The 551,794-nt window shown below is 31.7% G+C and overlaps 39 protein-coding genes, 9 long non-coding RNA genes and 5 other non-coding genes across 117 annotated transcripts; 23 read left to right on the top strand and 30 right to left on the bottom strand.

Moving 5' to 3' along the window:
• Positions 1–15,444: 15,444 nt before the first annotated feature.
• LOC126863561 (cell surface glycoprotein 1-like) lies at positions 15,445–20,573 on the bottom strand. The gene is made up of 2 exons (XM_050613826.1): positions 17,030–20,573; positions 15,445–16,962 (listed from the first exon to the last, which is right to left on the bottom strand). Exons 1-2 carry the CDS (start codon positions 17,483–17,485, stop codon positions 15,571–15,573), a joined length of 1,848 nt encoding a protein of 615 aa, XP_050469783.1. The 5' UTR covers positions 17,486–20,573; the 3' UTR covers positions 15,445–15,570.
• A 4,998-nt stretch (positions 20,574–25,571) lies between these two features.
• On the top strand, positions 25,572–37,098 carry LOC126863989 (homeobox protein aristaless-like 4). Of its 3 annotated transcripts, none has more exons than XM_050614814.1 (4): positions 25,589–27,296; positions 29,720–29,854; positions 31,101–31,423; positions 33,037–37,098. In XM_050614814.1, the coding sequence occupies exons 1-4, from the start codon at positions 27,213–27,215 to the stop codon at positions 33,305–33,307; spliced, it is 813 nt and encodes a 270-aa protein (XP_050470771.1). In that variant the 5' UTR covers positions 25,589–27,212; the 3' UTR covers positions 33,308–37,098. The 3 variants fall into 3 exon arrangements, with proteins under 3 accessions (XP_050470773.1, XP_050470771.1, XP_050470772.1); XM_050614815.1 differs by having other exon boundaries at positions 25,593–27,290; XM_050614816.1 differs by lacking the exon at positions 29,720–29,854 and having other exon boundaries at positions 25,572–27,290.
• A 288-nt stretch (positions 37,099–37,386) lies between these two features.
• LOC126863990 (calcium and integrin-binding protein 1-like) lies at positions 37,387–39,499 on the bottom strand. 2 transcript variants are annotated; one of them, XM_050614819.1, is made up of 5 exons: positions 39,064–39,499; positions 38,957–38,991; positions 38,070–38,317; positions 37,801–37,999; positions 37,387–37,714 (listed from the first exon to the last, which is right to left on the bottom strand). In XM_050614819.1, the coding sequence occupies exons 1-5, from the start codon at positions 39,112–39,114 to the stop codon at positions 37,696–37,698; spliced, it is 552 nt and encodes a 183-aa protein (XP_050470776.1). In that variant the 5' UTR covers positions 39,115–39,499; the 3' UTR covers positions 37,387–37,695. The 2 variants fall into 2 exon arrangements, with proteins under 2 accessions (XP_050470776.1, XP_050470775.1); XM_050614818.1 differs by having other exon boundaries at positions 37,387–37,717.
• Positions 39,500–39,809: 310 nt separating this feature from the next.
• On the top strand, positions 39,810–96,286 carry LOC126863986 (protein real-time). 3 transcript variants are annotated; one of them, XM_050614803.1, is made up of 17 exons: positions 39,811–40,080; positions 40,167–40,267; positions 46,868–47,017; positions 48,978–49,109; positions 52,895–53,023; positions 53,102–53,205; positions 58,018–58,094; positions 59,523–59,825; positions 73,398–73,486; positions 73,616–73,753; positions 77,288–77,408; positions 84,557–84,681; positions 84,959–85,027; positions 90,972–91,218; positions 92,939–93,045; positions 95,703–95,845; positions 95,920–96,286. In XM_050614803.1, the coding sequence occupies exons 2-17, from the start codon at positions 40,205–40,207 to the stop codon at positions 95,987–95,989; spliced, it is 2,067 nt and encodes a 688-aa protein (XP_050470760.1). In that variant the 5' UTR covers positions 39,811–40,080; positions 40,167–40,204; the 3' UTR covers positions 95,990–96,286. The 3 variants fall into 3 exon arrangements, with proteins under 3 accessions (XP_050470762.1, XP_050470760.1, XP_050470761.1); XM_050614805.1 differs by lacking the exon at positions 48,978–49,109 and having other exon boundaries at positions 39,810–40,080; XM_050614804.1 differs by lacking the exon at positions 84,959–85,027 and having other exon boundaries at positions 39,813–40,080.
• On the top strand, positions 47,032–48,592 carry LOC126863992 (uncharacterized). The gene is made up of 2 exons (XR_007689040.1): positions 47,032–48,289; positions 48,373–48,592. It is a non-coding gene; the product is annotated as an uncharacterized LOC126863992 (long non-coding RNA).
• Positions 64,255–64,361, top strand: LOC126864357 (U6atac minor spliceosomal RNA). Its single transcript, XR_007689144.1, has one exon. It is a non-coding gene; the product is annotated as a U6atac minor spliceosomal RNA (small nuclear RNA).
• Positions 67,324–67,430, top strand: LOC126864358 (U6atac minor spliceosomal RNA). The gene has a single exon (XR_007689145.1). It is a non-coding gene; the product is annotated as a U6atac minor spliceosomal RNA (small nuclear RNA).
• Positions 96,287–102,462: 6,176 nt separating the features above from the next.
• LOC126863985 (anaphase-promoting complex subunit 2) lies at positions 102,463–106,551 on the top strand. 2 transcript variants are annotated; one of them, XM_050614801.1, is made up of 8 exons: positions 102,463–102,806; positions 102,973–103,408; positions 103,510–103,748; positions 103,860–104,040; positions 104,125–104,350; positions 104,470–104,654; positions 105,297–105,842; positions 105,922–106,551. In XM_050614801.1, exons 1-8 carry the CDS (start codon positions 102,708–102,710, stop codon positions 106,359–106,361), a joined length of 2,352 nt encoding a protein of 783 aa, XP_050470758.1. In that variant the 5' UTR covers positions 102,463–102,707; the 3' UTR covers positions 106,362–106,551. The 2 variants fall into 2 exon arrangements, with proteins under 2 accessions (XP_050470758.1, XP_050470759.1); XM_050614802.1 differs by having other exon boundaries at positions 102,465–102,791.
• A 471-nt stretch (positions 106,552–107,022) lies between these two features.
• On the bottom strand, positions 107,023–154,101 carry LOC126863988 (protein held out wings). 4 transcript variants are annotated; one of them, XM_050614812.1, is made up of 8 exons: positions 153,030–154,101; positions 135,199–135,332; positions 129,251–129,367; positions 128,249–128,392; positions 127,703–127,802; positions 125,932–126,234; positions 116,870–116,997; positions 107,023–111,371 (listed from the first exon to the last, which is right to left on the bottom strand). In XM_050614812.1, exons 1-7 carry the CDS (start codon positions 153,154–153,156, stop codon positions 116,915–116,917), a joined length of 1,008 nt encoding a protein of 335 aa, XP_050470769.1. In that variant the 5' UTR covers positions 153,157–154,101; the 3' UTR covers positions 107,023–111,371; positions 116,870–116,914. The 4 variants fall into 4 exon arrangements, with proteins under 4 accessions (XP_050470769.1, XP_050470768.1, XP_050470767.1 ...); XM_050614811.1 differs by having other exon boundaries at positions 127,703–127,805; positions 128,252–128,392; positions 153,030–154,100; XM_050614810.1 differs by having other exon boundaries at positions 127,703–127,805; positions 153,030–154,100.
• Positions 143,119–151,187, top strand: LOC126863991 (uncharacterized). Its single transcript, XR_007689039.1, has 2 exons — positions 143,119–149,655; positions 150,115–151,187. It is a non-coding gene; the product is annotated as an uncharacterized LOC126863991 (long non-coding RNA).
• Positions 154,102–158,428: 4,327 nt separating the features above from the next.
• On the bottom strand, positions 158,429–166,590 carry LOC126863987 (probable ATP-dependent RNA helicase pitchoune). Of its 2 annotated transcripts, XM_050614808.1 has the most exons (11): positions 166,443–166,590; positions 165,893–166,333; positions 165,692–165,796; positions 163,707–163,775; positions 162,398–162,658; positions 162,020–162,334; positions 161,644–161,945; positions 161,415–161,567; positions 161,168–161,338; positions 159,905–160,082; positions 158,429–159,314 (listed from the first exon to the last, which is right to left on the bottom strand). In XM_050614808.1, exons 2-11 carry the CDS (start codon positions 165,993–165,995, stop codon positions 159,226–159,228), a joined length of 1,746 nt encoding a protein of 581 aa, XP_050470765.1. In that variant the 5' UTR covers positions 165,996–166,333; positions 166,443–166,590; the 3' UTR covers positions 158,429–159,225. The 2 variants fall into 2 exon arrangements, with proteins under 2 accessions (XP_050470765.1, XP_050470766.1); XM_050614809.1 differs by lacking the exon at positions 166,443–166,590 and having other exon boundaries at positions 165,902–166,136.
• Positions 166,591–175,434: 8,844 nt separating this feature from the next.
• Positions 175,435–175,541, bottom strand: LOC126864359 (U6atac minor spliceosomal RNA). The gene has a single exon (XR_007689146.1). It is a non-coding gene; the product is annotated as a U6atac minor spliceosomal RNA (small nuclear RNA).
• A 604-nt stretch (positions 175,542–176,145) lies between these two features.
• Positions 176,146–189,916, top strand: LOC126864188 (glutathione S-transferase 1-like). 6 transcript variants are annotated; one of them, XM_050615243.1, is made up of 8 exons: positions 176,146–176,159; positions 186,397–186,541; positions 186,801–186,941; positions 187,184–187,325; positions 187,481–187,539; positions 187,952–188,093; positions 189,160–189,277; positions 189,536–189,916. In XM_050615243.1, coding segments are annotated over exons 3-8 (705 nt in total). In that variant the 5' UTR covers positions 176,146–176,159; positions 186,397–186,541; positions 186,801–186,939; the 3' UTR covers positions 189,778–189,916. The 6 variants fall into 6 exon arrangements, with proteins under 6 accessions (XP_050471200.1, XP_050471201.1, XP_050471202.1 ...); XM_050615244.1 differs by lacking the exon at positions 176,146–176,159 and adding an exon at positions 179,224–179,237; XM_050615245.1 differs by lacking the exon at positions 176,146–176,159 and adding an exon at positions 182,301–182,314.
• On the bottom strand, positions 176,622–185,160 carry LOC126864190 (uncharacterized). Of its 2 annotated transcripts, none has more exons than XR_007689090.1 (2): positions 183,201–185,160; positions 176,622–177,041 (listed from the first exon to the last, which is right to left on the bottom strand). It is a non-coding gene; the product is annotated as an uncharacterized LOC126864190 (long non-coding RNA). The 2 variants fall into 2 exon arrangements; XR_007689089.1 differs by lacking the exon at positions 176,622–177,041 and adding an exon at positions 179,700–180,119.
• On the bottom strand, positions 178,513–178,619 carry LOC126864360 (U6atac minor spliceosomal RNA). Its single transcript, XR_007689148.1, has one exon. It is a non-coding gene; the product is annotated as a U6atac minor spliceosomal RNA (small nuclear RNA).
• LOC126864361 (U6atac minor spliceosomal RNA) lies at positions 181,590–181,696 on the bottom strand. Its single transcript, XR_007689149.1, has one exon. It is a non-coding gene; the product is annotated as a U6atac minor spliceosomal RNA (small nuclear RNA).
• Positions 189,917–191,608: 1,692 nt separating the features above from the next.
• Positions 191,609–247,771, bottom strand: LOC126864187 (putative thiamine transporter SLC35F3). Of its 5 annotated transcripts, none has more exons than XM_050615236.1 (11): positions 247,280–247,771; positions 245,412–245,563; positions 238,874–239,115; positions 238,102–238,248; positions 219,912–220,259; positions 219,676–219,804; positions 219,346–219,535; positions 217,186–217,275; positions 216,980–217,109; positions 205,043–205,473; positions 191,609–198,157 (listed from the first exon to the last, which is right to left on the bottom strand). In XM_050615236.1, exons 2-10 carry the CDS (start codon positions 245,548–245,550, stop codon positions 205,050–205,052), a joined length of 1,839 nt encoding a protein of 612 aa, XP_050471193.1. In that variant the 5' UTR covers positions 245,551–245,563; positions 247,280–247,771; the 3' UTR covers positions 191,609–198,157; positions 205,043–205,049. The 5 variants fall into 5 exon arrangements, with proteins under 5 accessions (XP_050471193.1, XP_050471194.1, XP_050471195.1 ...); XM_050615237.1 differs by lacking the exon at positions 205,043–205,473 and adding an exon at positions 207,368–207,397 and having other exon boundaries at positions 247,280–247,767; XM_050615238.1 differs by lacking the exon at positions 205,043–205,473 and having other exon boundaries at positions 247,280–247,764.
• Positions 247,772–251,047: 3,276 nt separating this feature from the next.
• On the bottom strand, positions 251,048–269,722 carry LOC126864186 (neurofilament heavy polypeptide-like). 2 transcript variants are annotated; one of them, XM_050615233.1, is made up of 8 exons: positions 269,463–269,722; positions 268,788–269,027; positions 265,583–265,718; positions 263,514–265,500; positions 262,097–262,155; positions 260,801–260,869; positions 257,368–257,486; positions 251,048–253,411 (listed from the first exon to the last, which is right to left on the bottom strand). In XM_050615233.1, exons 1-8 carry the CDS (start codon positions 269,547–269,549, stop codon positions 253,406–253,408), a joined length of 2,703 nt encoding a protein of 900 aa, XP_050471190.1. In that variant the 5' UTR covers positions 269,550–269,722; the 3' UTR covers positions 251,048–253,405. The 2 variants fall into 2 exon arrangements, with proteins under 2 accessions (XP_050471190.1, XP_050471189.1); XM_050615232.1 differs by lacking the exon at positions 251,048–253,411 and having other exon boundaries at positions 254,927–257,486.
• Positions 269,723–270,710: 988 nt separating this feature from the next.
• Positions 270,711–272,499, bottom strand: LOC126863808 (uncharacterized). The gene is made up of 2 exons (XR_007688987.1): positions 271,096–272,499; positions 270,711–271,002 (listed from the first exon to the last, which is right to left on the bottom strand). It is a non-coding gene; the product is annotated as an uncharacterized LOC126863808 (long non-coding RNA).
• Positions 272,500–272,936: 437 nt separating this feature from the next.
• LOC126863803 (uncharacterized) lies at positions 272,937–277,133 on the top strand. 2 transcript variants are annotated; one of them, XM_050614349.1, is made up of 4 exons: positions 272,937–273,153; positions 274,287–274,460; positions 274,695–274,796; positions 275,030–277,133. In XM_050614349.1, exons 2-4 carry the CDS (start codon positions 274,326–274,328, stop codon positions 275,360–275,362), a joined length of 570 nt encoding a protein of 189 aa, XP_050470306.1. In that variant the 5' UTR covers positions 272,937–273,153; positions 274,287–274,325; the 3' UTR covers positions 275,363–277,133. The 2 variants fall into 2 exon arrangements, with proteins under 2 accessions (XP_050470306.1, XP_050470305.1); XM_050614348.1 differs by lacking the exon at positions 272,937–273,153 and having other exon boundaries at positions 273,737–274,460.
• A 198-nt stretch (positions 277,134–277,331) lies between these two features.
• LOC126863807 (dolichyl pyrophosphate Man9GlcNAc2 alpha-1,3-glucosyltransferase) lies at positions 277,332–279,651 on the top strand. The gene is made up of 3 exons (XM_050614354.1): positions 277,332–277,808; positions 277,904–279,251; positions 279,318–279,651. Exons 2-3 carry the CDS (start codon positions 277,987–277,989, stop codon positions 279,619–279,621), a joined length of 1,569 nt encoding a protein of 522 aa, XP_050470311.1. The 5' UTR covers positions 277,332–277,808; positions 277,904–277,986; the 3' UTR covers positions 279,622–279,651.
• A 654-nt stretch (positions 279,652–280,305) lies between these two features.
• Positions 280,306–282,282, top strand: LOC126863799 (mevalonate kinase). The gene is made up of 4 exons (XM_050614339.1): positions 280,306–280,400; positions 280,477–280,578; positions 280,656–281,569; positions 281,851–282,282. The coding sequence occupies exons 3-4, from the start codon at positions 280,685–280,687 to the stop codon at positions 282,106–282,108; spliced, it is 1,143 nt and encodes a 380-aa protein (XP_050470296.1). The 5' UTR covers positions 280,306–280,400; positions 280,477–280,578; positions 280,656–280,684; the 3' UTR covers positions 282,109–282,282.
• A 1,003-nt stretch (positions 282,283–283,285) lies between these two features.
• On the bottom strand, positions 283,286–289,456 carry LOC126863793 (two pore calcium channel protein 1-like). Of its 3 annotated transcripts, none has more exons than XM_050614324.1 (12): positions 288,897–289,456; positions 288,292–288,407; positions 288,046–288,210; positions 287,855–287,980; positions 286,275–286,582; positions 285,902–286,182; positions 285,589–285,807; positions 285,400–285,516; positions 284,994–285,333; positions 284,616–284,917; positions 284,361–284,467; positions 283,286–284,297 (listed from the first exon to the last, which is right to left on the bottom strand). In XM_050614324.1, exons 1-12 carry the CDS (start codon positions 288,997–288,999, stop codon positions 284,058–284,060), a joined length of 2,424 nt encoding a protein of 807 aa, XP_050470281.1. In that variant the 5' UTR covers positions 289,000–289,456; the 3' UTR covers positions 283,286–284,057. The 3 variants fall into 3 exon arrangements, with proteins under 3 accessions (XP_050470281.1, XP_050470280.1, XP_050470279.1); XM_050614323.1 differs by having other exon boundaries at positions 288,292–288,476; XM_050614322.1 differs by having other exon boundaries at positions 288,292–288,509.
• A 131-nt stretch (positions 289,457–289,587) lies between these two features.
• Positions 289,588–291,503, bottom strand: LOC126863801 (60S ribosomal protein L6). Of its 3 annotated transcripts, none has more exons than XM_050614344.1 (4): positions 291,424–291,503; positions 290,686–290,892; positions 290,053–290,326; positions 289,588–289,975 (listed from the first exon to the last, which is right to left on the bottom strand). In XM_050614344.1, exons 2-4 carry the CDS (start codon positions 290,890–290,892, stop codon positions 289,629–289,631), a joined length of 828 nt encoding a protein of 275 aa, XP_050470301.1. In that variant the 5' UTR covers positions 291,424–291,503; the 3' UTR covers positions 289,588–289,628. The 3 variants fall into 3 exon arrangements, with proteins under 3 accessions (XP_050470301.1, XP_050470302.1, XP_050470303.1); XM_050614345.1 differs by having other exon boundaries at positions 291,385–291,476; XM_050614346.1 differs by lacking the exon at positions 291,424–291,503 and adding an exon at positions 291,252–291,358.
• A 943-nt stretch (positions 291,504–292,446) lies between these two features.
• On the top strand, positions 292,447–296,447 carry LOC126863804 (translocon-associated protein subunit gamma). 2 transcript variants are annotated; one of them, XM_050614350.1, is made up of 4 exons: positions 292,447–292,718; positions 292,893–293,020; positions 293,102–293,193; positions 293,292–293,608. In XM_050614350.1, the coding sequence occupies exons 1-4, from the start codon at positions 292,589–292,591 to the stop codon at positions 293,488–293,490; spliced, it is 549 nt and encodes a 182-aa protein (XP_050470307.1). In that variant the 5' UTR covers positions 292,447–292,588; the 3' UTR covers positions 293,491–293,608. The 2 variants fall into 2 exon arrangements, with proteins under 2 accessions (XP_050470307.1, XP_050470308.1); XM_050614351.1 differs by lacking the exon at positions 293,292–293,608 and adding an exon at positions 295,928–296,447 and having other exon boundaries at positions 292,453–292,718.
• Positions 296,335–302,624, top strand: LOC126863806 (troponin C, isoallergen Bla g 6.0301). Of its 2 annotated transcripts, none has more exons than XM_050614353.1 (6): positions 296,335–296,483; positions 297,740–297,770; positions 299,673–299,816; positions 299,996–300,115; positions 300,955–301,086; positions 302,206–302,624. In XM_050614353.1, the coding sequence occupies exons 1-6, from the start codon at positions 296,481–296,483 to the stop codon at positions 302,232–302,234; spliced, it is 459 nt and encodes a 152-aa protein (XP_050470310.1). In that variant the 5' UTR covers positions 296,335–296,480; the 3' UTR covers positions 302,235–302,624. The 2 variants fall into 2 exon arrangements, with proteins under 2 accessions (XP_050470310.1, XP_050470309.1); XM_050614352.1 differs by having other exon boundaries at positions 296,361–296,504.
• Positions 302,625–302,700: 76 nt separating this feature from the next.
• On the bottom strand, positions 302,701–306,911 carry LOC126863796 (NCK-interacting protein with SH3 domain). The gene is made up of 9 exons (XM_050614330.1): positions 306,298–306,911; positions 306,021–306,205; positions 305,118–305,960; positions 304,840–305,042; positions 304,667–304,770; positions 304,356–304,574; positions 304,114–304,286; positions 303,940–304,037; positions 302,701–303,849 (listed from the first exon to the last, which is right to left on the bottom strand). Exons 1-9 carry the CDS (start codon positions 306,320–306,322, stop codon positions 303,759–303,761), a joined length of 1,941 nt encoding a protein of 646 aa, XP_050470287.1. The 5' UTR covers positions 306,323–306,911; the 3' UTR covers positions 302,701–303,758.
• Positions 306,912–308,003: 1,092 nt separating this feature from the next.
• LOC126863797 (eukaryotic translation initiation factor 3 subunit D-like) lies at positions 308,004–311,699 on the bottom strand. Its single transcript, XM_050614331.1, has 3 exons — positions 311,433–311,699; positions 311,312–311,357; positions 308,004–309,588 (listed from the first exon to the last, which is right to left on the bottom strand). The coding sequence occupies exons 1-3, from the start codon at positions 311,604–311,606 to the stop codon at positions 308,120–308,122; spliced, it is 1,689 nt and encodes a 562-aa protein (XP_050470288.1). The 5' UTR covers positions 311,607–311,699; the 3' UTR covers positions 308,004–308,119.
• Positions 311,700–312,260: 561 nt separating this feature from the next.
• LOC126863794 (transducin beta-like protein 3) lies at positions 312,261–317,980 on the top strand. 2 transcript variants are annotated; one of them, XM_050614327.1, is made up of 15 exons: positions 312,261–312,488; positions 312,850–312,901; positions 312,974–313,181; positions 313,277–313,451; positions 313,966–314,136; positions 314,223–314,395; positions 314,587–314,786; positions 314,875–315,078; positions 315,216–315,405; positions 315,483–315,601; positions 315,983–316,141; positions 316,248–316,413; positions 316,479–316,703; positions 317,524–317,651; positions 317,742–317,980. In XM_050614327.1, exons 1-15 carry the CDS (start codon positions 312,463–312,465, stop codon positions 317,934–317,936), a joined length of 2,391 nt encoding a protein of 796 aa, XP_050470284.1. In that variant the 5' UTR covers positions 312,261–312,462; the 3' UTR covers positions 317,937–317,980. The 2 variants fall into 2 exon arrangements, with proteins under 2 accessions (XP_050470284.1, XP_050470285.1); XM_050614328.1 differs by lacking the exons at positions 312,261–312,488; positions 312,850–312,901 and having other exon boundaries at positions 313,034–313,181; positions 313,315–313,451.
• A 147-nt stretch (positions 317,981–318,127) lies between these two features.
• LOC126863798 (pH-sensitive chloride channel 2-like) lies at positions 318,128–324,047 on the top strand. Of its 6 annotated transcripts, XM_050614332.1 has the most exons (10): positions 319,683–319,820; positions 320,005–320,182; positions 320,395–320,584; positions 320,710–320,939; positions 322,342–322,424; positions 322,512–322,667; positions 322,740–322,895; positions 322,979–323,144; positions 323,238–323,424; positions 323,516–324,047. In XM_050614332.1, the coding sequence occupies exons 2-10, from the start codon at positions 320,097–320,099 to the stop codon at positions 323,777–323,779; spliced, it is 1,518 nt and encodes a 505-aa protein (XP_050470289.1). In that variant the 5' UTR covers positions 319,683–319,820; positions 320,005–320,096; the 3' UTR covers positions 323,780–324,047. The 6 variants fall into 6 exon arrangements, with proteins under 6 accessions (XP_050470290.1, XP_050470295.1, XP_050470294.1 ...); XM_050614333.1 differs by lacking the exons at positions 319,683–319,820; positions 320,005–320,182 and adding an exon at positions 318,128–318,512; XM_050614337.1 differs by lacking the exons at positions 319,683–319,820; positions 320,005–320,182 and adding an exon at positions 319,308–319,649.
• A 2,120-nt stretch (positions 324,048–326,167) lies between these two features.
• LOC126863800 (mitochondrial dicarboxylate carrier) lies at positions 326,168–330,360 on the bottom strand. 3 transcript variants are annotated; one of them, XM_050614341.1, is made up of 8 exons: positions 330,207–330,360; positions 328,924–329,036; positions 328,555–328,710; positions 328,246–328,412; positions 327,971–328,178; positions 327,509–327,589; positions 327,385–327,408; positions 326,168–326,403 (listed from the first exon to the last, which is right to left on the bottom strand). In XM_050614341.1, the coding sequence occupies exons 2-8, from the start codon at positions 329,017–329,019 to the stop codon at positions 326,290–326,292; spliced, it is 846 nt and encodes a 281-aa protein (XP_050470298.1). In that variant the 5' UTR covers positions 329,020–329,036; positions 330,207–330,360; the 3' UTR covers positions 326,168–326,289. The 3 variants fall into 3 exon arrangements, with proteins under 3 accessions (XP_050470298.1, XP_050470297.1, XP_050470299.1); XM_050614340.1 differs by having other exon boundaries at positions 327,385–327,441; XM_050614342.1 differs by lacking the exon at positions 328,924–329,036 and having other exon boundaries at positions 327,385–327,441; positions 330,207–330,326.
• Positions 330,361–331,092: 732 nt separating this feature from the next.
• LOC126863802 (uncharacterized) lies at positions 331,093–332,866 on the top strand. 2 transcript variants are annotated; one of them, XR_007688986.1, is made up of 3 exons: positions 331,093–331,442; positions 331,521–332,428; positions 332,527–332,866. XR_007688986.1 is itself a non-coding variant. In XM_050614347.1 (2 exons), the coding sequence occupies exon 2, from the start codon at positions 331,574–331,576 to the stop codon at positions 332,351–332,353; it is 780 nt and encodes a 259-aa protein (XP_050470304.1). In that variant the 5' UTR covers positions 331,093–331,442; positions 331,521–331,573; the 3' UTR covers positions 332,354–332,866. The 2 variants fall into 2 exon arrangements, 1 of the variants encoding a protein (XP_050470304.1); XM_050614347.1 differs by having other exon boundaries at positions 331,521–332,866.
• Positions 332,867–350,354: 17,488 nt separating this feature from the next.
• Positions 350,355–365,070, bottom strand: LOC126863562 (dnaJ homolog subfamily C member 5). Its single transcript, XM_050613827.1, has 5 exons — positions 365,051–365,070; positions 363,938–364,076; positions 363,243–363,395; positions 362,817–362,948; positions 350,355–350,549 (listed from the first exon to the last, which is right to left on the bottom strand). The coding sequence occupies exons 1-5, from the start codon at positions 365,068–365,070 to the stop codon at positions 350,355–350,357; spliced, it is 639 nt and encodes a 212-aa protein (XP_050469784.1).
• On the bottom strand, positions 363,935–381,076 carry LOC126863795 (uncharacterized). The gene is made up of 11 exons (XM_050614329.1): positions 380,436–381,076; positions 375,897–376,011; positions 375,161–375,534; positions 374,614–374,815; positions 373,662–373,810; positions 372,521–372,880; positions 370,985–371,139; positions 369,344–369,627; positions 368,822–369,078; positions 365,051–368,524; positions 363,935–364,071 (listed from the first exon to the last, which is right to left on the bottom strand). The coding sequence occupies exons 2-10, from the start codon at positions 375,982–375,984 to the stop codon at positions 368,351–368,353; spliced, it is 2,043 nt and encodes a 680-aa protein (XP_050470286.1). The 5' UTR covers positions 375,985–376,011; positions 380,436–381,076; the 3' UTR covers positions 363,935–364,071; positions 365,051–368,350.
• Positions 381,077–382,729: 1,653 nt separating this feature from the next.
• Positions 382,730–387,437, bottom strand: LOC126863809 (signal recognition particle 54 kDa protein). The gene is made up of 9 exons (XM_050614356.1): positions 387,044–387,437; positions 386,609–386,785; positions 386,262–386,491; positions 385,887–386,037; positions 385,624–385,772; positions 384,929–385,190; positions 384,618–384,726; positions 383,689–383,955; positions 382,730–383,295 (listed from the first exon to the last, which is right to left on the bottom strand). Exons 1-9 carry the CDS (start codon positions 387,119–387,121, stop codon positions 383,198–383,200), a joined length of 1,521 nt encoding a protein of 506 aa, XP_050470313.1. The 5' UTR covers positions 387,122–387,437; the 3' UTR covers positions 382,730–383,197.
• A 788-nt stretch (positions 387,438–388,225) lies between these two features.
• Positions 388,226–418,557, top strand: LOC126864198 (eIF-2-alpha kinase GCN2). Of its 4 annotated transcripts, XM_050615259.1 has the most exons (14): positions 388,226–388,614; positions 391,152–391,321; positions 404,362–404,623; positions 407,827–408,067; positions 408,167–408,462; positions 409,038–409,412; positions 410,192–410,707; positions 411,265–411,434; positions 412,252–412,685; positions 413,220–413,496; positions 413,565–414,078; positions 414,246–414,728; positions 414,905–415,791; positions 418,313–418,557. In XM_050615259.1, exons 1-14 carry the CDS (start codon positions 388,546–388,548, stop codon positions 418,437–418,439), a joined length of 4,821 nt encoding a protein of 1,606 aa, XP_050471216.1. In that variant the 5' UTR covers positions 388,226–388,545; the 3' UTR covers positions 418,440–418,557. The 4 variants fall into 4 exon arrangements, with proteins under 4 accessions (XP_050471216.1, XP_050471217.1, XP_050471218.1 ...); XM_050615260.1 differs by lacking the exon at positions 391,152–391,321; XM_050615261.1 differs by lacking the exon at positions 409,038–409,412 and having other exon boundaries at positions 388,227–388,614.
• LOC126864201 (uncharacterized) lies at positions 418,390–419,052 on the bottom strand. Its single transcript, XR_007689096.1, has 2 exons — positions 418,914–419,052; positions 418,390–418,616 (listed from the first exon to the last, which is right to left on the bottom strand). It is a non-coding gene; the product is annotated as an uncharacterized LOC126864201 (long non-coding RNA).
• A 61-nt stretch (positions 419,053–419,113) lies between these two features.
• Positions 419,114–428,182, top strand: LOC126864197 (WD repeat-containing protein 81). Of its 2 annotated transcripts, none has more exons than XM_050615257.1 (23): positions 419,114–419,273; positions 419,378–419,615; positions 419,956–420,112; positions 420,216–420,471; positions 420,555–420,717; positions 420,806–421,219; positions 421,303–421,503; positions 421,593–421,738; positions 421,817–422,004; positions 422,082–422,662; positions 422,882–423,303; positions 423,490–423,783; positions 424,107–424,267; positions 424,343–425,017; positions 425,098–425,273; positions 425,356–425,636; positions 425,757–425,886; positions 425,964–426,135; positions 426,245–426,654; positions 427,079–427,372; positions 427,442–427,591; positions 427,660–427,766; positions 427,860–428,182. In XM_050615257.1, exons 2-23 carry the CDS (start codon positions 419,400–419,402, stop codon positions 428,089–428,091), a joined length of 5,826 nt encoding a protein of 1,941 aa, XP_050471214.1. In that variant the 5' UTR covers positions 419,114–419,273; positions 419,378–419,399; the 3' UTR covers positions 428,092–428,182. The 2 variants fall into 2 exon arrangements, with proteins under 2 accessions (XP_050471214.1, XP_050471215.1); XM_050615258.1 differs by having other exon boundaries at positions 426,290–426,654.
• On the bottom strand, positions 426,986–427,472 carry LOC126864200 (uncharacterized). Its single transcript, XR_007689095.1, has 2 exons — positions 427,324–427,472; positions 426,986–427,256 (listed from the first exon to the last, which is right to left on the bottom strand). It is a non-coding gene; the product is annotated as an uncharacterized LOC126864200 (long non-coding RNA).
• Positions 428,093–432,763, bottom strand: LOC126864199 (RAD50-interacting protein 1). Of its 3 annotated transcripts, none has more exons than XM_050615266.1 (13): positions 432,651–432,763; positions 432,057–432,205; positions 431,698–431,936; positions 431,459–431,632; positions 431,256–431,390; positions 430,900–431,161; positions 430,586–430,811; positions 430,284–430,449; positions 429,945–430,110; positions 429,651–429,871; positions 428,969–429,134; positions 428,756–428,889; positions 428,093–428,463 (listed from the first exon to the last, which is right to left on the bottom strand). In XM_050615266.1, exons 2-13 carry the CDS (start codon positions 432,183–432,185, stop codon positions 428,280–428,282), a joined length of 2,202 nt encoding a protein of 733 aa, XP_050471223.1. In that variant the 5' UTR covers positions 432,186–432,205; positions 432,651–432,763; the 3' UTR covers positions 428,093–428,279. The 3 variants fall into 3 exon arrangements, with proteins under 3 accessions (XP_050471223.1, XP_050471221.1, XP_050471220.1); XM_050615264.1 differs by lacking the exon at positions 432,651–432,763 and adding an exon at positions 432,296–432,487; XM_050615263.1 differs by lacking the exon at positions 432,651–432,763 and having other exon boundaries at positions 432,057–432,287.
• A 3,049-nt stretch (positions 432,764–435,812) lies between these two features.
• LOC126864092 (forkhead box protein J1-A-like) lies at positions 435,813–445,364 on the bottom strand. Of its 6 annotated transcripts, XM_050615038.1 has the most exons (5): positions 444,336–445,364; positions 444,170–444,238; positions 437,683–437,965; positions 436,997–437,175; positions 435,813–436,886 (listed from the first exon to the last, which is right to left on the bottom strand). In XM_050615038.1, the coding sequence occupies exons 3-5, from the start codon at positions 437,927–437,929 to the stop codon at positions 436,464–436,466; spliced, it is 849 nt and encodes a 282-aa protein (XP_050470995.1). In that variant the 5' UTR covers positions 437,930–437,965; positions 444,170–444,238; positions 444,336–445,364; the 3' UTR covers positions 435,813–436,463. The 6 variants fall into 6 exon arrangements, with proteins under 6 accessions (XP_050470995.1, XP_050470998.1, XP_050470994.1 ...); XM_050615041.1 differs by lacking the exon at positions 444,170–444,238; XM_050615037.1 differs by lacking the exon at positions 444,170–444,238 and having other exon boundaries at positions 437,683–437,995.
• A 627-nt stretch (positions 445,365–445,991) lies between these two features.
• On the bottom strand, positions 445,992–448,748 carry LOC126864089 (dual specificity mitogen-activated protein kinase kinase 4). 2 transcript variants are annotated; one of them, XM_050615024.1, is made up of 10 exons: positions 448,583–448,748; positions 448,246–448,505; positions 448,013–448,084; positions 447,729–447,843; positions 447,543–447,632; positions 447,290–447,467; positions 447,086–447,205; positions 446,718–447,017; positions 446,411–446,637; positions 445,992–446,322 (listed from the first exon to the last, which is right to left on the bottom strand). In XM_050615024.1, exons 2-10 carry the CDS (start codon positions 448,286–448,288, stop codon positions 446,157–446,159), a joined length of 1,311 nt encoding a protein of 436 aa, XP_050470981.1. In that variant the 5' UTR covers positions 448,289–448,505; positions 448,583–448,748; the 3' UTR covers positions 445,992–446,156. The 2 variants fall into 2 exon arrangements, with proteins under 2 accessions (XP_050470981.1, XP_050470980.1); XM_050615023.1 differs by having other exon boundaries at positions 448,246–448,743.
• A 202-nt stretch (positions 448,749–448,950) lies between these two features.
• Positions 448,951–450,078, top strand: LOC126864097 (uncharacterized). The gene is made up of 2 exons (XR_007689067.1): positions 448,951–449,119; positions 449,210–450,078. It is a non-coding gene; the product is annotated as an uncharacterized LOC126864097 (long non-coding RNA).
• On the bottom strand, positions 449,648–450,486 carry LOC126864096 (uncharacterized). The gene is made up of 2 exons (XR_007689066.1): positions 450,338–450,486; positions 449,648–449,934 (listed from the first exon to the last, which is right to left on the bottom strand). It is a non-coding gene; the product is annotated as an uncharacterized LOC126864096 (long non-coding RNA).
• Positions 450,487–450,722: 236 nt separating this feature from the next.
• On the top strand, positions 450,723–452,179 carry LOC126864093 (28S ribosomal protein S7, mitochondrial). The gene is made up of 5 exons (XM_050615042.1): positions 450,723–450,874; positions 451,143–451,328; positions 451,431–451,662; positions 451,750–451,887; positions 452,063–452,179. The coding sequence occupies exons 1-5, from the start codon at positions 450,828–450,830 to the stop codon at positions 452,141–452,143; spliced, it is 684 nt and encodes a 227-aa protein (XP_050470999.1). The 5' UTR covers positions 450,723–450,827; the 3' UTR covers positions 452,144–452,179.
• On the bottom strand, positions 452,163–452,914 carry LOC126864094 (transmembrane protein 186-like). The gene is made up of 2 exons (XM_050615043.1): positions 452,608–452,914; positions 452,163–452,533 (listed from the first exon to the last, which is right to left on the bottom strand). Exons 1-2 carry the CDS (start codon positions 452,912–452,914, stop codon positions 452,223–452,225), a joined length of 618 nt encoding a protein of 205 aa, XP_050471000.1. The 3' UTR covers positions 452,163–452,222.
• Positions 452,915–455,158: 2,244 nt separating this feature from the next.
• On the bottom strand, positions 455,159–465,430 carry LOC126864091 (monocyte to macrophage differentiation factor 2). Of its 10 annotated transcripts, none has more exons than XR_007689065.1 (6): positions 465,235–465,430; positions 465,054–465,164; positions 457,589–457,834; positions 457,245–457,497; positions 456,813–457,145; positions 455,159–455,792 (listed from the first exon to the last, which is right to left on the bottom strand). XR_007689065.1 is itself a non-coding variant. In XM_050615031.1 (6 exons), the coding sequence occupies exons 4-6, from the start codon at positions 457,822–457,824 to the stop codon at positions 456,891–456,893; spliced, it is 744 nt and encodes a 247-aa protein (XP_050470988.1). In that variant the 5' UTR covers positions 457,825–457,834; positions 458,503–458,675; positions 464,338–464,544; positions 465,054–465,429; the 3' UTR covers positions 455,159–456,890. The 10 variants fall into 10 exon arrangements, 9 of the variants coding, with proteins under 9 accessions (XP_050470988.1, XP_050470982.1, XP_050470984.1 ...); XM_050615031.1 differs by adding exons at positions 458,503–458,675; positions 464,338–464,544 and having other exon boundaries at positions 455,159–457,145; positions 465,054–465,429; XM_050615025.1 differs by having other exon boundaries at positions 455,159–457,145.
• On the bottom strand, positions 459,163–460,804 carry LOC126864098 (uncharacterized). Its single transcript, XR_007689068.1, has 2 exons — positions 459,617–460,804; positions 459,163–459,533 (listed from the first exon to the last, which is right to left on the bottom strand). It is a non-coding gene; the product is annotated as an uncharacterized LOC126864098 (long non-coding RNA).
• A 1,356-nt stretch (positions 465,431–466,786) lies between the features above and the next one.
• LOC126864088 (WD repeat domain phosphoinositide-interacting protein 2) lies at positions 466,787–477,745 on the top strand. 2 transcript variants are annotated; one of them, XM_050615021.1, is made up of 11 exons: positions 466,787–467,265; positions 467,899–467,981; positions 468,193–468,359; positions 468,786–468,980; positions 469,046–469,162; positions 469,249–469,403; positions 469,486–469,659; positions 469,728–469,835; positions 470,497–470,600; positions 473,134–473,190; positions 475,107–477,745. In XM_050615021.1, exons 1-11 carry the CDS (start codon positions 467,129–467,131, stop codon positions 475,220–475,222), a joined length of 1,413 nt encoding a protein of 470 aa, XP_050470978.1. In that variant the 5' UTR covers positions 466,787–467,128; the 3' UTR covers positions 475,223–477,745. The 2 variants fall into 2 exon arrangements, with proteins under 2 accessions (XP_050470978.1, XP_050470979.1); XM_050615022.1 differs by lacking the exon at positions 473,134–473,190 and having other exon boundaries at positions 466,794–467,265.
• Positions 477,746–477,970: 225 nt separating this feature from the next.
• LOC126864087 (transitional endoplasmic reticulum ATPase TER94) lies at positions 477,971–541,610 on the bottom strand. 2 transcript variants are annotated; one of them, XM_050615020.1, is made up of 14 exons: positions 541,607–541,610; positions 485,111–485,171; positions 483,526–483,882; positions 482,119–482,311; positions 481,811–482,045; positions 481,606–481,739; positions 481,286–481,534; positions 481,047–481,211; positions 480,176–480,298; positions 479,848–480,060; positions 479,475–479,783; positions 479,214–479,375; positions 478,942–479,096; positions 477,971–478,806 (listed from the first exon to the last, which is right to left on the bottom strand). In XM_050615020.1, the coding sequence occupies exons 2-14, from the start codon at positions 485,125–485,127 to the stop codon at positions 478,716–478,718; spliced, it is 2,403 nt and encodes an 800-aa protein (XP_050470977.1). In that variant the 5' UTR covers positions 485,128–485,171; positions 541,607–541,610; the 3' UTR covers positions 477,971–478,715. The 2 variants fall into 2 exon arrangements, with proteins under 2 accessions (XP_050470977.1, XP_050470976.1); XM_050615019.1 differs by lacking the exon at positions 541,607–541,610 and having other exon boundaries at positions 485,111–485,273.
• Positions 485,751–487,787, top strand: LOC126864095 (leptin receptor overlapping transcript-like 1). The gene is made up of 5 exons (XM_050615044.1): positions 485,751–486,585; positions 486,655–486,729; positions 486,857–487,055; positions 487,181–487,334; positions 487,411–487,787. Exons 2-4 carry the CDS (start codon positions 486,689–486,691, stop codon positions 487,292–487,294), a joined length of 354 nt encoding a protein of 117 aa, XP_050471001.1. The 5' UTR covers positions 485,751–486,585; positions 486,655–486,688; the 3' UTR covers positions 487,295–487,334; positions 487,411–487,787.
• Positions 488,649–490,148, bottom strand: LOC126863563 (tigger transposable element-derived protein 2-like). Its single transcript, XM_050613828.1, has one exon. The coding sequence runs from the start codon at positions 490,146–490,148 to the stop codon at positions 488,649–488,651; it is 1,500 nt and encodes a 499-aa protein (XP_050469785.1).
• Positions 490,377–519,565, top strand: LOC126864086 (dynein axonemal heavy chain 3). Of its 5 annotated transcripts, none has more exons than XM_050615013.1 (13): positions 490,377–492,564; positions 493,114–493,347; positions 494,245–494,474; positions 494,554–494,766; positions 495,903–496,265; positions 496,349–496,559; positions 498,130–498,357; positions 498,423–502,247; positions 504,887–505,192; positions 505,788–510,824; positions 514,647–514,804; positions 518,208–518,976; positions 519,164–519,565. In XM_050615013.1, exons 1-13 carry the CDS (start codon positions 492,559–492,561, stop codon positions 519,458–519,460), a joined length of 11,877 nt encoding a protein of 3,958 aa, XP_050470970.1. In that variant the 5' UTR covers positions 490,377–492,558; the 3' UTR covers positions 519,461–519,565. The 5 variants fall into 5 exon arrangements, with proteins under 5 accessions (XP_050470970.1, XP_050470971.1, XP_050470973.1 ...); XM_050615014.1 differs by having other exon boundaries at positions 490,377–491,548; positions 494,533–494,766; XM_050615016.1 differs by having other exon boundaries at positions 490,377–491,468; positions 494,533–494,766.
• Positions 541,611–551,794: the final 10,184 nt, after the last annotated feature.

Here is a 551,794-nt window from a genome sequence, read left to right on the forward strand (position 1 = left end):
AAGGGAATTCTCGGAGTCCAGACTACTCTCCTTCGCTTCCCGCTTGTTCACCTTCAGCCCCAGGAGAAGATGGTACTAATGAATAGATTTCTTCTAGCTGAAGTATGCTCGACATAACGACGAAAAAAAACTCTCTCTTTCCTTTCGTATTTATTTATATTTACTCATTTCCATGGAAACAGTGCTACAGTTGTAATACACTTTCTATGCTGTGCCTGTTCTACGAGTAAATAACGATACGTCCATTCGAGAATCATGTTTATGTACGCTCTTTAAAAACTTGTATCTAAAACTTTGCGTAAAGATAGAATTTCTAATTAATTACAGAATGTTTGGTATGGAGATAAAAGTATACCTAACAGCGTGAGAGCAGTTACGAGAATTGTCAGTTCGATGACACAATTGGTAACGTTAAATCGGTATAATAATTTTTCTAATTAGGCAAATTATCGAGCATAAAGTAATCTTCTGTAATAAAGTTGTTCTAGTACCTATATTCGGTACGATATAATAGTTACGATACGATAAATCAATAATATAACGAAGAATAGTTACATAACGTAGTTACTAAATTTCAATACAATATTATTCGCTATTGACTTTTACGTATCATATCTAATACGCTAAATGACATCGTCGATTTTATTGTGTAAGAAGATGAATGGTATATCCATTATAAATTTTGTCAAGTTGTGTATTGGATACGATATTTGAACGAAATAATGCAAACATTTTTACGTCGAGTATAATTTCAAATTTAAATACAACCACTAACATTGATTATAACCGGGAATAATAACGAGAAATAATTGTTAATATTATATATGAGTATTGTATTATGTATGAGTTCGCTCAATACAGTTATGTATGTGGCTAAAAGCTTGAAATATTATTTGAAAACTAGGGAATCGTTGGTTCGGGAGTAGTACGAACCATTAAATATTGTATTATACAGTGGCATTTATCTACATTGCATAATATAAAGAAGACAAAATCCGAGACAATACATATACGTAACTGCATATTATTATATGAAAGAAAAAAAAGACACGATATTTACCTGCCTATAATCTCAATGCACGATCAGATATGTGTGTCAAGTTAGATCATGATCAAACAGACTACTTATGACATAGAATGTAAATACGTGTTCTACAAATATGACGATTTAATAAAAATATAATCTTAAATAACTAATTTTACATGTATGTACATCGTTAGTATTCCATATGGCTAAACGATTCGGTTTGATTCTTTTTAATTTTTATTGTCATTCTAGAAGTTAATGACAAAGGAGGTCGTTGAATTTTGGTACCTAACACGTTAAACGCTATGTCATGTCATGTCGATCCTGGTGACGGATTCCGTTTAAGCGGCGTTGATCCCTGGACACAGACACTAAACTTTTGTCTTTTGTCTATATGTAGACACATTTTCTGTATTATTTATGCGTCGCTTAAACGGAAAGTAAAACAGAATTATCTCCGCGTTTAACGTTTTGGTAATGAATAACCTGATCAGGCAATCGGGTTGATCATCCAAATCCACAAAACAATAGTTTCAAGTTAAGATACACGTTCCTATTATAAACGATTGTATTAGGTTGTCCGAAAAGTGTCTTTCTTCTACAGACCCGTCTTTTACAACGATGCATCTTTACACAAACATGTAACCTAATCTGTCGAACGTTGTGATCTTTACCTTGATAGAACAAAATGGATCATACGTAATTCGATAAAATAATATAAAACGGAAAATGCTGTGCATCCATTATTTCCTTATAAAACGAAAGAAACTTTTCGGATGACCTAATAACTCGTTAATTTTAAAAAACTATATGCGAATGTATAATGTAATTGTGAAAAACGACTATACTGAAAAAATCTCTTTTCTAGTATCACACTTTATTTACCTATCGTAGTTATAATTTTGCTCTTGCAAAATGATAAATGATTTGTTTTCCTGACTTGCGTATGCATGATGTGTACCTAAATACGTACAAATAATATATATATATATATATATATATATATATATATATATATACATAGAAAGCTAATAAACAGTTGAACAAATCCTATTACAAAGAAACAAGAATAAATACTATATTAAAGGGTGAGATAGGGAAAAAGAATTTAGGAAAAATCGGAGAAGAAGATCAGGGGGAGAAAGAGAAAAATAGTGGTGAAGAGGTCTTGCTGCGGAAGACAGGGACGGGGAGACGATGGAGGCGGAAGATGTAGAGGGAAGGGGCGGAGGGGGGGTAGTTATGGAAAGGTAGAAACGCAATGCAATTCGTAGTTTTCATTGTCACGCGACAGAGCTACCGTGATTCTGGGGTGGAACATGGCTTAGGAAGGGTAGCGGTTGGCGAACGAATCACAGTAGCGAGGGGAATGGAGGTTGTACAAGCGGTCCGTGGAATGAGAAAACATTAATCTAGGCATGTTTTGCAATCTCACCACCGCACCACCACTCCCACCACCACCACCACCTCCGTCTCTCCCTCTCGTTGGTCTACCTACATATAATGGAACACTGTTATTGCTACGTTATGGCGTGCGCACAATGTTCGTTTCGACGTCAACCCCCTTTCCACCTCTCTCTCCACCTTCCTTTCCTTCTCTCTCTTCCTCTACTTATCGTACCTAAAGATATACGCTTATACGTGTTTTTTCTCTATATTTACATACTTTCATCTACGAATGTACTCGGTACATTACAAGTATACGAATAAACGTATAATACTGTATCTGTATATGTATATATATATATACATACAGATACCGTATACAGTATATATATATATTTGCTGTATGTACCTATATACATGTATATATGCATATACATATACGCGCATACACAGCATCGTTTGAACATTACATTTTAGTACCTTCGTGTGTTCTTTGTGTTCATACGTATAGGATATATACGTGTTTATAGTTACATGTACTATTTACATTGACAGGCGTGAGACGCGGCGCGGCGGTAGGATTAATACATCGAGAATAACGAGAAAATTTCTTCATCTCGGTGCAACGGGTAGAATATGTTACACCGCGTCGTGCGACTAGGAGAAAGGGCAAACACGTATAAACATATATATATGTATATATAAATGCAAACAATACACGGAGGTATTAAAATATTAATTGTTTAAAGAAGAGTACCTACAACGATTCACTGAATATGTTGATGTTGACATTGAAACGAACGACAGGCATCGGAACGTGTAACGTTTTCTATAAATCTTTAGATTTGTTACAGTTATAGGTCGAAAGTTGCGAGAAACTGTGATTCTCGGCATTTTTAACCGCTTGTAGATCATAGTAATGTTAACCGATATCGATTAAGTTTAAGTAAACGTATCGTTTAAATTAAAGGAATTGTAAAAAGTGACTTTTCTTCTGACTATTTTTTTCGTGATTCCGGCCAACTATAGTTTTTTCAAATATTTTTCTACATATCGTCTAGTGAACTAATCCTTCTGATTTGTGGAGAAAACTCAAACAGTTTGATCCAATTTTGAGAAAGGTATTCCGTTTTTAAAAAGTATTCAAATACTTTCGCGAGTCTCTGAGTAAACGCTGACATTCTATGAGTAAAAATAAGAGAAAATGTCATGTACGTAGATATAGGTTTACGCTTTCTTAAGAATTTAATTACAAGTAACAAAGATACAAAATAAGAACGGACTGATTTTTCGTTAGATAAAGGATAGGAACAGATTGATGATATTTATATTCGTTCCAAAACGTATCACGAATTCTTCGTATTATCTGTATCCATTGAAGGTGGTCGTACTGCATTCGTACTGTATTTTGTAATACTACACCACATTTTCAACAATCGCAGATTTTATTCTAGCGCATTCGGAGCATCCTGCCTTGTACTGTTTTCTGCCATTCGGAATAGAATAATCACCGAACTATAGGCAAATATCGATACATTATTTCCATATGTTTTAATCGATTCTTTAACGTTTGATTCGAATACAATAAATATTCATATTTTAATATCTGTGCTCCACTAATGCATTTTCACTGGATAATACTCGAGCAAAGAAGATTTTATTCCATCAAATATACTTGATAAAGTGCGAGAAATTAGTAAAAAATCCTAGTATCAAATAAAAATTTTTAAAGGAAACGCGAATTTTTTATGAGAATTTTAAAAGTATTCAGATATTCGGAAGGAATTATCAAATCTGTGCAATATTTAACGAGAGAATTCGATATTTCCATTGATGGAACTGAACTTTTCGATGAAATCCGGCGCTTGAAAATGTTCTGCGGTGAAAAAAAATATGTGAATTGAACGAACGAAGAAGCTTAAAGAATCGCAGAAACGATAATTAGAAATAATTGAGCATTTTAAAAGTCGATGTATTCCTTTAAGGGATATGCAAAAATAATTATCGAATCAATGATCCTTTCTGGAAGAAACGAGATGTCGAAAGAATGTTGTCATTGATCTACGACTTTTATTTGTCTCTCCAAAAATCTACTTTAACAGTAAATACGCAATACCGTGAGCTGTCAACAAAGTAAAAACTAATATGTGATGGATATAGCTGTGAAATGTTTTTAAGTATCTGCGGTAAAGGTAAACTATGTAACTGTAAAAAAGATTCATTTAAAAGAAAAATATTTAAAATCAAAATACAAATGTTTAAATCTACAATGAGGAATAACAAAATTAAATTAGTTTTTTGCAAGAAACAGAATTTTTAAAACCGTTTAAGTTTAAGCTTTTTTTACGTGTACTGCATTTTCACGGAGAAGAACTGGTCACCTTAATTTACGTAGCTATGTGACATTTTTATCATCGTGTTTACTCATAAAATATACATCCTTTTGCATTGTTACATCCTTTCGCAAAAGAAAGTACCCTGTGCACGTTTCGTTCCGCTCATTTGTTACAACAATGACATAACTCAAGAATCAAGACTTTAGGAAAAACGAGTTTGAACGTTTTGAATCGCCGTGTATAATTTTGCAAGAACATCGCGTTAAAATATGAAATTATGATATAACAAGATGACGAGCTTACACAAAAGTATTATAACATTCTTATCTAGTTGGATAAATTCGCATTTATTTACCCCTGTTCGAAGTTCTCATTCGTTTATACTAGTCAATGTATGTATACGTGTATATGTACAAACGTGGTTCACGAAAGATTCGAGCATCGACCAAGCGAGAAAATTACGTTGTGCCAGTAAGATTAGAAAATAATTCAATGACATATATTTTATATACGTATATAAATATTTACGCTTGGTTTGTTTCAAACACATATAAGCCACTGTACTTATGTATGTACGTTGCATTTGCCGGAATATTTGGCGGCTTCAATGTGGATCGTTAAAGTCTACGGTGCATCGCGGTGCAGAAAATCGAGAAGAGGATCGGTCCTCAACGATATCCGCTATATCGATTAAACGTCGAAGGACAGAGAGTTGATTCCGGAACTTTGTACCGAACGCACGTAACCTAAATTGCGCCGCTTTATACGCTACATTGCGAATATATATATATATATATATATATATATATATATATATATATATATATATATATCGTGATCATTGTAAATAAATGGTAAATTACGAAAGAAAATCACCACCGCCCGTGCAACGTTAATAATTCAGTTGTTAAAATAACAAAACAATCTATATTTATTAGTAATTACAAATTTTTTACTATATCCTATTCTTTTGTTCGGCCAGGAAATGTAATAATAAAAAATATAATAAGCCGTATATAATATATGAGATTATATAGTAATATAAGATAAAAAGTAAGCGAGGTAATACAAATAGTAACATGCTAGAATCTCAATATCAGTAGTACCGTATTGTCCTGTATTGTACTGTGTTATACTCTGTCAGTATATACAAGTATGAAATATATAGATATTTATATGTTCGTATTGTGACCAAAGGCATTTACTCGTACCACTAGATTTCAAACATCGTAATGATTAATCAAATAATTCCTGCAAACAAGCAATTGAAAGATGAACGAACCAAAGATTCTGCCGTCAATATTATTGATCATATTGATATTATCTAATACATATGTATCGAAGTAATCGCTCAAACGTCTTAAAATCTATAAACGATCAATTCTTTTCTATATTATCTATAGATAAAGTAAAAAAGCATCTGTAGGTTATAGGTGCTTATGGGCATGGGAATTGACAGAGGAACTCGCTCCTTCCATTTCAAAAATTGTAGAACTTTCTGCAGATCGTGATAATTATTTTTACATTACGAGAAAGAAAGGACAGGACACCATCGTATTAAAAAATTAATTCGAACGCTAGAAGGCAAAATGTCGTATTAGAAATCTTCTATGTATCATATCTCTGCCTTTCTGTATCATATCCTTGCATATTGATCTCTTTAATATTTTTGTAAATAAGTAAACAAAAATAAGTTTACAAAAATAACGATCACTGACCATATGTATTTTGTTGTTTTAACAGCCACTATAGTTCCTAAACTATCTCGATGTAACTATCTTTCTTTCTCTTCCATTGTACAACAATGACTAGTTGTTTCTTTTTCATAGCGAACGAAAACGATAAGAAGAACGATAACGAAGATGTTCCTTCCTATCCTCTTCACCCCTCGTTTTCTTCATCCAGCGTTTCTTTGTTCTTGTATTTTTAATGCAAAATGAAAATGAAACAGAGGCGTGAAGGAAGGGGTTGTCGAAGGAAAAAGAATGAGGAAGAGGACGAGGAAGAGAGAGGGAGAAGAGGTGTCCATGCGTGGATTTGCGCATCGGCACTCCCGTGGATGCAACTCGGAATCGCCTCGATGACGTTAAAAGGAGACTCGATAAACGGGTCGCATTGTCGCATTATGAAGAAAAGGGGTTGCTGCCTTTTTTTCTCGCTTCCTTTCTTCTTTTTTTTCTATCAGCTACTCCGTCACAAAAGTATGTCTGATGGAAATGGTTTCCTCTCGACAGATTTCAAATAAGGAAAGTAATCTCCTTAACGGCAAGAATCAAAATTAATAGCAATTCGTTCCCTCTGTTTTCCAACTGCTTTACACGAGGCATTAATTTATGAAGCAATTTTCAAATACTCAAGCGTCTTCCATTCCAAAATCTGTACAAGTATTAATAACGAAACAAGTACTAATGTAACAAACTTTTTCAGGCAGTTTTATTTTAATGTAACAGACATACGTATATAATAAAGTAAAAAATGGGCCATTTGACGAAAACTACCTACCTTTGAACAGTTTCTCTTATTACGATGTTTATACCTTAATACAGACATCGTAATAAATAATCGATTAAACAGAAAGTCAATCTATCGATGTTTTAAAGGATCTTTCATAAATTTTACATAGTAGCTACCTGTATATGCTATTTGTTGATTAAAATCTTCATTCTAACAATTTGAATTACTTTTGATAATTATTAATGTTCTATTTACTAGCAACTGACCAACTGTATTGATCAGAAAACGCATTTTACAGGCGAAAATAATCTTGTGTCGGATAGTTTGTTATACATAGTAGTAGTCTACGTGTACCTATAGATTTAATAATAAAGACGCGTTTATTTCGCGATATCGCTACGATATTTCATTACGAATACAAACCTCGAAACGAACGAAACGTACGAATCCTTGAATATTCACATTCTATGCATAATAATAAGAAAACATGATCGTTCGGATAAAGCAATTTTCGGATACAGCGACACTCGCTTTTCTTTATACCGATCGATTACTTATCGAGGATAACACGCATAAAGGATAATTTTATATAGATACATAATCAATATTAATATCAATACCTGTTAGTTTCAACTATATTTCTTGTACTTTGAATTACCTATATAAATATCCTTTCTTTAATATCATAAATAGGTACATTAAAGTGAGAAATGCGTTTAGAATCGTACATTTCGCAACATTTTTACCGTCTCCTAATTACTAAATTATTTATCAGTCTATTAATAGAGGAGTTGTACCAAAGTCGAACTCCGCCCCCTATATCATTTTCGACTTCTTTTATAAATAAAGTGCTATAAATATCGTGAGCAATGTTACTATTGTCATTATGCAATAGTGGCTAAACGATAAATTGATCTATGAAATTTTTTCACCGCAACTTCCCCGCGATATAGCTTGACTTTTACATTGGTAAGTTTGTATTTTACAACTGATTTATATAAAGTAAAAGTAGAAAAACGATCTATGTAGATATATCATATATGACTTGCTATCTGTTTCGTCGTCTCTTGAATGTAATGATAAACGACATTTTATATCGGACATTCGCACGTTCCAAAGTAGAAATTGAATTTTTCGATTTTCATCGAATATATGACAATGAACAAAATTATATGAAAAGACTTTCTTTTTTCTAATGATCCTTTTTATATACATAATTATTCTTAGGTATAAATTGAATCTTCAGAAGAATATCATTAAATGTCATGTGTGCGCGCTTATTTGTTTTATGTTTCAAATATACAGGGTGGTTGGTAACTGGTGGTACAAGCGGAAAGGGGGTGATTCTACGCGAAGAAAGAAGTAGAAAATATAGAATAAAAATTGTTTCTTTTACTTTTTTTTTTTTTTAATTTTTCCATCGAGACAACGATCTACAGTGAGATCCGTTATAACGTACCGCACGCGTACCGAGCGAAAATTCAAAGTCGATTTTCTCGAAAACAAAGCCTCAAACGAAAAATCAGTATTGCCCGAGCAGCCGAGCTAACTGGACATGCAAAGTAGTGCTTCAGAAAAGTGCGGCAAGCGGGGAAGAGAAAGTTAAGAACGGCTACGCCTATAGCCAAATGGTGGAAACCCGTGCCTTCTATTAAGAAGACTAGCAAACCTACCATGAAAAAAATTACACCAATAAAAATTATAAACAAAAAAAATCAATACTACATATACAAAACAACAGACACATCAAAAACGAGTCAACAAACAAACCAAGGACAGGACTGCTCAGCCACAATTGAAGTTGACATGGAAAGGAGCTACAAAGTAGTTATAAGAGGACTGCATCCAAAAACTAACACAAAAAAACTAAGTGACGAATTAGCAAAAATTGGCCACCAAACAAGAACTATAAACAATATTACAAGGTACGATACGAAGCAACCACTACCGCTATTTTTAATAGAGCTAGAACCTAAAAATAACAACAAGGAAATTTTCGATATTAAAAAAATTTTAAACACAATAATTACAGTCGAGCCACCCAGGCACAAAAAAGACATACCACAATGCATGCGGTGTCAACAATATGGACACACAAAAAATTACTGCAACAGGAACCCGGCGTGTGTCAAATGCGCAGGAAAGCACCTAACAGTGAACTGCCCACACACGGGAAAAATAAATGATGTAAAATGTTACAATTGCAGTGGAAATCACCCAGCTAGTTACAGAGGCTGTTTAGTAAGAAAACAACTTCAAAGTAAACTTTTTCCGCCGCTTCGTAACAGGATATACACTAACTCTCACACACATCAGGATAGCACACTGAACTGAAACATCAACAAACATACAGCATGTAATGAACATCAACCATAATAATACCAACACCTTTGGTAGTCGAAGCTACGCGCAAGTAGCCAAACAGTCAACACCCTTAGATAATCAAAACCAGAACAATAACATCGACGACGCTACAGAAATCAAAGAACTGATAAAGCTATCCATTAAAAACACGGAAATGTTAGCAAAAATGATAAGTGAACAAAACGCAGTCCTTAAACAGCAAACGCAACAAATCACACTCATGCTACAACTACTCACAAACACGCTAAGCAAAAAATAAAAATGGACACGCTTAAAATAGCAGCCTGAAACTCTAACACCCTACAACATGGGGCCCTAGAAACTAAAACATTCCTGTATAACAATAATATCGACATACTACTCGTATCGGAAACACACTTCGCTACAAAAAGTTACATAAAAATACCGTACTACACAATATATGATACCAAGCATCCCTCAGGAAAAGCACACGGAGGGACCGCAGTAATAATAAGAAACGACATTGAACATCATTTACACAGCCAAGTTTGTAAGGAATATATCCAAACAACCACCGATACAGTACAAACCAGCAGCAACTATTTACAGTTGTCAGCAGTATATGTACCACCGCGACACCAAATTACATCACAAATGTGGGAAGAGTACTTTCAACATTTAGGTGACAAGTATATTGCAGCGGGAGACTATAATTTGAAGCACACACTATGGGGATCAAGAATCACTACACCTCAAGGTAGAACCTTGAAAAAATACATTAGAAACAATAACCTCAATATATTATCCACAGGAAGGCCGACATACTGACCGACAGACCTGAGCAAAATACCTGACCTACTTGATTTTGCAGTTACAAAGGGACTAAATGCAAATAAACTATATATAGCACCCAGTCTTGAGCTTAGCTCTGATCATACACCCATAATTATTACATACAGAAACAAACCAATACTTTATAACAATTCAGAGACACTATGCAATAAAACCACCAAATGGCAAACATTTAAAGAAATAATTGAGAACAAAATCAATTGTAACATCCCATTGAATACACCTGAACACATCGAACAAGCAGTAACAACACCTACAGAAACTATTCAGGAAGCAACATGGGCAACCACCATACCTGAATCAACTAATAGACGAACAAAAATAATTCCGCCAGACATCCTTGAAAAAATTAGAGAAAAAAGAAAAACGAAAGCAAAATGGCAAAAATATAGATCAAAAGAAAATAAAAAACACCTAAATAAACTTGCAAAGAAAATTAAAAACAAAATAAAAGAACACAATAACAATGAGTTCACAAAATTCATAAAGTCACTATCTGCGCACGAGAACTCCAACTACTCCCTATGGAAAGCCACAAAAAAATAAAGAAGCCAATAAAACTAGTCCCAGCAATCAGAAAAGCAGATAATACATGGGCAAGAAGCAACGAAGAACAAGCTGAAGAATTTTCCAACCACCTAAGCAACATATTTACACCACATAACATCAATAACAGCAACCACAATTGTCATACCGATGAGGATGCGTTAACCACTAGTACCTCAACTGACAAACACTATATCATACCTAAAACTACAGCACAAGAAATTAGAAACATAATCGAGAAAACAAAAAACAATAAAGCACCAGGGATCGACCTAATCAATGGTAAAATCTTGAAAAATCTTCCTCCAAAAGCGATACGACTAATCACGATAATTTACAATGCAATATTAAGAATCCAATACTATCCTAAACTATGGAAACTAGCACAGATCATAATGTTACCTAAACCAAGCAAAGACCCACACCAAACAACATCTTATAGACAAATATCACTACTTCCCGTGTTTTCCAAAATACTAGAAAAAATAATTTACGCCCGCTTAAAACCAATAATAGAAAAGGAAAAATTAATACCAGATCACCAATTTGGATTCAGAAACAAACACTCCACGATAAAGCAAATGCACAGACTTACAAATGAAATAATTCTAGCATTAGAAAACAAACAATACTGCACAGCCCTCTTTATGGACATCGAGAAAGCATTTGACAAAATAAACCACGAAAGTCTACTTCAATCAATCAGGAAACAATTCCCGGAGCAGATATACCATTTAATTAAATCTTACTTAAGCAGCAGAACCTTCGTAGTAAAAATTAAAGACACATACTCTGAAGTTAAAAACATCAAGGCAGGGGTTCCGTAAGGAAGCGTCTTAGGACCAATTCTATACACACTATACACGGCCAACATACCAATAACTACTAATAGCAAAATACTGACATTTGCGGACGACACAGCTGTACTAGTCAGACGCACTAACCCTGCAACAGCAGTCACATTACTGCAAGAACATATCACAAACATAGAAAAGTGGCTTCAAGCTAAATAAATTAAAGCAAACCCCGATAAATGCAACCACATTACATTCACACTGCGAAAACAGATACCACCAAACATTACACTGAACGGCACGCACATAATACAAACAAGGCAAGTCAAATACCTAGAACTCCACTTAGATACACGATTCACATGAAAACAGCATATTAAATCTATAGTAGACAAAATACAATTAGCAAGGAGACAAATATATTGGTTAACAAGTCGAAAATCCAAACTAAGCATAGAAAACAAACTAAAAATATACAAAACGATCATAAAACCAATTTGGACGTACGGAATACCACTTTGAGGAACAGCAGCAATGAGCCATATAAGCAAAATAGAGACGATCCAAGCTAAAATTCTTAGATCAATTGTAAACGCCCCATGGTACGTTAGAAACGAGGGCATAGGGAAAGACCTTGGAATACCAACGGTCAAGGAAGAGATTAGCAGATTCGCAAGAAGGTACAGAGAAAGAATAGCAACGCATCCGAACCGGCTGGCAGCGGAAACGATCAACACATCAAGCATAGAAAGAAGACTAAAAAGGAAACACCCAGCAGATCTCACAAAGGATATATCTTAACAAACACGAAGATGGTACCCCATTGGGGGTAGCCATCCACATGATAATCAAGCAGATAAAAAATTCTACCAAATGTCCAAATTGGACAAATTGTGAATGTGAAATTTTAAATAAAAAAAAAAACGAAAAATTTTTATTCTATATTTTCGACTTCTTTTTTCGCGTAAAATCAAACCCTTTCCGCTTGTACCATCAGTTACCAACCACCCTGTATATTTTAATATTGGAATCGAAGCCTGCTTTACTTTTCCTTTTAAATAATCGTCGATATTAAGTAATCTGTTATTCAAAATCATTATGTTTGATACTTTTTGTATGCGAGTTGTAGGTATTTAACATTTTTTCTGACAGTAATTTTTTACGCGACGCCTGACTCTCTAACTAAACTTACTTTTTAACTAAGTAATTTTTACATTATAGAATTAAATTTATCTTTAATGACATTTGCAGCACGTATCTATGTGTCGGGTTAAGATTAGAATTTAAGGCGCGTAACGATTCTTCGTTTGAATTAGCCATCGTTTTACGAAACAGAGATTATATTTACACGAATGTACAAGATTTTACAAAATATTATGAATATTGAGTTTAATGAATGATAAGATTAACAAACGATAAATTTAACTAATGATTAGATTAAAGAATAATAAGTTTAACAAATAATAAGAGTAACGAATAATATGTTTTACGAATAATAAATTTAATTAACGCTATTAACAATGTTCCTGAGTTTAAACGAATCCACGGTCAACGGGATAACTCTTTACTATGCGTAGAATAATTTTAAACACAAAAAAATACGATTGCTGAAACACTCGATGTATCACTTTCCAAGGTGATCAAACGAATGAATATCTGATGAAAATCTTTTTCGCTGTACGACTGCATTTGTTTGTTATATGCTCGCTGGAGGCATCGAGAAGGTTCCAATCGCCGTTGCTAGGCAGTTTCTGCCAAGAGTTTGTTGTATACTCTTTGGAAGCATCTAGAAAGACCCAAACGCCGTTGCTAGGCAGTTCCTGTCTGGAGTTTGATTCCTAATACAACGTGTATCCCATTATATCGACATCTCCAAAGTACAATTCTATGTGATTTCTAGGGTGAACTATACAACCGATCCACACCTTCGTCAGGCAAAACGTTTATCCCGTGACCGTGGCTACGTTCGGTGACGAGTTGTCACCTCGAACCCACTTTCGCTATCACAAATATCGAACAATTACAATCAGATTGAATGACAACAATTGCTCAATTACAGCTATGATAAAATCTAGGCTAAAACATTAGAAGACTTTCCCAAAATTGCAAAGGGAAGGCTTCGGTTTTCCTTTCATCTCCGACATATGTATATGTATATAAATCTACAAAATATATCCTATAAATTTTCTTAACAGGCTCAGATCAAGAAGTTGTAGAAAGCCACCGTTACTATTCTTTCTCGATTTTCTAATCTAATTGCAATTTTTTCAACATCTTTTTACACGTCATCCAGCAAATTAATCCTCCTAACTTATCAAGAAAGAAAAAGAATTAAATCGTTTGGTCCCATTTTAAAGAAGTTATTTCATTTTAAAGGATATACTATGGGATATAGTACTAAAATAGATCAATAATTTTTACTAGTAATACATATATAATAGACTAGTTAGTAATATACTCTGCTATTTATCTACTTTATGTAATTTACACAGTTTTGTATATCCTCGTACCGAATAAACGGTATATAACAGTCGGATAGATTGGACATTTTTTTGAATATGTAGGAAAAAATAACTGCTACGACAATATAAAATTATTGCCAAAACGATCAGTAGTGAAAATACATTTACAAATCATGGACATCCATTTGTGGATTGTACTTTGCAAATCTGCCCAACGATGTTCTCAAACGAAATTTTATGTATCAAAAGATGTAAGTATAATTATATTTTTATAACTAAATACGATAATTCTATCAATAATACAATATCGTTGCCGCCGTTCTTAACTGTTCCATTTCCATTAGTTCGTGAACTAACAATGAGAAAATTAAGTTTGTATGTTATAGAGTTTAATATTATACAGGGTGGTTGTTAACTGGTAGTACAAGCGGAAAGGGGGTGACTCTGCGCGAAGAAAGAAGTCGAAAATATAGAATAAAAATTGCTTCTTTTACTTTTTTTTTTTTTAATTTTTCCATCGAGATAACGATCTACAGTGAGATCCGTTATAACGTACCGCAAGCGTACCGAGTTCAAAGTTCAAAATTGATTTTCTCGAAAACAAAGCCTCAAACGAAAAATTTTTATTCTATAATTTCAACTTCTTTTTTTGCGTAGAATCACCCCCTTTCCGCTTGTACTACCAGTTACCAACCACCCTGTATATTGTATGAAGTTAGGACTTAAAATAACTGAATATTTGTTGTTTTCTAAGTAGAGCTTTCATCATGTTATTATGAATTTATATCTATTCTCTCTACCAACAAGACATATGTGGATAGGTTAACTACATTTCTATCAAAAATGAAGTTAGAACAGTTGAGAACTAGTGCGACGCGACGATATGTATAGGATACTTGTTAGCAATCCGATTTGTTTTATCCGGTTATATCTATCATAATTCTATTATATCTATCTATTATATCTATTGTTAACCTTGCGGAATACGTTATCAGAATATGAATATTCTTTGGTTACGCTAAATAAATGATAGGTAAAGAAAGAGAAAATATCAAGCGATAGAGAAATATCCAAGCGACAAAAGCGGAGATTTTTATTCTCCTTCCGCCGTAAAAACGAACAATCGCCCTTCGCGTTCGTTTATTTATGCATTTCATAAAAACGGCCGACCAAGGTTGTATTATATTCGATTCTCCTCCAGTCTGCTTACTATCCTCTTCTACTGATCGTGAGTCTGCGCAGCTCTTCTACAGAGAGCTCCACGTTAATGTATAAATGAATAGAGTACCAGTGCTGTTACTCCCTCTACTACTTTCATCTTGCGTTCACAGAGGGTGGTGCTGATGGTAGTAGCGACACCGGCGACGACGACGCCATTCGAAGTGGAGTTAATTAAGGGGGTGCTGATGCGCTGGTGCTGGTGCTGGTGCTGGTGCTGGTGCTGGTGCTGGTGCTGGTGCTGGTGCTGGTGCTGGTGCTGGTGCTGGTGCTGGTGCTGGTGCTGGTGCTGGTGCTGGTGCTGGTGCTGGTGCTGGTGCTGGTGCTGGTGCTGGTGCTGGTGCTGGTGCTGGTGCTGGTGCTGGTGCTGGTGCTGGTGCTGGTGCTGGTGCTGGTGCTGGTGCTGGTGCTGGTGCTGGTGCTGGTGCTGGTGCTGGTGCTGGTGCTGGTGCTGGTGCTGGTGCTGGTGCTGGTGCTGGTGCTGGTGCTGGCGCTGGTGCTGGCACTGGCGCTGCTGCTCCTGCTGCTCCTGCTGGTGCTGGTGGTGCTGGTGGTGATGGTGTTGGTGCTGGTGGTGCTGGTGGTGATGGTGTTGGTGCTGGTAGTGCTGATGCTGGTAGTGTTGGTGCTGGTGCTGGCGCTGCTGCTCCTGCTGCTCCTGCTGGTGCTAGTGGTGCTGGTGGTGATGGTGTTGGTGCTGGTAGTGCTGATGCTGGTAGTGCTGGTGCTGGTGCTTCTGCTGGTGCTGGTGGTGCTGGTGGTGCTGGTGGTGCTGGTGGTGACGGTGTTGGTGCTGGTAGTGCTGGTGCTGGTAGTGCTGGTGCTGGTAGTGCTGGTGCTGGTGATGTTGGAGCTGGTGATGTTGGAGCTGGTGCGCTGATGGACTGGTCTTGGCCCCGGCGCAGGCGCAGGCGCAGGCGCAGTTGGTGGCGCAGGCGCTGGCGCACGATCTGGCGCATGTACCGGCGCAGGCGCTGGCGCAGGCGCTGGCGCAGGTGCTGGCGCAGGAGCTGGTACACTTGCTCGTGCTCGTCCTCGTCCTCGTCGTCGTCCTCGTGCTGTTGATTCCTCTGAGGCTGGTGCTGCTGCTGAGGCTGGTGCTGCTGCTGAGGCCGGTACTGCTGCTGAGGCTGGTGCTGCTGCTGAGGCCGGTGCTGCTGCTGAGGCTGATGCTGCTGCTGAGGCTGGTACTGCTGCTGAGGCTGGTACTGCTGCTGAGGCTGGTACTGCTGCTGAGGCTGGTACTGCTGCTGAGGCTGGTACTGCTGCTGAGGCTGGTACTGCTGCTGAGGCTGGTACTGCTGCTGAGGCTGGTACTGCTGCTGAGGCTGGTACTGCTGCTGAGGCTGGTACTGCTGCTGAGGCTCGCACTGCTGCTGAGGCTGGTACTGCTGCTGAGGCTGGTACTGCTGCTGAGGCTGGTACTGCTGCTGAGGCTGGTACTGCTGCTGAGGCTGGTACAGCTGCTGAGGCTGGTACAGCTGCTGAGGCTGGTACTGCCGCTGAGGCTGCTGGTGCTGAGGCTGCTGGTGCTGAGGCTGCTGGTGCTGAGGCTGCTGGTGCTGGTGTTGGTGCTGATGCTGATGCTGGTGCTGGTGCTGGTGCTGGTGCTGGTGCTGGTGCTGATACTGATACTGGTGCTGGTTCTGATGCTGATACTGGTGCTGGTGCTGATGCTGATACTGGTGCTGGTGCTGGTTCTGGCACAGGCTCTGGCGCAGGTTCTGGCTCAGGGTCTGGCGCAGGCGCTGGCGCAGGTTCTCTCGCAGGTGCCGGCGCAGGTGCTGGCGCAGGTGCCGGCTCATTCGCTGGCGCAGGCGCTGGCGCAGGTGGTGGGGCTGATGGTGATGCTTGTGCTGGCATTGGCACTGGCACTGGCACTGGCACTGGCACTGGCTCTGACTCTGGCACTGGCACTGGCACTGGCTCTGGCTCTTGCACTGGCACTGGCACTGGCACTGGCACTGGCACTGGCACTGGCACTGGCACTGGCACTGGCTCTGGCACTGGCACTGACACTGGCACTGGCACTGGCTCTGGCTCTGGCACTGGCACTGGCACTGGCTCTGGCACTGGCACTGACATTGGTGCCGATGCTGGCACTGGTGTCGGCGGTGATTCATATTATACTAGAAAACGGGACGGGAGTTTACATAGCTGGAGAGCGACGAATTATGAAAAGTTTTGTGATTTTGTTGACAAAGTTTGGTGAGCCTCGACAGGATTCGTACCTCGCATATTTCTTTTACCTCATAGAAATGACAAGCTAGTATGAATCATGGACGTTTGCGTCGATGAGAGCGTATAATAATAAAAATAGTTATAATTATAGACTAGTTATTGTAATGTAGCGGCACGCGAGCAGGACAATTCAAATCCTGTTGTTGTTTTGTTTCGGAGTATCATGACCGTTAGGTCACAGGTATTGCAAGGAGTAATGAACTCCGAGCAAAACAATGTCGCCGCTACTTTCAACCGTCAAACGCAGTCGAGTTCAAACTTTCCGACTGTCCCCCGACCAGTATAAATAAACAAACGAAATGACGAGCTAGAGAAGTTCAGCGATCGCAGCATAAGCATATAGACGCATCAGACGTATATACAGAGTTTCTTGAGATAGCGCGTATTTATTTCGTAGGAGTTATCATACCTGGACTTGTGACGAATCGAGTTTATAGACAATATATATCTTTAATAGATTGCTCACAAACAGTTAGTCTGTATTTCGTGATATCTGATAAGATCAATCATCTACAGTAATATATATGTTTACATTTAATATCTGTATGAACGCAATTTTGCCTTGTTCCCCTATTTTCGACAAATCGGGTGGTTAATTATAATATTATATTTTCGACCAGTCACGGGTAGACGCGATCGCGAGGTAGCGCGTCAACGGAAGTCGTAAAATCCCGTTACGATTACAATAATGGACACCACGAACAGATCGACCCCCTTAGTTCTTTTGGGATAATAGGGGTGATTGATGTGGTATAACACTGCGATTAACGTGTTATAATATTTATATTTACAACGACTTATTACAAGATAAAGTTACCTTGTTACGTGTGATATAAATGTCGTAAACGAAGGCGGATGAAGACCTGATAGAGATGCACTGAATGTTCCGTCGTAGTACAACAAGTTCCTTACAGTTGAATGTAGTAATGTAGTAGAAGAAGAAGTTGAATTGACCCCCTTGATGTCGTAGAAGAAGAAGTTAACTCCCTGATGTAATAGAAGAAGTGAAGCCCGTTCTCGTGTTGTTACGGAGGAAAGCTCGGTGTGGCAATGCCTTTTAAACTAAGAAATCGGATTCGTTGCTCACACTTTCCGTTAGTAAAGTGAGGGTAACAATCTGCGATGCCCATTGGCTATCGTCAATGTTAATGAATGATGATAGAAGGAGGAAATCTCCTACCAACGTTGCTAGTGAGTGAGATAAATATTTACTTTTTCCGTCAGGTAACTGCTTCCTCTGTAATATTTAAGAGCGCCTAATAAACCTAAGGACTTTGCTAAGAACCAGCCATAAACCGAAAACACTTCTAGGATTAGTAAATCCTTCAGAATAAACAGATTAACTTAAGTACCATGTATTAAAACAATTAAGTTAAAAAGTTTATGGTGGGTCCTTAGGTTTATCGAGGCTTGGAATGACGGTACGTGGACTGTGGACCGTAGGTACGAACCATCTCACGCGACATAACGATTACTATCGACATTATCTATTTAAAATCGACCGCAAAGAAATATCCTATTTGGATTACATAATTCGAAAATTAACTATTTGAACATTTTCAAATTCTGAGACAAATTTATTAAGGTAATTTTCTCAATTTTAGTATTTTTTTAACTTGATATATTATTACTTTTTAAATATATACGCGTTATGTAAAGAATAAGCGACTATTATAGATAAACATGTACATATGTAGTAAGTATCGATCGAAGATAAATCTTAAAGCCTCTAAAATCGTAAAAAATTTTTTGAACAAATTTCGAGATAGATATATTAATATTTAGTAGAATAGAATTGTTTAACATAACAGGAAAAGTAAGAGCGAATAAAAAAGGATATACAAGAAAGAAAGGAAGAAAGAAGGAAGGAAAGAAAGAAAGAAAAAGTTCTGGGGGATGAAATGCGGAATACAATGGAAATGTTGTAGAAATGATAACATCCGGTTGTCTGGCCCGTCCTGTTGATCTCCCTGGTAGCACTATGGTTTCATGTGCACCCTTGTTGTAAGGGGTTGGGGACGGTGGCGGTAAGGGGAGGACGTGGTTTCGTTGATTAAAATAACCTCGTCAGTGTAGTCGTTCTGTTGTACCACTAGTCGGGGGATGATGAGTAATCGTCTGGCTTAGGAAATCGTCATGACAAGGGCATCGGACAAAACAAGGGGCGGAGAGGAGAAGAGCTGCAGGTCACCCGTTGAACAAGATCAAATGCGAATTGAATAAACTGTAATAACATAAATTTATAATTTACCTATAGTACTGAGAATAAGTAACTGGAAAATTATATATTTCCTTGATCGTTAAATAATTTAACGATAAAAAAAATAATCGGTAGATACTTACAAGTATAGCGTACGCGTAATTGTAATTGCAAGTACACGTACTTAATGTAAATAAATAATTAATTATAGGATCGACGAAGTAAAAATATCGTGCTTTAAACGTGACTGCCTTAATTTTTATAATTATCCTTAAATTTTATCCTAATTCTTTAATTATTTTTGTTTTCATTCTCATTACAACTGTTACTTTTAATTCACATGAATAAAATATACCTATTCCTGTAAGTTACGATTTAGAAATAGGATTATAGATAGTATTGGGCAAATTTTATTTGGAACAAACATAAAAAATAACAATCTGAAATAATGAGTTCCAACCACTTTATTATTTTTACTTTAGAAATAGAGAGTGTAACTTTATTTCATATTAAGGTTAAATAAATTATTTTCAAATGCTTTTCCATTTTTGTTAACTCTTTCAAATAACAAATAATTTGAACTTTAAATAACACTTATACTTTGCATACGATTAAGTCATAAACAACATAATCAAGTTATTCTATCTACAACATAACGATATTTGCTCTTGGAATCGTTATAATTACGATAATATTTAAAGAACACGCGTTTGAAATTGTGAGCGGAAGAAACTGTGAGAAGATTTTTATTTTACGAAATAAACAATAAATTATTTCTTATAAGTATTATTTCAGGAAATATTTATTCAAATCCGGAATAAGAAATTATATAAAATGATTATTTTTCTTCGTGAGGATAATAGTCTTAATAAATAATACAATGACTGGAAGAAACTAACGCATAATTATATCAAAATAATACGTTGCTAAAGAAGATAATGTATTTTTTAAATAATCATTTTTGAAATGTCTTATTTAGATAATATCTATCATTTCTTCTGAAAATAAATGCAAGTGGTATAAAAATTTCTTATTTGCATCGTATTTATATAACAATGTACACACAGATATACACTTACTTACATATATGTGAATATAAGTACTTACAAGTAATAACAAAGAAATAATTTTTATATTTAATAACAATAAATATTATAATAACTTAGGATCGATAAGTAGGTATATTTTATACATGAAATATTTACATTCGCACATATAAAGTAAGTAAATCAAAGTAATAACGTAGTATAATAGTTGCAGAGAAGGGATGAAAGATACAATGTAAAGTAAACGGAAGCTAATTGGTCATATGACAGGGATGGTCCTGACATAATTCTACTCAATAAAGAACTTCAATGTCCTGACTTTTGATATATATGTCGGCTTCACATTATGATTAAGGATACTGGCGTGAAACGAATCTTCATTTGAATTACACATTGTCGTTATGCAATAGAGAATGTATTGACTAGTGCAAATACGATTATTACAGAATTTGACAAATAACCGTGGTAATTAGATACTCGAGAAGCTAATGACAATGATTCTACGTTCAATAACGAATCCGCGATCAACGGAATAACAGAATGCGCTTTCTTCCAAAGTCCAAGTTGTACTCGACTTGCTTGTCTACGGTATAAGTATTACTAAACTAACTCTTTGTCAAAACGTGGAATATCCACCGAGCGTAAAGACGCTAAGTAACTCGCTAATACGACCTCACGAGAGAATGACTTTCCGTCACGATGATGCCACAGAGGAAAAACAATATGGGGTGTGTCTAAGGACACGAGATCCTCGGATTCGTCGAGGAAAGCCTTCGGTCGGAAGGTGAGGAAATAGGTGTTGCTGGTAATTGGTCAATCTCCATATCGGTGGTTAGAAAAAAAGGATGCTAGCCGCCCTTGAGGAAAAGTTGCTAGCGGGAAGCATCGTTCTTGAAAAAAATAGATTTCCCCTATCTTTCCGTAGTTGGGACAAAGACTGTTTGTCTGTTTGAAGGACTTTAGTCAACTAAATCCTAAGATTTATGACGGGCCTTCAGGCTAGCTGAACATGTACTGCGGAGACGCATCGACATCTGGCAATCATCTTGCTCGAAGAATAGAGTCTGCGTGTGGCGAGCCACGGGACAGAAACCGTTGGAATGATTACTGTCGCGTGCCGCCACAAATATTTCTTTTAAGGGGATCTATAGAATTACTCCATACCTTTGTTAGACAAAGCGTTCATCCCGTGACCGCGGCTACGTTCGGCGACTGGCTGTCGCCTCGAGCCCAAGCTCATCATCACAACTCGCGAACAATTACAATCGGATTGAATAACTACAATTGTTTAATTACAGCTATAGTAGACTCTAGATTACAATGTTGCGGGATTATCCAAAATTCCAAAGGCTCCGGTGTTCTTTCATCTCCGACATATATATAAAGGAAAGGAATACAATTCGCGTCTATATTAAGTCCCGTTAAAATTGGCTTTTTGCAAAATTAATGTACTTTAGATTATCTGATTGAACCAGACTAAAAAGCGCATTTTCATTCTACAATGGTCTTGAGGAAAGGACTTATCATTTTGAAAAAGAACATTATAGTACCTAAGTACAAAATATTTATTTATCGTCTTGCATTAATTGATAAAAGAATTCAGTTTAATAATAACAATTTGTCACGATTAATATTTGTTATATTCCTTTTTATTGATTAAATTGTTATAACTTGTTCGATCTTTTCGTGATAGATACCTATTATTAATAACTTTTAATTTTGTTAGTATCTCTAACTTTTTTTTAAAACTACGATTTTTAGCTTAAATTACTGAATGTATCGTACTCAAATATTATTTTTAAATAATATATATATGTTGTGAGTACATATGTACATAAATAATTTGGCATAATTGTGGGCACGATATTTATTATAAATTGTAAGGGATTATCGATAGAATAACTATTGGGATTAGCCGATTTTACTATAGGAAAAAAGAATTTTATACTTAAGAATGGGGAATAAATATAATCAATGTATTAGTAAAAGTATCGAATTGTATCTATAGGCTACCTATATATCTTTTTAAAATCACAGCGAAATACATATGTGCATACATGGCTACCTACTTATAATACATATTAGATTGTCCAAAAGTGTCTTTCTTCTACAGACACATCTTTTACAACAGCGCATCTTTACACAAACATGAAACCTAATCTGTCGAACGTCGTGATCTTTATCTTGATAGAATAAAATGGATCATACGTAATTCGATAAAGTAATATAAAACGAAAAATGTTGTGCATCCATTATTTCCTTATAAAACGAAAGAAATTTTTAAGATCGTTTAAGGTCTAAGTACTCGCTAAGCACAGTAGTAAGTCGATTACATTATAAATTATAACTATCTGTGCACATACTTACAATTAGATAGTGAGATAGTAGTGGATTTTAAAGTTCTCAAAGATGTTTCATTTCGTAGTAATATATTGTAGAAATCGTTCAAGAAGAAACGAGTATTAGCAGCGAAATAAATAGGATGATTTGTGTAACCATTTGTTTGTACATGTGTATGGTTGAAATTCTTCGAACGATTAAACGAACTAATATATTTTTGTCAAGTTAATTTCTACATAAGCATTAAGTTTATGGCATAAAGCTTAATTTATGACGACAAAATGTTCACTACACACTGATATTTGCAAACTAGTGTTGTTACAATCTGAAGCATACGCCTGTTGTTAATACATAATACGATATTCTTCCATGTATTCGTAATGTTCGACGTTTCAGATTCACGTGGTTTTTCACAGTAGGTATTACGTTCAGGTATATATTATATTCTGCACCAAAGTTGAAGAGAGAAACATACAATTCAATGACTACACATTATGCACTTTTACAACTTGAAGGATAGATAAACATACATAGGTAAGGAATACGTATAATGTATAACGTTCATTGAGCGATAAAAGTAGAGCAGTAGGGTAGACTAGAATAGATAGGGTAGAATAAAGTAGTAGAATAACCTAACGATAAATACAATTGTTCTTTGCAATAACTACATATACGATCTTTGATATGGTCGTATTTATTTGATAATACAAAAGAAAACACGGTAAACATTTGAAAGAAGAGAGCCACATCCGAGTTCGATAATTTTTTAATATATTCTCAAGTTGCAGTATTGGAAATTAAAAATTTATTATAAAAAATAGTTTACACAGAGATACATAATTTGTTGGACACCATTTGTATCTAATAGAGCGTAAACGTAGTAAATCGAATACTCGTGTTTACTTCTCTTATTACGAGCTATATCGATGGTATTTCTAATGGCTTCGACAGAAATAAATAAAACACTGCGGTGTTTTGTAAAATTATTATTTTATGCTTTGATATCGCATAAGTACATGTGTATTATAGGATTAATGCTATGGAATAAAAGTGTGGGCCCGAACAAATCTAAGCCAATCTAAATCTAATTTTAATTTAAATAGAAATGAGTTTGACTAAAGTTAGATTTTTCACCAAGCGGGAGTGTAGGAAAAGGTAGAACAGAGCCCCTCTCCCATCCTACCCCCATTATATTAAAGACCTTCGCAACACGATTCAGGTGGTGATTTTGACAACATATTAAAAAATTATCAAAATCGGAGGTGGCTTCTCTTTTGTAAATATTTAATATTAGCTGACTAACACGCAGCAAATATTTCATATCATTTTATATCGTATACGAAGATCACGGAAAAAAGAAATAATGCACTATTTGGTATAAGTAGAGCTACAGAGATTCGCTTAATACATATGGATTTGTTATAGGTGCATATACCTACGTAAGTATGTATATATGTGAAGATTAATCAAACGATAAGTAAATATACCTATCGAAAGCAATGTACGCAATAGATATATCGCTACATTTCCATCAAATATACCATATATCTCTCGCAACTACAAAAGATAGAAAACAAAAAAGTAGATCAAAGAGAAAATAATAAATGCACGAGTTTTGATAATTTCTCTCCAATCTCTCTTCTATTTCCGTAGTTTCTTTCACCAACATAATACAACAAAGCACATAAATATTACATAACGAGTATACGTATTACTGTGCTGTTCGTTTATACATTTCGTCAAAAACGACGTTATAATTTGCCAAATAAGGAAAACGTTGGGACGATTCGATATTTTATATCGCGTATTGCATTTGCCTAACGAATGTTCGTTGAAGCAAAATAATTAATAAAATCCAGCTATAATTAAATTGATATAAAAACATTTTGCTGGTATTTGGATCATTAAAATAGCGAGAATATAAAAAGAGGAGTCAGGGTAAGAGAGTGAAAGAGAGGGAGAGAGGGAGGGACAGAGAGAGAGAGAGAGAGAGAAAGAGCGTCGTCCAGAAAGAAAGACTCGGCGGACAATCACAGAGAAAATCAGATGGAAAGGGAAAAAGAGAAATACAGCGTAGCGAACAGAAAGGCTCCGTACAGGAGGCGAGCATAGAACGCCAACGAGAGAAAAAGCGAGAGCAAGAGAGAACTGTACTCAGTGCATGCAATCTTTTTAATTATGAAAACACGGCTTTGTGTTTCATTTTGTTTTGTCGTCAGGGGCGCTATTCTATTCGGGCCCTTCTCCTTCCTCATCCGGCTGGTTCTTCCTTTTTTTTATATTATAACGCGCGCGCACCGCTGAAGTCAGGAGAGGGTGTGCAGGGCTGGATAGGGTTCAGGAGAGGGGCAGAGATAGGGCAGGGTGAGATTGCTTTAGTAATGAATTACATGGCTTCGGGGTATGTGCCTGTCTGATGCGCTATGCTATACGAATACCGAGCATCACTTTCTGGATTTCGCTACGGCTCCTATCACTAAACTCGCGCACCTTCTTCCTCTACCTCTTCTTCTGCTTACGCTTCTTCTTCTCTTTTTTCTCTTCCTCCCCTTGCAGCTCCATCTTTTTCGCGGTCTTCTTCTCTTTCTCCCACTTTTGGTCGGTCACTTTTTACTTCTTTATTTCCATTTGGTTTTCCCTATTTCCCTAATTCTTATATCTTTTCGTCTCGTTTTATCTTAAATTAGTATGTATATACTTTGAAATTATACAACTATATAAGTATATTGAGTTTGAAGAAATAAAATACAAATGAGGGAAAATTGAAGTTAGCTGGAACACATTTTTCTTGAGACGAAGCAGGTATAATATTCTCGTTGTCGGTATTTCCGTGTAATAAACGCTCGATCAAGTTGGCATAAGTACCTAAAAGAAGAAAATTTCTACGCGTCACAATGTTAGATTGCATATAGTTAGCGACTAAATATAATACTATTCAAAACAAAATTCTATTACAATTGTGCTTAACCTTTAGTTAATTTATAACGTGTAGATACTAACGATGAATTTTGAATACTTTGCCGTATTTTAGAAATTACAAACTTCATCCCAACACCATCTAATAAGCGTGGCCATTAAATTATAGACGTACCATTAAATTATTCGCATAAAAACGGTATCTACGTAGGTATAGGTACTCGTAGTTTTTACTTATAACGATTAAAAATATAACTCGTTACCCGCTGATTATACTCCATTAGAAACGTAATTTATTAAAGCCGTTAATCCATTCGCATTCGTAATAATAAATATGTAATCCAAACTACTGAAATCGCTCAAGTACGTATTTCGAATACAACTTCTAAATAAAAGTTTATTTGGGCAAAGAAATTTTCTGTTAAACGTTTCAGTCCGTCGTTTTGTTTTCATCCATCTATTTCCGTTTTCATTGCAGCAACAGCATAACGTTCTCGTTCCGTATAGCGACGGTATAATTTCTAGTTATAAGTTATAACCTCGATTCAAAATGAAAGGTGAAAAAATCGGAGCTTAACCAAACGTTAAAATGAATATCAAATAGGTGATGTGACTATTACGAGAAAAATTGCTAACGGGACAAGAAAATTACCTAATGAACAAAGTGGAATAACAAACTACATGAACGAAGAAGAGTTTCGAGAATGCAAATTGTAAAAAGCGAGAGAAAATCTTGAAAAATCAAAATTCAGGTATCAACGTTCTTTGGAGAAAAAATTCTGCGCGGTACGATTTAGTGAATTTTCCACAAGAGGGGTGTGTACTTATCTCCATGGAAGTGGTACCGCCCCTAGAACGGGTGGACCAATCCCGTGATATAAACCAACCCCCGTTCTGCACGTAACTCGGAGCTTGATCGAGGGTGAACTCTCGAAAGGAGACTTCAGTTTTCTCGGTGTCGTCTATCGAGAACGATAAAGCGACTCTCTCGCAGTGAGATTCCAGGGTAAAAAGAACGCAAAGCTATACCTTTGTTAGTTTTGCCAAACAACCGACAACTTACAAAAGGATGGCAGGCCCGTATTTATCACCCTTAGGCCCTCAGGCTGACTTGCTCACCGAATATATGTTTGGAAGACGTCGTCAGGTCAGTGTACGTTTCTTTTTTGCTACTGTTTAGCCTTCCCTTTTTTTTATATATTTTCACATATTCGTGCTTGTATCATTAAAAGCAGCCAACTCCTGTTCGATAAGTATCCGTCGAATCTCCTTCTTCTCCCTTCTCCCTTGCAATTTGCTTTTGCTGTGTTCCTTCTTTCGTACACAATCTTCGCTGATGCATATTTTGTATAATTCTACCTTTTATTATTACCTAACGATACAATGCTTTATTCCTATAAAAACAATATGCGATAGGAACATATTAAAAATAACAATTAACGGCAAAAGTGCCGTTTAGCTCGTTTTAATTAGGTATCGCTTAATCGTTATGAAGCAGGTTTTCTTCATTTATTGGAAACCAGTGACTGAAAAATATTGTACACATATGTAGGTACAAGACAAAAATTTTGTCGTCAGATTCATATCCATATGTAAACAAATTCTGCCCTTATAAAAGAACCGTTTAATTCTTTTGCGTATTACTCGAATAAGTAAAATATCGATTGATTGCGATTATGTTCCATTATGTTCTGCTTTACCGTATAAATGAATCATCGATTTATTTCTTTACAAGATTATACCAACTTGGTACATTTGTTTTGGTAGTAATCTAATTGTAAGTTTTTACGCTCAAATATGTAAGATGAACTTTGTACTTAACTGAATGTTGTAAGATGTTTTTCCCATCGTTACGAACGATTTATTATCGCTGAAGAGAATTCCAGCGCTAACTAAAAGCAGGTGCATAATTGACAACTGACTAAAATCAAACTGCGCTGTATTTCGCTGCGATAGCTATCGGCTATTAACTATTCCTACATATATGTATATATATATATATATATATATAACCAAAAAAGTAGAGATAAACATACGTTCATTTATTTGTAACAGATGAGTATCTATGCATGAACCATTGTTATACCTAAAATCGTAGTTAAACAATGCGTAAAATTTATATAAAATTCTCTACTAACGCACTAATCTGCAAGCACAAGGGATGTAAAAATGAACCGAAAAAAACACGAAGGAACTACTCCTCTTCTGATTAATTCATATACCTATAGCTTTGTCAAACGTTACAAGTTACGTAAAAACGTAATAATATACTTCCCAAAATACATGTAATTTCTTCCATAAAAGATTCTCATTAAATATGAAAAATACTCTAAATGCCAAAAGCTTAACCATTATGCGATTACGTAACAACGATCAACCTCAAATTTATATACCTATATGTAATAAATTCTATAATATAAACAGTTATAAAAAAAGACTGAAAATTTTAAAAAGGTAATGAAAATATATATATTCGTCATTCATGTATGTATATACCTATCCTAGTACGCTAATGCTTGTAATCTGTATTTCTGAAATAAAAGAATTAATTGATTATTTTTATTCTTTTATCATTTATTATTTTTATTTTCCTGTCGATTAACTTTATGCTACAGTTCAAAATATTGTTTTGTTCTATAGCCTTCATGTATATTTTGTCTACCTTCCGTCTTCCAAACGTACAAAAAACCTGTTGTTATCTCATCTTTTAATTGATTAGTTATGTGTGTGTGTGTGTGTGTGTGTGTATGTATAATATAGGTATAGATAGTATATACCTATATATAATATATGAACGCATGTATTAATCCATAGTAGATAAACAAAGAAATTAGTTGCAACAATGTGTAAACATATTACATGAATCAAAAAATATACTAATATTTATCCAGTTTGAAACTTTGTATATTAAAAGTATGTATGCATATCATGAAGGTTTATTGGAATTTCATGATGTCGTACATTATTTGAATAACATATCGTTAGGTTTTAGATGACAGATTTTCGGAGGTACAGCCAACGTACCTACTGATATTTATACATATAGAAATCTAAAAGCACAGAAAAACGAGTGAAACTTAAAAAAAACAGTTGCTTCAGAACGTAACAATATGAACAATCGGAACAAAGAAATTAATTCGATTGATTCTAAGGATATGTGTACCTACTTACGATAGGTATATACTTAATATCAAACATTGAAATTTTCCTATATTTACATAAAGTATGTATTTTTCTGAATAGTAAAATGAAATAATTTGATGTAAAGAAATAAGAAAGTGAAATGAAACAAAACTCAACATAATTTAGTATAATCATGGTCCCACTGTAATTAATCTCTCTAAATTAATTTTTAATATTTTAATATTTTTAGTATTTCCCATTCTTCATTTTTGTTTATTTTTTGTTTCATTTGACAGAAAAATCAATAGAAATAATTGTTATTATTTTCCAACGCCACTCATGTAGGTGTACTATGACAATGAGATCAACTATGTGACATAAGTTTAGGGACATAAAACGTAGTAGTAAATATTTTTATACGATCATTAATTATTGTTAATCATGTCTGAATAGAGACGCAATCGGACGACTTTCACTCCGCAACAGCTTCAAGAATTGGAGTCGCTGTTCCAGAAAACGCACTATCCTGACGTTTTCCTAAGAGAAGAAGTCGCTCTTAGGATTTCACTTTCAGAGGCTCGTGTTCAGGTTAATAAACATAAATACTTTTCCCTGTTAACCCATAAATAGGTATTCTTCTTCGTTTTTTGTTTTTTTTCTTAGTATCAAATTAACTTTTAGAAAAATCGCCTTTTAGATGTTGCTTTATGCATAAATCCTTCTTTATACGAAACCGAATTACAATTTATTTAGACACCATGTAAATGTATGTAAGAGATTTTTATTTCTCTCTCCAATCGTTTCTAAATCTGGGATTGACATCGCCTAAAATTTTTTACTAGAATTATCCGAATAATGGAAAAAACGTTTAAAAAATAATTCGAAAACTATAGAGCTACTTGAATATTGATGTAACGTGTCTTCAAGTCTATTTGTAAAATATAATTTCCCACAGTTTGATTCTACCCATATTTAGCTCAAATTCTGTGTCAAAATTTTCTATTCACCCAACTACTATAATTTCTTTCGAATTTGTTGATGGATACAGAACCTTTGAAAAACCTCGTTTGCTACGGCCATTTTATTCTTCGCTATTTGACGGACTCAAGCTGCACTACGCGTTTAGAGCTTCAAAGAGGTAATATAATAAAACAGAATACTTTATACAGTTGAAAAGATCATCATTTTTGCGGGGGATATTTACAAGTACATGATTTTAGAATGTTTTATAATTAAATTATATTATTGTAACTAAATAACAAAAGTGCTTAGTTTTATACAAATTACAGAAGTGACGCTAATATTTCGTTACAATTTATAGCGAATATCGATCTACATTTTGTGGAGAATAATTTTTTGTAACCATCGATCTACACTCGAATAATTTGTTCCGTAAGGAGCATTAATGTTAATTTCCATGTGGGAAACATTTAAGCAAATAGTTAATAAGGAAATATTTGATTAGCGATAGAAAAATTGGTAATAGACTAAAATGATAGGCATTAAAATTTGTATTTATAATATGACAAGAAAACGTTGAAAAACCTATCTCTATAATCGATACGCGTGATTAGTAAAATAAAATCTGCAATATTATTTTACACGTCCATCTAAACACAGCTAAAATATCATAAAAAAATAAATACTGCTAAATTATTTAACTAATCTATTTGCCGCCTGTTTTTTTTTTTACTATAAACCATAAAGTCTGTAGTATCTACATTTTACAAAAATAAATTCCTATCGGTACTTCATAATGCGTATGTAGCTACTTTTCAGCTGAAAATACTTATTTTATCTATGAAATAATAACGTGAATTATTTGCTATTTTAGGTTTGGTTTCAGAATCGGCGAGCAAAGTGGCGGAAACAAGCCCGATTGCAATTGTTGCAAGATGCATGGAGAATGCGATGTTTGGGATTAGGAAGTGCAGCACCCCTTCTTTTAAGGCCGCCACCTACAGCATCTTTGGAACGACCTGATGCTGCGACGCCACCACCCCCGCCTCCCCCACCTCCTCCGCCTCCGCCGCCTTCAGCCTCTGCTTCTACCAACGGACCACCTATAACTATAACGGCGAGCAACGCCGACAAAATACCTGACGCTTCGACTTTATCCGTTTGCAGAGATTACAGGATTCTTCCACCTCCTCACGGGTAATAAAATTACTTTCCTTAATCGCATTCTGTTTTTACTAATTCAAACGTACAAATAGTAGAACAAGAATTTACGCAAAACGATATGACGCAGTCGTAAAATCAATGGACAGTGTTGAAATGTTGAGTATCGAAACGTATTATTTATTACATGGCGTAAACCCAAACTCTCTCTCTCCTAGCTGTTCTTCCCTACCTTTCGAAAGTAGCTATACGTTCTAATCCTAATACCTCACATATCTCTAGATTTAATGAAAGATTATAACTCACATCAGAATATTAATTTACAAATAACTTTTGCAGCCCAAAATTTAAATGTTTCTAGGAAATGGATGTACTACTGAATGCGGTTACATCAATGGATAGCCTTCTTAAAACTTTAATTTACAACTGCGCTATGCCGTTTTTAACTAGTATCTAAGTATACATAGGCGTGTTTTAAATTAGACTTTTGATTGATTAACTTCTACATTTAATTTTCCTGATATTCGACAGAGTATGTGAATATGCCGTATCCTCGCGTATTTTTGACATTTATGTTTCGATTCAAATGAAAAAATTCGCACACATACGCGCCTGTCGTAGCAAAACCATCGATCTTATATAATATAAAGAAATAGTACTATTCGAAATTCGAAGTTAATAAAGGATTAAGAGGAAAGTTCTTAATTCATTAATTGTACGTTATTTCAGCTTTTGAATTATTTAAACTTTTCTAACAATAGCTACTTTATGTAAAGGATACAGTAATTAATAATGTTACATAAAAGTATTTCATGTTACTACATACTGAAAAAGTTACAAAAAAGATCGGTCATCTTGTACTGAGTTTTTTAAAATAATCTTTAGAATGCAAACATAAAATTTCGATTAATCAAGCTTCCAGTTTAACACGCGATATAAATTTTTATCTTAGATATTTAAAAATTCATCGATACGAGGAAGTTGACGCTTCTTTCTAATAATCAAATCTATTGTAATATAATGTAATCTAATTAAATTTGTAAAGTTGAAACAAATAAGAAACAAACGATATTTATTGACGCGTAATTTTTTAATTATATACTTAGTGTTTCTATGACATATGATAAATTGGAGAAAAATTTTCATTAACTTCGATGAAACGGATATTTTGTTCCTTAAGAAAATGAAACATTTCATTGATTGAAATTACGTAAAAATATGTACAAGATAAAGAAGAATACAAGAAAATAAGAATAAGGGATATTCTTCTAAATACTATATACATACATAAGTACATAGTAGCAATTAACGCTAGTAGATATGAAGTGTGTACTTAGTATCTACAATATAAAAAATATGCACAAGTATAAAAATTCCTAGTAGGTACACATAATTTACGAGATTAGATGTATCTATGTCCATACATTCAGATATTGAATTGATTGAATTATCGAGTTTATTATAACTGTAACATACCTATGCAATATACCTGTTTATGTAAATGCGGAAACACTTTATTTTTATAACCAGGTGCACTAGCTTACGACTTTTTACATATTAATATTATTTATATATGTGTGATAATATGTATTTTGCACTTTTATCCGTAAAATTTCGTTCTCATGGAAAGGACAACTATTACATTTCAGATATTCTCTGACCTGTGAAAAGTCTCCAGAAAGAATGAAATGTGGTTGTGGTTCTCCACCAAGAATATGCGGCAGTCCAGTAGAAAGAGACATCAATTTAACCGCTAGAGATAGGCCTCAAGAGGCTGAGATGGATCTCACCGTGAAGGGTCCACCCAGGCACACACCAACCGCTACTTTATTCCATCAACTACCCCAACAAGAACTCAGTCCATCGCAAAATGTCGACGAACCTTTGGACGTTACGCTTAATGCTAACAAAAACAATTAATTGTTTCTTGTTACGTTAGCTTTATATAATTCAGTTTCTCACTCGCGACTTACTTATTATTTCTTCACTTTTTCACTCGAAAAAATCAAATATCTACAATGGACAAATCAGTTGTTAAAAAATCTTTGTTCTAAAGGTACGTCGTTAAAATTTCAAATAAAAATGCTACTTACAATTATATTAAAGTACTCGAGTAGTTAGTTTAAAATTGAATATTTCTCCATAAATAACTTTCACTTTATATTTGTAACATTATTATTTTTCGATCTTGACAATGTTACAAGTGCTTCGTTAGACACAGTATTTTAGGTAATCTCACTAAAAATCCTTATATATTCTACATTCTCTTCTTGCTCAATATTTTACAAAATTACGAAATATCTCAATCATTATTTATTGTATGTTGCATAATTTTTATTATCTCATATATTTTTATTGAGATAAAAAAATATAATTTATTTTCTTTTCTATATAACTAGAGATGTACATATAATATGTGTATGTATTCTTTATTGTCGTTACCAAATTATATTCATTGATATAATGTATTATTAAGAATGATAATTGATTATATAAAACTATTTATTTATTTTACTATTTATTTTATTGTTATAGTCAAAACGTTTCTTTCTTTTTAAAAAATATGTGAGAAGTAATGGATTTTGTAAAAGTTATGTGGTTTTAGAAGCACATGGTAATGAACAAACCTTTTTCTATAAAACAAGCATTCTAAAAATACATTAACCATTTAAGCGATTATGTCGCATGCGTTAAAACTGAACTCAATTCGCATTCATAAAAAGAATGACGAACATAACCGGTTTATAAAAATTTATGTGGAGTACGTTGTGCTATGAGATTGTTCTGCGTTGGTACCTTCCAATGTCTTATCACACTAATTGTCTACTTTAAACTTATTTTTTCCTGTTCAATAGTAAATTCAGCCCTCAAGATACTGTATTGATTATAATGGACATACATACGTATACGCTAGTGGAAGAAAATTCGTGCCACTGTGAAGTACATTCTACACTTTCAGCGATGAACCACACTATAACGTTCGCGGGGTTAACGTCAGTTTTATTTTTTACAATTACATATGTAGTTATTACCACCTAGTCATAATTTTATTTTGTTATTAATAAAAATTACCTACTAAAATAAATTCTATGTTTATTTACATTTTACTGCTAATGATGTAATGTTCTTAATACATTTTAAATCGTATGACAAATATGATCTGAAATTACAGGACATACACAGGAAACACTTTTTTAAAATTCTAAAAATAAAATAGTGACCTTGTAAGGGTTACATATATTTACAATATTATTACTATATTTACATTACATATATGTTACATATATTATTTCATGCAAACATTAAATGATTTTTACGTTCGTATGATATATATAATATATTACATTTTTAAATTGTTATCATCTATTAATTCGACTGTTAATAAAAGACTAATGTAATAATAATTATAAAACGATAATTATACTTTTACGTCAATTCAGTTTTATCCATATTGTAGATATTATGAAGTTGAAAGTGCTGCTCAAGTATAGTAATAAATGTAGCATGAAATAATTGACTGTCGTTTTATCAGTATCTCACTTTTCGCTGTGAATGCATACTATGGATACGTGATGAATAGAATGATGATTTTCAAACCGCTTCAATCACCCTGTGCTCGTGTGAATGTTGAATATGAATTCTATTTCTTCGTGTAATTGTGCCTGCTTTGTTCTGAAGCACTAGATTAATCACAGAACCGTTCCCTAATCATTTTTTGCTCCGAAAACCATTAACGTACAAACGATTGTCTCATTATTTATTCTGTGTTCTACTGACCTTTCTACCTTGTTATATAACATGTATTATATTGTCTCAATCGTATTTTGTTAGTAAATTATTTGAGCTTATTTTTATTATCTCACCGCTTTCGTTCCGCTTTCATATTACTCTTTGAGAAACTCTATTATTTCTGATGACGTAGGATAGCTTTCGTCAGACCGATTCTTCAATTATCATGATGCACTTTAAGTATCATTTTGAACTTATAAAATAGATCAAAGTGTTTTTTAGTAATTTTAATAGAGAATTAAATAAATCAAAATGTTTCTCCTTATTATATATTATGTAATTAAATTTCAACATTCTGAAATTCTTCTCATACTTGTTTAATTTTATGGATTATAGTTTATATACTTTTTATGCAGTAATAAGTCTCAAAGCACTATTCTCTAATGGTCTAACGATATCCACATGTTATTAGAGAGAACAATGTCTACATTCTGATATGTTTGTCTTCTATATATGATTTTTCATTGACTAAAGCTGTAAAATATTTACCTTTTTTACAAAACCTCTATATTTTCCTTAGCTAAATGGTAATTTTTTATTTGTTAAAATTTTTTGCCACTGATGAGAACATAAGTGTATATTGCTTTTTTTATAAGAAATTATTGATTTATTACTTGTAAACATCAATCACACAAAAGACTTAAGAAAAGTAAATACGTAAAATGGTGAGAACAAAAAAGTGTAAAATTAATACTAAAATTGGTACTTTTACTATGTTAGTAACAATCATCAATTCTGAGATAATATACGCTATATTTATTCGTTGCATGTGTTAATTATTCTTCATTTATTTTTCATTCATTTTTCATTATATTTTATGGTGTTTCTTTTGCTTTAACTTTCAAATTTTCTTTCATTTCCCATTGTTTGTCTTACACATTGGATATTTTAACAGTGTAATGAATTAACAATGCAGGATATATAGAGAAAGAAAGCAAAAGATTTAAAGGATAGATTTGTTTCTATGGATATCCTTGATCTTTATCAAATTCTATCCTTATTTTAAAGCAACCTCTCAGGAATCATTTAGTTGTAAATTAGTTTATAGTTAATCGATTAAGCCTTTAATATCTGCTTAATTTCTTCCGCGTTCTTCTTATTTTCAACCTTTTTGTTTCATACAAGTGCGAAGTTAGATGAATATTATATTGTATTATGTAACTACCATTTCTCATAATTTGTGTATTTTCTATGATTCTTCTTACAAAATGCAGCAATATTTATTGTTTAATCTTATTGAACATTTATTCTTCTCTATGACTTGTACGAGGTAAGCTGCTGGTATGTATCATCGTTTGAGAATCTTACATCACATACAGTACTCTTCGTTATATTTTCTCCTTGTGATTATATTAAACTGTTGTTATACAGAAACTTTTGAGACATTTTAGAGACATTTCATGATAAACATTTTTTTATGAGTAAGAAGTGCCTGTAAGGTTTGAAGGTAAAACTATTTCTTTTTTGTTTTCCTTTAGGTATATGTTTTTAGACAGATGTATAGTCAACTCCAAGACGGATACATAAACTTATAGTATTTAGTATCCCAAGGTTATTCAAGCTCGTTGTTACATAAATTCAAAAAAATAACATTAAGTACAATCGCTGTGTACAAGTATTGGGTCGCCCAGAAAGTTCGTTCCAATTTTCATTTCGATTTGATATACATTTATTGAATTATATAGGTGTCATTTTGTTCCACCACCTTTCCCCATCTTTCACGCAACTTGAATATTCCATCCTTCCAGAATCTCTTAGGTTTTTCGGCGAAAAACTTTTCAATATGATCTTTCATGTCGACCAAATTCCTCAAAGATCGGAACGAACTTTCCTGGTGATCCAATACAAATATTTTCCTGGTCTTCCTGATCTTTCCCTACATAAGACAATATCCAAAAAATAAAACAATTAAATATTATAATAACTTATTTTATTCACACATAGTTTTTAAACCCACTTTTAATATTTTCAATACAAAAAGATATAAATATGAACAAGTAGTATTAAAAACTAATGATAGTATATTGAAACAGGTAATAATGAGTTGATAATAACTCATATGATATACATACAGAAACATTTCTTTATTATATATCTCATAATATAGAAGGAAATTTAATTCTAGTATCTTTATATAAAATTAATAAAGCAAACAAAACAAATGATACATTTAAGGCAGTGAATTTAATATTAATGAATAAATATTAATCTTTGTTTTAGTATGAAATTATTATATATTAATATTTCTTTAAAATTAGTAATAAAAATATTAATTAAATAACATGTACCATTAATTTATGATAGTAAAATATTATATAACGTAATGTTGGAAGAAGGAAGCTAATTTTAGCACGTAGTAGGCCTTCAGGAAACATTAACACACTTTTTAAATTCTCAGAATTACTTTTTTTATGGTAAAAATTATTAGGCCTATTGACTATATTGAAGTGTCTCGATATTAATATAATATTCAGTCTTATGTTGCCTTTCTACTATTTTTCTCATCAATATTTTATGTCTCATAAACGTATGCAAAAGCTTCTGAAAGTAATGAATATGTTAAAATAAATTTAATGTCAGTATCATAACAAAATAAAAATGACAATAAAATTTATATGACTTACTTTGAAAAATCGCTACTTTTTTCTATAATATGTTCAAATTCAGCAAAGCTGAGTGCACCATCATCATCCAAATCTGCTTCATCAAGTATATATTGGAGAACCTGTTGCATATCTGTCTCGTTTAATCTTTGTGGAGCAGTAAGTCTATCTACAACTTGTCTTAAATCTCCAATACCAAGCATATCATCTCCATCAAAATCTGTATAGAATATAATTCAATCAATAGATTAAATTTATAAAGAAACTGACAAATAAGATTTAAATATTACCAAATATTCTGAAAGCATGTTCTGCTTTTACAGCTTTTGGAGCTGCGTCACTAAAAACAGACATCATGTCTAAAAAATCTTCGAACGTACAATCTCCATCTTGACTAGAACTAAAAACTTTACAAATCCGGTCTCCGAAAGGATTTGCTCTTAATTCAGGATATTGTAAGATTTTAGACATTGGAAGTTTTGCATTTCTATTATGACCAACCTTCTCTGGAGCAAGTGCTTTAAACTTTTGATGTGCACTGTCATACAAAATCAAAATTTCACACATGAATTAGTGACTTTCAATATATAGACTGTTAGTTTAAATACAGAAATATGAAAAGTTGCTAATAATACATAATAATACATAAGAGTATAAGAACTGTTCTTAATTCTATGATCATAATAACTATATAGGAATAACCACAATCATAAAATTATTGATATTTTATTGCATGTTCTGTATGTACGTGTCTATGATACAATTAATAAAATATTGAACATTAATGGTTCTTAGATATAATAAATACAAATGTTGTATGCCTGAGGGTAAAATATTGTTACAAAATAATCAGAATAACATAAAATATTTGTATTTGAAATACGTATAAAATACCACATTAAAAGAGATCTATTCTTCATTTTGAAACATATATGTAAAATACAAAAGTAAATCTGTTTCCCATTTTTCATAAATACATTCAAATACATTACATCGAAAGATTAAAAATCTAAAGTAATATCTATATTATTATTGTAAAAAACAGAATATAAATAGCTGTGCATTTTCCTTTTTCTCGTATTAAATAAACCAATGTGTTAGAATAATCATTTTATATTCCTAACTATTACAAGAAGCTATTAAATAGATATTATTTAAATTATTTAAGTATACTTACTGCAGAACTTCTTTTTTCGTAAAATATGTCAAATCCTATAATATAAGATAAGATTAAATAATTAAACAAAATTTATGGATATTGAGTTATTAAGAAGAACCAAATACCTGGTAATCTTGTAACTCTTCTTCAGAAAATTGACTTTTACCTACTCCCATCTTTCATGGAACTCAAAAAATTAATTTACTATCCTCTACACAATTACTAATCAATAATATTTATTTTTTCAAAGCATTAGATTTATGATCTCCTATATTAATGTTATGCTTGTCTTTAGCGCCTCAAACGATCGATAAATTTCTTTTATCTAAAGAGAATACTATTCATCTGCAGATAATACAAGATGATATCCACAATGAATAAATATACTGTTTTTTAAATAAATATCGATTAATATCGTATAACAGGAATCTGAACATATCAATTTCGTTACTACAAATTGGTTTATGTGAAAGATATGAAAATTATTATTTAAATTTAAGATAGTTCATGTATATTCATTTACATATACACACTGATATTTTAGATATAAGTCAATACATCTTAAGATTGTATTCAAATCATATTGAAATTTCTATACATTGTTATGTATAATATAGTATCTATAATTACGTAAAAATAGTTTACTTATTCAATTGTAACAAATATATGCATTTTTTAATACAGTTACAATTAATATGAGAGCTTTATTTGAAAGATTTTTACATTGAACAATTCAAATTATTCGAATATTTAAAATTTGTCTGTTTTAATCGTCCTTTGCTTATTTCGGTCTGATTGGTTCCAATATAGGGACCTGTGTCATACTTCTTGTGTTGGTTTGTAGTTACGTTGGAATAGTTACAGTTGGTTACACACAATGGCAAGTTGGATTTGCGCCATTTGTCAAAGTTCATTATAATTTTTGTGCAATTTGTGTTTTTTTTGTTTCTATTTTCTGTATTATATGATGTAAACACTAATCGTCAAATCTTTCCTTATAACTTGTACAACTTAAAATACTTCGTGCCAAAGTTATTTCTAAATTATATAAAGTGCAGTGACATAAATATTGAATAAAATAAAAGAAGGTTAAGAATCGGTTTATTGTAACATTGTAACCTATATAATTTGCTTTTTCTTCGGTTAGTTATTAGTGGACCTAATTTGTTCTATTTAATTACACTAAGTTCAATTATTATAGTTCTATTCATTTCTATTTGTATTGCAGTCTGAATTAACAGCCAGTTTGTAAGAAGACATTGTGACATGGTTCAACAATATCAATCACCTGTTCGGGTGTATAAGCATCCTTTTCCGCTCGTAATGATGGTGCGTTTGTTGTATATTTTTTTTATTTCATTATCATTATTTATAGCAACCTATATTACTTTTTAACCTATTGAATTACATTTAGTTCACGCTATATCATGTATATGATGTGTATATTATGTACATATTATGTGTAGTAAGGATTATATTACGTGTGTACATATGCAAATTAATAAAATGAACTATACATAATTTCAAAATTTGGAATTAGAAAACATGAATGCGTTATGTCGTATGAAGTTTGTTAATAATTTATAGTTTGTGTGGATTAAAATGTTATATTACCGCTGTATATAGTTACTTACAAAACTGAACATATACACAATACAGAAATCTGTATGGTTTAAATAACATGACAAATAAAGAGATCTTTTTGTAAATAAAATTGGTTGTAGGCATATGTTAGTAATTAATCATTCAATAAATGCATAAGAATTATATTAATATAATTTTATTCACTGAAATAATCAAGATATAAAAATAGTATTTGCTACTACATAGCCTCATAATGCTATAAAATTCTTTGTGCGTGTGATTGTGAGACCTGTATCTTTTTTAAATAATTATTTGATCTTGTGTAAATTGAATATATTAATTTTAACATTATTGAGAAATATTACATTATTCTATAAATTTTGGTTACAAATCTTTTTGCAATTCCCAACAGTTTGTTCTATTTGTTATAGAAATGTATGGTTCCTTTTATGCTGTCCCATTACTATAAGCGTCATTTTGTGGTATCCAAAACAGTTTCCATTGAAATAATTTCCTTACTTTTCAATAGCATATCAATTGTTAATGTTTTTCATTTTAGAAGTAATTTTAATTTACCTGATTATATATTCTCCATTCGTTCTAGTTATAACATTTTTCTTTCCTTGTTCAGTCTTATTGTACAATGTCTAATTGTATCTATAAATATAATATATGTATTTCTTATCTTTCGTATAGTAGTGTAAGCTCTATTCATTATGTCTTACAGATTTGCGCTGAAAGTATAATTTTATCATTAATTTTCATGTTGAAATGTTAGTCTCTGGTTTGTTTAAAGCCATAATGCAAACTTTTATTAATACGTAAACAAACAGAAATGATTATTGAACATAACATAGCGTAAATTAAATATATATTTTGGTGCTTTAGAAAATGCAGTTTTTAAGTAACTCTATCTATATAACAATCAATTCAATTTTTGGCAACAAAATGTACATATCATTTTATTTTAATGAATAAGATCATATTAATATAGCTGTATATAGTATTAGGTTATCCCAAAAACTCAAGGTTGTCCCAATAGAACAAACTGGATCATACCTAATTCAGTAAAATAATATAAACAAAAAATGTTGTGCATCTATTATTTCCTTGTATTTCCTTGTAAAACAAAAGAAACTTTTGGGACTACCTAATAATTAATACCTTGAAGATATTAAAGATGTAGTTGATTCATTCATGCTATATAGTATTTCTATTATAAATTATTTACTATTTACATTATGCTAAAAATGCATGTTAAAATACAACTTATTTTGAAATAATTACATTGTTTTAATAAAAAAGAATTTCAGATGAGCATGAACAAAATAATTGATTTTATTTCATTTATATATGTTTAACAGTGTTGATATAAAGATCTTTATAAATGCCTATTAACTAGTAAATTAAATTTATTTTGAAGAATAGGTCATTCTCTTTTAATGTAATTTTTAAATTACAAATATTTTGTAATGCACATTTATAAAAATGTTACAAATAATTAAATTAAAATAATTTGTAATGCACATTTATAATACATTGCATTTAATAGCATACACACATATGTAATATATAGTGCTCTATATTCCTCATCATTCTAGGTTAAAACCGAACTCATATTTTTAATTTTATAGTATATTAGGCTGCATGGAAGAATTTATGTGCATCTATTATAATGCCTTTCATTATAGAAACGATGTATATTCTATTCAAATTATTTATTTATTTATAGCACGGTTTACACATGTGATAACATTATTATTAATGTCGTTATAACATAAATGTATTTTATATATTTTTCACACATTTTAGTTTGCCTTTATTGTCTGTTTTGTGATATAAATAATATTTTCCCTTCTTTCTAACTGCTGAAACATCTAATTCTTATATTGATACAATATATTATTATATTATACTATTATTGTTATATTATATTATATATTATAGTTATCTGGTACAGTAACCTCTATATATTTAAATATACATACTATGGATATATTTCAATATTGTATTATATTATTATATTATAGTTATATTGATACAATAACCTTTATCAATAGTGCATATATTTAAATATACATATCATGGATGTATTCCAATATAATTGAATGTATTTAGCTACATTATAGATATTATTTTTCTAATAAGAATATGTAACCTTCAGTTTTGATATATCCAAAATGTTTGTGATAATTTATAATTAGTATTATATATATCGTTGTGCAATTCAACACCATCTTGTCAAATATTATAACAGGTTTAGTATATCATATTTGAGAATTGTTGGTTAGTAAATATATTTGACTATTAGTTGTCATCATGGAATATAATAATTGAATAGTAGTATTACCAACAGAGGTGTGCAAGAACCCGAAAATATCGGGTCGGATCAGGTCGAGAAATTTTTTCGGGATTGGATCCGGCCCCGAAAGTATCGTGAGACTCGAGACAGTCTCGAGAACCCGGACGATATTTCTAACGACTAGCTATATAGTGCTTGCCCATTCTATAACAAAGCTAGTTGCAAAACATTGTTTGAAAACGTTGTTTTCGAAATTGTCGGGAATTCCAATATTTTCGAGTCTCGAAATACTTTCGGGAACCGACCCGATCTCTGCTCGACCTGTTTCGAACATCGGGTACCCGCACATCTCTACTTAATGAGTGCTGGACGTAGAATTTTCAATTTTTCGTGCATTTCTTCGATATACTGGTAGTATATTTCAGCTGTGATAGTCTCGTTTAAAATGAGTCGTGAAGTACTCCAGTTATATTCCACTAATTGTTAACAATATCTTCCGAGGATAAAGTGACAAGGTTTCGAAGCATGAACAGTCAACTGATCTTTATCGAATCACTGCGAAGATCTCTTTCGATTATCGTAAAGAACTTACTTTTCAATGTTGATAGTAATGCGATTAAAAAATGGTTATCAATTACATGTGGTTAATAACGACGAGTACACATTCAATCACTGTAGCCCATATCTTGACATTTTTTCACATGACGCGACACGGCGTCTCGTCGGTACGAGACACGAACGGCTCGCAGTGTATCGGACATAATTTTTCGACATCTACTTTAAACGGATTCATTGAAAGTAAGTTATTCTTCACAAATTTTCGTTTCGTTCTGAGGTTCAAGGTCAACTGAAGGTCACCTTATTGTAGGTAGTTGAATACGTCCTCTTAGCGGCTGCAACGAAATGTAAAAAATATATAAGATAACTGTTAAAAAACTCAAGATCATATTGATTTCTTAGATACTATAAGGCATCAACAAAACACAATGTATTCATCTGATCAAAATTCTTAAATACAATAAATTTCACTTCAAACATTTTTTGATAAAATCAGTAGATAACACAAGTTATTTCGAACGATAGTTTTTACTGACCCTGTGTACATATATACTATATATGTTTATATTATAAATATGTACATGACATTACTAATTAATAGAATGTGATATAGAAATAAAATGATCTTGTAAATCTTAAGGACGTGAGATATTGAATGCGAAACAGTTGAGTAATAAGTAATAAGTTTAAACATCTTAAAATATCTATAAATATTACAAAATTAAATATCTCAAATACATATAAGTACTATCGACTTGTATTTGGTGTTTATGAAAATTTTTTCCTTTTGTATTTTTAAGCGAATTCTATTAATCTATTATATTATTTCTATCAGCAGTTTAAAATTTTTTATTTAATTCTGAAAATCGAATCGATACAGTGCATTAATATCATATTGGCGAGACATTTTATATGTGTAACTCGTAATTAACCAAAATTCGAATATTAAAAATTCGTCGAAAAAAGAGAAATGTCATTTACATATCTTGCATATTTTAGAATTTCTTCAGTTTAAATATTCACATTTATATATGCACATGCATTCTTGTATTTACTTCATTTTCAGTTTAATTTTTAAACGAATGCTATAGAGTGCATCTGTTATTTTCAAGAATAATACGTTTACGGGTACACATCATAAAAAAAGTAAGGATATTTCTAATAATTTTGCAATATTCCTTGTTTTGGTACGTCACAGATACAGTTTCAGGTGTTTAATTTAGAGCTAATTAATCCTTCAAAGACAGTAACAAAAAATAGAATACCATTTAAATTGCATTTCACTATATCTCATTTACTCTCATTGATTCTCACTCTCATCATCAATTCAGATCCAAGAAAGCAAGCGGCAAGTAAGAGCAGACAATTCCTGACGTACCTGATACCTCCCTCGTTAACTGTCGTGGTGCGAGCTTGCAAGCTCCTGAGGCTGCGACAGCTATGTTAGGCATCAACGAACAGTGGACATATCTCAGTAAGCAAATCAGAATATGAAACTGTCACAAACAATGCATGAAAAATTTGAAAATTGTTATACAATTACCTTCGTAAATGAGCTTCTGGTGAACGGTATTTTGTACTACAAATTATTGACATTGATAATAGTGTTATATCAAACTTATAATTATCATATTCTCTCATATGCTGTGTGCAAAGATACAGGATGGAATGTCTATATAAAGAGAGATTACGGACATAAAAGATAAATATTGAAACTGAAGTATTTTTATGTACTAAGATGTCAAAAAAATAGTTAAAATTTTTAAAAATCCAATTTGGAAATTTTGTAAACATAAACGAAGATTATTTTTAAAAAATGTAAAACAGTGAGGATAAACATATTTATTGTTCGTTTCTAAAGCGATACATAATCTTGAATTTAGAAATGAAATTTTGCCTTGTAAGAATAGTGGTGTGAAATACTTTCTGCATTCACAAGTTAATTAGGTAATTATTTAAAAAAATGGAGCCCCAATTCTAGTTTTATTGGATTTCAGATATGTTACAGAGGGGAGGACCCTGAGTCCTGAGTAACACGTACTTCGTCCGAGGCGTGGGATCATCGTAATTCAAAAGTTAGATTAGGTTAGATTTTTTGGAGAATCTGGACGCTCGGCCCCCCATATATAACTTAACCTAAACTAATCATACCGCTATTAGGATAGCAATTCTATTGAAGTAAATGTAATGTAAAAAGTACCATTTTCTTTTTGTCACAACTTTTGAACCACGAACGTCCCATGCCTTGGACAAAGTGTATGTTATTCAGGACTCAGAATCCTCTCCTCTACAACATATCCGAGATTCAACAAAATTGGAATTGAAGCTCCCTTTTTATATAATTACCGTTAATTATTCTGTTATGACTCGTTAAACTCATAACCAGTACTGTTTGGAACCAGCCTTGATCAATTTTAAATTAGAGAAGGAGTGACATAGTAATATTAGAAATACAGTAATACCTCGATACTTGCCGGACACGATGTTCCTTCTAATTTCAACGTCTTCATCCCCAATATTGCGGGGAGTTCCGCTCAAGGAGTCTTGGTGTTCCCTTTGACATATTACAAAGCTCAACGGCTAAGTAGTATAATTTGATCCGAATTCAAATGTTAATGAGACGATACTAATTCAATAATGAAAATTTTTTATCTTTGACTTTTTTTAAATTAAACTTTTCCTAATGTATTTGTGATACTTTTCTAATTATAGTAAGATGAAATACGATACATCTTAAATCACATTTACATACATACTTAACAAGCAAAAAAAAAGTTAATTTTATTAAATAAGCAATAAATAAATATATCGTGTTTGGCCTTATTTTAATCAGAAAAACTTCAGAATTACACCGATGAAAGTTCTATTCAACAAAAATAAAAAATCAACATTTCATTGTTGCATTAACATTGTTTAACTAACCGATACGTTTCTTTTCGTCAATCTCTTTCTTTTTCACTCGCGCTGTTCTTCACTACGTTTGGCAAAACAACGGGTCGTACCAGTATTTATTGTTAAAATCAAAATAATTGGCGATCGTGTGTCTCGGCTTTCCGGCAATTATCAAGACATTTATTGTATTATTTACTAAAATTTACCTTAAACTGTACGGTTATCTATTTCACTTCATAATTAACTTTATGGCCCAATTTCTTTTTTTAGTAGTTTGTGCTAATTATATGCCTAGGAAAAAAATCAGAAAGTGTATAAAAACTGAAGTTGACCAGTTTGAGTTCTAAGAGATTTAACTATCATATGAAAATATTGTAGCAATGAAGTGCATTGCTATTTACTTGGAGAAAGAACGAATTAGATAGTGTTTAGGATTATTTGCTATTTTTACCAAAAACTTGATCAATTTACTAATATGTGCCCCTGTTTTACTATTTAATTTTGTGTTTTATATTTTACGGATTTTGCATGAACTATTAATGTCAACGTATAACTGTTATATAAGTTCTCACAAATGTTAATTTTGTTTGTAGGCATATGAACGCAGATTTCCTACTTGTCCAAAAATTCCTGTTTTTGTCGGTTGCGAGATAGTTTCAGATGAAGAAAGTAAAAATGGCTCAATTAGAATAACAGAACGACGCTGTAAATTAAATGTTGAAGCACCGTATATTTTAAAAAAGGTATGTATGTAAATATTTGTATATGTTTAATATAGCATGTAGTTGTTTTTCTGTAGTTTTTCTATATCGGATGATATAGGCTGGCTGGGTCAAGTAATTTTTCTATTCTTCTCATAGATGGAATGGATGATATGGAGCGTTCTTGTTTTTTATGGATTGTTTCGGTGTCTTTTTCCTCTTTCTTATTGATTCTGAAAGTTTAAAGATTAAGTCTCTTAATTGTATCCACCGGAAATGAGAATATTCTCACGATATTAATAGCGGTCTTTTAATCCCGATTTTATTTATACTTGGTTTTTCTGTTTTGTCGGTTTGATGTCTTTTAATGTTCTAGGAAATTTGGAGGAGATTTGGACTTGTGGTAGTCTGAAAACTATCTAGAGCTACTATTCTCGTTTGTGTTGTTGTTATTTTGGGCATCGTTTAGCAATGTATCTCTTCTGTTTGAAACCGTTCTGCTACCCTGAAAATTTTGTTTTCAGTGAACGACCTTCGTATGATTTTAGCATCCACTGGGTATACATAAACTTGTCTCAAGCTAAGTATATGTGAAAATTCGGGATCAGAGATTCCTACTTTTAAATATGTTGTTTTCAACCAAAGTTTTATGTTGTGTTTTTTAAATATCCTGGATTGTACAGTTGGAGATTATTGGTGCAATGTTCAAAAGTATGATCCGATGTGGGACCAATGTCTATGTTCTTATTATTCGTTGTTATAGACCTATACAGGGTGGTTGGTAACTGGTGGTACAAGCGGAAAGGGGGTGATTCTACGCGAAAAAAGAAGTCGAAAATATAGAATAGAAATTTTTCGTTTGAGGCTTTGTTTTCGAGAAAATCGACTTTGAATTTTCGCTCGGTACGCGTGCGGTACGTTGTAACGGATCTCACTGTAGATCGTTGTCTCGATAGAAAAATTAAAAAAAAAAAAAAATTAAAAAAACATTTTTATTCTATATTTTCGACTTCTTTTTTCGCGTAGAATCACTCCCTTTCCGCTTGTACCTCCAGTTACCAACCACCCTGTATTTCGATGTTTGGTTTTGGTAAGGGTCAATTTTTTGTACAAGTACATGCAAACTCTTTTGTTCGAAATTCAATAAATATTTTATTGATTTAGGTCCTATTATATTTCCGATGGCTCAAGCATATTCTTTGATTATGGCTTGATCCTTAGTTGGTGCGTATTCATATTTTATGACATTCACGTAGGAGGTTTTCGGTTCAGTTTCAGTTCATGATTTGGGTTCTTTGCTCAGTGATCGACTAGGTGAGATTCCTGTACTCATAGATATCACGTATGTATTGGTTCTCTGTTTCTAGCATGATAATATGTATGGTATACGTATATAGGAGCCAAGAGTCAGTTGGTGTAGTGGTATTGATATTACTACCACTATCCTAGTATCACTAATATTAGCACCATTTCTTTCGCTGCCACTATCACTTGCTTCCGGATGGCACATACTGGAGATACGTGATATTGTCAAATATGTCCTATCGCTATGGAAGCCAAGGCAAGATTGTTAAGGATGTTATTTGCGTAGTTTATAGGTTAAACTTAAAAAAAATATTTAGTATATGCGCATACATAGATTATCTAAATAATTTGTTAATTTATATGAATAAAGGTGTGCTTTAGAAAAATGTTATTTGATCGCAGAAAAGATATCTGATCATTTTATAGTTGGGTCACCTCCTTAATCGCAATGAGATGTTTCAAGAAATGTAAAATAATCTAAAATATAATAGTAGTACTATTTCGTCGAGCAATCTACATAACAATTGATTATCACTTCAAATATGTAAAACTTATATGCTTTTTATTCATAAGAGTAAGAGTAAGATACATTTTTTAATAATGTACATATAAAACACCAAACATTACATTTATAAGAAATTTAACCGATATGTTTTCGTTCTTCCCTAGAAATGTTTACTCTTGTCATTTGTTTCAGATCATTGGAGTAGATTTTGTATACTTTATTCAAAGGAATGTTTTAAATAGACGAAATAGCGTTCTAGAAATAGAAGCGTATAATGAAAGTTTTTCATCTAGAGTATCGGTTATCGAAAAGTGCAGATATTTTGTAAGTATTTAGCATAATTTAATCATTATTTGACATTTTTATTGCTATTTCTAACATATTTTATTTTTGTATATAATATGTCGTATTTATAATTTATGAAAAAATGATATATGATGTAATTAAAGAACTTAATTTGGTTAAACAGAGTAAGTTCTACAACAAACATTTCATAAATAAATGATTTGTATAAAAGTTACAAAAAGAATTTCTTCAATAATTTATCTTTAACAACAGTTCAATATATGTAACTAGGAACATATTTAGTGAATTGCTTGTGTTTTGGTTTAAAATAGAAAATCTGTAAAATTTAAGAACAATTTTCTATTTAATAATCCACAAAATACCTAATCCTAATTATTATATTAACGGTACTGCTTTGCCGTACCGGTATATTTAGCACGCGTATTTAATTATGTATCTATCAAAGAAGAGAATTATTATGAAATTAGTGAAATAGTAACAGAATAGATAAATGTTTAACTTTAACTAAACTTCTTTCCATTTCCCTTTCATATTTATTTAATTAAAAGCTAATTGGTTAAACTTTTATTAAACTAATTAAAACATTCTGTTTGAAAATAAACTTCCTTCCAACGATTTAGATTTTAAATGAGTCGAGTATTACGATTTTAGTGTATATTTTACTATTAAGTGTATTATTTATGAATGTGATTATATTTTTTCTGCCTAAAGCGATCATTTGCTATTCATGGTTGCTTCGAGACTTTTATTCCTGGCGATGAATAGAATACGTTGCAATAACAAATTTTTAACCTTGAAATTGATGCTCAAGGTCAATTTTTAACGTACCATTTTTACAAATCTCCACTTTCCCAGAGGTGTAGAATCACGCTATGGTGTTTTTTTATACTTACTTTTTATAAACCCTTTTGTACACCAGCGTTATAATATTATATGTGTCATTATGATATTTCGACCTTATTCTACTTTATTGTTAACCTTCTGTAAACCTTTGATTTTTGGAAAAATAATTTTTAAATTTTTTAAAAATTATTTCAGAGTGGTATTTCAATAAAAAAGTTTCTTGTCTTCATATTACTTGTTATGTAATATGAATCATTAAAACGAGTCATATTATTTAAATTAAAAAAAAAATATTACTCCTTCTGTTCTACCGTATACTATGGATGAATAAAAATCAACTCGAAATCTATATACTGAATTGAGAGTGGAATCGATTAAGAAATACTTTACTGTTGTATGATGGGAGCCTTTAATAGTCGCACTAACCTGACATTTTTAAATCAGTTCCATTTATGACAAGACACGTCTATGTGTTTACCTTCGTTCATACATTAGTATAATATTGTAGTATCGTGGACGAGGGGCCTGGGGCGGGGGGGTGTCGTGCGAATTATAAATAAGCTGTTGTTGAGCATGTGCATGATGGGGCTTAAACAAAAGATATGAGGCTAAGACAAAAGACAAAAGGTTGCTAAGGGACATAAACGAATTAACAGCAGTATGAGTTGAGAAGCCAGAGAGTGCGAATTGTGTTGTCGAGATAGTGTTGTTAGCGTTGTTGAGAGAGAGTTGAATCTGTGTTGACAAGAGTTGTTAATTAATTATAATACGTTGTTACGATTAGTTCATGTTAAACAACCATTGTTTTCTGTTTAATCCATTTATTATTAATAAACTAATTATTATATTTACGATACTACAATATTAAGACATTTACAGAAAATAAGGTAAATGTAAAAACTTAGTGGGGATGTATTAGAGCATTTAGAATTATTATTTCATTTAGACTCTTGGAATAAAAAGGATCTGTATATTGTATGTTATAATGTAAAAATCTAATCAATTGTATATAATATCTTCTCTCTATGATCGATGAAAGTTGGCATTTGTATTATTACACTTCCCATTGTATTTATTATTCTTTGATTTCATGAATTTCATAAATGAAGTCACGAATCAGATTCAGAGTTTGAGTAAATATCGAACCAAATATTGTAACTAGTCTTCGCAATTTTAAACGCGTACCGATAAGCCCTGGGATCTGTCACTCTCTCGAATTTTGTAAGTGCCAACGGCTATGGTTACATATTTATTAACATTCGGACGTCCAAGATATACGTTCGCTCTGGCGACATCCGCTGCTTTCATCGCTTGCGATAAATTCGAATTGCGTATTTGCCTACGTCCTCGCTCTTATAAGTCGTGAACCCATTGTGCTATTTGTTTCACTATAAAATTTGAAAATCTTGTTTGTGCTAATGGTCATTGCAATAAAACGAAGCCTGGCGGATTAGAAGAAGAAGAAGATCTACGCCTCATTGACTTCCACACACATCCCGCCATTCTCGTTCCTAACTTACATTCTCAGCGTCAAAACTATTATCGCGCTATCGAACATTTTGGAGTCCTTCGAGCTGGATCGGCAAGAGCGACGAAGAATCAGACATCATGGACAAGCTCATCCAAAAGATTTGGCTTATGGCTCGTAAGATGCTGTGTCTTGTAGAGAATTGCAAGAAAGTGAGCTAGCCTAACCTGGTTTGGGCAAGGCTCGGCTGGAGAGCCTGAGAAAATCTTGGGAGTGAAATTACCTCTATTCCGCTAAGGAGGAGTTTCTGTCGATCGAGGACACGTATTGGGCAACACAAGATTACCTCAGTGGCGTGATTACATCTACTAAGACGCCTCCAACGCAGGACACGGGTGGCCGGGACCAGTTGTCGCACATCGCCATTCCACCCTTCTTAGGAAAGTACGCCGATTGGCCCGGTTTTGGTGATGTTTTTCAGACCCTTATGAGAGGAAACGAGTAGGTCAATTTCAAAATGGGGGAACGTTGTAAAAACATTATGATACAAGCATGTTATCGTGCAGAAGCTCTTGTCTGATTTCATGACGTTACCCCCCACCCTGTCGAAGAGTTAACTGGTGAACTCTCTCGACTTCGTGATACAATAAACCGTTTTATTGCGATGCTTGCGAATCAGGGCTCACAGACCAAATAATGAAAGAATCTTCTTATCTTCGTCATCACGCAGAGATTGGACAAGAAGATTCTCAAGGAATAGAAATTCTTCTTAGACCTCCCACCTGCTCCGAACTCGAAGCGTCCCTCGAGGCCCGCATTCGATTTTTGGAAGCCGTTTACACCATAACTAACGTGACCTATCACACCCAATTTCGAACCCAGGCCTTGTACGTCATACACGCGCGCCTGCTTCGGTGGGCCAAGCCGAGCGATGCCCGATGTACGGAGCTCAGCACGCGCTATATCGTTGCTCTGCATTTAACACGTTGCATGTGACACAACATCGCAGCATCGTAGAACGCATTATTCGTGATTGCATTTCTCTGCCCTTGCGGGAGAAGGGCCCAAGCGTTCACTAACGTCGACCCGGTGAAGACACACAACTGCCTCGCGCGTTCAGCACAGAGTGCGTCGCTGGCGGTACTAGACACTGACAACAACACTTACGGCCATCGTCACGGTTCAGTTCAGGCGATTCTGCATGCGCTCATGCGCTCCCTGACCAAGGATCCGAAGTATTGTTCGTTTTCGAAGCCTCGTGTAGACTCTGTGTGTTCTGAAACATGTGTTTACCGCTGTTAATGGCCTCGATTCGGCACCCCGGTTCGGCAGTCCGGTCGGTGATTAGAGAGTCGGATATCCGTTGACGATCCTATTATTTTACACCTTTTGATTATTGGACATATTGCTGGAAACGGCATATAATAAGAAGATTCTATCTGTATGTTATCAGTTTGCTACATCAAAACTAATGAATATGGTATATTTACAGGTTCATCCTGAAAATCCAGAATGGACGTGTTTTGAACAAACTGCAAGTTTAGATATTAAAAACTTCTTTGGTTTTGAAAACTCAATGGAAAAATTAGCGATGAAACAATATGCTCAAAATATTGCAAAGGTAATACTCTTTTCACTAAATCCTTTTTCGGTAACTTTTATTATTTAAATAAAAGATTACTAATAAAAATCATTACAGGGCAAGGAGATAATTGAATACTTCATAAATCAATTAAAAGAAGAGGGTATCGTATATGTACCTCCATGGGAGGATCCAAATGATATATCTGAGAAAAATGAAGGGTAAGTTTGAATAAGTGTGTTTTCAGATTGATATAAATTATTAAATCGTTCAAGAAGAAGAAAACACACAGTAATGATAATTTTATAAACTTTATTATATAAATAGATAGGAATGTTTTTAATGAATTGAATAACAAAAATAATTTTGGTTAACTAAGTTACATACATCCTATAATGTTGCTTAGTTAGTTATTTGGGTTGCCTTATATTCGCTTTGTGTAATGACTACCAGAGGTCAGAGATATTTTGGTTGACTTTTAAATATCAATAACTACTAAACACAATCTCAAATGTAATTTTTTTATTCTCTAGTTCTGTGCTACTTTAGCTTGTAAGAAACTCTTTCAATTTTACGTCATCTTTTATAAAATAACCTGCATAATTGGAAGATCAAACGAATTTACCTGTAAGTGAAGTACGATCGCAATTATATGAAGAACCTCGATCGAAGAAATTACTAATACAGTCACGAGGCTCTTCATATAATTTCGATTGAACTTTATTCAAAGCAAGTCTGTGTGATCGCCCAATTAGATTTCATTCGCCTTGTTTTCGAGATTACCTATGTAGTTATTCAGAGAAAAAGTACAATTTTAAATGCAAGAATTTTATTATTATAGTACCGCTTTTTTATAATCTTTGATACAATCTTTTATCTTAAAATACTCTTAACCTCCTTATAACCATTATTTAATTATAAACGACTTAATTATAATTCGACCATTCTTGGAGAGATGCGTTCGCCGTAGATCGCGTCAACGAGAGTCGTAAATTCTCGTTACGATTCGACAATCGACGCCACGAATTGGTCGATTTCCTATTTCGATTAGGATATTAGAGATGGTTGACAGATTATAACACTGAAGTAACAGGTTATAATATATACTTTATTCCAAAAATAGAAGTGAGGACAAGGAGATCATTAGGATCCGTGGAGATCGGCGTTAATGGTCGGGAATTAGGAATTGCTTCGATCTCAACGATAAGGGTATTAAAATCTTCTCTTCCACCATGACCAACTAACGCCTGTACAGGATCTACACTCCGCAGGGAGGATTCGCTTTTGCGAGTCTATGGGGCTGGCAAACCCACGTTCCCGCAGCCAGGGAGGACCGTCGGGACAAGCGTCCCGCTTACGTGAGTCCTCTATGTACACCGCAAGGAAGGTTGCTGTGGTGTAAGACTAAGTCTTCCCCACGGAGCCTTGGGTAGTAGCGCACCCACGATCCTGAAGCCAAGGGTGAGACCGTCGGGAGAGCCGCCGAGGTACATTTCCTCAACTCCCGCTTACGTGAGTCTCATCTGGGTCTGACTGCACGGCGAGCAGGTAAGCCGTGCAACAGAGACGTGGCGGTACATCCACAGGCGCGGTCCCACCGTTGACAATGAACGGTACCACGGGCGGTCGAGTGTTAGCCCAGAGGGCGTAGCGAACCCTCGGCTCGGCCAATTATGGGTATGGACTCGTGGTGGCAGTGGTTGTGGCCAAATGCTGGCAAGAGGGCCGATTTAAGGGGGACATGGTTCCTCCGAATGGCCTTCGGCGGGTGAGCAGCGTCCCACCTGCTCCGGATACCGTCCTGAGAAGACGGAAGGGCTTGGAAAGCGCCCCGTTCGACCTGAGACGAGTGAGCCTCCTGCGGGCGATTATTTGAGGTAACCCGGTACTCGGTACCGTGTGCGCTGGTTGGGCGTATCCCAACTCCGATGGCTTCTAGGGTTGCCCGGGTGCTGTATAGATTCTATATCTGAGGAAAGCATCCGACACCAGAAACCACACTACATGTACAGGATCTACATTATCTCCAGGAATCCGTAACTGGTAAAGCAGCGAAATGTGCTCGATCATTAAACACCGCTGAAGCTAGTTATACAGACGTTATCGCCGCCCTCAAGGATAGATTCGATTATCCACGACAAACTTGTCTACGTCACTTGTTTGCAATGCAGAACTATCCTAAATTGATCAAAAAGATACCGGAAACCTTAGCAAATTTAATCGACACTATCAAACATCATCTCAGCGCACTGAAAAACTTAGGTGACCCTGTCACGTCAAACACCATTATCATAGGACTCTTCCTTTCCAAATTAAACCAAGACTCCGTTCAACAACGGGAACTCACCATACCCAACAAAGAAATGCTTCCGTACACTCATTTATTAGACTTCCTGGGAATAAAGTACTGTACCTGTACCATAACAACATCCATGGCAACTCCGACAAGACGAGCGTCAGAACCACATTATCCTTTACGACAAGGCGATCCATGGGGGCACGCATTCACCGCTGCACACTCTCCGTCGACATGTCCATTCTGCCAGGGATCACACGGAATGTGAGCCTGCGACACCTTCAAGACAAAATCAGTCAACGAAAGTCAAAGTCGTCAAGAAAGCATCCTTGTGCATCAATTGCCTAGGGAAAGGGCACTTGATTTTTCATCGCCCTGCTGGATTCTGTCGCTTGTGCGGAAATCGTCACCACGCGCTTCTGCATCGGGACGAAGCTCACGTCAAGAATCGGCCGATCACAACCTGCCGAACATTCAATCGATCGCCTACACCTTTTTCAACACCTTCTTCAACACCTTCTTCAACACCTTCTTCAACACATGCTTCGACACCTCCTCCGACACCGCCATCTTTCGACACCGCCACGTGTTCGGAAAATCCTAAGACCCTTATCCAATCTGCAACGACGAAGAAGACAATGACTGTGAAAATCGACGACTGCTAGAAGAACCGAATCACCAACAATCTTCGCATCAGAATCACTATATAACGGCCTATTAGTCACGGCCCAAATCAATATATTAAATGACAAAACACAATCAGTCCGCTGTAGAGCACTGCTCGACGCTGGTTCTAGCATGAATTTCGTGACCGAAAAACTGGCAAACTCACTTGAGCTCACGCAAAGGAAATGTTCGGTTCCCATTGGAGTCCTCGACACCTTATCAACGACTGCTAGATGTTACACAACGATCACAATCAACTCCATGGACGGCACATACCCACGCACACTGACGTTCCTGATTATCCCAACCATATCGACATTGATCCTAGATAAGCCTATAGATCGCTCGACAATCCAAATACCTAGGAATCTCCAATGAGCCGATCCAAGATTCCATATACCAGCCCTGATCGATGTCGTATTGAGCGCGGGATCCACACTCGCGTCGCTGTGTGCCGGTCAAATAAAATTTAATTATTCTAAAAACCCCGATCTGCGTCTGCAGAAAACGTGTTTCGAATGGGTCATCGGGGGAGCCCAGTCTTCCATTCAACGGTAAATATCTTTCACGCGTCCACGACGGATCTATAGATGGACCTCACACGCTTCTGGGAAATTGACGAAGAACCACCAACGAAACATCTGTCAGCAACTTCAGTCTCACAACAACACAAGTGCTACCTTCGGGAAGCTTCCTCGCGAAGCACATGCACACAGGCCTTCAGTTGCCGACGAGGCTGCATGAGTCTTATTGAATGAGTCAAGGAAATTGACGTATCAACCACGTCCTTTATCAATACCGACTTAATTCATCTGCTAACTGTCTGAGCCTCAATCAGCGCCACAAATAAGCTATTCTCACATGACCTCTTACAGATTTAGCGACATGTATATATTTTACTAACACCGAAGCCACACATAAATAGGATCTTAGAGTAGAATAGAACTTAGGAAGGACTAAAAGTTGCTTCAGAAATTTTGATTTCTAACCTTTTTCTCTAGGCGTCGCATAAATATTGGATAGCTTTATACTCCTCGCCCATTTTGTCTGATTTTGATTTAACGTGAGACATGTGAAACAATTTTCTATTGAGGTGTAGAATGTAAAAGGTACCAAATGAATACTTGACGTATTAATGTATCAATGGCGTTTATTAAAGTTACGAGGGGGGCTTGTTACTGGCGCGTGTTACCTGGACTGGACTCGGATTGTTGCCTGGTACTCACCGTCGATTCGACTTGACTGCTCACTTGCGACTTTCTGTGTGTCGAGCTTTCCTCGTTTCCCTCTTTTATAGGTGTTATGTTCTATTTAGTCGCCGACGAGAAGGTCCGAGAAGTAACCACTAGATTCACAATTTAAATTAATTTTTGCTTTCATTTCTCAAAAATACTTGTTATTACTGAAAATTCTCAACGCGAGAATTGATTGTAATTTTAATAAATAAATAAAAAAAAAAATACTTGTTCAATTTATGGATACTGAAACGCTTTAACTTATTAACTAAAGTTTACTGTTTGATTTGTGGACAGTGCAATGCTCCAATGCTCTTCTTTTTTAATTCTGAACGTTGTGATCTCTAGCAGACAGGATGGGGATTGCATGAGTAATCTTGAGAACGAGATGGATAAAATATCTTTATATTTTAAATATATTTTTTTTTATATTTTATATTTTAAAACGTATTATCTAATAATAGATGACGATTATGTGTACAATGAAACCTCGAACAGTTGTTTGACTATTCATATTTAATTTGAATTAGCAAGATATATGTATTTAAGTTAAGGGGGTATTCTGGTCTAGAGGCATGAATTTCGGGCGATTTTTGAAGCTCTGTACAAGCGAAACAAAAAATATTTTTGCTATCCTTCTTTTTAGCATTTGTTTATTAATATTTCGAGATTACGTAATATTACTAGGCTGTGAACATAGAACCACCAGAGGACAGTAAGCGGTAAGCGGCAAAATTAACATTTGGAGCATTGGCATTGGTTGTACCATCGTTTATTTTTTCGCTTACTGCTCGATATGTTCGCGGTTTTATGCATTTATTATTTTTTATGTTTAGAGATATTGCAAAAAGTCAAGAATCTCTTGTTCCAGAAGAAACTTATTCTTGTGCGGACAACAAATTACAAAATAGAGGTATGTTATATTTTTCTATGTTATTATATGTAATATTTATAAATTTAGCTAATGGCTTTGAAAAACAAAATGTTAGAAAGAATGTAGATCTTAACACAATTAAAATTTGATAAGAAATAACTGTAAACAAAAAATGTATGGTCGTAAAAACTTTGTAAATTTAATTTTATTAATTATTTTACTTAAATGAGATTATTCACGCATGAGACAAAATCAATACAATTTGGAAGAAGATACATAAAAATTGCGACAAGTAGTGATCCTTTTGAATAAATGGAGAGTTTTCTATAAGCCATTAAACGTAAAATTATGGTAAATTTACCATTGTAACAAATGAAAATAATTTCCTTACAGGTGAAGATGGTAATAGTACATTATATTCCAAAAAACTTTCTTTATATTTGAATAGTCTTAGAACTACGGAAATCATTGTTTTTAATTTTGTTCCCTTAGAGTTTACAAGAACTTCCGTTTCTATATACAACTTAAACTAACGTATTTATATCTAACTTAAGACTAGACTCCATTATTCGCATTTACGCAATATTTACGATTTGTACAACTATTACATTACTATTGTGTTCGCAATGTTTATAACTTTATCGCTTTTATCACCACTCGCTTCGCCATCAGTTTCTTCTACCTTCTTCCCTTCCCCGCTTCATTTTCTTCTATCTTATTCTATTTTTTATTTATCGCGATTCTACCTTACTTCCATCTACTACTTATTTTTGCTCTTTTTCTAACTTCTGCCTCCTATTTACTTTTCTCTTTCAATACCTATTTTTTTTTTTGTCTCTTTACCTTCTTATTCTTACCTTATCATCCAAATCTATTATTTGAATATAATACCCAAGCTTGTTTGAAATTATATTTCTCCCAATAGATTCTGGAGTGCAGTATTCCTGTTTTTTTTTTCATTTGTTGTGAGATTGTGTCAGGAGAGAAGGGTTTTTAGAAGGGTTGGTTTAGGTAAACTATGTGGGGAGTTGATCTTTTTACATTTCATGGCATGTTAGGAGATTTATATTGTTTAGTTTCATTTTTGCTACAACATCTTCTTGTTTAAGGGAAGCATTTCAGAACTATCAATGTTCCTCCTCTATTCACTATCGATCATTTTATTCCTTTATCTATCACATATCCTGTAGTTACTGTATATATTATTCTACATTCACCTACAGAGAACTAATAACATCAAGTGTACCTCTTTTGTTTCTTTTTGTGTCCGTATTGATTAATATTTAATTCGTTTGTTTAAAATCCTATAGACTTTTTTGAGCTTCTTTTGGATGCTTTAGGAGATTAAGAGATGGTATATTAATATATTAAAACAAAGCCATTTGCTGAATTAGTTATTCATGATATAAATATTTAAATATATTAATTTAAGTTATTAAAACTTGCTACATATACTTTGTATTTTAGAAATGCAGTTATCTTCAGATTACATAGAAAGGTACTTAGGAAAGCTTGACATGATGCAAGAAAGCAAACTTATTCAGTTGAGACAAAGCATAAAGGAATTAAGGGGAAGTTCAATACCTGGAGATGCGACTCTTCTAAGATTTTTAAGGGCTACTGAATTTTCAGTTGAGAAAGCAAAGGAAATGCTAACACAGACATTACATTGGAGGAAGAAACATCAAATTGATAAGCTACTTGAAGAATATGACATACCACAAGTAGTGAAAGATTATTTTCCTGGTGGTTGGCATCATTTTGATAAAGGTATCGTTTTTTTTAATTAATGTTTATAATGATAAAAATTTTTTACTATCTTCAAAATAATTAGATATTTTATAATTAATTATAGTATGAAGTAGATACCAAAAATCAATAATAAACGGTAATAATATTACCCTAGATATTTCATATATTTTTTAATAGTACATACTTTGTTACATTTGTCTATTGCTTTTTTTATTGTATTATATATCTTAAAGACACACAAAGATATAAAATGATATTAATCAATAAGATAAACATTTTTTCGTAAAATATTATATATAGGATAGACTGAGATCGAAAGTAATAATTTTATTTTGAAATACGATTTTATAAAAGCTGTTAGGGTTAAAATTGTCAGTAAAGAATAGACGCGAGAAAAAATATCACAATTCCCTTTTAGTCTGAATTTTAAATACTATATGAGGTCGATAATAATGCAATTGTAATTTTAAAAGATTTCAAACTATCCAATTAATCCTCAAACAGCAGGGGATATTAATTCTAATATATGGAAATATTACATGTTTATTACTTTCTAAGATATATTATTATGTATTATGTATTTTTCTTCTTTTTATTATTATTATTATTATTATGTTACGTCGGGCGACACTCTACCTAGACCAGGCCACACACCGCGGGCAAGATGGCAACCAGATGTCTTCGGGTCCTTACTGCGTACCCTCAATATTCTTAAGGACCCGTCATAAATTCCAGTAATTCGCTAGCTAAGGTCATTCAGACCCAACAAACGTCTGTTTTCCGAATCATTTCTAAAGACTATTGTCTACTACGGCTTGACAAGGGAAAGTTAGTTTTTCTCACGTACGATGCAATTTTCCTCCTACTAACCACTTTCTATCGAGGGCGGCTAAGACTCTTCCTAGTCCACCAACCTTCGTTTAACCAATTAACAACGAAGCCTATTTCCTTCACTCTCTTAGCCAAAATCGTCACCAACAAATCCGATGGTCCCATGTGCTAGACACACCCATCCTTAGCTTTCCTCCGCCATAGCATCGTCTCCGAACACCACTTGTTACGTCGCGTAACACTCTACCTAGCCGATGCCACACACCGCAGGCAATATGGCAACCAGATGTCTTCGTATACTCGCAGCGTATCCTCCATAGTTTCAAGGACCTTCCATAAATTTCATAGATTTCCTAGAAAAGGTCCTTCAAACAAAACAAACATCTGGTTCGGAAGAATTTCTAAAGACTATTGTCTACCACGGCGAAAAAGGGAAAGTTAGTTTTTGTCACGTACGCTGCAACTTTCCTCCCACTAACCACTTTCTCTCGAGGGCGATTAAGACCCTTCGTCTAACCAATTAACAGCGAAGCCTATTTCCCTCACTCTCCTAACTAAAATCGTCATCAACAAATCCGATGGTCCCGTGCGCTAGACACACCCATCCTTAGCTTTCCTCCGACACAGCATCGTCACTCAACTTCACTTCTTCTACATCGTCGGAAAAGTCAACTACTAAGTATACCGCTAATGCCCATCGGGCAGTCTAAGCATAACGCGAGAGTCGGTCTCGGTATTGTCGAGCCTACATTTCCTCTCCTAAATATCTTATAGTGCTACGTCCACTAATACACGAAATCTAATTATAAGAGCCCTACTCTAACGTACATATGGATCTTATCTTCGTGCGATAAGTGATTATCTATCTATCTATGCTCATCAGTGTAATCTAAGTGTTGGAAATATATACTTTATAATTCTGTGAATCACAGTGTTATACAAACTCAATCACCCCTTATTATCTCAACGGAAATCAGGGGATCGATCAATTCGTGGTGTCGATTGTTATAATCGTAACGGGGATTTACGACCCTCGTTGACGTCTCTCCTAGCGACTACGTCTCCCCGCGATTGGCCGAATTTACACCACTGATTTTCCATCCTTCGTACAGTCAACATCCTTTGACCAGGAATACACCCGTAGATCAGTCACTCACTCATCTTATGCATACGCACCAGCGTAACTGTCTTCTTTACAAGTTGTTAGAATAAACGGTGATATATAACTTACTATACAGTGTTACATTCATTGAACTACCTCTGTTATCTTAATCGAAACAGGGGAACGACTATTTCGCGGCGTCGATTAACCGAATCGTAGCGAGAATTTACGCCTCTCGCTGACGCGTTTTCCTAGCGACCGTGTCTCTCCACGAACGGTCGTAACAATTATTATCATTATGCAATAATATTAGAAACTATAACAATTTTATTTTTTTAGTGAATTGTAAATATTATCATATAAGTGTAAAAGGTTCACGCTGGATCTAGGATAACAGTGCGGGAAAAATATGCTCGTCGAAGTTCTTCACTTACAAATTTAATCTTTCTTTTCGTTCTTTGCTTTTTAATCTTTGTTTCTATATTTACTTTTGTTATTATATCCCTTGTGATTATACATTTGATAAAGTTTGATCTTACATTTCACTATCTACCTCGGTAATATCACAATACTCTGAAAAGGATTATTATCATTAATTTAACCACGAAGCATAAAGTTAAGCGTTCTTCATTGTTTTTCGTAATTTATGTTTGCTTATTAAATTTTGCACTTCGTATAAATCTCATCTCAAATCTGTTACCACCATAAAGTGGAGCTCTTAAATGTCTAATTTTGTTATGTATCTATCTTTAATTTTTACGAGACATAGACCATTAATAGCATAAAATTTCATATTATACAATTTACTTTCGTTCATCAAACATATTTCGTCCATAATTTGCATTGTTTTTAATATTACCATTAGTCTTGTCACGTATAATATTTAAATCTAACTGTTCAAAATCAGTTGCAGAATCTTTTATTAAAGGTAAATTTATTTTTCGCCCAATTAGTAATTCAGCAGGAGCATATGTATTGGGTACTTCTATACCACGAACAATTTATTGTCAATTGAATATCAGTCAATCTATATTGCCAACCTTTACTATAGCCACTTTCAGTTACCGATAATAGGTTCTTTAAGAAACTTATTACCTTTTCAATTCGATAATTTGGCTTACTGTGATTATAAAATGTAATTCAATATGGTTTTCTTCACAAAGTCATTCAATATTCTGCCACAGAAAGAAAAAGACCTTGATACGATTGATGATGCGATTGGACGTTTTAAACATATGTTGGAATTCAGGTAGGGAATAACTCGTAATTACAGAATGACGGTATTTATTCTGTAACACAGGTACACAATATGTATTGTAACACTGAACTTGTAATGGCAAGTAATAAGTTCGAATCTCACTTGGTGACATTCGGATAGTATCTGACGTGCAGGAAAGATGTTGGCGAAAGGGCGGATTCTTATCGGTGGGATATTTTCCATAGTAGGTTTGCTAGTCTTCTTGATATAGGACACGGGTTTCCACCGTTTGGCTATAGGCGTAACCGTTCGTAGTTTTCTCTTCTCCAGTTGCCGCACTTTCTCCGGAGCACTGTTTCACACGCCCGTTTAGCTCGGCTGCTCGGGCAGAACTGCTACAGAGTTTAACAAAGAATTTTCATGCTATTGACCATTCATTTGCGTACACGTTCGAACGTCCCTTGTGATAGGCTCTTCTTATTATTTTATTTACATCATTCTTAACAATATGAGTAAAACTAACGTAGAAAAAATTAGTTATTGGTATACTACTTGTAGCAGACTGCAGAACTAAAAAGATGGCAGGAAATAGTGTGAAATTAAAAATTTTGGCGGGTTTAAAAAAATGTGTTTTTTAAAAAGAAAAAATATACTTTAAGGTGCTATAACAATTATTTAAATAAACTTTTTGACGAACCTTTAGGGCACTCAACATTACTCTTACTACAAGAAATGTAATAGCAGCAAAAATATATTAAGAGCTTTATAATAGATTTAATAATAATAGTTTTAGCTAAGGGAATTATTTACCTTTGCCCCTTGTATTTTGAGAGGGCTATGAAAAAAGTACATCTGCTTCAAGAGGCTAATTAGAATACTTCCTATGATATACATTGCCACATTAAGAATCAAATACTTTCCAATCAGCTAGAACCTCGGCGAGGCAGCCAGCTACGCTCGTTAAAGCTCAGAACTAAAAACGATGCGTCGCGAGTTCGAATCCTCGGTTTAAAGGCTGCAAAAAAAGGACGGAAAAAACAAATTTTCTCTTACAACATTACAAACAGGCAAGCGGCCATGCCCCTCCCTTGCTTGTACTGTCAATTTACTTTCTGAGAGTAACTTGGTTTAATAACGTGCTTGGTGTTTAAGCACCAGGGGCCCGACGATCAACTCGCACAATACTGGCCTACTGTTAGCCCGCCCGTGGAGGTTTTAGCCGGTAAGAATCCGGCACTACCTTCTGCCCAGTGTGTAGGTTAGTAAGGTGTCTATGAAGATTTCCTCCACGTAAAAAAAAAAAAAAAAATTTTTTTTTGTAGTATGAAAGGAGAGAAGTTTAACACTCCCGTAAATAAGGGTGGAACACATATATAAATGGTAAAGCACTGTCGCCTTTCGGCCGCACTTAGCAAATTTTTTTGGAAGGACCGCGGAAGGCTTCCGCTATCCTTCCGGAAAACGCAGGTGCTAATAATTTTTCCTTTTGAGCATTGGATTTCGAACAATATATTAGATGCGAATCTAGATGTTTGATTCATTGACATCATGTAATCAAAAACGAAATAGATAAAAAAATTTGATATACAACAGAATTACTGAGTAAACTTACACTATTAATTACCAAATTCCAGACTTGAACAATATAATCATAGGTAAAACTTGGATACATACTGGTGGTTAGAAAGTGGCGCCTACCGACATTCTGCATCAACTTCAGTAAACATATTTCTTTTTTTTTTTTTTTTTATTTATTTGTTGAAATTACAATCACTTCTCGCGTTGAGAATTTTCAGTAATTTTTCTGGCGTGGCGCAGTGACATGGCTGTTTATTTACAATAAGTTAATACTTATTATAGATAGATATAATTTATAATCTATAAGTATTATAAGTAAGTGCATATGCTTGATTTGGATAATTAAATGAATCTAACGTTTAGGTCTAGCGGGTAGTGCCTCTTCAGCCTGCGAATCTGGTCCGTCGTATCGAGTAGTCCAGTGATTAGGGGGTTTCGGTGTTTGTTGATTCTTTTGCTGTATCTGTCGCTATATTTTGCTATTTCCTCTTTGACGGTGGGTATCTTGAGGTCGCGGTGTATTGTTTCATTGGTTACATACCAAGGTGCGTCAATTAGGGATCTTAGCGTTTTCGATTGAAAGCGTTGGAGTATTTCGATGTTGGAGTTACTTGCTGTTCCCCATAGTTGGATTCCGTAGGTCCAGACAGGTTTTATTACGGTCTTGTAGAGGGTAATTTTATTCTGTAAATTTAGTTTGGAGCGTCGGCCCGTGAGCCAATAGAGTTTTTTTAGTTTGTCCTTTAGTTGCTTCCTTTTATCTGAGATGTGTGTCTTCCACGTTAGTCTCCTGTCCAGGGTCATGCCCAGGTATCGGACTGTGTCCCTGCTAGGAACTGTTGCATTGTTGATGGTGACCTGGGGGCAGGTTTGTTTTCGGAGCGTGAAGGTTACATGTGAGGATTTCTTTTCGTTGACTTTGAAGCCCCATTTGTGAAACCACTTTTCCATGGAGTCGAGACTTCGCTGGAGAGTGGATGAGGCTATTACCGGGTCTGCGTGGGAAGCTAATAGCGCTGTGTCGTCTGCAAATGTCGCTATTGTTATATCGTTTGATATAGGTAGGTCGGCAGTGTAGATGGAGTACAGTAGGGGTCCGAGGACACTACCTTGGGGTATGATTGGCAACTAAATGATTGCGGATTTCGTCAATACCACCTAATGACAAAATCCGCAATGACTTAGTTGCTAACTCAACATATAGCTATCGGAACGAGACCTGATATTTTTTACACGGCAAGTAAATTGTCACAATATAATCGGAACTCAAAAGCAATACATTTTACCGCTGTGAAAGGGGTATGTAGATACCTGAATTGTAATTGAAAATCAGTAGACGCCAGTTGTATGGAAAACAAAAAATTAAATTTGTAGAAAGAAAGAGAGAAAAAAAAGATCAGACAAGATCAAGTCGTGCTTTATTCGTTTTACAATTGAATATGTTTGCAGAACAGCAATGAATATTTCAGTATCAGCATTTTACAATCAATTTAAAGATGTCTAATACAAAAATTGAAATGTAATATATCGTAATAGTAAAATAATTAAGAAATATGATAAATACAGGCATGTATGTATGAGTAACGTTTTGTATGTAAATTAATTTTTAAGAAATGAACAGGTGCTATATTTTAACTTTTCAGTTTCGACAAAAAAAAATAATTCCTTTAACAAATTTTGTAGAAATTCAAATCAGAAAATAAAATAAAAATGTATACAACTTTCTATTAACTTTCGAAATCATTTTAAAAACAATTACGAATAACATATGAGTTGTACGAATGAAAATACTTACATCAGAATCATTATCCACGCTAAACCCGTATTTATTTAGTATCAATTCAAATTTTTCTTATAGAAAAGAAATGTAACGTGAAAGTATTTAATGCAAAGAGTTTAATTAAGAATTTTCATGCTATTGACCATTCATTTGCGGACACGTTCGAACGTCCCTTGTGATAGGCTCTTCTTATTATTTTATTTACATCATTCTTAACAATATGAGTAAAACTAACATAGAAAAAATTAGTTATTCGTAAACTACTTGTAGCAGACTGCAGAACTAAAAAGATGGCAGGAAATAGTGTGAAATTAAAAATTTTGGCGGGTTTAAAAAAATGTGTTTTTTAAAAAGAAAAAATATACTTTAAGGTGCTATAACAATTATTTAAATAAACTTTTTGACGAACCTTTAGGGCACTCAACATTACTCTTACTACAAGAAATGTAATAGCAGCAAAAATATATTAAGAGCTTTATAACAGATTTAATAATAATAGTTTTAGCTAAGGGAATTATTTACCTTTGCCCCTTGTATTTTGAGAGGGCTATGAAAAAAGTACATCTGCTTCAAGGGGCTAATTAGAATACTTCCTATGATATACATTGCCACATTAAGAATCAAATACTTTCCAATCAGCTAGAACCTCGGCGAGGCAGCCAGCTACGCTCGTTAAAGCTCAGAACTAAAAACGATGCGTCGCGAGTTCGAATCCTCGGTTTAAAGGCTGCAAAAAAAGGACGGAAAAAACAAATTTTCTCTTACAACATTACAAACAGGCAAGCGGCCATGCCCCTCCCTTGCTTGTACTGTCAATTTACTTTCTGAGAGTAACTTGGTTTAATAACGTGCTTGGTGTTTAAGCACCAGGGGCCCGACGATCAACTCGCACAACACTGGCCTACTGTTAGCCCGCCCGTGGAGGTTTTAGCCGGTAAGAATCCGGCACTACCTTCTGCCCAGTGTGTAGGTTAGTAAGGTGTCTATGAAGATTTCCTCCACGTAAAAAAAAAAAAAAAATTTTTTTTTGTAGTATGAAAGGAGAGAAGTTTAACACTCCCGTAAATAAGGGTGGAACACATATATAAATGGTAAAGCACTGTCGCCTTTCGGCGGCACTTAGCAAATCTTTTTGGAAGGACCGCGGAAGGCTTCCGCTATCCTTCCGGAAAACGCAGGTGCTAATAATTTTTCCTTTTGAGCATTGGATTTCGAGCAATATATTAGATGCGAATCTAGATGTTTGATTCATTGACATCATGTAATCAAAAACGAAATAGATAAAAAAATTTGATATACAACAGAATTACTGAGTAAACTTACACTATTAATTACCAAATTCCAGACTTGAACAATATAATCATAGGTAAAACTTGGATACATACTGGTGGTTAGAAAGTGGCGCCTACCGACATTCTGCGTCAACTTCAGTAAACATATTTCTTTGAATGATGAAATTAAAAATGTTATACGAGTAGCGATAATAAAGCAGTTTAAAATGTAATTAGACATAGTGTTACTTACAAGCTTGTAAAAACTTTCTATTTGTAAATTGATTCGTTAATTATTTTGTTTTATTTTATTTATATTATCATATATTACTTTATTTCCTTTTATTATATTTCATGTCTTTTATTTCATTTATTTATTTTATTTCATCAACCTAATTTTCGTATGCCCTAAGAAAGCATAAAATAGTCAATGCTGTTATTGTCATTAAATATAAGAAATTATAATCTGTGAGTACACTAATTTTAAAGATTGGATTCGTTATTTACTTTAAAAACAATTTTTTTGTATTCGTTAAATATATATAAAAGCATGCCTCAAAATTCAATAACTTTATTTCTTTCTTTACATTGTAAAAAAAATCACAAAAGGACGCTGTTTTAGAACGTTGTAATTCAGGACACCCCCTTAAGGTCCAAGGGCTGTCTTCGACGAAGTACCCTAATACCAATGTGACCTAGTCGCATTCTCGGGGTTACGATGTATCGTTCGATTACCTTGAAATCAGTTGTTTGAAGTTCAATAGTATGGGAACTGTTTGCATCTTGTTCAGTGCGGTATTTGTATCAATCGCTCGTATATTCGACCGCTAGCGAGTTAGACAGACTCGTTGTCGTCGTAGCCCTCTAGTGTTGGCAGTTGGTACCAGCGGATCGCCCGGGAGGTGTTGCGCCGCGTTGATGCCTCGACCTGTCGGCATCCTATTGATACCGATCCGCCACAATAATAATCGAGATAATTGAACTTATCTAGATTTTTGTTTGCGTATTTAAGTCGGTTAGATTTATGTTTCATAATTTTATTGGCTGTAGGAATTTCGGACCCAACCGATGCACGTGAGGCGGAGCGATGCAACAATCACTGTCCGTAATATTAATTTTAGAGATATAGTACGTCATGTCTTTATTTGTCATACCTTTTTGGTTCTACTGTATGGAAATTAATGTAACTTTTATATAGTCCTTGTAGATATAGTATTCCGGTTTGTTGTAAGATTATATCCTTCGTGTTCTTCGTCTCCCCCGCAAAGAATGGTAAGAATTGTTGGTTGTATGTTACGTAGATCGAATGATTGTGTGACCTTTTAATCTTAATTAAAAAGATTTTAATTGATCTTAATTAAAAAGATTTTAATTAATCTTAATTAAAAAAACAAAAAAGAAAAAAAAGAATATACTGCGATCGCTGTTCTGATTAAACGTTCGAACGTCGGAACTCACTGTGTAGCTTTTATCTCTGTTCTGGGCTGATAACTGCTGCTGGATCTATGTGCGGGTTTCAAAAGTTGTAGAATGTGAATCTTGCCTCCGTTTGTAATTTTATCTTCGGTTCGATGTCACAATTTAAATTGTAAACCACGAATAGTGCGATATTATTCATTTCAGAGTTCCAACAAATTTCGCAGAATGTCGAATCCAATGTTTATTCTGATGTACGATATTTATTTTATCACCGAACTTGTAACGACAGGGAGTGAGTTCAAATTTCGTTCGGTAACGTTCGGATAAAATCTGATACGAAACGATGTTGGTAAGAGCACTGATTTTAAAAATGAGACTATTGGTTCGTGAAATTTATTGGATAATTTATAATTTATTTCCAAGTTGTTCTACGCTTGTTCTACGTCGTTCCAAGGAAATGATTTATCTCAAAAGGTGATAACCCCAAAAAAGTGAATTTTTGATCAGTCCCCCTTTTTTTGAAAATCGAACATGTAATAATTTAGGAAATAATTTGGGAAAGCTGTACCCATAAAACAATGGACATTTCTCTTTATTTTAACAGTAATGATATACAGTAAAGGATTCTTCTTTGGAACACGTATTTACACCTCTAGAACTAACCAGAATACAAATTTGGAAACCGAAACATAAATATAAAGGATAACTTTATTATCGACGCTATTCGTTGACGATATTTGTCAATTTTTTCGGGAACGGAAATTGTTCCAGGCTTGCCTGTTTTGAACAATTACCTACGCCACTAGAACAACTATATTATATATATATTTTTTTTTAGACCTTGTTTACGTGGAAGCCGTCTGTTGGAACTTTTTGGGCTATCTTGGATATAATAGTCCGATAAGGCCTTCGCCATGGGTCCCCATCCAACGTGACGCAAAATTCCTCCCATCCTTTTTTTTTTATTTTCGCGAATCTTCTTACTAAGCTCTTTTCTTTAAATTCTAAATTCCTCAATCAATTCTTATTTTCAGCTCTCTGAACTTTAAAGTTTAAACACCTCCCGCCTAAGTATCTTTGGGTCTTCACACCACTAATAGTTTCTACATTTTTTCTTATAGGAGGATAAACTTTTTTTAACTCGGAGGCACATGTCGTTTCTACAGTAACCCGGAAACATTCTGCATGTGCCTCTTTGTCGTTTGAATTATGAATAAATAAGTTCTGATAATTGAAGTCAAATTTTAAAATAAATTTATCTGTATCCATTTCCTTCGTTGAGTATTTAAAATTATCGACATTACGTCTCGTCTTAATAGTTTCAAGATCATGTAAAGCATAAGTATAGTCCGAGGTTGACAACGTGTTAAGTATTTTATTTCCCTTGTGTTTCTTTGCCAGTCCTTCATTGGTACTGATTATATCCAGAGAGCTAGTTCTTTCATTCTTGTAAAATGTGTATCTTTTATTTATTCCAATGGATACAATCCCGTTTTTACTTAGCATATCCAATAATATGTTCTCCTACGATCCGTTTTAATGCTACCCCATGCGGTAGACTTGGCATTAAAGTCCCCTGCGATCATCATCGTACGATGGCTTCTCTTAGATGTTTTAATCGTGGAGTTCAGTTCATTAAGGTAAACATTGAACTGCTAATCCCCATTCTAATTCCCACGAGTCCCTTTTTTATATCCAGGGTGCTATCATCCGGATATTTTCCTTCGAATAATGTGATCTATAGGGAAGCATCCCCTTTGTCATCGTTGTATCAGTATGCCTCTTGTTGGTATGATTCCGAGATGAACACCACATCCACTTTAGGCGTACTGGTACATCAAATCTTGTGCCAGTTGGCAGCGATTTAGGTTTATTTGGAAGATTTTAATCTTGACCCGCTAATGAACCCGTAACGTAATTTTGATTTTTCCTTATATCACTAACCTGTTTGATCGTATGTCTGTATGTAGGAAATGCCAGTGAACCTGTCACGTGTTTTATATTGACTATCCCTGTCTCATTGCACATAACACAACCTGGTTCATTTTTGCAATTCGAAATATTATGGTCACTGCTACCACATTCCCTGACTTACAGCCCTACATTGGTTAGTCGTATGTCCAATCATATGATATCTGTAACATTTTTTAATTTTGGGTATTATCCTTGTTGTAGCGATTGTTAATCCTGTTCTAATTTTTATTGTTTTATCGTCATCCAGCGTACATGAGGATGGTATTACTGCAATCGCTTGCTACGTCCTCCATTGCGTTGTTCTGATCATTTTTATATCGACCCAGCTTTCTTCCTTAATTTTCGTAATTAAACTCATTACTGAGTTCCTTTATTAATTCCTCCTTGGTTAACAGCGGATCTATATTTTTCATCTCTAAGGATTCTGTCCTGTAGTAGTATCAGCTGAAGTCTTTCTTCAGTCATCCTTCCTTTATCACCTTTGCCGCTGATATTCTGTATTTTAATTCAGTTAAAATATCCCCCTGCTTGGCTTTTTTAAGTACACTTAGACTCCCTCGGTGCCTCCCTGCCTGTCATTAAAATTTTGTATGTTTCGATTCACTGAACAGTTTCCTCTACTTTTACAATAATTGCTTTCGGTCTATTTTTTCTGCTAGTTAACTCCCCTTCTATTCTCTCTTTTACCTTTCTAATACTATTTACCCGTATTATTCCAATATTTTCTGTTTCTTTCCTTTTTCTCCTCCTTCTTTCCTGTATTTTCCAATCTCCGTTACCATCTTCTTACGTATCCTCATTTCCGGCGTTTGCTCTACATACGTCGGCGCATGTGGCTTCACCCCTTTTTGCTCTTTTTTTATTTTCTTCTTTCTTCTCCTGGGCTGGTGAGATTTGCTTTCTTTTTGCCGCTTCGATCATTTTTTGCCATCTACTCATTTGAGCTTCTTTGCTGTTATTCATTTCATCTTTTTTTTTTTATTATTTATTTATTTACATTTTACAATTTGTCCAGTAGGACATTTGGTAAAATATTATAGCTTAGTATCTCCGAGTCCTTTTTTTACATCAGATGTATTCGTTTTTTTCTTTTTTTAGGCTACCAATACTTTCCACTGCATCCATCAGTATCTGGGTTAAACGTCTCAGCTCATCTACTTTTATAATTATTGACTCCTCGTCATCTACTAGTGTGATTTTATCATCCTTTCCACTATCTAGTACATCTTTACCGCTCGTTGATTGTTTGACTCTTGCGTTATTTATATTATGCATCATGGCCGTCCTGTTCAAGACAGACTTTTCTTTCATTCGTTTCGGCGAATCAGTGTGCTATAGTTACGCCACTAGAACAACCTGGATTCGTGTAACAAAAGAAGAAACCTTTACTTTATAATATTGCTATTAAAATGAAGAAAAATGTCCATTGTTTTATAGATACAGATTTTTCAAGTTATTTCCTAAACTAAATATAATATTGAAATATTACTTTGAAACGATGTTTGGAACAATTAGGACAATCCAGAATAATTTTTACGACGTTTAAAAAGGAACAAAAATTAATTTTTTGGGGGGCTTATTTCTAGAACCTTTCGAGATAAATAATTATTTCTTTGGAACGATGTAGGACAAACGTAGAATAACTAGTATCAACAACAAAAAGTTCGAGATTTAAAAAATGGGAGTTAACCTCATATATTATAGATTAAGCCAGCCAGGAAACAATACTGACGTGTACGCTACCACAGATGCACAATTAAATTTAGACAGAATTCATTGTAGTGATATCGACATTTTTTTGCGAGTATTCGTTTAGTTACTTAAAAATTTAATTTCTGTAACATATTTGAAAACCGGATATGAGGTAGTTTTTCCGAATAGTTTTACTGAAAACAACTTATTGGAAATTGAAGATTTTGCATTTGACAATTATTACAAATGTAAGGGAAAAGTTCCAAGAACGATATTTTGTACAATGAGAATATGAAAATGATATATAAGAATGCGAAATGAGAATATAGTGATGGTAGCGATGATAGTGAACTATACGTATAACGACAAGAAAATGCGTGTGTAACAGAAATGCCATATCTATAATAATTATTTCTAATCTTTAAGAACAGTACGCTTTGAATTTCATAACACAAGGTTTTGAAGAATTTTCAGTCAAACATTTTTTAATTTTCTTTACTTTTTTCTCGAAACTATCTTTTGCATATTCATAAGCATGTTCAATAAAAATAGAAGAAATGAAGTACATATACTATGGTCTTAATTATTTTATAATAGATTAATATTGTAAATAGACGAATTCTTTCTGTCTTCATTAGTGTTTATAAAGTTAATTTTCAATTCAATATATATTTCTTCATATGCATTTTACAAGAAAGGTCTTATAAGTGTAAATTTAAATAACGATATCTTTATTAATTTGTAGATGGTCAACCTTTATATATTTTAAGAATGGGACAAATGGATGTAAAGGGATTATTGAAATCTATCGGGGAAGATGACTTGCTGTTGCTGGTAAGTTTCATTTGTATAATAACATTATACGCAGCATTATACAGTACACATCATGTAAAAATAACAGTTTATATTATTTATATATTTTATAGGTTTCCATAATATTCATAATTAATATTGCCATTGTAGGTACTACATATTTGCGAAGAAGGACTGGTTCTTATGGAAGAAGCAACTGCTGTTTCTGGCCATCCAGTTTCGCAGTGGTGTTTATTAATAGATCTTGAAGGTCTAAATATGCGTCACTTATGGAGACCTGGTATAAAGGTATAAAATCTATTTAATATACTTTAATATTTTTTCAAACAACAGTTTAATAAGTACATGTATGCTACTCATACACATACATATACATATATCTTATTTGAATACATACAAAATCAATAAATGTGTTTCTTATATTAATCGTCCCATAAATAATATTAAAATTACACCATATATAACTTAAGTGCAAAATATTAGTACTTATATTTATTTTTAATGATCATCAATGTATTGTTTTTTATAATATTTATTTCTTATGTAATTTTTTAATTCATGAGCCAACATTTTTTAATACTTTAAATATAAGAAGAAATCATTTAATACTGATTTTAAGGACCTCTAGTAATATAATTAATATACTATACTATAGTAGTAAGTATAATTTACATGGAGTATAAATCGTGGAATTCCCAGAACACAATTGTGATTTTCAAAAAATTATGTTTGCCATCTGCGGTTTAACATTATCATAGTGATGTATATCTACGAAGCTGTATTAAAGTAAAGTACATATACTTCTAATACACTTTTGGATAAAAAGATAGCTCATGGCATAAATTAGGAAAACTTTATTGAATAACAAAGATACAAAAGTATATTTCATTAACTTAAGAACTAGTTTTTAATGTACCACTATATAGTTCTGAAGAGAAAATAAACATCTTTTCTTGCAAAATTAGAAATATTGCAAGAATTTTTTCGGACAATATGATAGCCCACGCTGCAGAAAAATAAATATTTACTCACATTTATTAAAGAAAATGTTATGTTAATATTTCGTATTCCTTTATTTTTTACAACTGCTGTCGTTTTTTTTTATTGCGATTTAAATAGAGTTTTCTTTCTCTTTTGTCTTATTTTTCTTTTTTCATAAACTATTTTTGCAGGGAGCTCACCCCAACAATTCTTTATTATATTTAGATCACGTGATCTTGCTGGCCATCATAAAATTTCGATTTTTTTCTCAAAAAAATACTTTTTCACCGACTGCGTAGTGTGACCATTATCTTATTGGAATTTGAAATTTTGTTAGTTGATCAAGTCAATATCCTTTATACTATTTATTTCTTCAATTAATAAATGTCCATAGGAAACAGAGATTAGAATTTGCCAAAAAGCATTTAAAATGGTTTAAAAGGTGGAGGAATGTTATTTTTCTCAATGAAAAAATGGTTAATTTAAAAAAAGTGGAAGTATTATTATCATTATTTACATATTTTCAATAGGTGGTGGAAGTACAATCATAGTAGTATCATAAAAAGACGGAAATTGTATTTATTGCAGCAATTCTATTATATATACGTCATCACATGCATCATGAAATGTTTGGACAGTGAAGTTCTGATCTTAGACACAGTACAGAGTTTCAATATAATAATCATCATAGTTTACACTTTCTATATACAATCTATTTTTCGTCACTAATAATATGCAATTTAATCAATTATAATACTTTATATGTAGATCACGTAATGTTTAGTATAAATGTATACTCGTCGGATATAAATCGTCGTTGATAGATGCACATCTTTTAAATTTCAATTTAAGCTTCCGATTTGCTTTAAATATTAACATATAGTGCTACTATAATAATTACTATATTGGTTATCTATTTTAGTATTTTTTCATAAGTGGATGAGGTTCTATTTAGATCAGATGTTCTTGCTTCGTTATTGTGTGTATTTTTGTTAAAATTTAGTGTTCGATCTTCTTTTAACACGTTCGTCGCCACGTCACCCATATCTATGTGACGGGTATACTTCCGTGGGGGCCCCGTCACCAAAGTATGGGTGACACTCTTCTTGTTCGAGTTAATTAAATATAGGATATTATATATAGAATATACAACATAAAAATATTAAAAACACATTATACTATACTTTGTATTTATTTATATTCTGGATAAAATATTACATTATACTATATCGCATGGTATTTGTTAAAACATTTCAAACATATTTGGGGTGATTTTGGGCACTTCGAACAATAGTTGTAGACTTCGTCATCATTGCTCTCCTCAATTTCAAATATATTTTCACGCTGTTTACTGAATATTTTGAGGATGAAAAAATCACTGATGTATGTCTCATAAGTATGCTTCTCACTAAATGAAAGATCTGAGATGTCTGCCATGAGATCCCTCGGAATACTCGAGCTGGAAGCTTATCGCTTTCTCCATTTCACAACTAAGTAATCTTTTCTTTACAATGAATCGAACGCGATAAACAATGAAGTCCCGCTTGTCGCTCTATTTACGTTCTGCGTATCGGCGGACGGATTTGGGCCTCGCAGGAAACTTAGCCGAATCACGTTGGGTGACGAACGTGTTAACCTGTTAACTGCGAGATTTATACGGTGTATACACGTCAAACGCAGGGCAAATGCACCTATTATAAATTTTACGAAAGAAGTAAAGCAAAACGAACAAGGATTACATTTTTATTCGATAAAAAATTTACAATTCATTGTTTAAAAAGATATTATTATTAAAATCTTCAAAATTGACAGAAAGTAATACAATTCATAAATAAGAAAATTTTTAAAAATTGTTGATTTCAGTGTAGCATTTTTTAAATAAACATTGCAAGGTACCACACAAAGTGGTACTTTAAAGGTCGAACACCAGTAATGTAATTCCTTATGGATTCCATTTTTTGAGCAGACGGCATATCTTCGTAGTGGATTTACTTTTGATGGTGTTATAAGCTATATAAGCTGGTATAAGTTATATAAGCTGGTATAAAACGCAGAACAATTCATCAATATACGCGCCAAAGAGAATAATCAAATAATCTAACTTTTTTTTATAAAATACATAATAGCTTTTCCGGAAGTATAAAGGAAACATACCACTAAACGTCATTTACATTACTTTTTACTAACATTTTGAGTCTCTATAGTAAATGGTAACTTCTTATTTCATATGGCGAGTATCGTCAACCGCACCGAAATAAAGTTTTGGATTGACGTATACACACGTCAAACGCAGTTAAATGGATAAGTAAAAGGTACTAATTTGAATATTTCAAACTCTACATTCAACAATGCAGAATTTTTCGAAGATATAAAGGAAATTATATAAACACATCATTTAATCATATGAATGCTTATTTAAAGATAAGAAACAGCATTACTTATGGAATGGCGTTGTAGAAAGCGTATATACGAATTTAATATATGTACATTTAATCTTTACGTTCGGTTGTAGTTGTGTATTTTCTGTCGCTTAAGCATTTATTCATGTAGACAAATTTGTCGAACTTCGTTGATATTTTCAATAATTAATAAATAGAGTCCCAAACATAACTTATTTTCAGTTTCGTCTCATTTTAGCTTGCAAAAACACGTCTTAAATTTTTTATGATATGTGGCATGAAATCTGCCAGAAGACTCTGTCAGAAGAAAAATGTTTTAATATATAAATCATAATGTCACACACATATTGTAATTTCAGTTAAATAAACATTTCCTTATTGAATATTATTTTAGTATTACTTACTACAAGGGTAAACTATTTACAATACATTTTTGTTACAGGCTCTATTACGTATTATTGAAATCGTTGAAATAAATTACCCAGAAACTATGGGGAGAGTTTTAATTATGCGAGCGCCTAGATGCTTCCCTATTTTATGGACATTGATAAGTACATTTATAAGTAAGTATTTCTTAATTGTTTCTTAAGATCATTTATTATGATCAACAGTACTGTTATATATTGGACGGAAACATCACTAATTCTAAAACACTTCATACCACAATATCAGCATTTGCATTTCTAATCTCGTATCAAATCGCTGCGTTAACGTTATGTAGAGCATTCCACAAAGTTATCGTTAGCAAAATCCCATTTCTCTCCATCACTATTGTTGAAAATATATGTCGGAGATGAAAGAACACCGGAGCCTCCCCTTTGGAACTTCAGAATAATCCCCTAACATTGTAATCTAGAGTCTACTATAGCTGTAATTAAACAATCGTAGTTATTCAATCCGATTGTAATTGTTCGAGATTAGTGAGCTTTGGCTCGAGGCGACAGTCTGTCGCCCAACGTAGCCGCGGTCAACGGGATGGGCGTTTCGTCTAACAAAGGTGTGGAGTGATATTATGACCCTCATTAAAGGAAATACCCATAGAGGTACCTGACAGTAAAACATTCCAACGGTTCCTTCGGACAATGAATACCAGATGTTGAGGCACTTACACAACACAAGTTCAGTTAGCCCGAGGACTCGCTATGAAACCTGGGTTTTTTTTGGTAATTAAGATTTTTCAAATGGACAGGCAGTCTTTGTCCCAAATTGACCAATTGACAGCGACGTCAATTTCCCTTACTTTCGGAACGAGGGCTATACCCGACGAATTCGATGATCTCGTGTCCTTAGATACACCCCATCATAGTTTTCCTCGGTGACATCATTGGGACGAAAATTCATTCTTTCTTGTGATCTCATCGACGAAGAGGGTAGCGCCTTACGACCTGTGAGTATTACACGTTTGAGTCAGCTTGTGTGAGCAAGTATATCTATCATCCTGTTGACCGTGGATTCGTTATCGAACCTGAGACCATTGTCACTAGTGTCGCGAGTGTGTGACCACCGTGGGTTTGCGTCAACTTTGTAACCTCTTTATTTGTGTCAATAAAAGTCACTTCCGTGCTGCATGAAGATGGATAGCTTCAGTGAAGAATCATTACCTATCCCAAGCCCTTGTCACGTAATTTTTGGGTTGTGTCGGTGACACCATCTCCGATTGGATAATAGGACGGTTGGTGGACCAGGAAGGGTTTTAGCCGCCCTCGCGAGAAAGTTGCCAACGGAACATACCAGATGTGGAGGAAACCAACTTTCTAAGCTAACACGTGGTAGACAATAAACGTAAAGGGAAATTTAAGACAGGAAATACTCGCTTGGTCCGAAGGACCTTAACTATAAAAATGCCAAGGCCCCCTGGTGGGCACTTAAGACTATTGAGGGTGCGCGCCAAGGATATGCAGACATCTGCGTGCCATCCTGTCCGTGGTGTGTGGCCTGGTCTCTGATATGAATTGACGTTACATACCCCCCTTCTTAGATTGATTTTGGTCCTCCAAAATCTCAGTGTTTCTGCGGATTATCTCTAGGTCAATTTCCGGTAAGGTTGCTGTTTGCGTGTTGCCTTCTATTAAAACGTCATAATACGGTGTTTTAACTCTCTCAATGGTGTAGGGTCCTAGCCACTCTATGTCTAATTTATGCTCTTTATGGTCGTTGTGTATTAAGACTCTATCCCCTTCTTTAAATATTGACTGGGGTTTTATTATTCGTCGTCTCTGATCTCTTTGATATCTTTGTTTACTCCTAATCAATTGGTCGCGAGCTTTCGAAAGTCTAGAATCCCATTCTCGTTTTCTGAATGCTACTTCGTCCACGTAAGTGCGTTGTGGATTTCGTGAAATGGTCGAAGGTAAGTTGGCTTTGTGTCCGAATGTCAATTCAAAAGGTGTATAACCGGTCGAGTCGTGTATCATCGTATTGTAGGCTAGGCATATAAAATTTAAATGTTCGTCCCATTCTTCCCCTGAGTCCCTTTGAACACACTTTAGCATATCTGCTATTACAGCGTGAGTTCGCTCTAATGATCCATTACTTTGGGGGTGGAAGCTAGTAGTTTTAATGTGTTTTATTTTGAAGGCTTCTTCGTATTTTTGCATTAAGCTACTAATAAAATTTTGTCCTCTGTCTGTCAGTATTTTCTTAGGCGCTGAGAATATGTATATGTAATGGTCTAACAGGGAATTCCAAATAGTTTCTGTTTGTTGGTTTTTTATAGGAACAAGGATAAGGTATTTTGTGAGTTCATCGTGAATGGAGAGTATAAAGGAATTGCCTCGTTTCGTTTTCTTCAATGGTCCTAGTATATCCATGGCTATCTTGTCATTGGGTTCCAATGGTGTGTCGGTTATACATGGTTCTTCTTTGGGTCGAATCCTAGTCATTTTTGCGGTTTGATAGGTCTCACAAGTTTCTATTCTGGTTTTTCTTCTGTCCATAAGGTGTGGGATACTATATTTGTCTCTGATTCTGTCGTACGTCTTTTGTATCCCGGGATGTCCTATCAAGTCATGATTTTCTTTCAGTATTTGTTCTATCTCTTCGTCACTTAAGCTCTGTATTGGCTCGTAAGCAAACTCTATGTCGCCGCGTTGGTCATTGAAAAACAAAAGAAGTCTCTTTATGTGTGCTTTGTCTTGTGCGTTTAAGTTGTTGTCTCCTATCCCTATCTTTCTATTTGTTTTGAGTACGTTTGATATTTTCTGTAACCATGCGGTTTCGTCATATGGGCCTAGATATGTTTTTGTTAATTGGAAAAAGTTGTCTTTGTTAGGTATTAGTTTTAATAATTTTGGTATTTCTTCTGATTTTTCCCAGTCCTTGAATTGTTTTAATAAAACGTCAGTTTGTGTTATCGCGTGTACTTTGGATAGGGCGTCAGCGGCCGCGTTTTCCTTTCCTTTTACGTACTCTATGTCATACTCGTATTCCTCTAATCTTAATCTCCATCGGATCAGTCGGCTTGAGGGGTCCTTACAGTTGTGTAGCCATTTAAGGGCTTGGTGGTCTGTTTGAATTTGGAATTTACGGCCTAATAAATATTGTCTCAGTCTTTTAACTGCCCAAACGATAGCTAATAATTCTTTTTCCGTCGTTGTATAATTTCGTTCAGGAGGGTTTAATGTTCTCGAAATGAAGCAACAAGGGTGCCCGTCTTGTGAAAGGATCCCTCCTAAACCTTCGTTACTGGCGTCCGTTGTCAACGTAAATGTTTTTGTGTAGTCGGGATATTTTAGTACCGGTGCTTGGCATAATCTTTCTTTTAACGTATCGAAGCTGAGTTGTGTTCTGTCGGTCCAGTGGAATGGCGTGTCCTTTTTCGTGAGGTCCGTAAGGGGTTTTGCTAGCTTTGAAAAGTTACGAATAAATTTTCTGTAATAACCTGCTAGCCCGAGGAAAGATTTTACTTCTGTTGGGTTCTTAGGTTGTCTAAAGTTTTTTACTGCTTCTATTTTCTTCGGATTGGGTTTTACTCCCTCGCTTGTTACGGTATGTCCGAGGTATTCTAATTCGGGCTTTAAAAATTCGCACTTATCTGGCTGTAGTTTCAGCCCCAATTCCCTAAGTCTTTGTAAAACGATAGCTAGGTTTTGGTTGTGTTCTTCTATCGATTGACCAAAAATAATAATATCGTCCAAATATGCAAAGCAATGTTTATTAATAAGTCCGCGAAGCGCAGTGTCCATCATTCTTTGAAATGTCGCTGGCGCGTTTTTGAGTCCAAACGGCATTCGATTATAATGGTAATGTCCTTGTGGTGTGCTAAATGCAGTGTACTTCTTTGATTTGGGATCCATAGGAATCTGGTGGAATCCCGAGGATAAGTCTAGGGCGGAAAAGAATTTTGCGTTTCCTAACTGCGATATTATGTCATCTATGTCGGGTAGTGGATATGCGTCTTGGTCCGTAAGTTCGTTAATTTTTCTGAAGTCAGTTACAATTCGCCATTTCTGTTTTCCCGAGGCGTCCTGTTTCTTTGGTACAACCCATACTGGGGAATTATATGGAGAGTCGAAAGGTTCTATAATGTTTTTCCTAAACATTTCGTCCATCTGTCGCCTAATTTCTGTTTTGTGGCATTCAGGGGGTCGGTAGGATTTAGTGTTTATGATTTTGTTCTCTTTTAGGGTAATTGTATGTTTAGCAAGTGAAGTGCACGGTAAGAGTTCTGTTTCGAGATTGAAGACGTCCAAATAGTAAAGTAATATCTTTTCAATTGGTTCTCTGAGAGCCTTTTCTATATGTGAAAGTCTAACTAGATCTCTGAATGTAGAAATTTGATTGTAGGTGTTGGAATTTTCGATGCAATTAGTGATTTTTAAGTTGGACTCACCACCATTGATAAAGCATACTGGAGTCGGTTTTCCTTCTAGGTACACTGTCTTTGATATGACTTGCCCAGGTGATATGGTCGTTGCCGGTTGTAACAAAATAGTATTATTATTTAGTTTTAATCTGTTGTTGGAAAGATTGAATTTAAACTGTCGTAATGCGGGGAAACCTAATATTCCATCTTCTATTAGCGGAAAATCATCATCTATTATATGAAAGTCTATCTTTTTGTCAAACAGATCTATAATGACGCGTTCGGAAGTTTCGAATTCAGAGTGTCCCATTGTGAATTTCTTCACAGGTACCGGTTCTGTTCTTGCTGTCCATTTTCGCTTGAGCAGGTTGATTCCTGCCCCTGAGTCGACAAGAAATGTTCGTTTCGGTTGTCCGGCTGGTCCAAGGAGCACTGTGGGTAGTTCTCTTGTAGTTGCATTGATCCTGATTCTTTCGTTTCCATCTGGACGAAGTTGATTGGGGGTGCTCGTTGTTGTAGGCCCTGGTGTTCGAAAATTTGGACATTGGTTTGATCTGTGTCCAAAGCGTTTGCACTTGAAACATTGTATCTGGGCTCGTTCTTCTAACGGTGCTCGTCGAAAGGCCGTTTTAGGTTGTCGGGCGAAACCATTTTGAATCGCTCTGGGCGGTGTGGACGTGAAATTTGCTACTGGTCGTGGTCGATTATCGGGGCGAATGGTCCGTTGCTTACGGGTTCTGTGCTCATGAAAGTATCTTTCGATTTCGATGGCGCGTTTCTCGGCTTCAATAAAATTCTGCGGCGGAGTGGTCAGTAGTATTTGTCCTATTTCTAATTTTAATCCGCGAACAAAGTCCGTTATCGAGTCTTTCAAGATTCTGTCGCTCACGGCGCGTCTGTTCATTTCATCTGGGTATTCATTAGTAATGCTGTGCTGTAATTCATTGTAGGCTCGTCTAAACCGAGTAATATAGCTCTGTACGCCTTCACTAAACCCTTGTCTAATGTCTCGTAATTGATCCTGGTTTTCACGGACCGAGGTTCGAGTCGCTAAGTTCTGTCGTAATGCTTGGTATAAATGTGCGTATTCTGAAATGTGCACACTACGTATTGCCATAGCTGCTTTTCCCGAAATTCTCTCAGTCTTAATCATTCTTAGCAGTAAGTACTGTTCGCTGCACATTACCCTCATCTCTTCGACTTCTCTAACGAATTCTTCCACTCCTATATCATCTTCGCCGTTGAGTGATGATATACATCTTATTACATCTGTAGCTTTAAGCTCTGGTTGCGTAGAACGTTGGAGGAACGCTCTGCCCTCGGGTGATTGGGGTGGCTGAGTCATTGGAGGGGGTTCTCGGAAGACTGATTGATCCGTAGTGGTGGGGTTTATTTCATCTATAGTTATCAGGGAGCTGGCTTCTGATCCGTTTCTCATTTGCATGTTTGCTAACTTATCGCTTATTCGTGCGATCTCTGCTTCGAGTCGGTTAAATCGTTGCGTGGAAGTCTCGCGTTCCTTCTGCCATGCGTCTAACAAAGCCCTAACCGTTGGGTCTATCCCACTACTAGTTGAAGCGGCGTCGACCATTTCGGTATTACTTTCTTGTGGCGTTGTCATTGTTATACTACTTGTACTGTCTGTGCTATTTGACAAAAGAGTTCAGCGTTCGCTCACCTTGATCGTTTAGCCCGTAGGAAAGGTGCCGTTGCGGTGTTCCTTTGTCGAAACGTCAGAGGTGTCTGCTCTGTTGCAGTGGTCCGTTGATCCTCAATCTTCGAAGTTGACCGTAGCCCGAAATGCGTAATTTCGTTTTCTCGAAGCTGATGGATCCTGGCACGGATCGCCAAAATGTCACGTAATTTTTGGGTTGGTCGGTGAAAATAAAATATAGTTGAGTCGTAACACAACTATTTACTTGGTTTTAATCAACCTTTATTATGAATTCAGCAATCACAATGTAACACGCACTGAATTAACATAAATCACAATTAACTCCAACCACGTTATATAAGACTTAGTTACAACAATACATTAACTACGCGACTTATAAGAGTAGAGACCGGTAAAGATATGTTGACTATTCTAAGGATACAGAATAAGTGAAGTTTTACTGACGATACTGTGTCTGAGGAAAGCTAGGGGTGGGTGTGTCTAAGGACACGGGACTATCGGATTTGTTGATGACAATTTTGGTTAAGGAAGTGAGGGCAGTAGACACCATCTCCGATTGGATAATAGGACGGTTGGTGGACCAGGAAGGGTTTTAGCCGCCCTCGCGAGAAAGTTGCCAACGGAACATACCAGATGTGGACGAAACCAACTTTCTAAGCTAACACGTGGTAGACAATAAACGTAAAGGGAAATTTAAGACAGGAAATACTCGCTTGGTCCGAAGGACCTTAACTATAAAAATGCCAAGGCCCCCTGGTGGGCACTTAAGACTATTGAGGGTGCGCGCCAAGGATATGCAGACATCTGGGTGCCATCCTGTCCGTCGACCAGATTCGCAGGCTGAAGAGGCACTACCCGCTAGACCTAAACGTTAGATTCATTTAATTATCCAAATCAAGCATATGCACTTACTTATAATACTCATAGATTATAAATTATATCTATCTATAATAAGTATTAACTTATTGTAAATAAACAGCCATGTCACTGCGCCACGCCAGAAAAATTACTGAAAATTCTCAACGCGAGAATTGATTGTAATTTCAACAAATAAATAAAAAAAAAAAAAAAAAAAAATCCTGTCCGTGGTGTGTGGCCTGGTCTCTGATATGAATTGACGTTACACCCTCACCGTGATAGCGACTCGAGCACGGACTCGGATCGTGACTCGACATATATGAATATTTATTTTCACATAAAAATGTATTAATTTGTTTAAATCTTTTGCGCAGATGAAAATACAAGAAAAAAATTCATATTTTACTGTGGCACCAATTATCAAGAACAAGGTCCTGGTAGCCTAAGTGACTATATCGATCCTGAATTTATCCCAGATTTCCTCGGAGGATCATCTGAGGTAAGAATAATTATATATAATTTATTAATGTTTAATTTACTATCTTATATTTATGTAAAATGTATTTTTACCGCGAATAAAAAATATCTTCTTTGTAACCGACAATTAACACCATAAAATATTGCATATACCACGTAAATATATGTTTTTATATAATATTATCTTCGTGTTTTCATTATGTAAGATATATGAAAACACATGCAAGAAGTAATACTTCCAACGTCTTTAATACTTCTTAGTTTCAAGTTACTTAGCAATAATGTATTTTAACTACTAGGACAATGTATGCGAGGTTTATGGTATGGTACCTCGAAGATTTTATATTTTCGACGCAACTGCTAATAACGTAAGGATTTTTATATCTTTGTCTTATTTGTTAAAAATCGTAGTGATATTTGGTGCTTTTATGTTTTATTATTGTTTTGTACTTATATGTAGCACCTTCTAATAGTTATTAGTCTAGTGTTATGAGAGATCAAAGATATAAGAAATAGAAGAACCAAATTTTATTAGACTATAACAGCAATTAATCAAAATATATATGTGTGTTCTTATAATCGGGGCTTGCTTAGGGGCTGTTCGTGAAGTTACATAAAACATCTAGGTATTTAATTATCAAATAGGAGTTATTGTCCAATTGTTCGAGACTAGAAAATTGTTCATGACTGCAGTCGCGTTACGCACATCTTTTTATGAAATACAGTGTATGTATAATATATTCATATGCAAGATGAGATTTTGAAGGAGATACCTAAGAAATACTGACCTCATTTTGTATCGAAATAAAGTTTAATAAAATAAAAAAGGGTAAAAAAATATACAGAATATGATACATGTTATCGATTTCGATGGCCTTGCAATGTTATCAAGGTCAACATTCTAAGTAATTTCTTCCTATATGTATATACAACCGCCACTCGAGTTTCGAAAATCTACACTTAAATTTAGGTTAGGAATCTAAACCCACGATTACACTCGGTTAGAAAAATTTACCAAATGTCCAGCTGGACAAATTGTAAGGTACAAATTAAATAAAAAAAAAACGGTTACACATTCTGACGTAGACAGCTGTCTTCTTCTTTTTAACAAGAAAGAAACGAAGATATGAAGTATATAGTGATGGATCTGAAGTATCTATGCGTGACAACGGATGCTATTTTTTCTGTATGACTGGAAGATGTAAGCACATTACAAAATAAGTGAGTTCCGAAACTAATGGAGCTTTACTGGGCATTTCTTTCCAAAAGAACGATTGAGTTGCGACCCATGATTCCTTTGAGACTTTTCATCTTCATGACGAATAGAATACGATGCAATAAAAAAAGGTCTGACCTTGAATTTCAAGGTGAAGGTCAATTTTGCGGCTACTTTTTATAGATCTTCGCCGATTCAGATGTGTAGAATAATGTTCATAAAAAATCATTTTCGAATATTCTATACATATATTTCTTTTAGTTTCAAATTGATTTAGTTACTGATAGAACATTCTTTTCATATGATTACTTATTCTTTTGAAGCATTTTAACAAGTACATATACTTACGTATAGCTAACATTATGTTACATCATATCCATCTCCATCAATTTTTTGACTGCCTCATAAGCTTATAATGAATGTCTGTTAGTAGTTATTCAGTCATGATTTTACTTGGGGTAACTGATAAGGGATGACTTGTTATCTTGACTGGTAAACTGATAATTATACTGATAAAATCTGTTAGAGGAGCGCGTGGATGAATGTGTAACAGAAATATATTTCGGTATAAGTGTAAGTACAAATATAAAAATATAAGTACAGTGTAAGACAATCCAGATTCGCACGCTGGCAGCATTGCATTACAACAGAGCCCCGTGGGCCTATGGGTATTTGTATAATTCCGAAACTGACCTGTCTATACCTCGCTGCACCATCTGTACAAGGCATATTCCAAAAAAGGGCTATGAGTCTGAGACCCTTCAAATTGATTTAGTACTAAACTCTTAACACTTTAACTGCCACGTTGATCATATATTACCGGCCACGGTTTCTCCTGTGACGCCACGGTGGTCATTGGTGACCGGAGCGCTTGAACTTCTTACGATTGTAAAAATTGAATGAAAATTGACAGTTAGGGTATTTGGAATATAACCGATAAATAGAAGATACTTTGAAATAAAAAGTGCCCCATTGAACAATTAAACATTTTTATTAGAATATTAATAAAAAAAAAAGAAAATATTATTATAAACACACCTTAGAAAATAATCGTAAATGCTGCTTTATAATCATATAATTGAAGTTAGAAGTGTGAATATACTTTACTATTATATATAGAACGAGCAAATACCGTTTATTAATATCTTCTACACGTTCCAACAATATACTCTGGACGTTTTGCTTATGACGAAATAACGAATGCGACTGGTTTGTTGAAATAAACGAAGCCTTGTTATAATATGTCGCTATCAACTGTTACCAAGACGTCACGGTGGTCACCGTGACCACCAATAAGATAAACGGTCCATTGGGGAAGAATGTTGTCTTACATCATCAATTTATTATTATTTTGCCATTATATGCTTTGAATAATAAAAATACTCCCGTGGCGTCTTGAGCGAAACATGTGATTTCGGCGTGGCAGTTAGTGTTAACGGCTTCGAAAACCAGGAAAACTAAACAATTTTTACTTCAACAAAATAAATAAATAAATACACCCGTTTTAATTTATAATCATAGCCTTGTTTATAAATAAATGTAGGAGTGAACTATTTAAAAATGAAATTGAATCTCGCCTGCTGAATGTTTGAATTAGTTTCATCGAATCTGATCGTATGAATTCGAAATATCCCAGGTTATTATGGTTTTTCGAGAATGCACGTTGATTAATTCCTATCGGAAAATGTTAATTTGCTGATCAATGGCATCTTTAGTGTCCTAAGCATCCCTACATGAACTTCTGATGCGCGTCTTTTTTAGATGGAATGAGAGCTGTACCTGAATAAACGCGAGGTGTCTAAAATTTCTCGATAACATCGCGTAATTTCTTCCAAGATCGAAACCTTGGCTATAAGTTCTATTGCGTCATTTTTAATTTACGTTTTGGATGATAGGTTTTCAATTTACATCTGACCATTAGGTATAAAAAGAATTGAAAATTCTAAAGATAATGTTAGAAAACAAACCATTATTGCAATTAATATCTTAATATTTTCTTTCAAAAATAGCCTTTCTTTATGGTCGTATTATAAAGCTTGTTGATGAACATCTCGAGCGTTATTTTATATTTTCCTGGAACACACGTACCAGCTATTCCAATTGTCAGGTTCGCTATGAAAAAAATTAATGCTGTACATTTTAATGATATTTAATTTTAGTAATACATTACCTATTATGTTATTGTGTATGGATGAAATTGAGATTTCGTGACTCATCACTTATAAGATTTAATTATGCTGTTAACTTTCTAGTTCTTTTCGAATAATACTTTCACTACGTAAATTCTTTTTGGACAGTGACTTCATCACTTTTTAATATTTTATCACGCGCATCTTAATATTTCATAGTAAATATACTGTTTAAAAGTTTTGATACCTACATTATCATTGTGCATACTGCATACATTTCAAGCAATACTGTTTTAAAACTTTTACATTTAAAACATTTTTCTAAATCCAGTAATTTATTGTTTACATATACTTTTTCACTATAAGTTAAAAATTTAATTTTCACTCCTTTTATATATGTCGGAGATAAGAGGACACCAGTGCCTTCCCTCTGAAACCTCGGGAAAATCCATAAAAACGTTGTAATTAAAATCTACAGTTGTAACAAAACGATTTGCCGTCATTCTAACCAATTGTATTTGTTTGAGACTTGTGACAATGAGCTTGGGCTCAAGGCGACAATTAGTCGCCGAACGTAGCCGCGGTCAACGGGACGAACTCTCCATCTAACAAAGGCATTGAATAATCCTATAGCTCTCCTTAAAAGAAAGATTTGTAGCGGCACATGGCAGTAAACATTCCAACGGTTTCTGTCCCGTAGCTCGCCACACGCAGATCCTATTCTCCGGGCAGGATGTTTACCAGATGTCGACGCGTCTCCACAGTACGTGATCGGCTAGCCCGAGGACCGTCATAAACACTAATATCTAGTTACCTAAAATCCTTCAACAGATACACAGTCTTTGTCCCAGTTACGGGAAGACAGGAGAGACCTATTTTTCCACGAACGACGTCTCCCACTAGCAACCCTCCCTCAAGGGCGGCTAGCATCCTTTTCTAACTACCGATATGGAGATTGGTCAATTAGCAGCAACGTCAATTTCCCTTACTTTCCGAACGTAGGATGTCCCCGACGAATCCGATGATCTCGTGTCCTTAGACACACCCCGTCATAGTTTTCCTCTGAGGTATCACCGGGACGGAAAGTCATTCTCTCTTGCGGTCTCATCGACAAAAAGATTAACGCCTTACGGTCAGCGACTATTAACACAGAATCCGACTTGGATCCTTGCGAGTGCGTACGGCTACCGTCCCGTTGTCCGCGGATTCGTTATTGAACCTAGGATCATGGTCATTAGTTTCTCGAGTATCTAATTACCACGGTTACTTGTCCGGTTCTATGGTAATCGTATTTGCACTAGCCAATGTCTTTTCTATTGCATAACGACGACGTGTAATCCAAACGAAGATTCGCTTCACGCCCCTAACCCTAATTCTAATGAAACCCGACATATGTATATGTATAGATATTGATACGATATTGATACGATTGATATGATACGATATAGATATTGGTGCGATTTTATCATCACTATATTTATTTTACATATGTATAAAATCATTATCAGAATTATTAGAAATTAGGATTTCCAGATTTCTATTCTATATGATAAATTTATTGATAAATGGATTTATTTGCAGTGAGTTAAACTTAATACAGTAATGTGATATAGCTATGACAACTAAATTGATAATTCACAACTCACAACTAACAATTAACAACCCATAACAACTCGCAACTCTCTCAACTCAACTCACGACTCGCAACTAACTCCTCGCAACTAGACTCTCAATTAACAATTGACGGTTAATCGTCTTTCTCCCTCAAACATCCCTTTGTTGTCTTTTCATAACCCCCACCACGTATGTGTTCGGTAAGCGTCCGCGCTCATGGTCGTACGCCTTCTTTCGAATAACTATTTGCCTGAAGGAACGAGGATACATTGATGGGCCACTTGGCCCAGTTGAAGTTTCCTGACTCTTTCGACCTGTCGGCACTTGGGCTTTTTCGCAACATTGTACATATTTCGTCGGGCCTTTCTTAGACAATCTCTCCACGATACTACATATGTTTGCAGGAACAATATTTACAGGAACTTCTTTTCGCTCTCCTTTTGTTTGATATTTTCCTTTATAGCAATGAAACGCACATCGATTTATGTATAGAAACAAGGTCTATGAGAAATCGTCTAAACTTTAAACATATGTATTATGTTTAATAGATCACAAAATAGAAATCTGAACGTTTGATCTTCTCTTATTGAATTTTGGATTATTTTAATTTTAGTAGCAGAGTTTTTATTCAAAATGCAATAAGAAGGTAGGAAAAAATCGTATAACTTTTAAGGGATCATTTTACAAAGAACGCTTCTACCTTCAAATGTATTATAAAATGAATCGCAAAACGGGTTTATTAAATTCTGTAGAGTTATTTGAGTGCATACAATTTTCGGAAAAAAATGATCTCCGCTTTACCGCCCTACTTTCGAGTATAAGAACGTCTTCAAATTGAATTTAAAGGTGAGAAAGTAGAGATCTCACCTGAAGAAAATGATCCACACAAACTGCGGTACAACTTTTTCCCGCAAGGTTCGGTAGTTCCAAGATCCATAATTTTTTAGCCAAAAATGAATGAGATCCTTTGATTTTATTGTAAAACATTTTATTGTTTTATTAAATATATGCAAATTTAATTTTCCTAAGTTAATTTGAGTGCAATTAAATCGACATACAAAATGTTAAATATCTTTTTTACTATTTTCATATCTTTTTTTTTATTATTCTAGACTATTATACATCTCTAATCATTAATTACGTATACTATCTGTTAAAACCATATATTTAATAATATTCGACACATACGCACAAATGCGCCCACATACATGTGCATTATTGCAAATCTGAAAATTTAACGTACACATTTTTGTGCCGCATTAGCTGTGATTCAGTCCTGTTAATATGCATTATTCACTTTATTATGCTGTTCTTAAGATGTACATTTAACATATATCTTTTTATTAATGTTAGGCCTACATTACTGAAGGAGGAATTGTACCGAAACATCTATATAAAGTGGAATTGGAACCTACATCGTCTCAAGAAGAGCATAATCTATATCATTGCATTAGTTTAAGCCGTGGACAAATTCATCGTGTAATAATCCGTTCTAATGATCCAGGAGCAGTTTTAACATGGGATTTTGATGTGATGCGTCATAATATAATATTCACCGTACTTTACCAAGCTTATAACGATGACAAAGATCTTTCATTGGGTATGTATACGTATATGTATATGAATAAAATTACAGATTAATTACAAATTAGAAAGATTTGATTTTGACCCTTTACAGCAACTGCTTCTCAAGCTATTATTAAAGTACTTATTGTATAATGTATTAGCATCTAAATACTTTCAAACAGTGGTCTAACCGATATTTCTATTGCACAGCATCTACTCTTTTCTATTATATTATTTTAGGTAATATGTAATCCATTATCCAAATTATAACAAAAGAGCGCAACTTTGTATTTTATAAAATTATAATTATTTAATTAATGAAGAGAAATCTCTTTCCTGTAACAAACATTGCACATAAACATACGTAGCAGTTATTTATATTTTCAATGACCTCAAAGTTATAAACACTATTGATGTTATGCAGTATGAGATAGAAAAATGTAAAATAGATAGAAATATAACACCTTTTGGTTATCCTTCAATGAAAATTTCACATTTTCAAATACATGAAGTACGCATATCATAATTCAGTTACTATTACTATAACTGTACTATTGCTGCATGGTACTGAACTTTATTGAATGATGCAATACATAAAGCACATATGAATTATTATTATATAAAAGCTAAATTTGTATCCTTTTTATTATATCTATACATATACATAGTTGTTATGTCAACATCACAAAATCAGACGGAAAGGCAAAAGGGAAGAGAGAGAGAGTGTTATTAGAACACATCAGACTCTTTAAATTAGAGTACGAAAAAGAACTTAATCTTAACATTGACGTTAACCTGTCGATTAGCCACGGAGTAACCAGAACATTAAGATATTAATCAAAATGAATAAAAATTGATAGATGTTCAAAATTGTTTTTTGTGTATTGCATTGCCAATGATTCTAATTTTGAGTTTAAAAAATTGTCATTGTGACGTATAAATAATCGAAAAATAATAAGAAGGAGCAATTGTATCCTTGACATCGAAAAAAAGGTGAAAAACATCTTAAAATGTAGAACGAAAGGAGAAAATTAAGAAAAATTAATAGTAACTTTAATGAAAATTGTTTATTAGGTATGTGTAACAATTGAAATGTTGATTTTAAAAAGGAAAATATACATAGATATACAGGGTGGTTGGTAACTGGTGGTACAAGCAAAAAGGGGGTGATTCTACGCGAAAAAAGAAGTCGAAAATATAGAATAAAAATTTTTCGTTTGAGGCTTTGTTTTCGAGAAAATCGACTTTGAATTTTCGCTCGGTACGCGTGCACTTTATCACGTCTCGTTATAACGGATCTCACTGTAGATCGCTGTCTCGATGGAAAAATTAAAAAAAAAATTTTTATTCTATATTTTCGAGTTCTTTTTTCGCGTAGAATTACTCCCTTTCCGTTTGTACCACCAGTTACCAACCACCCTGTATATAATTCGAACCAAATAAATTCTCGGTTGGCAACATTATGGTATAATGTAGAATTGTATATACCAAGAAATGCACGAAAAGAAACAAATTTTTCTTATAATATTTTGCCGTTATTCATACTTCACAATAATGTGATCAAAAATATTCCAAAAAGAATGCATTGAGGTGGGGTGCAGGCTTTTCACAGTTCAACAAAAAATATATGATTTTGATACAATTCAGGGACAAAAATAATTTCACATTCTATTGCGAAAGTATTAAGAAATACGTATTTCATAAATATATTGTATTCAGAATAATTGTATAAATAATCGATGTAAATTTTTCAGAATCTGTTACAGCTGAAGATGCAGAATTATTAGAGATGAAAGAAATCAAAGGACATTTCATTAAGGTCGAACCGAGCATTGTTTGTCATGATGGTGAAAGCATTCAAGTAAGTAAACAAAGAGTATATTGGTGTTTTTAAGAATATAATGTATAGAGTACGTTTACAAATATATTCACACATATATTCTATATTTTCTGATTTGATGGAATCAAGTTGATTGACCTTAAATGACTATAGTCGTTAAATTATCTTAATGCGGGCTATACTTACGTGTGTTAAAAAATATATATTAACAAAAAAAGAAAAGGACTATGACACCTAGAATACTTCAGATTCTCTTAACAACATTTTTTTGTGTCATCAATGTGTTCCACAATATTCTGCTGCCACACTTTACGTGTCTCACCCTGTATATTTCTCGAGCTTTCATGATACTTGGAGCTTTTTAATATTATTATTAAATACGTATATACACTATTTAATATAAATAAAAAGATTTATTTCCACCTTAGTTTACTTTAATCTCTTATATTAGGAGTAAAATTTCCAATGTATATATCACTCTTTAAATACTTCTGCATTCATTTTCTCATTGTTTTATGATTTTTAAAATAAAGGAAAATTAGAGACACGTTTAAATGATCTCAATTGTCGCAATTTTCCCGTCATGTAGTAGTACATTCTTGTGATCCGCTAATATTCAAACAAAACATTACCAACATTCTGTTCTTTGAGAATTTGCATGAGTGAGCAACAATTTCTATATAGAAACAAATAACTTTCATAGATCTTTAGAACAATACAAATTACTTCGCATTATACATACAGTCGATCATAAAAAGATTCGGATATTGTACAATTTTAAATTATAAGCTCTATATTATTATATTTTCAGTAAATGTACAAGAACCAACAAAAGTGTATTTCATTATGTTACACTACACTATATATGGCAGCATAACAGTAGAAAAAAGCTTTTGAGTTATTATTTATTGTTATCTAAATACTAAAAGAAACACTGAAAAAGAGTGATATTTTATATCACAAAATGTTTCGAATTCTAATACATATGAATCTAAATAATAGAATTATACACATAGAACTAAAACTAATAATGATTATTCGCGAAAGTTAATATTTAGTTGATGACATGGTGTACATTTTTTTGCACAGGGGAAATAATTTTTTTTTTAAATAGTTACCACTATTTTGTTTAAACTTATTAATTGTCGTATTTTAAAATTTGTATATCGGCTTTTGCGATTCACCCTAAACAAGTTAGTTACAAAACTAATACATATTCGCAATTCAAAGTGCTCGGACTTGAACGAAGCATTGTTTACAAACATTGTATATACAGATACTGGTAACATTTAATGAAGAATTAAACTACAAAATTCCTCAATGTATACTTTTCGTCCGAAACTTTTTGCGGCACAAATTTCGCTCTTCTTTAGTATTACTTTTAATATTTAGACAACAATAAATAATAACTCAAAAGTTTTTTTCTACTGCTGTCTATAACAGTATAGCGTAACATAATGTATTACATTTTGTTGATCTTTATACATTTAGTATAAATATACAAATTAGAAATTAAAATTGTGCAGTGTCCGAATCTTTCTGTGGCCTATATATGCGATCATCTGTATAATTCTCCGCAAATATACAATTTATACACAGGGTTTTCAGAGAAAAATGGTTTTTTCACAAGCCAAACTAAAATGAAAATAAAGTATAAAAAAATTACATTTGATCTTTAACTTTAAATCATTGGATTTAACCACATAATTAAAGAAGATGAAGGCAACAAACACAACATACATTATGCACATAATAACGTACACTTCACACACAACATTTATAATACTTATAAATCAAGAATTTTATACCATCTGTTACCGAGCAGCTTTTACATACACGATGAAATGTGCTCTATTTTACTTGTATGTAATTATGATAGGAAAAAAATAAAAACCGTGGAAGATGCGGATAAGATTGTGGCAGATGCCTAATGATGGCTCATAAAATCACGTAGCTATCGGGTACTGAAGGTTTAATTGTTGGGCGTGAGAGAGTTTAGGAATATAGCACGACGTTATGTTGCTTTAACCCGTGAAATGACCAGCAAAATTAAGAAAAGTGATAAAAAAAATTGTATATCTTTTTTCTGTTAATCGTAGTAAGAGGTGATTTTAACATAACGACAATTATAATACAATTAAATATGTAATTCATTTTCCATTATCATGCTTTTTGGAATCGTATACAACGCTCTGCTAGTTTCGTTTCTTTTTAATTGGAAAGAATTTCTCCTATGAGATGTCCTACTTCTTTCCATTATCTTTTAAGATTACGTAAGAAATATGTACTTTCATGATATTATAAAATATTATATGTCATATAAATATGAGAAAAAGCAGTCAAATTACCAAATTATATCCATACGCGAGCGAGACTCAGCAGCACGAAATAGTCACGAGCTTATCGCTTATTGTTAAACTTAGGATGTTAAAGGACAGAAATATTGTCTCTAGAAGAGAGAGCCGCGAGGTAGAGAAAGCGTGGATACCTTTTGGCAAGAAGACTGTAAAAGAATAGCACAACTCTTATTTCAATGTATCGAGAATAAGGAAATGTCTGCTAAGTAATTCATTTATGTGGGGTCATTTGTTTATCATACAATGATTACATGTTTTAACATATTTTACTAATTATATTTTTATTTTTTATACTTATAATAATTATTTATTTGAATATAGGGTTCTCATATAATGCAAAATGCTGGTGTGTATATATTGCAATGGCATAATCAAGATGATGCAGGAGAGTTTCTTCCATCTATTAGTGGTCATAAGGCCCAGCTTATGTATTTTTATGAAACATTATCTTCGGTTCATTACAGGTATTTCTTTTTACAAATTAATTTTCATATAATCTGTGTTACACATAAATATACTTGTATAATTTAATTTTTAGAGGATCTATGATGAGCTTGCAATCTGCTATAAGTACAAAATCAGAAGCAACTTCATTTTTGTCTAGATGACGTGTAAAGCATACGTCATAGAGTATTTACCAAGGATTAGGATTATGAAACATTGAAAATAGTGGCTTTATTTGAATAAGTTTATTAATTTACAATATATTACAATATAATATTACAATAACATTATAATATTTAAATTTTTGAATCTTAGTTTATAACAGCACTGTTATCATGTTTTAAATAAGTATATAACTATCTATATTGTAATCGCTTGGTAGAGTGCACGAAATTTTAATTCATAAAATATGTAAAACAATTTAAAGTATAATTAAAAGTTTAAATTCGAAATTAACATAATGGAAATTTATATTCCCTCGTGTTTATTTTACTCCTTTAATTTCCGTTTAAACAACGAAACTTATTTATATGTATATATATCTATTAATTTTCCTATCGTTTTCTTCTCACTCAACTTTCATGCAATATCTAAACTATTTTCCCTGAATGAAAATCCTACGTCAAAACTGATTTAACATTATTGATAGGAAATTGTTAATTATAAGTTCAATGTTTTAAAATCAATATTCTATTTTCTATGTTCACGTATATTGTTTCCTTATTGTCTTCTTTGCATGTTTTTTTCGTATTTCTGTTGCAATCTTGCAAACGTGCATCTTTTGAAACTGTATCCTTGCCACCAAATTTTTAACTTTTGTAGAGTATAAATGAATACTTTTCTATTAAAAACATTATTAATATTAAAACGTAGAACATTAAAATAAAACATTCAATATTAGAAGGGGTACAAAGTAGAAAGCATGCGTAGAAATAACATCACTTTTATGGTCAATTAAAATGGAGTCCCAAATAGATTAAACAAAAAGAGACTTCCTATTAGCGTCAGATTAAAGATCACCTAAAAGAACATACATAGCCAGCAATGGTCTATACAAGAAACATTTAATATTCCCAAAAATATGAGATTAGGAGAACACCAAAAAATGAGCAGCATCGATAACCCACAAGAAAAAGTAATGGGAGGTAGACCCTCGAAAGCAAAATAATTGTAACAGTATATTTCTTAGAACTGTTAAATTTGCTTTTTTATGCTCCACAAGAATAAAATTTTTTTTAAAAGTGTGATGACCTGCAAATCTCTTAAAAAAATAACTTAAAATAAGATTTTTATACGTTTATGTTTGCTCTTTTATATAGTGCAACTTTGTCATGACAAGTTCTACCATATAACGATAAATACATAAGGTACATCCCGTTTAAATCACTCATCCTATATATGCTGGTACCCCGCTGGAGGTAGCCACCCACATGTTATATTATTATACCACTAAGCTATAATATTTTACCAAATGTCCTACTGGACAAATTGTAAAATTTAAATAAATAAATAAAAAAAATCCTATATATGCAATAATCTACTGTTGGAAATTAAAACACAAATTGAGTGGTATATTGTAAATAAAAGCATATGTTAAAGCTTTCTGTTTAATTATATTTATATCTTACACTTAATGTTTTAAATACAAAATGATTAATATTACTTTTCATGTGTAATAAAATTATAAGAAAGTAAGGTATACTTATCGCATGAAATAATTGAAAATGAATGTTGTTATTGAAATAAACAAATTTAATTTACTTTGTTCCTTTCTGAATATTTTTAAAACATCTGTATAAGGTATGAGTTATAAAATGCAATAATTACATACATGCATATATATATGTCGGAGATGAAAGAACACCGGAGCCTCTGGAATTTAGGATAATCCCGCAACATTGTAACCTAGAGTCTGCTATAGCTGTAATTGAACAATTGTAGTTATTCAATCCGATTGTAATTGTTCGAGAGTTGTGATAATCAGCTTGGGCTCGAGGCGACAGTCAGTCGCCGAACGTAGCCGCGGTCACGGGATGAATGCTTTGCCTAGCAAAGGTATGGAGTAATTCTATAGCTCTCCTTAAAGGAAATATTCGTGGCGACACGCTACAGTAAAAATTCCAACGGTTTCTGTCCCGTGGCTCGCCACACGCAGACCCTATTCTTCGAGTAAGATGATTGCCAGATGTCGATGCGTCTCCGCAGTACATGTTCAGCTAGCCTGAGGGCCCGTTATAAATCTTAAGTCCTTCAAACAAACAGTCTTTGTCCCAACTACGAGAAGATAGAGGAGACCTATTTTCCAACGAACAACGTCTCCCACTAGCAACTTTCCCTCGAGGGCGACTAGCATCTTTTTCTAACCATCGATGTGGAGATTGACCAATTAGCGGCAACGCCAATTTCCCTTACTTTCTGAACGAAGGCTATCCTCGACGAATCCGATGATCTCGTGTCCTTAGACACACCCCATTATAGTTTTCCTCCGTGACATCATCGGGACGGAAATTCATTCTCTCTCGCGATCTCATCGACTAAAGAGTAACGTCTTTACGATCAGTAATTATTCAGACATAGATTTCGTGAGAACGTTCATCTATCATCCCGTTGACCGCGGATTCGTTATCGAACCTAAGACCATTATCACTAGTGTCGCGAGCGCTTAATCGCCGTGTTTGATTGTCAAATCTGTGTTATCCATACTTGTGTCAATAAACCGTACCTTTGTTATACCGCAACGATGGCTAATTTCAATGAAGATTCATCAAACACCAACAACCCTATCCTCAACGTCATCCCGACATCAGAAGTGGGATCAGACCCACATATAACCATGGAACAGCTCTTGAAAATCGTGGGCCGGTTGACTCAGCAGAAGGAGCAAAGACCAAGTGTGGAACCTGTACATATAGTGCTACCACGTTTTAACCCCGAAACCGCGGGCGCCGACCCAGCTGTGTGGTGCGCGACTGTTAGTGCAATTATGGACAAAATACCTCTACAAGACTACGAGTTATACCTTGTTATAAGTCGTGCCCTAGAGGGTACCGCGGCACAGTGGCTTACGCAAGTTCCCGTCAACGGTCTTACTTGGACAAAATTTAAGGAACTTTTTCTTACTCGTTATGGTGGCACGGAGACGGCAACCTCAGCGCTAATTAGGGTGCTCAACGAATCACCACTGGAGGGCGAAACCACGGGGGCTTTTGGAAATCGTCTCCACTCCCTTCTGTCGGCGAAATGGGAAAATCTAACCAACGCCGAACTAATCAACGCCGTCGTCTTTCTGCGACTGATCTGGCATGACCAGCGTTTCGAAAGAATAGCACTCACGAAGGATATTCGGACCCGAGATCAATTCCATAAGGAAATGCGAGTTTTCTCCCACGTGAAGAGTACCTTCACGTCGAATAGTTCATCGACGGAACCTAAAGCCAAACGACACAAGCCATTGACCCACCACGCGAGGTGCCTTTACTGTGGTAACCGCGGACACAAAATAGGGAAGTGCCGCAGTAGAATGCATAGAGAACAGCAATAAAAATACACAACGCCTGGAAGGAAGACGATCAGCCGCATCGTCACAGGTGGTTTGCTTCAGGTGTCAGACGGAGAGCCATATCGCACCTGACTGCCCACTACAACAAGACAGAAAAACCGGCCCCAAGAACAAACTTCGAGTCGACTCTTGCGTGGTGAAGCCGCCAGCTGGTAGTTTAAGTCATCAGAGTGAGTCGTCCCTGTTTTACTTCGATTCCGGAGCTGAGTGCTCATTAATCAAAGAATCCGTAGCCCCGAAATTTTCCGGTAAAAGAACGATCGATATAGTAGTAATGCAAGGAATCGGGAATACTTGCGTCAAAAGTACGTCTCAGATTTTGTCCGTCGTACATGTCACGTAAACTTAAGGGTTGGTTGATGAAATAAAATAGCTGAGTCGTAACACAACTATTAATTTTGTTTTAATTGAACTTTATTATGAATTCAGCAATCATAATGTAACATACACTGAATTAAGGGGGGGGGGGGGTAAGGTTTTAAAACTTTTTTGTATTCTTTTTTTTATTTTTTTAATTGAATGCATAACATCTTAAGAATATTATGTCAAAATTTCAAGTCGATTGGAGCAAAATTGACGAAGTTACGAGTATTTTTATACATGTCGGATGATATTACCTACTCGACCCGAGCGTGCTATTGTTACTTCACAGACATTTTTTATTTGTAGTACTTAACGACTTAAGTACAAACCTCTTTATACCTGTACTGTATATTTTATGTCAGTGTAGAGTAAAAAATTTAGTGTAGGAGTAAATATTCCATTTTCATTAAGTTTTGTTTTAAATCTTTACTAAAATGCCTAAAAAAGTTACTAGATCTGATAGACAATCAACTGGTTCGAGATTATATCAACCTAGAAAAATTGTACCTCCGCATAAACGTAAATACGAAGGCACTTCAACAAATAGCGCGTCAGCTAAAAAAATAAAAGTGACTGTTGAAGATCAAATTACGAAGGATCGTGAAAAATATTATAGGATAATTGATTTTTTATTAGTCTTTTCAACAATTGCTACGCTAGTGAAGAGGTAAACCGATAAAATTCGCTTATGAACGTTTTATACCAGATTTTTTAGTGTTCAAAACTTTAAAGCGTTTTCCCCACAACTCACGTTTTCAAAGTCGGTTCCCCCAATTACTTCAAAACTACTGCACCCATCGTTTTGAAATTTTGAACACTATTTCCGTACATAATTTTCCAGGTAACGCTACAGAAGTTTTTCAAATTTGTTAATTATTTTTATTTTAAAATAACAAATTAGCCGAAAATTTTCGCACAAAATCGCGTTTTTCCCTTCAAAGTGTTCCAAAAAAGTGAAAAATTGAAATTTCGAAAAAATCTTCGCAGCGTTACCTGGGGAAAACTGTTACCTAACGAATGAACTTTAACTTTTTAATTTCTGATGATCCAGCACCAAGTTCTGAGGGGCACCGCAATTATACTTTTATCCGAGACACGTCTGAATAATTGCTGCCATTGCCGTATTTTTTAATATTGTCATACTTTAAGAAAAGAAAATAAAGAAATTTTAACTGTATCGTCACAAAAACATGTCTTTTTTGTACTAATTAACCTCTCCTCCCCCCCCCCCCCCCCTTAACATAAATCACAATTCACTCCAACCACGTTATCTAAGACTTAGTTATAACGATATGTTAACTACGTGACTGTTATAAGGGTAGAGACCGGTAAAGATATGTTGACTATTCTAAGGATAAAGAATAAGTGAGTTTTACTGACGATACTGTGTCTGAGGAAAGCTAAGGGTGGATGTGTCTAAGGACACGGGACTATCGGATTTGTTGATGACAATTTTGGTTAAGGAAGCGACGGCAGTAGACACCGTCTCCGATTGAATAATAAAAGTTGCTAACGGAACATACCAGATGTGAAGAAAACCAACCAATGGCGCTTAATCGCCGTGTTTGATTGTCAAATCTGTGTTATCCATACTTGTGTTAATAAACCGTTCCTTTGTTATACCACAACGATGGCTAATTTCAATGAAGATTCATCAAACGCTCCCAACCCCATCCTCAACGCTATCCCGACATATATATATATATATATATGTTAATTCTGCTTCAAATTCTTTTGGAATATATATAATATTAATAACACTGATATACATCAATATTGTTCTGTGAAAAGAAAAAGATATATATACATATGTACTTTATAGATTCTGAGTCTTGGGCCCAGTCTATATATGTGGATTATTGATATTATTATCGATATTATTATACAGTTATAATGGATGCGCGTTCTTATAAACTGTCATTCTCACAAATATATCAATCAAATTATGTATATAATTTTTAATTAACATTGAAGTTTCCTATGAAATTGTAAATAATATATAAAATAGGATAATCTATATCATAAATGAAGTATAGAATTTTATATAACATATTTTTTCAATACAACTTAAAGAACACATTCTGTTTATTCCACATTTTTCGCAAATAATTTATTGTAATCTTCCATTAATTTAACACCGTTCTCTGCTGGTATCATTGACAACTTATAGTTTATTTTCTAGTTTCAGCTCATTAATAAAACTTCTATTTTCGGATCAAGTATACATCTCGTGTTTCAAAATGAACTGCGGAATGTTAGCATATGATTCACACACTATCTAGACGAATCTCAAATGACACGATTTTGAGAGTTCTTCTTAAATGAACATACAACTTGACAGTACTCTTGCGAGAAACTATCAGAAGGAATTCTCAAATGGATACTTACAATTCACATATATTTGTTCTGATACTGCTTCGTGCCATGTGCACATTTCTTCTTTACAGTATTTACCGATACAATGCAGTGAAGCAGGGTCGCACGATTACACATTTCCTCTTTCGCTGTGCATTCTCATATTTCTCCCAGTAAAAACACTGGAGACGAAACGTACGACTAGTTCAGTCATTGACCACGAGAGGCTCTTACTTTTACAACTAGTACCCAGACTTTAGTTGAATTTTACTACATACGTATCGTCCATGAGTATTGACGATCTCCCTTCCTATTCATTTCTGAAATAACCTTACTACGTAATGCTAGTCGTGTATGTTTTTGTTTATATTTATAATAGGTATTGTTGTATTAATAGTAACAGTGGACGAGTTTTTCAGCAGTTTATGTAGCAAAATATTGTATTTATTTTGAAAGAGTCCAAAATGTATGATCGATATTCTCTTTTGATTAACATATATTTAAATACATTTTATATTTTAATTTCTTAATAATTCAGAAGAAAAATATTACCAGATAATCAATTATGAAAAGTGATTATAATTTCAAAATTGGTTAAATTACATATGTATAGTATGGATAAATCTCAGATCAATAAAAACGATTTTTTCCCTCAAGTTCAGTATGCATTTCCTATTTTATATGAAAAGGTTTGTTTATATTTGGTAAATATCTAGATTTGCTTGTCTTGAAAATATACTTAGTAGTAACGAATACTTTATCGAGTGCTTATAATTTAATACATAATCAAATTCATATAATATTCTTGAAATATGTGTTTAAAATAATAACTTAATATTTGTAAAGTAAGTAACTTAATATTTGTTTTAGATTCAAAATGAATGTACAGATGAAGAATTTGCAGATGTGATTAAAGAAATAAAGAGGTTGAATTTGACACAATTTGTTGAAGATATAGTTATTTATCATATAGAGTTATATATTCGGCAAAATGTAGCACCCACATTTTGGAAACAATTCACAAATAATGTGACTGGACAACAAGGTTTCGAACATTTTAAAAATGCAGTAGATGGATTATATATAAGTTTAACAGAATTTTTGCCATTATTAAAAAAGTTAGAATACTTAACACAAAATGAAACAGCTCAATCTACAACAAATGGGAACAACGTACTAGGTCAATTTAAATTAATTGTACGATCTACGCTATTAAGTCAGTTACCACTTCACTACGAACACATAGTTGAGCAATTTTATAAAATCGCGTTTAATGTATTTTGTAGTGCAGATAGTTCTACGCAAGGTACTTAGTTTTCTGTTACAATTTAATTATAAGAAAGTAAATAACAAAATTTTAATATTTATATATTCTACTTACTGTACTACTGAGTGTTTACTTTGCAGTAACTACTGGAAGTGATACTGCTCAATGTATGGGTTGTTATCAGGAAGTAGATAAATGTCAGTGTCAAATGATTGTATTTATGTTCCACGAAACAAATAGAAAATTAATTGAATTAGAACTATTAGAGAGATTAGTTGGTAATGTTCTTACATCACTGATACATATACGTATTAAAAATCATGTCAGTCAATCATGTGATAAAACATTCGATGTGTCACAATTAAAATCATTAGAAAATGTAAGATTTTGTTATACATACTCCACTTACATAATATAAACTGTACTTGCCTGACTTCTTGAATGCAATGAATAATATAATCAATGTCATGTTTTATATTTTATTTCACAGTGGCTTGAAACGGTTGTTATGAGTTGGTTAATAAGAATATATTCTGGTGGTTTTTCAAAGGTTGTATCTTTGACGAATCAAACTCGTAGTGCTATAGACAAATTTAAACAGAAACTTTCTCATTTTTTATATGAAACATATACAAGATTTAGAATTGAACAACTCTTTGACATCATAATAGGTTATTAAAATATAATTCACACATATATCTTCTTATACTTGCTACATTCATATTTATGTTACTTATACTGTTTTTTATGTTTAGAGTATCCTGATTCTCAACCTGCAATAGATGATTTACGTATTTGTCTAGAACGAACTGATTTACGTAAAGTCCTAATAGAAAGTCTACAAGAAGCATTAAAAACGAGATTATTACATCCAGGTGTAAATACACCAGATATAATAACAGCTTATATTGCAGCTATAAGAGCATTGAGACAATTGGATCCTACAGGTGTCCTCCTTGAAACAATAACAGAACCTATTAAGTAACTATTATATTAAAATCATATCTTATTAACAATTATTAAAGTGTACTAATTATAATCTGTTAAATCACCAATGAACTTTTTCACAAAATATTTAAACGCTTTTACATATTATTTAGAATTTATTTAAGAACCAGAGAGGATACTGTACGTTGCGTAGTGAGTGATTTGCTTGATGATTCACCAAGTGATCTAGCTGATGAACTAGTCAAGGGCGAATCTTTACAATTAGATGATGGTTCTGGCGATGAAGAAAATGAAGATTGGGACAAATGGATGCCAGATCCTGTTGATGCTGATCCTGGTATGTTTATAACATCTAAGGTGTTTTAAGATGATTAGTCAAAACACTGAATATGAATTTTATGTTTTATACTAAAATAATAGAAATATGTCTCCTCCAAGGAATGTTGTATTGGTTATGTTTCCATTTAAGATACATTTGTTTCTATTTACATATCTGATTACGTAATACTTAGATAACAATTCAAAATCTATATATATATAAGTCTGTTATATATCTATTATAAGTAGATTTTAGAATTATTTAGAATTAGAAGTATTTAGGATTATTATTGATATGCAGATATGATAAAAAGAACCTTCTTTATGACCACTAAAATTTACCTAATTTGAATATTTCCATTCTGTATTTATTAAAACAATCAAAAGATCTTGTGTATGCAACTATTGCATAAACTAAGAAAATGTTTTACTGCAATATTGTAGTATGTAGTATGTAGTATGTAGTATTTTCAATATATTTAAACTTGCAAATTTATTTTATAAATACCTGGCTGCACAACCTCTTTTTAATTTTAATAGAATTTTCTTTACAACATTCCTATTTAAATTTTAACTAATTTTTTTATACATTATTATGTAATAAATCTTACAAAGTGCACATTTGGGCTTACTAAAATAGATTTAAATCTCTTTTTTATAGCAAAATCAGCACAACGCAGAATGTCAGATATAATATCGATGTTAGTAAATGTATATGGTAGTCAAGATCTATTTGTAAATGAATATCGTACATTATTAGCAGACAGACTACTGTCTCAATTAAATTATCATACTGAACGAGAAATCCGTCATTTAGAATTATTGAAAAGGCGTTTTGGAGAAAATCAACTTCATTACTGTGAAGTTATGTTAAAAGATGTATATGATTCTAAAAGAATAGATGGACATATACAATCTGATGCTAGTTACACTTTAGAAAAAGAGCACTTCCCTACATCTGCATTGATATTATCAGCACAGTTTTGGCCACCATTTAAAGAAAACTGGAAATTAGAGTTACCTAAAATTGTACAGGACCAATTAAACAAATATGTAAAAGCATTTGAAACTCTAAAAGGAAATAGAACACTTTGTTGGAAACCTCATCTCGGAAATGTTAATTTAGAAATTGAATTAAAAGATAGAAAATTAGATATAAATGTAACACCCATACATGCTACAATAATCTTACATTTTCAAGATAAGAGTAAGAAATATTTATGCACATGTTAACATCCTTAAATTTGTTTAATATTAATATATTTATTGTATTTTTCAACTTGCAGAAGAATGGGCTCTAGAAGAACTTGCAGAAATAATGCATGCCCCTGCAACTGTGTTAAGAAGAAAAATATCTTTTTGGGTTTCACAGGGTCTTTTGAAAGAAATTTCTAATGATGTCTTCATATTACAAGAAGAAAGTTCGACGAAAACCAGATCTTTATCAGACATCGTTCTGGAAGAAGAAGTAGAAAGTGCAATGGCATCTGCAAGTGATCAGAGGGAGGAAGAACTTCAAGTGTTTTGGTCTTATATTGTTGGCATGCTAACCAATTTAGATTCTATGCCTTTAGAAAGAATTCATCAAATGTTAAAAATGTTCGCGTCTCAAGGTCCAGGAGCAATGGAATGTGGCTTACCTGAATTGAGACAATTTCTTGATAGAAAAGTGAGAGAACATCAACTATTATTTTCAGGTGGCTTATATCGTTTACCAAAATCATAATTATTATTTAATTCTTTGTATTATATGATGTATAATATGCGATAAACTCATCAATGTTTAAAAGCTGATTTCATACAATAAGATTAATAATAAAAATTAATCTGTATAATACTGTTTAAACCCATAGTTTAATATACTGAGCAACAATGAAATTTTATGTACTGTATAATAAAGATGAAAGTGAGAATTACTTTTTTTCTAACGCGTAAATTACTAATCAGATAATTTACTAATCAGTAACTAATCAGATAATTTACTAATCAGTAACTAATCAGATAATTTAATCGTTACTAATCAGATAATAGATACAGTTATAACAAAATATTTCTGTAATGCATTTATAAAAAAAATGCATAATATAATAAATTCAATATATTAATGTAGTTGCCTGCATAGTTAAGTATTATATATACATGCACATTATAGTTTAATTATATATTATATTTTAGTTTCTCGAAGAAATTAATATCATCTTTGCATACCATTCACATCATTTGCAGCACAATTTTTTATAAAGTATACTCCTCTATACTTAAAAATATCAAAATGTTATTATTATATTTATACAGCAATCTTTCTTACCCTTCTCTGATATGTATGGAAAAATTGCAATGAACAATGGAAAACCTTAATTACACATTTAATAAATAAATCTTTTAGATAATTTGAAAATAAAATTATTTTATATTTTGACCTATACTTGCTACATATCTTGCATTGTTGACAGAAATATCAACAATAAAATAAAATATAAAACAAATCATTTTATAAATTTTGACAAGAATTAAGCAACTATTGTAATAAACGTAAATAGTAAATACAAATATTCTTAATAACAAAATTGTATACATACATACATATATAAATCTATGTATGTATACATATATGCATATAAAGGTACATATACATGTTATTTGAATAAGTATTGTGAATATAAATGATATTTACTCCTTGATCTCAATGTCAAATATTTTTAAATAATCTAATCCAATTAAAATAATTTTGATGAAAGTATCTTTAATGTTTTGTGACATATATACATATATGTTACATACTGTTAGCAAATTTAAAACACTATAGAATTAAACAAATATTAACTAGTTCTTGCCATGACTGATTATTAATAGTAAATAGATTATTAATGTTAATATTATTAACATTTCAAAGTTACAGTTTTCCAAATATAATAAAAAAATACAATGTTAATTCTTTGACTGTGATTAAATATTAATGATTATATATCATACATTCATTTCAAAAACAATGTCTCGTATATGAGAACAATATATCATAGTGATAATATGATATATCATATTGTTATTTCTAAATTGTTTTTTATGTTTTTAAAAATTTGTATGCGTATTTTGTAACATGTGTATGTACCTGTAACTGTATAAGACTTAAAAAATATATAAGTTCATCTACATATAAACAGTCAATGAATACATATAATAATTTGTTTAATATTAAAAGGGAAAGTTAAAAAATAGAGACAATTTTGCCGAATTTGAGATACATATCAAACGTCTTGAATCTAGTAATGATACATATGAATGTAAGTATTTCATAATCTATATATGATATATTTATATATACGTAAGATTAAAAATTTTTTGTTTCTAAGAAAATAGAAGAAAAAGTATCAATAGAAGAAAAAATAGAAGAAAGAACTTTTGTTTGAGATTGCTAGAAGTTGTCGAATATTATATATTGATTATTGTAAACAAATCTTTTTAATTTTTGAAATTTATAACACTTTTACTCCCTATGATGCAGTTATAAAACCTTTATTATTAAGGGAAAGTATGATAAAAATTTGATTATATAATTATCATTCCAATCAAATAATATATAGATTTTTAATACATAATCAGTAATTAATATCATTCACTAAAAATAATCTGTATTATTTTTTATTTAAAAAGGGTAATTAATATTTAATGCTCTATTATATTTTACTTAGTATTAAAGTCCAACAATCAAATTTAATCCAATCGGTCCAAATATCAAAGAATATATTTTAGTGATTTTCAAAACCAGGACATTTATATAAGACCAAATAAGAAGTAAAATATGTATATATTTCTATGTTATTATTTTATGTGTGACTCAAAGATAGATACATATATACATATGTGTAATATATACATATATATATATATATATGTATATATTAATGATATCATCATTGCACTAAATACACGGCAAAAGTTTCATCAATTTTCAACTTCCCCCGCTCCTACATATGTATGTACTTTTGTAAAATATCTGTGTTTTTTTTGCATCATTATTTTGAATTACATATTGTATTAAAATATAGTGGATATACTACTTTAAGCTATAAACTTAAGTAGAATTCAGATCACTCTTAGTACGATTAGATCATGAATTATAATCTATTTACACAAAGTAATAGTTGTTTGTCCTTATATAGTTGAAAATGTTCAAAATGCTTGTTTAAAGTACAAGCATGTTACACAGATCATCAAATATACATAAATGAACATGATAGAAAGTTCTTATTACATGTACATATGGCAAATCTAAATGATTAACAGAATATTATTTGTATATCTAAATGATATTATTGACTGGTAAATAAATCAATCTCACATATAAACACTCTCTTCTATTATATATAGATAACTTCATTATATAACATTATAAATGTAGATATATTCCAAATAGCGATGAAGGTAGTAAACAACTTCCATATGCTGTTCTTTGTCTTAATTAAATTGCTCACCATTTGTAGAAATATCGTTTTTATAAACAACCCTTCCTAATCTACATTTATAAAAAGGAAAGAAAAATAAATGGTTTCTTTGTGAATTTATCTAGATAAGTAAAATTGAAAATATTCAATAAATGATCAAAGTCTATTATTTTACAAATAAATTGCACCGTAATATTACATAACAGAATTTTCAAATTATAAAATAATAAAATATTACATATGTATCTCTTTGTTAAAAAGTGGAGATTCTTCCTAGCCACACAACAAACTAATATACGTATTTAAAGAGACATTTTATATTCTTAATAATTAATTAATATCTTCAAATATATTTTGATTTTTTTAGCTTTTCTTGATCAAATTAATGAGTTGTAAATTCAGAAAGTTAGATACAAAGTATCTAGTAAATAATAATTATAATTAAATTTGACACGTAAAATTGTATATTTTTGTGTTATGTTATAGTTCATCGTCTATTAATATAACAATTATTTAACATGCTATTACTGGTGTAAAACTTTATCTCTGTAAATAGCTCTCACTTAACATTAAAACAAAAATATTCTTAAATTTTTATTTAGAGATTTGTTCTTTTCGCGGGTTAAACTATTCAATTTCAATTAAAAAGTATCAAAATGAAAACAAATTTTGATTTTATATTGCACCTATTACATGTGGATATATTATTTTCTAAGTTATATAAAATACATAATGTTATTTAAATTTTTAGCCCCTTTTCTCTCCCTATTCATTTTATTGCTCTAATAAGGACGTAAGTACTAAAAAAATTGATATAGCTATTATGCAGAAAACTTCATTTTATAATCTGTGATAAACTGTACTAAATAGAAACATGCATATTGTTTAAAATGAATTTTTAGTATATATGTCATCTAAGAGGTGTGATATAACAGAAAAATGAGATTCTTATATTACTGATAAATTAAATTGAAAAATAATTTGTAAGAATTTTGAATATTTCCTACTTATTCATTATACAAATGTATAGCATATGTACATATATGTATTGTTGAAATTTTAATTTTTCGTACATATCAATTAAATTAAAGTAATATCGAGTCAATCGCCTTTGAGAACATTATTCAGCTAGAAGTGCTATACATATAATGGAATCAGAAGTTACAAGGTATTAAAAATTCGTAGAACAAACGTTTATGATTCTGTTTGTTGTATGAATAGTGTTTTTATGTATGTTTCATTGTGCATATTATTAGAAACTCAACTTTCATTAATCACACGTACATATGCATATGTAGCAAAAATACGTTCAAGCATCGACGTTACTAAATATAGTAAGGTTTACAAATATTCAATTTAAATTGTAGGTAATATGAAGAAGAAATAATAACAGTAAGAAGATAAACGGAACGATACTTAAAAGATAGGTACTATTGTTCCACATTACGACATGTCACAAATTTAGCGAATATAATTCATAACGATATATGCTATGGAGAATTTCTATAGATGTACGCACTATTTACATGTATTATACATGTTGCAAATTATGCATATATATGCGATTTTTTGTAGATTATTCAATGAACAATAATTGTGAATTTAGTAATGTTGAAAATCTATTATTTTCTAGTTATATCACGCCTTGAAACATTTTATACGAAAAAATTTGAAATTTAGTATTTTAATAATAAATAAGTTAGTATTTTAACGTGAAAAATGATGATGGTACATACGTAAAGACAATAGTCGAATAACTATGTACTTCGCAAAATAGTTATGTTTAAGAAACAAAAGAATTGATAATAAATAATGTTGGTATTGCATTAATTTTATAGTGGTGATTCATTGAAATTCACACAAATTTCTCAAATTTATGCAGTAGAACCGAAGTAATTGTAATTTTGCTTCGAGATAAAAAAATGTTGCAAAATTATCGCTTTGTTTGCGTTAAAAATAAAGATGCATTTAATTATGAACCTGATTGATTTTTGTTGAAAATTGATCCTTTTTCGTCGGTAAGTAACTCACAATCAGAGACTTAATTACCTGTCTGACGTTGGAAACGCCAGCACAAACGAACGCTAGCGGAACGAGCAAAGCAATTTAAACAAGGCTGTACAATTTTAAAGACACGAAGAGGGTACAGGATGGATAAACTTGACGAACAACAGGGCTGGTGATGCGAACGGCGAAGGTGGTCATCTGGTTGGTGAACCGATCGAACGCGGATGTTGTTCCAGAGTCCAGGTGTTAGCACGGGGCGAGTGGATTCCATTGTTAGCACTCCAAGCCTATAGGCCATGGGCAACCAAGGTTAAAAAGAAAGAAAAGAAAAACAGATTGTTAGTAATTTAATTATGATCGATTCATGTTAACATTAAGTTTTTGAACAGTTCGATAGTTGAAAGAAATGTAGTTAGTGGGAAGCATTGCCTTTCCTTAGATATCTTTGCATTTTAAGTTACCTAAATTATTAAACGATTAAAAGGAATTCATTTGCCCGATCGCCTAATAAGAGATTCGTTTTATTAATTCAAGGTACGTATTCACGTATAAAAAGTAAAAGTTAACGTCTAACGAAACGAGTATAATCAAAGAAATAACGATTAACAAGCAACTGCTTCGCACTCCCTTTTGGTCAATATTAGTGTATAAGCATTTATTTCATATAAAACATGATACACGTGATAGAAACATTGTCAGAATATTATATATCGATGAAATGAAGCTCATACTTCGTTACTTGTCATTCATCGTTTACAATTAACAGCCCTCTAATTACCGAAAGTTCGTAAACTTGACATATATGTATGCAGCTATACATATAATTTAGAGGATTTCATCATTTTTCCAAGCTTCGTTATTATTGTTACAATGCGCATGATCTGACATGATGATTGCTTTTTTCTGTCTTTCTCTTATAAAAGAAATTCGATCGATCATTAGAGGGTTAAACTATGTATTTTGGTTATAAGTTTCACATAATCATGTGCCCTCCCCGCGCTTAGGATAGTCGAGAAGATAAATATATAAAACTGTGTACAAGATTCTAAAACGGAACGATTTAAAGACATAAACAAGTGTAAAAAAGCAGACTTAGAATAGTAGGTGGTAAGATGATTTTTAGTTATTTAAAATGCGAGGAATTCGTTATTTCCCAAAAAATTATATCATTTTGTAGGCAGCTTGGGTGTGCACCTGCCACCATATAGTAGCGTTAAATGACACTGTACGTACGTATGATATTAAATCCATAGTTACAGCAATATTATTACTGTGAATCGTATTAACTATAACGATTAATATCCTATCATCAAGCAGGTGTCAAAAGGCCAATGAATTACACGCGTGCCGTACAATAAAATAGGTCTATTTTACAATCTCTGAAAAAAGCATACCTTTGCATATGGTGTTAAGATCTGTTTACATTATATAAATACGTAGCGTTAATTGTCCAGCAAAACATGTACAAAGGAAAACCTGTCAGGTAGATTCAATATCTCAAAATTTCTGCTCACAATTGACTATTTTGTAATTACGTTGTTGTTGAATATTTTCAATGCTTGTTTCCCCTAAGAATCATCTGGATAAATTTTGTCCTCACTTTTTCCCATCTTCCCTTCTTTTTCAATATATTCTCCATTATTCTACAATTAACACTTACAGTAAACACAGGATGAACGTGTTGCATTATTATTTAAGCATAAAATAACAAAGAAAATTCAACACACTACATTTTCGTTAAGTTTATCAAAATAATGAATATTCTTTAGATTTTTTCATCCAGATTATTACTTTTGTTGGTGTGCCTGTTATTCTGATAAAAATATTATATAGGCTACATGAAGATATATATATATATGTATATATATGTATATATGTGAATAGAAACATCAAGTTAGTGTCAACTTGGCCATGTGGAGCATTTCTGGTTAGTTTTATAAAGACAATGCATAGTTATACGTTTTGTGTAAAAAATGAAATCGCTTCTATAATAAAGGTGCCATTGTAAATTATGCGTGGTATTGTTAGTGATGATACATAAAAAAGGATATAGGATGCATTTTTAGGATTAAAATATAAAATATTTTATTTCTAGATAATAAAGTTTGGCAAAAATTGTTAAAAAAAATTGTTTACAACGCGTCGAAAAAACTTGTAACTTTTGGTAAAATTAGTCGAGTAAGTTTCCCGAGACGTTAAAGAGAATAATGATTAAATTAATACGATATATACAGGCAAATTTTTAGGTACATGTACTTCTAAATTCGCATATTTTCGTGCGATATAAGTGATGTCCTGGATTCAAGTGGAACGAAAACATCCGAAGTTGAAAAATAATACGATAAAGTACTATACTTCTTCGTAGCTTAAGCCTTCGCATCGTATCGTAGTACCACCCCTGTCATTTTTCTTCATTCGAAATAAAAAGAAACTACTCTTCTTGTACTTTGTATAAATATTTATTTGAAATACACGTACGACACGCACGTGTACACACGTATGTATATCGTATAAATGTACACGCACAAAAAGGCAGACGTAAATGGAATGAATAAGTGTTCCACAGGCACAAGTTGCCAAAAAATTTATCGATTTTGATGTATGGTCACATACGTGATCTTTGAATAAAGATTACATATTATGTCGTAGTTAAATATTAAATCAGTCGTAGTACGCAATATTATTTTCAGAGCTGTATTTTATATTTATATTTGCTCTTCTTCGAACGTATTTTTTATTTTCTTTTTTCGTTTTTACTTTTAAAGTATTGTTTTTATTCATGTACATCCTATATCAATTATCCTTCGACAATGATAACGGTACTCTCATTGATTATCAATAGCTATAATATGAAGATTTCAGATTAGCACTAATATAAAAATGCGGACAAATCGTGTAGAAGTAAAAAAGATTTAGAAAAAGAATGGGTAGGTGCGCACCCATACCATACCGCAGTCTCTCCATCATTTATCTTCTTGTTTCATGATGCAAAGAAGACAGAAGGAGTAATATATATTTTTTAAAGATATTTAGTCTTTATACCTAATTGCGGGGAGTCAACATTACCTTGAAACTTTAACTTTTATTTCAATTGTGCATGTGAAGGGTATAAAAGGTAATATGTATCGGATCCTTTAATGTTGTACAAAATCACTAACCATACCCACTTCTACAATACTGAATAACGTTATTACTTATTCAAACCGTCGAAAGAGAAATTCCAAAAAAACCTAATTTGCAAAGTAAAAATTCCTTTCAACATATAATATGTTAAAAATTATTTAATACGAAATATAGTATGATTTGAGTCTTTCATAAAATATATTTAACTAAATTTCATATTTATTATAAATTTTATATTATAATTCAACAATAGTATCGACTAGAATTTTGATAAAACTCTTTCTTAATAATAAAGGATCGAATCTATTTCCAAGATTATTTTACGCGTATAAACGAATCTTCAATGTGAGGTTCCATCTTACGCTTAATTAAAAGATTTAAAGTTTTACAAACAAAAAATTTCGAAATTTTCTTTGATATAGATATTTTTCAGTTTAAAAACATTTCAAATTTACAAATTACAATAATTGAAACATTACGTGAAATTCGCGTTTTACCAATATGCAATTATATTTGAAAATAATTACGTATTCGTTTGATTTTTGTTTTATGTAAATGATGAATTTTACAAGAAAGATATTATTGTAGAACACTGAAAATATTACTACATTAACGTCAGTATTGGATTAATTAACTTACAAATAAAAAAGAAGATCAAAGTATTCTTCAAAGATATTCTTTATATAACATGTTAAACATATTAAAAGATCATTGTTTAAAAAGTTGTATAGTAAATAAAAAGGAATAAAAAATTGCAATGTTTTATACGAAAATAAAATTATTGGTACATTTTTTTTTTTTTAATTTAGATGTAAATTTGAATTAAAAGTGTTTTTAACATACATAAAACAGATGTATATTACATCATACAAAAGATTCCTGTCTCTACTTTCAGTCTAGAACTTTACGATTTATTAGCAAATTTTTTTATATGGTTAATGGTACGATACATCATTCGCACTTTATGCAAGACTCAAACATATTTATTCGAATACTACGCGTTTTAATCAATTCCCACATATAAAAGATTCAATAAACGCAACACATTTGTATCTCTACATATCACAATAAAATTTGTAAATAATTTCATTGTTGTCATATACATTTTTTGAAAAGGCACCATAATTCTGCTATTACCTTCTTATATGTTACATTATACTTATACGTATAATAAAAAAATTAAAACTCACCGATATCTCCATTACGATTTATTAATTGTAATTCATTACCTATTTATAAAGAGCAAAATGCTAAAAAAAAAAAAGTGAAAAATACTTCTACTATAATACTTTGGATAAATACCCGTTACTATCAATTATTTTGAATTTAAACTGACATTATTTCATGGCTAAAATAATAATAATAGCAAGTTATTGATTACTCGGTTTGTAATATAAATATGTAAAAGAATAAATTTTTGGCTTAGAAGTACAGAAAAAAGATGTTGTAGAACAAGAACGAAAAGGGAAGGATCTTTTTTAATGAATGTAAGTGATTTTTCTCGAACCTTGAAGCTTTCTCATATGACCATAAACAATTTAAATTTGACTTTCATATTCATGTCTATGGAATGCATGCAATTTTTTGACATTTACACAGTTATTATTATGATGCAAGATATTATGACTGACTAGTAAATAGGTAATTGTTAGCTGCGATAAACTTATAAGAAGATGAAATTAAACGTATAAGAGGAAGAAATGTATAAAATCTCAAACATTATACATCTACGATATAATCGTTTACCTTTTTCAACTTCAAGTGAATGTACACCCAATTCTGCCTTTACACGGATCTCTGACAATAACTTTAATTTGACATTGGAATAGAAAAAAAATTTAATTCTCTTTTCATACGATTGGCACAAACAGTGCCATTCGAATATGGCAAAAATGTTCATTCGTTTTCAATCCTCTTTGCTAAAAGTTTCTTTTTGGTACTTTTTCTTAGGTTTGTAGTCTAATTCTGTTTCATATTTCCTCGATTTTAATTAAGTTCAATTATATCGACAGTTGACTCTATACTATTTTCTATTTTATAGCAATATTGTGCGGATCCTGTTTCATTCGAATTAAAATGGCAACAATAAGTCCTGACAGTTCTCTTCTCAGAAAAGTTAGACTTGACCTGTCGTTTCCCGTTCGCTCTTTTCTGTTCTTACATACTCTATATATATGTGTATGCATGCACATATAATTGTCTTTACAAGTTTACAACATAAAGATGCATTATATTTTGTCACATAATTTCTGCAAGGACCTATCAACCGTATAAAAACATAAGTAGGTGTATAAGTTTCGCATAACGAGTTATTAGTTTCATTCTAACATCATAATAGTTGAAAGTAACAAAGTTTAAGAAAAATCAGTCAATTCTATAAAAAGAAGACATTTCCTGCATGTAGTGTGCACTATATGAAAGAGAAAGACATTATACACATAATATATATAATATCTATATATCTATATCTCTTTATGAGTATATATAATATATATACAGGAATATAATACAAAATAAAATAGAATACAATATAAAAGAAGATAGATGATAAATATCTTTGTCTATGCACACGTATAGACTGTAGATACGGATATATAGATATTACGAAAATAATAGTTGTGGGAATAGTATACAAAAAATGGAACGTTTCTAAGAAACTAACCTTTTCACGGAGGCGCGTACAGTATTGTGATTGCGCTCTCCGGATTCACGACAAAGCACCAGCCCTTTGATAAGGGTGCTCGCGAATCTGACCCAAGTGTCTACGTTGCTTTGCAGCGGCTGCTGCACCTGTCCCCAACATACAAATCTGTTTAATTCATCTGTTTCCACATGTATTTATTATTATCCAGTCCTCGGCAGGTCACATAACTGCCGCTATAAACAATAATAGCAAATTAAAGTTATCTACAAGTTTACGATTAAAACGCAAACTAATAGCCAATGCTTCTATCTTGCATACTTTTCTTCTCACTTTTAGTTTCCGCAATGCTCTCACTTACATCTTATACATATATTTTATATTTAAACGTGTATAAGCACAATTCGAGCACAATTTCACAAATCACTTTTCCTATGCTCTTTATTAGTTTGCGTTCAATCTTCAAATTTGAAACAGAAAAGTTATTATCGTATAGATATTATCCTATCCCCTGAAATGAAATAGCATAAAAGCGTTATATATATGTACATATATGTATGTGTACGTGTATTATTAATTATTTCAAATTTTTACTATATCTTACTATATCTATGTATATATTCATAGTGTATAATAATCTTATGGATCTAAAACACCAATTTTCTTTACAAGATTTTCAACAACGAATATTTGCGTTCGTAAAAATAAAGATTAACTAGAGAAGATATACGTTCGTTCTTTTAAACCGTCTTCTTCCTTCATCCATTACTTTTTAATATTAATTAAGCTATTAGCAAATATACACGGGCGCGTACATATACGTATTTCTATTTAAGAATTATGTAGATTGTATTTATTAAATAAAACTTATTTCTTAAATAAGAAATGAAATAATTCTTAGTAATTATACGTCATCCGATCATCGATTTCTTCTATATATGTAACATTTTTTTGCAGTTTATTGCAATTTGTGTATCCATACGGCAAATCTTAACGTAGAGCGAATCGAATATTTTCATCTTATACCTTGCTATTAAAAAAATAGCATCATAAATTTCGTTAACACGTTAAAGATATTTGAAATATATTTGCTTTACGTATGTCTAGTACTAATCGTCGATGATACTAATTATCGAAGTATTAGACATGCGCATTACAAATTATCTTTCTTTACAATTTTTTTTTTCTTATTATCTATCGAAAATACGATATATATATATATATATATATATATATATATATATATATATATATATTAAATACAATAAACAGATATATTTATATGGTTTTTAAGAAATTACACTATCACGTTTAGCAAATTTTAGCTATATGTATATTAAAATTCTTCACGTTTCATGGCTATAGAGAAGTCAACAAACAGTGGACAATTATTGCTTATTTGTTCGTTAATAATAGGTATTCGTAATTAATTATTTTATTTATTTGTAATGAATCGTAATAATTAAACTGTTATAAAACTATTATTCAAATCACGTTGCTACAATACACAGTAATTTACATAAATGTCATCATTGCACATAAGATTATTGAGTACTTTTTACTAAAAAGCTTAATTAAACATATCCTCTGAATTCTCTAATATGGTGTTATTTTGCACAAATAGTTTTACTAGTCAGGCTATACCGTTTGTTAATAATTTCCATAAATAATATTTATAATATAAAAGATTTTATAATTCTTAAAATTTTTTTTTACGAAATAGGCCAATACAATCTTTCACAGCTATTTTCAGATTTCATTCGAAAAAAAACACTTATTAAATACTGCTTACATTGTCGAACGTATAGAACTAGACAGATCAATAAATATTTACATGCGTACAGATAGTTGCACCAGAGTATTTGGTCCCTAATATATTATTTTTATTGTTGCTTCTTAATTTATTTCTTTATGTCGAATAAAAGTTCCTTAGCACAAGGAAATTCACGAAAGAATAAATTTCTATACATTTTATTTATAAACTAATACTCAATTGTTTTTCAAAGAGGTAAGGAATTAGTTACTAAAAGAACAATTTCCAATTGAATATCACTTGACTCTAAAACGATATAAAATTTAAATATTTTGTGTTCCTTTTCTTCTAAGATTTTTCCTAAGATTATGCCATTTCTAACAAAATACTACTATAATACTATCTTGATCAAACTACTACTACTAAATCTTATAAGCTAAAAACATCTTATATCTCACACTCTGTTAAAATTAACCTAAAATTAACATTAATTATGTATTAGATAGTATTTAATACCTTGACATGTGTTGAAAACGTGTATAGGAATTTACAGAAAGACAATTTTTCAATTACGGAGCGTTACTTGACAGCAGAGCAAGATTCAGTTTATATCTTGAAAGGATGTTTAGCAGTCACAATAGTAAAACAATTTAAACGAAGGAATTGCAACGATGGAAATATTGTAAAACTAACTTATCGAAATATTTATAAAAGAGTAATTTTTATATTTATAAAATACTATCTAATATTTAATATTCAATATGTTGACAACTATTTGAATAGCAATAGTGTTTTCAATTAATTCCATTTTATTTAAAGTGTTGTGTTCCAATTTCTCACGGCCACAATATTTATTTTCAATATTGAAACGTAAAATATTTAAACATAAGTACCATGACAATAACATAAAAATGGATTTAGGAAAATAGCAAAATCAATATTAATACGTAAACGATTATCATTTTTCACAATTGCTTCTTGTAACCAGATCCATCGAACTGTTTTAAAATAAATCTAAGGTAATCTAGTCTTTTTAAATAATATGAATCCGAAACTATAAAAAATAATTTAAGACATTTATTAAGCAATTTGATATTCATTATATTTAAGAAATGATTATATTACTGAAAAAAAGAAAATGTAGGTATGTGATGTTGAGGTATCGTAATACGAGTACAATCCGCCAATGATATTGTCAATAATGGAATTAATAAAATCACAGCCACATAAAATAGCAAATTGGAGAAGTATTTAATTTGTCAGAAACTATGAAAAAAATTAGTGAAATTATTTAAACGAATTTTTACAATAATCCATGTTTTGAGACGCCATTAAACATTGATATAAAAGATTTTAGAAATGTCTAATGATTTCCCTGAGAATCTAGTATAATTTTATCACTAATAAAATATTGAAAATGTGAAAACTATCCTTTTTGGATTAATGGATTCCAAAACAAATAATCGTTAATAATTAATATTGAGTACCATTAAAAAAGGATTTTTGTCAAAATATAAACCAGAGTAACTTATATTTTACATGGTAATACAATAATTTATCTTACAATAAATTGAATGTTGTCTAACGAAAGAAGTATTAAACATAAAATATCTACTGACGTGTACATAAAAAAGACCAATTTGCTTTTAGAGGTGTATAATATGTACTTGATATAATTATTTTCAAAGCATTAGCGATCATTGTTTGTAACGATCCTTGACCCTATTGTATATGAAAAACTAGTACCTAGTGATGTAAATTGTAAATCACATTAGGTAAAACATTTTTAGAAAGTAGAAATGGATATAATAAAAATATATAAAAAATATCTATCTTTAATTTCTAAGTAATAACTATTATTTATGCATAAAATACAATTTCTAAGTTTAAACGTGTCTATAATACGTCACTTTCCATTTGAGGAAGGTATTTACAAGATATTTTTGTACGATATTCTATATTTAACATATGACAAGAATTGAGCGCCATTTTTTTTATCTCGCGATATTTAATTTCTTTTTATATTTCTTAAATAATTTACTTCTCATTTCTGCACACATGTTTTCCAGTCCTAATATATATAAATATCAAATTTTTCGGACATATAACTGTATATATTTCAAAAATATCTATTTATTACGATTTGAGATTGCAGTACAGTTTTTAATGTGATTTGAAAACTAAGTTTATACTTGCGGAAATTAATCAAAAGTAATTGTAGACTACAAAAGGAACCCGAAAATATCTCGGTATATTATAAATACATTATTTATATATATATATACAATTAGATATTTAATACGTATATCTAATCATATAACTTTATTATGTGCAAACAATTCCTAACATGGAATAATAGAACTAGAAATACAGATGTGCATTAATAAGTTATGCCAAACTTCTGTACACTAAATTTCACATAAATTTAATAAGCGTACATTTAATGTTTATTTATCTGTCATATAAAAATTGAATAAATAATATCATATATATAAGATATTGGCTTTAGTTTTGACTTAAAATATTTTCACTTTTCAATTGCGATGCAACTTTCAAAATCATTTTTACCTTGTCAAAGGTCATAAAATATTACATACATACATGGCTGAAAATAAACAAATTTCTCGTGCAATAATAAACTGAATACTATAATACTAGAATAATCTATTCGATTGTACTTACTACGAAAATCGTGTTACCGTAACTCTGAAAATACGTAGAATGTTTAATAAATATTTCAAATAAAAGTGAAATATCTTTTGCTACACTGGATAAGTCATATTAATTACTCATACGAATAAAATAATACGAGTAAAGTTGCAATCTGAAAATAATATTATGTAAAAAAACAAAAAGGTAAAGATGTACATAGGTAGCTGATGTTTTTTCGACGAGAAATTCGCTTATTTCTTTTCTTAATTCTTATTGTATAAATTACGTTAATGTTGATATTTAGCTATATCGATATTAGAGTTATAGCAATAAATAATATTTGATTATTTCATTAAATATATAATCAATATGGCAATGCACCACAGAATCGATCATGCAGACGTATTAACGCGTGCAGACATTCTATTCTTCAAATCCCTTTAAATAATACAAATAGAATACGTAGTATGTCATAAGACGTGATATGTTTGAAAAATGAAAGTTCCTTTTAATAATGTAAAATAAAGAAAAAGAATGATAAACGCATTTGGTTTCAAGTTATAAAATTAAGCTTGAAATAATTTTCACAGCAATTTCACATAGGTGAATTGTTTTAACAGATTATGTTCTAACAAATACTTTTTTATAATATTTAATTTCTTAAACTGAAATAGATTTCACCTAACACTGTTCTATACAACACTATGCAAGGCTTACTCGGATAGAAGCTACGTCCAAATGGAATTTCTTCCTGATGTTTCGCCAGCATTGCAGCTAACTTCTTCAGGATCTGAGAACGTACTGCACGAAAATGACATTGTACAACAGTGTTTAGTGTGATAATCCGTTCCATGGAAGCCCCAAATCTCTGAAATCTGTTTCTTATCAATTATTTACATATTTTTTCATTCCACAACATTCATCTTTACGAAAAGGTTATTACGATACTTTTCATTTCTTATTATGTTGCTAATTAATATTCTAAATAAAAAACAATAATAGATGTATATGTATGATATACGCATACATACATATATGTATAATACATAGTAATACTTCGTATTAAGAGAGTATTCTAGTTTAGGCATTTTAAAAACCCAATTCAAAATCAATGTATAAATTTTCCGTATTATGTTTGTATTAAGATTGTGTTGAATTTATAAAATTAATAAAAGTTTTAAAAATGGCATGCAGCTAGCAACGTGTGACGTACGATAACGTAAAGAGAAAATTAATGGTAAGCTCAAGTTTAAGCATGGCACTTTAATAACATTTTGGATGAGAAAAAAGACGTATTCCTTCGCTTCAAAACATATAAATACATTCAGAAGTAGTAACTGTGAATTTAATGTATATTTAATGAATGATTCTTAGCAGTTCTGCATGTTTATCTGTGTGATGAGACTAACTACTGATCAGTAAGCAAAAGTATACGTAAATTTCTGCGATAAGAAGAAAGAGTCCATCGTTCAGAATGTCGGTAGAAGCTACTAAGAAGACTAAGACTAAAACTGTTCACAGAAAAAATAAATCGATTGAGCAGGACTTTCCTGAACAAGAGTTCTGAACAGTCCTCACTTAACAGATTATTCGTAATTATAATCAATTTCGGTTAACTGATATGGTATGAGAAACTTTAAATACGTTTTTCTCGAAACCGGGTTTTTTAATATAAGCTTCGATCAATTGATCTCAAATTTTTGCTATAACTTCGGTATATTAAAAGTTCAACCTGTCATCCAATAGGACACATTTTTTAAGAATCGCGCTAAATAGCATATGATTCACTCAATCTATTAATAGCGGTGAATATTCTTAAGAAATAAATTACGCGTGTAAAGCGCCGATATCAAAAAGTTTAATGATATCTCTGTAAAAAATTCGTAAAAGGCCTAAAATATGACACTCTAGACTAGAATAGCCTCTTAATGTTTCATGCCTCGACAAATGATCAATTTTTTAAAGTAAAATGTAAGTATAAAATTTTATTGCACTTGCATCGCTAATAATTCCATGTTATAAATATTTATCTGTAATAAATGCAATAGCACCACTATAATGATTATAATATATACAAATTATAAAGAAACAGATAATAAGTAGCAATTATTACATAATAGAAAAGTATACGAAAAATATTCTTCAAAATATGTAATACTAAGATAATAGCGTATCAAATACGATATTATACGAAAGACGAAGTAACAATTTCATACCTAACATAATCATTTATTCGTGTGCGTAAATTCCACGGACGAAATTATTATTAGTTTCTACTAAAATAAGTTTCTACTAATAATTCGTTTTAAGTCGGGACTACTTCATTTTTCAAACATATCATACCTACTGAACACATTGATCTATATATATCTACTATAATGTGTAATAAATGGTAACGAATGTATGAGTGTATAACTGGACATACGATAATCGAGTATTTCATTCACAAAGAGAAGTCGTCTTAATTTTTAGTCTATACGATTATGTGTATATTTATATATATATACAAATATACGAATTGATTTCTTATACTTATCGCGTACGAGCTTGAATACTGCATGTATTGAAATCTTGTTTGTTCTAAACCAACTTATGAAATTCGAGTATACAAATCGAAGCTTATTATTACATTACTAAAAAAGATTGAGAGAATATGATCAAACAACATTTTAAATATTATGATAAACTTTGAACAAAAACACGATTAATTATATTCTTTTTCAATTATAATATACTTCGATAAATTTGTATATAATTATACGAATACTTTTTATAATTCTATCCAACAATATAGAAAATTTAACAGTAAAAATTTAACAATACATAACATGCTCTTCTTTAAAAATAGTTCTTTTACCGTTGCAATAAAAAAGAAAACAGCCATAAATCGCGTATAGAATAAATAAGAAACATTATTACTCGAAATATACATACAAATACGTTATTTGAATCGAATACTTAAGAGAAGTACGTTAAAAATCAAATAAGAAAATATTTTTTATGAGATTCAAAGTTTGTCTTACTCCGATAGATCCGCAATTCGATACAAGATTGTCAAATATTATACATGTAGTATTTACCACATACTAATTCTCTTTATACGGAATTCAAAGATTTGTCTCTTCATGATACACATATTTTAATGTCAAATATTTCTATTACTTGCTACTATCTGTTTTAAAAATGCAAGTTATAATATCATTGGACATAATCAGTATTAAATAACTATCAAAACTGATACGACTAGCAAATGACTGATGTGACTCTCTTAATATGTATGTATAAACATTCAATATTATAATAAAAATAATATCATCTAATTTCTTATTTTCTTTAATACCTGTCGTATTTTGACATTAAGATCATTACGACTTCTATACCAATCTGCTCATTATATTTCTATTGCAGCTAATGATAATTATGAATGATGAAAATAATAATAATGACAATCAGGATGATGTTGAAAAATGGTACATCAACAGTAATAAAACTAAATGAGAATAATAATGGTGATTTGTGGATGATGTGCAATATAATAGTGAAAACAGTAACATAATATCAATAATACCTATTACTGATAAAAAACAATAATAAGCATAATAATAATTAAAAGCATAATAATATATGACGATATTGATATAGTAATGGTAGTAATATCAATGGTAATAATAAAAATAAAGACAATAATAATAATCGCTTTCAGATGCGACAAAATATTTGACGACATTAACTGCTCTTACCATACAAATAAAAACAAAAAGATACATATATACATATTTGTAAATATGTATTTTTCTGCTTAATAGTGGAGAACATTCCTTTTATATTTCTATTTTTAAAGCAAAGCTTTTTTTAAGCAGAGAGAATTATATATACTATGTAAATATATATATAAAATGACGTTGTCAGCATATGCGTTAATATCATTATACAGAGTAACTACCGTAGTTACATTTTTCGATCCAAGAATTTTGTAAAAATATTTGTATAAAAACTTTGTACGTGTTATTTTATACATCTTAGCGATTGAATGTTTAACACTGAATAAAAACGTGTTATTCCCGTAAAATCCCGTATTTAGTGAAATATTGTTTTGATTTTATTACTATTTTTTCTAATTGGTTACTATTGTGCAACATCAAATGTTAAACAATAAAATTAGCCAGGATGTTCTATGTAGAATTATGCCATTAATCTCTCATGTATTCGTTCATGAATATATAAAATAAAATAAAATAAGATAAAATAAAATAAGATAAAATAAAATAAAATAAAATTAAATAAAATGAAATAAAACAAAATAAAATAAAATAAAATAGAATAAAATAGAATAAAATAAATCTTTAGCAACAATTTCCTTGTTTTTGTAAATAAATATATGGAATATACAGCATGCTATTTAAGTATTTTTTATCGCTAAAGAAAATTCTCCACGAAGAAACACAAACTTAAAAATTGATAAAAAATACAAATATATTAACTGTTTTTCATTTGTCTCTATTATTTCTTTTTATCTCGTTCTCTTTCTTTTTCTCGCACATTCTACTTCACTTAATCTGTGCTGGAAGGTCGAGAAGAGATCAAACAGGACAAATAGCAGTAATCATAATAATGATAATAAAAGGAAATATTCATAAAAAACGTTGTTGCAACTAATATCAGCGTGCAAACAACCCACCAGAATTATCAGCAGTAGTGTAATCCGCGAGGAGAGGCGAGGCTGCTAAGGCTGCGTAGTTGGCATAATCGGCATATGGCGTGTAAATTAAACCATGGGGATCACCGGCAGAAAGAAGAGATCCTGGTGGACCCGAACCGTTTAGAAGAGATGCCGCGGTGGTTGGGACAGATATCCGTGGCGAGAGTATTAATGGAGCTCCCAACGGAGCACTGGGTGTCCTCATAGGTGTGGCCAAGCCTGGAAGAAGCCGTTGTGTTTCCGCCGCTGCTGCTGCAACACGTCTCCACTCTTCGTCGCAAGCTGAAACATTCATTATCATTATTTCAAGTTACTAGTTTCAGTACCTTTACCTTCTTTCATTAATTTTCTAACTATTCCATCGTGTTATAGAGATTCATTTATCTATATACATAATTTATAAATGTATAATAACATATAACATGAAAAATATTTTGAACGATTTAAATACGTATGGTAGTGTCAGAAAAGTGTGAATCGAACAACAATAAACTGAATATGTATACCCATTTCTTGTATAATATTTTTTAAATTTTGTTCTGTACAGAAGTAGGTAATAAATTTATATTATTATGGTATTATAAATTTTTAATAAAGTTATACTTGAAAATGCTAAATCACGTTTAAGAAGCTGTAGTTTAGCAGATTATTTAGAAGGGCAGAGATTCTTGAGATATATACAAAAGAGAAATTAATACGTAAAATTGATAGCCGTTAAAATGTTGTGAACGAATTACACGCTTTTCGTTGAGAGTTAGAAACATTCGTACCTATTTACTTTATACTAATGTGTCTATATTACTTTATATTATCACTTTACTGCAAATTATTTGTATTCAATAATATAATCGATTCCTCAATCAAATCTTATATATTTTTGAATAATTTTAATTTTGAATTCTATAAATGTTATTATCAAAGAGATATTAAAAATAATTTAAATTAATATACGTCTCTCAAAATATTTATTACCATCACTCATGAAATATATATAGTACTTAGATATACATATACAGAGTGTTCAATCTTCATGAATTTTTAATAAAAAATGCGAATGACATTCCCTATAAAATAATCTACCCTGTGAATAAACAAATTTTCAGATAGGAATTTAATGATTTCGAGGAGAATATAATCTGCTGCAACTATAGTATATTATAGTATAAATGAATGAATTGAAGTTACATGAAGGTAACATACTTAATTTTTCTTAAATGGGATCTTATAACTTTAAGTGAACTAATAAATCCATCTTGATATTCTCTATACAATGTTATTAACCCATTTAATTATAATACACTTATACATATAACATACTCACATATGCTTACCATGCCTATCGTATGAAAGACGCTTACCTTAACTACTTTTGTATTGGTTTTTCTTGTCTTTCACACAAATTAAAATGAAAGTTTCTCAACATAGATAGATGGGTACCTACCTTTTTATAGGGAATGCCGAGATAGATCGATTAATGCATTAAAAATTACATGGTAACATTTTAAAAAGTAATAACAGTCATGATAATATATCCTTCATGCGTCCACCTACAAATAAACTAATTACATTAAATTACTTCTCCCTCGAAGTATCGTCCGAAATATCTTTTGAATAATGAACAATTCGAACAATGATTGCATAGATAGCATGTACGTATGTATATATATAGCTATAAAAAAGTGTCTAATATTAAATAGTATTAATGAAATTTTATTTTGAAATAAAAGTAAATAAATATTTGAATCTATACCTGTAGCTGCAGCAACTTTCGTGTTAGAATCCCGATAGGTTCCATTGATAATAGCAAGTTCCATTAACTGCCGCTTCTTTAACTCGTCCTCTCCATCAGCCTGCTAACAGTCAACATAATTAATAAGAAATATATTAATATTTTTGAAATCAATTATAGTAATCTAAGAAATACGTTACTCATTTTTTTCAAATATTTACAATTTTACTTTAATATAATTTCAAACTTTTTATTTCTTCGCATGGCATATAACATTTGTAAGAGATTGAAGAAAGAGAAGCTACGTTTGTGTGTTATCAATCATGCCATTATACAATTAAATATTTTCTATGAATATCGCTTTATAGCTTAAAAATTAAGCTTCCATCAAATTAAATCACGTGAATATTTATTCTTTTAGTTTGCACGAACAAATAATATTTATTTATACATGCAGAAACTTTAGTGCAGTAATGCAAAGGTGCAGCTGATAGGAAGTAATTAATATTATGGGGAAACTAATTCAATAAAATTAGAAGTTATAGTTAATAATAGGAACTTTCTCACCACGGGAACAAGAAGTTTCTTCACTTCTTCTACAGCTCTGGCAAGTTTCAAAGTTGCACGATTTTCAGTATCCTCAACTGTCAATAAAACATGCAGTTCATCTGTCAGATGTTCCCAGTTTGGTTTACCTCGGTTTAACTCTTCCTGTTAAAGGGATTAATATCATATATAGTACAATTACACAATTTAAATAAACAAATGTAAAAGACTTTATCCATAATCATTATTATGGTAAGAATTATTGATATTATAATATTACAAAGTACATATGTATGCCATTTATTCTAAAAATATATCACAAATATTAAGTGCGTGTAATAACAAATATCTAATTGTAGGAAACTAGTTCCTGAATTAATATCATATGTCTATATATCCATGATATTACTTTATATTGTATATTAATATTTCCATATAATCAATTTAAAATAAAAAATCAATATTCACATGTATTTGTTTCAATAAAAATCACAAAGCTACAATTTCTTAAATAAATTCTTGCGACAAGTCTAAACTAATGTTGAACACGAAAATTTGGAAATAAATTTTGTATATCCATATTATTATTTGATGCATATACTTACGATAAAATGTTTTCTCAGTGATCATACGCAGCTTGGAAACAAATATTTAACTTCAAATTTGAATAATAATCGTGTACTTTTGACATATTGCTTATGTGTATATTATAAAGAAGTTATAAATATATATGTATAAACTAACAAAGCAGAAACTTTTTCATTATCATTTTTTTATCAGTACAAAATATTCAATCACAAAAATTGAGTACTTAATCACGCACACAATTATGGTTATTACCTATATTCTAATATAATAAATATGATAATGTAAATTGTAATTACAAATCTAGTTACAATTGGAAGAAATTTGAAATCTTACACATGTAACAAGGAAAAATTGTACACGTTACTCGAAAATTTATACGCAAAAATATATTATATCTATGTATATAAAACATCTGTGTAAAAACAATAAATTTACCTTCTTCTTATCCCTCATAGAACCTTTTCCCCTAACCATAATTTTACATCCTGTTTCTTGCTCTAACTGTTTAGCTGTCATACCACGTGGTCCAAGAATTCTTCCAACAAAATTAAACTGTAACAAATCAAATTTTGAGACAATTTTTAAAGAAAAACATCACATCTACATATTAAGTTTGCAAGTATATGATATAAAAAATTGTGCTTTATTTCTAATGGTGATTCTTACACATGTACATGAATAATTTTTTGAAAAAACGTAGAAATTTTTTAGTATATTTAATTAGAAACAGTAGAGTTGCCATAAAGTACTTTACTGCGCTTACATTTTAACATTCACCTGATATAAAACTTACACAAGTTATTTTTCTAAGTAGACTTATATGTAATATGCGTTTATATTATATATATAAAGAATAAGCGTAGGATACTATGCAAAATATATAAATATATAAATAAATATAAAAAATGTTATTATACATCTTCTTCTTATTCTTTCATTTGAAAAAAATGATTACCTCATGCACGTTTGTACGTTCGATCGGAACCTGTATAATTATATTTGGAAGTAAAATAAGAATTTTATCATATTGCAATATCGAACTTTATGAGTCTTATTTTAAACGAATTCCCTTTGATTAATAAAACATAGATGCAAAACTAATTACTTAGGAAACTAACAAATTTACGTCAAAATTGTCTTCATATAAAGTAGATCAAAACATAAACTTCATTCAATTAATTTTTCGAGAAAAATAATTTTTTCGTAGTATTTCTAAGAAAATCTCATTGTTTATATTTCAAAAGCATAATTTCCTTCTTATTTTATTCTTTTTTCCACTACCTACACTTAAAGTTTCTCCTAACTAAACGATAAAACGTTATCGTCGTTATGCATTTATTAATTTAATAATAATTGTACTCTCTTGATTCAATGTTGACATGTAAAATCTCTTCTGTAAGTGAATAAATTCTATTTGTAATTTATTTATTTGTTCTACATTTAAGTAATATCCTTTGGACTGTGTGATCTATAAACTATGTCCCCTGATACAATATCAAATTAAATGTTCCGTGATTAAACAATGATATTGTCAAGTGGATTGTAATAGATGAATAATTGCTTTATACACATGTATAATTCTTATTAAGAAACATTCATATATATCTTATTATTAGCTCAATTTCCTCTCATAAGGGAAATTTATTTCAGAATGTTACAGCATGGCTTAAGAATTATTTAAAATTGATCCGTTACACATTGAAAATTAAATATATTTTATATATTTTTGCAAACTTCTATTAAAAAGAAAAAGAATAAAAAATACTAATGTTAAAGAAAGCAAATGCGAGGGAAAAATGACAAAATTATTAAAAAATCAAGAATGTATAATAAATAAATTAATCAACAGTATCGAACGTATAGCATACGTGTGATACAACACACCTTCATATTTAATAACAATAACCATTTTATTTAGCCAAAATTTATACTAAATTTATATCAAAAAGTTATTTTTAATAATATTCTGTCTTATTTATTTTCATTCGCATCGAATGAATATCATGTTATTTTATTAAAATTTTCTGGCTACATACGTGTTTGTCGTTTTGGTACCCTATTTTGACAAGATTTCTCCAATATTATATAATATTGACAAATTTCTATAATATTAAACCGATTTAAAACTCGAATCTCTTCGTGTCGTGGGAAAATATTTTCTTACCGTTATAATACATATGCAGCATTATGTATCTTCAAAGATACAATATAATATAATTTGGTAAAATTATTTAGAGCAATTTTTGTGACACGTATTTGTTTTTCCATCAATAATTTCAAAATACTTCTCGTTATTGATTCAGCTTGTAATAAATTTTCTCTCTATCTTATCACGGCATCCAATACCAATAGCAGTTCAGCAAATTGAAAATAATATAATTGAGATAATCAGATCCATTCCTCTTAAATCTCTCTTAAACCGTAAATATAACCTCTTCTGTTTGTTTTAATGTTGCTTCAATATCGAAGGTCATTAGCAACACTGTTCAAATTTAAAATCTTTGGTGCAGTTTTGTTCAGGTAGAAATTGGCTGAGTTTTATTAAATTCTCATACTGTTTTTCGGGTGAACTATTCTTCCTGCAGCGTCATATCGTTATATAGTTTTTTTCTTCATGTGTACATATTTTTTGCAAATAGTAAACATATAGTAGAGGAAATTAATCTTCTAGACAAGATTTCCTTTATATTATATATGCGTATGTATATTTACATTTCTGTAAAATGTGTCGTTCGTTTTTAACGTTAGTATCGTTACGTTATAGGAATACTTATGTTTTTAAAATTCCTTCAGAGGCACTCAGCAAACAAAAATACTTTTTATTCTAAACATCTCTTGCATACGCAATGCGGGAGGCTTCGATTAGGCTGGATAACATTGAAACCAGACATGGGAACCGTTACAGATACGGCTTCACGAAAACCTCAAAGCACAATCTCACCCGTAGGATTAGTTTATCCATATGCGAGCACATATGTTTGATAATGTTTCAGATGATAAACTCATGGCCTATTCCACCACATAAAATTATCGCAGTATTTAAGAAAACGGATACTTATGCTTCTTAGACAGATCATTACGAAAAGTCACGGTGATGCTTCGCGTTATTTGCTTCGTCAAATGACAGGCGTTACGGGCCATGACGGACACGGACGTTACAACGTCCGTCTCGCAGTGTTCTATCTCGTTTTGCATAGGATCAGGTCAGTCACACGAACTACGCCTACTTACGTCCGTCAAACTATACAACGTTATGACGGACGTTGTAACGTTCGCCATTCCAACACTCGTGTGACCCCAGCCTAAGGTTCAAGCTTGTATCATGTGAGATGGGGCTGAAATTTCGTACCGAAGCAATCACCTTAAAAATCTGCGAATCGAGATAAATTCTATTTGGCGTTATTTTCGGGCTAGTTCTAGCAGTACTCCGTCAAAACCAAAATATTCGTAGTATATATTAGTCATAGTATATCATAGTATATAATATAATAATCTAATATTTGCAATCATAGTTGAACGTTCCCGACATTACCGCTTTAATCGTATCTTCGTTTATTAGTTAGAGTTTTTCTTTTTTATTAATATCATCCGCGATTCCTCAATTTCTATCATCAACTTCGTCCGTATAAAACCCTTCTTGCGGCTCTTTGATCTCGCGTCAGATTTAGCTTAATTTTTCTAATTTCTCAACAGCTTCTCAATTTAACGTCGAATTCATCTGTACTATTCTACAAGTTCTTCTATATTGTCTTTCGCGATGAATCCATGATGTCGTATCAGTTCATTTGCACATCTTTGAATATCCGTGCTGGCGCAGTTCAAGCACGTCACAATGTTTACTTTAGTATTTTCCATAATTTGACTCAACCATTTGTTAATTTGATACCTCTCTTACTATCTTATATTTATCCTGAGTATATAAACTTTGTATTTTCTTAATAAATCACACCAGCGGTTGTTAATGCATTCTATTAATTTCATGTCACAATGAATGTTAGAAATTTCATAAAGAATGCAAATTTATGTTTAATTTATATTACTATGGAGACTAATTTCAGAATAATTGCTGAACTGAATAGGCAAATTAATAATCGTTGTTTAACCCTAAGGCAACTATTAGGAAATATAAAAACCTGTGTGTCGTTTCAGTCTAGAAAACAAAGAGAGACCACCTTGTTTTCTCTCTAATGTTCGTTGTATGTAAAAATTTTTATTACAAACATTGGCTAGATAAAGTGTTTGAATACATTCTCATTTTTTATAATAAAGCGTATCCTTATCAAGTTCCACGTTTCATTTTCATGGTATTTATTTACACTACTGAATGATATGAAAATTTAATATGTGTAAGAACTAATTGAAATGATTAATTAACACATAGATACTATGATAAATAAAGATGAAAAAAGATGATAAAGACTACATTTTGTAGCCACTGCATTTCTAAATTCATATGTTCACTGCTTAGGGTAAATGCGTTTGGAACATTTGTGAGCTTCCTGTGTGGTAAGTCGGAATGCATTGCGCATACGAACAACAATGCACTGGACGAATTTCTTCTCAGGTACTGATACTGCTCAAAACACACAGAAACGCGCTTAGACGATCGACGAATATATGGAATATTAGAAATTAGCTTGTAATATCGCAAATATACAGAGCTTGATATATCGATAAGAACACTAGAAATAGCTGCTTGAACAATACAATTAAATGTGTTGTTTTGTAAGATTTTATATACCTAATGCGCAATATTGCTTAAAAAACATAACAACAAAAGAATGTAAGAATGAAATTACATTTTAAACGAATTTTATGTATAAATATAAATGCATAAATAATAATCATAATTTCCCATGTTTCACATTTTTTTCCTTAACAAGTTATTTAAAGTCTTGGAATATTAGAATATAAACTTTTATTAATTCATCCCTTTGTTCCTTGAGTTGATATTGAGTTAAAGTTAAAAGTAAAATTGATCTTATATCGTTAATAAAAATACAGTACCGAGATCAATGAATGATTTTTATCATTATTGCCCCTAGATAGGAAACAATATTAATTTTTTTAAATATGAAAAGAAAATTTCGGAAACAAAATAAACTTTCTAATCAAATTTCCACATTTCTAGATATTTACTATACAATTAACACATAAATTAAATTTAAAAATATGATTAATTTAGAAACAAGTTTGACATACAATAATTTGAAAATATGTATAAAACTTTTAATTGTTCAAAAGTGCAAAAGTTATAAAAGATACTTTTGAGAATAAAATATTTATCTCAACGGAATAACATAACTTTTACATAACATTTACTTACATTCCACATTTAGAAAAGCGCATAAACAGTGTACCTACGTTACTAACTTTTTCTAATATACAACAAATTCCTATCTGAATAAAGTATTCCCACAACGTATATTATAATGTACTACGTTTATTATTTTCTATATATTTTATACTGATAAGAGAATAAGAGTACAGATTATTGGAAAAAGATAAATACGTATAAATGTGCACGTTTCTCCAGATTTACCATTCTTATAGAAAAGAAAATAGTAACTATTATTTCCAAGCATGTATTAAAGATGATGTCAGTTACCAACACCTTATTTAAGTACCTAATAATCATATTAATGTTTATAGACACTAATACGGATTAATATTAATATGCACATATATCTTTAGTATTTTAAAATTCTATAATCAGTCAAAAAGAAGATAAAAAGTACCATGGACTTTTTAAAGATTTTCTATAGAGATAAAGTAAAATATGACTCATATAAAGTTGCGTAAGCAATGTCGCCAAAAAGAAATCATTTTTAGAATTTTATTTAATACCTGTCTAAAAAAAAGATGTTGAAAGCGAGTATGTTTTAAAAGAAAAAATTTACACAAACTTTCTTCATCTCTACGAAACGTATTAAAGTCGTTTCTTAAGTAGATATGTATATTGCTGCTAATATTCCAAATAAGATTGGAATTACTGAAGGACCTTTACTGAAGGAAGTACAACTTTCAATTTTTGTAGTAATTTGTTACATTCCTATACACTATATTACAATGGAATGATCTTTTACGTTTAAATTATTTATTATTCATTATATATAAAACATAGGCTTCTATTATAAAATGATATTAGAAATTAAAATTCTTAAAATAGACATGTTAATAATGGTGATGCATGTGAATAAATATTTAGTTGAATATGTAATGTTATTAAAACTTTTCATTGGTAAATTCTAAGCTATCTAGTTAGATGTTACAATGTCACAACTCTAATAATAGTACATACTTCAATAAAAACTCATACGCTAATTATAAGACAATAAATTGTTATCTAAGATAATATAGCGATATAAATAAGAAATACTTACATCTGGATGTTCTTTAACAGGTACATAAACTTTTTCCGTAAGCGTTGTGATATCGCCCTCTGGTTCCGGTAGAACTAGTGGCTCCTTTTTGACGCCACTAATCTGGAAAAGACTTGCCCGCACTTTTGCGATTTCTGCAACAAAGATAGGGATGCATGTACATATTTTTAATTCCAATTTTAATTAAAATATTTCGTCGAGTACAGTCTACTATTAACCTGCAAAAAAAAGAACCGAAATGCAGAACCATAAATAAAATCAGTCAGTTTGTAATTATACATATCATCTCTAATGAACATTCGTAACAGATGAACATCATATCTACAACTCTTTCATCACGTAAATTGACATTAGTTTTGTGATGAAGAGTAGATGTGATATGAAAAGACGAATAAAATTAGACAATTATAAAATCATTTAGTCGTATGTATGTAGACATGTGTGTAAGTTTTTAAAACGATTAAATTTCAATTTCCTGAACTATCTTAATAAGATAAATGCGATACACATAGGAGAATTTTATAGTGAATAAAATAATGGATGTACTTATGTATTTATATATATAGTGGCGGAGAAAAAAAATTTTTGAGTTGGCATTTGTATATGTGTATGAACATTAATAACTTTTATATTAAACATTTTTTACCGCATGCCTAACAATCATCTATCCTATAAGATGTATTACATCCTATCTTTATTTTTAATCAGTGCCCTCGTCAATCATAATTCCACTTTGTAAAATTATGATGTTTTTACCTGCTGATTACTTTTTAAACCCTTTTTTATCCACCTGTGCATTTCGATATTCAATAATTTTTGATTATAGAAACAATATCGTTGAACAAAAATATTTGGTATATCAATTTATATATAATATCAATTTATTTTTATAACAATATGCACATATATATGTACATGCACATAATATGTATATATTTTTAGTATTTTTTCACGAAATATTTAGACCCTTGCTTGTATTATATTAGATGATTTATATGTTCGAAACCTTAAAAATATTATCGCAATGAAAATAATAGAATAGCATTTCCTTACAATTCAAGGGTTTGCAAATATGGAACTAATTAATAACAAAGTTAAAAGCATTTCTCATATTAAAATACTAAATTGAATAATAGGTTCGTTCGTCACAACCGCGTACATATTTCGAGAAGTGTCATATCAAACTACTGCTTATACATTATACGCATACTTACTAGCTACATGCTAGTAATAGATGTTTACTATTGCTTATCCATTATACGTGCATACTTACTAGCTGGATAAATGTTAAACATGTATAGATATCAAAACAAGTTAAAGGCGGTCTAAAGTGTAGAGGTTGGTTCAGATATGGTCAGTTTCGTTAAGTAGTAAGTGAAACGGAATTTATATTCTTTCACTCTGGATAATCAATATCAAAGCAAATGATCTATCGAAACAGGTCGCTTTAGTTTTATTCTTGTTTCATCCGCCATGATCCTCCAATTCAACATGATTCGGCTTTACTTACTATTTTACTAGATTAAATTACTGGCCGTGCCTGATCCAGCCTTAGGAGTATTTCATCTACTTATACAGCGTTAGACAGTTCTCCTTCAGTTTTGTATAAAGTAAAAATCTTCTTGAACATGAACCAATGCAATATCCATTTCCGGAATTAAATGCGAAAATGATTACAATGGATGCAAAAATGAATTAATGCGACGAATTAATGTAGAAAAAATAAAAAGAAAATGTATGATATGTACGCTGATGATAATATCGATAAGCATACCACTCAAAAATGGATTAAAAGATTTAATAGTGGAGATTTTGATCTGGAAGATAAGGAAGAAGTGGCAGCTCAATGAAGATTAATATTGGTAAATAACCATATTAAGTGAATGAAACCTAAGATACTCAACTAGATACTTAAATATTTTAAAGAAATCAATTTTATAACATTTAAATAAACTTGGAATGACAATTAAGTAATGATATCTGGGTTCTGCATGTGATAATCAAAAGGAATTTGCTAGACAGCATTTGAATATGCGATTCAATATGCAATCGTTTGTTAAAAATACATAAAAGTGGTGGGTGTTACCCCACTTACCATATTTACCTAACCTTAATTTTGCACATTGGAAAATTTCCATAATTGAAAATTTTTCAAAAACATAAAATGTCGAAGGATGCGCGTGTCTGAATTTTCGAATGAGAAGAACGAAAAGTTTTACAATAGAAGAATAAATAAATTACGAAAAATGGCAAGAGATCGTAGAATAAAATGGTGCATAGATATATCATTATTTATAGGTGTGTATTATATAAAAATATTAATGCCTACTTATAATTGTATTATAGTTGTAGCTTTATCAAGTTAACAAATTTTGCCTATTTATAAATAATACACGATTTTAAGGACAACTGAAGAAAAAGTGAATTAAGTGGAAATGCAAAATGTAGAAAGCGGTATGTTCCACCTCTTTTTTACTATAAGCAATATTTTTAAACTTGTTTCCAGTTCTACCTACTTTTAAGTATCACTGACTACACAGTTATGAGTATAGATATACATATGCATGCATGTATGTATATGTTACCACAGTACGTATTACGCATGCGTGCGCAGATATAAGAGTGTAAATGAAAAGAGAGGATAGAACACACGAGCGAAAGAACGCAGCATCATATCCACTTTTAGCAACATTGCTCATTACAGCTGACATCAGCTGTATTGTATTCTCGTAGCTTTCTTACCTTCCTGTTTTCCATTACATTTGTTTTGTTTTGCTTTCAGTAATTATTCAGAAACGAAATTTTCAATTAAACAAGAAACGAGTACTATATGTTAATTTAAACTTTCACATGCTACGATATTGCACCTTTTTCCTTATCTAAAATCAGAAGAAATCTAGAACAAACTTTATCTGACGTAAACAATATTTTTGGTTTGAATAATAACATTAAACACATATATATTTGACTCATATCGCGAGTCAATTAGTTAATTTCATTCGTAGAAACATCTTGTGACTCACAGAAATGCGTATTGATATACATACATACGTATACATACATATGTATGTACATTGAGATTGTTATAAAACAAGAATATTGTACAAAGCTAAATCGGAAATACGTTGAATGTTAATTAAAAGAAATATTTTTTTATAAAATTTTATTCACTGTCTGTCATATTGCTGAACACTGTAGTCATATTTTGCAAATACAGATCACAATTATTTTCAAACGATGAATCATTGTTTTTGGAATCAAACTCCAAACGAGGGAAAACGCTAAAGTAAAATTCCAAGACGATATAGACCTGGGAAGTATAAATGCTCATTACCTGTGAGAATAAAAATCTATCTAAGTGTAGCGTAGGTGGTGATGTTGAATCGATGTTGGTATTGGTTAGGTGCAGCGTCTATGACATCATCGATGGCGTAATCATCAAGACTACGATCCATGACACAGATTAACCGGTTGAAAAAGACAATGGCGTTTTGAGGAGACAAACCTTCTCGTTAATTTACAATAAGAAAAATAATTTAATTCGTTACAATGGTACTTGTAATTACAATGACACAACTTCCAAACATTTCAATGAATTTCGGCAATCGTCTCGAAATTTAATAACAATAATAAAATATTTTATTACGCTTCGTGTCCTATAATATATGTATTGTACTCATGTATACAATATGTATTTTATGTGCAATGAAAACTACTATTACTCTTGCTAGAAACTGTGCACCTAAAATTTCATCGAATTTCAATTTTCATAATTCAATAAAATCATTTAGTTTTATAACCTTGCTTTTCATCCAATAGATACACTAACACTTATTGGTGGTAATAATTATTTAATAGTATTTCAAACTATATAGTTAATCTAAGGGTAATTATAATCTCATTGAAAGAATAAAAAGGCGATTATATATCATTTTATATAGCGCCGCAAATCAAATCAATAATTAAGCTTTTAGATTCCATTTGCATATCGACATAATATAGATACAAGTAATTTTACATGACCTTTCAACATTTTACAAAGAGTATAATTCGAGTGTGTGTTCCGAGAGTTTAGAAATTTATTATATAGCAGACCCTCTCTCTAGATTCGTTTTTCATTAAATAAACATAGTGGTGCAATCTATAAAATAGGATCGCTTGAAAACTGAATATTTCAAAAATATGCATGTACGTACATGTTCAACAATATTTATTTTTGATAAATCACTAGTCATTAGTATTAACTTAAAAAAAAACAATACTGAAGAGAGTGCAAAGAATGCTTCCTTTATTTATATTACGTAATTAATAAAATATTATTAACAAAATATTGTATAATTATCAATTGCGTAGTATAAAATTTGTGATAATATTTATGATATTTAAGTTATGATTTAAGTTAAGCTCAAATAAAAGATAAAAACTTGATCTGAAAAAAATAAAAAGAAATATCACAAAGTATAAAAAAAGTTAATTCACAAACACACAAAATGAGCATAAATAAATAAATGACAAAAAAGGAATACCTATCTTGTTGACAACTGAAACACAGAATTGTGTTTATTAAATATTTGTATTATTGTTCGGGTAATTAAGAGCAAACATTATGTAACTAATCATAAGAGATCAATATAACCCAATCGTATTGTTAATTAAAGAACAACAAATTGAAAACGATTGATAAATATTGTATAGATGTTATATTAATTTTGTATTATCACTATGTTGTTCATCGATTTCAACAAATTAATTCTGGAATTAACACAATAGTGCGTTATAAATACAGATTTTAAATCAATGTCACATGTATTGAAGTTATATCTTAGTAGCCAAGTTTCTTAAGCAATTCACAACTTATTTTCACATAGTGAGTCACAAGGATATATTTATAAGTCACTGTCCAAGAAATTTTATACCAACACTAAACTATGATTTCTAACACAAGCCTTACAAACATACAAGTATAACGCTAAAAATAATGTAGAAAAATACATTTCGCGTACTATTTACATTATCTACACACTTAGCTGGAATATAAGAATAACAATATTATTAACCCTTCCCCATAAAATGATGTCACAACATGTTTAAAATATACGATAGTTAAATTCTATTATTGAAAACTGTAACATGGAATGCGGGTAAACTTAATTTATAAACTTATTTAACAAATAGCACGCAATTCATGATCACTAGAAAATCATTTAATATTTTTTATCAATAATTGACGATATTATTATTTATCATTTATCAATAATTGATAATTAATCAATAGAATAGAACCTTTGTTACATATATTTTTAACTTTTCAACCTTTTACTTTTCCAGAATATAATATTTCAAGTACATCAGAGATCATAGTACGCAAATATCATTAACCTTAATAAAATTGTAGCCAATGTATACGTATATTATTCTGCTACAGATAGAGTTTTTAAAGAAATATTTGAGACGTTATTTTTATTTTTTATTTTTTATAAAATGGAAATTAAATCAGAATTTTCATTCTCTGCATTATATTTTATTATTATATTGTACATGTAACAAGTATGTGTAGCATACTTTGAAGCATGAAAAGCAAGGAAATAATTAAACTTCGAAAAAAATTTCATTAGGAGAAATTAAATAGTTTCGACTTTCAAGTGATGCATCAGATGGTACATATGTCTTCTCTGAAAGCGGAGACGTTTCAAACATTTGGAGGTCACCCCTATCTTTTTTTAAGCGGAACTGTAAATCTTTTTATGCACCATTCGATGCATTTTTTAATTCTCTACAAAAAATTTCAAAATATTTGGATCGAAGAAAGATTAATTTAAAAGATATCTTAACTTTAATATTCCAAAATTTATCGTATGGAAGATAAGGAAACGCAACGCAGTACTTTCTCGTTTATGTTTTTCTTACGTGCATGCGTATAAATGAAAACAAACGAAATTATTTCATGAAAGGTTAAAGTTACATACATATTTTCTGTCATTTTCTGTCAACTATTAAATTTAATATTATTATTTCATATGTTTAAATGATGAATCTGAAATTAAATCATTTTTATTATGATACGTAAAAAATATACAACTTCAATAACGAAAAAGAAAATAGAAAAAAGATTCTTACCTAGCAAGATTCAAACCGGAATCCTAAATACTACTGTACACACTACTTATCTATTTATCGCGATAACAATTAAAGAACTATGTTAGTTTAACTCAATAAAGGATACACATCACAATTTTTAAACGGGTATCCATTAGCGTGTAATATTTTAGCATTTGATCACATTAATGATCCACTCCATCTACTCTAAATTTTCTTTTGTCCAAAAAGTTCATTCAAGATGTAATCTCCTTGTGTGAAAACTATTTGAGATTTTTTTAAGGGTTAAGTATAGAAATTTTGTTTATTTCACTAGCTACAAAAAGGTAATCTACTAATATTTCAGACACGTTTTGTTTCAAGATTTCGTAATTAATAAATCGAAAATATAAAATAAAATCTATTTTATTAAACTTCTTTCGTTTATATGAAAGAGCTTTTTCTTGAAAATGTACATATTTTATTACACAAGTTTCACACGAAATATTTCATAAAATTCTTCATACCATAAAGTATATTGTATTTCCCTCAATATTTACTTCTTTACATTAAATGTCTTAATAATGACAAAGTATTTCATATTTCGATTTCAGATATCTTATCTCATACGGTTAACATCTTTCAGGGCAAGAATGTTACAACTATTATATAATTTGAAGGCAGTTTATCTATTAATAACCGTATTAACAAATGCTACTGCATTGATTTACGTCAATTTGGAAGAAGTCAAGTTTTCTAGCTCTTTTATTCACACTGTCTTTGTACAAACGTTACACTAATAACACAATTTAGTTTCTTACTATTCATAGAAGTTAAAATAGATACATAGATATAAATTTTGCAACAAATATACATAATAATATACACAATAATAATATAAATATTTTTATTAATACAGATATGAGAAAAGCACGCACTTTCTATAATTAAAAACATACTAACGATACAATATTGTTAATAATTTATAGAATATAAACCAGCAGGAAGAAATGTATTTTCAAAAATATTTTACTGATTATTATCACATTTCAGTATTGAATCATGCTAAAAGCATCTGGATATTACATTATCTTTTACATGATTAAATTAAACATACATATACATAAATATTTCTTTTACGTCTATATAAAAAACTATATTAATTTATGTTGTATAAAAATAATATTAATATAAATTAATCTTAAATGCAAATTGAATGAACTGGCACAAATATATATTTTCACCACGAAAAATCGAAGATTTGATTACTATGATTACCGACTACCACTTTATTCTCTTACTTTCATTTTCCAGATTTTCGAATATTTAACTTGTATTTATCGTTAGTATTTATTGCTTTTCATTTAATTTTTAAGAATTTCTAATAACCTCTAATCATTTCTATTTAATATTTTCATAGTATAGAATTAATAAAATTTTATATCTCATGTTAGTCTACTTCTAAAAGGAATACATTTTATATATGAATAAAATATAGAGAAAAATAGAGAAAACAATTTCTTCACACTATATACAATATGAATTTTGCACAAGTTAATCTAGAAATCATAGTACAGATTACAAATGGAATCAGGGTGATTCTATGACACAAAATAAGACGGAATTTAAGAAGGATGAAACTGTGCTGTGGGTTTCATTTTTAAGAAAATTAAATTTGGAAATTTGTCAAATATTATTTGACTAATTCCCAATAGAAGTGGGTTACTGACTACAGGCTATCTTATATACGAAAATAAATTGATGGACAATGCAGATTTTTCGCGTATAGCCTTTCTTTTTTTTCAGAAATTAAATTAGAATTAGTTTACTAGATGACATAAAAAAAATTGCAATTGGCCGAAATCGCGAAGAAACACGTAAAAATCATTGTTTTCAAGATTTTTATCTGGGTTTGTAATAAAAATTTAAACAATACATTTTAAATGCATATATATATAAGATATGAGAATCACACTGACGTCTCGAAGTTTCAACAACTATAGATGTTGAACCTGCTTTGCTTTAACTCGAGGCGAAGATGACCGACTAAGACTGAGTACAGTACGGGAATATACGGTTTGGTATAATGACCCAAGTAAACGTGTGTGAGTGCACGCCCAACTCAAGGCAAGCAGAAAGATTGACGAAGAGAAGAGCGAAGAGTGCCGCTTGGAAACGGAGACGGTAGAGAATTCCTTTCACCCTACCTACTTTTCGAAGCTTAAAGTAAGAGACTCGAATCGAATGGAGGGGGGCGGATGGTGGATACCAACGAGGATATGCGCAAGAAGGGTGGAGAGTGAGTAAAACGGAGGGAAGGAGAGTAAAAAATACTCAAGAATGATAAAGAACGAAAATTGTGGGAGTGAAAAAAGAAGGTTAAAGGGAACGGGGGACATAATTGAGCGAATTGATATTCGAACGAAACAGAAAAATTAAGAGATGACAATTGCACCGCTTGAAAAATACGAGATTTTTCCTTTTTGAAATAAAAATATAACAAAAATCAACCCAAAGAATGGAAGAAAGCAGGAGGAAAAAGAAATAGAAGAAGAAGCAGGAGAAGAGAAAAAATAAGAAGAAGGTTAAAGACTAAATTCACACGAGTGAGCAAACGAACAAGTGAAGGAACGAGGGAGCAAAATAACAGAAGAGAGACGGAGAATGACGAGAATGGAACGAAGACGAAGTGGCACGAGCCCGTTGGTGGATGCCATGCGGCATGAAGCGAACTGCAGGTCAATCCGGTCATCGGCCCCTATGTGTTCCCAAGGGCCACTGTTAAGGGTTTCATGATATTTCTCTTTTGTCTAAATCTCCGTCCCATCATTCTATTCATTATTTCTTTGCACGTACGTACTAACGCATTTTAAAATAACGCTAACCTATATCGATATACCGTATCAACCTATAAATCGTATATCACAAACTAAATTTATTCAGCATAGTTTATTCTATTGATCGATTAATCGCAGGTGCATCAATTAATTACAGTCGGCGTTTATTTATTTATTATATGTAGTTAAAAAGATTTGTATAATTAACGAAATCTAATGAACGAAAAGTTATGTAATGTAAAACAGATACATAGGAACAAAAATAAATTTAATCAATTTGATAGTTTGAAAGTTTCATTAATGCTCTTATCAATAAAGATTGTATTAACAAATTTCATTGAATCATTACCATATATTATTATCAATACTGAATCAGTCAACATTGAATCACTATTATGTATTATCAATATTAAATTAATCAATCAATATACTAAATCACTATCAAACATTCACTTATCAAAGATTCACAAAATATTATACCATTTGTTATATTATATTATTAATTGGTATATTCTGTATCTAGACATATTCTATAGGTATCTTTTGTTAATTTTAAAAACAAACAGCAAGTTTTTCATTATAATTTTTAAAAGCGTTTATATAATATAAACGCACTCATATAAACGCTACTGACAATGAACTCAAATGCATAATTGCCAGGAAAATATCAAAATTTTATTGTACGTATATTACTTTCATTAAGAAATTATCACATTTTTATATGTTACCTAACAATTATTATATGCATAGTATATATGTATATAACTGAATATTCTTGCAACCAAAGATTTCATTTTTAATGAATATTTATTAACATGAATAGAAAAATTAACCAGATTTATATTTCTAGTATTTAATATGAGTTTATTATATTCTAGAAATTTAATATATTAATTAATAGTAATAACAAATGAAGATCACTAAATAGAAATGCATAAATATGCATTCAATATGGATAATTGTTGATTAAAAAAGCTGATAGACCGATAGCTATGTGCATGATAAACGTATCACCGTATGTGTACAATGTACGCTACATTCACAGATACTTGAGGAATCTATATATGGCAAGCTTACGGAACAGCCTATATATTATATATACGTGCGTAAGAACGTATACGGTGGTCTGGTCTCCACGGCATAGGCATAGACATAGACGAAATGACGACATGACAGGTCGACCACGGTGAGGACTGCAAAAGTGGGGGCGCGTAGACATTTCCTTATTTAGAAACGGAGAAACGTCTTTGCTTAGTGGAACAGCTACTGCGAGGGATTTAATAAAATTTAAAAAGGTAACCTTCTCTTATATGTGTAAGAATGTAGAAACAGATTATTTAAAAGCAACTACAAAGAAAGGAAACAAAAGACGAAGTGCAAACAATACTTTGAAGAAATGTTGATTATTATTATCGACGATGCAACAATAAATAGCTAAATAAATAAATATAACAATAATAATGAAATAAAACATAATTAATGGTCATAATTAATATTAGAATAATAATAATTCCATTACAATAAAAGAAGTAAACAAGTTACTAAATTACGACAGGTATGCTGGTACGGTCATGAATAATATTTGAATAAAATACATATTATCTGTAATAGATTAAATTGTTTTAAAAGTTTATGAAAAATATAGTTATCTATATATTATTCCTTTCTTATCGTCAATATCTCAACTTGTTTCTTAAATGAACTAATATACGAAACTTTGAACATAATAATTATTTATTCATACAATACGACATTTTTTTAAATTTTGAACATTCAAATCTATTAATTTCTGCATACGAAATACGCATGTAATTCTCGATATGCATCTATAAATATGTATATAGACATAGAATGTCAGATATATGTACTTTCAATTTTCACTGCACTACTCAATCCACTACATTTTAATCGTAATTTCATTCACAATACAATACACTCTTATAGATAGAATTGCATTAATGTTTTCAGATATTATACTCATGTTTATAATGACTTTCTAAATGAATGAACCTGAAAAAAAATATTTGTAATGTTTAATGAAATAACTATTATCCGCATTCGTACATTCAGATAAGGAGTATAGATATACTTAATGATTAAATTTAAAATATGTACTTATGTATTAAATTTTAATATTATAAAAAATTCTTATGTTTAACATATCTTAAATCTCGTTCGTGGTTTCAAGTAATTTGGAAGAATTTAATGTTCACGTTAAGCAAACAATTTTCATCCTATATTTACGTAAAATAAATATGTTTCTCGAAAAATTAAAAAATCAGAAAATTGTTCATCTTATTTATAATAACAATGAGATAACATTAAAAAGAGAAATTAATTAAGTCGAATAAGTATAATGACGTTTAGAAGGGAATATTATAGAAAGATCATGATATAATGATATAGCTATTTGGAAAAGATATTGTACTTATATACCTATGTATATCAAAGAAAAAATAAAAATTCTACTTTTATTTTGGGTGCAGTCTAAGTTCAACTCTCATATTACATATCATTTAATTGTTAATATTCAAATTAATTGTAGGAATTTTCTGATTATCTGATTATAATTTTACATTCATATTCTTACGTTTAAAATAATATTCGGCGTTCGCTGAAGGATTTTTGTATAAAATTTTCTAATTACGTACAACATATTACGAATAAAATTTCACTCATCTAAGGCGTATTTTAAAAAGTAAATGTCGATCATGAAGAAATAGTACCTTTCTAAATATTACAAAATATTAAACTTAGTTATATTCATTTATAAAAAAAGTATTATGATTCTATATTGATTTAAGCTTTTGTTCTGTATCGATAATATTAAAACCGATCATAACTTGTTAGAATGATCTAAAACGCATTAGTGTAGTACAACGTACATATCTATATGTAAACTATATAAGTTTGCTAATCGTCATTTAATATATTATATAGATCCACCACTTGTAATTTAATACTTCACTAACAGTTATCGAAGATTTATCACAACAACTTGTTATCAAATGATTACGATCTTATGTACTGTTGACATTAAGCGCGTGGTACACTTGAAATCTCCACATTATAAAGTGGTTATCGTATCAGATAAAATTTATTTAAATGTAAATCGCTATTACGGTCGAAAACCTTAAGTATTTAGGTAATCCAACGACATTAGAAGAAGTTAAGAATGAACGGGATTAAATATATCAGTGGAAAAAATAATAATATCTTTCCGTTTCGGTAAGTATTTATGTAAACTGTGCCTACGTACGATATCGACCGCGATCGCTAACGGGTATGTGTAACCTCTTCGCTGAAGTAAAAGGAAGAGAAGTAAAGAGGAACAAAGAAGAAAGAAGGAATGCGGCCGCTACCGCCTTTGCAACCACTGCTGTCGCTATTGCTGCTGTCGCCTTGCTACTTATCATTACGACATACTAAAGAAAACAATCAGAAAAGAAAAGAAGAGTAGAGTCTTTGCAATTGTCTTCTGATACTCTAGTGATAGCTGCGAGTACGAACATTTGCCATTCAACATGCTAAGATTATCAAAGGGAAACGAAGAAAGTATAAACACGTGGTTCTCTGCTTTCGAGGAAATCGTTTCTTCTTTACCCACCTTACTTCCCTTTTGTCGACTAATAACACACACACACACATACACTCTTTCTCTCCATCTTTCTCATTGGATGTGTTTACGAGAAATTGTACTTGCTCATGTATGTATTTTTATTTTTACGTACAGACCATCGTTTCAGTGTCTTTTTCATTAAAAGCTAATTAATAACTTGTCACATACTGCAAATTCACTATACGCACAAAATTAAGTATATGTATATACATACTTATATATTTGTTCGTTCGGTTAAAGTCAGGAGAAATAATTTAGATATTTTTGAATAAAAATAGTAATACATAAATATCAATTCTAGTTACTGATTTCACCAGTTGTATTTTTATAGCGAAAAGAATATAATTTTTGTGAATATATGGAAACAATTTCTAAAGTTTATTTAATCGAATAAGTATAAATGTCGTATATCAACCTTGGAAACATTACACATATACCTATTTATTTAGATTATACCAAAAATCTATGCATATTGAAAATCAAATCAACCGGATATTACAGTGTTATTCGTTAAACTTTATGTCAATTTCATTAATAGTAATGAGCGCAAATATAGGTACTATGCAAGCCGCAAACAAAAAAAAATTTGATCAAATATAAGGACAATTTCATAAAATTTCATTACACAAAAAGTTAAACATAAATTAGGATGTAATAAATTCTTTAATAAATTTATTGAAAACATTGGAAGTTCTTCACTACTACATTTAGTAATTGTTAGTAGTAGCAGTCCTTAGAAATACATATAAGTAGACTATTTACATTTGTAACATATTCTGGCAGATTATGGTCGTGTTTTAATGTTTTGAATACTTGTAAACAGATCAGGTCAAGTGCAAGCAAGAAATTGAATAACAGGGAAACAGTTACCGGAGAGAACGAATAGTGAAAATGAGAATGTGAAATATGTAAGTTTACTGGAAGCTTACTTATCGACAAGCTTTAAACGGAACAAAAGTTCCAAAAATATGAAAATATTATTGGTATAATCGACCTCAATATATGTAAGTACACACCATTGTTAATCTCTAAAACTATCGCTTCTCACTTGCTTGAAAAGTTTTATGTGAATGTATTTTACGCGAAAAGATATTGATCGAAGATGCAATAGCAAAATATAGCAGTGCCCTTTATAATCATTACTGAAATTAAATCGTTACTTAAAAATGAACAAAAAGCAAATGAAGATTGAAGAAATTATTCTTAATGCATTGTTTTAATGTTTATATCTGACTTACATACTTCATTAAAATCTAGATAGATATGTTTGATCTAAATGAGATTATCAGTATACATATAGATAGGAAAAGCTCGATTTCCTTGAAGTATGTATGAATTGTTCCGTGAGATGTGATACGACACTAATCAATCTATTATATTTGAGACCGTGTATGATTTCATACGTTTCCATTTGAAATGATTAAGCACAACGACCTAGTAGCAGAAGAAAACTAGACCTCGTGTCTGTCCAAGTTTTCGCTAGACAGTTTCGAAAGGACGCGCTTGACAACGAGTTCTATTCACGCCACTAGGTCACCGAGAAAACTTGCTACGTCGTGTTCGAAATAGATCTTTCGAACACGATTGCAATACGGTTGAGCCATCATGAACTATGCATTACGATGAACAACATTGTGCAGAGACTCCAGGTCTACATCATAACGTGTTATGACATGTTTGTTCTCTTCAATTTTTCGCTAATTTTCTTTCACTACGTTTAATACTACATGTCCGTCCTCAATTGTAAGCTAGTTCAACTTTTAGCAGGCAAGAGAAGTTTAGGTCGGAGAGAAGCTCCTTATACGATAAAATCCTTGTCGAAAAGATCGTTTAGAATGTAACAGAAGACTAACTGCGTGCAATGCAAACCGTACTTTCGTCTGAAGGCGTCGTACACCAGAGCACAGATAGATGCGTCAAAATCATGTACGTATTACCAGATTTTCTAATCCTGTTAATTGGAGTTGATGTTGTATTACTTAAAGTCGCACCAACTGTCAAAGATATTAGCGATAACTTCTTGTGTTAAAACAAGACAATATATAATAATATAAGGATATATAATATCCTAATTTTTGCTAAAGGCTCTAATATTCTGAGGCTGTTAGCAAGGCGTTGTTTGTCGATCTTTTTTTAATAATATAATTTAGTTAACATAACGAGTATACTTATATGACAAGCACAATATCTGAACAAAATTATCGACGAAAGGTTTCTCGTTTATGAATTGATATACTCGTATAATACTTAAGATATGTATGAAGTATGAATCAATATAAGGAATAAGAAATGCATAAAACTGAATTTTGAACATTAATCAATGAAATATCATACTAAATTTAATCGAAGAAGAGAAGAATAAAATGAATTTCTTTGCATCAACAGGACTATATCCTTGTAGGAATGCGCGAGATCAGAGAGCTTTCGCAAAACCGGTTCTTGTCGTAAACGTCATTTGACACATTTCCTGTGAAACAGTATAGACGACTAAAATGCACATACGCTTTAAATAATGTTATTTTCAAGCAAATCAAAAATAACAGAGAAGCTTTCACCTAATTTTCCAAATATTGAGTAAAAAAATCTATGCATACATTTATTTGTTATAGTTACTAAAATAATAGTTACTATAATAATTATAGTTATTAAAATAACACGTATTTAGTTGCAAAAATGACAAAAATTACTTTTAAATTTATTATTTTTCTATATGTAAATCACATACTACGAAGTAACTATGTATCTGTTATTTACAAATGCAAATACAAGTTACAATCACAAATAATAGGAATCTATGATTGTAGACACTACCAGAACTATTATTTACAAAGTTACTTTTAAACACTAATCATTATGAGTTGTGTTAAATAAATACGAATATTACCAATTACATAATTATTATATAATTATAGTATAAAAATAAATATATATACCCTTTAACCATAAATACATATATAGTAAGTGATTGTTTCGATGCAGTAATAATATGCTCTTTAGATATAGGTTATGTATTTCCCTTCCGAGAGTTAAATGCTCGTATTAAGTATAATTTTACTACTGACAATAAGTCGCGATAGAAAAATCATTTTATGATTTCTTGTGTATTAAATTATTCAATTAGATTCACTGCGAATATGTTTGCGTATACATAGCAAAATGACACATATAGTAAAAATGCTAAAAATATGAAATAAATATTGACAAACATATTTCGAACGATATTAAAGTATTTTAGAAAATATATAAATAGCAGCTCTTTCATAAAATGATATTTCATAATTAGAAGGTATTATTTCCAAAGTATGGTTTTTGTTCAAGTTTTAGGTACTTAAAATAAATTAATTCGTAAAGAAACCAAATAATAATTTAACCAGATATACAAAAAATATATATTTTACTTTATAATTCGTGCTTTATTGTAATAACAGTGCTATTAAATTATATGTATTTCCACGTGACTCATGCTTCAGTAATTTAAAGAGAAGTCAAAAATACAATATGCCAAGTTTTCAACACAAACCCTATATATGATATATATATTCTGAAATTACATTGTACGAAAGAACAAAAAATACATATATGAATATGAATGGTCTTGAAGCCACATTGTTTAACTATGAAAGTTGACAATTAGAATTATGAACGTAATTTTTAAAAATTTGCCTTAGAGCGTAGATAATATTATTTACGCCATGCCCATGAGCAAAATGAGCTTATGAAATTAAGTCATTTACTACTTGAGAATTGAACGTAAATCGTGTATCCGGATAATGAAAATTGACATTTGCAAAAAACCAAATTGATCAGTTTCCCTTTTAAGCGGTTCATATATTGGAACAAGTATATATCACAAAATCGCGCATATAAAGTGATAATAGAATTTAGAGACACAATTTACAAACAAAAAATAGGAAATAATTCATGTGTAGACTGGATGCTTAAAACTTTCTGCATTCAGGATATTACATATATCTCTTTCTTCATCTTCTGAATTACTAACTTTAATTTGCGAACTTTTCTTGTTTCCCAATGACATATAATAATACTCAAATGTACAATGCACAAGATAAATTTAATATATCGTCGCCCTGGTTCGTAATTAGTCCTAACTCCATTTTTCAAGAAAACAAGGAATTGATTAATTCATATAAATACGTATGTCTCATTATTATAAAGAATACAATTTGGTGATAATACAATAAAAATTCCAGTTAGAAAGCAATAAATATTCAGTTCTGTTAAGCCCTAACACCGCACAATAATATAAACATCATAAACTTTAGACTGAGTTTTCTCAGTTTACAAAGTAGTGGAGACAGAATAGTTGAGAACTACATAGAGCGGCGATATATTAAACATTTTACTAGATTTTATATGAAAATTTACGAATTTACGTTTCTTGTCTAGAAAAAAACTGAAAGCACCGTAAACGTGTCGTAAAGTCTGCATGTGTACAGTGCATACACGTACGTGACGCACACACAAGACTGTCTAAAAATAGAGAGTGAAAAACTATTCTCCAGAATGGTTGATACGAGTGAAGCAGATTATAGAGAAAACACATATTAACGAGCAAGAGAAACGCAAACATAAAATACGGGCGTGAGCAAACTGTGTACTACGAATTTTCCATAATCCATGACATTAGTAGATTTGTATAGTTGATTTTCAGAATGACAGTTTCCCCGCCCGTTATTTCATATCTTGTTTCCTCAGCCGTATGCAATAATTCTGAGCCAGGCTGGCGGAATGCCGAATAGACTAAATCAAATTATGTCAAGATTAGTAGAATCGATCAGTTATGTATATGGATCGTAAGTCACATGAAATTGTAAGTTACTTTGATCAACTTACATTGTATAAGTTAATTTCCTGTCCTTCTCGCTCCGACGTAGAAAATTGGAAAAATAAAGTGAACGGCAGGCTCGAAGACACGAAGAGCAGACCGGGACGCGTAACACGTGACACATGATCGAGATACGATGTTTGCGAGCAGTTCGTTGCCGATTATGGGAAACTACGAGGTAACAAGAACCGGTATCTCAGGCATGAACAGCGTTCCTCGACACGACGCGAAGCGACGTTGCGTATTTTTTTCGCGTGCGCGAATGCCGTAGCGAAATCCGTAAGATCTCAGAAACTATGGCGAAAGTTTCACAGGCATGTAGAACATGCTTGGACCGAACTCCAAGTATGAATCGCTGTGGGCGTTAATCATGCAACCAAAGTAAGGCGTGTCGCGAGTGAAATGATGCATTACCGAAGGTACAGAAGATATTAGTGGATTAATGGTTGCTTACCTTCGTCTAGTAGGCGCTCTACATGTATGAAGACATTAGGGAAAGCAGCTAACTGCTTTCGATCTTTTAGTAACTGTGACAGGTAGTCCGCTATACTCTGCGTCGTCGTGTTAGTATTATCACACATCGCAATTACTTGATTACTCCTATGGCGGTCACGCGAAAATAGAAAAAGATACAAAAACAAAAAAGGTATTGCAAAGAGAGGGAAACGGAAAGAAAAAGTGATCGTTAAACGTAAACGAGCAAGAGACAGACGACGTTGCAATTAAGATTCAAAACAACAGTAGTCCTTTCACGTTTTGGTTTTGCACAACGTTAACGCTGATTTTTCAATTATTCACTATTATATCACTTTGCCTTTTTATTTTTCGCACAATTATCTCGTAATTAATACAACTCGCTGTTCGTGCGTCGCGCCTTCTCACTCGTGGTTTCTCTGGCGCGCTCCTCGCATACGTCGCCACGATTGCGTTACGTTTTTAGAAATAGCGGAGTCAGTATACTATGTATAAGAAGGAGAAGGAGGAGGTAAAGGAGGAGGAGGAGGAGGAGGAGGAGGAGGAGGAGGAGGAGGAGGTGGAGGAGGAGGAGAGGGAGAGAAGTATGTAAGAGCGACAGAAACAGGGAGGATAGAAGGTGGGACAGGGAAAGAAGTAGCACGCGCGAGAAAGAGAGAGAGCGAAATTACGAACAAGGGAGAAGAAGCGGAGGAGAAAGGAAAGACGAGGAGGGTTGAGAAGGAAGAGGAGGAGAAGGAAAGGAGAGGAAGAGAGAAGGGGGAAGAAAAAGAAAGAAGGAGGGAAGGAGAAAAAGGAGAGAGATAGAGGAAGGGAAAGGCAGGAAAATTAGACACTGAGAGGAAGAGAGAAAGGAGAAAGAAAGAGAGAGGGGGAGAAAGAGAGAGAGAAGAAGAATACAGCCTCTCTCACGAGTTGGATTCTGTTAAGGTTAAAAAGTTAGATCGTAGATCGCGAAATTAAAAACAAACACACGCTACGGGACTCTCGGCTCTACTGCACTATCCGTGCATGTGCCGCGGTGAGCTACCCGTAGATTCCTGAGTTTGAACGCATGCGCAGCACTTGTTTTGCGCATGCGTCGTCCGTGTATTGGTCTTGCGTACCTCTATCGGCGCGCTTCTACCGCCCACTACCATATACGGCCTCTGCGTACGCGCGAGTACTGATCGTGATCGTGAGGTACGCGCCATACCATCACCGCATACAAGTTGGATAATTCAGGGACGTAGATATCTACTAGCATACCCTGCCTCTTGCGATCTTTGTGATTCATGAGTCGGACGCTACTCCGTTTCATGAAATTCTTTTTGTTAACGGAACATCACGAAACACGTTTATTCGTATATCCTGCTGTTGTGTGAGGGACTACCAAAATCAAGGACGTTGATCTATATGTGACCGATCTATTGAATAGGCTTTATTCGCTTAATTACGTGCTCATTACTGAAAGAGAAATGAGAAACTCATTCTCTTCGTATGAAACATTTGTATTTACTAACTTTATATACCTTCTTTGGTACTCTAACTTATTTCTGGCCTGCCATTTACGACAAATTTTTCTAAATTCAATAAAATTAGCTGATCATCTAACGAAACACACGTAATGCTTTAAATAAACCACAAGCTAAATATAGATTTCGACTTTAACTCGATATTTTAGAGTCAGCTGAAAATTATTTTGTACGTAAATTTTCGAGACGATAAACTGCATCAAATAGTTTCTTTAATCGTTTAATTAGTGACATTTAGAACAAGTATATTTGAGCGTAGTATTAAGTGTTGGTATGTGTTTAATAATGTTCATTTACAAACCAAATAACAAGAAATTGATTATGTAACATATTATTATATATTAATGTATTTTAATCTGGATGCTTAACTTATTGAAAATGTTCTTTCATGAATTCTATAAATTTGTATGAACTATCAATAAAGCTATTACAGAAAAGATACATATTCGTTTCGATATAATTCATGCAACGTTATTTATACATTTTAAATATAAACCAATTACTTCTAAAAGAACTTCCGTGTTTATTACTAAAACGGCCAAACAACAAAATAAAAATTTGTTTATTATAATCAAGTAGAAATATGTATTTAAGAATTTTATTGTATTTTATTGTAAGTAACAAAGAGTTATCGTTGATTGTATAAAATACACATATATTAAGTTTTAAAAGAATTAAAATATTCTCTTCCTATATTAATGTAATTTAAGAAAAAAGAGAGCGTAAAAATTAGATGAATTCTCAAAAAATGTTTTAACGCTATACGTTAATGGATATACATATAGCACGAATATATGACTTATTTTACCATATGCAAAACTCTTCCGATTATAATAATACGAAGTATCAACGCGCTCAACTAGATACGTTATAATATCGAAGCAGTATACTTTAGAATGTATAATTAATGCTTCTACCTACTTTCAATTTGCAGCCACGCAATGTATCGTATCATGGATTCGAACTACGCATTGATTGATGTATCGCATAGGAGATAATAATGTAATACCGATTAACAAATAACTACATTTCCTGAACAGGTTTATTAAATTTTTCATGTATAGACATTATTTTAAAAATGATAATTTTAGATAATAAAGGAAACGTGATTTTAAATTTATTAATCTTAACATATAAATTTCTTTAATTAACAATCGTAATATAAATATAAATAACAACTACCTTACCGTTATTTTTATTATATGATAATCTACTCTCGCAAACATATCTTTGTTAGTTGCTTCATGTGTATATAGTAATTCAAAACAATGAATTATAAAAGTAATTATTTAAATATAAATATTTATTAATTTTTTCGCTTTTTGACACTAGTTTTACCAAAAGAGACGTATTCCTTTAATTTTAACAAGTTTTCGAAATCAAATATTCAATATAATTACGCATCGTATTAACATTGCACTGTATGAAGTCATTGCAGAAAGGGTACTGCCAATTGATCGAATTACCAATGTGATTTTATCTTGCCGTAAAAAATTTTAAAAATATATATTTTTTCTTTTCCAGTAAAACTCCCACTAAAATATACACCATAACAACCCTGTTAGTTGCTACCGATTTTTCTATAAATAGTAGATTTGCGAGGAAAAATACAAAAGAACAAGGTTTTACTATTTTTAATATTGCACAATGATTTTTCACGTAAAGACGATACACCAGAAATATTATTAAATCGATAGTTAGCTATAATCTTTTTTACATTATAGGGAAGTACATTACGTTTATTTTTCGATATGTCAATGAAACAGGTTGAACAACTTATGATTCAATAATATTCTATATTTTATTGAAATATAAACATAAAGGAATTTAATGTCTCTCTTCACTGGATTTGGTATCCAAAAAGAATTGATACCGCTGCAGTTATTGAGAATTTCGTAACCATATTTAGATACTTTATTAGTAAAATAAATGCAGTGATACAAAATCTCTAAAATATTCTCCCAACTTTCATAGCTTTCATTTTTTATATATTTATAATATAAAAACAACTACAACTATCCATTTGAAAATAGTTATAGCTATGTCGTTACGTGTAAACCATGGCAAATATAAAAGATAGGTAACTTTATCTTTTTCTACCGTAAATTTATCAATTGCGTGAAAAAAAGTTCAGAATTAATACCCTGTATGCTATAATTAAAAATATTGCTTGATTGCTTGATACTATTCTCATCTATGTTTATTCTTGATGTTTGTTTATATTATGTTTCTTTAAAATAATTATAGTTCTCTTAACAAAATTTTGTATTAAAATTTTGTATTAAGGAAATTTTAGATATGAAGAAAGTCAACATTGGAAATGTAATAAAAGTGAAAAAGTTAAAATCCGTGAATGAATGAATTAAACAAAATTTTATATTATGATTAAAGTTCTTTATGATCGTGCAATGTTTTTTTGCATTATCATTACACAGGGTTGTTTTAAATTCGTAAAGTTAATATTTTCGATATTGTATATAATTGCATTTGTTTTAAGTTTTAATCTACTATTAAATGACACAATGCAATAACCAATAGTTACATATACAAAAGTTCTCAAAATAAGTTTGATTGAAAACGGAACTTCGTATACTGAAAATTTCATTTCACTCATAAATACAATGAATAATGGATAAATTTTATTGTATTTTTTATATAATTTTTTTTATTCTATAATTCTCTCGATTTTCAAACGATGTGTTCACATTACTTCAATGTTTAAATCTACGTGATAAATACACAAAATATACTTAACATTAACATAAGTTACACTTTTGTACACATTCATATCGCAAGTTTACACGGAAATAAATGTATGATTAATATATTTGTTCAAACTTGGCATTACGTATCAGTATTTAAATTCTGTTGATATTTTATTATTGTCTAATTATTACTATTAGTATATATAGAATTTAATGTAACTAAAAATACAGCCACATGGAGGATGGAGTTATTTGAACTTGCAAGATTAAATTATTTGAAATAGTTATGTTGTTCAAAATATTCCCTTGCTTTTGAAGTAATCAAACGATAATGAAAAAACGTTTTATTTAGAAAATAATTTTCACAAACAATAATTTCTTTCAATTTTTATTATAGTCCTTGGACAAGGACTGAAAGATGTATAATATATCAGTTAAATATTGGGAAATTTTAACATTGTCCTTGATTAGTTTGTACAAAAATGCTCATTCAAATTATTTATAAAAAATGTGCCCATTTTTAAATAAGAAAAATATGAAAGGTTCATTTTTGTAAATCTATGTCCAATTCTGTACATTATTACATAATGTTACATGTGGAAAATTTGAGTATTGAAACCTTTTTTGTAGCTTTTTTAAATGTTTGAAATTTATTTTAAGTTTTAGTACGTTAAGTCGTATAGAATAAAAACATAGATATCTATTAAATGGAGGAAATATATATTATTTGATGTTATTGACAATAAATTCTTCTTTACAATTGTTTAAAGGATCATAGGCGATAACAATAAAAGTTAAAAGTAAAAACGTATACACCTTATTGAAAAAGTAAAATATATATCGTAATTTTATTTCTAGAAAAGAGAGAAGAGGAATTTTACAAATAGTAATCTATAAAGACGTGACTCAAAAACAGCGATCGATTATAAATTCTGTCGCCTTAGTGTTATCCCACGAGCGTTACCTTTTGTGCCATATCCAACACGCCTACACATATGTATTGGTTAGTATAAAGTAGCGTTGACGTCATACACCATGTGCCATACATGGTACTACTGAGAAATAGCGTGGGTGTCACACATAAAGTATTCCTCTTGTCATTTTTCACCCATCAATAGTTTCTTTTTAGTTGTTTATTTTATAAGAAATGACAGGTAATATAAATAATTAAAAGAATATGTTGGTTATTTTATAATACTTAAGCAGCACCGTCTATATATAATAACATAATATATAATTTATTGCCACCATATTTTAGTGACGCTGACTACTTTACAATATATTTATGTGAGATACTTTACATCTGTTTACAGTCTTTCATTACTTTTATATCAATAAGCTATAGTGCCACAAGACAAGTTTTACCACTTTTTTTTGAGAATATATTCTGTGTAATTACTTTAAAAACTGTTTCATGGATCATAGCATAATTAACTAGTATGCTATTTATCTTTTAGTCACAAAAAATAAAAAAATAAAATGAAATATTAATATAGCGTAATTAAATATTTGCTAGTGTAGCATGAAATAAGATCTTTACGGATGAATCAAATTTTTCCTTGAAAAAGTTAACTTTATTTAAATCTAACCTAATTTAATACAGCTGTAAAAAATATTATCATATATCTAGATGGATTCTATAGCTCTATATTATACTTCATACTGTGATAATAAAATAATTACATACAGCAATAGTTGTTATATAGTTTTACAAATTGCAGTATACATAAATAATTCATTAGTTACCATTTAAAATACTCTTACAAACAATACAACTGTTCCAGGAAATAAATATCCACACATGTCTTATTTATAAATTTTGTAATATTTTATACAAATCTTGCATATTGTACAATACCTTAAAAAGGTAAATAAAGAATTATGTTTTATGAAATATATCTTATTTCTTCATAAAATTAGATAAATTGTATTTTGCATTTTATATAAGATAATCAATTTAAAAGTTAGACCGTGATTTAAATTTAGAGTATCCATAACCCCCACCTAATTTTTTTCGTGGTCGGGAATTTTTACTTATTCCCACTTCTATAATGAAATAATGTTAAGGAAGCAATTTTTCTACAATATTTGTATATATAAATGCAGCTAGCAGGTACATATATGTAATCCGTACAAAAATATACAGGGTGCTTGGTAACTGGTGGTACAAGTGGAAAGGGGGTGATTCTACGCGAAAAAAAAAGTCGAAAATATAGAATAAAAAAAATTTTTTTTTTAATTTTTCCATCGAGACAACGATCTACAGTGAGATCCGTTATAACGTACCACACGCGTACCGAGCGAAAATTCAAAGTCGATTTTCTCAAAAACAAAGCCTCAAACGAAAAATTTTTATTCTATATTTTCGACTTCCTTTTTCGCGTAGAATCACCCCCTTTCCGCTTGTATCACCAGTTACCAACCACCCTGTATAAAGAATGAAAAATTTTCTGCACGTTATAAAAATATAGCAAATAAAGGAAGAACATTTTTAACATTTTATATACTCGAAATCTAGTTTTCTGTGCATTGTACGCATATACATATAGTAAATGAATATAGTAAATACGCAAATGAAGTATTAAAATACCAAATATTATTGAAATCTCAATAAAAGACTATGTTTTAAAGGATACTCAAATCCACAGCTGGTGGAACCACGAACCCAAAAGATTTTGCGACCTTCGATAAGTCCAGGGTCTCAATGTCAAAAATTTGTTTCAAATGATGAGAATCATATGCCCTCACATATGCTTTGAAGGCTTCTTTTGCTGACATATTTAAGAAATAATTCTTCGAAACCAATTTTTCAAGCTAAAACAGATGAAGAAACACAATTTAATTATTTTAATGTAGAGCACTGTAGATAGTCATAACTATATTGAAATAATTATTAGAATTACTTTAAAATAACAGAAATTAATAATAAGAAGTATTAAATTTAATAGCATCATACATTATTAGATATCTCTAAATTTTTACAATTTTTATTATGGAAAGTTACGGTTTAATGTAAAACAAATATAGAAGGAACTCATTTTTTCGTTCTACACATTCTGTTTTTTCTGTGCATTCAAAATGTTAGAGTAAAAATGATTTATATTTGTAGATGGAAATAACAGAAAAATTCAATTTATTTTAATCTGAAATATTGTAACTGATACTTAAGGTATCCAATTCGTGTAGTTAATTTACATTTTTAGTCGTCTTTGCATTTTATAGTTTACAGAAAATGTTTGCACACACAATTATTACATATCCTTTACCCATGACTTTTAAAAAAAGAAAATTAAAAAAAACTTAGAGTAATACAGATATATATATAATTATATTATTTTTTATTTTATTATATTATTCAAATATGTATCACATCTAATTATATTATTCTAATTACCTATATAATTATAATATATATATATATATATATATATATATATATATATATATTTCGATGTATTAGAAGAACTTGCAATACATTAATTTAATTAATAATATATATTATATAATATATGTATATTGTATATATATTAGTCTACCATAAAAATAAGGCCAAAATTGGAAAAAAAAAAGAATATTTTTTATATTTGGTCTATAGACACCATATATTAGTAATAACCATGATACACATGTTGTGTATTTTAAAATATAAGGCATGATTCATTAATTATGAATATATCAAAAACTATTAACTTCCTACATATACCTAAAATGGAACATAATCATTCTTGTTTTGACAAATTCTACAAATTAACTTTGTTACAAAATTGAATAGAATTTAGAGATTATATTTTGCTATCTTCATTTTGTGAAGTTTTAATATGGATTTACACACTGCATAAAATATTTCCAATTCTATAAATTTTTAGTTAAAAATTAAAAATTAAAATATGTATATTTACCTGTAATTGTATATCAGCAATTTTATTCCATGAAAAATCAAATTCGTTTACAGGTACTCTAGCCTGTTTAAGATAACGGAGGAAACCAAGTTCCTCTGGCCTTAAAATTAGTAACGCATGACCGCTACTACCTTCTCCTCGAGCTGTTCTACCAACACGATGAATATATTCCTGCAACAGCACTTAGCTATTATATTCATTACCAATTTAATAATGTTTGCATTATGTTACATTTAATTTAATTTGCCTTAGGATCATCTGGAGGATCATATTGTACAATCCAATCAACAGCTGGTATATCAAGACCACGAGCAGCCACATCAGTACAAAGGAGTATACCAGAAGACGCGTTACAGAATTGGAAAAATGTTGTTGTTCTCTTCGTTTGTTTCTGTTTCCCCTATTAAATAATTGAAATATGTAATATAAAACTGTTAGGTGTCAAATAATTGAAAGTATTCCACACTGTACCGTACATGTATGCTTAATACTGGCAAATCAATGTAATTTAGTAGTTCATGGTGATATTTGACTGACATGCACGAACTGAAGAAAACCATAACCTTTTTCTTTCTGTTCTTTTTTAAAAAAGTAAATAAAAGTAAAAATCTCTTTTCACTGGGGCACACAACATAACCCTGTTCTAAACCTTCTACTGTTGCCTTTTCCTTATCATCATCAACACCAACATAAACTGGTTCTTTTTTTAAAGCTAAAGTTGTTAACATTTCCGTTCGCTTGGTTTGTGTTGCACTGAACAACATTGTTAGTCTCTTTTCTATAATAAAATATGTATATATTCTATATCATTATCATTATTTCTGCTACAAAAATATGAAAGATTGAACTAACTTGGTAAAATGTTAATAATTTGTTTCAGTTCTTCTTCAAAACCAATATCTAAGATACGATCAGCTTCATCAATAACCAGACATTGAAGATTTTTATACAAAAAGTCTGCTGTATTTTGTAAATGATCCAATAATCTACCAGGGGTAGCTACGATAATATTAATTCCTTTTGCAAGTTTTTGAGCTTCAGTCTGTCTATTAGCACCCCCCATTAGTAAACCATATGTATGGTAATGATATTTCATTAGTTCTTTTAAAACTCCAAATGTTTGCATAGACAACTCTCGTGTTGGAGATATAATAATACAACCTGTGCCTAAAAATAGTAATATAATGAAATATTTACATTCCAAATATTTTATTTATATTATTAACATACCATTGCGAGGCATAAATTTCAATTTATAAATTAATTCAACAGCAGGTATTAAAAATGCTAAAGTTTTCCCAGATCCTGTTTTTGCAGAACCCACTAGATCTCTTCCTTCTAGTAAAGGAGGAATAGCTTTTGCTTGTATTTCTGTCATGTTTGTAAAACCCATGTCTTCTATTGCTTTTAAAGTATTTTCACAAACAGATTCTGCTAATACCTTAAAATTTGTATCATTTGCTATCGTTAGACCCATTGCAGATCCAGGTACTGCAAGAATGAGAGATAAATCAAGTTAATATTCATATATATATAATACACAGCATGTATCATGTAATAATATTCACAATTTCTAAACTTCGCCAATTGTCTTTTTGGAAAGAACTGGCATATAGAATTATCTATCTGTTAATTAATAATAAATTGCAATAATTATGATTTTTTAAATATATATATTTTTCTGTATTAAAAAAGAATTGATCTTAATTCTCTTAAATGAATTCATATACTTTAAATATGATATTCTCCATAAAAAAGTTCCTTCCTAGATTCTAAAAGAATATTAAACATATTTAATAATAATCATTTTTTTCATTGTATTGACATTTTTAATTGACATATCCAGTTCTTTAGTCATTTGTCAAATAAATGAATACGATTAACGCGAAAGTGATTTAATATTTAGATAATATCATAATATCATTTGTAATAAGTCTTTTGAAGGAAATTTATTACACATAACCAAAAATTGTTCGAAACTAAAAAAAGATCTTATATAGGGATAAAGTCTATTTGAGTATTGTTGTCTATGGAAATTTACTGATTTGCATGTATTTCTTTTGCATTCACTAAACTCTAATAGCATGTTATGAAAACTCTCTATTGGAAAACACATTTATTGTGATACAATAGTTATAAATTAATGTTGTATATATGAAACTAAATTATTAATACAAAGTAGAGGTATGAATGCATGAACTGTTCTATATCTTCGATTAATTTTTGCATAAGGAATCCAACCATGTCGAGTTGTATTACCTACAATGAAATTCTCTATATATCAAGCTTTCTCAAAAAATTATTTGATGCGGTTCAAAAATTGTAAATACCATTGAACTATACAGCTTAAATATAATTTAATACTGATTATTTAAGGGGATAAACCATAAAATTGTATGAAAAAAAAACTTTTTAAATAAAAATATTTTTAATGCACTTTAATGGTTAACTTCCGAATAATATGTCACTTATAGCAAATGTTTTTGTTTTGAAATTTACAGTAATTAAAAGATTAGTGAAATTTTCTTAAAATACTTACAATTTTCATCTATACTATTAGTATTGTTTTCTTGTGATATTTGATCATCTTCGTTTTTTTTTCGTTTCTCTGTAACATATAATAATTACATGTTATACAATAAACACATTCTGAAGGGAAACGCCTGAGTTGATGAAACAAGATTTAGATTTGAAATTTTTTAATATCACATACAAATAGTTGTTTTATACTATATAAACAGATCACTCAAGTTTATGCAGATGAAAAATATATAAAGTAAAAGTCACATACTCTCGAATATACAAATAGCACATATGGCTATGTTTAATTTCTCATGTTTCAGTCGCTTTGCAGTCTTATGTTAATAAACATCTACATGATATAATACCAACGATAGCCATACTACTAATGTATGAACTATAGAAAATTTCAGCAGATTAGAGAAATTAATTGAAACACAGACAGGACATATAAACAACTTATTATCTCTGTTAGCACTGGTAATAAATAAAATAATGCTCAGTACAAAATAATGAAGCTGATATGTATTACTACAGGGAATGCTATTGCATTCGTTCAACATAAAAACAAACTGGAAATCATCCTAGGCTGCCACAAAATAGATATAATGCTCATTTCTGCAACTCATTTCACAGACAAAAATCACTTCAATATCAATGTCTATAATACATCACATTCAACATCCCAGTGGTCAGGTAAATCAGATATTAATATAAAATCAAATATAAAACATTATAAGCTCCATTAGAAGCATGATATAAAAAGAATTATCTCCAGGCATCTAATGTTATGATTCAAGACTGGTATAGTCTGCAATATCTATTATTTACTGCCCTCCTAGGCACGATCTTTTGAAGAAAGATTTTGATTATTTTATTTGGAGGTTTTATTCTTAATTCAACATAAATCCAAAGAAAGATCCAGGACACAACATGATCAATGATAAAATGATCAAATTTGTGATCATAGAAACTTTATGCCATCTCTGCGTCCATTTATGCCAGAATGAAGTATGGTTGTACTGTAAATTTGAGGTTTCTTGCGAATATCTAGGAAACTAAAGCCAAGCGATGGTAACATGCATAGGGAAAAATTGTTCATGATGTTGATTTGGACAACACACTTGAAGGTCATTGGAATCAATGGGATTGTCTGATATTAAATAATTACTATTATTTCTCAACTTACTTTTATACTATTTAAATAATTAATCATAATTTAAATAATTTAAATAATGATTGTGCATATCACATACCATGTCAAAGCATGTGATGAAATGAATGACCATCATGTTAAATATATGTTGTAGATTAATGTAAACCGAGATAAATAATGGAAACATTCCATAAGTTGAAAACTAATGACATTTGGATTCATGTTCATTAAAACTCTTTTGCCTGTGTTAGTAAATACTACATGCTGTTAAGGTTTACCATTAACTCCTTGACATATCTTGTATATTATATATATTTTTCATTATATGGATATTAGTATGAAAACAATACAAATTTTAGAGATATCCAATTTATTATTTTCGTTCATCCAATAAGATAAAACATTAAACTTTGAACATTTTTACGCTGATTGTAAATGATATATTTCACATTTACAGAAAGAATTACTTTCTTTTACTATTTACATTACACTTTCTATTCTATTATGTTATTACTTTTTTATGGTTAGATGGTAAAGAATATGAACATTAAAAGGTTACTTAAATATCAAAGAATTTTTTTCAGACATGGTTTAAATTAAAATTAGGAAATTATAAAAAGCAATTACTTTGAGTAAATCTGTTTTGATTCTAACAGATGTTAATATATTAATTTCAGTTAACAAATTAAATTCTACATAGCAATGCATTCACTATTGTATATACTTTATATGTACCTTAGAAATATAACAAACATAAACACAGTCTATTTTCAGTTTTGAGGAAAATTAAAATATTAATAAATATAATCTAAATTGTAGAAATTAAATAAATAATTATTTTAACTTACTTTTTACTGGCACACTTTCTTGTGAGTGACGTCGTTTCGATTCATTTATAACATCTGTCTCATTTTCTTGAATATCATCTTCCAAATTTTCAATTGGGGCTTCACCTGCCATTAATATAAAATAGATTATCAGTAAGAGCTAATAATTTTATGTAAAGATAGGTTATAATATAACAATAATAAATTATATTTTATGACTACATTTATAACCTTGTACTTGCTTCTCCCGTTCTTTCAATACTTCAAGTTTCTTCCTTTCTTTCTTCTTAATTTTTCGCATTAAAACTTTATTAGGTACTGACATATTTGTTTAACAAATCAAATGCTTATTTTAGTGTAATAAAATATCTCAACACGTTTTAACCACGTGCTAAATTGAAAATTGATGTCTTCTTTAAAACTAGTTTGCAATAACTGACAGTGGGCGTTACGGTCGCCCAATCAGAGCGTTTCTCTCACTGACATATCAATGGCTTCTCCCTGCTTCAAGTCGTTGCTAAGAACACATGTGAGAGTGGACATTCTTAATCCAATGTTAGAAATATCAGCCAAAAGATGGAGGTGGGAATTCTGTCCGCATTAATCTTTCCCTATTACTTTTTTTTAATTTATATGAAGAAACAATAGCTTAAAACTTCAACACTATAAGAACCAAAACAGAGCTTTTATTAGAAAATGAATTAAACAAACTTAGAAATCACAGATTAAAAAATACAAATATTATGAAATTAAGTTAAACGCCAAACTGAACTTTATTATTTGAAGGACCGCGCTCTTCTGTCCGTTTTTATAGGTTTGTTTATGGAACTACTTATAGTAAAAGGTAACCTAAAAAAATTAATGTCTAAACTATTTTACAATGTACCATCAGAGGGGAAATGAGTTCTAATTGTTCTCGAGCTAATATTGTTCCCAGCAACCAAGTACTGATGGTATTCTACGCTAAAATATATGAAAACTTATAAAGTTAGGAATCTGTTCTATTTAGTTTCACGCTGGCATATACAAAAACCTATTTAGTTCCACCAAAAACGTGGTATGCTGTGGCGCTGTGGTTCACGTCATCAAAGCCTGTTTCATTGTATGGTTCTATGGAAATCTTTTCTATTCGATATAAACAAATATGAGAATAATAAAATCGCGCAATAATTGAACTAAGTTGCCTTTGAAAGAGAAATTAATTATTTATTATATCTTTTTAACGAAGAAAAGAAAATCTTTCCTTTCAAACGATAATGGATCAGTAAAATGATGCAATAATTTTAATATATTCTCCATATACAATAGCTTTTTAGATATAACATTAAATTTACTTTTCTCGCAATAATGTTTTTGTTATAATAAAACTTAAATTTCATTTTGATAGTAATTTTAATAGTTGGTAGGCTGCGAATAATATTTCTGACGATAATGTATCTGTTTTGCATGCGTATTCATTTACAGAAACGACAGAAACAGAAGAACAAATTAAATGCAGACGAGATTTGACGTTGTGATTAATTTTACGATTTTCATCCATCTTACTTCCATTATTGAGTAAAATTTATGGTAATTATTTAGAAGTTCGCCCATATCACCGATTTTGATGTTTTTTGTATATACTATTGGGACTACAATTCTAAACATATTTTTATCACATTTCAGAATCGCTATATACAGGTATTGTAGAAGGTATATATTATGTAGTAGTTAATTCTATATGGCATATATTTCATTTTATTCTCTTGCCTTTTTGTTTAACTCTTAATCGTAATTATTATAGTTCTAATCATAAGCAATTAGTTTTCATTTTCAGGACAATAAAAGTCGAAAATTTTGATGTACACATATATATGTATATGTATATGTCGGAGATGAAAGGACATCGAAGCCTTTCTTTTGGAATGTTTGGGAAGGTCCCCAATACTTTAATCCAGACTTTTATTATAGCTGCACTTAAATAATAAAACTGAAAAAAATAGTTGTTTATGTTTTAATCCGAGTATGGGTGCCCGAGATTTATGACATAACGGGTCGCTGAACGGAGCCACGGTCACGGGAGGGATGTGTATCTAACAGAGATATGGAGTAATTATATAACTCTCCTTAAAAACAAAGATTGACCCAAAGGGTACAGAGAGGTACGGAGAGGAGTATATAAGGGCAGTTCCACATGGGCTGAGATTCTGTTCAGTCAGATAAGTTCTACTTGTACTGAGGACAAGTACGTTGAGTCACACCAGAATCGTGGATCAAATCGCATTCGTCATCCCGTTGACCGTGGATTCGTTATTGAACCTAAGATCATTGTCATTAGCATCTCGAGTATCTAATTACCACGGTTACTTGTCAAATTCTGTAATAATCGTATTTGCGCTGGTAAATATCTTCTCTATTGCATAATAACAATGTCCAATCCAAATGAAGATTCGCTTCACGCCCCTAACCTTAATCATAATGTGAACCCGACATATATATATATATTGTGTGTGTGTTTGCGTGCATATATATTGTGTTGCGTGTATATATATTGTGTGTGTTGCGTGTGTATATATATATAAGGCAGTGCCCCATATAGAATTATTATTAGACTAAGATTTAATTTAATTTTTAAATTTCAGGTTTTTATGGATCCTAGTCCGGTTTCTAGTTTTCGCGTTGGTTTTCTTCTTAAAGCTCCTTTGTTGTTTGTTTTGAACATTGTGCAAACGCACACCAGAAGGAATATTTATTTGATGATGAATAAATTAAAAATTTTTTGGGATCTCCCCATAACTCGCACGCAGAAGAGGCGGACAACCTCGAGTTCCTGTGGCCCGCTCAACATCGCTTCTACGATCGCCGAGGGGGTCAATCTTTCGCCTATGACGTGCCGCAGGGTGTAGCGGGACAGTTCCCACGCCGGACAAAGCTCCAGCGTGTGCTGCACCGTGTCCCTGCCGTCCCCGCAGTGGTGACAGATGTTCGTCGTCTCCTGTCCGATTTTCCTCAGGTACTTGCCGAACACGCCGTGTCCCGTGAGTACCTGGGTCATCCTGTAGGTGAGTGGGAAGCCACGGCGTCTCCCCGTTTGGGAGGACCGCCTCCGCGCCTCGATGTTCGCCTCCCTCGTTGATCAGCTGGGATTGCCACTGGTCCCACGCGTCCTCCTCGACGGTTCCTAGGTCGTTTGGGGCCGCCTGCTCGGTCGAGTCCTCTCCTGGGTCCCATACTCTCATGTGGGTGTATCTTCTCTTGAGCGCCAGTGCCCGAAGCTCCCACGGGGGGGACGCGACCAGAACGGTCGCCGATGCGTGAGACACTGTTCGGTATCCCCTGACGATTCTCCTGAGGAGCAGTATGCTGCGACGACTCGCCATCAGATCGTCCGCCCATACCGGGGCCCCGTACATCACTCGGGACCGAACGACGTCCTCGTATAGTCGGCACACCGCGACTCTCGCATCGCCGATGTTCGGCAGCAGGCCGCACAAGGCATTGGCAGCCGCCGATACCTTCGGAATCGGGGAGTCGAAGTGCGGCTCGAGCGTCCACTGACTTCTGAAGTGATCTGGGGAACTTTTAAGAACGATTCTAATGACCAGACTCAGGTGTTCATTACAAGAGAACGAATGTGTGAAATTGCGAACCCGTAGGACACTCGAAATTAGCAAGGAGGATCATCAGAAGATAAGACACGGCCCTGTGCCTTTACTGAAATTACGCGATGAAGTTCGGTCAGGGAGGAAATGAGAGTGCTCACGCTTATGGACCTGATTGTTTTCGGACTAGTGCTGCACCATACGGCCAATTGATGAGTTTAATTAAGATTAGAATATATAAAAACCTATAAAATTGGGGATCTGCTTTGCTTGATCGTAATTTAGTATATAAATTAGAATCTATGTATTTAAATTTAAAGCTAGGGATCTGCCCTGTTTAGTTGCACACTAGCATAGACAAGAACCGATTGAGTTACATGTTCGAATGAATCGATTTAATTGTACGGTTCTACTAAAAATTTCATATCTACTTTTCTATCCGAGATAGACAAATATGAGAATGACAAAGTCAAGCAATAATGAAACTAATTGTAAGTTGTCTAAGAAAAAGAAATTGATTGTTTACTATATTTTTTTTTAGAGAAGAAAAGAGAATATTTCCTTTCAAACAATTATGGATTAATGCAATAATTTATTTTTCCACACATCATTTAGATTTAACATTAATCCTTGGCATTTGACATGTCAATTGTACTGGCAGGAATATTTTTTCATCGTTGCATGGAATCAAATATTCCTTTTTATTAGTACGATGATGCTTGTTGAAACGAATTGAACGAAAATAGGGACGACATATTTCTATATCTTTCTAATATAGGAATCCATTGGTTCAAAATCTTTGGGTTTTTACAATTTGGTACTTCTAACCTACTGTATAGCTTACTTTAACGTGATAGCCATTTAAACGATAAATTTGATCATTTACTTAAACACATATTGTGTTCAGAATAACGAAACATCGCCTCACTATCAATATATAAATCGACTTGTCACATAACATTTCGAATAAAGGTTGTATACGTGGCCCAATCAATATTACTTGTACTTTTCTATTTCCATAAGACTACTGGATACAATCAAGTTACGCTCATAGTATCAACAAAGACGAGCAACGCATAAAAGAAAAAAAGTCATGCGGAGTAAGCTGAATAATCTAATAGAAAATACCAAACTTTAACAATGTACAATTTTTGAACAAGTGAAACGGATTCCGGAGCTTCAAATTCTTAGATTCAAAATCGTTATATCGTGTTTCCATTTATCGAATTCAAGAAACATTCGATAATTGTAAAAAAGATCCTTTACATAATTGCATACTCGTCGTGTACTCGTCACCATTACGAAGAGGAGTGCTATTCCTCTGATACATCGAGAAGCTCGACGGTGTCACGTGGGAGACACAAGAAATCACGAAATTAACAGATCACCGGTGATCTCCTCGCGTTGTAGTTCGAACGTTTCACAAGTAAGGTAAAAAATTTGGACTTTAGATATGATAGTAAAATTTATTGTACGAATCCAGCAGAATGACGGTTCAGAGTGTTATAATAAAAAGGTGTTGACTGCTGATTTGGGAGGGTTCTTATACTAAGGTTTGGTTTCTCTGGAGGGGTTATCGTCGCGGCTATTCTGTTACTATCTGGTTATTGTTTCGATGGTTGTGGTATGCAGGATGTTTCGTCTACCCTATTACCGTTTCTGAGCGTGTGGCATTCCCCCTTCTTAGCTTCGCTTTACCTCGATGAAGCATATGGCTCTGGTGGGTCGTCTAACTTGAATGATCCCTTCACAGAATTATCAATGTTATGGTCTTCTTCCTGAGAAGTAAGGTTTTAGTCTGTTGCCGTGGATTCTTTGAGTTTGACCGTTGGAATATAAGATAGAATATAAGATAGAATATATATAAGATAGATGATTGGATGAAAGGATTTCTGCTGGTCCTAGCCATTCGTGGTATAGTTTGTTGGTTTTGTGATCGTTATGTACCCATACTTTATCTTTTACTTGGAATATCGTTTGTGTTTTAATAACTTTTTGTATCTGATCTCTCTGATATCGCGTTTTGTTTGATTCGGCGATTTGCTTTGGTTATGGTTTGGTTATGTCGATTTTTCCGGAGGTTAAATAATTGTTCTTTAGTTAGGCTGGGGTTGGGTGATATCAAGGATGGCATGTTAGCTTGTCGTCCAAATGTTAGTTCAAATGGGGTATGTCCGGTCGTTTCGTGTACTGAAATATTATATCACATACATATTAGTTTTAAATTTTCGTCGTAATCGTTTTGTCGGTCGGTCGTACAAGTTCGAATAAGATCATTTACTACAGCATGTGTTCGTTCAAGGGATCCGTTAGATTGCGGGTGGAAGGAGGTAGTTTTTATGTGTTAGATCTTGAAAGCCTTTTCAAATGTATCCATCAGTGTATATATAGAGAATATAGAGAAAAATCGAATCTGTGTGAATCGATTAATTATCAACCCCAAACCTACATCAATTAACAGTTTCCTCTTGATGCGTTGAATGGATCCTGGCAGGGGTCGCCAATTTTGTCACGTAGGAGACACAAGAAATCACGAAATTGACAGATCACCGGTGATCTCCTCGCGTCGTAGTTCGATCGTTTCACAAGTAAGGTAAAAATTCGAACTTCAGATATGATAGTAAAATTTATTGTACGAATCCAACAGAGTAACGGTTCAGATAGTTATAACAAAATAGGTATTGAGTGCTAATTTGGGAGCGTTCTTATACTAAGGTTTAGTCTCTCTGGAGGGGTTAGGTTGTCGCCGGGTGTCTATCAGACACGGCTATTCTGTTATTATCTGGTTATTGTTTCGATGGCTGTGGCATGTAGGATGTTTTGTCTACTTATATATATATTTTTTTTTTAATGCTTTTGAACGTGTGACAACGGTTCGTCACGATCGAGTGGTGTAACATGATCCAATGTCAGATATCGCCGAGACAAGGTATCTAGGTACTAATATTGTTGAAGTAATTACTTCAAGAAAAACTCTACATCTTTACTTTTGTATATCTGTGACCTGGAGACCGCTGTTGCGAAGAAAATAGAATTTAGTGAAACAAAAAATTTGAAATAAGGAGAGATCCATATTATTGTGCCCTTGAATATAAATTATGTTTTGGATTACAAGGTATAGAAACAAAAGAGCTATAAATAGATTTCTGTTGCTGTTTCTTGTAGCTTTCAGCTAGAGCTACAAGGTTAACTTTTTGATAATGTCTTTTGCTATAAATATATGAACGTGCTCCCTATCATGGTTTCTTCTATTGTATCGTAACACTGTAAAAGTGAGGATCTGGATTAGTATACACTATACTTATATTATACTTTGCATTGTGAGTATACATGTACACTGTTGCCATTTTCAATGTTCTCGCGAGCGCAGGTTCAGAATTAAGTGGATGTGTGTTACGCCGATATGCTATATCGTCTATAAGCTATATTGAATATTTATTGTAATATAAAACGATTGCTATTTTCGTTCCGACTTTTTGTGAACAGTCTGGACATTTCCATATGATTTTTTTATGAACACCTGCAGAAAAGACGATCGTGGCGTGTGTATGAAATTTGTATAAATATTGTTTACATTTGCTATTATTTATTAAGGCAAAGAATTAGAGGAAATATTAATCCTCTCTATTCGAAAATTCATTCATTCGAAAATTAATGAGTAAGCAGGTATAATGTTTAATCTACGATGTTTCTTACAAAACGTCACGCAGGATGGTTTACGTCTTCAAATGTCATAATCTTCTTCTCTATGACTTGTACGAGATAAGCTGCTGCCCATGTATCGTTCTATTCAATAACTAAAAAAACAAAGCCGAAAACTCAATTTTTTATTTCTAATTTTCATCCTATTTTAAATTTTTTACACCAGCGAATATACAAACAAGTATTGTACATATATGAAACATATTTATAAATTATACGTATAATTGCAATTGAGAGTATATGTACGTAGAATAATACATAAATATAGGTATAGTTTTAGAACTTATGTTTATTTGATGGACTTGTGTTTGTTATTTTGTAATAATGTAGAATACGCTTATAAATAATTGTGTTTCCTTCTTTGTATTTACAAGCATACACGTGACTTGACACGTACATTCAGTTTCCTAGCATTAACTCATAGAGTAAAGTAAAGTAAGGGATAGTTACAAAAGCAAGAAAAGTTACAGAAGCAAGAATATATGAAAAAATTTGTTCTACAGGTGGACATTGAAAGTGTGAGAATAGCAATGCAACAAGATCAGCGCTGTTCAACCAGGAGACACGCAAGCGCTTTATTTTCAAGTCGAAGTCTTCGTAGAATTTTGAAGTCAACTAAATTTTTCTCAAGAATTACTTGAAATTTTGACTGTAAATAGTGCGCTGAACTTTCTGCTTATATCAGACCAGACTCATTTTGTATTATCTGGTTGTGTCAATAAATAAAATTTTCCTGAAAATCTTCACGAAGTTCAGGTTTTCACACCCAGAAAATTACCGTATGATATGGAGCAGCATTGTTTGGTATCGTTGCCTCTTCTTTGAGGACAACCTATGCTGTTACGGTGACATAAAACCGCTATGTGAAAATTCTGTGTAATTCTTTGGAACCACAATTGCATCAACTTGAACATTGTATGGTCCCATTAGGGTAGTAGATCGTCCGAAAAGTTCCTTTCGTTTTATAAGGAAATAATGAATGCACAGCATTTCCCGTTTTATATTATTTTATCGAATTACGTATGATCCATTTCGTTTCCAGCAAAATAAAGATCACAACGTTCGACAGATTAGGTTTCATGCGTCGTTGTAAAAGACGTGTCTGTAAAAGAAAGACACTTTTCGGACAACCTAATACAACTTTGCACATCACAATGGCAGTGTGTTGAATGTTTGTGCGTGGAATGTTTTCTGGACATTCGATTTCATCGTACGACGATATTTCTTATTTCTCTTGATCGGCAAATTTGATTTATTGCGATTAGTGATAGTTGCCTCAAAAACCAAAAAACAAAGAGTGTGATCCTCCATTTGCCAATATTTAAGAATGGAAGAAAAGATAAAATTGCAGCATTCTATAACGAAATGATCCAAAAGGTAATAGGATATCTTTGAAATCAACTAGAATAATATTCGAGAGAGTCTTTTTCAAAAAATAAAATGGCATCTTCGTATTAACATAAAAGCTTAATAAGAAATTGAAATCTTAAAATTCTATTTTATTTGAAAAATCGTTCGGCAATACAAATAGTTTACTTTGTTTCACACACAGCAGCTATACATATATCTTACACTCTGAAAACCACGACAACCTTCTTGCACGCACGCTTGTTCTCAACCGACTCTTCCAGATTTTTCTAACATCTGGCAACAGTCTCTTGTCTCAACTAAGACCTGAACGCCCTCTAACGCTTACACGCGCATTCATATGTACAGTGTAAATGTATCATCTAACCAACAATCATCATATCGAATGATACGCGGTAAAAATTTGAAAAACGTGTGGGAAGTTGTAGAAAACGAGGAAATTGGTTAATTGGGGTTCGATAAACAGATTGCAGGATCCTTTTATACTTTGACAAGTACCGGTCATTTTGACTGGTATTGGTATAAGTAGCCTCGATACGAAATTATTTTGAGTTTGATTATATAAAAACGAAATAAAATCCACTATATCATTCTTTTAGTTATCGTTGCGAAAGTCATTACATCATTGCGAAATAAAGAAATAAAGTAATATATGATAATATAAATAAAATAAAACAAAATAATTAACGAATCAATTTACAAATAGAAAGTTTTTACAAGCTTGTAAGTAACACTATGTCTAATTACATTTTAAACTGCTTTATTATCGCTACTCGTATAACATTTTTAATTTCATCATTCAAAGAAATATGTTTACTGAAGTTGATGCAGAATGTCGGTAGGCGCCACTTTCTAACCACCAGTATGTATCCAAATTTTACCTATGATTATATTGTTCAAGTCTGGAATTTGGTAATTAATAGTGTAAGTTTACTCAGTAATTCTGTTGTATATCAAATTTTTTTATCTATTTCGTTTTTGATTACATGATGTCAATGAATCAAACATCTAGATTCGCATCTAATATATTGTTCGAAATCCAATGCTCAAAAGGAAAAATTATTAGCACCTGCGTTTTCCGGAAGGATAGCGGAAGCCTTCCGCGGTCCTTCCAAAAAGATTTGCTAAGTGCCGCCGAAAGGCGACAGTGCTTTACCATTTATATATGTGTTCCACCCTTATTTACGGGAGTGTTAAACTTCTCTCCTTTCATACTACAAAAAAAAATTTTTTTTTTTTTTTTACGTGGAGGAAATCTTCATAGACACCTTACTAACCTACACACTGGGCAGAAGGTAGTGCCGGATTCTTACCGGCTAAAACCTCCACGGGCGGGCCAACAGTAGGCCAGTGTTGTGCGAGTTGATCGTCGGGCCCCTGGTGCTTAAACACCAAGCACGTTACTAAACCAAGTTACTCTCAGAAAGTAAATTGACAGTACAAGCAAGGGAGGGGCATGGCCGCTTGCCTGTTTGTAATGTTGTAAGAGAAAATTTGTTTTTTCCGTTCTTGTTTTGAAGCCTTTAAACCGAGGATTCGAACTCGCGACGCATCGTTTTTAGTTCTGAGCTTTAACGAGCGTAGCTGGCTGCCTCGCCGAGGTTCTAGCTGATTGGAAAGTATTTGATTCTTAATGTGGCAATGTATATCATAGGAAGTATTCTAATTAGCCTCTTGAAGCAGATGTACTTTTTTCATAGCCCTCTCAAAATACAAGGGGCAAAGGTAAATAATTCCCTTAGCTAAAACTATTATTATTAAATCTGTTATAAAGCTCTTAATATATTTTTGCTGCTATTACATTTCTTGTAGTAAGAGTAATGTTGAGTGCCCTAAAGGTTCGTCAAAAAGTTTATTTAAATAATTGTTATAGCACCTTAAAGTATATTTTTTCTTTTTAAAAAACACATTTTTTTAAACCCGCCAAAATTTTTAATTTCACACTATTTCCTGCCATCTTTTTAGTTCTGCAGTCTGCTACAAGTAGTTTACGAATAACTAATTTTTTCTATGTTAGTTTTACTCATATTGTTAAGAATGATGTAAATAAAATAATAAGAAGAGCCTATCACAAGGGACGTTCGAACGTGTCCGCAAATGAATGGTGAATAGCATGAAAATTCTTAATTAAACTCTTTGCATTAAATACTTTCACGTTACATTTCTTTTCTATAAGAAAAATTTGAATTGATACTAAATAAATACGGGTTTAGCGTGGATAATGATTCTGATGTAAGTATTTTCATTCGTACAACTCATATGTTATTCGCAATTGTTTTTAAAATGATTTCGAAAGTTAATAGAAAGTTGTATACATTTTTATTTTATTTTCTGATTTGAATTTCTACAAAATTTGTTAAAGGAATTATTTTTTTTTGTCGAAACTGAAAAGTTAAAATATAGCACCTGTTCATTTCTTAAAAATTAATTTACATACAAAACGTTACTCATACATACATGCCTGTATTTATCATATTTCTTAATTATTTTACTATTACGATATATTACATTTCAATTTTTGTATTAGACATCTTTAAATTGATTGTAAAATGCTGATACTGAAATATTCATTGCTGTTCTGCAAACATATTCAATTGTAAAACGAATAAAGCACGACTTGATCTTGTCTGATCTTTTTTTTCTCTCTTTCTTTCTACAAATTTAATTTTTTGTTTTCCATACAACTGGCGTCTACTGATTTTCAATTACAATTCAGGTATCTACATACCCCTTTCACAGCGGTAAAATGTATTGCTTTTGAGTTCCGATTATATTGTGACAATTTACTTGCCGTGTAAAAAATATCAGGTCTCGTTCCGATAGCTATATGTTGAGTTAGCAACTAAGTCATTGCGGATTTTGTCATTAGGTGGTATTGACGAAATCCGCAATCATTTAGTTGCCAATCATACCCCAAGGTAGTGTCCTCGGACCCCTACTGTACTCCATCTACACTGCCGACCTACCTATATCAAACGATATAACAATAGCGACATTTGCAGACGACACAGCGCTATTAGCTTCCCACGCAGACCCGGTAATAGCCTCATCCACTCTCCAGCGAAGTCTCGACTCCATGGAAAAGTGGTTTCACAAATGGGGCTTCAAAGTCAACGAAAAGAAATCCTCACATGTAACCTTCACGCTCCGAAAACAAACCTGCCCCCAGGTCACCATCAACAATGCAACAGTTCCTAGCAGGGACACAGTCCGATACCTGGGCATGACCCTGGACAGGAGACTAACGTGGAAGACACACATCTCAGATAAAAGGAAGCAACTAAAGGACAAACTAAAAAAACTCTATTGGCTCACGGGCCGACGCTCCAAACTAAATTTACAGAATAAAATTACCCTCTACAAGACCGTAATAAAACCTGTCTGGACCTACGGAATCCAACTATGGGGAACAGCAAGTAACTCCAACATCGAAATACTCCAACGCTTTCAATCGAAAACGCTAAGATCCCTAATTGACGCACCTTGGTATGTAACCAATGAAACAATACACCGCGACCTCAAGATACCCACCGTCAAAGAGGAAATAGCAAAATATAGCGACAGATACAGCAAAAGAATCAACAAACACCGAAACCCCCTAATCACTGGACTACTCGATACGACGGACCAGATTCGCAGGCTGAAGAGGCACTACCCGCTAGACCTAAACGTTAGATTCATTTAATTATCCAAATCAAGCATATGCACTTACTTATAATACTTATAGATTATAAATTATATCTATCTATAATAAGTATTAACTTATTGTAAATAAACAGCCATGTCACTGCGCCACGCCAGAAAAATTACTGAAAATTCTCAACGCGAGAATTGATTGTAATTTCAACAAATAAATAAAAAAAAAAAAAAAAAAAAAAAAAAGAAATATGTTTACTGAAGTTGATGCAGAATGTCGGTAGGCGCCACTTTCTAACCACCAGTATGTATCCAAGTTTTACCTATGATTATATTGTTCAAGTCTGGAATTTGGTAATTAATAGTGTAAGTTTACTCAGTAATTCTGTTGTATATCAAATTTTTTTATCTATTTCGTTTTTGATTACATGATGTCAATGAATCAAACATCTAGATTCGCATCTAATATATTGCTCGAAATCCAATGCTCAAAAGGAAAAATTATTAGCACCTGCGTTTTCCGGAAGGATAGCGGAAGCCTTCCGCGGTCCTTCCAAAAAGATTTGCTAAGTGCCGCCGAAAGGCGACAGTGCTTTACCATTTATATATGTGTTCCACCCTTATTTACGGGAGTGTTAAACTTCTCTCCTTTCATACTACAAAAAAAAATTTTTTTTTTTTTTTTACGTGGAGGAAATCTTCATAGACACCTTACTAACCTACACACTGGGCAGAAGGTAGTGCCGGATTCTTACCGGCTAAAACCTCCACGGGCGGGCCAACAGTAGGCCAGTGTTGTGCGAGTTGATCGTCGGGCCCCTGGTGCTTAAACACCAAGCACGTTACTAAACCAAGTTACTCTCAGAAAGTAAATTGACAGTACAAGCAAGGGAGGGGCATGGCCGCTTGCCTGTTTGTAATGTTGTAAGAGAAAATTTGTTTTTTCCGTCCTTTTTTTGCAGTCTTTAAACCGAGGATTCGAACTCGCGACGCATCGTTTTTAGTTCTGAGCTTTAACGAGCGTAGCTGGCTGCCTCGCCGAGGTTCTAGCTGATTGGAAAGTATTTGATTCTTAATGTGGCAATGTATATCATAGGAAGTATTCTAATTAGCCTCTTGAAGCAGATGTACTTTTTTCATAGCCCTCTCAAAATACAAGGGGCAAAGGTAAATAATTCCCTTAGCTAAAACTATTATTATTAAATCTGTTATAAAGCTCTTAATATATTTTTGCTGCTATTACATTTCTTGTAGTAAGAGTAATGTTGAGTGCCCTAAAGGTTCGTCAAAAAGTTTATTTAAATAATTGTTATAGCACCTTAAAGTATATTTTTTCTTTTTAAAAAACACATTTTTTTAAACCCGCCAAAATTTTTAATTTCACACTATTTCCTGCCATCTTTTTAGTTCTGCAGTCTGCTACAAGTAGTTTACGAATAACTAATTTTTTCTATGTTAGTTTTACTCATATTGTTAAGAATGATGTAAATAAAATAATAAGAAGAGCCTATCACAAGGGACGTTCGAACGTGTCCGCAAATGAATGGTGAATAGCATGAAAATTCTTAATTAAACTCTTTGCATTAAATACTTTCACGTTACATTTCTTTTCTATAAGAAAAATTTGAATTGATACTAAATAAATACGGGTTTAGCGTGGATAATGATTCTGATGTAAGTATTTTCATTCGTACAACTCATATGTTATTCGCAATTGTTTTTAAAATGATTTCGAAAGTTAATAGAAAGTTGTATACATTTTTATTTTATTTTCTGATTTGAATTTCTACAAAATTTGTTAAAGGAATTATTTTTTTTTGTCGAAACTGAAAAGTTAAAATATAGCACCTGTTCATTTCTTAAAAATTAATTTACATACAAAACGTTACTCATACATACATGCCTGTATTTATCATATTTCTTAATTATTTTACTATTACGATATATTACATTTCAATTTTTGTATTAGACATCTTTAAATTGATTGTAAAATGCTGATACTGAAATATTCATTGCTGTTCTGCAAACATATTCAATTGTAAAACGAATAAAGCACGACTTGATCTTGTCTGATCTTTTTTTTCTCTCTTTCTTTCTACAAATTTAATTTTTTGTTTTCCATACAACTGGCGTCTACTGATTTTCAATTACAATTCAGGTATCTACATACCCCTTTCACAGCGGTAAAATGTATTGCTTTTGAGTTCCGATTATATTGTGACAATTTACTTGCCGTGTAAAAAATATCAGGTCTCGTTCCGATAGCTATATGTTGAGTTAGCAACTAAGTCATTGCGGATTTTGTCATTAGGTGGTATTGACGAAATCCGCAATCATTTAGTTGCCAATCATACCCCAAGGTAGTGTCCTCGGACCCCTACTGTACTCCATCTACACTGCCGACCTACCTATATCAAACGATATAACAATAGCGACATTTGCAGACGACACAGCGCTATTAGCTTCCCACGCAGACCCGGTAATAGCCTCATCCACTCTCCAGCGAAGTCTCGACTCCATGGAAAAGTGGTTTCACAAATGGGGCTTCAAAGTCAACGAAAAGAAATCCTCACATGTAACCTTCACGCTCCGAAAACAAACCTGCCCCCAGGTCACCATCAACAATGCAACAGTTCCTAGCAGGGACACAGTCCGATACCTGGGCATGACCCTGGACAGGAGACTAACGTGGAAGACACACATCTCAGATAAAAGGAAGCAACTAAAGGACAAACTAAAAAAACTCTATTGGCTCACGGGCCGACGCTCCAAACTAAATTTACAGAATAAAATTACCCTCTACAAGACCGTAATAAAACCTGTCTGGACCTACGGAATCCAACTATGGGGAACAGCAAGTAACTCCAACATCGAAATACTCCAACGCTTTCAATCGAAAACGCTAAGATCCCTAATTGACGCACCTTGGTATGTAACCAATGAAACAATACACCGCGACCTCAAGATACCCACCGTCAAAGAGGAAATAGCAAAATATAGCGACAGATACAGCAAAAGAATCAACAAACACCGAAACCCCCTAATCACTGGACTACTCGATACGACGGACCAGATTCGCAGGCTGAAGAGGCACTACCCGCTAGACCTAAACGTTAGATTCATTTAATTATCCAAATCAAGCATATGCACTTACTTATAATACTTATAGATTATAAATTATATCTATCTATAATAAGTATTAACTTATTGTAAATAAACAGCCATGTCACTGCGCCACGCCAGAAAAATTACTGAAAATTCTCAACGCGAGAATTGATTGTAATTTCAACAAATAAATAAAAAAAAAAAAAAAAAAAAAAAAAGAAATATGTTTACTGAAGTTGATGCAGAATGTCGGTAGGCGCCACTTTCTAACCACCAGTATGTATCCAAGTTTTACCTATGATTATATTGTTCAAGTCTGGAATTTGGTAATTAATAGTGTAAGTTTACTCAGTAATTCTGTTGTATATCAAATTTTTTTATCTATTTCGTTTTTGATTACATGATGTCAATGAATCAAACATCTAGATTCGCATCTAATATATTGCTCGAAATCCAATGCTCAAAAGGAAAAATTATTAGCACCTGCGTTTTCCGGAAGGATAGCGGAAGCCTTCCGCGGTCCTTCCAAAAAGATTTGCTAAGTGCCGCCGAAAGGCGACAGTGCTTTACCATTTATATATGTGTTCCACCCTTATTTACGGGAGTGTTAAACTTCTCTCCTTTCATACTACAAAAAAAAATTTTTTTTTTTTTTTTACGTGGAGGAAATCTTCATAGACACCTTACTAACCTACACACTGGGCAGAAGGTAGTGCCGGATTCTTACCGGCTAAAACCTCCACGGGCGGGCCAACAGTAGGCCAGTGTTGTGCGAGTTGATCGTCGGGCCCCTGGTGCTTAAACACCAAGCACGTTACTAAACCAAGTTACTCTCAGAAAGTAAATTGACAGTACAAGCAAGGGAGGGGCATGGCCGCTTGCCTGTTTGTAATGTTGTAAGAGAAAATTTGTTTTTTCCGTCCTTTTTTTGCAGTCTTTAAACCGAGGATTCGAACTCGCGACGCATCGTTTTTAGTTCTGAGCTTTAACGAGCGTAGCTGGCTGCCTCGCCGAGGTTCTAGCTGATTGGAAAGTATTTGATTCTTAATGTGGCAATGTATATCATAGGAAGTATTCTAATTAGCCTCTTGAAGCAGATGTACTTTTTTCATAGCCCTCTCAAAATACAAGGGGCAAAGGTAAATAATTCCCTTAGCTAAAACTATTATTATTAAATCTGTTATAAAGCTCTTAATATATTTTTGCTGCTATTACATTTCTTGTAGTAAGAGTAATGTTGAGTGCCCTAAAGGTTCGTCAAAAAGTTTATTTAAATAATTGTTATAGCACCTTAAAGTATATTTTTTCTTTTTAAAAAACACATTTTTTTAAACCCGCCAAAATTTTTAATTTCACACTATTTCCTGCCATCTTTTTAGTTCTGCAGTCTGCTACAAGTAGTTTACGAATAACTAATTTTTTCTATGTTAGTTTTACTCATATTGTTAAGAATGATGTAAATAAAATAATAAGAAGAGCCTATCACAAGGGACGTTCGAACGTGTCCGCAAATGAATGGTGAATAGCATGAAAATTCTTAATTAAACTCTTTGCATTAAATACTTTCACGTTACATTTCTTTTCTATAAGAAAAATTTGAATTGATACTAAATAAATACGGGTTTAGCGTGGATAATGATTCTGATGTAAGTATTTTCATTCGTACAACTCATATGTTATTCGCAATTGTTTTTAAAATGATTTCGAAAGTTAATAGAAAGTTGTATACATTTTTATTTTATTTTCTGATTTGAATTTCTACAAAATTTGTTAAAGGAATTATTTTTTTTTGTCGAAACTGAAAAGTTAAAATATAGCACCTGTTCATTTCTTAAAAATTAATTTACATACAAAACGTTACTCATACATACATGCCTGTATTTATCATATTTCTTAATTATTTTACTATTACGATATATTACATTTCAATTTTTGTATTAGACATCTTTAAATTGATTGTAAAATGCTGATACTGAAATATTCATTGCTGTTCTGCAAACATATTCAATTGTAAAACGAATAAAGCACGACTTGATCTTGTCTGATCTTTTTTTTCTCTCTTTCTTTCTACAAATTTAATTTTTTGTTTTCCATACAACTGGCGTCTACTGATTTTCAATTACAATTCAGGTATCTACATACCCCTTTCACAGCGGTAAAATGTATTGCTTTTGAGTTCCGATTATATTGTGACAATTTACTTGCCGTGTAAAAAATATCAGGTCTCGTTCCGATAGCTATATGTTGAGTTAGCAACTAAGTCATTGCGGATTTTGTCATTAGGTGGTATTGACGAAATCCGCAATCATTTAGTTGCCAATGCAGTAAATCTACTACCACTAATCAGTGGTCTCGGTAACTGTTGATATTCGGTCTTATCCGGTGTCACGACCGGCACGCTTCAAAACCGATAGGCTAATGACGGACACCCACAGGACGGCGAGGGAGTGCACCCGGCAGAGGGAGTCCAGGGCCCGGACCCAACACCCGGGGGTCCTCCCTACTTCATAAGATAACCACTTGTGTAGGGATGCGGCCGAGTTGTAAGAGCTCCAGTCTTTGAAAGTCACGGCTGGAGTTCGGAAGTAAACTGTCATTAGTGTAAACAAGATGTTAGCAAATAAATTCTCTCTTTTTTTATTTTCACCTTCGATTTCATTTTTCACTTTACGTGACACCGGTTTCGGCGAACCTTATATGCATCTAAATCTTCTTTTAAATGCATTTAAATTTTCTTACTGGCTATTTTACTGGATCGCAAATTTTTCTAGGCGGTATTTCCTTAAAATTTGTTCTTTGTATAATATTTCCGATAATTATATCACATCCTTATTTTTTATAATTTTTATATTTAAGGAATTATTTTCTTCCCTTAACTCAAAGTGTTATCTCAATTTTGATGCGAGTTCTTCAACTATCTTATCATTTGTTGCTATAAAAAGTCAGCTACGTATATTACAACGATCGGTTGCTTCTGTCCCTTAATTTATATGCACACGATTCTCCTTCAAATTGTGTTATATAGTATCCCATGGTATCCAGATTAAGGCAATCCATATGTGCGTTTTTTTAGCTCCCATACTTTGTTACCGTCGGTTATAAATCCTAGTGGTTGTTCCATATATGCCATGTCCTTTATATTTCTGTATAAGTATGACGATTTGACGTTAGATTGCTTGATTTTCATTCGATTAATCGATGTTAGAGCCAGCATAGTCCTTGCTGTGTCCAATCGTTTGACAGGAGCGAATGATTCGCCGTAATTTATTCCGATTTCTAGTTGCGTCCTACTGCGAATAATCTTGCTTTGTACTTTATATTTCCTTCTTGCGAATGTTTCTGACTGTACACCCAATTGCTTTCTATCGTTTCTATCTCTTTTTCGTGCTGCACTAATCTCCATTTCGTGTGCTGTCTCATAATAGTGAGACACGATCTCTGATTCTATCGCTGCCACATAGTTGTTTGGTAGTAATGTGTCCTGTGTATTAATAACATTCGTTCACTCATTTCTCTTTTCTAATCTTTCGAAACGTCTTCTTCTCTTAAGCGCATTTCTCTTTCCATTAGCAACCTGTCATGCTTTTCTCGTGCGATTTTATTCAGACATCCTAGTTTGCGTAATGGACATTTGTGGTATTTTCCTCGCGGATTTCAAATGTTTTAAAGAAGCAAATAAGTTTCCAAATGATCTGCTTGTTATTCCCATGTAATAAAATTCTGTATCCTGTAAGACAATCACGTATATTTTTTCTTTTGACAGCATATGACAGGAGTCAAAAAACACATGTACGTACGTTTCACTTGCAACTATGTGTGAAAAATATAGCCGCGGAATACTATTCTCAATGCCGACATCTATCGAAAGCATTTGAACACCAAACAATTGAGCCATATAATTGGATCAGCTGTTGTCAGAGAACAAATTGCAATATGATGATCATGTAAATAAGTCTCGACACTCGGTAGGGAAGACCGTCTATAGAATTGAGTGATCCAGTCGTTAGTCGTTAGTTAAAAACGTCACTATGGAAGATCAAGAAAATCCGGGTTTTTTGCGAGACAAACAGAGTTGAATAGAGTGTCTCTATCTCTGTCTGAGACGAACCTTCGTATCTTGCATGTTGATATTTCACAACTATTCAGGACTCAATTTTCGGACGATTTTCCCTGAACACCGGTATACGAGTATCGAGAACTGTTTATATCATGATTGCGGTACTACACTTCCACACAGGCATAGACAAGAACCTATTCAGTTCCACGCTAGTTTTTATATTGCAACGAAATGTATCTATCTATATTTTACAATTTACAATTTACATACTAATTAATATAAAAATAATATGTAGTTACAGTATGTAATAATAGTAGTATAAATAATTCTGATACGCATAATTTAATATTATATTGAAAATATAAACAAAATTGTAAAACATCGCTAATTGTTACGTGTATCAATTAACATCGGATGAGTACAATACGCTAGGCAAAAATTATAATATCCGGTTGCGATCGAGAGAGGCCCGGGAACCGGTGAGGGCGACACACCGCCGCCGCCGCCGCCCCCCCCCCCCCCCCCCCCGCACAATACCTCGCCTAATGGAGTGATATGTGGCCATGTCACACCGCACCTCGTCGCCGGAGCCGCTGTGCCAGGCAGTCCGGTTCCCCTACCAGACTGCTTGGCGGCCCCGAGGCGCTGAGCCGTCAGCGCCCTAGCCCGAACCCCACCGAGTACTACCCGTGCTCGGCGCTGCTTAAATCAGCATATGTACATATATTAAATTTATTGCTACTTTATACATACATAAATGCTGTTTTATTGACCGTCCGCGGAGAGACGCGATGTAAAGGAGCGCGTCAAAGGGAGTCGTAAATTCCCGTTACGATATACAATCGACGCCACGAAACTGATCGATCCCCTATTTCGTTTAGGATAATAGAGGTGATTAAATTAATTATAAAGCTGAGGTAACAGGTTATAACGTACTTTTTACTCCAACAACAATTGTAGACAATATGATTACGCTCGTTGCGTATATATATGTTGGGTTATCATTAGAATTTAGGGAACGTAACGATTCTTCGTTTGAATTAGCCATCGTTTTACAAAACAGAGATTATATTTACGCGTATATACAAGACTTTTACAAAGTATAATGAATATTGAGTTTAACGAATAATAAGTTTAACGAATAATATGTTTTACGAATAATAAGTTTAACGAATAATGAGATTAATGAACGCTATTAACAATGTTCTTGGGTTCAAACGAATCCATGGTCAACGAGATAACTCTTTACTATACGTAGAATAATTTTTTTATTAAAGGTCAATATTAAAACCTTGAGCAACAGTTAAAGTGAAAGGTAATTCAAGTAACCTGTTTCATGAAATGTTAGTATGATTCGAGATATAGCCTGAACACTACGCCAGTTTATATTCTCAGATCCTGCAAACTGTACGTCTTCTTCCAGTGAGTATTATTTTTGTGAAACTTACAGTGTTTCTTATTATTTACATTTTTTATTTTTGCATATAAATATAATCAAAGGAATTGCAGATAATGGATATGATACATCAATATGGAATATCCAATATAAAAAATATATATAATTATAAAAATGTTAGGAAAATATATGTACCATATAGTCACTCTTTAATAAGAGTTTCAATAAATGTTAGTTATTCCACGTTATTTATTGATATTGTGATCTAATTTTATATTATTTTAGTATTATTTATTCACGAAAATGCAAAAGTGGCAAAACAGAAATACATAATAACAAAATTACGTATAAAATTACAAGAATCGTTGACTGTAAAACAAATTCCTTAGAAACTATAACTGAATGGCGATTCATACATGTATACATGTATGTATAGAAAAAAGTTATTTATAACGTTGAGCTTAATAACATATTTCAAGATCATTGAAGTTGGTGATATTGTACCAACTTTTTTAATAATAATTATCTATATATTTATATGTAACTACTAAAATATGTATGAAAGAAGTACCACAAGTATGAATAACTATATCATTAACATAAAAATAAATTATTATACAAAACATTTGCCTACATATTTATTGTAAAGCAAATATCTTTCGTTTCAGGTCAATAATGAAACTGTATAGCGTTTCCGATGGACCACCATCTCTTGCCTGTCGCCAAGCATTAAAAGCTTTAAATATTCAATATGAATTAATCGAAATGGACTTTGGCAAAGGAGATCACATGACAAACGAATATGCACAAGTATGCTTCTATTAATGACACACTACTATTTAATATAATTAAGGCTACTTAATAAATATTTTTATTATATGTAAAAAACTTTTTAAATTTGATACTTATTTTCAACATTAATAATATATCTATTTTATACTACATACATGTAATCATTTTTATAGTTAAATCCACAAAAAGAAATACCTGTGTTAGTCGACGACGATCTTATAATGGGAGAAAGGTACAAATTTACTTAAAACATAAATTATTCCGTCTACTTTAGTAAAGAGAAAAACATTGATGGATTTACTATAAAAGGGTAGTTTTTATGAAATTTTTTATGAAAATAATATTATACCCACTGATTACTAAATATTAAAACGACATTAAAGTAATGCATTAATTCATAAATTGAATTAAATTAAATTACAATCTTACAAATTATATATAAATATTATGTCGATACGAACATAGTAATAAAAATTATGTTTTATCTTAAATGCAATGGATTGGAAGAACACATTCGATAATTAAACAAAATTTTGAATCCATAATCTAATAATTATATCGCATAAACTATATTAAGACTGAGGACACGATAATATTAAAATAATAAGAAAATTTCTTTCTGTTTTAATACACGTGTATGCTAGTAATGCTATTCTACAATATCTTGGCGACAAATATGACACAGTAGGAAAACTATACCCGAAGGATCCAGAGAGTCGTGCAAGAGTTAATCATCGATTGTGCTTTAATTTGGCTATGTATTACCGTAGTATTTGTGACTATGTGGTGAGTAAATAATAAACACAACTTAATGTACACATATAACGTTAAAAATTCTAATATGCTGTTATCAATGAGCTTTAAAAAAATTAAATATTTAAAAAATAGAATTTCGAAAATATTATAAACCTAATTGTACGTCATGAACTACATCTGATCTTTAAAAGAGAAAAATGCACAAATAAATCATATCTTCCTACAAGTAATGTTTGCAATCTTCATAATTGTACATTAATTTTGGATACTAAAGCATTATCAATATTGACTAATTAAACGAAGCCAAATAATTTCACATATGTCTACTTCCAAATACTTCACAAGACTGATTGTACTACCATTACCATTAATTACTGATTATTATCGATTACCCATATCTAGCACTTACAATTAGTGATATCATCTACTGCATTTTTCAACTTTAATAATGACGATTTAATTATATAAAGTAAATAGTTAAATAACCATTTTTTGTTAATTGATGTAGGTTTGGGGTTGATAATTAATCGATTCACACAGATTCGACTTTTCCTTCTATATTTCTCCGCCTCGTACAACACGTCTTAACACGCATGATGCACTTAGTCTATTAACACGTGGTCGACTTCTAAGACAAAAGAGCGTCGTTAGAAGTCGTACCAAGTTGGCTTGTAGTAACTAACGATCATGCCAACTTAACTTTTCTCAACAAGTTTTATTACAATGCTTTTAAATGATACATATGGTATTTAGTTTATTGCCAATGAAATAATGAATTCTACTTTCCGTACTCATTTGCAAGCGCATAAATACATATTTATATTATACACAAGATATAGATATTAATGCATATGAAAACATTTAAATTGTTTACATTACTTACCTCACTCGATGCATTTTTTCATATTTACTTTCCATTTGAAACTTATCTTTTTTCTATGGTTCATATGGAACAAATAGGATATAAGTTAGTCATTGTGATAAAAGTTTCCTATGATAAATGCTCAAGTATTATAGTTTCATGATCTATTGTATGCAATTATTTTGCAACATGTTTGAACAAATTTTTACTTTGTATTAAAATATTTTTGTATAGTTGGTTCCTATATTCTTTGATTGTAAAAGAACATCTCTGAATCTGAAGAAAATGACAATGGCACTAGATGTTTTTAATACATATTTACAACGTGAACATACAGAATACGTTGCGGGCAGTAAGTATCATGATTTTAATATGAATACTTTCTATAAACCGTACAGGTATTGTAACAGTTATAGAAACTTAATTAGATTATTAAGTTACACAAAAATTTAGTTCACTTATAAGATTTATTTTTTTTAATGTGAAAATAACCTAAATATTCTTTAATAATAGCGATATAGTTTACAAAAACAGATAATTCTATATTTTTCACTTCATATCGCTCGTATTATTAAAGTACAATAGTTTAATTATTACATTTACTTAACAGATACGCTGACCATCGCCGATTTCCCCTTAGTTACTGCAACTATGTGTCTAGAAGCGATCGATTTCAAATTAAATTCGTGGCCTTACATAGAAAAATGGTATAATAATTATAAACAGAAACATCCAGAATTATGGGAAATCGCTGCAGAAGGTATGCGAGAAATTAGTTACTACGAGAAGAATCCACCTGATTTGTCTGATCTGGATCATTCGATTTATCCAGTTCGCAAAAGCAATAAATAACTTAACATATAAGTTATAAAATGCAATTATTTTATAACGGTTCTACATATATGAAATGCTAACACATTTTTAAAATTAAATGTTAATATACGTATATTACTACGTTCTCTAATAAATTAAATGTTTTTACTGATATTGACATATGTGATATTTTTTTAAATATTAGTTTCAACCCAACTAAAACTATGATGTATTTACATACACATACGTAATATATACTCTAACAATTATATATATTTCTTTATATAGATACAAAGTTTAGTTCATGATTTGTATGTATATAATTGACCACATGCGTCACAAGTTAAAAAGTATTCTACTTGAGCTATATGTATAGTACAATCGATTCGATATGGAAATAAACGAGTTACAATGATAACAATCCCCTAGACGTTTGTACACATATATGTCTTATACATATGCCTTGTACATATATATGTCGGGTTTACATTAGAATTAGGGTTAGGGGCGTGAAACGAATCTTCATTTGGATTGCACATTGTCGTTATGCAATAGAGAAGACATTGACTGGTGCAAATACGATTATTACAGAATTTGACAAGTAACCGTGGTAATCAGACACTCGAGAAGCTAATGACAACGATCCTAGGTTCAATAACGAATCCGCGGTCAACGGGATAACAGAATGCGCCTCCTTCCAAAGTCCAAGTCGTTGTTACGTAAACTTAAGGATTGGTTGATGAAATAAAATAGCCAAGTCGTAACACACCTATTAATTTTGTTTTAATTAAACTTTATTACGAATTCAGCAATCACAACGGAATACACACTGAATTAACATAAATCACAATTCACTCCAACCACGTTATGTAAGACTTAGTTACACTGATACGTTAAGTACGCGACTGTTATAAGAGTAGAGACCGGTAAAGATATGTTGACTATTCTAAGGATACAGAATAAGTGAAGTCATACTGACGATATTGTGTCTGAGGAAAGCTAGGGGTGGGTGTGTCTAAGGACACGGGACTATCTAATTTGTTGATGACAATTTTGGTTAAGGAAGCGAGGGCAGTAGACACCGTCTCCGATTGGATAACAAGACGGTTAGTGGACCAAGAAGGGTTTTATCCGCCCTCGTGAGAAAGTTGCTAACGGAACATACCAGGTGTGAGAAAAACCAATTTCCATGTTAACACGTGATACACTAAGACAGGAGATACTCGCTTGGTCCGAAGGACCTTAACTATGAAAATTCCAAGACCTCTGGTGGGGACTTAAGACTATTGAGTGTACGCGCCAAGGATGTGCAGACATCTGGGGTGTGTGGCCTGGTCTCTGATGTGAATTGACGTTACATCGCACTCGACTTGCTTGGCTACGGTGGAAGTATAACTAAAACTAACTCTTTGTTAAAACGTGGAATATCCACCGAGCGTAAAGGCGCTAAGTAACTCACTAATACGATCTCAAAAGAGAATGACTGCAGAGGAAAACTATGATGGGGTGTGTCTAAGGACACGAGATTGTGACATTAATCACATCTCAACCTACATCAGTGATAAGACATCGACCGCCGACCTTCGGACTCCTTTGTACACATCACCACCTTATCATCATAGCCTACACCAAGGCTGTGACACCTTAGTCCACATCAGAGATAGGATATCGACCCCCGACCTTCGGACACTTTTCCACATCATAACCTACACCTAGCCCCTCAACATCCTAAATCCAAAACGTATATAAACCGAGACTTCACCCAGCTCGGGCAGTTCTTGTCCTTGTTCTAGTCGCTGTTCTCGTACAACCCCTTTTCTCCGGTTCAGTGTTATTCTTGTAAGTGCTAAAATTTATAATAAAGTTTGATAAAAGAAAATTAATAGTTGGGTTACGACTCAGCCTTTTTTTTCTCTTACAAACCAAGTATCAATTTTACGTAACAAGATCATCGGATTCGTCGAGGATAGTCTTCGTTCGGAAAGTAAGGGAAATTGACGTTGCTGTTAATTGATCAATTTCCATGTTGGTGGTTAGAAAAGGATGCTAGCCATCCTTGAGGGAAAGTTGCTAGCGGGAAGCGTCGTTCGTTGAAAAAATAGATCTCCCCTATCTTCCCGTAGTTGGGACAAAGACTGTTTGTCTGTTCGAAGGACTTTAGGTAACTAAATCTTAATATTCATAACGGCCCTCAGGCTAGCTGAACATGTACTGAGATGCGTCAGCATCTAGTAACCATCATACTCGAAGAATAGGATCTGCGTGTGGCGAGCCACGGGGCAGAAACCGTTGGAATGTTTACTGTCGCGTGCCGCCACAAATATTTCTTTTAAGGAGAGCTATAGAATTACTCCATACCTTTGTTAGACGAAGCGTTTATCCCGAGACCGCGGCTACGTTCGGCGACTGATTGTCGCCTCGAGCCCAAGCTCATTATTACAAATCTCAAACAAATACAATTGGATAGAATGACGACAATTGTTTAATTATGGCTATGGTAGACTTTAGATTACAATTTTACGGATTTTCCCGAAGTTCCAAAGGGAAGGCTCCGGTGTCTCTTCATCTCCGACATATATATGTGTACCAAATTTTTCACTAATCTCATTACAGAAATACATAATTCTTCTTACTAAAAAAATAACGCTTATTAATAGATAAATATACAAAGATCGATTATAAATTTGCATAGTTTGATTACGAACACTTGCACAAATAATGCATTTTTACCTACAAATAGTGGAATTGCCGAATTTCAAATGATACCTACGTTAGTTATTTTAAATACGAAGAAAATATTTTACAAGATATACACATACTTGTAGGTACATGTATTGATATTATAACACAGAATATATATATATGCATACATATATGCTCTTATCTATTACTTTAAGCATTATTATATAGGTAGTTTTGTAAACATACATATTCATGAATTTACAACACGTAAAGTAGCAGCAGAGGATAAAAGTCTTTCCTGAACGTATTTATGTTTACATTCAAGTTCGAAAAAATTTAAGAGCGTTATTTAAACTTTATCAAAATGTATCATTACGAACAAATATGATATTATAACTATGTTTGCATCTAATTTCAGAGTGGAGGGATGCGATTATATGATAATACCGTAATAAAAACAATTAGTTTAATACACAACTTCATTTGCTATAAAGGTTTGACAATTCTTCGGATTTGTGGATTTTACTTATACAACATAAATGTAATGAAGTTTTTTAGAAAATGGATATTAATATATTTATAATTGCGATATATCATTGTATATACTTAATAAATTGCAGGTGATAAATGTATTGTCACTACAAATATGTATTTGTAGTCATCTGGCATTCATTCTATATTATCAATTTACATACATATGTATATATTTATTATGTATAGGTTGTTTAATGCGTATATATTACGCTGATACTAAACAAAAGCATGCAAACTTTTGCGACCCTCTACTCCTAGTTATTAGTAGTAACGAATTTTTATATGGAAGTAAAATCCAAATATATTTATAGTACAATACAAATTCACTTATGGATAATTTAATTGAGCGAATATTCTAATCTTTTACCGTCTAAAACAAAAGTCGACGATACTATTTGTTGATAAGAACACTTTGGTAAAGAACTTTGGTAATGCTCTTTTTATTTTATTTAATAAATTAAGACTAAACTGTTAAAATATTAAGTCAGACAACAAATCACGTCAAGATAACAAGATACTATATATATACTTTACATGTATAATGGAATAACAACTTCATATAAGACCGCAAGATAATTGTAACATGCGATAATTCAAAGAAAAATTCTTCTTGTCTATTTTATCTGTTGCTGTGATATTTGATTGTCTTTATACATAGTATACATATAAATCACGTATTTCTAGATTTATAAACTTTGTCTATAGTACAGTATACTAATACTGTCAATGGGAAACTTTAGACAGAAAACGAAATTCGACGTTTCTCTGATAGTAAAGCATTTTAACAAATTTCTGTCATAAATAAAAAAATTAAACAGTTTCTAGCAAGGATGAAGCGAGTACTTAACATTAATAGAAACGATTTTTAACCACTTTACGGTATAATCACTAACAATACGTATAAATTGAAGTATACGTATGTATATGTATGTACTTGTATACTTTCATATATACAGATTTATTTTTCTGTATTTCTAACTATTTGTAATTCGTTACTTACATAAATTTAGAAATATAAAATAACAAAACCAACGGTATGAGTTAAATTTAGTTACAAACATATTAAATGTATTAAATTTACTACAAAATATAAATCCCGTATTAATCTTGTTAATTTCACATCATTTAGAATTGATAATACTTTAAGAATGCAGCATTCAAAATGTTTTATTTGAAGAAATCTAACGATAAACTTAAATAATGATTTATATGATGAATTATAAATATTTTCTACCAGCGTTGTTTTATTTTTATTACATTACTTGAACGTCAATTAATAACGATACAATTGATAATAAATAAGTACTGTTTAAGTTTAACTCATTAAATTCATTTTAAAGTACAGTACAACATGAATGCAATGTAATTTGAATTTTCATGCTATGATATTTTTAATGCAAAAGAACAAAAGTAATCTACGATGTTCCATCCGATCCAATTAACAAGATTGTAAGATTTAGAAGTACTACGTTATTTTCTCTTTCAAATCAAACAATTTTCGCATAAGTAACTTCGTTCTTCGATTATACTGCTAAAAAAAGACAAAACATACTGTATTATATGTGTGTACCAAGTAGAGCATTTCAATGGGGTCACGTAAATATCTCTAATTGATTAATTATCAGTACATAAAGAAACTATTTAGAGCAAATTAAATTGCTCAAAAGGAAAAACAAAATGATAGAGAAATAATTTTTCTGAAGATCAATTTTTATCATATTCGAAGGTTATCCCATAATCCTATTTTACATTCATATAAAGAATATAAACAGAAATGTAATAGTGTTCCCATCGTTTAACCTAAAAATATTTTATTCTGAAAGTATGTAAAACTTTTTAAGAAGCTAATATACCTTCTATACACATATTTTTTCACATGCTTATAGGTAATACATTACAGATATTTAGACGATCCCATATACGAGTGTGTACGCTGGTTCATGTAACCTAGCCCAGACTAACAGAAATTGTCCGCCAAGCGACTGTAGCACGATTTCGCTATGCAATGTTTGTATACAAGTACTTATATACTAGTATAAGTATATTTTTCAGCGGATTCTCTGCGGCAATTGTATGTGAATCTGAACTAGACTTTAGTACGGTCTACATCGAACACATAAGCATTTTTATATCTTATAAAAGCTATGAATCCAAACCAATACCAAATACATATATTTACATATACATATTTAAATAACCAATTTTCAAATATGACACTAATTGTAAGAAAATGTTTTTTAACTTCCAACTTTGCTTTCCACTCAACATTTAGAAAATCAGTTAGACACTTGACTAGGTGGTTAATGTCATAATCTTTGTTTATTTAGATACCAGAAAATTAAATAAAATATTACTTTAATCGAATATAATTTTATTATAGTCAAATTAGCTTATCAAAGTTCAATATACGACGTTAATGAAAATAGTTTATCTGTTTAAAATATAATACGATACAATTAAATAGTTTTATAATATTTAAGGTAGTTACCAATAATAATTTAATTAATACATATTAACAGTAGTTATTTATAGTAATTTCTAAATAAGACATTATTACTTGAAATACAAGTTAAAATTTATTCGCTCTCCGATCAACAAACCTATAATCTACTCTTAATTTTAATATTATAATTGTTACAATTATGATTCTGTTATATATTAATAACCTTCGGTATTTTTTCGAATGGATTGTTTTTGTATAATAACGATATTGTTGTATAATAATCCTTTACGGAACTCATAATTTACTTATTTAACAGAAAATCCATTTTGTAAAGTAAAACAAGTTGTTGCCATTTTTTATAGAAAATTATTTCGATAAAATTTCTTTTCGTTTAAAATTGGATATAAAAATTCTATTCAGCCATTCAGTGTTGTCACAACAGTGTTTCTTATTATTATATTTCTCTAACTGAAAATAACTTGCATTATTAAGCAAAATTTCCTACTTTACGATAGATTTAATAAGATATAACATATAATTGCTGTATAATTATTGTGATATCACGTAAAAAATGTACTTACAAACTTTTGAATGTATTACATAAGCATACAATTTGACGTTTACAGAATATATCTATTATGTAATTAACACTTTTACAGATTCATTTTAAATAATTTTATTATTCTATAATAGAATAATAAATATAAAATAGATAGTAGATTATTCGAATGCCATAAAAAGACAGGTTTATTTTTCAATGATTGAGATATTTATCGTAGCCAAAATAAAGTGCTATGTACTTAAAATGTTTTATGTTAAAATGTTACAAAGATTTTTAATAAAATTGTTTATATACTCTTCTTAGTGTCATATAGAGTCACCAAAATGTTAAAGGCTAACGAAATCAATAATTGAAGCATCACAAGCGAAATTATTACTTAATCTTTATACATTATCGATATTTTCATAAAGTTGACTTCTTTTCTTTCTTCCGTTTTTTCTGCAATGATTTCGAAAATTCAGGAAGGAAATGGCAACTCCTGCTAAAACCACGTAGGTCAGTTTTTCGCTAAGTCTCAAGAATTCTACAAGGGGAAGATCTTTCAACTACCAGAAACATGGAATAACGTCATCGATCAAAGTGGCACATACATGATTGATAATTCTTATTTCTATATTTAGAAATTGTTCTATCTGGAACACATAAAAGAGCCACGCGAAGTCTTTGTCAGAAAAGCTTATAGAACGATTATACAGGGGGCTACTTTTGAGCTGGAATCTAGGGAGGTCATAGACAAATCGCTCTTTAGAATTTTAATTTATTTCGCACTCAATAGCCACGGATATGTTATAAATTCGGTATTTCCAAAGGGTAATTTGGAAGCATATTGTAAGGATACAAGTTTCTAAGCAAACCCGGAAAACACAATTTCCGCAAAACCCGGATACTTCTCATTACTTCGGATAGCACCTCAGCCTTGCCAGAGAAAGATGCGCTACGGCAATGTGAAAGATTGAGCCGAGATCGAGACATTCCTAACGTTCGAGCAGTTCAGATACGTTTCAACTTTCGACACAGCATCCTTCAACCCTCGTACGAAACAGGCATTCTTGAACATTTACATATTCAAAGTAATCATCGATCAAACACACATAGGTATACACTCAGTCAAAAAAAACGTACATATACGCATATACACGTGCTATATTCATTCTCACATGTTTCTGTTAAAGTTCAAACTTTGCTTGTTATTATTTGATTAACAAGAGTTTCGCTTCAGTTCATTCCCACGGATTCGTACATCGTAGCTGATAACATACAGTTATTCGGTGTACAACGATCGTGTCCACGTCAAGGGATTGACGGAAACAGACACATAGATATAACAGACATATAGATATAAATGAGAAAAATGATAAAACGTTGCATGTAAAATATAATATTTTTCAATATTAGTGTTTGAGACGCACTGAAACTGATTACTAAAATCAACTGATTTATCATGAATACATTTGAATTTTATAAAAAAATATGAAGTAATTGTATAACTGAAAATAAATTCGAAGTCGATAAAAATATTATTGAACTCAAATACGATGTTTCTTTATAACAAATTTTCTAAAGGTATTCCATACTTATCAAATAGAAAATATATGATTTGCTATAATGCTTCGATAAGAACTTTTGTCGATTTGGATCCATTCACTTTTACACATAATTATAATCTTTGCTTAATAATACGGATTAATTGATCAAAAACAAACAATCTAAATAATATGTTGAAGAATGTCGTACAGCTTGAGAAGAAAAAAGGTAATATTTACCGCTTATCTGAACATTATTTGGTTTAAGATTTTCAATAAAAATATATGCATACTTATTTTAGAATTATTGAAAGAGAAAATTTATAATAGCTTCTTTTAACTTCTTTTATTAGTATTCTGAAAGACAAATGCAATAAAAAAAAATTGGAACGAATTTTTATTGCAACGAAGAATCCCTTCCGATATTGCTTACCGTATTTGTTATTACCGGCATTCATTCTTTGGGACCTTTTCGATTAAAATGTTAACGTTGTGAAAGTCCATACATTATTTCTTTGGCAAATCAATTCTACCTGTAATTGAAGCGATAGTACACCTAGTCACCGAACTCTTCCCGACGGTGAACGAAGGTGTGATTTTATGTAACCCGTGCGATAATCGATCACGTCGCGTTGCGTGCCTCCTGATACGCCGTGTCCGTGTCTTCTACTCCATCTGCAATTAAATCTTAGATTATTCGAGATGTCTGCAGGTTTTTCAGACTAGCATTTTTGTCTGCATGCAAGTATATATTTCTTTTTTTCTTTTCAACATTAAGTAGCTAAATTGTAGAAATTTTCTAGCAGAAAAATATTTCACATGAAATATGATTCTAATCATTACAAGAATTCCTGTAAGTTAACATAAATTGTAGAAAATTTCTACAGAGATAGCTTTAAATGATTTCTGTTTTAAAATTTGCGGACTGTTTTTTCCATGAAAAAGAGAGAAGAAAATATACGATGAATTGAATATGTAAACGGTATCTCAAAATTTCAAACATTTCCGTAAAAGTCTACTTATTTCTTCATGTACAGAAGTATCTTATGATAATAATAACTGCATGTATTCATATAAGTTTCTTGTTAAATGTAAATCTCTCTCACGAAAGGTCTAACTTACTTGTGTGTCAATTTTTCATACGTTTGAGAACTTTACTAAATATAACGGGTAATATCACATTATACAGTTAGATGACATTTTATAGTGAGTAATCTAACAGAGAAATATTCTATGAAAAAGTAAAAGCATCCAATAATTGAAAGTAAAAAAGATATAAACATACATGATATTACATGTATGATGTTGCAACGATATGGTAGCGACTTGAGTAAGTCCAGTGAAACAAATTTCAAAAAATAACTGTGTATCTTATCCTTACTTGGGAAAGTGGACCGAAAACAATTATATCGAAATCTACAATACAATAAATCGTACTATTTGATAAAAATGAAATTTTACTTCTATTTTCTATTTGTTCCTGCATATAACATCATTTTCTAGATTCTGAGTAGTGATATCGATACACGATGAATCGAAGATAATTCAGAACGTGATATTGAGAAAAAAATAGTGTACAAAATTCTTCCAGTTCCATAATTAATGAAGTATTCTATCGATTTAAACAAATTTTCTCTTCGAATCTGTTGATAAGTATATGATTTCTGTTCTCGTTTTACTTAAAGCTATTTTAAGGAATCCATTTTAACCTTTAAAAATAATTCTTTTTGTATCTTTAGCCATATTACGTCTTTATGTCAGTCCTAAAAATCAGAAATAAACATTATTTCACTTTTTGATATAAGTGTTGTTTCTCTTACACGTAATAACGTTTTGCGAGTATAGTTCGGTTCCACGCGAACAACACATGTTTGAAAACGAACACGACAATGAAAATCAATTAATTGTACTGTTTATCAATATCATCGTACTTTCATTAAACATTATTTCTCGATAAAAATTGTAAAAATTTTAAAAGCTCTATAAGTAAGATATGATTTAGAAAATCCCTACAGTAAACACAATTGTGCTTAGGAAAGATCTTTATTTCCAAGGATAGAATGAAAATAAAAATCATATTTGGCTAATTAATAAAGGATACATTTGAATTATGAAAACATGACGAAATCGCAAAGAATTAACGTTTTTAGATGGTATTCATGTCGAATGTATTGTATTTGATTTTGCAAGATATCTCTATCTGGCATTTTCTATTAAGGATTACCCTATGAGTTAACTGGTAAAGTTTTAATATTCTTTCCTGGTATAACTTGTATATAATGGATTAAATATAATATATGCAATCTAAACTTCTGTGAAATCATATTTTTTTAGCTTTCATTTAAAATTCAAAGTGATCAACGTAACGAAATTTTAGAAGAAATATATACGTACAGTTGTATCTCGATACATTTTATGGAAAAGTCCGCAAATCTTAATAATACGTTACATTATACTAAATCAAAGACAGAAAATTTTTACGCGTAACGTCAAGCAGCATGACATTAGTCACGATGCTTCATTCCATAAAATGATTTACATACATATAAATGAATAATACATTAAGGAATAGGATCAAAAAGAGGCTATATAACAAAGTTATCTATTAACTACGGGAAAAAGTTTCCACTCATTCCTAAATGCCAGGCATATTGCGTATACTAAGTAGGAATTTTCATAAAAACAGAAACTATCATTTCCAGAAACTAGCATTTCAAAATTAACGATATGTACTACCTATATGTATAAGGCATGTATAATAGATACATATAAGGGTACGTACATCATTATTCGATAAAATTCTAGAAAGTCATTTTGATTATTAATTGTTTGAATTTATATTACACAAAATAATTTTTATCTAACTCGACAACATTAAAGTACTTACAGCTTTTCATTGCATGATAAACTCGTTTTAATATAAATTATACCTATAAACGAAATAAGTTTCGATACATAAATTACGATATTGTTTATTTTTTCAATAAAATTCCTAGTTTTCGGACAAACACGAAAGAAGTATCAAAGCCAACTGAAAGACGAATGCACGAAAGCCAAAATATCATAACTTATAAAACACGTTACATTTTGAGTAATATGTCAAACTACATACTAACAAATAAATATTAATTTGATAAATGAAACCACCGACAAAACTGTGTACGATATTCAAGGTTTCTCCCATGCAGATCTTGATACCGTGACAGGTGAAACGTGGATGGCTTTCTGAGAACAAAAAATGTATAGAGTTTGTCTAACAATAAGTTTGAACGTTGGAATTTGCGCAGGATTTATCGCAAAGTTAAAAGCATTTTTAACTTATTTCATGAAATTTAATTTAGTGTTCAGAGCACAGAATTAACGTATATAATGCATTAATGTATCTACACACATATGTATATTGACATACGTAAATTAACAATGAATGAATAAACATTTTCTTAATTTGAATAACAAGGTAAAAGTAATAAAAAAATTCAGCTACTATTTGATATACCAACATAGAGTGACTTCAATGATTTTCTTAGTATGTTATCAGGGGCACGATTCCTCAACAACAACTTTTTCCTGGTGTACACATGATACGTATAATTTCAATACATATAATCATAACTATGTAGTTCTCGAGATATTCGCAAAAAATTGCCGATACTATTACGTTGAATTCTGCCTATAATTGTGCATCCGTAACAATATACGCATTACTATAAGTTGCCGGCTACCTTACGACGGTTTATTTACAATTTACGGACATGTGATTATACAGGGTGGTTGGTAACTGGTGGTACAAGCGAAAGAGGGTGATTCTACGCGAAAAAAGAAGTCGAAAATATACAACAAAAATTTTTCGTTCGAGGCTTTGTTTTCGAGAAAATCGACTTTGAATTTTCGCTCGGTACGCGTGCACTTTATCACGTCTCGTTATAACGAATCTCACTGTAGATCATTGTCTCGATGAAAAAATTAAAAAAAAAATAAAAAAAATTTTTATTCTATATTTTCGTCTTCTTTTTTCGCGTAGAATCACCCCCTTTCCGCTTGTACCACCAGTTACCAACCACCCCGTATATGCACGTACTGCGATGTGTTTATATGTATGTGTGTCTAACGTTTGAATTTTTAAACACAAAGATGAGAAAAAAGTACAGCTTATTTATAGGTGATACAATGCCTGATTACGAGGCGTGCGACTTAATGGAGTGAGCGCCGAACTCAACATTGCTTGAGCAGCGATTGTCATTTTTTCGATTACTACATTGGGCTGGCGTCGATAGTTCGGCAATCGTCGCTAAACACCCTGTATATAATATTGTATAATATAGTTATATAAATATAACAGATAAGAGTTGGTTGCCAGTACTAAGACATATGCTGCCATGGACGCACAATTATAGGCAGGATTCATTCAGGTAGCGCTATCGATAGTTTTTTGCAAATATCTGAGAAACTAGGACCGTTCGCCACTTATATGTAAGGAAAAACTTGTTCAGAATCATGCCCCGACAATACAGTCGTTACCCACCCAATAATAAAAAAATACAGAAATATTGAAAAATGATTGAAATCATTTTATATTGGTATATCAATTAAGCCCCGAAAACTGATTGAATAGCTAAAAATTAATTATATTCAAATATGTATACCATGTACTGCAATATCATTATATTATTATAATACAACGAGCAGATTGCAAGTAATTTGAAGTTGTCAAGTTAAATGATTTATACGTTATACTTCGTATTAAAAGAATACGATATATTTAACATACAAGATGAAACATATTAACATGATTACACAAAATGTCCCTGATTTTTATTAATATAAACAAATTTTTAAACAGGAAAAGATAGGATTTGCTGGGGACGAATATTATGGTTGTCAAATTATTCTTGTCGAGATTAAATTTTTTTTTTAGATGCAAAATCTCTTATTATTCTTTTATGTAGAATTATTTACTTTTCTATTATTTAAGATATTCAATTCACCTTGTTATAGCAATATGACCCTGAAACGATTTTGGCATCAAAGTTTAAACCAGATTAATCATCTTTTATTCTTGATTGTATTCGCAATCACCACCATGGATCGATGGAGATTTGGAGGTTTGCTTGTATCGTATTCTACTCGTCATTTTTTTTTCTTTTTTTTTATTTATTTGTTGAAATTACAATCAATTCTCGCGTTGAGAATTCTACTCGTCATGAGAACCAAACTAGTCTAAGAAACCATAAATCGTAACTCAACCCGCCTTTTCGAAAGATGATGGTAAGGTACCATTGACATTATTTACAATTTGTCTATATTTAGCAGCTAGATAGAAAGTGAATAGCGTAATATTAATGAGGAAACAGGAAATTATTCTTTAGTACGTGAAATAGTCCACCCTAAATACAATCACATAATATCGGTACACCGCGACCTCAAGATACCCACAGTCAAAGAGGTAATAGCAAAATATAGCGACAGATATAGCAAAAGAGTCAAACACCGAAACCCCCTAATCACTGGACTACTTGATACGACGGACCAGATCCGCAGGCTGAAGAGACATTATCCACTAGACCTAAACGACAGATTCAACTAGTTATTTAAATTAAGTAACATCTACTTATTTACAATACTTACGTACAAATTATACTTATCTATAATAAGTATTAACTTATTATAAATAATTAGCCATGTTACTGCGCCACGCCAAAAAAATTACTGAAAATTCTCAACGCGAGAATTGATTGTAATTTTAATAAATATTAAAAAAAAAAAATAATATCGGTGTTTCTAATATGTCCTCTACGTGTTCTTCGTGAATCGTGTCTTCCTCAACGCTATTCGATTCTTGTTTGAAAGGTCTTTTCATACAGTGACTATTTTTGTAATATGTATTTGAAATTATGGAGTTAGGTACTTCATTCTATTTAAAATGGACTATCTCACATGCTAAGAGATAATTACCAATTTTCTTATTAATATATCACGTTATTTACTTTTTACCTGACTGCGAATTGTAAACGTATTGTAAATGTCAATGTATGAATCAACGAAAACTTAACATTATTTTTTAAGTAAACTGTTACGACTCGTGGTTTCTTTGACTAGTTTGATTCCCGTGACGTGTAAAATACTACGACACAAGCAAAGCAAAAATTTGATCTTCAATTTCAATCTCGCAGCAATACTTTTTAACAAATCTCAGCCGATCCGAAGGTGTATGTAGAATTGCGTTATGGTGGTCGTAACACTTGTTTACTGATTACCCTATAGACACGTAAGTTTGATTAATTAAACCTTTTCATGGAGTAAAGTATGTAATGCAAAAATGCTCTTTTCACGTACATTTTCATCTAATTTGTTTTTTCAGTGAAAACAATGTTTATTAAAATATAATACTTCGTTGATCTTTTCCTTCTTCCAAGTCTTCTAAATTTGGATGCATTTAGTAATTATCAGTTTTTAAACGAGGCTGCACTTTTAGATGGAAGCGTATCATACTTTATGTCTTCAAAATATAAGTGCATTTCCTTGTTATTGTTCTATTTTGCTTGTTCTACGATCAAAACTTGAGCTTTTTACATAAATGTGCAAAATTTATAGAATTTTGACTTGCTACATCGAAAGTTAATATTCTCTTCTGTCTTCTCTGCCTAAGCGACCTATGTGTTAAGATAATATAACCTAATTGGAGGTTATATTGTTCAGATTATTGAATTTACATTTATAAATTTATAAGACTGAAAATATATGATTCTATGTAAGTGATCGATGATTTGAATACAAAAATAATTTGCCAAGCATAATATCAAACCTCATAACTTCTTCAATCACTTTTTCATAACATTAACACGATAATTTTAGTAAGAAAAAGCTGATCTCGCCAACCATAATGTGATATCGTCAACATCGTCTGCTATCTCATTTTAAAAATTTGTCTTTATAAAAATTCATAGTCAACAACATTTTACGTTAGAAATGGTCGAGAAAAATTTTTGCAGAACATATATTTACAATTTCCTATAACCTGAAAATAAGAGTAGTAAGCATAAATTAATATGTGTTATTTCCATTGTTCTCGGAATAATGATTCTTTTATGAAATAATAAAAAATATGTGTATGGGTAACTTTTTGTTAAATTAGTATCAATTGGGTATTGGGCAGACCGTTCAGAATGAAAAATTGATACGCTTCTTACTTCAGGCATTCTATAATTTATAATTATTTATCTGTAATATGACGTGTAAAGTTTGATGTCTATTAATTACACTAATTATGGAAAGTTATATAATTACTGCTTGTTCTTATTTAACACAATTTTTAAGAAATAATATTAATAATTATGTGCTGTGACTTTCTTGTAGAATATTGCGAATTATTTTTAATTGCAATATGTAATTTCAGTTTATTTTTTATAACGATGGTACGTAAAAAACAAAAAAAAAAATGGAAAAAGAAAGATCAATCAGTGAAATTGACTTTGAAAACAAGTTTAGCAACTTTTTTGAGTAGATATATCGTATGCACGTAAGCGGAGAACCTCGAGTCGCGGCTTTGATATTCAGCCATACCTTGAAATTAGTTCTGAAGGCCAGGAGGATGGGAACGTTGATGACTATTCGTCGTGATCGAGGTTGTGATCGAGGTTGAGGTCGAGGTCGAAGTCGAGATAGTCGTTGTGATGGAAGTTGAAATCGGAGTCAAGGTTGAGGTCGTGATGGAAATAGGGACTCGGCGACGTTGGGATTCGGAAGCCGTGTTGTTCTGCTGGGATGAGTTAATATGCCGATGTGTCAGATTCGCGGTCGTTGTCATCGGTGGTTCGCTGCTTGACTGGTTGCTGTTAACTTGACTGCTGTTACTGTTGTTCATTGGTAGTAACATTTGACCATCGCCATGAGTCGACGGCACACCGTAACTTCGCAGCCGATACTGCCGTTGTTGTATTGAGGGACAGCGGCCTCTAGCAAAAGTACTCCTGCGTTGCTGCCCACCCGTGGTACTGCGTATATTAATCCCAGGCTATCATCAGTATTTTCATTATTTCCTGCAAGGACCTGTACACGACTTCTTTCGACAGCATTTGGCCTTTGCCTTGGTATTTCTCTGACGTAGCGGCATTTTCTTATTTTCTATTCAACTCGTACGTATCATTAGATCAAACTATACGCGTTCGTTAAGCTACCTGACTCTTTGCTCTTTTCCATGATTTACCACTGTACGGGTTGAAATTAATTGTCGTCGCAGAAATTCGAACTTTTCTCTAATACTTATTTTATTTTAATATTTATTCTTTTCTATATTTCTCGCATACTTTTGAATCACAATCACGTGCTAATTATACGTAAAATACTGTATGCTTTGTTTATTTCTAATGTTACTCGATGTATTTCCGCTAATTACATCACAATTACGTAATTATAAATATGCACAAACATTTGTACGAATTGTTGACACATTCATTAATGGCAAAAAGATACTGTACGTATAATATAGGACAAATGATCGCAACATTGATAGATTTTCAGTGCAATTTATATCCTTAGAATTTCTGCGTCGATTAAAGTATTCATTGTCATGATAAAATATTGATTGGCGTACAATGAACATTAAAATTTGTATAGTGTCGGAAAATATTGCAGAATGGTATCAATTTACAGCGCACTTACGATGCACAATTTTGTTTTGGTTATACGCGAAACAAAAATTGAACTTGCAATTGATCTATTTACATCACCTTTTATTATCAAAGGACACGTTTAATAAAATATATGATACATTAGGATTAGTGTGAACATTAAGATTTACTATATATACAGAAGCAAGTGTGCACGGCATGCTTTTTAGTTAAAAGAAGCAAATGCCTTAAAAAATAATTGGTTTTACACACATACACACACACGCACAAACATAAAGATTAAAACTGTCACGGCATGCAACAAGGCATGCATTTTTTCATATTTTTTACTTGTCACTTAGAAAAGAAAATTCATCTGAAAACGCTAAAGATTGTGCTGTAAATTTAAAATATCCAGAAATCCAAAGGGTTAAATGATTGTAACTTTTCCATTAGTTAGACATAAGGCCGAAACTTCCGAAAATGTCCATGCTCCGATACGATGGAAATTTTGAAAGTAGATTCTTCGTAAGTAAAAAAAAATGTTTAAAAGGAGGATTTTTAGCGTCTCGTAAATTGAAACACTTTTCCATTTTTCCTAAACATAAACATGAAACTTCCTCATATTTCGACATAAATCATTTTTTTCTTATGGTCTGCACACCATTTTTCATTTAGAATTAATTGTATGTTTCTTTAGCCACTCGACTGTTACTCAATGATTACTCAATTTCTTGGCGAGAGAAAATAAATTAATTCGATGCAACATTTTAGAGATATTTGCGAAATACATTTGTACTTATTGTCACTATTCGTTACCGACGAATTAACCCTGAATTACAAACTAAAGTAACCATAAGCAATGTAACCAACGTGCAATGTAAACATCATCCATCGTGCATACATAGATATATAGGCCGATATATATTATAGAAGAAAAATAAAAAAATGTTAAAAAGGTGTCTTACCTTCGAGTTGCCAAACATTCTTCTCCTAAACATTGTTTTTATCTAAATGGAACCTACATATTTCAAAAGTTTTGGTCCAAATCGGAGCACGAATGTTTTCGGAAGAGATAAATATTTATACACTATAATTGAATGAAACATCTATTTTAGCAATAAATCTGGTATTATTAATTTATTATTTTACTTATTGTCGATAGTGTGCAGCAATTATGATTTATATTACTAAATTGTAAACTTGTGACATTGAGATAAAATAAACAGATGAATTTTCGACGTAAGTAACATAAAACGAAGGCGATGTATTTTCTTACCTCGAACTGTGACTCATGAGGACTATATTTCTGTAACAGCATATAATGGATCCTGATTGTTTGGAAGCGAGTGATGAAGTGTTGACGTCGATTCACACACAACACAACAAGCAGCTCAAGCAATTTTGTTGTATTTCTTATGTGATTAAATGTTTTGATTCATATTGAAAATAGCATTAATAATAAACTGTGACTGTATAAATGTACAGATTAAAAGTTGAAATAAAATAAGAAAAGAAATGTCGAAATATATATTGTTACAATTGAATATCAATGAAAATTAAAGGATTACGTTAAAATCCCCGACATAGGTTTCTTCAAAGGTTTCACCGACATGATTCATCAACACCAATCTTGATCGACAATAGCTCTGACCAACAATAATTTGATTGATAATAATATTTAACCGACAACGTTAAGTAATATAAGACCTTACATTAATTTGTAAATGTCTTTGCATTAGGTCTGACCAACAATAGCTCTGACCAACAATAATTTGATTGATAATAATATTTAACCGACAACGTTAAGTAATATAAGACCTTACATTAATTTGTAAATGTCTTTGCATTAGGTTATAAGGATCCTAATGTTTTGGCAATGGCATCTGGGATTTTGGCTTCTCCGCCTTTCTCAGCCAGACTTGGAACCGGCAAGCTCCTAGTTGGTACAACTCTCCTATGGGAACGCAGGCTGGCCGTCTGCCAAGATGCCTTACCCTCATTCAGACATATCCAGTCTTCTGAGCTAATTGGCTTCTCTATCATTTCCTTCTGTCACCTCGCACATCCCCATGTATGGGTATGAGCAGTAAAGAGCAAAAATTGCCTTCAGCAATCCGTATCCCTATTCCCTTAAACCACCTCATGTAATCCACCACTTTCTTCCAATATTCGCTGAACTCATGAACCCTTGTAATCGGTGAAAAATAGCTAATCGTTATAATCACTCCTTTTATGTTCCCTACTATTACAGCCTCCTCTTTCTTTCCATTTTATCCACCTTTATGCTCCCATCCATAACCATAGTTACTGCTTTGCTGTTTACACTAATCACCCATCTCCCTTCTGTTTTGCTGGTGCTTCAACAACCACCGCCAATCCTGCCTCTCCCTCCATTTGCGTTTGTAAAAGCAGATCTTGCGGTGCTCTTGGATTATTACTTGGATTATTTCTTCCTCTCACCCTCCATTTTCACCCTAGTCAACATCGCTATGCCCGCTGTCGCCCTCCATCTCTATTAAGTTCACCACAACCTAACCGAACCCAAACCTAACTAATTAAAAATCTGTATCTTTATTTTTTAAATATGTACAAATAAAAGAATATCTATATTTTATATTTCTATATAAATATTATAGCATTACGTTTCAATTTATTTTATTAAAGATTTGTTCTCATCCTTCTTGCTTTTTTCGAATGTTTCTATTTACTTACCTTTAACTTATTTATCGTCATGCGTTATTGATAAAGTATAATTGATAGAAAGCATACATCGATTAAGACTGGTGTTGGTGAATTTGTATCAGTGGAAACCATATTGATGAAATCTGCGTCGGCAATTTTAACGTAATACAAAATTAAAGTTTCTTTCGTAATAATTAAATTCTTTAAAAATATATAAAGATTCTGAAATTTATACACATATTTTAAATACACCCAACAACAAATTTTTCATATTCTTAAGTTGTCAACAATTTTTTAGTGCAATTCAAAAGCTTGAACGTAGAATCAATATTTCTCGTGAATTTTCTTAGTAAGAAATATGTTTATATGTAGAACAAGTAAACAAAAAGTAATCGTGAAAAATATACTTGGAGTTACATTATTTTTTCATATTTTTATATTATTTTCTCATCATCGCTATTTCTGATAATTGAGAAATTAAAGTATAAATGAGGCAGAAAGCAAAAGATATGATATTAAAGATATTTTGACATGTAATAAACTGAGAGAACGAAAAAGAAATGAGAAAATGCGAAATCAAATATGAATAGTTGGAAAGAAACGGTTTCTAATTAATTACCACTTTCTCCTTTTTAATACTACGAACAGATATACTCGTATATGTACAGAGTGATTTATAAATGCATGTCAATATTTCAAGAAGGTAATGTAGAAACACAGGAAAATAAGTAAAAAACGTCCCTATGGACATATGTCTTACGTCCTGAGTTTTCGAGTTACGAATAATTAAAGAAAGTGTTAACAACGTCTTCGCAAACCGATGGATAGAGTAAGATAGATCCATTATATAACTACCATGATCTAAATCCACTTAGGTTTTTGTTTTTGGGGTCATTTAAAATCTATGGTATATTCAACGCAAGTGAACAATGTACAAGATCGGCAAGAAAAAATACAAAATGGATTTGAAACTACTCGAAGAATATCTGGTATTCTTTCGAATGACTACGAAACTCATTATTAACCGTTTGAGTTCCAGGAGTCTTTGAAAAAACAGGATCGAAAAATCCCGAACAGCGCGATAGCGTTTGTCTTAATCGATTGCGAAGAGAAACTAGCGGCGCAATAGCGCTCGTCATATTTGTTATTTTTATGAAATACATCTATATTATTATATATGCGTGCTATTAGTTTATAAATATTTCATGTTTTGTTCAATAGAAATTATTGAGAAGATAACAATGAAATACAAAATACCGTCAGTCGTTCAAATGTACCGGGACTTTTCGACACAAAAGCTACACAGCGCGATCGTGCTGTTTGGGACTCAAACATTAAAAGACATGCAACAGCATGTGTTGAGGTAAGAGGTGGATACTTCGAACAATTTCTTTAAACATCCATACTTCAAAATCTAAAGTATTTAGGGCATATGTTCATAAGACATTTTGTATTTATCTTCATGTGTAGATTTACTCCATGGAGTATTGACAAACATTTATTAATCAGCCTCTATACAGGGTGGTTGGTAACTGGTGGTACAAACGGAAAGGGAGTAATTCCACGCGAAAAAAGAAGTCGAAAATATAGAATAAAAAATTTTTTTTTTAATTTTTCCAACGAGACAACGATTTACAGTGAGATCCGTTATAACGAGACGTGATAAAATGCACGCGTACCGAGCAAAAATTCAAAGTCGATTTTCTCGAAAACAAAGCCTCGAACGAAAAATTTGTATTCTATATTTCCGACTTCTTTTTTCGCGTAGAATCACCCCCTTTCCGCTTGTACCACCAGTTACCAATCATCCTGTATATATTTATAACAGATATGAAAATAATTAATCCTTCTGTTTTTCATTTAACAGGATATTCAACTTTAACAAATGTAAAATGTTTGTTCATGTTTTTTTAATAAATTTTATCAAAAATACGTTAAGGAAATATTGTCCACAAAGCACTTTCCTGAACTGTTCGTATAAAATTTTATGCAAAATTGAATGGAACTTTTTCATTATTCCTATGCAGACAATCAAGATATGCTTATAAATACAATAGATGCTTTTCACATATGGTTACGGTGATACATTGTGGAATATTGGCATATTGAATGGAATAAATTTAATATCCTTTTTGGTAAATGGCTTTCTGCATTCTATACTTTTCATTAGAAAAAGACAAAGACAATAAAATTATAATACTGTATATATAGAGCACGTACGTTTAAGTATACTGAAGAACTAATTTGGACAAATCTTAAAAAATCAAGTTAAATGAGTTTTGAATTGATAATTCAATCATATAACGTACTGTACACTATTCTTCCAAAAAAATTAAAAACTCCATTGACGAAAATCCTCATAAGTAAAAATAGGGATTAATTATAAGAAAAGAAATAATAAAATACAGTTGTATAGATCTATAAAAAAACATACATGTACAATGTACATATATAGAAAGATTCCATCTTATTTTTATTTTTTCAGAATATACTATTTAATGGCATTTAGTATTTGATGGCATCAACACATATGTATATGTCGGAGATGAAAGGACATCGGGACATCCCGTCTGGAATATTGGGAATAACAATAAGAAATAATTTTAATGTTCCAATCTGGCTTCATGATGATGGGTTTAGGCTCGAAGTGACATAGCGGATCACTGGACGTAGCCACGGTCACGGGAGGGTACCTGACAGAGGTATGGAATGATTATATGGATCTCCTTAAAAACCAAGACTTACCCGAGAGGTGGGGACAAGAATATATAAGGGCAGTTCCACTTGGATTTGGGGTTGGAGTTCTTGCAGATAAGTTTACTTGTACGTGGAGATACGTGTAACGCATCGCATTCGTCATTCCGTTGACCGTGGATTCGTTAACGAACCTGAGGCCATTGTCACTAGCTTCGCGATTAAATGTCAAGATTGTAACAACCCCATTATTGCAATAAACTACACCTGTGTTGTACCGCATCAATGGCTAATTCCCGCGAAGATCATCTGCCACCCACAACCTTACTCCCAGTGTTAATCCGACATATATTTATACAAAACTTCACAAGTGCAAGCTAGTTCATTGATTCATGAATTTGAAGATAAAGTCGCGATCGTGATATAGCAATAATAGTTATTGGTTTGATGTACTTTTGTTTATGTAGTGTTACTTCTCAAGAAAAAGATACAGACTTTGTTATGTTTCTGACGGATATACACTGATAATTGGTTAAAAACAAGTGAAAAGATATCAAAAATGGTATAATCTTGAGTCAACAGCTTTTTCTTCGAACAATAAGTAAACGTGTAAAAAAAATATGAAGATTAATCTTGCTCCATGAAGAAGAATTGTTCATAATATAGAATAAATTCATATATTTTTATGGATTTTTAAATTTGTAGTCAACGTGAGTACACAAAGATGGTGCTATTGTTTATATAAAAGTAGATTAGTTATATAAATTAAAGATAATGCTGAATAATATAGTATCAGAAAGAAAATAGTATAAAGTGTAATTGTGTATGTTACAGATACGAATTCTTTACAAATTCAAATGAAGAGGTTCTATTCTGGAACAAAGGGATTCCAATATACATATGTCGGAGATGAAAGAACATCGGGATTTCCCCTCCGGAATGTGGGCAAAAACCCCAATACCCTAGTCCAGACTTTTACTATAGCTACACTTAAGTAATAAAAATAAGAAATAGTTTTAATGTTCCAATCTGACTTTATGACGATGGGTTCGGGCTCGAAGTGACATAGCGGGTCACTAGACGTAGCCACGGTCACGGGATGGACGTGTACCTGACAGAGGTATGAAATGATTATATGACTCTCCTTAAAAACAAAGATTGCCCCGAGAAGTGGGGACAGGAGTATATAAGGGCAGTTTCTTTTGGATCAAGGGGCAGTCAGTTAGTTGGTTAGTTAATCGTTGGACGAATTGCTGATTGAGTTATCGAGAAGTTACCCGAATCGAGTATTACGTTGATACTTGTCCTCCCGTGGACCGTGGATTCGCAATCGAACCTGAATTCGTTGTCACCATCATCTCGACCATCCTATCGCCGCTATTACTCATAGCCTCTTGTAGAGCCCACATTTGTACCGATAAATATTAGCTACGTCCGCGACGGTAGAGTAAGTAAAGGTTCATCGAACACCCCAAAATGCCAACCTGACTCCGACACATATATTGATATCTATTATCTATGTGTGAGTTGATCATATTCAACAAATGATATAATATAATATAATAGTAATGTGATAATTTAGTCTAATTCGGATCACAATTTTCTTAATGTGAAAGTTAATGTAATAAAATCAATAATAACTGAAGAAAAGATCAAAATTTGATAGCACGAATGATATTGACACTAATTGTAACTCAGGTTCTGATGGATAGCCATTCTCTACTTATTAAATGCTGCAAATTCATTATATCCAGGATTCGTTGGATTATTTTCAATAAATCCCTATCTTTAGGAATTTTTCCTGAGACATGGAAATTATTTAAATGTATTATTTAAATCTATACCTAAAAATGATAATCTTACCTATGTTAAAAATTTTACACCTATTAGCATTCAAAATCATGTCTAAAATCTTGGAAAGATTGGCGACCCATAAGTTATATTATTTTTGTAGAAATATAATTATCAATCAACAATATGAACACTAACAAACGTTCGATTAAAACTAATTTGGTGGAGTACTATCAGTAGCTGGCTGATCATGTAGATAAAGGCACATAGGTCGATCCGATTTATACTGATTTTCGTAAAGCTTTCAATACCGCTAGCAACTCAATTCTCACAACTAAATTACAATTACTTAATTAGGTACAATTACTTAGGTACTTGGACATCTTTGGGGATCTACTCTCGCGATTTAGGAGCTTCATTAGGACTAGGATTCAAATAGTCAAATTTAATAACTCCTTTTTTAGAATTATCAAGATTAACTCTGGTATTTTCCAGGGCTCCCATCTAGCCCCATTTCTATTTAATTTATTTATAAGTGATATATCTGAAGTTCATAATTTTGTAAATACCTTCTTTATGCTGATGAATTAGAGATCTTCCATAGCACCGGTAATCCATCTTATATCTACTCTATTAATTCAACAAGACCTACATATATATATAGGCTCAAGGACTGGTGTACAGCTAATAAATTATTCCATAATATAAATAAATGTTATATCATAAGATTTACAAAAAATGCAACATTGTTTTTTATTATTCTCTAAATGATCTAATTCTAAGCTCTCTTTACCCAATAAGAGATTTTTCCTGAAATTTTCCTTGAATTTTTCCTGAACACTACAAGTATGTTATTTCCCGCAGCTATATGTAACCTATAACCTATGTGTAACCCATACGGGTGTTCGGCTAGAGGTGCAAATTTAAAACAAACAAATTTAAGGAGTGATTCTTGAAGCTAAAATAAGATGAAAATCAAGAATAAAAAAAATTGTTTTTTTCAGTTTTGTTTTTAGTTATTGACAATTAAAAATTAGCCGAAATATCTCTGTGTGCGAGAAAATCTTACACGACCGAAAATAGGTCAGTCCAAACATCGGTGTGTACAGGGATCCTCAATTCGTGCGATATATGGATAGCAACTTATTTCATACAAGTCGTAGAGAAGATTATAACATTTGAAGAAGTAAAGCATCTTGCACGATGTTTCCTAAGGAAAATCGTAGATTAGACATTATACCTGTCCACTCATTAAAATTCATAACAGCATTTCGAAAACCGCCTTATGAAATTTTTAAGTAAAGAGGATTAATGTTTCCTTTAGACCATTGCTTCCATAAGTAATTAATAAATAATGCCACATATAAACAATTTTTGCAACTTTTTTACATCTGTAGCCGAACACATTGTATATATCTATAGAACCGCTAAATTTTTCTATAATACAAGCATCAAATATATGTATGTACATATATGTATTTAAATACGTAATTTGGTCGAAATAAAATAATTTTCCATATTAATGATGATCAAACTTAAATTTCAGAATTCAAGATCATTTCATGGACCCTAGTGTAGCAAATCGTTGAATTTGTTTTGGCGTCAGGTACAACTGTGGGAAGTCGAAAATATGTGGTGTCATTTAAGAAAGCCAAGATGATCTTGACTTTTTATCGGGAAAATTTTTTTGGAGAGGATCGAAAACTGACTAACTTTTGTTTAAAACATTTCATTGACAAATTATCAGAAATGCCTAAAAAATGGTAGTTAATCTTAGAAGATATACCCAGTACATATATTTCCAAATTTTAACATAAAAAATACAACATTGCATTTAAAAATATAAAAGTAAATTAACTTTAAAATTGTTTAAGCATCTCCTCTATAAGACAAGTAAATACGTCCGTCTTTTTTATTAGCACACACATACAACTTTTATATATGCCAATTTTTCACAATTCATATAATCTAGATGTTATTTGTTTTTGACATATCAAACTCAATAGTCTAATGTATATTGCATAATGACAAAAAAATATAGATTTGTACGAAAATATAGCTGCTAAAATGTGACCTGGTACATGTTATTGACTTTCATTGATTAAATGTTTAGTTACTCATCTCTTTAACTCGTTGACGCCGGCGTGCGCCATCGGCGGGTCACACGTGTCTGTCCCGAGGGTCGGCGATGGATCACACATGTATTTCACAAAATGGGTAGTGACCCAGCGCCGCCCCACGAAGCAGACAGTGAATTCGGGCGCCGGCGTCAACGTGTTTTAAGGAAATAGTCTATACTTTCAAGTGTTTTTGGCAATAGAATTGAAAAGTCGTCGACATACTATTAATAAAATACTATTAACTAGTCTGCAACTAGTTAATAGATGACTGTTTTCTGGAAGATCATATATCGTTGTATGTATATCTTAATTTTATTAAATTACTGTATTAGTGGCTATTCATTACTTATCATTGTTCACATTAAAAATAGAATCTATTCTTAATAAATTCTTCATTGAATTGGAAACAAATGAAACGGCCCTCTAAATAATTTTTGATAGGATTAATATGGTAACATATTCTAAATACTAACTACAATACTATATAATTTCTATAATTCGTATTTACATATTTAAAAACTGCGTGAACGAGACAGCATATTTTACTTAATTGCATGAATGACTTTGAAACTTGTTACATGTAAGTATATCATCTTACATAAATAACGACTAATACAATATATTTGATGTTTGATGTAATCATGATTTATTTCTTAAATATAAAAAAATATTCATTTAATTATACTTTAAACCTGTTGCATATTTCCGGCATCCTGTAAAATAATATGAGTACTATTTTTTATTTTTATCAATTCATGAAACACAAAAGTTTGTACCTCTAAATGGCAAAGAAAATATTCTACAGTTTGCTTAGATCTGTATCTACACAGCAAAAATATAAAACCATTGAACGGACTATCAAATGTTCAATTGATATTTTGATTAAGCGATATAACCATTTCGATTAATCGAATCAATCTTTCGAATTTACCTACGCATATGTACGCAAGTATAGTATTGCGATATATTTTTAAGAAAAGAATAAGAAGTGATCTTCATTAAGGATGTAACGTAATAGAAAATTTCGATGTAGAAAATATATTATTTATAAATATTTCTAAATATCTTTAAATTATTGGTAGAGTCAATGTGATGCGAAGAAGCACTACACGTGATAATTTTATGCATAATATTCATGTTATGTACAAATATATATTTACATACATAATTAAAAAATAGATTGCCTTTGAATTTTTGTCATAAAAGCTGTTCCCAGAAAGAAACATATGAACTTTAATATGCTTTAAAAAGATTCAAATACAGAAGTGAATAAGAGAAAGATAGATATTTATATAGGCCACTTTTATATATCAAGCATATCCTACATCAGTGAGACTACACGCTGCCTCTATGATGGTGCAAAACAAGATAAATGACATTTTAATATCCTTGCAAAAGTGGAAAGAAGAAATATATAAATACGTGTATGTATGTATACATATTATACATACACATACACGTGCGCACACGTGGATGTAAGAAGGTAGCAAACATAGGACGCTTAGAATATCTACAAAAACTAAAGACTAAGAAAAAAATTCACTTAGAAGTAATAAACATACCATAAAATTACGTTTAAGAAATATATTTAAAGTGCATACCGAAGCAGCCTGGTTATATAATCTGGCCAATTATCTGGAAACATCACGAGAAAGAAGCCGACTGCTATAAAAATCATTCCTGCCAATTTCATCCCCATGAAATGGGCTCCGTATAAAAGAACATCCAATGCTGTAACACCATAGTATTATATAATTATTGAGTAATTATAGATATTAGCTCAATTAATGTCTCATTTTTACCGTACCAGCAGATACAGGTACAGCGGTGATCAATCCTAGCGTAATGAACAGGTCGTAGGTCAGAGCAATACTGAAGTTACCAAGCATGTTTGCAACTATCGAATAAAAACAAAATGTAACCTTAATATCTATCTCAAACTCTTATTTCTGATATATCCAGAATACCTCAATGTTAGGAAACATACCAATTCTTCGAATTATTACATAAAAAGGTATGAATAATAATTTTTGAATAAAGGATCGCGAAATAAGATTACTCGTGATCACTTAATCGAGATAGAACACGAGCTTTTTTTAAGTTTTGCGAAACCGTAGAGACAATCATACTACATCAATTATGAGTGAAACGAAGAATCTATATTTATAATAATTTCCCTATGAAGCAAGTTCAGTATCTTGCAGCGCTTTTGCAAATTGTATTTCTTATAAATAAGGCTATATACCGTGATCAACATGAGTTTAAGTACCGAGAATGCACGTTTTTTAGAGATATTCATCTATAATATTCATATATGAAGGACTGAAAATAACTGTTTAGACAGAGACTTTTAAATATGTATGAGTCGTTATAAACGTTTCATGTACTTTGGTTCTAAAACATATAAGAAATATATTATTAGAAATATATTATTATTTTTTTAACATTTCATTTTCGAACATTTACAACTTTGGAATCGACATTTTCAAAGTTACTGTGAAACACTTCTTATGATAATCGCAAATCAGTTAATGCCAAATTTCTTAAACATATTTTTAACAATAATTAAATTGGAACATTTAGATCTGTGAAACGTATTTCAAAATTTTCATTGACTACAAAATCTTCTTGAATGGTCATACTTAAAACGATTAATAACTCATATTAATTACACTTATTTGTAAATGAATCACATATAAAAGCTTGATATAAAGGATAAAAGATAATCCAAAAAATACTAATATATTAATAAAACGCAAATGATTTTTGCGGACGGGACGATCGCGTTGCGTGTACCAAATTTGTATAAGCATTGTTTATGGGCTGTTAGTTATTAATTATTTTTGGAAGCAAAGGATTAGAAGAAATACTAATGAAATAGCTGTCGATATGCTGTAATGAATTTTAATGAGTAGACAGGTATAATGTTTAATCTACTATTTTTCTTAGAAAACGTCGTGCAGGATGGTCCACGTCTTCAAATGTCATAATTTTCTGTACAACTTGCACGAGGCAAATTGCTACCCATATCCCTGTGCACACCGGTGCTTAGACTGACCTATTTTCAGTTATGTAAGGAGGTTTTTTCGCACACAGGGATATTTCGGCTAATTTTTAATTGTCAATAACTAAAAACAATGCTGAAAACACAATTTTTTTATTCTTGATTTTCATCTTATTGTAGCTTCAAGAGTCACCCCTTAAATTGTTTTACACCTGTAGCCGAACATAATGTATACAGGATGGTTGGTAACTGGTGGTACAAGCGAAAGGGGGTGATGCTACGCGAAAAAAAAGTCGAAAATATAGAATAAAAATTTTTCGTTCGAGGCTTTGTTTTCGAGAAAATCGACTTTGAATTTTCGCTCGGTACGCGTGCATTTTATCACGTCTCGTTATAACGGATCTCACTGTAGATTTTTAAAAAAATTAAACAAAAAAATTTTATTCTATATTTTCGACTTTTTTCGTGTATAATCACCCCCTTTCCGCTTGTACCACCAGTTACCAATCACCCTGTATATATTTACAATAACATAAGATAGGTTGGTTTAAATATAGATAAAGAACTATAGAATAAGAACGATTATATAAAAAACAGATCTTTTGTATTCTCCAAGGGAAAGTAACAAATCATTACTATTTATTCTATTTAATACTATATTACTATACTATTTAAGTTTCTCCTTAACAGTTTTTGTCTCTTACCAAATTCGAGATACAAGATATAACCCACCCCAATTGCATGATATACCCTGTATAATCACTGTATCTTGCTTGTATGTAGTGCTCAATCAGTGGCGAAATTTAAACAAATGTTCGCAAGTATGTAAAAATATTTATGTTGCAAAATCATAAAAGGTTTATTTTATTATGATACGAAGAATTCATATAATCAAACCTATATCTTGATTTGGTGGTGTATTCTGGATAGAAGTTTAAGATTAAAATTAGTAAAGATACTAACCTAAGTGTAAAATGCTTGCTGAAAGTAATGCCGTCCATGGCAATCGTCCCCAGTGTATGCTTTCTGCTCCCGAAAAGTAAAGAGCCAAACAAATTGGCCATAACAACGCCGCATTACACAACCCAATAAGAGAAAAGAATAAAGACATTTGACCAAATGTTGTTTCTCCTATGACTTTCTTAAACAGCACCTAGTTTAACATTATATTTCCTTCCTCATATGTTCCACCGAATTATTTTCAGCGTTTGTTTAGAATGTATATTGTCAAATTATAAATTAGATGTAACTGATATTGTCTAAAATTATCGATCTCTTAATATTAACTTTTACCTTGTAAACTGCCGAACCAGCTGCTGCCGATGTTGCCAGAACAACGCCACCTAACGTTGGACTTCCAGTAATGCCATCCATGTACGCTAAAAGTGCAATTCCAGTATTGCATAAAATCACTGCTACTATCTGCAATATTCATAATTGTCACATAACAATTTCATCAACAGTGTTAGTTTTATTAGACAATTAATAGTTACAGATTGCAGACAATGTTTATGAAAACATCTACTAACCCTTACTCCAACAAATTGCTCATGAAGGATCACCCATGATAACAAATATACACAAGATACGTTGGTTGCGAAAAGTGCCATTACATCGGTAGCTAGTAGTATCCTGAGCGAATAAATATACATATAGTTTGTAACTACCCAGAGACCACAAAAAAGACTACATCTGATCAAAAAACGACCACCGGTAAATCCTTTGTCGCGGAAACCTCGTAAACTCTCTGCAATTATTTCAGATGGAGTATTACATTTGATTCTTGCAGATTGGCAAATGAAGTAAACTGGGAAGTAAAGAATTTCCCAATTCGTACAAAACCAGGTTGTGAAGAATGGAGCATTGTATGAAGCTGTCTGAAAAGATATAGATAAAAATTTCATGGTAACGTCGTATCGAAAAAATTAGTTACTATAATTCCTAAATTGCTAGAAAATAAATGCGCAACCAATATTTGTATACTATAATTATCATTTTATTCATACTTTACTCAAAAAGTATGTATTGCAATTCACAAACATTTTCTGCCAATTTATAATATGGTACCCACTCAACATTTTTGTTTACTTCTGAATACTCGTAGATCTATACAAGAAAATATATTCGTACATTTTACGTACGTACAGTAGTAACAATAATGTAGATATAAATTCTATATCAGATCGGATAAACGATCAAATATGTATAGATTTAATTGATGAGCAATTGAAAAAACATGCTATTCGCATTATACCAAAAAAAAAAATTGGATTTTTAGCAGAACATTATACCCACCTACAATAAGGCTGTACAAAATTATTTTTGTTCAGAGAATACAAAAACTCTGGATTCGCTCATCGGGTTACCAAATCTGAATATTTTTTTTCTTTTTTTTATTTGGATGTATTTTACAATCAATTCTCATTGAGAATTATAAGTAAATTATTTTAGCGTGGTACTATAACGTGAATAATAAGTGATTATCGTATGTTTGATTTTAGCTGAATCCAATGTTTAAATCTAGAGGGTAATGTCTTTTTAGCCTGCGGATCTGATCCGTCGTGTCAAGTAATTGAGTAACTAGTGCGTTTTGGTGGTTGTTAATTCTTGTGTTATATCTATTACTAAATTTGGATATTTCTTCTTTAACTGTAAATATCTTAAGATCGCGATGTATTGTTTCGTTGGTAACATACCGAGGTGCATCTATTAACACTAGGTTTACGGGCGTTTCGTATATACCTATCTCTACGAGTACCGGTCAAATTGACGGGTAAACAAAAATACATATTTTTCTTTAAAAAATCGATTTATTCAAATTAAGTCTGAAAGGAACAATATTAGGCTTCAGGTTTAAATAAATTATTAATAAATAAAAAGTCTTTTTTTTAAATTATCACTAAAAAAAATAACAATAACATTAACACTAGGTTTGCGGGACCCGCCAATTTGACGGATTTCGCGAAATGAAATATCTCAAAAACCATAGCATTAATTTTGACCATTTTGCATTTTCCGAAATATGTAACAGGTTTATAAGTAATAACCAGGCTTGTTATAAGCCATGTGAAAATATTTCGATAGATGAGCAATTATTTCCAACGAAAGCCCGGTGCAGATTTACACAATATATGTCGAATAAGTCCCATAAATTTGGCATTAAATTTTGGTTAGCAGTTGACGTCCAAACAAAGTATATTTTGAATGGTTTTCCTTATATGGGGAAAGATGAAACTCGATGCTCAATACCGTTGAGCGAGTTTGTAACACTAAAATTAGCTGAACCATATTTGCAACGAGGCAGAAATATAACGACAGACAATTTCTTTGCAAGCATCCCGCTAGCTAAAAAATTTCTAGCACGAAAAACAACTTTGGTTGGGACCATCCGGTCGAATAAAAGAGAACTGGCAAAACCAGCGAAGGAAAAAAAGGACAAGATGACTTTGTTTTCCTCAGATTTATATAAATCAGAAAATTGCACACTTATACTGTGTATAAAAGTAAACCTAAAGTAAAAATCCTCCTAAGCACCAAACATACAGATGTACGAATAGAAGATAATTATAAATGTGTTCCAGAAGCCATTGCTTTTTACAATAAAACAAAGTTTGGTGTGGACGTCGTTGACCAAATGGCACGCAAATATAGTGTGAAAGCAGGGAGTTTCCGATGGCCCCTTCAAGTCTTTTTCAATATTTTGGATTTGGCAGCGATAAACGGGTGGATATTATATAAACAGTGCACCAGACCGAAATTATTCAGAAAGGAATTCATATTTTGTTTAGCCGAGGAATTAGCTGGAGAAAACAAGGAGAACATTTGCCAAAGATCAGACGCTTCATTTCTGTCACCTTCAAAGTCAGAAGTGCGAAAAAGTTGCCAAGTGGGTTATTGCAAAAAATATAGAAGTAATAATTATTGTATATATTGCAAAAAGATCGTATGCGGAAAATGCACGAACAACATTCAGTATATTTGCAAAAAATGTACTCAATGGATATATTTACCCTGTACCGTTAATGTTATTGTTATTTTTTTAGTGATAATTTAAAAAAAGACTTTATTTATCAATAATTTATTTAAATGTGAAGCCTAATATTGTTCCTTTCAGACTTAATTTGAATAAATCGATTTTTTAGAGAAAAATGTGTATTTTCGTTTACCCGTCAATTTGACGGATCCCATAGAGATAGGTATACTACATACAGATTTCAAAGATTAGAAAGCCTAGGAAAAAATAATTTTGTGTATAAATTCTTTAGATGAAATGATTAATTTACGATGTAAAATGGTTGAAATTGGTGGTTTTTGAGATATTTCATTTCGAAGTTCGAAATCCGTCAAATTGACGGGTCCCGTAAACCTAGTGTTAAGGATCTTAGAAGTTTTGATTGGAATCATTGAAGAATTTCTATGTTAGAATTACTCGCTGTTCCACGTAGTTGGATCCTACAGTTCCAAACAGGTTTTAATATGGCTTTATATTGCATTATTTCACTCTGTACGCTTAAGTTGGAACGTCTGTCAATGAGCCAGTAGAATTTTTTTAATTTTAATTTAAGTTGCTTGGATTTATCTAAGATGTGTCGTTTCTGTGTCATTCCTCTGTCCAGAATCATGCCCAGATATCTGGCTGAATCTTTGTTTGGAATTGGAACATTATTTATGGTCACCTATGGGCAGGATTGTTTTCGCAGCGTGAAGGTTGTATGACTGGATTTATTTTCATTTATTTTGAAGCATCATTTGTGGAACCACTTCCCCATAGAGTCGAGATTTTGCTGGAGAGTTGAGGAGGCAATTATCGGGTCTGAGTGGGATGCCAATAAAGCTGTATCATCAGCAAATGTCGCTGTGGTTATCTCTGTTAAAGTTGGTAAATTGGCAGTGTAGATGGTGAACAACAGAGGTGCGAGGACACTGCCTTGGGGTATGCCAGCTTCTATTGGAAATGTTGCGGTTATAGCGTCTAAGTATTTAATCATAAATAGCCTATTGGTTAGATATGATTTTAAGATGAAGTACTAGGTGTGTGATAGGATTTTCTTTAGTTTAAACAAAAGTCCTTCATACTACATTTTGCCGAACGCCTACTGAATGTCCAGGAATACCAGCAATATTTTTTCTTTTTTAAATCTTGACTGATTTTATGAGTTAAACGATGAATTTGCTCTATCGTAGAACGTTGCTTCCGAAAACCAAATTGATGATTTGGCATTGTTTTCAAATCCTCTAAGAGTGGAAGGAGTCGCTTCGTTAGCATCTTCTCAAATAGTTTGGACAAAGAAGGTAGAAGACTAATTGGGCGATAAGAGCTAGTTTCACGTATTGGTTTTCCAGATTTAGGGATAAGAGTAATTAATGATATTTTCCAAGATTTAGGATAGTATTAAAGGCGAAGAATTGCATTAAAAATAGAAGTGATGAGTGCAATCCCTTTTATGGTAAGCTCTTTAATAGCTTTATTATTTATCAGATCATGCCCCGATGCTTTCCTGGGATTTAGACGATGGATTAATTAGACTTCCAGAGATGAGAAAGGCTCAATAGGAGGAAGCATCTGGAAGAGTGAGTGCAAGTATTCAGCTATTTCCGCTGCAATAGTGAAGGAATACGATTTGGAAACATCAGTTAAGTGGCTCGCAAACAAGTTGGCTTTTTGTACAGGGCTACGCGCCCATCCTCCTTGCGGATAGCGAATTGAAGGGATTATTTGCGGAGGACGAGTGAGTTTCCTGGATGCCTTCCATAGTGAGTAGTTGGAGTCAGCTGTGGGAGACAGATAAGTAAGATATTTTTGAAAACAGTCGTTTTTATAATTTTTAAAGATTTTAGTTAATTTTCTCGTTGCATTATTTAGGTTACGTTTGTCGTCAGGTGTTCTATGACTTTGCCATGCTCTTCTAAGTCTGCGTTTTTCTACGTTTTTTTTTATTAAATAATGGGGCATTCATGTTTATTAACAAAACTCTTAGTAGGGGTAGAAGAACGGATCGCGTTTATTATGCTGGTGTTTAAATATTCCGTGGCTGCATCTATATCTTCATTTGTTTTAGGGGTATTAAGACTAATGTTGAACGATTGAAGACTTCCCTAAAGAACTGCCAGTTTGTGAGTTGGTCATGAATAATGTCACTAGATTGATCTTCAATAATTGTTGAGTTAATTGTTGCTATAACGGGTGAATGATCTGAAGAGAGTTCCACAGAAGAGTTGATTTGAACATATCTTGGCGAGATGTTTTTAGTTATAAAAAAATATGCGGGGGCGTCCTAACCCCAAGTGATGTACGGGGTCCCGGTATGGGCGGACGATCTGATGGCGAGTCGTCGCAGTACCTTGCTCCTCAGGAGGCTGTACAGGGTAACCGCCATCAGGATCGTCAGGGGATACCGAACGGTGTCCCACGCGTCAGCGACCGTTCTGTCCGCGTCTCCCCCGTGAAAGCTTCGAGCACTGGCGCTCAAGAGAAGATATACCCACATGAGAGTATAGGATCCGGGAGAGGACTCGACCGCGCAGGCGGTCCCACAGGACCTAGGAACCACCGAGGAGGACTCGTGGGACCAGTGGCGACCTCAGCTGATCAACGAGGGAGGCGAACATCGAGGCGCGGAGGCGGTCCTCTCAAACTAGGAGACATGGAGAAGCCGCTGTGGCCTTCCGCTCACCTACAGGATGACCCAGGTACACACGGGACACGGCGTGTTCAGCGAGTACCTGAGGAAAATCGGACGGGAGACGACGGACATCTGTCACCACTGCGGGGATGGCAGGAACACGGCGCAGCACACGCTGGAGTTTTGTCCAGCGTGGGAATTGTCCCGCTACATCCTGGGGCACGTCATAGGCGAAAAATTGACCCCCTCGATGATCGTAGAAGCGATGTTGAGCGGGCACAGGAATATGAGGCTGTCCACCTCTTCTGCGAGCGAGTTATGCTCGCAAAGGAGCGAGCAGAAAGGGAGAGAAAGAAAAACTCTCACCCCTGCAGGATAACGCGATGGAGAGGAATGACGGTCAAGCGGTCTAGAGCCGCTTCGTCGCTGTCCCAACGAACCACGACTAGAAGGGGGATAGCGCTAGGGGCAATGTCCCCCCCCCCCCTAATGCCAAATTCAACAGTCAGAGAATTATTAGGACTGGCTCGAACAAGAGGACGTGGGAAGGAGGTGCAACAGAAGATAATTCATAAGAGGTTCATACGCGTAGGATGGTCATTCTGCAGTTTTAGTTGGTAAGAGTCTGACACTACTCTGCTATTACCGATTATTAGCAGCGGCGAAGTGTTCATGAGGATTTCTCCACGTGCAAAAGAAAAAGTTATAAAAAAATCTAATAAATCAGGTAGTTTGTTAGTGTCAGTGGGTCAATAAGTGGGTTCGTTTGTACTGAGGTAATTAAGTCTGCTGGCGTTTATGCATTTCAAAAAATTTTTGCCTCTTACTGTGGTAATTCTGCTGCCCCAATACGCATGTTTAGCGTTATAGTCTCCTCCAGCTATGAATCTATTGCCCAAGTCTTCGAGGAAGTTATCGAAGTCTTCTTTGGAAATACAATGTCTAGGAGGACAGTATACTGCTGACGTGGTGATTGGACCATGCCAGTCTTCTATCGCTAGATTTGTAGCTTGGGGATAGTCCTTCTGGAATGATGGGAGCTCATAGTGTTTTATGCTGGTCTTGATGATAATTTCAGTGCCGCCGTGAGCCTTCCCACTGGGATGTTGAATATGATAAAAAGTTATAACCGTTTATTTCCAGATAATTTTTATCGGAGAAGAGTTTTAAGACTTGTTTTAAGAAGAGTTCTAGTTCATATTTATGCTGAGCTAGATCGTTGGCATTCCAAAGAGCTATGCGTATTGGTTTCATTTTACGTCGGAGTGTGTTAATTTGTCCACGATGATTGTAAGCAATGATAGTAAGTTATTGATTTGCTCTGTTTGTTTCACGATTAATTTTTCAAGCCTATTGAATTTATCCGTGTTTCGTGAACTGGAAACACTATTTTGTGAATGATCACTATAGACTTTCGGTCTGCTTTGATTTTCTTGAACTATCTGTGCATAGGAGGTTGGAGGAGTAGTAAATTTTTGTGGAATAAGTACTTTATTGGTTAGGTCCTTAATTCTGGGTTTAGGGTACTTATTTTTGTACAAGGCCTTGTAGGCTGTGCAACCTTTATAGTTCACAGGTTGCTCTCCTTGACAGAGGATGAAGGAGTTTCTGAAGATTTAATGCACTGATCTGTGGAGTGAAGACCTACACATTTAACGCAGCGGTAATTGTGGTTACAATATTTCTGTGTGTGACCGTACCTTTGGCACCTTTTATATTGAACTATCTCTTTTTTTATAAAAGGTGGTTCAATTTTTACTACAGAATTCATTAAACGGTTGATGTTATAGACTTCTTTATTATTTAGCTTTTGCTTTAAATCAATAAAGAATAAGGATAGCGGGTTTTTTGTAATACTATGTCTTATATTGCTAATGTTGGCCACTTTAGTGGCCATGATTTAAGAGTTCAAACTTCAATTCATCTAAGATAGCTGAGTGGTGGATGTTGAGAAGTGCCACACGAAAAGGTTTTTTCTGTTTCAATTGATATGTGTGGAAATTTGCGTTCAGGGTTTTTAGTAACTCTGTTAGTTTTCTATAGGAATCTGGATTAGCCGGCAAAATTTTTACCTGATTATCTTTTATTTTAAGTTTGTAATCCTCTTTGTTAACATCTTTCTCGATAGACTTTATCATTGTTTGTATGTCGATGACATCATCAATGAAGATTGGTAGGGGAGGAGGATCTTTTTGCGTACGTTGATTTGTTGATGTTTCAACTACGTCCATAGAATCGTAGTTTCTAATATTACGAATCTGTTATACGTGGTAACATGACTTGTTGACGATTCGTTCCGACTAGTGTTCACATTTTTTTTGACTATATCTAGCTTACGTGTTTTGCTGTTGTTTCTGAGATTTAAAAGATGGGACAGATTATCCTTTTGTCACAGAAGAGGTAGAACAGTGCAGTTATAGTTTTGTTCATGAGAGCCTGATCGAATTACTTGGACCATCTTCGAGCTAGTTAATTCAAATTGAAATAACTTGTCGAGAGGCTATGATTTGGATTAAAGATTATAAGTGTCGGATTTTCCACGAGTAAGTTTAGTAAATACTTGCTTTATTTCTGTTTCAATTCACTTTAAACGGAAGGTGGTCACTTATTGTATTGTAAACTTAACTGAGCACTAGACATATGTCTGCACGCTTCGGCAGTCGACGACAGAATGAAAATCTAAATATAATAGAAAATGTGTGAGCAGATTTAGCCAGATGTAGTTATGGAGGAAGAAAGCAGTATAGGGGTCCATGGTCGTAAAAAAAGTTCCAAGGTGGAAGCGCATATGTTAGCCGCATGGCGTGCGAAACGACGTCCGAGGCCAGGACGTCGTAGAAGAATAAACCCTGAAGAAAACTTTCCCTTCCGAGGACCCCGACACATATAAAAAAGGAAACGCGGAGAAGCTCAATGTTCGACCGTTTGCGGAGAGACGCGATCGCAAGGAAGCGCGCCAACGAGAATCGTAAATTCCCGTTACGATTTGCTAATCAACGCCACGAAATGATCGATTCCCTATTTCGGTTAGGATAATAGAGATGGTTGAATTGATGCTAACACTTTGTTAACAAATTAAAATATACACTTTATTTCTAACAGCTTCAAATATGACAAGTTTGCGAATGTATCGCGTGTACAAAGATTTGTGATCGCAAATTAAGATGTTGACGGGTCAAAAAAAGTAAAGCAATTCAAACTTCTGTGACGATGATGCCTCGGAAGAAAATTGGTGTGTCTAAGGGCACGAGATAAGCGGATTCGTTGATGACAATTTTTCGTTAGGAAACGGACATCTCTGCTAATTAGCTTAGCTACAAGATTGGTAAGTGTGCTAGCCGCCCCCGAGAGAAAGTTGCTAGTGGGAGGCATCATATGTGGGAAAAACCAGACTTCCCGTACTTTCCTGGAGTAGACAATAAATTTAAGGAATACTTCAAATTAAAAAGACATTTGTGTAGTATCGGGGAAAAGTGCCTAAGAAACATCGAGTTAACCATGGACAATGTCGCGAGAGCCGAGGCGCTGTTGAGTCTATTAATGTGTCCTCAGTCTTTTCAAGTGCATAGTTTCGTAGAAAAGACCTACGTGACCCTGGCCACGAGCGTCTGCGGAACACGTGTGTGGTGGGCCTAGCAAAAGACAAAAGAGATGCTACAACGGCCAGAATGCGAGTTGAGAAGCGCAGTGTGAGTTGAGAGGTCACAGAATGTGAATCGAGAAGTCAGAGAGTGCGAGTGGAGGAGCGGGATAGTATGATAATAAGACGTACGACGATAATGTAATCGGTTCTTTTGTTATTGAGTATCGCTTATTAAACTAAACTTAACTCTAAATATAACATCATTACTTGTCCTTACTCTAAGATCCATAACTCTAAGATTTGTTTAGTCTGAAGGACCTTAACTAGAAAACTGTAGAGATGTATGGTGGGTCCTTAAGCTTATTGAGTGTATGCAATAAAGATTTTTAGACATCTAGCGGCCATCTTGTCCGAGGAACAGAGTCCGCTTTGTGTAGCAGACCACGGGACATAACACTCAAATCACTCAGATCACTTCGTTCAATTCAGTCAGTCAGTTTAGTTCGATCAGTATCGACATCGCATGAGCTCGACGTGCATCACGTTACGTATTCCGACCTAAAACCACGCGCACTAGTCATCTAAATAAACATTGTTGAAGTTAAACACCGAGTGCTTTAATAACACCCTACACGTCCTCCACCTCAGATTGGTGACCCCGACGTGATCAGAAGTGAGAAGAGGTGCACGTGTAGCGCAACTTAAACAGTGTTTCCGCGAGTCAAGAGTCTTGGAAGTGACTAGCACCAACGGGGCTAAGCAAGCGACGAACATGAACGACAGCGTAGACGCGGTCAGTACATCGCTCCGTATACTGCAGTTCTTGATGCTGGAATCACAGTTCGAGACTATCCGCATTACCGAATCTTACCGAACGGTATATACAGCTAGTCGAGGACATACTGTTCTACCCGCCGGAGACAGGGCGGACCGCGCAAATAAGTGCCATTCTCCCTGTAACTGGATCCAGAGAAACGCGAGCAGACATCCACGAACGCGGCGTATGACAACGGTGTGACATCAATCCATATCAGAGACCAAGGCCACACACTGCGGGTACGATGACAACCAGATATCTACGCATTCTTAGCGCGTACTCTCAATAGTCTTAGGGACCCACCATCAATCTGGGCATTTTCATAATTAAGGTCCTTCAGACCAAACAAGATTCTTTTATTTAAAGTGTCCTTTACATTTATTGTTTACCACGGGAAGATACGGGAAACTTGGTTTTTCTCACTTTCGGCATCTTCCGTTAGCAACATTCTCTCGAGAGCGGCTAAAATCCGTCCTAGTCCACCAACCTTCTTATGATCCAATCGAAAGCAATGTCTATCGCCCTCACTTTTCTAGCCAAAATTGTCCTTAACGAATCAGCTCATCTCGTGTCCTTAGACACATCCATTACTAGCTTTCCTCCGCCACATCATCGTCACTAAGCTTCACTTATTCTCTATCTTTAGAATAGTCAACATCTCTTTACCGAGTTTCTACCCTTAGACCAGTCGCGTACTTAAGTTATACATACGCATCAGTGTAATTAAGTTCTACATAAAGTTGTTGGAGTGAATTGTGATTTATAATAGTCAATTCAATAGTCAAATTGAAAAGATATTCCATAATAATAAAACTGTTGAATTGTTATAAAATAAAAATATGAAAATGGTTTATTAAAAAAATTATTTATAATGTAAAACTTTAAAGCATTCTATACATAGCTGAGGTTGGTCGGGACAATTTGGACAATAAGTTGTTGTTTTCTTCAAATTCTTTTGTGCCTTTGTTCGGTTCATTCGATGTCTTTTATTTGCATGTGGCAGCAGTCAACAGCAAATACCACCACTCGACACTAACTAGGACCGGACGACGGTAGCGCAGTGGTGTTAGCGCCTTAGGTTACGAACGTTTGGAACCCGGGTTCGAATCCCGGCGCCCGTAGTCCGACTTTTCTTCTATGGCACATAAATGAGAAGAAAGCAGCAGTAGCTTATAGCGACGTCTACATCTTCAGCCAGCAGCTACAAATATCACGGACAACAACTACACCTCAAATTGGTGACCCTGACGTGATCGACAGCGAAAAGAAGTGTAACTGTGTGATAGCGCTACCCGAGACTTCGATCATCACGAATCTAGGACTTGTGGCAATTTGGATCTACCGCTACGACGCACACGGAACGACCCTTCCTCTTCAGCAAAACTCGACGCCTCACCGTCGACCCACGCAAGCAGGTGACTGGACACGAAACGATGACCAAGCCAGGAGTGATGTAGCTATTGCAAAGTTCATGGGCATCACCACCAGCACTTCATACTAAAAAGAGGAACAGAGGCCTACGACCGTACGCGGAACGCTCCGCACCGTACCGACAGGTATCCACCGCCACATCGAAGACAACGCGCAACATCTACACGGGCTTGACAACAATCGGCTGACGCTTTACCACGCAAAGAAGAAACGTCATCACTGGTAAGGGGGTACTGTGGCGGCACTCAACAGCAAATACCACCACTCGACACTAACTAGGACCGGACGACGGTAGCGCAATGGTATTAGCGCCTTAGGTTACGAATGTTCGGGACCCGGGTTCGAATCCCGGCGCCCGTAGTCCGATTTTTCTTCCATGGCACATAAATGAGAAGAAAGCAGCAGTAGCTTATAGCGACGCCTACATCTTCAGCCAGCAGCTACAAGTATCACGAATAACTACACTTCATGCATAACATAGTTTGCATGCGCGTCTAATGCTTCTTGCGGAATCATTTTTCCAAACGGCAATATTATGCTGACTCCGTCGAAAACAAGGGTTTTTTGTATTTTCAGACAACCCTAATAATTTTGCAACTAATAATTGTTTAAATATTCTAATATTTATATTTTTTCTTGTTGCAATTTTGTAATTCGTTGAAGCGTTTACAAGAGAAATTCCCAGAAGGAATTGAATGCCAAGTTTTCTGTACCATTTGATTCCTTTTCTAATTGTGGTGGCAAAGAAACCATTTAGTCGGAATAATCTATACCACACTTTCCTTCATTATATTCAACAGCAGCTAGTGGTTTTAATGTTGCGAACAAATGAAACGAAAGATCAGTCTTGAGACCACCACTTGAGCGACTCGCATTACTAAAATATCGGTGGGAGCACCTAGCGGAGAACGCTTGGTACTGCTGTACGCGTGGCCTAACGGAGATTTCGTTGAAAACACGCGTGGCAGTCAACGTGTTAATGGAAGTTATTTCACTTACACTAGTTTTAAGAAATTGTAGCGGCGCTCGACAGTAACAACTTTCCAACAGTTTCTATCCCGTGACTCGCTACACAAAGACCCTATTCTGCGGACAACATGATTGCTAGATGTCGATACATCCTCACAGAATATTTTCAGCTAGCCTAAGGACCCGCTATAAAGTTTAGGATTTATTTAGCTAAGATTTTCCAGACGAACAAATAGTCTTTGTCTTAACAGTCCCTAAATCTACCACTTACTACGAGAAGATACGGGAAATTTGCTTTTCTCAAATACGATGCTTCCCGTTAGCAACTTTCTCTAAAGGGCGGTTAGCATCCTTCTCCAACTACGAACACAGAAATTAACTAATTAACAGCAACGTCCATTTCCCTCACTTTCCTCAACGAATCCGATGATCTCGTATCCTTAGACACACCCCATCATAGTTTTCCTCTGCAGCATCATCGTGACGGAAAGTCAGTCGTTAGACGCCCGTTCGAGTCGATAGTTGGTAGTTAGAAATAATAATTGATCCGAGTTTCTCGACATCTTAAGCAATTGTCACGTAAAATAAAAAAAAGGAAATCTCAGATGTAAAGAAAAATAAAATATAAAAAAAAATAAAAAGAGAATTTATTTTTGAACACTTGGTTTACACTAATTACGATTTGGTTCTGAACTCCAGCCGTAACTTTCCAAGACTGAAGCTCTTACAATTTGACTTTCGATCGGATCTGTTTCTTTTTTCTTTGTCACCCCTCAATATCCCCACTATCCTCCCGTTTGTTAGGCGTCCGCGACCGTTGCCACTGTAACGTCAATTCACATCAGAGACCAGACCACACACCGCGGACAGGATGGCACCGAGATTTTTTTTTTATTTATTTGTTGAAATTACAATCAATTCTCGCGTTGAGAATTTTCAGCAATTTTTCTGGCGTGGCGCAGTGACGTGGCTGATTATTTATAATAAGTTAATACTTATTATAGATAGGTATAATTTATAATTTATAAGTATTATAAGTAAGTGCATATGCTTAATTTGGATAATTAAATGAATCTAACGTTTAGGTCTAGCGGGTAGTGCCTCTTCAGCCTGCGAATCTGGTCCGTCGTATCGAGTAGTCCAGTGATTAGGGGGTTTCGGTGTTTGTTGATTCTTTTGCTGTATCTGTCGCTATATTTTGCTATTTCCTCTTTGACGGTGGGTATCTTGAGGTCGCGGTGTATTGTTTCATTGGTTACATACCAAGGTGCGTTAATTAGGGATCTTAGCGTTTTCGATTGAAAGCGTTGGAGTATTTCAATGTTGGAGTTACTTGCTGTTCCCCATAGTTGGATTCCGTAGGTCCAGACAGGTTTTATTACGGTCTTGTAGAGGGTAATTTTAATCTGTATGTTTAGTTTGGAGCGTCGGCCCGTGAGCCAATAGAATTTTTTTAGTTTGTCCTTTAGTTACTTCGTTTTATCTGAGATGTGTTTCTTCCACGTTAGTCTCCTGTCCAGGGTCATGCCCAGGTATCGGACTGTGTCCCTGCTAGGAACTGTTGCATTGTTGATGGTGACGTGGGGGCAGGTTTGTTTTCGGAGCGTGAAGGTTACATGTGAGGATTTCTTTTCGTTAATTTTGAAGCCCCATTTGTGAAACCACTTTTCCATGTAGTCGAGACTTCGCTGGAGAGTGGATGAGGCTATTACCGGGTCTGCGTGGTTAACTAATAGCGCTGTGTCGTCTGCAAATGTCGCTATTGTTATCTCGTTTGATATAGGTAAGTCGGCAGTGTAGATGGAGTACAGTAGGGGTCCGAGGACACTACCTTGGGGTATGCCGAATTCTATTGGGAATGTTGCGGAAGTGGCGTCTAGGCATTTAACCATGAATTGTCTATTGGTTAGGTAGGATTTTAGGAAGGAGTAGTAGGGGTGAGGTAGGATCTTTTTAAGCTTGTATAGTAGCCCTTCATGCCATACTTTGTCGAATGCCTGTTGGATGTCTAGGAAAACCGCTGAGCAATATTTTTTCTTTTCGAGTGTTTGGCTGATCGTATGAGTTATGCGGTGGATGATGCTCTACTGTTGAGTGATGTTTTCGGAAGCCGAATTGGTGACCTGGGAGTGTTTTCAAGTTCTCTAGGATTGGAAGGAGTCGGTTCGTGAGCATCTTCTCGAATAGTTTGGACAGGGTAGGTAAAAGACTGATTGGGCGATAGGAGCTGGTTTCGTATATCGGTTTACCGGGTTTAGGGATGAGGGTAATCAAAGAGATTTTCCAGGCCTTAGGATAGTGTTCCAGGCGATGGATGGCATTAAAAATCGATGTGATGAGTGCTATCCCTTTTATGGGAAGTTCCTTGATTGCTTTATTGCCTATTAGGTCGTGCCCTGCTGCTTTCTTGGAATTTAGGCGACTGATTGTTTCTATAGTCTCTGCAGAAGTGAAGGGTTCGATAGGAGGGGACATTTGGAAGAGGGTGTGCAAGTATTCAGTAACGTCCGCGGCAGCTTTGGGGGAATGGGGTTTGAATACTTTAGACAAGCATTTAGCAAACAGGTCGGCTTTTTCTATAGGGCTTCGCGCCCATCCACCTTGCGGACGGCGGATTGGTGGGATTATTTGTGGGGGGCGTGTGAGTTTCCTGGAGGCCTTCCATAGTGAGTAGTTGGAGTCGGCTGTGGGGGACAAGCTGGCGAGGTATTTTTGGAAACAGTCGTTTTTATAATTTTTTATGGTTTCTAGTTGCGTTGTTTAGTTTGCGTTTGTCATCCGGTGTTCTATGGGTCTGCCATACTCCTCTTAGTCTACGTTTTTCTGCTATTTTTTTTTAGTATGTATTGGGGATATTCTTGTTTGCTGATAGACGTCTTTGTCGGTGTGGAAAGGCGGATGGCGTTTATTATGCTCGTGTTTAAGTATTCCGTGGCTGCTTCGATTCCTTCCTTAGTTTTTAGTGAAGTTAAGGCTGAAGTTGAGTGTGTAAAGACTTCTCTAAAAGCTGCCAGTTGGTGTGTTGGTTGTGAATGGAGCCATTAGGTGTATTCTCGATAATTGTTGAACTGGCTGTTGCTATCACGGGGGAATGATCGGAGGAGAGATCAGCCGAGGAGTTGATTTGGACGTGTCTTGATGAGATATTTTTAGTTACGAAGAAGTCGAGAAGGTCGGGTATTTTGTTGGTGTCAGTGGGCCAGTATGTGGGTTCGTATGTGGTGAGGTAGTTGAGGTTGTTGGTTATTATGCTGTTTAAGAGGTTTTTGCCTCTTGCTGTAACCAGTCTGCTGCCCCATTGGGTGTGCTTGGCGTTATAGTCTCCTCCAGCTATGAATCTATTGCCCAGGGTGTCCAGGAAGTTATCAAAGTCTTCTTTGGCGATGGAGTGTCTGGGAGGGCAGTATACTGCTGAAGTGGCGGTTGCGCCATGACAGTCTTCTATTGCTACGTTTGTTGCTTGGAAGTAGTCTTCCTGGAATGATGGAAGTTCGTAGTGCTTAATACTTGTTTTGATTATGATTCCGGTGCCACCGTGGGCCTTTCCGCTGGGGTGTTGGGTATGGTAGAATTTATAACCATTTATTTTCAGATAGTTTTTGTCGGTGAAGTGGGTTTCCGATACGAGCATTACGTCGATTTGCTGGTGTTTTAGGAAGAGTTCTAGTTCAAGTTTGTGTTGCGCTAGACCGTTGGCGTTCCAAAGAGCTATGCGCCTTGGTTTTATTTTGCGGCGGGGCGTATTAATTTGTCCATGATGAGTGTTAGTAGCGATAGCAAATTATTTATTTGCTCTGATTGTTTCTCTATTAGCTTTTCAAGCCTAGAGAAGTTGTCTGTGGTAGGTGGGTTGGGGGCACTATTTTGGGAAAGATCCCTTTGGCTATTCGGGTTATTTTGGATGCCTTGTACTGCTTGGGCATAGGAGGTTGAGGTGGTGATGAATTTAGTAAGACTGGGTGTTTGGTTGGTTGAGGGGATTGGGGTAGTCGTGAATTTCGGCGGGCTGGGTATTTGGTTGGTTACCTCTTTTGCTCTGAGTTTAGGGTACCTGTTTGTGTATAGAGTTTTATAGGCTGAGCAGCCTTTATAGTTGGCAGGATGGTCACCTTGACAGTGGATGCATTTCGCTGGGGTTTCCGGTGATTTAGCGCACTGGTCAGTGGAGTGAGTACCTGCACATTTAACGCAGCGGAAGGTATGGTTGCAGTATTTCTGCGTGTGACCGTACCTTTGGCACCTTTTGCATTGCACTATTTCTTTTTTCACAAGCGATGGTTCGAATTTTACTATTGCGTTCATTAGGCGACTGATGTTGTGAATTTCCTTATTGTTAGGCTTTTGTTTTATGTCTATGAAGAATAAGGATAACGGGTCTTTCGAGACTCTATGCCTTATATTACTTACGTTGATGACTTCGTGGCCTAGTTTTGAGAGTTCGTATTTGAGTTCGTCTATGTCTGCTGAGTGGTGGATGTTGCGTAGAACCACTCGGAAAGGTCTTTCTTGTTTGAGTTGGTACGTGTGAAAGTTGACGTTCAATGTCTTAAGCAGTTTGGTAATTTTTCTGTATGCGTCAGGGGTTGTCGGCAGAATTTTTACTTTGTTGTTGTTAATCTTCAGGTTGTAGTCGTCCTTGGAGATATCTCTCTCTAAGGACTTGATCATTGTTTGTATATCGATGACGTCATCCACAAATATTGGTGGGGGAGGGGGGATTCTCTGTGCTTGTTGTTTTGGCGGCGGGTCTGCGATTTCCATGGATCATGGTCGTTAGTGAATTGCAATACGGCGAACCTGTTGTGGGTGTTTATTTGTATCGTTGATTGTTCGTTCCGGGTGTCGATCGTGTCTGGTTTTGATGTTTCTATTTTCCGTTTCTTTGTAATATTAGCGTCGTTGGTGCGGAGAGTTCTGCTACACTTCTGCCACGGAGGAGGTAGCACGGGGTAGTTGCGAGTTTGCTCCGGAGAGCCTGGTCGCGATTGCTGGGACATCATCGAGCTAGTCAATTCAAAATAAATAACTAGTCGTGAGGCTATGAGGCTAGTATTCGGGTTGGGGTTAGGTGCGTGGGATTTTCTTCTCCCTAAAGGGTAGGAAACACTTGGCTGTGTTCACTTTCGACGGTTGGGTAACACGTGTTGTTTTCGGACTACACTGGGCACTGGAGACACGTCTGCACGCTTCGGCACTCCACAGCGAACTGAGGATGGCACCGAGATGTCTGCAGATTCTTGGTGCGCATCCTCAATAGTCTTAAGTACCCACCAGGGGCCTTGGCATTTTCATAGTTAAGGTCCTTCGGACCAAGCGAGTATTTCCTGTCTTAGATTTCCCTTTGCGTTTATTGTCTACCACGTGTTAGCTTAGAAAGTTGGTTTTCTTCACATCTGGTATGTTCCGTTAGCAACTTTCTCGCGAGGGCGGCTCGCGAACCCTTCCTGGTTCACCAACTGTCTTATTATCCAATCGGAGACGGTGTCTACTGCCCTCACTTCCTTAACCAAAACTGTCATCAACAAATCCGATAATCCCGTGTCCTTAGACACACCCACCCCTAGCTTTCCTCAGACATAGTATCGTCAGTAAGACTTCACTTATTCTGTATCCTTAGAATAGTCAACATATCTTTACCGGTCTCTACTCTTATAACAGTCGCGTACTTAACGTATCAGTGTAACTAAGTCTTACATAACGTGGTTGGAGTGAATTGTGACTTATGTTAATTCAGTGTGTATTCCGTTGTGATTGCTGAATTCGTAATAAAGTTTAATTAAAACAAAATTAATAGGTGTGTTACGACTCAGCTATTTTATTTCATCAACCAACCCCAAAAATTACGACACCACACACGCCTTCTTCTAGAACATTCGGCGGAAGGACCGTTGGGATATCGATGGCTCATTAGGCACTTCGGCGATATACATTGTCGCCGAGTGCTGCCACATCTTTATCTCCATCATCAGTCCATCGGATTTTAAGTGTGCCGGTCGTGACACATACAAATACATAAAGACATAAACAAATACAAGTTTCCACTTTCATTCTTTTGTTTTACTAGAATGAGGGAATAGCCTAAACCATGTCTAAACTAAACGCACCATGTGCCGTCCCGAAACTCAGTTTTGGATTCATTATCAGACTATTCTTACACATCCTTTAATATTACTAATGTATCTAATTCTGGCTTATCATAATGCATTAATTTACTATTTATTTCATAGAAACTTTATTTTAAGATGAACCATATTCAAAAATGTAAAAAGAGAGATTTGAAGATAGGATATACTCACATGTTGATGACGCCCTGTAATAGATGAGTTAGAAAACGATGAATAATTAGGAGTTTCGTATTTGTAAAAATACAAATATCTGATACAATGTGTCGCACCGACCCAACTTGCTGTGACACATATTGTGACGCACACTCCAAAATATATCTGAAATCATAACATACCAACATCGTGAAAAGTAATTAATAGATATATTTTTCAAATTCTACGAGCCATAAAAATCCATGTTCAATTTATGTATAAAATTAATCAAAACGATTTTTTTGTCATTTTTATAAGTTTTATAATTCCGTAACATCTAGGAGAACGAACAAAAAAGAATGAAAGTGCTTATCAGTCAGGATAGAAGAAATAAATAAGCAGTCAACATGTTTCCAAAAAGTAACAAAGGAATTGTACTCTAACAATATATAAAGCGCTATAAAAGTAATATTATTATAATATAATATTAATAATATTATATAATATAATATTAACATGATTATTGATTATGGAAGAATAAGCTAAAGCTAAAATTTTAGAATAAACTTCTGTTATATGAAGATCCATACTAAAGTTTTCTGACAGTATAGTAAAAGTGACTTTAACCACTGTAAGAAAATGGTATAAACAAATGAAATGATAGATTGTTATTTTTAAACTGAAAGGAGCAGCATAAAAGATTTGTTCATTTTTTATGATTGAGATTGCTTCAATCATATACATACATCCAACACTTCCTGTTTTCTTCTGTTATTACAGACAAATAAATAAATATTAGAAATCAATAGACCTTTTTTGCAGATTCGGCGCAACAAGATGCGTAACAAGTGGATAAGGAGTTGGGCCTTTGTTGATAAGTAACTGGTGGTACTGTCACATGAGATTGAACTTGAGTTTGATTTGTATTGTGCCCTTGATTATCTGCACTTCCTCCAGAACCAACTCCGCTTCTAGTTGTTTCCAAAGAACGACAACTCGGTACAGAATCACCACAGCCACCACTAACGCTACATCCTTGTTGCTGTTCACAGCCTACACATTTATATCAAATAATTATAATTGAAATAAAATTCTTTTCAAGGACGCTTACAATTCAAGTAACAAACATCATGTAAACCAGTCTTATTATAGTTACACTGAATTTATAATTTGATATTATAAGTATGTGCGACGCGAGATATAAATTCTTTAAAATTTACATTATACTATCTATAATATTTATTATATTGTGATTGAGTAAAACATTTTTTGTTAATTTTAAATGACAATCGTTGTTGGTTTTCACGAAATTTTGTGTTCACGAAATTAGATAGTTCTTCCAAAAATATTTCATGTAAGGGACATACGCAAATGATTTTGTTACGAGCATCATATCGTTATTCTACACTTTTGGAGCAGCGAAGATCTACAAAAACAATAGGTACAAAATTGATCTTGATCTTCAATTGAAGGTCAAATTTGGAGGAAGGAAAACGAGATCGATGTTAATGAAGTCAACACTGATGTACGTGGTAGTGATAAAAGTCGATTAATCTTTTTTCAAAATTCAGAGATTCATCCGTTACGGGCTTCCTACGTACTCGCGTAAATACAGGCCAGTTGGAAGTACAATTAATTGATCCTAACATGACCGTACAAAGAATCCTAATAGACTTCGCGAGGAAGAGCACAGAATAGTACGTGAGAGAATCAGCGAATTAATCAGAGCCAAAAATCATAAGGCCTAGTGATTCACCGTTCGCGAGTCCTATGTTACTCGCGAAGACGAACGACGGTTCAGGTAGATTGAGTGTAGATTTTCGAGAACTAAATAAAAATGCGGTCGCGGATCGGTGTCCTTTACCGCTTATTGCGGATCAAATCACGAGATTGCAAAAGCGAGATATTTTATTAGTCTGGACATGGCCAGCGGGTTTCTCCAAATCCCTATTCATCTTAATTCTAGGAAATATACAGCGTAGATTACCCTCGATGGACAATTTTCACAATAAGTTGTTGTTTTCTTCAAATCCTTTTGTGCCTTCGTTCGGCCCATTGGACGTCTTTTATTTGCATAGCATGGTTGCGTGCGCGTCTAGTGTTTCTTTCGGAATCGGTTTTTCCGGACGGCGATATTGCGCTGACTCCATCGAAAACAAGGATTTTGCATTTTTGACAACCCTAATGATTTTGCGACTAATACTTGTCTAAATGTTCTAAGGTTTATGTTCTTCCTTGCTGCAATTTTGTAAACCATCAAGGCGTTTACCACAGAAATCCTCAGAAGGAGTCGCATGCTAGGTCTTCTGTACCATTTGATCCTTTTTCTAATATTGGTGACGTAAGGAATAATCTGTACCACACGTTCCTTCGTTATGTTCAACAACAGTTAGTGGTTTTAATGCGGCGAACTAACGAAACGAGAGATCATTTTTGAGATTCCTTTGAAAACACGCGTAGCAGCCAACGTGCCATTCGTACGTTGTTGTTTATTTTGGTGAGGTTCTGGTAATTGCCGACTCCATGGATCAAGCTCTGGCAAGATTGTACACCGCGTTAAATACACTCGTAAACGCCGGATTTTCTTCTAATTTTTCTAAATGCTCGTTCCCAAACATATCGGTACTCTATTTGGGACATGTAATTCATGGTAGAGAGGTTCGCCCCAGCCCGGGCGGGATGCAGGCCTTGAGTTCTTTACCTAAACCAACGACCGTCGCACAGTATAGACAGTTCATGGGTTTAGTTCCTTACGTCCGAGAATTCGTCTCTAAATTTTCATAGGTAACGAAGCCTCTATGTACACTTACTTCCGGTAACAAAAACGAACTTGGACAGATAACGCGAGAGGATGAGGCGAGGGTTAGTTTCTGTCCTAACGGATGCTTTGGTGTTGATGATGTTTGCCCCTAATTACTCGATAGGGTTACATACCGACGCTGGTTTGGATGTATATGGGGTTACTTTAATGCATAAGGTTGACGGTGAAAATAGAGTGGTAGGATATTATAGTAAAGGACCTAGCCCTACGGAATCTAGGTATTTTTCATATGAACTAGAGACGTTAGCAGTTGTTACACGCTGTTAAACATTGTCGCCGCTATTTACATGGACGAGAATTTCTTGTTGTTACTGATTGTAATTCCTTGAAGGCATCTAGTAACGGGGTGAATTTAAATGACGGGGCTTATAGGTGGTGGGCTTACTTACAAACTTTTACTTTCGATATTATGTATCAAGGAGGTAAACGAAAGGCCCACGTAGGTTTCTTCTCGCGAAACCCCGTAGACTTGGATCACCGTACGATCAACAAAGTCGTAGAGAAGGAAATCAATCCGACCGAAATCCCCGAAGATTGGCTATTAGCGGTACAACATCGCGAACTCCGAATTTCTGAGATCGTCAGTAAAGTGCAGAACGAGGAGCTCACGGAAGATATTGCGAATACGTATGAATTACGGCCCGGTACTCTTCGTCGCAAAATACAGAGAAAAGGCAGAACTCTCTGCTTGCCATTGTTTCCAGAGGTTTTAGGTGGTTCGTTATTAACTATGTGCAACAGTCAATTATGCACTTAGGTTGGGATAAAACGCTCGAGAAACTATACGAGCATTACTGGTTCGAAGGAATGGCGAATCGGTAGTGTCCATACTCGTAGTATCAGGCCGTATCTTCGTTATAACACAACGATGGCCAACTCCAAGGGAGGTCTATCAAACGCCCACAACCCTGTCCCTGACTCTTCTCCGACATATATATATAATAATGTATCTGGCATATCTACATGCAATAATGGATGCTATTTTTTTCTATATCTGACTGCAAAATGTAAGCATATTATAAATAAAGTGAATTCCGAAACTAATGGAACTTTAACATTTCCTTCCAAAACGGAATTGAAAAGAATTGGAAATTCTTTTTAAAAAAACGATTGAATTGCAACCCATTGTTTCTTTAAAATCTTTTATCTTCATAATAATTAGAATACGATACAATATAAAATTGAATTTCAAAGTTAAGGTCAATTTTGCTGCTACTTTTTGCAAATTTTTACCGTGTCAGAAATATAGAATAATGCTGTAAGTGTTCATGATAAATCATTTTCGAACAGGCTGTATATACAGGGTGGTTGGTAACTGGTGGTACGAGCGGAAAGTGGGTGATTCTACGCGAAAAAAGAAGTCGAAAATATAGAATAAAAATTTTTTTCTTTTTTTTTTAATTTTTCCATCGAGACAACGATCTACAGTGAGATCCGTTATAACGAGACGTGATAAAATGCACGCGTACCGAGCGAAAATTCAAAGTCGATTTTCTCGAAAACAAAGCCTCAAACGAAAAATTTGTATTCTATATTTTCGACTTCTTTTTTCACGTAGAATCACCCCCTTTCCGCTTGTACCACCAGTTACCAACCACCCTGTATATTTATTTATATACATATATGTATACAAAAAATAATACATGTACATATATATTTGTAGCGGCACATGATTTAGAGAACAATTCAAATCCTGTTGTTGTTTTGCCTCGGAGTATCAAGACCGTTAGGTTACAAGTAATATAAGAACAAATAAACTCCGGGCAAAAGAATGTCACTGCTACATACAACCGTCAAATGTAGACGAATTCGAATTTTCCGGTTCTCCCTCCACCAGTATAAATAAACGGCCGCGATCGCAAGGAATGAATTACAGTCAGTTGTCGATCAGTTATCAACCAGTTATCAACGAATTATCCGCGATTTAATTAACGAGTCATTAGCGATCCTATTTTACGACTTATACACTGTCTTAACAAATCGGTTAGTACGAACGTCTTTGCGAACATTATCTGTATACTAATTTATCATTTTAAATATTATATATTCGACGGTTTCAACAACGAGCAATCTCATCCATTAAACCTCACCGACCAACCGCCCTCTACACATAAACCTCTACATATTATTTTATCGACAATTATAATAAAGTATAGAAAGAAAGAATAAATATAATAGTTGTGCTTTTTTTGCTTCTTGTTGCTACATGTAGCAAAATAATTCCAACAATCAAACAGTGCGTTACAGAAACTTTTTATTCACACTGAGACACCTAATCTCAGGAATATTTGGGTTCTATTCGGTTTCAGACTAACAACACGTATACACTAAAGGAATAGGTATCTGTTTCTCTTGCTTCGTGGTGCCGCATATTTCCCATTTTTCTTTAATCTTTACCGTTTCGAATTGAAACAGGCAACAAACGGCGATTCTTGTTGTAGGAAACAAAAACACGAAAAAACAAAGAAACATTCGACGACAAGCTGCGACATTTGTAAGACATGGAATAGAACATTTTACAAAGTACTATGTAGTACTATGTATTTAAATATAATTCTCTTTAAAAAAAAATATAATTAAATATAATATAATTCAAGTTACTTTACTTGTTACTTACTTACATATACATTATTAGTATCACTACTATTAAGGAAAAAGTAATTGAAAGGATTGGCAATATCGCACAAGAATAACATAAGTCGACATAAGAATAACATAAGTATATATCTAGTATACATATATAGACGCAAATTAGAAAAACGCAATATAATGAAAGCTGTAAAAGTAAAAAAGGCATAAAAGTGAAATTAGAAGCCATTGTACCGAGAGACATTTTTAGTTGTTTTTGATTAGTTAAATTTTGTTCGTATATTATTTATTTATTTACGTAAATATTTTATTTCCGCATTAAAACATTCTGAAACGATCGATCCAAATTCCACGTGTTCAACTCAACAATCACTATAATACCATAGTGCTCGGACAAGCCGATGCTGCAAGAAGCGCGAGAGGTCGGCAAGAGTATTTTATGAAATACGGTTGTAAATGTGTTAGCTGTTAGCTGGTACACGGATGAACCTAACGAGAAGTTAGAGAGCCACTAAGATTATTGTAAGCGGCAAAGAACTTGATACGACTTCAGGAAGTTATAGAATACAAACAAACCTGATGCAAAATCAGGTAGTCGCAAAAGGGGTTTAGTTTTTGTGGACGAACCCGATGCGAAATCCGAGAAGCCATTGTGTTGTGATTTTCTTCAGATATAGACACATGAGAACGAGCCCAATGCGAAATTAGGAGTCGCAGAAAATGTTAGTATAGGTAACTTTGTTTGATAAAAGTCGACACGATAGTATAAAATCGAGCAATAAAATCGTCTCGTGTAGAGAATGTGATTTAATGTTAGCTTTTTAAAATAAAGGCAGTATGGGTTTTAAACAGATATATTTGTTAATTATTTTCCGCTATCTGTATCTTGAATGTCCATTGACAGCTTATTAGATTGGCAGATTTTTTCTTACGTTTTACGTTTCTTAGTTGTGGCATGTTTTTGATCGCTATTTAACGCTTTCCATTAAATTGTTATAGTGTTGTGTTGTTACTGCCTTGATCTTTGCTAATAGTGTAATTTTGACCAATTTTAGTGATCTTTAATTACATCATATATCAATATCCTTTGCTTTAGCCATTCGGAATTTAAATTTATTGAATAACAGATATACTCGATCTTATATTTACTGAAAATAACGAATATACTAATACACAGGTAACTGAACACATCTTATCAATTTAACGGCTTGAATGAAGCTGATGATAACAAATAATAATTTATACAAAAGCTTTGATTATTGACTCAATTTTGCTTTATTGTAATTCAAAGTCATTGAAATCGATGAGGTCACCCCTATTCCAAATAATAATTATAAAAGTCCTTCAAAAGAGTATAGCAGTTACAAAAAGATTAAGATTCTTTCTTTGTCAGATTGACAAAAAAATCTTTAAAACATGCTACATCAGAAAGAACTAAACTTCAATCAAAATATCCATCAGTATATTTACATAAAAATTTCACTTTAAAATTTTAAACAACTAAAAAATAATTATGTCAGAGTCCAAGCTAATACCACTGAAATTTACAGTAAAATTGTTCTAATCTTGAAAGAGAAGAATGCATATTTCTATACATTACAGTTAAAGAAAAATAAAAGTTATAAAGTAGTATTAAGAGGAATGCACCCTAAAACAAACATTGACACAATTACCAAGGAGTTAAAAGATTTTAATCATTGGATAAAATATAAATAACAGAGTAAAACACAACACAAAGCTACTACCGTTTAATATAAATAACAGAGAAATTTCTTTGACTTTTTAACCTTATCATATTACACAAATTAACATTAACAAATTAAATTATAATATAATACAAACTTTATGCGTTAATGTATGTGTTTGTATTAAGTAGCATAAAATATAGTATGAATATAATATATGTAGTACATTGAATAGACAATTAATATGGACTTACCAGAATTGTCATGAGTAATTTGTCCAGCAGTGTTTTGAGAGCCATGATTCTGCTGATTATCACCAAGAATAATACTTGAGGTATGAGTCTGCTGGGGATGAAATATTGTAGGAATATCCCCGACTCCTCTGCTACCCATGTTTAAGTTTGTTCTTTGAAACATGTAACATTTGTTGTCATCACACTTATATAAAAGTATAATATTATTTTACATTAATTCATATGAAATACTTGTGATATACGTATGAAAATGTTAATGAAGTCTGCTGTTGTAAAAGAGTACTGCAGTATAAATGTTAGTACACACAGTACTGTAATATACTGTAATATAAACATTAGTACAAAGTCTTTGTAATTCCAAAATCTATTTTACTAAACTTTGAAATTTAATATCTTAGATTAGCATACTTATTATGCTATATACTAAAACATCTCTTATATATTAAAATATCAATATTCTCCAACATAGCTAATATATTGTTTTCCCAAGATAGACTGATGAGGTCATTTTTTTCTATAGTTATGTATAGTAAAACTACCTAAATTTATTTGCTAACGTCTGTACTTGAAAGATACAAAGTAGTATACAAAATTAACTATTAACAAAGCAACTTTAAACAGGAGTCTGTTTCTACTTCTGTATCTATTTAAAATAACTACTCTATTATTCACAAAATTTTAGAATTTTATTAATAATCACATTTAATTAAACTTCATCATAATGATAATACTTAAATTTATAAACCTTTACATATACAATTAGTAGAAAATTATAAATAAGTGTACACTTAGTTTAAGATAGTAAATTATTTATAATGATATATTTAATATTTTGAGGGAATTAGAAATAAAAATAATATAGGTGTAAAAAATCTTTATTAATGAAAATGTAACATATCTAGAAACACAAAACAATGAAAGTATTGCTTAAAAATGACACTTATTAATTTATTTTAAGTTAATAATTGATATTTTAAGCTATTATAACCAAATTTAATCTAAAAAATAATAATCTATGTTACTTTTCTTTTTAGCATCCATACACTGATGCTTATAAACAATTTACTGCAGAATACATATATTAAGAAAAATACTAACATTTTGATTTCATAAAGATGTAAAACTTGTTAAAACGCATGAACATTATAAACATGTGCAAAATATTTCATTAACAAGTACAATATCCAAAAGAAAATAAAAATGATTTAAATTTTATAATATACACATACATACATATATTAATTGGTATACATATATATACTTATTAAAATTAATTATTACCAGAATTTATATCAAATAGCTATTGACAACGAATAGAACGTAACTTATGAGAGATAATACTCACATATTTCATATGATATACTACTTACATTGGAATATATTAGATCTTTTTATAGATTATATTATATTAGATCTAGAAATCTAACAAATTTCTTTCTGTGAACTAATAAATTTAACATTTACGAAATATTTATTTTATAAATCTATATTTTTGTGTATATACATGAAGCAATTTCTTCGTTTTTAGGGGAAAACACTGATTAATTATTAGACATAACAATAATGAGAATTTATGTAATTTTTGCGACTTATGAATTAAAATTATATCTACATAAATAATGTATAAATAATTCTTTAAAATTTCTATGTTTAACAAAAGATGAACAAAATATTTTACCTTCTATACTTTTCCCAATTACTTTGATAAAATATGTAAGTAATATTTTTTAACTTTTATGTTCTACGTTAAATATTTTCATCTTTTAAAAAGCATAAAAGCTTGCGATTCATACAAGTTAGTAAAATTGTATAGAAACGTGTATGATGTTTTATAAACGAGTTTTTTCAAATCACAGAAATTGACATACCTTCTTTACATTTTTCATCGGAGATCATAACATGTCTTAAAGTTGATGTATCCATCGTTCACTATGCATTTAACTGGCTATTACATATCACAAGCACTGTCATTTTAGTTTTATTGTAATTACATCACACGATCGTTTCACTCTTTGTTGCTCCATCAGTTCTTTAGATTAAAATGTTTTATGGCTGCCCTATTAACGGAATCTAATAATGCAGTAGCTAGCAGAGAATTTGTATTCCACTGTCATTCAGTATAGCTTGTTATTTTTTAGACTGAATAAAATATATAATTCTTATTATTTATTAAGAAATAACTTGAGTTACTCGATTACTTGGTTATGAAGAAACACAACATTAGTATAATATCCACATCGACGTTACTTTTTATATAAATTCAATACAACCTATACAAATGATCTTCAAGTAGTTTTAAGTGTGCTATGCTATGTCACGCCATTGATTACTAGTAAACTTTGTACTACCACCCGTTTGGAACACCCTAGTTGCGTCTGCGCTTCGTTCACTTTCTATCTATGTATTTCATTGGGGTTTAAGAGACCATCCAGTGTACTGAATTATTGTGTGTTCATATTTCATTAAATTTAAATTTGCTGAAAAAAGTAATTTCCAGTAAAGTTGATGTTTCTAATCTGGAAACATATGAAACCACTTTTTACAAGTTGTCTAATACATTGCATCTAAGCATAAACATATCAGCATTAATTTAAAAAGTTATGATATCGAAAGTATTATTGTAGAAGCATTGATCAATCTTATATACCAATTAAGTAATATAATAAAGGCAAAGACATCATTTATTAATCAATTATGTACTCATTAGTACATGTTAATTATACAGTCATTTATAAATGATATACTTTTAAGTTTTAACTTTCTTTATTCAGCATTATTACATACATAAAAGTTTTAAAATAATTTAGATTCGATCTTTCTTTAAAAAGTGATTTTTTTCTATTTTGAGTATACATTATTAAAATGAAAAATGTAAATAAAAATGTACATACATACAAGTCACACAATGTAATTTTAAGCATTTAATGTCAGCACTTCTTTACTTATATCATTTGTACAACAAATAATTGTCAGAATTAATCATAGGCATAGAATATTACTATACATTTGCTAAATAATATGTTGTTCACTAAAACTAAACTAAATCTTCGTCACGAAAATTAAATATTTTTAATCTTTCTTCAATCGTAGATACATTTTTATTTAATCCCCCTATTACTCGTATGTATCTATATGGAACATATGAATACTAGCACTTACTGCTAAATGTTCACTATACTGACGGTTTATAAGATCGTGTATCGGTATGATACGCACCCTTGACATCGTACATGATACATATCTCATATTACCCATAGAAGATATCTCTTGAATATTTCTTGGAATCAATTTTAAAGAACGACTATTTTTCGCAGATATTACAAAAGCTTATACAAAAGTAATTATTACACTCACAATAACAAAAAATGGTCATAAAATTCGTGTATTTGAGTCTTGGATGTTTTTAAAGAAGAACTTATTGCACTTTCTATTTCTCTTATTACTTCTTTAAATTCATTTTGTGAATTCTTTTCACCCCTTGAATCATAAAATATTTTTCACAAATTTTCATAAAATATTTATTGACAAAATATTTTTTCATTATACTCTAAATAATCCTATATAAAATACGCAAAAATACTATATAAAAAAGAATGGAATGTATTTTGGAATAATTTTCAAAACGCAAAAATCGGAATTATTTATTTTATCAAATTATATTGTTACCTCTACTATTACTTAGTCTATATTTCAAGTATCACTTTAAACGCACATTATGTTGAAATATTTTCCGTGATTTAACTTATTATAATATAGGCTAACGTAGAGTACAGGTTTTTAATATAATGTATAATCAAAATAAGAAGACAAACAAGCAATTGTTCATATTCACCGATTCATTATTATGTTGCTCTGACAGTTTTATGCTTAACTAAAAGTATAAAATTTATTTAAATAAAATGCAATAAACATGGACCAAAAAGTAAATCAATCAAATGCAAAATATGACTTTTTCCAATTTGATCCGACACGATTCTTTCTAAAAAATTAATTTCTTCGTTCTTAAAGTCGATTTTAGAACAGCTAAAACCTGAAATATTGTTGAAACTGTTAATTATACCGGGAAGTTCTTTAGATAAAAATTATATACTTTTAAGAAAAGAATAATTTTATATAATTAGTTTTTTATAGCTTGATGCGTAGAGGTCGTATAATGGTCAAATTAATTTTTTTTAATCATAATTCATATAGGTATTTTTTAATGTATTAATCAAATTATTCGTCACTCCCTGTAAAAGATTTATTAATTCGTTTATACCAAAAAGCACTAGTTTTGAGAAGATATTTCAATTAAAAAATTACGAAATATTATTAGGATACCAATTTGCGATTGTTTCTTTAACACATGTTACTTTCTTTTAGAAGATGGTAAAGTCTAATGAGTGGTATTTATCTGTACTATTTTATGTGTTATTATAATAATGTTGATTCACTGATAATCTTTAGTGAAATAATAAATCTTATAAAATTTATCGGTGAGTGAACAGAATCATTAATTGCTGCGAAACAAAAGGTAGTAAGTACGTATAGTAGTAAGAAATAAGAGATAATTTAGGAAACAAAATTTAATATTACAATGAAGATTTTTTTAGTAAGGACGTACATTGTTAGATTATTTTTGTTTTTTCTAGAAATAATACTTCACAGAGATTCGTTTACATGGAAAAATTACTGTGACGGTCGTTACACTTACTTTTCTAGCACTCTGTACAGAAGTGTTAAATAAAAGCAATTTATGTAAAAATGCAAACTGTTTCTTTTTATAAAATAAGGCTTACAAAATTTATAAGGACAAGTGAAATTAACGTTTCTTATGTTCTTTTTTTTCGTTTACTGTGTTAAACAATCAACTTACCAATAAATAAATACAAATAACATTAAAATATCATAATATTATTTTTTTACGCGAAATTATTTTTAAATATGCATCTATTACAATTGGTATTATATAACATACACTAAAATGTTATTTATATTACTTTTTACGTCTATTTTACTGTTCACAATATTTATTTTTATTACGTTATAAAATATTGTCATTTTTTACATCGAAATATAATAATTTGTCAACTTCTCAGTAAAATTCCTTTTCTTTGCACTAACTTACATATTTCTTTTCAAGAGAAAAATAACAAGTAGCAAAAGGTTTAATTAATACAAAAAAATAATTGCTATAGAGCGGGGAAAAAACATTTTGTATTCAAAAGTGAAAAAAGTTCGTTTCAGTTAACCAAGTTAATTTCATACACAATGCATTTTAATTAATATTGAAATATGAACAGCGACTACCTAGCTTAAAAATTTTCTGTTATTTAAATTTCTAGTTAAATTATATGTTGTAAGTTAAAAACGATAAGTTTCTTCAAGATTTGTTTTATAAAAATGATAAAACAAGTTTCTTACATAAAATTCTTTATGTAATAAATATTAAGTGATACCATTTTCAAAAATTATAATTTCCCTAAAATAAGAGAAAACCACATAGAAAAAACTTAAGACATTTCATTTTTCCTGATTTTCTATGTAGGTTGTGATCTTTTAATTTAATTAAAAATTACAATCGTCCATATATTTCATAAAATATGTATTTTATTTCTTTTCAAATGTTAAGGTAATGGAAAATAAAATTAGACCAATTAAGTAAAAAATATTTTATTTTATACTTTTCTGAAATAAGAGTTTTGATTTATATTAAATAATATATGAATTAAATATCACTGAACTTACTTCATATTAATACTTGAAGTTTGTATTTTGTTATGTCTAAACAATCTAAAACCTATACGTTATTTTGTAAAAAAATGTAAGTACAAGTACATAATTATACAAATAGTACAGTCATACGCAATAATAAGAATAACTTATGTAGCAAATTACAGATGGACGAAAAAATTAGATCCACAGTGATACATTCAAATACATAATAGTAAAATTTTATAAACATATAGTAATATAAAAGAACACCAAACACAAATGAATGCACGAATGATTTTTATTTTCGCCATGCGTGCTTATAAATTACTCAAGAAAATTTTATGCAGTTCCATCTGTATTTACTATAATGACAAAAATTAGACAAATAAACCAAACATTGTAACAGTAGTAATTAAATTTACAGATTAATTACAGTCTTATTATAGAATAACACTTACAGATAAAGTACGTAAAAGAATTTTCACAGATATTATATACATTTAGTATGATATTCATCTTATGTTGAAGGTATCCAAAGTATGTGTAAAAATTAAGGAAAACAAATTAAGGTATATATGTAAAATAAAATATATTAAAAATCAATTTTTATATAAATAAAACGTGCATTATATTTATTTTATAATGGATTTTTAGATAAATTTGAAGAATTGCCTGTGTTATTCTACAATAAGTGATTTGCTTATTATTAATAAGACTGTAAAAGTCTTGGTGTGTATCACATTTTGTACGATAGATAAATTCAACAATTGCAAGTCTTTTGTGAGTTATTTTATATTTATAACAATAATATGTCTACTATTCAACTCTTGGAGTTGGTATTTAAAACATATGCATATAGAAGCATATAAGTGGAAGAGTGCAAGAAACATAATTTGACTGACTAATAAAGCATTATGCTGCATTCTTAATCTACACTTAAAGTTGTATCATTATGATATGACCAACAAAATATAAATCATAGCACGCATGTGATGATTTAAAGAACTAAGTTCCCTACATGTATCCATGTATCCCTACGTGTATTCTGAATTTATTCTGAGGTATCGCAATATTTTTTATATCAAAATTTCTATCAAAAAAAGTTCATATAAATGTAGTTATCATTTTTTTATTCAGTTAAAAATAACACTTACACCTTCATAGATACTATGAAGTATGCTATCTTATTTATGCAATATAATATCTGAAATAATCTAAGTTTACATTTGTAAGTATATTGGCTACTATCTCAGCTTATTGGTAACACATGATAATAATTTACTTTCAATATGTATTTTACATGCTATTCATAAAAATATAGTTGTAATAATAAGATCTAATTATTCAACAGAGTCTTAATTAATATCATGTAAAATACAAGAAAAGAATCACATAGATCTTTTTTACTAATACAGTAGAGACTGTAATGAAAATGTAGAATAATGCAACTTACTGAATACTTTAGTTCTGAAATTGTATAATTGTAGTAACTGAATCATAATACTATAAGTAGCATAATTTTACACATAAGCACTAAATATTTGCAGAAAAAGATACACTCTTTTTTACCTGCTTAAATACAATAATCATTTACACTATATGTTTATAATTCAAGTATGAAATAACAAGTGAAGAAAAGCCATTTTAAAATACACTGCATTTCTTAGTTATCTTAAAAAATTCGTGTTTGTTATTTTCGAACTATGTAGTGTAAAAAATATATTTTAATAAAATCACTCTTCTGTTGCTATAGGTCACTTTATATAATATATTCAGTGCCTTAATAATATTAACTCAATTTACATGATATACAACTTATTTTTCACCTTGTACACGCTTATTAACAATATTCTTATTTACAATTGATTGATTCTTTTATATAGAATTTTTAAAATAATAATATACTTAGGTTTACAAAAGGTGACTTTGGGATTATTAATGATGCTTATTTATTAAATGAGTGACTGATGTAAATTATTTACAAATACTTTAACACAACAAATGAATTACAATCACATGTAATCAACTATCTACTATAATGCTTAACAATAAATAATTAGATACAATCATACATAAAGTATTTTGAAATATTGATATTGTCTTCTAGAAGAATGTTATCTTTTCATCTTTATGTTAGGTCACATGTCAAATAAAACAGATATCTCCTCTACATGAGTGCAATTTTTTATACAATTAAACTTTTAATAGATCTTATCTTCATATGATGATAATAGAATAGGAGGTAAGATGAACAGCTATGCACTCTTCATATAAATATGTCAGGAGAACACGCTTTTACTCTATTCCTAAACAAAAAAAAAATATGTACGTTTATCATCTTCCAACAGAAATAATATTCAATTAAATTTGTAACATGAACTGTTTCTAACTTCATCATAAGTAAATATTATTAGAAAAAGATTAATTTAGTATTTTATTTAATATTTGCTAAATGACTTTGAACTTTATCTATTACCACTTTTCTTAACAATTTCTTTTAGCAATTATTTCCGATTTCTGCTATATACAGGTATCCTCCGTCTTTCATATTACACGAATTTGGTTAACGCGGTTCGAGAAATTGGGAAATCCAACTGCCTTATAGAACGGAATGTAGTGGAAATTTATAAGTGCAAGCACCATCATTCGATATTTTTCTTTCGAGCAAACATGTGTCTTATCTCAGATTTACATATGGAATCTTTAAATAGTGAAATTTTTAATTCATTTTTAGTTCGTAAAGTATTAATCCTTTATATTCGAAAGATATTCGCTATAGGAAACTAGCAACCTGAAGCTTTTCTAATAAACAATCGATGATATTTTTTATGACTAACATAAATAGAAATCATACATAAATTAACGAAGTTCAGAAGACAATTTTGCAAGAAAAAACTCCTTTGTTTAATGGTGTATGATGAAGATTATACAATATTAATGTGTAATATTTTCAATTAATTATTGATTATATTAACAAATATATTTCTCTTAGTTATGAAACGAAAATTGTAAATTTCTGTTAATTTTTGGAATCTACCCCTATTTTTTGTACTAGAAATCTATAAATTATACTATGTACTAGTTATTGTATACTTTTTGTTTCGCATAACATAAGTTTGAACATAGCAACATCTTTTCGTAACCCAACTACCTTGTTATACGGGGGATACCTGTAATTTTTTGTTTTCAAACTACTTTTGAAGCTGGTTACAATGCTACATAATATGTATGTATTGTGTATGTAATAGAGCTCGTAATTAATATATTCGTACTTTGATTTATGTAGTTTTTAATACGTGAGTAAACTCGTGTATCAAACTATATGAATATACGTGTATTAACATATTCATATTTTATACAATGAAACCTTTATATTTGTCCGTCCCTATATTTGTAAAATTTTTTCGACAAGAAAATGCTTCGATATTCGTTCAAAAATTGGATGTTTCTTACCAAAAGATTTTTACTGCATGATCGCTCTAGACCTGTGCCATCTGTTTTATAGAATATATCTCTGAATACACCTCTGAATACACATCTCTTAATATATTTTCTTGACCTTGCATGTAGATATTTTCCTGGACCTACAATTCTTAAACCTATTTAAGGTAATCTAATACACGCTATGCTCTTCAAGTAGTTACTTGTTTCTCATTCAGCTCTGGTTAGCATCTTCTTAATTCTCAAGTCCTAATATTTGTAAGGAAGGAGGGTGTTCGGAATTGGTTGTTTCGGAATCGGGTGTTGGATTGCCAACGATACGTCAAGGGTAAGAATGAAAAGAACGATACGAAATGAACATGATCAAAACAGGAGACGAGTGATGAACAAACCATTTGAGTTTATTGTCATAAAACGCAATTAAATTAAGATAACTAAGATAACAAAAGAACTTAAACTAATATTAAATGCCAAAAGGCAGTGAAAGAGCGTACGAGTATGTACAACGATTAAGTTTAACAATTAAGATCATTTATTGACTCGATTCGAGGCTGAGGACAGATGACTTCCTGTTTCATTAATTCTTTTAAAAGAAAGTCAACTTTATATTCATCCGTTCTTTCAGAAACGGATATATATAACAAAACGGATACGGATGTATATAACAGATATATATAACAAAACTTTTATATATACATATACAAAATACCCCACTGTTTAAGCACATTTACGCAAGTAATTCGCAAAACAAATATATGATATTCTAGGTTGCAGATAGCAATACAAAAGAACATAATTTCGCTCAACAAAGTTTAGTCAAATAGTCGTGTATTTTGGTATAAAAGGAACTAATCTATTAACATTTTCTGATAACAGATGGTTCCCTTTTATCGTAACAATATTTCCAGCATGCTTGAAGAATATCATTTTGATACAATCGGTGTTGCTGATATCATTAAATTTTTTTTAGCAAGTTTTGAAGTTGTTGAATAGGTATTTATTTATGCTTGCCTTCATCATTTATACAGGACGAAACCGACATTATGTTGTTTTTTATTGTTACTTGCAACCTAAAATATCACGCATACATCCTTTTCGCAAATTATCTGCATAAATGCACTTAAATATTCAGGGGCGAGGTGTTTATTATTCACTAATAATTACACGAAATACAAAATCTGAATATGTTAATACATATGTACTCGTGTATCAAAAACTACGCGGATTAAAACAGATATTTATTTAATTACATATATACACATGTATCTTTAATACACATTTGAATCCATTACATTTAGTATATCCGCGCTTCCAATATGTGTAGCGCTGTACCTAATGTTTCTTTGTTTACAAAAGAAAACAAATAATAGATCTAGAAAAACATCTTAATATAAAATGAAATATTTATAATACAAACAAATATTTTGAACATTTGTAGTATAATCATAGCCTGCTTTTTAAACTATATAAAATATGTGGCTATATAAAATATATTTGACACACATGTCACAATGCATCATACAATTATTTTAAATTAGAAAAATATGAATAATTATTTAAAAATTAAGTATTACTTCTGAATTTTTCATATTATTTACAAAATTTGGTTGTGTCATTAAATTATTTTAATGCTTCTATTTAAAAGATATCATACTTAATAAATAATAGACTGATAATAAATTATGAAATATTAAAAACATAAAAAGGGGACTGATTGCAGCAACGATACTGTACATTCATTTTGAAACTTGTTTGAAAGCATATTTAATCCATTAAGCTTAAAAATATTCAGTTTTAAAATTAATGATACACATAATTGCTACTAATGTATAAATATTTACATTTTGTAAATTTAAAAGAAATATTCAATTTATAGAAATATTTATTTAGAGTAATTTTATTTTTGAAACTATTGAAAACTTTTAGGTAGTTGTAACTATGAAATTAATTATTTAAATATAAATAATAAACATTTATACAAATATATTAATTACATTATTTTTATGTCATGAGATTATAATGGGGAAAAATAATATTCTTTCATTTAGTTACAACACAATCGCTATAATAAGATTATAGGTACATAATAACAAAATAGAGGAACATTGATGTAATTGTAAAAGAGTATGAATTATAAATAAACTTGTTGATTATGCATTTAAATATATCTCACTATATTATAAAATGTACCACATTTGATGAAAAATTAATATTTATTTTGTACTTTCAAGTTTTTTAATATGAAATATGTTTAATATTTTCATGTATACAAGAATTGCAATATGAGATAAATATTTAAAATTATTAATCATTCTTTGCGTCGTACAACGTGAAAATGATATTATTAAAAAAATGAATCAACTATTTAAATGCTAAACATTAACATATATATTTGTATCTTTAAAAATGATAAAATATTTCCTAATATTAAAGATCATTTATCATAATTAAATTCAATTGTATTGTTTTCCTTAATACTTTTTATGCATGCTATGACAAAAAAGTTTCTGGATGAATGTGTTACTGTAAATCTAAACTACATATATTTATTTAATTCGAGAATTTTTATGTTTCTAATTATTTAAGCAAATTGTTAACAATAATATTCAAAATATCCAATACAATTAATTTCAAAAAACTCAAAAATACTAGCACGCTGTAAACTTAAGCAGTTGAAATGTTACAATATCAAAATTATGTGTAAGTATTATGTTTCCAAAAGATGTTGAATATGCGAATTATGTACATGTTGTAAGGTATAATTTTTATACTATAAAATATGTTCTGCATTTGTTACAGCCAAATTAATTTTATGGTTTACCTTGCGACCCTGTCTTTTAGATGTCTTTCGTGAAACTTTTGACTCTCTAGTATCTTGTACTTGTTTATTGAGACCAAGTCTAAAACGCACAGGCACCTTTGAATCTAGAGTACTTTCATCTGCAAAAAAAACACAGATATATATTTATATAAAAAATACACAAAATGAAAACAATTTATATATTTGTTTCTTTTTATATTATTACTCACCATTATAATATACTATTAGTGTATCTAAATATATCAACCATGTAAATATACTATACAAATGTTCATGCAAGAAATGTTTCAGTCTAGACATGTTAATTCTTATAAAATTTTGCATAAATATAAAACGACGAAATATGTAAAAAATAACTATTTCTCCAAAAAATGTAATTTTAAAGTAGTTAAGTCTATCCTTGGTGTTTTCCTTTCCTAAATGCAATATCAATAATCATAGGACTAATAGTTACAAAAATAAATTGCATATATGAAACTTATTTATTAACGTATCAAACTCAATAAAGTAACAACGTGATTAAAAATATCTTCTTAGTTATTAAATTTTTAAAATATGCCTATGTCGTATCTTTAATCAGCGTGAGTTTTTAATTGTCTACATACTAAGCTTTTTCATAATAATTATAGGACATATTGAAAACAAAACATAACAAAATCAACATATACAACCTATAAACTGTTCAAAATATTGAATACTTTGAAGAAATTGATTAAAGTTTGTGTGTATGTATAAAACTAAAGAAATTAATTTACTTCACTAACGTAACAAAATGACAAAAATGTTCATCTGTACCTTTGGAATCTATCTACAATGTATTTGTGTGAAGGTGATCAGTATAAATAAAAATATATTTGTATTTTCAACATCTGGAAAATTACATGACCGATTTTAATTATTTCGGGTTCCTAATCCTCTGGATTCTAAAAAATTCAAATATGTGTTGCTTTATTTATGTTTTGTAGAGTTGACTAAAAAATTTCAAATAATATCATAGCAAAATGTATCATTTCTGTAATCTGCATCACGGAACAAGTAAATGTTGTTCAAGACGTCTTTTTTAAACCATTTACCCAAAATTAAAACTTTACTATTTTGTAAATATGTACGTACATAAAAACTTTCTAGCGTATACGAGGAAAACGAAATAGGATCAAGAAATTTAATGATTGGTTTTAACACTTTACCGACCGATAGCCTATTAATCAGCTTTTTGTCGCCGACAATCTTTCTCATTATTGGAGCAGTAATTTGTTATTTAGTACTAAGGTATCTTGCTCAGTTGCATCAGTTGCGTTGCTTTGTAAGCTCCCACAGTTTTATACCAATTCGGAAAACTTACCGTTTGCGATGAACGAAAAGAATGGTATTGGAGAGTCTAAACCGAAACAGAGCCGGCGCCAGGGAGAATCTGCGCCTGAGCTGCCGGTCGGACGTGCGTATGCTGTTAAACCGCTAGCGGTCAGTAAATTGTTAACAAGGAAGTTTGAATAAAAAGATAGGCCAATGTAAAAACATGCTGTCTAAAATAAAATACGTTATTATGTTATATGCACATATACGGGTGCAATCAGCAGAAGATAATCGACTTTACAATACAAAGCCGGCAATGTCAGCATTACAGATCGCTTCGCTGCCTGGTATATTCCGAAGAAATAATTGAATAGCAAACGTAGACCAATAATATGAGCAAAATTGACATTGCGTACCACTAGGTAAGCAGTAAGAAAAGACGAAGTTCGAACGCCCGGGGCGATCGCCTGTCCTTCGTCACCTTCGACTATGGAAAAGCAGGCATCAAACTTAAGAGTGCTATAAATTAAGCCCTCATCCGCATGGTGTGTGAGCCAGCGGTCCTGACATCTTGCGATTGCGATTGCCTGGGTTCTAGGAAGAGATAAAACACAGCGGCCTCTGACTTTCTGCGTGGCTGCGACACCGAGGGTACTCGGCATTCATTGTACAATCGCCACTACGGACGAATGTAAAAGCAAAACCACGCAAGTTCATCATTTTCCAAGTTTACAGAACGTGCTGTAAACAGATCTACCGTGAATTCGCTTTTAGTGCTTCGTACAAAGCAGTGCTGGAAATGATTATTTCTTTGGAAACTTTGCCAGGTCTAAAATGGACATTGTGGACAATAATAAACTCACGTAGGCAGCGTCGCACTAAGTTGTTCCTGTTTTATTCATCTCAGTCCTACCATTCCTTTTAAAACGAGGTATATATGTATCGGTATTGGATAGAGCGTATAAAAATCTCCGACTGACATTGCCCGAGTAAAGTCGATTCTGTCATTACGCCCTGCAGATTGCGCCCGTAACATATATAATTCTGCATTTTTTAGTAAACTAATGTTTTTTAATTGCCAGTTCAGAAATAAAAGTGCGATATGTAAGACATCGACATATGAAGAATAGGTGAACGAACTGATATTTATATCCCATCCATTGAACTATAATGCGGTATTGAGACGATTCTGTTCCGAAAACAGAAAGATATTTGCATATTACCATTCATATTTTATTTATGCCATCAGTTCACATTCAGTACTGTTTTCTCTTTTATCCATTAAATGAAACTTATCCTGCCTTATTATTATATAAAAATAATAAGGAAACATCGTATTTTGTATTCGGAATATTAAAACAGAGAAAAATCTATAAAGAGTATTTAACAGTATCTAAAGTATCAAATTAAATTTAGTCACAAATCAAATACTATTTGAATAAATACACTAATTTAATTGGAAATGACCAAATACTTGAACAAAATATCAAAGATAGGTACAGAAAAATGTTTCGGAAGAAAGTTATAATATATCGCGAAATATAGATCATGCTGATTTTCACAATTATCGGAGATGGATAACTGATTCATTTTGTATTGAATGACGAACATTTTTTTTTTAAATTTATGATTAAGTTTCGGATTTTTAAGAAAAAAAGAAGAGTATCATATTTATGAATATTATGGTGACATACAAAATAAAACGACATTATTAAGAAAAGGTATAACACATTAAACAAAAATTTGCAAAACTAAATCTAATCAAAAACTAACTTATTTACACACCGATTATATTATGAACTAAGAAGGCCATTAAAAATTTTCATAAGTAATCACTATCTATGTGAAAATACATACTAGAATGATATTTTAAATTTGTTTCATATATATGCATACTAATTTGTAACATACGCACAATATTATTTTTTTATAAACTAAAAAAAATATTTTCCAAATAAACACGAAATTTATAATATGTTTTATATACAATTTTTTAACTTTGATACCTAATAAATACTTTTATGATCTTCTTTCAAGATGGACAATTTTTTACTTAGGACCATATATATACAAAAATTTGCAATATAATAAGTAATAGAAACAAAAATAATAATAATAAGTAATATAAAAATATACACACCTTCAGAATCGTGTATGTCAGATATTGACCTATGAAGAACTGTAACCCGTCGAACTTCTTTTTGATTAGCTACAAAATAAAAATATGTGAATTAAGAAAATAAATTTAAATATTATATCAAACTAAGAAATGTTTATATTAATTTATAAGAAAAAATTATTGATGTACTTCTAATATTGAAATTTGTTTGTTTTACTGAAATGGTACTATTTACAAATATTTGATGTCAAATTTTTAATAACTGATATAATGAAGTATGTTTTGAATAATTGATATAATTTGTAATTTAATTTGTAAATTATACATTATATCAAATATCATAAAAGATCATGGTAAACAAAACTTTTTTAAGGGTAAAATATGTCAAAATCAGTTAGTAAAATTTCGAATCGATAGCTTAGTTAGCTTTTATCCCATAAATATATATGTATATAAAGTTCCTAAATGTTTACACCTCTACATATTACGCCCTACGCTATTATGTCAAAAATGCATATAATCATATTATTATCATTAATATTCATATTATTATGGTATTCCATTGGGTTTTTCACTATATTAAGGCACAAGTAACAAGAAAAGTTTGGCAATATTCATATACAACAATTTATAAAGAACTAGCTGTTACCCACGACATCGTCCACGTAGAACTGACATGAATTTGACTTCACGATTCGAGATTATTTACAGTCGTTTGTAATGGAAATTCAAAAATCAATATAATAATAGATAACAGAAATCAATATAATAAATAGTATTCAAGAAATATTTGTAGGAAATGACTATCGGCTGTCGACCGGGCAAGGCGCAATCATACTATGGAAACCAAGTTGCGTTAATCAAACTTGAGTCGCGTTTATGTTCATTGTTCGGTTCTCTGAGGAGCAAGCATAATAAAATATAGTTTATGTCCATCTAGAAGAAATATAATTTCCAATAATGAAAGAATTATCCAAATCGGTTACATAGTTTCTGCGATTACTTCTGACACACACACATATGTAGGTATCTTCTACGTACAGACCTTCTCTCTTTATGTCAGTGTAAATTCGTATAAATAATATAGCATTTATATTTGTATAAGAATGATTTTGTTCATTAGCTTGATATCTATTTCTTTCAGAGCATCATGATATATTGAACTATGGATTTTTTTAAAACAAAACACATTCGGTCAACTTCATTGGTCAACAGAAGTGTAACCATTTAGAGGGAATTCAAATGATACAGCTTTTGTCTACAAGTATACAAGTATACAAGTTTAATAGAAATTAGAAATTTTCATGTATTACTTACTTTTTTCATCTGCTTTAACTAAATGTCTTTGATTCACTTTTGCATTACTTTTGACAACTCTGAAAAAAAGATCACATTTTCATATCAAAAATATGTTAAAAATTCCAAAAAGATATATATTAAGAAGAAAATATAGATATTTTCTCTATACAAATATGTATATAACACATATGTATATCACTTATAACTATGTAAACATATTTGTTAAACTGTCCATATAATAACAAAACAAATTGAAGAGTTTCTTGTTTACTTTTGATAATAAATAAATGTGTACGTATTTCATTAGAAAAAGAGAAATGTAATACAAAATAAAAGCAGTATTAAAAGGAAATGTAAATTTTATTTAATTTAATTATGAAATATTTCAGAAAAAACTACTTATTGTTATTGTTATTTATATGTATAATGTCAAATACAAAAATATATAATGAAGTTAAATTTCTCAGAAAGCTTTTATATAATGTAGTTTCAAATACATGTAATTAATCTTTTCTCAGTTATCATAATTACACGACACTTCAATATGTTTAGCAATATTTTATGTCAATAAAAATACATTATGTTAATCTTAATTTATCAGATATAGCATGTATTTTTCATAAATATACCACTTCTCAAGAATATTTATACACATCTTTTTGTAAGTAAAAGTTTAAAAAGTATACAAGATGTCCTATGGAAATAAAGACAATTAAAAAGCTTGAAAAATATAAAGAGATATGCAAAAATATTTTGGACCAAAATTATAGGACATGAAAAATAACTTATAATGCTACTATTTATTTGACTTGTGATAACCTTAAAAAACTGCAGAAAAGTCATAATTAAATTTTAAAAGACTTATATTTTTTATTGCATATTCTTGTATCTAATACTGAAACGTTTCCAAAACATTACTCATTTCTATCTTGCACAAACCACATTTTCAAGATATCAACTTTTAAATTTCATACCATCATGAGTATCACTCTATATAGACCACAAGAAGATTATCCAGTCTGACTTTTTACATCATATATAACTGCTTCAATATAACATAACTGCTGATAACATATTAACTTTGAAGATTTATATCTTAAGAATGACTTACACAAAAGACTCAAGTAGGTAGAAATTTGAAAACACTCCAATATTGGGTATAGTAATATACAATAACAAAGTATATGTTTCCATGACTTTCCAAGATTATCATAAATTCAAATAAATATTGACATCATCTGCCTTTCTTAATATCTAACTTTCATCGGAAATATTTTTCCGCATTTTTCATATTTCCGTAAGATTTAATTATATCCATTTAAACTAAATATACTATTAGAAGCTTTTAACTTAAAAAAAAAAAAAAAAAAAATAGAAAGATTTTATGTTTCTGTAGTAGAAAATTTAATTCATATAGTATATCATAAATACTTACTCATTAACAACTCCCTTAAAAGCAGACTGTACTAATCTCGCAGATTGAATTGGCACTGTCCTATTTAATCTTTCTGCTCGTCTTCTACTTAACTCGGTTCGTAAATCACTTTCTTTATCAACTACTAGATCTTCAAAAATGGCATCCATATCCTCACTTGATCCATCCGAAATAACATCTTTACGCTTCTTACACTTCTTATCTTTTCCAATACGTTCAGAAAGAGGAAGTTCATTTTTTAATTTTCCCACTTGATACAATTCCTTGTCGCGTTTCTTCTTCTTTTTTGAGGATCTTTCTTTTTCTGGATTTTGAGTTTCTAAATCTAAACATGAATTAACAGAACTCGTAATAGCAATAGGAGAAGCATTTTCTATGCTTTGTTCAAACTCTTCAAACTCGTAATGAGTATCTAAACATAAATCTGTTTCTTGAATATCATAATCCTCTGTAATTTTGTTAAGTTTTCTTACATTTCCTGTCTGAATATCTCCTTCTTCTAGCGATTCTACCTTCTTACTTGTATTTTCTTTTTTATTTAATTTAATCTTTTTATTTGCATTAATTGGATCTATGGGCTTTGTAGATTCAAATTTTCTTCGTCTGGCTTCTAATACAGGATCATTAATTATATCAGCAGTTTCTTTTTCTATCATAGTAGCATCTTCAAAACTTTCTTCTTTATGTTTTGTTTTTACACGATTTATTTCTGGAGATACCCTACTTTTAATTATCGGGGATGATTCCTTGGCATATGATGGACTACATGTTCCATCTGGAGTAATAGATCGTGGTCCATGTTTTCGAGATAGTTCTTTAGGCGACCATCTTGGAGATCTTTTTCGTCTAGGAGATAGACGAGGTGAATTCCTAGGTGATGACCATGGTGATCTACGTGGTGATAATCTTGGTGACCTCGATCGCGGTGACATTCTTCGTGGTGATATTTTTGGTGACATTAAACGTGACGATCCTCTTCGAGGGGATAACCCAGGAGATTTTGATTTAGGTGATAATCTACGCGAGGGTGATATTCGTCTTGGAGATATTTTAGGTGATCTTGATCTTAGCGGTGACCTAGATTGAGGAGATAATCTCAATGGCGAAAATCTTGGAGAACGTGAACGGGCCAACCTCGGAGACTTAGTTATGGATATTTTAGGTGAACGTATTGGTCTAGGAGATCTGGAATGCGGCGAAAGTTTCGGAGATCTTCCTCTTGGAGACAGACATCTCTTAATAGGTGATCTCATTGGAGACTTATTTGGAGATCTACGTGGTGATAATCGTGGTGATCTTGATCGTGATGAAAGCTTAGGTGATCGTGATCGCGGAGAATAACGTACTGGAGACTTTCGAGGCGATCTATACCTAGTCATTTCTCGCTGAGATTTTTTTGACTGCCTACTAGGTGATCTTCTAGGAGATCTTTTAGGTGATTTCTTTCTTGATCGGGATCTTGGTGATAATGATCTACGTTTTTGTGAAATTCGATTAACTGTATGTGGAGATATAGATCGTCTTTCACTTTTTATGATGATTGTTGCTGGTGCTGGACTATAACTTTCTTTTCGAATATTGCTATCTTCTGTTCTGTTTTTCTGGCTTATATTCCTATTTATCTCATCTTTTTTCATAGATTCTCTGTTTTCTTTTTTGTTACTTTTCTTTTCTTTCCTTTCGGACGGTTTATCAACATTCATTTCTCTTTCCATTTCATCCATTAAGCGCTCTAAGCTATCTTCCTCTTCAAGATCAGCCATTATAATGATATCATCATCATCATCATTGACTCCACCTTGATCTTCCTCAGCCTTTTTTAAGTTTTCCACAGTTTCCATCTGATTTTCAACCATTGTGGATATTTTATCACCTACACCATCTTTCTTAACATTTTCTGATTTTGTAACTGTATTTTTTTGTTCTTTATTATCTTCTTCGTCGGAACCACTTCCATTATCTTTGAAACGATGAAATTTTGTTACTTCTAAAAATATTATTTTTATATAGTATTTAAGAGAAAACGTAAAAGACATGACTATTATTTATATTAGATTATTTTTACATACCAGTAGAATAAGACTCAATACTGGGAACAATTTTTTCTACTGAGCAAGCTAAATCAGTTTGCTGCAGCACAGGACGTTCATCTAGAGGAATTATTGCTATCAAATTTGGATTACGTGGACTTTGATAATATACATTCTGTAAACAATATGTAATATTTAAATAAAACTCATAGAATATTTGCTAATAAAAAAACTTAACTTTATATATAAACTAAATATTTGTAATAAAAATTTAATCTATACTCTTTTCTTTATAATTGTATTCATTTCTACCATTATTTAAACTATTATTCAAGTTACTTATGTCTCTCATATTGTAAACAACAAATACTGAAATATGAATTTTGATTAATAATTCTCGACTTCATAAACTAAAATTTCATCAAAATTCAGATCAAATATTGTGTATATTATATTAGATTGTAATTTGTATCATAGTGAAACAAATTTCAATTTTTAAAAGTATCAATTATCTGTGATATAATCAAAAAAATACTTCAAAATAAGTCAAGGTAATAAGGACTTTGAAAATGAACTGAGCTGAGTTAAGCAAAGTTAAACACATAGAGATATCTGCTATCTGATATAACAAATTTCACTAAAAATATCAAAAGTTATGTGCAATTGAATTATATTCATGGTATGTATTTTAAATAAAAAAAAATTATAGTATGCATTAAACAATAATTTTGTAAGAACTTCATAACATGCATGTTATTAAAGATATTTTTAAATAGAGAAAAATTATATTTTATATTGTTTGTATACAATATATTCTGTATAATTAAATTAGTTTTTTATTAAGTTATAATATTATGATTAGACTGCAGATTTTTATGCATTTACAGAAAATTTTAAAATGTATATGCAAAGAATATATGAAATACTGAAAATAGAACTCTCGTCGTAATATTTAGTAGGTAAAACATATCTCTGCATAGGTATCACTTCTTTAGTTATGTTCAATGCTATGCTACATAGTGTTGAAGGAGGCTAAGGGAAAAAAGTGAGGATCAGGTTAAGGGTGAAAGCATGAAAATTTAAGGAAGAGGTAAAAAGGGAGGTGAAAAAGATTCTAGTGAAGGAATGCCTCCACGGAGGAAAGAGAAGAATATCTGAGAATGAACAGGATTAACACAGCAAGAATACAGTTAAGAAGGAAAAGAGGGGAAACATGTCAAGGAAATTAAAAGAGAAACAAAAAGATACGAAAACAAGTGCAATACAATAAGATTATGCAATTAAAATATAACCAAAGATACAACTATATAAAGACTGTACAACTGCTCAAATACTTAAGTAGAGAAGGAAAAGAAGAAAGTCAGCAATTGCTGGCGCAAGTAAGATGTGGATTGATGGAGACACGGAACAGATACTGGAAGGAAACTGAAAAAGGTGAAAATGAAAAAAGAAGTGCGAGGAAGTAGAATGGGGGATCAGTACATGGAAGATAGTAATGAAACAACACACAAGGCTATAGACTGGATAAGGAAGTTGAATAAAAACAAGCAAGAAAGAGCAAGGAGAGAAGGGTATCTAGGGCAATAAGCTAATTCAGAAATGTGATGTAAAAGAATTTAATAGAAAATGACGAATTAATTTAGAAATATGTGTATGAATGAATCAAAAAATTCTATATTAATACTCCAAAAATAAAACAATGTATTATCATAACATCCCTTTTTTAAAAAAGAATAATCGATATTTTAGATAATTTTGAAAAATATCTAAAAAAGAATTCTAATTCAGAAAAATTCACCTGTATATGAAATAAGTTATTACTAACTAACACTGATGTTTTTAAAATTTCAAAAACTATTTTACACAAAAAATTTTTTTAATGAGAAATATGAAATATTTGTAAATAATTCTTTCTAAAACCTTCTATAGTTTTTATAAAACTGATAAATTTACTCTTTACATTTAATTATTTTGTAATAACAGTTAGATATATATATATATCTATTATTATATATCAATATTGAAAGCATTAATTTAAAACTAACAAAATAGACCAATATTATTTGACATACATAGTTAAAGCATAATATTTAAATATTATACTTTATTTTATTAAATATATAAAATATACAATTACTTCAAGAAACTCATTTTACATAAAAGATATATTTTCTTTAATGGGAACATCATTAAGGTGTTGATATAAGATTATATATTATGTAAAATATTGTTAAGTTATTGATATTATAAGATATATTACTTTAATTTTATTCACAAATGAGATCTTTTATGTAATTCTATTTTTGTTTGCACTGTAAATGGCTAATCACTGTAAAAAAAGTAGAGACTGAAAATAATAGAAAACTTTTGAACAATTCTTATTTTTCAATATTTTAATTCTTAAAGTTTAAAATAATATGATTTTTTACATTAGAATATTATTCTGAAATATTTCTATTAAAAGTAAATATATTTTGATGTATTTATGAACAATTGAAATGCAAAATATATAGTTATAATATAAGTAAATTTAATATTCTATCATATGAAACTTTGTACACAAAATTACCTAAGTATACAAAATTTTATATATTCGATTGTAGTATAAATAACTCCGGTTAAATAAAGAAAAATATTCAGTTTAATCGAATTGATTTATGTTACAACCTAAAGTTGCCTTCTAATAATAATAAACTTCAAAACATAATCTTATTCAATATTTTTGCCTTTACAAGATTTTAAAAAGGATTTACATAAAATGAGCATATACATTACATTATTTCAAAATTAGAATGTTTAAATTTTAAATAATCTATTCTTTATAAAATTTATTGTAAGACATATGTTATTCTTTGTTCATAATCTTATATACATAATTGTCTTAATAACATATTTCTTTTTAATTACTAATTAATCAAAATTGAAAACAAAGATAGTTTTCTATCTTCTATTCTATATAAAAAGTTTCCATTTTCCTGTAATGGATAATAACATCAATAATGACTGGATAAAATATATAGAAACCTCTATTGTCTTAGGTAGATTTTAAATAAATTTCACAGTAAAATATTTAAAATGGCTTGATAAACAATTAAATTAATATTTATAAATTATTTTATCTCAACATACATTGCTAAAAAATATATAGCAGCTGATTGTTAAAAATTAGATACAGTCAGATTAGGGCTAACAAAATTTCTAAAATGTCAATTCATAAGTATCATAGCTATAATTAAAAACTTACGCCATTCTGTCGCTGTTGCATTCGGTTATGAAAATATCCTCTTCGTAAAGGTCGTTGACTCTTATACGATGTGTGAGATGTTTGTATTACATCTGAAACAGTTTTCTGTGGTGGGGGTTGCTTTTTATTATGTACAGTGTCTTTAGTCCTTAATGATTGAAGAGCCGCAAGTCTTAAAGCTTCCAAATCTTCGTCATCCTCATCATCATTCTTTGTATTTTGTTGGGAAGGTATAATCATCTAGATGAAACAATAAATTTAATTTCAATATATGAAACACACATCTAAAATTTTTCAGTAATAAACATAATTACATAATTTTATAACAACATATTACTCTAAACATTAAAAGTAAAATATAACAATACCATTATTTATATAATATCAACATAATAAAATTGTTTACACAAACCGTTTTCTAACAAACAGTAATTAAACAAAATTATAATATACAGTACTTCCTTTACAATATTGTTTAATGATATATATATGAACAAGTTTAGTCACTATCGAAACAAAAAACATTATAAATTAATTTATGCATTAATTTTTAAATAATTTTGGGGTATCTTTAACATATAGTTTGTGACGACGTTATATACATTATATATTCAATTAATAATTAAATAATAAAGTATGTTCATTTATTAATTATTATAATATATTTGTGCTTACCTTTTGACGATAATCCATTTTATCCAAGTTGTAATTGTAGAAAAATCTGCAGTTGACACCAGTAACAGGAAGGTCCAGCAATTGCATTAATAACTTTATACGTTGCGCGTAGAATATGATTTTGTCTCACAAATAATCATAATTTGTATTACAAGTACATCGCAAAATTAAGCATTCCTTTTGATCAATCTTTTGATAATTATAAATCCTACGGACAATGTTGCACACTTTGTTACCCCCCACCACATATAAATAAAAATGGCGTGAGCGCTCATAAAATCAAAGGTCTTCGATCTACATATTACATGATGTACGACCAGCTATAGATTTCTTATTCTCTGTTAAGTCCATTTTCATTAATTTTATGTAATGTACTTTCATAAAAAATTATAACTTTTTTCTTGAATAGAAATATGGTTAGTACTATATCAATTATGAAATTATTAATCACATTTCAAATTAATCAGTTTAATAACATTTAGTTCACAATGATGATATATTACTCTAAATGTAAATTTAACTATAAAAACTACAGCAGAAATCGCAAACGGTAATTTTTTAAATTATACATATAATACTAAATTATTATTACATATTTATATGTATATATATGATTACATTTTTTATTATAATAAAAAATAAATACTTTTCGATTATCATACGGTGCATGTTATGAAATAATTACTAAAATTACACATATATTATATACATATATTAAGTTAGAATGTTTTTCAAAAATTTGTAAGAGTAAACCAACGAATGTTTAAATATATCTATAAAGCAAAAACTTTAGGTATTCCTTTTACTTGTATGAAATTAATAAATGTAGCCTTAATTATTATCTTTATGTCTGCTACTCAATAAATAAACTATGTATATTTTTATATTTAATGACGATATATTTTTCCTTTTTATTTATCTATACAAATTTTATACTCACATTATTTTATATATATTAAATACATATTTATATTTACTTTGAAAATTATTTACGTTTTAAATCTTAAAACGAAATAAGGTTTTTTATTCTTTTAAATAATGAGATTAGATAATCGTTTAATACAATCTTTATGAAAGGAATCATTTATTGGATTTTTGTATTATTTAGAATTCAGTTTCTTTCATTGCATTAACAATAAGTTAAAGAAATGCTATTATGTTTAGTAGGCGTTATAGTAGGTAGTATTATGATTAGGTTTAAAATATAATTGCAATTAATTTTTTATAGGTTATAAGGATAAAATTAAGTAACAAATAGGAATGTCTTATATTTATACATGTAGCTTCCTATCATAGGTACGGCTGTAAAACAGATATCTCCGATTAAGATTTTGTTTGATATAATGATATTAATATGCATATTATGGATACATAATATAATTATACGTATATAACATAAATTTAAGTCTTAAGCTCGGTCTCCACCGTTTAAGAAGTATGCAGATGTGAAACTGAAAATTTTTAGCATATTTTACAAGTTAGTATAATGCCATATTGCTTCTATCCGTAATCTGATTGGTCTGCACAGATTAGCATTGAACTGAAATTTGTTGAACATTAGTTTGTACTAGTGTAATCGGCCGCTTAACGGCAGCCAGAGAATAAAACACTCCAAACGTAATCCAATATTCACGATTCAAAATCCCGCTACAATATGGTCGATACACACCTGCAGTTATTGCAACTAGCAGCTCCACTCATTGAACGAATTGTAGATAGAGACAACATGGCATCAAAGTAAAATGCCAAATACGCTAAAAACGCTCAACTTTACATACTTTTGAACCGCTGGATTCCTAAAGTTAAGACTTTCATTTTTTTGTTTCAACGCATTGGAAACTGTTAAATTGTAATAAAAAAAGCAAAAGTTCGTTAAACCGAAATTCTGCCATCAAATGCGCTAAAGAAAACTTGACTAACAATATAAGTAGACTCAGAGGAAATTTCCTTCCTGCTATTAGCTTTTATGGACAATCACTTTATTGAGAATTTGTTATATAACTCTATCCAAACTCCTCCAATGCAAACAGTTATGTTCTTTACCTAAAATGACTCCTATTCATTATTTTTAATATGGTTCAATGGAGATTTTTTTCTATCGATGACACTCATTTTTTTGCATCTTGAGTCATGTTTATGTCTTATTCCGATAAATGTGTTAAATACATAAATAACTGAGAAATGATCCTGAAGCTCCTTTGAATATGATACCTATTATAGTTACATAAATGCAAACATTGCAAACATTTTATAATACAGTTGCTAAAATTTTCCTGAAAATATATGTAATCCATCATATATTTTTTATTATTTATTTTTATTGATCAACTGTTTGACCATCATGAATTATATCATAATATACAAAATGTTAGAAAAGAATGTTCTAAGATCATGTAATCTTAGTATCTATTGAGAGAAATAAGAAGTTTCTAATTAACATATTTAAGTCTTAAACTCAGTTCTTTTGGTGTCATATCAAGCTTTATGTCTATGACATTTTTCAATCAAAGAGTAGAGATAAAAGAAAATGTAATTTTCAAAATAAAAGTTCTGAAGCATGATAATAAGCATCATACAGTTTTTCATATGCACATCTTACTAAGAAGGGGTAATTTCAACTTACATCATACTGATTGCAATGAAATTTAGGAATGATAATAGATTTACATATAAAATAAACATATCTGTAATTTTAGTCACAAATAGCGAACTAATTATAAAAAATGCATAATGCATTTTAAGTTTGAACAAACCATATGTAGCTGCATTCAAGTATTACAGCAGATCATTCAACAGTGATTGTGACTTAGCGACAATCATACAGGATTTGGAACTTTTGTGTCTCAGGTTTGTATTTAGTTGGGAGAACTTCTTTCTCAGAATAATTACATCATATGTTATAATTATGGAAATCTGAATTATTTTATACGTATTTTGTTATAAATTATTTTGCATCTCTTATTAGTAAAGCAATTTTACATAAAAATAATATATACTTACATGTTATAATTTAAGGTAAAATGTAGTTCATTTTATTAATGTAAAGTTATTTAATTACTTTAAGAATAATTTACATATTAAACTAAATACATACTATAAATAAAACAAAATTAAATTACATAAATGTATAAATTAAATATAACATGTAATATAAAAATATTTACACATGTAATTTAAAGTATACAGGATAGGTAATACAATGTTATTCTTAGAATACACTTGTACAAGCTGCACATACAAACAGATGAAATTTATCAAAAAAGTAATCGAAACAAATTTATATAACCATGAACATTTCACAAAAGAAAATTATTCACGTGAAATATTATAACTACATGTATATACCGCATATATACATGTATACATATACAACTTCTCCGCGAAGTTGATGTCATACAAATTTTATCATCTGTTTATATACAAATGTTTATAGTTGATCATATATTAATGAATGTATTTTTATAACGTCATTCCAAATACTCAGGCTTCGGTTTTCTCGAAGAGCCCCCGCATACAGGTTTAAAACTTACAAATTTCCTCTCTACTTACAATTTACATTTCAAAATATCATAAAGTCATTTGCTACGACCTACGACTTGTACGAGGTAACCTGTGACTGCAGCTTATGCGTCGTTCGGTTTGAAGATCACTGTGTCAACTCCGTTGGTCGAGCTGCTCTACTTTTGTTCATGTAAGGAGATTTTTTCGTGCACAGGGATATTTTGTCAATAACTAAACAACCAAGCCGAAAACGCAGTCTTTTTATTTTTTACTTTTATCTTAGTCTAGCTTCAAGAATCATCCTTTAAATTTATTTGCACCTGTAGTCGAACATCCCGTATGTATGATACTATACAGTATATTAAGTACATATCCATAAAAAAGTTACATTGTATAATTGAATATGTAATGCATTATGTAATACCATGGAATATAAAGTAAAATGAGTTAGAATTAATTAGAAATTTTCTTTGTAATGATCGATATAAAAAGTATTACTTAAAGTTTTTATTCAGTTTGCGAGAAGTTAATCTATCGCATTCATGTTCTAGCAAGGTATTTAAATTACATTAGCTTAATCTATTTACAATTTACATATATGGTACGAGGCAGCATATTAAGTATTAGTATTAGTAATTACTAATTATAATTTATTTTAAATTACATTAAATTATTTTTTAATGTTTTTTTGAAAGAAAATTTTTTAAATATATCTTTTTAAAATACAAAATATGAGAAATAGAATGAAATTATATAAATTTCTACATTCTTTTCACTCTTCTATTTCTTTTTATTTAAATTATGTTAAATATTGAAAAGTCTTTTCATGATGAGACGAACATCGCATGATTGATTTAGATTTAATTAAGAAAAAACTTTATTAAGAATTAATTATAAATATCACACTAAGCAAATTATCATTATTTGACTTTAATATAATAAATTAATTTCTTCTGGTGGGATTAATATTCCAATTAGTAAACTTATATCTTTTTAATCCATTCCTTCTTTAATCTATTTTTCTATAAAAACATCATACTTTTTTTGAAATTATGAATCCATTCAAAATTATTAAATCTCTGATCCATATACATATGTAAATCATCTTAAATCTTATTGTTAATGACTAGGATGCTCTAGATTCTTATTATTAATGTCTTTTATAATGCTTAAAAACTTTATTTTCTATCGGAGTGTGCGCACAATTTACCCGAACACGGATTCCTCAAGTTGTGCATGTCCTCATGTCTTTCTAATGTTCTATGAATTCTAATATCTCTAAAACAGGATAAAATAAGTCTATTCTTATATATTATTGATTAGTATTTAGTAGAAACAGTTAGACTATAGACATTTGATAAAATGTCTCAAGACTACATTCACGCGTGCGAAAGGGCGGAATTGTTAGGATTGCCGATACCTAGTGAAGAAGAATGGAAAGAGACCCAAAGAATAGAAGCCGAGAAAATTAATAATGATAAAGATGAAGTGATCGAAGTAATTATAATTTTATCTTTTATTAAACAAAAATCAAATTAATGTACCTTTTTATGCATTATAAGTACAGTGTTAATGAGTTCTAATTTCTACTATTGTAAGTTTAATGCTAATAAGTTTCTTTTTAGCCTCTATGTTTCTCTTATTTGGAATGTAATTAATTAAAACAAAGTTCTTACATAAATTTCAAATTAATAATTTGTCAATATATTATCAGTTTAATATAATTTATAGAATCTGGATTCTTCTAATGAAGCTGCGCATCGAATAGGTGGTGGATTAGATGAATTAAATAGTATTCTCAGTGTTACGCAGAAGAAGATTAACAGATTCAAGGTTAAACACTTTTACCTAATATCATTATTTTATGACATTCATTTTTTATTTATTATTCTTTAATAAAAACAACTTTAATGATTATATCTAAACAATCATTGTCAAGTACAACAAGCATTTCTTAACATCTTAGTTTAACAACTAGTTTAACACTTAGTTTTCTTAACAACTAGTTTATTATTATATAAACTATATTATATAAACTAACTTTATAACATGAAAGTATTTTACAGTCTGTTTGTGGCAGTTTGGGTACTCTATTGAAAGTAAGAGTTGGATCCAAAAACAACACACCAAATCATAAATTCGTTGAACGAAACCATAAAGAGACAAAAGAAATTGGTTCTGAAACATCTATGAGTGAAGAAAACTTGATAGTAGAATTATCCAATGACAAGAAACACATAGAAAACACAGAAACTAATGCAGTAATGCCAAAAACAATCAATCTCAATGAAAAGATGGGATCTCATTTGGATAAGTTAGACTCTCTCATCACTAAAGCAGAAAGTGCTCAGTACAGCATGCAGTATCAAACAAAACAGATGAAGAAATTCTTGAAGTAATTCTTCACAGGCAAAAGTAGTATTCTATTCTAATATTATCAGGTCTCTTCGAAACTAACTCATTATTCATAGTACCATGCTTGAAAAACCATACAAGTTCAAATCTGTATTGTGTTATGCATGGTAAAGATAGACATAGATAATAGACTGATAAATATACAAAGATCACTAAATTACTATAATATTTATCAAATATATGATAATATACAAATGAGTAATGGACATTTTACATTCTGAGAAAACAAATATTTATTTTGCTTGACTGCTTATTACACTTTAACTGCATATCAATGCGTTATGTATATATATTTATTATACATATGTATATTTAATATATATTTAATATCATATGCATTATAATATATATTTAATATACATATGTCCATACATAAGCATTATTGCTTTTCTAAAATCTTAAGACACACTCAATAAAATGAAGTAATAACATTAAGGTGACTGGATAAAACTTGTTCTTCCTAATATTTTCATTAAATCATATTCATGTGATCTATTCTCATAATACAATGACAATTAAATTTTTTTTACAAACACGAAACACAAACACAACCAATTTATCAATATTCAACCAGTTATAAGTTAAAATTGCTTCTTTCTATGAAAGAAATATTAAAACAATCAGTGTTAATATTAGCTATCAAATGGATAGTATATGTGTATATATTTTTCGTTAATAATTTTATTATAAATTGATATAATTATAATTGCAGTTATTGCATTATAAACATAACTAATTATAGTATAGTATGCTTATTTAGCTAATTTTAAATTTTAGATATAATATTCTTCCTGTTTTTTCTAATTGTATGTTATAAATTATAATTTTTCATTAATTTATATTGCAAATCTCAATAAGTAAAGTGAATTTATTTCCTGCTGTATGTTGTACTTAAATTTATTCAAATTGTTAATATATTTATCTTAAAATATTTAAATTTTGTATAAAGATTGCTTTAGAAACAGCTCAGATTTTACAATATTGTGAGCTTATGTAGTTAAGATAATTATATACATTATATTATTTACTTATGTTGCATCAAAGTGAACATATATCTAATATCAAAAATGTTATATCTTGTTGTTAATTGTCTTTAAAAATGCATAATATTTAATATCTATTTTGTTAACTGAATATATTTTAGGCAAAAATATTAATTTTAAGCAAAAGTGAACAATTCTTCTTAACATTAACAATAAAAGAATTCACAGAAAAATTAATAACCTTATAAAATGCAATTGTTACAAATAATTTATTATTGTTATAAAGATGTTGCAGTACCTGAGATCAGGTATTAGACAATATTTACGTGCCATGTACATACAATAATGTGAGTACATATTATATACGTACATAGTATGGGTTGTTAAAAAACGGTGAATTTTCTTTTCTATCTAGCTATTATTATAAAAGTAAAATTTTTATTATTACATTTATTTAGAAAATAAAATTTTCTAAATAGAGTTGATGTTTAATAGCATTTAACTGCATTGAAACAAAAGAATTATATTTTTACATCAAAGCGCGATGTCGATTAGTAGCAACTTACGAAATACAAGAAATTAAGTACGAGAAACAGATATGTTATATAGTAAATTTGTGAAAATGTATGTTTCATACGGTAATTTTTGTGTTCATAATTTTTATTTAAAATTTATTTGTATGAATAACAAAAAAAATTAATGTAACAGATAGTCAGTTTTATTCTTGTAACATAACTGTATTTGAATGAATAAACTGATATCTAAAATGGTATGTGTTAATCCTTATCTATTTTGTATTAGAATAATTAAATAACTTTCTAGGAATACATGCATAATAAAAAGTCTGCATGCAATGAGCAATGTTCGTAGCTGAAAAATATGTAACTGCATAGACTTTAATCTCGTTTTTATGTCAGTAAAACTGCCTCACAGAGAAGTTCTGTTAATATCGACGTTCCTGCAGGTAATAGACATTAATTTTCATCTAACTATTGCAAAATAATTCCAAAAATAACAAAAAGGCTCATAAAGATAATAGTTTTTAAAATATTAAAATCATTCGATTAGTCGAAATACTGAAAATCAATTGATAACATCATATCATGAGTTATGAATGAGTTCAAAAAATGTACCTTGACGTTCACTTGAACTCAACGATCATTCAAACCAAAAAAAGTCATATAACCAAAAAATAGAAAAAGAAGTATTATATTTTATCATACATTTGCTGCTTATGATTGCAAAGTTTATCAAAATAATTACACTAATTTTAAAGTAAATAAATATCAATAAATATATAACAACTTCTTATTAAATATATATAATCTCCTCGCATTTGAAAGCGTGGTGAATTAAAATCAAGATTAGAAATTTAATTTTAAATATGTCATATACTGAGAGTTACATAAAAAACAAATTAATGAAAGAATTAAACGCTTCACACGTGGTATGTATTTTGTATGATTCATCATATTTGCGTATATATTCTTTATTTCGTTCTACTGTTTTCATTCTAACCTTAAATTTTCTATATAAACCTAGGTAGCTAAATGTTATTTCTGAAATATATTTGTTAATCAAGAGCATGCTTGCAAATATAAGCTGTTAAAGCTTATTCAACATATATGATGCAAGAAAACACACAGATCTTGTTAATCTCACTATTTGCTCTCCTTTTGAGATGGTGTGTTACATATCATTCCTACAGCGGTGAAGGAAAGCCTCCAATGTTTGGAGACTATGAAGCCCAACGACATTGGCAAGAAATAACGTTAAATGTGCCAATTGAGAAATGGTACATAAATACAACAAATAATGATTTACAGTATTGGGGATTAGACTATCCACCATTAACAGCTTATCATAGTTTAGTGCTGGGCTATGTTGCTAATATGATCAATTCTTCTTACATAAAGTTACACGAGTCTAGAGGTTTCTCATCTGAAAGTCATAAATATTTTATGAGACTCAGTGTTCTTTGTGTAGATATTTTGATTTATATCCCGTCGATAATATATTTTATATTAACTAATCAAGTATCTGAAAACTTTGAAAAAGTAGAACTGTCTATATTTAGTCTGAAAAGAAAACATATTAATCTTCTGCTTATATTAATATATCCTGGTTTAATATTAATAGATCATGGACATTTTCAATATAATTCATTTTCATTAGGACTATTCATTAGTGCTGTTACAGCTATACTTCAAAATTCGTTTATTATTGGGTCGATCTTATTTGTTGCAGCACTAAACTATAAGCAAATGGAACTTTACCACGCATTGCCAATTTTCTTTTACATACTTGGAAAATATTCACCTATGAAAGAACGGTTTTGGTTGTTCAATTTAGTAATGCTCTTCTGTATATCAATTACAGTACTTTCTACATTTTTTATTATATGGTTACCTTTTATTAAAAGTTGGGAAACATTTGTAAGTGTTGTTCTTCGATTATTTCCAGTTTCTAGAGGTGTATTCGAAGATAAAGTTGCTAATATTTGGTGCACAATCAATGTGATTTTTAAATTACGTAATACTTTTGCAAACAAGGAATTAGCAAAAATTTGTTTAATGTCAACTACATTTGCAGTTTCACCGAGTTGCATAAATCTATACTTAAATCCACAGAAAGAGAAGTTTATTATTTCCCTTATTAACTGTGCATTAGCATTTTTCCTGTTTTCGTTTCAAGTTCATGAAAAATCAATCCTACTTGTTGCAATTCCAGTTTTATTGTATTTTCAAAGCAATTCGTTTCCTTGTTTTTGGTTTTTAATAATTTCACACTTTAGTATGTTACCATTATTTATAAAAGATGGTTTGTACATGGTATATTGGGCTACATTAATCTTTTATTTCATTTTTGTTTTATGGGCATATTCTGATGTGTTTGATAACAGCGAATTATTGAGTAATATTAACTTAAAAAAGAATGTGCTTGTAACCAATCAAAGAAAAATTAAAGCAAAGCTAAAAAGCAATGAGAATAAATCATTATTTACCAAATTAAAAAGAGATATGATACATTATAAGAATATTTTTGTTGTTGTAAGTTCTACTGTATCTTTTTGGAAAATAATTCTGTTTTATTGTTCGATTCTAGGAATAATAATGCTTTCTCTTATTAGTGGTTTTTTGAAACCTCCAAAGAGGTATCCAGATCTTTTTGCATTATTAGTTTCTGCCTATTCCTGTGGACACTTTATTGCTTTCTACTTATACTTTAATTACAAACAATTTGTATGTGAAAAATATTAAAAATTGAAATAAATCAGAAAAACAATTTAATTTATGTTATATTATTACCATACTCCTTATTAAATTATTTTAATAAATTATTAAAAACTAATTATTTTTCTTTTTCAATATAATTCAACAATTTAAGATAATATTTCAGAAGAATATTGCGTTATGATATATTTACAAAACGTGTCGCAGCCACTATTCACGATTATCTAATATTTACGCCGATAAAAATATTGTTTATATGTATCATCACCTTTACTGAAGCATTATACAATACTTTACGGAAATTTGAACTTTACTCTATTACTGAATTCTACTTTTCTAAATTAGCATAACAATAATGTTATGAATACAAATTTAACTCTTTGTAGTTGGAAACTTTGTAACAATATACTTATATCGTTACAGGGAAAAGAGTTGATTGACTTTAGAACAATTAATAATAAGAAACACAAATTTATGTAATTTATGCGTTAACGGATAACAATAATATTTTTATAATACAAATCTAATTTTATTTTCTAAAAATTATTTGTATTGAAAGTAAATATTTACATATATTATTTAACATAAACATTTAACGTAAATTTTATGTTAGGAAGATCATAAAGTTCCCGTTAGTATTAGAAATATGTAGATTGTTTTGTTACTATACCTATTAAATAATGTTCATATTATTTTTAAATGTTGTTACAGGAAGTCATAGATGAATCTGATGGTTGTGGCGCTAAGTTTTCTGTAACAATTGTTTCTAGTGCATTTGAAGGCAAATCTTTAATTCATCGACATAGGTACTACATTTTAAAGTCCTAAAAAATTTAAATAATATGCTATTATTTAAGTACTATATTAAAATTAATATTTCAGGTCAGTACATTCAGTACTGGAAGAAGAACTTAAAACAATTCATGCATTCAAGCAAAAGACATTAACACCAGCAGAGTGGGAAAAGAAGGAAATGATAAAAAGGTATTTAATAATTGATTCAATTATGATTGATTTTAATGTATCATCTCTAAAGTATATTATTCTATTTCCATTAATAGCTCCACAAATTAGACTTGAGAAATTTAAAATGATTCAGTTTAAAGTGTCTGCTCCTGGAAAAGTAATTCTTTTTGGAGAACATGCTGTAGTATATGGAAAAACAGCTGTTGCTGCCAGTGTAGATTTACGTACAGTTTTAAATTTCGCTGAATTACCTGAAACAGAACAAATTGTTAAGATATGTTTTCCTAAAGTAAATTTATTTATTAACGTACCTCTACAGCAAATACAAAATTTCTTTTTTATTAACAAAGACGTGGAACATGTAGAAAATTATGAAGCATTTTATAACAAAGTAAAAGAATTTGTCTCCATTATTAGTTATGCAAATCTGCAACAAAGATTAAGCCTGGAAGCATTCTTTTATCTTTTTATTTATATTACGCAAAAGGAAGAGATCGAAGTGAAACCATTTCAAGTTCACTTAAATACAGAATTGGGAATTGGTTCTGGACTTGGTAGTTCTAGTTCCTTTGCAGTTTGTCTTGCTGCGTGTTTTTTACATTGGTCACGTTTACAAAAAGATATTTATAAAATATTAGATTTTTCTATCTTAGACACTATTTCAAAGTATGCTCTAAATTGTGAAAAAATTATGCATGGAAACCCCTCTGGAATAGACAATTCTGTCTGTACATATGGGTCAATAATAGAATTCAAGAAGGATGATTATGTAAAGCCAATAAGTAACGTACATGCTCTAAAAATTTTACTGGTAGACACAAGAGTAAATAGAAGCACAAAGGCTTTAGTTGAAAGACTATTAGAACTGAAACATAGATACCCAGTTATTATTGATCTGATTATGAGTTCTATAGACAATATATCCAAAGAAGTAATTAAAATTATTGAAAAACTGAAAACAGTTTCTACTGACGATGAATATTTTCTTGAAGGATACAGACAATTAATGGTAAGTATTTTATTAAAATATAATATATTGCTAATAATTATTATAATAATTACTAATTCAAGTAGGGTAAAATACTTCTAAAAGCAATTTATAGAAAATCTTGTATAATAAGAATAACTAGTAATATTTCATTCACAAAGTTAAAAGATTAGTCTGTTATTTGGAAAAATAACATTTGTCTGGTCAAGTGATTAACAATATGTTAAAATGTTATTGGTCATTACTTTCTATATCTATAAATGTATTCAAATCTTATTACAACTTATCATATATTATTACAGATACTTATTAATATGAATCAAGGACTGCTAGCCACATGTCAAGTTTCTCATCCATCTTTAGACAGAATTTGTGCAGAAGCACAAAATTATGCTTTGGCAGCAAAGCTTACAGGTGCTGGCGGTGGTGGACATGCATACATTCTCTTATTACCAGATACACAACCAGAAACTATTGCAAGTATTTCACGAAAATTAATTGCAGATGGATTTACTGTTAAGTTAACAACTTTGGGAGGTCCTGGGGTACAAATTAATTAGTAATTTTGTTATAAATATTGCATACATTAATGCAAATAAACTTATTTTTATTCTGAATATTCTCAATGTGATGTAAATTTTATTTATAATTATAAAGGGTACTTGTAATTTTTACACAAAATGTAAATTACAGTTTTAGTACAGTTTAATACATGTTAATGGTTATCTCATTAATATCTTTTTTATTTCAACTATTTTCATTTTTTCCTTTTTCATTAATCATGATAGTATAATTGTCTTATTTCTATCATAATGTTAAAACTATTGATCGATGTATAGAAAAATATTCTATTCAAGAAACTATAGATGACCTTAAAATCTTTGGAAAGCATCACTTTCAAAATGGACACATACAGATTACGGACAATAATTCAACACCATTTAATTTTTTCTAATAAAATTCTTTTCTATCTTTTATAGCGTGTTTTAACACTTTATCGACCGATAGCCGATTAATCGGTTTTTTGTCGCCGACGTTTACCGACCTATAGCCTACCTATAGTTAATCGACTCCCATGGCGATAAACAATCTTTCTCATTATATGAACAGTAATTTGTTATTTAGTACTAAGGTACCTTGCTCAGTTACGTCAGTTGCGATGCTTTGTAAGCTCCGACAGTTTTATACCAATTTGAAAAACTTACCGTTCGCGATGAACGAAAAGAATGGTATTGGCGAATTTTATTTAGATGATCTGTCAGATTGTCCTGACAGTTATTCAAGAAGTAATAGTGGTGACGAAAGTGATGGCAGTGATATAATTATTCGGAAGCGAGGTTCTGTATTGCCACTAAGATATAGTGATTCAGAAGACGATGAGATACGTAACGTCGAAGATTATAACTATTTCTCATTTGAACTAAAAACCGTTGTAATAGATAAAATAAATATAATTTAGTACTAATATCATGAAAACAAAAGATTTTATTCAATTTAATTATCCTATAATAGCAGAAAGCAGCCAATTTTATCTGAGCATACGAAAAGCACAGATACTCCCGCCCAACAGTCTAAACCGAAACAGAGCCGGCGCCAGGGAGAATCTGCGCTTGGGCTGCCGATCGGACGTGCGCATGCTGTTGAACTGCTAGCGGTCAGTGAAGTGTTGATTAGGTGGAACATCCTGTATATTATACAGTACAATTTTATATATTTGTAATATAAAACTAAAAAATGATATATATATTTATTAGTTATTTATTTACATAATTTATAACATAAAGAATAAAATTTTTCATATTTAACCGTTTGAATCCCAGGGGTCTTTGAAGAAACAGGATCAAAAAATCCCGAACAGCGCGATAGCGCTTGTTTTAATCGATTACGAAGAGAAACAAACGACGCTATTGAGAAGATAACAGTGAAATACAAAATACCGTCAGTCGTCCGTAGCGTTCAAATGTACTGGGACTTTTCGACACAAAATTTAAACAACGTGATCACGCTGCTTGGGACTCAAACGGTTAAAATAATATGAAAATTGAAGTTTAATGATGAAGAATTAAATAAAAATTACACAATTGCAAAGAGAAAGTAAAATAATTTCTAAATACAAGCATTTAGGATAGAATACATTAAAAATTTTATAAATCAATTCATAATTCTTTATGAAGAAAATTGTATTTTTATCTGCAGAAAAAGCAAAAAGTCAATTTTGATATTAATAAAGCTTTATTTACGCAAGATATATGATTTAGTGGATTTATATTTACGTTGCAATATTTTTAAAAATATCATCAATTATTTGAGTCTCTATATATCGCAACATAATCCGAAAAAAAAATGTTTAATCTCTTTTATATCAGTTAAATATATTATTTTCTTTTTATTTTATGTTGTTAGTAAAAAATTTAATCGCTTAATTAAATTTAATTTAATTTGTATATTACAAGCTTTCAATACTTCTATATTGTAAGTAGACACAATGAAATTTAATTTATTATTACAATTATACAACATTTGATGTATTACGATGTGTTTGTCGCAAATTGTCTGTTAATCCTACATGATCTGTTTCAGAAATTGCTTCCTCTCTATAATTTTCTTCTAAACTATGAGTAGCATTTGATAAAAATTGCCTTTCTGCTTGTTTAGCCTCTATAATCCATTCGGTAATTTCATTCGTATACATTTTTCTTTGCAAAACTTCTCTGGTTCTAGGACGCGAGCCAATAAAAACAGTAGTTCCCTGCAACATTATTATATGATTGCAGAATAATAAAAAACATATTTTTTGAAACTTAAAACTTACACCAACTATCAGTGAAGGTCGCAATTTTTCCAAAAGTTGAAAATCTTCTACTATATATTGCAATTCGTCCCATTTTAGTTCCACTTCTTCATGTAGCATCTTTTCCTCTGTAACGAAATGTATACAAAAGGACTAATAGAAGATTTAACAATCCCAAAAAAAGTACAAATTTGGTTAAAAATAACAAAAAAAGTTTATAGAAATAATCTACATTTCTTCCATATTTTATGTTGAATAATTAAGGATATTAATTACCATCACGTTTAGATGTTGATTTTTTATAATGTATTCTAAATCGAAAGGCCTCTAAGAAACTGGATACCACGATAGTTAAAACAATCATTGTCACCAAATAAAATATCATAAAATATATTCGTGTATACATTCCAACAGTAAATGCATATGCGTTCATTAAAATAAACCAATTATTAACAACCGTTAACTCAAAAAGGGTCATTCCACTGGCTATAAGGTTGTCAAAAGTATTAAGGTAATAATATCCTAGTGCGGTACTTTCATTGGCAGAGTATTTGTAAAAGTCTTCAACTGTTGTATTTCTGACAAATACATATTATTTAGTAATCAATTTAAAAATATAATTTATTAAAAAAGATATTTTACCTATGTACTTACTTGCAACAATTTCGCATATTATATCCTGCAAACAATTCCATCCCAATGATTGCAAAAAAATAATATAAAACAAGCATGACTACTGCAGTGGAAGACATCAAGGGAGTTAAAATCACAAGTGTGCCAAATACGTCTCGGTATCTTTTTTTCATTTTAAACAATCTTAGCAGTCGAAGTGGTCTAAATAGAACGAAAAATGTGGCTGTAGGAAAAAGAGATAAAATACAAGCTGCAACAAGTGTCATTATAGATGTTCCTAAATCGAAAAGATTCCATCCGGAACTCAGATATCGTCTTGTACCAAGTCCTAATACTTTTATTAGTGCTTCAGTGACAAATACTATAAAATAAAATTAGCATTAAAATAATTTTTCACACACCTTTTATAAATATTATGTTTACTTACTTCCTCCAAAAAGAAAAGTATCCCAAGATGCAGCAAATAGAATTGTGCTATGAACATTATCGCCTGCCTGTAATATCCTTATTATCATAGCAATACCATTTGCAATGATTGTTATATCTAAACATTTTATAATTGAGTATATGAATTGTAAATTAGTATTATAAAAATTCGTCTTCCTTTTAAACTTACACATTAAGCTTTCAAAATATGGCCATCTAATAGCTGCATGTGCTCCTGTGCATAGAATTTGCAAAGGTTGTGATGTACTGTGATACCAAGGCACAGTAGAGTATTGTAGTTCCCATTGAAGTATAATAGTATCATAAATGTTTAAAAACTCTTCAACACTTAGAACTCCACTTCCAGAAGCATTTAAATGTTGATACATTAGAACAATGTCTCTTATGTCTGTAGTGGAGTATATTATGGAATAAATTTAATTTGTCTTACCTTCTTGTTTTATAAATAAACTTTAATGTATATCTGGAGGAATTTTACGTACTTTTATTTGGAGCATAGTATCGCATTAATCCTTCAAATTGGCGAAATCGCATTTTATCCGGATTTTGTTTTGAAACTAATAACTTAAAGGCATGTTGACATGCTTTTCTTTTATGTAAAAACAGTTTTTTAAATTTATCACGCTCAGCTGCTGTAAATGTTTCGTTAACCACCGCCAACATCAAATTCATCATTACGTACAACATTGTAGACAAATAAGATACAAAATATATCGCATACCATTTGTTTCTTGAATATGATGGCATCATTACATCTGGAAAACTAAATATTGATATTGTTACTAATATCTAATCACAATAAAATGTATCCAAATTTTAAAATATTATTGGAAATTTAATTACAATTATACTTACTTAGCAGTAGTAAGAAGAACAAAGAGACTCACAAAACTGTCTTGTAGTGTACAAAAATTTCTATTCATTTCAGAAAACATATAGTAACCCAATACAGTGTACAGTGTTATAAAAAATAAAAGCAAGCCTAACATATCCAGAATTGGTGGCAATGTTAAAAGTATTTGTCTGATAAATCTTCTAACACCGCCAAAGCATTTCGTATCTACTAAAAAAATGGGCCTTAGAGCACGTGTTACACGGAAATGCGATGATTGTCGTACTAGTACTGTCATCGCTTCTAAAAACATGATGACCAATGTGATACACTGTAAAAATAATTTATATGTATAGTCTTCACTTGTATTAAAGAATTAATTAAAGATATCTTAAATATGTAACTACAAATTCACTACAAATTTGGTAATTTCATTTCTATTATTTCTGTTACTTCTTATTAAAAAAGCTTTTTATTATATGTACTAATTATCATATTAAAAGAAACAAGACATTATTTTCTTAATTTTTCTAATTTATCTTTGCTAAATTTCAAGTTGTTTTAGCAATTTTATTTTAAATCATTCTGTACTTTATAATTTTATTTTCCTTACTAGGTTCTTATTAATGATTCATTTTAATTATTCTGATCTATCCATTCCATATCAAACAAACGTTTCATAACTGTTTATTGCTTTTAAACCATTGTGTAATAAATATGGATATGAATGAGTATAATACAATAATAATAATAATAATAATAATAATAATAGTAACAAAAACAACAGCAACAACAATAGTAATAATGATAATGATGATAATGATGATAACAAGAATAATAATAATGAGTCAGTAGCAGTAAAATCACTAATATACTATACATATATTAGTTAAATCTGAATGTGTTCCCTATAAGATGTCCCAATAAAGGTATTAGTATACATAATATATTATAAATGAACAAATAATGCAATTATCAGCGTCTCGTTTTAATAAAAATGTAATCTTAAATAGTCTGCACTTGTGGTGTTTCTTATCTTCTCATTAGTACCCTCATGCTTTTTGTATCAGTCTTGTACAAAACAACCATTTTATTGTACACTGTTCTTAAACATATTGACAAAGTAATGAAAGAAAACTGTACTTCAATCTCATAATGGTATTCAATTTACTAATAATTATCAGATGTAAACATAAGCAATTAGAATATACATGTCATATACAGGGTGGTTGGTAACTGGCGGTACAAGCGAAAGGGGGTGATTCTACGCGAAAAAAGAAGTCGAAAATATAGAATAAAAATTTTTTTTCTTTTTTTTTTAATTTTTCCATCTAGACAACGATCTACAGTGAGATCCGTTATAACGTACCGCACGCGTACCGAGCGAAAATTCAAAGTCGATTTTCTCGAAAACAAAGCCTCAAACGAAAAATTTTTATTCTATATTTTCGACTTCTTTTTTCGCGTAGAATCACTCCATTTCGCTTGTACCACCAGTTACCAACCACCCTGTATATCAGTAAACTCGTGTGGATTTATATGAAGTTTAATAAAATTATACTACAAACTATTAAATCTGATTCTAAAAAAGAGTTCTTTTTACCTTCAGCATTGTTCGTTTGTGTTTTAACATTGTTGACCAGCCAATCCATCTTAGTTTCAAAGCTAATTCTATACCTATAATTATCAAAGCAAAAAGTTCTATAGATCCATGTGCCCACACTGGTATCTGAAATTAAAATATATAAATAACCATTGTAATAATATAAAAGTACTTTCTTATCAATGACTTACGCTAAACAGTGATACAGCTGGCTCTTCTACAAGAGCTAAAGCCAAAAGTATAAGAGAAGTTAATAGATCTAACCCATAATACCAATTATTATGAACTAAGAGATATGCTGGCAAATCTTCTGGATGCTTTGGGTGCGAATCAAACTTTTCATTATTTTTACCTTCCTATGGATATGTAACATTATTGTAAGTAAATTTGAAAGCAATTATTCATATGAGTATATATACATATAAATGTATAAATACCTCTAAAAATATTGCAGCCTCGTGATAATTCATTTCCCAATGCAAATCATGATCTGTGATTGAATCATGTGATGGAAGTACTGCATTTTCAGACATGTTTTCTCTATGTACATCATCTGTTTCAAATTTGTGAATGATTTGATCAGATGTTCTTACATTTTCAGTGGAGGAGTTTACATGATTTTCTGCAGAAGGATATGATAGTATAGATCCATATTCTACAATAAGAAATAAGCATAAAAAATAAATATTTCTATAATGCAGAAGTAAATGATACTTTTCAGCAATAAAATAAATAATATAAAATAAATAAATTCTTTTTATCTTTATCATGAAGATAATCAAACATTATACTTATAATTAACTAAATTATGTATTATATATTTTTTGCAAAATTTTATATCATTGCTCTATTATAGATAATTATGCCAGAAAAATGTGTAAAATAAAATATGAGCTTTAGTTTGTTAAATATTATAAGCTAAAAGAGTAAAAGTGAAAATGACAAAAGTAACATAGTTGTGAAAAAGCAGAAATTTCATTGCAAAGAATAAATAAAAAATGAAATGAATTAAAATAGTACAATTAAAATTCATTCGACTTACTTTGGCATGTTCGATGTGAAATGTCTTGCTCGAGTGATATGTTTGCATCATCGTTAAACCGTTGATAATTGCCGGAATATTCAGTGGTTTTGGGAGAAGACATTTGAGAATACGTGACATGTCACATGCATATAGCCATTTGTTGTGTGAGCACGAATTTACACCGCTATATCTAACACAATGATGTCTCTACTCAGATGCTGAGCACTAACTGGATTAGTCTGAAAACTATGTATAGAGATATACGTATATTTTTGTTTGAAACATATTTTACATATTACAATATCATAACACAACGATATTATTCGATCTTCTTGCATTTGACGTTCCAGTTCATGACGCGCATGCGCATTCCAAAAACCGAACCTGAGTGGATACTATTATTTTGACTGATAAAACCATAAAACTTAACTATTCACTTATGTAACAAAGACTTCATTTTTCGTTTTTCATATATTTTACGAACACAAACTTGATACATATAAGACATATTTAATTACTAGAAAATAAATATAATCAGCAATAGAAGATAAAATAAATTTAAAATTTCTAAATTTTATTGTACCTTCTATTACATTATAAATTTTCTTATTTCATTCATCATTATAAATAAAGCTTTCAAATAAAATAAAAAAGAATCCGGAACAATTGTGAACATTTATAATCAAGGTCATAAAAAATCTACCTCATGTTTCTGTATTAATTATATATTTGTATTCAAATCACAAAAGATTAGAATTTTAATCTGTGTGGATATTGGCTGCTTCTGAGTCCAAACATTGCTGATAAGTAGGTGAATAGCATCTTCTTCTCTTTGTTTCTCTTGATAGCAGAAATCACAAATTTGTCAACCACTTTCTGATCAGCTTTCCTCTGATCACTTGCTTTGTACTCGTCCTTCTTTTTGCTGAAGATATCACCTTCTTCCTTCTTCGCGCGTTTCTCGCGTTTTCTCTTGAAATAATCGTCGTTAACATGAGCCGGAATCTTCAAACCAGAAATGTTAATACGCGTGGAAGTCGCGATCACATAATTTTGACTAACTCTACGGAGTGGGCAAGCGTTGATCAAGAAAGGACCTATTTTAAAAAACATTTTGATATTTTAATTTATCATATTAATATTTCACTATATAATAACTTCAAATAAATCTCACCTGTAATTAAGAGTAAACCACTCTTAAGTTGCTTTAAGAAAACAACACGTTTTCCTTTATGAGCACCAGCTAATAGGATACAAATTGTTCCTGGTTTCAAGGAAGGTCTCAGATAACGACGATGGTCACGGAAACATTTCTTAGCATGGTGTACAGTTACTGGATCTGCAGTAGGGTAGTTTGCACGCCTCTTCTTTAATAATACAATACGTTTCTCTCCATTTTTGTCACCACTAATCTTCTTTTCAATAGTGACTGGTTTCTTAGGCTTAACCTATAATTATCATTAAATATTTAGAATTAAACATTTATCAAAAAGTATAAACATTATATGAAAATATATTACTCTTCTTGATTACATAGTTCTTTGTACCATTTCAAAACATTTAAGAAAATCGAAATTATATATATTATAATTATATAGTCATTATTTTATAACAATATTCAATTACAATAAAGAGATTGAATAATAAATATATCTTTATTGTATATTTACTTAAAAGGTAAAAAGCATAAGGAACTTCAAATATTTCTACATATCCTAAGAAATAAAGAACTTCTAGATAAAACTTTTAAATTAACAAAAGTAATATTAACAAAAATAAATAGAACATGTGACATCATTAGACATACAGTTTTTGGAGTCTTGGAGTCAATGAATTTGTAGATGGCTTTCTTGTGGTACATACGGGTTCGGCTAAACCTATAAACACCATTTCCTAAATTGTAATTTCGAGGCCTAATACGACCTTTCTTTGCACCTTTTTTAATCTCCACAGGAGCACTTTTGTTCTCTGGAGACTTCGCCTTTGATTCTTTTTTTTCCTTTGTGTTCGTCATCTAGAACATAAATATAAATTCATTGTAATACAACTATTTATAGATAGCATAATAATCATGCACTTATATTTTGTCCGAATATTCATTCTAAACAATAAATTAATGCTAGAATAGTCGACAAAATTGTATATAAAGTTTCAATAGAGTTTTATTTTAATATATTTCTATTATCGTAATCTTTTATTAAACATATCCATCATGTTTTGCAGAGGTTATGTCACGTTTTCGTAAATCTTAAATTTCAAACAAAAAATAGCCGATAATTGGGCTAAACTCTTTATAAAATATTATTAAGATTTTAAAATTAGGGAAATGAATGTAATTTCTTGTTATAAGCCAACAAAATGTTATATTCTAACCTTTCCAAGTTAAAATTAATCAAATTTAAAAATATATTTACAGAAAATATGGTATTTTTTTTAAAGAAGAAGCCTAAAATGTATAAAATTTGATAAAATATATAGTTTTTCTCTTATTACAACAAAAGATTACTTGGATAATATTAGTTGTGTTGATCTAATTCCATCTTACCGTAAATCGTACGACTAAAAGAACCTACACCAACATATATTCTGTCTTCTTCTGCAGTTATGTTGTGTCTTTGTCTGAAACATTCATGGTTTTAGATAGTATTTAACATATGCATGTGTCACGCATGCGTAGACCGTCCTTTTTGGTACCTTTTTGGCCCTCCATGTTGATTTTTTAGGATTCACTCGGCGAATGCTTTCCCCTAGTGAGTGACATATTCCAAACCACGGTCATATAAACGTATATATGATCATGTTACTACATAGACAAATAAATAGATCCACAGTTGCAAAAAGGTTGTAGAGAACATCCTATGTTATAATTGTTGACTTTTCACAATTAATCTCGACTACGATCATATAAACAGGTTTCGACACTTACATACCGATGCCTAGGGAAAATCATCCGAAAATTGAATCGTGACTAGTTGTGAAAGATAAACATGGAGGGCAAGAAGGTTTTCATTCTGCGCCTGCATGACATGCCATGAATGACTCAAATAGAGACAGAGATACTCTATTTATCTCTGTCTGTCTCGCAAGAATGCGAATTTTGTCGTCTTCCATGTTGGTTTTTTACAACTAGTCATAATTCAATTTTTGGTCGGTTTTCCCTAACGACTGTCGAGATCTGAGATCTCTTCATATGATCGTGGCCGAAACTTGTTTATATGATTTTATATGATCATGAGCTTCAGTCTATGAGTGTCGAGAGGTCGAGATCTTTTTACGGATATGATCGTGTCCTGTATATCACTAGATTCTGATATCATCGATGATCTTATATATACAATTTTTATATTAATATTGCTTGGGAAAGAAGGTAGCCATATACATTAAATAATTTTCTAAATGTTTCCTAAATGTAATAGCATTTCCTCGATAAATTTTTTAATTGGCAGAAGATAGACTAAATGTGGAAAAAGATAGATTTCTTCGTAACCAACTAAAATGTGATAAGGAACTTCTTAGAAAGTACTTTAGATGGCAGAATTTGTGCTTTCATTGAAATGACGTTTCTGTGGACACGTTGTCACACGAATCTCCACACAGTCCGCTTATGCGCATGCGTTCCAGAAAGCTAAGGAGATTTTCGATTCGCGCGGAAGTAGTGTGATTGTTTTGGAGAAAATTGAAGGGATCTGAGTGTAAAGTGGCATAAAATAATGTCAGGAAAATCGAAAGCATTTACCAAAGAAGAAGAGCTTCTTCTTCAAGATTTCTCGCGGAATGTGTCAACAAAATCTTCAGCGTTATTTTACGGCAATGCTTTTATCGTTTCGGCTATCCCCATCTGTGAGTACACATTCTCAAACTGTCTAGAAATATGATTTATACCGCTACTTTGTTGATATTTATACATTTTATAATAAATTTTAGTATACGTTTGTATTATGGTTTTGTAAGGAAATAAGTAGTTGCATGGAAACTATAGCGTTTTTGAAGATAACCTCTATCTTTTTGTTACAGGGCTTTTTTGGAGAATTCACTTGATTGACATCTACGCTAATTTAATTTCCTTCGTTTTAGTAACATTAGAGAGCACATATGCTCTTGCTCTCGCGTATAAAAATACAAAATTCGTGTTAAAGCATAAGGTATATATAGAATCACAACAGAATGTTTTATTAGCACAATGTTATGGGATTTACTGAAAAAGACTTTATATTTTTTAATAGATTGCAGTAAAAAGGGAAGATGCAGTGACAAAGGAAATGAGCAGAAAGTTATCAGAAGACAAGAAGATGAGCAAGAAGGAAAAGGATGAAAGGTAAAAAGATTATTATTTGCAGATTATTAAGTACAAAGTATATTAAACATATATATATATATATAACTGAAATACATGTAAAATAATCAAATTTTCAGAATTTTATGGAAGAAAAATGAAGTAGCTGATTATGAAGCAACAACATTCTCAATTTTCTACAATAATGCTTTATTCTTAGCTCTTGTAATTGTATCTTCTTTCTACATTCTGAAGACATTCACACCAGCTGTAAATTATGTATTTTCCGTCGGTACAACGAGCGCATTGTTAGCGCTATTGTCGACTGGAACTCAATAAAATGTATGCTGTGTAGAATGCATGATAATAATCATTTAAGTTACCAAGATACCTGTGTGAAACTCTGTAATTATTTTCATGAGCGAATGGATACATGTAATAAAAATGTTTTTATTTATGATAATTTCATTAATCTGCCATACTAAATTCATTTCTAAACGAAATTATTATTAAAAAATATTTTCATGCCTTCGTAACTTAGATTGCAATTTTAACTGTGTTGTAATAACATCAGAATTATGTGTACTTTATATTTAATTACATAAAAAATAATTGATCATGTTGGTTCCACATCATTTGTCCGATTACAACGTTTGTCAAGCTGGCTAGAAAACAGGGCTGAGGAAATCAATGGACCGTATGCTTATCTTTCAGAGAATTTCATAATCCTTCTTTTCAGTATTGTTAACAATATTTGTGATACGATAGTAGTTCGAATTATGGCTTACCGACATTTGCAAGAGACTAAATATTTTCATATGAATTAAACCGGTTCTATTGCAGTTGACGAATTATAACGGATCGCAGATTGTAATCCATTATACGCAGTCCAACATTGGCCATTCTAATGCTTTATTTGCTTGTTTAACTTGGACTTGCGCCAGCGTATAACCCGTCGAAAGAAAATCTCTCGCCAAATTGTATATTCTATTCCTGTGCAGAAGTGAAAATGTAAACATTCACTTATACTATACCGTGTTATTATCACTTGCATTTTGTTGCATAAGAGTCGCTGCACTTCGATATACACATAAACATATGTAATTGGAAATTTAAATTAATCGTTTGCTATGAGAAATTGTGCTATGATGTACAGTTTGTATCTCATTGTCAGGGATAAAAGATTTATTGATTTATGTTTATTAGGACTTTTACTACGTCTTTAAACGCTTGCATATTGTGGAATAAACTTGTGCGTTTCGAAGGTTTTTACAACGTGAGAAACGCATATTGGCACAATCGAGATTGTGCATTTGGCAAAGACATATCAGTTTCCTTGTTTGATTTATACCACCACGTGATATTCACGTAATTTAAGCAATTTTCTTCGGATAAATTGAGATTCGATTATTACGCAGGAAATAACAAAAATTGTACCTAGATATTCGATGGTTGCTTGGATGGTGGCGATCGCCGATGATTAGTAATTTACAGCTTTTACTATGCAACGTGTTACATAGCTGTGTGCATTTTGGATCTTTTCCAAATGTTGAACCACCTTTTCCAGACAACCCGCCGATTCTTCCGAATGATTCGGGTTACCTAACTCATTTTATTATCCGGCACTTTTTTATCAATAACTATTTCGTTACGTGTTTTACTATTGTGATTGATCTGCAGTTGACAAAATCTCGAAGAAATGAACAGTTTCAGGTTTCTGTGTACAATGAGATTTTTGTTGTTCGTTCGATCTCAGGTTCACGCTGCATTTCAACGTCAAACAGTCGAGTTAGCTAATGTTACACAATTTATGAGTTGTTAGAACTCCCCTTGTCATCAAAACAATTACATCATGCACCAAGAAAGCGGGCCGTTTTATTTGAATACGTACGATCGAAATTTGGAACTTGTGCAATGAATAGAGAAATTTAGTAGTTCACTAATTGTATATGAAATTGATTTGAGCATAGAAAGCTCGTAAGCATTCTGAGCAATAGCATTCTGAAATTTGGGCAATTCTTCTAATTAATTTAAGTCGTGTAAACATATCGCGGATAACATCGTACTCTAGACATTAAACAATGATATTTCTTTTGTTTTCTCGTTGCAGAGTGAAGGTCTTGTCTTAATTCCAAATTATAAGTTTCATCGATTTCACCACTGTATGCCTTTGTCGTTTTACTGTCGTTTACGCTGACCGCAGAATTTTCATTCTCTATTTTTGTTCTGGTACAGCAATATCGTTTTCCTCTTCTCAAAAAGACGTACACGCGACACATAGTCGTTTCAATGAACAAGAATCAAGTGAATACGTTGTTCCAGCGCGCGTCTAAAATTAAAAAGGAATTCATTCCGTCACAATTTCTTCGCTACAACCTCCTCTGCTACATAATTTCAATCCTGAATTATTTATGATGTTGCACGATACTTTCCTCGTAAAAAAAAACTTCTGCTCACCTTTATAATCCGTTTACAATGATTATATCTAGAGGCAATGAGATTTGTATTCTGCTTTCCTTTGAAATAGTTTATATTATATTGAAAAGCAGAATTCGAGTATTTTAACACCCCGTTAATTTAAAGAATACTACAAAGTTCAAAATAATGGAGCTTTAAAGCTTTATATAGTTATAGAAGTTTACCTAAACATAAATCAAACTTAAAATTAAAAAGAAATATATATATGTGTATGCATGTCATTATGTACGTGTACAGATAATTTATATGATGAAGTGCAGAATATAGATACAACTAATAAGAATCCATCTGATTTTAGAGATACCGCGGGAGGAAAGAATAAACGAAGGGGGTCAGAGTCTGGAGTATCGAGGAACGAAAAGACGGCCCTGATTTCGAGCCTCGCGGCATCATCTGCGTCTGCATCCCAGAAATAGCGCAAGCGCCTTTCCAAAAGCTTTAAGGCCCGTGAAGAAGCGGATAGAAGAAGCTGACGATTGGCTGGAGGTTGCGGGGTGCGGTCCGGCATCGCCACGCAACCGCTATATCCTCCTTTTCGAATATTACCGCGACGATGGCCGTTTCTCGTGACAGTGTTCGACAGACAGCAACCATACCACCTACGTTCTAACGACGTAGAGAACGTAGAGAACCGCCACGATTTTCTATTTTTCTCGTCGCGAATAATCAATTTATCATTCGCATTCTCCACGACGGTTTTTTTCGTCGTGTTCGATTGTCGTAGCCGCAGTGTTTCTTAAGTTCTTTCTTTATGAGTAAATTCGTTTGTTAATTTCAACAAGCAAAAAGAAAGTAAAACGTTCAAAGTAAAAAACAAAGAGTAAAAAAAGTAAAAAGAGAATCGCGCCACCATGGTATGTTCTATTGATGATATCGTAAGTCGTCGCCCTGGTAAACATACACGTTTTCCTATTGTATATTCTCTCTATTTATTTATTGTATTTTTTTCTCTTTTTCTGGTCTAATTCATCATTGTGCCTCGCCTTATCTCTATGGTTTCTCTTCACTCTTCATTCTTCACTTTTCGCTCTTGTCTCGTGTTCGTCGGACGAATTGAAATTTCGAATATTCTATCAAATTGGAAGATATACTGCTCGGAGTAATTCAAGAATCAATTCGAACAGGATGTTTCTCTTTTCAACTTATTTGCCATGGAATCTGTAAGAACGAATGTTCTAATTATTTCGAGTAGTGTATTCAACAAATTTGAATGTGTTCGCTTCAATTACACGTGTTAAATGTATCAGACACGATGCAACAGGTGTAAATTGATAAGAACGACTACTTCGAAACATTGATTCCTCCGCTTCTGCCGCGGTATGCTTGCAATCTGCATCCACTGTTCTCTCTGTTCTCTTTATTTCTCTTTTTTTCATTGTAATATCTCTTCTGGCCTGATCTGACTTTTGTTTTAGAATTTTTTAATTTTTACTTGTCTAAACAATAACAGTGGTTATGACCTAACAGCGACCGAAATCGGAGATTATCGGTCCAGAGATGCGAGGTTTTGGAAACGTGATTGTTTCTTACACGGCGAATTTCCTCGGGCCGTCCCTCTTCATGTTGATTTATTAATTAATTTATAACCAAAATAAATAACCATTTGTTAATTAAATTAGAATTGGATTAAATAATAATGTGCGTCTTAATATTTATCATTATGTTCAAAAATAATGTATTACGAATGTAAGAAAAATTGTTGAGTGAAATGTGAAATCGACAAGAAGAAGGAATATAGCCCGATATCTCACTATTCACGATCGTTTCTACTTTGTTCAGTTCCAAGCGTCGCAAAACTCGGGACAACTTTTTCAACTTGCACTCTATTGCAACCATTAGTATTAATCGAGTAACAATGGATAATAATAATACAAAAGAAATAATATTCAATTACATTAAGAGAAGACAGAAATAATGCACGAACTTTCTAAAAGGGAAGAATCGCTAAGTTAACCATGCACGTCCACTTGGAAATCTCTTCGAATTAATTCTAATAGAGTAAAGGAACGATGTTTAAACTGATCAAGATCGATTTACGATTGATTGAAACTTTCCTTTTTCCGCTCGATCTGTGATACGGCTGTCAAATTTCATTTTTCTCTGTTCGCAGGCCGACGAACTTCCCCCTGAACAAATTGCGGGTAGGTACATCAACCAGTTATTAGATATTAATATCCTAACGTTCAACATTCTATAACCACGAATTAACAGCAAATAACGTCTTTAATCCACGAGATCAGTGACAATTCAATTTTTAATTATGAAAATGAATTCATGATCTAAAGAACGCTTCGCAACATCGATACCCTAGTCTAGGTTTTTCAAATCGAATAAGGAGTTTAAAGGAAAATGGCGCAAGTGATTATGTCTTTAACTTGAGAAAGTTGCGGTTAAAGATAATCTTAAAAAGCATATCTGTATGTTTGTTTCTAAGCTTAACTTTATGTGTAACTTACTATAAAGTAAAAACTTTTGTGTTATTTTTCTTAAATAAAAACAAATCTTTTATTTATCTAAGGAAGATTTCTGTTATTAAATCAACACAAAAATTCGTTGAAAATTCAGAAATAAAAACCCGAAAACGGAGTCTTTGACAAGTGTCACGATACAACTGGGCGCACCATTCTTGGCTTTCCGGTATTTCGCGTCGAAATCGTATCATGTTTACTGAACACCGTGTGCTAAATTTAGCAAAGGTTTACTGTTTCTTCTTTATGTTTCCCTTTCGGCTGCTTAATCCTTCACGTCAACGAGAAGGGAGCTTGTTTAACCTATCCAGGTTATTTCTATCCATTTCGCTGTGGGGGTTAATCATTCCGGAGCATACCGTCGCTATATGGGTAACCCAAGATGTATCTGTAGGTACAACCTGTTCATAGTTTTATATCGGAAACTACGTTTCGAACAAGAAAAGAACGATCTCTGTTCAAATGCCAATCTGAAAACAAAGAAACTCTGTTCGGAAACCGTATGATTTCGACATACGTCAAGGCGACGTGGTAGAAATGGGGGAAAATATAGCACTCGTGTACAAGAGGGGAACTTCCCAAAGATTTGGAAGACTTCCATGGATCCAATTTTCATTGTAGTTTTCTGTTATATCAAGATTCGATATAATCTGATTAGAGAATTTGTTTAAAATTTTTAAGAGGAAAGATAAAAACGAAGCGACGAATAAACGGCTCAGACAAGTTATTTGGACGGCACGTTCCTAGAGTTTATTTGTGCTTCAATTCAATCGGGGGCAGCCGGTATAGGCTGCCTATGTATAGCTACAGAACCGCCTTACTCGCCTTAGTGTGATGAGGAGGTATCGTGTGACGATTCGATCGGAGAGAATCGGATCGGTAAAAATAGAGGAAAGATTCTCCAATAGAATCGAAAAATAGAAACTCGTACGTTTCGCTGTCTCTAAAAAACGAAACATCCGGGCTATAATTGCTAGACGAAGGTATCTGTCTTCTATTAAATATGTATGGCATTCGTCAGATTTTTCAAGCTAATATCGAACGGAAAACTATTACATTATTAATCTATAATGAAACCATTCAAAGCAATTCTTTAGTTAGTTTTTATTTCATTATTATCCATACAAACATTATATTTTATATAATTTAGAAGAAAAGCTCATAGAAAAAAAGATGAATACTTTTGGCTGCCTCACGAAATTGCTTTTCTTTTACATAAGGATATTGAATGAAATGGATATTTTTTAAAAGGAGAGATTATTAGAAGATCAGTAAAAAATAAACAATTGCATAAATTAGTTCAAAATTTCTACACACTGTCAGTCAACAACGATAAATAAACGTTTTAACCAGCGTGAACGATGATGCATCAAGCTAAATAAGCTTTGAGCCAGAATCGTGAGCGAAAGGGCATTAACATCGGTTTCTAAATTTGTAACCGTACCATAGACAAATTTTGACGCGGTGAAACACCACTTACGAGTAGTCAGATTTTTCCCCTAAAACATACATATTATCTTCAACCTGATGTTTCACGTTCCACTAAAAAAATATTTAAATTTATAATTTTTTCAGTCCTTCGCAAAGCGTTCGACAGCTTTGATAGGGAGAAGAGTGGTAGCATTCCTACCGATATGGTGGCCGATATCCTCAGATTAATGGGTCAACCCTTTAACAAAAAGATTTTGGACGAACTAATCGAAGAAGTTGATGCAGACAGTACGTAGTATAAATCCGATGTTTATCTTTGCCAGATACTCGTGTGATATTCGCAGTTTGTCCTATTTTATTGACTATAGAAGCTTATTTAAAATTTTGTCATTTTATGTATTAATTTAATTTAACAATAAGTTAAACTAACGCAGATTTCTGAATGGAATTTTGTTTTTAATTGATAGAATCCGGTCGTCTGGAGTTTGAAGAATTCGTCACGTTAGCCGCAAAATTCATTGTTGAAGAGGATGCAGAAGCCCTGGAAAAAGAACTTCGAGAGGCTTTCAGGCTCTACGACAAAGAAGGTAACTAAATATATGTTTTACTCAGTAACACTATTCTATGGCGTCTTCCTTTTCATTATCTCCTATTTTATTGGATAGCTAACATAGATATAAGCAATTTGTTTTCTTCTTGTAAGAATGAAAGGGACGCAAAAAGAAGTCCGAAAACATGTTTGTCTCGTGAGTGTTTTTGTATTGTGAAAGACGTTTGTCTGACTGAGCCAAGAAAGATTACTTTGAAAACACACAATTTCACTGTTGTTGATAATTGTAGTATCTACTTTTTACTCTATATAATCTACCGATACTCTTGCATCTCAGTTTCTTCATCCTCGCCAATTTTTTATACGTATTTTTCCTGCGTCTTAAATTAAAACACCATATTAACACCAAACAATAAATGCCGTAAATCCATTACTATAATCATTCGGGATCTCAGATAAATTCGATATTGAAATGAATGGAAATGGTAGAGGAAAAATGGCGTGAAAGAAGAAAGAAAGATATATTGACCGACCGAGAATAACCGATTCTGCGAAACCTGCACTACGTAAAAACATTGCCGTTCTCCGTTTCGTATCAGGGAAATGAAAGCCGACCGAATTTGAAAAGGCTTACGCCTGTGGGAACACGGCCAAGAATTGAGCTCGTTTCATCACCCAAGTCTCCATGAATTATGATCCAAAGCCAAAGACTTTCAGAGGTGTATTAATGTGACTACTTCGTTCACCGTTTCCTCCTCTTCACTAATGTACGACGATGAATTATATTTTTCAATCTATAGGTTCAAAAGCAACGGTCGATGTTCAAGGAAACTACTCGCTTAGAACTTTTAAATTAAAAGATTTCTTTTGTTATAGGAAATGGTTATATACCCACTACGTGCTTGCGTGAGATCCTCAGGGAACTGGATGACCAATTGACAGATGAAGAACTGGATATCATGATCGAGGAGATCGATTCTGATGGATCTGGCACCGTTGACTTTGATGGTAAGGAAAAATAGAACAACTGTTAGTTAATTATCGTGGACTAGAGATTTAAGCGTGGACTGTTTTCTTGACAATTGGACTTATTTTATTTTATAGGTTGTGTAGTTATTGTTTTGGAAGTACTTTTAAATTCATATTAATCGTATCCAACATTTTGATAAATGTTTTCAAAGTATAATTAGTAAGAGAATAAATAGTATGTGATATCATTTGTTATCACGCTGGAGAGCCCGCACGTGCTGTCTGCTGAGTACATTGGGGTATATTTATACATGAGCGGCGAATCAGGACCATCGACCTCTCTTACTTCTCTATTTATTTTATTACTTACTTACTAGTTCAAGAGATTAGCGTAATCTTTTATAGCTCTAAATCTTCAAATCTGTTAGAATCTTTTCCGTTATAATAATCCATTTCTTCTTACAATGAACTTCTTTTACTTTTCGTCTACTCTAAAGATTTACTATGAAGATGTACAGAATATTTAATATTTAGAATATCCGTGTTTACAAAATAGTGGGATATTCTAAGCTTTTACACAAAATCTTTCAACTTTCTAACGATTGCGTATTACACAAACTACACCCACTCCAACACAATTCCAACATTGATACAGAAATCTTGGCATCTTTCTCCATTTCCTAGAACGACGAACATACTTCATCGTTTATCAACAATAATTTATTTCAATGTAACATTGCCAATAGTTACAAAGTATACGAATCAATAAATAAGTTTCAAATGTGTTTACAAATTCGAGGAAAAATGTAACTGCTTCCTTTGTTTTGGATAGATGTGTCTTTGATAGATTGAAAACTGCTAATTGTTAATATTTCTCTGACATGTCATATTTCACATGTTACTACATATATGTACATATTCTCTAAGTCTATAAAGTGATTTAGATGGCACATATATACACATACTAAGTTTCTTCATCATACGTATCTTTCACGGGCGTTATCATTTTCGCTTCATTTACGTACTTTGTTCGATAACATTAGATAGAATATTTTTAATTTTTTAAGTATATTAAGTACATTTTTAAGTATACAAAATAACGAAATATTTGTTTAATTAAAATATTTAAAAATATGTAAGTAAAATATTTTGTTTCAGAGTTCATGGAAATGATGACCGGAGAATAAATATCCTGGCATGTCAATGTTTCGACTCAAAGACAATACAAGTGCGGCAGTCGCGATCAACTCTCAAACTAATTATCTGCGTGTCTTCTAAAACCCAAAAAAGTTATAATGCAAACGAGAACGGTGCCTGAAAGCGTGCAATGGTTATGTCTCCTAACGTTACGATGCGTGTTCTTCTATCTTAGCTCTTCGTATCTCGGAACGATTTGAAATGTTTTCAGTGTCACGAAAATGGCCTCGTTTGCAGATTTCTCTTCTATTTTAACGAGTGCCGCAATACGGGTCCCAATACATTTGCATCACGCCTACTAAGTTTTTCATCGACAGTATTTATTTGTTGTTAATAAAACTCTATTGAAAAGATATTAAAATTTATTTTTCTTAATGAAAGATGTTCGAACAATAATTTAGTTACAAATCTACATATTGCATAATATTGTTCAGGAGGAAAAACGAAACCAAATCATTAATCGCCTAGACTTTTTATTTCTTTAACATTTGATTCATAATCACAATAATTTGAGATTTCTTTGTAATTGACATCTTAATAGTCATAACTTTAATAAACATAACGCAGTATAATACTTTTAAAAAAATAGAGTAGCTAACAATAGACTAGAAAGTTCGATAACTATAAATGGTGGCACTAATAAACTATGAAATTTTATTCCGACCAACTTGTTCTAAAAATCCTATGGTCGTAATTGTGAGAGTCTCAAAACTCTCTTTCTCTCCCTCTCTCTCTCTTGCTAAACAAATTTATAAACTTGTTAATGCGTGTTGACGAGAGAGGATCAAACATAACAGAAGAAATAATGCATGACTTAGAATATTACTTGCACAGACGCGGACTAGACAATTTACAGAGATAATAGAGTATAACTGGTTCGATTAGGATTAAAATCCTTTATTCGAGCGTTGAAGCATTTTCACAGAGAACTGTTATAGATGTTCCCACTATGCAATCAAACTTTTATTTAATATTATATCAGAGCAGTAATTCAGATACTTTTTTAATTCGATATTTTATTCGTGCAGTCAGACTACTTTCATATACACTAATTTATTTATCTACTATCACGGTACTTGGAATGATTCTATATGTTATTTCCAATGGTCCTCATGCTTAGAACGAGAAAAAGTTTCTTTCTCACATATACATATCTATATATGTATGTATATACAATATATAATAATTTCTAAATGCTGATTTATGTGTCTTTTTTATCTTTTTTGTATCCTTTTTTAACTAGAATAAATAGTATTGTTTACTAGAAAGATTAAAACGAGAAAAAAATATAATCTGATGCGCTTAAGATTCTGCGAATCGTGTGTGCGTTTTTGATATAGTAGCTGAGCAAAATATTTGCAAAATAGAAATATTAGAAAAATAAAGAAGTTTTTTGATCGGTAACTTGATTTTCTTCGTCGCTCCTCCTCATTGTACGTACCGGAATCTTCTTATACGAGAGTTTGCAAATCGTCATCCTCCAAGCTTTTATTACTGGGAGGTGACAACAAATGTCACATTTTAAACAAATGGGGAAATTCATTGCTAATTTCGCGTACTGATTGTTGATCTTCCTGACTTTCTCCAGTCTCCTCACAAAATATTCTACAATATATATTTTTTTACATTATGACAGTGATAACAGTTATGTTATGGTTACGATTATGATACAATAGTACTATGACAAATACAGACCTTGTAAAGCATTTTAATAGGTCTTCTGAACGATACTTATGCTCATTATAACTTGAAGTACGAAGTACTCGTCGACATAATTCCAAATATTGTCTGCGCTGTAATGTCAATAATTATGTCACATCTTTTATTTTTGTAAGAGGGGTAAAAGCATGTACATATATTTCTAAGTACCTTATCACCAGGAAACATATCATATAATTGGCGCAATATAATATCAATTAGAACTTTAACGTCATTTGTATAGAATAGACCTGCTGTGACATCATTGTTGAACAGATCGATAAATAATTTCAGCACAGAATGCGGCGGCGGTGGTTCATGATCGAATATTCGCACAGGATCCTCTGTAACAGATCACAGGTTTGCTGGAATTTCAGTTTATTTCATGTAAAATACATCTCGTTTTATCTCACCTTCCCTATTGAATAACAGTAAAATCTTCTCAGTAAAGTTCTTTGCCACTGATCTTTCTTTCAATGCATTTAGAACTATATTTTCCGAATTTGTGAATTGTAAATTGTACGATAGTATTAAATTTACAAACAAATCCGGAATTTGATCTTCCAAATCCATATCAGGTGGATTCTCTATTAAGTCCAAAACAAATGCTATAAAATCCGAACCTAATTGCTCTGTAATAAAACTCATAATTAAACGTTGTAACATATAGAAAAAAAGTCAGGCGAAGATGTAATAGACGTAACGCATTACCTACTTTACTCACCCAAATGTGTAATTGGCATGGGTTCACCCATTGAAAAAATCATAGTAAGTAATAATGAAGAATAATTTAATTTTGTTACATTTCTAGGATTGCTCCTCATATCTCTGTATTCAAAGATATATCAAGTCATTATTAGAGTGTTATATAAAATAATACAGCTCACCAAATATTACCTTGCTAACTCCATAGGCAATATACTATTTAACATTATAGTCAGGATCACAGAATCTAGACTACACATTACTCCAAATGACTGCAAGAGCAATTGCCTAATAGTCCATCTTGGTTCCATTTGATAATATTGTATCAATATATTAACTCCATTATATTGATTCTGCTGTAAAACATATCTAGATACATTTGCATCTGCGTTAGTCTGTGAAATTAACAAATTATTAACTGATAGAAACGGAATAATTAATTTTTTTAATGCAATAAATATATGATATACCAATATAGAGGTGAGTTCTTTTATATAATCAACAATAATAGATTCATCTTCATAAAGCATCCAATTTCTCTGTTGAGAATCTTCCTTACAAGAAGTAAGCTCTGTAAAGATTACTTTCAATCTATTAGCGTCATATGTTTCTTCTATACTCATTTGCGATACCGTGAATGGTGTTTCTAACTGATGCAATAAGGCATCAAAATAATAGCTCACATTTTGGGGCAACAGTTGTTGCAATCCAGAAACAACTACCGTCACTGCTACCTTCGACATTTCGTAGCTTAATTGAGTATTTCTACGTACTTGGTCAAGTAACTGATAAGCAGTATGAGAGTTAATATCACATAATGAACCTTTTTTCTTTATAGGCGAATTAGTAGGAGTCTGTCTGATATTGCTCTGAGAGGGACTCTTACGAACTTCTGCCTGAATTTTCTGTGATTCAGAGGAAGACTGATGTGGAAGGGATTGCATCCTTTGATCGTTTGTAGGTGTGCGTTGGCATTGTGGGATAACTGGTGCTTCCTCCTGTTCTGTATTACTGTGCACAGTTGTCTGTGCTGTCATGTATGAAGTATTACTCTGCACAGTATTAATATCTCCCTCTTGAGTATTACAAACAAGCGATGAACGTATTTCTTTATTAGGTGTTGTATTTCCAAAGTCTGGAGGCATTGGAGCTTGCTTCTTAGGTTTTTTACTAGATTCTGCTTGTTTCTTTTTCTCTATTAATCTCAGAAGAAGATCCTGCTTGTCTAACTGTAATCCACTCTGTTTCTTAGTTTCAGTCTTCACACTTCCTATGCAGTCTTCCAGAAATTCGATCAATACTTGAGATGATACCTGGAATGTATTTCATTCTTAAAGATCTTCACATACTTATTACTACAATCTGATCCATACCTTTACAGTGGTGACGTAATTCGAGGGAATATATCCAATCTGGCCGTCTCTGTTAACGACCTGCCACCAATTTCTTTGTTTGGTATTGGTCTGATATAAAATAAAATAATCGCCCTCTTGAAAGCTGAGGGTTTTCGCAAACGTAGCCTTGAAATCGTAGAGAGCTTTAAGCACTTCATAGTTCTCTAATGTGCGTAAAACAATGACAAAAAGGATTAGGTACTTAAGAAATACCATGAAAATTAGCAGCCACAGAGAAATCGATTAACTAACTCACCTAACCTCATAGAATTATCACCCATGATCACGTATCGAAATGGAAAGTAATATTTGTTCAGGAGACAACGCCCAGGTGAGAAGTAAACGGGCGGAGAACTACCTACCACCGTTCACTAATTTCACTTTCATTCGTGCTCGACATATTATTTTTCTACAGTCTCTCTTTTTGTTAGCTAACTACATATATAGAAGAATTCGACAGGGCCCTCTACATCGAAGTTCGAAAGATTGGACATAGCACAGGCCACTGATACATGACACGTGTTATATGTATGTATGTATTAATGTGTATATCAGTGACATAGCTTATGCCACGATTGTATACACAGATCTAACAAGATCCCGTGGTAAGGGTAGACTCTTAATAATGTCATAAGGTGTGTCCCGGTCGTATATACAGGCCGGAAACTTCCGTGGTGAGTGATAGGCTTTTAGTGACCAGATGATGTTGATCAGTTTGTTCGCAATAAGGCATTTTAATCGAAGTCTTAGGATTCGTTATGTAATGCCATTGTGTAAAAACACCCCAGACCTGATTAAAGGGACAAGTACACCACTATAATGATAATAGAGACCAACTTCTGCTTACATATATGAATACTACTTACATATATATATATATATATATATATATATATATATATATATATATATATATATATATATATATATATATATATATATATATATATACATACTACTACGAATAGCTGTATATTTGTCTATGATTATATTATTATTTTATGTCGAGCTAATCTCTAATAAATATTATATGATATAAATATCTTTTTCATTACTAAAAACTTTTGTAAACTCTGAAATCACACTATAATTTTACACCTTCAATAAGAATTTTATAATATTAACATATTTTAATCGTCAATAATATTTTGAACGTGATATTATTTACATATATTATAGATAGTGTTAATACATAATTACACAATTATTTAATGAATTAAGAAATACTAAAAACAAACTATCCAATATACGCATTAAATATAAAAGTATTATATATATGTATACATATTTGATTTATAATTACAAGTTACAATTTTATTAAACTTTTTTATTGGAAATAATAATATATATTTAATAATTTAAACATTTTTCTATACTGAATGAAATATTGTATATGTACTTAGTTTAAATACATGGTGAAAAATTATGAAAAGTAGTTTATAGAGTAAGCTCAGTGGTTTAGTTTATATTCTTTACTTTCAATATTTTCATCAAAGGGTGGCGTTAGATATGAAATCCTAACTTATCGATTGTAGCGTTCTATAGTTGTCGATTTATAAAGTACAACTCCATGCATTGAGAGCATTACACCCTCTACTAGAGTTTCCAGGTTTATGTATACAACCGTGCTTACATATCACAGTAGAAATTAACAAATATTTTGTAATTAGAGGCAATATGTGAGAAAAAAGTACTTTATCACCAAAATCTATATAAAATTTAATTAAATCAATGTTGTTTTGTTGCAATATAATGTTTATCATATTGAAAGAAAATAGGAAAATGAAATGAGAAAAACACTTAAGTAATTAATATATATATTAATACATTTTTAAAAATGTAACTTTGAATTGGATAAAATGAAATTTAACTACATAATGTTATATATAATTAAATACATAAATATTTTATATTAATGTGAAATTAGTTTGTAGAGGTTTTTAGAATTAGATAATAAAAAGCTGAAATGAAAGCAGTTTATTATGCCACTTTCCTCCCTTCTTACAATATGTATTCATAGTACAAATCAGTGACTTTTAACATATTAATTCAGAGAAGTTTAAGAAAATTTAAAACTGTTAACTCTGAAATGCATCATTAACAGGTTCATCGTCATCTTCATCTTCTTCTCCTTCGCTTTCAAACGTGTTATCCGGAATATCATATAATCTTATCATTGGTTTATTTGGATCTTTCATAATTAGATATTTTCCATCTTTCTGTTTCATGCAAATATCAATAATACATCGTAAAATACCCCATGCATTATCCATATTAAGATTGATTTGTGTTGCAAATTCATTTGGCTTATATTGTTGTGTACCAAGAATAACATGTTTACTAGAATCTCTAACCATTGCTCTAGAGACATAACCGAATTTTAATTGGTCTGAACCTGCTAATAATGCTTGGACAGTCCACTTAGCTAATTTGCAAGCATTGTTGCGTAATTCATTTGCTAATACTGCACCACGCTGTGTATCTAATTTTTGCCTCCATTCAACACCATTGGCTAATTTTGAGTCCCATTCATTTAGAGCCTTAATTGTTAAAAATTGAATTTCATTATTAGGACCTTGCATTACAGCATCATGTTCACATCTTGCAACAAGAACAATTCCATTATTTAAATCCCATTTTCTATACCGATATGCAACACTAGCAACATCACCTTCTTCTTCTTCTGAAATAAATGGGTTTCCTTCTTCAAATTTAAATCTAGGTTCAGTAGATTTTAGTACTTGCTGAGAAAAATTATGATTAATAAATGTAGCTTCCAAAGCTAAATTTCTAGGGGAATTTAAAGAATTTCCATCATCCTGAGGAGGTTCAACGCTAGTTTCGTTTACAGTTAATAAATCAAACTCAGTATTATCTCGTTTATCAAAGAATAGTTTGTCTCCAATTTTTTCGATTACAATATCCCAAGAGTAGTTGCTACGAGTGCAGCACATTATTGTTGCTAAAATTGCATCTGTAGCATAAACATTTCCTTCTGTTTTTGATAGCTTACGAATTATTGGATCATCAGTAGTGGTGACTGTATGGAAAATTCTATCAATTCTTTGCAATGGCTTTTCACTTTTGACATTCACTCTGTCATAAGTTTTATCATAATATTCAAGAGAGCCGCAACATAAAATATCTTCTCCATCTTTAATACTAGGTAAAGATAGCTTTGCTAAACGTGGAAAATCCATTTCTTCAATAGTTACCCAATCAGGTCTTACAGTAACAGATGCGTCGCGAATTTTAATTGGTGGTTGATTTTTATGATTACGTAAACCTTGCTGTCTACCCCAACGTTTCGCTTGTCCTTTACGATCTCTCTCGCGAAGCTTTAATTTACCAAGTTGTTGCATTTGGCTCAACGAACCACGCTGGCTTCCACGGCCACGTAAGTTCCTTTGATTATGACGAAATCTGCCACCACGTTGATAAGGCGGTTTTTGTACACGGGTTGTATCAACCAAGTGGAAAGTTGTTTCATCTTCATCATGATAGTATGCATATTGGCTGCCTGAACCAAACTGTGACGTATATTTGTCTGTAAATAATGAAGATTTTCTTTGTTAAGAAATGAAAGATTGTATATAAAATATTAATTTATTAAAGGGAAACCTAAATATAAAATTATTAATTTAATTATTATTTAACCCTTCACGGACGGAATGGTTCGAAGTCAGCCGTACCGTAAGGCCGAGCTGCTGCCACGATAGTCATTTAAAATTGCCAGCGCACATTTTTGCTTAGGCGCGATTTTCGTTCATAGCACTCCAAGATATCAAATTTTAGACACATGCACAGATTCTCCACAGGATAAATAAAATGACACACATATGAGTCTTTTAAATATATGCATATATGAGACATATGTGTTTCTCGATCATAGCAACGCGTTTACGTGGGAACATATATGAGGAGTCTTCCGACTCTATCAGTCGTTTTTGCTAAACGCATATATGAGTTCCTTGGTCAAATTGATGGTTTACGCAGAACACATATATCCCGCGGTAATCTGCACAAGGTTAATTTGGTCTAATGTGATCTATCTTATAGTTTTCATATAAAAGGAAAAGAATTACTACCTTTTAATCTTATAATGTCTTTTATAATATTGAATTTACTATTTCAATTAAATAATATATAAATACAAATTAGGTTTATATGACACAGAATGATTTTAAATATATGAGAAATAAAATTGAAAATAATAAAATGAAGCATATAAAATCATATCTGAAATAAAAAAAATTATTAGTAATATAAATTTGTACTTTATTAAGTATTATATTAATAGTAATTTTATAAGAAAGCATTCTTTTAGAATTTAATAAATAATATTGATTTCTTAGTATTGATCAGCTAATAGTAATTCAAGAAAAAAATTAAATTGATTTTATTTTAACACATTCGTCGCCACGTCGCACATATCTATGTGACGGGTATACTTCCGTGGGAGCCCCGTCACAAAGTATGGGTGACGTTCTTCTTATTGTTTAAAAATTTCTCATGTTATATATGGCTATAACTTATGGTTTATTATATTTTGTTAAAATAACAAGAGTTAGAATTGTAAAACATATTGAATTTAAGTTCCTTAACAAAATTAATAATGTCTACATTGTTTAATTATTAATATACTACCAGTAAGTATAAAGTGAAGATCTCTGCTTATTTTTTATGGTTAGATTATAATTATGATAGATTACGGTTAGATTAAACCTTAATAACAAATTAATAAATCTAGGACTTATAAATATACACTCCTAAGGAGACTAAAAGTTATTGACTTTTCTTTTATATCATCTGATAGTCTTCGATGAATGTTATTCAAAAATACAAGTTAACGTTTAGGAACCCACCAGTTCAAAAGTTACACATATGCAAGATTTTACATACAATTTTAGCATATTTTACATGTTACATTAATGTAATGACCAAAACCTAATCCTAATCTTAACTCTAAGCCTAACTTAAATTGGGCAAATTATGGAAACCAATATGGCGTCAAAGTGCATAATGTATAAAACAACTAAAAATACTTTGTTGCATATACACAGAACTTTTGAATTGACAGATTACTTGTATTTTATGATTCTACTTATCGAACACTATTGAATATATAAAAAAGGGTCAAGAATTTTGTTAATCCCCCAAAGTAAAGTTCAGTCGGTAATAAAAATATAATTAGCTAGATTCATAATTATTTCTAATAAATGACTTAATGTTAATGTTAAGGTTAAATAAATGAAATAGATAACACTTACTGGGAAACTTTTTATCTTGGAAAGCTGGTGTAGTCCAGTCAGATATCTATGTCAAAAAATAATATAAATATGTGAAGTATCTCCATAAACAAAGGAAAAAGAAACCACATTTACAACGAACCTTGCCCAATCTGTCGCCCTTTGAGAATGGTTGATAAGGTATATCTTTAAATTGATCAGGTAACTCACAAGGACCCCATCCATCGGGATTATGTTGAATTGCAGGAGCTTGAAAGTGGGCTATCTCTTCTTCTCTGTGAACAGCATCTTCTAAAACAACCACGTCGTCCGTCATTCTGTACCTTTAGTACGAAAGACGTGAGACACGATGGCACAACCTATTTGCCGGAAAGACCGGCGACGCCATTATGCTTTTTACAATAAAAATTCATTCATACTCAAAAAGGAAACATGGTGGCGCCATGTATCGGTGAAAAGTTAACTATTTGTTAGTACTACTGATTCACCGATAGATAGCGCAATCGTGTCCAAATAGTACACTTTGCACAAATTGTACGTAATTAACTACGTACAAACTTGAAACAATATTATGCAGGAAAGATTTATGAGAGTTAAAGCTTTAATGTAATTCCTAAACAGTTCAAAAATTCGCCTTATAAATCTAGAAATTTCATTTTTTAATTTCGTCATAAAGAGATTAGTTATAATGTTTTAAGATTTAATTGCACGATTTTTTAAACTTGCTTAGAACCACGGTCAGTAACTACCAAAGAGACTACAAGTATAAATAAAACTAGAGAGGGAAGATTGTTTTAATTGATTCCATTCACACTTTTCAAAATATAAAGGAGTTATTTGCTCAAGTTTATTACGATGTTTATTATAATATCAAAAATTTTATAAATGTGTATTCTCAGTTTGATTAAAGGCCGGTTTTCATGTGGTTTTCACCATAGTACTAAATACAGCACTAAATAATATACATATAAATACTTACTTAGGTCTATAGCTTTCACGAAGATTTTTGCCATGTTTTTAGTATTCTAATATATATTTATATTTAGAGGAATAGTGCACGTGTCTTACGACATTGTGTACTGCCGATTAACGCAATTTAAAGACAAGATATGTAAATAAAATTTAATACATATTTAAAAACATAATTAAATATTCATAGTAATTTATAAAAAATGAGCAACGTTATTCTAAAAGAAGCGTGAGTAATTCCTAATAATTTCTTAAAATAACGTTATTAAATTTATTTTATGAATAATAAGACACTAAGAAAATATTTTTAAATATAAATTTAAATAAATTTGTATGCTTTTAAATAAGAAGGTTTTGATATGTTATTGATATGATATGTTATATCTATTTGTTTCCTATGAAATATTTTAATAAACATTTAGTTATTCATTATATTAAATTATATTCGATATAATTAGCATATATTACTAGTATTATTTCAGATCACAGATACTATGTATTTATGCATTAAAGAACCTCGTTTGGAAAAAGGTTCTGGCATGAAAATATTATTTGTGTACATGTATTTAGCTAATTATATTCAATTCCAGGTTTGAAGTTGAATCCAAACATGGTGCATTTTATACAGGAGGAAATGTTCAAGTATGTTGACTAAAAAATACATATTATTTATTTTTCTTTATTTTATCATTTAATTGTCACTTTGCATTATAGTGGAGTACAGATGGACAGTATATGTTCTGCCAAAAATATGGTACTGTTTCTATATTATCAGTAAAGAGTGGTACATTAATATCTTATTTGGGAGGAAGCAATAGCAATGAAGAAGAAGATACAATCAACACATTTATTGCAAGTAATAATGACTTAAACATCATCACACATCACAAAAGTGGTCTTTTTAAATTATGGAACTGGAAAGGTACATAACATTGTATAATATATAAATATATAACATTACTTAATTTTATTATGAATAATTAATTAAATACAATAATATGCATACTATTATTATAGATAATAAATTAATTAAACTATGGAAATCTATTCATAAGGGTCCTGTAGTTCGTATTGCTCATTCTATTGAAAGAAATTTGATGGCTTCTGGAGGTAGTGATGGTACAGTCAGATTATGGAATTTACAACATCATGCTTGTACTCATAATCTAAAAGGAGTTCAGGGAGTAATAAGGTACTCATCTTAAACAAAATATTATATTTTCATATTATTTATAAAAATTTTAGACATATTTCATAATAAAATATGAAATCATATATTTGAATGAGAAATGTGACTATGCAAACATTTTCTAAAAATTGCATTTATTTAAATGATATATTAAAGATTTATAATTTGTATTATCTTTTGTTTTCAATAAAGTGTGTATATTTTTCAATAATTTTATAAATGTTACAAATTTTGAGTTATTATAACAAACATTTTACATATGGAACAGAATCACTGAATGCATACTGCTGTAAAACATGCTATAATTATTTTAATTCATATAAATTTTGCAATACTCTGTAATATATTTCAAAAATTGAAAATCAAATGTAAAATTTTAAATTAACAAATTGTGTGGAAATTGGTTTTTATGATCACTCATTTCTTTTGCTATCTATTTTCAATTACATCATTTTAAGATATATAATGTGCAGCATATGAATTTTTATAAAATTTGTGAAATATAATATAATTTTAGTATTTTAGTTTTTCATCCAAATATTGAAAAAGAGCTTATCTTTGCTGCTGGCGATGATATCAAAATCTATGGGTGGAATATTAAAACTGGTAAAGAAGAAATTACACTTTCTGGACATTTCAGTAAAGTTACTTCTTTATCTTTTCTCAAAGACAAGGATTATTTAGTTAGGTAATATATTGAAACTACATTTCTTATCTTGTATATTACTAAATATAAAATTTGTGATATGTATAATGCACATTGGTTTTGTGTAGCTCAGGAAGAGATAGAGTACTCATTTTATGGAATCTTTCTTCTGGATCATCAATACGAGTTTTACCAGTTTATGAGGAAATAGAAGATACATTTATAATACCTAAAAATATATTACTACCCTTTTATAACAAAGATGAAAATGCTATACATGTTGCTGCTGCAGGAGAAAAAGGTGCAATCATACATTTTTCAATATTTGTATGGATTAAATTAATATTTGTCAATTTTTTTGTCAAGAATATTTACATCTTATTTGGCTGTTCCGAAATTTTTCTTTTTTTTTATATAATTACATATTTTTTAGAATGATACAAATTTACAAATAATAATTAAATATTTATTTTGTAATCCAAATTCCTGTAGGAGTTGTGAAAATTTGGGAGATGAAGACTGGTAAAGAAGTATATGTGCAAAAAAATTCTATTGTATCAGCTGCGAAGGAAACAGGATCTCTATCAATTATACATTTACTTTATAATGATAATAGTAATAACTTTGCTGTAGTTACGGTTGATCATAATATAATTATCCATTCATTAGAAACATTTGATTGCCTGAAACAGGTAAATTCGTTTTTCAAAAAATAATAATAAAATCGATATTTTATATAATAGGGAGGTTCTATAATGAATACAATTTTTACTGTTATAGTTAGTAGGTTACAGTGATGAAATTTTAGATGTTGTATATCTTGGAGATAATGAGAGTCATATAGCTGTTGCTACAAATAGTTGTGATATAAAACTGTACAATATTTCAACCATGAATTGCGAATTGCTATGTGGTCATACAGATATTGTGTTATCTCTTGCTACTACACTTGCTAATGCCTATTTACTTATTTCTTCAGCAAAGGTATATATTGTATACATTTCATAAATTATTAATGAATTGAAATCTATAGTTGCGAAAATTGCTTTAATGTAAGAAAAAATATTTATGAAATATATATGAAATATATTATTAAAAAAATAATGTTTCATAATTTATAGGACAATAGTATTCGAGTATGGCTTATGGACAAAGAAACAACTAAAGTATCTTGCATTGCATCTGCTACTAGACATACTGCTCCCGTTGGTTCTGTAGCAATTTCTCAAATGTCTGCAAAATTTTTTGCTTCTGTCAGTCAAGATTCATGTCTTAAATTATGGAACTTATCAAATAATATTAATTTTAAAGGTAAACAAAATGCCTTTTTATATCATAAATTATTATTTCTATCACGTAGTGTTATTTTATGCGTTCAATGATTGCAGACACATGTTCTCTAAATGTTGCTCATACAACATTGGCTCATCAAAAAGATATTAATAGCGTGAATATTTCACCAAATGATAAATTAATTGCTACTGGATCACAAGATAAAACAGCTAAGGTATAATACATAAAATTCATTTTACATTAAAATATAGGATGTTTCTTTTAAATGGGAAGAGTGGAATATCTTCTGATAAAATATTTTATTTTTGTTAACATAAGACATAATATTCGAAAATTGAACGGATATTTATATGGATATAATGTTTATTTTATATATCTTCATAGACATTTTATATGTACTGTATTATTCGTTGTGGTACATAATATTGCTCTATAATGTTAGTATTAAATTTTTTTACTATTAATTACGTCTTCTAAATCCTATATATATCATTAGCTTCTGCATTACTATATACAACTTCATTTCAATATGAATGCACTACTTAAGAAATTGTTTTTGTTAAAAATGCTTTGAAACATACTCTAAATGTTATAGTTATGGTCTGCAGACGATTTACAATTACTTGGTGTATTTCGTGGTCACCGTAGAGGAGTTTGGTGTGTTCGATTTTCACCTATAGATCAGGTACTTTTGACGTCATCGGCAGATTCTACAATAAAACTTTGGTCGCTGACAGAACTTCAGTGTTTAAAAGTAATTATAATTATTTATTTGTTACTAATTGTTATTAAATTAATATAACAATTATTTTAATTAAAATATATATTTATCATTATCGATAATTTTTTCTGTATGATAGACTCTTGAAGGCCATGAATCATCAGTATTAAAAGCAGAATTTTTATCACGAGGAATGCAAATAATTACTGCAAGTGGAGATGGTCTTTTGAAGCTTTGGAATATTAAGACATCCGAATGTACATGTACTTTAGAACAGCATGAGAGTCGCGTATGGACACTCGCAGGTGAATATCATTTTAACGTTTTTCAATCAACATATTATATTTATTATATCATACTTTAATTGTAGTTAGTAAAAATGAGAAAACTATTGTCAGTGGTGGAAGTGATTCATTGCTAGTTATTTGGAAAGATGTGACTGAAGAAAATAAAAAAAAAGCTGCAATGAAATTAGAACAACTTGCATTGGAAGAACAAAAACTAGCAAATTTACTAAAAGCAAATAAATTAACATCTGCGTTAAACATAGCTTTAAAGTTAGAACGTCCTTTCCAAGTTCTCAAAATTGTAGAAAGTAAGTTTTAATTACGTATTATCAATATAAGCATGCATCATTTAATATAACTTCTTATATAATTATATACAGAATGATTCACTTAACTATAAATATCTTAAATTATACATTATATGGAAAATAGATTTGCGTGATATTAAGAAAGTATTAAATAGTACACTTCTTTTTATGAACAAGGAAGTTTTAAAAAGGATCTTGAAAAGGTTAACATTTTCTAAAATATAATATACTTCTTATTTCTTATTATATGCATATATTCTTATTGTCTTAAACTTAACCATTGATAAGATATTTTACTTTTAATTAGGGAACTCAGAATAATGAAGCAATACAATCTTTAATTTTAAAAAATTGTAGCTAAAGTCAAACTAAGTCTATATGCTCCTAAATATTAAAACACATTAACATATACAATCAAAAACGGTAGAAGTTTCAACCAAAGTTCTTTCGATAAATAAAGATCTTATACATCCGTTCCTTTTTCTTATTTTATTTTGGAAAAGATGTTTTTTTCCCATTGAGTTCTTTAATTAAAATAAACGCTGTTAAGTAGAACTATTATTGAAATGTTTAATATTATGCAAAGAAAATTTTCAAGAAAAAGAGTAGTTATGTGACTAACGGTTAACTCTTTCCAGTCGTAATTTCTGTGGCATTGGTCTCCCCAATATTACAATGCCGGGTAATAATCGGACTTTGTCCGGCAAAAAGTTAGTGTTACATGTAAAGATAAAGTGAATCATTTTACATAAATTAATAATTGAACCGGAACGCGATTACTTTTTCATTCTTCTTATGTTTTTTATTTTTCATCTATCAGCTATTTTAAAGGAAGATAATTGCCACTTTGAAGAAACAATTCGTGACTTAAAACCAATTTATAAAGAAGAGTTATTGAAGTGTGCTGTTACATGGAATGTCAATAGTAAAAATTGTCAAATTGCTCAGGTAAGTTCTCACATAATTGAATATGTTATTCCTTCAAATAAGAAATTTGATTATAATTTTACATGTTTCTATAATGTTCATGATTAATAGGTAGTCATAAACGCGTTAATGATGGAAATGGAAAATTTGGAATTCCAAACAAAATTAACTTCTACACTGGAATCTGTGATACCATATACTGAACGCCATTATATAAGAATTACAAAATTGTTACAAAATTTGCATATACTTACTTATACTCTCAATCGTATGAAACCACGTATTACGTCCATAAATATAAAATAAATGTATAACTAACAACTTATATAAATTTCGTAAATTTCTTTTTTATAACTTTCTTTTCTATATACCACACATGTGTGTGTATGTGAATGCTTTTTATAGCGAATGGATGTAGATGGAGAATTTTTGTAGATAGCAGTATAAATCGGCGTTAGTTATTTAATATGTAAACAGCACATGCCAAAATATTTGTAAATTTCGAAGAGTCTTTTTCTATTATAACTATAATATAAACTTATATTTCAAGAAAGTACAAAATTTCGTGACTTCTTTTATTATGGTATGGTACTTTCAACATACCCTGTATACCTTGTGTACAATACCAACTTAGTATTATATACAAGCACCTGAGTGTTCACTTTATAAAAGAATACTGTAAGTGGGAGGAATGGTTGGGTAATATTTGGTTTCTAGCTAATTTACTCAAGACCATGCATGTATATTCAAGAAAGAATCAGTCCAAGTTTATTAGTGAAACAGATAAGTCATCAGGAAACGTAAGATGGCCTTAAGAAGAATTTGTTCTTTCGTGTCTTTTATTTATCTACTACAACTTTTACATTTAAATACATCTGCTATGTAAGTTATACTTAATTAGATCTATTCCTTTAATTTTTATTAAATTTAGTGACTCTAGTCACTAAATATTCTTTTAAATTTTTTGTAGTTAGAAATATCACTCAGTTTTATATCTATGTGGAAGAGTTTGTTTAAGTAAAACTTATTAACTTACTAAAAGCCTAATAAAGCTATTTATTTAAATAAATCTACATATTAATCTTATTTTCCACAATTTTAAATAAATACAAATTTTTATATAGTTACTAGCATAGATCAGTATCATGAAAAGACATCATCTTCATCCTAATAAAGTATATAATATAAAATATCCAGAACTATAATTTAGTTATGTATATTACTGAATACATGTTTAATATAATTTTTGTATATACAAATTTTTGTGGCATTGGGTAAATAGTGGTAAAAAGCTACTTCTTTTTAAATTAATTTGGACACTAAAAAGTCATTAAAAAAAACATATTTTGTAAAAAATATTTATAAATACTATCTATTTCCATGCATAACTATCTAAAATATCTAAAAATATTTATAAGTGCTATCTATTTCCATGTATATTTTGTATGCAAATACATAACTAAATTTTGAAACACTTGTGTAAACATTAGTATTCAAAGTTGATTACATTAATCTTTAAATTATTGAAATTATATTTTCAACAGTTTTATATTATTTTATCTGTATCTGAATTATTGTATGATTAAATAGCATAAATGAGATAATTTACAAATAAAGATAAATTAAAAAAAGTATCTCTTTACTTTTCCATAATTTATCTATATCTATTATAGCTTTAATTGTAATTGCAATGATTATTAGATTTTTATTTATAATTTTCTAACTCATAATTTTTATGTTGGATTAATAATAAATTTTAATTATAAAATAAGACTACACACTCCCCTCTCTCTCTTTCTTATTTTGTGAAAACAAAGTATGTGTATTATATTCAATATTACATTTCATCAACCAATTAAACTATTTTATACTACATGTATATGCATATACCGCTAAATTACGTACATCAGAAGAAAAAAAAAAGATTCTGAATCATGATACGCAATTTTATGAAGAAAAATATTGATAACTTACATAAACAGTTAAATGTTTGATGTCATAAATTAATATGCTCATGTGGTAGATAAGATTTTATTGTTGAGATTGGTATTAAAGTCTTGATTAGAGCATTAATATTCGATTGTATTAGTTAATAAAAATTTTTTACTTGTCATACTAAATATCAGAATAAATAATGTACATAATAAAATATGATACTTAATGATATTATAAACAAAATATGATAAATAGGTTAAAAATTTTATAATTTTTTAAGGTACTTATCTATACTTATTCTTATCTTATAAACTATGAAATATAATATATTTTTCATAGCTGTTTATAAAGTACTTGTTTATTTTAGTTGTGTTTATTCATATTTATTTCATGAAATAATCACATATCCATAGTAAACCATCATTGCTATGCTTTTCAGAAATATTTCAACTTGCAATAACAAAGAAATTCTTTTTATAATGTAGAGTCACATGCATTGCATTATGTCACCAGCATTAGTACAAAGCAACAATGAACTATTCTTACTACTTAGTAACGTCTGGAATTTTAATTCAAGGACTTTCTTTGAAAGCAGTTTTATCTTTTTACGTACTGAAGTATAACTAAATATCACTAACAAATATATACTATTGATACTATTAATTAAAATATCAACCATAATGTTATTATATATATTTTTATAAATTTTTTACAGAATTTTTTTATAACATTATTAATACTTTTTACTATTAGAAGTTTAAATAATATTACTAAGCTTCTGGAAGCATAGCTTTATATGTGTATATGAAATTACATAAATTTCTTACAGATTAGAGAGCTGTCCAATATTAAGTAGTAGCAGCTCTATGACACAAACTGAACTTTTACAAGAATTGACAAATAATTGTCGTTATGATAAAATGACTAGACCACCAGGAGAAATTAATTCTACAGATCCAATTAACGTATATGCCAGGGCTTATATTTATACAATTAGATCTAATATGGCAAAAACACTGGTAGCTTGTGTTATAATTATATTTTATAACTTACATAATTTCTAATATTTGTTCTGCATATATCTATAAAATAATAATATTGTTTTATATCCTTTATAAATATATATATAAAAATATTTTTACAGCAATTTGATGTACATATGATGTTGCAATTTAGATATCTGGATAACAGGTTAAAATTTTCAAACATTGCTCCACATTTAAATCAACTATATGGTGGACAATTTGCACATGATTTGATTTGGACACCTACTGTATATGTTTCTAATGAGCCCAGTTCTGCTATAATGGGAAATAGTGTGAAAGATATACTTGTTTCAATAGATCCATCAGGCATGGTCATACTGAATACTAGGTTTGTAAATATAAATTTACTTAATATTTTAAAAATAGTAATATTACATTATCAAATATAATATTCATTCAACATCTTTATTTTTTATTCATTAGTAATAATTTATAATAATTCAAATATAAAGTAAAATTAACATAAATATGAAGCAATAAAAACATAATGTAAAGTAATAAAAAATAATTCAGAAAATATCATTTATTCTAAGTTTATTCTTTATTCTGCACTTTTTAATATGCTCTTTTATTTTAATTTTAATATTTGTACAACTTAAAAATCTTTTTAGTTCATGAGGTTTCATTGAATAAAAGTTCAATCAAAGTAATGTTTATGTTGTTGCAATTATTTGTTGCAATATTTAATTTATTATAAATTAATTGTTCCAATTTACGTTGCAGGAAGAGTAAACTAAACTAACTATAAACAATTAAATAGGTATTTTAATGAACTATATCATGACAAAAATATAATTTATTACTTAATTATTTAAAAGTTAGAGTTCAATTATTCAAAATAAGATTAATATGTAAAAATATGTACAACATGCAATACATATTTTATGGCACTAGTATAAATAGTATAAGTATATAGTATGGCAATAGTATAAAATTAATTATATATTTTTTTGTTCATTTTAATATAAAATAACACAATCTGTGTGAATGGAAAGCTGATCAAAATCGGCTTTATGATGTGTTGTAAAATAATAAATTCCATAGAGCTATTTGATTGTGCAAAATTTTTGAAATGAGAATACTTACCTTATATAGATACTTTGCCTTCCAACATGAACTCATGTTAATTACTGTATGATTATTGTTTATAGAGTTATATCAATTAAAAAATCAACAATTTTTTAGTGAAAATTTAATGATCTTTTAATCTTACTGTCTAATATACAGGGTTGGTAACTGGTGGTACAAGCGAAAAGGAGGTGATTCTACGCGAAAAAAGAATTTTTTAAATTTTTTAATTTTAAAACGATCTACAGTGAGATCCGTTATAACAAGACGTGATAAAGCGCACGCGTACCGAGTGAAAATTCAAAGTCGATTTTCTTGAAAACAAAGCCTCAAACGAAAAATTTTTATTCTATATTTTCGATTTCTTTTTTTCGCGTAGATTCACCCCCTTTCCGCTTGTACCATCAGTTACCAACCACCCTGTATATCAGAGATTATTTAAAAGATGCTCTATTGTTGAAAGTTAAAAACTTGCAATATTGCTTATTTTAAAAGTAAAAATTATATTAAGATTTAACAAATTTTGAATGTTACATATAATGTTACTTTTATAATTTTCTTTAATTGTATTCACAATAAAAATAATGACATAATATGAAATGCATAACTCATCCTTATATAATCTTATCTGCATAATAAACATGATGTATAAACTGTTATAGGTTGCAAGCTACTCTTAACTGTGGGCTTCGTTTGGAGAAATTTCCGTTTGATGTACAAGAATGTCCTCTTGTCTTTGAAAGCTGTAGGATGTCATAGTTATTGTACTACTACAATGTCAGCTATTTTATTCAACTGTGCTCCTTGGAATGAATGGAATTTTTACCTACAGGGACATACAATGTGCATGATATGGTGTTATATTGGGACCAAGATCCAATCATACTTGCAGACGAATTACACTTAACTGAATATAAGCTTTTTGACAAATGGGTTAACACATCAGAAGTATATTATACTACATCGCAGCAACATTATGGTCATTTTGGCATGTATTTTTGTTATATGTAGTAAATAATATCTTAAAACTATTTTAATTGATAATCATTTGTATTTATAGCTGGTAATTTCAGTTCAATTAGTATAACATTTAAATTAGCACGCGAGATGGGATTTTTTATGATGGACTATTACATTCCATCTATACTAATAGTAGTCATTTCTTGGGTATCTTTTTGGTTACATATGGATGCAAGTCCTCCACGAATAGTGTTAGGTGATATATTTAAAAGGTGTATAACTTACTTTATGGGTGTTGATATTATAAGATAAATAATTAATTAAAATTTCTGTATCTAGGAACAAATACTATTTTGACATTTATGACTCTTGCATCCAAAGTAGAGAACTCTCTGCCAAAAGTTTCTTATATAAAAGCCAGTGAAATATGGTTTTTGGGTTGTACAATATTTTTATTTGCAGCAATGGTTGAATTTGCTTTTGTTAATACAATTTATCGACGGAAGTATGTATATGTTGTATGCAGATATTACAAATATGAAATCTCATACTTCATATATCATTTACTGGTTATTAATAATTTTGAAAATATGTTTAGGAAAAATGTTCCCTTGAAAAAAGTAAATAGTAAATACATATTAAAATCAACGCTAACACCAAAACTGGCTCGAAAACAATTTCAGAAGAACACTACAGGATTAGAACGATCACGGTCTTGGTCATCACTTGATAATGCAAACACCAGTGAACAAGATTATTCAAGTCAAAATTACCTTACTGTGCATGTAAATATACAAATATATTATAAGAAAACATATCAAAGTATACGTAAGTTCTGTATTCATTCTTCATAGCAACTGTACTTTTATATTGCAGAGTTTTCCAAGTACTCTCAATATTCCTTCTGTTAAAATTGAAGAAGATAAAGATCAAGAATGCTCTATTGGGAGCATTATGACTGTTAATAGTACATCATCACCAAAACCTTTTCAACGAAGAGCAACTCTTGCACAGTTACATAATTTTACAACAATGACTCCACAAGAAATTGCTCAATGGATTGACAGACGTAGCAGAATTGTATTTCCTGTGGCTTTCATTATATTTAACATTCTTTATTGGTCTTTTATTTGGATATAAAAATGTTATAAATAGATTAAATATGTAAGAAGTAATATTTTTTTATTACATTGAAAATTACTAAGAAATTCTTGAATAATTACGGAAACTAACGAGTTGCATTTATGTAATTTAGCTGTAACTTTTAAATTAGAAATTAGAAAAGTTGTTTTCTATAGTACGCGTACATATGTTATTGTTACTATGTGGTAGTTGTTTATTTATTTTATATAAATTGTTTTTAATGGAGAAAATAGATTATAAATAAATATAAAATATTATGACAGAAGACTATTAATTCGTAATTTAAATCTTCATTCGTTCATTTCTTATTCTTTTGAGCTGCATCAACTGCCGGGATTGTTATTAGTTCATTAGTGATTGGTTTGGTACTATCGATTGGCATTGATTTTCAAACTGACAGTAAGTATATAGATATACTGATAAACAAAAATATCAGTAGACTAGATTGCTAACGTTATGTGCCATAGTCGTACCCTCCGTAAGCAGGTTTGTGTTGTGAGTTATGGGGGTACGTGGTCTTGAGTGTAGGTTTCAGATTATAGGATACAGTGAGTACAATGCAACGTAGTTCTATAAATACATATGTTCTTATACATCAGAGCACAGTTGTAGACGAGTGAGATCACTGACATATAATGAAATATGCATATACATATGTATTATGTAGATAGATTCTTATGCGTATACACTTGGCCTTTAGATGTTTCATTCGTCCGAATGAATTAGTTCGTCAGAACTCAGAGCTCAAAACGTGGCCAGAAAGTCAGAAGTCAGAATCTAGAACGCTCATCCACTGTAATCATACTCTAACAGACACAGTCTCACTTGAAAACGTAAAAAAGAGATGGTAACTTCAATGTTAAATATCTCATGAACTATTAATCGTCGGCGGCCTGTCTCTAAATCTTCAACCGCCAGTTTCAGTTTTTGATGTTTTATCATCGTATAAAAATTTATCAAAACATCAGAGTTATAATTCAGTATTTTACATCGTTAGTAAAATTTTGTACCTGTTTTGCAATTTTATAACTAATACTAATCGTGAACTTATGTAATTCTCAAATGATGGATTTGTACATGTATATAATAACATTTTATTTTATACAAATTTGTTAATATTATTTTTATTATTAAATAATTTAAAATAATTTACAAAATAAGCTGATATATGTACATACATACATTCTCATATACATATTATATAAATTAGAAAAATATTTGTTTTTCAAAGTTTGTGCATTAACAATTATGAAACAATATTTTTGTAAACAAAATATATTACTGCAAATTTAAATATTATATAATAAAATACATATATACATATATATAAAAGTTTGTGTATACCCCAATACATAATTATAAACATATTTTTATAGAATGTTTTTATATGTCAGAAGATTGTTATGTATCGAATTTGAAATAAGATAATAACCATTTTAATAGTTATATAGTTGTTTAAATTAGTAATACAATTACAATATTCCTGATGATATGAATATTACAATATCCTGATAATATTACTTGTTTTGAATATGTGTTAGACACATAGTATGTAGTACACATATATAGAACAAGTTTATTTACTTTTGAAAACAAAAATTGGCTAAGTTTCGTGAAAATAAGTGCGAGAAAGTTCAAATCATTTTTAATAAATATATATTTGTTTTATCTGATTATCTAATTTCTGAATGCCTATAGTATCATTTGATCAGGAAATATCATACTTATTTTTTTTTAGATATCATTATTGGAAGAACAAATATTAGTATCACCTAATATTTGTACAAATGCAGTTTATATACTATTGAAAATTAAGATTGTAATAATTCATATAAAAAGATATTTCATAAAACTTAGGCATAAACATAACAATAAACTCAACATATAAAAATAATATTTGTCCTATTTGAATTTGTTTATCTTTATTATAAAATTTCAGCATATATATTTTTATTTAAAAAAATTGATTGTTATAATTAATAAATTATTATAGAAATAGAATGGTGTACATACAATAGTACAAGATATTTACCAATATATATATAGATATACAAATCAATTTTTGACACTAGATCTACTGAGCTTTAATATGCACCTAAATATATATACTTCATTAAAATTAAAGTAATAAATAATGTAATATATGTAATATATGTATTTATGTCTCTATATAAGTAAAACATTTGCATATTTTTAGTAATTGCAAAAACAAAAAATCTGATATCAATCAGTTTGGTAGCCTTATACATTATATATATTATATATTGTATATATATAATTACCAATATATATATTGTATAAATAATATATATATTATAGTATAATAGTATTAATAAAAATCACGTATGTAAGATTTTGTACATACATACAAAAATAATAGGACAATTTCAAATAGGACAAACACTTTTATCATTTTTTTATTCCTTATTTTCATATCCTAATTTCTTCTCCTATGGAACATTTCAGTAGAATATTATGTTTCAGCATTCAAGACAGTTAATTGAATTCTATGATACTGAAATACCAGAAGGATAGAATCCAAAATTAGATCTTAATTGTTCTAACAAGACAAATGTAAGAATAGTCTGTGGAGCTAATCTGATAAATGCAGGTACATAGCCCTAAAATAAAATAATCAATATATTTTTAAACTCATATGCTTGAAATTTTATTTTATAAGAATACATTAACAGGAAGATTATTATTTGAATAAACACATTTAGATAAGACATATATAAATAAATTGAATTATATAATTAAGAAAATTATAATTACAACATAAATATGTTATTATACAAAATAGATTGAAAATGTAAAACTTAAGATACATAATCTTCCTTCTTAAGTAGATACATATGTAGTTTCTTTAGGAGATTAGATGTACATATGAATTATTTTCCTTTATATTTCAATAAAAACAAATATTCTGTTACGAATAAATAATTTGGCACTTTTAAATATATATTCTTATTGCATTGCAAATACATGCAAAGATAAAAATTAAATTCAAACAGATACAAACGTTTTCTACATTTTATATAATTGAGTCATGACTATGCATTTAATAAGAGTAAAACAACTATTATTAAACTATCTGAAACATTTATAACTAATTTCTTCTATAAATATATTCAATCAATGTCATTAATGTAAACTACATGTAAAGTAAAAAAAGATGTTTCATTTACAATGGAGAGTAATAATTTAATGGAACACTTTGTGATTAAAAAGTATATTGCCTATTGAATTAAGTGTACTATTTATATAGATTATTTAACTCCAAGCATTCAGTGATCAAAGGGTTAAGTAGAAAAAAAGAAAGATATAAATTACAGGAACTGTGCAAAGTTCTAAGGGTATACAAAATTACTTTAATTCTTAATTATTATGATGAATTTAAATGTCTAAATATAAACTTTCTGTCCAAATTAATTATTCTAAAAAATCCATAAAAAGCTTTCTCTAATTACTAATTTTAAAAGTTTATCTTTAATTTATCTCAAATGTGTTTACTCAGACATACTATAACCTTCCCATTATTAGGATATTATGATATAGAAGTATCTAGGAAAAACTAATTCAATACATAAAAAGAAACTTACTTTAAAAAATGCAAATGGTCCAAGCTTAGCAGTATACAAAAATAGATCCATCAAATTCTATAAAACATTACATAAATAAATCTCTATTACTACGTTATTCACTTAATCTTACTTTTACAATTACCTTAAATTCTCCTGGGTTAGCATTCATTGCTCGTGTTTTTAAAACATCCAAAGGTTGTGTAAGAGTTGTAGCTACAGCACCCTTGTATAGGATTAAAACATTAACTGAGAATGATGAATGAGAATGCGTAAAATAATATGGTATGTATTGCTTACTACTATCTGCTACTATCTACTACTATCTATATAAATCTTGTGTTATTATATTAGTATCATTGTATAAAAGAACTGCAAGCCTGTATAAATATAATTTATATGAAATGTATTATTACATTTACATGAATTGTAATACATACATATATTTATATGAAATAGTATGAAATGATAATATAAATAATGTTTGTTACATAATATCTTTTTTTTTTAAAGTTCATGTAATAAAAAAAAATTGTTGTTTGAATTACACTATGTTTATGGTTCCTATTCTTTTTCAAATTTGAATATATTATTTAAATATACTTACTGCACATACACTTGACACAACATGAGTTATAGGATTATCTTTAAAATAACCACTTTGTAACAACATAATTTTAACTTGATCATAAAAGCTCAGTTGTCCAATTGTCATTAATGCAGCTCTTAATGTTGCTGTAGAGCATCCACTAAATAAATGACTTACTCCTTCTTGCTGAATTACACGTATTATTCCATCTAGAGCATGCTTATAACTATAATAAAATTTATTATTAAATAACAAAAGCAAAAGTAAATTAAGATAATAACTTAGACCCTTACTTTCGTCTTAGTTGTGGTGGAAGTTTTATATCATTTTGCATGCGTACATTAATTACATCTCCTGGTGTTCCAAGAATACCACCAGCTGCGCCAGAGAATCCAGCCAATAACAATTTTTGGTAAAATAATAATGATTGTCCAGATGTTTCAAATGTTTGTTTACCTACCTATATATATAAATATAATATATCCAAATGAGAAGTATAGTGTAATAACTCAAATAGTAACATAGAAAAGTTAAATATACAATCAAATTATAAGAAAATAGATATTATAAGTAAATAATACATATAATGAGAATAAATTTACTTCATATGCTCCAAATCTCATTGTAGAATATGTAAGTTGACGAAGCAGAGAAGCACTTAATCCATTGTACAAAGCTAAAATTCCCTGATTTTGTATTATAGATGTAGTTAATCGTGCTATAGATAGCTTGCCTTCTTGTTGTGTTTGTAAGTGAACCTATAAATGTGTGGTGTGTAAATGAAATGCTATTGCATTTCGGTACATCACAAAATTTTTTTAGAATTATAAAGCTCACAATTTGCTTAACACGCTATTTGAAATTCAAAATATAATTAGTATATTTAATTGTTAATTATATAATTATAATCTTAAAAAAAGAGGAGTTGAAACTTATGTTATATTCATTTATGAATTTAGTAATAAAAATACCTTTAACAAATCTAAAGGATGGGTAACACAAGCAGCACCTGCAGAGGAAAGCCCACCAAAATACCACCGTGACACTTTTTTTGTTTTATCTGTCATGTTTTCTGTGTTTTATGCTTTCATAAAACAAGTAAAAATGAGACATTTGATAAATAATTAATAAATGAAACTACTTAAAATAAAATGTAATTAACACATGTACTTATTTTTACATTTTTACATATTGGTTTAGGATTACATATATGTATAAACTGTATATATATGAATTATACATATATGCATACATAAATTAAAATGTCGTATATATATATCATACATAAATTAAGAAAGTGAATGATTAAACTATTAATAATTTTTGAAGTACTAAAATTAATTATTGACATATATATATAATATTAATGTGATATGTAATAAACTAATTATTTAATAGATATTAAAGCAATTATAATGTACATATACGTCATGTTTGTGCGCGCGCTCGCGTGATTTTTAGTTATGTGTATATGCATATATACTTCTAGAAGAAAAAAATGATCATTTTAATTATAATATTTTTTAAACAATAAGTTAAATTGAGAATACAATTATTAGTTGATAAATTATTTAAGAAGTTTATATAAAAAGATTTACGCAAATTTTTAAATAAAAGTTGGAACTTTTTTACAAAATTCACATATTCATAACTGATACATCGCGCCTAAAAATTGTTATAATTAAATAACTTATTATTAACAGACTTTAACATACAAATGATAATTATTATACATAAATATAAGTGATAATTTAACATAATTATCTTCATAAAAATTTGAACATATATTTATATATATAAAATTCTTGAACATATATTTCGATTTCTCTCATAAATTTAAAATTTAAATGATTTCATTTAAGCGTTGTTACGAAACATGACATAAGCTATAGTTATACCGCATATACATGTGTGTCAAGTATGTTTAATCAGGATTCATTGATAATTAATTTTATTAGCGGTATATAAGTAGAACATCCGTATTACATCTGTGCACGCTTGTACATTCAATTTAATATAAACATATGATATCTTCAGTAAATTAAGTATAAAAAAGAACTTATTAATTATATCGTAAAGGTTTACCACATGAAGATTATTTTTTATTAATTTCTAATGATAAGAATTAAAAAATAATTATGGTGATCTTTTATAATCACTAACAAATCAAAGTAACAAAAAAATATAGATAAGATAAACACAAAAAATGAAGAAAAAAATGAATAATAGAGTATAATGTAAGGTAGCTACTTACTATAAATTGTATCATTAATAGAATTTTCAAGTTATTCTTGATTAGTAAGTATACCCGGCAATATCTAAACTCTGACTGACGTAATGTCCACAATCAGTTAACAGAGCTGGAAAGTTGGTGAACGCGCACGCATCAGCTGATAGCCACGTGTTATACCACCTCCTTTCGAAACTGGAACTCCTTTTCATCGATACGCTTAGTTTTAAGAATGGTTATATTTCTCTTAGCAAAATTAATAATTATTTGCAAACAAGTGTTTGGACTAGAAATTTTTTATATATGAATCTATATGTATATATATATACTATATACCCATATTTATATGAAATGTAAAAAAAAAGACGTATGAAAAAAATTAAGTATTTATATACATGTTGCAATTATTTTTCAAAAAAATATACATTATAAGCGGCAGTATTCTATATATTATACATATATAATGTCGTTATTATTTGTTAGTTTTTAATCATCTTTTTGCATTTTCATATTATTTGATTAACGTTAGGATATTTTTATACGATTAAATTTTTATGGAGGTTTCTTTATTTATATTATTTTCCAACGATTTTTATGAACTTTTATATACAATTATTAATGTAACGATTCATTACATAATTTGCAGAAATACATTATTTGTACAAAGTTCATCAAGTATTGAAATAATAATATGCAAATATGTTTGTACAATTGTTGCAAATGTGTTATTGGAATATTATTAACTGCTATTAGTTAATTTGTAATTTATATGTACATTAATTCTAATATTAAATCACTAAAATTACAGTATGTTAAATATTAAAATTTATTTTTTGTATATTAATTCAATATAATGTATCAAAACTTCTTTAAAAACTCGCGCCGTTGGTCGTAACAAATCGATACCTAATCAGTTAGATCCCAGTCGACTCCAGTACCAATCGTGCTGAACACGGCAACGCCGATCTGTTTTGCTCCATTTTCAACTAGAGAGACAGCCGATCCTAGAGTCGGCTGTGGTTAGATCTCAAACTTAATTCAGCTCAATCTAACTTTAAATTCCTACTTCGTGCTGAAGGCTAGTCAGAAACATGTGCTTCATATTATTATAGAGTATTTCAATCTAATAAGATATTAAATTTATATTCTGATTTTATTACGCTATATATAAGAAATTACTAATTACTGAGTAAATTGGAATGCAATATTTATCGTATTCGACGGTGTTTAAATGTTACAGGCCTAACCAATAATTGTAATGTATGTCTGAAATCTGAAATGAAATATAATTGGAACTAATTTGGTCTGAAGATATAATAACATCAATTTGTTTTGTAGTTAATTTGTAAATTATTTGGAAATAGAATATTCTGTTATATTTGATATGAATTATGGCTAATATAATGGATTCAATATCGAACATACTTGGCATTGATAAAGTAAATATGGATGGAAAATTAATTTGCATAGAAGAACAACATGATAGTAATGCAAGCTTTTTATTGAGTTGTGTTATATTTAATGCATTAAAAAAGAATTATCGAATATGTTTTATATTATTTCATAATACAATGAATCATTATCATAATATGGGTGTGAAATTTGGTTATAATCTTATGTTATTGAAAGAAAAACATAAAGTTACAGTTATAGAACCAATGAAGTTTATTGTATCTAATATGGGATATACATGTGAACAAACAGCGAACAATATTATTCATGATATATTTTTAACTATTAAAAATGAGTATGACAAAATAGTACAAAACAATGAACCTGTTACTATTATAATGGATGATTTTAGTCATATTTATAATCTTGGATGTAATTTGAGAGAATCTACATATTATGTAAGATATTTAAGATCACTTGTTGAATATTACAACAAATCTCAACTTTGTATTATAACACACACCTATAAAGATGAGCCAAAAAATTCTGTTTCTAATATATTTGCATATGGGCTTAAACACATGGCGGATTTATTTGTTAAAATTGAGCCTCTAGAAACAGGATATTCTAGTGATGTATCTGGAAATATAACAATTAATTGGAAAATGGATGATATTAGAACAAAATATAATTGGTCTGAAGTAGCAAGATATATATATAAGTTATCAGATCGTCAAGTACAAATTTACACACCTGGTGCATCAGCTTTATTAGCATAAAGCAAGTTTTCTGGAAACTTATTTATAGTTCTATATGATATGCATATATATAGAAAAATAGTAATAAACCATTTTGTAAGTTTGCTATATATTTGTTTTACTTCTATATTACTAAAAGAAATGATAGTACATATCTACTATCACTAAATTCTTAATCATTCATATTTTTTTAGATTCAATAAGTGGTACATAATTCTGAATTTTATTATAACTTTTTAAATTATAATTTCGTAATTTATAGTTACAAAATTGATCTTTGTGGTTTGTTTTAATTTATTAAAATAATTAGGAAAATGGCAATAGCAACAATAAAAATATCATATTTAAAAAATTGGAATGGAAACAGATGTAATTTTTAATAATGGATAAGTCCTCTATCATAATTATTTGCAATTTGCAATTTGTGTATCATATTGTATCTTATAACATGCAACATGTCATCTGTACTTACATTATATACAATACTTGTATGTATGCAGTACAGTATAAAATATATATTAATTTGTAGCAGAATTTATTTCATTTAATTTATATGATAAATACATCAGTAAGGAACAATTGAAAAAAAGATAGCATAAAAGAATAATTTAATACCTCTCTTTTTTTAATTTTCTATAAATTAAGTTCTGTCTGCCGATTGTGATAGATTTAAATATAAATATTAAGGATTGATATCTATTGGATATTATCCAAGTTATAAATAAATGTATATGAATATATGCACAAATAACAGATTATATTCGCACAAAATTTATTCTACAACTTCTTCAACAATAAATTATATGTATATATGTATGCATGCATATACCTATGCACAGAATTTCATTATGATTTAATATATATCCATTCACTGCTATTATTGATACAATAAAGTTTAGGAAAAAGTATACAATGCAATTACATATGTTCAGAATTAGTTCAATTCTGAAATAAACAGTCCACTCTGTATACATACACATATATATGTGCATACGTACAAACATATTACAGATGATGTTTTATACTACACATACATAATACATACAGATGTAGACGTTTAAAACAAGTCATCAAAATAATTTAAACATTTATGGAGATAGTAAAAGAAATGGTAAATAAAAATTGTTTGATATGGAATATGATGCCAAGACAAATATAATTACTCGTTATAAGATTTGAATTAAGAGTACAGAAAATTGATACTTCATAATTCATAATTAATACACTTTTTACTAGACCCTTTAATTGATTGAACTAAAATATTAAATGCATAAACGTTATTATATACACAATTATATGATTTGAAATGATAATTGTGGTCTATGGCTACATACAGTATAAATGTGAAAACGTGGTATTTTATTACAAGATTATGGTAGGCTTGAATTGCTTTTGACTTAATAATTTACTAATAATAAAACACATTACCAATTTGGTTCTAAGCTCCATATCAAACAACTTTAATGATTAGGTATATATCCCATTTTCAAAAGCTAAACATTTTGGTGATCTGTTTTAGCTACATTAACTGCATGACACAAGTTTTATAATTCCCTACTTCATAATACATTGCATAAATATTTACAGATATAATAATATGATTCTTTGAATAGCAGAGCAAAATGATATTATAATACTCTTAATTTTAATTACAAATAAACTAAATTGTGACATTTGTTGCAATTTGCTATTGGTTACCATTAGGGTGTTGTAAAATTAATGCAATTTGTATATAATTGTACAATTATACATATCGATAAAAAATAATTTTTTAGTTAATAAATTGTTCAGAAATACATTACCATCTGTGATAAGTACGTCATTTTTTCACGCTTAATGGTAAATATTAACAGTTTTTACATAGAAAAATCGTTAAAAAATACAACTAACATACAGTTTCTATTTTACATTTATAAAATAAGAATTAGGAGGTTAAATACATTAAATGCGGAAACGAATTATTCTATAAAAGCTAAAATGAGTTTTTATATAATAGTACTATTATTTTTACGTTGTATGGAATAGTTTATACATGACAACAAGATAGTAAAAATTACTAAAATATCCATTTATATTTTATGTGAATACGTCATAACAATAACAACACATAAAATGCGTATATATATATTTAATACATTTTAGTATATTAATATACATAATATCAATGTTAATATATTATTGAATACTATTTGTTTTCATTTAATTTTATATATTCATTTTTGTATGAATGAAAAAAAATTTTTTCTCTGTTTTAAGAAGTAAAAATTATGAAATATGTTTTGAACTCATTATAAATCCAAATTTGTTGCGTATTTTATTATGAAGTTTTAATATTGAAATTTATTTTAATATCTTTTGTTGTAAATCATCCTACTCAAGTGCGTTTACTTAATAAAAGCATAAAACTCTTATATAAGGTCTTTAATCAATTATGAAACTGATATTGAATTTGTAAATTTGTTTGCCAATAAGCGATTAAAATAACATTGTGCATTAATTTCACATCATCCTAATAAAGACTGGAAGTTCCACTTTGTAATGAATCCATTCTCGGTATGTACATTGTTGTGTTTCGCAGGATATGATTACTATTAAAAATAAATATTTTGAAGAAGCAGCTGGATTAATGTATAACTTATTGTCATACTAATTACAATATATAATAATATAATCAATTAACAAAGAAAAGTTTCCTATTAACTTCAAGCCATTTTTATTCACGCGTACATGTACCATTGTTTACGTATTTCATGCAATAACAAAATGTGATTTTTATCATTAAATATTGATTTCAATTTTGAGAATAATTGAGAATTTGCGAATTAAATATTTATATATCGAGATCCTTATTCGCCACTCTTTGTTTTGCCTATTTGTAAAAACGGGGTGGATTTGCATATGAATATTAATATCACTTTTCATATCCTATATACTTTACTAAGTCTTTGTTAAATCTGTCTTAATTTGCTAAATTTAAAAATTGAGAAGAAATTAGTAACTTTTGTTTCTAATATTTATGTCATTTCATTTTTTTAATTGTACTGACTTTTTTTCTCTTCTAAATTATAGACAAATATATCATTGATTAAATTATTTGGAGATGTCAAGAAGAATTAAACTATATATCACTTTATTATCATGTCAATATTAAATCATTCAATAGATATAAACCTAAATATTTGATTATGCGATAATAAAAAACTTTTAAAATGCATACATTCTTCTGTAACTTAATTATTTGGCGATAATTAAGTTAATTTCTTACAAAAAGCATTTCCAATAATCTTTTGATGTCTTGCACACTACTCACAGATCAAAAATCCACCCCGTAAAACTTATGTAACAAATATTCCAACGCTTATACGTTTACCGTATTTTTATCGTTTGGTGACTACCACTTTGTTGCAGTCGTGCTAGTTGTACCAACGTTTGCTCCAACGAAGGGATTTGTAGAGGCAGCTATATCCAACAAATAAATATTATAGTAATTAAACAACGTTTAAGAAAGATAAAAACGTAATTGCTCATACATTTATATAAAGATTCATCATCTACTAATATTTCAAATAAGAATGACAATGAAAGTGATGATAATGAATGACATATTTGAAGTACTTTTAATACCAAAATATTGTATCATATAATATTTCGTTGCACTCTGTGCTTAAATATCAATTAAGACTTATTTTTCAAGCTGTAAACAATTTAATTTTCATTAAAAATTCCTGACACACGCAATCTGCCCTGCGTCATTGTACAGATTCTGCCGAGCGCCAGAGGGTCAATCGTCCAGTAGGGCCCCTCAACTAAAGAACTTTCGAGACTACGAAAGTAGTCGAAAGTAATATCATTTTAGATATACGATTAATCATATTCAAATTACTATAAATGTAATACAGTATATAAAGGAACGTATTATAATAAAAGAACTTTCTATTCTACGAAGTAATATTTATGCAATTTGTTATTTACCAAAAGCTTACATTGTACAGGAGATTCTACGATATTCAGCTCTGCATGATAATTTTTTAAAATCGTAGATAAATCGCCGCATTACGATCGATCTCCCTACTTACCAACATTCGCAAGGATTAGCTGTATAAGTCAAGACTTCTGTAGAACAGCTGACGAAAATTTTCTTCTCACTTGCATTTAATATTCCTTATTTTGATTTCTGCATTCAATAAGCCTGGTAGAAGCATTTGACGTAGCATATTCTATACATACTTGCCTTCTTGCCGAAAATCACAAGAAATCAAGTTAGTGATAATGACTTTTTTTGTGTAATACGTCTTCGATAATACGATTCTGAATTATAGTATAAAATTCGATTGCTTTTGTAACTTGAGAAATAAGTCTCAATCGACATATTTGCATATCACTTTTCGTGTTTGTTTTGGTGTATATAACATTTAACAAGGAGAAATAATAATGCACCATAACAAATAAAAAACAATATATTTAAATTAAACACCGATAGCAAAAAACAAAAGATTAGGTATTCTCTCTTTTTAATGACGAATAATTTTATTCCTTAACAAATAAGGATTAACACTTGGATAATAGGATAATAAAAGAGAAATATTTAACATTGTGCAGCTATATAATTATTTATATTAAATTGGCATATCTATTCAGTAATGGAGAAAGTCCTACAGCAACTATTTACATCAAATTATTCTTAAATTTACAATTACTTTTCAATATATGTATATAGGCACACACATATGTACATACATACAATTCTATACTTTTACTTAGCTTTATACTATTAATACTTACTTAAAATGCATATGCTTGCGTCAAATATTAATATTAGGCGTAGAAAAAATTTTGTGCTGTTAATTATACATCTCATTGGTATCAAAATTACTAAAAATTTTTTCATGAATTGCCTTTTGTCATTTTTATTGTATTGTTAAAAAACATGTAAATACAATTACTACAAACAACATGTTTTATAGACATTGCATTATTTTTATATTATGACTGTTAAAGCGATTTGTTTTGCCTTCGGTAATAAGGTCTTAACATTTGCTAGATGTAAACAAAGAATATCGAAGATTTAATCTAACTCTTTCCAGTCCAGGTAATATTAGCTTTAGCTGTCATCCACGAAATAGCTTGTGATTACTAATGCCGAATTTAATAATCGTCGTTTAAAATCGACTTCTACGGATATAAAAGTGTTGAGTGTAGTTATTTAAATATTTAAGCATTTTTGGGTAGATACAGATTCAAAAACAGTCTATTATAATATTTATGAAAAAAGCACAAAATTATTTTCTGCACTTAATAACTACAATGATATAAATAAAATAAAATATCTTAAAATTAAGAAAATATTTACTGGAATAAAGCATAATATAACTATATCATTTATTGCTACATAAGAATACATGATACGTCCTGTGCAAGCATATACCTTGGTGTCATTGCTTGATGTTTAAAATACCGTAAAACTGAAGTTGGTAATACTGACACAAAGAATGTGGGAACAAGAGCCCAATAGTTCATTGCATCAATTTGATGATTCAAAGAATAATACGTAGCAATTCGTTGAACAAAAATATGGATGAAATTGTATTAACGCCGATTTTTATATATGTTGTAGACATCGACATTTTGAATAGCCATTTCCTATATATATAACGGGTGACTTAGTTTTTTTATTATTTAGTTGAATGTTGCCTTTAACACTAAACCTACCGAGACTTCTTGTATACCTATATTGTATATGAAATAAATATACGATATATACGAAATATATATTGTACACATATTTTAAGAAAAATTGTATAGTTTGATGGCGATATGATAATGTTTAAATATGTGAAAGTTGTACAAAAGTTTAAAAACGGTTAAATTGACCGATAGTGGTAGGTTTAGTGTTAAGATCGCTGATCATCGTTTATAAATAGAAGATAAGTGGCAACTAATACTGACGCATACGCTGCCATAGGCACATAACTATAGGCAGAAATACATTGTAGTGGTCCAGATAGTTCTTTGCGAATATCTCGGAAACCAGGCGAATCCACCCGTTATATGTATAGGAAAAAGTTGTTCAAAATACTGGCTTCTACAACATACCTAAAAATCATTGAAATCGGAAGGTAGGCAACGTTTTTACAGTTTCATGGAGATACGTATTGAGATAAATTTCTTTCAAATTCGTACAATATTGCAGTATTCAAATAACTTTTAAAAACTATTTTGTTAGTAACTAAATGGAAATACTATCCACCACTACAAATTTTAGAAATGTTAATATGTACATTCAAAGCTTATTTTATTTAAAGAAAATCTTTTTTATTTTCTGAATTCGCAGAAAAGTAAGAATAGTAATGACTTTTGGTCTTACAATGAATTTTGTTTCAAAATTAGAGCATTAAATTAAAAAAGAGCCACAATAGTGAAGAATCAAAATTTTAAAATTTGATATTTTTAGCTGATACATTTAAATTTATTTAATACATTGGTAAGGCTTTATTATTATAATAAGGCCTCAAAGAACACAGTTTGTATCAAGCCAAACGTGCAAGCCCAAGATAGACACATCTAAGTATATACAATTTAGAGTACAATTGATGTGTTCCAAACATATCCATACTACTGTCTATAGGTATTTGGCCACCCAATTATCAGAAATATACAAAATATAGTTGACGTATTTTCTACTGTTAACTTTTTCCACTGTTTTTATCTTACACACTTATATACAGATAGTAGCTACTAATACAAATAATATCTAAGTTAGTTACTATAAATAAAAATGTGTGCAAATAAAATCAGGTGAAAATTGGTCTAAGACATTTGAGTACATATATTAATTCCAAGTATCGCCATAGACTATCTGTTTATTATTGGAGTTCTTGGCTGAATGAAATATGATCTTGTCTGGAGGTTTATATACATTTGTCTAAGTGTTTAATTTTTATTGAAGATTAAAATGAAGCTAAAACAACACAGATTTTTTGTATAAAATCCGTTGTCGAATATGGTACAATTTCCATTCACGCAGCCGCGTCTGCGAAGTTGTAAAGAATCATAAAATGGTAATGGATGGCCCTGTGTCCCAAACGTCCTGTAGGGCCACGGCCCAGAGGACAATGGCAGGATGAACGCTTCTGAGCTGCACCCGGCGGTAGCCCCTCCATAGGGCCCAGGACCTTATGATATAAACCTACTCAAAATCCGCATTCGACACATTCTATTGGAAGATTCTGAACCGTTGACGTTCTGTTATAACATACTGGACAGTTACTCCGTTGGATTTGTGTAACAAATTTTTACATAGAATATCATATCTAAAGTTCGAATTTCTCACCTTATCTGCGAAACGTTCAAACTACCGCGAAATAATTTAAACGACGTGAGGAGACAACCGGTGATTTGTTAATTTCACGATTCCCTGTGTCTTCTACGTGACAATCGCCGTGGCGCTGAAGTTCGATTTCGTGCGATTCACTTATTTTTTGCAATTATCAATTATCTCATATTGTTTCTTCGCGTTACTAAATACTAATTAATTCCGTGTTAAAAACTAATTAATTGCATCTAACAATCAGATAAGAGCGTTTATTATACTTTTATACGCTACAAAAATTTTTGCTATTTGATTCTTCAGTTCGCCCTTAAAGTTAATACGATTTCAAATGAAGATTATGCGTCAAGCAGTTCAACTGACGATACATTTTTACCAATCCTTCCAAAAGATGTCGAGTGCTGTCAGATAGAAAGGACAGTTCCTCGAGATGTTTATCTGATATGATAATAGCACCTTCAGTACGTCGCCGCCGAATTGAATCGGATAGTGAGGTTGAAGATGTCGGTAATGATGAAAATAGTACACAAGAAGAGGGGTGTGATACAAATTGGCATATTCCTTTGGCCAGTCAAGCGAAGATCACATTTTCGAGTTTACAGGAAATTAATATACATCACTCTGAAATTTTTTATTATACTGAACCACATAGTTTTTATCTTTTTTCTGTTACGAATGAAATATTCTAAATTACTGCGAATCAAACGAATATATATGCTGCGCAAATAATGTCAGAACAGCGATCGAATCGTCTCGATAAATGGGTTGAAACAAATCCTAATGAAATAAAACGGTTTTTTGGCCTAATTATATGGATGGGACTAGTGTGATAAAATTCATTTGCGTAATTATTACATATATGTAGCGGCACATGAGTCATAGGACGATTCGAATCGAGAATGACTCATGTTGTTGTTTTGCCTCGGGGCATTGACAGTTTCGATGTACGAGATGTAAAAGTAAACAAATTCCGGACAAAACAATATCGCCGCTACATGCAACTGTCAACGGGAGTCGAATTCAAACTTTCCGGTACTTCCCTGACCAGAAGATCCAACAGAAGTAGTGTCTCAAAAATTAAGGTTTGGAGAAGTTACTGCTCGCGAAAATAAAAAAGATATAACAGTATTCAAAATGGAAGGACAAGAGACTGTATCGATGCTTTGTACGAGACATTCAGCAGAAATGACTACTGTACATAAGAAATTCTATTCGTATGAAAAAGCAAAAATAATTGTGGAATACAATCTAGGAAAATCATCAGTCGATTTATCTGACCAAATGATAGCATGTAGTTCACCACTGCGTAAAACTTTAAAGTGGTATAAGAAATTAGTAATAAAAATATTATTAAATACATGTATGGTAAATGCAATGGTAATATTCAAACAGATAGCTCGCAAAAATATTCGAAATCCCAATTTCAGAATGAAAGTAATAATGTATTTAACAAAATGTCATGATAATGAAAGTGAGGTTCCCATTTCTCCACGTGAAAGCTTGTTGAGAAAACCACGTCATGAATTAAAAGCAATGCCGGGAGAGGTTAGAACTGGGAGACGATTTTGCAAAATATGTTATCAAAAAAACTCAATTCATCTAGGGAGGACTGCAAAAGACTGTAGTAAAAAAGGTCGTGACATATTGTGAAGATCATCAGTTCGCTGTTGAGTGCCGAAGCGTGCAGACATGTCTCTAGTGCCCAGTGAAGTCCGAAAACAACACGGGAGAAGAAAATCCCACGCACCTAACCCTAACCCGAATACTAGCCTCATAACCTCACGACTAGTTATTCATTTTGAATTGACTAGCTCGATGATGACCCAGCAATCGCGACCAGGCTCTCCTGAGCAAACTCGCAACTACCCCGCGCTACCTCCCCCGTGGCAGAAGTGCAGCAGAACCCTCCGCACCAACGACGCTAATATTACAAAGAAACGGAAAATAGAAACATCAAAACCAAACACGATCGACACCCGGAACGAACAATCAACGATACAAATAAACACCCACAACAGGTTCGCCGTATTGCAATCCACTAACGACGCCATGGAAATCGCAGACCCGCCGCCAAACCAACAAGCACAGAGAATCCCCCCTCCCCCACCAATATTTGTGGATGATGTCATCGACATACAAACAACGATCAAGTCCTTAGAGAGAGATATCTCCAAGGACGACTACAACCTGAAGATTAACAATAACAAAGTAAAAATTCTGCCGACAACCCCTGACGCATACAGAAAAATCACCAAACTGCTTAAGACATTGAACGCCAACTTTCACACGTACCAACTCAAACAAGAAAGACCTTTCCGAGTGGTCCTACGCAACATCCACCACTCAGCAGACATAGACGAACTCAAATACGAACTCTCAAAACTCGGCCACGAAGTCATCAACGTAAGTAATATAAGCCATAGAGTCTCGAAAGACCCGTTATCCTTATTCTTCCTAGACATTAAACAAAAGCCGAACAATAAGGAAATCTACAACATCAGTCGCCTAATGAACGCGATAGTAAAGATCGAACCACCACTCGTGAAAAAAGAAATAGTGCAATGCAAAAGGTGCCAAAGGTACGGTCATACGCAGAAATACTGCAACCATACTTTCCGCTGCGTTAAATGCGCAGGCACTCACTCCACTGACCAGTGTGCCAAATCACCGGAAACCCCAGCGAAATGCATCCACTGTCAAGGGGACCATCCTGCCAACTACAAAGGCTGCTCAGCATATAAAACACTATACACGAACAGGTACCCTAAGCTCAGAGCAAAAGAGGTATCCAACCAAACACCCAGCCCGCCGAAATTCACGACTACCCCAATCCCCTCAACCAACCAAACACCCAGTCCTACCAAATTCATCACCACCTCAACCTCCTATGCCCAAGCAGTACAAGGCATCCAAAATAACCCGAATAACCAAAGGGATCTTTCTCAAAATAGTGTCCCCAACTCACCTAACACAGACAACTTCTCTAGGCTTGAAAAGCTAATAGAGAAACAATCAGAGCAAATAAATCACTTGCTATCGCTACTAACACTCATCGTGGAAAAATTAGCACGCCCCGACTCAAAATAAAACCAAGGCGCATAGCACTCTGGAACGCCAACGGTCTAGCGCAACACAAATAGCGCAAGCTTAAAAAAATCCTACCCCACCCCTACTACTCCATCCTAAAATCCTACCTAACCAATAGACAATTCATGGTTAAATGCCTAGACGCCACTTCCGCAACATTCCCAATAGAATCCTGCATACCCCAAGGTAGTGTCCTCGGACCCCTACTGTACTCCATCTACACTGCCGACTTACCTATATCAAACGAGATAATAATAGCGACATTTGCAGACGACACAGCACTATTAGCTACCCACGCAGACCCGGTAATTGCCTCATCCACTCTCCAGCGAATTCTCGACTCCATGGAAAAGTGGTTTCATAAATGGGGCTTCAAAATTAACGAAAAAAAGTCCTCACATGTAACCTTCACGCTCCGAAAACAAACCTGCCTCCAGGTCACCATCAACAACACAACAATTCCTAGCAAGAACTCAGTCAGATACCTGGGCATGACACTGGACAAGAGACTAACGTGGAAAAAACACATCTCAGATAAAACGAAGCAACTAAAGGACAAACTAAAAAAATTCTATTGGCTCACGGGCCGACGCTCCAAACTAAACATACAGAATAAAATTACCCTCTACAAGATCGTAATAAAACCTGTCTGGACCTACGGAATCCAACTATGGGGAACAGCAAGTAACTCCAACATTGAAATACTTCAACGCTTCCAATCGAAAACGCTAAGATCCCTAATAGACGCACCTTGGTATGTTTCCAACGAAACAATACATCGCGACCTCAAGATACCCACAGTCAAAGAGGAAATAGCAAAATATAGCGACAGATATAGCAGAAGAGTCAACAAACACCGAAACCCCCTAATCACTGGACTACTTGATACGACGGACCAGATTCGCAGGCTGAAGAGGCACTACCCGCTAGACCTAAACGCTAGATTCAATTAGTTATCTAAATCAAATAATATTCACTTATTTATAATACTTACTTATAAATTATACTTATCTATAATAAGAATTAACTTATTATAAATAATCAGCCATGTCACTGCGCTACGCCAGAAAAATTACTGAAAATTCTCAACGCAAGAATTGATTGTAATTTTTACAAATAAATAAAAAAAAAACCTTTTAAACATTCTTTCAGATTTTACAAGCCGGAATTTAAAGTATACGGTGTACAATTTCAATTATTAGTTTCAGTTTTAACTTAATGCTTCTCCAATGTTTGATTACAATGATTGACAACACATATTGAAAAGTTAGAGGTTCTATTCATAACGGGTAACTGCACGCGGTTCTTATAGTTCATTGGTTAGGATAAGTGGTTTCGTATATCGGTTTACCGGGTTTAGGGATGAGGGTAATCAGTGCTTTATTGCCTATTAGGTCGTGCCCTGCTGCTTTCTTGGGATTTAGGCGACTGATTGTTTCTATAGTTTCTGCAGAAGTGAAGGGTTCGATAGGAGGGGACATTTGGAAGAGGGTGTGCAAGTATTCAGTAACGTCCGCGGCAGCTTTGGGGGAATGGGGTTTGAATACTTTAGACAAGTATTTAGCAAACAGGTCGGCTTTTTCTATAGGGCTTCGCGCCCACCCACCTTGCGGACGGCGGATTGGTGGGATTATTTGTGGGGGGCGTGTGAGTTTCCTGGAGGCCTTCCATAGTGAGTAGTTGGAGTCGGCTGTGGGGGACAAGCTGGCGAGGTATTTTTGGAAACAGTCGTTTTTATAATTTTTTATGGTTTTGGATAGCTTTCTAGTTGCGTTGTTTAGTTTGCGTTTGTCATCCGGTGTTCTATGGGTCTGCCATACTCCTCTTAGTCTACGTTTTTCTGCTATTTTTTTTAGTATGTATTGGGGATATTCTTGTTTGCTGATAGACGTCTTTGTCGGTGTGGAGAGGCGGATGGCGTTTATTATGCTCGTGTTTAAGTATTCCGTGGCTGCTTCGATTCCTTCCTTAGTTTTTAGTGAAGTTAAGGCTGAAGTTGAGTGTGTAAAGACTTCTCTAAAAGCTGCCAGTTGGTGTGTTGGTTGTGAATGGAGCCATTAGGTGTATTCTCGATAATTGTTGAACTGGCTGTTGCTATCACGGGGGAATGATCGGAGGAGAGATAAGCCGAGGAGTTGATTTGGACGTGTCTTGATGAGATATTTTTAGTTACGAAGAAGTCGAGAAGGTCGGGTATTTTGTTGGTGTCAGTGGGCCAGTATGTGGGTTCGTATGTAGTGAGGTAGTTGAGGTTGTTGGTTATTATGCTGTTTAAGAGGTTTTTGCCTCTTGCTGTAACCAGTCTGCTGCCCCATTGGGTGTGCTTGGCGTTATAGTCTCCTCCAGCTATGAATCTATTGCCCAGGGTGTCCAGGAAGTTATCAAAGTCTTCTTTGGCGATGGAGTGTCTGGGAGGGCAGTATACTGCTGAAGTGGCGATTGAGCCATGACAGTCTTCTATTGCTACGTTTGTTGCTTGGAAGTAGTCTTCCTGGAATGATGGAAGTTCGTAGTGCTTAATACTTGCTTTGATTATTATTCCGGTGCCACCGTGGGCCTTTCCGCTGGGGTGTTGGGTATGGTAGAATTTGTAACCATTTATTTTCAGGTAGCTCTTGTCGGTGAAGTGGGTTTCCGATACGAGCATTACGTCGATTTGCTGGTGTTTTAAGAAGAGTTCTAGTTCAAGTTTGTGTTGCGCTAGACCGTTGGTGTTCCAGAGTGCTATGCGCCTTGGTTTTATTTTGAGTCGGGGCGTGCTAATTTTTCCACGATGAGTGTTAGTAGCGATAGCAAGTGATTTATTTGCTCTGATTGTTTCTCTATTAGCTTTTCAAGCCTAGAGAAGTTGTCTGTGTTAGGTGAGTTGGGGACACTATTTTGAGAAAGATCCCTTTGGTTATTCGGGTTATTTTGGATGCCTTGTACTGCTTGGGCATAGGAGGTTGAGGTGGTGATGAATTTGGTAGGACTGGGTGTTTGGTTGGTTGAGGGGATTGGGGTAGTCGTGAATTTCGGCGGGCTGGGTGTTTGGTTGGATACCTCTTTTGCTCTGAGCTTAGGGTACCTGTTCGTGTATAGTGTTTTATATGCTGAGCAGCCTTTGTAGTTGGCAGGATGGTCCCCTTGACAGTGGATGCATTTCGCTGGGGTTTCCGGTGATTTGGCACACTGGTCAGTGGAGTGAGTGCCTGCGCATTTAACGCAGCGGAAAGTATGGTTGCAGTATTTCTGCGTATGACCGTACCTTTGGCACCTTTTGCATTGCACTATTTCTTTTTTCACGAGTGGTGGTTCGATCTTTACTATCGCGTTCATTAGGCGACTGATGTTGTAGATTTCCTTATTGTTCGGCTTTTGTTTAATGTCTAGGAAGAATAAGGATAACGGGTCTTTCGAGACTCTATGGCTTATATTACTTACGTTGATGACTTCGTGGCCGAGTTTTGAGAGTTCGTATTTGAGTTCGTCTATGTCTGCTGAGTGGTGGATGTTGCGTAGGACCACTCGGAAAGGTCTTTCTTGTTTGAGTTGGTACGTGTGAAAGTTGGCGTTCAATGTCTTAAGCAGTTTGGTGATTTTTCTGTATGCGTCAGGGGTTGTCGGCAGAATTTTTACTTTGTTATTGTTAATCTTCAGGTTGTAGTCGTCCTTGGAGATATCTCTCTCTAAGGACTTGATCGTTGTTTGTATGTCGATGACATCATCCACAAATATTGGTGGGGGAGGGGGGATTCTCTGTGCTTGTTGGTTTGGCGGCGGGTCTGCGATTTCCATGGCGTCGTTAGTGGATTGCAATACGGCGAACCTGTTGTGGGTGTTTATTTGTATCGTTGATTGTTCGTTCCGGGTGTCGATCGTGTTTGGTTTTGATGTTTCTATTTTCCGTTTCTTTGTAATATTAGCGTCGTTGGTGCGGAGGGTTCTGCTGCACTTCTGCCACGGGGGAGGTAGCGCGGGGTAGTTGCGAGTTTGCTCAGGAGAGCCTGGTCGCGATTGCTGGGTCATCATCGAGCTAGTCAATTCAAAATGAATAACTAGTCGTGAGGTTATGAGGCTAGTATTCGGATTGGGGTTAGGTGCGTGGGATTTTCTTCTCCCTAAAGGGTAGGAAACACTTGGCTGTGTTCACTTTCGATGGTTGGGCGACACGTGTTGTTTTCGGACTTCACTGGGCATGTTTAAAAGGTTGGACGAGGAAGTTCAAAGGAGAAGGAAATAAAATGCACTATGAAGTAAACATTTTATAAATTCATGGAAGCTCAACAGTTAATAATAATTATACATGATGTAGATCTGTATTAACCTCCTAGGCACTATGCGCCATTATAGTGGCTTTCGCGGATGCATCTTATATTACGACGCACTACTACAGTGGTTCTTATAGACTTATGCGCTCACGGCTTAAGCTAAATGATTTTTTTCAGTTGTCTTGCTTCACACTTTTTTGTCCTCGTAACGTTTTACAACAGTGCTAACAATATACAGACAGAATGTATAGTCTTTGTTTTTCACATAACACAAACAAGGTAAATTAAATACCTTGGAATCCACTTAGACACACAACTTACATAGAAGCAACATATGAAATCAGTTATAGACAAAATACGGATAAAAAGAAGACAGATGTATTGGCTAACTAGTCGGAACTCTAAATTTAGCATGGAAAATAAACTAAAAATCTACAAAATGATAATAAAATCAATTTGAATGTACGGAATGTACGAGGGACGGCAACAATGAGCCACATAAATAAACCAGAGTCCCTACAATCGAAGATGCTCGGAACAATAATCAACGCCCCATGGTATGTCAGAAACGAGGATATACGTAGACCTAAAAATACCAACGGTCAAAAAAAAAAAAAGAAGTTGGCAGATACGCAAAAAAAATACAAGGGAAGAACGACAACACATCCAAACCAGCTGGCTGCTGAAGCGAGCAAAATTCTCATAAAAAGAAGACTAAAGAGAAAACAACCCACTGATCTCACTAAAGAAATAAAATAGAGAAACTCGAAGATGGTATCCCGCTAGGGGTAGCCATCCACATGTAATTTAGCAATAAAGCTAGAAAAATTTACCAAATGTCCAACTGGACAAATTGTAAAGTACAAATTAAATAATAAGAATTTATATTTTATATTATTTTAGAATTTTATTTTATTTTATTTTAGAAATAATAAGAATGCGTAATTCGCGTCAAACTCTGCCGTACAGAGAAACAGCCCCGCGCAAAATTCAGCCGTACCTGAGAGGTTAATGAGCTCTACAAGTAAAAACATAGCTGCGAGAGGTTTACTTTCCTAACACGGGACTTGCTATAGTTCTGTTTCTAGGTTTTTGAAGTAGTCATTGCGAAAAGATCGTAAACGAAGCCGTGTTGAGGGTAAAAGCATAAAATTCTTTGGTATTCCGCAAGGTGAAACAAAGTATGTACGTATAACAATTATATGCATGCGACTTTCGTACTTGGAAGAATTTTGTACACCAATTTTTAAATTTAATGCTGTTCTTAAATCATTAAATATTGTAGCGGGCAGAGTTGTCATAGTTTCTAGGAACGCATTCCATCGTGGGGGATATTTGTTCGTGCACGCGTGTTTACTCTGGAGAGAGACACATCGCTATGTCCAAAGGCAAAGACAAATACATACACATTACTGAAAATTCTCAACGCGAGAATTGATTGTAATTTTAATAAATAATAATAAAAAAAAGAAAAAAATACATACACAATACATACACTTCCGAATCAAGGCAGAAAGATGGTCGTCACGGATACGATTACGGGCCTTAATCAGAGAAATACACGAAAAACGTAAATGGCCACTATTCGCAATGTACGAGTAAGTTACACTGCGATTTTTCTTATATACCAAACAATAGTTGTACTGTTTACAACAAGTGTTAGTTAATAAATTATTTCGTTTTAAGTAAAAGATTAATATTTATTTCCGTAATTGAAAAAGCACTCAGAACCGCCTTACATCTATTAGATATCTACCGCGTTCACTTGTAACTCTATAACTAAAATCTTTTAACCAGAATCCAGTGATCCAACCATAGTAAGGATGAATTGCACAAGATCGCCCGATAATAAAGGATCACAATACGTTATACTATCCTAAAAAATTCCAGTCCTAACTATAAGTGTAATATTGTTTTCATACTGAAGACTAAGCAAACGGGACGTGAAAAACAGTTGTGTAAATTCTTCTGACAATTTCGCGAACCTAATGTCGCCGTGCATTAGTCTCCCGGTATATGTACCCCGCAACGAACCTGTCAAGTGAATCGCGGTTACGTAGAAAGGTGGAAGACCACCTTTTTCCTTGGCGTTTCGTTAAGATCTTTTACTTGCCTATCCCTTCTGAAGTGATCTACGTTCGACGAAACAATTCCCATTGCAATTTTATTACTGCGTGCACATCGACAAAATTCCAGCTCAAGACTTTTCTTGGCGTCTGGCTGTTATACTGCCCACACAACTACTTACGCCTCGGAATAAAATGGAATCTCTTCGCCAGGAAACTGATCAGTCGCGTACGTATGAGCGACATGGATTAAAAGTTGTGTTTATAGCCGCCTTGCGTCTATGAACCGCAATTAAAAAGTTATACCTTTTTTGCTGGAAAAAGTCGAGAGGCGACAATACAAGAAATATGAAAAATAATTGTGATCAGTATATAATAAGTTATATAAATATAGAATACACCAATATGATCGCCGATTTGGGTCGACGATATGGCATATGATCGAATGATAAAAAATAAGAAAACATGCTTGGGCTTTAAACGCTATAATTCCTTGGCTTCCTTAAAGCTGCGTTTTCTGAGACATTATCGTAATTTCAAGACCAATCATTCGTCAACAGACGACCGTAAATGATTCTTCCAAAACAGCCAAAAACTATCACGATTAATTGTCAGACCAAAAGTCAACATTCAAAATAAAGCCTTAGAATGTTATTCGCAGGAATGAAAATTTTATAGAAATTTGTTTTTCTGTATCTATAAAATCAAATTCCTTACGTAATAAAAAATTTTCTTAAGATAAAGAAATTTAAATAAGCGACAGATTTACTTTTAAGATTTAGAATTCTGATATAAATTGTATCAGTTTCGGGGTTTTATTAACGTAAAAGTTATGTTTTATGATACTTTGGTGTATATATCACCAATTTACAAAATTTTATTAACAATTATCACGGAATACAATCCTATGTTTGTTTAAAATTGTATATGAGTCGTTTTGTGTTGGAAGAAGATTTTGTTTTATTATTAAATTATTCGTTCATTTTGATATTATGCAAATATTCCCCACAATTTTAATATTTCATATTAAAATATCCAGAATATAAATTTGTGTTAGCGATGAAAGATTCATAACAATATAAAAATTTTTGCAAATTGCACAGCAATTAAGTTATGAATTCAAGCAATATTTTATAAAATTAATACGTTTATATTTCTGTTGCATATTATGCGATAATACGCTTCACTAGAAGCATAGAAATAATAAGACAAAAGGCAAAAAGAAAGTACTTAAATAGAGCTAAAACTGAATAAGAAAAATTGTGACCAGCTGGGTAACGTGCATTAATATTTTAAGTACTTGTAATACCAGTTGTGTAAATAACTCTTTCAGCACCCCTGTTCAAATTTGTATTCTCATCGACGGTAGTGATCGGTTGGCTCATGGCTGGTGGAGGCATGGCGAAAATGGGTTGTTGATTCGTCGAATTATTTTGCGGACCACCCTGTGGCTGTGCTGTAATCGCATCGTCATCACTCTCCTCTTCCTGTAAAACAACAATCAGTAAGAAATATTTAGTCTTCTATAGCAATCATAATTTCCACTAGTAGACCTATATACAGGTGGTCAACATAAAACATTAGAAGCCGGTTTTTCGAAAACCGTAACTGACATCGACTGATTTTCTTTTTAATTTCAATGGTACGAAAGGGCTGATTATTATTTGGAGAACAACAGGTTTTTCCGAGAAGATTGCTAATATATCAAGAGGACATTGTTTTTTCCTCATTTTTTTAAATGTAATGCAATAATAATTTCTGTCCATTCAGATAGCTCTTAAGGAATTAAATAATGTTTACTTGAAGTATTTTTCATTATTCTGCGTAATTAAAGAGTTATGACGGAGGGAAGATCTAAAGGAGGACTACGCGGAGGCATCGAAGCGTAATTTAAACTTAAGTAGACTTATTCCGAGATAAAATTCATTTTATTAAGTGTTCGAAATAAAAGTTACCGTTTACTTTTAAACATTTATAAGTTATAAGTATAACATTTATCACAAAAGAAGATATAAAGAGAAGAATATAATATGCTTGTAAAACCATAACTGCAACAATATTCTCAGATGTACGAAATAATGTCATACAAGGAATAAATAAATGTTTAGAAGTGAACAATCATCATTTCGATCACTTAATAAAATAAATTTTACTTCTTCCCGTCATAGCTCTCTAATTATACAGAATAACGAAAAATGCTTCAAGTAAATGTGGCGGCACTCAACAGCAAATACCATCACTCGACACTAACTAGCGTAAGATGACGGCAGCACAGTGATTAGCGCCTTAGGTTACAAACTTCGCGACCCGGGTTCAAATCCCGGAACCTAATTAGAAGCACCTAAATTAGAAGAAAAAAAGTAGTACCCCATCAGCGACATCTACAGCCAGCATTCTACAAGAGTTATATCACGGACAACACTTTTACGCCTCATAAATTTATTCAGTTTCATAAGAACTATCTAAATAGACGATAGAAATATATCGCATTTTATTTAAAAAAAAAAAAAAGGTGTCTCCCCTTAGTACACTAGCAGTCATCTCAGAAAAATCTCTTGTTTACTAAGTTAATAATCAACCCTTTCGTATCATTGAAATTAAAAAGAAAATTAATCGATATCAGCTATGATTTCCAAAAAAACAACTGTAACACTTTATGTGGACCATCCTGCATATACGTCAGGACGGATTAAACTATATGTTTTTCTTATATTCAACTGTCCGCGAACTATTTTTAAAAGGAATTGCACTAGTTAATTTTACTAATAAAATCTTGGTACTTTCGTACTGCTCAGTATCTCAAAACTCGATTACATTGAAACCACCTACACATATTTTACAGTCCAAAATTCATCAAGTCTTGGTTGACAGCACTATTAATCAGTACAATATTGCAATAGTATTAAGACCATGTGTTAAAAGGTATTAACGGACGATATTACATAGTCATACAATGTTTATGTTGGTCATTCTAACTGTCGCTTCGTATATTAAATCATAATTTGTACTAGAGTCAGAAACTTGTTCAGTTCGATGGATTTGAGCAGATTCTTTGTGGTCTCGGACAACTGATAACGAGTATCGTTTATACTTGATGGGCCATCCAATTCTGACTGGCATTGCATAAGTCTCTTTATTGAGAGTCACAGTCTGATTGAGGTTTAGATAAGTGACTCTAACAGGTGATCTTTTGACTTTGATTATAAACTCTGACTCGAAACTATCTTGCTAATCTCAGCCACCCTCTCCAGGAATCGTCCTCTTAATTGAGAATTTTTAAGATTGCTGATTAGCCTGTGTTTCGAAAAACAATAATTAATCACCCTTTATGGAGTGAGGGTAAAGCGATCTCAGGAATTATGGAGGTAGTTTTCCCAACACTGTGAAATTTCTTCCCAGTCTCAACAATTGGTACCTGGGCATTGACGTCGGCTGAAATCCTAGTAACTATATATATATATATATGTCAGGTTTATATTAAAATTAGGGTTAGGGGCGTGAAACGAAACTTCGTTTGGATTACACATTGTCGTTATGCAATAGAGAAGACATTGACTAGTGCAAATACGATTATTATAGAATTGGACAAGTAACCGTGGTAATTAGATACTCGAGAAACTAATGACAATGATCCTAGGTTCAATAACGAATCCGCGGTCAACGGGATGATAGATGAACATGCTCACAAAATCTAAGTCGGACTCTTTGTTGAAACGTGGAACATCCACCAAGCGTACAGACACTAAGTGTATTTGAATTTTCCATGTTTGTGGAACATAAAAATTAAATACCACATCGATATTTATTTCTAGCAATCAACTAATTTTTTGGTCTCTTTTTTAACTTGTATCTCTCCCTGTTTAATATACATATATAGCTACCACTGTACCTAACAATTGCATTTTTTTCGTACACCTAGGTGTTAAAACGCTATTTTACTACTTTAAACTTCCGCTAGGACGAATTTGACGAACACGCTATCACTGTACAGAGCAGTCATGACGCGAATGTATAATACTTCATCGCGGACAGAGCGTAAAATTTGAAGTGTAACTTTGTTATGTCATGTAAATTAGCAATTTCTTATTCAAATAGTTATTCACGCAATCGTTATGACATAAACAAAACAATTTTAAAAAAAGAATGTCGAAAATCTTGGGGAAAAAACAAGCTATGCTCTGCTTAACTAAAGTTGTGAATTGATAAAAAATTTGAACGAGTGACTAAAGTCACTGGTAGAATACAGTGAGCGTGTGATAATTGGTGACTATAGCTAACGTTAAGAACGAAAGGATTAAAACTGCTGATTGTGAGTTGATATCACGATACCCAGTTTGTCACGTATAAGACCTCGTCTACAGGCATGCTCCAAGATAAATAAAGACCGCTTTACGCTCTAAGACACTCATGACTAATTAAATACAATAAATCTATCATCTAAGATGAGATGTTAATCACAATTCATTTGAAGCTGTCACTATGGTTTTACGCCGAATATCAAATTTCAAATTGTTCAGACCGCAGTAGGTTTTCATAGAAAATAGTCACTATTTGCGAAATTTTTTATTTAAGACACAAAAATTGAATATACATTATACTTTTTTAATTAGAAATCATATATAGATATAAATGATATTTCCTATCGTTAAAAACTATATATAGCGTGCAACATGACTCAATCAAACTACGCTATTTCAAAATTTAAATGTTTATAATTTATGAGGAAATAATCACAAAACTGTTTTAGATAAAATGATTGATATTTTGAATTGATTGGCACTTAATATAAATTAGCGAGTCATTTATTTCACTTACGATTAGATTCTAATTAAAACTCTTTCTATGTGTCCCTGTTTCATTTTCTACGAGAAATAATCAGAAATCATCTCGGATTACAGATTAAGACTTAGACAATTTAAATTAAAATCAGTTATCTGGTTTACTACCCGGCTTTCATTCTATTGAAATAGTTTTATTTACGCAAATCAACAATCTCTAATGTGATAAAAAAAGTTAAAACAGATCTTGTTGCAATTTAACAGTTCGATTAAGGAAAGGTACTCATCAAGCAGATCTGATAAACCGATAGAGCTCACCATAGACGCTTCCTTAACGGAGAAATCGTCTACGTAATATTTAACCTCGTACGGAATATAAGAATTTACCTAGTGTCTACGTAGATAAATTGTAAGGGATTTCGGTATTAAAAAAACAGAAAAAAGATGTATCGAAAATGTAGCTTATGTAAAATGAAATACATTGTATAGAAACGTTAATTTCCACTCGATTTCGATAATTTTTGGATTAGTTGTAGAAATCGATATTTTGAATAATATTTTTCCTATATATATTTGAAATATTTGCGATAAATTGTCAGTATCACTACAGTGGATTTTGCCTATAGTTGTGCACTTCTGGCAATGTATGCGTCAATGTTGGTTGCCGGCTGTCGGCCGCCGGCCATTTATCTTCTGTTTCTAAACGAAGGTTGAGCGATTTTAAAGGCTTTATACACAACGTACATATGCGAGGCTGCAAGAGTCTGTTATAATTTTACAGCTTAAAACTCAATTAATAGTAAATATTATCAATGTATTGGGTTTAGGTTAGGGATTAAGCAGCCGAAGAAATTAATTGAGTTATAACGCACATTTTTCGCAGTCTCACACATGTGATTGGGGCTTTTCAGCTTTCCCGATTCTGGTTTGTAAACAGAAGATAAGTGGTCGGCAGCCAACAACTAACTGATGCATACGCTGCCACAAACGCACATCTAGGCAAAAGTGCATCGTAATTGTGCCGGCAGTTTTTTTTGGAAACTAAGCAAGTTATACATATACATATACACCCCTTATACATATAGGAAAAAGTTGTTCAAAATGTTGAGTTTTATAACATATTCAAAAATCATTGAAATCGTAGGGTAATTAACATTTTACAGTTTCATCAAGAAACACAAAAAGTACAGAATATAGCATTTATACAAACATCACTGGAACTTTGATATAATTAAATAAATTATATTATTACGAGAAGGTAATCTATTTGCATAAGTATTAAAGTTCATTTATTACGAAATTATGATCAATTATTAAAATGTTACATAAAAAACCAGCTTTTGTAAAGCGAAATGCCTAATGTTTTAGAACTTCTTTATTGATATTAGTCTATATTTTAAAGTCAGTTCAAATAAAAAAACACTCATATCAGTCACAAACTCTGTTTATCAAACTTAAAGCATCATGTTTCCCTTTAGTTAATGCATACAAACCTGCAATTCTCGTTCTGTATATTCCGGTATGGAGACCAGAAAAAAAAAATGATGAAAGAAGAAACGAAAATGTTCAAGAAGCTGGTATGAAAATGATCGAGAAACGAACAATATGTATTCTGTATGTAAATGTTTGTCTCAATGGTTCTCATTTCCTCCTGTTATAATACATAATATATTTTTTTTTCTTTTTATGATGTAATCTTATTTCTACTTTATAAATCCTAGTATAAGTCACTAGAAATTACAAGTTAGTATAAAAACATATCAATGTACTAAACGAAACTATAAATATTGTGTTTTCGTAACGAACTCGCGATTTTTAAATTTCGTAAATTATATGCAAATATAAAATGAGAAACATATAATTCTGTATCATGAGACAAAAACAATTTGCACGATTGAAATTAATTAAAAAATAACATTTAACAAGCATAAACGATTATTAACGATTAAAGAAGAAGAAAACATATGTTCGCTATTAAAAAATTCTAGTACTACTTCTATAATTATCAACAGGATTTCTTAACATTTGTCGCAACTAAAACAAAATTCAGTCACATTTCTTAAATAAAATTAGAGGACTAAGAACCACTGATACTGGAAAAAACTTACCTTAACCAGGCCTCTGGGCTGATTCATCACGACATTTGCCTCTGGGTTCTGGTTCCGCTACAATACAACAACAACGTAAACAAAACCGCTAATCTATCGTATTCTAAAAAAAAAAAAGGCAGAAGTAAAATGTGCATGCTAGGCTAAATTAGACAGATTTCACAAATTACAGATTGATGATGTATGACAAATATGAAATGACTGATCAAGGAAATAATCAATTACATTAAAAGTGCACTGAATTGTCGAGAAATAAAGAAAAAGAAATATTACTTTCTTGTCCTCGTAAATCTGTAAAACCAGTGTTAATAAGAAGACGTAATTTTGTAAAACTAAACAGGTGCAACATTTCTAAAACGAAGCACGACTTCTTAATTTTGGCAGGAGGATGAAACGATATTTTAATTTGAATATATGTAACAAAACTTCTCGTGTTATTATAGTTTCTATACCCTTCCTAAAATGAAAAGCATACAACCAATTATAGGTGTGTATGTATTTATAAAATAGCCTTGATCTCACAAGAATGGGTTGCGATCTTGACGAGTGTTTTTTGAATATTGCTAATATATATATTCAAATATTAACAAATAACCAAGTACTTTTATGCTGTTGTATTTTTATACAAAGTAATTTTAAGAACTGAACATTAACAAATTTTTAATTCTTACAATAATTAATGAAACATTCAAATATCAATAAATTCATTGTAAAACTTTATAATACTACATAATTTTACAATTATCATAAGTATGATAGTAATATATATTCAAGCATTATAGTAACCCTCTGATAAATATCATAAATTTTCGTAAAAATTACGGATTCGAAACTTCTGTCTTTCTTGTCTCTCTTTCATAAGCTTCGTTTCTTCCTAACCTCTAGGTTTGAGATTCTATCTTGTAAAAATAAAAGATATTTTATAATATACTATTTTATATAAAAGTTAAAAATTAAATTTAATGATTTAATGATAATATTATAGTTGAAATATTATATGTATTTAATAAAATATATATCATTATATGGCTAATCTGAAAATAAACCGTGACTTTATAGTAATAAAACGTATGTATCAAAAATTGTTATGCTCTACTTTAAAAGAACAATCAATAACAATTCCTGAATGTTATATGCTCTTATAAGTTATAAGTAATGTCGCTTTTTTGGTTCAGAAAGATTAAGTACGAACATCACTTGCTAAAAGTATGAAAAAAGATAATAACTGCTAAGAATGTTTCCATATTACACAAAAAATTTATTAGGAGCGAAAGAAATATGGCTAACACATATTTTCTATATACTCTACCATTCGAAAGAAGGATTCGATAACAATGGTTTAAATTATATTAAAGAATATTGAAACATGTATACTCTAGATATCAAAACGAGAAATGGAAAAGTTAGGAAAATGAGCTACAATCAAACTTTTAATGAAAGATTACATACTATAGTATACCAGGTATAGTATAGTATTCGTACAACTAAAACAAGTTACCTTTCAGATTGTAAAATAAAAACTGCCAGAATAAAATATGAATGATTTATATTTTGAGAACTACATTTTTTCTGCAAATATAACTATGCATGTATGTTTTACTGTTGTACCATTCCTTTAAATTGAAATTCGCTGACATTTTAAATAGATGTGCTATGTTGTCCCAAAAGTTCCTTTCTTTTTATGAGGAAATAATAGATGCACAAAATTTTTGGTTTTATATTATTTAATTGAATCGTCCTATTGAGATAAAATGTATCATACATAATTGGATAAAATAATATAAAACAAAAAATATTGTGCATCTACTATTTCTTTATAAAACGAAAGAAACTTTTGGGATAACCTAATATTTATTAAAGGAAATAGATTTTCTTTAGTAAACGTATTTAATTAAAACATCCCACAAAAACACCTAATCACTTTTTATCACCCTATTCCAACATTTCTTTGCAAGATGATGATGTAATTTAATCTATATGAAAAAAGATATATCATACGTCCCTTAGCAAAGAAAAGGCACAATTGTGTAATGCATAAGCTCTGTAAATATCCAATTTTCATACTTCTAATTATCAAAATAAAATAATGAAGCTTTTTGCCAAGCATTAGTGATGAGTACTATACAATAATAAGCTTCAATCTAAAGAATTATAATATCTAATCTCGTGCAAGATTAAAAAACCATGCAAAATTTTTCTGGAAACTGGATAAGAAACAATATATTTTAACAGAAGCTTGTACTATACTAGTAAATAACTTGTATAAATTTGTACTAAACTAACACGAATTATAACTAATGCTAATAATTAAACAAATCACATGCAAGAATGCTGGAATCATCTGGCTCAACAGTCAAAAAATCCTTTTCATAAAAATCCACTAAATTCTTGTCATCTACTAACAATCTTCATATTGCAAAATTTTCTTATCTAACAAAAGCTTTCATGAAAAAAACCAATTTAAAAACGACATTACTTATCCCATAATTTAATAATACATTATACATTATGATGTTTAATAATAAATCTATTTTTATAGTTTTTAAAAAATTTCATATGTTTCATATTTAGAATTGTATCTAGAAGAATATCTAAAATAAATTTTGTTTAAATACTATAAATTATTGAAAAAAGATGTAAGTGATACTAAATCACGCTAACATTTTGTAGAATGATCTTTGCATCTCTTTAACTTATATCACTATATTTATATTACTATATGAGAGATATTTAGTGCAATTGTAAATTGTGTGCCATAAAATAATTTAATTTACTTTGTAATTAAGGATAAAAATCATAAAGCTCTAAAAATCATTTTTAGAAATTTTTATGCAAACTTACATGTAGAGTAAGCTTATTTTATAAATTTACCTTCTCACTAATGAACCTTCTCCTCAATGAATCTTCTCAAACTAATATTCTATGCTTAAATTATATTGTGATATCTAAGTATATGATTTCTACTAGATTATCACGGATTTAAGAGGGCTAAGATACCTAAAGAGCCAAAAAATGCACCTATCCTTGAGATTTTTTAAAATAAATATGATCAAAAGTTTTTAACATGTATTTACAAGGGTATACTTAAATCTAAGTAAAATCTATTAATGATACAAACATCATTAAAAAACATTGAGAATAGTTGAAGAATTATATATTGCACCATTAAATTGAAACAAAATAATCAATTGATTTCCAGATGGAACATACTCTACATCAAAGATTACATAACTATTGTACAAAATATATAATTGTACAAAATATCCATTTAACGTGAGCGTCAAAAATAATATTTCATTGTTTTTAATAATACGAAAAGTTGGTTAAAGAACTAATATGATAGTTAGCTATAAACAATATAGAGAGGAATATTGTAAATATTATCTCCTTATTGTTCTTAGAGTTCAAGAATTGACTAACATTTATTACATACTTGACTTTAATCAATTTAAAAATATAAGAATGTTTGCTTATAAATATTATACAACAACAGGTTGACAATTATTTCTAGGGTAGAACGTTTTCAGGTTTAAGATAAATATTATTTTTTTAATGGCACGTATTATACTGCTCCTAACTCCAATAAAATAGTGGCATAAATCTTAGAAGTCTTAGGATTAAATATGTAATAATCAAGATTTGATATTTTTATACAATCTATTAGGTTGTCCGAAAAGTTTCTTTCGTTCTGTAAGAAAATAATAGATGCACAATGTTTTTTTGTTTTATATTAGTTTACTGAATTATGCATGAACATAATAATAGAAATATAACAAAATGAATCATACCTAATTCAATAAAATAATATAAAATAGAAATTGTTGTATATCTTTTATCACCTTATGAAACGAAAGAAACTTTTCGGACAAGATAATAAATTTTTATAGAGTAAAGATATTACTACCATATTACTATCATACCATTACTCCAGAAAACTATGTTATTCTCGTAAAAAACATTTTCATACAGTTTTAATTATACAGATATTATATGATAGAGATATTTCAGATGATAATTTTAAAATATTAATAAATTAATAATATTTTCTCTTGATCATTCATTGATTGATTCTCTAGATTAATTAATAAATTGCTGTTCGTATATAATGAAAATCCTTGCATATATCTACAACAGGATTTGAACATCATGTACCTATATGAATTGTCATTGTATTTTTTTTTTTTTGTAATTATACAAAGTGTTTAGAGAAAAAACAGAGTTATTTTTAAGTTTAACACATTCACTACGTACATTTTTAATCTGAATTGACATTTAGTTTTAGAATTTACAAGGCAAGACCGGATAGGTCATACAACCAGGATGATGATAATTCCACGTGGGAAAATAAGTCGAAAATACAGAATAAAATTGTTTCATATAATGTTTTATTTTCGAGAAACTAAAGATTGGAAATTTGTCAATAATACTTAAACTTAATTAAGTACCGACTAGTAAGTAAACGATCAGCGTTATTCTACATGTAAAAGTAAGTTGAAAATATAAAATGAAAATTTTCTGTTTATGGCATCATTTTTAAGAGAATAAAAATTGAAAACATATTTAGTTAAGAACTGGTCTGATTACATCTGCATAATACATTTCCAAATTTATTTTTCTCAAAAACAAATCGTTTTATGAAAAAATTCTATTGTATATTTAGACTTATTTTTTTCACGTTGAATCAGCCCCTACACGGTTGTCCCATTCGACTTCACCTTGCAAACTTACAATCAGAAAAACTATAAAACTTTAAAAAAATTACATTCAGAATTTAATATAATATAAAAAGTAATAATAATTTCTGAAATAAACATGTTAATGGTTCTTCTTATAAAATGGCAAACTTTAGTGTTTTTTAACTTAACATCTCTCCAAAATAAATACATTTGTTTGTTAGAATAAGCTTTAGATAGTTTTATGAAAAATGTAAAAAATGATAATACTATTGTTTAAGCGAGATGAAAAAGTTTGACAGCAAGGGATATAATTTTAAAGTCGCGTTCATATTAACCACATAAATACATACTCCGCCTTCCTTCAGCAATTTTTGCAATATTGTATGTAAGGAGGAAACTAATAAATTAAACTGAAATGAACACGTATTCATAGTGAGCAAACAAGCTTATTCAAAATTATCTATATATTATCTCAATATTTTCTTACTATATATGTATACACATAATTCATATATGATTAATAAGTATGTTAAAATGTGGCAGATCATTTTCTAAAAGAAGTTAAATGACATGAAGTAACAAACAGATTGAAAAAGAAAAAAGAAAAGAATTACTATTAATAATCAAATTAAAAATATTCAGAATACATACATTGTGCATATTTTTCACCTATATTTTCTTTGTTTGCCTTCTCAAAGAAATTCTTAAATAAAATATTTTTCGTCATAATTCAAATTGTGCAGAATAAGAAAGAGTGCATCAACTAAATGTTATTTATGTTGTTGATAAAAGTATTTTAAATAAAATTGTCCCTTTAATACTAAATAATTTATTGATAATTGTTCAGTTTCATTTAATCAAAAAAGTAAAAAAAGAAAAAAGAAAGATAAAGGAAAGGAAAAAAGAAAGATGTAATCGGTACCTGCAAGAATTTTTAGAAAGTTATGTAATATTTTACTTAATCCCACCCCTGTATGAATATTTAATCACCAAGGATAGCTCTACAGATGTACACTATCATGCAACCATATATTTGGACACTTGATGCAATGCAAACAAAACATTTATATTTTTATTATATTTTCAGATTTCATGTTTATAATAAATAAATAAAAATTAATCTTTTCTAGAATGCTTGGTCATAATAACAACATAATTTTATGACACTTCTATTTATCATATACGCATTTTCGTTATTTTTTTATAGATATATACATATGTCTATACACTAAAGTCCCGAACATTGGCACCATTTGGCGACAAATTATCATGACTAGGACTTGATTTTAAATACAGATAAAATCTTGCCAAGCTTAGGAAAAGATCATGAAGATCTCATATATACGTCATAAAAGTGTAATTCAAAATAGATCATAAATAAAAAATTCATTACTAAATTAATATATTATCTCATAGACATTTGATTTCGTATCAAGTTACACAACACAGTTATCTAGCTTCTGGGTGTGTCATACAAATCCGAAAAAAATCGGTAACTGAAATCGATAGAATCATGGGGGAATTTTCCAGAGATGAGGATAACGACTCATCAATTAAGTAGTATTTTGTGACGATTAATTAATGAGGCTTTACTATATATATTATTTATGTTTATATATATATTAGGTTTTATATAATTTGATATTTTAAATACAAATTTTATGTACATCAACATTTGTAAATTACTTTGGGACTTCATATGAATCATTCATTCTTGCAAATCAACAAAATATGAAAAGATACAAATCTCTTAAAAGATTGAAAATGTTTTATATTTTTATATATGTAATAGAATTTTAATTCTTATATAATTTTCTTTCAAGCTAAAATATATTAAAAACGTCATTCAAATTATATTTTTTATTTTGAACATCTATTAATTTAAGTAACTTCAAGAAATTGATAAACGTTGATTTATTTTAAAAAAGTATAATGTTTTGTATTATAAAATATACTTAAAAATAATTTCCTTGATTTATCAAAAATAATGATTATGCTATGGATTTTTAAAAATTCCTTTTCTTTTTTATATTCGTACATTTCTAGTAAATATACGATAACATAAACAACAATTAATATTTGATAATTAATTGGAACGGATGGAGAATATTTTTAATTTCATTTTGTATAAACAATATAATTGTCCACGGCATAAAATATTTAAGAAATGGAAACATAAGTAATAATCTTACCTGTAAATTGTGGTATTCTCCACTATCTTCTGGTGGTGTTGGCTTAAATTTGCCACAGCAAAAGTTGCAACAACAACAGCAGCAACAACAGCAATAACATGCAGTTATCAGACTACAAAATATGAAGAGTGCCTGCAAATAACAAATTCTTTTAGTTTTAATTAATGTGATAATTATAAACTTATAACATATAATTAGTTGCATGATATTGACATCGAAGATTTAAATTATGCATTTGGAAAGTAAGTTTATTAATTTCATAATTAAATGAAAATATTATAAATTTGAACAAATAAAAGACATTGTATTCACTCATCTGTATATTATATATCACTATTAATAAAATTTTATCAAATTCTAATCAAAGCTAATATTAAAATAATATTTAGTTTATAGAAAAACTTAGAAATTATAATAAAGACTTACTTTGCACCAACCAGAAGTAACTACAAAATATGCATTAACATTTTCTTCACCAAATTGTTCCGCGACATATAATCCAAGAGATCCATAATTATCATATATATTTCTCTTAGTTAAATCTGTTAATATAGCATGTGCTCTATTTATTTCTTTAAACTGAAACATAATTATGTTTAAAAAGATGAACTTTACATAGTTATATTGTGTTAGATTAAAGTAATAATTAAAATTTTTTCCATATCCGATTTATAAGATTTATCTAAATATGCATACATCATTATAATAGGCTTTAAAATATAGTTGGATGGAAACAAATGTTATCACATTTAGTTCTATGACAAAATATTTAAATATTGTTCAATTTATAGAACATACATGAACTCTTTTAAGAAAATTATAGAACTATTATATGAAAAACAAGATATACATCTCTATCAAAAGTTAAATTGCATACTTATTCTCACAATTAAAAATTGAAATTATATGAAATTGGAAGCAAACGAATCAAACTAAACTATAAAAGATGCAATTTCTCCTCATAATAGGAAAAGTAAGAAGAAATTGTTTTCATACAAATATGAAAGTTTGCAATTTACTGACAAATTAAAATAAAATAAATGTTAAACAGATGTTTGTTATTAAAATAAAATGGATATGATTAATATTAATCTTTTCTAATGTATCGTATCAAACTCTACCTTATCTGCCGCTTCTGGATTATTTGGATTTTTATCAGGATGATATTTTAATGCTAACTTTCTATAAGTCCTTTTAATTTCTTCAGGAGTGGCAGTTTTTGGAATTTCTAATATTTGATACAGGGAATCTCCTGCTGTCCTAAAACAAATAAGATGTTAATGAATCAATTAACTATCAATTTTTATCCTAAACATAACTTGTTAATGAGCAAATATTATTTTCAAAATTACATTGAAAAATGTTTAAACTTAGACTATAAGATTAACTTATTGTAGTCCATATATAACATGGAATAATAAAAAAAAGAGTCTGACATATATAGTCTTTTTACTTATAAAATAATATATTTATGTAATAGAAATTTAATTTTAATAAAGACGATATTTAAAAATGTCCAGGTTCTTGTCATAGAAATATCATATTATTATTAATATAATAATCTAATTGTATAAAAGAATTTATAAAAAAAATATTTAACATATACTTTAAAAGATTTTAATTAATTAAAATATGAGTTATAATTTATTTTAAAACAGATAATTATTCTTGATACTAGAAAACCTGTACTTCCTTTACAGTTTAAAATTTTTATTTCACTATATTGATTTTTACAAATGTACAAGAAATATTTTGCAAATTTGACAGTTGCAGTTAACGTTCAATTTTCATATTAAAATTTAAATAAATTAATTTATTTGGTTAGATATAAGACGTTTCTGAAGATAAAATACTAAATTAATTTTAATTGCAGTCATCTTCAAACTTATGTTGAGGTGGTATGCACAAATCAACAAATTAACCTAGTAAATACATATTTTTATCGTTAAAGAATAAACTGTCAATTGATAGAATTATTATTTTTTATTTTCGTTAAAGCAAACAAATTAAAATAAAAAGTAAATAAAAAATAGAGATTAAAACATACAAGAATGAGTAGAAGAATAACCTAGAATTTTTCTAATTTTGCAAGATTTTTAATTCCTAAAATAAATGCACCAAATTCAGTGGAAAAATTTATGTTAATTTCCGTTGAAATAAAACAACGTAATTTTTTTAAAGCAAAGAAATAATTTAAAACGCAAAAGTTTAGACAAGGGTGGTAAAGTACTCACGACATCTTTCTTTTATCCATGTTTAATAGTAGCGTTACTCGATGATACGAAAAGTAGAATTAATCTTTTACTAAGTATTTCAAACTTTCGTCGTCCTGTATTACAGGTACATGATTTTCGTCATTAAATGAACGTCTTTTTGAATAGATGTTGTGTCGGATGATAGCAGGGAAAAGGATTCAATATTTTAGTACCAAAAGTGGACACAGTTGCACCACATTGGCGCCACTGAAAGTATGAATTTAAGAAGTATAAATGAAGTTTGAAACTATTGGTACATATTATTTCAATTAGACGCACGGTTAACTGCATATTTAACTTATTCGCTACTTATTTGTAAATACTATATCTGCAAATTTTGTTTTCATATATATGTACAAGACAGGTTTCTAAATCAATAAAATATTATTATAAAGAAATGAAATGTTGTTAAGATAAGAAAATTTAGATTTTTTAATAATAAAAAGGTATAAATTAGTAAATTAAAAAATCAATATCCAATGATAAATTACAATAGTGATTACATATATAGCTTTATTTAAGATAGTACATACAAAAAAGAAGTCGAAAATATAGAATAAAAATTTTTCGTTTGAGGCTTTGGTTTCGAGAAAATCGACTTTGAATTTTCGCTCAATACGCGTGCGGTGCGTTATAACGGATCTCACTGTAGATCGTTGTCTCGATGGAAAAATTAAAAAAAAAATTTTAAAAAAATTGTTATTCTATATTTTCGACTTCTTTTTTCGCGTAGAATCACACCCTTTCCGCTTGTACCACTAATTACCAACCACCCTGTATGTATTAAACTACCAATGTGTTACAATGTCTCTTATCATAATTTCAGTCGTTTATTGTTAAACTGTTTTACGTATTTGATTGGTATTAATTCTTTGCATTCCAGAATCGAGAGGCAACAATAGCTGGTTTTACGTTTTCTTGTAGGCAAAGCAACGGTTCGATATCAAACGTTTTGTTTTGTAACTAAGACCGAAGGAAAGAATGATAGGTTGCAGCTTGTAGTTTGTAGCTGTTATAAGTACCAGATAGGTTATATTGTACCTTGTACTAGTAGTCACTGTTTTGTATATAAAGAGAAAACACTCTAAAATAAATAGTCGTTTCTTTTAGATTTCATAGTACAGCATTGTTCTATGAATATTATTACTATTATTATTATAATATTGTATTTTAAATTATTATAATTATTATGCTAATCGTTCAATGATTTTCAAATATGTTCTCAGGATCATGATTTTGGCCAACTTTTTCCTATACATATAACTACTGCTCGGCTTTAGTTTTCGAGATAAGGATTGTTATATGCTCTTTGACGTGAGTTAGATATGGCTTAGGTTTAGGTTAGATTTATCTATGGACTCCCATTGGAGTAATTAAACATATAGGTACAATGCCATCGGTTCCAATATTCAAGGATATTGATTAACAAATGATATCGGTCGGATTTTTTCTTCCAATACATTTACCTAAGATAGGTTTACCCAAATTTTTTGGATACTTCATTTGATGACAGTCTCAAAAGGAAGATGGAAGCATGAGAACTTGTTTGTAGGAAAGAGTTGAGTTGTTGTTTGAAATACATAAACTCAAAATTTTTGCTTTATTTTGTGCCGGGTGAGAATATCTCTGTAGTTGTGAAATACAAAGAGGCAGTTTCTTTTATTACCTAGAACCCAGAGGAGCCAATCAAATGGAAAATAAGAAATAAAAATAATAATAGGCACTGAAACAGGACACATTTGCAGTATTGTGGTACTTTGATAATAGTCTTTTGTCAACAGAACAATTGATAAGAATTGATCTTCCAGTGTCAACTAGAATTTCTTTACTCTTGTATAAAACGCTATTGGATAAAGCCCCAGTTTCTCAAGGACACCGTATGTTCATTGACTATTATACAAGCTGTTCTTTGGCCAAAAAATTATACAAGATGAAGTGTTATCTAACCAAACAAATTCAAAGAAAATATTCAAACAAATAGAAAAAGATTGCCATAAAAGATAAAATAGAATGAAACATATATAGTAGCATGTTAACATTTAGCCAACCGCGCGCGCCATAGCGAGCTATTTCCCTCGGATAAGCTAACCTATACGCTGTCCACCGCGCATTTTTGCAAATATCAAGGACTGATATTCACTAGTTAAAAACAAAGAGGTGTAAAAATTATTTAAGTGGTTAATTATATTTTGCGGTAATAATTTTATTTAACGATTTCATATATTGTTTATACGAAACATCAAATTAAAAGTATATATTAAAAGTGTAAAAAATATAGGTAAAATTAAAAACATTAAAGATGACTAAAGATAAATAACACGACTTGAACGTGAAATAAAAAATTCATAATGCATTTTAATATTTTTTTATAGTGTGACATCATTCGATTATAACTTTATTTAGTCATAACTAATAGTGTAATATTTTAATTAATTTTAACACCACTAAATTGGTGTATTTTATTATATACTGTACTTTATAAAAGCAGAAAAAATGACGCAATTAATTGGGAACAATTCCAGGCAAACGATAACTAATAATAACAACAACAAAAGAGAAAATGCATTGCTAAAGTCAAAAAGGGAGATCTTCCCATTGGGTCACCCAGCGATGTTCTTCACAGAGGGGAGATCTCCCCATTCGGTTGGCTAAGTATTAAGGAAATAATACTTTGATCCTGGTTTTGGAAAATAAGCAGATTACAGTAATGTTGGCAAATTGGGACAATGGTGGAACTAGTTCTGTCAAAAGGATACTATGGAATGATACTAAAATTATTGTAGAAAAATCTAATATTCTATATTACATAAAATTTATGGATGGTGTTGATTAAGCAGACCAATGCAGTTTAACATATTCCTTTATGAGAAAAACTCTTGAGTGGTGGTATAAGTTATTTTTTGAAAGATTAGAAATATCTATTATCCTGTATAGAAATTCATACATATTATATAATTTGTAAAAAAGCAAAGAAACGAATGTCCACTTAGTCATTTGAAATATATTAAGTTACTAGTAAATCAATTTAGAGGTGATTCTGATGACAGGATTGTAATGTATTAATTCAAACAGCTATAGAATTAATCTTTTATTTTTTTCCTAAAGCTATTACCCAATATATAAGATTAACAGTAATTTGTAAAGTAGAATAAAATGTAATTGTAAATTCTTATGCTAAGATACTTCCCAAGGATAACAATTTTATTAATAATTATTATATAATACAAAAAGATAAAGAGTATTAAATATTAAGGAAAAAAAATATTAGTCAATAAATTTTTAATGTGGAGGTAGATATTGATTATCTGTAACCAAAGTGCTCTTCCTATAATCACTTGACGCTGAATTTTCATTGTTTGCATCATATTTGATATTTATTTTGTTTCCTTCAACTGTAGAGTTGGACATGATTTTCTTTACCCATGCTACATCTAATGAAGCAAACACAGCTACCTAAAATATAAAGCAGAGAATTTGTATTTATCTATTTCTGATTTTAAAATTTATTAATTTTAGAAATAAATAAAATATATTAAGATTGATTTATTAATTTAATATAAAAGTAGCATACGATATTCGAATATTGATTGATTCCTATAACTAATATGAGTAATTGTATCGACAAACACAAAAATACAAAAACAGTATTCGAAACATCTTTTTCTATTTCTTTATTATTGTAATTAATAACATTAATGTAGATATAAATAGTAATATCTCCAGTGATATATGATAATATCATTATCTTACTTGATTTGATGGATAGCATCCTGTATCTTGACTATAAATTCCACTTAATTCATAAGCACCATGCTCATTTTGACAAGCAAGAGGTCCCCCAACATCTGTGTCACAAATATTATCTTTTTCTTCTTTGGGTGCAGCACAGATAGTCCCATTTGTAACATTAATTCCAAGATTTGTGCTTAGTAATAACACATCTTGGCAACGTTCTCTGGATAGTATGTTCATGCTAATTGCATGCATAATTGCACCAGCGTAATGTGCTAAAACAGAAATATTTATGTATTTAATCATTTAATTTGGTTTAAGTTCCGGATTATCTTGATTCTCAAAAATAAATACAATCATAATAACATGTATACAGTAACATATATACAAAAATAATAAAATTTTTATGTTAGACTGTACTCGCAAACAGAATCGGAATTATGAAAGAAGTAACATTATTATGATAAACAATATTTAACTTTTTATTTACGTGTAAATTATTTATTTAAATATAATAGACGATATTCCTCGCTTAGTTACCTTGAAGAATGGACTTTCCCCAACCAGTGGCAATGCACAATTTATTATTTTGCAGTAAATGCTTTGAATCAGGCAGACATATGGGACTTATATGACGATCGAAAGTAATGGGATTTTCGAGATGCAACATTGCGAGGTCGTATTCTCCAGGTTTTCCTTCATAATAAGGATGTATACTTATGGATGATACATTGATGATTTGGAAAGGCAATGGTTCCTCATGTTTTAATTCGTACCCCAATTTCCATTCTCCCAATTTTATCAAAATATCTTCCGGCAGCAGACTTGAATAATAATGTAAAATATTTTGATGAAGAAAATAAAATGATAACAGTTTATTCTAAGCTAATTACATATATCTTACAAACGGTAATATTAAAATTAAATAATCAAATGCAAAAAATAATAGGATTATAATAATAAGCTTATAATATAATAATAATAAGCTTAATAAATATAATTACTATAAAAAGTAAATTTCACTTGCAGCAGAAAGCGCGATATCCATGTACCACGAAAGAGGTCATCATTTGTAATAGAAAAAATACTTTTTATTTAATAAAAGTATATTGTAATATTCGGTCATGTTTTTGATAATAGTTCTAGAAATGTATCTGAATTTTAAATGCCCGTAAGTATCTTAGGTTGCATCATTTGCATATGTTATATTCTAAGAGATTTTAATAAGAAGTTGCGTACACCTTTCCAAATATGGTGACTATGCTATATTCTTCGCTTAAATTTTGTGGGTGGATCATTCGGAAATTTCGTTACGAAATTTAAAAAAATTTTGGAGATAAAATATTTTCATGATTCATAAAATCTGCATTTTATTGAATAATGCATACACCTTCTTTTTTTTCCATGACTTTTTACTGTTTATTGAGTAGCTTCACGAATCCGTTTTCGGAAAATTTTTTGTTCTTTTCTACTATTAATACTTTAGGCCTATAGAAGTTTATATAATATAATAATATAATATATTATATAATAAAATATTATATAATATATAATACATTATATATAATAATATATAATATTATTATATTATTATTATTATTACTTAGTTCGTGCCTTTCGGTTTATCTCGTTTACCTATTACGCTTTTTACATTCTATCAGTCTTATGGCGTTATCATCTTATTACCTCCTCCCTTATATCTATCTATACTTTTTTCCTTGTCTATCTCTCTTTTCTTATATATCTACCTCCCCTCTTATCCACTCTATATAATATTATTATATTATATACCTATATAACAGTATCTATTCGTTGTACCGTTTCTAATGCGTAATTTGTAAGTTATGATGAAGTTAACCTGTGTTTAATTGAGATATTGTTCTGTAAGAGCAAATTCTCGCTAAATTATCGAAAATAGAAAATAAATTGAGATTTTTTGACAGATTTCATTTTTATCAATAAATTTGAGTTAAAATTCAAGTAAAACGAATATACATATATATTTATTAGTTTATGAAAATATATTTTTTTATTTCTTCTATTTTCCATCTGAACAAAATTTTTAAGTGAAACTGAAACTTCTGGGCAAAATAATACAAGAAAAATATATGAATATTTCCAGGCATATTTTGATCTGTGTAATTAATTATTATTGCCTGTTTTTATATTTAGTATGCTTACCCGTAGATGCAATTAGCTGCTGTTAATACATCTTGATTTCCAATTAGAACACCAGAACAGAGAATTTTCCGCTCCTTTAAATGTAAAACCATCGCTTGCCATGGAATTTCTGCAAAAACTGTTTTGGAGTCCGTTTCTTGTGATTGTTTTAATACCTGACAACAGAGAACAATCCTTTTAAAAACATTTTTTATTTACTCATATTCAGAACGTTAATTGTTTCATATTGTTGCATATTTCAATTTCTTATGTTAATAAATAGCGTACTTGTAATATGTTAAATGGTTTTATTGACATCCTAATTTTTTTCGAACGTTTTATTACATCGATTATTGTTCTCTGTATTCTCGTAATTTACATTCTTTTAAAAGATACGACTCGATTAATATGTGTAAATATTGAAGCATTATAATTACAGTCAAATGCGATATAATAAAATTGAGATGTTCGTTGAAAATAAAGTGAAGCATATTTCGAAAAAACAATTAACATTTTTTGACTCTTTCACACATTACACGTATTACACGTGTTTGAATTTCATGACTTTAATGTAGTATGCATAGATGCATATGTACTTGTACATTTACAAAAGAGTTCGCATAGAAATGAGAAAATTTCTTCTTTTATTTCATATCATTTTCACAGGAAATTGAAATAGGAATACATCCTACATATACTGCTTTCACATTTTATGGCATATGCTTATAAAAGTATTTGCTTTTAAAAGTAAAATGCTAATAAAAGTATTCTACATTGTGATAATTTATGTAGATATTACAATTCAATGATAATTCAATAAAAATATTTTGTAATGTACAAAATAGATTTTCGTTCATAGCAAAATTAGAAGAGACAAGGGGACGGCTTGATAATTATAAAAATAAAAATGTATGGTTTTTATGTGCGATGCATTATTTTGTCGAAGGTGGAAATACATTGAAAACACAAAAATATACAAACTACTGCTAATTGTTTACAAGAACAAGCTGAATGTGTACTTATAAAAATATTTGTAATTTTGTATGTATGTGTACACTTAGTCACTTGACATTTAAATGACGCCATCTAGCTCATAAATCTTATTAATTTGTGTTTCAAAATGAAATTTCGAATTTTACTGTGGTGAACAGTCTTCCCGTAAGAAATTCGGTAAGAAAAGCTTTTGATAAGAAATTCTGTGAGTTTAGCATAGCTTGTTTCTGACACGTACTGCACTGCCCTTCCATGATAACGTCATAACGTTATTGTATATTTAATCATATGTATATGTATAAAATTATATGCAGTTATTTTTTCTATTTAATAATAATAATAGTAAGAATAATAGTTTATATAGTTAGTAATAGTTTATTTTTTCAGTCCTCCGGGCATGAAAAGGGACTCGGTTTACATTGTTACTACAATTTTTTTTATTTTTATATTATATAAATTTCGGCTGTTTGATTTTTTAGTCGGTTTTGATAATTTCGTAATAAAAATTGGCACAAAGGAAATAGAATTCGTCGCATTTACTGACACTTATTTAAAGATACTTACCTTATTTCTAATACCACATCTTGATCTTGTTTTTGGCGTGTTAAAACCACTTCTGTCATCTATGCCCGTATTTGGAGGAACTAAAAATACTTTTTTCGTAGAAATATCGGAATTTTCTGGTATTAACACGGGCTCAACTTCTTTTGAATACTCTACATTGCGATTGATTGCAGGTATTTTAGTAGTTTTTGCAGGTATATTGGGTAGTTTTACTTTTACAATATTCATAAACGTTGGAAATCCTTGTTCGTCAAATCCACCGGAGTAATTTGCCGGAAGATTCCCTGTTGGCCAAGGATCTACGTAGTTTGGATCCCGACAACATTTGCCAATTATTCCATTATCAGGATTTTTGCAACTCTATGAACAAGTATAACAACGTTTCTTGTAAGCTGAGTTTCGAAAATTCAATAAAAATATTTATCTTCAAATATTCTGTGCCTAAATTAAAAACTTAAAGATTTATTCATTTATATTTAGTAAAGATTATTTCTTTAGTAAATCTTTTACTTGTATTTTCAATGTTCTTATATCCAAATGAGCACTGTTTATTTATATTATAATACAACTATTACGATATTGCTACATATTTTTACCTTCGAAAATAATTTTAAAATCAGTATAAATTTTATACTACATCGGCGTTCTATTTACTGAAATATAATAGCAGTACATATGTACCGCTATGTTGCAAGTATAATTTTAAAACAATGCGTCTATCGGTACATTTCAATTTTAAATATATTTACAGATATATTTCGACAAGAGAATTTTTATGCAAAATTTATATTTATATATGTTGTATTACATTTCTCTATTTGATATTTAATCTTTTTCTATAACTCCTCGAAGTCATGAAAGTACGATTGTATCTGCAAAGGTGCCCTTGGTCTATCGATATATGTTGTCAATATGTTCAAGGTTCTGAACTAAAAAAATCAACATGTATTATCAATACAATATTGTCAATATTTATTGACAAGTTGTATTTTCGTTGAAAACCTTGAAATATTGACAATATTATTTATTGCCTGAGGGCACCCTAAGACTGGACGTTGTGAACTCTACATTTTGAATATTTGTTACTTTTATTCGCGGTATTTTTAATCGGTAATTTTTACTCACGGTAATTTTTACTCACACTCATTGGCACACGTCGAAGAAGTTGCTTTTCCGACAGAATAACAGGCTCTGGACTGATCATTCCGTCCATAGTGCAGAACTTCTCTTCAACACATATAAGCGCTGCTGCACATCCAAGCTGTACATGGGTCGGAATTGCAAAAGCGCCTAAATATTTTGATATTTCAATGAATAATGTTATTAAATTGTTGTCGCAATAAGATATTCCCTAGCAATATTATGTTATCTCATGCATTGCGTTACAACTAATATTAATGATACCAATTATTTTATTTAGCAACCAGAAAATTAAGAAATTGAATAATTTATACGATTTGCTAAAATAGGTATTCTTTAGTTGCATAACATTTAGAAAACTATGAATATAGAATAAGCTATAACATGTTACGAGTTGTTTTCTCGAGAAATATGGATAGCGACAATCCTAGTTTGAGCATTTTAGTATATCAACTATATCGACAGAATTTCGAAATAGAAATGGAACGCATCAAGGTTGATGGTTTTTTAGTTAGAAATCTCTTTTAAGATGTATCCGATCCTGTTCAGCAATGCCGTTATAAGCACGTTATTTTTAACGTTTATTATTGTACTAGATATAAAATTTGTTATTTTCTCGAATTTCTTAGTTACGCAGGACAGCAAATATTTTCTAAACAAATAGTGGATTGTGCTATAATAATCTCACAATATATTTTTTTTAAATTACTGTAAAAAGTAATTTGCTGTTGGAACGAAAATAAGATAATTTTTCGTTTTATCTTCGTTAATTAAAACCTAATTTGTAAAATTCTATATCGTGTACATATGTGTATGTGGTATTGTGCATATGTGTACATGTATGTTTGTTGTATATGCTGTAGCCACTTTCAAGCTTAAAATTACATATAAGCTGTTATTGCATATTATCGTTATCAATTGTGTATAATAAATGGAAAGTTAAATTAATATACTTTGCATAGAAGATCCAAAAATATTTGGCTCATTCCTTTCTTTAGTTACTGCGACCTGGTTATAGCTTATAGATGATTGCTCAGTTTGATAGTTTATATTATTAGAATGATCTTTTACATTTTTGCTAGACGTTTTCAATTTCCTTTCAAATTCTTTTGTAATCGTGCAACAAACTTGATCATGTACCCTGCATTGTTGAGTCTATTAAGAGAAATGTTAAGAAAACAACATCTGTTAATGATTGATGCAGGTAAAATCTAAAATCTGTTACGAAAAATATCGTTGTACAATTTTTTAAAAGCTTTCGATGGACTGAAATTAAATTTCTCATATTTTTGAAGCAATAAGAAAACGATCTATCGCGTTATTATTAACACTAAGATTACGGAGTAACGTTTAAAAAAGAAACAGGAACATTTGTACCCCAACTTTTTCTACTGGATTAATGAAAGCATTGTAATTAAAATAAGAATTATAAATTCTTTAAATGAACTGCATCATACTATAGCTAGTGGTACTATTTTGGAAAAGTACGAATAAGTTTACCTTGATGGATGAAGAGTAAGTAGTACTTTTACTCGAGTGAATATAACCATTTACACAATCTTTTTTGTCAACGCAAATTCTATTCAATCCAATACAGCTAATTATAAAATCAGCGTCCTGTTCCGCGAATTTTAAACCATCGGAAGCAAAATGACCTCGATAAGCTTGGTTTTGGTTGGTGTCTTGTTTAGGATTTTCAAATATCATCTTTTGCCGAGAATTTTGAAATATTACACCATCTTGCTCTGGTTGAAATATTACTTCTTGTTGTTCAGGTGTTTGAAATATCACATGTTGTTGTTCAGGAGGTTGAAATATTACTTCTGGTTGTTCGGGAATTTGAAATATGGATTTTTGTTCAGAATTTTGATATGCTATGCAAATAAAAAGACGATTGATAACAACAACAATACAAAACTCAACTTTCATCTGATATAAAAATTTGCATTGAGTAAAAGTGATTTAACACGAGAAAAGACGAGATTTCTCTGTAAACTGAAAGAAATACCAAAACAATTGGCCAAAAGAAATACTCAAGAAAGTCATGTTTTTAGTATTTCATATTAATAAATTTAATAAATCATTATTGATCGATGCGACAATTTCTAAAGTAATATTTTTGTTTTGAATAAATAAATGCGTATAAATATAGGAAAGAAAGCATATCTCCTATCGAGAAATCTTCTTAATAGTTTGCATAGAACTACATAAATATTAAAATATCAAATGTACAGACCTGTGTAAGGAGTTTTGGTTTGAGGCGAGTAAGGCAATCCATTTGTTGAAAAAATAATAGCAATAAATATTAATGACCTGACAAGCATCTTTCTTTGTGTTTCTCCTATGTATGTCTGTAAAGATTATAAAACGAGCGATGTAAGAGGGCAAAAAATTGTAATCTTCAGTCAAGATGCTTTAACATTATAAAAGACAAGACAGAGTTAGAATTAATTACATATAAGATACATAAACATGAAGACAAAAAAAAAATAAACAAATGCAATAAGATAAAAGAGGTAATAAGAAAATTGAAAGTAAATATAAAATACTGACACGTTCCATGACTAAATACGAAGAAAATGTTGTATATGTATAAGGATGCTGACGTTTGGGCAAAGTGGTGAAAAGCATTAATTTTAATTTATGGAAAAAGGAAGACCCATCACCCGGAAATAGCTGATCCAGGCCACATCGTCTCGATCGAAAGAGAAAGGAATACACACATACAGAGATTCTTGATTTTTACTTTTCTAATGTCCTACATTCCAAGAATGATATTTTGGAGCTCACGTCATTCTTTCGTCGACCTCGAGAGTGTTTCACTTTGTCTCTCTATCTCCCTTTCTCCCTTCCTCGTAGTTATTTCTTCGTCTATTTTATTAGCAATTACTATTTATAGATACTATTTTAGAAAATTTTATAATCTTTTCGATGAACAAACAAATACAAATAAATTAAACTATCTCTTTAATTTGATGGAATTTGTTTTCCATGGATGATGGGGAGTTTCGTTAATATCCTTTTCGGATATTTGCAAGTATGTTGTAACATAACTTATGTACATAAATATGAATAATTTACAAGAAACTAAATAAATTTCAATTTCCAAAAGTTTTCTTTGTTTAAAATTATATTGAAAAGCTAATTTCCTCGCTAGTTTATAATCTATTAACGTGTATCAAGAATGTAGTTATTTTTATAAAAATGTAGTTATTTAAAAATTATCACAAAAATTAAAAACTCGATTCCTACAACTACAGCCGGTGTAACCAAAAGATTTAAATGTCACGGACGTTCAAAGTTTTCATCTAAGATTCATAATGTAAGACTCATATGTATGTATCATTTTTTTAACAAGTTAATAGTAATTATTACAACCAGATATATCAACATAGAACACCTTCATTTTATGCACATTCATTGCTGATTATAAATTTATATTTTTTAGTTTTACCTTATATTTAATAATCATTTACGAAGATAAAATTCAGAAAAATATACACGTGTTTCTTTGTTCATCCTGAAATTCCCGTATGTGTATTAAAAATAAACAATTTTCTTATAAAATAATTCTGATTAAAAAGAATGTATATTAGTATTTTGAATAAATAAAATATTGTATATTAAACGACGATAATATCCTTTAAATGAACAATGTAACAAAAGATTTGTTGGTAATTTATATGTTCGTTGAGACTTGTTGTTAAATCTGTATAACGTATCTGTCAAAATAAATTACAGAAGATGACGATAAATAACTTTCATTTTGCCAAAGGATGAAGAAAAAATGATACTTATATAAACAATACACTAAAAAATTGTAATGTATAAAACGCGATGATATATTTGTTGACGTTGATATTTCTGTGAAACACAGATAAGCAAATTACACAAAGTAACGATGAAGAATTACAAAAAATTAATGAAAAATTAATATAACAAGGAAAGGTACTAACCACAAAATACGAAATAGCATAAAAGAAAGGAAAATAATTATTTTTAAATGGAAAACAGATAAATCTTATTTTCAATGTAATAATTAAGGTATTTTAGATATTTCACAATTTAGAATTTATGTTATTTGTACGGAATATTACTATAAAAAATTGACTATTTTTTTAAATTTTATAAACCAATAAATTTTGCAAATAACTTTGGTAAAAGTTTGAATATTAGTTTAATAGCCAAATTTTTATAATTCTATATTTTTATTGATTTATATAAATAAAATTGAAAATTCAAAAGTAGATCAAGATTAGAAACAATGGCACCTACTTATTTGGTAGATCCGTATGTGATGAGTACGATTCACTAAATGGAATTTACTTTTCCACGTGATACCTAAAAGAAAGTTAATAAAACTGGCGCTGCTTTAGTATTCGTTCTTCTTTTATATCGATTCGCCAATCTTCAATATCTCCCTACCATCCCAATCGCAATTGCAACCTTGTGCCCACCTTCTTTGAACTATCTTCTTCGAAAATTTCCTTACAATTGACAAAATAGTATTTTCTTCATTCACTTAGAAACTAAATATTTATGCGCTTACTTTTTTTAGTCAAAAACCTGAATTTTTTCTGTAATTCACGAAGAGATAATGTAATTTTTAGAAGATTGCGCAAAGTATATAATATTCGGATGAAACGGCTACTGCTTTTCGTTAACGTACATGTGTACAATAAAATAAGTAAATAATACGTTAATAAGTATAATACGTAAAATAAGTTAATAAATATATTAATTACATAATTTTATGATGATAGAAACATCATGATTTCTAACAAATATAGCTATTATAATTATTTATTTTATTTATTTATTTTTACACAGTCCTGTCCTTTCGGATTTGGACGATTCTCCGATTTTACATTAAGTACGTTATATTCTTAAAAAAAATTACATATTTCTTTCATGTTAACAATTTGTAGCCGTACTAATTTCACAAAATTTAAATTTTTACTAGATCTTATATGTATATTTATTCGTCATAAACATATTAAGTTAGTTAAGAATAACTATTTTGTCAATTTTAAACATTATTCTCTATTATTACCAAGAATTTTAAATGTTGACTCATCTCGGTGCACATTTTTCAAACTATCGTCTGTTATATGTAAATATATCCGTTATACATATATATATATATGTACATATACATGTATATATATGTATATGCATATACATATATATACCTATGTGTCATATAGTCGAACGTTTCTTGGCATTGACTTTTAAAATAAGTGACTTTTTACGAAGTCCATCCTCCGCAATCTTTTGCTTGATTTTTCTTATCTCTATACATATACAGGGTGTTCGAAAATGATATGTCACGATCATCGTAACGTTATTTTACACCTCTGGATAGATGATGTTCTGCAAAACAGTAGTCGCAAAATTGACCATGATCTCGAAGTTCAAGGACAATTCTTTTGTTTACTGCATCATAGTCTGCTCATTATGAAGATAAAAAATTGCAGAAGAACCATGGGTCGTACCTTAAACGCTCTTTCAAAAATAAAATGTTAACGTTTCATTGGTTTCCGAATTCACTTCACTTCAAATGTGTTTACCTACATTTTGCAGCCCGAGACAGTATCTATTGTCGCGCATACTTAGATACTCTAAATCCATCGTTATACCCCATATAACTCATGTGTTCCTTTCTTTCTTTTCCCTTTTTTTTCCTTTTTACTATTTCAGCAGCCCCACTCGCATTTCTACTTTCCAGCCAAGTTTCTTCCCAAGATTGACTGGCAAGGTCAAGGTCAATTTTACGGCTACTTTTTTTGCAGATCTTCAGCAATCCAGAGATGTAGGATAACGCTATAATGATCGAGACAAATCATCTTTGAACACCCTGTACATACCTACAAGCTAAACTCTTCTATTACCTTCTCGATTGTTGAATAAATCTTTCTCACTTGAAAAAAAAACTAAATTTAATGTACAGTTTTGTTACTTGCCGTTCTATAATATCTTCCTACTTTGCTTGAAAAATATTTAAAAAAATGAATAATGGCACAAACATTAACATTCTATAACTTTAAATACGTGATGTAACATCCAAATTTCTATATTATGTATCAAAATTTAGAAAATATTGCATTAAATATTATAATTAACTTATTTTTTATACTTTTGAATGTTATTTTGTTAAAATTAACATTATATCGTTACTTTATAAAAGTATTATTGAAAGAAATGCTATTTTTCAAATTTTTTAATATTTAAATTAACATACATATGTATATATAATTATGTATATATATGTACATATAATACGATATTCAACAGTTTTTTCGTATAACAGTTGTTCTCATGTAAGATAACTTCACGTTACAAAAGACAAATCACATTAATATGCAGGAAGATGATCATGATCTTGAAATAACATCCTAAACAAGCTTAGAGAGACTTTGCCAGATGCGTGTTCTGATATCATATAAATCCTTTTTAATCATTATTTCTTACTTTCAGTGGAAATAATTTAAATGTTCAACTTAACTGTATATTTTATCATATCATTATCATGTCTGATATAAATGTTAGGTATCTTCTGCTTCCTGACTGTAGAATAAATAATTTTTCATTTTTTATATTCTATATAACAACATCATTTCTTGTAATTATTGTATGTTAAATAATGTAAAAATTATCTATGTTATGAAATTTTAAGAATGCAACTCGGGAAAGTAAGAAATCTATATGAAAGACTACGTAACGGCAGCCGATAAGAGATGAGATGAAAACAGAAGATTCAGAAAGTTTCCGTTACCTGTTTCTAATTATTTTGAAGCCTCATGTCCGTCTAGGTATCAACCACCCTTTTCTCATTAAAATGCGCTAAGGGCTCATGGAAAATGGTACGTAACCTAGAGCCTAGTCAGACAAGCTTTCGTTTAATGTACTGTAACATGAAAGTGTATATGAATGCATATGTAATCACAAAAGATAAATATGTCGAATTTTACGTCCGTGCAACTTAAACGACGCGACGGTCAAGAAACGCTATGACATCTATCAATTAGTCTGCAATATTTTATTATTCATTTAGTATACAATAATAAAAAGTACAAAAACAAATAATCTTCATTCTTCGATCTATATGTGTTGACGTTTTAATATAATTATTAAACTTGAAATATTGTATAAAATCTTTTTCCTTTAGGAAACCTAAAGTTTGTTATTGCTCACATTAACTTTAGATTGTTGACATTAACTTGAGAAGATAAAAATCAGAATGTACACGTATCATCACAGCATAATCATTTTTGATTACTGATCGACTTGATGTTTGGTTACTATAGTATAACTATTTTTTGTCATAAATTGGCATTTAATATAAATTAACACTGTTCTAATCGTAAGTCAAAAACTAATACTTCAGAAGTATATAGTTTTAGTTTGTAAAAAATATAAGAATTATAGTAATTATTATAGTAATAAATTGTCGAAAACGTAAATTTACGATAAAAATTTAGAAATTATTAAATTCGGTTGTGTTATAATGGAAAAAGTATTTTTCACGACAAAGATTGTTAACTTTCGACTAACTTTGTCAAGGGCATGTCACCTTGTACATTTTTGGTCGTACCAGCTTCTCTGATCTGAAAAAACAAAATATCTTGAGATTACTTTTGATTAGACGATCAGATGAGACGAAGAATATCTATCAATGACAGAATGAATAGGACATTTAAAGTTCTTCACCTTTATATTAACAATAAATCTTTCTGTATTATATATATAACTATGTAACTAATATATATATAGTTAAACTTCGGGATAAGATAAAATTTATATAAAATTTGCATTCGAATGTTAGCTTATGGGGCTAGATTTGGTGAATGATCTTTAAATATGTTATTTTAAATATGTCAAAACAAGAATATAAATAATTCGAAATAGAATTTTTTAAATTACAAGAGGTAGAGAGAGGAGATATTCCACTCTCAAGCTATATCAAGATACAAAGATTACCCTTATTCGACACTTTATTAAATCTTTGATTGACATGACATGAGATGACTAATCAGTTGGTAAGAATTACCAGTATATTTGACTTAAATAAAATCTCCTTCCCATCAGTTGGCAATACTTTATCGCAAGAGATATTTTTTCTGTACTTCTAGTTTTAAAACGGAGGAGTGCTGTTCATTTATTTTTCCTAACTTAAGATTTCCAGTATCTCCCCTTCAGCATCTCCTTCCCATTTTTTCTCTCCTCTCCTTGTTTTTGTTTAATTTAATTTCTTCTTCCAGTTCATTAGATTTATATTAATACCTTGTACGTTGCTTTTTCGTTTATTTTGATAATGATTCTATTTTCTTTCTTTTTAGTGTTATCATATAGTTCGGTATGAGTATTGTTTAGTATTGTACTCTACACCAGAAGGTTTTTGCAAATCTTCCTTCCTATATTACAGATTAATATTAATTATTATTAATCTATCTTTTTACAAAAAGCCATTAATTACTTATTACCATATATGACACTGCTAAGGGGAGATTTTAGGCTTAGATTTTCAAGCGTGGCATGTACACACAATCATCTGATAAATTAAAAAACAAATTCGCTCCAGCTCATTTTTACTCGAACTCTTGTAAAGCGAACATCGAAATAAAATAAGCTTTTACATACTTATTTATTAACGACAATTAAATTATTAATTTATAACAATAAAAAAAATAGTTTGTAACATTTTATCAAGTAGAAACTTTTAATATAGAATATAAAATTAAGAAATAAGAATATAAAATTTTATAAAAATAATTTATATTTTAATATCAGTTCTTAGTTTACCACACCGGCTATTTTTCGAACTTCTTTTACTCTTTGTTTGCAAGATAATCAAGAATTTACGAAAATGTTTTGCAAACACACACCAAAGAGAGAACTGCTTAAAAATGAATTAATCTTTGTACATAAAAAGAGAGAGTCAGATCTCCGTTTCTGCTTACAATAAAAAAAAAAGTGAGATATTAACAACTGTTAAGATAAATAGGACTCTATATCTGTGTAAAACAAAGAATTAAATGAAAGGAAGCATAAAATAAAAAGTAGGAAACATACACATGGTAACGAACATCACTTTTTTATTTCTTATACATTGAAAAAGATTTTTAAACATAAAATTTTTCTTAAACTTTTTAAAAATTTTGAAGAGATCATCATAGAGTAATAGATTTTAAATTCTTTGCTCTCTTTCCTTCTTCGCTCTTTTTCCTTCTTATTATAATTAAATAATGTTTATTTTATTAAACGATTTGTCCTTTAACAAGGAACTTCTATAATTATGAAATTCAAAATTAATAATAAAGATAGTTTGATTTCAATTACATCAAGTTTAGTCGTTGCAAATGTAAATATGATAGTTTACACGATAATTTATTTGTAACAGAAACGAAACTATAGATAGAAGATGGGGGAAATAAAAAAATTATTATTCGAATGACAAATAAAATCGTCTTCTGCAATTAATAGGTTAACAAAGAATTATATCAAAGGCAATCAAAGCATTGCCTAACAAATCTTTTTTCACGATTTTCCACCAAAACCACCCATTAAATTTCCAAGTCCTCCTGCTGCACCCTGTTGTAATTGTTTCATAATATTTTGTAATCCTGGCATTCCACCTGTGAAAAGAAAAATTTTAATAATGGAATAAAAATATGTAGCGATTTTATATATATTATTATATTAAGAATGTAATAAGAATATATATATATATATAAGCTTTTTTTAATGTTCAAACCCATATATTTATTTTTACTTAGTTTATTCAAATAGTACAAATATAATATGCTATAGCGTAAATACTTGAAGTGTAAAGCTTAGTTACACTTGAATACAGACATACATATAAACACAATACATATGTATATAAACACATAAATTACGAATATGCATATGTTAAAAAGTAATATGAAAATGAACATAAAAATTAAATCAATGAAGTATATATTCCTTTCAAAATTTGCTAACTTTATATCAATTATTAAGCACTGTTTAATAAAAATATTACTTACCCATTTGATGTAGCACTCTGGGATCCATCATTTTTGCCATTTGATGATTTAACTTTGCCATTTGTATCGAATTTACATTTTTGGACATATCTCCTGCTTTAAATAATCCTTTAATGCCGCCCATTTTCTTTACAACAGCAGCAAATTTTGTGTATTGTGTAATTACATCTTTGACTTCTTTTTCAGTCACTCCAGAACCTTGTGCTACTCTTACAATTCTGCCTGGTTGTTTACTAAATAATTTTGCACCATCTCTGTTATCCAATTCTATAAATGTTTGTTTATTTAATATTTTTTTATTTTTTATTTGAATGTTGTATAACTATAAAATATATTTGTGTTAATATACAACCCAGATTCTTTGATGAAACAATTTCTTTTACTAATTAAAAACAAATAGCTGAATGCAATTTTTTCTACAATGTAAATTCATATGTTAAATAACGTTAAGAGTACATTATGTATAGTAAAATATTACTATTAACTCAATTTATTGTTTGCAGTAAAAATATGCGCTTTTATAATACTAATAATATAGTGTCTCATTTAAAAAAATATAGAAATAATCGAAATATGATCAAAAAATATAAAATATTATATTTTTAAAAAATTATTATATTTTTAAAAAATATACAGTGAGCCATATAAGAAAATAAGCAATATAAGAGAAAAAAAAGGATCCATATAAATTATATGCAACAAACTTATTTGCTGTGACTACTTTAAAAATAATTAAAACTATGGCTACAGAATACATAATATCAGAAAGATCTGAGTTCTATTATTCTCAACATTTTTGACAACTTTTATATTTGTTTATCACAAATAAAATATTCGTAGAAATATAACAATGTGCATGAATGTTGAAATCTCACATTTCAATAATATCAACTTATATGGATAATTGAATTTAATTAAAAGAAAATTACCTGAGTCGTTCATACTGTCCATAATAGTCATTATACGTTTTAGTCTTGCCATAGATTCTTGTTCTGTACCTTTTGACATAAAGTCTTGACTGAAACCAGGAATCATCCCCTGTTTAACAAAAAATCCCCTTTATGTTATATAAAAAATATTTAAGTATATATTCTATTAAAAATATATGTGCATAACATATTTTAACTATAAGTAAAAAATATATAAATTACATTCTTTACACTTTACAAATTTGGATGAAATTTTTAAAAAATATTAGAAATTTATAGACAAAAGAAAAAAAGAAGAAACTAAAACTTACCATTAACTGAGAGAATGGTCCCATTTTCATAACATTCTGAAACTGTTCATACATATCCCTCAAAGTGAATTGTCCATGTTTGATTTTCTCTAGTAGTTCTTCATTATCATCGAGATTTAATTCATTTACTTTGTCTATTAGTCCTTCGATATCACCCATACCCAATAATTTACTAATAAAAGGTTTTGTTTTGAATGGTTCTAAATCATCTATATGCTCCCCTGTACCTACAAAGATTACTGGACTTTGTGTTGCAGCGACCCTATAGAAATATGCTTATATAATATCAAAACCTTTAATAATTACAAAGGTAAATTTTCTTCAATCCCCAAATTCAATTATAATATTACATTAAAATTTAAGTTTCATTACATTGAAAAAGGATTTTTAACACTAGTATAAAATAATACAAATATCACTTTTATAACTGACTTTGTTATATTGTGACTTTCATATCACTAAAATAATTATTACTTTTTATTAATTATTAATTATTAAGAATTATTACTTATATTACTGATTCTTAATTAAACATTGTTTACCCATAGTATTATTTAAATATATATAATTTAAATACTACTTAAAGAAAAGTATATGATATGAATAAGTAAGTATATGAAGGTACTACAAAAGAACTTTTTCAAACATATTTCATAAAAACTTAGAGAAACTATTTACAAATTATGAAAACTTACGCTGAAAGAGCACCTCCACCTTTTGCATGTCCATCAAGTTTTGTAATAATGATAGAACCGACATTAACACGTTCCTTAAAAGCTTTTGCTTGAGCTTCACAAGCCTGACCTATCGTTGCATCCATTACAAAAATTATATTATCTGGTTGCTACAAATAATAACAATTTTTATTTATTGACATAAATATTTCATAAATTAGATATTGCTAATTTTTATTCATTAAAAAATGTTTGAAAGAGATAAGAACTATTAAATTACTTACAATTGCATTTGCAACTTGAAGCATTTCCTCGAACAGAGACTCTTCCTGTTTGTGCCTGCCACTAGTGTCAACGATAATAATTTCATAACCTTCTTTTTTAAACATTTCCACACCATCCTGTGCTATTGTAACTGGATCAACTTCTGTATAACTAAATAATAAATTTGTTTTGTCCTATTACACTAGTATTTATTTTGTAACATTAAAATCTTTGTTGAATTATCCATTACTTGAAGGAATAAGATTAGAAACTATACATAGAAAGTATATATAAAAATAAAAACTGTTATATCTCATAAAACTAATTTATTTACTTGTGTCTTATACTTAATTTGTTGTTGAACAGTAACAAATAATTTTTAAATTATTACCCACCTTCCATAAAATGGAATTCTTGCTTTTGTTGCATTTTGTTTTATTTGATCATATGCGCCAGCACGGAAAGTATCAGCACAAACTAAACAAGCTTTCCAATTTTTCTTTAAATAATGATAAGCAAGTTTTGTACAAGTAGTTGTTTTTCCTGAACCTTGCAATCCAACAAACATTATTATATTTGGGCGTCCTTTAATAGGCTGATAAGCTTTTACTCTAGGATCAATGAGCTGTAACAAAATTGAATATACTTTCCCTATTTCTTAATTACAACAATAGAGAAGAAAATCATTTTTCAGTGTTTCGAATAATAAATTTTCAAATAATAAATAAATCATTCAACTTACCTTTACAAGTTCTTTAAATACAGCACTCTGTATCATTCTCCTCTTATTAAGGCCACCAGCCATATCATCAAAATCAATTACAAGACGTACATTCTCTCTTAGCTTTTTGACAAGTCTGATATTAACATCTGCTTCAAGTAATGCCGCACATATTTCTTTTAGCATAGAATTCAGGACCTAAAATAATAGTATAAAATGTCGAGGTATTTCTATTGACAGTAATAGTTAATTTAATAATTATTATTTTGACTTTTTAATAAATCGAAAGCTATAAGCTTTCAAGTTAATAAAACTAAGAAATTATTACATTTAGAAAATATTTGGGAAATGTTTATAATGTAACGTTTATTGAATAACATAAATTAACATATGTTACAATTTTAATTAGATGTATAGAAATGAGTTTGAAGGTTATGTTACTGTGAAAATACTTACTTCTTCATTAATAACAGTTGCATTGCTGAGGGATCGAAGCGCAGATGTTATTTTACGACCTAAATCTGCGAGAACCATTTTGCTACGACTATTCAACCTTTACGTAAACAAAAGGAAAAATTATATCACAAACGAGGTACACAACCTCGTTATAGAACAATCGTTATCCAAATTTTGCCAACGCACTATAGTGATACATTCGGGTTCTGATATAAAATTAAACAAAATTTTTATATGTATTTGTTTAAAACTTTAGATTTTTTATTTTTGTATAAGAGGACACGGTTTTGGAAGATTCTTGACATTAGAATACTTTTTTCTGTTACACTACATAAATCACAAAATGAAGGAGAAAAAGATAGGTTGTGTTATGTTAGGTTTGGTCATTAATGACCAATGTCAAATAGATGAGTAACATCATGTTTCTATAATGTAACTATTTGTAATAGTTTATCTATAATGTAAATATTTCTATAAGTTTTTATGTATACATTCAGAATATAAGCTATAAACCATAAACTAAATTATTGTTAAAATATAAATTAATATTATCAACATTTATATCTTTAAATTGTAAAACTTTACGAATTATTTTGTTTATAAACTGTATTTTATGAAAAAGTACTTTACAAAAATTAATTTTAGAATGATATACATATTTACAACAGTTAAATCATAATTAATATACAGTATAGGTGAAATCTGATACCTGAATCTGAAATCTGATAGGTGAATTAACCTTATACTATTGAATTTGTTTTCTTGCGAAGGTAATAAAATTAAAATTTATGCTTTCTAAATACTGGTTTGAGGATTATATTTATTTGTTAATTCATGTGGTCTTATATAAATTTATTATGAATTTTTATTTCCACAAATATTCATTCATATAAATGTTATATGAACACAACAATTACATAGATAGAGTAAAACACGTTAGGTCTTTACTTTGAAAATGTATTCTGAATTTAATATTATGTCTATTCCGGATTTTATATTATTAATATATATATATATAATTACTAATATATTACATATATATTTATATATTTATATATATAATTAATAATATAATTAATAATATATGTATATACGTAATTAAAATACAAAAATTATGATATTTCAAATTTCGCGCAATACTGAAATGGTAATCACGTGCTCGATATTTTACTAAAAGGTTATATATTTTGTGGTTCATTGGTGAACACTGAGCAGTTGTATTATGTATTTTTATTCTTGTGGTTAAGTTAAACTACTTGTTTAATACCGACACAATCAAAACATGAGATTATCAGTGAATTTATATTTGGTATCTTTTTAAGTTATAAAATATGTGGAATCATATTTTCAACAGAATTTTCAGTGGATAGTAATGTGAAAACAGTGAGTGTTTAGTGTTTAGTTTCAATTGAACGGTGAGATCACTGTAATAAAGTTTGAGGTTAAATGTTAAACAATGAGTTAAACTAAGTTATTCGTAATTCTTGAAGAGTATTTAAAAAATGTGTAATGAAAATATGTCCTGTGAGTCGTCTAAAGATCGGCAAAAAAACGAAATCGAGGTTCTGAAGGTACGTCATGATATAAATAGATAAAAATTTATTTATTTAATGTTTTATGTTTTACGTATCATAATGGAATATACACATTTATTTCTAGTAAATTAAATTTTATATGACTTGTTATGTAATTTATGAATAGATAAAGATTCAGATTTTCGTATTTTATGCATGTATCTACAAATTGTTCGTATTTTTTTTTTAAATAAAGGATCTGTAATAAATATAAATGTATTCCGACGAGTGTAGTGTATGAATATGTTCGAATTTAATATGAATATAAATATAAATGGATTAATATGATATAGTAAGTAAAATTACATTATAACAAAATTAGAGAAGGATATATATTTATATTAATATAATTGGTGCTGAATTGTAATTTTATTTACTCTGCTTAAGTTTTGTCTATATATTGTTTATATTATTTATAACATATACATAACTGTGATCATTATATACACACATACACACTGATAGGAAATCATTTGATCTTTACATGAAGTTAAATAATATTATTTATATAAATAATTTTTGATGATTTAATTTTTAAAATGAATAATCAATTGTATTAGAGTTTTGTATACTAATATGGAAAAATATTTTGAAATCAATGCCTTTATTTTTATAGCATATTTTTCAAGAATATCTTTAAAGCTAATAAAGAACATAAATAATGAAGATGAATATAAATCATCTTTATTTATTGGTTTTTATTTAAAGTTACTAATTTTGCTTCTAGTTTAAGCATGAAAATTTAGTTTGGATTATTTTGTGGGAATTAGAAGTTGATTTATATAAATCCATTAAAATAGTTAGTTAAAAATATAAAAATTCACCAGAATCCATATTTTCTTTTTAAGTGCATTTGATTCTACACTGTAATGTATTTATACATGGATTTGTTTAGATATAAAATTCTATTTTTGTTTAAAGTAACGATTAAAAGTAAAAGCTAATACTCCTATGGTTTGAATATCAGAGTACTGATCAATGTTTTATGTATTTACATCTAATGTTAATATTTATGGCTTTCACATGTCTCAGAGCACATTATTACATATTTTGGCATACAAAACATATGGTAAAACTAAATGTATTTCATATAAAATGTTTGAAGTTTATATACAGTGTCAAATAAAAGTATTTACACAGTTTGGACCTTTGTATGAAATTCTTTGTAAATCTGTAAAGAATGTGATTCTTTATTTAATATTTTTGTAAAGTATAACTGTCGACTCACTTCAAGTATACCATGAATCATGAATTTTAGAAATAGTTATAATAAAGAAAAAAATAAAATACACATACACGTCCATTTTGACTGAAACAATTTTGAAATTTTCAGTAAAACAAAAATATTGACACACTTTAAAAATTTGTTATAACGTATATTCTACTTAAATATTGACAATGTTAGCACACTTGTTATATCGCGAGAAGTTTTTCCATCCAAACTGATCGTCATTTATTAAAGTTAGAATATTTTGTAAAAAGAAGAAAAACTGCTGAAAGAAAGATTGTATTAAATTTATACAAGCAAGGAAAATCTTGTTCAGAAATAGAATATAGAATATAGAAATATAATAAAAAAAAACCTAAAACTACATTCTCGGAAATAGCTGGGATAGTAAAAAACGAATCTAACAGGGAAATGCACCCCGTAATAATTCGAAGACCACTCAAAACTATTAGATATGAACTAAGAGTTGCAAGACGAATGAGTTGCAAAATTAATAAAAAAAAATTGTTAGAGTTCGCTATTAATTATGTGCACGAAAATACAGCATTCCGACAAAACACAGACCAAAATAAATTTATTATTTTTCAATGTGATGAACGAGTTTTAGTTAGAAAATCGAATACTAGATTAGATGAAAAAAATTGTTCAAATTATCAAACACGGGGATGGCGGAGCACTTATCTGATGTAGGAGAGCTTCTTTTTATTGAAAATACCATGGACAAATATGATTATTTAAATATTTTAAAGTAAAAGTGTGGAAAAATGAAATTTAGGACAAGATTATTATTTTCAACAGGTTAATAATCTCAAACACTATTACATTATATTACGTCTATTTTAAAAATTTATGATTTTTGATATACATAAACTTTAGAGTCGACGGTTATATTTTACACAAAAATTAAATAGGGAATCACATTCTTTACATATTTACAAAGAACTTTATACAAAGATTCGGGTTGTACCAATAATTTGAAGTATCGTATGTAAATTTTCATGAAAATGTATCAGTATTTTACAACAAAAATTAACAATATAATTTTTATTATATTTTACAAACAAATACTCCTTTTAATGTTGTTTATGTAGCTAAATTTCTTGTTTAAAAACGAGCAATGTTTACGTGGGTATAGTTGTCCTAAACCTAATATTTTGCAAGATACCCATGAAGTATATTTCCAATCTCCAACTTTGGAGGCTACTTACATAAATGCTGGCATCTAAAAAACATACGTGTCAAATATTTTTCGAAAAATGTATCATTCTTAAGTTTTATTAAAATCGGCGGTTTATTATTCTTATAGAGTATTTTTGGAGATGAGCTTCGCGATTTACGTCATGAAAAAAATAGACGGAAATGGCAACCATTAGACATAGTAATTACTTTGATGCCTCAGAAAGGCATGTCAGGTCCAGCTAAAGTGTATGCACAAATTGATCTACATGTAATGTGCAGTGATAAGTATCCTGATGAGTAAGTATAATATTAATTCTATGACATTCCCAAGCTATAAATCTTTTGTTTTTCGGACCATTATGATCTAAAACATTGTAAAAAGTGAGTGAAAAAAGCAGCAGGTTTAGGATCTTCCTCATTACACTTGTATTTCCTTTTTTTATGTATAGTTTTATGCTTTATATTTTATTTATATGAAGTAATAGAAAACATTTGTTATTGGTAATAGAGTTCTATAACATATTTTGCAATTTATATATACATACACACGTATAACATGTCGCTTTTTATCGATGTTCAAAATTTCGTTCGACATTCAATTGGAAACCAGATTAACACTCAATATGTTGAAAACCAGATTAACACTTTGGCTGCCACGTTGGTCATATATGACCAGTCACGGTTTCTCCTGTGACGCCACGGTCATTGGTGACCGGAGCGCTTGAACTTCTTACAATTGTAAAAATTGAATGAAAATTGACAGTTAGGGCATTTTGAATACAACCGATATAGAGGAGATACTTTGAAATAAAAAGTGCCCCATTGAACAATTAAACATTTTTATTAAAACGTCAATAAAAAAAAAAAGATAACAAATCTTGCATCTAACGGTGCACTGTGTTTGTATCCATATCTTGAGGGGTACTGTAGAGGGACCCCGGGTCCAAATCCCGGCGACCGGAGTCCGATTTTTCTTCCACGATACGTAAATGAGAAGAAAAGCAGCCGTACCTCAGTAGCGACATCTACACCAGCAGCAGGACCTATCTCGGCATCTACAGCTGGCAGTAACACTATCACCACAAACATACTACATCTCACTACGAATATTATTATAAACATACCTTAGAAAATAATCGTTAATGCTGCTTTATAATTATATAATTGAAGTTAGAAATGTGAAAATACCTTATTATTATGGATAGAATGAGCAAATACCGTTTACTATTATCTTCTACACGTTTCAGCAATATATTCTGGACGTTTTGCTTACGACGAAATAACGAATGCGAATGGTTTGTTGAAATAAACGAAGCCTTGTTATAATATGTCGCTATCAACTGTTACCAAGGCGCCATGGTGGTTACCCGTGACCACCAATAAGATAAACGATCCATTAGGGAAGAATGTTGTCTTACATCTTCAATTTATTATTATTTTGCCATTATATGTTTTGAATAATAAAAATACTCCCGTGGCGTCCTGAGCGAAACATATGATTTCAGCGTCAGTCAGTCTTTGTATTCAGTATTGTCAGTCTTTGATAACGGGTGCTTACCTCGGCGTATACTTATCGCCACACAGTACCCGGGCACCCCTAGGGCCATACGAGTTGGGATACGCCCAACCAGCGCGCAAGGCACCTTGTGCCTTGCTACCTTGACTAGCTAAGCCTGGCAGGGGCTGTCGCTCGTCTCAAGTCGAATGGGGCGCTTTCTAAGCCCTACCGTCTCTCCAGGACGGTTCCGGAGCTGGTCGGACGCTGCTCACCCGCCGAAGGCCATTCGGGGAAGCCAAGTACCCCTTAAATCGGCCCTCTTGCCAGCATCTTGGCCATCAACCACTGCCACCACGAGTCCGAACACATAATTGATCGAGCAGAGGGGTCGCTACTCCCTCCGGGCTTACACTCGACCGCCCGTGGTACTATCCTAAGTCATTGGTGAGACTATCGTGTGGATGTACCGCCACGTCACTGCCGGCCGGCGACCTGCTAACCGTACTCGACAGATCCAGATAGGACTCACGTAAGCGGGGGCCTCAAGGCACAAAGTGCCCGGGAACTTATTCCGACGGTCTTATCCTTGGCATCAGGATCGTGGCTGCGCTATTACCCAAGGCCACGTAGAGAGAGCATGGACGAACCTCTCGCCTACACTCCCGGCGTCCTTCCTTGCGATGTACATAGAGGACTCACGTAAATGGGACGCTTGTCCCGACGGTCCTCCCTGGCTACGGGAACGTGGGTTTGCCAGCCCCCATAGACTTACATCAGTAAGTCCTCCCTGCGGGAATTTCGGCGTGGCAGTCAAAGTTTTAAGGAAAAATTCGCTATAATGCTATAATAATAAGTATTGAATATTAATCCTTTCGCTACAGCGGTTCGGTACTGAACTCGACACTGCGCCCAAACTGTACACATTGTGCGTGGACAGTTTATCTTGAAAGAAAAGGGTCTTTTCTTTAAAACAATATACTTATAATTTCTACATAAAAGATATAAACTTATTTAATGGGTATAAAGAGTCTGACCAATGATTGAAAATAATGAATGAATAATATACAGTGATTAATAATTTAATTTAATATGATATTTTTTGGAACATGGAAAAACGCATAACCCAACATCACATTCTTGGCATTGATAACGAGATTTTCATCTCTTATTGTTTTTCGCACACACAACACACCTTCGTGATATATTTTTTCCTGTAGCTTCATAAAGTGAAGGAAAATGTCTTCCGTTGAGTCTTGATAAGTAATTATTTCCGGGTGTAGTAAGATGACGGGATGTTTTTTCTGATATTTCTTTCAAATTTGATCTATTAATTTCAGTCGAAATTCTGCAATTGATATTGTTTTGTTGATTTCCAATTTGTATAGACAATATGAATTCCATAAACACATATCAATCATATGGAAGAAATACTTTTTGTACCATTTTGTTGTTTTGCGGGTAGAATTTATAGTGCTGATGACTATGTCTGTCCTGTCTATAGCACCCATCAATTTATCATAGTTGTATACACAAGATGGTTTCTGTAAAATTTCTTGTGCACTGTAGTATTTTGGTACATCCACAAATTCTTCTGTATGTATTGTTGAAATCATGAAAACCTCTTTTTTATCGTGCAATTTTATGCAGCTTCTGGTTTTACGCTTCTGGTTTTACGTCCTTAGACCAGCGAACATCTTGACTGGTTTTCCGTTCTTTCATCAGTCATCATCTTAACTTGCTATTTACACTTCGCTGAGAACATATCTACACGCACCACGCATAAATACTTAAATCTTAAAGGTGTTGAAATAAAGCGTATATTTTAACCTGTTAACTCAGTGTTATCATCATTTTAACCACCTCTATTATCTTAACCGAAATAGGGGATCGATTAATTCGTAGTGTCGATTATCTTATCGTAATGAGAATTTACTACTCTCGTTGGCGCTATCTACCGCATCTCTCCGCGAACGGTCGAACAGTTGGTCCTTCGAGCCGAACTCATATGCACTAAACCGTTAAATAAAACAGTGTACACATCAGTAACACAGCAGCCCCCCTACCTTCAATCAAACAGTGCCACGTGACTCCACCATTATCATCAATGCAGCAAATTCCAACAAGCGAAGGATCAACTTCGGGAAGGAAATAACGCGACGGCAGCAGTAGAGCAGTGTCGAACTCTTACCGACTAAAACTCCACCGCGGCTACGCGTGTGACAGGAGTGCCCTGGGACTTCTTGCGAATTACTGCCTGTGCACTCCCCGCATTCTCTTGATTGAGACAATCCTGCAAATTTCCCTAACTAATTAATTTGACGCTAGGGGAGGCCATTACCCCTAGCACCACCCCCTGCTAGACACGGTCCGAGGGGGGCGGCTGTGGAGCGGCCCTGGGCCGCCTGACCGCCATCGCCCTTCGCCGCGTTACCCTACAAGAGTGAGAGTTCCTCTTTCTCTCCCTCTCTGCCAGCTCCTTTACGAGCATAACTTGCTCGCAGAAGGAACGGACAGCCTCGTACTCGTGCGGCCCGCCCAGCATCGTCTCCACGATCACCGAAGAGGCGAAATTTCTCCCCAATGACGGGCCAGCTCCCATGCCGGACAAAATTCCAGCGTGTGCTGCGCTGTGCCCCTGCCCTCCCTGCAATGGTGACAGATGTCCATTGCCTCGCGTCCAATTTTCATCAGGTACTCGCCGAACACGCCATGTCCCGTGAGCACCTGGATCATGCTGTAGGTGAGCGGGAAACCGCGGCGGCTCCTCCATGTCTTCTAACTTGGGAGGACTGCCTCCACGCCTCGATGTTCGCCTCCTTCGTTGATCAGCTGAGACCGCCACTGGACCCACGTCGTCTGGGGCCGCCTGCCCGGCCGCGTCCTCCCCAGGGTTCAGCGCTCTCAAGTAGGTATATTTTTGCTTGAGTGCAAACGCCCCGAGCTCCCACGGAGGAGACGCGGCCAAAACAGTTGCCGATGCGTGCGACACCGTTCGGTATCCACTGACGATTCTGATGGCGGTCAGCCTGTGCAGCCTTCTTAGGAACAGGATGCTGCGGCGACTGACCATCAGATCATACGCCCATACCGGAGCCCGATACATCACTCCGGATGGAATGACGCCCTTGTACAATCGGCGCACCGCGACTCCCGCCCCGCCGATGTTCCGCAGCAGGCCGCACAAGACGTTAGCCGCTACCGATATCTTCGGGACCAGGGAGTCGAAGTGCGGTCCGAACGTCCACTGGCTGTCGATGATGAGACCCAGATACTTCATTTGCGATCTCATCCCGACAGCTTCCCCTGTCATGCTTATGCTCAGACCAGGCGGAGGAGTCTCTCGCCTATTCTTGTCGTAAAACTGGATGGCCTCCGGCTTAGCAGGGAAGATCCTCAGGCCCAGTCCGCGCAGGCCGTTGCGACCTCCCCGAGACGCAACGTTTCGTGCCATCCGCGCCCTGCGACCATGACCAGACCATGGTCGCACCCGGAGGCAGCGGACAGCGCAGTACCTCGTTGTACATGACGATCTACAGGATCGGTCCTAACACTGAGCCCTGCGGAACTCCGCGCTCGACCGCCTTTTCTCCCCTTCCCTGCTGGTGTACCCTACCCACCTGTCGTCGAGATAGACGCGTATCAGCCGAACGAGGTATTCTCGTCTTTGGTAAAGGCTGCTTTCCTTAGCGCAAATTTATCACCATACAGTACCCGGGCACTCCTAGGGCCATAGGAGTTGGGGTTACGCCCAACCAGCGCACAAGGCACCCAGTACCTTGCTACCTGGATTAGCTAAGCCTGGCAGGGGCTGTCGCTCGTCTCAGAGCGAACGCGGCGCTTAGATGAACGAGGTAGTGGGACTCCTCGAAGTATTCCAGGGCCGCTACTATTCTATTCCATAGTATGGAGTCGAACGTGTTGACGATGTCCAGAGACACCGCCAGTGCCACGCCATCCCGGGAAACCATGTCCTCCGTGAGGGCTCTCACGCGTCTGACCGCGTCGATCGTCGAGCAGCCCCTCCGGAAGCCGTACTGGCTTTCGTGCCAACCCGGCACCCGTGCCGACATGTGTCGCTCCAAACGGGCGGCGACGACTCTCTTGTTACGTAAACTTTAGGGTTGGATGATAAAATAAAATAACTGAGTCGTAACACAACTATCAACTTTGGTTTTATTAAACTTTATTATGAATTGAGCAATCACAATGGAATACACACTGAATTAACACACATAAATCACAATTTACTCCAACAACTTTATGTAAAACCTAATTACACTGATACGTTGAATACGGGACCGGGCTAAGGGTAGAAACTCGGTGAAGAGGTGTTGACTATTCTAAAGATAGAGACTGAATGAGTTTTAGTGACGATACTGTGTCTGAGGAAAGCTAGGGGTGGGTGTGTCTAAGGTCACGGGACTATCGGATTTGTTGATGACAATTTTGGTTAGGGAAGTGAGGGCAGTAGACACCGTCTTCGATTGGATAATAAGACGGTTGATGGACCAGGAAGGGTTTTAGCCGCCCTCGTGAGAAAGTTGCTAACGGAACATACCAGACGCGAGGAAAACTAACTTTCCGTGTTAACCCGTAGTAAGCAATAAACGTGAAAGGAAACTTAAGACAAGAGATACTCGCTTGGTCTGAAGGACCTTAAGGATCTTCAAGGCGAAACCCGTCAGAGAACGCCTTATAGCCGCCAATGAGGTATCAGTGTGCACCAACTGCCTGGGGAGAGAACACGCACTTCTTCATTGCACCGCCGTATCCTGTCGTATGTGCGGGAAACGACACCACACGCTGTTGCATGGGTCTGAAACTCGAATCCAGACTCGGGACATCACTAGCGGCCGAATTCTCGACATTCTCGACACCTCATCCGATACCTCACCCGACACCTCCTTTCACCTCACATCAAGGCCCACCCCAGCGACGACGGCATTATTCAGACGGCCACAATTCAGACGGCAACGAGCATCTTAGATCGAGGCGTTAAGTGGCTAGAACTTTTTTTTTTTTTTATTAACGCGGAGGAAATCCGCACGGACACCAGGTCGCTTTTGGGGAAAAGCGGCGTGGTAGTGCCGCACTCCAACCGACTAAAACCTCCACGATGACCGTCCCGGCTGCGATCGAAAGGGACCCGGGAACCGGTGTGAGCGATACACCGCCCCCCCCCCCCCCCGCGCGCCTAATACCACCGCTTGATGGAGCGGTGTGTGGCCATTGTCACATCGCTCCTCGTCGCCGGAACCGCCCCGCCAGGCAGCTCGGTTCCCCTACCGGACTGCTTTGCGACCCCGGGGCGCTGAACTGCCAGCGCCTAAGTTTGCACCCTACCGAGGGGCGCGGCGGACCTAGCGCGCCTCACTGAAGCACGTCCATGGCCTCTGCCGCGCCCTCGCCGGTCAATCCTCTCAGGGTGAGAGTACCGCACCCTCACCCTCTCCGCGGCCTCTTTTCGAAGCATAACTTGCTCACAGAAGGAAGTCACGGCCCTCCTCTTTCTCCCACTTACCAACAATGCCTCGAGGATCGTCGGCGGCGAGAGGTCCCATCCGATTTCCGCGATGAGGTCGTGGCGTGCTCACGCCGGACAGTATTCCAGTGTGTGCTGCGCTGAATCCACGCTCGCATCGCAGTGGTGGCAGCGCGCGGTCGCCTCCTTCCCGATTCGGTGCAGATACTCACCGAAGCAGCCGTGTCCGGTGAGCACCTGCGTCACCCTGTAGGTCAGGCGAGGCCCGCCGCCGTCCAACCAAACGTCCCAGTTTGGAAGGACGGCCCCGAAGACCCTTATCCCCGGTGCACCCGCTCTCGTGTCGAGGCTGGCGCGCTATCTGTCGAGCAAAGCCCGCCGAGCCCGAACCCTGACGTCGGCACCCGCCGGGCCCACCCCGCCCGACACACCCCGAGTGTGGAGGTAAATCTCGCGACACCTCAGGGCCTGCAATTCGAACGGGGGAAACTCGGCGAGCACCGCCGCTGCCGCCGCCGAAATGGTGCGAAAGCCCCTCACTACCCTGATGGCCACCGTCCTATGCAGCCTTCTGATCGCTAAGAGACTGCGACGGTTGGTCATCAGGTCCTCTGCCTAGATCGGAGCTCCGTAGAGGAGCTTCGATCGCACCACGCCGGCGTACAGCCGGCGCACTCCGACGTCGGGCCCGCCCAGCCGAGGCGGCAAACGTCCTAAGGCGTTCGTCGTCGCCTCAACAGACGGTGCCAGGCGCTCGAAGTAAGCGCTGAAGGTCCAGTGGCTGTCAAGGGTTAGGCCCAGATACTTTATGCTGGTTCCGACCCTGATCTCAGCCCCCTCCAGCCTCAGGCGATAACCCGCTGAAGGCGTTCCGTGATCGGCCTTGCGGCAAAACCACATTGCCTCGGACTTCTCAGGGGGCACCCTCAGACCCAATCCCTTGATCTCGGCGACCACGCAGGCCACCGCCAGGCGGACGGTTCTACCCCATGCCGTGCCCCAGACCAGCATCAACGTGTCGTCGGCGTAGCACGTCAGTTCTGAGTTCGGAGGCATCGGCGTCCAAAGCACTGCGTCGTACGCGATGTTCCACAGCAATGGACCCAACACCGAACCCTACGGGACCCCGCGGTGTATAGCCCTCCCGGTCACCCCTCCGCCCCGGACGGTATAGACGATAATCCGGTCCCGGAGGAACGCTCGGATCACACCCCGCAGGTATGCGGGCACCCGATGAAATTCGAGGGCCCGGCATATCGTGTCCCAGGGGATGCTGTTGAAGGCGTTGACCACGGCCAGCGCCACGTAACCACGCCGCTCGGCCTCCTCGACAAGGGAGCGGACGCGGGCGACAGCGTCGGTCTTAGACCGCCTTCTCCGGAAACCGAACTGGCCGTCGTGCAGTCCGGCCACACTCCGGGGAAGTGGCTAGGACTACTACCGAGCCAACCCGATTAAGATTATTGAGGGTCCGCAATAAGGGTGTTTAGACATCTAATAGCTATGTTGCCTGAGGTGTGGAGTCTGGTTTGTGCAGAGAGTCACGGAACGTAACAACAATACTTCTTGATTTATCACAGTCTTTATGTTCGGGCCTTATAATAGTACCAGACCCTGTATAAATAATAACAATAACTTGCAATCACAAGGAACAAACGATTTTATCATGTCACATTGTGCATGCCGGATATATCCGACGTTAGGAGCGAAAGGGTTAAAAAATATTGTAATAAAACTGTTTGAATTTTATTGTTCTATATAAATCATTATTTTTTTAAAGTTTAAACATAGAAAATAGCTAAAAGTATGAATTTGGTATTTAAATATTAATATGAATGCTAGAATTCGAAATTGATAATCTTTGTATCTCAAATGAAACTAAGCTATTTTCAAATTCTTCTACTTGGTGCAAATAGTAAAAGCAAAAAAGACATAGAATCGTTCATTATCAGTGTAACTTAGAAACGTGTGCAAATCAAAACGGGTAGAGAGTTTATTTTGGAAAATAAATAGGATGGATTAGAATAATATTTTTACCCATCAAATACAGGAAGATCTTCAAAATTTTCATATTTTAACACTAAAACTACCGACAGTTGAGAGGTAGCTATCTCCATCAAAACAAGTCGAAATGACTGATCTTTAAAAAATACGTAATAATGGAATATTTTAATATTTATTGATTTATTATTATTTTAGAAAAGGAACTACATGTTCTGAGATCATAAAAACCATATAATAACAACTATAATAATAACCATAAGTACAAATAAGTACAATAATGAAGAATATTTAGTACCGAAATCTTTGGTAACAAAAATATTAAAATAAATTTCCATTGGTAAATATAAGAAGTATAATATAGTAATATCATAATAAACGTAATAAGCATAATAGAATAAATAAAATACAAATATAACTTAAATTATTAGGTACAAAAGTTATCATTCGTAACATTTCTTACAAACGTTAACTTTCTTCTGCATGCATTTTCCGCAAACATCGCAAATGATGGTGGTCTTATTATTATTATTATAATACCCTATCTGACAATTGCGTGAATAAGGTAAGTTCTTTGACGTACCTTGAATCTCAGATGCTCTTTGTTCTACTCGTGATTTTTCATTGTCAGCGGCAAGGTCATCTGCTAATTGAAACGCAAACTCTTTTCTGGATATCTGCTCACCTATGGTTTCCTTATATAAAATCCAGGCATTTATGCCAGCTAAATCTAAAATATTGAAAATACTTGAAGTGGTCATCTTCTTGATCCCGACTTCACGCTATATTTTTTTGCCATTTGGTCTGCTATATCTACTCCAAATTTTGTCTTATTATAAAATTCGACCGTTTCAGGTAGGCCCTTTTTCTAATTTTGACGGCTTTATGTTTTGAGCTCAAGATAAAAACTTCCTTTCTCGGCTTACTTTTATAAATTGTGAGTGTAATCTCATTTGATGGATACAGCAGCGACGAAAAGTGGTTCTTTTGACTAATAATTTATATGCCAGTGACAAACTTGTAAAAAAATTGTCGGTCATTATGGTCCTTCCCATCATACTTTACGGTTCAGTAAGTTTGAGTATCACAAATTCTTTCCTAAATAAGGAAATCCATTTACAATATATTTTGTTTGAACATCAGATGCCAGCCAAAATTTAATTCCGAATTTGTCGGGCTTATTCGGTAAATATTATGTAAACCTGCATCTGGCTTTGGTTGGGAAAAGTTGCTCGTCTATTGTAATGTTTGTACCAGGTTTATGCCAATTCTGGCTGTTTTCAATAAACTTATCCCATACGGTTGATATTAGTGCAAGTTTATCATTTTTCAAACGTTGACTTCTATCATTTTTTTTGTCAAATCGAATAAACTTCAATATTTCAAGAAACTCATTCCGACTCATTGTGCTGGAAAAAAAGCTTGGCCCCCATTTTGTATTCCACAAATATGAAAGTTTCAAATTTTTCGCTTCGTATGCCCCCCGTGCGTACAATATTCCAAGGAATGCTTTCAATTTTGTTTCTGTAAGGGTCCATTTTTTATCCAAAACACGAGAGGCTTCCGATTCGGTGCAAGATATTATACGTTGCAACATATGGCTGTCAATTAATAGGGAAAGTGCGCTAATTACCTTATCTTTCATGATGTTTCTTTTTGCATATACTGTGGGGCCGGATTTGGCCTAGCTTGTACACTTTCAGTTTCATTTTCAGAACTTGGAGACAGCTGAGCACGCATTCTTTTGCGTACATTCAAAATGTTCTCTGGCTCACTTTCTGAGGACTCATTTTCTTTGTCACTAATGTCACTATTACCGTTATCACTACAAATTTCAATTTCTTTTTCCTCTGGTTCACTTCCATCACACTCAGAGAATTCACTATCTTCGATATCAGAGCATCCCACTGGTATCCTTTTCAGTTTTTGCAACAATTCGGATGCTTTCAATTGTTTACTCATTTTCAAGGCTTGTAAAATATTGCTTTATAAAACGATAAATCAGATCTTATTCCAACGATTGACTACAGAATGACCGTGTGTAACGGCAAGAGCAGCTATTCCTATTACTTTGTACGTTACTTTACGGCTGTGTTTATGTAAACAAACTTTTATAGATAATATAAATTATATCTAGATATCTAATACCCCATCTAAATAAACGAGTCCGGATTCAGTAAACAGATTATAGAATTCTATTACACTTATACCAGTACCAGCCAATATATCTGGTCAATTTCACTTGTACTGGTATAAGTAGCCATGATACAAAATTTCTTTTATATTAAATGAATAAAACAAAATTAAAGTTTATTATATATATTATATTATATTATTTCTTTAACTACCCCTGCAAAACTCATTACATCATTGCGGAAAGAAATATATCATGAAATAGGAATTTTAAGATAAAGTTGTCAAATTAGTCATTTTGACCGGCGTGGTAGTTCTAGTGTTAAGGTGATTTGCGTCGAGTTTAATCATATATATTTCTTCTATTCTTATCTCCAGATTTTTTTCATTCATTATCTCCCGACATCTCCGTTTTATTGATATAAAATATCTTGATCAAGATAGGTAATGCTAGTAATAAGAAATAAAATAGACTGCACATAGAAGTCTGTTTAACATTGTATATATTGGGTTGGCAACTAAGTGATTGCGGATTTTGTCATTAGGTGGTATTGACAAAATCCGCAATCATTGTCAACCCAATAATTTGAATCGCAATTTTTCATGACTAGCTAATCTGTAAATATGTAATTGTTCTCGAAGTTTTTTTATATTATGTCAATACATTCGTTGTATATTTTATAGTGAAATATTAGTCCTCAATAAAATATGTTACATGTATCTGAATTGGAAGCTAAGGAAGCTAAGTGGTTGTTAAATATTAAATTGTTCCAAAAGTTTATTTCGTTTTATAAGGAAATAGTAGTTGCACAATATTTTTTGTTTTATATTATTTTATTGAATTGTGTGTTGTTACGTTTTGTCTGGCTCGTTTTGGTTGCGTTGCCGTTAATTTTTTAATTTAGATTAAATTGTAGTATTGTCTGTTATTTAATGCGATTTGAAATTAAACTCCACGTTTCGGCTAACCTGCTATGCGCAGGAGTACTGGCACAGGAGAGGATTAAAGTTGGTGAAAATAAATGTTCCCTTAATCCTGCTATATTATTAGACAAATATTCTTCACAAAAAATGTTTATTCGTATTCTAATTGGATATTGACAGAATATAGTCGTTGAAATTTCGAATGCTCGGAGTTACAATCGTTCGCAATACGTTTTCGCTCTTATTAATTACAAGATTTTAATTTCGATAGATTTTCGATAGTTTACAAATTGACAAATACAAATACGTCGATTAACAAGACTAATAAGAATTGGAAACTAATAAAACAAAGAACTAAAAGCTAAAGAACTAAAGGACTAAAGAACCTAAAAGCTGAGAGCAAAACTAAGAGCTAAAGGAATTAAAAGCTGAAAAACTAAGGAACTAAAGAATAAAAAAACAAAGGAATTGAGAAATTAAGAGCTAGAGGAATTAAGAATTAATCGCTATGAACAAGAAATTATTTGCCAGGAAATGAGAACTGATCGCCAAGAACCAAGGAGTTAATTACCAAGAACTGAGAAAACTAATTACACAAAACTGAGGAATTAACTACTCTAAAACTAAGGAATTATTACCGCTTCTTCTATGTCGCTACGCATATTTATATTTAGGTCTACAGTGGAAGGGTTGTCATGTGACGGGTTATTCCGTGGGGGTTGTGAGGTTCGAATTTGGTTTATATACAAATGTTAAAATTTATTTAAATTTCAAATTGGAACGCTCACTCGCACTATTGGTAGTTTTAGCCTATGTTACGGCGCGTGCACAGCGCGGGACGTGACAGTGTATTGTCTATTACAAAATGAATCAGGCATAATTAAATAAAATAATATAAAACAAAAAATGCTGTGCATCTGTTATTTCCTTGTACAAACTTTGGGACAACTTAATACTTTAATAAAAACGATTTTTAATTTGAAATTAGACTGAAAAAATTTTGATTAATATGCAGGGTCTGGACATTTCCAGACATTATACATACATGCCTACATGTTATATACACACACACATGTACATACATACATACATATAAATATGTTTCGGAAATATAAATGCGAGAATTGCACAAGGTAGGATAGTTGTGAAAATAGATCGGTGAAATTTAATGTTTAAATTTTAGACTTTAATATAATTTAACCAAATATGAATGTATATTAAATCTAATCGACATAACTTAAAGTTATGTGATCTGTACTACGAAAACTGTTTTTACGTTTTTTATTACATAACTTGCAGAGTACCAAACATAGAGTTGGAAAATAGCAGAGGCTTATCTCATCAACAAGTTGCAGTATTATATGCCGAATTAGTGGAGCTAACAAAACAATTACAGGGAGAAGTAATGATTTTTGAATTAACGCAACATGTTCAGAAATATTTACATGAGAATAATAAACCAAGTTACAGTAGCTTTTATGAAGAAATGGTTTCACGACGTCAAGAAAAGATCGAATATGAAATGTTGGAAAAGCAGTTGAAAGAAGATAAAGAAAGACAGGTTAGATACGTATATTATATAAATCATATTGTAATAAAATGAATAGCTGAGATTACTGTCTAAGTTTATTGTCCTACATCATTCTGTACTGCAACAACCTGTTCCTTCAAAAGGGCAAATTATATGAATCAATGAATATAAATAAATTACTACATTACAAGGATGTTTGACCTGCCAGTTTTATAAAAACACATAATTTTAAAAGGCGATTTTTTTTTTTACTTTTTGAAATGAAATGAATGAAACGACTAAAACACATTCTGTAATTCTCGTATTCTATCTATTATAAAATTAATAACTTCTAAAATAATTATCTTTGTTATGATTATAAATCGTCGTAAATTAAAAATTAAGAACCACGAAAGTTTAACTGCCATATGAATATGAGAAATCTTTATTAATTTTAATTTTTATCATTACCTTATTGTTTTTACAAATTATTTTTGCATTATGATAAAAATAAATATTTTGGTATTTTGAATAGTTTTGTTCAAGGATTCTATTATAGAAAATAAATTGAATATGTGTATTTGAAAATATTGTATAATAATCGCTGATTGTAAAAAATCATAAATATATGACGAAGCAATTGTATACAATTTGTTATTTTTAAAATTAATACTTTTTTCACAATCTTTTTATATTAATTTTAATTTATTAATCTAACAATCTAATTTATTTTAAAGTAAAATTACATATTTTTCAATTAATTTAAATTATCCATTAAACACGTACAAATTATTAAGTGTAGATACAGCGAAATTTTAATATTACATTTTATAATTTCATATAAGGACACAAATAGGGTGGGGTAATGACTTTAATCACTTTGAATATCTCTGAAGGAAGCCATAATAATTTTCTTATAAGCTGAGAGTTTCCGGAGATTTCAAGATCACTTCCATTTCTTTAATTACTTACCGATACTTCTTTAAGTACATCGTTATTGAAAAAAAGGCAAACGAATCAAGCGGTAAATTTGACGATCCTTCGACATCTTCAACTGGCAACGATTCGATATGGAGATTTAAAAACACCAAGCAATGATATAGAGTCAAAATTTGTCAAAAATATCCTACAATGCCTTAAAGACTAAAATATGCATAAATCTAGATAAATTCACAAAATGGATGAAACATCTTTGTTGTGCTAGTATGGACTCTTCAGTAAGGCTCGCCTAACAGACCTATACCTTAGACACAATGAGAGAAGAGAGAGAAAGTGAGTGTTTCGTCCAAGATCTGCTATGGACTCTTCAGTACATCTTTGTTGTGAAAAGCTCTTCTAGATCGAACGTTAATTCGTAGGATAGAAAAAGGGGCATATGAAAGCCAAATACAAGAAGATCGAGTAACGGATTTTATGTAAATGCAAGTGGAGTTTATAAACTACATCTTTTTATTCACAGATACGAGAAACCGAAAGCGCTCAAACATGTCAAATGAATTACCCGTTGTGTCCAAAACTAGGAAACAGACTTTGATGAATTGCAATGTATAATATTTGCTGATTGTTTGTAAAATCATTCCAAATCCATTGTAAAAAGTTCAACTGGAAAAATGAACTTGCAGGCGAATGTCGTTATTAGCATGCAGTTGTGTCTCTCATAGAATATGAGCACTGGATAGACTAAATACCGATTATGATGTCGACGTCGTGTACCTTCTTGAAAATACCACGAACTGCTTCTTTCAACCGAGGAATCAGAAAATAGTAACAAAATTAAAAACTTTGTTTCATCATCGTACGCTAAGAGAAATCTTAGACTTTCCTCGCACTGATTTGTTAAAAAAAGCTTGAGGCGATATATTACCCTTTAATAATTATTTTTCATTGGAGCGATTCCTAAACAACGTTGTGAAGAAAGAAACCATAAAGCAAGAAACAGGGGTGGAGCATGTTTCAAATATATTCAGTATTACTGGGGTCAAAGAAATAATTGCCACAATTATTCAGTAAAAAGTGTCCGTAGATAAAATTCAGAAATGGTCTTACCGATCTGTGAATAAATTGAAGATAAGGTACAACAAACGGAAAATGAAATGATAAAAAACAGCGTCATCACCAAATCAGAGAAGAAACCGTTGTTAGACAAAAAGAAAACCAAACACATTAATTTATTACTACATGCCGGAAGTCAGACACCGTGTATATAATTGCAAGTTAATACACTGAAACTCTACTATGAACAAGTGTGCCTAAAACACCTTAAGAAAATGTCCTAGGTGAAGAAATGTATCCTCGACAGATGCGAGTAATTACATAAAAAGGTGGTAAGTAATAGCTTCTTAAATAATTAATTATTTCACTATATGTATACATATATATATATTTGTTCATACATAATTGTTATCAAATTTTTTATATCAACCCGACTTAAGAATTGGACAATGTTTGATGTAGTACATACTTGAAATGAAAGATACTTAGAGGATTGCATTTCAATTAATCTTATCCGGAAATTTGTACTTTTCCACTGATAATATTTTAGTGAATGTAACATATCAAATTTAAAAAAACTAATTCTTCCGATGAAATGATTCATGTTTTGTGTTTATCTTATATGTATACATATATCGTAGGACTAAAAAATATGCAAAGATATATACAAGATATTACACACAATTGGTTTAAGCTATAAATCTAAAATAGTAGAAAATAGACAAAATTAATTGAATGATGCATGACTCGGTGGATATGTCCATTTTGGAAGTGTAGGCGTTCTGAAGATTTTAATTATACATAACTAGATATGACTGTAATTTTTGTACATAATTTATTATACAAATCAAGATGCATCGTATTAAAGATAAGAAAAACGTAAACATAAGAATACAACGTTACTTTTTTCGCGTTTGTCGTACCATAAATTCTATAAACCTCGTTAATGCCGAGGCTCTCTCACACGGTCTCGCTGGCGTAAATGGTAATTTTAATAATAATTATATTCGTCAATTTATAAAAAAATCTATAAATTTTCATTGAAAAAACTTATTTCGATAATATTGCAATTACAATTATTTTAATTAATAAACATGGCAAGTCAAACATCCTTTTACCTTTCTTGTTTTTAATGTTCAAATTACAATTTCTGTAGGCTACTACTATTCTACAAATATAATTGTTCTAATCATATTATTATTGATCATTTCAAAAATATATCTGTTTTAATGCAGATATTGTATCTACAAAAATAATTGCAGGTATTGCAGGATGAAATCCAAAAAAGGCAAGAAGCTTTAAAAGCTGAACTTCGTAATCGGAAAGAATCTATTCGCTTATATTGTGATCGATCAAATAATCCTTCTCAATCAATACCATCATCTCCACAAGAGAGATCACGGATTTATTCTCGACGAAGATGTGCTAGTAGTTCTGAAAGTTCTGACGGTTTTCTATGCGAACATAGGGGCACAAAATTATTACACTTTGACCATAATAGAGGTATATATTTTGGTAGATAACTTTAGTCTGTTGTCTCAAACTTGTGTATTAAAAAAATAATTCAATTTTATTAATTTTTATAACGTATAATAATTATAGGTGAACGACAAGTGTACAGAGCAAAATGTATGGGTCATAGTACTAAGGGATCAGTCGTTTATGCAGGTGTGGATATGACAACTGGAGAATTGTTTGCAATTAGTGAATGGACATTAAAAGTAAATAATAAAATTGAAGAAAATAATATTCAACATATCATGAAACAAGTAGGAAGTTTAGAACAAGAAGTAAATCATTTACATAAATTACATCATCCAAATCTTGTACATTATTTAAATATGAAGTATCTGCAGGAGGAAGATGATGTACTTATTTATGTTCTTCAAGAATTTGTGGTAGGTATAATGATATTTAGTTATAATGCAAACCAAAGGTACAATATTTGTAATTATAATTATTTGAATTAATTTTTCTAAAAGTGAATAAATTGAAGAACTATGTAAAATATAAGGGACTCGTAAAATTCGTATAATGCGGATTCGTATAACATCACACTCATAGTCCATATACATAATACATGTGGTTCGTATCATATAAAGCTGTTTCCTATAACGTGGAACCTATCCCTTGCGTTATACGTAGGCCCACTGTATTGTATGAAATATATTTCCTGAAATAAGTTTCACTTGTTAAGTTAAATAACTTAAATTTTATACGTTTAAATAAACTTTATTCTACAGCTATCTTAACATTTCAATATTTATGATAAAGTTCATTTATTTCGAAAAAATTACAAAATTATTATATCTGTAAATACAAATACATACATACATTTTCTAATAATAGCAACTTTTATATAACATAATTTGATCGTTCCAATAATATGAATTGATTTAATTTGTATGATTTAATTTTTTGAAGAACTAAAGTTTCATGTATGCTATCATATATGTTAATTATCGGATTTTAGATAGGTACGAGTTGCTCCTTTTTTTTACTGGAAAATATCGCAGTAGACATCGATTTCCTGCGATATTTGGCAACTGGCATCCTTTCTGCTTTACGATATCTCCATGAGAATAATGTTGTCCACAAAGATCTACGTGATACCAGTATCTATATTGATAACACAGGAGTAGTTAGATTATCAGATTATTCTTTAAATAAAAGATTGTCTGATATTTATCAGACATGTACAATAATCAAGCCTGAACCAGATTTTCCGAGTGTACAAGGCAGAGGTGGAAAAAAGGCAGATATCTACCGTTTTGGTGTTCTTATGTTTTCTTTATTAAAAGGAATCATAGTTTCTGGAGATAAAATTGATCCAACAAAAATTGTACAGGTGTGTTTCTCTACATACAGAATACAAATAATCTGAATATTTAATATAAAATATAAATAAAAAAGAAAATTAAATATAGCTAAATATACAACATATAGAAAGAAATTATTATAATAAAAAATATTTAAGGGTAACCAAAAAGACTTAATTTATTAAATATAATAATATTTATTGTACTCTAGACTACATGTTTATTATACGGACGTTATTTGGCATACTTCACAATTTAAATGTAGAGACCTATGCCTTTATTTAGTAAACATACAATCAATTTCACTTTACTGTTTGGTAATAAAGCTTTATAAATGTGAAATGCAGACGTTTGCTAATAAGTAATTATGCATTTTATTTCAATAAAATTTTAAGTAAAAGGTTTAAATAAGAAATTACATATTAACAGATTCTTTATTTATTCTACGCTTCAACTTTAACAAAAATTGATAATATCATGTATTTATATGATGTATGACGTATACATGTTGTTAAAAAATTCCTATTATCTCTGTTTAATTAATTCGAATAATAATCAAATGATCTTAGATATAAAATACTAGTTATATTATTTTGTCTTCAGACTTGAATCTGTTCATTATGTACATTTCGTAAACAATATAATTTCCACAGCACGCCTATAAATAACCAAATTAAATACTATTTTAAAGCAAATGATTTCTATCTAAGTATAATTATTTTAAATAAATATTTAAGTAAGAAGAAACAAATGAATCACATTTTACTCATTTCTTCTCATAAAGGAATCAATTTTTTAATTGTTTTAGCTTGATCTTCAAGATTTCTTATTAAAGTGCCTTATCAATGATGAAAGAAAACGTTGGTCAGCCGAACAACTATTACAACATTCGTTTATAAAGGCGCCTTTAACCCATGCATTATCGCCCCCAAAAATACCACGGAGAGATGAACAAGAGAATCATGAACCAGAAGAACCAGATACAGATATTAGACAATATGTACCTCCATTAGGAGGTCAATTAAGAATTACGAATGAATTCGAAATTCTTGAATGGCTTGGTAGAGGTGCTTTCGGCGATGTTCTAAAAGTGAAAAATAAATTAGATGGTGGAATTTATGCTATTAAAAGGATAGAATTGAACCCAAAAAATAAACAACTTCACAAAAAAATTACCAGAGAGGTGAAATTGTTATCTCGGATGAATCATGAAAATGTAGTACGATATTACAATTCATGGATAGAAAGTGCTATAATAACTGATGCAGTAGAAGAACGTGCATCCATGACATTTTCTGAAAAAAAGAGTCCAGAGCTGCTTAATGTAATTGTTATATCTATATTATTTTATTACTTAATTTTTTTAATTTGAGGATTCCTAGATATTCGAATATGAAATTTAATCGTTAAAATTTTATTTTATTTTTTACTTGTTTTCCTAAACATTGCGATAGTCTGTATTTGTTTCATTTTTGAATAGTAATATAATATTTAAGATTTTAACTTAAGATTTTTAGTAACTAATTTTTAGTAACTAATTTCTTAACTTGTAGTGTGTTACATACCATGTAATGATTTATAGGAAACTACTTTTATATATATAAAAGTACTACTTTTATATAAATATTAGATTGTCCCAAAAGTTTCTTTCGTTTTATAAGGAAATAATTCGGTTATTCTATTCTAACAAAATGGATCACACATAATTTAATAAAATAAATATTTTATAAAACAAAAAATGTTGTGCATTTATTATTTCCTTATAAAACAAAAGAAACGTTTGGGACAACCTAATAATTAATTTTGATATCAGATGCGATTGTTGATTAGTCATGATAATTTCGTGAATAATTTTTCCTTTAATCTGTAATTATCTTTTAGCATTTAATAACGGATGATATTGAAAAATTAGCACCACCAATACCAATACACGAGGTTGAATGGAATGTTTCATACAGATCTCGAACAAATACAACACTTCCAGCTGACAGCGATGAGGATAACAGTGATGCGTCCAGTGACACTGACAGTGATGAAGATTGTGCGTTTTTGTAAGAGATTCATTTTTGAAATGATGATTTGTAGGTGACATATCTTTATATTACAAAAATACTTTCTCATAAAAATAAATCATGAATTTGGAAATATATAAAGATTAAAATTACATACATTTTATTCTAAAACAAAAATATTAGTGACAGAGTTGTTTACATTCAAGAAACAGATTCTTTTTTGAATAGATATATAAATAGGTGCGAAATTTACGTATTAAATGTTAAAAATCTAAAATTAACAAACAAATTAACAATTAATTTCCATTCAATTATACATTCCAGAATTTAGAAAGCATACAATAATTTATTACTTTATATAATTAATTCATTGGAATAAAAAAAATGAAAAAATTATGTGTAATTGAATATACCTTAAAGCATAGAATAAGATGTATAATTTTTGTCCATAGGAACTTAAAAATTAAGCATATCGAAGTATATATTCACAACATATATACATATACAGGGTGGTTGGTAACTGGTGATACAAGCGGAAAGGGGGTGATTCTACGCGAAAAAAGAAGTCGAAAATATAGAATAAAAATTTTTCGTTTGAGGTTTTGTTTCCGAGAAAATCGACTTTGAATTTTCGCTCGGTACGCGTGCACTTTATCGCGTCTCGTTATAACGGATCTCACTGTAGATCATTGTCTCGATGGAAAAATTAGAAAAAAAAATTTTTTGTTCTATCTTAAATTTTTTTTGTTCTAGAATCACCCCCTTTCCGCTTGTACCACCAGTTACCAACCACCCTGTATAATTTATATTAATTGAACCTTATGTTGTTACGAGTAATTTGTAACAAATTTTCCAGAATGCAGAATCTTCTAAGAATGGATTCTTCTGATAGCATAGAATTTGTAGGAGATACAAATTATGAAGCATCTGCATCAAATATAAAAAGTGATGAAAATGGGGATATGAATGAATCAAAAGAAACAGTCAGAGAAATTCCATTTATGTATATTCAAATGGAATTCTGTGAAAAGAGTACTCTTCGGACAGCAATTGATAATGGAGTTTATGAAGATCAAGAAAGAGTGTGGAGATTATTTCGAGAAATTGTGGAAGGTCTAGCACATATTCATCAACAAGGAATGATACATAGAGATCTAAAACCAGTAAATATATTTTTGGATAGTAATGACCATGTAAAGATCGGAGATTTTGGTTTAGCAACTACAAATATACTTTCATCCTTTGTACAAACAATGGAAACTGATAAAGAATCTCAAGGTTTTGAAAAGGGTAAATATCTTCACAGCGACGATTAATCTTCTTTATGTACTATTCTTCTATAGGTATTTTCACGTATATACAAGGTGTTTGGCTACAAGTGTAAAAATATTTAAGGGGCGATCCTTGAAGCTAAAATAAGATGAAAATCAAAAATAAAAGAATTGCGTTTCCGGCTTTGCTTTTTAGAGTAGGCAGGTATAATGTTTAATCTACGATGTTCCTTTCAAAACGTCCGCAGCGTGGTTTACACGGTTTACAAATGTCACAATCCTCTTCTCTACGACTTGTACGAGGTAAGCTGCCGCCCATGTATCGTTCGATTTGAGCATCTTTGTGCACTTCGCTGCTTAGGCTGATCTACTTTATCTTTGTGTAAGGATATTTCGGCTAATTTTTAATTGTTAATAACTAAAAACAAAGCCTAAAACGTAATTTTTTTCATTCTTGATTTTCATCTTATTTTAGCTTTAAGAATCATCCCTTAAATTTTTTACACCTGTAGTCAAATACTCTATATATAATGTATTATGTAATATATTTCAGGGATTAGTTTTGGCACAGAAGATGTTGGATCTCTCACAGGACAAGTAGGCACAGCACTTTATGTAGCTCCAGAACTTACAACAAAAGCAGCAAAAGCTATTTACAATCAAAAAGTTGATATTTATAGTCTTGGAATAATATTGTTTGAAATGTGTTACAAACCTCTAACTACAGGAATGGAACGAATTAAAGTTTTGCTTAATTTACGATCGAAAGAAATTATACTTCCATCAGAAATACAACAAGCTGATATGTCACGACAAATTCATATTTTACGGCATGTAGTACATGAATATAAAATGAATTAATTTAAAATACGTGTTAATTAATTCTCGATTATTACAGGTGGTTATTAAATCATGATCCTAGTCAACGGCCTACTGCTCAAGAACTCCTTTCTTCGGAATATTTGCCTCCTGCACGACTTGAAGAGACGGAATTGCAAGAAATGATCCGGCGCACTCTTTCAAATAATCAAAGCAAAGCATATAAATATTTGATTTCATGCTGTTTTACGCAGGAAGTTAGTCCTGCAGACGATATTACTTACGATATGAATTTACCTAGTAGGGGACATATTAACTTTATTGCTTGGAGAAAACATCAAGAAGGAGTTAAAAGCAAAGTAATCGAGATTTTTCAAAGACATGGTGGTGTTTACTTAGGAACTCCTCTATTGATACCAAAATCGCATCAATTCTGTAGCTTTTCAACTTCCAGTGTAAAATTAATGACTCGTAATGGAAACATTGTTTGTATCCCTCATGATTTACGCGCTGCGTTTGCAAGATACATAGTATGGAATAATGTACCACATATTAGAAGATATGCAATTGAAAGAGTCTTTAGAGAAAAAAAGGTATGATTTTACTAAACAGTTTATATCATCATAAAATTACTCTATTAATACGAGATGTTTATTTCTTATTGTATTCTAAAAGCAATTAAGGAATAAACCATTGATTTTTTTAAGTACTTAAATATTATATAAGTTAGCAAAGTTTCTATATTTCATATTATTTTTAGGTATTGGGCTTTCATCCTAGAGAACTTTACGAATGCGCATTTGATATAATAAATCCTACTCCTGATAATCTTCTAATGGAAGGTGAATTAATATACATTGTCTGGGAAATCATCAATGAATTACCTCCATTGCAAGAACGAAATTTTACTATTCGTTTGAACCACACCTCTTTACTACAAGCTGTATTAATGTATTGTGGAGTAGATAAAGAAAAATATCAAGATATTTATTCAATCCTTCGAGATGCACGTGATGGAAAATTTACAAAGTTTCAAATACAGACGCATTTAATAAGTTTATGTTTGACTGATCAGGCTATGGAGACATTATTCAATTTGTTTGAAACGGAAAGTTCTGTTGCTAAAATTCATAGTGTTTTAAAAACAATTACACGAAGAAAAGGAGATGCTGCTGCTTTAGCTAGAGAAGGACTGAAGGAAATTGAGATAGTTATGGAAAATATTGAAACACTTGGAGTAAAGGTAAAAATTGCACTATATTAATAAAATCATATTTAAAATATAACTAAAACAATTATTTGTGATTAAAGAAGTTTCTTTTGTTACATATATCATCCTATAATTTTTATTCTAAAGGTAAACATACAAATATTATATAAAGGTGTAATAAAATTTGAATTCTTTCTCTTTTTTAACAGTGGCCTGTACTGGTTGTACCTCTTCTAGTGCACAATATAAATCAACATAGTGGTATAATTTATCAAATTACCTACGAAGTTAAGCGGCGTAAAAAGAAAGGTGGAGAAGAAGTAATAGCAGCAGGAGGTCGTTATGATAAAATGCTTTCTTCTTTTAAAAAAATTCTTGAACGTACAGGAATGGCCAGTAAAGAAATTAAACAATATGGCGCAGGAATTAGTATCTCACTAGAAAAACTTGTTTCTGCAGTCTCGGAAACTTCAGAATCTTTAGAATGCAGATACGGTATCGACGTTGCCATTTCTTGTATGGGCAATCATCATCGAGAAAAGGAGATGATCGATCTCCTAAAAGAATTATGGAGTCTTGGACTCAAAGTTACAATTTTAGATCTGGTTTCCCTTGAAGAAATCCTTGAATATTGTCGAGAAAACTCTATCAGTCACGTTATTCTTTTAAAAACCGGAGAAAAAGGGAACATAAGAATTCAAAGTTGGGAACGTGACAGGTATCAAGAAAAAAGAATGAGTAATCAAGAAGTTGGAGAATTTTTTCAAAGATTAGATAATTCGATACCTGTTCTAAATAGATCTGAAAGCAAAACAGTAACAAATGATTGTTTTTTGAGTAATAACAATCCAGTTAATGTCAATATTAATTTTATTTTATCCGAAAGAGACAAACTTTCTGGTAGTTCTAGAAGAAGTCTAAAAAATTCTATGGTTGCACAGATGTCTACATATTTCCAGAGGATTTCACATAAAATTCCAATTGAAATATTTGCGTTATTTTTAGAAATGAGTGTTATAAGAACAATAATAAGTTTCTTAGAAATTGATGAAGAAGACCAAGATTTTCTAAAAAGTATACAAATTATCATAGACAAGTAAGTTGTTGTTATTATTTATTACTTATTTATTTATAAAATCATATCAAAAAATGAAATTTAAAAAATTAATGATCCTTAATTTGGTCAAATTTCATTTGAATGCTATAAATTAAATTCTGTTTCTGTATCTGTATATAAGAAAACGATATTATGTATAATAGAATAGAATTTCTGAATTGCATTTATTATAGCACAAATTTATAATAATATTTTTAACCCTTTGCCGTTGGATATCGCTATAGTAGCGTTATTTAAAATCTGTCTTTAAAGTCGGATGGCGTCACTATGGCGATATAATCTTTTTCTATGAAGAAAAGGTAACATAGGTATATTGAAGAGATATTGTAAATATTTATTATTTTTTACCATCTCTTTTTAAATATTTCTAAGAAATCTTGCAATTTAGTTTTTAAAAATAATTTCATTTGAATATCCAGTACATTTTTGTATTAAAGAAACAATTTGTAATCAATCTTGTGTACTAAGGAAGGTAATTCAAGATATTCTCTGATATTCTATGTGCAAGATTACAATATTTGATGTTAAGTGTATTTTATCAGTATAATCCTATTCCTAAAATGATTCCTAAAAATGACAAAGAAGTATAATAATGATTTTCATACTATTGAAAGTGATGGTGGCTTTGAATTTGAAATGTATGATCAAAATATGAATATTTCTAATGTAAATAATGATAGTGAAACTAGTGACAGTAATATAATTTCTGCCAAACAATGAAAGATAATAAAGGCTGAAAGTTATGATGAGGATGGTGAAAATAATAAAGAGGAGCATGCAGAAAAAATAGAAGATTTTGGTGAAAGTAATGGAGAATATTACAGAATATTAAGACAATTTGCCATTTACTTTTGATTTTAAAACTTCTCCATGAACAGTAAAAGCACAGGTACCACAGAGTATAAAAAATTATTGGATTTTTTAAAGTATATTTTATTAATATATTAATAAAGAATATAGTACAAGAGATAAATGAGTATGCAAAAAGGAAGATAAGTGAAAAGCAACTGTCCAAAAACTCAATTTGGTATTCGTGGGTGGATGGAACATGAAAAATTTATAACTTATGTTGGTGTAATCTTAATATGGAAACAGTGCCATTTGCATTCTCTCAAATTCTCTCAAATTTTTTAGACATTACATCTATACATCAATCTTTCACAAGGCAAAAATTTGAAAATCTCTACTTAAAAGGTAGACAATTTTCTACAATATATCAACACAAATTTTGCAGAACATACCTGGTAAAGGTATTTGTGTACATGAATCTGTAGTAAAATTTAAAGAGAAAATAACCTTTGTAACATACAATCCAAACAAACATACTAAATGGAATATTGATAAAAATTTACGTATTAACGGATGTGGAGATTGGTTATGTTCATTCAATCTTACCCTATTATAATAGTTTGTTAATTAAGAAGCCGCTCAAACTAGGACTTACGATTAATTCTCGAATTACATTGACGTTAGTTAAAAAAATACTGATTAACATTCCAAATGTTGAAAGTTATTTAATAGAAGCTACTTTACAAGTATGCCACTTACTGATGAGCTGAAATTAAAAATTCATTTAACTGATACTATAATGAGAAATGGAAAATATTTTCCAGCTGCTATTAAAGAACTTAAATTTTTGGGAAAGTCTACTGTGGCATATAAGAGAAATAATACATTACTCTGCGCGAAAGCGCAAACGAGTTGTAACTTTTCTTATTACCTATGATGAAGCAAGAAAACAATCCATTAAAAGAAACATATGTTGTGATGATACAGTAGGTATAACAAGGCCTATTATCGCTATAAATTATATGAAAAAAATACGAGCAATAGATCGCGCTGACCAATATGCACCAACTTACTGTTTCCTCAAGAAATCGTTATTTTGGGAAGGATATGGAAATGTACATTATCAAATTGTATGTAATATATAAAGCCATAAAATAAAATAACCATGAAAAATCGCTAACACGTACAAAATCTATAGAACTACTAATTGCAAATTAGTGGAATTGTTAGAAATACAATTAGTAGAAAATCTTTGGCAAGGCCGTTCATCTAGAACGCAACCTTCAATCTGATATGCAGAAATTAAATTAAATAATACACTCCATATACTTCATTCAGGAAGTAAACAAGATTGTGCAGTAAGTTCGATCAGAAGAGTCCTAGGAGGAAGATGAGAAACATGTACCTATTGCAGTACTTATACTCGGAAACTCCATATCGGTGATTGTTTTAACAAATATCACTGATTAACTTCTCTGATTTAACAAATATTACTTTACAAAATTAAAATTTTTTAATTTTTGTACACTATAAGTAATATACAATAAAATATATTTGTCCCAAAATAATTTTTTTATGTCAAAAGTGACATTAAATATAAACTTCAATTAATTGATATCACCAGAAAAATATGCCGACTGCAAAGGGTTAATACCTATTTAAAACTAATTTACAGATTTTTGTTAACGAAAATTTTTGTCTACTCTTTTAGACATCCAAGACATAAAAAGTACATAAAGGAGATATGTGAAGAAATGCAAGAAGTAAGGAAAGAGAAACAAAGACCTGTATTAATACTATATAGTTTAATCAATAATCAATATATGACTCTCTTATAAACTAAATTTTTCTACACAAAACATGAACATATGAACATGAAATGTCATAGACGGAGAAATTTGTAACTAAAGTTACAAACTGATTTTTAATAAAATAAATCATTCTTTTTTACATTCATTCATTTTTCTGAAATTTTTTATTTCTGTAGACCTTTCTTTGTCTTCCTTTCAATAAAGCTGCAATGAAAGAAAGTAAGATAAATATAAATATTTTAAATACATACGAATATGATTGATTGTTTATATCTTCAATTTTATATGTTATTATAATTATACAATATAATTAAAAATATTTTCATTTTAATTACTGAAAAAATTGAAATAGAGGAAGGTGTTATAAAAAAATATTTGAGAATAAACTTGTTTATAATTCATTCTATGATAACCAACTTTCTTCTCCATTTTTATTATTACAAAAATTATTAAAAATTTTCCATTCATTGTAAGTAAGTATATATGTACATGTATACTTACATATTATACAGACATGAGTAAAGCTCTGTATAATATGTATAAGCATATCTTTTCGCGGAAATTATAGGTTATGCTCTAGAACAATATAATACGTAATATTACATGTAATAAGCGTAACAAAAAATTTACGAAATATTTTAATAGAAAAAGAATCGCGCTGCATAGAAAGTTATTTTTGAATACATTTCAGCTTTGATTTCAATCATTACGTATTACAAAATTGCATCTAAATATGGCGTCTAGTGTCAGCTGTTCATTTGATACAAATCAGCTGTGTTTGGCGTTAAACGGCAAAAATAATAAACATACGTAGTAGATGTTTAGTGAACTAACTTTTCGCCTTATTATAGTGCAGATACGGTATGAATTTAACGATTAAACAGTGTTACATTACATTTCTTTTTATTTAAACTTAAAAATTTAAACAGAAAAAATATATAAATCGGAAAATTTTATCTTTGTAGATATAAACCATAAGGATAAAAAATGGATGTAATGACAAAAGAGTTGCTGGTACCCACAAAATATATAAAAGTAATAGATGGTAGAATTTGTTTAACCATTCATAAAAATTGGTTAACCAGTTTAGTTAACACAGGTCCAATCTCTTTTATTAATCACGAACGATTAAGTGAAGATGAAATTGCAGCTTATCCTACACTTGAAGATCTGGGTCCAGACTGGATAAGAATATATGTTAGAGTATGTTAATTTATATAGATAAAGGCACTAACTTCTTTAATTTGTTTTAAATACTTTTTCAGTTATGATGGAATATTTATACAGCTTTTTTGTCTTTTGTAAGTTATAAATACAATAATATGGCAATTATGATATATATATATTTTATTAATTTTTGCGTGCCAGCCACAAGATGAGATTGATTTACATAGATTTTTTATTCACACTCTTATTCAACTTTGCTATATGCTAGATTCAATTATGATATTATTAGCTATAATTAAAAGTATTTTGTGTAATCTATATTATTAAAGTCCATAACATTTTTAGAGATATATGTGATAATTATTTTAATTCCTAGATTTATGAAAAACAGCATAAATATGCTGTTCCACTCCCAAGAGGAAGGAATATAAATGGAAATACTCATTCAGATCTAACATATTCACAATTAATGCACTATGTTGCAGAAACTAATTATAGAAATTTGTGGAAAGAATGTTATAAAAAGTATTACAGTATGTAATACAATTAATTACTCTAATTATATGTTGGAAAAATAAATTTATTTTTTTGGTTTTATATGTACATATATATGTCCATTTTTATTTGTACGTACAGGTCCATGGAATTGCATAGAACATAGAGAACAATACAATATAACTGCTAATGTAAGCGATATATGGATTATGCAAGAAGTATTGCAAAAAATGTATGGTTGTACTTTGGTACAAATACAAAATGGATCAGTGGTATCTGTGTTGCCTGGTACACCAACCGAAATACATTGCAATCTTCTTCCAATATTGTTTGCTATTGAAACTACATCTGCCTTCCTAACATTACATGAGCAAACTGCAGAATATTCTCTCCGTGAGTAAGTACATATTATATATTCCAACTGTGATTTCTTATTAATTTTGTAATTGATTATCTGTTAATTATTTATTGCTTTTAAAGGTGTGTAATGTACAGTCCTGCTGCTTTAAGTATGAGTCATGGAAAACCATTGTTTTTAATATATCAGCTATTACAATTATCTAGAGATTTACATGATCGGGGTTTAGTATTAGGTGAAATTACCCTTAGTGATATATTACTTATGGATAATTTTACTATTCAGGTTAATATTCACAAGATTTTTATAAATATCTTTTATTAATTTAATTTTCTATTGAAATTATAACTACTTTCCCAGATTTTATTGTTAGGTGTTACCAAAAGTAAGTGACAATATATATATAAAACCTGAAAATGAACATTTCAAAGTTTCTACTAGTCAGGAAATTAAAGTAAAAAATTTTAATGGCTGTAAAAAGAATTTAGATACAATTTCATCAAATTCTATAGTACAAGAAAATTTTAAATTTGGAATAAATGCAAATATTGAAAAATTGTGTGAAATGTGGGTGTATAATTGTATTAGTAATTACGATTATTTAACTGCATTGAATAATTTGGCTGGTAGAAGATACGGTGATCCAAGTTGTCATCATGTAATGCCTTGGGTCACAGATTTTACATCAAGATGTGGTGGTAATTGGAGAGATTTGACAAAATCTAAATTTCGATTGAACAAAGGTGACAGACAATTAGATTTAACATTTGATTCACAATCAACTGAGGTATGTATATAAACAATATTTACCAATTAAATTACTTGATACAATAATTATTTAATTAATTATAATTTCCGTAATATTTGCAGGTGGGGCATCATGTATCAGATGTATTATCAGAAATCACGTACTACGTTTATCTTTCTCGTCGCTATAATAAATCTGTCCTTTGTAAATATGTACGATCACAATGGGTGCCAGGTGAATATCCTGCCTCGATACAAAGGTTACATGACTGGAGTCCAGATGAATGTATACCACAATTTTTTACTGATCCTAGAGTTTTTAAGGCAAGATAAAACTAATAAAATTACATAATATAGTTTACATAATATATGTAATTAGGTATAATATGTATATAACTATTTGAAAATTACAGTCCATTCATGAAGATTTGCCAGATTTAGAAATTCCTGGATGGGCGACATCTCCAGAAGATTTTATTGAAAGACATAGAGAAGCTTTAGAAAGTTTTCATGTTTCTGAAAGATTACATCACTGGATAGATCTAACTTTTGGTTATAAGTAAATATTGCTTGTTTATTCTAACATTGATTGATAACATATATTAATGTTATTATTATTTATTTTTTTACATTATAGATTATCCGGTTCAGCAGCAGTAAAATCTAAAAACGTCTGTTTGCAACTTGTTGACAATCATACTACTTTAACTAACTCTGGAATTGTTCAACTTTTTACACAACCACATCCTCAGAAAATCATTCCTTCACCTTATTGGTGTAAGATCCCACCCCGACTACGCTCATCTTTCTCAGTCAATAAGTATAGTATGTCTAATATGAGAGTTTCAATTTTTTGACATAATTTTGTTTCTTTCTAAAACTAATACAGTAATTTATTATAGAAAGTGATCAATCTGGGAATAGAACTAGTGATGATGAAGGTCATAGTTCTGGATTTGAAGAAGAAGAATTACCAACATCAATTATAAATACATCGAGATCGTCTCCTTTGGTCTTAAGTCGATTATTAAGTCGTTCTAGAGGTTCTTTACTCACTACTGAAGACAATGCTAAACAAGATAAATCTACAAGTCAGACAATAATTCTTCCAAAAGATTATAACCCTGTTACAGCTATTTTGCATGTGGAAACTATGCATGCATTTATGAATAAAGTAAGCTCTCAAGTTTATAAACCGCAATTTGAGTTACATGAGTCATCCACAAATTACAAACAAATTGTGGCTAGTGGACGTATTAAGGAACAACAAATTCTCGGTTGTTTAATTTTGGAAATATTTTTGTCTAATAAATTTCGAGCAACATGGAATGTTGAAAAAGTATCATTTGTAAAAAGACTTGCTACATGCTTAAACATCTTGAAAATGTCGGCTGATAGTCTACCTAAATGTGTAAGAAATGCTGTTGCCTTATTGCTTCAAGTTGATATTATACCAAATAGTTACGATATTGATAACATAGAAGTAAGTATTTCTCTAAGTAATTATTATAATAAATATTTAATGACATTACTTTATATTATGTATTCATCTCTTTCTATATTATATTAATCTATTATATGTTGATTAATAGATTATTAATATATATATATATATATAACATTATAAATTTGTAATATTTTGATTAGATTAGATATAGTTATATTGTATAATAAAATTATATAATATTATGTGATTTTTCAGGTAACTGATATGCCTTTTCGTTACCCAACTATTACACACATGGGTCTACCTCCACCATCTGCACATCAATTTTTACAACCAATACTTTCTGGAAGTTTATTTCCATTTTCCAAGTATTATAAATATCTGTTTAATATTGTAGAAATGCTACAAGAATATAATAATTTAGTTCGTGAATTAAATTTTATAATGAAGTCTGAAGAAGATATAGATTTTATATGTAAGACAAAAACAAAATTCCTTTGTAAGATCAGTGAATGTAAAGTTAAAGCAATTGCAAGAGAATTAGAACATGTATTGTTCCATACTGGAGTTGCAAGGGAAGCATATTTAGAGCTAATAATGCCTCATATACAGCAAGTAATGGAAGAACCTTATAGTGCTGTTTTGGCTGCATGGCATTTATTTGATCCTATTGCTAAGTAAGTTATTTATAAATTATAAGATTTTTCGTTCATTTTTATGAATGTTCAAATATTCATTATAAAATATTATACTTTATAATAAAATTAAATAGCTTTCTTTGATATATTTGATATTTATAATATTTTAATCTTTTTCTAATTTACTATTTTTTTTAATGTATTGTATAATTGGTAATTTTCCAGAGCATTGGGTCCTCGAGATACTGCACAAACATTCCTTTTATCCATTATGAAATTATATGAAAATGGTTCCTTTATAGATAATTTTGCTCATGCTGATATTCTCCCTTCAGGATTAATAGCAAAATTGAAAACTACGCGTTTATATCATAGAAATTTCTTGCTTAAGCTTATGGTAAGATTGGGTTTACGACGATTTTTGGAAAATTTTATTGCACCTCTTGTGGAAGCAGTTGGAGGCTACAGAGATTATGTGCAAGGATCTTCAACATATATTCATAAAACTGGCAATCTCAAGTAAGAAAAATCACATACAAAATTTTTAAATATATAACAATTATATTACAGTAAAATAGTTCTAACAAAAATTACATAATTTTGAAAGGAAATTAATTTAAATCAATATATACACAACATGCATATATAGTTAGACTTGAGACTTTCACTGTCCAGTATTACAGAATTTGTATACTCAAAGCATCCCGGTGTAAGTTATTCTTAATATTAATATTAACAGCAGTGTATTAATTGACTCCCTACTAAACATACTATACCAGCGTATATGTATACATATATCCATTAATATGAATAGCTTCTGATAAGTTTATTTCCTCTTACAGGAGTTGTGATTTAAGTGGGATATGTAATGATGGAGAAGGAATTTTATCTCCTTTAGATGAGGATTTTTCTGCAGATTCAGAACATAATATTACTTTATCACCTGTACCTATAACTGGTGACTATGCACGTGATATAAATTCAGCTGACAATGATGTCGAGGGTAAGCGATCAAATATAATAAACATACATATATCTAAAAAATTGTAAAAATTTTTATGTACTTTGCTTACTATAGAAGTATTTACAATGGAAACAGAAGAAAGTTCTTGGATATCTCTAAATTCTGGTGCAACATATGATATTGATCTAAATGTTGATTTGAGTTTGAATCTAAATGATGATTTAAATGAAGAGGGAAGTAAAATTTCACCACTGAAATCTGTTAAATCGCCAACAATTCCTATACCAAAAATATCCAATTCTTCCAGTAAATCTCTGACAGAGTTTAGTAATATTGGTTGTCATGTTGGAAGTAAGACTTCTAATGATGAATTTACTTATGGTGGATTTGGCCATCCTACTAATACTTCTGAGGAAACATGTACTATAGGAGTTGAAGAACAAAATTCTGCAATATTAAAAATGGATGTTAATAAATCTAGCACTGCAGAACATGAAAATATCCAATTGGATCACACTTATCAAAAGTCTACATCGAATGAGTGCACAACATCTGAAATGAGTGCTGAATCTATTATCTGGTTGTCTCATCGACTTGGTCCCGTGCTTACTGCCCGATATTTATCACGAAATTTATTGAGAATGCTTACATTATGTTACACTGGGAAAGAGAACTTAACAATAACCGATGATACTTCCTTGTTTATTGAAGGTATTCCCTGGAATAAGAAAGTTTTACTTGGTGATCATAATGCTAATAAAGTGTTGGAATGCCTTGCAGCTATTGCAGGTTATTTTACTTGTATAATTTATATATGTAATCACCAACTTAAAGTTCTAAAAATGAAGCTAATTTAAATATTTATATAGGTTTATATGGAGAACAAATTATAGTATTGCAATATTTTGCACACATGGTAGAACTTCTAGCGCTTTGTAAAAGAAAGTTGACACAAAATTTAGAAGGGGGACTTATTTCATGTTTAACCCTTTTAAACCATATTACGCCATATCTTAGTGACGCAGTACTGATGGATATACTTCATGTATGATAAATACTGTACAAGTTTTTTAACACTGAACAGTGCATATTTGACAATATACCCAATTTTCCATTTTCCATTTTAGGAACCAATCGTGAAAGCAATACTGTATCCTACAGTTCGTATATTATCATCCACAAGATTCACTTTTCCCAATGGTATAATCGCACGTTCGATAATGACAGAAAAATGTTTAGAAACTTTATTTATGTTTAGTTTACGATTGGGTAGTGTCATTACAAGAAATCATTTAGCTGTACCTATTCAACGTTTTTTTTTAGCATTTGATAAATCATTTAATCAAGATGTTACAGAAAATGTTAAGGATGAGATTCACCAAAAGACAATAAGTGAGCACTTTATAAGGTACATATTACATTACATATTTTAATATTATTTTAAACATAACAAATACATAAACATATGAGAGAATCATATGTTCTACTATAATAAAAGTATAATATATGGATATATGTATTTTTATAGTGTAAAGATTTTAAATGAAGATAATAGAGATATTCTGGGACCTCAAACAAATTTTAATCAAGATGTTGCTGATTCTTATTCTCCCCCAGTTGTAGAAAATATAGATGCCGCTGATACTCAAAAGAATAAGGTAACTAAAGATATTATTTAATAAATTTTTATATTTAATAGTTACTGCGGTTTATTAGATATCCAACATATATTTAGGCACTTGAAGAACTAAAAGCTGTATTTACAACAGAATTTGCTCATAAAACATATATGCTCTTTTATAAATGTATTGATAGTGAAGTAATGGAACAAATACTTAAAAATCATGAACATATACGCAATTTATGTCATAAATATGAGCAAGAAACAAAAACGATTTTTAATACTGGTATATTCTATATTATATTCCATTTATTTTTACTTCCCTCTTTTTACAGTTTTTATAGATCTTTTTACTTAAGATCTTTAATTTAATGTATCTTTCAATTCTTTTAAAGATGATAACAAGTATAATACATCATACAACAATTATAATGTAACAGGAAATACGGAAATAAAAAATAAAGATGCAGTTAATTTTGAAAATATATCAATTGTGGGAAATAGGTTTGCTGTGCAAACGAATGACGCTGGGGATTATGTTACTTCAGAAAACATAATATCTAATCGTGAAGCAAATTGTTCTTTATCAAATGGAAGACAGTTACGAGGAAATTGGTTAGCATATTGGGAACATGAAATTGGAAGATCAGAAAAAGATACAGCATTTAATATAAAACAAATAAAACTCCAAACTTTCAGCGGTCATACTAATAGTATTAGATGCCTGTATGTGTTAGATAATGAGAATAGTTTTATGAGTGGAGGAAGAGATAAGACTGTGAAATTATGGAGTTTAAGAAGTCAGGTAAAATTATACATATGTTATACCAATCCTAAACATATGCAATGTAATTCTAAAATCGTGATACATCTGAAACAGAGGTGACTTCTTACGTGAAAGTAAATTAAAAACATAGAATCTATATTTTCAATCTACTTTTACATTAGAAATCATTTTCTTTCTACTTGTACTATGACTTTGGAATAATGCCAACAGAAAGACAAACAGGCAGAGAAATCTTTCATAATAAAAGAAATTTAAAAAAAAAGAAAATAAATAAAAACAAAGGAAATTAAAGTAATAAGATTATATCAATTAATGTAGAAAATATTATAATAATAGAATATTAGTGGTATTCAATATAAAAATCTTATATTAATAGATATAGAGACATATATTTTATATATATAAAAAGAGCTTACACTTAAGTAGCATATTTTATCAATAGGGGGATGGAAACACTGTCACATCCTGTCAGTATACTTATACTGGACATAAAAAGTCGATCCTTGCCCTTACATTCCTAGAATCTTTACGATATGTAGTTACCTGTGATGGCACAATTCATTGCTGGGATCCTTTTATGGGTTCCCTTCTTGGATGTCCAGAAAGCTCACGTCCAGTCCCTGTAAATACACTAGCTGCAAGTCCTCCCCCATGTACAACTTTACTTGTGGGTACAACTGATATTACTCTGAGAGTTATTGATTGTAGAACATTTCAGTATGTCAATGAAATGAAAGTAAGTATTATCATATTAAGTATGCCATTATAAGCTATTTAATAAAATAATTATTTCCTTTTTCTTCAGGTATCTGTAAATCCAACAGGTTTGATTCGATGTATTGCAGTAGCACCTAGTGGTTATTGGGTAGCATTGGGTCAAGCATCAGGTTTTTTAACAATTTTAGATATTCGTACTGGACTTATTATTGCATCTTGGAAAGGCCATGAATGTGAAGTGTGTTATTTCTAAAACATGATCATAAAAATATTCAGTATAGAAATACTTAATTGCTCTTCTTTCAGATATTACAATTAGAGGCAATTAATGAAACTACATTAATTAGTTCTTCACTAGATGAAACTATTGCTGTATGGAGTGCACTAGATGGGAAACTAAAATTTCATATGAAGTAAAATAAGATGTTATCTTTTATTACATGATCAAAGTTGTCGTTTTAAATATATTTGAATAAAGAAATAAATTTTATATTTTTAATTTTTAGGGGCTCCACAGAACCAGTTCATTGCATGACTACGTATGAACAAGAATTAGTTATAGGAACAACTGCAAATCGGATAGGAGTTTACACATCCATAGAAACAACAGCTTCATTTTCATCATCAAAATTAAAGTCTGATACTTTCAAAGGTCTCCTTACGACAATGGCGGTTCTCCCTCTTAATAGATTATTGCTATTAGGAGCAGATAATGGTGGAATAACATTAATTTGTTAAATACTATATATACATATGACCTTTAAATATAAATTAATATATATACATAAATTTAATAATTTAAATATACAATTTTACAAATTTAATTAAAGCATTAATGTCTATTCATCATTTTTAAAAAGGATGTAGTATACTATATACAAAATTAAATAATTTCATTTTTTATGACATAGCATAAGGAAAAAATTTTATACATAGGTTATGTCTGTCCTTGTTCCAATTACTTTTAAAGCAAGTTCAGGGGACATTTTATAGATACCAAGATCTGCTAGTATCTCGCGTCCAGCAAGTTCGTCCTCATTGTTCAGAGCTTCAACAAGTAACATCGCTGAACCTAACATGATATTTAATAGAATGCATGCTTCTTTAATCCTGAAATATTATTTGGACAATTAAATATACAGAATATTAAACATATATGTATACTACATAGTGTAAGGAAAGAAGGTATGTTTGAAACAAAATATACAAATTCCTTATGCTAATAAAATAAACAGTATAGTGCAATAAATTTGTAATTTGTCAGATTTAAGTATTAAAGAATTAAAATGTTTTCAAAAGAAATTTGCATATTCAGATATTTCATGCTCTCTCTCTCTCTCTCTTTCTCTCTCACTCCCCCCTTCCCTCTCTATAGATAATATCATAATTATCTGTTACTTACAAAGGAAAATATGATTCTGGTTCACTAATATATAGGCCAAATAATGGAAACAAGTTTCTGAAAATGTCATATTGTAATTGTTCAGCTCCACCCATGTTAAAATGATTTACTAGAACAACTTCTTCTAAAATAAACTGCAATAAAAAATATCTATTTGTATAAATACTTAATATAATGTTAGTTTTTAAAATAATTTCATAATTTATATCTAACTTGATCGAATTGTGAAGCTAAAGTTTTCCAAGCTTGCTGAAATAGTGGCAAAGCAAGTGTGTTGTGCAACAGATTAAGTTGTGTTGCTAATTCTTGAAACATGGAATAGCCACTTGGTGTCACAGACAAAGAAACAATTTCTTTAGTAGACTGCATTGCAAACCATCTGTAGAAAATATGATCCAAATTAATTTTATATTCCTAGAAACTCTATATGTAACTTTGTATATGTAATTATACATAATGAAATACTTAATATTTATGTACGTTTATATACAAATATTTAAAAAATTAACATGATACAAAATAATGTTAAAAAAGAACTTTATCTGTTACTATAATAAATAGTTAACTTATTTAAAACTATACTTTAGAAAAATGTGTTACTTGTCTTCATTACATTATTCTTACTTTCATATTTAATGTTCCATTATTGTTAATAATTATTAACATTTAACATTATAATGTAAAAGACATAATAATTAAAAAGCAATTTTCTTACCAAATCTAAATTTAAAAAATTCAGAGTAAAAGATTTAGTGTCAATATAAAAAAAATATGCGATTATTAAAACCCTAAACTTCTCTACAATGAACATTTTTTCACTTCATACGTAAATATTAAACTGTTATTTTTACATACATAATAATATATAAATAAATTTGGTATTGAACATCCGTACTTATCTGTTCTATATGGTCTGCTTTTTGCTTTTACATCTAAAGATACAGAATCACTAATTTCATTTATTAATTTCTTTTCTAATCTTCTTAAGAGAGCAACAGCTTCATCAAATACAGAACCTTCAACTTCTCCTACGTTTGTAGTAATATCATTTCCTTTCAATGTAGCAGTTTCAACTGTTTCAAACTGTTGCTTGAAGAAGTATAATTGCAAAAAATGCTAGAAATAAGAAATTAGATAATATATAAAAAATATCTCTCTGAAACATGTATTTTATATATAAAATACTTACTACTGTTACACCCCATTCTTCTAAAACAGTTGCCACATAATGTAATGTATTAAGAATACATGGCATAAGAGATGTTAAAGGATCTTCATAATTTTCATGTAATAATTGAAGCAATCTTACTCTCCAGTCATCAATTAATTCTAATTGTAGTTCAAGAAACTGTAACCTGCAAAAATAAAAAATTCATGTACATGTTCAAAAATTTTATGTCAATAGCTTTTGTCCGAAACATTTTTCAAGATATTCAAGATACTTTTCAAGTATGTACTTATATATGTATATATATAATTGCACAATATAATTTTATTGTATAAATGATCGTATATATTATCCACTTACCTGTGCCCTGGTTGAGGTAAATGCTTATACCTATCAGAAATTGTCGTGAGAAGTGTTAAAAAAGCATCTGCACATTCAGTTACTTTCATATCATCAGTATCGGAGCTTGGTAATTTGTCCCAAGCTGTATTTGAACTCAAAATGGCATCCATTTTTTCGGTTGCATCTGATAATATAATACGAATAAAATGTTTAAAACCATTTTAATAAAAAATTAATTTAACATTTCATATGAAATTATAATATATTAAATAAATGATTGCTTAAATAAAAAATAATAAAAAAACATTTTATAACATTACATTTTTTTTCCATGTTAATCCACTTTACAAAAATATGAGCTTGTGTAAGTACAAAAACAGTAGCTGGTTGAGTTGAAGGATAAAATAACGTCTCTCTCAATTCCCGTTCAAAACCTAAAGCTTCATCAACCAAATGAGCAAATAAAGCATCATCGTACTGCACTATCGATAATTCAGAATGTAGTTTTTCAACTGCTAATTGTATTAAAGCTCGCATGAACTCGACCTATCACGACAGAATATATACAAAATTTTATTCTATGTTTCAATGTGTAAATAACAATAAAAACAATGTATATTCAATTGTATATTACCTTCATATCTATATAATTGAGACCTATTGAATTTGCAGCAGGTTGTACATTTTTCTGGACCCACTGAACATGATCTTTAATCCAAGTTAATATTTGAGTAAAGAACCATTCAGGTTTATCTTGCCGATTTGTTAACTTAGAACCTGTGAAATGATATATAAATCTTTGTCTAAGTGGCCGTACTAGCAATGAAATTGGTAAACTCACAGGAGTAAAATCAGTTAATAAAACTGATGTTACCACAGACTTTGCAGATTCTTCTCTATACATTTAGTCAAAGATGAAATATATCTATTCCAATAACATAGATAAACTTAATAAAATACGAAAATAAAATTTATGCTTTCTAAGGATACGGTAATTGTAAGTGCAATAAATATTCTGTAAGTATTTTAAATTTTATTAATGTTTCTGGCATAGGAGTATGTAATGTATTTGCATTACTGCCACAAAAGGGCCACTTTAATGTTTTTAGTATATCATTATATTCTCTGAAAATTATTATTATGTATAATTAATCACATATACATACGTAAATACATATATACATATTGCATACTTGGACAATTTATCCTTTATAAGGTTATGCCAAAAGTGAAGAGTTTCTTTGACATAATTTTGGAGATAATGACAATTTGATGATCGTAGTTGACAACTAATATTTGTAAGGTCCGCATATAATGAAATAGTTGATTCGTCATCACCATTTGTCAGAGATACTTGTATTTCATCGCTAAAATCATAATCTTTTAAAGTTTTAAATAATTGTAAAATATAAATAGTTGAATAATAATTTACCTAATATTTTCAACATATTTTATGAAATTTAGATATGATAAAGATTTATCCAAATAACTTATAACGTCAATAATTTTTTGCATTTCAAAACTTTTATCATTTTCTTGCATTGTTTCTTGTATGTTACCTCTGAACTCTGCAGAATTTTCTTCCAATTGTTGAAATTCAACACTAATTTTTTCAACACTTTCTATAACTGCCTTTACTTTTGACGGAGCTTCAGTCGATGCCATTGATAACTAAAAATTTAAAAGACCAATAACTGAAAACATCTTTTGCACTATGTTTGCGAAGACATGTAAAAATATATATTATCTTTGGCAAAGTCCTAAAATAATAATATATTTTTAAATACATACCGACTTTTCAATTTCATTTTTCTGTGCATTAAGGGATTGGTGAAATTCATATATTTTATTAAGCCCTTTCAGATCATTTCCTAATTCCATATTAAATTTTTGTATAATTGTTTCCTTTGTATCAACCATAATGTTACACTGTAAATATTCTACAATATGTACATTAAAAGTTTGACAGTTTAAGGTTATGATACTTAATTTTGTGACATATATACGTGTACTTAAATACGCCACTATACCGATTATGATTTAGAACAATTCATAGCAATTTTTCACAGTTTTATTGTTTTCATTTACTTCGAGTCAATTGTTATTTTAATTCATAATTAATGTCATGCTTTTATTTAACAATCGAAGCTATTCAAAAATATTATTTAATAAGTGCAAACATTTCAGTTTGCTATGTTTTAAATATTTGATGTTATTATTTCTAAACTTGTAAAACATCATTTGTATACATATGTATATATATATTTATAGGTTATAACATTTTATTTACATAAAATAAAATCTATTATTGAATTGTCAAAAATATTGTATTGCAATAAAAATTTGTCTTTATGTAATGTATGATGTACATGATATTATACGTACATATGTATGCATATATATAGAATTTGGTAGAAGTTAAAGCTTTTTCTTCCAGACTGTTCCAGATTGTTCCAGATTGTTTAATTTAATAAATATATTAAATATTTTGTAATAAAAGTTTTTCCATGTTTTTTGACTATTTCATAATTTTGCAAATATTATGATATGTTTAATTTACTTCTGATATAATTGTAATCGATCATTGCTTTTGGGTTTTTAATAATTTCTCTTCGTATCATGAATTTTTGAAAGAATTGTTATATCATTTTCTTCCATTTATCTTCCATTGGGAAATGAATAGTTTTTTTAGGGAACCAATTATTTCACTTTTTCTATCTCATGAAAATGGTTTTATTTTATACAACATACTCAAATTTACATATAATTATCAATTAAATCCATTTTATAAAACATGAAATGTACTTCAAATTCAAATACTCGAGTTTACGAGAAAAATAAGGTAAGTATATACCTAAATATACTATGATAAAGGTTTTACAGCTGTTTAAAAAAAAATATTACTCCGACTTTGATGTGAAACTTAAAAGAATAAAAAGATTTATGTACAAATTATATTATTAAAATACGTGAAAGACTACAATATGGGCTAGAATGGAAGTTTCGCTTTTTGTATTTAGTCAATAACTATTTTCGCTGCAATAAAATATCCATATGCAAAGTATTTACTATTTTATGGTAAATACCTACATTTCACATACAATTCAATATAAAGTGATTCTTAAAAGTTACGATCACCTTAGTGTATAATTATTAAATCATGTGCACACGTAGTCACTAATTACTACTATACCTATATTTTTTTTCTAATTAAGAAAGAATAAAAAGAATCTTCGATAAAAATATATGAAATAGGAGAATATATAGTGCGCATAAAAATATTTTATTTTATAAAATGTCGCAAACAACATCTGGACGGAAATTAATTTCAATTTAAATCAGATACAGAAATATTTAATATAATCAATTAGTCACCATTTGAATCGCGTATAGTTAATTCTTCCGTTATTTGTCTTTCATTATTTATGATCAATAAATAATTGCCATTCGATGTCCGATCTGATAGAAATCATTTGTAGAAAATATCGATTGGTTAACCTAATTGAAAAATTATCATATTTCACGACAATATCAGGATTTTATATAAAAAATTTTTAGTATTAAGTTTTTATGATTATAGATTGTATGTCATAAGTGCATCTAGTAAATTTCAAGTCGTTCTCAAAGGGTAAGAGGCATTTTTATATCAAATTAGTCTGAAACGAAAGAGACATTAGGCACCTACTCACACTTATCCTATTCGTCTACTCTTTAAAACTTGGAGGCTGAGCCTTTTTAGAAGTTAGATGAAGTAATTTACTAAATGACGTGTAAAAAATTTTTGAAAGAATTGCAATTGATCGGAATCGCGAAGAAAATTATAGTTACAGAGATTTCTTTTTGCAACCTTTTTATCTGAGCCTGTAATCAAAATTAAAAAAATACGGTTTCCAGATTTATGTCAGTTACAGCTATACTACATGCTGAAAATTTCACCGATATCGCTTGTTGCGTAAACAAGCGATATACATTCGAAGAGGTAAGAATCTTTGGATTTATTACAGTTGTAAGGTATAGGCCCAATGTCGTGAAAAACTGCAATTCTCATCATTTTTAACCGTTTGTAGCTAATAGCAGCGTTAATCGATTTCGATGGAATTTTCAGTATGTAATACAGGGTGATTGGTAATTGGTGGTACAAGCGGAAAGGGGGTGATTCTACGCGAAAAAGGAAGTCGAAAATATAGAATACAAATTTTTCGTTTGAGGCTTTGTCTTCGAGAAAATCCACTTTGAATTTTCGCTCGGTACGCGTGCACTTTATCGCGTCTCGTTATAACGGATCTCACTGTAGATCGTTGTCTCGATGGAAAAATTAAAAAAAAAATTTTTTTATTCTATATTTTCGACTTCTTTTTTGCGTAGAATCACCCCCTTTCCGCTTGTACCACCAGTTACAAACCACTCTGTATAACTGACAAATCTACAAAATGTATTTCTTAAATTTTCATTACAGGGAAATTAGTCTGCAGCGGCACGCTAATAAATTCAAATCTTATTGTTGTTTTGCTTCGGAGCATCAATATCGTAGGACACACACATATTGTATTAATAATCAAACTCCGAGCAAAACAATGTCGCCGTTACTTTCAACCGTCAAACGCAGTCGAGATCAAACTTTCCGACTGTCCCCCGACCAGTATAAATAAACGAGCGAATTGACGAGGAGAGAGTTTAGCAATCAAAGAGTAAGCAAAGAGTAAGTGTATACGAAGTTTCTCGACACACGCGCGTATTTATTCCGATTAATTATATACCAGGATTTGTGCTTTGTATCAAGGCATTACAAATAAAGTGCTCACGACACTTAGAGTATAATATTGATATTTGAACTACCTCATCCTCTACAAGTCTAATTAGGAAACTTATTCATCCAACTTGTCCAAAAACTCGAATCGTTCAATCCAATTTTAAAAAGGTTACTTTTTTTTTGTTTTAAAGGGCACATGAATATAAGTACGAGAAACTGTACATCTATGTGTAGTATACATAAAATACTTTGTACATGTTTGACTATAACTTCCGTTGCTGATTTCTAACGTCTTTTTTTCAACGTGTTTCGAATAGACGATATTACGGACTACGCGACTATTAGCAGCACTTACCCTACGTAGCTATGTATCTAGATATAGTCCTGCACAAATATGACGATGTAGAAAAGTATTACAAATCGTAGACAACTTTTTGTTACCTTTCATTATCATTAATTCATTATCGCGCACAATTTGTTTTGGAATTTTATGTCTTCATATTCTGCCATTTGACTATTTCATACATGTAGTAAGTAGGTAGGTATATTTGTTTTTATTGTTGCGAAATACTAGTAAATGAATTATGATCGAAGTGTTGATTATTACATTCTAATTTCCCGGAATAACATTCCTTTAATTCTTTTACCGACGCAAGAAAATTGCTTTGAAGAGATAAAAATCGAAGTACAATTTGTTTACTGGTAATATTTATGTATTTATAAGGCACTTTGTATTTTATTATTTTGAAGCAGGAATACGAAACATACTCTACACGAATTAATCGACTTGGCAAATGTATGATACTATAAATATTTATTCTTTATTCGAAGGCACACTGCAAATTACTGTGTTACAAATATATTATAATTATTTTTCATACACAGTATTATTAACTATCAATTTATCGTAGAATTTTCGTCTAATAGATATATGTATGTATTCAGTCAAGTAATAAGCACAAATCATATTTTCGTATTAACAAATATTTCAACGGTGATAGTTATCGTTGTGAATAAATAAATATTATTTTTTAAATTAATTTAAAATAAATGAAATACATTTTATATACACAATTTTTCTGCCCTTTCGGAAATTTATCGTCCATCGGCACCACGTACGTAGGTACAATAAACTTAAATAGAGTAATACTGGGCAAAATAATAGTTTCTTATTCGTTCGAAATATCTCTCACTGTCAGTTAATATTCAAAATGAAAATATTTATAACATCTTTTAAAACATTCAAGTATCTACCAGATGCATAAGTATGTATAATCGTTTGAATCACGTATCGAACCTTTAGAAACTGAAGCCACTTACTTAAATTTGTTTCATATTCGTGAAAAAGATTGTAAACGTATCTATAAATTTGTAGGATAACGAGTAGTTAAGAAAGTTAAATATAAATGTCAGAGTTTGTGTACAAAAGGCTTTAACCGGCCAATCTTTTAAAGAGTATCAAGAAGAGAATCTAAGAGATCCAACTGATTCTCATCCCAACCCGCAGTAGCGATTAACAAACCAGTGAGATCATCTTCGCTTAAACTAACTTGGGTAGAATCGGGAATTTCTGAGAGACAGTCTGGAATTGGAGGAGATACGCTACTGGGCGGTGTCTCGTATAACGTTGACGGACAGTTGATCGATGGGGCGCCATTGCTTTGAATATTGTTCGTTACCATCGTCTTTGCAGCTGTTAGCTTCTTTGATCCACGAATTCGTTGAGACATTGTTGCGCGTCGCTTCGATTTTCTACCTTCTTCCATTCTTTCCAAATCTAACTTCCAGAAACCACCTTTGCCTGGTTCATCCTTCGAACGTGGTAACTTGACAAAACACTTGTTCAATGATAGATTGTGTCGAATTGAGTTCTGTTTAAAATAAAGGAAACCGCTGTTAGATGATATCTATTTAATTGCAAGAGATTATGTTCGCAAATGCATATTTTCAACATTGGAATTTATCTTATTTTTAACTGTACCTGCCAAGCTGGATCAGCATATTTATAAAATAAGAAGTTTTCTCGAATCCATGCATATATATTTGAAAGGGACACTTTGTTGTTATTTGCACGCATCGCCAAGCAAATGATCGTCGCATACGAAAATGGCGGTTTTGCGTCAGGGTCAGTTCGATACTTCTCGGCATTTGCAGCCAGATCTGAACAAATAAAATTATTTCACGTTGTTGATGCTTTGCAGGCATAATATTTCTAGGTGCCGATTTTCTTCGCTTCTCGAATATTTTTATGTTTATATATGTAGATTTATTTACGTAAATCAAGTATGCGCATGTAAATACCTATACTCAACATTATACCGAATAGTAGCGAGTAGGTAGTTACTTACATGTACAAGAAAGTATTTGCTAGATTTGATAAACCAACGGTATTTAAAAAAAAGAAAGCGAATAAATAGATATTAATTAAAAAATTATTTATTTTCCTATCTGTGTATTTATGTATGTAGCTATTATTTCTTTAGCCGTAGACGTATATTTTATTAGCCATATTAAGTTGTTACGATACTCCTAAAAAGAACCATCTACAAACCTAAATTCAACGAGTCAAAATTTGTGGTAACAACAAATTTCTACTTTTTATAATAATACAGTTTATGACAATACAGATACCACGAATAACAATGCAATGAAATCAATTTCACTTACCTAATTCGGCCTTAATTAGGGGTGAAAGTTTCTTTCTTGGCTGTCGCGTTACAGGAGGTGGAGATGGAGAACAGGGTGGTGTTGGCAAACTAGAAGCACTTGTAATGTCAAGCGATTGTAGCCATGAAAGACTTGTCAATTCTGCCTCAACGCCGTAATCGTCATCATGCATATTTTCTTTCATAATTGATACACCACGATTCGTTGGTTTCTTAGTATCGATCGATTCTGCCTTCATTTTCACCATTTTTCATCGCATATGTATCGAAGGCGTGCTCAGAGCCTGGATGAAAGTATCCATATCTATACATAACTTATTAAACATATTAAACAAATTATTATTTCAGTGTCTAGGTTTTTCATTTACCCTATTGTTATTATTTAAAAATTTGCGGACATTGGCGATATAAAGTGAGAATTACATTTCTATACAATTTTATATTACGCTTAAGGTATACGTAACTATTACAATTGGAATAACAATTAAGTTGGATTGAATGTTATTAAAAAGATCCATATCTACAATAATTCGTTTAAAATAAATTTATAAAAATAAGATACTTTACTTATAGCTGATTATACTAATAATCCAATGATGTTATAACAGAATCTAGAAGACACAGACGTCGACGTGTACCTACTTATTATTACTTTAAAAGAACAAAACGAGAGTCTAAAAGACCTTTTTTTCAAGATTGATTCTATCGATAACAAAGGATATATCCATTTCATTTATGCATCGAAATTCGCTGATATCCGATATTAGGTAGGACTGATATTGCAATATCCAGCAAAAACAATTAGACGGTAAATCAATACGAGAGTTTCACGAAGTGCGGTGTTCAAGCAAAATTCTTATTTAAAAATTACAACACACCTCTAAACGTTCCCCAAGGTAATACATCGAACGCAAATTAAGATCCTTCACAGTAAAACAAACATTTATGCGAACTTACAAAAAAACTTGAGAACATGAATCCGATTACGATTTATTACATCATATACGTACATTCTCACCAATGTATAGAACAAAACATGTAAACCGCATGATCGTTCGAATGAAACTAGTACCAAGGGGTAACGAAAGCCCTGATAATCCCCCACTTTGAATCTACTTGCTTGCCGTGCTGTAAACCATTGGCCGTGGTTGGTGTGCGTGACAGGTGTTGGCTCCCTTTTGCAGGTGGACCATATGTACTTACACGCTGTTCAAACCTGCGTGCAAACGCAAACCTTTCCCTTCTTTTAATTTCTTGGACAGTAAACGGGGGAACTCGACCTCGCATTTTTGCTTCTATCCTTTCCGCTTTATTTTATACAAACTTTGCCAACGAAATAAAAGGTGAAAGTAATTTTCTTAGAAGAAAGGGTTCTTTCGGTCTACAGCAGTTCCTAAATACTAAACTAAATAAGGCATATGTATATGTCTTAAATAGGAATTTGTTAAATAGGAATTTGCATCATGTATACGTTCTTCTGCAAAGTTGAAATAGCTAACCAACCTAATAGGGAAAATAGTTGATAGTTAAGTACTACCTATATAGCAATAAAATCAAAACGTAAAAAGGTTCAGGATTATCATGGAGACTGTAATTCATCGCAGTGATATTGTTTTTTTAAATAATATCTCATCTCTACGTAGTCATATACCTTAATTGATTTTAAGAAAATCATTTCAGAAAAAAAGGAAACTTATTAACTTTAGAAACTTCTCATGTTATAACGTATAAACAATTTACTGTTTTGTATAACACTTATATTTGGAATTTTTAAGCGGATACTTATACTTACATGTGATTAAATACATGTAGGTACGTATAATTTTTTATGCAGATATAGTTTAGTAGCTTTATCTTTTTAATAAAGTCTGATTATAATTTTCCGTTTATGTTAAAAAGCTGGAAATACTATTTGAAAAAGTTACGTACTTACATATCTTAGAGAAGAGACTGATTTTTATTGTAATTTCTTCAGCAGAACTTTTTTGGAATACGTTTTATAACGTCGATAGCGGTGAGTAATAAAGGATACTTTATATCAGATCGTTAAATAATAAATATGTATACAATATTTCACACGCTATGTAAGTATGTAATTGTAACTACATACATAGGTACCTATTCCTTATTTACGTTACTACATTACCTTTCTTAAAGTTGTTTGCATTTTTAAAGACTTTATAACCGTAATCCGCAATCCTAATTTGATGCAAAGTGTTAGAGCTTTGAAGTTTATTACAACAGATACCAAAATCTTCAACTATTCGATCGCTATTACAAATATTGATTTAAAATATATATGTAACGATATCATACGAGGAAAACTCAACATAAATAAACGTATTTATGTGATATTTTATTTGAAAAATTATTATACAGGCTTATTATTATATGAGGCGACTCCTTATGAAAAAGTAAGAAGAAAAAAGAATGAAATTTTTTCACACGACGTTTCGTTTTCGAGAAAATTGTGTTTGAAAATTTATCAAGTATGCCTGAGCATGACTAATTACCGAAATAGGTACGAGTAAACAATAAGCAGGGAATTATTCTACATACAAAAATAAGTCAAAAATGTCCGTTCGAGGCTTCATTTGCAAGAAAATAAAGTCTGAACGTATTTAACTAAGAATTCACGTATGATAAATATTCAAATTCATTTTTCTCGGAAACAAAGCGTCTTGTAGACCAATTTCGTTCCGCATTTTCAATTTGTTTTTACACGTAGAATAATGTCCTGTCGATTATTTATTCCTGCCCAGTCCGGAATTAACCATGTTCAAGTATATTTTAAATTATAAATTTTCAAAATCGATTTTCTCGAAAACGAAGCGTCGTATGAAAAAATTTGATTCTTGCTTCTTCTTACCTTTTCATAAGAAATTATTTCATGCCTGCTTCTAAATGTTATTCGGTCGTACTCCATATAGTTATCACGATTGTATTGCAAATACCTCTAACACGAATCGTCATCGCAAATAGAACTTATAATTTACGTAGCTTCATATCTGTCATTCTATTCCAAAAAGTTGAATACGTATTCGAATGCATCAATCAAATAGGTATACCCAGGTGTAATTTTTGTATAAAAAAAAATTGTTTTAGTGCGGTTAGGTAAATGTAAAATACAAATGAATGACGCAAAGTTTGTTTGTAATATCTTTAAAAGAAATATTAATTGGAAATACACTACAATTCCCTATGTAGATGATGTATTCTGGCAGATATAAAACAATGTAAATAGGTATGTATGTACTATTTATGTTAAGAGAAAAAAATAGATTGATTTGAAGGTTACAGTCTGTACTAGAAATAATGATGATCGAAGTGTACATATATGGGTAGTAATGTCCAGAAAGTACGTAAATGAAAATCAGATGGTCATATGCTTCATTGTCAGTAGGGGTGGTCGCATAGCTTGAACGTTCTGGTACAGGTACTTTCATTGATCGAATCAGGAAGGCAGTGACCGTCACTTGCGATATCCCAACGTGAAAGAGAGGGGAGAGAACCGTAGCTATTCGACGACGTTAAGAATGGCGTGTTAAATTTCAGAAGCCTGCTTATTATTGGTTGATGTCCGTTAGGATCGTTAGGACAAAATTTTCCTGACAAATTTACACGAGATCCGAACTCAATTTTACCCTACACGCAGGTTCATGGTGTGGGCGTTATCCAATGGTTGACCAACCCTCTCTATTCGTGGAATCACGAAATAGTCTTAAATATTGTCAAATAAATTATATGTATATTCGTTCGATTCTGGTTCAGATATTACTTCATATTTAAGCACATCACACATTTTTATCTATTGTAATTTCTAACTAAACTTGTAATTTTCGCCGATACATGTATATTAATAACAAAGGCACATAATTTGAATTATTTCGATAACTTTCTAATAAATGAATGCATTTAAAGAAGGCCACGTGCTACGCTATTTGTCAGCGTACTTTTTGTTTCTTCTTCTATCACTTGTGTTTTTCGAAATATTTGTACGATGAAGTGGTATTAAACGACTTTTGGAAAGATTCTATCACCTGACTTATCAAAATTAATTCACAACGAGCACGTATCAAACTGTTTCTTTCCTGAGTTGGGGTTGCTTGTCAAGATCCTATCAAGCGATCGCCCACCTTACATCTCTAAATTTAACTCTTTTACATTTCTCCTTGCGGTTCCATGATTTTTACGAAATTTAATCTACTACTTCTAAGGATGTGCATCGATAAATCTAATGATCAACGTTCATAAAACAATACAGCCGTGTATTTTTAACAATATTTGACATTAAATATTCGATTAAAAGATATACCGTCGTTCAAAGCTTTTCAATTTTTGAACTTTTAAGATTTTAATGATATCCATACGTAAGTCTATAAAAATCCAAAGTGTAATAAAAAATAAAAGATATTGACAGAACGATAAATATTTTATTTGTGTCTGCTGTTATTCTATGAGTTTCCCAAACAATTTTAACTATCCACAATTTTCGCAATAAGAGGAAACTTGATTTTCACTTAAGAGAATTGAAGGTAACCCTGAGATTTCGAAAAATACGAACGATAAGAAAAAGTGAAATCATGCATCGTCTTTGAGTCAAACATTCATCCGAATCAATTTTGCTTAAGGTTATTATTATTGTCACTTACGTAGTGATCTACCAAATTGTACCTACATTATATATAGTTCCAGTTACGTTGCTCACTCTGTATAACTAAAATATTTCATAACACGATTTCATTCTAAGCAAATTTGGATCTAGAGAATCTACTTCTATTATTATATTATAAATTGCACAGAAATATCGGCAAAAAATTGTTCTATAGCTAAGATATGCAGTTTTGTAGCCAATACGTGTCTAATGGAATTGATAAACTTCCTTGTGAAAAAATATTCTACATATCTATTACATTGAATAGATAACCATTATAATCTACTCTAATATAGAAAATATGATCGTGTACCTCTGGTAGGTATATATAAATCCAATTTTGTATTTCCAATTAAAAAAATTAGAAAAAGATAGATTCGATACGTTTCAGCAAAATTCCATGCTGTCTACGCAGTCCAAATGGAAGTATCTACATACACGATCAATAATCTCCTGGGAACATCCGTTCCCTTGCTGGCCTATCCAGCTGGCCACCCCTGCAATAATGGTAGCACCAGCAGCACCAACAGTACCAGCACCAACAGTAGTAGCACCTGCTATCCTCCCCGTACCGCGTCAGGTTGTGACTCATGACCACTTTACGTTTTACCACCATCTATCATTACCAATTGTTGCTAAAATACTTTCATAATTCCTTCCTCTTGTAATTTTATTTCACTGCTTACAAACAATCGCGTGATTACAAATTTTTCATTATTATTTTACTTCCTTTTTTATTCTATCCTCATCGTGTACAATCGTTTACACCTTCCTCCTCCCTTCTTTCAATAATTCTCAGTTAAATATTACTTATTACATAATATGTTATAAAGCTAAATTTCGTTTTCAGTTTTCTATTAAAACTTCAAGAATTTCTAACTCTCGTTTTAATAAATTTCTTTAGATTATAAATACGCACCTAATTAGGCGTTTAATTGCAAGAATATAGAATATGAAATTTATGATAACGAAACTTTTTAAAAAAATTATTGCTGCGATTAGTACAATGCTGTTATCGGAAATATTTTCTCAGAGAAATGTTAAAATCTTTTCTTTTCTACGTAGCTACTTACATACCTGTATTAAAATAAATTAAATGAAGTAGAACAATATTAAAAGTTTCAAGAGGGTGCATATGTAAGTACTAATATCGAGAACCTATATTATAAACAACTTATTTCTTAGTTAGAAAGGAGTATTTCCTTGAAAAGCGTTGATCGACTAGAGATCGATAGATTGTAACATATCCCCTTAGGAAATGTTTATAGGTCACCACATGAAAGATGATGTGGACGTATTTCAATGGTTAACTTAAAAGACCAGATACTACCTCGCAACATTACAAATATAGACGCGAATGGGAGTATAGATTTTAGGAGAATGATGGTGCTTTTATAAAATATTCAAAGAAATTGATTCCGACTACCACAGCAGCAATAGTAACGGCAGCTAGAATAATTGTTATATCAACGATATAGATTTAGCGAAGTTTTTAATTATAAAACGAATAACTATATTCCTTTCAAAATTCTTAAATATTCTTAAACAAAATATATATCGCAAAAGATATATAACTTGGAAATAGAGATTTTCTATCGTATACCTACTATAATTAATTTTAGATAACTTCCTATTTAAATAACAAATTTCTATTTCGAAACATTATAAACTACAATATATAAGGCATGATCAGGTATAATATTACTTTAGGTACCCCAAATAATATTCGGATTTATGTTTTATTTCCGCATTTTTCCGAGTGAAATATGTTTTTACCCGAAAATATTATGCAAATACAATGGTAATCATAAATTCTAATAAACTTAATACTTACCGATATAAATAATTATTCACGTTAATCCATGCAGAAAAGGTCTCGCTCATAATTAAAATTATCATTTGTCTATAGTTAATGGTATATTTAATTAATAAACAATTGTTATAAGTACGCAATCGGTACAAAAGACTTAGGTAAAAATTTGAATTAAAAAATGTGTTACCTTTGAAGCTGCCATTATATACACTTACACTAGCACCCACTGGCATCGTACTATCGCCATCTTCTTATTACGGTAAACGGTACCAGTGTACCACCATACAAGTGCATTTAAATATATACTTTATACTTATATATATTATAGATACACACTCGTAAAGATTATTGATTGTAGTTAAAATTTACTGTTAAAGATATTATGCGTACCTATGTATATGTATATATGTATATACTAAATGCATAGTACGTATATTATAAATATATAAACATAATTCTATTACAATAATGTGAATAATTCAATTTAAAAGGAACAAAAGACCATTTTCTTGAAAAAAAAAAATTATCTATTTGCGATTAATAATATCTTATAACTTCAACTAAAAAATTATAACATCAACTTCCGATGACACCATAGCATAACATTCTCGGTAGCTATTGTTGTCTAGCTATTTATATTTGTAGTTAAGTAACCTAAAAATTTTTATGAAGTTTATGCGCACAGAGAAACTCGTGTACAATTTGAATTATTTTATCTAAATTTGAATTTGTATCATAAATACAATGCGTATGTTTGTGAATGAGTAATTGAGTAAAACTATGTTGGTGTGCAGCGTTTTAGTCAAAAATTAAAAAATACAATTTTCTATAAAATTTAAAACAAAAAACAAAATAAAATGGAATTTCAAATTTTTGGAATACATATTTTCACGAAAGATTTTTTATTAAATTTATGAAGGTGAATCAATTTAAAAAATTAAATTCTTGTATACATTGTACGTATGTGTAACAAATGGATGCGTGGATAATATAGATTAAATACTTATTATATTTGTTTATTTATGTATATCTGTGTATTATGTGTTTTTTATTTACTCGTATGTACACATATTTAATTAATAGAAGAACTATGTTATAAAAATCAAGACATCTTTTGGTATATTTAAAAATTTAATAATGTAATTTTAAAAATAAGAAATCTATTTTTTCCAATATTATTCAACAGATTAAAAGCAAAAGACATACTTTTCTTACAACTTTACTTACATAATCCCTTTTCATAACATTAAATCAAAGAAAATAAAATTATTTTTCATACTTACTTAATACGTACATTCTAATGTATATTGATAGAAAAAAGGAATAAAAAAAGTTAAATATGGTTCATATTACAACATTATGTGTGAATAGAAGTCTTTCTTATTATCCCGTGATTAAAAGATACATCAAAACAATATACTAAACTCTTAACACTTTCTTTTTTACTTATTCCAACAAGAATAATTATGTATATTCTTTTGTCTTCTTCCTGTATTAATTTAAATGGATTGACTGAAGAGTTATTATATCATGAAGTTACAAAAAGTTAAAACATAACGTTTACTTTAACATATTATGTATAATATCATTACACATCATTGAAGTATTTAATTATTGAAAAAATTTAACTTCATCATCATTACAAGTCGTCATTTAAATAATTGCAATTGATAAAAAGATGTTTTTTTTTATAATTTTATAAGTGTGTTTCATTGAAATCATATCATAGTTTCAATGAGAAAGCTGATTTAGAATTTATCTTCTATACACTATTTAGTAAATGTCAACTTGTTATTAGAACACTTCTAATCACTATGTATATAAGAACTTCGTGACACAATAATATGATTCTACACAAAATGATTTATTATTGACAATGATCGACGTTGATTAATTTTACTACCTACACTAAATCGGAGTGCAAATAACCTACTCATTTACAATAATCAAATTTAAGATTTGAAAACTTATAGAAATTAAGGTACAAATATTATCTTATACTTCCGACTTAATGCCGATTAGTGGTAAAAGGTGTCAATCCCCTGAGAACCATGTTATCAAGAACACCACTTATATAAGCTGAAACATCAACAGTATCTTCTTCTGCTTTTCTGATGAAAGGATGTTCTAGTAATTTGTTGTATTTCGGCCGCTGTGTCTCTTCCTTAATTAAACTGAAATGGAACCACAGAAAAAGAAATTATTATTCAATAATGCAAAAACAAAATTTCTGCAATGCCTAATAGTGCAAAAACAATGTACCATGTATTCACAAAATTCACAAAATCCATAGTAAAATGATTTCCATTTTCATTAGGAGATAAGCGTGGTGGATCACCCTGAACTACTTGATAAAGTTGTTCAAAAACTGAATTCCACTTTGGATATGGAAAATAACCAGTCGCAATTTCCATTAATGTAATACCTAATGACCACACATCACTTCTAACGTCGTAACCCTTTGCACGTTGAGGATCTATCCTCTCTGGCTAAAAAATTATAATAAATTCAAATACTTCTAATTATTTACAAATCTTGTTAAATACTTCTTATTTATTATTATACATACAGCCATATATGGTCTACATCCAGCATCTCGAGTTCGTGCAATAGAATCTACCAACTGTCCTGATATACCAAAATCGCATAGTTTGATATTACCATGTCGATCTAACAGAATATTACTAGGTTTTACATCTCTATGAATTATTCTTAGTTTTTCCTTGAGGTAATTCAACGCCTTTACTGTGGCAACAGTAATTTTTCCTAAAATACGTTCTGGTATTCTTTCCTTTAATACCTCATGAATAAACTTATAAAATATATCTAATGAGGTGTCCATGAGTTCCATACAAATCCAACAGTCACCCTAGTCAAGACATGATATTTATTGTTAGTTATGAAAAGTTAATGTTAAAAAACCTATCACAAACTTACCTCTTTGAATAGAGCTCCATAAAATTGCACAATGCATGGACATTCATTAGACTTCATTACAACCTCTAAATCCATTAATAATTGTTTTTGCTCCCTTTCATCCACTGTGGAACGAATTCTCTATAATTGAACATAACATCATGTACTCTGTAAGCTGTTTTTAATAATAAAGTTATTTTAATACTAAGATTAAATTATATATACCTTCACAGCCATAACAGTATCACTTATCCTATGGATCATTTTATTTACAGTACCAAACCCTCCTCGTCCTATTTCTCCCAAATCTTGAAGATCTTCACTTGTAAAATCATATACTACATTTGGTGATAGCTGTAATTTTCCAGTACTTTGCATTGATTGACACATTCGTAATTTATCCCTAAAATATAATTTATTAACATGCATTTTAACAACATTAAATACTTGTATATTTAATAAATATATTTAAATATACCTTGCTTTATCAGGCAGTTCTTGTGGAACTGCAGTACAAGGTCTCACTGGTAGTTTAGGCAAAGATAAAGGTAAATTTGGACGAGAAGATCTATGATGATTAAACAAAAAAAATAGCTATATTAAAGGAAATAATTAAAAACTGCAATTTATTAAATATTATCATATTATTTATTGCATAACTTACATTGGTAAACAAGCTGCACTTCCAGTTGAATTAGAAATAGAAGAGTTTGTTGAATTATTAAGTGATATATTACTTCCTTGTGTTTGAAAATTAAGTTTGAATTGTCTTCTTTTTTCTGTTATAAAATGAACATAGATGTCATTACATTACAATGAAATGTATATGTGTTCATATAAATATGAGTGCATACATAGTGCACACACACGTGTATGTGCGTTTGCAAGTGCGTTCAATATTATATTACAATATTACAACATATATAAATACAGGTATACATGCTTTACCTGACATTTCATTTTGAACATCGTTAATAGATCCAAAATCCAAATGTTGAAAATTAAATGGTCTGCTAGAACCTAAATATTAATAATATCAAACATAAATAATTTAATATATATTTGTATGTGTATGTATACTCGTAACAAAATTGTTATTTTCCATGATGCAGTTAACGTTTAGGTTATGTAAATAAAATCTTTTGTATCCTTATCACTAACTTTCTAACATTACAACTTACTTTGATTCGTTGGAGTTGAAAAATTCCCCCGATTCTCCGTCATTATTTAATATTTTTAATAGCTGACTACCAAAAGAATAATTTCTTATTAAAGGCTCTCCTTTTAGGAGACCTTCCCGCAAGATTTTAACAATCTAGCATATATATTCCGCAGCGAGTGCACCATTTGTGCAATTTCGTTCTTTTGCGAACAGTGTATACAAAATCCTACTTCTTCTTTTTCAGAAATACTTAATTTCAATTGCAATTCGACTTTCTCTCTATCACAGAAGTATACTTTGCCATAAGCTTATCACAATCACTTATTTGATCATCGAAACAACGGTGGCATACGTACCATACAATGTAATATGTGGGAGTAAGTGGAAAAGAAAAATGATGATAAGTTTATATCAGTCCATACCCTATCAGAACTTCAATAATTTGGTAAAAAATTCATGTATCGAATTGCTTCTACTTGTTCATTTATTTTCGTTTTATATACATGTTTTTGGAAGTCTGGAGACTCTATGAAGGAATTCATGAACTATTATAGTTCTATGCCTCAATCATTGTAGGCGCTAGTAGCAACTTTATCAAGAAAATTACTTCTTTCTAAGATGATATCTTATGGATTAAAAATATTTGCGAATTCTCTGATATTACCACATTTGTTTCGTTACCGTTTCTCTTAGTTCAAGACTGATATTAAAATGATAAAAACTAAAGTGATAAGTAGAATTTAAAGTTTCAATTTATTGCTGTATGTTACTACATTCGTTTTTAATTTTCCCTACAGCACGCTGTTATAATTAAATTCTTTTCTAAAATACCCAGTTTGTTATACAACACAACCCATCATCAATATATTGTTACGCTACTATCGTAGAATATCGTAAGCATTCAAATAATAAGTATATTTCTATCCAACTTTACAATAATTTATTGCAGATAAACGTAAAAATTTAATAACTTTTTTATATAGGTAAATTAGCAAAGTTCACGTATGATATTAAGAAAAAAGATGGCTGAACTTTACTTTAGGGGTACAAAAATCATTGGCTTCTTTATTTGCAATGTTATAGTTTTTAATATATACAATTCGAAGATGCAAGTTTTAAGATACTAAAATTCTAAGATAAGAAAGCAGAGAGGAAATTCTCTCTGGTAAAATTGAGCATTTTTAGGGTATTTTAATATTACTTAACGCCATATTAGCTGCTACTTATGATTTGTCCAATGAATGGAGTCTGTAGAGCCACTGACTGCACGCGGATGGCGATCATTTTGGCGGGATAAGTCAGTCAAATGTGTATAACTGTATGTATTTTGCATATGTTTAGTTTCTCGGCTTGGTATAACTTATCCTGGCTGGTTGCAGTCAAAACAGTCAAGCAAAACATGGAATTTGTATGTAGCTGAATTTGAGTTTAATTTGGGGTAATATTTATTTTCTGTTACGTTACATTAATACAAACTAATTTTTTGCGAATTTAACTACATCTACTGATGGTACATGTACACAAAAAATAGAATCAAATTGCCGGCCAACTAAGAACTGGATGTGGAGGAGGAGTTACTTCTATGACGATGAATTTGTCCATCGCCTATGTGAAATTTTGTGACAACTCCGTCATAACATTGATTTGATGACATTGCTAGTTGAAACGACCCGAAAAGTCCACGGTCATATATACAGATCCGGGAACTCTGTTGGAGGAGATAAGACTTTTAATGTCGGGAATTGTGCTTTACAAATCGGCTAGCATAGAAGACCGATCGAGAAGTTAGGATTTTGTATGTAACACCATCCTTCGATAAAAGTATTGAAAATAAAGAATATAGATTAAACCACTGAACTTACTCAATGACTGAACTACTTATAATCTTCCACCATTTATTTAAAGTACATAATATATAGTATTTCATTTGATACAAAATGATATTAAATATGTATAATTATTTTCAACAAAACAGGTTAACAAACTTACTTATAATTTTCAAATCAAATATGTACGCATATATTTAATACTTTTATATTTGACGCGAATATGGGAAAGTAAATTGTTTTTTTTTTTTTTTTAATTATTAACACTGTTTATATTATACGTACTGCTCATTTGTGCGGGCCAACTAGACATCATGTGTGCGGTTTGTTCATTGGACATAGTATGGGTAGAAGCCAATATACCGTCAAAATAAAGTATAAAAGATCCTAAAAGTGCTCAATTTTACATAGTCATAACTTTTGAACCAATGGATTCCGCACCTTAAAATTTGCATTTTCAGATTCTACACGTTAAAAACTATGAGATTGTAAATAAAAAAGTCAATAATTTTTGAACTCCTAAGTAACCAAGTAAAGTTTAATTTGAACCAATTTTTGAACCAAGTAAAGTTTAACCTGACATTGTTAATAATAAAAATTATTGAATTGAGAAAATACCACTATGTAATGAAATTACATTTCCCAAATGTTTGTGTGAATATAACTATATAGTATATGTAACATATCGTCATCATTGACACGTATATTCACGCTTAATCTTTGTCGAAGCTCTGCACGGAATGCTATGTAGAAGTATCAAAACAAATATATAAAGATGCTCTGTGGAAGAACATTTAATTCATTAATACTATTTAGTTTAAGGTAATAGTTAAGGTATAACATGACAAATTTCAATACTGTATACATACCGTTATATATTAATTCATGTTATTTTATTTTGTAACGAATAGAAATTGATCACATAACCTTCATCGATAATACTTAATTTTAACAGTTTTATTAAAACTTTACATATTATCATCATATGTAACTATTGTTACATGATGCTAAACTTTTAAAGCTTTGCAGTAAATATTTGCAGTAAATAAATATTTAATATATAATAGTATAAAAATATTCTCTTTTGCAGGCACAATTTAGAATATGGTGTCCAATTTTATAGTGTGTTTCCTCCAAATTTTGTAGAACCAATTTATAAGAAAGATGAGCAAGAAGTAATATTTAAAGAAACAGCAGATAAAAAATTTGCTCATGTACCAATAAAACCAGCTTATACTTCTGCGACATGTTCTGAATTTCATGATAAACTGGTTAGGTAAATAATTAAATTTTTAATTTAAGTAAAAAATGTTTTTCTAGGTTTAAATAATTGATTGCCTATATTTTATATGTATTATCTGTTTTCTGTACATATCAGAAAATTCACAAATTATATTATGAGAGAAGGTAAAAAACAGTTGGCCAGAAGATTATTAGATGAAACTTTTGAAAATATTAAGATAATAAAATTGAACGAATATTACAATAGCCCACCTGAATATAGAGAAAATATCATATTGGACCCAAAAATAATTTTCTATCAAGCTGTAGAAAATTGTACACCTGTTTTAGAGCTACGGAAAATATTAAGAGGTGGAATAACTTATCAGGTACACATACAAATGTAATTTTTATTAAATAAATAATTTAATAAATAGATATTTGAAATTCGTAATATAAGAAATTAATATATATAGGTTCCTGTACCAATGAATGCAAATAGAGCTCAATTTTTATCTATGAATTGGCTAATTCGAAGTGCACAAGACAAGGGGAATGCCGAAAAACTTCCTGATGTATTGGCGAGAGAGATTATTGATGCTGCGAACAATAAAGTATATTTATAATAATTTTTTAATTTGTTATGTGGTTAAATAGTATATATGACAAAAAATTATTTTTCTTATATAAACAAATTCCTCTTTTTGAGTGTGAAATTGTGTTTAATTAACTTTTTTTTATATATAACTTTTTTTATAATTGTATATAACTAAAATGTATATTTTGCAGGGACGAGTTATTAAAAAGAAACATGATTTACATAAGCAATGTGAAGCAAATCGAGCTTATGCACATTATAGGTGGTTGTAGAAAAAAGGATAAAAATAAATTTGTTTTTTGTTTGTAGTAATAATATTTATTTAATCAAGGGAATAAATATTATTGGAGATTATCCAAAAATATTAGAAAAACTAGCTTCTTCTGTGACTTTTCCATATTTTGTATACACTTTCAGTGTTTGTTTACAAGACTTAATTTTTAAGATTTTATATAACGACTTAGAAGTATTCATGAAATTTTCCGTGAAAGGAATAATATCATCGACAGTTGTCCTTAAATCTATTCTTTTACCCCAATAATTTATATATGATATTATAACATTTTGATTTTCTGAATCATCTTTGTCTTTTACATATATTGTTCCAACTAAATTATTACATGTAAAACCAATAGTATGTAACATAAGGACTAACAAACAATCTAAAATGCACAGTGAATTGTATTAATAAAGGTTTAAATTCAACATAAAAATATTAGATGTTATTTCAACTTACTACAAGCTGTAAAACTTAAATTTTCCATGGATGACATGAAATCTAACATTTGTAAAGATGCAGTCACTGGTATAAGTGCACCTGCAGTAATTGTGTAATTTCGCTTAAATTTATTGAAAATATAAGGACACATGGCATAAGAAAACATATAAATTATTTTATAATCCGGGAATTTGTTTGATTTGATTGTTGATGATGTACTATACTTTTTATTTGATGCATGATTATATCGTCTAATTATATCATTAATACTATTATAGGAGTGCCATCTTAGTTGCTTGGAAAAATGGAATGTAAGTATATTCATGTGGAAGTATAAATTTTTTTATGTACAACAATGAACTAATTCAATGAATCTGCATATAATGCACTGTTAGTTCACTTAACATATATCTCTGGATTATCTATTTTCTCTTACATTAAACACATAAAAATAAGAAATTCTTCAAGCACCACAAATCTCTTTCGTTACGACTGTGTGAATTGGTATAGTATAGGAGCTTGTGACTCCCTCTAGCGTGAATATTTTATACTATAGCAGGGTAAATTCTAGCGCAGCGAATTTAACTGTACAACACTGTAGCCAAGACAACGAACAAAAGTTTATTTAACAAATTTATTAATTAAATGTTAAAATTATTAATCATTAATATCGGTGATCACTCTCAAATTTTGTGTTTACCTTCCGTTACAATGGAAAAATAAGTTGTCAAAGCATAAATGATTCGTTTTGTAATATTATAAGCTCCAATGAAAGTAATTAGTATCAGTTCATTAGTATTAGTTAATAACATTTTGTGTTGTTGGGTAATGAATAACTCGTAGATTGTCATGTAAAATCCAAGCAGATAATAGGCTCTACGATCAAGAAACTAGGATCGTTAGAACCTTCACGCTCAGAGTCTAAGTAAATTTTATGAGAGCTCAAATCTTTGTTAAAGTATTCAATCTATTATAATTTTAAATATAAATTGTTACCCAAGTTAATTTTCTTGTTGCGTATTTCTTTATTTAAACGTTGAGGTAGTTTTTCGGATTGTTTGAAGCTAAAATTCTTGAAAGTTGAAATTCTCCAAAATCTTAGAAAGGCCATACAAAACGGTTGCAGTTTTAAGGAGAAGATGAGTAGGTTGATACCTGTAGAGCGTAAACCGTTCTGCTCACTAGAGTGCACGAAATTGTAAAGATTTTTATACTTTAGATTCAGAGATGTCTAACTGTTGTTCAAGGCACGCCGTCTTTTCAACATACTTCAGTGATACTCTCTTGTTCATTTCTCTCAACATGTTAAATAAAATCCTGTAGTGGACTGTAAGGTCGTAAGGCTCTTAGTGGCAAGGTGCTTCAATGGAGAATTGAGAATTCGTTGTGCAATGCCACTCTATAAAAATAACCCGGATTTGGTTGTTTTTGTCTTTTTCTCTCTTTTCTTAATGCGATCGTATACTCGGACCAAACAGCATAGAGTTGGAAGGAAAAAGCGGCCCTACGATAATGGTAATAGAAAACAAGTTTTGTCTAACATATATGATTATTATGATTATATTATTATTATGTTGTATCTAATAAATATCTCATAAATGTTATGTAACATAAATATTCTTTTCATTACTAAAAACCTCTGTAAACTCTAAAACTGTACTATAATTTTATTTTTTTAATAAAAATTTTAATAACATTGAAATGTTTCAATCATGAATGATATTTTGAACATGATATTATTTACATATATGTTAAAAATTAATTTTGTTAATACTCTCACGCATCCTCTAAACAGTCATGCTATCGATACCCCATAGCTCGGCGGCTATCAGCTTTGCAAACATTCACTAAAGGACCCAGCCAGTACTAGCAAGCAGGTCCTTGCTGAGCCATCAATTCAATCATAAATTATCGTAAAGTTAAATAGCGACGGGCTCTCTGACATTATGTTGGCAGGAAGGTGCCCTGCCTCTAACATATTATATACATATAGATACAAATAAATAATAAAGCAATGAATCCAAAATTTGTTTAATAATAAAACTACATCAATTATTTTATAGATTTATGGTATTAGTAACATACATCACAATTACATTTCTTAATAAAATAATCATCAGAAAAGAAACAACAATTATATTACCATTACATTTTCATAATCATAAGTTATAAGAAAAGTAGCTAAAAATACTTAAACACACTACAACAGAATATAAGATAACAGATATTTTCTTATGTTATATGTTATATGTTGTGTAAAATAATAAGTTCTATATATAGATTCTACTATTTTATGTTATAGAAATTATATAATTTGTATATATATCAGTACAATTTTGATATAATTTTTGGCACAATATTCTTGTAAATACAGAAGGTTAATGAACAGACAATTTTGATTATTTATTTCTCATCAGATGAATGTTATGTGAATTAAATAATATTGGTTTTATAACCAACAATAAAAGCTAATTTTTATAAAAGGTTATTATAAATCTATCTAAAATTATTAAAAAATAATTGCTATACAAATACATGCTATACAGGAAGTAAATAATTTATACTAAAATGTTAGGCATCATTTACTATTACAATAGGATTCCATTTATCTGAACAATTTTTGTCAGTCTCTAATTTAACTAACATGTTGATTTATTATACAAACTTGGGCTTGCTATCATACTTTTTATATAAAATCAAATTATTATATAGAAAGTACATATATAAAGTAGAGCTTTGTTTATCTTCATTTATCACACTTTGTTTACAGATACAAGTTAATACTCAGTTTCAGATATTTGAACTTGTAGCTGATCTTCTATTATTTATTATCTAACTATTTATCGTATTCAGAACATATTTCATATGTCCCAGTGAAGGAATATGAACACATTACTGAGACGATACTATATAACAATGAAACTCAAAATTGGCTCAAATTATTGAAAAAAAATTTAATGTATCTATATCTTGGCAATATATCTTGGAAAGAAAAAGAATAATACTAAATCTTAGTAAAAAATGTAATATCCTCAAACGATTGAAAATGGGCGAATCAACTTTGTCATCAGAATATAATATTGACAAATCAACCATATTGGGAATACAATCCAGTGAAGCTAAGTAAAATATACTTATTAAAGAAAAAAACAGATGTAAAAAAGCGTAGTTAACCTTCATACATATGTCTTCTATGTGTCCATCTGCAAGAAAATAAAAATATCAAATTGTGTTCTCATCGACATCAATTCAACACTTGTTTGACAAGTTTTTTCGTACAGAAGATAACCTAACTCCTAATAATGCTATAATAAGTGTATGAATATGAATATGGAATGATGTAAATATAATAAATATCATCACCATGTTCTAATAACTTAAACAGATTGAAACGCACAAAATCCCAAAACGTAAAAAGATATGAACAAAAAAAAAAAGAGACAAAGGAATGAGTTGAAATTCAGTTATTTGAATAAGTGCAATAGAGAATCACTAAATTTCTATCATATCAATAAAACAAATATCTAAATTATGTTATTACTATTTCCCAATATGTTCGGATGAACGTAGTTTTATTATGTAATACTCCATTTCATTATATCTAAATTTAAAACTATTATTAAAGCGTGTAAAGTTACTTTTTTAATACAAATACGTAGAAATTCATATTTTACAAATAACAATTTTATGATAGCTGAATATTTTCTTTACCGCTTTAGTTATATTTTGACAAACATCCACAATTCAAGAATATAATTTTTACATGTATATTTCAGGTACTTAACCCTCCGAAGATCGTGGTTGATCTGACAGATACAGGTAAGATTTAATTCTAAATATTTCTAAATTTATAATTGCTCATTCTTTATATTTAAATATAGTTTATATATACTGTAAATATATCTATATATTATACTTTATATTAATTTTAGTACAATTAAAGACTTTTCATATATTTATCATATACAGCCTTTTCGCAAAAATAAGCACTGTATAGATTTTAAGTTACTGTATCTATCAAATACACCGCGACCTCTGAAGGAATTTTTACGACCGCGACCTCCACAGGGTTAATATATTTACTTTTTAAAATTAGTACATTCACTATATTAGATAATCTCTATTTCTCAAAAAATTTAAATAATAGAGATATCTCTCTTTTAATAGTTTTAGTCTCATAATTGTAAATTAATATTTGAAGATTAAAAAGAAATAATACTTACTTTATCAATTTTATATTAAAAATTCTCATTTGTAAAATTTTGATGCGATACAAAATTAATGTAATAAAAAATTCGATTTTATAACTCTTCAGTATGAGATTTCAACAGTTTTGGTAATGATGATACATCTGCTGTCATAAAATTATCTGACAGACAGACTGCAGGAAAGACATGATTTAGTATGGCATAATAATGAAAACCAGCTGCTACAGCAACAAAAAGGTGCCAAATTGCATGTGCACATGGTATTCTTCCATCAGATTTAAAAAACGCAATGCCAAAAATATAAAACAGTCCTCCCAATTTTAATTCAGTAATGTTATATTGATGATACTGTAAGTATTAAGGTATAAATTTTTAAATAATGTATGATCATTATTATCTAACATTCTTAGTCATAGTCTTATTTTCAATGTATAATTATATACTTACTGCATTAATAATTGCATAACTAGGACCAATTCCTATAATTAAATAAAAAATTGTTTCTAACATTTTATATTGTTCATGGAAGATTTGTTGATACAGTATACCCAATATTGCCATAATCCAAACAACATAACGCATTGTAAATAATAATTCATCATTTGGAAAGTGATCTACATTTAACCAAGGAAAATAACTAGCAGCAATAAAAATGTAAATCATGGCACGATCACAACGATGAAGTGTTTCTTTAAGGTGTCTGTAATATAATTATTTGTTATTTCATTAACACAAAATGATGGACAAAGTTATATAAACTAAACTAAGTTAAAATATGTAATAGTAAGTACCTATTATTATTGCAGTAATGTACACTATGGAAAAATGTTGAGACCGTAAAAATAAGAATCAAGGATGTGCCATATACATAAGCTGATACCAATTGGGTCCATGTCATAGAGCGGCGAACCAATTCCAAGCTACCTATAACTGATGGTACAACCCAAATCCCATGAGTAGCTACATTTGCCATGTGTTCTACAGAAGTAGGTATATATGCTTCGTTACTACATGCTGGAGGATTCATCCATTTTATTCTGTAAGAATTTAATACATTGTTTTAGTACAATTTATTGCTTTTTGATATATTTATTTTTATTCACTAAATATTAAAGTATTGTATATCGTATATTATATATTTAACATCGTAAAATGTTTAATATATGTTTAATATTTATAATGTACAAGGAAGGAAATGTTCAAAGTAGTATAAATATTTTATTCCGAAAAAATAAAAAGTTGTTCATACACAGTGTGTTATTAAAATTACAGTTATTAAACTTATAGTAAAAGAAATTTTCTGAATTTTGAAATTCAGAATTTAGTACATGTTTTTCAAGAACATTAAATTTTCACGATTTTCTCGAAAATGAGATCCCCAACGTACTTTTGTTATTTTCGATTTTGTCTTATTTTAAACCATATTTTCACTTGTAACACAAATTTGGAACCACAGTGTATAATTATTATAATATATTTATACAATTATATTGATATATATGTTAGTATAATTATAATACATATATATATAAAAGAGCTGCATTAAGGGGCTATGCTACCATTGCAGCTTTAAAAATAAATCCTACGAAATAATGCGGAAAAAGAGATTTTGAGAAAAATCATACTATGTAATAACCAAATTTTATATCGCTTAAACTAAACACGTATTAATCTTTTCAAGAAAAGCTTCTGATTTGCATTATACCTTAGATTTCTTCATTGGCTTGAAGCAATAGAATATCCGTAAATAAGTATTTATTCAGAGGTTAAATTATCTTTCAAGGTCTTTTTAGAAAATTCTTCATGATTCTCAGAACTTCTGAATCTTATAATGTTCAGCTAATTGATGAAGTTGTGCAAATCACATTATCGCATTAGCTGCAATTTTTGCCAAAGTTACATTGATTTTACAGCATGCAATGTTCAAGTACATACAGATTAAAAAAGGTTAAAATATTTTACAAGACCAAATACAAGTGATTATTACAAGTGTAAGCATATCTAAAAGAAAACTAAATAGTAATTTACTTTACATAATAATTACTTTTCATACGATTATGAAATATTAAATTTTTGAACTGCGTTTCATATTCTTTGCAATTGTATAAAAAGAAAACATTCATTATAAAAGAGATATGAAATTTCTAGAAAATAGAGTCAATCCATATCAACTGATACATTATCACGAATATGAAATAAATAAAAGGATTATATTATAGTATAACATATATATACATAAATAAATTATTCTTAAGAATAATATATGCCTTTAAATGTATTATCAATGTTCCACAATCGAATTAAAAATAATGTAGAAGGTTTAAATATCCATAGGAAAAATAAAAGTATTAAAAAAAAATCAAAATTATGAATTAAAAATGTTTTATTTTCGTATGTATTATGTATCACAAGTAACTGATAGTACGAGGATGAGGAAAATGTTAAACGCATTTTCCTTAAAACCATATTTTCTGAAGTAGCTTTAATAATAATTTGAATATCGTTCAACAATTCTGATCTTTGGCTATAATGTTCTAAATAACGTTATTTATGGTATAAAATGCAACATTGCGTTGCTTGAGGAAAGGTGCCATGTATGAAGTCTTCCCCTTTGCTGTATCGTGGGCTAAGCGAATTCCAATGCAAGTGTGACGCCTGTCTGGGATATTGAGATACTCTCACTCGAAGATGGTATCCCGCTAGGGGTAGCCATCCACATGTTAATTAGCAATAAAGCTAGAAAAATTTACCGAATGTCCAGCTGGAGAAATTGCAAAGTACAAATTAAAAAAAAACTGAGATACTTTAACGGTTCTTACCCTGTGATTATTAATGTATTATTTGAATAAAAAATATTTGGTATATGTATTATATTTATAATGAATCTCTCTTCTTCAAATTTGAAGGTTGTTGATGAGCAGTTGATGAATATAATAACTACATACATATTTGACACATTAGATCTTGAATTAACTTATTTAAATTTTGAAGTAAGTCTTGGAGATCCACGGCAACGAAAAATTATGTAAAGGAAAGTCCGTGATAAACAAAAGGTTAAGAACCGCCGCTCTAGCTCTAGCATTCTTTGTAATTGTCAACATGGAAGAACATCCCATTTGTACACTAGCATTTTATATCAACTATAAATCCTACTAAATTTCATTCACAGAATTCATAAAGTCTCGGTTTTGATTAATAGATGAATTTGTTAAAATTTATTACCATTTTTTAGAATTGGTTCAAGTAGAAATTTTGAAAAAGTGAAAAATTTTTAAATACATAAATTTTATTGTTCTATAACCACACAGTTATTGGTTGTCTCGTAGTAATTAGTAGATTGATATAACTCGTTTTCCTGTATTCTTCAACGGTGCTACGTTTCGGTCAGTTGTTTAAGAAAAACTGATCAAGATATGATCAGGTTATTTCGCTGTATTTAATTTTCGTATCGAGTTCAATTATCATATTACTACTGTATTTATATTCTTATTATTTCATTAAAATAAATAAAAGAAATGGCATGAGATTTAATTTAGTTGATTTCATGATTACACAATCGAAAAGCCAAATGACGCCAAGTATCTCGGGTACGATAAATTTTAGGACAAATATGCCTTAGTACTTCTATGCTAAGAGCTCGTTATTCTATCGAATTTAAACATGAAAAATTGAATATTCCATTTGACAAAAACAGCTTTGGCGCCTTCCTAATCCTTTTGACATCTCTACTTGTAAAGAAATTATTGTTATCATATTATGCATTTCTTCTTAAAGCTTACAATTTTCAGAAGTAATATTTTCGTTTATCGTTTGAAATAATTTGAAATATTTGAAAATATTTCAGATAGTTGGTGAAATATTCGCGTAATAATACGCGTGGTCAAGAGCAAAATGCATTGAAACAGTCAAAGTTTATGATGCCCACCTAACGGTCAAATTGTCGATCTCAACTGATGTATAGAAAAAGTTTTAGTGAAAACGGCTTTCCCTTAAACTTAAATCATGTGGATTACCTGTAAAACCGTTAACTCTATGTCATCGTCAGCCTAGCCATAATTTCAAACATTTTTAGCATTTGGCGACACATTTTTCCTTTGCGTGCATAACGTCACTTGGTTTAATTATTAGACCTATGACGATTGGGGAGTAATTACATACTTCGAAAAATAAAAGACGTGCTAGGATACAAGGAAGAGGAAATTTCGTTTAATAAAGAATCTTCTACAGGGTATTTTACCTAACTTGATCATCTTAAATATCTCAGTTATTTTTTATGATAGGAAAAAATATCAGAGGAAGAGAATATTCGGTTTGAAGGGACAAATGTGGTGATAGGCAAAAAATTTCTTCGAGGCCAGTCTTTTTCGAGATTTTAAAGTCATCGAAGTATTTTTAAATGAAACTACATATTTTCATTATAACAGTCTTATAACTCCCCAAAAAAATTCAACGATGTGGAATATGTTGACCTTTACGTAACCTTCAACGAGAAAAAATACGTATATGTATAATATTCACATATTGTTTCAATTAACATTTTTACTATTTTATTTTTCAACTACTTACAATGTGCCTGTTTATATGTTTGTAATTTTATCTAAGTCAAGCATCATTTTATGCGAAAATACGTTAAACAATGTTTTAATGTATTACGATTAAGTCAAAACCAAGGTCATATTAGGCATGTTTATACGAATCTTTTTTAACATTTTTATGTCCTGAATTTATCTCTGCTGTATTTCTCATATACATCGGGGCACACTATATAATACATTAATATATACATGTTCCTAGTATATAATCTCAATGTGTTCAATGAACGATGATTAATATTAAGTGGTACAGACGGTTATACGTTCATCGAACTCTCAGTAATCTTATATATAGTATATATATAATATATAACTCTATAATATATATATATACATTTTTTTTAACTTTTAACTGCTTTTATTTTGCGAAAAGTACAAAATTCTAATTATAATTTGAATTTTATGAAATTTTACTGCTTATTCGAACTCATTATTTCATTGCATGAATTATAGTAAATTAAGAGATAATAAAGAAAATTAACCGTGCGAAATTAATATTACACTGATGTTAAATGAAAATTATAGTATTGAAATATTGTTCCAAGAATTGCTGGTTGTATAGCTCACATTCTTGGCTCACTCACCACATACTGTTTACATACGTTGGGGATAAGAGTAAGAAATATCAAGAGCAGACAAGATAATACATATGTAGAAAAAAAATTATTTAAATAATATTTATAGTTTTGTATCAATATTTCCACAAAGTTATTCCAAAATTCAAAACTTAAAATAGTACACAGTTATTTATTTTGTCATAGTGTAAAGAAATATACAGATTGCCCCGTTAATTAATACAAGAAACAAATATTTTTCCACTAAAAAATATTACTTTTTAATGAAAACGTAAGTAAAAAATAGATATAATTATTAAATAGAACTTTGTTTTCATGAAAAGCAGCTTTGAAAATTTGTTATAACATTAATTTAATTTAAAATTATTCGAATAATTTGAATTATAGTTTACCATTTTTCTATTATCACAAATAAAAAAATTGTACTGTATAAAAATTATGAAAAGTATAATCAGTAGAAACATATATACATGAAAAATGTCTATTTATCCGATATAATGACATTGCTCGTATATGTTACCGATTTTGCTTATAACGTAAGCATTAGTATGCTCCTCTTAGGTAAAAAATGATATATACAATATTTCTATTTATCTGTGAATTATTCACATTAGTTTTTTAATTCTTAACTTTAAATGCTAATACTTTCTAATGTAACTACAAAAAAAAAAAAAAAAGAAAATGCACAGAATATTTTCCTATATTATATATACGTATTCAAATACAAAAATTTATATATATGCTATTATATAAATTGTGCAATGCTTTTTGTGCGTATCGTATCACGAAATCGTCGAATAAAGTTCATATTTGCGCGTCATTTCTATGATTTACAGTTATCCATTAATTAACTGTAGAAATTGAAATATTTTATAAGAAAAAATTTATTTGAAATAATAATTATTTCTTCTAATTGTTCATTATTTTTTACATTATCGTTTAGTATTTATTATATTATTGTGTACAATTAATTTTATAATGTTTTTTAGATATTTCAATATAAATTGAGCTATGAACTAAAAATATGAACGTCATTAATCGACAGCCAATAGCCGCAGCCGCAGCAATCACTTTCTGTTTGCTGTCTCATCTCGTTAGACAGACTATACATCCATCTGTTTTAACGATTTTAACTAATGCCATATATATTTTTATCTTTTGGATACAAGAAATCATAAATTAACGCTATAATAAAAAAAAGGTTTATCTAGCTTACAGAAAAAATTTTTATTTTTCTTCTTATGAAATTTAATCATTTTATACAAATGATTAATTTTGATTTTCTCGAAAAAAGCGTTTACTTAAATCATAATTTTATAGAAAAATAAGTATAAACTCATTATTATTAATCCTTTTTTTTTTAATCTTGTTAAAAAATTTAGAATGCTACTCATTTACTTGCAAACTTATTGTTATTCTAAATAAAAATGATTGATAATTTTGACATTTTTCATGGTTATAAGAAAGATAATGTTTTCAGATAAAGAAATATTGAGAATTGCAGTTATTTCATATTCTGCAATAAAAATATGGGTGACTTTAGTAAATATGAGATTGATTCTTTTAAAAAGTTACTATCCAAATTAGAATTTTTATTAGTAACTGCTCAATTACTAATAAAGCTGAAAGAAAAAAATGCTACATATACATATATACAAATAAACTATAGATACAATATAGAGTTAGAATATAAAATATGGAAAAAGAAATGTTTAAAAAATATGAAAGAAAATTATAAACTGAAGACGTATAGAAGACGATTAAAAATTATATCACAAAAAAGACAATTAAATCATATAAATCTACCATAAAAAAATTAAAATAAGAACATACATATATATGTATACATTGTCCCAATGAACAAATTACAATACTTGCTCTGTATTTTTTAAGGCATATAAAGCATATAATGTAAATCTAGAAAGTATTGAAAAAAAAATTAATGATAATAAATCAGTATTCCTCTTATAAGAAATATACAGGATGTTTATTCTAATGTTTTACTTAATTCTTTATTTATTTATTACAATGTAACACAAAAACTTACTAACAACTTAGTATGAAAATGAAATGTAAAAATATTTGTTTCCATAATAAATCAAAAATCTCCTTGAGTTCTTTAAATAGAGCAGTCAAAAGTATGAAATTAATATTTTTTTGTTTGTTATACAATATATTTTTATCAATAGTAGCATAAGACTTGTTTGATATTAATATGTGTAAGTAACATATAACAGTGACATAATAAACATAGGATTTTATAAATACACACAAATAATAAATAAAACAAAAGATTTCATATTATTTTAAAAATTGGAAAATGTGTACTAAAGTTTATATAAATGTTAATACACAAATATGTATAATACCTACTTGTCAACCTACATTTGATGATAATACACGTTCCATATATTCCAAAACATTGTAAAGATTTAATAGTTCAGTATCCATATAAATTGGATCTTCTATAGATAACATTACTTGATGAAATTACTTCTTTGTCCACTTATAAGCAGAATAGCAATGCATTTCATTTAAATAGGCCCAATTAAAATTTCCAATGCATGCAAAGTTTTAATTCTACTAGCAAACAGGATAAGAATTAAAAAGTATAATGGAGGAAATTTATTCGTAGAGAATGTATATAAAAATGCAGGAAAATGATTTCTTATTTTTAAATTTATTAGATAGAATACTTTTTCATTGTACAACAGTTATGTAAAATCTTAAATTTCTTATGTAAAAGTATTATTAAAACCAGTTATATTATATAAGAAAATAAACTTTTATGGTTTCATACAGACATACAAAGGAAATACAATATACGATAACATGCTACATTAAAAATATAAAGTATTATTTTTTAGAATACTTTATAAATAAGGATAAAAGCTAAAATTTGTCATTAAAGATATAAATAGGATATCATGCAAAAATGAAATATAATCAAATATTTTCTTATAATGTTAAACATGAATTTAAACAGCCATTGTTTCACTAGTTGCAAAAATTAAGCAAGTTAACAAGATACTAAATGTGGAAACAGTTAACATTTGTTAATTAATATTAGTTGTGTTGTTATATCTTACTCTTTAATGCGTTGAAATCGAAAAAGATTTTTTATTGGTGCTGCAACGAATTGATGAAGACCAAACATATCCATATTTCCCAGGAATTCAGCACATTTAAGTAAATAAAACCTCAATGCAACAAATCAGTTTGATGATTAATGTAAATTATTAATTTACGCGATACTTATTTCTTTTTTACCTCATGCTTCATATTTTCAAATTATACACATAAAATATTAAATATTGACAGAACTAATATGTCTCTTATATTAAATGATTTATTCATTCATCATTAACACTACCGCTATCGTTGTCGCAGCACTACTGAATACTGAACCAAACGTTCTTTAACCACTGCAACTAACCAATATGAAGGCCAATGAAGGCGATAGGATAGAAGCAGAAGAAAGAGTAAGAAGTAAGCATGTGCATATGTATATAGATATTTATAAAAAGTATGTACCTAGATATAACTATCGAGTTACACTAGATCGCATTATTTTTCAATCCTTATTTACGTTCAACATTCTTACTAAATAGTAAATTTATATTCATATTACTTTGTTCATAAATTAAAATACTCGTAAACTTTTATGCGTATATGATAATTTATAAAATTATTAACAGATAGTAATAGGATAATGGAAAAGTAGTAGATTAGTAGATAATCTTTACAGTACAGTAGAGTAGTAGATATGTTATATATATCTAGTTTATGAAACATGACATCTGTATAAGATTATACTTAATATATATTAGTTAATGCTATATATAATAATGACATATGCACATACGTATTATTAGCTGATATTTTTTAATTATCCTTTTGAATAATCTTTTTTCGTAGTTTCATTTGGAATTTAATTAACTCGAATTAAGGTTCATATATACCCTTAGATATGTACTGAGTCTCTAGATCATTTTAATGAGATTAAATAATTATACAGATAATTATTTAATGGTTAGACAGTAATTCTTTTTCAGTATGTATATTTGTTTTGTATTAAGAGTCATAATTTAAGAAAGAAAGAATTCAAAAAGTAGTTTTTAACTTCAGTTTAAATTTTAAGTGTACTTTATAATTATAAAATAATTTCCTATTGCAAATTCTTTTTTAGCTTTTCTCGAGTGACTGATCTTTAAATGTAAATACATACATATAATCCATGTGAAAATGTAATAAGTATACTCTAATGTAAATTTCTTATTGAAGCCTAGCATTTTTTACTAATGATATTTTTTTTTGGGACAATATAATTGGAAAAAATATTTGAACGCTTTTTAGATTATTAAAAATTATCCGAAATCATATAAACAATTTGTTAATATAATAATAGAACCTTTGTCCCAAACATTTTATTTTCCATTTTTTTGGATATTTTTATATTATAAGTCCCTTAATTTATTATACTAAACGCGCGCGCGCGCGCATGCGTATGTGTAATTTATGTTAACACTGAAATACAAATTATACATATATATATATGTGTGTGTATATATGTATTAATATTTATTTAATTTTGTATTTTAATAGCATGTTATAATTAAATATAATTCATAAATAACTGTTAATAAAGGAATGGAGGTATAGATATAAGTACAATATGTTTCCCTTATTAACATATTTATTGGTTTGTCGAGATATAAAAAATGATTTCATTAATATAATAATTACAAAATAAAGTTTATAATAAAGAACGACAGAAAAAGTATTATAACAGTGTTTAATTATTCGTATTAGTTGTCATGACAATAAAATGTATTAAATAAAATTTGATGTTTCAGTTTCGTCGTTCCGCCAGTTAGTCAGCTTAGTAGAGATTGTCAGCTGTTCGATATATGAAACATTGGTAGTATGAATCTGTACACTGCGTTGTATACATAGTCACTTGTAGGAATCGTCGACACCGAGTTCGACATCTGTTCACAAATCTTGTAGAAGCGTGCGCGTGCGTGTATTTGTATGAGCATACGTACAAGGAAAAAGAGAAACAGATAAAGAGAGGCAATAAAAATAAAGAGAGAAAAGGATATAAAAAGAAATTAAGAAAGAAGTGGATAAAGTGTTCTTACGCGGATCGTCCGTGCGATTTATGCAAAATCTCGTGCATAACGTGGATGTATTGACACAAGGATTAAAATACAGTATATCAGGACTAATGAACCTCGCAAATCAGACTACTGATCCTCAAAGTCGTGTTTTCTTTGTTAACTTCAATCAGGATTGCACGTAAGTGTCGCACCCTCGGTTGTGAAGTGAGGACGTCGTCCTTTGTTCCCTAACCTTATTGTTACTTCGTTACGAAGTGAAATTTGTTTCTTTAAAAACAAAATTAAGTATATATCCTGTGTATTAATATGTCTTTGTTTCATCAATTACATAAAACATTCTGTACTTTGTGTATACCTACTGACGCGTACATATCTGGATTTCTTATAGTGTTTCTATTCGTCTGCGTTATTCATCTTCGTTTACTTATTATTGATGCGTATTATTGATGTAGTAGTCATTCATATCGATTACCTTACATATCACTGTTATAAAATGATTATGATCATAAAAATTTTTATATACCTAATGCCTTTTATCATTATCATGTTATTATCTTGGTTTCTCTGCCACTTTTAATTTGTCATCATTGTTTCAAGCTGCCTTGAAGAAAGAAGAATTATTTCCTTATTAATTAATCCGTTATTAATATATAATACTTTATATTTTACAATATCAGTATATTTGCAATAACTATTACTATACTAACTATTACTAATTGCTAATGCAATGTAATGTAATTTAAAAACTTGTTAATGTTTCAAAGCCCTGTATCTTATTGATAATAGTCATTCTATATAAAATTCATTTCAGATCTTTGGCAGTAGGATCAAAGGCAGGATACAAACTTTTTTCTTTAAGCTCTGTTGACCATCTTGAGAAAATATATGAAAATGGTAACAAATTTTTATATATTTAAAAATAAACATTGAAATTGTTTGTATATATTAGTCATATATACATGCATAGACAAGTATTTTATATTTTTAGAAGCCTTTAATTTAGAAATTATATTTTTTTAATGTATATTCTGTTATCTTTAGTATCTTTTACCATATCTCTTTACTAGATCATCTTTTCAATTATGTATCATTATGTAAACTACAGATACCGAAGACATATACATTGTTGAACGACTATTCAGCAGCAGTCTTGTGGCGGTAGTTAGTTTAAGATCGCCTCGTAAACTCAAAGTTTGTCACTTCAGGAAGGGCACTGAAATTTGCCATTATAGTTACTCTAATACTATTTTGGCTGTGAAATTGAATAGGGCAGTAAGTTTCATCATATTATAATAGCAGTTGTGAATGTATGATAGTATGATAATAGAAACTAGTTTATTTAAATTTTAATTTTAGTTCTTTTCATTGAAATAAATATTTTGTGGATGAAATTAAGTTTGTGTATTATCTCAAAGCTATAAATATATAAAGCTATGAAATAACATTTATTAAACTATTTTTGTAGAAATTAGTTTTAATCTTTTTTTTATTTAATATAAAGGAGACTTGAACATAAGAAACATGAACATTCTTGGAACAACTGATTTAAATGAGACTTCTCCTAAATAATATTAGTTATAGATAGATCAGATGTATCAAATATTTCTATAAACAAGTTTCTGTTAATAAAACGATATACATCATATTATCATAATCTTGTTAAATATATAGGAATTTTAAAGTAATATAAATTTACAGAGATTAGTGGTATGTCTGGAAGAATCATTATATATTCATAACATAAGAGACATGAAAGTGTTACACACAATTCGTGATACTCCACCTAATTTAGCAGGTCTGTGTACACTATCAATAAATAGTGATAATTGCTATTTAGCTTATCCAGGTTCAAACACAATTGGTGAAGTTCAAATATTTGATGCAATTAATCTTGTAAGTATTATAAAAATCTTAACAAAGATGGGGATTACACATTTAAATGTACTTTTTATTTTTAGCAAGCTAAAACTATGATTCCTGCGCATGACAGCCCATTGGCAGCACTTGCATTTAGCCCTAATGGTACCAAAGTAGCTACTGCTTCCGAAAAGGGTACTGTAATTAGAGTTTTCCATGTAAGTTTAATTATTCATATGGCATTAATTATTTGATCAGTTCCTAAATTTAGATGCATTGCTGAAGGTTCTTTATATCTCTGAAGGTTCATGATGGTACAAAACTGTTTGAGTTTCGTCGTGGAGTTAAGCGATGCGTATCTATAAGCAGTCTTGCTTTTAGTGTGGACTCTATGTTTCTTTGTTGTTCAAGTAATACAGAAACAGTGCATATTTTCAAGTTGGAAGAACCGAAGGAAACGTATGTAATTTGTCATTATTTAACTTAATGCTACCATCAAATTTTCATTTTAACGATTCAAATTTTCTTTTACTATTATCAGATTGCGACAAACAACAGAAGAATCACAAACTTGGATGGGATACTTAACAAAGGCTGTATCTGCATCAGCTAATTATTTACCTTCACAAGTAACTGATGTTTTCAATCAAGGACGTGCCTTTGCTAGCGTCCATTTGCCATTTCAAGGATTAAAAAATGTTTGTGCCATCACAGTGTAAGTTTAATTAATAAATTACGTATGTAAACATATATACTTTTTCTAAAATGTATTTTATTATACAGCGTACATAAAGTACTTAGGTTGTTGGTGGCTAGTGCTGAGGGTTATTTGTATGTTTATAATTTGGACTCAACGGAAGGCGGAGATTGTACATTGCTTAAACAACATAGGTTTGTACTCTTACAATACAATATTTCTAATTTAATTCATATCTCATCAATAATTTTGATATTTAATTATTTTGTATTGTACATAACTTCTTGTGTATCATGCAGTGCAATTGCATTGCTTGTATTCTATAATCTGTCTGACTTAAATATATGCATGCTATTATTTTTTAACTATTGAAAATACGCACAAATTTTTCTAATTTACCATCTATCTAGTAGTTACAATTTTTTCTAGTATTTCCTTAAAAATCATTGTCTTATATATGATAATTTTCTCTAATAACTTAAATTTTTCTTACATCTACTCCCAGATCTTTCAAACTTTTCCTGAGTTTAACAAAATATATACTTTTTTTAAACAATTGAGTGTATTTACATGAAAATTAAATTTCTATAAATTATTTTAAATTAATTATTTAAAATTCTTTTATAGCATAAAATATATCTATATTTAATGTATGTTATAAGATTAGAATAACTATTCCTAAAATAAGTAAAGATATACTAAATAAATCAATCCATTGTGCTAAAAAACCTTATTGTAATAGACATAAAGTTATTACATTACAATGTACAATAAAATATTATTATATCATAAAATATCATTTAAATTTTCTAGTCATGTAAATAATGAGATATGAATAATAAATTACATTTATAGACTAGACGGTAAACGAGACGAAGCGGATTGTGCTAGTGCGTCTACAGCAGGATCTACAGAACCTCCTTCAGGAACTAATACTGCACGAATAGTACAAAATACAGGTATGGCAATATCATAAGTATTTAAACATATTAAAAATAATGTAGGTTTTACGATCGAGCGTGTTGACGATAAAGATATATCATTCATATGAAACTGACACATTAACATGACTATACTATAATATTATAAGATTCATTGAACTTTAATATTCGATTTAAATACTGATGAATTCTTATCTTGAAATCAAGAAATGCTTAAGAGTTTTTATTTTAAAATATTTACAGATTAAGTTTGGCTTGCCTTCTTTGTTTTTAAGACAAACGTACATGTATAGATACATTATAATTGCTGTAGAGGCAGTATTTACATGCACAAATTATAATTGTATATCATATTTTGTTAATGCATATGTGCATTTATTTGTACACAATGTGGTTCTTAGCTATATTTATGTTGTAATTAATATAACTGAAGTTTATTAAAGAAACTGTATATTTAAAGAAGTGAATATTATATTTATTTTTGACAATATAGATTTTGACATATTGTAGCATTTTATATTATACAGAATGTAAGAAGTTGAAATAATTTTACCATATACAAAAAAAAATATTCAGTATTTAGTTCCACTTTTACAAATTAAATACTACATTGGATATAACATATTAAAATCAAATTATATTTTTGTATATGCAGAAATGTATATAAATGAATATTGTAAAACATGATAAATATTTTTTTATATTCAGAATCATGACAAATTTTATTTTTTTAAATATTAAGATTAATGAACAATACAATATGATTCACAATCATTATGGAGAAATTATGAAGAAATTCATTTTATAATACTTTAATGAGTTATTAATGGAGATTATATTTTAATAATATTTATTATTACTTAACGTAATTTACTAAAATACATACATAAAGATTAATGTTCTTAATAATAGATATGCATAGTGTGTATATCTATGCATGGGGTACATATTAATATAAATTTGTAAAGTAATTATAATTATCATAGAATTGGAAATACATATTTTATTAATGTTATTTTTACATCAGATACAAATTAAAAATAAATAAGTGTTTAATGTACATAAATACATTCTTTTTCAAAATAAATACAATAAAGAGCATAACTAAATTAATAACAGAATTGTTTATAAACAATTATTATTTAACATAAAATTACAAAATATATAATTGAATAGAGAAATTAATACCATTTTGATTAGTATACTACAAAGGAATAATTTTAATTATTTCAAATTTTTCATTTTGTCGAATGATAAAATAAATATATGAAAACTCAGTTTTGTATTGAATAATATGCTTTTAAATTTGTAAAAGCATAATATTTTTGATAATGTGGAAAGAGTCTGTATATAGTACATATATACATATACTTTTAAATTAATCATTCAGTTCTATAGTTATTAAGTTTTACTACATAAATTTAAAAATAATGATAAAATATATGAATTAGCTTTGTTAAATAACTTTCTTTTTATTACAAATTTACAATATTGTTAAATTTTGTATTGTTTCCTAGAGAATACTAAAAACAGTAACAAATGTTAAATATTAACAAATTATTCATCTTTCTGTTTATATTAATCTGGATGATTGGAATTTACATAATATAAATTACATTATGTTTACATAATATGTTTTTGGAGGTAATATTTGTAAATGTTTAATTAATAAGCTTTGTTTTGGAATGTTGCCATATATATATGTACATACATATCAGAGATGCACAAAATCAAAGATATTCTTAATTTTCAAGTTAAAAAAGTGATATAATAAAAATATATGATTCACATATACAATTGAATAATTGTTTAGTGTCTTAAAATTTTAGATTGTCTTGTTATGGAGACAAATGTATTTTTATAATGCTTTGTTTGCAAATAAAATTTTAAGTCTTCATTATTAATAAAAATAATATATTAAGTTATCATAGTGAAATGAGATTACGCTAACTTTTGTATATACAAAATTAATTATATATTGCTCAATGTAAAACTGAGCTTTTCAATTCATGTTATTTATTTATAGATGTATATAGGACAAAAGTTTGAAACATTAAAAAATACAATTTTAACAATTAAGATTTAAGCAATTACAATTGTTATTAGTTTAATTATGCTTCCTTACTGTATGTAATTTAGTTAGTTCTAGGACGTTGTTTTAGGTAATTTGAATTATGACATATTATAATCGTTAAAATATTATTAAGAAATATATCTATCAAATGATTAATTACAATTTTAGAAATATTGAGAACAATATGTCCTAACTCCTTTTAAATAAGATACTCATACAATGCTTTTAGGAAAAATGATGTTCTTAATTGCGTAATAAAATTAAATTATTCTTTTGTTTTATTATTTATTATAAATACTACTTATCTAATCTCTTGTGCTGACACTATTTATCATTTTTTATTATTTACTTTATATTTTCTCTTTCCTTGCTTCTAACCCCTCTTAAGTAAATAAGTAACTTCTTTAGGGGCTAAAGGGGGGCCCCAACAATTGACTTTACTTGATGTAATTTTTTTCTTTTTATTATCCACTGAAGCCTGCATAAATAGCTACGCGGGTGTGTTGCGCGGCCGCTCGCCAGACTCCATGTCAGGTACTGGTATATTCTCTATTCTGTCCCTCGCTTTTTTTCACTCTCATTCTCCATATACATTCTACTTAAAAATTCTTTTACTGTGGTTTTTCTGCTATAATTAATACTTTATCCTACATATTTTTTTGTATATGCAGTGAGGAAAAGAATGAGAGTAACATTGAGTAATTCTTACATGGTTTGGGTGCTACATATTTTAAATGTGTATTTACTAAAATTTAATAATCATAGTTTAAATATACTTATAACAATAAACACAATATTACGCTATTAAAGAGCAACTACTTACAAGCAATAATTAATATGCACTTGGGTATGTGTAGAATACTAAATTTTATTTTTCTGTAACTAAAACAAAATAAAAATCTGCATATCCGAATTTCATGTTTACTATTATAATTTAATTCGATAATGAACTTCTCTTGATTATTAAAATACTTTGAATCATAATAATATAGTCAAGATATTTAAACATTCGAAATTAATAACCAAGAAAAAATAAATTTGCAAGTAATTACTTTATATTATAAGAAAGTAAAATACGCATTAAGATATTTTAAATGTATGAACGTATATTATTTTTAAAATATACAAGGTGTCCCACTCAACTCTGCCATCCTTAATTACTTTCTTATTTGTTATGAAACAAATAAATGTTTGGAAAGGAACATTATTGTATTCTAGAATGGAAATTAAGCTCTGAGAGTGAAAATCATCTCAAGTCATATTTTACTAATAGTAACGTTTTTCTTTTTTAAACGGAATGGCTTATTTTTTTGTTTATTATTAAAAAGTTGAGATTAAAATGCATCACATATCATGATCTTGAAATAACCTGGGCAGAAAATTTTCTAAGTAGATAATTGAGGTGGAAGCTCAAATGAATTACAGAAACAAAATGAACAGTTTAATCGCATTCTTTATTATTTTAATGTGCTAAAGCGCATGATCAATGATATTGTATATAGTAATGTTCAGGTTTCTGAGGTGAAAGTGCGTATTTCCCACATCATATGTGTAAGCATATCTCTGGATACAGCAAAAAGAGTTGGGCCTGCATTAGTTCTACATCTAAATAAATATATTGAGTTTGAAAAAAGAATAAATAATACAACTAAAATGCTTATATTTTGCTTCTGTAATTCATTATCCATGAGCTTTCACCTCAATTATTTAAGTAGGAAATCTTCGGGTCATTTGAAGGTCATAGTATGGGATATGCTTGGGTGCATTTTGATCTCATCTTTTTAATGATAAACAAAAAACAAGTTCTTTCGTAAACAAAAACATTATTAGTAAAATCTCAGAAGATGTGATTTGCAGATGATTTTCACGCTCATAGCCTAATTTCTCTTCTAAAATACAATAATTTTCTGTTGAAACATTTTTTTGTTGGATGACAAATAAGAAAATAATTAAGGTGGAGTTAGGTGAGGCATCCTGATATAAACTATATTTCAATGAATGAAATGTGTATATGCATATATAAGTTAAATTTTGTTTTATTAGAAATAAAATTATTAATTACATTTCTAATTATATTTGTATCACAATATTAGGAAATAATATAAATAAGTAAAATATTAATAATTTTGAAGAACAGATAAATTTCTCTGATTTATTGTGGAAGATATTTCTTGTAAATTAATGTTAATGAGTCTTTTAATTATTAACATTCATTAACAAATGTTGCAACCACATTTCAAAAAATAATAAAAACAATGATAATTGAAATATTTTTCCGTTATATTTAGTTTTCTGTTGATAAATATTGAAAATTTTTTGATGAAATCTGATATGAAAAATATGTCATGTATCATTGAATTCCAATTTCATACATCTTTATCGTTACATCCGCTTAAAATGGTTGTTAATTTGAATATTTATGATCGAAATAAATAAATGGATTTTTATAGAGTCAGAAAAGTATCACGAGATGATAGCAGCAACTGAGAGTCCACCAGGCTTTTCGGGTTCCTTCCGTTTGAAAGATGATGCTGAATTTCCACCTGTTACGCAAAGGACGGATTGAGTGTAATAATTGAGGCATATCAAAAATTAAGAGGATGAATTATATCTAACAGTGATTAAAATTAGAACACTGAATACAGGTTAACTATGAATCTACAATCATAGCTAATGTTGCAAATTCAGGAAAGCAACAAATTCTTTTTTAATGCAAATATTATAAAGAAACAGTGATGAATTTGTATAAGTTATATAAATACTAAAGCTATCATATACCTAGATATTCATATCGTATCAAAAGTTAATAACTTGAAAGAATTCTTATGATACTTTTAGTTTCAGTTTTTCAAGTCAGTATTTTATATTAGAATCTTATTATCATCAAAGAGCATGCAGTTGATTTTAGAAAGTTTAGTAATTTAATGATGGTTACTGCAATGCTTAAAAGAAAATACATTGAAAAAATTCAAGGTGTAATATGCTTGAAAATATTTAGCAAAAGTGTTTAACATAAAATTATGTGAAACAATGTAGACATTTAAGTATTTTTAATATGAATTATTAAAACAATGTTTATAACAAGATACTACATACATTAGACATGCAAAACCATTTTTTTGAGTACATAATATTCTTATTGAATGTTTTGTACTTATTTTTATTGAATTACTGTATTTTGTAATTATATATTGTCATATTCTGTGTGTTCAGTGACTAATAAAACAACCTCTTATTCTTTTAAGAAATATTATAAATTGACGTTTTGGGGAAAGTATAATACTTACATGTTTTTAACAAACTTGTCCATGAATATTTTTCAAAAATGGAATATTCTGAAAATACTTGTGATAACATATTTCATATTTTCTTTATATATTAAATACTTCATATAATGCGAATGTGAAAAATAGATTTATATAAACAGTTATATATAAAATGAAATGAATTTCATTATATTTGAATTTTTATTCAAGTTAAAATTATTTTGAACATAAAATATTTACAATGCGTATGAAAACATCTTTTAAGAAATATTATAATTAAATATCATTTATTAAACCAAGACATTGAAAAAATTTTATCTTCTTTTCAATTATCGTACTTTATTCAGTGTATAATAATGCAATTGTTATATATTTAGTATGTTTTCAATAGTCTCGTTTATCAAAAAATTGAATGGATTCCATTATTTTTCATGTTTTTCTTAAAGTAAAATATCTAATTGAAAATATTGTATCAGTTTGTTTAAATATTGATTATGTGGTTTGTAATTTTTCTATATATAGTATCAATCAATTTTTAAATTTATTATAACCTTATATGTATTATGCAAAATGAAAGATTGTGGCATTTCTGAAGGTATATTATAAATTCCAAGTAGTTTTCCTATATTGTGTTAGTTTTATGACGTTTTTTTTGTTATATTATCAATTCCACTTATATATTTCCGCACTTTGCTTGCTCTCTTTATATTTATTCTAAACTTGATATTTGTCTTTACTTTTAAATGTTTAAAATAATAGAATAAAGCAAAATTCAGGATGTTATATTTACATATTGTAATTAAAAATTTTTATATGATACAGATCTTGTGTTGTCTGTTATCCTTGTTATTTCATTTATTTTCAGTATGAACTGTTTTAATTCGTTTGATACATTCACATTTCAAGTCTAAAATAATATTATATACTGTTTCTATGACTTTACATGTTTGTTTATAATTTTGAAAATACATAAGCAATAAAATTTTGTTCTCATTTTATAATATATGCTTTAATTCAAGGACGCAGACAACATCGTTATTTAAAACAGTAATATTATTTTAAAAAATATGATCTATGATCTATGTAATTATTACTTCAAATACTGTAAACCCATAATGTCTTTCGGTGCTTTTGTATGAACGTAATGTCTTGTTTAGTAAATAATTTAACTTTTATAAAAATAAGTAATGTTAAAAACAAGTGTACATACGCATATATAATAAATTTTTAAGTACTGACATTGCATATAAAACTTCTTACGAATATATGTAATTATAATGATGCATTGCTTTTAATTATGAAAACATTCAATCTTCCTAAATTTTGTGTGTTATAAAACAATTATATTATTGAACATAATAATAAACTTTTATACAATAAACTATTATTCTATTATAATATTCTTTATTCATTTTACATAATATATTTAATGCAACTTTAATGCTTTGTAAAGATGTATTGTAATGATTCCATTAGAAATATTAAGAGGTTGGGAAATTTTATAACAATAATATATAGATATACTTTTAGAGAATGAAAATAAAAAATGTTAAATGAAATAAAAAAGTATGTAAAGCGTGAATTAATCTAACTTGCAAATATCTAATGTAATGCAAGATATAATAATATACTATTTAAAAAGTGGTTTAATTTTTGCTTTTTCTTCTTTTCAATGTGCATACAAATATTTTAATAAATATTCATAAAAAATGTGTACCCAAAAATTTAAGTTAATTAGAGTTTAAAATGTAGCATTTTGTAATAACTTGTGATAAAATTTGTAAGTGCTGCATAAATAAATAATAAATAATTTGAACTATCAATAGTTTCAGAATTATATATGTAAAAATAAATAATATACTTGCAAATACGTAATGTAAAGGTAAGTAATGTATATCAGAAAATTTTAATTGCTTAATTAAAGAACTTCAACTTTTATAAAGTTATGAGAACTATGATAAAAATGAATGAATATATATATATATATATATATGAATATATGAATAATGAAGTTAACACTTTATTCTAAAATGAAAGGTTTTAAGAGATTCTTTGGTAATTTGTAAATAAATTTACTACTACAAGCAGACTGTAAATTCACCAATACACATCACCAGTTCCAACAATTTCACTGACATTGCTTAAACTCTCACATTACTGTAATCTCAGAGTGTGAACAATGAAATGTAATTAAATACAGCGACAACGTAGCAAAAGAGTCTATCTCTAAGTCAAGTTGAAAAAATATATAACACTGTTATAGAATCAGAATTATGTTTTTATGTGAATAACCCAAATATAAAATTACATAGAAAAACTTATGAACAACGGAAAATTCGTATATTTCTATGCAATATATATACAAAATAACGTATGAGATTAGGGTAGTTTATATACGTATAAAGTAATAATCAACGAATTACATTTCTATATATAATATGTATATATCTATACATATAAAATGAAATTAAATTTATATTATCTTAGTAGTACAATATAATTTTCGCAATTTTATATTTTTTCTTGTGTAATTTGAATATAAAAAAATGTTCTTTTATTACACTTATATCGTTAGTTTAGCTTAATTAAAATTTACCCTAATTACATACGTAAAATTGCATATACTAACACAGAATAATTGGTATTGAATTAGATTCATGTATTTTTGTATTATCAATTTCTTAGAATTACTTTTCTGTAAAATTTGTGTTTATAAACACAAAGTATTTTCTGCAGAATAGACAGGCCCTTTTGTCGCATGCTCACTGTAATGAGGTACACAGACATGAAGACTTAGCTGTAAAGATCATCATCTCCATCATCTTGGAAGGTTTGATCACCCTGTGTTGTATCTTGAGTACCGCTTGCTCCGCTTTGCGGAAATCTACAAAGATTTAAAATTTACTTTAGAGCAAATACAATCTAACATATTAGATAGAATATGTAATTACAGGCATACGCTTTGTCATTGTTTTCATACATTAATTTAAAAAATATTTGAACGATTTATGTATTTTACCTAAAATTACTTCCAAATCCACGAGACTGTTGAAGCGTCTGCGCAAACATTTCATATTTTCTAATATCGTTATCAGATACAGAACGTCGTGCAAATCTCATTGCTTCTTCGAAATGAGCTCTAGTTATCTCTGGTACAGGATCATCTTCATCCATCTATAATATCATATATAAAATTATCAATAACAAGTATGAAACTGATTAAAATGTGTAATAATATATAATATAATAATATAAATTATATATGTAACATTAAAACATTTAGATACTCACGTCCATAGATGCTGATGGATTACTAGCACGTTCTTTTTCTCTTCGAATCTCAGTTTCAATGCTTTGTCTAATAGCAAGTTTGCATGCACGTTGACAAATTTCTGTTATATCAGCACCCGAAAAACCATGTGTTACTTTAGCTATGTAGCTCAAATCTACATCCTATAACACAAATATTAATGATATGATTAGGCAACTAGGACGCATTGAAGCAAAATGTAGAATATTACTAGAGATACAAATGTATTTAATTTTCTCTACCTTCGCTACAGGTGATTTTCGAAGGTTAGCTCTAAAAATCGCTTCTCGAGACTTTTCATCTGGTAATGGTATATAAATCAGCTGATCTAATCTGCCAGGTCGTAGAATAGCGGGATCAATAATATCAGGACGATTAGTAGCTCCTATGATAAATACATTTTTCTTTGCGCCCATACCATCCATTTCTGTCAAAATTTGATTTATCACGCGGTCTGCTGCTCCACCAGCATCCCCCAGTGTACCACCACGAGATTTGGCGATAGAATCGAGTTCATCAAAGAATAATACACAAGGAGCTGCGGCTCTTGCCTATAAATATGATTATAATAAATAAAATAATTGTGTTTTATGTTTTTGAATTTAAATTACTTACTTTATCAAAAACATCTCTGACATTCGCCTCAGATTCACCAAACCACATTGTTAATAATTCTGGACCCTTTACAGAAATAAAATTTGCTTGACATTCATTAGCTATTGCTTTAGCCAGTAATGTTTTACCACAACCAGGGGGTCCATAAAATAATACACCTCTGGATGGTTGCATACCAAATTTTAAGAATTTATCTGGATGTTCAACTGGATACTAGATAACAAAGGAAACATACTTTAATCTCATAATTTTATTGTATAGCTATAATATTTATTTAGTATTTAGTCTAGTTTATTATTTATAGTAGTTTACTTAGCAATTTTCTTACCTGTACCAACTCCTGTAATTCCATTTTAACATTTTGTAAACCTCCAATATCATCCCATGTCACAGTTGGAACTTCTACAATAGTTTCTCGCAAAGCGCTTGGACTACTCTTAGTCATAGCATACTAAAGTAAAAATATAAAATTATTTATAATATTGTAAATTATAACATTGTTTATATTGTACAATACGTTTATAAATTTAATTTAATTTCTCAGACACGACAATATTTACAGTATTTATGAATGTCTTTCAATTTCAATGTCATTACAGTGCAGTCGTCACTATTTGAATATCACTATTAATTTCAAATTAATTTTCGAAAACTTAACAATATTATAGTTGCTAAGACTAAACTAATCATTGAAATAAGAAAACGAATTTGGATAGCTTTATTGTTAAGATCAAATAAACAGAAGAACTTTTCAAAACTAACGACTAAACTGCAGATCTTTATACATTTATGGGAAATTTAAAAATGTAAAAATGCACATATCTTGTATAATGTGCAAAAATAAATAAAATATCCAAAGTATAATATTTTGCACAATATTTAGTAGATAAAACAATCTTTTATTTAGGTTCCATTTTTTAAATTACGTCTATGAAAATATAAATGTGCATAAATATCTACAATTTACTGATAACTATGTAGCAATAACAGGAAGTCTGGAGAAACATATGACTGGAGAAATAGTTCAGCAAGATCCCTTTTGCATATCCTTATGGTTATAAATAAAACTAATAATAATACATAGAAAATAAGAAGATTTATAGCAAATTTCAGAGTAAATTCATAGTAAACATACTGATATACGTATAGTCAATCATATACTGATTGGATCGAAAAAGTTTCATGCATGAGGTAATTACCTTGAAATTATCCATAGTAACGGCAAGAGAAGATAAAACTTCAGCATCTATATGTTCTTCTTCCAAGTCAATGAGATCCATTTTCTCACGGATTTGTTGTAATGCTGCCTCAGAGCATAACGAAGCCAAATCAGCTCCTACATGCCCATGTGTTTCCGCTGCAATCTAAACGATTGCATTAATTCAGTAAATACTATTAAAATAAACAATTTAATAACTTCAAACTTAATTATATAAACCTCTTCTAATTCAACATCATCTGCAAGTTTCATGTTTTTCGTATGAATTCGTAAAATTTCTAAACGACCAGTAGCATCAGGTATTCCAATATCAATTTCTTTATCAAAACGACCAAAACGCCGCAATGCAGGATCAATGCTGTTAGGTCGATTAGTAGCAGCCATTACAATAACATGGGAACTTTGTTTCATGCCATCCATTAAAGTCAACAACTGAGACACTATACGTCTTTCTACTTCTCCATGAGTCTAGATGGAAAATAACATATAAATCATACATTCAATTTGTAAGTATATAAAATAAGATGAATAATAAAAACCTTTTCCCTTTTTGGAGCAATGGCATCAAGTTCATCAATGAAAATTATAGCTGGTGAATTTTTTTCAGCCTCTTCAAATGCTTTTCTTAAATTACTTTCTGACTCTCCCGCAAGTTTACTCATAATCTCAGGACCTTTCAACATATCAAATTGAGTAACATTCTAAAATAAAAAAATATTATACTATATTTAAAGACTAACATACCATTGATAAGAAAGAAAAATGCTCCTGTTTCATTTGCAACAGCTCGAGCAATAAGGGTCTTTCCTGTGCCTGGCGGGCCATATAAAAGAATACCACGAGGTGGTTTAACGCCAATAACTTTAAACAAAGATGGATGCCTTAAAGGTAATTCTACCATTTCTTTAATTTGAGCTAATTGTTTGCGAACACCACCAATATCATCGTAACCTACAGCATTTAAAGCCTCTTCTTCCTCCTACAATGTTTTTACATATTTATATTATGATATAAAGAAATAAATACTTGTTGAAAGATTATACTGAACTGACCTCCCTCTTAATAGCATCACCTTCACAATGAATAATTGTATCAGGAGCTACAATACAAAATGGCCCAGGATCTGTTTCTACTACTTTAAATTCTACAACACGCATACCACCACGTACAATAAAATTATCATCTTTATGAACAGGACGATAAGCTTCTAAGAAGTATGGTTTTAAATATACTTCAAATAAGTTTCTATAACAAAAAAGTAAGTTACTTTATAATTAAACTTTATGTATATCTAAAAAGAAGTAATGATTAATTAAAATATAATATTAAATTACCAATAATGTGAATTTCCTTTTTACTTTTTTATGTACACAGAACACATTACACTCTATTTACACATCTATTAGAAAGTCTAAATATAAATATATTTTTTAACCCCTTCAAGTACATATATATATATATATATATATATATATGGTCTTTAGAACATAAGGTAATTTGTATTGATATTTACATTATACATTAAAACAGGGTGTTTGCATACATATATAATTAATATCGTTTTGTATTAATTAAAATCATTTTACTTTATTCACAAATGCTCCCAGTTTTAAAGTTGTTATTGTGTAAGGGAATTACCTAAATATATCAACCACCTTTGTTATGTGTTCTGTGTTATACTTGATTTATATGAATTTGAAATAACAATACATTTTTGACAAAAAATATTAACATAATAAGTATTAAATATGAAGTATTTAACGAACTGAAAGCATAAATATATAAAAGGTTGGTAATGATATGATTACATTATATATTGGTATAGACAACTATCTTAATATTGCATATTGTAATGGTGTACTTTCTATAAACTGAACATTATATTATATTTTTTATATCACATATTTTCAAACATATCTGTTGTAATAAATATATATTAAATATATACTTTTTATCATAATATTAAATTTTTAACTATATTAAAAACTAATTTTTTAAATTAATTGAGGAAAATAAGTGAAAGTAAGTAGCCATATTTTGCCTAACTTTAATATAATTTTACTTCAATTTATAAAATTTATTGTTTTGATTAGCATGCAATGCCAAAATACTAGAATATATGCACCTCTGCTTTCAGGTTAAACTAAAAAAAGTATTGATTTCATTTCATTTGTTACTTTATATGTAATTATTTTATGTATCTTAAATATTAGTTGGAAAGATGTAAAATATACCTAATGTTATTTTGACTAGAGCAATTATTACATTAGGTACATTTTGTATCTTTATATATGTAAAACAAAAAGACAATAATAACGAGTAAATAATAAAATAATTTTGAATATCAAAATTACATGTCATTTAAAATTAACTCATTATTTAAAAATATGATATAGTTAAAATTAAAATTAAAATATGAAAAATATATTTTTCATTTTTGTAAAAAAGCTATTGATTACCCTGTAAGACCAGTTACTGTATCATCCATTGGTAGTACGTGAATGCGTTTTCCATATTTAACTTCTGGACATGCTTGTACAGAAACAACATCACTTAAACGTACACGCAAATTATTTCTTATAACACGGTTCATGCGAATTTTTTCATCAGGGCATGTATCGTCAGAAAGAACAATGCACACAGTTTCTTTGCGTCTTTTTCCTTTCAACAATACTGTATCTCCTCGGAAAAGTTGCAATTCATCCATTTTTGCTTGAGAAAGAGCTACTACAGAATTGTCATCTGCAATAGCTTCATCCACTAATAATCTATTTGGTTTGTCCTTCTTTCGAAGAATTGCTGTCGCCAAATCTTCACTGTTATAACACAAGGCATTTGATTAATTTCAACAAAGAGATATGAATCATTAAATAAAATATATATAATGCTGATAAATAAAAAATAATTTTAATTTATGACTAAACTATTTTAGTTTTTATCTACCAATTTAATCTATTAAAGTTAATGTCTTTATGTCATTTATATAATGCCTACATAACCACTTAAGTTGTACTATAAACATAATAATCTTAATGTCTCATTTATTTTTGTTACTAACAAGCATAACTTTCTTAACACATAATATGTTTCCTTATGATATATATTTTATTTATTACTATTTTATGATAACATATAATATATATGATATATATATATTTATATATTACATATTTAATGAATTATCATTATATATGAATAATTAAGAAATTAATTTCGATATTATAATCTATTTACATTAAACTATGTATTTTTATCATAAATATATAAATATATATGCATTATGATTAATATTGTTATACTTCAAAAATACTTTTGTACTCTATAAAATTTAATAATAATAATTTAACATGTTTTTCCCTTAATTTTAATTTTTGATAAAAAATATAGGCGTCTTCAAACTTTTGTTTTTATACATAGAATAAATAATAGACATTTTACATATACAAGATATTCGTTAAACCTATAAAAAATAATTTGTAAAATTTTTCATTTATAGTGTGAATAAGATCGTATATGATAATCATATAAAATGTAATTAAAAAATTAATGTATTTAGTTTTTAAAACTGAACATATGATGTTTACGCAGTTTTGTGTTATACTTATCTTTTGAAACTACATAGAAGTAAAATTATATAGCTTTTATTTTTACTAAGAATTCTTTATAAGATCAAAAAATATCATAGTAAGAAATAAATATCAGTATCAGCAAAATTCCTTTGTCATGTTCGGTATAGTATTCGGCCATGAACAGTCGGCACACAAAAATGATAAGCGCGATTTTTGTCATTACAGGTTGTTGCCATAAGAAAAATTGCAGTTTATACTGAATGATTAATTTTTATAGAAGAAAATTTAATAGATATCATTTATTTTCATAAGAATCTATAAAAAGACGCGTTGCGTCGACATGATGACAACGTAAAATTGGAAGCATGGATACAATTTATTTGTATACTTTATGTTTGAACATTGAAGTATTAAAATTATATCATTACAAATATTATATTATTAAAGAGTTTTTTTTTTTGTTAAAATGTCTTACCTTTTTGGTTCGCCCATTATTCTGTTGATTTCAACGCAAAAGAAAATGCACACGTAATGAGAACTTGATATCGCACACGTACAAGTCAGCTACACCTATAGCCGATCCAATGAACATTCTCATTTGAACTTTCATGGCTTGCATTGGACTCCCCTATTGTTGAATCAAAAGCTGAAGGCAAATTTACAATAGACAAATAGATTTGCCATTTTAAAATATCTTATTGGCTACGAAGTCTTTAAACTATCGTTACTTATTGTAATTTTCAGTTCTTAATTTTGATTATTTAATTAATTATATTTTACTACAGACATTCTAAGAAATTTTAATATACATCACTATTCAATTTCAGATACGCAAAATATATATTAGTATAAACAAATTATTGAGCACTGTTACTTTCGTCAATTTAATACGTAAAATTTTGTACTTTATAGCATCCTATAAATATTTTTCATTTTTTTTCTAAATTTCTGAATATATAAGTATTACTAGATATTTATTAACTCAAGATATAGTTTGAAGTACTAAATGGATTGTAATATTTGTAATAAATGTAGATATTCGTAAAAAAAGACCTCTTTCTTTTTTAAATTTACACTGTATTCATTAGATAATCTACTAGCATGTGTCTAGTTTTAAAAGTATGTTAGGCTTTAGATGGCTTACGTCACGACATTCTCAAAGTGAAAATACGATAAATATAAGTACATACTTCTTACTTGTCAAATCGGTCTATAATGGCTGGAATTAAAGGTTATTCGGCATATATATTTAATTGCATAAATACATAAGCTTTTATCATAAAATTAAAAAATATGATATTGCCGATGGAAGTTTAATGAAAAAGCTGAATTAAAAATGATACGTCTAAACATAACCTTACTACTGTTATTGTCATTGCTGTCAAATTTTTATATGTAACTAACGCATGTTTATTAATTTATTTTATAAACATATATATATACATACTATTTTATTTTTATATAATACAAGTTTACTGTATTTCATTTTACTAACTATATTTTCTTATTATAATCATTTTTAAATATTCTAAACATTTTTGTGTGGTCAGATTTATTAATTAATATTTGTTTTGTATGTTAAACATTTATGAAACAGATGTAAGTCTTTTAAATGTTTACATACAAATTTTTAGAGGTATAAAATGTATTATTTCAAATTATAAATTATATTCATAAAATGAAGAAACCAAAAAGATTCATTAGTATAAATTATATAGGTTCTTTTGTTTTTCACATTTTATGTTTATATGTATATCTTGCATGAATTATTTTATAATTAGATCATTAATCATATTATTTCAAATCATAAAATATGATATAGTTTTTCATTGGACAAATTTGACAACTATGATAACTTATAAAAGTTACATATCTTTTTTATATATAATAATTTATATAAATTTCCCTTGGTTTGTTCCATGCTAATAATGGCCTTCACTATTAAACAGCGTAAGTATTTTAAAATATAATTTATACAAAATTTTTTAAGACGATTTATAACCAAAAATCCTTTTATAGATTAGTACTTTTGGCATTTGGTGGCTCTATTGGTATGACATTTGTTATACTAGGTTGTGCTTTACCTGTATATAAGTAAGTATTACTATTAATATATAATTATTTATTTTGTATTTAATGCTATTTATATAGTGCTTTAACACTACAAATATAAATTACAATATCAAAATGTGTATTAGATTTTATAATATATTGTTTTCAGAGTATGGTGGCCACTTTTTGTCATACTATTTTACATATTAGCACCAATTCCAACTATAATTGCACGTCGTTATACAAATGATTTTGACAATAATCCTAATCCATGTTTGGAGTTAGCAGTATTCATTACTACAGGTTTCGTTGTATCATCATTTGCTCTTCCTATTGTCTTAGCTCGGTCTCCAATCGATGAACCAGTGGTATAGTCATATATGCATATTTTTTAATCTGATTATTGTACTATTGTATTATATTATTATTATATTAGATTAGATAAAACAATTCACTGATATAAGTGATGTATATTTCCATTATGCATTTTCAGATACAATGGGGCGCTTGTTACTTGACTTTATCAGGTAATATTATTATATATCTAACTCTAGTCGGACTTTTTGCAACCTTTGATCAGGATGGTGTTGGATATAACACATGTTGAAATGGTGTACTTCATTGTACTTATTTATTAATTTTACATGGTAATATTTTGATTTATAATATATTACTTTTGGTACATTTTTTACACTTCGTAACATATAATTTGAATACTTTTAGGTTTTTGCAAGATAAAAAGAAGAATGCAAATCATATATTGCACTGACTGACAGTCATGTGTTGATTCTAAGTCATTGCAACATTTATAGTATATTACTTACATGATACATACATATATATATATATATATAGATATATATATATAGATATTAATACTATAACAAAGAGTATTACAATAACCAATACTAAAGTTAATGATTTATTTTGATATTTTTATGCAGTATCCAAAATTTTAGATTTGAAAAAATAAAAATTTTTATAAATCTCTTTGGATAAAATTAAAAAACACAACTATGCTAAAACATGTAAAATTTAATATTTATATTTATTGAGTTTAAGTTCTTGAAAGCAATATTAATAAACAATTTTTTACATTACTTCATACTTCCTGTTATTTTTATTAATTAACAATTATAAATTAAGAATTTTAAAATAATCCAAGTATTATGCAATGTTTTGCAAATATTTTGTATATAATTGATACAGTAGATCTTATATAAAAATATATATAATTTTCGTAATTAATATTTAGAAAACTGCTAGAAAAAATATTATGTTAGGGGAAAATACTAATGACAATAATTACTTACTACTGTAAGTATTTACTACTGTACTAAGTATTTATTACTGTAGAGTTTAAAATGACAGAGAATGTACATATTTTATTAACATACATTGAATGCTTCAATTGACTTTATAGTAATTATTAGGTAATATATAATACATTAATTTTTAGTGTTACATATAATAAATGTCTACATCAAATTTAATTAAATTTCTTTCTGATTATTTTAACTTTTATAAAAATATTTTTAAGCATTTAAGGTATATGGAAATAAAAGATATACAACAAAATATACAATATAATACAAAGCAAAAGACAAGCATTCATGTATATATTTTACAAAAAAAAGATACTCAAATCTCCAAAAATACACTATTGTAAAACTATACTACTATGAAAAATTAAGAAATGAGTTTTTAATCATTTTGATTACATTGATAGCTAATAATCAACAAAGTAACTACTAAAAGATATAAGCATATAGTACACACGAATTTTTTATTCAAAATTTCTATTCATCCTATTTATGTAATTATTCTGAAAAATTCTTTTGTGGGATAAAAGTATGGGTACAAAATATAAAGGAACGAATGGATACAATTGAAGACAAGAAATGATACACAAAAACATTTGAAACTTCAATCAGAAATCTTTTATCTTATTATATAAAATATTATTGTTGATTATGGTAATGTATTAAAACTTCTGCATGCGATTTAATGAAATCAGGCTGTGTTTTAGTCCAAATTTCCAAACTACGGAACATGCGATCGATTTCTTCCTTTGTTGTAATAGTCGATTCTTCTTCCTCACATTTTACAACGGACTCCAATATTTTGTCAGAAACAACATTTTCTTCGAAGTCTTGGGTTTCTTCGAGGTATTCGACTTCTTCTTTGATAATAATTTGAGTATTTTGCTTACCTAAAAGTCTCCTCCAAGAATGTACAATGTCGGTCACTATTATTTCGTCCCATGTTTCACTAATTAAATCAATGCATTCTTTTATATCGTAATTGGTATAGAACTTCTTTACTTCGTTATCATGTTGACGTATTTGACGATAATGCAATTTCTCCCGAAATAATTTTTTAAAATTTGCAATTATACCCTCATCCATTATTTGAATGGTCGAAGGTGTATTAGATGGAAAAATTATTATTTTGAAATGAGAATCTTGGTGTTCTTTTTTAAGAGATATATCACATTTAAAATTTTCAACGAATAACAACACTTTCTCTATACAATGTTCCTGCTGTTGACGCTGCTTTACATTGGGTTTAAAATGATTGGCATACCAATCAGTGAAAATTGTTTCGTCAATAAAACTACTATTTTGACTTCTATATACTATAGGTAACATATGTCTACTAAGCTTTAAAGATTGTGGAATCACATATTTAGTAACAAACAATGGCGGTAATTTGTGCGTTCCCGTAGCATTGACACAAAATGCTATTATGATGTGATCTTTTTTTATTTTTTCATTTTGCGACGATTCTTCTTCATTCGACGAGACTTCTTGTGGGAGAATTCTCCACATTAAGGTTGTTTCATATATATTATATATATTTTCTCTATTGATATTTTCCTCATTTAATATTTTTGTTAATGTTTCTGTTGTCAATTGTGCTATCTCATTTGCTGTTCCTTGGCAACCGAAACCGCTTATATTGTATCTTTTTTTAAAACGCCACAGCCAACCTCGACTAGCCGTAAAAGGTGTCGAACATCCAAATTGTTCATGCAATTCCATCGCTTTGGTTTGCAGCATGCTGTCGCGAAGGATATCTCCTTTCATTTGTCGTTCTAAAATCCATTCAAGTAATCGAACATTTGTATCTTCGTGTAAAGATGCACGAGTTCTTTTCATAACCAAACGTCTTGGATTTTTTGAAATTTTTCGAAGTGATAAGATATTCCTTTTATATCGTTCTATAGTCCTTTTGTGAAGACCATACTGTGCAACAAGTTTACCAATTGTGACACCTTCTTCTAATTTCCGAATAATTTCTAAACGTGTTGCGACTGTAGTTTCTTCTTTTTGCATAGAAGTCGATGCTTTTTCAACGATTGGTTTGATTAACTCTTTATCATCTGTTTTGTGCTTATGAAACCCTTCATCTATTAATTTATCGTTAGATAATAATTTTCCTTTAAGTGGCGATGACATAATTACAAAATTGGTACCCTTTATTTATTATGAGATACGTTTTCTATCGATATAATATATGTAATCAGATTTAACAGAGATTCAAAATTATGACTCATTCATGCATAATTGTTGTACAATATATACATACATACATACATACATACATACATACATACATACATGCATGCATACATACATACATACATATATATACGTACATATATATATATATATATATATATATATATATATATATATATATATATATATATATACACGTACGTATATGATTACTTTATATATTATTTATGTGATAGATTTTGTAATATGTACATCAATTGTAACTACAAAAAGGAAGAAAATACTATTTGTGCCCAGGCAGCAGAAGCATATAATTCTGTGTCAAGGTCTTCTTTTTTAATTATATTCTGAAAGTATTATTATGTGTCAAATACTCAAAACCACGATTATAAAACTGTGTCATAAATTTGGTGGTTCAACAGTCTTAACATTCTCATTACTTGTATAAACATACTCTTTATTATTTAATGATATCACAAAATAGTTGATTCATATATAATTTCAGATTGTAAATTGTAAACTAATTTTGTATTGCGAGTAATATAAAGTAGAATTTAAATAACGTTTCACTTTATTTCACTCACTTTTATTGTTACACTGGTACTTCTAAAGCAAATTGGAGGTAGATAACAGTGAGCAATTCTTGGAATATCTACTTCTATCATTGAACTGTCTGTGACAGCTAAGGGGGCACCACTTGCTATCGATTATATGTGAATAACCGTTTATTATTAGTATGGTGGAGATATAAATTTTAATATCGAAATGTGACAATGGATTACAATAAAATTTACGTAGTAAAAAAATATGTTACATGAATTTATATGTTCTTATGATTAAAAATAGGATTATATTATAATTCTCAACATTTTAATTAAAAAAAAAAGAATATAATATAAGTGAACATATATACATATATGTATGAAAGTACGTACTTACATACATATGTATGATTTAATCATCAAAATCTAATATCTTGTTCCTGTTTAAACGGAGACTCGTGTTTATATACGTACATGTGTAAAATGAAAATGAGAGTGTATAATCCGCGACGCGATTGACGGTACTATTTTTGAGTCAATAAACGACTGTTTATTATAAATACGTATAATATTATATGAACTACAATATGCTTGTGAGGTTATGGATGCTGACGTTAATCCATGTGATTATAATGAGCTACAGTTGACTTAGTTAATTGATGCTAAACACAAATATAACAGATGAGGCAACAATGATTGATGTAAACATAACCTAGTTAGTATGGCATCCCTCAAATTTACAAAATATTTGTTTGTAGTAGTACAAACTTTTGTACAAAAACAGTACAAAAAAATGTAAGAAGGTTTAATGTTTTACATTACTTTTTTCATAAGTGTTATCTACAAATGTATCTTTTCTTAAATAGAAATGCATATTTCTATATATTGATTATTATTATATTGATTATTAGGAATATTCAGTGTACAAATTAAAAATAGTTTTAAAGCTATTTTATCTTTCATTTTGTCATGTGTAGCAAATAAAAGACAGGAAGAATATAAGCACAAGAATATTTGTATCGTATTAAAAACAAGTGTTGAAAATATTAAACATCCAGAATAAGGGACAAAAATTAATATTTTTAATATCTAAATTTGAATTATTATTGATTAGCATATACTATGTTTCAATTGATTAAATTTAATAAATATTGTTAACCTATCTATCTTTTATGCGTGAACTTTTCCCTTAAATATTTTGTAATTTTAATCTTTTAATTTTATCATGTTAAATAAATGATATCGTTGTATTTACAACTCTAAATATCTTTAAGTTTACCTTTGTTGGGGTTATTTTATATACAATAAAATTGTAGTATGCTTTTTTACTTAGACTAATTCAAATGGTATATAATTTTTTAATTTTATTTACCTATTTACTACATTTTATTTGCTTTTTGTACCCTTTCCCCTAATAAGTATAAGGGACATCCATATCATTTACAAAATGCCTTACAGTATCTTTAAACTATGTTATCAGAAAAATTAGTTTCTATTACCTTGTTCTCCAGTTGCCTTATCAACTATCCTACCTCTAATTGGTTAAGATTTTACAGGCTTCGAGTGTTTCCAGGTTCTTTATTTCCTTTTACACTCCAGTACCTCATACTAATGGTGAATCTACACTTATTTTGCTTTTGTATCACATTTTATTTATTTATTCTAAAGTAATTTTGATACTCATTATGTATATAATGGTAGATTTAATGAGTATTAATTCATTATGGTTACCATAGTTACCCTTCTATTTACAATTAAAATAACTTCTTCAAGATAGTGAACACATCTAACATATAATTGTTTAAATGAAGGTAATACATTCAAAAAACAATAATTATGTATTTTCTATTAAGATTTACATATGAGAAACAATATATAACCATAGATAAATGTCATAATTTTACTATAATTATGAATTATTTTTTTGTAATTTTACATTATCAAGACTGCAGTATATATATATATATAATTTTTATTTATATGTATGTGGTATATTTAATATTTGTGCATAATTGAAAGTATATTTAGGATAAATTCTTGTATTTACTTTATGTTCATATTCGTGATAAAGTTTCCTAAAATTAAATTTTTAAAATGAAGTGATATTAATGAAATATTAAAATGTGATAATGAAATTTAGTATGAGATTGTAAATTTGCATTTACAAATTTGCATTTGTGTCATAGACAATTAAAAACTAAGGTTACATAATTTTTTATGGGTAGAATTACACTATACATTCAATTAACTATATGAACATGTTTACATTAATAACATATCATGCAAACAATTTTGGAACATAATTTAACTTCATAATTAAATAATAATAAACTAAACATAATTTCTTTATTTCTGGATAGAAGTTTACTAACTCATCAGCAGAATATATAAAAAAATATAAAAATGTGCAAAAAGAAACATCACCACAGTTTGTAAAGCCTTTATCAAATAATATGATTAGCTTGAAAGATTTAGCAGATGGTACATGGTTGTGGAAAACAATCCAAAAAGAGCATATTAAAACAAATAAAAGATGTAAGAATAAAATATTAAAAACAGGAAAGCAAGAAAACAAAATGTTAACAGAAGAAAAGGTAACATATTGTTAATTTTTATTAATATATAAATTAAATTGCAAAAGTCTACACACAAGAATATTTTAAACATAGTAGCAAGTACACATAATTTTATTTATTATGTCAATTGTAAGGTTTGAATTTCCGTCAATTGAAATTCTGTGTATGGGGTAGAGCATCTTCGCCACAACGTGTGTTCGTGTTTCATATGAAAGTGAATCAATAATTATCCGTAATGCAGCTTTAAATTTTATTTCAGCATAGACAACTTTTTCGATATACACAATCTTCTTATTTTCTATGAATATGAAAATACTTGTTCTGAACATTAAATCACGCATGTAATATCTTTCGTTTAATCTTGTAAATCGACGATTCCTTAAATTCAAGTTTGAGATATTGACTCATCCTCTGTATAATTCCGATCTCGCACCTTCCGTCTATTACCTACATGATCTATTCAAAGTTCAAAAAGAGTTTAAGTAAACTGGAGGGTTCAAAAAGACATTAATTTTCGTGAAAATTCCATGGTATGATTATGCATTTAATGTTTAATCTACAATATTTTTTACAAGTTACCACAGTATCATTTAGGACACCAAATATAATTTTCTTCTTTAAGAGTTGTACAAGTAAATTGCGGTTATGTGTCGTTGGTAAAATTTGAGGTTTACAGTGCCAATCGAATTGTTCTGAGTTCGTGTAGAAAACTTTGCTGAGTCACAGCGACATTATCACTGATTTTTTATCTCAATAATTAGTAAAGAAAACCTTAAATTAATTTTTTGTTGTTCTTGGTTCTATGATAGGATACTTTTTTTAATAATCAACATGATTAGGCAAGGAGTTTTGAAAATACTGCATTTAATTAGTATTTAGTAATACTTAGTTAATATTATCAAATTAAATTTACAGATGTTTCAAATAACTGAAGCTGAAATCCCGAAATCATTAGAAGAGAAAATAGACGATATATTGAACGAAAGTAATAAGAAACCTGAGGAACTTATTAAGGGAAAGATTCATAGCAAACCAATATATTTTAAAAACTATTGTATGAGTGACAGCGATTTAAATTATTATGATAATACTCACCTTGAAGCAGCAAAAGAACGTATTTCTGATAGATTGCGGAAATTAGAAGAGTTGGTTTATACAATTTCTAATTACTATGTCCGTTTTCATACATAATCACAATTTTAGAAGAAAAATTTTTATTTGTAGTTTTGATGAACTAATAATGGAATTACAATTAGAAATTATTGATACTTATAAACAATTTCTTATAAAACCTTTGCGCCAGGAACATCCAATTTTAATCATACGGGCGCCTGTTCCGTGGCATCAATCTAAATTGATGGCAGGCCATTTTATGCATTATAATTTATTTATCGGAAATGAAATATTGAGAAATATTCAAAGTTTATATTTTACTAAGTAAGTATTGCAAACATAATATTTTATAATGTAATAATTTTGTATAAGACTTCGTAGATAATTGTAAAAATTAAAAGCGGTGACTATAATAAGTTTTTAATTCTATTGGAACATAGCAATCTTTGTTGGGTATTGAATATAAATGTTTACTATATTTCTAATACACTCTAATCGAAATATGTAGAAATATTTTTTATTGAAAATATATTTTATTTTAAATATTGACAAAATAATTTTCCCAAAAAATTCAGCAAATTGTTAATATAAATATATATATGTATAATCGGCAACGTAAATACATATGTGTCGAATATTTTTTACCACATTATGATATTTACAGTGTTATCATAATCTGTATGTCTCATTTAAACGATGTTACTCATTAATAGTAAAAGTGACACCCGTTCGACCTCATTTATCCATTTCTTCACTTTTCACTGCGACAAATTATTTAAAATTAATTTGATGGAGAATCAAACAAATCATGCACTATCGTAGTTAAGTTGAACAATTTTAAAAAATATTAAATTATTCCTTTAACTTCAACGAGTATCTAAATATGTATTATTGTTCGTGTAACTTTTTTCGATTTGAGCAGCCTAATTTTCTTACATTTAATTAAATTTTATTAAATCGTTATAAGGAGTGACAAACAAAAGAAGTATGTTATTAGTTAATCTATGGTCAACAAAAAAATTCTTGTCGAAATATAGGATGCAATACGTAACTGACGCCACGGTTTTCAAGATAATAACTTGACAAAATAACTTTTGATAATAACTTGACAAAAAAATGTTTTTAGTAAAAGTTAATTAGCTTTCAATCGACTATAAATGTCAATGTAAGTAATTTTCATAAGATTATTTTTTTTAACAAAAACTCAAGGTCATATTGATTTTTGTTGTTATTTCGAAAAATCATTTCAAGGTCATATTACGGTGGGTAGATGAATTCGTCATGCCATCAGGTACAACAGTATGAAATCAAAATATGTAGTATCATTTAAAAAAATCAAGATAATCATACGTGCGTTTGAAAAGGATTTAATCTGTTGAAAATTTCTAAAGGATTTATTTTTGAAGCTGTATGCTTCAAGCTTAAAAATCAATGTGTATGAAAATGATTTATTTTTTCAGATATTATGACGTAACGATCGTTAAGCTTGAAGATTTAGGAACTATCCCCATTTCAGCAAATGAAATACAGCCTAAAATGAATTTATTATGTAACAAAGCTGTGGATCAACTTGTTAAGTATTGGCTGGCTGACGTTGCTGAATTTTTTTTAGAGAAGAAATACGCTTGGTCTCGTTTTATTGAGAAACATTATGATGCATCTATATCACTGATTGAAAAATATTTTAGAAGTGTAAATACTCTTTTATCTTTACAATTGCGAATGATGGTGATGAAAACGTTGAATAATATTAGAGATTTTTTTATGGAATACAGTAAAGGAAATTATTTTAAGGGTGATTTTGAGGATCTAATGTTTTACAAGTAAGTGATTTATTAATATAATAATATATTCATATTAGTTTTGATAATTTGTATACATAATGATCATTAAAGTTACATTTTAGAACTCCCTTTATAACAATAACAGTAGAGCCAGAACTTGGTACAATTAAATTAAATTGTAAACCGAGTATTTTAGAAGTACGTGCAATTATTTCAGAATGTTTTGATAAAGTTATTGAAGTTGGGACAGTGATTCCAAAAATTGAAACGATTTTATTTCCTGAATTGAAGAAGCAGGAGTTCTTATTCTCTGTATCACGATATGAAGAATCGGTAAAGGAAATGTTGTAATTTTTGATCTTTTTAATATTAAACATTTTAATCTTTATATAATTTTGTGTTTCATGTTTTTACTTTATATCCTTATTTCTTAAAATCTAGTTTTATACATATTGCTCTGTTTTATTAATTAATTTTGTATGTAATTGTTTTTAAGCCTGTCTATACAATTAATTCTATTTCAAATTTAATATCTGAAAGGTATTCATGCAAAAATAAATGAAATGATTTTTAAATCGAATAAGTAAGTAGAACTATTATTTATGGAATAATTAAATAGATATTACATATATCAAGTTGAAAGAAATTCACTCGGAAAATGTCTTAATATTAATTAATGCTAAAATTCTCTCGCGGAAAAGTGGCTATATTCCATATGCTTTAATCAAGTAATTGAATCATAACATTTATGCACAGTATTTTTCTTACATATTATACTACGTTATATGTACTTAAAGCAAGAATAGAAAAAAGAAAAATTAGACTAAGTGATAGCCCAAAAACCAGTCAGATATACCGCGAGATTAAGTGATAGCTCACTCAACATTTCTCTTTATTTCTAAATATACAGTATTTCCTGTTTAAGTGGCAGCGCTCAAATGTCTGAAAAAATATGAATGATACGAAAAAATGTTTTACACAAAAACATATATTTTATAGTATCGAGGGAGACATACTATACTGTTATCTATTTGATCTCGCGATGATCTTGAAATATTCTGTAAAGGTGACATTAAAATTTTTAAATCGATACTTTCATTTTTTAGTACATATCCTTGTAGTTGATATTCAGACGTTTTCAAAACACTACGAGCTTGTAGCGTTCTTTCGCACTATCCGCCACATATAAACTTTTGTATTCGGTAGAGCAATACGTTTTTATTCAAAACTTTTTCTTGACCCATTTAAAAAAGGAAACGATAAAAATATAATACGACGTTACCTAGGAATCTGCAGGGTGACAAGAAACTGTTTGTCGTGGCTTTTGGAGGTGATGCTGTATCTTCGGATCCGTGGAGAAATTGAATTGGAAAAATTGATCTTGGGCACGATTTTCACAATCAAATTTTTAGTACTCATCACGAGGAACAAAAGTTTCAAAGGAACTATATCTAGGAACTGGGTCGCAAATAACCCTCTCTGTTAGAAAAAAATATTTGAAGTTTCATTAATCCTTAAACTGATTTTATTCGTATGTTAAAGTCAGATGTAACACAAAATAACAGATCTGTTCCAATTCGAAGGGATAACACTTCTTAATGTCATAACATATACTTAAGTAATTAGGTAGGCACCTCGATAACAGCTCATAAGGAATTTAATACGCACAAACGTTTCAAGTGGGCTATCATTATCTCCCGTTCTGTATATTTTAACTGGTGTATTACTTGAGGCGACGTATAATCTCTATAAGAATTGAATTTTACGAAGAATTTTATTGCATTTCAAAATAATAAACTACTCGCTATTTCATGGTAGCTTTTGATATCGTATGATTAATTTCATATTTTACAAGCTCTATTCTCATTAGTTTTATCATTGTAACATGAAATAAATATTGTAGGTTTTAAGCATAATCACTGATGTACTAAATGTTGTCAGTGCTCATACGATGGGTCCACAAATTTATTTGAAATGTTACGAAGATTTTTTGTACATAATCGATGGCCAAGCTAAACGAAATTTAGACAACTTTTTTAAGATTGAACCCATGCCATATCTACATGAATTTGAACAAAAAATAAAAAGTTACGACCAACTTAGAGAAGAAATTTCAGTGTTTCGTAACAAGGTAAACGTATAAATGATAAATATTTCGCAATAATGTATCAATTTTATCTATATTTTTAATTTTAGATTCCTCTGAACTTGGTAGAAATTGATTGCACCATTTTAAATAACACTTTAAGGCAAATCCTTTATGATCTTCGCACAATTATTTGTAATTTCTTTGCAAATGAGTTACGATCCAATAATCGAGATTTGTGCTCTAATTTTGATACAATAGCAGAAAATATTTCAAAAATGCCTGAAAAGACTCAAGATGTTGTTGAGTTGTACAATTACTTGTGCGAGAGTCGAGATTCGACCATGTTTAATTTGAAAAGAAAATTATTGCGTTCTGTAGAATTGATTTTATTCCTTTTTAATTATCAAGCACCAACGGATGATGACATTCACTTAAATACTCGCACCATCACATGGCCGAAAGAAATGGAAACCGTAATGGATCTAGCAAACACAAGATTAAATATGAGAAAAGAATATCTTGAGGAAGTATTGCGTATAAGAAGGGATAATTTTGAACAAAAAATACATAACATGAAATTGGCAATCGACCAATTTAAGAAGAAGGATCCACCTGTACTGACTATGGAGGAGATGGAAGATGCGGTATTGGAAATTGAACATCTTTCTAAAGGGATGGAAGAAATTAGGATAGAAGTTGAAGAGATCAATGAAGAAGAAGGACTTTTAGACATGGAATTGAGTCCATACTTATTAGTTCCCACGATGTCAACGGTTGTCAATGCACTCGATACTCTATGGCATACGGTATTAGATTTTCATAAGAATTATGATAGATGGTTCAATGGTCCATTTTCTGATCTCGATGCCGAAGAAATTAAAGATGAGACTGATAATATCTGGCGCACATTATATAGGCTGGCTCGTATTCTTGCCGACATTCCGGGTGCGCGAAAAATTACTGAAATGATTCGTGGAAAAGTAGAGAAGTTCAAACAATACATCCCACTTTTACAAATTATTTGTACTCCTGGATTACAGGACCGACATTGGAAGCAAATTAGCAAAGTAGTAAATGTGGATATAGTACCAACGCCCACAAGTAGTCTCTTTGACATGGTAGAACTGGGATTATTGGTTCATATAAGTAGACTTGAAGAAATATCGTCTGCTGCTATCAAAGAACACGCGCTCCAACAAAATTTACGAAGGATGAAGGAAGAATGGACAGATGTTAGGTTTCAATTCATACTATATCGTGAAACTGGTGTTCACATATTATCCGCTGTAGATGATATTCATCAATTATTGGACGATCATATTTTGAAAGCTCAAACGATGAGAAGTTCTCCCTTTATAAAAGCTTTCGAAGAGGAGATGCAGGCGTGGGAAAATAAATTACTGCAAATGCAGGATATCATTGATCAGTGGTTAATGTGTCAAGCAACTTGGATGTATCTGGAACCGATATTTAGCAGCGAAGATATAATGCGTCAAATGCCGACAGAAGCGAAGCATTTTAGAAGGATGGATAAAATTTGGCGTAAGATCATGGCATACGCTGTCGAACATAGTCGTGTACTTGATGCTACAGGTATGCTAAATATATTGCAAGAATTAACGTTATGTAACTCATTATTGGAAGAAATACAGAAAGGTTTAAACGAATATCTAGAGAAGAAACGTTTGTTCTTCCCAAGGTTTTTCTTTCTGTCAAATGACGAACTCTTAGAAATACTCTCTGAAACTAAGGATCCACAGAGAGTACAGCCCCACTTGAAGAAGTGTTTTGAAGGTATTAGTAAATTGCGATTTACTAAAGATGAAGAAATTATTGGAATGTTATCGGATGAAGAAGAGTATGTTCCATTAAGTGGAAAGATTTATCCAGCGGATGCAAAAGGCATGGTTGAGAAATGGTTGTGTCAAGTAGAAGAACTTATGAGAGCTTCCCTTCGAGACATTGCCGAGGAAAGTATTATCGCATATTTCGATACTGTTAGAGAAGAATGGATATTTTCTTGGCCTGGTCAAATTGTTATTTGTTGCAGTCAAATACATTGGACTAGCGAAGTTTGCGAATCATTCGAAGATCATTCTACGAGAGATTATTTACAGACATGTAATCATCAAATAGAAAAAACGGTCACTTTAGTGAGAGGTAGATTGGAACCGGGCGCGAGAATAACAATAAATGCTTTGATTGTGATAGATGTTCATGCTCGAGATGTAGTACGACTGCTCATTGACAAACAAGTGACTAACATTATGGATTTTGATTGGATATCACAACTGAGATATTATTGGTTGGACAATAGTATTTTGGTCACAATAATTACGACCTCTGTAGCATATGCTTTCGAGTATCTTGGGAATACTCCAAGACTTGTAATAACACCATTAACTGATCGATGCTACAGAACTTTAATGAGTGCATTAAAATTAAATCTTGGTGGTTCACCCGAAGGCCCCGCAGGAACTGGTAAAACAGAAACAGCAAAAGATCTTGCAAAAGCTGTCGCTAAACAATGCGTCGTTTTCAATTGTTCGGATGGACTTGATTTTCAAGCAATGGGTAAATTTTTTAAAGGGCTTGCACAATCTGGAGCATGGGCCTGTTTTGATGAATTTAACAGAATAGATCTAGAAGTTCTCTCGGTGATTGCTCAGCAAATTTTAACCATTCAGATGGCTATAAGTTTACAATTGGAGAAATTTATGTTTGAGGGTACAGAGATTAAATTAAATCCCACTTACTATGTTATCATAACAATGAATCCTGGTTATGCTGGACGTCAAGAACTTCCTGATAATTTAAAAGTTCTTTTCCGTACAGTAGCAATGATGGTACCAGATTACGCTATGATAGGAGAAATTACTTTATATTCTTTCGGTTTCATAGACGCCAAGAATCTTGCAGAGAAGATAGTTCATACGTATAAATTATGTTCTGAACAATTAAGTTCACAAAATCATTATGATTATGGCATGCGAGCTGTAAAAACCGTGCTTACTGCTGCTGGAAATTTGAAGTTGAAATATCCCATGCAAAATGAATCTGTTTTGATTCTTCAAGCGATCATTGACGTCAATCTTCCGAAATTTTTGGCTCAAGATATTCCTCTATTTAATGGGATATACACAGATCTTTTCCCTGATACCAGTTTACCAGAACCTTATCGCGAGGAATTAATAGAATTAGTTAGAAATGTTTTGAAGAAACGAAATCTTCAAGCCACGCCTTGGTACATGGAAAAAATAATCCAAATTTACGAGATGTTGTTGGTACGTCATGGTTTGATGATCGTAGGTCGTACATTAAGCGGAAAAACCCAAGCGTATCAGGTTTTGGCCGAAGCTTTGGGCGAGTTAGCTGGTAAAAGACGCGCTACTATGAGAGAATTTTCAACGATTTATAAGATTATTAATCCAAAAGCTATTACTTTGGATCAGTTATATGGTAGTTTTGATCCAGTATCGCACGAATGGAGCGATGGTGTCTTGGCAAACATTTTCAGGGAATTTGCACAAGCTATATCGCCCGAACGGAAGTGGATAGTTTTCGATGGACCTGTTGATGCTATATGGATTGAAAGTATGAATACGGTGCTTGATGATAATAAGAAACTCTGCCTGATGTCTGGAGAAATTATACAAATGTCACATAAAATGAATATGATGTTTGAACCAGCTGATTTGGAACATGCTTCACCAGCTACTGTCAGTAGATGTGGCATGATTTATATGGAGCCATCTCAACTTGGTTGGAATGCATTATTTGACTCATACAAAACATACCTTAAAAATAAGTTACTTATCGAACAATATGAGTTAATTATTGAATTGATCGAATGGTTGACAGAGCCAATTCTGTATTTTGTACAGTATTATTGCAAAACATTTGTGGAAGCGTCAGATCTTCATATGTTCTTAGTAAGTAGAAATATATTTCTAATATATTTACATTAATTGTATGGTAGATGCGTTCTTAACCTCTTCTCAGATAATAGATATACATACAGAATTGTAACATTATATATATGTAATATATTTGTCGGAGATGAAAGGACATCGAAGCCTCCCCCTGGAACTTCGGGATAATCCCCTAACATTGTAATCTAGAGTCTACTATAGCTGTAATTAAACAATCGTAGTTATTCAATCCGATTGTAATTGTTCGAAATTAGTGATAGTGAGCTTTGGCTCGAGGCGACAGTCTGTCGCCCAACGTAGCCGCGGTCAACGGGACGGGCGCTTCGTCTAACAAAGGTGTGGAGTGATAGTATGACCCTCATTAAAGGAAATACCCATAGAGGTACTTTTTTTTTTTATTTATTTATTAAAATTACAATCAATTCTCGCGTTGAGAATAATAGAGGTACCTAACAGTAAAACATTCCAACGGTTCCTTCGGACAATGAATACCAGATGTTGAGGCACTTACACAGCACAAGTTCAGTTAGCCCGAGGACCCGTTATAAAAGCTGGGTTTTTTTGGTAATTAAGATCTTTCAAACGAACAGGCAGTCTTTGTCCCAAATTGACCAATTGACAGCGACGTCAATTTCTCTTACTTTCGGGACGAGGGCTATACTCGACGAATCCGAGGATCTCGTGTCCTTAGATGTGGGGTGTGTTCCATCATAGTTTTCCTCGGTTCCAACTTCGTCCTCTGGCGGCATTCAGATATCGTATGTTCGTAAGAACCGCAGTGGCGGCACTTGATCCGGAGGGCGGGTGACCTGCTTCGTTTATTTCCGGAGCCCGATGATGGCCTCCGTGATGGGGACGTCCGCCTTTCCTCGTAGAAGAAAGGCTTCATTTCTCTTTGGAATTGTTTCACCGACTTGATATCACTCGTGAGTGCTAGTCGTTTAAAACGTTCGTCGCGCGAGCCCAGCAGATAGAGAACGGTGGCGGTGATTATCTCTTCCCTTGTTGAATGTCGCCACTTCGAAGCCAGGAGGGAGACAAGACGGTTTCCGTACGCCCCTGGTGTTTCGTTCTCCCGCTGTAGTTCCTCGGATACCTTGATTAGCGATGAAGCTGCTGTTTCGTGACCACCGAAGTGCGCGACGAATTGTTCCTTAAAAGCTGGCCATGTGAGCTCTTCGCCATCTATTATTTGCGTAAGCCAATACGCTGCCGAACCCTCTAGGGCGCGCGTCAAAGCAGAATATAGCGCGCTGTTTTTCAGGGGGTTGTCTTTCATAAGCAGATCAACGGCTGAGCACCAGACGGCTGGATCTGCGTCCCGGGTTTCGGGGTTAAAGCGCGGTAACGATATCCCTTCTTCTTTGCTAGCGACCGGATTATTTCACGCACGATGCTCTTACGCTCCCGCGTCGACAACTTGCGTTCGTATCCCACTTCTGATGTCGAGTCACGATCCGAGTCCGGGCTCGAGTCGCTATCACGGTGAGGTCTTGGGATAGGTGTTTCCTCACTGAAGCTATCCATCTTCTTACAGCACGGAAGTGATTTTTATTGACACAAATAAAGAGGTCACAAAGTTGACGCAAACCCATGGCGGTCACACACTCGCGACACTAGTGACAATGGTCTCAGGTTCGATAACGAATCCACGGTCAACGAGATGATAGATATACTCGCGCACACAAGCGGACTCAAACGTGTAATGCTCCCAGGTCGTAGACCGCTACTCTCTTCGTCGATGAGATCGCAAGAAAGAATGAATTTTCGTCCCAATGATGCCACGGAGGAAAACTATGATGGGGTGTGTCTACGGACACGAGATCCTCGGATTCGTCGAGTATAGCCCTCATCCCGAAAGTAAGGGAAATTGACGTCGCTGTCAATTGGTCACTTTGGGACAAAGACTGCCTGTCCGTTTGAAAGATCTTAATTACCAAAAAAACCCAGCTTTTATAACGGGTCCTCGGGCTAACTGAACTTGTGCTGTGCGAGAGCCTCAACATCTGGTATTCATGGTCCGAAGGAATCGTTGGAATGTTTTACTGTCAGATACCTCTATGGGTATTTCTCTTAATGAGAGTCATACTATCGCTCTATACCTTTGTTAGACGAAGCGCCCGTCCCGTTGACCGCGGCTACGTTGGGCGACAGACTATCACCTCGAGCCAAAGCTCACCATCACTAGTCTCGAACGATTACAATCGGATTAGCTAATTACAGCTATAGTAGACTCTAGATTACAATGTTAGGGGATTATCCCGAAGTTCCAGGGGGAGGCTTCGATGCCCTTTCATCTCCGACATATTTATAATATGTAAGATCTCAACGATTGATATAATGTCTGAAAATAGCAAAAAAGTTATACTGTTCTACAATTTAAGCGAATTTCACATGTTACGTTGTGCGTTATAGAAGTTATTTATTATATTGATTGAATACTTTATCTTTTTCAAACATGCTTCTTTTTTTGTTGAAATTCCATCTTTAATTATTCTTATAATGAATCTCCAATCTGTTATTATATTAATAGCATTAAAACACTAAGAGTATAAAATTGGTAAAAATTAGACTAGACTTTATAGATCTTGAAATTCAGATCTGGATTTAATATATATTATTATAACTATTTATTTTAGTCTTTTACAAAACTTTTCACTGCAATGCTGGATGGAGAAACACAAGTTAGCACAGTTTGGCTTCAATGTGTTTTATTATTTAGTATGATTTGGGGAATGTGTTCAACACTAACGAGCGATAGCAGGAAGGCTTTTGACGTTTATTTAAGAAAATTATCACTTGGAAATGTCGAAGAATATCCGAAACCAAAAGCTTTTAAATTGACGAAACAGCAGCTTTTTCCTGATAAGGGAACCGTTTACGATTGGATATACGATAAAAGAAATAATGGATCTTGGATACCGTGGATGGACACAACGTTACAAGTATATTTTAATAAGCATTATTTCAATTCTTCTTTCCTTTTTGCAATACTACGTTACATTTGTAAAATGTCTCAAGCATAATACAGATAGTCTTTCTGTGTTTCGTAATGATTGAATTGAAGTATAAATGGATTATTTTCCCAAAATAATTACAAAATATTAACGTAGTCTAATAACTATTTTTAACATTAGAAGGTTTTGATATAGAAATCTTGTCATATTCATGAAGCAGTTTATTAATTTCAAAAATATTACAATTGTTTAATATGAATAATTACTCTTCTTTTAATAATAGTTATGATCTTATTACTTATTATTATTTCATTTAATCTACTAAATTTGTGTGTTCTTTTGTCGCATTACAATAGTTCATAATTCGATTACCAAATGTTATAAAAATATTTACTATAAACGTAGAGAATAATTTTTCTTGGTGCTTAAAATAAAAATGATACTATTATTCTAAATATATAATCCACAATAACGTTCCAAATGAATACTTTGTAAATTTCTATTTCTTTCTGAATAGATTTTACCGTAAGAGGCAAATTTAATGTCAATTTATGTGTCTAATTCATCTTTTTTTGTATCTTAGGCGTCTTTGTTACCCGATGTAAAATCAAATGGATTGATTATACCAACAACTGAAGTAGTAATTCAGTATTTCTTTATCAGAAATCTTCTACATAGAGCAATACCTATTTTATTTGTTGGGCCAACTGGTACCGGCAAATCAGTTATTGTATTAGATTATTTGCAGTTTCTACCTAGACAAAAATATATAGAGAATATTGTAAACTTCAGTGCTCGTACCACTGCTGCTCAAACCCAAGAGATAGTGATGTCTAAGTTAGATCGTAGAAGGAAAGGTGTATACGGCCCACAAATGGGAAAGAAATGCGTACTATTCGTTGACGATCTAAGTATGCCGCAGGTAGAACAATACGGAGCTCAACCGCCAATTGAACTCATCCGTCAATGGGTGGATCATGGGCACTGGTTCGATTTAAAAGATACGACAATGTTATACTTAGTGGATATGTTTCTAATTTGTGCTATGTTGCCACCCGGAGGTGGTTCCAACATGGTCACACCCAGATTAACTCGGCACATGCATATAATTGGTATCGACTTTTTTGAAGAGGTGACAATGACCAAAATCTTCTCCTCGATTCTTGATTCGCACTTTGCAAAGGGATTTGTATCAGAAATTTCAAGATTAGGAAAAATGATTGTAAACGCAACGATGGATATATTTCTCAACGCGATCAAAACCTTTCTACCTACTCCAGCAAAAAGTCATTATACATTTAATTTGCGTGACTTCAGCCGGGTTATTAAGGGTATACTTTTGGTACCAGCCTCTAAAATGAAGGACCCGGATAAACTAATTAGACTATGGGTTCACGAAGTGTATAGAGTTTTCCATGACAGACTGGTGGATGATAACGATCGAGAAACATTGTTTGAAATGGTTCAGTATACTTGTTACGATCAGTTACGACAACCGCTGGGAAAAGTACTTAACAGACTATTACAAGAAGGAGAAACAATAACAAGTTCTCACATGCGTGACCTCTTCTTTGGTAATTATATAGAACCCGATGCTGAACCGAAAATATATGATGAAGTGATAGATCTTGAAGATTTACAACAAAAAATGGACTATTATTTAACAGAGTACAATATGCTTTCTAAGACACCTATGTCGTTAGTTTTATTCAGATATGCTATTGAACACGTTTCTCGCACTTCACGAATATTGCAACAAGAAAGTGGAAATGCACTTCTAATAGGAATAGGTGGATCGGGTAGAAGTTCGTGCGCTAAATTGGCAACTAACATGTGCGAATATATTCTGTATCAGATTGAAATTACTACGACTTACGAATTTTCGGAATGGCGAGAAGACCTAAAAAAGTTGTTATTACGTGTCGGATGTGATGGAAAATCCACTACCTTTATTTTTGGCGATCATCAAATAAAGGATGAATCTTTCGTCGAAGATATAAATATGGTTTTAAACACTGCCGATGTACCAAATTTATACGATACTGAAGAAAAAGCTGAAATCTTAGATAAAATGACGAATATAATGCATAGCATTGGTGGGAGAAAAGTTGAAATTACTCCTATGATTCTTTACAACTTATTCCTCGAGAGGATAATAAAAAACCTTCACTGGATTTTAACAATGTCTCCAATAGGAGATAAGTTTAGAAATCGCTTGCGAATGTTCCCCTCACTGATAAACTGCTGTACTATTGATTGGTATACAGTTTGGCCTGAAGATGCCCTAGAAAAGGTAGCACGAGTATCGTTGCAAAATGTTAACATCAGTATGGATTTACGAGAAAAATGTGTTTACATGTCTAAAAAGTTCCATATAAGTATCGCATTGGCTAGTGAAGATTATTATAAGACACAAGGTAGAAGATACTACATAACACCGACGAGTTTCTTAGAACTTATTAAATCGTTTTGCAGGCTGTATGATCAAAAAATCAAAGAAATTACCGAGCAACAAATGCGGTACGAAATGGGATTGGAAAGGTTGGATTTCGCAGCAGAACAAATAGCGGTTATGAAACAGGAACTTCAAGCCTTGCAACCTAAATTACTGGCACAATCCGAGTTGAGCAATAAGCTTATGGTTAGAATAGAGCAGGATACTATCAACATTGAAGCAAGAAAGGAGATTGTAGGTGCAGAAGAAGCTTTGGCAAACGAAGCTGCAGCTGCTGCACAGGCTATAAAAGATGATTGCGAAAGCGATTTAGCCGAAGCTACACCTGCATTAGAAGCTGCTTTAACTGCGCTGGATACCTTGAAACCTGCCGACATTAGTATTGTGCGATCAATGAAAAGTCCACCAGCGGGCGTAAGATTAGTAATGGAAGCTATTTGCGTTTTAAAAGGAATCAAACCTGAAAAAGTTCAAGATCCAGCAACTGGTCGAGTTGTGGAAGATTACTGGCCAGCTTCTATAAGGATATTGGGCGATATGAGATTTCTCGAGAGTTTGAAAAACTTTGATAAAGACAACATACCACCGACATACATGAAAATAATTCGTGAAAAATTTATAAATGACAGAGGTTTTCAACCGGAAGCTATTAAAAAGGTTTCCACGGCATGTGAAGGTCTTTGCAAGTGGGTACGAGCGATTGAAGTTTATGATCGAGTGATTAAAGTCGTTGCACCAAAACAAGCAATGCTGGCAGAAGCTGAAGCCGCCCTTGCCAAACAAATGGAGGCTTTAAACGCTAAGAGAGCCCTTCTTCAGGAAGTTACTCAGAAGTTACAGTCGCTCAATGACGAATTTGCCGAGTGCATGAGAGAGAAGAAGAAGCTCGAAGATCAAATTGATTACTGCAAGAAAAAATTAGATAGAGCTGAAAAATTGTTAAGTGGTTTAAGCGGAGAGAAAAATAGATGGCAAGAAACAGCTACGATATTAGGTGCAAGCCTTAATAATGTTATTGGCGACGTTTTATTGTCTTCAGGAGTAGTCGCATATTTTGGAGCCTTCACAATAGAGTACAGAAATAAATTAATCGCAGAATGGCACAAATCTTGTGTAGAAACAGCAATTCCATGTGGAAGAAAGTTTAATTTGATTGATATTTTAGGTAAACAAGTAGAAATTAGAGCATGGATCATTTTTGGTTTACCGGCAGATAACTTTTCTGTGGAAAATGGAATAATTGTAAAAAACGCTGATCGATGGCCACTTATGATCGACCCGCAAAATCAAGCAAACAAATGGATAAAAAATATGGAGAAAGAAAATAATTTATCAGTTATTAAACTTTCTGATCCAAATTATGTGAAAATAGTGGACACTTGTATACAGCTTGGCACACCTGTTTTGTTGGAAAATATTTTAGAAGAAATAGACGCGATATTAGAACCTGTGCTTCTTAAAAATATTTACAAAGAACGTGGTATCTTATATATGAAGTTTGGTGAAAACATAATTGAATATAATTCTGATTTTCGATTTTATATTACGACGCGTTTAAGGAATCCACATTATTTACCAGAGGTAGTTGTGAAAGTAACATTATTAAATTTTATGATTACACCTCAAGGACTTCAGGATCAGTTACTAGGTATAGTCGTTGCTAAGGAATTACCCGTACTGGAAGAACGCAAGAATCAGTTGATTATAGAAGGTGCAAAGAATAAAAAGATATTGGAGGAAATAGAGGATAAAATTTTAGAAGTTTTATCCGCTTCGGAGGGCAATATTTTGGAGGATGAAACAGCAATTACGATATTGTCAACTTCGAAAACACTGGCAGAAGACATCGAAGCCAAGCAAGAGGTAGCTGCTAAAACAGCGATAGAAATTGATAATGCTCGTAATGAATATAAACCTGTTTCGAGGCACGGGTCTGTTCTGTTCTTCTGTATTTCCGAATTGGCAAACATTGATCCTATGTACCAGTATTCTTTACCGTGGTTCATTCATCTCTATGAAATGTCAATAGCAAACAGTGAAAGGAGCGAAAATCTAAATAATCGAATAAAAAATTTAAATACATATTTCACAGCTAGCATTTATAGAAACGTGTGTCGTTCTTTATTTGAAAAGGATAAATTGATATTCTCTTTTGTTCTGTGTGGTGGTCTTTTACGTGCTGATAAAAAGATAGATGAAGAACTTTGGACATTTTTGTTGGCAGGTGACGTAGCTCTAGATAATCCTTACCCTAATCCTGGCTCTCCTTGGTTAACTGATAAATCTTGGAATGAAATAGTTAGAGCTACAAATTTACCTGAACTTGGAAAGCTACAACAATCCTTTGAAACACAAACGTTATATTGGAAGGCTTATTATGACTCATCTAATCCTCAGGAGGAATCTTTTCCATATCCATTCCAAAATGAGGGAGAAAATTTAAAGAAGCTAATTATACTTAAATGTATAAGACCAGATAAAATTGTGGCTGCTGTGCGAATGTTTGTTATATATAACATGGGACAGTCTTTTGTAGAACCACCGCCATTTGATCTTCAAGCATGTTATAGCGATTCTAGTAACGTAACTCCTCTTGTTTTTATTCTTTCTCCTGGATCTGATCCAATGGCAGGCTTAATTAGATTTTCAGAAGATTATGGAGTACCAAAAGAGAATTTGATGTCTATATCATTGGGACAAGGTCAAGGTCCAATAGCAGTGAACATGATAAATAGAGGAATAAAAAGAGGAGAGTGGGTAGTACTTCAAAATTGCCATTTGGCAGTGTCTTGGATGAAAGAATTGGACAGAATTTGCGATGAAATTATTATACCAGAAAATACGCATCCCAAATTTCGATTATGGTTAACCAGCTATCCATCGAAGGATTTTCCAATCTCTATTTTACAAAATGGAGTTAAAATGACTAATGAACCACCAAAAGGATTGAAGAATAATCTACTGAGGAGTTATTTGAATGATCCCATATCAGACACAAAGTTCTTTAACAGCTGTAATAAAATAAGTGAATGGAGGAGCCTCCTTTTTTCTCTATGCTTTTTTCATGCTGTTGTTCAAGAAAGACGTAATTTTGGCCCATTAGGCTGGAATATACCATATGAATTTAATGAATCAGATCTCCGCATTAGTATGTTACAACTACAGGTAAGATTATGTAAAGCAAATCCCTACTCTTTATGCATAATAGAACATTTTTCATTCAAAAGAGTAAAATTCATATGTTGAAATTCTGCTCCGTTTGGAACAGAAACAAATATATTACGTATTATCTTAAATAAATTCGCTTGTTATGGTTAAAAATGAAATAATCTTGTTATGATCAACAAATTATTATAAAACGTCTAAATCTTTTAGTTGTGAAGAACAAACACTTGCGAGATTCATTATTGTTATAATAGATCAATTTGCATTTTACAATTCGAAGATTAAATTAGTATTGTATAATAACTGTAAATGCCTCGAAAAATTGCAATCTTTATGCATTTTTTATTCATATTTATATTCATATTTATATATTTTTATTTATATTAATTCACAGTATGTTTTTAACAATAATCGATAAAGTAGTTTTTCCACTCGTCACTATGAAATACTGTATTAAATGTTAAATGTGTATATTATTATATTTTGTGGTATTACCATACAAGCTGATATTGATATGGTGGTACAACTGAAAATAGTTCGATTATATGAAGAAATAAGTCCAAAATGTAAAGTGATACTTTTTCGCGTAGCATTTCATTCTCGAATAAATCGACGTTGAATATACGCCAAGTACGCGTACATTTACCTACGCACGATCTCACTTACTCCTATCTCTAATGGATATTACTTCAAAGTTTTTATCGTTTTTGCATTCGAACATTTGATACAAAATTTTGTACAAAAAAGTATTACTGACTTCGAAATGTACTAAAATTTAATTAAAAAAGTAATTTCTATTTTATTTATACTTTATTTAGACACATATTCAATAACGGTTAGAATTACTTACTTACTTGCTAAACATAGCATATTACTGTAGTATCGTGGAAATTAAGATATACATTTTTTCCCGATTACTTACGATTTATTAATAATGAATTGAATATACAGGTATTAATTGGACAGAAAACGATGTTTGTTTAACTGAAATTAAATACTCGTATCTATCTCAAATAACTTTACAGTTATTTGGCAACTCTCGTCACAACGAATCTAACACACTCTCTCTCTCTCTCTCTCTCTCTCTCTCTCTCTCTCGCAACACACTCACTTTTCGACTCGCATACTCTGACCTCTCGGTCATCCCTCCTTGAAACACGAAACCGTCCTTCTGCTCTAACGTTGTTTGTTGTTTTTCTCATATCTTTGTAAGAACTAGATGACTTTAATCACATAGGCGCTCTTAAATGTAAACGAACCACAGAAGGACGACGTACACGGTTTTTTCTATTTTCAACCGATCTCTAATTCAAATTACTTTACAATATTACATTACATATATTGCAATTCTTTTTTTTTATATTTACGTGGAGGAAATCCGCATGGATTCTAGGCCGCTTCTGGGGAAAGCGGCGTGGTAGTGTCATACTCCAACCGACTAAAACCTCCACGATGACCGTCCCGGCTGTGATCAAGAGAGGTCCGGGAACCGGTGCGAGCGACACCCCCCCCCCCCCCCCCCGCCCAGTACAGCCGCTGATGGGGCGGTATGTGGCAATGTCACACCGCGCCTCGTCGCCGGAGCCGCCGTACCAGGCAGTCCGGTTCCCCTACCGGACTGCTTGGCGGCCCCGAGGCGTTGAGCCGCCAGCGTCCAAGCCCGAACCCCACCGGGGGGTGCGGCGGACCCAGCGCGCTTCGCCAACGGCACACGGAACATATATTGCAATCTAATGGAAGGTTATCAAAATATCGTAACACGTTAATGCTTAATGGAATTATATGTACATCAAACTTGTCACTAAATTAAGATACAATCATTACAATTATTGATGTTACAATTAGAAATGTATATTTTTTTGCATTTGTAATTTCGCGCCACCTTCGAATAGGTAGGAATATATTTAATATGCTATATTTAGTAAGTAAATGAGTAATCTTAGTCGTTATTGAATAAAATATAGATAAAATATTTTGTACTTTTTAGCGCATTTCAAAATCAGTAATATCTGTCGGAGATGGAAGGACACCGGACCTTCCCCTGGAACTCCGGGAAAATCTGTAAAATCGTAATTAAAGTTTACAGTTGTAATTAAACAATTTGCCGTCATCTGCCCAATTGTACTTGTTTGCGATTTGCGATAATAAACTTGGGCTCAAGGCGACCATCAGTCGCCGACCTTAGCCGCGGTCAACGGGACGAGCGCTCCGTCTAACAAAGGTGCGGAGCGGTGTTGTGACCCTCATTAAAGGAACTACCCATAGAGGTATCGGACAGTAAAACATGCTAACGGTTCCTTAGGACAATGAATACCTGATGTTGAGGCACGCACACAGCACAAGTCTGGTTAGCCCGAGGACCCGCTATAAAACCTGGGTTTTTTGGCAATTAAGATGTGTGCAAACGGACAGGCAGCTTTTGACTCAAATCGACCAATCGACAGCGACGTCGATCCGAGGACCTTGTACTTAGACACTCCACCATAGTTGGCCTCGGTAGCGTCATTGGGACGAAAATTCATTCTTTCCCGAGATCTCATCGGCGAAGGGAGTAGCACACGTTTGAGTTAGAGCAAGTATACCTACCCTCCCGTTGATGTGGATTCGTTATCAAACTTAAGACCACTATCACTAGTGTAGCGAGGGCCTAATCGCCGCTGTTGATTGTCGAATCGGTAGTGTTCATACTCGTTGTATCGGGCCGTATCTTCGTTATAACACAACCCTGGCCAACTCCAAGGGATGTCTATCAAACGCCCACAACCCTGTTCCTGACTCTTCTCCGACATATCTTTTTGCACAGAATGTTTTATCAAATGTTCGTGTTACGTCGCGTAACACTCTACCTAGCCCAGGCCACACACCGCGGGCAAGATGGCAACCAGATGTCTTCGGATACTCACTGCGTACCCTCAATAGTCTCAAGTATCGGCCATAAATCTCAGGAATTTCCTAGTAGAGGTCCTTCAAACCAAACAAACGTCTGTTTCCGAAGCATTTCTAAAGACCATTGGCTACTACGGCTAGACAAGGGAAAGTTGGTTTTTCTCACGTATGATGCAACTTTCCTCCCACGAACCACTTTCTCTCGAGGGCGGTTAAGACCCTTCGTTTAACCAATTAACAACGAAGCCTATCTCCCTCACTCTCCTAACTAAAATCGTCACCAACAAATCCGATGGTCCCGTGCGCTAGACACACCCATCCTTAGCTTTCCTCCGCCACAGCATCGTCTCCGAACATCACTGATTTTACATCCTTCGAACGGTCAACATCCTTTAACCGGGTACACACACCCGTAGATCAGTCACTCACTCATCTCGTACATACGCACCAGCGTAACTGTCTTCGTTATAAGTTGTTAGAATAAACGGTGACTATAAACTTACTATACTGTGTCATATTCATTTAACCACCTCTGTTATCTTAACCGAAACAGGGGAACGACTATTTCGCGGCGTCGATTAACCGAATCGTAGCGAGAATTTACGCCTCTCGCTGACGCGTTTTCCTCGCGACCGCGTCTCTCCGCGAACGGTCGTAACAGTTCGGATGCAAAAACCATACAGACTTTGCAATAATATCCATTGGAAGTAGAAGTAAGTGAGATCGTGCGTGGGTAAGTATACGTGTATTCGGCGAATCGTTAATCTTGATTTATTCGGAAATGAGATGTTACGAAATGAAATGACGAGTATTACACGAAAAAAATATAGCTTTACATTTTCGACTTATTCTTTCATGTAGACTCACACTCTTTTCGGTTGCACCATCAGGATGGTATCACTTTATGTATTGAAGTTTCTTTTCCTTATATATTAGCTCTTTTTAAATGATTATGAGCAAGTACCATTTGATGCACTTCTCTATTTAACGGGTGAATGTAATTACGGTGGCCGTGTAACTGATGATAAGGATAGACGTTTGCTGAATTCATTATTGAAACAATACTACAATGAGGAAGTTATTACCAATCCACGGTAAGTTTTATGAGTACATCTAGATATTTATTATACGATAAATTCATAATCTATTAATTTACTTCTTTACGTTATTACATTAAATACTTCATCATTTGTAATGTATATGCGTATTTCTTATTCATATGTATTATGTTTATTAATTTCGATCTTACATCTATGAAATGGACTTCAGTTTTCAAATCTTTTAACTAAATCTTATCTTATGGTATACATACATACAAACATATTCCATTTACACATTTTCCAACTCATTTCCTTTGCTGAAAATTATATAAAAAATTGCATACAGTAATTTTTTCTTCTTTTTTTTATTTAATTTGTACTTTACAATTTGAGATTTGGTAAATGTTTCTAAGTTTATTACTAAATAATATGTGGATAGCTACCCCCAACGAGATACCATCTTCGAGTTTGTCTATTTTATTTCGCATACACTAATGGCAGTGAAAGTGCGACAAGCAGTGAATTTAGGTGGACAAAACGACAACGAATACTGCCAAATGGTTAAAGCTCCAAAATGCAACAAATACCACCGACCAATATAACAAACAAAGGTGAAATATACTACATAAATAAAGCTGCAAATACGTTAAACAGGAAACAACCAATTAACCCCTTTCCGTACTTTATCGAGTCAGACTCGCGATGAAGATTTTGGCCCAAACATGAATATCGCGAGTCTGACTCGCGACCAGATACTTGGGCCAAACGTGAACATAACAAGCCGAGCTCGCGGACTGTTTTTTCCCCGTTCCGATCGTGACTGAATGTTAGTTCCTGTTTACGAGAATCAATCTGGTCTGTTTAGCGCGCGTCGATGTCTACCGCTTGGGCCCGAGTTTCGTCGAACTAATTGGCACGGGAAAGGGTTAACAAAGAACAGGAAAGCTCATTTATAAAAGAAATGGGAACGTTGCAAAAGCACGAAGAAAACAGCTACAATGACGAACTATCATATCAAGATGAACATTGGAAGGTAGGAGCAGCACACAAAAAGCGTAAATAATACCAGGCACGAGCGCTATGAAAATTTCAGGTACGGAGAAGCAACAGTGGCTACAAGACATCCCACCCCGAAACTCATTCAGTTCACTGATAGAAGAGGTAGATCCGGACCCAAAAAAAAGCCACAACTCATATCGTTAAACCACCACCGATCTACATTGATGCCCAAATAATAGATTCCCCACTTGAACTATTAAACAATACTGCTGGAAAAGAAAACTTCAATATAAAGTAATTAAAACTGGAACAAGTAAAAGTACAAACAAAAACTCCGGAAGTATTTAGAAAAATGACGCAAGCATTAAAGGAAAAAACGCTGGGTATCATACATTCCAGCTCAAAACAGAAAGAAGCTACAAAATAGTAAGTAGAGGACTACACCCAAGGACAAATACAAAAAAATATATGCGAGGAATTAGCAAAAATCAGACACCAAGCAAGAACAATAAATAATATAACCAGATACGACACGAAACAATCATTGCCACTGTTTCTAATAGAACTTGAACCCAAAGCTAATAACAAAGAAATCTTTGACATTAAAAAAATCCTAAACGCAATAGTCAAACACACCTAGTCAAGCACATTAATATAGAAACAGCAGTCACATTATTACAAGAGCATATCACAAAAATAGAAAAATGGTTACAAGATAAACAAATAAAAGCAAATTCCAGTAAATGCAGCCATATTACATTTACACTACGAAAACGGAAACCACCAAATATCCAATTGAATTGAACAAACAAGGCAAGTTAAATACCTAGGATTGCGCTTAGACACACAACTTACATGGAAGCAACATACTAAATCAATTAGAGACAAAATACGGATAAAAAGAAGACAGATGCACTGGCTAACTAGTCGAAACTCTAAACTCAGCATGGAAAATAAACTAAAAATATATAAAATGGTCATAAAACCAATCTGGACGTACGGAATAGCACTATGGGGAACAGCAGCAATGAGCCATATAACCAAAATAGAGGCAACGCAATGGAAAATACTCAGAACAATAGTAAACGCGCCATGGTACGTTAGGAACGAGGACATTCGGAAAGACCTGGGAATACCAACAGTCAAGGAGGAGATTAACAAAAGTGCAAGAAGGCACGGAGAAAGAATAGCAACGCACCCAAACCGGCTGGCAGCGGAAATGGTCGACACATCAAACATAAAAAGAAGACTAAAAAGGAAACACCCAAGAGATCTCACAAAGGACATAACCTAACAAACACGTATTATCTGAGATAATTAAAGAAATAAATCAATCAAATTCGAAGATGGTATCCCACTGGGGGTAGCCATCCACATGTTATAATACTATATCAGTAAGCTATAATATTTTACCAAATGTCCTACTGGACAAATTGTAAAATGCAAATAAATAAATAAAAAATTGTACCAATGTAAAAAAAAAAATCACTAGTTTTCCTCCGCCATCATCGAAGGACATTAGTTTTTCAATCGGTCAACATATTAACCTGCTAGTGATTCTCTTCGTGTTATACTAAACAGTGCAAATAAATTAACTAAACATAACATTACTCTGCATCTTTAATCTACCTTCACCTTGAGCGTTAATAGCGTTCACGGTTCGTGATATCAACCGATCAGTTGCAACCTGACTGATCGCTGATTAGTTGAGAATTCGCACCATATGGCCACTCTAAATTCCGAACATACTTGAACGGCTACGTTCAAAAGTTGTTTCTAGTGATGACGTGTGTAATTACGCCTAGTACATTCGGAAGGGATGTAGATTTACAAGAGTGCGATTGTTGTTTTTTTTTATTTAGTTGTTTACATTCACAATTTGTCCGATTTGGACATTTGGTAGAATTTTTTAGCTGTTTGATTATCATGTGGGTGGCTACCCCCAGCGGGGTACCATCTTCGTATTTGCTAGGTTATATCCTTTGTGAGATCTGTTGGGTGTTTCCTTCTTAGTCTTCTTAAGAGTGCGATTGTGTACAGACTATCTTAACTTCTAATTACTCTACATATTCTACTGGTTTATTGTCGATTATTGCTGTCTGTTTCGTTTTGCTCCATATGTTCTGGTTCGTTGTAGTTTTAGAACTTCTGATTTTCTCGAGTAAACTGTCTCGTTCACATTTACACTTACCAATTTCGATGTTGATCTTCTTTAAAGTCGAATCCAATGTTGCAAGTTGTTTCAAATACTCGTTAGATTTCTAAGATGGTTGTTAAATTTTGTAAATCCGGTGTTCCTTTACTTTTCCTTTTCCCAATTTTCCTTTACTATAGATACATATATGAAATGAGAACAATCGACACTTTTGAATTCAATTTTTTGAGAGCAATTAAAATCTTTATATATACCGTGATAGATATTTGTATAAACTTGTGTACTTATATATTTTTAATACAGGTATTGCTTTACACCAAGTTGTATATATCGTCTACCAGAAAATACAGATTATCACGGCTGTCTAGAATATATTCGTAATCTGCCAATTATCCAACACCCAGAAGTATTTGGTTTACACGAAAATGCAGATATAACAAAAGATAATCAGGAATCATTGCAGCTACTTAAAGGGACTCTATTAACTCAACCACATATTACTAGCGTGGGAGTTGAGAGAGATATCGACGATGTGGTTTACGGTCTATGCGATGACATTTTATCAAAATTAACGTCGCGATTTGATATTTTAGAAATTTCTAAAAAATATCCAGTGCTCTATATAAATAGTATGAATACGGTTCTCCGTCAAGAACTCATTAAATTTAATAACCTCGTTGATACGATTAAAACTACTTTAGTAGATGTACAAAAAGCCATTAAAGGACTGGTTCTAATGTCATCTGAGTTGGAAGAAGTTTTTCTCAGTATGAGTATTGGTACAGTGCCAATTACCTGGAGTAAAAGATCTTATCCTTCGCTAAAATCACTCGCAAGTTATATTAATGACTTATTAGACAGATTAGCATTTTTCCAAGACTGGATAGATCATGATGCACCAACTGTGTTTTGGATATCTGGCTTCTTTTTTACTCAATCTTTTCTTACGGGAGTCTTGCAAAATTATGCCCGTAAAAATAAAATTCCAATCGACAGATTAGATTTTCAATTTGAAGTAACTCAGTTTGAAACTGATGTAAAAACAGCACCATCTTATGGAGTTTACATAAGGGTAAGACTTTTGGCTAAGTATTATATCACTCAGAAATAGAGTAATAAAAATTTAATAATCTTTGTATAACATTTCTTTATGTTGATAGAACATATTGATAAAATTGGCATATAATAATAATAATAATTATAATAATAATAATATATAAATAAACAATTGTTCTAAGAAAATTTATTTGAATTTTTAGGGTCTATATTTAGAAGGAGCAAGATGGAATAGGCAGTTACAAGAAATTGATGAATCTGAACCAAAGATAATGTTTGATCTCCTTCCTGTAATGTGGTTGAAACCCGGTATAAAAGCTGAATTTATTATTGAATACGTATATCATTGCCCTGTATACAAAACAAGCGAAAGACGTGGCGTTTTGGCTACTACTGGTCATTCTTCCAACTTTGTATTATATATTTTATTACCAACACACGTTGACGAGTCTCACTGGATTAAAAGAGGAGTAGCTTGCTTGTGTCAACTTGATGATTAAATTATTAAAAAAATATATCATTCTCTATATCAATCTTATATGTAGATGTCAAAATAATATTACATTTAAGAACCATGTATATGAAAATTTTTAATAAAGATTTTACAAAAGATACAATTCTATTCAAAAGTCACATCTTAAAGAATTAGTTTTTGAAAATTTGAATTAATAATTCTGTATTTTCGATCAATCGCGGGGAGACGCGGTCGCGAGGAAGTGCGTCAATGGGAGGCGTAAATTCCCGTTACTAATAATTAATAATAATTAATAATTTTGTTTAAATCCTATTATTTAAAATGGATATCCGGTATTATTTATTCTTGTTATTTAATCTGTTTATCTATTCTACCTGTTAATCTATTTATAATCTGGCAATGACACAATGATGGATAAATAAGAAAAAAAGAGAAATTTTCCATAAATAGGAATAAAAGAAACAAGGCTTCTATATTTTTTACTTTATTTTCATAAGATTATTTTAATTGGGGTTTTGTGATTCTTACGATCAAACTAATATCGAACATTACAACATTTAAATTAATTTCTATTTTTTACACTTGTGTACTGTGATTTGTTCGTCATTGAATAAGTGTCGGTCGTCAGCGGTATCTCATACGCCGAATTAACCTCGTGCAAGCAGTTTTAACTAAATTAGGCTAGATTAGGTCAATGGACTGATGGTTGATACAACTATTGGTCTTCTTTAAATGTTCTTGGAAATTAACTCCGACCAAATACAGTGATCAGCTATTGTGAGGAGTAATGTGTTATTGTTTCCTTCGCTCGTTTTCTTGCTACCGTCGTAGCAAAATTCAAAGCAGTAGAATGGTACGACCTGCGACGGATACTGCAACGTTCTTTGTAAGAGAATTCCGGAACCTCCTTCGAGGAAAACGCGTAGAATAGTCAGTTACATTTGTCCGCGTTGACGATTTTATATATGTCGGAGATGAAAGGACACCGGAGCCTTCCCTCTGGAATCTCGGAAAAACCCATAAACTTGTAATTAAAGTTTACAGTTATAATTAAACAATCTGTCGTCATTCTACCCAATCATACTTGTTTGCGATTTGCGATAATAAACTTGGGCTCAAGGCGACCATCCGTCGCCGAACGTAGCCGCGATCAACGGGACGGGCGCTTCGCCTAACAAAGGTGCGGAGTTATAGTATGACCCTCATTAAAAGAAATACCCATAGAGATACTTGACAGTAAAACATTCCAACGGTTCCTTCGGACGATGAATACCAGATGTTGAGTGCCCTCGCACAGCACAAGTCCAGTTAGCCGGAGGACCCGCTATAAAACCTAGGTTTTTTTGGTAATTAAGATTTTCCAAACGGACAGGCAACCTTTGTCCCAAATTGACCAATTGACAGCGACGTCAATCTCCCTTACTCTCGGAACGAGGGCTATACTCGACGAATCCGATGACCTCGTGTCCGTAGACACACCCCATCATAGTTTTCCTCTGTGGCATCATTGGGACGAAAATTCATTCTTTCTGGAGATTTCATCGATGAAGGGACTAGCGCCGTACGATCCGTGAGTAGTACACGTTTGAGTTAGTGCAAGTATATCTCTCATCCCGTTGACCGTGGATTCGTTACCGGACCTAAGATCAACGTCATTAGCATTGCAAGTGCTCCACCACTGCTGTTGATTGTCGAGTCGGTAGTGTTCATTCTCGTGTGAGTAGACCGTACCCGTGTGACACCGCAACGATGGCCAATTCCAAGGAAGATCTACCAAACGCCCACAACCCTGCTTGTGACCCTTCTCCGACATCAGAAGTGGGATCAGGAGAGCTGGTAATAGTGGTGGAATGGCTCACAGCCATCGTGAGCCAGTTGACTCAGCTGAGAGAGCAAAATCCAAGTACGGAACCTACAAATGTCGCGTTACCACGTTTTAACCCCGAAGTCGCGGGCGCCGATCCAGCCGCGTGGTGCGCAGCTACCGATCTGCTGATACGGGACCACCCGTTACAAGACAATGCGTTATTGTCTGCTCTAAATGTGGCCCTAAGCGGTTCTGCGCCGCACTGGCTTCCACAAGTAGTGTGCAGCGGAACGCTTGCCTGGCCAACGTTTAAGGAACTATTCCTTGCGCGCTTTGGTGAGCAAGAGACACCCGCCGAGGCGATAAGAAGGATAACCAGAGAACGACGGGCAGAGACCGAATCCCGAGGAGCTCATGGCCTTCGCATCCGTTGTACCGCGCAGGTAGATCTTACGTGCTAAGCTTATTCTATTTACAGCTACGCACTTTAACCTATTGACTTATCTATAACTTGCTTGGAATCGCTCAAGAAAACGGACTTTCCTGTCCGCGTGCGTAACGTAACTGTTTCTCGAATTTTCATCGCTCGTAATTGCCCGTCCTTCGTTTCGATTGTTTTGGTTTCAGACTGGATTAACGCGTTGCGGGTTTCGGCGCTATTGTCACGTAAAATAACAAAATAAAAAAGAAATTTGAAGTGAAAAATAAAAAAAGAAAACTTAATTTTTTTTCTAACATCAATACTCTTTACAATCTACTTCCGAACTCTAGGGGTGACTTTCTAAGACTGACTCTTATGATTTTACTTTCGATCGGATCTGATTACTTTCTTTTGTCATCCCTCAACATCCCCACCGTCCATACATTTGCTAGGCGTCCGCGATCGTTGCCACGTGCTCTTTCTTCTAGAACCTTCGGTGGAAGGACTGTTGGGATGTTGATGGTTCATTAGGCACTTCAGCGATATACATTGTCGCCGAGTGCCGCCACATCTTTATCTCTATCGTCAGTCCGTCGGATTTGAAGTATGCCGGTCGTGACAGTGTCGTGTCGTGCGATAGGATGTGGCCTGATTTTTTCGATTCGCTCTTTTAACTGGTTCGCGTATTCCGAGTTTGTCTGTTGCCCCACTGGCAAAGAGAATTCCGCTGACAACCGTATTCCGATACCATAAACCATTTCGACAGCCGTTGCTTCCAGGTCTTCCTTAATGGTGGTTCGTATCTCCAATAAAACAATTGGCAAAATTTCTACCCAATTACTCGTATCGTGGCATTTGATTGCTACTTTTAACTGGCGATGTAAGCGCTCTACCACCACTCCGTTGGACGCAGGATGATAGGCTGTCGTGCGCAAATGCTTGATGTCGAGCAACCGGCATAATTCTTCAAATAGTTTGGACTTGAATTGGCGTCCTTGATCGAATGTTATTCTTAAGGGCACGTCAAAACGAGCTATCCAAGAAGGAAGGAGGGCCGAAGCAACAGTTGACGCTTCCATATCGGCTATAAGGATGACTTCGGGTCAACGTGAGTGTCACACGCTCAAGGAGGGCCACCCGCTCAGAAGCAGTGATCAAGTAGCCCAAACATCCTGCATGCCATAGCTATCGAAATAATAACTAAACAGTAACTGAATAGCCGCCTCTGATATACATCCGACGATAACCCCTCCAAAGTGACTAAAACATCATAATCAACATCATAATTAAGAGAGTTTACTTTGTTGGAAATTTGATTGAGGTGCATTCTATACGATTGTACATTATTAATGATTTTTGGAGCGTTTTCAATTTTTGTTAGGATTTCTTCTAGACTGTCATTTAAGGGTAAAGCTATAGTTTTGAGATTTGTTTTGTAAGTTATATTGGTTCTTAATTTATTGTTTTCATTAAAAAGTTTATCTATAGTTTTATTTATTAATTCTGAATCATCGTCATCCAGAGTTCCAGATAGACTTCTAGAAATGGATCCAACAAAATTCAATAACCCTTTTTGGTAACGAGTGTGCGTCATAAGTTTAATATGCATTACTAAATTGTCTAAATTTCTTTCGCGAGCGCGAAGTATAATCATTTCATTGAAATACGGGCATTCACTTTTACAATGCTCTGTTAACATTAGTCTAAATCTCTTAATTTCGTTTAGTTCTGCATATATATCTGAGGTGGATAGGTTGTAATAGCTACTGAAGGTACACTCAAATATGTTCAACAACCAATACGTTTATTAGATTCTATCACTCAATAACAATGAATGATTAACAACGATTGAATAACAATTAACAATTAACAACGGTTGAATAACAATTAACGATTAATTACGGTTGACGCTTGACGACGATTAACAACAGCGACGATTGACCGAACTCTCAGAAATAATTGACTCCTTTCTCTTCACCATTCGCGTAGAATGTTCTGGTTCCAGATCGAACGGATTCTTCCCTTCGTTGCCCATCGATATCCCCACTAACGTGCGTTCATTAGATGTGCCACAGCGGCTGGCGCGTGTGCGCTCTTCCGAGAATTCGGCGGAAGAAGCGTGAGGATATCGATGACACATCGGGCACGTCGGTGTTGCGCTTTGACGGCGTAGCGCATTGTATCACGAAACCGTTGGAAAGTTCCGTGACACGTGCCGCCACATATCCTTAATGTCTAAACCTATAATTAAGTTTACAGATTCGCTATATAAGTATGCACGAGCTAATTTTTCTTGATATATAGAAGTATCGTTAAGAGGTACAACGTTTAGCTTAGCTAACTATGAAGAAGGTGAATATCGTCCTGGAAAGTAAGGTTTAATACGATTACCATATATTTTACTAATCGAGTCATTTACTATTATTTCATAATAAGGGGTTTTTACTTTTTCAATGGTGTATGGCCCTAGCCATTCAGTATCTAACTTGTGTTCTTTATGATCGTTATGAACTAATACTAAATCTCCTTCTTTAAAAATAGATTGAGGTTTAATAATTTTTCTTCTTTGATCTCTTTGATATGTTTGTTTACTTTTCACTAGAGTTTCTCTGGCTTTAAGTAGTTTGGCATTCCATTCTCGTTTCCTGAAGCTAACTTCATCAACGTATGTTCTTTGGGGATTTAGGGATATGGTAGAGAGGAGATTGGCCTTATGTCTAAATGTTAGTTCGAAAGGGGTATATCCAGTGGCATCATGAACCATAGTGTTATATGCTAGACACACAAAATTTAGGTTTTGATCCCATTCTGATTCATTGTCGTTGTGTATAGCTTTTAACATGTCGGATATTATAGCATGTGTTCGTTCCAGGCTTCCGTTGGATTGCGGGTGGAATGAAGTGGTTTTATGTGTTTGATTCTATATGCTTCTTCGTATCGTTGCATTAGTTCGCTAATACGACTTTGTCCTCTGTCGGTTAATATACGTTTGGGCGCGGAGAATATATAATTGTAATGATTCAGTAAAGCATCCCAGATTGATTGGGTCTGTTGTGTTTTTAAGCGTACAAGTATTAAATATTTGGTTAGTTCATCGTGTATAGAGAGAATGTATTGGTTTCCTATTTTAGTCTTTTTCAACGGACCTATCAAATCCATAGCGATTTTGTCGTTAGGTTCTAATGGAGTGTCAGTTATTTGTGGTTCTTCCTTTCCTCTTATCCGTGTAGTCTTTGATGTTTGACACGTCGCGCAAGTTCCTATTCTAGTTTTCATTCTGTCCATTAGGTATGGGATATTATATTTGTCTCGGATTCTATCGTATGTCTTTTGTATTCCGGGATGTCCTATCAAGCCATGATTTTCTTTTGGTACTTGTTCTATCCCTTCTTCACTTAAACTCTGTATTGGTTCGTAAGCAAATTCTATGTCGTCGCGTTGGTCATTGAAAAATAAAAGAAGTCTTTTTATGTGTGCTTTGTCTTGTGCGTTTAAGTTGTTGTCTCCTATTCCTATCTTTCTACTTGTTTTAAGTATGTTTGATATTTGTAACCATACAGTTTTGGTCATATGGGCCCAAATATGTTTTTGTTAATTGGAAAAAGTTGTCCTTGTTAGATGTTAGTTTCAATAATTTTGGTATTTCTTTTGACTTTTTCCCAGTCTCTGAATTGTTTTAATAAAACGTCGGTTTGTGTTATCGCGTGTACTCTGGATAGGGCGTCAACGGCTGTGTTTTCCTTTCCCTTTACGTAATCTATTTCATATTCGTACTCCTCTAACTTTAATCTCCATCGAATCAATCGGCTAGAGGGGTCCTTGGTGTAGCCATTTAAGAGCTTGATGGTCTGTTTGAATTTTGAATTTGCGGCCCAGTAAATATTGTCTAAATCTTTTAACTGCCCAAACGATAGCTAACAATTCCTTTTCTGTTATAGTATAATTTCGGTCAGGAGGGTTTAATGTTCTTGAAACGAAGCAACAAGGGTGTCCGTCTTGTGAAAGAATGGCTCCTAAACCTTTATTACTGGAAAATAGAAATTGGCGTGATACCGCGAGGACAGCTGTTATTTTTTTTTTTATTTATTTATTTTACAATTTTACAATTTGTCCAGTAGGACATTTGGTAAAATATTATAACGGTGTGCTAATATATCATGTGGGTGGCTACCCCCAGCGGGGTACCATCAACTGTTATTATTGTTATCTATCGGAGAAAGAAAACAGAAGTAATTTGGTGTAATTCAAGTGATTTTGTGAAATTTTACATATATACGAATTTCTTTATAAAGGGATTTGAAAGCGAATAATATCTAGTGAAGCATAAAAATTGAAAATATAGTAACCACTCAAATTAAATGATAAAAATTTATAGAATGATGGCAGTGATAATGTTGATGGGAGTGATTGCGTGAACATTGAAGAGAACCAGTTAAAGGAATTTATATATGTCGGAGATAAGAGGACACCGATGCCTTCCCTCCGAAACCTCGGGTAAATCCATAAAAACATTATAATTAAAATCTACAGTTGTAATTAAACAATTTGCCGTCACTCTACCAAATTGTATTTGTTTGAGACTTGTGACAATGAGCTTGGGCTCAAGGCGACAATTAGTCGCCGAACGTGGCCGCAGTCAACGGGACGAACTCTCCATCTAACAAAGGCATTGAGTAACCCTATAGCTCTCCTTAAAAGAAAGATTTGTAGCGGCACGTGGCAGTAAACATTCCAACGGTTTCTGTCCCGTAGCTCGCCACACACAGATCCTATTCTCCGGGCAGGATGTTTTCCAGATGTCGACGCGTGTCCGCAGTACGTGATCGGCTAGCCCAAGGACCGTTATAAACGCTAATATCTAGTTACCTAAAATCCCTCAACAGATACACAGTCTTTGTCCCAGTTACAGGAAGACAGGAGAGACCTATTTTTCCACGAACGACGTCTCCCACTAGCAACCTTCCCTCAAGGGCGGCTAGCATCCTTTTCTAACTACCGATATGGAGATTGGCCAATTAGCAGCAACGTCAATTTCCCTTACTTTCCGAACGTGTGATATCCCCGACGAATCCGATGATCTCGTGTCCTTAGACACACCCCGTCATAGTTTTCCTCTGGGATGTCACCGGAACGGAAAGTCATTCTCTCTTGCGACCTCGCCGACAAAAAGAGATTAACGCCTTACGGTCAGTGAATATCAACACAGAATCCGACTTAGATCTTTGCGAGTGCGTACGACTACCGTCCCGTTGTCCGCGGAATCGTTATCGAACCTAAGACCATTGTCACTAGCGTCGCGAGTGTGTGGTCATTGTGAGTTTGTGTCAACTCTGTAACAATTTCGTGTGTGTCAATAAAAATAACTTCAGTGTAAAAGAAAACATGAATAGCTTCAGTGAGGTATCCTTACCTGTCCCAAGCCCCCGCCACGAGGACGACTCGGGCCCAGACTCGGAACTTGACTCGACATCAGAAGTGGGATCCGAACATACGTTGTCGATGCGGGATCATAAGAGCATCGTACGTGAGCTAATCCGATCGCTAACGAAGAAGAAGGGACACTTGGTAACCAGGGTAACGTTACCGCGCTTTAACCCCGAAGCCGAGAACGCAGATCCAGCCGCCTAGTGCGCAGCCGTTAGCCTGCTTATGAGAGATCACCCTCTGAAGAACACTGCGCTATATTCTGCGTTGAACCGCGCCCTGGAGGTTCCGGCAGCGTATTGGCTTACGCAAATAATGGATGGCGAAGAGATCACATGGCCAGCTTTTAAGGAACAATTCACCGCGCAATTCGGTGGCCAAGAAACAGCAGCCTCATCGTTAATCAAGGTATCCAAGGAACTACAGCGGGAGAACGAATCATCAGGGGCGTACGGAAACCGTCTTATTTCCCTCCTGTATTCGAAGTGGCGAAATTCAACAATGGAGGAAGTAGCTACCGCCACCGTTCTCTATCTAATGGGCTCGCGCGATAGACGCTTTAGACGACTAGCACTCACGAGTGATATCAAGTCGGTGAAACAATTCCAAAAAGAAATGAAGCCTTTCCTCTACGAGGAGAGGCGGACATCTCCGCTACGGAGGCCATCATCGAGCCCCGGAAATAAACGAAGCAGGTCACCCCCCCCCCCCCCCGGGATAAGTGCCGCCACTGCGGTGCTTATGGACATACGATATCTGAATGCCGCAAGAAGATGAGGTTGGAATCGAAGAAGGACCCCCGACGCCTGGAGAAAAGCCGACCGGCCGCATCGCCAAAAACATCGTACTTCAAATGCCATAAGCCGGGACACATCGCGCCGCATTGTCCGCTGCTGCGAGAAGGGAAACGCCGTCCCGAGGAAGAGCATCGTGTCGATGCCTGCGTGGTGGAAGCCCCCACCGGTAGATTAAGTCAGCGGGGTGAGTCGTTCCCATTTTATTTCGATTCTGGAGCCGAGTGTTCGCTAATTAAAGAGTCCGCAGCCTCGAAATTGTCCGGCAAAAGAACGACTCACGTAGTAGCACTGCGAGGAATAGGAAACACTTGTATTAAAAGTACGTCTCAGATTCTGTCCACCGTAGGTATTAACGGTTTTACATTGGAGATAACTTTTCACGTCCTTGCGGACAGCAACCTAAAATACGATATCATGATTGGCCGTGAAATTTTAAGCCAAGGTTTTGACGTAAATATTACACGAAACAGCGTTGATATTTGCAAGAGCAAGGTGGTTAACGTTTGTAGTAAAGTCGCGGAGGTTGCGGTCGATATTAACGAGGTCGACACCGACGTGATTGGTAACGATAAAGATCGATTGATTTCCATTCTCGAAGGTTTCAAAGAATCATTCATTACGGGTTTCCCGCGTACTCGCGTAAGTACGGGCCAGTTAGAAATACGACTAATTGATCCTAACGTTACCGTGCAAAGAAGCCCTTACAGGTTTAGCGAGGAAGAGCGCAGGATAGTACGTGAGAGGATAGGCGAATTAATTAAAGCAAAGATCGTAAGATCTAGCAATTCGCCATTCGCGAGCCCCATGATACTCGTGAAAAAGAAGGACGGCACGGATAGATTATACGTAGATTTTCGAGCACTAAATAAAAACACTGTCGCGGATCGATATCCCTTACCCCTCATTGCAGATCAGATCGCGAGATTACAAAACGCGAAATACTTTATTAGCCTGGACATGGCCAGCGGGTTTCATCAAATTCCCATTCACCCGAACTCGACAGAGTATACCGCGTTCGTCACCCCCGACGGTCAATACGAATACGTAACGATGCCGTTTGGATTGAAAAACGCACCCTCCGTTTTTCAGAGGGCTATTCTCAAGGCCTTAGGCGACCTTGCTTATTCGTACGTTGTTGTTTACCTGGACGACGTGTTAATTATTGCAGACTCGATAGATCAAGCGCTAGAGAGATTGCACACCGTGTTAGATACTCTCGTAAAAGCCGGATTCTCCTTTAACTTTTCGAAATGTTCCTTTCTAAAGACATCGACACTCTATTTGGGATATGTAATTCATAATGGAGAAGTCCGCCCAAACCCGGGTAAAATACAAGCCCTGAGTTCTTTACCTGCACCGTCGACCGTCACACAGCTTAGGCAGTTCATAGGTTTGGCCTCGTACTTCCGAAAATTCATTCCTAGATTTCCACATGTAATGAAACCCCTGTATGCACTTACGTTTAGTAGCAAGAATATAACTTGGACAGATAGGCACGAACAAATAAGACAAAAGGTAATCTCCGTCCTGACTGACGCGCCGGTGCTAATGATATTTGATCCCAATTATCCCATAGAACTACATACGGACGCTAGCTCGGAAGGATATGGAGCCATTTTAATGCATAGGGTTGAAGGTAAAAATAGATTGGTGGAGTATTACAGCAAAAGAACGAGCCCTGCGGAATCTAGGTACCATTCGTACGAATTAGAAACTTTAGCAGTTGTAAACGCCTTTGAAAAAATCCAGTAATAAGGTACATTTAAATGACAGGGTCTGCAGGTGGTGGGCTTACCTGCAAACTTTTACCTTCGACATTATGTATCGGGAAGGTAAACAAATGGCCCACGTAGACTTTTTCTCGCGGAACTCCGTAAACTTAGATTACCGTGCGACCAGCAAGATTGTCGAGAAAGAAATTAACCTGACCGAAATCTCCGGCGACTGGCTACTAGCGGAACAACGTCGCGACCCACAGATTTCTGAGATCGTCAATAAATTACAGAACGAACAGCTCGCGGAAGACGTCGCGAACACGTACGAAATACGGTCCGGTACCCTTCATCGTAGAATACAGAGAAAGGGCAGAACTCTCTGCTTGCCCATTGTCCCGCGAGGCCTTAGGTGATCTGTTATAAGGCGACAATTAGTCGCCGAACGTGGCCGCGGTCAACGGGACGAACTCTCCATCTAACAAAGGCATTGAGTAACCCTATAGCTCTCCTTAAAAGAAAGATTTGTAGCGGCACGTGGCAGTAAACATTCCAACGGTTTCTGTCCCGTAGCTCGCCACACACAGATCCTATTCTCCGGGCAGGATGTTTTCCAGATGTCGACGCGTGTCCGCAGTACGTGATCGGCTAGCCCAAGGACCGTTATAAACGCTAATATCTAGTTACCTAAAATCCCTCAACAGATACACAGTCTTTGTCCCAGTTACAGGAAGACAGGAGAGACCTATTTTTCCACGAACGACGTCTCCCACTAGCAACCTTCCCTCAAGGGCGGCTAGCATCCTTTTCTAACTACCGATATGGAGATTGGCCAATTAGCAGCAACGTCAATTTCCCTTACTTTCCGAACGTGTGATATCCCCGACGAATCCGATGATCTCGTGTCCTTAGACACACCCCGTCATAGTTTTCCTCTGGGATGTCACCGGAACGGAAAGTCATTCTCTCTTGCGACCTCGCCGACAAAAAGAGATTAACGCCTTACGGTCAGTGAATATCAACACAGAATCCGACTTAGATCTTTGCGAGTGCGTACGACTACCGTCCCGTTGTCCGCGGAATCGTTATCGAACCTAAGACCATTGTCACTAGCGTCGCGAGTGTGTGGTCATTGTGAGTTTGTGTCAACTCTGTAACAATTTCGTGTGTGTCAATAAAAATAACTTCAGTGTAAAAGAAAACATGAATAGCTTCAGTGAGGTATCCTTACCTGTCCCAAGCCCCCGCCACGAGGACGACTCGGGCCCAGACTCGGAACTTGACTCGACATCAGAAGTGGGATCCGAACATACGTTGTCGATGCGGGATCATAAGAGCATCGTACGTGAGCTAATCCGATCGCTAACGAAGAAGAAGGGACACTTGGTAACCAGGGTAACGTTACCGCGCTTTAACCCCGAAGCCGAGAACGCAGATCCAGCCGCCTAGTGCGCAGCCGTTAGCCTGCTTATGAGAGATCACCCTCTGAAGAACACTGCGCTATATTCTGCGTTGAACCGCGCCCTGGAGGTTCCGGCAGCGTATTGGCTTACGCAAATAATGGATGGCGAAGAGATCACATGGCCAGCTTTTAAGGAACAATTCACCGCGCAATTCGGTGGCCAAGAAACAGCAGCCTCATCGTTAATCAAGGTATCCAAGGAACTACAGCGGGAGAACGAATCATCAGGGGCGTACGGAAACCGTCTTATTTCCCTCCTGTATTCGAAGTGGCGAAATTCAACAATGGAGGAAGTAGCTACCGCCACCGTTCTCTATCTAATGGGCTCGCGCGATAGACGCTTTAGACGACTAGCACTCACGAGTGATATCAAGTCGGTGAAACAATTCCAAAAAGAAATGAAGCCTTTCCTCTACGAGGAGAGGCGGACATCTCCGCTACGGAGGCCATCATCGAGCCCCGGAAATAAACGAAGCAGGTCACCCCCCCCCCCCCCCCCCGGGATAAGTGCCGCCACTGCGGTGCTTATGGACATACGATATCTGAATGCCGCAAGAAGATGAGGTTGGAATCGAAGAAGGACCCCCGACGCCTGGAGAAAAGCCGACCGGCCGCATCGCCAAAAACATCGTACTTCAAATGCCATAAGCCGGGACACATCGCGCCGCATTGTCCGCTGCTGCGAGAAGGGAAACGCCGTCCCGAGGAAGAGCATCGTGTCGATGCCTGCGTGGTGGAAGCCCCCACCGGTAGATTAAGTCAGCGGGGTGAGTCGTTCCCATTTTATTTCGATTCTGGAGCCGAGTGTTCGCTAATTAAAGAGTCCGCAGCCTCGAAATTGTCCGGCAAAAGAACGACTCACGTAGTAGCACTGCGAGGAATAGGAAACACTTGTATTAAAAGTACGTCTCAGATTCTGTCCACCGTAGGTATTAACGGTTTTACATTGGAGATAACTTTTCACGTCCTTGCGGACAGCAACCTAAAATACGATATCATGATTGGCCGTGAAATTTTAAGCCAAGGTTTTGACGTAAATATTACACGAAACAGCGTTGATATTTGCAAGAGCAAGGTGGTTAACGTTTGTAGTAAAGTCGCGGAGGTTGCGGTCGATATTAACGAGGTCGACACCGACGTGATTGGTAACGATAAAGATCGATTGATTTCCATTCTCGAAGGTTTCAAAGAATCATTCATTACGGGTTTCCCGCGTACTCGCGTAAGTACGGGCCAGTTAGAAATACGACTAATTGATCCTAACGTTACCGTGCAAAGAAGCCCTTACAGGTTTAGCGAGGAAGAGCGCAGGATAGTACGTGAGAGGATAGGCGAATTAATTAAAGCAAAGATCGTAAGATCTAGCAATTCGCCATTCGCGAGCCCCATGATACTCGTGAAAAAGAAGGACGGCACGGATAGATTATACGTAGATTTTCGAGCACTAAATAAAAACACTGTCGCGGATCGATATCCCTTACCCCTCATTGCAGATCAGATCGCGAGATTACAAAACGCGAAATACTTTATTAGCCTGGACATGGCCAGCGGGTTTCATCAAATTCCCATTCACCCGAACTCGACAGAGTATACCGCGTTCGTCACCCCCGACGGTCAATACGAATACGTAACGATGCCGTTTGGATTGAAAAACGCACCCTCCGTTTTTCAGAGGGCTATTCTCAAGGCCTTAGGCGACCTTGCTTATTCGTACGTTGTTGTTTACCTGGACGACGTGTTAATTATTGCAGACTCGATAGATCAAGCGCTAGAGAGATTGCACACCGTGTTAGATACTCTCGTAAAAGCCGGATTCTCCTTTAACTTTTCGAAATGTTCCTTTCTAAAGACATCGACACTCTATTTGGGATATGTAATTCATAATGGAGAAGTCCGCCCAAACCCGGGTAAAATACAAGCCCTGAGTTCTTTACCTGCACCGTCGACCGTCACACAGCTTAGGCAGTTCATAGGTTTGGCCTCGTACTTCCGAAAATTCATTCCTAGATTTCCACATGTAATGAAACCCCTGTATGCACTTACGTTTAGTAGCAAGAATATAACTTGGACAGATAGGCACGAACAAATAAGACAAAAGGTAATCTCCGTCCTGACTGACGCGCCGGTGCTAATGATATTTGATCCCAATTATCCCATAGAACTACATACGGACGCTAGCTCGGAAGGATATGGAGCCATTTTAATGCATAGGGTTGAAGGTAAAAATAGATTGGTGGAGTATTACAGCAAAAGAACGAGCCCTGCGGAATCTAGGTACCATTCGTACGAATTAGAAACTTTAGCAGTTGTAAACGCCTTTGAAAAAATCCAGTAATAAGGTACATTTAAATGACAGGGTCTGCAGGTGGTGGGCTTACCTGCAAACTTTTACCTTCGACATTATGTATCGGGAAGGTAAACAAATGGCCCACGTAGACTTTTTCTCGCGGAACTCCGTAAACTTAGATTACCGTGCGACCAGCAAGATTGTCGAGAAAGAAATTAACCTGACCGAAATCTCCGGCGACTGGCTACTAGCGGAACAACGTCGCGACCCACAGATTTCTGAGATCGTCAATAAATTACAGAACGAACAGCTCGCGGAAGACGTCGCGAACACGTACGAAATACGGTCCGGTACCCTTCATCGTAGAATACAGAGAAAGGGCAGAACTCTCTGCTTGCCCATTGTCCCGCGAGGCCTTAGGTGATCTGTTATAAGGCGACAATTAGTCGCCGAACGTGGCCGCGGTCAACGGGACGAACTCTCCATCTAACAAAGGCATTGAGTAACCCTATAGCTCTCCTTAAAAGAAAGATTTGTAGCGGCACGTGGCAGTAAACATTCCAACGGTTTCTGTCCCGTAGCTCGCCACACACAGATCCTATTCTCCGGGCAGGATGTTTTCCAGATGTCGACGCGTGTCCGCAGTACGTGATCGGCTAGCCCAAGGACCGTTATAAACGCTAATATCTAGTTACCTAAAATCCCTCAACAGATACACAGTCTTTGTCCCAGTTACAGGAAGACAGGAGAGACCTATTTTTCCACGAACGACGTCTCCCACTAGCAACCTTCCCTCAAGGGCGGCTAGCATCCTTTTCTAACTACCGATATGGAGATTGGCCAATTAGCAGCAACGTCAATTTCCCTTACTTTCCGAACGTGTGATATCCCCGACGAATCCGATGATCTCGTGTCCTTAGACACACCCCGTCATAGTTTTCCTCTGGGATGTCACCGGAACGGAAAGTCATTCTCTCTTGCGACCTCGCCGACAAAAAGAGATTAACGCCTTACGGTCAGTGAATATCAACACAGAATCCGACTTAGATCTTTGCGAGTGCGTACGACTACCGTCCCGTTGTCCGCGGAATCGTTATCGAACCTAAGACCATTGTCACTAGCGTCGCGAGTGTGTGGTCATTGTGAGTTTGTGTCAACTCTGTAACAATTTCGTGTGTGTCAATAAAAATAACTTCAGTGTAAAAGAAAACATGAATAGCTTCAGTGAGGTATCCTTACCTGTCCCAAGCCCCCGCCACGAGGACGACTCGGGCCCAGACTCGGAACTTGACTCGACATCAGAAGTGGGATCCGAACATACGTTGTCGATGCGGGATCATAAGAGCATCGTACGTGAGCTAATCCGATCGCTAACGAAGAAGAAGGGACACTTGGTAACCAGGGTAACGTTACCGCGCTTTAACCCCGAAGCCGAGAACGCAGATCCAGCCGCCTAGTGCGCAGCCGTTAGCCTGCTTATGAGAGATCACCCTCTGAAGAACACTGCGCTATATTCTGCGTTGAACCGCGCCCTGGAGGTTCCGGCAGCGTATTGGCTTACGCAAATAATGGATGGCGAAGAGATCACATGGCCAGCTTTTAAGGAACAATTCACCGCGCAATTCGGTGGCCAAGAAACAGCAGCCTCATCGTTAATCAAGGTATCCAAGGAACTACAGCGGGAGAACGAATCATCAGGGGCGTACGGAAACCGTCTTATTTCCCTCCTGTATTCGAAGTGGCGAAATTCAACAATGGAGGAAGTAGCTACCGCCACCGTTCTCTATCTAATGGGCTCGCGCGATAGACGCTTTAGACGACTAGCACTCACGAGTGATATCAAGTCGGTGAAACAATTCCAAAAAGAAATGAAGCCTTTCCTCTACGAGGAGAGGCGGACATCTCCGCTACGGAGGCCATCATCGAGCCCCGGAAATAAACGAAGCAGGTCACCCCCCCCCCCCCCCCCGGGATAAGTGCCGCCACTGCGGTGCTTATGGACATACGATATCTGAATGCCGCAAGAAGATGAGGTTGGAATCGAAGAAGGACCCCCGACGCCTGGAGAAAAGCCGACCGGCCGCATCGCCAAAAACATCGTACTTCAAATGCCATAAGCCGGGACACATCGCGCCGCATTGTCCGCTGCTGCGAGAAGGGAAACGCCGTCCCGAGGAAGAGCATCGTGTCGATGCCTGCGTGGTGGAAGCCCCCACCGGTAGATTAAGTCAGCGGGGTGAGTCGTTCCCATTTTATTTCGATTCTGGAGCCGAGTGTTCGCTAATTAAAGAGTCCGCAGCCTCGAAATTGTCCGGCAAAAGAACGACTCACGTAGTAGCACTGCGAGGAATAGGAAACACTTGTATTAAAAGTACGTCTCAGATTCTGTCCACCGTAGGTATTAACGGTTTTACATTGGAGATAACTTTTCACGTCCTTGCGGACAGCAACCTAAAATACGATATCATGATTGGCCGTGAAATTTTAAGCCAAGGTTTTGACGTAAATATTACACGAAACAGCGTTGATATTTGCAAGAGCAAGGTGGTTAACGTTTGTAGTAAAGTCGCGGAGGTTGCGGTCGATATTAACGAGGTCGACACCGACGTGATTGGTAACGATAAAGATCGATTGATTTCCATTCTCGAAGGTTTCAAAGAATCATTCATTACGGGTTTCCCGCGTACTCGCGTAAGTACGGGCCAGTTAGAAATACGACTAATTGATCCTAACGTTACCGTGCAAAGAAGCCCTTACAGGTTTAGCGAGGAAGAGCGCAGGATAGTACGTGAGAGGATAGGCGAATTAATTAAAGCAAAGATCGTAAGATCTAGCAATTCGCCATTCGCGAGCCCCATGATACTCGTGAAAAAGAAGGACGGCACGGATAGATTATACGTAGATTTTCGAGCACTAAATAAAAACACTGTCGCGGATCGATATCCCTTACCCCTCATTGCAGATCAGATCGCGAGATTACAAAACGCGAAATACTTTATTAGCCTGGACATGGCCAGCGGGTTTCATCAAATTCCCATTCACCCGAACTCGACAGAGTATACCGCGTTCGTCACCCCCGACGGTCAATACGAATACGTAACGATGCCGTTTGGATTGAAAAACGCACCCTCCGTTTTTCAGAGGGCTATTCTCAAGGCCTTAGGCGACCTTGCTTATTCGTACGTTGTTGTTTACCTGGACGACGTGTTAATTATTGCAGACTCGATAGATCAAGCGCTAGAGAGATTGCACACCGTGTTAGATACTCTCGTAAAAGCCGGATTCTCCTTTAACTTTTCGAAATGTTCCTTTCTAAAGACATCGACACTCTATTTGGGATATGTAATTCATAATGGAGAAGTCCGCCCAAACCCGGGTAAAATACAAGCCCTGAGTTCTTTACCTGCACCGTCGACCGTCACACAGCTTAGGCAGTTCATAGGTTTGGCCTCGTACTTCCGAAAATTCATTCCTAGATTTCCACATGTAATGAAACCCCTGTATGCACTTACGTTTAGTAGCAAGAATATAACTTGGACAGATAGGCACGAACAAATAAGACAAAAGGTAATCTCCGTCCTGACTGACGCGCCGGTGCTAATGATATTTGATCCCAATTATCCCATAGAACTACATACGGACGCTAGCTCGGAAGGATATGGAGCCATTTTAATGCATAGGGTTGAAGGTAAAAATAGATTGGTGGAGTATTACAGCAAAAGAACGAGCCCTGCGGAATCTAGGTACCATTCGTACGAATTAGAAACTTTAGCAGTTGTAAACGCCTTTGAAAAAATCCAGTAATAAGGTACATTTAAATGACAGGGTCTGCAGGTGGTGGGCTTACCTGCAAACTTTTACCTTCGACATTATGTATCGGGAAGGTAAACAAATGGCCCACGTAGACTTTTTCTCGCGGAACTCCGTAAACTTAGATTACCGTGCGACCAGCAAGATTGTCGAGAAAGAAATTAACCTGACCGAAATCTCCGGCGACTGGCTACTAGCGGAACAACGTCGCGACCCACAGATTTCTGAGATCGTCAATAAATTACAGAACGAACAGCTCGCGGAAGACGTCGCGAACACGTACGAAATACGGTCCGGTACCCTTCATCGTAGAATACAGAGAAAGGGCAGAACTCTCTGCTTGCCCATTGTCCCGCGAGGCCTTAGGTGATCTGTTATAAGGCGACAATTAGTCGCCGAACGTGGCCGCGGTCAACGGGACGAACTCTCCATCTAACAAAGGCATTGAGTAACCCTATAGCTCTCCTTAAAAGAAAGATTTGTAGCGGCACGTGGCAGTAAACATTCCAACGGTTTCTGTCCCGTAGCTCGCCACACACAGATCCTATTCTCCGGGCAGGATGTTTTCCAGATGTCGACGCGTGTCCGCAGTACGTGATCGGCTAGCCCAAGGACCGTTATAAACGCTAATATCTAGTTACCTAAAATCCCTCAACAGATACACAGTCTTTGTCCCAGTTACAGGAAGACAGGAGAGACCTATTTTTCCACGAACGACGTCTCCCACTAGCAACCTTCCCTCAAGGGCGGCTAGCATCCTTTTCTAACTACCGATATGGAGATTGGCCAATTAGCAGCAACGTCAATTTCCCTTACTTTCCGAACGTGTGATATCCCCGACGAATCCGATGATCTCGTGTCCTTAGACACACCCCGTCATAGTTTTCCTCTGGGATGTCACCGGAACGGAAAGTCATTCTCTCTTGCGACCTCGCCGACAAAAAGAGATTAACGCCTTACGGTCAGTGAATATCAACACAGAATCCGACTTAGATTTTTGCGAGTGCGTACGACTACCGTCCCATTGTCCGCGGAATCGTTATCGAACCTAAGACCATTGTCACTAGCGTCGCGAGTGTGTGGTCATTGTGAGTTTGTGTCAACTCTGTAACAATTTGGTGTGTGTCAATAAAAATAACTTCAGTGTAAAAGAAAACATGGATAGCTTCAGTGAGGTATCCTTACCTGTCCCAAGCTCCCGCCACGAGGACGACTCGGGCCCAGACTCGGAACTTGACTCGACATATATATTAGGAATATTGGTTTGATTCGTTTTATTATGTGTAATTGACGATCATTAATAATAATGACCTGTAATTAAATTTTTCTAAAAGAATTCCTCCATAGAGAAGAAAATTTAGAGAAAAGAAAGAAAACGAAAAATATGAAGAAAGAAATAAGTTAAAGTTGTAATCAGTTCGCTGTGGAGTGCCGAAGCGTGCAGACGTGTCTCTAGTGCCCAGCGTAGTTCGAAAACAACACGTGTCGCCCAACTGTCGAAAGAGAACGCAGCTAAGTGTCCCTTACCCTCTAGGGAGAAGAAAATCCCACGCACCTAACCCCAACCCGAATACTAGCCTCACAGCCTCACGACTAGTTGTTCATTCCGAATTAACTAGCTCGATGATGGCCCAGCAACCGCGACCAGGCTCTCCGGAGCAGACTCGCAGCTACCCCGTGCTACCCCCCCCCCCCCGTGGCAGAAGTGCAGCAGAACTCTCCGCACTAACGACGCTAACACTACAAAAAAAAGGAAAATTGAACTAGCAACGCAAATAAACACACACAACAGGTTCGCCGTACTGGAATCCTCAAACGACGCCATGGAAATCGTAGAACCGCCACCAAACCAACATTCACAGAGAATCCCCCCTCCCCCACCAATATTTGTAGACGACGTCATTGACATACAGACAATGACCAAGTCCCTAGAGAGAGATATCAGCAAGGAGGAATATAACCTTAAGATAAGCAACAACAAGGTGAAAATACTACCGACGAACCCAGAAGCTTACAGAAAACTCACCAAGACACTCAGGACCCTGAACGCCAACTTCCACACCTACCAACTCAAACAGGAAAGGCCTTTCCGGGTGGTCCTACGAAACATACACCACTCAGCAGACATAGACGAACTAAAATACGAACTCTCAAAACTTGGCCACGAAGTCATCAACGTAAGTAACATAAGGCATAGAGTCACGAAAGATCCGTTATCCTTATTCTTCCTAGACATTAAACAAAAACCGAATAATAAGGAAATATACAGCGTCAGTCGCCTAATGAACGCGATAGTAAAGATCGAGCCACCGCTCGTGAAAAAAGAAATAGTGCAGTGCAAAAGGTGCCAAAGGTACGGTCATACGCAGAAATACTGCAACCATACTTTCCGCTGCGTTAAATGCGCAGGCTCTCACTCCACTGACCAGTGCGCCAAATCACCGGAAACCCCAGCGAAATGCATCCACTGCCAAGGGGACCACCCTGCCAACTACAAAGGCTGCCCAGCATATAAAACACTATACACGAACAGGTACCCTAAGCTCAGAGCAAAAGAGGTATCCAACCAAACAACCAGCCCGCCGAAATTCTCGACTACCCCAACCCCCTCAACCAACCAAACACCCAGTCCTACCAATTTCATCTCCACCTCAACCTCCTATGCCCAAGCATTACAAGGCATCCAAAATAACCCGAACAGCCAAAGGAACCTTCCCCAAAACAGTGTCCCCAACCCACCAAACGCAGACAACTCCTCAAGGCTCGAAAAGCTAATAGAGAAACAATCGGAGCAAATAAATCACTTGCTATCGCTACTAACACTCATCGTGGAAAAATTAGCACGCCCCGACTCAAAATAAAACCAAGGCGCATAGCTCTCTGGAACGCCAACGGTCTAGCGCAACACAAACGTGAACTAGAACTCTTCTTAAAACACCAGCAAATCGACGTAATGCTCGTATCGGAAACCCACTTCACCGACAAGAGCTACCTGAAAATAAATGGTTACAAATTCTACCATACTCAACACCCCAGCGGAAAGGCCCACGGTGGCACCGGAATAATAATCAAAGCAAGTATTAAGCACTACGAACTCCCACCATTCCAGAAAGACTACCTCCAAGCAACAAACGTAGCTATAGAAGACTGTCATGGCTCAATCACCACCTCAGCAGTATACTGCCCTCCCAGACACTCCATCGCCAAAGAAGACTTTGATAACTTCCTGGACACCCTGGGCAACAGATTCATAGTTGGAGGAGACTATAACGCCAAGCACATCCAATGGGGCAGCAGACTGGTTACAGCAAGAGGCAAAAACCTCTTAAACAGCATAATAAACAACAACCTCAACTACCTCACCACATACGAACCCACATACTGGCCCACTGACACCAACAAAATACCCGACCTTCTCGACTTCTTCATAACTAAAAATATCCCATCAAGACACGTCCAGATCAACTCCTCGGCCGATCTCTCCTCTGATCATTCTCCCGTGATAGCAACAGTCAGTTCAACAATCATCGAGAGTACACCTAATGGCTCCATTCACAACCAACACACCAACTGGCAGCTCTTCAGAGAAGTCTTTACACACTCAACCTCAGCCTTCACCCCACTAAAAACAAAGGAAGATATCGAAGCAGCCACGGAATACTTAAACACGAGCATAATAAACGCAATCCGCCTCTCCACACCGACAAAGCCAACTAACAGCAAACAAGAATATCCACAATACATACTAAAAAAAAATAGCAGAAAAACGTAGACTAAGAAGAGTATGGCAGACCCACAGAACACCGGAGGACAAACGCAAACTTAACAACGCAACTAGAAAGCTAACCAGAACCTTAACAAACTATAAAAACGACTGCTTCCATAAATACCTCGCCAGCTTATCGCCCACAGCCGACACCAACTACTCACTATGGAAGGCCTCCAGGAAACTCACACGCCCCCCACAAATAATCCCACCTATCCGCCGTCCGCAAGGTGGATGGGCGCGAAGCCCTATCGAAAAAGCCGACCTGTTTGCAAAACACTTGACAAAAGTATTCAAACCCCATTCCCCCCAAGCCGCCGCGGACGTTACTGAATACCTACACACCCCCTTCCAAATGTCCCCTCCTATCGAACCCTTCTCCTCTGCTGAGACTATAGAAACAATCAGTCGCCTAAACCCCAAGAAAGCAGCAGGACACGACCTAATAGGCAATAGAGCAATCAAGGAACTTCCCACAAAAGGGATAGCACTCATCACATCGATTTTTAATGCCATCCTTCGCCTGGAACACTATCCTAAGGCTTGGAAAATCTCATTGATTACCCTCATCCCTAAACCCGGTAAACCGATACACGAAACCTGCTCCTATCGCCCAATCAGTCTTTTACCTACCCTGTCCAAACTATTCGAGAAGATGCTCACGAACCGACTCCTTCCAATCCTAGAGAACTTGAAAACACTCCCAGATCACCAATTCGGCTTCCGAAAACATCATTCTACAGTAGAGCAAATCCACCGCTTAACTCATACGATCAGCCAAACACTTGAAAAGAAAGAATATTGCTCAGCGGTTTTCCTAGACATCCAACAGGCATTCGATAAAGTATGGCATGAAGGGCTACTATACAAACTTAAAAAGATCCTACCCCACCCCTACTTCTCCATCCTAAAATCATACCTAACCAATAGACAATTCATGGTTAAATACCTAGACGCCACTTCCGCAACATTCCCAATAGAAGCCGGCATACCCCAAGGTAGTGTCCTCGGTCCCCTACTGTACTCCATCTACACTGCCGACCTACCTATATCAGACGATATAACAATAGCGACATTTGCAGACGACACAGCGCTATTAGCTTCCCACGCAGACCCGGTAATAGCCTCATCCACTCTCCAGCGAAGTCTCGACTCCATGGAAAAGTGGTTTCACAAATGGGGCTTCAAAGTCAACGAAAAGAAATCCTCACATGTAACCTTCACGCTCCGAAAACAAACCTGCCCCCAGGTCACCATCAACAATGCAACAGTTCCTAGCAGGGACACAGTCCGATACCTGGGCATGACCCTGGACAGGAGACTAACGTGGAAGACACACATCACAGATAAAAGGAAGCAACTAAAGGACAAACTAAAAAAACTCTATTGGCTCACGGGCCGACGCTCCAAACTAAATTTACAGAATAAAATTACCCTTTACAAGACCGTAATAAAACCTGTCTGGACCTACGGAATCCAACTATGGGGAACAGCAAGTAACTCCAACATCGAAATACTCCAACGCTTCCAATCGAAAACGCTAAGATCCCTAATTGACGCACCTTGGTATGTAACCAATGAAACAATACACCGCGACCTCAAGATACCCACCGTCAAAGAGGAAATAGCAAAATATAGCAACAGATACAGCAAAAGAATCAACAAACACCGAAACCCCCTAATCACTGGACTACTCGATACGACGGACCAGATTCGCAGGCTGAAGAGGCACTACCCGCTAGACCTAAACGTTAGATTCATTTAATTATCCAAATCAAGCATATGCACTTACTTATAATACTTATAGATCATAAATTATAACTATCAATAATAAGTATTAACTTATTGTAAATAAACAGCCATGTCACTGCGCCACGCCAGAAAAATTACTGAAAATTCTCAACGCGAGAATTGATTGTAATTTCAACAAATAAATAAAAAAAAAAAAAAAGTTGTAATCAAAAGTTCATGTAACTCTTATTTCTCGAATGTCTAAAAATAAGAGTGAAATCCATAAGTCGTTTTTTTACTTCGATGTATTCACATATATGTTGGATATTTCGTATATAAAATTTTTAAAAACTCGGAGGACTTACTTCCATGCATTTTCTCAACGATTTTCGACGTATTGGATATTTCTCTACAATTAAATAATAACCAAATATCATCCAATATCACAACAAGTATCCAGTGATAATCATCGGTTTTACCACTGTTCTTACGAGGAATCACCATGAATGCCAGAATTCAGTTATTTGAATCAAGTATGGAGGGCAGACCAGTGGATAAAGCGGTAGCAAGTATATTTCATGGTGTTCTTTTCCATCAAAGTCTTGGGAAATTTAAGTACAAGCAAGAAGGTAGTTACTCAAAGAAGAAAAATACGGTGCAGCAAAGGGCGAGAGAAAATTTAATAGTGCCCAAACTAAAATCCAAAGGATACTATGACCGACGAATCAATCCACAAAATTTTAAAACAGGAGATTTGGTGTACCTCCCCAAAGAGCCAAATAGAGGAAAATTTACCGACCAGTATACAGGACCGTATAAAGTATTGGATATTTTGGAGAATCGAAACGTTACAATAGAAGTGCAAGGTGCCCCGCGAACCGTACATTTAAACAAGCTAAAACTGGCGCGCAATCGAAACCGGACAATAGCCTATCAGTGAACGAAGGGGAACGATTAGACAAATTTGCGCTGGAAATTTGAACCCCAAGAAGGGGGGTCTCACGTCCCGCGACCCGCGCTTCCCGTGGCGCGAAAGCGGAATCGATGGATTCCTTCACATCGAGACGGTTGAAACGTCAATTTGAAAGTATTTGAGCAGTATTTCAGGTGAAAGGCAGTTAAAGTCGTTAAAAACTATATCTTGCTAAAATCCATGTTTTTATATTTGTCTAATTATGTTTCTGTAGCGATGTTGGGACAATTTAAATTGTAAACAAAGTCGGCAGTTGAACCAACGTTGGGGATCTTCCCAAACATTTTCAAAAGGAAGACCTAGATGTTTTTTCATTTCCAACAGATATAAATAAGTGTAGCGACACAGAAAAGTAGTAATAATAATTATCGAATAATAATAATTACAGTTCGTCTATCGAATTATTATCATTTTGCTTATCGGAGACCGAGTAAGATCTGAATAAACCACTACATATTTTAAACTTGTTTACGAGCAACTTTAATCCTCTTCCGTGCCAGTATTCCTGCACATAGCAGGTTAGCCGAAAGTGGAGCTTGTTACGTCCTGTGACATTCTACCTAGACCAGGCTACACACTGTTGACAGGATGGTAACCAGATGTCCGCACGCCTTCACTGCGTACCCTCAATAGTTTCACGTACCCTCCATAAATCTCAGGAATTTCGTAGTCGAGGTCCTTCAAACCGAAAAAACATCTGTTTTCCGATTCATTTCTATAGACCATTGTCTACTACGGCTTGACAAGGGAAAGTTAGTTTTTCTAACGTACGATGCAACTTTCCTCCTACTAACCACTTTCTATCGAGGGTGGCTAAGACCCTTCCTAGTCCACCAACCTTCGTTTAACCAATTAACAACGAAGCCTATTTCCCTCACTCTCTTAGCCAAAATCGTCATCAACAAATCCGATGGTCCCGTGCGCTAGACACACCCATCCTTAGCTTTCCTCCGCCACAGCATCGTCTCCGAACATCACTGATTTTCTATCCTTCGAACAGTCAACATCCTTCGACCGGGTTTACGCCCGAAGATCAGTCAGTCACTCATCTTATACACACGCACCAGCGCAACTATCTTCTTTACAAGTTGTTAGAATAAACGGTCATTTATACTTAGTACACAGTGTTACATTCATTTGTGTTACACCGAAGTTGTTGGATTGTGAAAACATATAATAACCTGTTAGTAGCGGCGTCGATTAGCAAATCGTAACGGGAATTTACGACTCCCGTTGGCGCGCTTCTTCGAGATCGTGTCTTCCCGCTAACGTGCGAAAACACAGCTTATTACCAGTTGAATTTAACGTCAGTCAACGCTATCTTCTCGTTCGGCAACCAAATAGAACGTAACAGTATATACTGATATAAAATTTTGGTGGCAGCGGTGGGATACGTTCCACGGAGGATTAAAGTCTTTAGAGTACTAATAAAGTATAACCAGAAAACATGTCGACCACACGAGACTCATTGAATGAGGACACGCTCCTAACATTGCTAGAAAAAGTGAAAGCGTCAGACAAAAATTTTCACGTGTTAACCGATATGAGCATAAGGATAGCCAAACTAGAGGAAGACACGCGTATAAGTAAAGTAAAGGATGAAATCGAAACGCCTACATTATCACCGATAACACTCCGAGAGACCAGGGCGATCGAGGGCAGTTCCCAACCGATCAAGTTGAACGACGCGATCGAATCGGTACCAGTGTTCGACGGCCACCAACCGCCGGTATTTCAATTTTTGAGAGCATGCGAGCGTGCGCGAAATATGGTTCCTAGACATCAGGAGCCTCAATTAGTAAAACTATTGATGAATAAGCTTCGCGGACACGCGTTTCTCGCTGTAGCCACTGAGGTTGTAGATTTAAACGATTTTGGGAACAAGTTGAAAGACATGTTCGGCCCAGGGAAAACTGTCAATGAATATAGGGGAAAGTTAGGAACAGTGTTTCAGCGACCTGGAGAGGAAATACTCGATTACATAGACCGCGTCAGGAATCTCAAAATGGCAATAATAGATGGGGAAAGATGTGAATACGGCACAGTATCCCAAGACGTCCAAGACACGATAGATTGGGACACGAGGGAGGCTTTCGTCAAAGGACTCCCAAACAAGGTATGCTTGCGAGTGAGGGTAGCAGGACACCAATCATTGGAGGACGCATACCGCCAAGCCGTGAATGTAAAGCGCCGACACATATTATAGCATGGCTACGTCGTACCGTTGCGTATCGGTACTTTTGCCTAAAACATCATTACAAAAATTCACCGTTTATTGTGAATACCAAAATGTACTTAAAATTGTATCTTGGGTTTAATAAACATCTTTAAATACTACAAAAAAAACCGCCAAGCCATGAAAGCGATGCGAAAAATAAAACAAGCAACCAGACGGTACCAGCGTTCGGCACCGTCAAACAATTACGACCGAAACAATGCTCGTCCCCTTAATAACAACCGCCAAGACCGAAGATTTGCACCACCGTCGCAAAATCGTCCAAACGACGATAATCGCACCTTACACCTCGGGGCAGACGGGAAACCAGCTAACTCCTTCGAGAGCAAGGGGCGAATCCCGAAGGAGCGACACTGTGAATCGCCCGAGAGTACAAGCAGCAACAAGAAGATCGACGCCACAACCTTCGTGCAGTTGTGCACGGGAACGAATATGGTAGAATACCCAGAAAATCAAACAGCAAAAGAAAAGGAAGTTCACAGAAAAATAACCAGGAGCACGCAGGAATCAGATTCAGATTCGGAAGGAGACCTCTCCGAATTGTTTCAATAAAAATAAATGAAACCCCGAGCACTCCAACTGCACGAATAGTATCCCCAGATCTAAAAACCAAAACAAGTTTATTATTAGACTCCGGATAGGAAATCAATATTATCAAGAAACCTGCTTTACCCGATTCAGCAATCATGAACGAATCAATTGAAAGAATCAATTGAAATTCGAGGAATTACGGCAACGAGCCTGGTCACCCTAGGGCGGACAATAATATAGGTTGCGGGCCTTTTCACGTAGTTGATGATTCACTACTAATCGATCAAGACGGAATCTTAGGATCCGAATTTTTTACAGGATGTAAAGCTCGTTTGGATTACGAGCAAAAACACATTAAATGGGGAAATATCTATGTCCCGTTTGATACGAGAGAAAAAATAATCGTACCTAAACGAAATTCGGTACCATGTTCAATTAACATTTCAAATCCAGAGATAAAAGAGGGATTTATCCCAAAAATCGAACCGATTAAGGGAGTCTATTTCGGAAACGCGGTTGTAAAAAACCATAAAGGACGGGGTTATATAAGAGTAATCAATACCACATCAAGGGATTACGAATTCACCGTACCTACAATGGTAATTAGAGAGATTACAATACCCACTTCGCTCTCTCATACCACGTGCAACGTTATTTCAGTATCTAAGGAAACTAGGTTCTACAAAATAGTGAAATTGTTGCGACTGAAACATTTAAACGAAGAAGAAAGAAGGAACGTCGAAGCACTGATAAAAAAAAATCAAGAATATACGAATTTCATTATAAAGGGATTTGAAAGCGAATAATATCTAATGAAGCATAAACGTTGAAAATATAGTAACCACTCAAATTAAATGACAAAAATTTATAGAATGATGGCAGTGATAATGTTGGTGGGAGTGATTGCGTGAACATTGAAGAGAACCAGTTACAGGAATTTATATATATTAGGAATATTGGTTTGATTCGTTTTATTATGTGTAATTGACGATCATTAATAATAATGACCTGCAATTAAATTTTTCTAAAAGAATTCCTCCATAGAGAAGAAAATTTAGAGAAAAAAAAAAATAAAACGAGAAATATGAAGGAAGAAATAAGTTAAAGTTGTGATCAAAAGTTCATGTAATTCTTATTTCTCGAATGTTTAAAAATATGAGTAAAATCCATAAGTCGTAATTTTACTTCGATGTATTCACATATATGTTGGATATTTCGTATATAAAATTTTTAAAAACTCGGAGGACTTACTTCCATGCATTTTCTCAACGATTTTCGACGTATTGGATATTTCTCTGGTCAAAAAATGACCAAATATCATCCAATATCACAACAAGTATCCAGTGATAATCATCGGTTTTACCACTGTTTTTACGAGGAATCACCATGAATGCCAGAATTCAGTTATTTGAATCAAGTATGGAGGGCAGACCAGTGGATAAAGCGGTAGCAAGTATATTTCATGGTGTTCTTTTCCATCAAAGTCTTGGGAAATTTAAGTACAAGCAAGAAGGTAGTTACTCAAAGAAGAAAAATCGCTGGCCTTTTCAACCAGAATGTATACCATGGGAAGTATGAACAGTACACTTAGAGCTTATTAAATTAGCAATAGAACATGAACGACAGATACGTAGAGAAAAAGTTGAAGATTTATTAACAGATAAGATTCTTTACATAACAGAAGTAATGAATCGACATGACTATTTGCCCAAAATGCCAAATCAAGCTGAACCGAATTTTATCTTTGACACATCGTAGCCTGATATACAACCTTATTTATTTAAATTATCATTTACCACCTCTGGCCCATCGAGCACAACAATGGGTAATACAATGAAAAAATTGATCAAAGAGACATTATCCATTTAGTTGTTTACTAGTTTCCATGAGAATTTTTTTAGTGTAATGTATATATAATCCAAATTCATTCTTGGATAAATTAACATTATGAACTTTCCTTCATTAACAAAGGAATTCTGTTTGTCATATGAAATGGTGTGCATTCATATATACTCAAATCATGCCTTCATTGTTGAGAAATGTTAGGTTGGCATGATCGCCAGTTACTACAAGCTAAGTTGGTACGACTTCTAACGACGCTCTTTTGTCTTAGAAGTCGATCACGTGTTAATTGACCGAGTGTACTCTGTGTGTTAAGACGTATTGTACGAACCTAAAAATATATTAAAGAAAATCGAATCTGCGTGAATCGATTAATTAATAACCCCAAACCTATATCAAATAATAGGTTATCGGCCCAGGGCAGTAAACTGCGGTAATAAAAAGCATTATTTTTTGAGTTTTTGTGTTTTCTGAGATAATCCGAGAAGAGGCCACGCCGTGGTCGACCAGGAGAGAATAGATGATGTGGACAGCGATATGAAGCCGGTCCTAAGAAAGGGGAATTACGAATATTGGAAGACAATAGAGCCAGGATTTACGGCAGCAGACAGGTTGAACCCAGAGTGCATGAGGATGGACAACATGGCACGTGCGTACCTTTTCCGGCATATTCGCCCCGAATATCTCGGGGAAATTAGGACTTTGAAAACAGCGAGGGATTGCTGGAAGGAGGGGAGGGGTAGCTAGAGGCCAAGGGAAAAGGAACGATCGTCGTGAAGATGACTAAGGCCTGTGGCGGGTGGGAACTATCCTTGTCGGATGCTCTATGGGTACCTGATTTAGATGTGAATCTAATCTCAATCAGGCAATTGGCGGTGAATGGTGTCACCACAGTATGTACAAGGGATGAGGCCATCGATACACATGATGATGGGGATGTAATATTCAATTCAAAGATAGGAGACAATGTGTACCTGCCTAGAGACAATATCATCTAAAAAGCATGTAGCAAACGTTTCCGTGGAGAACGATCAGGAAAGACCTGGGAAGGATGACGAAGACATTGAGGTCATTGAAGCCAAAGCATACAAAGGTATCGTATCATGGCATGAGAGGTTAGGTCACCTACATGGGAATGCGATGAGGAAAATCCTTGTAAGTAGTGTGAAAGAGGACTCGAGGAAACGTAAGGAACCATGCGGAATTTGCGTGAAAGGAAAGATGACCAAAGTACCATTTCCGAGGATAGCTCACCACATGTGTCAGCGCCCTTTAGAAATTGCTCACAGCGATATTAGTGACAGAACTCAATGCAAGTCGCTGGGCGGAAATAATTATTTTGTGACCTTTATTGATGATTTTTCTCGTTTCATGTACGTCAGAATCATCAATAAGAAGAATGAAGTACTCGAGTGTTTCAAGGCAAGTGTGGAAGTGGAGGCTTTACACCAATCCAAAATAAGTGCCCTCCAAACTGATAACGGGGGTGAGTACACAGGGGAAAACTTTGAGAAATATCTGAAGGAGAAAGGCATCTTACACAGAAGGACCATTCCTAGGAACCCTGAGCAAAATGGTGTTTCCGAACGATCAAACAGAACCCTGGTCGAAATGTCTAGATGTTTACTCATCCAATCAGGACTCCCTGACTATCCGTGGGGGGAGGCTGTGAACACAGCATGTCACATAAGGAACCTATGTCCATCCGCTGCTTTTAGAGACAAGATCCCACTGGAATTATGGGAAGGAAAGGGATGTGACCTCCAAGGGGAGATTAACAGACTGAGAGTGTTTGGATGCAGAGTCTGGTATCTGAAGAGTCCAAGCGGAGGAAAATTCGAGAGCAAGGCGGATGAAGGGATATTTGTAAGGTATGACAGACAGGTCAAAGGCTATAGAATTTACCTGCCGAAGACCAAAAAGGTGATAATATCCTGTCATGTCCGGTTCGAGGAGATCACGTTCCCCTACAAGAACGCTAAAATGGGATGTAGATATGGGATGTAGATATGGGATGTAGAAGATTTTGAACTTGGATGGGGAGCTGGCCAGACTGACGTCGAAACATAGAGTGATGGCGAAAACGACGAAAGGGAGATTGACTACTTCATGGATAGTTTAACGAGTGAGAATAATCCGGTGGAGGCTGTGAGTGTACCGATTGTGCCCAGGAGGTCGGCAAGACTACATAAACCAAAGACATGTGGTAGTTGTGCTCATACTGCGACCATTTGTAAAACTCAAAACATGTGTGTAGCTGTGAATGTGTACGAAGCCCTGAAGGGGCCAGATGCTCAAAGATGGACTGATGCAATAAGGAAAGAATTAGACAACCTAAAAAGTAAAAATGTGTGGGACATTGTGCAAAGACCCTTAAATAAAAACGTTATAGACTATAAGTGGGTGCTTGTGATAAAGAGAGACCCTGATAGGTATAAGGCTAGACTGGTAGCTCGGGGATTCTAGCAGAGACCTGGAGTAAATCACTCAGAAACCTTCAATCCAATAGAGAAACGCAGAACTCTAAGAATTCTGCTTGCTCTGTGTGCGGAGAATGGATGGGTTTACGAGCACATCGATGCGGAATGTGCATATCTCAACAGTTCTCTGGATGAGGATATACACATGGGATAACCAGAATTTTTTAGAGTTCCAGGAAAGGACAGAACTCAATTTGTGTATAAACTTAAAAAGAGCCTGTATGGATTGAAGCAAGCTGGAAGAATGTGGTTTAGGTACATCAATAGTATTTTAAAAGGTATGAGTCTGAACCCATGTGTGAGTGATCCGTGTGTATATGTGAATGCGTCCAAAGATTTGATTGTAGCTGTGTATGTGGATGACATTCTTGTGTTTGGGACGAAGGAGTGGATTGAAATATTCAAAACTAGGATTAAGGACAAATTAAATGTTAGAATGCTAGGTGTAGACACTCAATTTCTATCCATCCGCCTGAGTAGGCCAAACAGCAACACTGTGGTATTTGATCCGTACAGATAGGTCAAATGCTGGATCTGTTTAACATTACTCATGAGGTTGGAGTGTCGACATCGCTAGCTAAAGAATGTGAGTCTGGTTTTGACATTGAGTGTGATGAGCCCTTCGACAATAAGTTACACGAACAAGCTGTGGGGCATATAATGTATGTCGCCACTGTAAGTCGCCCTGATGTCGCGTGTGCAATAGGAAAACTAAGTCAAAGATGTGCAAATCTGACTGTATCCAATTGGAAAGCAGTGAAGCGAATCTTCAAGTACCTGTTGAAAACCAAAGACTTAAAATTAGTGTACCAAAGAACGGGACAACCTTTGAAGGTGTTTTGCGATTCGGATTTTGCGGGCTGTACGGTAAATAGGAAATCCAGGAGCGGGTATGTTTTCATACTCGCTGGTGGTGCAATATCCCGGTTGTCTAAAAAACAACCGATCATAGCTCAATCGACGTGCGAAGCGGAGTTCGTGGCGATGCAGGAAGCAGCAAGGGAAACAGTATGGATTTCCTTACTGTTAAGGGAGTTGGGTCAATTGTCATATTGCCCTCGCCCTTGCAAGATCTTCTGT

Source organism: Bombus huntii, chromosome 3, assembly GCF_024542735.1.
Source record: "Bombus huntii isolate Logan2020A chromosome 3, iyBomHunt1.1, whole genome shotgun sequence".
NCBI classification, from domain to species: Eukaryota; Metazoa; Arthropoda; class Insecta; order Hymenoptera; family Apidae; genus Bombus; species Bombus huntii.

Bases quoted from the DNA above. Each gene is read 5' to 3' on its own strand.
- LOC126863561 (XM_050613826.1), bottom strand. From the start codon at position 17,485: ATGTCAGTGCCAGTGCCAGAGCCAGTGCCAGTGCCAGTGCCAGAGCCA. The intron at 16,963-17,029 runs GTATCAGCACCA...CACCAACACCAG, and splicing joins CAGAACCAGCACCAGTATCA to CACCAGCAGCCTCAGCACCA.
- LOC126863989 (XM_050614814.1), top strand. From the start codon at position 27,213: ATGGCAGGCCCGTATTTATCACCCTTAGGCCCTCAGGCTGACTTGCTC. The intron at 27,297-29,719 runs GTACGTTTCTTT...ATGTCTGAATAG, and splicing joins GAAGACGTCGTCAGGTCAGT to AGACGCAATCGGACGACTTT. The intron at 29,855-31,100 runs GTTAATAAACAT...TTGCTATTTTAG, and splicing joins TTTCAGAGGCTCGTGTTCAG to GTTTGGTTTCAGAATCGGCG.
- LOC126863990 (XM_050614818.1), bottom strand. From the start codon at position 39,114: ATGGGAGTAGGTAAAAGTCAATTTTCTGAAGAAGAGTTACAAGATTAC. The intron at 38,318-38,956 runs GTAAGTATACTT...TTTGTATGACAG, and splicing joins ACGAAAAAAGAAGTTCTGCA to TGCACATCAAAAGTTTAAAG. The intron at 38,000-38,069 runs GTAATATTTAAA...TATTCTATACAG, and splicing joins ACATGCTTTCAGAATATTTG to ATTTTGATGGAGATGATATG.
- LOC126863986 (XM_050614803.1), top strand. From the start codon at position 40,205: ATGGTTCAACAATATCAATCACCTGTTCGGGTGTATAAGCATCCTTTT. The intron at 73,487-73,615 runs GTAAGTTTCATT...TTGCCATTGTAG, and splicing joins AAGATGACTTGCTGTTGCTG to GTACTACATATTTGCGAAGA. The intron at 95,846-95,919 runs GTATTTCTTTTT...TTTAATTTTTAG, and splicing joins TTATCTTCGGTTCATTACAG to AGGATCTATGATGAGCTTGC.
- LOC126863985 (XM_050614801.1), top strand. From the start codon at position 102,708: ATGTATAGTATGGATAAATCTCAGATCAATAAAAACGATTTTTTCCCT. The intron at 103,409-103,509 runs GTACTTAGTTTT...TTTACTTTGCAG, and splicing joins TGCAGATAGTTCTACGCAAG to TAACTACTGGAAGTGATACT. The intron at 105,843-105,921 runs GTAAGAAATATT...TTCAACTTGCAG, and splicing joins CTTACATTTTCAAGATAAGA to AAGAATGGGCTCTAGAAGAA.
- LOC126863988 (XM_050614810.1), bottom strand. From the start codon at position 153,156: ATGTGTGATAATACTAACACGACGACGCAGAGTATAGCGGACTACCTG. The intron at 128,393-129,250 runs GTAAATTTATTG...TCCCTTTAACAG, and splicing joins CTATGAGGGATAAGAAGAAG to GAAGAGTTAAACCGAGGTAA. The intron at 127,806-128,248 runs GTGAGAAAGTTC...GTTGACTGTTAG, and splicing joins AGAAACTTCTTGTTCCCGTG to CAGGCTGATGGAGAGGACGA.
- LOC126863987 (XM_050614808.1), bottom strand. From the start codon at position 165,995: ATGTCAGTACCTAATAAAGTTTTAATGCGAAAAATTAAGAAGAAAGAA. The intron at 160,083-161,167 runs GTAAATATACAT...CATCTGTTTTAG, and splicing joins TTGCTGATATACAATTACAG to CTTGAAAAATTGGTTTCGAA. The intron at 159,315-159,904 runs GTATCCTTTAAA...ATTTCATTATAG, and splicing joins TCCACCAGCTGTGGATTTGA to AAGTGGGAATAAGTAAAAAT.
- LOC126864188 (XM_050615243.1), top strand. The intron at 188,094-189,159 runs GTGAGTAAATAA...ATTTTTGTATAG, and splicing joins GTAGTATTTGTGACTATGTG to TTGGTTCCTATATTCTTTGA. The intron at 189,278-189,535 runs GTAAGTATCATG...TTTACTTAACAG, and splicing joins TACAGAATACGTTGCGGGCA to ATACGCTGACCATCGCCGAT.
- LOC126864187 (XM_050615236.1), bottom strand. From the start codon at position 245,550: ATGGGTAGCAGAGGAGTCGGGGATATTCCTACAATATTTCATCCCCAG. The intron at 220,260-238,101 runs GTGAGTATATCC...ATATCTTTTCAG, and splicing joins TTACAGGGCGTCATCAACAT to ACAGCTTCATACAATGCTCC. The intron at 219,805-219,911 runs GTTAGTAGATGT...TGAATATTGCAG, and splicing joins AGCAATTTGTTGGAGTAAGG to ATAGTAGCAGTGATTTTATG.
- LOC126864186 (XM_050615232.1), bottom strand. From the start codon at position 269,549: ATGCAATTGCTGGACCTTCCTGTTACTGGTGTCAACTGCAGATTTTTC. The intron at 269,028-269,462 runs GTAAGCACAAAT...TGTTTCATCTAG, and splicing joins AAATGGATTATCGTCAAAAG to ATGATTATACCTTCCCAACA. The intron at 260,870-262,096 runs GTAAGTAATACA...TTTATTTTGTAG, and splicing joins AGTTAAAGCAGATGAAAAAA to CTAATCAAAAAGAAGTTCGA.
- LOC126863803 (XM_050614349.1), top strand. From the start codon at position 274,326: ATGTCTCAAGACTACATTCACGCGTGCGAAAGGGCGGAATTGTTAGGA. The intron at 274,461-274,694 runs GTAATTATAATT...TATAATTTATAG, and splicing joins ATAAAGATGAAGTGATCGAA to AATCTGGATTCTTCTAATGA. The intron at 274,797-275,029 runs GTTAAACACTTT...AGTATTTTACAG, and splicing joins AGAAGATTAACAGATTCAAG to TCTGTTTGTGGCAGTTTGGG.
- LOC126863807 (XM_050614354.1), top strand. From the start codon at position 277,987: ATGATGCAAGAAAACACACAGATCTTGTTAATCTCACTATTTGCTCTC. The intron at 279,252-279,317 runs GTTTGATAACAG...AACCAATCAAAG, and splicing joins TTATGGGCATATTCTGATGT to AAAAATTAAAGCAAAGCTAA.
- LOC126863799 (XM_050614339.1), top strand. From the start codon at position 280,685: ATGATTCAGTTTAAAGTGTCTGCTCCTGGAAAAGTAATTCTTTTTGGA. The intron at 281,570-281,850 runs GTAAGTATTTTA...ATATTATTACAG, and splicing joins AAGGATACAGACAATTAATG to ATACTTATTAATATGAATCA.
- LOC126863793 (XM_050614322.1), bottom strand. From the start codon at position 288,999: ATGTCTTCTCCCAAAACCACTGAATATTCCGGCAATTATCAACGGTTT. The intron at 285,517-285,588 runs GTAAGTTTAAAA...TAAAATGTTTAG, and splicing joins ATATTTTGAAAGCTTAATGT to ATATAACAATCATTGCAAAT. The intron at 284,918-284,993 runs GTAAGTACATAG...TGTATTTGTCAG, and splicing joins AATATGCGAAATTGTTGCAA to AAATACAACAGTTGAAGACT.
- LOC126863801 (XM_050614344.1), bottom strand. From the start codon at position 290,892: ATGACGAACACAAAGGAAAAAAAAGAATCAAAGGCGAAGTCTCCAGAG. The intron at 290,327-290,685 runs GTATGTCTAATG...TGATAATTATAG, and splicing joins ACTCCAAGACTCCAAAAACT to GTTAAGCCTAAGAAACCAGT. The intron at 289,976-290,052 runs GTGAGATTTATT...TTTTTAAAATAG, and splicing joins TGGTTTACTCTTAATTACAG to GTCCTTTCTTGATCAACGCT.
- LOC126863804 (XM_050614350.1), top strand. From the start codon at position 292,589: ATGTCAGGAAAATCGAAAGCATTTACCAAAGAAGAAGAGCTTCTTCTT. The intron at 292,719-292,892 runs GTGAGTACACAT...TTTTTGTTACAG, and splicing joins CGTTTCGGCTATCCCCATCT to GGCTTTTTTGGAGAATTCAC. The intron at 293,194-293,291 runs GTAAAAAGATTA...TCAAATTTTCAG, and splicing joins AAGAAGGAAAAGGATGAAAG to AATTTTATGGAAGAAAAATG.
- LOC126863806 (XM_050614352.1), top strand. From the start codon at position 296,481: ATGGTATGTTCTATTGATGATATC. The intron at 299,817-299,995 runs GTACGTAGTATA...TTTAATTGATAG, and splicing joins CGAAGAAGTTGATGCAGACA to AATCCGGTCGTCTGGAGTTT. The intron at 300,116-300,954 runs GTAACTAAATAT...CTTTTGTTATAG, and splicing joins CAGGCTCTACGACAAAGAAG to GAAATGGTTATATACCCACT.
- LOC126863796 (XM_050614330.1), bottom strand. From the start codon at position 306,322: ATGGGTGATAATTCTATGAGGTTAG. The intron at 306,206-306,297 runs GTGAGTTAGTTA...TACGCACATTAG, and splicing joins TGATAATTCTATGAGGTTAG to AGAACTATGAAGTGCTTAAA. The intron at 304,038-304,113 runs GTACTTAGAAAT...TTGACATTACAG, and splicing joins ATATGTTTCCTGGTGATAAG to CGCAGACAATATTTGGAATT.
- LOC126863797 (XM_050614331.1), bottom strand. From the start codon at position 311,606: ATGACGGACGACGTGGTTGTTTTAGAAGATGCTGTTCACAGAGAAGAA. The intron at 311,358-311,432 runs GTTCGTTGTAAA...TTTTTGACATAG, and splicing joins AGGGCGACAGATTGGGCAAG to ATATCTGACTGGACTACACC. The intron at 309,589-311,311 runs GTAAGTGTTATC...CATTATTTACAG, and splicing joins CCAAGATAAAAAGTTTCCCA to ACAAATATACGTCACAGTTT.
- LOC126863794 (XM_050614327.1), top strand. From the start codon at position 312,463: ATGAGCAACGTTATTCTAAAAGAAGC. The intron at 312,489-312,849 runs GTGAGTAATTCC...ATTCAATTCCAG, and splicing joins AACGTTATTCTAAAAGAAGC to GTTTGAAGTTGAATCCAAAC. The intron at 314,787-314,874 runs GTAAATTCGTTT...TTACTGTTATAG, and splicing joins CATTTGATTGCCTGAAACAG to TTAGTAGGTTACAGTGATGA.
- LOC126863798 (XM_050614332.1), top strand. From the start codon at position 320,097: ATGAACTATTCTTACTACTTAGTAACGTCTGGAATTTTAATTCAAGGA. The intron at 322,896-322,978 runs GTGATATATTTA...TTCTGTATCTAG, and splicing joins TCCTCCACGAATAGTGTTAG to GAACAAATACTATTTTGACA. The intron at 323,425-323,515 runs GTAAATATACAA...TTTATATTGCAG, and splicing joins AAAATTACCTTACTGTGCAT to AGTTTTCCAAGTACTCTCAA.
- LOC126863800 (XM_050614340.1), bottom strand. From the start codon at position 329,019: ATGACAGATAAAACAAAAAAAGTGTCACGGTGGTATTTTGGTGGGCTT. The intron at 328,413-328,554 runs GTAAATTTATTC...TTATATATATAG, and splicing joins TGAGATTTGGAGCATATGAA to GTAGGTAAACAAACATTTGA. The intron at 326,404-327,384 runs GTAAGTTTCTTT...ATTTTATTTTAG, and splicing joins GACCATTTGCATTTTTTAAA to GGCTATGTACCTGCATTTAT.
- LOC126863802 (XM_050614347.1), top strand. From the start codon at position 331,574: ATGGCTAATATAATGGATTCAATATCGAACATACTTGGCATTGATAAA.
- LOC126863562 (XM_050613827.1), bottom strand. From the start codon at position 365,070: ATGGATAAAAGAAAGATGTC. The intron at 364,077-365,050 runs GTGAGTACTTTA...TATTTGTTTTAG, and splicing joins ATGGATAAAAGAAAGATGTC to GACAGCAGGAGATTCCCTGT. The intron at 363,396-363,937 runs GTAGAGTTTGAT...ATTATGTTTCAG, and splicing joins ATCCAGAAGCGGCAGATAAG to TTTAAAGAAATAAATAGAGC.
- LOC126863795 (XM_050614329.1), bottom strand. From the start codon at position 375,984: ATGCTTGTCAGGTCATTAATATTTATTGCTATTATTTTTTCAACAAAT. The intron at 371,140-372,520 runs GTAAGTATCTTT...CTCTGTTGTCAG, and splicing joins GATGTGGTATTAGAAATAAG to GTATTAAAACAATCACAAGA. The intron at 369,079-369,343 runs GTAACTAAGCGA...TTTCTGTTTTAG, and splicing joins GGGAAAGTCCATTCTTCAAG to CACATTACGCTGGTGCAATT.
- LOC126863809 (XM_050614356.1), bottom strand. From the start codon at position 387,121: ATGGTTCTCGCAGATTTAGGTCGTAAAATAACATCTGCGCTTCGATCC. The intron at 386,492-386,608 runs GTAAGTTGAATG...ATTTTGTTACAG, and splicing joins TATTTAAAGAACTTGTAAAG to CTCATTGATCCTAGAGTAAA. The intron at 385,773-385,886 runs GTAAGTAATTTA...TATTATTTGTAG, and splicing joins TTCAAGTTGCAAATGCAATT to CAACCAGATAATATAATTTT.
- LOC126864198 (XM_050615259.1), top strand. From the start codon at position 388,546: ATGTGTAATGAAAATATGTCCTGTGAGTCGTCTAAAGATCGGCAAAAA. The intron at 391,322-404,361 runs GTAAGTATAATA...CATAACTTGCAG, and splicing joins AGTGATAAGTATCCTGATGA to AGTACCAAACATAGAGTTGG. The intron at 414,079-414,245 runs GTATGATTTTAC...TATTATTTTTAG, and splicing joins GAGTCTTTAGAGAAAAAAAG to GTATTGGGCTTTCATCCTAG.
- LOC126864197 (XM_050615257.1), top strand. From the start codon at position 419,400: ATGGATGTAATGACAAAAGAGTTGCTGGTACCCACAAAATATATAAAA. The intron at 425,018-425,097 runs GTTATTTTACTT...ATATTTATATAG, and splicing joins ATGCCTTGCAGCTATTGCAG to GTTTATATGGAGAACAAATT. The intron at 427,373-427,441 runs GTAAGTATTATC...CTTTTTCTTCAG, and splicing joins AGTATGTCAATGAAATGAAA to GTATCTGTAAATCCAACAGG.
- LOC126864199 (XM_050615266.1), bottom strand. From the start codon at position 432,185: ATGGTTGATACAAAGGAAACAATTATACAAAAATTTAATATGGAATTA. The intron at 431,162-431,255 runs GTATCCTTAGAA...CTAAATGTATAG, and splicing joins TTATTGCACTTACAATTACC to AGAAGAATCTGCAAAGTCTG. The intron at 430,450-430,585 runs GTAATGTTATAA...TTATATTATCAG, and splicing joins GATTAACATGGAAAAAAAAT to ATGCAACCGAAAAAATGGAT.
- LOC126864092 (XM_050615041.1), bottom strand. From the start codon at position 437,929: ATGGTGAAAATGAAGGCAGAATCGATCGATACTAAGAAACCAACGAAT. The intron at 437,176-437,682 runs GTAAGTGAAATT...TTATTTGTTCAG, and splicing joins CCTAATTAAGGCCGAATTAG to ATCTGGCTGCAAATGCCGAG. The intron at 436,887-436,996 runs GTACAGTTAAAA...TATTTTAAACAG, and splicing joins ATGCTGATCCAGCTTGGCAG to AACTCAATTCGACACAATCT.
- LOC126864089 (XM_050615024.1), bottom strand. From the start codon at position 448,288: ATGACGGAGAATCGGGGGAATTTTTCAACTCCAACGAATCAAA. The intron at 447,633-447,728 runs GTAAGTTATGCA...TAATCATCATAG, and splicing joins AGTGCAGCTTGTTTACCAAT to ATCTTCTCGTCCAAATTTAC. The intron at 446,638-446,717 runs GTATGTATAATA...ATAATTTTTTAG, and splicing joins GATGTAGACCATATATGGCT to CCAGAGAGGATAGATCCTCA.
- LOC126864093 (XM_050615042.1), top strand. From the start codon at position 450,828: ATGCTCTGTGGAAGAACATTTAATTCATTAATACTATTTAGTTTAAG. The intron at 451,329-451,430 runs GTAAATAATTAA...TGTACATATCAG, and splicing joins TTTCATGATAAACTGGTTAG to AAAATTCACAAATTATATTA. The intron at 451,888-452,062 runs GTATATTTATAA...TATATTTTGCAG, and splicing joins TTGATGCTGCGAACAATAAA to GGACGAGTTATTAAAAAGAA.
- LOC126864094 (XM_050615043.1), bottom strand. From the start codon at position 452,914: ATGAATATACTTACATTCCATTTTTCCAAGCAACTAAGATGGCACTCC. The intron at 452,534-452,607 runs GTAAGTTGAAAT...TGTGCATTTTAG, and splicing joins TTTAAGTTTTACAGCTTGTA to ATTGTTTGTTAGTCCTTATG.
- LOC126864091 (XM_050615025.1), bottom strand. The intron at 457,835-465,053 runs GTAAGATATAAC...AAATTCTTACAG, and splicing joins CGATTTCAACGCATTAAAGA to AATAAAATGGATGAATCCTC. The intron at 457,146-457,244 runs GTAAGTATATAA...TAATACTTACAG, and splicing joins GTTATGCAATTATTAATGCA to TATCATCAATATAACATTAC.
- LOC126864088 (XM_050615021.1), top strand. From the start codon at position 467,129: ATGCAAAATCTCGTGCATAACGTGGATGTATTGACACAAGGATTAAAA. The intron at 468,981-469,045 runs GTAAGTATTATA...TTTTATTTTTAG, and splicing joins TATTTGATGCAATTAATCTT to CAAGCTAAAACTATGATTCC. The intron at 469,836-470,496 runs GTTTGTACTCTT...TTACATTTATAG, and splicing joins ACATTGCTTAAACAACATAG to ACTAGACGGTAAACGAGACG.
- LOC126864087 (XM_050615020.1), bottom strand. The intron at 482,046-482,118 runs GTCAGTTCAGTA...AAAACATTGTAG, and splicing joins GTGATGCTATTAAGAGGGAG to GAGGAAGAAGAGGCTTTAAA. The intron at 481,740-481,810 runs GTATGTTAGTCT...ATATGTTGAAAG, and splicing joins ATTTTTCTTTCTTATCAATG to GTCCTGAGATTATGAGTAAA.
- LOC126864095 (XM_050615044.1), top strand. From the start codon at position 486,689: ATGACATTTGTTATACTAGGTTGTGCTTTACCTGTATATAA. The intron at 486,730-486,856 runs GTAAGTATTACT...TATTGTTTTCAG, and splicing joins TGTGCTTTACCTGTATATAA to AGTATGGTGGCCACTTTTTG. The intron at 487,056-487,180 runs GTATAGTCATAT...ATGCATTTTCAG, and splicing joins CTCCAATCGATGAACCAGTG to ATACAATGGGGCGCTTGTTA.
- LOC126863563 (XM_050613828.1), bottom strand. From the start codon at position 490,148: ATGTCATCGCCACTTAAAGGAAAATTATTATCTAACGATAAATTAATA.
- LOC126864086 (XM_050615013.1), top strand. The intron at 502,248-504,886 runs GTAAGTAGAAAT...TATTTATTTTAG, and splicing joins CAGATCTTCATATGTTCTTA to TCTTTTACAAAACTTTTCAC. The intron at 514,805-518,207 runs GTAAGTTTTATG...TTTTTAATACAG, and splicing joins GAAGTTATTACCAATCCACG to GTATTGCTTTACACCAAGTT.